At 42.1% G+C, this 569,169-nt stretch overlaps 5 protein-coding genes across 28 annotated transcripts; 2 read left to right on the plus strand and 3 right to left on the minus strand.

The window, feature by feature from the left end:
- Positions 1-19,934: 19,934 nt before the first annotated feature.
- On the plus strand, positions 19,935-181,533 carry VGLL4 (vestigial like family member 4). Of its 6 annotated transcripts, none has more exons than XM_073352305.2 (6): positions 19,935-20,218; positions 34,329-34,405; positions 147,543-147,732; positions 170,818-171,040; positions 174,866-174,989; positions 178,804-181,533. In XM_073352305.2, exons 2-6 carry the CDS (start codon positions 34,342-34,344, stop codon positions 179,070-179,072), a joined length of 870 nt encoding a protein of 289 aa, XP_073208406.1. In that variant the 5' UTR covers positions 19,935-20,218; positions 34,329-34,341; the 3' UTR covers positions 179,073-181,533. The 6 variants fall into 6 exon arrangements, with proteins under 6 accessions (XP_073208406.1, XP_078709816.1, XP_078709817.1 ...); XM_078853690.1 differs by having other exon boundaries at positions 19,935-20,143; XM_078853691.1 differs by lacking the exon at positions 19,935-20,218 and adding an exon at positions 20,319-20,368.
- LOC144930728 (uncharacterized) lies at positions 132,278-135,333 on the plus strand. The gene is made up of 2 exons (XM_078853689.1): positions 132,278-133,969; positions 134,614-135,333. Exons 1-2 carry the CDS (start codon positions 133,489-133,491, stop codon positions 135,048-135,050), a joined length of 918 nt encoding a protein of 305 aa, XP_078709815.1. The 5' UTR covers positions 132,278-133,488; the 3' UTR covers positions 135,051-135,333.
- Positions 181,405-205,219, minus strand: LOC144930729 (uncharacterized). 12 transcript variants are annotated; one of them, XR_013636052.1, is made up of 6 exons: positions 200,948-201,902; positions 197,010-197,109; positions 182,707-182,791; positions 181,833-181,983; positions 181,599-181,723; positions 181,405-181,446 (listed from the first exon to the last, which is right to left on the minus strand). XR_013636052.1 is itself a non-coding variant. In XM_078853697.1 (6 exons), the coding sequence occupies exons 1-3, from the start codon at positions 204,061-204,063 to the stop codon at positions 182,714-182,716; spliced, it is 276 nt and encodes a 91-aa protein (XP_078709823.1). In that variant the 5' UTR covers positions 204,064-205,219; the 3' UTR covers positions 181,405-181,446; positions 181,599-181,723; positions 181,833-181,983; positions 182,707-182,713. The 12 variants fall into 12 exon arrangements, 7 of the variants coding, with proteins under 7 accessions (XP_078709823.1, XP_078709820.1, XP_078709819.1 ...); XM_078853697.1 differs by lacking the exon at positions 197,010-197,109 and adding an exon at positions 204,038-205,219 and having other exon boundaries at positions 200,948-201,119; XM_078853694.1 differs by lacking the exon at positions 181,833-181,983 and adding an exon at positions 204,038-205,219 and having other exon boundaries at positions 197,010-197,131; positions 200,948-201,119.
- An 8,479-nt stretch (positions 205,220-213,698) lies between these two features.
- ATG7 (autophagy related 7) lies at positions 213,699-484,878 on the minus strand. Of its 8 annotated transcripts, none has more exons than XM_073352299.1 (19): positions 478,106-478,194; positions 477,382-477,577; positions 476,751-476,805; positions 474,500-474,617; positions 473,390-473,467; positions 469,067-469,183; positions 465,273-465,422; positions 463,244-463,332; positions 461,496-461,617; positions 458,799-458,889; positions 453,613-453,757; positions 452,962-453,120; positions 436,799-436,993; positions 427,538-427,741; positions 427,108-427,223; positions 426,044-426,119; positions 411,194-411,274; positions 357,856-357,978; positions 213,699-214,857 (listed from the first exon to the last, which is right to left on the minus strand). In XM_073352299.1, exons 2-19 carry the CDS (start codon positions 477,557-477,559, stop codon positions 214,825-214,827), a joined length of 2,130 nt encoding a protein of 709 aa, XP_073208400.1. In that variant the 5' UTR covers positions 477,560-477,577; positions 478,106-478,194; the 3' UTR covers positions 213,699-214,824. The 8 variants fall into 8 exon arrangements, with proteins under 8 accessions (XP_073208400.1, XP_073208399.1, XP_073208401.1 ...); XM_073352298.1 differs by having other exon boundaries at positions 458,799-458,892; XM_073352300.2 differs by lacking the exons at positions 213,699-214,857; positions 357,856-357,978 and adding an exon at positions 378,414-378,565 and having other exon boundaries at positions 458,799-458,892.
- An 18,076-nt stretch (positions 484,879-502,954) lies between these two features.
- On the minus strand, positions 502,955-504,443 carry HRH1 (histamine receptor H1). Its single transcript, XM_073354863.1, has one exon. The coding sequence runs from the start codon at positions 504,441-504,443 to the stop codon at positions 503,001-503,003; it is 1,443 nt and encodes a 480-aa protein (XP_073210964.1). The 3' UTR covers positions 502,955-503,000.
- Positions 504,444-569,169: the final 64,726 nt, after the last annotated feature.

Below are 569,169 nucleotides of genomic sequence, written 5' to 3' on the forward strand. Positions count from 1 at the left end.
CGACTACTCTCTGTAGGATGCCTTTTCCTATTCAATATTTTTAAATTACCAACATGCTCTGGTGATCAATGTGGGGTTAATGTCTGTGAAGTTATGAGATCCATTGTAAGATGTTCAAAAAGTGCAAAGCATTATTACCTCTCCTATCAAGGCAATGTGAATCCCCTTTTTGTTGGACCTATTTTCTGCATGTGTGTAAAGGTTTATTCTTTTGTATATTGTTATCTTTTGATGGAAGAAATAAAAGTATGGCTTGGTTTATATAGCTAATGACATAAAACTTCTGCCACACTCACTGTTTCAACTGTGCCACAAAGATTTGCAGTTGATAAAATTTCATTTTACCATATTTTGAAATTATAAATCTGCCATAACAAAACCTTTAACTGATCTTAGACATGATTATTGGTAACAGGAGAAACAAGAGCAAGATGCCTACAGCCTATGGTTTTGTGGATATTTACTCAGGTGTGTTAAATTGAGTAAATTGAAGAATAGATTAAACTGTAATAAATTAAAACAAAGTTTGAGATCAGATATAAGTGTATTCACAGAAAAAGAACATTGCAGGTAACCCTTGGAACCTAGTCTAGAATCATATGTCTCAGTAGTGTCTTCAGAATCCAATCATCTGATCAAATCTTGGTCTGTGAATAATCAGACTTTTACACCCTTTTCTGTCTTTTTTGATTTTTAAAGTGCACACAGTGGCAAATCCTGATATACAAAGGGCTAACGTCTGATTTGATTTACACCCCCATGCAACCCTGTTGACTTTAGAGGACTCCCATAAGTTTTCAGTCAGGGTAGGAATTGGCTCCTAGAAGTGGTCTTCTTCCTTTCAATAGCAGTTGTAGGCAATAACATTGTCAGTCCTGTTCATTTTGCTTCACTTGCTTTTCCATTATGCCATAGGACTCTCTTTAAAATCTTGGATCTGCTACTGAATGCATGGACATCCTGCTTTATGATACAAAGAAACGAAAGCTAATGAACCAGCTATAGGTCTCACTCCTTGCCTTACAGAACCCTTCCTATATGTCTTCAGTCCTGCACTATACAGACAGTCTATTTTTTGGGATATTTGGTAAAGCCAGGTGTTTGGAACCCTAAGCATATTTTTATTTATTTATTTATTGCTGAAATCTTGCTGGTCTCTTGCTCTCCACTGCCTCAGTGCTGTGAGGCTTAGGTATGTGTTCTGGTCATTGTGAGATCACACAATCTATCATTTATTCTTAACAGCCTCTTTCATTCTTGCTTTGCTTTTTGTTACCTTTAAATAATGTATACTAAATAGTCACTTCCTTTTTTTCTACTTTATTTGTAATTTCACTGGGAACGCCTCTTCAAGTAAAAAGGAGTCAATTTGTTATTTCTTTTTTAAAAGAAATCCTGCTTCATATTTTACTTTTACTAAGCCATTTGGAAAAGTGGAAACTTCCATCTAGTACTATAACATAGCTCTTACATCCACTTGCAAAATGTGCTGGCTTTAGCAAATGGGGTAAAGGAGGAAGAAGGGGACACACATGTGACGGGTGCAAGTCATGTCACTTACAGCACTTCTGGAAGCCGCTGATAATATGGTGATGAGGGCAGTATGAGAACTTGAATAGATTAGAATACCCCCTTGTTTTGATTGGATAAAATGCCTGATCTTAGAAGTGCTCCAGACCAGCAGCAGCAGCTGTACTGATTAAGCATGGGACCAATGATTAAAAGTGGTTGGGACATGGCCTTTCGCACTCGATTACTCTTGGCTCCGTGGCGTATGGAACTTTGAGCAAGTGGAAAAACCCTGGAGGGGGCCCCTAACTGGCAATTCTCTCTTCATGTACAATAAGACCTTCTCTGAATTGATAGTTGTCCATAAAGGTGGTGGTGGTCAAAAGAGCATCAAGGAATTAGGTGCCCAACTCCTGTTGAAGTTGAATGATATTTGGACGCTTAGCTCCATTTGTCATCTTTTTGAAAATCCTGGCTATATTTTTTGCACACTTGCTCAGTGGTTTACAGGCATTGTAGTTCAAATTTTTTAAAGTAAATTTTGTGAACAAGTATAGCTTTTTGATTATACAAAATTGTTATCATACCCTGCAATGAGGCAATCTATAAATCCTTAACTTTATAATATTGCTACAGTAATTTTGTATCTGGTCAGAAAAGGCAACCTGTTCAGATTTGCTTGATCCTGGATCTTAATGAACCATGACTGTACGATGACTTGTCTTTTCTCCTGTATGAATATTAAGGTAAAAACAATGAACTCATTGCATTTGTAGTTTGAGCTTAATTTTTGTTATGAAATAGAAAAGGGATGGAGCCTGAAGAAATTTTCACAATTGTTTGTGTTTGTTGGGTAAGTGCATGTTAAACAAGACTCTTTGTAATCCAAAGACTGACTGTGCTGAATTTTTAACTACGTCAAAGGCTAATTTTTCTAAAGGGATTTTATTTTAAAATTACGTCTGTATACCATTTATAACATACCATTATACTATCCTGTCTTTTACACTGAAGTCTCTATTGGAAGTATAGCTTCTAAAATAACAAAGTGGTCACTTTGTTAATTCTAATAAACATATTTTAAATAAAACTTTAAAAATAAACAAAGTTTTAACTCCAGAGAATATTTTCAGTTTAATATTACAATTCCAAACAATGCTACAATACTTTAACGAAAAAGGAAAACCAATAAGTGTCTTCAAAAAGAAAAGGAGGACTTGTGGCACCTTAGAGACTAAAAAATTTATTTGAGCATAAACTTTCATGAGCTTCAGCTCACTTCATCAGATGCTACAGCTCACTTCATCTGTAGCTCACGAAAGCTTATGCTCAAACAAATTTGTTAGTCTCTAAGGTGTCACAAGTCCTTTTTTTCTTTTTGCGGATACAGACTAACACGGCTGCTACTCTGAAACCTGTCAGTAAGTGTCTTGTATTTCAACAGCTTTGGATACCTATAGTACTTAGGACTGGACTTGCCTCTGTTCTAGAACAAAACAAGTAAGTCAGTTGTGGTCCAACGTTCTGATGCAGCAAAACTAGAGTCATTTCTGTTTCGATTGGACTCTGAAGTTACTTGGTAGTTCTCTAGAACACAGTGCTGCTGTTGTGTTCCTGCTCCAATTGAAAGTACTGTCTCTTTTAATCTTCCTTAAGGCGATGGAGTAGACCAGTGAGTTTCAGACTTTTGTATTGGTGACGCCTTTCACACAGCAAGCCTATGAGTGAAACCCCCTTATAAATTAATTTTTTTATTGTTTTTTATATTTAATACTATTATAAATGCTGGAGGCAAAGTAGGGTTTGGGAGTAAAGGCTGACAGCTCGCAACATCCCATGTAATAACCTCACGACCCCCCCCCCGGGGGAGTCCTGACCCCCAGCTTGAGAACCCCTGGAGTAGACTATTGATTATGCTATGAAGAAGGCAAGCTTTGCCTTGAAGTATTGAATAAATTTACCAAGTTTAACTATCAAGGCTGATTCCCCACTCTGGCACTCCAAGTGCAGAAGGTGGGGCCCTGCAAGAATTTCAAAAAAATAATACTTGCCACTCCAGGCTTGTATTAAACTCCCAAGGTTACAGCTTTGCTCTGACCTTGGCTTGGTAAACGCTATCACCACCCAAGTGAAAAACTGCCTCTTGCAAATCCTGGAAAAACTCACTTGGGAAGTTTTCCCTGAGGCCCCTTGGCTTTTTCACCCATCCCTCGGGGAAGCTGGGAAAGAAAACAAAGAATGGAAACCCAGCTGTTGCCACCAGCTAATTGAAAAACATATGCACAGACTTTTTAAGACACAAAACCAATCAGGTTCTTAAAAAAGAGTAAATTTTATTAAAAACAAAAAGAAAGAAAATACATCTAGAACTTAGGCTTTTGCTAGATTTTAAAAGAGCAATTCCAAAAATGAAGCACTCAAAATAGCTTTCTTGGGGGTTCAGCTTAAAGGTAACAAGCAAACAAAAGCATCTGGAGTTAGCACAGAGGAGTCCACAAGCCTTACAGAAAATAAAATAAATAAACCTCACCGCGTCTATCTAAACATTCCCTGTCCCAGTGAATTCTTCTAGGTGTGGACGACGAATTTTCATATCTGGTCCAAACTTTACACAGTATTTCAGCTGCCCCAGTCTCTTCAGCCCAGAGAGAAACTCGGAGAGACGAAAAAAAACACCAATATTTTAAAATTTTGGAAGTGTTTTCTTAAGTCTTCCCATATATGCTACAGTGTCATGCTTTTAGGCATGCTTTTGATATAGTATAGCAATGTAAATGGATCTAGATTTCAAAATGAGAACTTTAGATGTAAAGCTTAGTGACGCTAAAATATCTTTTAAAAAATTATTTGCATATGGAGCTATGTGATTTGGGTTAGATAAGAAGTTTCTTGAAGTAAATTTTACAAAGCTGGTGTCATTTGTGAACTATGACCCATGATGATATTAAGGCAAGATGTAGGTGGAGCCAGATCCAGAATATAAACTATACTGACAAATGTTCCAATGTAAACAGCAAACCTTATTAACGCTGACAGTGTTTTGTGATAGCTTTGAAAAGGGCTTGCTTACAGTGGCAAAAACTAATCATCTTTGTGTTGTGCTTGATTGTGCAGAATTTCAAGTAGTACATTAGGAGCTTCTGTTCAGAGAAAGCTGACTTCACAAGCTCCAATCTGTTGCCAAGGAAAAGGCCTGTAATGTCATTATTAACAAAACTGTAAAATCACAATAAGAGGAGAAGCTGAAACTCACTGAACTCTGTTAAATTTCTCTTGTAAGAGCTATGAATGCCAGCTGGCAACTTACCTCCCACATGAACACTTAAGAAAAAATTCAGCTCTTTGTTGTTATGCACAAGTATATGTGACTGAAAAGGCTTTTAGCAGCATTGTGCCCCAGACCTGCCAGCTGCACAACCACATGAACTGAAATCAATTTTTAAAATGAATTTCTTTAACAAAGCCTGGTTTGTAGCGTAGCCTGTGCTGAAGTATTCCACTGCTGCAGGGAATGCGTGCATTAGCACAACTGCCTCCAGAGTAGTAAAATGTGGTATTGCTTGTGTCTGTGTGTGAGGAGAGGTTAGCTTAGGGCATTCTTTATTCAAATGTGAGGGGGAGGGGGAATATTTAATTTCCTTATATGGCCATGGAGCAGGTGTCAGGTTTGATCCTGTAACCCTATTGAAATTAGTGGGAGCTTTCCCACAGTAGGCACCACAGAATTGGGCCTTCAGCACTACCAGTAGGCTGTGACAACACTGCAGATAAAAAACATGTTTAAAACTGGGGTTTAATAATAAATAGCAGTACCTGGTCAAACCAATCCCTTATATTTCACCTAGAACTCTATTGGAAGCCAGTGCAGATGCTGAAACACTAGTGTAACTTGCCCGCTGTATGAAACGGTACTTATGAAGTGGGCCGCAGGTTTCTGCATATTGTAGAAATCCCCGTATCATGGTGCAAATGGAGGAAGAACTGTGGCAAGTTCCACAGTTCAGAGAAAAGGTTACAATCAACTTGCCAAGCGCAGATGGTAAATACTCTTGAAATTGCTGTTACCTAGATATCCCCCAATGGCTGTTGATCCAACAAGCATCTGATGTTTCAAGCCCTATACTTTGCACTGTTTCATTTGCTTGTTTCTCCCAACCTACAAGTGTTACTCCTCATTCTTATCTGAGTTCAGTCTGTCAACTGGCCTTCATCTGTGCCCCCATCTGTGTAAAGCACAGGGTAAGGCAGCTGCATTGACCGTGTCACATGAGATGGAGATGGGTGTCATTTGCACTGAAGGTACTACAACCTCACTGATTTTTCTCGCAGCTCCATATGCACATTGACCAAGCAGGGTAATAGGATGGAATTCCTCAGGAGAGAGCCCTTGGGGCACATAAAAACAGGTCCTTCTCCTAGTGGAAACAGTGTGCCTGGCCTTCTGGGATAAGGTGCGATCAGTGACAATGGAATAACTACTATCCTTTGATCCCAGTCCAACTATGACATATAAAATGTGGTCTAAACGTGCTGAGGCAGAAACAATCCTATGTGGGCCCTGTGTTCTTCAAGCAGTATCCCTATGCGTGGTCCACTTTAGGTGTGCATGTCTCTCTTGAGCCCTTGATCTGAGATTTTTTCCATTAATGTCCATTAAGTCTGGACATGCTTTCTATGTATCCTCGTGCCCCACACCAAGGCTATGGAGGGCTGTGCATGGGAACCACCCTCTCTGCCATCTTGGCCAGAGACAGAGCATTAGCAGGTCCATTTTAAGTATGCCTTAGTTATTTTTTGTGCAGCTTACCTATAGATTTTGTTTAGGATTAGTTTAGTGTTGTTAGATATAAGTAGTGAGAGGATTGACTTGTTTCCTCTCCCTCCCCTTCCTCTGGGGAGCCTTATTCTCCTAGCAGGGCCTGCCTGGCTTGGCAGGTTTCAAACGTTGCCTCTCTTGATGAGAAGCTATCCTGGTTAGCGATGGCCACTCCAAGTGTGTCCGTTGCTTGGGGGAGTCACATGTGTCCCCCAAGTGCAACTTCTGCCTGACCCTCAAATCCAGTCTGAGGAAGAATAGGATGATTAAACTGAAACTGCTGATGGAAAATCTCCCTTCCACCTGCTTCTGAGTCAGGCCAGGAGACCCCCTATTCCCCTCCCCTGTACCTCTGTCTCCAGACCCTTCAGCCTTGGCACAGGTTTCCTCTAAGAAAGGAAAAGGTACAGAGGCCTCAGGGAAGGATTCGAAGAATTGGAGCTTGGACTTGCATCAGAAGGAGCAAAAGAAGGAGCCAAAAAGGCTCAAGGCCCCTACTAGATCCAACGTCTTCGAGGCCTTGACCTCTCGGCTCAGCACCCTAGAGATGAAAGAGTGCTTCTCAGGTACTGGCATGGCTGCAAGTCCCAGAGCTCTAAAGCAAAATATGGTTCCAACAGGTCCCCAGTACTGTCTACGAGGGACAAGGAGGCAAGACTAAGCACTCCAGACTGGTATTGTCTGGCACAGCCCTGCCACTGGTACCAGGAAAACCACGGTGCCAGACACCATCAGTATCTGCATCAGTACACTACCCATCAACAGGGCAATCTACTTCAGCTACCATGTCAGTACCAGTCCCCTACTCAGTACCACCAGAATTCAGGTATGCTAAGAACTTGTCTGTGACGGATCAACCAGAGTCCCTACTGCTCACAGGTACCAAGCATCTCTACGTACCAAGATCCCAATCTCCAGATTACCATCACCTTCTGGTATTTTTTTCTGCAGATGCCCTTCTGCTGGAATAATTGAGGAGGACAAAGGAGAGTTCCAGTCAGTCTCATTTATCTCTGTACAGAGCTACGCTATGTATCTTTATAGGAATCCATTCTTTGACATTCACATGGAAGATCCTCATGTTTGACAACAAGAGTGATGGAATCAACCTTGCATGTCACCTGCTTTCATATATGCTCCCCCTCCCCCGTGGCCATGCTGGGATCCGTGGGCTGCATATCGGCAGCAGTGTGCCAGACCCCCTCCAGCTCTGTCATATTGGGAGCCTGGAATTGTCCAGTTCTCTTCTTCCCAACCAGCCCCGCAACAAGAGGAGACATTTGAGGAGCAGGAGGCTATGGTGGATAAAGAGGCCACCCCTCACACCTCTATTTAATACTCATCTCCAGATGAGGCAGTTATGCCTCCACTGCCTTCCATGGCCAGTGATGTCTAGCAATTCCAGAACCTTATAAAGAGGGTAGCTGACGATCTTCAGATACCCATTCAAATTGGTCAAGGACTTGCAACTCAAATACTAGACATCCAACTGTCAGCAACACCCACCAGGGTTGTGTTACCCATTAATGAGGCACTCTTGGACCCAGCTGTGGCTGTGTGGCAAACACCTGCTACCATTGCACCAATTTGTTCTCCCCAACTATTCAAAATTTTTGTTCTCCCACCTCCACCTAATTCTATGGTGGTGGATGCCATAAATGAGCAGGATAAGCAACCGCCTAGAACAAGGATTAAAAGAATGGAAGTTTTGCTCATCTGTGACGCTACAATTTTCGACTGCAAATGATCAGGTGATCATGGCTGGATATAATTTTCAATCTATAATAGATTTACAGCTTTTATTGAACGTTTTCCACAGGAACATAGGGAATAATTTCCATCCATCACGCTGGGGAGTCAATCATGCCCGAACCTCTCTTCAAGTGTCCTTGGATGCCATGGACACCACTTCCAGGCCCATCTCTGTGGCGGTTATGTGCAGGGCATCATGGCTTCATTCTTGGGGTTCCCGAGAAAGGATCCAGAACACTGTTGACGACGCTTTGATGGTTGAAAGTTGTTCTCTGAGACAACAGATGAGTCCCTGCATGCACTAAAAGATTCCAGGGCCAATTTAAGGTCTCTGTGTACACCTATGAATAAGAGAAGATTTAGTAGGTCACAGACTACTGAAAGATCTCACCCTGCTCAGTTCTCTGGATTTTATAGATCCACTGAACTTTCTGTGAGGAGCCAATGTAGAGAGCAAAGCATTGGAAGGATATAATATTTTAGTGTCATTCAAGAGGCAAATAGTTGTGTGTTGAGATTTTTAGGGGTGGCTGTATTCATTACCACTTGTAGTAATCCAGTCTTTGAAGGCCTGGATCACTTTGGCTAGGTCATTGTCTGGCAGTGTGTCCAAGCTGTCTTAACAGTTGCAGAAGGAAATTGTCATTTCACTGGCATTTCAGCCATATCTGAGTGTCAAGAAACCAGAGAGTCCAAAGAACTTCAGGCTAAGGACCAAACTGACTATTTGAAGGTAGACTCCCTCAATATTGGGAGAGGCTTTGGTGGTGGCTAGTCCTTCAAAATATATCAGCATCACCTCTGTTTTGTTCAGGTTTCATTTCAGGCAGCTTCCTCTTATCCTGGCCAGGTCTGAAAACAGTTGGGTGAGAGTGCTATCAGCATTGGAACTGGTACAGGAAATAAAGACAAAATCTTGTTTAAAGGACAGCTTCAGTGATTAGCAAATAAAAGAACATAACATAAGAATGGCCCTACTGGGTCAGACCAAAGGTCCATCAAGCCCAGTATCCTTTTTTCCCAACAGTGGCCAGTGCCAGGTGCCCCAGAGGGAATGAACAGAACAGGTAATCCATCAAGTGATCCATCCCCTGTCGCTCATTCCCAGCTTCTGGCAAACAGACTAGGGACACCATTCCTGCCCATCCTGGCTAATAGCCATTGGAATTGGACCTATCCTCCATTAATTTATCTAGTTCTTTTTTTAACCCTGCTATGGTCTTGGCCTTCACAATATCCTCTGGCAAGGAGTTCCACAGGTCCATCTAGCCCAGTATCCTGTCTTCTAACAGTGGCCAGTGCCAGGTGCCCCAGAGAGAATTAACAGAATAGGTAATCATCAAGTGATCCATCCCCTGTTGCTCATTCCCAGCTTCTGGCAAACAGAGTAAAAAGAAATCATAATTAAAATTAATTTTTAATTAATTAAAGAGAATAATTAATTAAAAATAATTAAAAAGAATCTGAGTAAAAAGGAATCATGGAATAAAATGTGATAGATGTTGAGGCTTGTTTTCAGTCCTAATATACTTGTATGGTTCTCTCCAGTATTATGGGGACACTGTCAACTTAAAAATCATGTCCTTTTAAAAAAAAAGTTTGTTAGTCGTAGCCCCATAGCTTTCTAGAAATTCTAGAATTAAAAAAAAACAAAAAAACAGTGGCATGGGAATGCCACTAGTTAAAGTTGCATCATGATATCTGTGGACCTTGCTAAATCCTTTAAATTCTATTTCTTAATTGGATTTCTCTGAAATTTGGTGTGTCTCAGGAGGGTGCAGAGTAGGGTTAGTGACCCACATTTGGAGTCATTTGAGTCAGAGGTTCCAGAGACACGTCACTCAGCAATAGAAACTTTTTTTTAAATGGCTAACACCCTACCCCCTCCGCCAGACCTAGAAATCAAACTATTGATGTAATGTGGGTCAAAATGGTCTCAATCTGTCAAATTTTATCCAAGGTTGCATATGGCACTCACTAAATCCTGGAGGTTAAAATCCACACCCCTGAGCAATGTAGTTATGCCAACCTAACCCCTGGTGTAGACAGCGCTATGTCAACAGGAGAGCTTCTCCCATTGTCATAGCTACCGTCTCTCATGGCCGTGGATTAACTACACCAATGGGAGAAGCTCTCCCATCGCATAGTAGCATCTCCACTAAAGTGCTACAACGGCGCACCTGCAGTGTTTACATGTAGATAAGCCCTGGATGAGTCATACCTTGATGCCCATGAATTCACCCTTCCATTAACCTAATCTAAGGATTAATCACAACACCCAACCTAAGACAAAAGGCATTTTGAACTGAGTGGCTGGAGGTTGCTATGATTTGTGAGTAACCATTAGCAATTTTAGTTTGCGGAACGTAATGAAAGTGTTTGGGAGGGAAAAAAATTAGACAGACATGTAAATGATTCCTGGGAGGGCTACGGTATTGGGGTGGGGATGGGATAGAAGGATTTGGGGCTGCAGCAAGGGGTAGGACATTATGGGAAGGTGGATAAATGGGATGGGTGGTAGGGAAGGGGAGACAGCCTGGGGGTTCAGGTGAGGGATGCCTTGTATCTCTAGCTATGCCTGTGCATCCCATCTTTTGCATGCCAGCCACTTTGCACTCTACAGGTCTGTCAGTGCACCCCGAACTTGTGCACCTCAAGTCTCCCAATGCCCCCCACGGCTCTGCCAGTGCAAGCCAACCCAGCCCCCGACCCCCCCCCCAATACTCCTAAAGTCCTTAGTTGTGGTATTACTTAGACATATCAATGCTTCCTGGGAGAGGGGTTTGGAGCTGCAGTGAGGGGAGGGGGATATATGGGGATGGGTAGTAGGGGGGAAAGGCTAGGGCTAAGGAAAGGGAGGCTTTGGGGCAAGCAGGAGTGGACGGGTGGGACAGAGGTAAGGGTGATTTGGGGGTGAGTAGAAAGGGGACTGGAGAACAGGGGCAGTGGCACCCATCAGTGCCACATTCATATTCTCTCTCTCTCTCTCTCTCTCTCTTTTGCCCTTTAATAGTATTAGATGCAATCCTATGGCTGAGAGTGAATGGGTTGTAAAAGGAGGTGAAGAGCTTGTACGTTAGCAACTGTAGAGTAGGCAGCGTAAAAGTGTGCATTAACGGAGAGTATTGGAGCATTGCTGAAAGAGGGCAGAGTTAAGGTTGTATCTCCTGGTTTCCAAAAGTGAGTTTTGCTCAGTTCAGCATTCCACAAGGGATGGCATACCACCAAACAACCTTAACTTGCAATAATGTAGGGGTTTTTTTGGCCAGTGATGAATATGCTTGTTACCTTGTGTTTCTTTGGCTTTTCTATCTGCTTGGACAACGAATAGGCCAGTTTGACTTTCAGCTCTTTTAATGCTGCAATGTTTGGGTTTAAAACACGACAAACTGTTTGTTTTAAAAATATTATGTCTTTTATATGTATATAAATTCTACTGGCCTTCATTTTTACAGAAGCTTGGTTTTACTAAATTTAAATTAGGGTCTTAATTTTCTTCTTTAGAAAACTTCCTGTTCATGTATTTTAGCGAGCACATATAGTTGGTGCTATCAACAGCAGTTGGAATGAAGGTATGTTGCTTTTGTGGAAGTATAACATTGTATAAGTATAACGTGGTATAAGGGGACATGCAGGATACATTGTATATGAGAGGGCATGCCAAAACATGTTACAAAATATCTGAGGGAGCACACGTAGGGACAGTTTGTTTTTGAATGGAGAAGCAATTAAGATAGAGCCAGCACCTTTAAGAAGCAGGCATCAGAATGAAAGGTGTGAAGGGCAATTAGTTAAGTTAACTGGAAGCTGTTAAAGGAGATTGTTAAGGGTGGCAGGTAATTGAAGATACGTGACTGGTCTCAGGGATCTCGAAGGGTGGTGACTAAAATCTTTTTCTTCTTTTGTCTGTAACTTCTCTGTAACTTGTTCTCCAGCAAGCTGTATAAATTAAGAGACACAAGCCCCATGGGGGGGGGGGTCACTTCTAAATGTATTAGCAGAGCAGCTTTGCTAATAAAACAGAGTGGTCTGATAAATTGTGAGTCTGAGTCAAACTTTGATAATTTGGAGGTTCCACCGAGATGGCAAGCGGCTTCACTGAGGCTGTGTGTTCCCTGACTGCCTTGCAGGACGATCGTGGCAGCCGGCGCCTGGACGCTTAGTCCAAGCGATCCTGCACAAGACAGAAAGGTACACAGCAGCAGCGCAGTCTACGCCATTGAACTTGTTGGTTCCCACTCTGTTCGGGTAGGGGTCTTTGGATCCAGCTTCTGAAATCAGACGTCTCAGGTAATTATTATTTTTGTGCTTTAACCGGTTTGAGGACTGTCTTGTCTTTGTGTCTATCAGTCTTCCCCATGGTGTGTGTGTGTGTGAATCTGGGAGCCATCTCTGTCCGGAGACTGGCTGACCAAGGGGTCCCCGTCCCCACGGTCTGAATAAGTGGAATCTGCACAGCTGCAGCCGCACCACGCCTTGGGTATAACCCCTGGTGTGAAAGCAAGGGCAGTTGAGGCAGTAGCCTGTGGGCTTCTTTCTGTGTGTTGCACCGGGCACCGCTCTGCTGAGCCCGAATTTCCTTCTTGTGTGAGTGCTGTGTGAAGTCCTCCTGGATGGGTAATCAGAAGTCGAAGGTAGAACAGTTCCCTAAGGGAACTCCAGCTTATTTTATGTATTTTAGGAGGGGTCCAGACTCTTGTAGGTTTCTTGAAAAATGATCCAAATTAGCTCTAGAGAACCCCAAATTACAGTGGCCACTGTTAGGTTCTTGGGACAAGGATCGAGTGGACGCTTTAAAAAGCAAACTCGTCCTCCCAAAAACCAAATTGGAGAGAGGAGAAGTAGACTGCTTCATGCAGTGGTGGGAAGAGGCAAATCGTAGATGGACTGAGTCAAAACTCACCTCTCTTAAAAATTCTATCAAAAAACTAACAGTTCAATTGGATGCAGTCTCTCCCACCACTAGTCCGAGCGCTCCCCTTTGCCCAGTCCTGTGCAATGATCTGGATCAAACCCGACCCGCACCATACTCCTGCGCAAATAAGAAATCAGAAAAGAAAAAATCTTCAGTGACTACAGATAATGAAAGTGAAGAAGATACCCTCATTGGTCTCGCAGCTCTGCAAAATATTATGAAGAAGAAATCCAAAGCAGTCTGCAAAGATTCTCTTGACATCTCTTCTTGGAAAAGAGAACCTGATGGGAGGTTAATGAGAGACTCTGATCAAACTGTTGTGGCACCCTTACGAGTCCTTAAGATGGGAGAAAGTGAGTCCATATGGGATTATAAGCCCTGGACTCGTACGGAGCTTTTATCTATAGTTAAAAGTTTTCCCAAACCCCAGGAAAACTCTGTCAAATTTGCTGAGGAGTTTCTGTTAATCTGTGAAACCTATGAACCCTCTGAGACAGATCTCCTCCAACTGTGTAAATTGTTAGCTCCTGCCAGTTATTATGAAAAATGGTTGGCTGCCGCAGACTGGCCAGCTGAGGCATGCCATTCAACCATAAAAAGTACTGGCCCAGATTCGGCATACAGAGACCGGTGTATGGCTCTTTGGAAGCGCCTGCATCAAGCCATTCCCAAAGTGTGATCTCCTAAAACAAACTGGACAGCAATACGTTGCTGTAAGCAAGGGCAAGGAGAAAGCCCAGGCAACTATAGGTCCCGGCTAACTGATATTTTCCTACAACATTCAGGAATACAAGAGCCCAATGTAAATGGGCAGGGGGCCTTGGCACATGCATTTGTTGATGGTCTTCTCCCTGTCACAGGCAGCATGTTAAAACGAATAAGTGTGGGATGGGAGACTGAAACCATGGACAAATTGCTGGCAGTAGCAGAGCATTGCCACCGCACTTTAAAAGGAAAGGAGGAACAGTCCTCCCAAAAGTTAATGGCTGTGCAGATACAGCATTATTCAGGACTAAGCAGACCACACTGGGGACAGGGACGGGGTTGCGGAAGGGGGCGGGGGGCTGGATTAACTGCGGTTTGTAACTACTGTAAACAGCCTGGACACTGAAAAAAAGAGTGTCCAAGACGACCTAATAATTGTATGGGAAATCAAGTGAACCCCCGCTGGTTCCTCCAGCTGATCTCCAACCCTATTTTTCACCCCAACAATGACAGGATGCTGGGGAACCTCGCAAAGTTTTAGCTCCCTTATTATCTCTGTCCCCTACTGGAGAATGTGTCCTGACTGTAAATGATCTCTCTCTCCCTTTCCTTGTTGATACTGGAGCTTCTCTTTCTACAATCCGCACCACTGACTTGCCTGAGGTTCCCCAATTTGGAAAATCTGTGTCTGCTGTTGGCATTACAGGGATCTCTACCTCTTTTCCCCTCTCAAAACCTTTGTCTGTTCAGGTCGGTCCCCTCTCTGAGGAGCATGCATTCCTCCTCTCTGATTCCACCCCTGCAAACCTTCTGGGATGGGACTTGCTATGCAAACTTGGCTGTTCTATTTACTGCTTCCCAGATGGTGTCTATCTGCAAATCCCTCAGTCTTCCTTATGTGATTCTGTAGCCTCCCTGCTGTCTGAAACTTCCCTCTCCACTCCGGTCCCTTGCTGTCCCTTAACTCCATGCCTAGAGCACCTAATCTCTCAGGTTCCTTCCCCCCAATGGCCATCACATACCTTCTTTTCCAGTGGTTCCTAACCCTGCTACAATACTAGCGTCTATTCCTCCAAATGCAACCCACTTTACTGTTGTAGATTTGTGCTCCGCTTTCTTCTCTGTCCCAGTTCACTCTGAATCCCAGTATCTCTTTGCCTTCTCCTACAAGGGTCAGCAATATACATGGACTACCCTTCCCCAGGGGTATACAGAGAGTCCATCCTATTTTTCTCAAGCCCTAGCCAGGGATATCGCTGATCTGGTTTTTCCATCAGGATCCACACTGATCCAATATGTGGACGATTTACTCCTGTGCTCCCCCTCTCTGTCTGCCTCAGAAACTGATTCACTAACACTTTTCACAGCTTTAGCAAACAAGGGTCATAAGGCTTCTCGCACAAAATTGCAGCTCTGCCAAACCTCTGTCACATACCTAGGCTTCCTTCTCTCCCAGGGCTCCCGTACACTCTATCCAGCTCGGGTACAAGCCATCCTTAGCTTTCCCCAGCCTTGCTCTCCATGCCAGGTCAGAAAATTCTTTGGCATGACAGGGTTCTGTAGGCAATGGATTCCCCAATATGCTTCTCTGGCTAAACCACTCCAAGAACTCACTCGATCCTCTGTACCTAACCCCATGCCATGGCCACTTGAAGCAAATGCTGCTTTCATCTCCCTTAAGCAGAATTTAGCCTCTGCCCCTGCCTTAGGGTTACCTAGCTATGACAAGCCTTTTACCCTTTTCTGTCACGAACAATCTGTTTGTGCCCTCAGGGTTCTTACTCAGGAGCACGGTGACAGAAATCGCCCGGTGGCTTATTTTTCTGCAACCTTGGACCCTGTAGCCCAGGGTTTACCCCCTTGCCTACACGCTGTAGCTGCTGCAGTGCGCCTGGTCGAGATGTCTGAGTCCCTTGTCCTCCGGTCTCCTCTCACTCTCATGGTTCCCCATTCTGTGGAAACTCTCCTTCTGCAACGCAACACTGCTCACCTCTCCTCTGCTCGCCTCACTAGGTATGAACTTTTGCTGCTTTCAGCCTCACATATCACTATTAAGCGCTGCTCCCGGTTAAACCCTGCTACCCTCCTTCCTTTATCTAGTGATGGTGAACCCCATGACTGCCTTGCAACAGTCTCCGCTATCACTGTCCCGCGCCCCGACCTTTCAGATGTACCTCTCCCTAACTCTGACCTGGTATTATTCACTGATGGGTCCTATTATAGAAATGACCAAGGCCACCTTCTTGCAGGGTATGCTGTGGTCTCCCTCTCTGAGACCATAGAAGCTGCGCCCTTACCCTCTGTGACCTCTGCCCAGGTGGCTGAACTGATTGCTCTAACCCATGCCTGCTTGCTAGCCGAGGGGCTCTCTGCCACTATTTTTACTGATTCTCGGTATGCCTTTGGGGTTGTGCATGACTTTGGCACCCTCTGGCAGGCTCGAGGTTTTCTTACCTCTACTGGTACCCCTATCAAGAATGGCCCCTATATTGCCACCCTCCTGTATGCAGTTTTACTACCGTCTGCCTTGGCAATTGTTAAGTGTACTGGCCACTCAGCGGCAGACACCGAGGTGGCAAATGGTAATGCACTTGCTGATGCTGCTGCAAAACATGCCACCACTATAAAACCTTCACCAGAAGTGTTTCTTGGTCCCCTCTCTGTCTCTGTAACGCCACCATCCCTGTCTCATCTCGCTCAGCTCCAGGATTTTGCCCCAGAAACAGAGAAAGACTCCTGGAGTGCTTTGGGTTGCTCTTTGCATTCTGATTCCCTTTGGCGATTGCCCACCGGTACCTTTGTAGCCCCCCTCTCACTCTAGCCGCCCTGCTACATGGTGTTTCACATGTCGGCAAGGAGGGGATGGTCTCTGCTATGAGTAAGGCGGGGTGGTGGGCTCCCCATTTCAGCTCCTTTGCAACCCGCCACTGTGCCGCTTGTGTTACTTGTCAAAGCCACAATGTAGGCAAATCTGTAAAAGTAACACAAGGGTTCCAGGGTTTGCCTCAAGCACCTTTCCTACACTGGCAACTTGATTTTGTACAAATGCCAAAGTGTCAGAAATATTAATTCATTTTAGTTATAATATGTCTGTTTTCGGGTTGGATTGAAGCCTTTCCCTGTCGCAAAGCTGATTCATTGTCCATTGCAAAATGTCTGTTAAACCACATTATTCCTACCAAGGGAATTCCTGCCACTTTGTCTAGTGACCGGGGAACACATTTTACTGGAAAAATTGTTCAACATCTAAACCAGGTATTACATGTCACCCACCTGTTGCACTGCCCTTATCATCCACAGAGTGCAGGGGCAGTTGAAAGGTGAAATGATGTGCTTAAAAATAAGCTGGCAAAAATCTGTAGTTCCACAGGGTTAAACTGGCCAGCTGCTTTACCACTGGCCCTTATGGAAATTCGGTCATCCCCATCCCAGAGACACAAATTGAGTCCATTTGAAATCATCATGGGACGCCCTATGCAAACAATGGCTACTATTACCCCAGCCCCAGACCTAAACCTAACTCACAGCACGCTCCTCCAGTACTGCAAAGGATTAATGCAAGCTGTGAGCTCCTTCCATTCGCAGGTGCGAGCAGCTTGGCCGACGGAACCCACCTCTGCTGCCTGTCACACTCTTGAGCCTGGTGATTGGGTCTACCTGCGGCACCACCTTCGGAAGCACGCCTTGGAACCCCGGTGGAAGGGTCCATACCAGGTACTGCTCACCATCCAGACAGCAGTGAAATTATCCGGCATCGCTGCATGGATCCACACCTCACAGTGTAAGCCAGCGCCACCTCAAGAGGACCAAGCACCTCTGCAAGACCACACAGAACCAGCTTCAACCCCAGAAGACAAAGAGGAACAGCCTGCAATACCTTACAATCTGCGCTCTCGTAAGGGTTGCCAGAAGCAGAGGGTAAGCAGACAGCAGGACCCAACAAACAAGAAGCAGTAGTGAGCCTAGCGCCTGCTGCCTGGTGGACGTAAAACTGTGACTGCGGTTCCCTCGAAAGGGGTTGTCGGAACCAGAAAGGGTCCTGATTCCAACATGTGTCCTTTGAGAAGCTTAATCCTCAGCTATTGTGTCCTGAGGGTCTGGGGAATCCAGAGCGACAGTGACAATTCTTTCATCCAACAACAGGAGCAGATAGCCCAGATCCTGAATATTTCTAATTGTTGGGTCTGCAGCCACATCCCAGCTCACTCACAAGCTAGTATCCCCATCATGGCAATCCCTTTGAATTCCTCAGAGCTTGCTGGAAAACCCTATCCACTTAAAAGGACATGGAAGGAAAATGACACTTGGGGGCTGGGAAAAACATATGTTCCTAAACTTATAAGTGTGGTGAAAGGAAAGGGCCACTGGTGTTGGGTGTGTAATGGGACAGGGCTGAATCTAGGGAGGAGCAGCTGTCTCCAATACATCGTGTCCCATGGTGTATGGGACTATTCAAACAAGGTTGGAGAATGGTGAACCGGGTATGGAAAGATAAACTTCCTCTCAACCTGGGACCAAACCAAAGATTCAATCTCTTGCTCCCCCTACAGCCTCCCTGAGAAAAACAGCACCATCTACAAATGTCATGTGAATGCTACCTCTTCTCCCAGTGAAAATCATCCTGTGCCCTTTGGGGGATACTATTCCTCCTTCGTAAATTTTCAATTGATTTCTTGTTGTATCCAAAACTGCACAAGACACACCATCCATCAGGTTACCCCTAACCAGAGTGCTAATCTAATGTTGTTAAATGTCACTAGTGAAAGTAATGAAAAAAAAAAAACGATTGATGTATGGAATCCAGTAAGTCATTGGTTATGGGCATAGCCTTGACCAAAAGGGGGGATTGTGGAAGTGTAACATTGTATAAGTATAACCTCGTATAAGGGGACATGCTGGATACATTGTATATGAGAGGGCATGCCAAAACATGTTACAAAGTATCTGAGGGAGCACACGTAGGGACAGTTAGCTTTTGAATGGAGAAGCAATTAAGATAGAGCCAGCACCTTTAAGAAGCAGGCATCAGAATGAAAGGTGTGAAGGGCAATTAGTTAAGTTAACTGGAAGCTGTTAAAGGAGATTGTTAAGGGTGGCAGGTAATTGAAGATACGTGACTGGTCTCAGGGATCTCGAAGGGTGGTGACTAAAATCTTTTTCTTCTTTTGTCTGTAACTTCTCTGTAACTTGTTCTCCAGCAAGCTGTATAAATTAAGAGACACAAGCCCCATTGGGGGGGGGGTCACTTCTAAATGTATTAGCAGAGCAGCTTTGCTAATAAAACAGAGTGGTCTGATAAATTGTTAGTCTGAGTCAAACTTTGACACTTTTAATCAATAGGGAATCTCTGCTTTAACAAACTTTTTTCTCTGCTTCGTCATTTGCAAAATGAAAAATATATTTCTAATGTTTGTCATAAAGTACAAGACAATGAAATCTCAGCTTTCTTTCCTAGTGCTTAGGATCTGTTGCCTAACAAAAGGGCAGATGAAAATGCATTCTTTGAGCATAAGCGTTTGTGTGTGTAAAAAAAAAAACAAAAACAAAACACTTCTTCAGATGCATGGAGTGAAAATGATAGAATATATATTTTATTTACAAATCACAAGCTCTGTAGTTTTCACTCCATGCATCTGAAGAAGTGGGTTTTTTTACACACAAACGCTTATGCTCAAATAAATCTGTTAGTTTTTAAGGTGCCACCGGACTCCTCGTTGTTTTTGTGGATACAGACTAACACGGTTACCCCTCTGATACTTAATACAGTCTTTAACATCCTTTGTAAAATCCCTCCTTCCCTCTGCCTGTGAAACACCCAAGTACAAGCGTAATCTAAAGAGCAGAGATTCTCCCCCCGCCCCCAGGAATCCTAGCCTTCATTCCAGCAGTTGCAGGACTCAAAGCCCGCTCCAACCCCTCCCACAACAGCACGTTGCATTGAAAACAGTGCTGTGAACCGTTGGAGCTCGCCAAACATAGCAAGGCTGCTTTTGTGTGTAAAGCAGCAGCCCAGGGCTCCTCCCACCTTCAGCCCTGCTTGGATTTCCCTGCCTGCCTCCTCCCTGGAGGAGGGGGGATTTCCCTCTCCTTTCCCTGTGTGTGTGGGTGTGTTGTTTTTTTTCTCTACCTGCTGAGGATGTGATGTCAGGGTCTCATTATCCTAATCTATGCTGATCTCATGGGCTGGCTCAGCCAATGGGGCGGCCCGGCTCTCCCCACCTGCTAGGAAGAGAATTCCGCCGTGCCTAGGATTTTTCCCTTGGCTACCCAGTGCAGCGAGTGGCGCTGGGGGAGGCCGGGCCGGGGCTCTTGCAGCGCCAGCTCCCTTGCCGGACTCGCCTTGTTTGGGTCTGTAAACAAACAAACCCCCCCCACGCCCTTGGCTTCTCCTGCAGCCGGAGCCCCGCTGCGCGCTGAGCCTGGCACTTGTTGGAGCCCCGGCCACGGTGCGTGTCCCGCCGCGGCGCTGTGGCGGGGGAGCAGCCGCCCGCCCTGCCGCGTGGGGTGCGCGCTGCACACTGGTGAGTGAGCCGCTTGGGCGGGAGGGGAGAGGGAGGCTGCCGCAGCGGCGGGCGGTGCGCTCTGGCCCCGGGAGCGGCTTGGCCAGGGCCCGTGGCCTCAGGTCCGTCGCCGCAGGGTTAGAGCCTTGCTGGGTCCCGGCGCGCGTGGGGGTAAGTGCAGAGGGTGCAGGTGCCCGAGGAGGCCGGTTCGGCTGGTGCCTTGGTTCCTCCGTGGCTGCACCAGAGGAGCCCTTGGACCTGGAGGGGGGGGTGCTCGGGGCTGGCTTGGGCTGTGCCCTAGGCTGGCCTTCCTGTCCCCCTTTGCTTCCGGCCCCCCAATTCCTGACTTCGCTCCGCTCCGGCTGTGCCTGCCCTGGGCCCCCTGGGCCTTCTCGCACCCCGGGCTACACCTGCCCTGTGTCTCTGGCTCCCCACGCCCGACTCTGCCACATCCCTCCTTTTGTCCTGGGCCCTTGGCTGCCTTTTGTGACCCCTTCCCTGGCCCATGAGCCTTCAGCTACTCCAGTGATGAGTGCAGTGCAAATGCTTGGGTAGTGTCCATGTCTTTGCCTTGCTATGGGGGCCAAGGGAGCATGGCTGTATTACTGCGGGCACTGACTGCAGCCACCTCTCTTCTGCATCCCACAGACTCCTCCTCTGTATAGTCCTGAGGAAATGTGAGCTGGGGAAGCTTTGAGCTTCCTGCATGTGCTGTGGTGTGGGGGATTTCCTAGCACAGAATATCTCCTGGGCTCCCTGGCAGTCATGCAACATACTGAGAAGGTTGGCCAGAGCTCTCCCTTGGTACCAAGGACCTAACTTGGGGATTGTAGCACGGCAAGCTCCATGTAGCGTGCATGTGGAAGGGACGCTCATCCTTTCTCTGTTCTTGTGTTGGCGTTCTTGTGCTACTGTGTAATGCTTGTGGTGTAATGGGAAGAGAATGCATTGATTCCATCTGGCATTGAAAACCTAAGTTTAGTTTCTGATGAAGTGAGCTGTAGCTCACGAAAGCTCATGCTCAAATAAATTGGTTAGTCTCTAAGGTGCCACAAGTACTCCTTTTCTTTTCTCAAACAAAGTGATTTCAGATGATTCCATCATCAGGGAAATTGGCAGCGTGGTGGAATGCTGGATTCTGAGGGGGGAATGCCAAGCAAACCTGCCTCACTTCTAAGCAGATCACTTTGCAGAATTTATTAGGACCAGTCATGCTATTAGTAATCCTAGTTACTAAATCCTAGTGAGGGTGGGAAGGAAAACTCCCCACCCTATTTCAGAAGGTGGGTTTTCTGTGATCCCCTCATCTTCCCTCTGATGTCCCGTACCTCTCAGAGCTTGTCTACACTGGCACTTTACAGGGCTGCAACTTTCTCGCTAAGGGGTGTGAAAAAATACCCCCCCGAGTGTAGCAAATTTCAGCGCTGTAAAGCATCTGTATAGACTGTGCACCAGCACTGGGAGCAGCGCTTTAACATTGCGAGTGTAGACTAGCCCTCAGTTCCATATAGGACTGACACCTCCTTGCAGACGAGGGGATGGATGGAACTTCTTCTGCAGGCCATCAGTGCCACTCCTGAGTCAGGCAGGAGTGTTACTAAGGGGATGCAAAGTGATTTTTTTTCATACCCCTTCCAACATCCATCTCTTGGAATGATTGTACTATTTCTACAATGCTCTCATGCTCTGCCAGTCTATGTGGAAGTGGTTGGAGATCCAAATTTTGCCCTGCAAACTGTTGGTCCCCATCATTTTAAATTAATATTTGAGTTGACACAGGGTGAAGGCTTACATACATGCGGAAGTTTCACTAGTTATACTGATACAATTATATCAATATATCTGTACCAGTCTAACTATCATTTTCAATGCTCTTATTCTGGAATAAGAGTGTTCACGTGGGAGTTACATTCATATAGCTATACTTGGCCAGCTTAATTCACACCTTGATTTAAACTTTGCTATGAAACTTAGAGGTATAACTTTCCCTTGCAGACAAGCCCTGAAATTTCTTCCGTAAAATGTGGTTCTATATTGAAAAGTAAGTCTGTAAGAATGCTTTTTGGATTCATTGTTTAAATCTAAGTGACTCTGTATAAAATATATTCCATTTATAGAGATTTCTCTCTATTTCCCAGTTGTGTGAACTCAGCCTGTGATTGGCATCATACTGAATTTGTTCTCCTCAGGCATAATTGGAAGTAATAATGTTCCACTGGCTAAACTATGATTTCAGTGATACCTGGGCAACCCTGTTGCCTTCAGTGAGCTTTCACATGTATAGCTGATGGGAATTTAGTAACTTTTTTCTATTGATACAAAATCCAGCTTACTTTAGCTGTGTTGGCTTTAGAAGGTGGACAGGTGTAAGAAGCAGGGAAAAAGTGATTTTTCCCCCCTGCTTCCACTAAAGTAAACAGGTATCACTAAGTAAGAAGGAGCTTGTTTTCTTTGGTTTTACAAAGTAACTTTTTTGAGTAGACCTACACTTTAACTGTCTGCCTCTATCTTTAAAGTGAGAGTGTGAGATTAAAGAGTCTCACTCAAAGTACAGGAAACTGTAGACATGGGAAGCTCGGGATGAAATTCTGTGGCCTGTCTTTATTATGCAGGAGATTAGATTAGTGACCTCTTTGGCCCTAGAATCTATAAAATCTGGCCTTAATGGTCCTTCTAGTCTTAAAATCTATAACTTAGATGAGAACATTTCTCTACAAATTTTCTTGGCCTATATTTTCCTGTTTGTCAGCTATTGAGGAAATTTGTCGTCAATAAGTTTTTTTTTCATCCTAGCTTCTCTTCTTGATCAATCCATTAATTAAATCCAAAACCTGCATTTGGGATCAGTCTGTTGGCATGGAAAATGTTGGAGGTCATAAATGCAACATTCTGGATCTGATTCTGTTAAGCACTCAGTAGACCATACATCCATCTACCTAAGGAAATTGACCAGATGATGTCAGCGGTTCTCAGCACTGAGCCCTGATCTATTCTTAAAATGTAGATCAGCTTAGCTACATCAGTCAGGGCATAGATTAAGCCAACCTAACCTCCCGTGTACGTGTGGCTAGGTCAGTGCTCAGAATAGTGGATTACTTACATCAGTGGAAAAATCCCTTCAGTCGATGGAGGAAGCATCTACGCTACGGCGCTAAACTAAAACAAGTGTGCTGTTATAGTGCCGATAGTGTAGGCATGCTTTGAGTTTCGTTGAAGTGGTCCTGAAAGCAGTTTAACTGGTAGTGTAGGTGAGCCCAAATAGTTTCAAGCATGGCTAATAGAGAGCTGGTAGAGCTTGGTGAATTTCTTAGTGTACTCAGGCCTTTCAGACTGTGTTGTAGGATCAAATAAGAAAAGCAGGGCTCTGAAGGTGGGAGGACTTTCTTCTTTAAACATGCATACCTTTGATAAATAGCAAATAAAATACATTTGGGAAAAAATGGACAGGCTAAGTAGATTGTTTTCTGATAAAGTTGAAAGTTCCCTACAAAGAAAAGGTTTTTAAATTCACCTTATTGTCACTATATATTGCAGGTGTCAGATCAGTGTATTATGTTACAGAAAGTGAGCTGCAGTATCTTCCAAAAACAGGACTATAACTATAAGAATGGAATTTCAGCTTTACTTTGAATTACATTGTTTTTGTTGGCTTATACTTCAAACATAGTTCCTAATAGTTTCCTTTTAAAAAGGTTACTTTATTAAAGGGGGATTGTGCACATCAAAAGAAGAAAATGATACAAGACAAGTTGAAAAGCTTAAAGACAAGAATCATAGTTACCAGCCTTAGAGTTGCTCATGCCAAGCCACTGGCCCTGTGGCCTGGACATGAGGAGGGAGCAGGGCCTTGTCAGATGCTCATCTGATGCTCCTGGAAGTTGGTTTGCAGAATCAGACCCCAAAGTTCTCACTTTCTAGAGTCCATTTTTATAGGAATTTCTTCCTATGCCAGTCTATGGGAATTGCTTCATCATGCTGTTGCTGAATCAATCAGCAGATGGCACATTCCTGACGGCTCCATGCTGCCAGATGTTATCTTGTTCTTTGGTTCTCCCATTCTTGAGGCTGTTGGGTGGATTCCAGTCTGCCCTCCGGGCGTCCTCTGGTTATTTCCACTTGACGCCTTCTTCAGCCGATGGACACTGGATTCTTAGGCTGGCACCTCCCTGATCATTCAGTTATTATCCACACCAAGCATCCATCCACATACATCCTCTATCTCTATTTTAATCACAATTGTTAACAAAGCGAGATGAATACAACAAAAGGGCGGGGAGTCTCTGGGTGCTGTTTCTGTTGTTACAGAGTATTGCTTTGAAGAACAGACTCTGTCTTAGAATGTACTAATGCAATTAGCAGCTTGCAAGTTTCACACATAGAGGGAGAGAAACAGTACCAAAAACCAAGAGATCTCTTAGTTTAAATTCCAGGGTATTACTAATTATGGGGAATCAAACTCATTTGTGATTTTAATACAGAACTTCTTTAGTATGGTCCAACACTAGCACAAGCATTATAAATGTTAGTTATTAAAATTTCCAACTCTCATCTTCTAATTTTACATTATTTAACTTGCAAAGAACCAAGCGGGTCTCAGGTATCTATCCAATGACCACATGAATACCAGGTTAGAAGGTCCAGTCTATAATCTGGAACACCCATTGTCAAAAGGTGGTTGTCTGTATATTTATTTTTGTTCAAGCACCAAAAATGGTAGTGTACATTGTAAAAAAACAGACTTGATCCTAATATTTTACATGAGATATTTACCCACCAAGATGACTTACAAGGAGCCACTGCTTACTCCCAGAAATTGATGTGTCTGATGGATTCATTAGATTGATCAAAGTATCAACAATTCTGTCTTGTTTAACTTGGTCTTTTAATTGTTTATGTGCTGTAATAATAGTTTAATCTATCATGGCATTGATTAGTGTTGGAAGAGGGGGAGAGATGATAAATATTGTAGTGGGAAAAAATGCAAGGAAAATGGGAAATTTATTGGCCTAAAATCAGTCATCGGTTATTACCCATTCAGTTTTATTAAATATTTAAATTGAGAGAGATTTGCTATGGAATCTGAATCATTCATGTATGATTCACGTGGATACCCAATTTATTGCTGAACATTTCTAAGACCAAATTTACTGCATTTATGAAAAAAAATCATAGGAAAAGCATACTTAGTTGTATCTTCCACTTCCAGAAAAGTGTGTTTGTGTGCTGAAAATGTATTGATCCATCTGACATTGAGAGAAAACAACATTTAAAAAAATGTTTCCCACTGAATGTAGGAATGTACCAACGTGTCTCAACCTTGACTTGGGGGGACCATCTCTGGGAGGAAAGAGGGTAGTATTTAAGGTTTCCATGCCCATTTGCTCTTTGGTTTCTCAAAACAAACTCTCAGTAAAAGTGATATCTCATTGTTATCCATTACATTAGGCTCCGCAGAGATCACCAACTCATTTCACATAGGCCACTAAAATTCTTTAAGCATGCATTCAGCCAAAAAGATGGTAGTAATTCAGGTCACTGTGAGAAGTGAATGAGAACCAGGCCCTAACTGGTGATGTAGCCTTGAAAAAGTCTCGGAACCTGTCTACTGAATTCCACAGCTCCTTCATTATGAAGAATTTGGAATCCTGTGAAACCTCAGACACTTTATCTTTTACATTTAACAACCATGGTACTTTAGTCAGATTATTTACCAGTGAGTGCCATATGGATGAATACAAATTCTAAATCTGAGGAATGTGCAGTTTAAACTCTGAAGTTTGAATGTAATGTGATGTGTGGGTCATTGTCATGAAGTCCTAGCTGATTTATATAAAACCTTGAAAGTAGCTTTACATATGGTCCTGAGTCACCTTGCTAATTTTTATAGTTTTACAATCACACTTTTTTTTATATCTATCAAAGTGTTTTTTCCCTTTTGCTGTGTAATTGAGACACACAGATTGACAGAGCAGAAAGAGAGAAATTGACTATGTACAAAAGTACTGCCGAAGTGTGATGAGTAAACTAGTGGGGGTAGGGGGGAAGATATCTATTTCTGTTCTAATCTATTTGTTACAATAATCTTAGTTGTTACTTAGATCAGTAGTAGGTACAAAGGATAAAATTCAGACAGAAATGTTATTAAGGTGATTGTGTCCCTTTAAATCTTACTGCGGTTTGGATCTTTCACCAAAACAGCAAAAATAGTAAGAACGTTTTAGCAATAAATTTCATAATAAGGCAGTGGCGCTGGAACAGTTTTTATAGTGAGGTTGCTGAGAGCCATTAAACCAAACATATATGATGGAAACCACGTCAAGCCAGGGGAGCTGCCTCACCCTGAGCTTTCAAACTTCTACTTTTTGACTACATGTGGAATGAAAGGTACTAGCTGGAAGGATTCCTTTCAATACCTTGCTTGTTCTTATCAGTAATCTGTACTGTTTTCCTTTCCTGAACAATGGGCCCATGTCGTCTTGTCTTGTCTTGTCTGTCTTTAGACTGAGATGTTTGCGACAAGAAGCATGCCTTGCTCTCTTTATAAAATACTCTGTAAATGTATGGCTTTATCTAGATAATTTTCAAGTAAGTTTCTAAAATTTATGTGGACAATCCAGACACATTTAACCATGCTAATGTTGAAAGTCTGCAGATCTCAATACTAAGAGTATCCCATTAAAGAAGTTCCCCTTTTCTAATGGACGTAACATTAGTATAGTATAATATTAACTTTCGCAAAATGCATTTCTGATTTTATTTATTTATTTTTATCGCTTCTGTAGGTCTCACCTATGAAATAAACTTTGAGAGATACTCAAGATAGTAATGTACTAAACACAGTTTTGCTGAAAGCTGTATGTTTTTAAAATATCTAATATCCTGAACAGAATCAATACCAGGTTCCTGTTACCTTCCCTCAATTTGGATTTGTGTCCCCAGTTAATAACCTTACTAAAAGTATGTTCCAGAAACGGGCTGAGCGTCTGCCATGCCAATGTCTTGAAAGTTACTGAAAAATTAAAAGCAAACTGTACTTTCAATATCAAATTATTCATAATATCGCCTGCACTATCAAAACGAGAGAGAAAAATGAACACTTCTTTTGCTAAAGGCTTAATAGAGGATTCAAGTTTTTTTTCCTTCAAATTTAGTACACAGGTTTGCATTTAGAGGCTTTTAACTATCACTTTTATACATCCACATAGTATATTAATTGGCAATTATAGTTCTATAACTTTGTCAATATGATTTTTGACTGCGTTGTGGGGGAGAGGGGGGCGGGCATTGGGTGCTCAGGCCCACAAACAACATGTCAGGAGGCAGATGAAGTGGTACTTTTAGTAATCCAATGGGAATAAAGAGGTAAGAAAAAGATGGGCCCTGTCAAGGTTCCTCCCCCACTCTGAACTCTAGGGTACAGATGTGGGGACCTGCATGAAAAACCTCCTAAGCTTATCTTTACCAGCTTAGGTCAAAACTTCCCCAAGGTACAAAATATTACACTCGTTATCCTTGGACTGGCCGCTACCACCACCAAACTAATACTGGTTACTGGGGAAGAGCTGTTTGGACGCCTCCTTCCCCCCCCAAAATACTTCCCAAAACCCTGCACCCCACTTCCTGGACAAGGTTTGGTAAAAAGCCTCACCAATTTGCCTAGGTGACTACAGACCCAGACCCTTGGATCTTAAGAACAATGAACAATCCTCCCAACACTTGCACCCCCCCTTTCCTGGGAAATGTTGGATAAAACGCCTCACCAATTTGCATAGGTGACCACAGACCCAAACCCTTGGATCTGAGAACAATGAAAAAGCATTCAGTGTTTTACAAGAAGACTTTTAATAAAAAATAGAAGTAAATAGAAATAAAGAAATCCCCCCTGTAAAATCAGGATGGTAGATATCTTACAGGGTAATTAGATTCAAAAACATAGAGAACCCCTCTAGGCAAAACCTTAAGTTACAAAAAAGATACACAGACAGAAATAGTTATTCTATTCAGCACAATTCTTTTCTCAGCCATTTAAAGAAATCATAATCTAACACATACCTAGCTAGATTACTTACTAAAAGTTCTAAGACTCCATTCCTGGTCTATCCCTGGCCAAGACGACTACAGACAGACACAGACCCTTTGTTTCTCTCCCTCCTCCCAGCTTTTGAAAGTATCTTGTCTCCTCATTGGTCATTTTGGTCAGGTGCCAGCGAGGTTACCTTTAGCTTCTTAACCCTTTACAGGTGAGAGGAGCTTTCCCCTGGCCAGGAGGGATTTCAAAGGGGTTTACCCTTCCCTTTATATTTATGACAGGCCCCATGGAGTCCGAGAGATAGAGAGGAGAGGTGAAAGCTGTGACACTAGAGAGGTGTGGTGGAGGTGGGAAGGTCTGTGTTATGATACAGGGAAAGTTCTACTGAAGATAAATTTTCCAGAACTAAAAACTGTTGATAAATGTTCCCTGCTAGGTTTTCTTATTCAAATTTAACAAGTCAGCTGTTTTTATGGACTCAGGCAAAATTTTATGCTTTTCATGTTTTGTTTGCACATGATTTGAGAGTAGTGGTTCTTAAACTTTTTTTCATGGACCACTTGAAAATTGCTGAGGGTCTTGGTGAACCACTTAATGATCTTTCCAAACGTTGTTTGTACCATTAGCTAACTATTGTAAAGCGCTTTGGATAAAAAAACCGTAATTATAATTAATGTTATTTTGTTCTACAAATAAAAGCACACAACTCTTATTTTAATATCAGTAGTCTTATCTTTCTAATGCAATGGATGTGCCCTCTCTCCCCCGCTGCGGCAGCCCCCAAGCTGGGAAGGAGAGGGGTCTCTCCCTCTCTTCCCTGCTGCGGCAGCCCCCAAGCTGGGAAGGAGAGGGGTCTCTCCCTCTCTCCCCCGCTGTGGCAGACCCCGAGCTGGGACTGGGAAGGAGGAGGGTCTCTGCCCCCACTGCAGCAGCCCCCAAGCTGGGGAATGTCGTCTCTTTCTCTGGTGGCCACAGCCCTGCGTGTCCCAAATTCCCCCCATCCTCTCTGCTCACCCCACTCCCCCTCCCCTTATTCCCACCAAGGCCACCACCTCGCCTTATATGTGCGTCTTTTCCAGGATCCAGGCACCTAATTAGTGGAGCCATGCCTGCGCATGGCCTTTCATTCTATCCTGTGCAGCGACTCAGGCATGCACCTTAGAGGGAACTATCCGTGGACCACCTGAATGGAGCTCTCAGACCACTGGTGGTCCACGGATCACAATTTGAGAACCTCTGTAATTTAGAGGATGAGAATCCATTTCATCATTTTTAAACTAGTGTACTTAGTTGTTTTCAGATGTTTTCCTTTTTCCTGTGAAATTAATGGGGGCAGGAAGGGACTCTGAATCTTCCATTGAAAATACATACTAGAGGTTTTAAAATTTACAACAGAAAGCGTTTTCCTCCCCACTCCTTCCCTTAATGCTTTAAAAACTTTAGGTTAGTTTTTATAGTCTTTGACATTATTTAGGCAGGGAGTGGGAGAGCAGAGGGATTTATTAGTAAAGTCAGGGAAAACTAGTCCCCAAACATATGTTTGTTGTTAAGCCTGTATACATGTGTTTGAGATTTCGCCTGCTGCCACCACCCTGCTTTGGTCAGGATTGGAAATGATATTTTAAAATAAAAGGATTCTTGTAATGGGATCACACTCTGCTTTTTGAAAAATCAATAGGAATTGTTAACAGCTTGAGCTTTTTACTGTCCTTTTGTTTACTTAGCACTGCTGCCTGCCCTCTTATTAAAAACGGACCTGTTAGCTACAGCTGGCTTGTGAATGAACTCTTTTAATTGATAACTGTCTAAGCCCTGGTCTACACTACAGGGTTAGGTAGAATTTAGCCACAGTAGGTCGATTTAAAAATGATTGTGTCTACACAACCAATCCCGTTCTGTTGACCTAAAGGACTCTTAAAATTGACTTCTGTACTCCTCCCTGGTGAGGGGAGTAGCGCTAAAATCAACCTTGCTGGGTCGAAATTTGGGGTAATGCAGACGCAATTCGACAGTATTGGCCTCCGGGAGCTATCCGAGAGTGCTCTAATTTGACCACTTTGGACAGCACTTTGTACACCGATGCACTAGCCAGGTACACAGGAAAAGCCCCGGGAGCTTTTGAATTTCATTTCCTGTTTGGTCAGCGTGGTGAACTCAGCAGCACAGGTGACCATGCAGTCCCCCCAGAATCGTAGAGCGTAGACTGTTTCTGTGCTCCCTCTATCATCTCCATCCCTGAGGTTATCGCAGGTTAGAAGGTGAAAAAAACGCACTCACGATGACATGTTTTCCGAGCTCATGCAGTCCTCCCTCACTGATAGGGCACAGCTTAATGCATTGAGGCATTCAGTGGCAGAGGCCAGGAAAGCAGTAAGTGAGCATGAAGAGCATAGGCAGGAGGTGATGCTGAGGCTAATGGGGGAGCAAATGGACATGATGAGGCATCTGGTGGAGCTGCAGGAAAGCCAACAAGAGCACACACCCCCCCGTTGCATCCATTGTATAACCGCCTGCCCTCCTCCTGAAGTTCCATATCCTCCTCACCCAGATGCCCAAGAACACGGGGGGGGGAGGGGGGAGGCTTCTGGCACCCAGCCACTCCACTCCAGAGGATGGCCCAAGCACAGAAGGCTGTCATTCAAACAGTTTTGATTTGTAGTGTGGCTACAATGAGCAATGTGGCCTTGTCTTTCCCTCCTCCCCCACCCTACCCCACCCGGGCTACCTTGTCAGTTATCTCACTTTTTTTTTTAATTAATAAAGAAACAATAGTGACTTTATTTCCTTTGCCAGCTGTGATTGAAGGGGGGAGGGTGGTTGGCTTACAGGGAATTAAAATCAACAAAGGGGGAGGGTTTGCAGCAAGGAGAAACACACACGCAACTGTCACACCATAGCCTGGCCAATCATGAAACTGGTTTTCAAAGCCTCTCTGATGCGCAGCGCACCTACCTGTGCTTTTCTAATCGCCCTGGTGTCTGGCTGCTCAAAATTGGCCACTAGGCAATTTGCCTCAGTTTCCCACCTTGCCATAAATGTCTTCCCCCTTACTCTCACAGATATTATGGAGCACACAGCAAGCAGCAACAACAATGGGAATGTTGGTTGCGCTGAGGTCTAACCTAGTCAGCAAACAGTGCCAGCGAGCTTTTAAACATCCAAAAGCACATTCTACCGCCATTCCGCACTTGCTCAGCCTATAGTTGAACAGCTCCTTACTACTGTCCAGGCTGCCTGTGTACAGCTTCATGAGAAAGGGGTAGGCTGGGTCCCCAAGGATAACAACTGACATTTCAACATCCCCAACGGTAATTTTCTGATCTGGGAAGTAAGTCCCTTCTTGCAGCTGCTCGAACAGCCTGGAGTTCCTAAATATGCGAGCATCATACATCTTTCCCGGCCATCCCACATTGATGTCGGTGAAATGTCTCTTGTGATCCACCAGTGCTTGCAGCACCATTGAGAAATACCCCTTGCGGTTTACGTATTGGTTGGCGAGGTGGTCCGGTGCCAAGATAGAGCTATGTGTTCCGTCTGTCGCCCCACCACAGTTAGGGAACCCCATTGCAGCAAAGCCATCTACTATGACCTGCACATTTCCCAGAGTCACTACCCTTGATAACAACATCAGTGATTGCATTGGCTACTTGGATCACAGCAGTCTCCACAGTAGATTTGCCCACTCCAAATTGATTCCCGACTGACTGGTAGCAGTCAGGCTTTGGAAGCTTCCACAGGGCTATCACCACTTGCTTCTCAACTGTCAGGACAGCTCTCATCTTGGTATTCCCGCGCTTAAGGTTGGGGGGAAAGCAACTCACAAAGTTCAAGGAAAGTGGCCTTACGCATGCGAAAGTTTCGCAGCCACTGTGAATCATCCCATACCCTCAACACTATGCTTGTTTGCCAGGCCCAGAATCGGCGTTCCACTCTATCAACCAGCTCTAGTGCCGCCATGATGTCCCAATTGCCACAGCCCGTGCTTTCAGGAACGTCTGTGTCCATGTCCTCCTCCCAATCGTCCTTGTGCTGGTGTCTCTTAGCCAGGTTCTGCACATACTGCAGGATAATGCGCAAGGTGTTTACAATGCTCACAACAGCAGCGGTGAGCTGAGGCATGTGCACGGGTAACCCAGGAAAAAAGGCGCAAAACGATTATCTGCCTTTGCTTTCATGGAGGTAGGGTGGGAGGGAGGGGACATGTACTGACGACATTTACCCAAAACCACCCGTGACAATGTTTTTGCCCCATCAGGCATTGGGAGCTTACCCCAGAATTCCAATGGGCAGCGGAGACTGCAGGAACTGTGGGATAGCTACCCACAGTGCACCGCTCCGCTGGCCACGGTATTGAGGAAGCATTCCGCTGACTTAATGCGCTTAGTGGGGACATACACAGTCGACTGTATAAAATCGACCTAATTTCATAGTGTACACATACAATCACATATTAGTCTTCTCTTTCATATCTTGTGTGTTTTATTTATATTGAAACTTTCTTTTTCAGTTTTGAAGACACTTTTAATATTAAGTTATTTAAAAGTGAAACATTAACAGGTTTTTGCATGGTATTTCTGTTGGATGGACTGTGTTAATTTGTGTGTATCTAGAAATATTATTTTACAGTGCTCACAGTTGTGCTAGGCAGGTACATCACAGTACCTATAAAGTACGTATGTCCCTTCCACAAGGAATTTTCAGATTAAGCTTGGGAATTTTGAATTTTACCTTTTAAAAGAATATAAGAATTGCCATACCGGGTCAGACCAGAGGTCCATCTATCCAGGGGCAAGAAACTCTTTAGAAGGCAGTTAAGGAAAGTTTCTTTCCTAATCCCCATATGCTAAATGTTGGCTTGTGCTCTGAAGATTTATATCAGTGTATATTTATGAAAGTAACAGCCACACAGGGAAATACAAAAATTCAGATTTGATTATACAACTGTGCATATTCTCAATATTAATTGGTAGTTGACTTTTTTTAAAAAAAATACCTTTGATAGAATAAAAATGTCTTGGTGGCTTTCCATCTTTGGATGGGTTTGTCTTTCACTTGGACAAGTGTGAATTAGGGGTCTAACTCTGTTGATGTCAGTGGAGTCACTCTTCTGTAAGTGATTGGGCATACTGACTTTTTTCCCGTCTTCAAACAAATTGCATCTTTGAATGTTGCTTTATGTTGCGGTTGACTGGGGTGGGAGGAAAGCAGCGGGAGGAAGAAAAGTTATAAGGGCCACAAAAACCAATCCAGTGTGAACTTAATATTCAGAGGGCAGCAAGCATCTGACTTCCTTGGTTCTTTTCTCCAGTTCCTTTTTGATTTTTTTTCAGTCATAAAGTATTTCGCTCTTCTGCAGAACCTGACACTTGCATAAATGCCCAACAGGCGGGATGACAGACTGTTTAGATACTAGGTTGCTTGTTTGGTTGTATGACTTTTAAAAGATCACAGTAGAAAGGATAAAAGAAGAGAGGGTTTGGGCGAGAGAAAGGGACAGAGAGAGACAAGTTCCACCCAAAGCATAGATGTGCATATCAATTCCCCAGTACTGAAATGCAGTCACATCTGGACTTGATGTGTGAAAGGATAATCTTGTGGGTAAAGCACAGGAATAGGATTCAGGAGACTGTGGGTTATTTCAGTTCTGCTACAAACTTGGTTTGATGTTGGGCAAGTAAGTCACTTAATTTTTCTGTACCTCAAATTCTCCATCTGTCAAAGGGAGATAATTATAGCCGCCTACCTCCCAGGGATGGAACTGAGATTCCCTGAGCAGAGGCATCTTGAAGTAAAAGGCATCTGTCCTCATGATTGTGTTCATCTTAATAAAATGGTGGCTGTTCCCTGGTGTTAATATATAATTGAAGCCAGCCTTATTTATTCTATATGTGATGGTATAATGTTTCTGAAAGTGATGTTTCCTTTTCCTTGTCTTACAGTAGTTTATATGGTGGTGTTTGTGTGTGTGTGTGTGTATATATATGTGTGTGTGTGTGTGTTTATAGGGAGTTAGATTTGTTATCTAATGACAAAGCAACTTCTCACCTCTTATAAACATAATTTTATGAAACTCTTAGAAAACCTGGCTCTTTTATATTATAGGATCCTGCCAGGAATGGAGACTCCATTGGATGTTTTGTCAAGAGCAGCATCTCTAGTACATGCTGATGATGAGAAACGTAAGTCTAAAATTTAATTCTGTGCTTCATCTCTGCCATTATTTTGGTGCAGCCATTTTACTTTTGCATATTGGATCTCAGTTTAGGTGTTGGATTAATTAGTCTTTCTCAGTTTTCTGTATCTAAGGTTTATAGAGGAAAAATTTCAAAAGTGCCACTGTAATTTAAGTGTACAAATGGGACTTGTGCTCTGAAATCCCCTAGGCACTCTTCATGAGCTCCTTCATAGTCTCCCAAAAGGAAAAACCGAACAATGCATTTTTAACATCTAGTGTCCAAGAAACCAAACATTCCTGATTTTTGGTATGCGCTCAAGGTTTCAGAGGAGCATGTTCCTCTTTCTGCTCTTGGGTAGTAAATTGATGTGGAGTCTCTGACAAACTAAGGACTCTTTCATCTCTGATGTATGTTAGGTCCATCCCCTAAGAAGCTCACAGGTACTCAGCCAATGAAGATGGGCCACAAAACTTCCTTTTCAGTGTTCAAAAAACACCTATCACTATTATACTCGATATCTGCCAGTATTCACTACTTACTACTTTAAGATAAAAGTCAAAGCCTTTTTTTGTAATGTAGTGAAATAACATGTTTTATTCACTCTCCAACCTACCTTTTATATCCAATTGACTCTTCTTAAAAACACTTCAGAATTCAAGGAAAAGATAATGGTTGACAAAAAGCAGAGAGATTATCTCTGTTAAGCTTGGGAGAGCTGTAAAAAGTGTACTAAGACCTATTCCACAATACATTCATTTGACTGCAGGTTTAAATGCATTTAATTTGGAATTTTGTATTGTGGGTTAAGTATAGATAAGTGGTTTCTTCTCTGAAGATCATGCTACCTGAAGTAGGGACCCATTTGTCAATTGGATGCTTGACATAGAGGTACATTTGAAATTCTGTTTGGTGAATATAGGGTTTTTGTAAAACTTGTTAGAAAAGATTACAGCATAACTGGCATTGTTTAGTGTGATTGAGCATTTGTCAGGGTCAGTGCTTTGCATCTTTTCCATACCATCTTCCTGTGTTACAACAGGGAGAAAAGAAAAAATTCAGGACACCCTACCATTAAAAGGGATGGTGTACCTGACCCTCAGGTGAAGAACTCGTGATCTAGAAAACTTTATACTTACTGTTTGTAAAATGAATAAATGTAAAAAAAAATCTTTTGCCTAGCAATGAAAACAGAAAAATAGACAAAGAACACAAAGGAAGTGCAGTATGTGTATTTAGACTTAGGTAACCATTAAGTGATGATTTTTGTGGGTTTTTTTTTATATGCTTCCAGAAAGCAAATCCACTTTCAAGCAAACTATTAAAAAAGGATGTGTTAATATGAATTAGGATACAAGTAAACAAAAGCAAAATAATTTATTAACAGTCTAAAGCAATTTTTTATATATGTGAAGAACACAAAACTGAGACACACTGGCAACTTGCATCAAAAATGATTTGGCTCCCACATGAGGGGATGAGAGGAAGATGGAACTACATGAAAGAAAAATAGCACATAACTTTCTCATTTGTTTTCATAGAATATAACATGTTTTAAAATATGCACATGTAAATTGTGCCTCATTAATATTTTGTAGCCTTCATCTTTTCCCTTGACAGTCATATTTTGACATTCCATAAATTCAGCAGTGTCTCTACAGAAATGGACTTCAAAGTTCTATAGAGGCATATTTAACCCTATTCTGTACACATTAAGCAATACATTCAGCTAGCTTAAATTAGCAGTGTAACACCCTTGAAGATAAGGATCTGGTCCAGAAACTTAGTTTGGAAGTATGAAACCTCCTCTTAGCAGTATAGGTATTTTTTATAATCCTGACCTCATTTAATTAATTATATTATTTATGAAATAAGCAATGGAACACACATACAGAAATTGCTAATTCAAAGACTCATAAATTTGAAATATGGATTTTTACTATAAAAGCTACGTTATTACTGAAGCAATGTACTTTTTGTGGCTGTTAATGATAAATTCTGATCACGGCTCCTGAAACTCCGCAATCCTTCAAAGCTAATTTCTTCACAAAGGGTAAAATAATTTTCAGTGAACTCTGCTTTGCTGATAGCATGTTAACTCTCATAATTCTGTATCTTCAAAATGTGAAGTCAGTTGCAGAATTCCAAGAGAACCTAATTTTGACCTTTGTTCCTGTGTATCTAATGTCGAAGGATCATACTGTGACCCATTAGAATGTTTCCAGAAATGAAGATTCCACACACGTGAGCCTCTGTAGTTGTTGACTTGGGTTTGTTTTGTGATGTGGATTCACTGAAGGGGTTGTCATAACCTATATGTAAGGGGGGAATAGTCCCGCTATCGTGGGGAACTTTCCTGGCTTCTGCACTACCCCGGTGAAGTGGGCTAGCAAAAGGATCTGAGTCCTCGTTCCCACTTCCTTTACCCAGTGGCCTCCCTGCCCTTGAGGACTCCCCTTCCACTCTCCTGTCTGGCAGAGTCCTTGTAACCCCAACAAGGCTGGGCCCAGGATTCCTGGGGGGCTCGACCCCCAACCCTGCTATGGTCACCTAGGACAGGGGCTAGCGTGTCCCCACTCCGGGGTACTCTTTCTGCACTGGGCACTTCTCTGATCCACTGACCATTACATACAAGCTAAAGCAAATGCAAGTTATTTAATCAACAATTAAATTTAAAAAGAATAAGGGAAAATGAGAAAGGTTAAAGGTCAGCCCGCTCTGTGGCAGGGAACATCACAAACAGTGTCTCTGGGATGTCCGGGCAGTTCACAGTCTGTTCCTTGTAAGTCCCAGGGCCTTCTTCTCAGGCCCTGGCTGTGCTACAGGGATGCTGTGGGTTGGACACTCGCTCTGGTGGTAGCCACAGGCTTTAGGTGGCAGGGCCCTTCTTCCCAGCGCTGCCCCTGCCCTGTCAGGGTTACCAATCCCCCTCTGAGTCTGGTCTGCAGAGCCTCCTGGCTGAGGCGTCTCACTGTGCTGGGTCCACTGCCCAGGGTCCCCCCTCACTCTCCCCAGCTGCTCATGACACCCGACTCCAGACCGCTCCAGCCCCAGCTCCACTCTGTCTTAGCTCCAGCTCCCTGGGCTGCTTCTCTGGCCCCTCTGGCTCTGGTCACTGCAGCTCTCCTCCCAGGGCAAGTCTGCTCTCTCTGGGCTGTGCCTCTGGCTTTGGGGCTGCAGTTCTGCTCTCTCTGGGCTGCTTTTCTGGTCCCTCTGGATCTGGCACAGCTCTGCTCCCCAGCTTAGCTTGGGCCCTCTGCTTTCTCCTTAGCCTGGCCCCACTCTGTCTGACCCAGGCAAGTCCAGCTCACATGGAGGACGGGACCTCCCTGGCCTCCTGATTCCCTGATTAGCCTGCCTGCCCTGTCATTCAGGCTGACCTGGAGCATTGGCTTCTCCCCATTGTTCCTGGGAGCTGTCAGTCTAAGGGTCCTGATTCCCCATCGTCCCTTCCCCCTTTTTAGTACTGGGAGCTAGCAACTAAAACACCCTCACTGAATGTTAGTGAGGGGGCAACAGTCCCCTTACACATATTGATATCACAGATGTAGGCTGCATTATTTAGCCATAAGCACTTGATTTTCTTTCGACTGCTTCTTTAACATGGGTGCCTGATGTTAACACCATAAAGGATGTCAATTGCTAATCGAAGGTGGCTGTGTTGCCATTCATACAGGGAAGATTAAAAATAGAATCACAAAGGGTAGTATGATTGGGTTTAGAAGGGCATTTTGAATATGCCAAGTAGTAGCCACACGGTGTAGAACAGATTGTTCTCCCCACTGGTTTAGTAACTTTGTTTTTAGTAGAGCATGTGGTGGGTGGTATTACAGTAGAACCTCAGAGTTATCGACACTGTGGGAATGGAGGTTGTTCATAACTCTGAACAAATCATTATATTGGTTCTTTCAAGAGTTTACAACTGAACATTCACTTAATACAGCTTTGAAACTTTACTGTGCAGAAGAAAAATGCTGCTTTCCGTTTATCTTGTTTAGTAGTTTGTTTAATATAGTGCTGTACTAAATTTACTTTTTAAATTTTTTTTTCCCGTCTCTGCTGCTGCCTGATTGAGTACTTCAAGTTTAAAATGAGGTGTGAGGTTGACTGGTCAGTTCATAACTCTGGTGTTCGTAACTCTGATGTTTTACTGTACAATGTGAGACTGGTCAGCATCTGACGACCATTGCTCCTAATGCTGACCACAGGCACTAGCCTAAGCAGATGCTGACAAGAGAATCTGGTGTTCTAGATTTTAAATTGCTTTTGTGAATAGTTGGTGGTCTATAACAAAGTCCTGTTGCCAAATCACAGAATGCTCAGAGCTCTCAATATGACATCACCTTGTGAGAGGAATGAAACTTTTCTTTTTCTGTCTTTTAATTGTATTTTTATTGCATTAATCCACATATTTTTCTTGGAAAGTGAAGGCTGATTCTCTCTGTTAACTGAAACAAAGCTTTACCGATTCTAATCAGGTCATTAAAATAATTACAATTGAAAATAAAATCACTGCCAATATGCAGCTCAGAAGGCTTGGGGATTTGGAGTGTTCACAAACAGTCAAGATCATGCAAATTCAGTATCACAGAAGTTTGGTCTAATGTCTTAGGATGTGAAGCTATATAGTTTAACAAATTGTTGGGTCTTAGTATATAACATTAATTTATCTTGATTCTTCGTCTCCTTACATTACAAAGATAATGTAATCCACCCCATCATATTGGGATGCCTTCTTGGGCCAATAGAATCATAGAATATCAGGGTTGGAAGGGACCTCAGGAGGTCATCTAGTCCAACCCCCTGCTCAAAAGCAGGACCCATCCCCAATTAAATCATCCCAGCCAGGGCTTTGTCAAGCCTGACCTTAAAAACTTCTAAGGAAGGAGATTCCACCACCTCCCTAGGCAACGCATTCCAGTGTTTCACCACCCTCCTAGTGAAAAAGTTTTTCCTAATATCCAACCTAAACCTCCCCCACTGCAACTTGAGACCATTACTCCTTGTCCTGTCCTCTTCCACCACTGAGAATAGTCTAGAACCATCCTCTCTGGAACCACCTCTCAGGTAGTTGAAAGCAGCTATCAAATCCCCCCTCATTCTTCTCTTCCGCAGACTAAACAATCCCAGTTCCCTCAGCCTCTCCTCATAAGTCATGTGTTCCAAACCCCTAATAATTTTTGTTGCCCTTCACTGGACTCTTTCCAATTTATCCACATCCTTCTTGTAGTGTGGGGCCCAAAACTGGACACAGTACTCCAGATGAGGCCTCACCAATGTCGAATAGAGGGGGACGATCACGTCCCTCGATCTGCTCGCTATGCCCCTACTTATACATCCCAAAAGCCTTCTTGGCAACAAGGGCACACTGCTGACTCATATCCAGCTTCTCGTCCACTGTCACCCCTAGGTCCTTTTCCGCAGAACTGCTGCCTAGCTATTCGGTCCCTAGTCTGTAGCTGTGCATTGGGTTCTTCCGTCCTAAGTGCAGGACCCTGCACTTATCCTTATTGAACCTCATCAGATTTCTTTTGGCCCAATCCTCCAATTTGTCTAGGTCCCTCTGTATCCTATCCCTGCCTTCCAGCGTATCTACCACTCCTCCCAGTTTAGTATCATCCGCAAATTTGCTGAGAGTGCAATCCACACCATCCTCCAGATCATTTATGAAGATATTGAACAAAACCGGCCCCAGGACCGACCCCTGGGGCACTCCACTTGACACCGGCTGCCAACTAGACATGGAGCCATTGATCACTACCCGTTGAGCCCGACAATCTAGCCAACTTTCTACCCACCTTATAGTGCAATACCATTTGTCCTTGCCAAAAAATATTTAAACAGTGTAACTTTCAAAAACATCAGGTACATCAAAGAAATGCAGGAGTTCTTGCCTACTAATGATGAATTAAAGAGGAGCAAGAGTCTTGAGAAAATTATCTTAACAATGTTTTTGAGTTGGTTGGTTGATCTTTTGAAGTAACTTGCACACTTGTAGAAGGTGCAGAAGCTTTAAAGCAGTTTTCATTGGATGCTTTTGTTTGAACTCTTTTAATAATGTGAATTCCTTGAAGTTTTAGTTATATCTACGGTGGTTCAACATCTACTTGAGCAGATGCTGTGGTTTGGATTTTAAAGTCTGTGGGGCTGGAATCTTGAGTTGGATTTAGGTAAGAAATCTGAAGTGACGTTACTTACACTTTGGCTTCTTCAGTGTTCCTTGCACTAATTTACATCCTCTTAGAGGTACCAATTAGACGTATTGAGTTTTACACGCCTTTTACAACATATCACTTGCATCACCTCTGAATTTGACCCACTGAGTGAAAGGAAGTCTTAGTGGGTGTAACCAATGGTGATCTGGAACCAATTCGCACCGGTTCGCTGGAACCGGTTGTTAAATTTAGAAGCCCTTTTAGAACCGGTTGTCTCGCGAAGGACAACTGGTTTTAAAAGGGCTTCTAAATTTAACCACTGGCCAAAAGTGGTGCCTTAGGCGCTGACTGCATGGGTGCTCTGGGGCTGGAGCACCCTCGGGAAAATTTGGTGGGTGCAGCACCCCTCCCCGCCCCAGCTCACCTCCGCTCCACCTCCACCCCTGAGTTATGCTCCACCGTGCTCTGCTTCTCCGCCCCTCCCCCCTGGCTTCCCGCGAATCAGCTGTTCACGTGGGAAGCCTGGGAGTGCTGAGAAGCAAGCGGCAGCTTCGGACTCAGGCTCAAGGAGGCGGAGCGGAGGTGAGCTGGGGCGGAGGGGAGGGGGCGCGAGGAGGGCCGCCCATGCCGCAGCAGGTAACCAGTGGGGTGCGCAGGGGAACCTCCCCCCGCCCCAGCTTGCCACTCTGGGTCTGAGCGCGAAGTCGCAGCTTGCTTCTCAGCCCTCCCAGGCTTCCCGCGTGAACAGCTGATTCGTGGGAAGCCGGGGGGAGGGTAGAGAAGCAGAGTGGGGCGGAGGTGAGCTGGGGCTGAACCGGCGGAGGTGAACCGGAGGGAACCGGTTGTTAAGATTTTGGCAGCTCATCAGTGGGTGTAACTTGCATGTCAAGGAACCAAAGGAGGAGAGTGGACCAAGAAAAAACTTCTAGTAGGATGGCATAAGTAGCTCTAATGATCCACTTTAACTTACACGTTCACCTCGTTTGTCTATAATTTACTCAGACTTCCTTAAATATTGCTAAAAGGGTGTTGTTAGATCTAAGTTAGTCTGAGTGTGAGGAATACAGCTTACACCACTGAATATACTCTAAATTTGGCCCATTATCTTCATGCTTGTCAGTAAGGTGCCTAACTTATTCTCGGTGCTCCACAAAAAATAAATAAATATTGCTGTTGGTTAACACATCTACACTGCACCAGTACTCTGTACTGAATATTTATACATAATGGAAAATCTGTAAAGTGTTTGTTACAGTGAAGATTGCTCTGAATGGAATCTTCTTATTTTGTCTTAAATCAAGTTTTCTAGTTATTCATAGTCTGACTGAATCACTGCATTTTTATTTGTTAAAATTATTTTTTATAATGTATCTACTAACTTGTGGTTACTTTACTGCTGGTTCATTGGTGTAGAGTCTAATAGGTTCCTTTTTTCATTTTTGTTTTGTGTCATTGACAAATGAACCACATCACATTTAGTTTCCCGTTTCCCAATTTTGAACAGGGATTCCAAATGTGTTATCTTTCCTGAAACATGTTCCTGCCCGAAATTGATTCTTTAGTTTTGCTTTAGTACTGGAATAGAATTGTGTGTAACTGACAAATGCTGGCTTTTATCGTCAAGATTTAATTTTGCTTACAAATGGAGAACAAATGAAATATAGCCTGATAATACTATATAGAAATGGCAATAGCAATTATCAAATAGCTATTCATTAGATTTCAGTGAAGAAGTAAACTTGTTCATAAAAGTAATTTTACTGCGCATCAACCAGGTATTCTTATCTAATCAGTTTGTTTTATAATCCTGGAAAACAGCTGACTGACTACACACCTGGTATGCAAAATGGGCAAATAATATTGTCTGAGGAATTAAAGACACTATTCATCTTAACTAGTCTCATGCAAAATTGCTTACCTCCGGAGCAGTTTTCCACTGTAGGCAATTAAAATTCCTCTGATCTTTTTTTTACCTTCTCTTCCAACTATTTGATTTTGCAGAGAGAAATATATACACGCATGTGCATGTGTGTAATGCATAGTAAATTTTTTTTTAAAGCAAAAATAGCTTAGACTTTTTATGCCTCTAGTTCAGGCATAATCAAGCTCAAACTATTGGAGCTTTCCCATCCCATCTATACCTGTCTATCATAATTTTTATTTCCTTTTCACTTAAGTACCGTATATTGGTTCTGAGTCCCCTGGCACATTTAAAATTACAAATCAACATTTCAGCTAGTTTGCTGCTTTTATCAAGCAGAAACAGATCTTCCTACAGCTTCCCCTAGCTCTCCTAAGTGGCCAGATGAAACAAATATTAAAATACTGTTTTTCCAGATGTATGCAACTCTCTTTACTTGTTTGCTGTAGTGGAAAAATACTGTACAAGAAATCATTTGGGGGGAAATGAATTTTGTGAGGATACTGATCTTCATATCTGCGAGGGAAAGCAATTGCTACAGCTGTTCAATTCTTTTTGGGGACCTGGTATGGTAGAGTGAGTGTCAGTACAAAATGAGCTCTGTTTGGCTCTGACTGCTGTGTAATAACCATTCTGCAGGAAGGTTCACCCCTTTAAGTTTTTAATTCGTTTTTTTTCCCTCCACAGGGAAAAGATTTTATTTAATGACCTTTTGGGTGATTTACAATAAGCCAAGAACATGTTTTTGCTCAGTACAGAAATTCAGCTTCATGAGACGTTTAACCATGTTAAAAATGGTTTTTATTTCCTAGTGCAGATAAGACCTGTCGTTAGCATTTGGTCCATCTGTTGCATTCAAAGATGCAACACAAGAAAGGATGAGCAGAAAAGTTATCAGTGCACTTATAGGCCTGATTCTTATTTATAGTGAGGCCCTTTAATACTGCTGTACACCCATTTTAAAGCCTCTTTACACCGCTAGGGTGATGAAAAGGGGCTTTAGTGTAATGAGAATTGGGGCTTATATTGAACTTGTAAAATAGTTTAAAAGAACTATTGCATATAGCTGTTTAGATTTCCCGGGATTGTTGTTAGTGTCCTTAAACAAATTTGACTGACTCTTTTGCAGTTGCCCCTATGTCAATAAAGTTGAACTTTATAGTGATGTGTTTGCACTGTATTTTGTTTGCAGTACTTTTAAAAGTGTCAACCCTTTTTGGTTAGATCACAAATGCTGGCAGTTACTTTAACAGCTACTAGTTTAAATCATTCTGACATGCAAAACACTTCTTGCTATCAAAGCATATTTAGTAAACAAATGTACCTGAGTCATTGAAAATGATGAATTGTGGAGGGATAAATGACCAAGGTAATTAATTGTATTTGCAAGTATTACTACTGTGACATAAGCACAGTGGTATATAGTCCTCTTTTACGGTGGATTGGGACTTAAGAAAAAGCAGGGGGAGGGGGATGACAGTAACTAAATAAAATAGGCGCGTATACTATAAACAGAAATTCTCTTTGAGAAGCCATAATAATTAAGGCAGAGGGCACAGAGATGCATCTCCTACTGAATTCATTGTTGGCTTATCTGCACTCCAAGTCCTTTATTCCACTTGAAAGAAAACAATAAGATGATGTCATTACCAACCAATCACCTTGCAGTCTTGTCGCTAATCACTGTGGTTGCCAAAGGCAAGAGGAAAAAGGACGCTGAAAGTCGGTGTTGCTTTTGAGCAGCTGTTCAGTGCTGGAAGTAAGCTATGTGTAAGAATTTGAACAATAATTGCAACAGAATGAGCTTTTCTGTTTTTCAATGTTTCAGAGATGCAGCCTACATAAGTGAGGCTTATTGAAATAGCTGTGTATACGTGTTCGCTTGTAATCTTTTTGTCGTTATCGTAGTAGAAACATTATCAAATATAATTGTGTTCTATTACTATGTTGTAACTGATTTGCAAATCAGGTTCCATGCAATGAAATGACTTGGTAGTACTGGTTATGCAAATGAACCTGTTTTAAAAAAACAAAAAAAACCCTGAACCTGGTAGTTATTGTTCCTTTATTAACTTTTAATTTTGAAGTGTAATGTTTATGGAATTATCGGTGTAAAATTGATATAGTTTATAATAAGGAAGAACTTGCAGGCAGACAGCTTCACAAAATGATTTCACTAGCTCGAAATTCCAAGTCACCTGTTTGATTTTCAATGTAACACAATGAAACATTTAGGACAGCATCCTGTACTTTTTTCATCACATTTTTTTTTCTCAGATCACTGAGTTAAATTGGTGCAATGCCCTAGTGTGAACACACTCCTAAATCGGTTTAAGAGTGTCTTAAATAAGTTAAGGATCTTGGGGCTTGTCTATACAGCATGGAAAAGCACTCCAAAGAGGTGCAATTTGTAAAGTGCAATAATGTGCTGAGCTATAACTTCCCTGGGTAGATGCTGCTGGTGCTCCTAAAAGGTACCTAGTTCACATCAACCTAATTCTATGTGAACTGGGTTGGGTACCTTTTTAGACAGGTTTCAGAGTAACAGCCGTGTTAGTCTGTATTCACAAAAAGAAAAGGAGTACTTGTGGCACCTTAGAGACTAACCAATTTATTTGAGCATAAGCTTTCATGAGCTACAGCTCACTTCATCGGATGAATACTGTGGAAAGTGTAGAAGATCTTTCTATACACACAAAGCATGAAAAAATACCTCCCCCCACCCCACTCTCCTGCTGGTAATAGCTTATCTAAAGTGATCACTCTCCTTACAATGTGTATGATAATCAAGTTGGGCTATTTCTTCTACACTTTCCACAGTATGCATCCGATGAAGTGAGCTGTAGCTCACGAAAGCTTATGCTCAAATAAATTGGTGGAAATGGCCCAACTTGATTATCATACACATTGTAAGGAGAGTGATCACTTTAGATAAGCTATTACCAGCAGGAGAGTGGGGAGGGAGGTATTTTTTCATGCTTTGTGTGTATAAAAAGATCTTCTGCACTTTCCACAGTATGCATCCGATGAAGTGAGCTGTAGCTCACGAAAGCTTATGCTCAAATAAATTGCTTAGTCTCTAAGGTGCCACAAGTACTCCTTTTCTTTTTACCTTTTTAGAATGCACCCAGTGCAGTTAGAGCACAACGTGTTAAAACACACCCCTCTTGGACTCTTGGCTTGCAACTGACTTGAGTGAAGGGGATTTTAAAAGTGGATCGATTTAACTAAATAATAGGGGATCGATTTAACTAAATAAGTTAAACTAGTTAAAAAAAAATCCCTAAAGTTACTTTAATGTAAGGTGATCTTTTCCTTAAAAAACAAACAGGAAAAAACCCAACACACATGCTTAAGGAAAATGGAAAATGAGTAGCACAATATTACAATAGAATTTTGTCACAGAGTGTGTATTTATTCTCTTCTTGACAGGCTTATGCAACTCCCAGTAGAATCAGTGGGAGTTATAAGTGTGTGTATTAAGGAGAACAAATGTTCCACCCCACTGTATTATTTGATATGGGATTAGTAAAATTTCCCACAGAATAAGAATTTGTAACTTGCTATCCGTAATTTTTATTTTGCAAATACATGAACAAAGTAGCAAAACTTGCAATAAGGAAATAAATGGAAAGAACTGTGGACATACCATATAGTTGGAAAAGGTTACTTCAGTTTTCTCTCTCATAAAATGTGCTTATCTGGTTTTATTGTTCTATATAATTCTTCAATTAAAGAGAAGTTAGAGAAAACTTGGAGTTGCTTATGCAAATAAGCACTTTAGTGTACGTTTCTTTATTAAACGTGCAGGTTTTCTTTGTTGTTGACAGCATTTACACTTGAATATTTGCCTCATGCTAAATCCCTCATGTCCTGCAGCTGCTAATGCTCTTTTCAAAAGCAGTAACTTTTAATGCACCACAGCCTTTGTGCATTTTGTTTGTGCATTGTCCTTCCAGTATGAATATGAGGTTAAAGGCCTCAGCTGATATCAGGACCCATTGTGCTTAGTGCTGTACAGCAAGAGAGACAGTCCCTGCTTGAAAGAGATTGTAGTCTAAATAGACAAGATTAGAGATAGGGTTGGAGGGGAGGTGAAGTGACTTGGCCATTGTCACACGGCAAGTTAGTGGCAGAGCTGGGAGTAGTACCTAGAGTCTCCTGACTCCCAGTCCAGAGCCCTATCCAATAGATCACTCTACTTCACAAAGTCCACAGAGAGTTGTTAGAGTGGTAACATCATGTGAGCAGTCTACTTCCACAGCCATTTTTAAACCTCTGACTTATGTCTGTTTCCAGGGTAGCCTGCAGGGCCTGTGGTGCTGGGATGGCTCAGATCACAGTCATGAGGATTGTGAAGGATAAAGTTTGATTTGTTGGGACGACAGTGTTCACCTCTGTCACGGTGGAAGGGTAGTCCCAGTTCCTTCAGGACATTTATCAAGCTAAACTAGAGATTCTGCCTTTTCTTTGGGCCTCTGTAAGCTGAGTCAAGTAGTAAACATTAGGATGTTCCTCCTGAGCCTGTGAGAGAACCATCCAAGAAATGCCTTACTTAAAACTATATTGTTTAGTTGCCATCTTTTCATTGTTCACTAAAACAACGTTATGTATTCTGGATTTTTTTTCTTCAACAGCAAGCAAATAATATTTTAACGAAACAAACATGAATTTTTGAATGTAGTTAAACATTCATATTTTTTTAAAATCAGGTTTGTGTTTGTTAAAATTGTTTTTAACTAAAATAGTTAAATGAAATAGTTTAAAAAAAAAACAAAAAAACTCCAAAATTAAAATCAACTGTGTCAGCCAGGTCAACATGAGAAACTTAAAATATTGGCTTCTGCAGCCAACTCAGTAGTCTTCACCTTCATTTTCCTGATTGTTCATCATCTGGAAAATAAAAACAAGCTTTCCAGCTTTTTCAGGTCACAAATGATTTCTCAATTTGGAATGAATTAGTCCAAAGGAAGACCATATTCTTTCTGCACCGGCAGAAGAAGTTACTGCTGTTAAAAGTGAGATTATCACTTGAACAGTCTCTGAATTCCACCAGTTCACTGGTGTGACTTTCTTTAAAATGTCATCAGCAAACATATATTTCTTGAATGGTTCTTTTTCACAAACTGCGGTCTCTTTTATGTCTTGCTGCCATTATAGGTTTTCCCTTCTAGTGAGAGAATGGTATGGTAGATCTCAAATCAACTCAGAAAGACAGACCTCAAGACTTCTGGAATATGCTGCTCAAACAGTTTCACTTTTGTTTCTGCTGCCTGTCCCTCCCTTCTCACATTTATCTCCAGACTTCTTCTCCTTTCCAGATCTATTCCGTCCCCAAAACAATCTTCTATTCATTCAACTTTTTGAAACTTTGCACTTTTAAGGAGAGGTAAGGGATTAATTCTGTGTACACAAATTTGCAGCAGGACAATAGCGTGGAGGTCTGTTATTTCTCACCTCTATATATAATTTATTTATTTAAAAACATTTTGCATTAACAAGCATGTTATCTCTGGAGACACAAATCCACAGTTTGAGAACTACAAACTAAGCCTCTCTGATGGTATCTTCTAGACTGAGCACTGAGTCCCATTGGGTAGATAGAAAGATTAACCTAAATAATCTATACAGAAGCCCCTGGAACCCCATAAGATTGGTCCCTAATCCATGAACTATTGGAATTCATTTACAAAACTTTTCTTAAACATTACATGAATCTATTGTCTCATACTACAGAATTAGAATTTATAATCCCTATTACATGATGAGATATCTTTGAGTTATAATGTATCTTTAGATAGGTTTTTTCCTCAAAAAGCATTTTAATAAAAACATCTGATTTTTTTTTTTAAATCGTTGATTTTATTCACCCTGGAAACAACTGCCAAAATTTACCTCTGATGACCCCAAAGAATAAGAAGTCTGACAATTTGTTTGTCTTGTTTGCTGATGCTAAAAAGCTTTTACCATCTCTGTCACGGGTCTGTGTCCCAGTAGGTACGACAGTATATCACATTCCTGTCTGTATCAGAGCTCATTCCACCAGAGCTGTCTCTGCATCATGAACAGTGGGTGCACCGAGCAGGCATCCAGGCTTCACTACCTGTTTTCACTTACTACAGTACAGTTGGTGTGGCAGCTTCTGCAAATATTGGTGTTGAAAGCCTGATCCTATTGGCTGTGGTTCTGTAGCAATATCTCACTCTATATTTATTTTGTGGAATGCTGCTGATGAACTCTTGTCTAGGTTGATAGAAGTGGACAAATAAATCAGATTAACAAAGAAATTCCCCCTGCATTCTATAAATGTTTTCACTATGACTCCTGTTTCCATGGTCCTTCAGCAGATTGACTAAGGATCTTTTTTGTACCAGAAGCATAACAACATAGATGATGCATAGATAGGCTGTATGTGTTCTAAATCAAAAGAGCTCTTTTCTTACTTTGTGCCTGTTAGACAGTTCAGTATAATCTAGAATTCTGAATTCATTTTCTCCTTTTAGAAGGTTGTCACTTATTTAGACAAAAAATGTGCAGTGTTAGAGATCATTCCATCTCCTGAAAAGTAGTAGACTCCCCATATGGCATGAGACATTTTTTCATAAGAAAAACAAGAACATAAGAATGGCCATACTGGGCCAGACCAAAGGTCCATCTAGCCCAGTATCCTGTTTTCCAACAGTGGCCAATGTCACGTGCCCCAGAGGGAATGAACAGAACAGGTTATCATCAAGTGATCCATCCCCTGTTGCCCATTTCCCAGCTTCTGGCAAACAGAGACTAGGGACACCATATCTGCCCATCCTGACTAATAGCCATTGATGGACCTATCCTCCATCAACTTATCTAGTTCTTTTTTAACGCTGTTATAGTGTTGACCTTCACAACATCCTCTGGCAAGGAGTTCCACAGGTTGACTGTGTTTTGTGTGAAAAATACTTCCTTTTGTTTGTTTTAAACCTGCTGCCTATTAATTTCATTTGGTGACCTCTAGTTCTTGTGTTATGAGAAGGAGTAAATAACACTTCCTTATTTACTTTCTCCACACCAGTCATGATTTTATAGACCTCTAGCAAATCCCCCCTTAGTCATCTCTTTTCCAAGCTGAAAAGTCCCAGTTTTATTACTCTCTCCTAATATGGCAGCCGTTCCATACCCTAATAATTTTTGTTGCCCTTTTCTGAACCTTTTCCAATTCCAATATATCTTTTTTGAGATGGGGCGACCACATCTGCATGCAGTATTCAAGATGTGGGCGTACCATGGATTTATATAGAGGCAATATGATATGTTCTATCTCATTATCTATCCCTTTCTTAATGATTCCCAACATTCTGTTTGCTTTTTTGACTGCTGCTGCACATTGAGTGGATGTTTTCAGAGAACTATCCACAATGATTCCAAGAACTCTTGGTTGAGTGGTAACAGCTATTTTATAGTCCATCATTTTATATGCATAGTTGGGATTATGTTTTCCAATGTGCATTACTTTGCATTTATCAGCATTGAATTTCATCTGCCATTTTGTTGCCCAGTCCCCCAATTTTGAGAGATCCTTTTGTAGCTCTTCGCAATCAGCCTGGGACTGAACTATCTTGAGTAGTTTTGTATCATCTGCAAATTTTGCCACCTCACTCTTAACCCCTTTTTCCAGATCATTTATGAATATGTTGAATAGGACTGGTCCCAGTACAGACCCTGGGGGACACCACTATTTACCTCTCTCCATTCTGAAAACTGACCATTTATTCCTACCCTTTGTTTCCTATCTTTTAACCAGTTACTAAGCCATGAGAGAGCCTTCTCTATCGTCCCATGACTGCTTACTTTGTTTAAGAGCCTTTGGTGAGGGACCTTGTCAAAGGCTTTCTGAAAATCTAAATACACTATATCCACACGCTTGTTGACCCCCTCAAAGAATTCTAGTAGATTGGTGAGGCATGATTACCCTTTACAAAAGCCATGTTGACTTTTCCCCAACAAACTATGTTCATCTACATGTCTGACAATTCTGTTCTTTCAATCTTGGTGAATTAATGTGTTAGGAAGAACTGCTATCAGGTTGATGATTTGTAGAACAAATCTAGGGATTTAGAGGAGAGTCGGGTAACTGGCAGAGGTAGAGAGAACTGAGAAATTGAGGCTTGTGGTATAGGTGAGATATATTCTGGAAAAATAGATGTGATATAGGACTTGGATTTGATCATTTGTTTTGTTGTTTATTGAAATCAAATCTGTCCTGTGTTCCTTTTGGAACATCTGCTTCCCTTATACTGTCTTATTGACCAGTGAGAAACAACTGGTAGAGCTTGTTCTAGTCTAGAAAGTTAAGACCAGTGTACATGGGTCTTCAGTTTTCTAAATACTATTTATGCCTGTTAGGCACATTTTCAAAGCATGATTCTGTCTGTCCGTATTGATCGTTCAAACTCTGTTAGAACCTGGTGGAGGTGGAACCATATTTAAATATGATTTCCAGACTAATTTCCCGATCCACTGTAAACTGGTTTTAAACTTTCTGTAAACTTGGAGGCCCCATTTCTATCTTGCGTAGTTCAGAGCAATGCCAACTCTATGCAAGGCAATCGTGTGTATACAATATAGGGTCGGGCAAATACTGCAAAAAATATCAGTATATAGTCTTCAGAGTAACAGCCATGTTAGTCTGTATTCGCAAAAAGAAAAGGAGTACTTGTGGCACCTCAGAGACTAACCAATTTATTTCAGCTTAAGCTTTCGTGAGCTACAGCTCACTTAGCTCACGAAAGCTTAAGCTGAAATAAATTGGTTAGTCTCTAAGGTGCCACAAGTACTCCTTTTCTTTTTGAGTATATAGTCTGACACACAATATTCTTTTTCCTAAAGCCATGCTTATGCTCCTTTTGAGTTTCTTTTCTGTGAATATGTGTGTGATTGCGTTTGTGGGAAATTAATTTGAAAGTCTTGTGTGATAGTAATTTATGGAAACAAAATTTTAGATATATACATGCAAATGTTTGCAATTAAAGTGTTTGCAGCATGCCTTAGGGAGCAGAAACAATATTATGTGTTTGATTTCAACAGTAACAACCAAAGCCCAAATAGCAAATAATATTCATAGTGCTCTGTTTTATGATCAGTCCACAGAATGAAAAAAAGTTGCAAAACATTAAACGTAATTTCAGATACTAAATAACTTCCATCTTTTTGCTGAATTCATGCAAAGAAAAAATAGGTCAATGAATAAATGAACTGTTGTCAGTTATGCACTGATTGGCTCAACAAGTAATCTGTATATTGATCTGTGCAAGGCAAAATAAAAACTAAGACGTTTCTTGGAGCACTGATTTGGCAAAGGCTAATTGATGAATGGCATTGGCAAGGATTTGCATTTGTAAAACCACAACAGCCACAGAAGATGCAATGGGAGCTGGCGAGAGGAAGTTTTACACCGTTCATTATATAACAGGATTAGCCTAAAGTTCCTAGTACGTAAGGGTTTTCCCACAAGTTTTGGGTGAGAGTGGGTAGCAATTCATAACTGGTCTGTGTTTGCCATGGTAGTGTGAGAAGTTGAAAAGAAAGCCCAGTTTAGCTTGTGATATTTTGGGAAAAGAACATAAATAACACCCCATTGTTCAGAAAATGGATTTGTGTTTTGAGTCATCAGTGTTTCATGACTGCATCCGTCTTAGTCTCCTGTATGTAAATTATCTCGTCTTTGCCACTGTTAATAGTACCTACATCTTATGTATAGTACTTTACATCATCAGCTCTCAAAGCACTTACAAAGGAGGTCAGTATCATCCTCCACCTTTTACAGATGGGGAAACTGAGGCATAGAGAAGTCACTTAGCAGGCCAGTAGTAGAACTGGGAATAGAGCCCAGGTTTCTTGCGTCCTAGTCCACTGCATGCCACTGGGCCACTTTGTGGACAGTCCAGCAGATGATAGCCTCCGTCTGGCACTTTCTCTTCCGTTTTTTAAAATGACTTGATCAGGTTGTTATAGTAATAGCAAAATGACTGAATGCATGCAAACAGCCTGCCTGTGCTGCTTGTGTTTAAAACTTTCCAACAACAGTGGTGTGGGTGACCATACTACTTATTTGCAGGTCAGCTTGCACAAAATGGAGAGGCTTTCCTGGAAAGCAGATTATAAGGGTAGAAAATGAAAGTGTGGTGGGGCCATTAAACGCTTTTAGGATTTTGTTGGGAAACCCTGCAAGAGGAGTGTTAAAGACCATAGTATACTTGATTTATTTATTTATTTGGCCTGAAAACCTTCACCTTCCATTCCTCAAACTTTTTTGTAGCAGAGAACTAAAGACTAGAGTTACATTTTCAATTTGTTAAATAAGTTGGAAAATGGGCCAGTTGTCCATCTGGTGTCTAGATGTATTTTATTAACATAATGCCACTAGTATAATCAATGGACGATGGTAAAGCCCCCAGAAATTAAGAAGCTTAAACATTTTTTCAACTTAATTTTGAACCTCTTATGAACAGTTTTTCAATTGTCTAAAGTTTGTGAAAGTTTGCATCTTTCAAGGTAGCAGAAGTTTCTACTCAAGCTGTGCCAGCTCTGCAGTCAGGCTATTTATGTTGCTGTAATTCACAAAGAAGGATGCCTGCCTTGCAACTTTGTTTATCTTTCCAAATTAGTTTTTTTCCTGATTGATGCTAAAATTTTGTTCGTATTAGGGAAAAAAAATTTAAATATTGAAATACTATCTCTTAAATGCCATCTAAATCCACATCACTTGGCACATGGTGGTGGTGGTGGGGGGGAACATTGCTTCTTGCTAGTATGGAATTTGTTGTCAGATACCAGTCATAGCTGTGAAAGTTTTAGCTGACTGAATACTGTGTTAGTAAACAGATTCACATATAAATAATTGCTTGGAAATTGCAAATGCACAGTTCTCTTAAATTGGTGTATTTCTGGAAGTGCTTTAAATTTTTGCATCAGTGTAGTTTGTTTCATAGGAATATACATTATGTACATTACGGTATAAAACAAGTATACAGGTGTTATAACATATTTAAATTTAATCGGACTCCTAGTTTTTAGTGAAATGGGCCAAACAGTAGCTTGGCTTACTCAACTGAGAATACTTCAGGCTTACACTGTGCTTATGAAATGCAGTGAGCTTTCCAGAACTGTGTTCTTTCCACAGCTTTAGGAACATAGATATTTAGGACAAATTTGGAAGCCTTTGTTACATGTGTGAAAAGTTATTCTTCCTTATTTTGGGGGTGGAGGGCACAATGGGAGGTGTAAATATTTCAAACATCTTTAATAGCGTAGGTTTTGGGGTATTTTCAGTTTTCTTCTATACCTTTTTTTCTTATTTTATTGTTTTTAGTTACTTTTTGCAACATTTTTATTAGTGGGACTGTGGAAAACATCTTACTATTGCAGAACGGTGCTGTACAACCTCCCTGTTGCTTCCTCCCAAAAGGCTGCTGTTGTAGTTACTCAGATTATATCGCCCAGATTCCACGGATTCTGAGGTGTCTCTCTGATTCATTTTTGAGATGGTTTTCTACATGAGCTGTGACTTGGCATGTCTTTGGTGTAATATGACTGGATGTTTTGTTCCAAAAGGCAAACCGGATATACCGTTTTCCACAGACAAACTAAGAGACAAACTAGTTAAATCTTACATTTTCTCTCTTTAGGTTGGTGGTCTTTAAATTGTTAGATAACTTCTAAAGCTTTCATCAGGGTTGTGTGTGTATATAATGTACACATTAGGGTTGTGGTGAAGGGGGTTGTTGCAGAAGTTGGAAGCTCATGAGTTTGGGGACTTCAGGAAGTGAAAGGTTGCTCTCATGGTTAAGGAGTTGAATTCGGCTCTGGAAAAGTGGGATCTGTCCTTGTCTGTGGCAGAGTTCCTGTGTGAAGTTAGTTAAGTTATTTAGACCCAACTTTTCACAGGGTGGCTACTCCATTTCTGGGTAAACAGTATGAGAACGTTGGGTCAGATTTTCAGAAGTACTGAGCGCTCACAGTTTTACCTGAAGTCAATGGGAGCTGTGCTTTGAACGTATAAAGTGCTTATAATTCTAAGTACTCTGAAAAGTCAGATACTAAGCATCTCAATTGGGGCATCTGAAATTAGTGGATGCTTCTGACCTTAATCTCTGTTCATCAGTTCCCAATCTGTAAAATGTGTAATGCCCACTCATCTCATGTGGGTGTTGTGAACATAAATTAATTATTTGTGAAGCATCAGCTACTATAATGATGCACACTATAGAAAAGAATATGAGGAAACTAATAGTTCTGTCTTCAGAGTAAAGGCTGAATCTTGTGCAGTAAATAAGGCTTGGGGCCGCACATTGAATAACACAGAGAGAACAAAATAATAAATAGCTTCTCCTTAATTGAGCACTGTCCATGGCTGTGCAATGTATGAGGCAAACGTCCCATGAAAAAAATCTGACATGTCCTAACTTTAGAGTACTTGAATGTGAAACCTTAATACAGTTCTCTAAACATAGTTTTGTGTGAGTGATTTCCTACGTTTTTAAAAAAAGCAAACTGAAAAATAAAAAAAAGTTATCATGTGGCATTGTATCAACACATGAGTAGGGCTGGAATCTTTAGCTTCACCACATAGACCTCTGTTACTTGAGCTAAAGGAGTAACTGATAGCAATAGTAGGTTTTCATCCTCTGTGTGGACCAGCACTAGAGGAGGGATGGGACACTTTGCTAATGGGTTCCACGGATGTTTGCTGACAGCAGAGGGGTGCTGACATTCGCGGATCCTGGGTTCTATTCCAGGCTCGAGAGGGGAGTGTACTTTAATGAGAACAGAGTAACAGCCGTGTTAGTCTGTATTCACAAAAAGAAAAGGAGTACTTGTGGCACCTTACAGACTAATCAATTTATATGAGCATAAGCTTTCGTGAGCTACAGCTCACTTCATCGGATGAAGTGAACTGTAGCTCATGAAAGCTTATGCTCAAATAAATTGGTTAGTCTCTAAGGTGCCACAAGTACTCCTTTTCTTTTTAATGAGAACAGACTCTTCTGCCCAGTCATCCCAACCTGTCCTTATCCAACCTCTCATGCCCACTCCTGGTTCTGTGTCCCGGTCCTATTCTCCTCAGACTTCTTATCATTGTCATCTTGTCCAACAAGTTCTCTAATCCTTCCCCCCCCGCATCCACTTACTGATCTGTCTCTCCCCACTCTCCTGGTCTCCATTGTCCATGTTCCTCATTCCCATTGGGTCCCAGTCCCTCTCAGTGTAAAGGTAAGATTTTGTTTTCTGTTCGGGGACCTTGCCTTTTGGGGTTGTAGCCTATAATCTGGATTTTATCATTTTGATCGTATTTTTATTTCTGGCTATATAATTAGGTTTGGCCTAGATGTAGCTGTATTATGGATGCTCTGCTTTTCCTCATATTTATTTCTTGCATTTTTATTTTATTAAACTGTAGTATTTTGTATGAGTTTTTCCCTCTGTTCAATTGTCCGAGGATTTCCTTTTCCAGATATTTTTCAATAAGGCATTGTTAAATTTAGGTTGCAGTACAGCTTTATTTTGTTTTCACTTTGTGTCTGAATCTGGTTAATGAAAAGTCAACCAGTAGTAAAAATCAGATGACACACAGCTTTTATTTTTACTAGATCAATGTGGGTACTTTAATTCTCCCAGCTGCTATCCTCTTTCTCTCCCTCCCCCCCACCCCCGGCTTCATTTTGGTTCTGTTTTAAACTTCCTCCTGCATTTTGTGTGTCTTACTCACCGTTAAGTATTTAGTTCTTGTAATTCTGTTTGTGCTTGTTCAGTACTTCATTAAGTGGCAAGTTCATACTCAACCTCTCTGCTCCCCATGCATATTTGAGTCAAAACTTGTTAATTGATGACACACAAGCTTTTACTACTGCTATAAAGAACCTGTAGAGTGAGCATAATTAAAATAAGTCATTTACCACAATAGGCTAGTAACACAACATGGCAGAAGTTCCTATGTTTAAAAATGGGAAATACTTCTGTAAATTCCCTTGATGCAGGTGGCCAGTGGATTTTTTTAGTGGCACTCACATTATGGACATGAGCTGTATTCTCTTCTCATTTACTCATTTACCGTATTCTAGATTTTTATACTGTTCCTTTCACCTGGTTACTAAAGCACTGCACAGTTAAGGAGCCCAAAAAACAAAATTTTTTTTCCCTTCTTAATTTCTTGGGGCTAAGGAGCACAATATTGCATGTGTAAGATTTATTTTAAAGAGCATTGATCCTTGAGGGGCGCTTTATCGAAAAGGCGTGTGTTATATCTTTATTGGAACATAGACCTAGCTAGGTCCATTTCTGGCAACGAGTTCTGTAGCTAGAGTACCACTACCAAGAATGCTCTGTTCCCGATGATACAAAAATGTTAGCTAAGCTCTGAGGGCAGAGGTGGTCAAACTACGGCCCACAGACCACACCCGGACCGCGGGACCGTCCTGCTTGGCCCCTGAGCTCCTGGCCCGGGGGGCTAGCCCCCTGCCCCTCCCCTGCTGTCCCCCCTTCCCCGCCGCCATGCGGGCAGTGGCGCTGCGTGCTCATGCAGGGTAGCGTGGTAGCGTGTCTGGCTCCGGTATGGTGGCATGGCTCCCACACATGCTGCTCTGAGCGGCATGGTAAGGGGGCCGGGGCTGAGGGGGTTGGATAAGGGGCAGGTGGTCCTGGGGGCAGACAGGGAGTAGGGGGCAGGTTGGATAGGGCAGAGGTTCCTGGTGCGGGGCAGTTAGGGACGGGTGGTCCCAGGAGGGGGCGGTCAGGGGACAGGGATCAGGGTGTGGTTGGATAGGGCAGAGGTTCGGGGTGTGGGGGGGCAGTTAGATAGGGGCTGGAGACCCAGGGGGCAGTTAGGGGCAGGGGTCCCGGGAGGGAGCAGTCAGGGGACAAGGATCAGGGGGAGGCAGTCAGGGGGCAAGGAAGTGGGAGGGGGCAGATAGGGGGCGGGGGCCAGGCTGTTTGGGGAGGCACAGGCTTCCCTACCTGGCCCTCCATACAGTTTTGCACCCCGATGTGGCTCTCGGGCCAAAAAGTTTGCCCACCCCGTCTTAGGGTATATCTACACTGCTGTTAAACACCCACAGCTGGCCTGTGTCAGCTGACTCAGGCTCAGGGGTTTGGGCTACAGAGCTGTTTAACTATATGCAAGGCCTGTACGATATACTCTTAAGAGTAAGTGTAAGATATACTCTTACAGTGCAAGGCCTGGAGAACATACATAGTTATGCTGGTAAAGGCATGATCTTCTACTGATCTACTGATAGGTAAATTGGTGCGAACTTGGGTGTGGACTCTTATAAACCAGGTTTAAACCTTGAACAAGCCTGAGAGAGAGAACATAATTAGAATTCTCAGATTCCAGGTTAGGTTTTCAGGGCAGGTAGCTAAAGGAAAAAAATCAGGGATGGATAGGGGCCATTATTTCTTCGATGTGCTTCCCTCCCACATTCAATCCTGATCCAGCTTTTCCAAGTAGGCCGGGCTATGAATTTCCACTACAGAGAGTAACCTGAGCTGATTATATTTGATATTCTGAAGACACAAAGGACTTTTACTTCTGGGTCAGTAAATCATTACAATTGCATGTCTATATTTTCACCCTTATTTTTACATTTTTTAAAAAGCTTTTTGAATATCACGTGCAAGTTGGTCTCTAAGAGCTGAACTGTATTAAAAGGGAAAGGTGATTTTTATATTTCCTGGTCTGGTTTATGTTTTTTTTCTGAGAGCTTGAAAGTACTATATATCCAATAAAAGTTGATTTAAAATTTCATCTGCTACAAAGATGGAGCTGTTTTAGCAAATGATACTGGAATCAGTTCTGTTTTGGACACCTATGTTATTTTGCTGTAATAGAAATTGTGAATGCTAGTCAGTCAGGAAATAGTTTTAGGTTTAGGTAAATAGGTTTAGGTTTAGGTCAGGAAATAGTTTTGTCTTTCATTTATATTCAACCAGATTATTTTATTTTATATAAACTTGTTCTAGATCTCCTGAAAGTGGCAGTAATTTAAAATGGCTTTCATTTTCTAGGTCACGTCCATAATATCTTCATCAGAGAACAGCTGTGCACCACAATAGTAACTGTGCCACTATTAATCTTGATCCTTTATTTGCTTTCTTTACAGCCCAGGTTTAGACGTTTGACAATGGCAAAAGGGCTACAGTTCAGCAATGGCTGTCTGTCTCTTCTGTTCTAGTATTTATACACTAAAATGCAGGACTCACGTTCAGGTTGAAATGGATGGCACTTTTACCCGAGTCATTCTCTGTGTTCAGTTTTAAAACAATATATATTTTACTCTGCATTGTAAAATAACACTCCAGTTTACAAGTTATGGAGGAACTGTTCCATTAAATAGTTTTTTAACTCTCAGGCTAACAAAGTTCTCTTTTCAGTAGGCAACTTAAATCTAGTTTTGGATTTCAAACATGCCAAAGTCTAGGTATGTTTGGTTCTGGGGTTTAATTCAGGCCTATAAACTTAGCACAATTGGACTCTGATTTTTATTGGGACTTTAAAATATGATTATTCAGAATGCAAGCATTGTCATAATACATATAATAAATAACATTTTCTGTTTTGTCATACTCACCTAAGCAAATTATATTTTTCTAAATGATAAATATCACATAAAAGTAATATAGCTGAATAATTCATTTATTGTAAAACAGATTTATTTACTTTTGAAATATTATCTAAATGTCAGTTCGTATATTTTGTTGGAAACTTGTGATTTCAATTCTCTTGATTAAATTAAGAAAGAAACTTGGATTTAATGTTCACTCCCCAGGTGGAATGTCACTTCCAAAGCTCTGGTATGGGGGGGGGAAAAAAAGGATTTTCGTCTATGCATTACTGCCTCTTTTTAGATGTGTGAAAAGGGAAGCAATTTTTTGAACAATTCTTCTATGGAAATCAAAAGTATTTTTTGTGTAGGGAAATAATTTTAGAGAAACCTTGGGGTTCTGTGAATCTTTTTTCTTTTACTTTTCTTGACTGAAATACTAGATACGTTTTGTCTGAGCTAATAATAATCACTGGCGACATCAATAGCTTCTGTTGCCAAAAGAGAGTTGGTCAGCTGCCTTAATCCATTCCACTGAACTTCTCATGACCCTCAACAGATGTTTTGCCTTTAAAGGTCAATTTAACTTGCTGAACTGACTTGCTCCTTGCTTCCCAAAGCATGCCAGCATAGTTCAGAACTGGAATGTGCTTGTTTGACACAAGGAAATGTCTTTTCCCCTTAGTATTTTATATTTTTTGTTTTTAAGAAATTCTCTCTAGGTACCCATATTAATAATGTAATAAATGGCATGAAGAGGTGTTAATAATGATAAAAGGAAAAGAGAATGGGGAAAATAAAACTAGTCAAAATATGAACACAATATGAAATAAAGACAGGGTCAGTAAGAAATTCTTACACATCTATATGTACTATTAATAATATTTATTTGTATTACAGCTGCACTTAAAAGCCCCAAATAAGACTTTGTCCCTGTGGTGTAGGCACTGTAGTAACCCACAGTAAGGAACAACCTGCTTCAAAAAGTTTAAAGTCTGTACAGACAACTTTCATACAAGGAGGAAGAGGTGGGCACAGGAGATTGATCAGTTAGTGGGATTTAGGTTACCCATCTTGAAAGTGGAGGCAGTAAGGAAAATTTGCATCTCAGGAGGACAGCATCAAAAATTTGTGTCTCAGGAGGGCACACAAGGAATGAACATGAAGCACGTTTCAGAGAGAAACTCTTGGTAAGGAGTCTTCAATTTCTAAAATGTGATCATTGTTCAGAACATCTATGTAATGGTCTATTTTGGGGGTAATTTATAAATGTTTTGTAGGGACTGTTCTAGCAAAGCAGAACAGTGCTCCATCTTGTCACTGATAGAAGCCAAGTACTAGATGATTCATATAAAGTTTCTTCCTAACCATGGGTTCTTCTTCAAGTAGTGTCCTTATGGGTGTTCCAGTAATGGTGCGCATGTGTCTTCAAGCCCTTGATCAGAGATTTTCAGTTAGCAGCGTTGGTTCAACCCATGCATGCACCGTGTGCTTCCTTATGCCAGATAACGAAACTATATAGGTGTGCCTAGGCAAGTGGCCCTCAGTTTCTTCTCAACCACCTCAGCCTGAGATGAAGCCCTCCTGTGTCCACCTTGAGCATACCTTGGCTTTTCTAGAATTTCTGTAATGGTTAATATAGTTTACATAGCTAGTTGTTAGTATAGTTTAGTGAGAGGATTGTTTTACTCCTCTTTCCCCTGGGGGAGACTAATTTTTTTTTCCTGTCATGGTATACCTGGCTCACCAGATTTCATATGTTGCCTCTCCTGCTGAGAGGTTATACTTGTGAGTGACAGCTACTCTGTGTGTCCTGTTGCTTGGGGGAGTCCCACATCTTCCAGAAGAGCAACTTTTGCCTGGCCCTCAAGTCTAGAGAAAGAAAAACAGGGAGATTAAACTGTCTCTGGGTCAGATTGGAAGCTTCCCTCCCGCCCAAAAAACCCCCAATAACAACAACAAAAAAAACCCCTATGTCTCTGGACAGATCCAGTGCTCCTTTTATCTCAGTGCAGGCTTCCCCTAAGAAAGGGAAGTCTTTGGAGGCTTCAGTGAAGGCTTCCAGAAAGAGGAGCATGGACTCTCATCTTAAGGAGTCAGCTCCTAAAAAGTCCAGGTCCTTGGTGAGATCTACGGTGTGTGAAGCCTCGACCTCTTGACTCAGTACTGTTGAGTCCAATGACTCTTCCTCTGGTACTGGCAGGGCTGTAAAATCCCAGAGCATGAAGAGGAGACGTGGGTTCGATAGGGTCTTGGTACCTTCTACCAGCAAAGAGGTCAAGCATGAACATTCAGGACTAGTTCCATCAAGTTCAGCCCAGCCGTCAGTACCCATGCATGGGGCACTTTCTGCACCAAACAAGCAATGGCACTAGACCCCATTGGCGTCTGCTTATGTACACCCACCATCTGTGGTCCTGTTGGCTTTGGCTACTGTGTCACTACTGATCCCCTATTTAGTGCCACAAGAGTTCAGATAACTAAGGACCTCCTGATAACTGATGAGCCAGAGTTCCTCCTCCTTGTGGTACTGAGACCCTCATCTCCAGACTACCATCCTCCATTACTACAGGACTCTCCACTGTTTTGTGGGGGTGCTACTGCTTTGGTTGAGGTGGAGGAGGATGAAGGAGACTTCCAGTCATCTCCTCTCTTTCTGTTCAGGATTCTCTAACATAGTGCTTCAGGAACCCATTCTCTTAAAGTCATAGGGAAGATTGTGCTCATTATTAAGGATGGAACCAATCCTGCATGCCACCACCACTTCTGTATGGGACCTTCAGTGATCATACTGGGACCCCTGGGCTGCCTGTTGACAACAATTTGCCAGATCACCAGTACCATCTCAAAGGGACTCCAGAGTTGTATAGCTCTCTTCTCCCCAACCAGCTCACCCGCAAGAGATGTTTGAGGAGCAGGAGGCTACAGTGTATAAGAACACCTATTTCATCCTTGTCCCAGATGAGACAGTTATACCTTCATCATCATCCATGGCCAATGATTTTTGGCAATTTCTAGACCTCATAAAGTGGGCAGCCGATATTTCAAATTCCTCTTGAAGAGGTCAAGGATTCATATCACAAACCGTTGGATTTCTCGTCATCTGTAACACCTTCTGAAGTAGCATTACCCATCAGTGAGATGCTCCTCGATCTGATTAAGATGGTTTGTCAGGCACCTGCCACTATTCTGCCCACATGTAAACGGGCAGATAAAAAGTATTATGTTCCCCCAAAGAATTCTGACTTTTCTCTTACCCTCCACCTAAATCCCTGGTGGTGGATGTGGTAAATGAGCAGGGTAGGAAGCACTTTATATCTACCCCATATGATAAGGACCAGAAACTGCTAGATCTCTTTGTGTGAAAGGCCTATTTGCAATTCAGGATTGGAAAGTATCAGGCAGTCATGGCCAAATAAAATTTTACTAATTATAACATATTCATGGCTTTTATTGAACATGTGTCACGAGACCCAAGGGGGCAATTCCAGTCCATCATCTCAGAGGGCCAATTGATGGCCAGAACTTGTCTTTAAGCATTCTTAGATGCTGCAGACACTGCTACTGGGTCAACCTCCATGGCAGTGGTTATGCAAAGGGCATCATGGCTCCATTTGTTTTGGTTTCCTTTGAGAAGTAAAGAACACCATGGAGGACCTCCCCTTCGGTGATTGTAAACTGTTCTCGGAAACCATGGATGAGTCCTTGCACGCTGTCTAAAGGACTCTTGGGCTACTTTACAATCCCAGGGCATATATTTACCTCAAAATAAGAAAAGGTTTGGTAGGTCACAAACTTCTCAGAGATAATGTCCTGCTCAGTTTTCCAGGTTCCATAGATCCACCGAACCCATCAGAAAGAGAAACCAATTTCAGAGAAAGGGGGCTGCCCAACCACCCTTCACTATTGACGTTTTTTGTTTCTTTTGATTGTAGATTTTTTAAATTAAAAACATAATTTAAACATAACATTTAAACAAAATATTTGGACTACATCTGGTTAGTAAATATTACTGTATTAGCATAGTCTGTTAATTCTCAAAAATGGAAAATTTAAGGGGTTGAGGTAATCTTTCTGTAACTGCATGTGTGCGTCTTTTTGTGTCTGTTTAAATCCTTTAATGCTTCGGTTCCCAACTTTCATTCAGGGATTAGCACTGGATCACAAGATTACCAGCACAGAGAGGTGTAATGAGAAGAAGAGGAAGCACTGGGAGTTAGGCAGAGAGGATATGTCTTACAGAGTTGCCAGAATGAAGAAGTTAGAGATCCACTATTCTAATGTATTGTAGTTAAGTGTTTATTTCATCCCCTCCTTCCTTCCATGAGTTAAGGCATTGAAGAAAAGAGCTGGAATCTTTTGGAATGCTAGTAGTCTCTCTGCTATACCACCAGTATACTTTACAAAGGGGAGGACAGCAGTAAAATGACATGGCATGTAATTACGCTTAGGGCTGGTCAACAGTTGAAACTTACATCAGTGTGTTACCTTTCTCAGAGGTGTGAAACCTCTGAACGATGTCATTAAACTGACTTAACCATAAAGACAGCACAAGGTCGACAGAAGAATTCTTCTGTTGACCTAGCTACTGCCTCCTGGGGAGATGAATTAACTACGCTGATGGGAAAACTCCCGCTGGTGTAGGTAATGTCTACACTGAAGTGCTCCAGCAGTGCAGCTGCAGCACTGCAGTAGCGCAACTGTAGTGTTTCAAGTGTTACAAGCCCTAAGCCTGTAACTTCACAAAAAGAATTTTTTTCTGGAGAGGTGACAATCCCAAAAAGTATTGAAGCATGGACTTAACAGAGAAAAGGGGAACAAAGAAAGAAGCCCTGGAATTATCTAAATTTTCTGCTTGTAACAAATTTCATATTACAGTTTCTATTTGCTACTTGTAGTAGGTTATGTGAGATTGGTATAGAAACAAGTACTGACTGTTTTTTTGCTTTCATTATCCCAAAATATTTAACTCCTTCTTTAAAATATTTTTAATATTAAATAACTTGTATACAGATAAAATAATATTTATCAGCAGAGGAACAGTTTACTAATCCTGCCCGTTAAAATGAGAGCTGCCTTTTCTTACTCTATGTCCACTGACAATCAACAAGAAAAAAACCACACACTTGAAACTAAGTAGTAGTGACAAGGGTGGATTGATTTAATTTTGTGATTTTTTTTTTATCGGCAAACAGGAAATCTAGATTTAAATAATTGATTTTAACTATGCTTTGCATTTGTACTTTCTAATTATTTTCCTAAAGAAAGATTGCTTGATTGTCATTCGTTGGTAAACATCAAAACCTGTTGATTTGCAACTAAAATAACCTTTATACTAAAGTTGGTGCTTCTTTCTACTAACCTTGAGGATACACTATATCTAGTCACATTTATTTATGCAATTATATAGTTTAATGTACATATTATTAATTTTTATCTTTTTGTTATGTTAGGAAATGGTGAATGCTGCACTTATTTCCTAGATGATTAATTTTTTTACTTGTGATTTACGACAAACTCTATAGGTTGTTTTTTTTCTCCTGATGGTAATAGCTCACCTTACCTGATCACTCTTGTACAGTGTGTATGGTAACACCCATTGTTTCATGTTCTCTGTATATATAAAATCGCCCTACTGTATTTTCCACTGCATGCATCCGATGAAGTGAGCTGTAGCTCACGAAAGCTTATGCTCAAATAAATTTGTTAGTCTCTAAGGTACCACAAGTACTCCTTTTCTATTTGGATGGAAATTAAAATGAACTGCGTAACACTCCCAACGATGAGTCAAGAGGATGAATACCAACCGCAGGACAGACTTTAAAACCAGGACACTAACTCCTAATTGGTTGTGAGTTCTAAATTTAAAAGATGCTCACTCCTGAGGCACTTTTAACAGTCAACATGGAGTGACAGTCAGTGTCTTGCCATCCAGGTGAGCGTATCTCTGTGACAGGTAGCCCCTTACACCACAGATCTCAGCAATATTTAGGCTACTCCTGATCCCAAAGGACCAATCACTTAATTAACCAGGTTAATTGTGCTTTAGGTCTCACACCAAAGACAATGCTTGTAGCCAATTCTATAGTAAACTATATGAAGATTTATTAAATAGGAAAATGAAATTAGAGAGTTATTCACAAAGTTAAAGCAAGCAAATGTAGACACGTGAATAAGTTCGTCTTAGGTTTCAAAAGGTAATACAGGCTTCTATAGTCAGCAAGCTGTATTTGTCCTTTATCTTGCTTATTCCTAGAAAAATTTCCTCCTCCTTCCCTCCTCCCCAAGTCCAAGCTACATAGAGATACTTAGTTCAGGTTTAGTTCCTTTGGTTTAGTTCCTGCCATGTGTGCTGAGCTGCAAACTCAGCTGATGGAAGGAGTCCACTTGTATAATTCTTATTCTTGGGAAAGACGGCAGAACAATAATAGTCTTTAGTCCTTTTGTTGACAGTTTCTTAATCCAGATACAGGGAGTTTCCTGTTGTAAGATCCAAGAGCCTCTAGTATTAATGTCTCTCCTCTTTCGGGAGGGGCATAACAAATTCTGTAGAAGAGCAGCTCTTCACCCTAATTAATGTCCCTCTCCTGTATGGCGATTCATACAATCACGGAGGCTCACAATACAACCTGTCAAGTATTACATTACAATATGGAACACAGATATTAAAAGTAAAATTTAATTTAAATTTTTTAAAAATCTGATTTTAATTTTAAAAAATTGATTTTTTTAAAGTTATCAGTTTTTTTTATCCACTCTGAATAGTGACCACAGCATAATTCAGTTAAACATCTTATGGAGAGGAATCTTTTCACAAATTGGAACTGAGACCCTGAACTTCAAAATGGGGAGTTTATAAACAAAACAAAGCAAGACAACAGCCCTAAAGTGAAAAATCTAAAAGCCATAGAGTCAGTGTGGGGACTATGTAAGCATCTCCACAACAAAGCAAAACAAAAAAAAAAAGTGAGCAGGCAAGAAAAAAGCCAGAATGGTGAAATGGCAAAGTTCAAGATGTTACCTGAGCCAAACAGACATCTTTCAGAAAATGGAAACCTGGCTGAAGTGAAGCCAATGGAAAGGAGCATAAGCAGGAAAATGTAAGATGTTACAGGTCATTTCATAATTGTCTGTCAGTGGGTTTTCTTGGACCTTGTTTTGAAGCTCTTGTCATAGACAGGTTTTTGGACTATATGGATCTCAGGTCTGATCCAGGATGGCAGTGCCCAGCTGCTTTTGCGTGGTGACCAGTCTAATTTTTATTATTGTTTGTGTGCTATTCATCATATGTCACTCTCAAATTACGATTCCATGACTGTTCAGTGTCTCATGATGATTGGTCCAAATGTGGGATGTAACTGTCATGGTTCAGGGCTGCTGCAACTGTATTGCCCCTCCGTGATCCCTTGAGGGCACCCACTCTAGGCTCCTTGCTCCTTAGCCATCAACTCTCTTCGGTGAAGACCCATGTCTCTTTCCCTCCTGATTTGGGCTTAGTCTGAGCTGCACAGTTCCCTCCCTACTTTGTGATATTCCCAGCAAGCCAGATTGTCTAAAGAGGCCAGCATCTGCTCTTTGTGTTCACTACAGAGACTATGAACAGTTGTAACTGACAGGACTCTCAGGTCACCATACAGCTCTTTATAAGCAAGCACATTTATTCTTAAGGTGGAAGTGTTACAGAAAAAAATATTAAAAACAGTAAAAGAACAAACACTCATGATAAAAATCTTGAGTTCACGCCAGCTCCAATCTCAGGCTCTGGTAGGTGTCAGTCAAGTTCATAACTGTCTCTGAAGGTATGTCTACACTACCCGCTGGATTGGCGGACAGCGATCGATCCAGCGGGGGTCGATATAGCGCGTCTACTCTAAACGCAATAAATTGACCCCCGATCGCTCTCCTGTCGACTCCTGTACTCCACCGCCGCAAGAGGCTCAGGCGGAGTCAACGGGGGAGTGGCAGCAGTCGACTCACCCTGGTGAAGACACCACGGTAAGTCGATCTAAGTACGTCAACTTCAGCTACGTTAGTCACGTAGCTGAAGTTGTGTAACTTAGATCGATTCTCCCCCCCCCCCCCCAAGGTGTAGACCAGACCTCACATTTGTAACCAGAACCATAAATAGTTCAGTCTTTTCTTTATACAGTTTGCACCTTTGATCTTGGCCTCATGTAACAGGTGATCAGCAGACAAAGGGTGTAGCTTCAAAAGGTTGGGTTTTTACATAATCAAAGGTGGGGGATTTGCATTGACTTCTCCCTTGATATTCCCCATGAAAACCATTTCACACTGTTTGTTCCAAAAGTCCAATCTTGGCTGGCACATTGTTCTGTATAGTCCTTTGAAACCCCAGCTGTCATGCTTGTCACATCTCCCCTTTCAAGAGGTTATGTATAAACTAGGCCCACAATAATACGGAAGGCTTTAATTTGATGCAATGGCCCCCTAATGATAATTAAAGTTACATTAATAAGGTCTCTCAAGGATACCGCAGGAAATTGCCATATCTGTCACTGTAGTAATGTGGCAGAGAACCAACATGAAGGACACTCAATAGTTGTTTTTGCAGGAAACTTAAAATGCCGTGGGGTTAATTGCTTTGGGGCAAATCACTTTCTATAACCTCTGCTTCATATTTTTTTTATTTCTGATGCTAATTTTCAACCGTAAAAATGTGGGGACTCTTAGTTTATTTGTAACTTACACCATTTTGGAACTAATGAGTGAGTCACTTGAAACGAGGTATGCTTGAGAGGTATGAATAGATCTATGATTTAAATCTTTATTTTTTTGTGAATTTGCTGGGCTGCTACCTTCAGCAAAATAAACACTGGTGAAATGTCCGTTATAGATTCATAGAGTTTAAGGCCAGAAGGTAGCATTAGATCTAGTCTGACCTCCTGCAGAGCACAGGGCATTACATTTCACCCAGTTACCCTTGTATTGAGTCCAATAACTTATTTTTGACTAAAGCATATCTTCCAGCAAGGTATTCAGAATGGATTTTGAAGATATCAAGGGACTGAGAATCCATCACTTCCCTTGGTAGTTTGTTCCAATGGTTAATCTCACACTCACTGTTTTTTTTTTTTTTTTTTAATTCTTATTTCCAATTTGAATTTTTCTGGCTTCAGCTTTCTGTCATGGGTTCTTGTTTTTATGCCTTTCTCCACAAGGCTAAAGAAATCTTTATAACTCCGTTATGTAGGGTAATGAAGATTAGTTCATATTTGTGTGCATATGTCTGGTGTGGTGTGGTTTTTTGTTTTTTTTTTGCTAATCTGGCTGGATACATCTAAAATGGATTTGCTTTTTACTCTTCAGAAATATGACATTGTTTTATTATGAGCTGTTCTGTTGACCTAAATGCAAACAGATTGTATTTGGTGTTTTTCTGAATTTAATCATACACCAAATGTTAAGGGGGAAGACAGTGAAGATAGAAAAATGTAGGTCCTTTTCACCACTTGTGGCCATTAAAGTAGGGCTATATTCCCCCCACTCCATCCTGCATTATTCTGGCCAGTTCCAAGTTGGGCAGTTACATTTTACTTACCTAAATTCCTTCTGAAGTTTCAATTGAAACACACTTCCTTTTGTTTCTTGAATAGCTGTGTGATGTTGCTGTGCACTGTTAAACAGGTACTGTGTTCTATCCAGAGGAGTCTGTGTTTCAGTTATGGATAGTGTATGGTTAATATTGTTAGTATATTTTTATTAGTAGTAATATGGTGTTGGTGGTTGGTTGTTTCTGGTAGTGCCCAAGATATTTCAGGCATTTTCCAAATATAAATAAGACATAATCACTGCCCCAAGGTGTTACCTTCTGTCTGATTTTAGAAAGTAAAGGGCAAAAAGATGTATTATATAAAAGTAGTCAAAGGGGTGGTTGGGCAATATGGTTCTAGCTAGCTAGATTCCCTCTGAGGCAGGTTGGTAGAAGTGGGTCTTCAAGAAGGAGGGAATAGGGGCCTTGTGGATGACCATAGGAAGGGTGATGCATGCATTGGGGCTGCACAGATATGATTATGTGAAACCTAACTAAAAGGAAGACAGGGCTGGAATCATTTGTCAGAGCAGAGGTGTTGGAGGGCAATGTGAAACAAGACAGAGATAGGTGTGTAGGGAGGGGCAGAAATATGCAAGACTTTGAGGCAATGATAAAAAACTTGTATTTGGTGCAGTAGCAAAATGGGAGCTAGTGTATGGATTCAGAGAGATGTGTGGCAACTTTAAATCACAAGAAAAAACTGCCGAGAAGAGTGAGCTTCTATTCTGTATAGTCAAATGAGTGAACTTGTTCTATTCTGTATTGTCAGTGAGTTTCAGGAGTATATTCATGTATTCTTGGATTTCCAAAATGCATGTATTAAAGTAAGATATTAGAGGGCAGATATTTTACATAGTTTATACACTTCTCCACTTGGCTTTCATTGTGTGCTATTTCTGGAAATTCCTTGTGGTTTTTTTTCTTTGACAACAGCTATTGCTCATTATACCTGAGCCTGTGTTTAAACACACATTCTTTAAAAATGTATATACAGATTTGGTGAATAAATCTTTTATATTGTTGTTTTCCAAGTAACAAAGGACAGGCACTTAATGTGAAATCAAACCCAGTATAAAATAAAAAGTGTGCATTACTATTGTTGCCTCTGGGATTATTGTGTTAAATTAGTATTGTTCTTATTGAAGTCAGTCAGAAATTTGTTGTTGTAAATTCATTTTGAATAGCTTTTGGTCTCATGTCTCAGATTCAGTGCTCACTGACGTCCAATGGACTACCATTAACTTCAGTGGCGCTGGTATATGAACTATATGCAAAAATTAACAGAAGGCTGCACAGTTGAATGTGGATTAGGAATAAAAATAGTTATCTTTTCTCCAGCTGGGTTTATGCTACTCTGTGTAATTTTCACAGTAATTCTCTGACTTGTTTCAGTAAAGAGTGGTAAGATCATATAATGAACGTTTACATATAAGAATAAAAAACGATATTGTGAGGAACGATTCAAAGAAGAATTTGAAGAGTACTAAAGAAAAACTCTTCCAGAAACTGACAATAGTTTGTGACTTTCTTCCCCTCCCCAAAGAAAAATACGTGGAATGAAATTAATTTCTCCAAATTTACCACAATACCAGTTATCCCCTGTCTAAAAGTTTTGAAATGGGATGTCCAGCATAAGGAATAGATTCTGTAATATAAGTGGAACCCCCCCCCACCAAATGCTGTGCCTTTTCATAGCGAAACCTAGTATTGCTATTAGTGTTAATGCTCCTTATAGTGCTAAACATGATGATTTCACTGTTACATTGCCCTCCTCCCTGTTTGCTTGTGTCCACATGTTTCTTGTCAAATGTTAAGATTATAAATTTTGGGGGCAGGGATTGTTTTTAATTACATGTGTGTATAGTTCTTAGCATGTGATCCTGGAGTGGGGTCTTTAAATGCTGCTATTATACAAATGGTAATACTTGCCTTACTACCATTCCACACCAATGAGTAAATCCCACACCCCTTACCTAAACATGCATAATAATTTTACTTGTATTATCAACTGCTGCTCACTTGGCTGTTCATTCTTGAATGTCCTGAGAGATGGCCAAGTTTGTGGCAATAGGGTCAGTGTCCTTCCCCTCTTGGTACTTTTTGTTGCCACAATTATTTTATGTTTCTTCCCGAATTCCAAAAGAGCAATGATTTTTTTTTTTAAATAACAATAACTTTGAATCACCCCAGTCTCTCCCTGTCAAAAACAAAATCTTTGGCATGCTCGCTTTCTTTATGTTGTACCTCTGTTTAACACAGCCACTCTGCATTGAAGAGAAATAATTTTACTTCAGTCTTCTTTAAAACAAACTCTATTTGGTTGTGAGTGCACTTTTGAGAGAGACATTTCTCTCCTTCATACTCTCCTCTCCCCCACCCAAGCGTGCACTCCCCATGGGCCCTGCCTTTCCTGAATGTCGCTGTTGGAAGACAAGTTTGGTATTTGGATGGTACTCAAAGTGGGTAATCCTGCCCAAATGCACTGTTTTGTTGGCTTGGCCCACCCCGTAAAAACGAATGAATCTGCATTGTACAGTGTTTTGCTTCAAAGCTGGTGAATATTAAACAGTGAAATTTAGCAGCTGTGTTATGAAGGGTGGGGAGAATGGTTTTGAATCCATTTTAAGGGAGGTTGTACAAACTGGTGTTAGACGGCTTAAGAGGGTAGTCAAAGATTTCTTTTCTTTTCTTTTCTTTTCTTTTCTCTTTTCTTTTCTTTTCTTTTCTCTTTTCTTTTCTTTTCTTTTCTCTTTTCTTTTCTTTTCTTTTCTCTTTTCTTTTCTTTTTTCTTTTTTCTTTTCTTTTCTTTTTTCTTTTTTCTTTTCTTTTCTTTTTTCTTTTCTTTTCTTTTCTTTTCTTTTCTTTTAAATCTTGAGTCTTAAGTCAATGGTGTGATTTTGGGGAGCCTGACTTCTGACTTTTGAACATTTTGGCTTGACAATATTGATATGTAGATATTTTGGTTTAACATTCATTAGCTTACTTTTGATACTGTTTTGCCAATCCTTTGTTGTGCCTTGGATAAGATAACAGCAAATGTTATTATGATTATCTAAATACATGCCGTGTTATGGAAATAACATTTTTTGTTAACCTGCAATAGACTGAATGTTGTCCATCAAATGGAATTTTGATCTGCAGTGTTGCTTTGTCGAGTTATCAGTAACATTAATTGCAGTATGCTACATTCTGAGCAACATTTCTTTTTTGCACAATGTTGAGGAGAGCTTAGTATAAAAATCAAGAGATCTGGAGCAACTAATGTTGCGGTAGAAAATGGACATTGTGTTAAGATGTTTGAAGCATAATCCATGTTCGTATTTAATTTTGATTTAAATCTGTGCATGTTTTCCCAGCTCCAAACTAAAATAAACTGATTATTTTCCATTGCACATACAGGTAACCGATTAGCCATGTAGCTAATCGCACAAACATAGCAACAACATGCATGCATACACATACTATTATGAGAATTTGGGCCCAGATATTTTAAACTTTGTCAGTTTCTCCATGTGCTCTGTATTAAAATAATTTGACTTGCAATGATTGTCTCCATTGGTCATTTCTCATGTACTTGTTGCTGGCTGTCTTTTTGTTTTAAACCTCCATCACTTTTAATACCCTCAAACACTTTTAGTGCTCTTCACTATAATGAGATCTCCCTCCCTGGGGGAAAACCCAACGTTGTAATTGGTGACAGTGTTCTGTGTGCCCCACTGACCGAACTGTGCCCTGTGATTCATGTACTGTCCTGTATGCCCTACTAATATATTCAGAATAGCTTCATCTGTAATAGACTAGTTGTCTTGGGTAAAGTGAGGCAGGTGCTTTGGTAAGAAAAACCCATAAATATTGTGCCATCAGAGTTTATATTTCAACTTAATTTAACACAGTTTATAAAATAAAAATAATATAGCACTTGGAATGTACATGAACTGACACATTTTTTGAGCAGAAATTTTGTAGCCACAGACACAGTCCCTGGCGTCTGTTAAGTCTGTACCCTAGTAAATTGCTACCTGCAATATCAGTACCTTTGTTTGGTAGAGCTAGTGCAGTCACCATTAATATGAGGTGATATGCTTTTCAAAGGTTGCTCTTGTTTAAATACAAAGATGTTGACTCGTGTTTCTTCTTAGACTGGTTTTCTGTTATCATCCCAACCATTGTTTTATGGTGGTCATATATGATTGCTGAAGTTGAAGGCTGCTAGAAGATGCATGATCTTATGGAAGTTTCAGAGTATGTGATTAATCTCAGTTTTGTCATTATTTCCTTCAGTTCTTTGTAGACCACAGTTATGGATAAATTCTGATCTCACCTATTTACAAAAAAATAGAGTTGGTGTAATTATGGAAAAATGCAATAGCAATCACTGAAGAGTGAAAAGTGGATTAATGCATTTGTAGTATTATCTCAAATTTGGCACCAGAAAGATAAATTAGAAACATATGAGTGTCCATACTGGATGTGAGCTAAATCACTCACTTCAGTTGAAATCCTGGCAGCTACAGAAAAAGGCACAGACATGAAACAAAACCATGTTTGATCATGTGTGTAATTCTGCACATAAGGTATATATGGGGATAGTGTCCCCTGACCACTCCCCCACCCCCCCGGGACTCCAACCCCATCCAACCCGCCCTGCTCCCTGTCCCCTGACTGCCCCACCCCCTATCCGCCCCCTTGACAGGCCCCCCGGGACTCTCACGCCTGTCCAACCCCCCCGTCCCCTGACCCATCCAACCCCCCTCCCCCGCTTCTTGTCCCCTGACTGCCCCCTCCTGGGACCACTCCCCAACTGCCCCCCAGGACCCCCCCATTCAACTGCCCATCCCCTGACAGGCCCCCCCGGGACTCCCACGCCTATCCAACCCCCTCTGCTCCCTGTCCCCAGAACATCTGCCCCATCCAACTGCTCCCTGCCCCCTGGGACCCCCTGCTCCTTATCCAACCCCTCCTGCCTCCCCCTTACCATGCCGCTCAGAGCAGCAGGAGCTTGCAGCCCCACCTCCTGGCCGGAGCCTGCCGCACTGCCCGGCAGGAGTGGCGGGCCAGAGCACTGGTGGTGCAGCGAGCTGAGGCTTCACGGGAGCGGGGACAGCAGGGGAGGGGCTGGGGGCCAGCCTCCCTAGCTGGGAGCTCAAGGGCCGGGCAGGATGGTCTCGTGGACCGGATGTGGCGCGCGGGCCATAGTTTGCCCACCTCTGATCTAGCCTATCCCCCCAAGATGTGGTAGAACCAAGTAAATCTAGACAGTCCCTGACAGTGATGGGGTTTCCACAACCTATCTTGGTAACCTACTTCAGTGCTTAACTACCCTTCTAGTTAGAAAGGTTTTCTTAACATCTAACCTAAATGCCCCTTGCTGCAGATTAAATGGGTTACTTTTTGTCCTGCCTTCAGTGGACATGGAGAACAGTTGATCCCCGTCCTCTTTATAACAACTCTTAACATATTTGAAGACTTTTATCAGGTCCCTCTTCAGTCTTTTTTCCTCAAGAACAAACATGCCCAGTTTTTTTGACATTTCCTCAGGGCTCAGGTTTTCCAAACCTTTTATCATTTTTGTTGCTCTCCTTGTGGACTCTCTTCATTTAGTCTACATCTTTTTCAAAGTGTGGAGCCCAAAACTGGAGGCAGTGCTCCAGCTGGGGCCTCACGAGTACACAGTAAAGCGGACTAATTGCCTCCTGTGTCTTACATACTGGTTACATCTTTCCTGAATATTCATCCTTTTTGCAACTGCATCACATTGTTGACTCATACTCAGTTTGTGATCCACTATAACACTCATATCCTTTTCAGCAGTACTATCCCCTAGTCAGATGTTCCCCATTTTGTAGTTGTGCATTTGGTTTTTTCTTTGTAAGAGTAGTTCTTTGCACTTATCTTTATTGAATTTCATCTTGTTGATTTCAGGCCAATTCTCCAATTTGTCAAGGTCCTTTTGAATTCTAATCCTGTCCTCCAGAGTGCTTGCAAGCCCTCACAGCTTGGTGTCATCTGCAATTTTATAAGCATACTCTCCACTCCACTATCCAACTCACTAATGCAAATATTAAATAATATCAGGCTCAAGACAGACTCATGCAGGACCCCCTTGGATACGTCCTAACAAGTTGGCTACAAAGTACTTCTGCACAAAGGCTATGAACGTTGTACAATATATATAGTGGTTTCAGGGTAAGCTGTGATGATTACCTACATTCCACTGAGTCATCTAATCATAAATCAAACCTATTTGGCAAAATCTCTCAGCCAGAGAACAAATGTTCATGTACATTACAAATCCAGAGAAGACATGAGTATTTGATACAACTATTATTGTTTTGATGCTATAGAAAAATGAAGTGCTTTATAAATATTAATAGTTCAAACCCTGCAATATCTGAGGCTGTCTTCACTGCAAAGTTAACCCAAACGCAGATAACATGAGTTAACTCCTCTTAAGTTATCATAAATTATTTCTGTTACCATAGTGCCTAGGAGCCCTGGTCAAGGACTAGGGCCCAATTGTGCAAACACAGAACAAAAAACGGGCCACACCCCCATAATCTTACAATTGAGGTATAAGGCATGAGTCAATAGATGGATACAGACAGATACAGGAAAGTACAAGGAAACAGTGAGACAGTATTGGTTAGCATGGTAGACAGTACTCTCAGCACTCCACTACCTAATAGTTGTCAAAATTTTTTGTAGGTGTTATTACAAAAGAGTTTTTAGGGGGGATTTGAAGGAGGATAATGAGAAAGCTTTGTGAATGTTTACAAAAAGTGCCTTACAGGCATGAGGGGCAGCGTTAAAAGATAATTCAGCAGCCTTTGCTAAGGAGATTATGGAATTAGAGCAGATAGATAATCTTCTTCAGTTGATGATGATAAACAATCACTCCATTAACTGAGCTGGTTCTACTCCTGATTTGGACAATGTTGAATGAGTGAATCATGCAGAATTTCTTAGCATAATTAAGGCAAAATTCACCATCCTTCAAAAACACCTGCCTGAAATTTGTTGCTATGATGGGTGGATGTTTGCATGTCTAATATTCGAATGCTTAGTGATGCCAAAATACTGTTTCTTTCGTTTTGCATAAACTCTGACTGACCTGACTTTAACCAGGAGTGGTAGATACGCTGGAGGGGAGGGATAGGATACAGAAGGACCTAGACAAATTGGAGGATTGGGCCAAAAGAAATCTGATGAGGTTCAATAAGGATAAGTGCAGGGTCCTGCACTTAGGACGGAAGAACCCAATGCACAGCTACAGACTAGGGACCGAATGGCTAGGCAGCAGTTCTGCAGAAAAGGACCTGGGGTGACAGTGGACGAGAAGCTGGATATGAGTCAGCAGTGTGCCCTTGTTGCCAAGAAGGCCAATGGCATTTTGGGATGTATAAGTAGGGGCATAGCGAGCACATCGAGGGACGTGATCGTTCCCCTCTATTCGACATTGGTGAGGCCTCATCTGGAGTACTGTGTCCAGTTTTGGGCCCCACACTTCAAGAAGGATGTGGATAAATTGGAGAGAGTCCAGTGAAGGGCAACAAAAATGATTAGGGGTCTAGAACACATGACTTATGAGGAGAGGCTGAGGGAGCTGGTATTGTTTAGCCCGCAGAAGAGAAGAATGAGGGGGGATTTGATAGCTGCTTTCAACTACCTGAAAGGGGGTTCCAAAGAGGATGGCTCTAGACTGTTCTCAATGGTAGCAGATGACAGAACAAGGAGTAATGGTCTCAAGTTGCAGTGGGGGAGGTTTAGATTGGATATTAGGAAAAACTTTTTCACTAAGAGGGTGGTGAAACACTGGAATGCGTTACCTAGGGAGGTGGTAGAATCTCCTTCCTTAGAGGTTTTTAAGGTCAGGCTTGACAAAGCCCTGGCTGGGATGATTTAACTGGGAATTGGTCCTGCTTCGAGCATGGGAATGGACTAGATGACCTTCTGGGGTCCCTTCCAACCCTGATATTCTATGATTCTATGATTCTATGAAACATTTGTTGCCATGAAACCACCAATGAATTATCTGCATACAGATTGCCCTTCAGAGTATTAAAGTTGAGGTTTGAATGAGTAAAATGATGGAAATTATAGTTAAGTATCAGTCTGAAGACACAAGTAGAATATTGTGTTTTGTTGTGTCTCACTGTCATAGGCTTATTTATTTTTAACATGGATGCCTCTAAACTCTGACAGGTTTCAGAGTAGCAGCCGTGTTAGTCTGTATCCGCAAAAAGAAAAGGAGTACTTGTGGCACCTTAGAGACTAACAAATTTATTTGAGCATAAGCTTTCATGAGCTACAGCTCACTTCATCGGATGCATTCAATGGAAAAAAGCTAAACTCTGAGCATCAGTACAATAAAATAATTAACCTTTGACTTTCAACTGTGAACTCCTCGTGCTTTTATTAGTTTATCAGATTTAGGCTACATGTCGAAGTTGCACCAGTATAACTATAAAACCTGTTTAAAAATCGGTGCAACCTCTTGGTGGACAGACCTAAACCAATATAGGCTCATTATAAATCCGTTTGTCCACACAGGGATTTTACCAGTTTAACTACATCAGTCACCTTTAATTAAACTGGGGTGTGTGTGGATAGACAAGATTTTGATATTTATTTTTAACCTACCTTATGCTTTTGTTGGAGTTGATGTATGTGAGTATTTTAATGGGGAAACCTCATTTTTCTATAGCTGTCACTCTGAAAATGTAGGTCTTTCTTTTGGAGGAACTGTTGTGCCAAGTTTATGGTAAGCCACATAATGCAAGTTCCTGTACTGAGATCCAGTGTTATTAGAACCTATTTTGATAGGTATTATACAATGTGCTTCATTCTACATTGCTTGCTTCTGATTTTTATGTAAAGCCTTTTTTAAAAACCTCATAAATCAATGCTTTACAAATTGAAAAATTTTAAAAAATTTTATTTTTGCCAAAGAGGGAACAAATTCGCATCTGAAAGCATCAAAATATTTTTATCTTTTTCAAATAAAAATGGCAGAGTTGGTTTTTACTAAAAATGTTTGCTGACCTCTCACCTATCCATACACAGCGTGCCTTGAAGCTATCCAGGCAGCATCCTTTGCTATTAAAGTAGTGTCTTCTTTTAATCTGGATATAACTGCTGTGCTGGCTAATGGGAAGAGTTGGTTTCTCAGGGCTTGTCTTCACTGCAGAGTTAATTTGATGGCGACACTTGAGTGTTGAGGTACTTTTAACTCTAATTGGCTGGCCTGTCAGAGGTACAAGCTACAGCATGAGTTACCACAATTCATCAGCTGCGAACATGAGGGCTCTGTGTAGCTTGAGTGTTTTGCAGTGTGGCTGCTCTCACTTAGTGTTTGCTGCCATCACATTGTTATCTGTGTGTGTTTTTACCCCTTCCCAGCCTTGTGTTTGTCTTGTCTATGTAGATAATAATCTCTTTGTTTCCTTGTACTCCCAGTCTGTCTGTATTTATTGTCTTTTGTCTTTTACGGAGCTTGAAAGCTCTTTGGAATCGGACCATCTTTTCGTTCTGTGTTTGTACAGGGCATAGCACAATGGGGTCCTGGTCCTTGACAAGGACGCTTAGGCACTATGGTAATACAAATGATTAAGGATAACTTGAGAGTTGTTAACTGAAACGTTGATAACCTGAGTTAACGCGGCAGTGAAGACATATGCTCAAATATTGCAAGATCTGAATTATGAGTATTTGTAAAGCACTTTATTTTCTAAAGCTCCTTCCGCTTGTAGATCTCAAATATTCTACATATTCCATACTTATCACAGTATGGGAGTGATGGAACTGCCCACAGTGCAAGTAGAGAGTAATTATTATGTGAAAGCTGTACTGAAAGTCAGCGGGTGAGGTGTTTGGACATGTTGTGACTTGGCCCAGAAGTGTGCCTTCATAGTAAAGGAAAAATGGGGAGTTGTAAAGAATGTAGTCTGATAATACTAGTATGGAATTACCTGAGGCAGTTGTTCTTGGTTTCTCAAAGTCTGAGTGAGATTTTTACTACAGCTTTAATGGAAGGAAAAAATTGGGAAAGATGTTTTGGTATATTTTATATAGTGTTGTTAATGACATGTAAATATTTATTACTGTACACAAGATATGTTTGCTGAAGAGTGGAAAATGTAAAGTGCTTTAGTCCTTGTCTATAAGGGGAAATTTTACTGGCATAGTTATACCACTGTCTAGGTATGCTGCTGTAAATGCCCATGTGGACATTTGTATTCTGGAGTCAGAGTGTCTACATGAGGAGTTACAGCAGTATAACTAGTCTAGTAAATTTCCCCACTGTAGATAAGCCTAATTATTTCAAGACTCTGCCGTGAGCTCTGGTTTTAGGAATCCACTGCACTCCAGATTCTTACCAAGGGTTTAATCCTGCCAAGTGTTTGCTCACACGAATGGTCATGTTGAGGTAAGTAAGATCACTTGTATGAATATGGAGTTCTCACATGGATAAGGTTGTTCAAGATTCATGTCCAGTTTTGTAACTCCAACAGACTCCAACGAGAAACCGCTGAATTGGAATTAATTTGCAAGCTGGACACCATTAAATTAGGCTTGAATAAAGACTTGGAGTGGATGTGTCATTACACAAAGTAAAACTATTTCCCCATACTTATTTTTCCCCCCTACTGTTACTCACACCTTCTTGTCAACTGTTGGAAATGGGCCATCCTGATTATTACTACAAAAGGGTTTTTTTGTTTTTTTCTTCTCTCCTGCTGATAACAGCTCACCTTAACTGATTACTCTCCTTATAGTTGGCATGGCAACACCCATTTTTTCATGTTCTGTGTGTGTGTGTGTGTGTGTAATATTTTCCACTGCATGCATCCGATGAAGTGGGTTTTAGCCCGCAAAAGCTTATGCTCAAATAAATTTGTTAGTCTCTAAGGTGCCACAAATACTCCTCGTTCTTTTTGCTGTTACAAACTAACACGGCTGCCACTCTGAAAACTATAGCAGGACTGTCAGGCTGAAACCAGGTTATAAAGTGGTGGTTCTGCTGTGGAGAAAGCACCAGCTAAATGTATCCTTTACCAATACAGTTGGGAGTGAATATATATTAGTCCTCAAAGGGCCTGTAAATTCCTCTTGAGAGAATGTGCTGTGAACTCCATACAGTTCACCCCTTAGGCCTGTCCCGTGCTCCAACCCCTACTGAGCTTTTTGGAGAGAATTTTTAGACTTGTATCATATTTATCCAAACTATTGCTATTTTATTAACCCCAACAAGCTAATGCTTTTGCTAAAATAGTGGATGAATTTCAGAAACCTTTTCAAATGCAAGCTGTTGGGGAAATGCTTATGGACCAAAATTCAAATCCATTCCAATTAGGAGATCCCGTAAATGTAGGAGCTAAACATATCCCAATTTTAATTCACCCAAAATGAAGGAAGTTTCTTTCAGCCTAAATTCAGTCTGTGATCATTCTAGGCAAAGTTAAGGGCCAGGTTGTGTCCCCAGACCTGCACAGGTTCACAAGGAGGAGGGGGAAAGACCACAAGGCTCTTGCCTCCAACTAGAGTTACCAACCCTCCAGGATTGCCCTGGAGTCTCCAGGAATTAAATATAAATCTGCAGGAGACTGCTGAAAGCAACCCGGGAGATAAATCATAGGGCATTCTGAACATGAATAGTGAATGTTGACTCCAGTTTATGCAGTAGACCAGCCAGTGTTTTAAAATGCCATGGTAATGTGCATACAACTGCCCAACAGTTGCACTGTACAGGCATTTCTTTACCTTGTGCGGCTGTGACTTCATTGTGATGTAAAGTCTGTGCACTCTGACTGATATATGCACGCACATGAGCACGTTCATGTTGTCTCTTTAGTCTACACTGAGCTGCAACTGCCTTGCACTTAAAAAGACCCAACAGAAATGGATGATGGTGGGGGCTCTTCAAAACATAGCAGCTCTGAAGATACTGTTAAAAAAAAAAAAAAAAAAAGTAATATTCTTGTCACAGTGACAACTGGTGTAAAGACCCGGACTATAAAAACTGGCTTCACAAAGTTGATGAATTTATAGCCGAAGGCATTTTGTGTTTATCGTTCATTTTCCGTTAAATATGAAGGGTGATGAGCTGTTAACATCCATGTGAAATATACAAAACATAAGGAATCTGTGAAAAATCAGAAACAAACACCTCAAGTTACATCCTTTTTTTATAAAAGGGGACATACCTCAAGAAAATCTAGTGACGGCAGCAGAAATTTATTTTAAGTCTAATCAATGAGCTTTTGCTGTATCTGTCATTTTCTAATGGTATTTTATTTTCTGTATTTTTAAATAATGGAATTAACTAATGGACACATACACACAAACATTTAAACGTGCATTAACAAGCAAAGTAACCTAAGCCCGATCTCGCTATTTAAAAATATGATTCACATTACAACTGGAGATTTTGCAAGACTGTTTATTTCTGCAATATGCTGAAAATGTGAAATTATGATTCATCCGATGAAGTGAGCTGTAGCTCACGAAAGCTTATGCTCAAATAAATTGGTTAGTCTCTAAGGTGCCACAAATACTCCTTTTCTTTGTATGATTCATACGACGCTCCTTATTTCCACTAAAGGCAAAATGATGGTTCCATACTAAATGCGTGATAGAGTACAGTAGGTTAGTCATTAAATGCCATTATGTCATGTGGTGAAACCTCCTGGCATGTATCTAAACAGTGTTGGCAACCCTACCTCCAACCCGACTTCACAGGGGCTGTGCAGAAATCCCATTGCGAAGCATAGGCAGTGTCTGCACTGATGAGAGCTTGACCCACAAAATGGTTGCAGGGGGAGACATGTCCCTTTCCACTCTAGCCAGTGGAGCTATTTCAGTGGTTCTCAGACTTTTGTGTTGGTGACCCTTTTCACACAGCAAGCCTATGAGTGCAACCCCCCCTCAACATAAAGTAAAAACACATTTTTTTATATATTTTACACCATTATAAATGCTGGAGGCAAAGGAGGGTTTGGAGAGGAGGCTAACAGCTCGAAACCCCCCACATAATAACCTCACGACCTCCTGAGGGGTCAAGAACCCCAGTTTGAGAACCCCTGAGCTAGTTGGTTGCAAAGGGAGTAAATGCATACCGTGCTCATTGCAAGCAGGTCAGATCTGTCTGTGCCCTACTAGCCACAAGAGGAATTTTAACTCAGCTAGGATTCCTCCTGAGGACTCCTGCTGCAGTACAGCCTCTCCCTAGCCCCTGCCAGCCTACCTCTATCTACAAAAAGAGGAAGCCAGCCCAAAGTCTTTAATGCTGCTGTTGATGGCATTAGTTTGTCTCACTTCCTGTAAGCCATGTTTTATAAAAGGCATACTCCATCCACTACACCATGTGTGTCCTATGTCTTCCAGATCTGAACTTTTTATAGAGGTCAGTGCTCAGAATGAGCACAGTGATAAACAGCAAGGAAGTAGAGTTTGGATACTGCAAGAGAGACATTGTGGTAGCACTCTTGTAAAGAGGTGCTTTATTGCCAGTCTTGTTGCTTTGAAATACACTATCAGTAAATTAGCAGGCCAGACAAGTTCTGCCTGAAAAGGATACATGGACCAAGGATTCTTTTATTTTTAATTACTAAAGTGGATGAAAGAGGTGAGGGCGGCGTGGTCTTGGGCACAAGTCATTAGTCTTTAAGGTGCCACCTGGCTCCTTGTTGTTTTTGTAGTCAGGAACTGACTCTCTTCTGTGGCTGTAGGCAAGTCTCATAATCTCGCTGCCTTAATTTTACCCTCTGTGGAATGGGTCTGATACTTGCTTCGCCACGAGGTTGACAACAATTAATGTCTGTAAAACTCTTTGGAAATTAAAATTGCTGTGTACATGAAAGCATTGTGCATTTTCCAGTATTGACAGCAAATAAGAAATGACAACACATATTTTTTAATAGAGAACCATCTAACTTACAAAAATGTGGATCATGTGGCTCCAGTTTAGCTTGCTTTAGTCTCTTGCCATCTTCCCACGGCTCCTGTAGATTCTCTGTTTGGGACATCTGTGAGATAAATCATTGTGTGGAAACATATTGTTTTGTTATCTAAGGTGCCTGTCTGATTATTTGGCTTCAGAGCTAACTCTGGAAAGTAAATCTGCATTGGAAGAGAGAATTTTGTCACGGCATAGTATCTTGAATGTCTACTTAGTGTAACTGACGGAGTCAAGAAATCCTAAAATGTAAGGGATATTGTCGCTATATAGTACAATCGGGGATATTGCAGATTATGTATTCCTTACGCCACCTGATCTTAAACTGAACTTCGCACCGCTTGATAATCTGTATGTTATTCCCTGATAATCAGAAACTTCTATGCTTAAACTCTGTACCGTTCACTTTTTAAAAACATAATCTTAATAAAATTTTTAATTCTGAGAGTCCAGTACTGCCAACCCCAAGTTATTCCAAAAAATCATGAGATGAAAAAAATAATTTGAGGTTCTTTGTATTTGCCTCCTGGGTTTTGAGTATTTAGGAGACGCGGGGTCACATATTTCAGGCTTTACTCTTCGATTGTGAGGATTTTTTTAATGAAAGCTGACATTCTCTCTGCTTCACATGCCATCAGGAGATGAAGCTTTAACAAAAACACCAATATCATGAGAGTTAACTACACATACATGGTTGCAACACAGTGGACAAGGTCACTATTAGGTTGTAGTTTTTTATTAGTACTGTAGGATACAATCAGTCACTGGAGAGACAAAGCTTGAGTATTGCTCCGGATACATCAGAAATTTGTTTTCTGGGCTCCAACAGAATTCCAACTCCCCTCTGCTTTGTTTCCTAAGGAAACTTGTACATAATACTTTAAAATCCCATTAAGACATTTCTGTTTTTGGCTTTTTTAATTAATTCAATAGTTATGGCATTAAATTGTTAATGATCCACTAACATATTTTGTGACTTGCATTTTGTGTGACTGCAAGTGCAGACAGGAGTGTGTGTGATATCATTCTGAAGGACGGTGCTTTTTCCCTCGTTTTCTTCAGCTGTAGAAGGTCTCTCCCACCTTGCCCTACAGGTTATTTGCTAATTGCATGCTGTCAATTGGTTTTGGCACAACAACACACAAGCCAATAAAAACATGTTAGGAATTGAAGTTGGTGCTGGTTATGCAGTTTAGCAGAGCAATGCCCAGACAGAGTTTGTCTTTGCATAGAGATATCTCTTCTACTGCGTTGCTCTTCTTCTGTAGGTTTGTTTTCAGGATTTACATTTTCGTAATCCACATGCAAAAGAGAGGAAGGAGGCAGATAACATTTGGAAGGAGAGAGCGTGTTTGCCTTTTGTTGCAGTTAGGTTTTAACTTGAAAAAGCCGACAGTGAGCTCTGTGGACTCTAGCTTGTGTATAGATCAACAAAGTTTTGTTCTTTGATATAGCGTGATCAGATATCCTGATTTTATAGGGACAGTCCCGATTTTTGGGTCTTTTTCTTATTTAGGCTCCTATTACCTCCCACCCGCTGTCCCGATTTTTCACATTTCCTGTCTGGTCACCCTACTGATTGGTGGCAAAACTTGCATTGTCTTCTGTGAGGCACAATTCTAAAGCTGCCGTGGGAGGGATTTATTTATAGAAGTTTAGATCAAGTGAATGTAAAAAGAGCAAGAACTTTTAACACAGTTCTCCATTCTTGCACTGCTGCAATGTAAAGGGTGTAATTAGTTTAGGCCCAAAATAATTTTTGTGAAAAATATTCTATTTAAATTGAAATGAATAGAAGTGTTTGCAGTTCACACAATTACTGCATTGTGATAATGCAGCTAATGCAAGAAAAGCAGAAACGGAAGCAGACTATAAACACAAATGAAAATGGCTCGTTGATATTCATAGCTCAGTTGTATATGTTCTTTTAAAAAGGTAAGTGAATAGCTGAATGGTGAAATGTATACTAGGTTTTTACTTTAATTCAGTTTTAATAAGGCATGGTCTTGGTAATAATATAATGAAAAATAAAATTTTGAAATTTATATTCAAGTTGCGAGATTTTTCTCATTATAAGATCTGGCTTTTAGTTCCTTCTAACTTTGCCAAATTGGAGCTGTTTTGGCAGAGATTTTCCATGTGAAATGTCTGCCTCAGGCTGAATTGTTTTGGTAAGTTTTCAGCCAAATCAAATCAGTAGTGTCTGAGAATGAGACTAGGAAAAAATACATTGTTATGCCCATGTTTAAAAAGTTCTTACAAACCCTTATTTGAAAAGCTCTAGCAGCCCCATTCTTTGGAGCAGGGACTTGAAATTTTGCCAACGGGTGGCATTTTTGTCAGGAATGTGTCTTTGCTGTCCCCTTGAAAATCCGCTCAAATCTGGCCAAGTTATGAGCAATTTGAAAAATTGTAGTTCACACATGCTCAGTAGAGACTTTTTAGCAGCTATATTCCCAAAGACTCTGCTGCTCTTAGTATGTTCCATCCTGGAGCTCAGCTAGACTTTCCCTGCAATTGCAAGTCTTGACTACTGCCCAGCCAGCCTGTCTCTCCGGTGCTCTCAGTGACCTCCCTTGCCACCACTTCACTGGTCCCAGACAACATGGAGGAGGAAGCTGCCTAATTTGAATGGAGAGGGTGTTGGATCATATTAAAGAAGTTCTATATTAAAATCACAAACGAGTTTGATTCCCAATAGTTTAAATTCCAGGGTATTACTAATTAAGAGGTCTCTTGGTTTTTGGTACTGTTTCTCTCCCTCTATATGTGAAACTTGCAAGCTGCTAATTGTGTTAGTACATTCTAAGACAGAGTCTGTTCTCAAAGCAATTCTTTGTAACAACAACTACTCACACAGAGAGAGACTCAAAGCAATACTCTGTAACAACAGGAACAGCACCCAGAGACTCCCCGCCCTTTTGTTGTATTCATCTCGCTTTGTTAACAATTGTGATTAAAATAGAGATAGAGGATGTATGTGGATGGGTGCTTGGTGTGGATAATAACTGAATGATCAGGGAGGTGCCAGCCTAAGAATCCAGTGTCCATCGGCTGAAGAAGGCATCAAGTGGAAATAACTAGAGGACCCCGGAGGGCAGACTGGAATCCACCCAACAGCCTCAAGAATGGGAGAACCAAAGAACAAGATAACATCTGGCAGCATGGAGTCATCAGGAATGTGCCATCTGCTGATTGATTCAGCAACAGCATGATGAAGCAATTCCCATAGACTGGCATAGGAAGAAATTGCTATAAAAATGGACTCTAGAAAGTGAGAACTTTGGGGTCTGATTCTGCAAACCAACTTCCAGGAGCATCAGATGAGCATCTGACAAGGCCCTGCTCCCTCCTCATGTCCAGGCCACCTGGCCAGGGGCGTGGCATGAGCAACTCTAAGGCTGGTAACTATGATAACAACCTTGCAGAACCTGTGTGTGTGTATGCGTGTGTGAATGAATGTGTGGATAAATATGAAATTGAATGGAATGTTATAGCTATAACTAACTGCTTACTATGATTCTTTCTGTATTCACAATAAATGTGGCATTTTGCCTTTTCCCCTTTAATAAGATCCTGCTGGTTTTTATTTTATTGGTATAACAAGGGGAAAAGAGCCAGACCTTCATGGGGAATAAATTGGGATGAGGAGCTGGGGAGGCAGAAACTGGGACTGGGAGTTGCAAGAAGAACTGGGACTGGCTGGGCAAGGAGGCTGGAACAGAGAACCACTGCGGAAGAAAGTGATGGCGGAGTGTATAAAGATTTGATGAGGAGCCAGGATGCCATGGAAGAACTGGGACTGGCTAGGCAGAGATGAGCTGTGCCTGCTGATAATGGGGGGCTGAATGAGGGCAGCCGGCCTCCGCAGTGTTACTGAGCATGCTCAGTACAAGCCAAGCAGCAAATCTTGGGCGGAGGGGCACTTGACCCCTCATGCCCCTACCCACCTGTCACCTCTGATGCTAGGCAAAGAGATCGGTACAAGGAACTGACGTTGAGGGGTGGAATAGGACACTGATATGGCACAAGGAGTAAGGGAGCTAGGCTGGAACTGGAGCCAGTGAGGATGGAAGTGTGGTGTGGGGGGGTGCGACTGGGGCCAGGGTTAGGGAGTGAGACAGATGAGGAGATGGGAGGGGAGATGTGGGACTGGTTGGGCAAGGAGACCAAAAACAAGGAGCTAGGGGATGGAGATGGGAACTGGTAATGGTTGGGCAGGATGACTGAGAGTGGGGAAGAGAAACTGGGAGTTGGACAGCAAGCTCAGATGGGGAGACTAGAACTGGCTGGGCAAAGAGACAGGAATGGGATGAGAAAGCTGAAAAGTGGAAACTTGGGCTGGCTAAGGGGAAAAGGGGACTGGGATGAGGAGTCAGACGTGGGGAAGAGACATGAGTGGTCCAGGAACAAATTGGAGGAGATGGAACAGGAGGGGTCAAGCTTGGAAGGAATGGGCAGAAGCACATGTTCTCCTCCAGAACCTGTAATGGAACCCAAGATTTCTGAGTCTCACCATTCCTGTACTGTCAGAAAATATCTGTGAAACCCACTGAGAAGTGTGCATCTCATCCTCCTCTAGAGCTTGTCCAAGAGGGGCATGACAACCTACTACTGCTGTCAGTTACTCTATTAGCTGAAGTGGCAGAGGTCTGTGCGGTGCATCTAAAGCAGAGGTGGGCAAACTATGGCCTGCGGGCCACATCTGGCCCATGGGACCGGCCCCTGAGCTCCCTGCCCGGCCCCTGAGCTCCCGGCTGGGCAGGCTAGCCCCCGTCCCGTCCTTCTCCGTGCCGCCGCCGCACCGCCAGTGTCTGGCCCGCCGCTCCTGCCAGGCAGCACAGGAAGCATAGCTGGTTCCAGTGGGGCTGCTGCTTCTGCTCTGAGCAGCGTGGTAAGGGGGCGGGGAGTGGGGGGGTTGGATAAGGGGCAGGGGGTCCCGGCAGGGAGTCAGGGGACAGGGAGCAGGGGGCGGTTGGATTGGGCAGAGGTTCTGGGGGGGGGCAGTCAGGGGACAGGGAGCAGGGGGGGTTGGATAGGCATGGGAGTCCTAGGGGGGCCTGTCAGGGGGCAGGGATTTGGGGCAGTCAGGGGGCAGGGCAGTCAGGGAACTGGGAACAGCGGGGGTTGGATAGGGAGTGGGGCCCCGGGCGACCTATCAGGGGGCGGGGGTGTGGATAGGGGGTGGGGGGGCACTCAGGACAGGGAGCGAGGAGGGTTGGATAGGGATTGGGGCCCCGGAGGGGGCGGTTAGGGGCGGGGGGGCCCCGGGGGGACGGTCAGGGGACAAGGAGCAGGGGGGTTGGATGGGTCAAGGGTTCTGAGGGGGTGAGAAATGGAAGGGGGCCGATAGAGGGCGGAGGCCAGGCTTTTTGGGGAGGCATAGCCTTCCCTACCCAGCCCTCCATACAGTTTGCCCACCCTGATCTAAAGGCTCCAGTCCTGCTGATGAACCATGAGGGTGTCAGTATGATGGCACAGGAAGGAATTTGTTTTGTCAGTTCGTATTTTTAAAAAACCTAGGAAATTACACACCTACAAATGACATTACAATAATAATGGTGTAAATGGAAACATCAAGTCCTCAGAAGTTTGGAAATGCCAGAATTAAGGTTGCTAATGCAGCCTCCTTGTCCATATGCCTTACAATATATACTTCAATTACATTATGATATGCTATTTGCCCTCAGGACTCCTGCCTCATTCAGTGCATGGGATGGATGGTATTTTGGGAATGAATCATGGTTGTGTAGCAGAGAGGCTGTTGTCTGTAGGACATTTTGTGGTGGAAGTTGGAAGGTGTGTAGTGAATATGGCAGGAGACTGCAGGAAGAGAAAGAATGGTCTCATGGTTAAGGCAGTTGAATGCTGCCTTGGAGAGCTGGATTCTGTCCCTGCCTGTGTAATATGAGTCAAGTCACTTACACCAGACTTTTCACAGGTGGGCACTAATTGTGTGTTCCTAGCCAGTCTCAGGTTTTTGGGTGTTTGACTTGCAGAAGTCCTGCGCGTTCACAGCTGCATGTGAAGTCAATGGGAGCTGTGCTCTGAACATATAAAGCACTATATAGTGATGATAACTTTGAAAAATCAGGTCCTAGGTGTCGGAAATTGGGTACCCAAAATTGGTGGATAGTTTTGACCTTAATTTCTGTGTGCATCAGTTCACCATCTGTAAAATTGGGACACTAATTACCACTCATCTTATAGCAATGTTGTGAAGATAAATTCATAAATGTTTGTGAAGCACTCAGATACTATAGGGATGAGCACTGTAGAAAAAACTGAGAGAAAATAAATAATTCAGAACAGGATTTGAATAATGTTCAGAAATTAAGGCATGGGGCCACACATTGAACAATGGGGAGAAAAAATACTGAATAGTTACATGTTAACTGAGCACTGTCCTTTCTGTGCACTGAATGAGGCAGGGGTCCTTTGTGTGTGTGTGGGGGGGGGGGGGGAACGGTGTGTGATCATGTAACTAAAGACCATATATGATGATGAGTGTGAACAAGGGGACTGAATTTTGATTGCTTGGAAAAGCTTAGTTCTGGCACTTACTAACTTTTAAGGTACAAAGTTAGGCCCTCAACAATGTTAGTGTGTATGTGTGTGTGTGAGAGAGAGAGATTTACCTTATCAGTGTCCCTTCAAGAAAATGTGATGTAAGCCATAAAACGACTGCAACTGAGGACTGCTTAGCTTCTAGATCCGCCTAGATTTTTGATTTTGCAGTGGCTTCCTCCTAACAAAAAATCAGCATTGCCAGAAATGCTAGCAAGAACCTGCGTACGTGCATGTGTGCGTTTTAGTGCCATCTGGTTGGTAGAGCATCAGAGCTGCTTGCGCATTCGTGAGACTTACATCTTGGTTGGTTTACTAAGAGGACATAAACTCAGTTTTACTACTGACAATTAATGGATTTCCCCTTTAGATCATACATTTAGAGCCTTTGATTTAGGGGGAGAAGATTACGAGTTTTATTTCCTTTCATCTGTGATATAAATGATGATTGTGATGTCTATATGTGCATAGCCATGGGCCATCACTGTGTCAAATCAATAGCTATGACCAGTGGTTATGACTGGAGATTTCAATTCACCCCTTGGCTGTCACAATTGTTATTTTAACCAAACCCAAATAATGATGATAATTTAACTGTTTGTTTAATAAATTATTACTTCTGGAAACAGCAGGCTAGGATGCCTTAGGTAACAATACTGCTTATGTAGTAGCCACCTTTTGCGCCATCTTTCCCCATCAAAGAAAACAAAAGTCTCTGCAACCATATGGAAATGATAAATTGCCAGCCTAACAATGTTGATTAAGGATTAGTCTCTTTTAATAGGGTTCACTGTCCACTTTTTCAGAAAAGTAAAGTGGTCCAGTTTGACTTGTAGTTGAGTGTTTGTGTTTGTGAATGAGCAAATTTTTTTACTTTTTAGTTTATACAAGATAATGGCCAAGGTAGACACTTTGGTAATATTAATTGACCAGTAAATTGCTGGGCAATCTGCAAAAATGTTTGGTTTTGATAAGAACGGAAATAGCTTAGCTTTAGCTTTGCTAGAAGCTGTACTTGGCTGATATCCATAATAAATACAGTTTGTATTACCTTTGATTAACTTGTACACAATATTTTCATGTATATAATGTGTGTTTGCTCTATTTGATTATGTCCCATCAACAGGGCATTTTTTTCAGAGAGATTAGTTGTTTTTGGCTTAATTTAACATTTAGTGCTGCTTTAATGCCTTATTTGACGATGGAATCGGAATGTTTTTATCACTATCCATGTCTCCAAATGGAATTTCTCTCAGTAAGTGAGAGCTATATTTTTGGAGAGAGGTGCTAGGCTAAACTGAAAAATTCAGTGTAGTAGATTCTGCTTTTTACTGGGTTGCCAACTTTCTAATTGCAAAAACTGAACACAGCCTGCCTTAGCCCTGGACTCCTGTTGCGCCGCTGACCGGACTTTTCACGAAAACCAGACGCCTGGCAACCCTAGTTCACACCCACGCAAACAATAAGCAACTAAACAAAATGGCAGAGCTGTGGTTGAATAGGCAGAAGAAAGTGGTTGGGGTGAGCTATTAAATGACAGAAGGAGATTGGTCAAACAATTTTTTTTTAACATGGTTATTACAGGAAGTCTTTCAAATATTTGGTTGGCTATTTGAAGCAAATGTTAACACTCTTTCAGTTGTAACTATTTTTTAACTGTGTGTGCGCGTGTGTGCATGTGCATGCATGCTAGACTACACAGGTGTGTGTTAAATAAATTTGATTGCATCATCTGCCCACAAATTCATCTACTATGAGATTTAACCTAACACTCCAATCTCCCTGTGCAGCTTTAAAAATGAAATTAAATTAAAAAAAAAATTCAATCTGCCAGGTAAATATTTTCTTCATTCCCCAAATGTGACCGTGAAATTGACCAAAATGGACCGTGAATTTGGTAGGGCTCTAGCCATGAGAGATGAGGGGATTGGTCCTGCTTTGAGCAGGGGCTTGGACTAGATGACCTCCTGAGGTCCCTTCCAACCCTGATATTCTATGATTCTATGAAGTCCAGGGCCCAATGCATACAGAAGAATAAGGATGTGAGGGAGCCAAACTACATCTCCAGTGAGGCACTGCAGTGGCGTTTCCAAATTGAAATATTTTGGTTTTTGACTGAAAACCAAAAACTTTATTTTTGGGTGTTTTGGGATGTTTGGTTTTTTCAACAAAAAAATTGAAATTTTCCATGAAAAGCCCATTTTTTGAAAGGGAAACAAAACTCCTCAGTTGAGACTAAAGCCCAATTTCCCATAGAAAAATAATTTCAATAGAAAATTTTCAGTTAACCCTAGATTCAGTTCTGTATTGGCAAAAAGAAAAGGAGTACTTGTGGCACCTTAGAGACTAACCAATTTATTTGAGCATAAGCTTTCGTGAGCTACAGCTCACTTCATCGGATGCATACTGTGGAAACTGCAGAAGACATTATATGCACAGAGACCATGAAACAATACCTCCTCCCATCGCACTGTCCTGCTGGTAATAGCTTATCTAAAGTGATCACTCTCCTTACAACGTGTATGATAATCAAGTTGGGCCATTTCCAGCACAAATCCAGGTTTTCTCACCCTCCCCCCCCCCCCCCCCACAAACTTACTTTCCTGCTGGTAATAGCCCATCCAAAGTGACCACTCTCCTTACAATGTGTATGAAAATCAAGGTGGGCCATTTCCAGCACAAATCCAGGTTTTCTCACCCCCCTACCCCCATACCCACACAAACTCACTCTCCTGCTGGTAATAGCTCACCAGCAGGAGAGTGAGTTTGTGTGTGTGTCGGGGGGGGGGGGGGGGGTTGGAGGGTGAGAAAACCTGGATTTGTGCTGGAAATGGCTCACCTTGATTATCATGCACATTGTAGGGAGAGTGGTCACTTTGGATGAACTATTACCAGCAGGAGAGTGAGTTTGTGTGTGTATGGGGGTGGGGGGTGAGAAAACCTGGATTTGTGCTGGAAATGGCTCACCTTGATTATCATGCACATTGTAGGGAGAGTGGTCACTTTGGATAAGCTATTACCAGCAGGAGAGTGAGTTTGTGTGTGTGTGTGTTTTTTTTGAGGGGCGTGGGTGAGAAAACCTGGATTTGTGCTGGAAATGGCCCAACTTGATTATCATACACATTGTAAGGAGAGTGATCACTTTAGATAAGCTATTACCAGCAGGAGAGTGGGGTGGGAGGAGGTATTGTTTCATGGTCTCTGTGTATATAATGTCTTCTGCAGTTTCCACAGTATGCATCCGATGAAGTGAGCTGTAGCTCACGAAAGCTTATGCTCAAATAAATTGGTTAGTCTCTAAGGTGCCACAAGTACTCCTTTTCTTTTTGAGAATACACACTAACACGGCTGTTACTCTGAGTTCTGTATTGGTAACTGCTTTTTTAAATATGAAAAAGTCGCATCTTGTGTTCATGCAGGACTAGGAATGGGGGGACTTTATCTCATTAGAAAATAGAGGTCCTGGCTTCCCGTTGAGACCACATGATTCATCTCTAGTCTCCAAAGGGCTTGAGATAATGGTCTTTGAATTTGTGATATTTCTGAGGTTAGACCAGTTGGTCTTGAGTAATTTTTGGAGGATTTCACACTTATTAGTTTAGTTTTCTCTCCCTTTGAGCCCTGAAGAATTTTACTCCTGAGTAGCCAATGTGCCCTCCAAACTCATATCTATAAAAGCTTTCTTCCATCCACACGATAGTGTATTTCATGTACATACACATAGTAAAACTAGATTAACTCTAACTCTGCCAAGTGCAACACTGGTACACTATTATGAAAGTAGGAGCAAGTGCTACACGTGGACAGAGGAGTATTTAACTGCATTTGTTGGCTCTGCCTGCCTGCTTTCTTCTGCCTGGTATAGAGGAGAGTAGATTCACCAGTGCCTTGCAAGGAGAGTACTGTTCCCTCATGGCTTGAGGGTTTTTCAGACTGTGAGAAATTTGGGACTAAGTTTTCTTAAATTGGCAAAACATTTTTTTCTTTTTTTTAACTTGGAAGAGAACTGAGAACTAGACCCTCAGTTGGAATAGGCCACTATAAATCTATTTAGAAAAGAGTACAGCATAATTTATTTATTTTAATGTGGAGTTAAGGTCAATTGAAAGTTATAGAATTAGGCTTTTCAATAGGTGGTACATAACATTTTGTCTGTGAGGTAAGTACGCATTCTTCAGTACGATGCATTCATAGTCTTTCACATTTTAAAAACAAAGTTATAATTTTTATTACAAAACAATAATAACTATACTGTGTGGTTGTTGAAATTACAGCAGTGAAATTTAGATGCTTTAACTCCTGATGAGGTTGGGTTTTCTTTAGATGCATGGGTCTTTCTCTCTGAAGGCCACATCTGTGATTCCATATCTACTGTATTGAAGATTAAGAACCAACTGTTTTGTCCTTTATTGCCAGTTCTAAATGGAGATGAAGCTAAACATAGACCTGAACTAAAGCTAGATCCACATACCCTTCAAACTTTGGGTGGCTTGAAAACCTGGATTTGAATTTTGTGGCTTGGGTTTGTATCAGGTTACTGTGGATAACCCATTCTGTATTTCAGCAGTGAATATCTACCATTTAAAAACACACTTCTTAAGTTTTAAAAAGCCCTTGCAGTTGGGGTGCCACTCATTCAACTACATTGTGAAAAGGAAAGAGAAAATCGATTAAAGGGACACATCATCTTAAAAATCACATTACTGCCTGAAAATAATCTATTATGTATTATTTAGTATTAATATTACAGTAGCAACTAGATGGCCCCCATTGGAATCAGGCTTCATTGTGTTGGGCACTAGACTACCATATACAAAGACATGGTCCTTGCCTGGAGGCTCATATCCTTATAAATATCACCCAAGGCTAACTGAACAAGATCCAATTTTTGTTTTTTAAAGAATCAGTTTCTCTGTGCGATTGACAGGTTTGTTGTGCAATAGCTAGTTTCAGGGTTCTGTTGGTGGCTGATTGCACTCCATGTCTCATGCACCAGCATGATGAGTTCATGCTCAGTGCTACTCTGGGGGAAGCTCATGTGGAAATTCTGCTCAAAGCCATGCAACAGGCTGCTTGCTTGTTGTAATACAAAAGCGGAATTGCTGCTGTTTAACATTTTTAGCCAAGAGGGTGTCACCTCCTTCCCTGCACCCTATGTGGGGCTGAGGAGCACTAGAAACGAGGGAGGAAGGAGCTGGCTGGGGGAACCACGTCTTCACTTTCCCAGACTGTGGCATGGGGCCAGAAAGCATGGGGAGCCATGTATGGTGCCCCTTCATTCTCTGAACTTGCTGCATTGGGGAGAGGGAGGAGAGGAGTCCAGGGATTCTCCTACACTTCATAGGCCCCTGCGTGGTGCCAGAGAGCATCAGGAAGGAGATATTTGCTTGTCTTCCTGAACCTCATTCAGGGCTGAGGTAAAGATTTTATTAGCAGTGTGGGCAACACTGAACTATGTTTCCCAGTAGAGCATGGGGATGGTATAGGAGAAGTGCCAAGATTATCTGCAAGCTCTTCCTTATTCCCTTTCTCTATTGCTCACTCTTCTGTATTTTTTCTCCATTATTTTTCAATACAGAGTTTGGTTCCTCTATTAAGTCATTGATTGCAGCACACCTAAACTTTTTGGGGTATGTGTTGTGGTTCCATATTTCCCATTAAGTGCTGTTCTGTGTTGAGGGGCTGAACCACAAGTCTGAACTTGAACAGCATTGAATTTTTGTCTGTCTAGGTCTGAATTCTGCAGTGGGGATGCACATCTGCTGTAAGTAAGTAGCGATCATAATGCAATGCCTTGCTGAAGGCTATGTACCATCCTTCCTAATGTGTAAGGAGAAGGGAGCATGTTGCTGCAGTCAACAGAGGATTGGGTTTGGTTGATAGGCCAATGATATTTGTTCGCTTAGATTTAAATAACAAGACAAGGTTCTAGGTGCCCTACCACATGAATAATACAATAATATCCCAGCAGCATGAAAATAATTTAATTTGCAATGGGAACTGAGCCAGCCAATCACCTACAAAATAAGTTTTTGTCACCTCATTATTAATACCATTAACAGAAGCAGAGAGAAGTTCTTTGCAACTGGAATTAAGGGTAAAAAATCTGTAGATATGCAACATCCTTTTCTTAAGCTTTTAATTATTATAGTTAATTATACATGATAAAATATGTTGAATTGAAAAAGGTGAAGGATGGGTAAAGCATATTGAGCTACAGTATAAACATTGCAACTGTGTTCGAACTGATTTTGACACAGAAATAATACATTAAAATAACTACTTGTATAATATTACATAGAAAATATCTACATTAAAATAACAGTAGGGTTTCAAAGTCTAGCACTCAAAAGTTCAGAAATGCCAAAATTAATGTCGGCTTTGTATGTACCGTATGTCTGAACAAGCTAAATATAAAGAGAAGACCTTTTCAAAATCTTGAGGACTATGAGGTCCTTCATTTCCTTTTTAAACCTATTGTCAAGGTTCCTCCCCCACTCTGAACTCTAGGGTACAGATGTGGGGACCTGCATGAAAAACCTCCTAAGCTTATCTTTACCAGCTTAGGTCAAAACTTCCCCAAGGTACAAAATATTCCACCCGTTGTCCTTGGACTGGCCGCTACCACCACCAAACTAATACTGGTTACTGGGGAAGAGCTGTTTGGACGCGTCCTTCCCCCCAAAATACTTCCCAAAACCTTGCACCCCACTTCCTGGACAAGGTTTGGTAAAAAGCCTCACCAATTTGCTTAGGTGACTACAGATCCAGACCCTTGGATCTTAAGAACAATGAACAATCCTCCCAACACTTGCACCCCCCCTTTCCTGGGAAATGTTGGATAAAAAGCCTCACCAATTTGCATAGGTGACCACAGACCCAAACCCTTGGATCTGAGAACAATGAAAAAGCATTCAGTGTTTTACAAGAAGACTTTTAATAAAAAATAGAAGTAAATAGAAATAAAGAGATCCCCCCTGTAAAATCAGGATGGTAGATATCTTACAGGGTAATTAGATTCAAAAACATAGAGAACCCCTCTAGGCAAAACCTTAAGTTACAAAAAAGATACACAGACAGAAATAGTTATTCTATTCAGCACAATTCTTTTCTCAGCCATTTAAAGAAATCATAATCTAACACATACCTAGCTAGATTACTTACTAAAAGTTCTAAGACTCCATTCCTGGTCTATCCCCGGCAAAGACCCAGCATACAGACAGACACACACAGACCCTTTGTTTCTCTCCCTCCTCCCAGCTTTTGAAAGTATCTTGTCTCCTCATTGGTCATTTTGGTCAGGTGCCAGCGAGGTTACCTTTAGCTTCTTAACCCTTTACAGGTGAGAGGAGCTTTCCCCTGGCCAGGAGGGATTTCAAAGGGGTTTACCCTTCCCTTTATATTTATGACACCTATAATTACCAGTTCCTGGTAACTGGATTTACTTCGTTCCTGAAAAGAGTGAGATGCTCTTATTAATTGGAATCTAGCCTCAGAACAGGGAATGGCTCATGGGTTTTCTAAGTGAAAAAATATTGTGAGTGCCTAATTTCAATTTGATATAAAGCAAAATAGTGTTCTTAAATGACCAGAGAGCTAGGTTCATGCTACTTGTCTCAATACATTTTATTTTAACTTGGGGGGAATGAGAATACAGCTGAAAATCCTACTTGACCAAGTTGAAGCGGCTGTGGAAGACTTTGACGAATGTATTCAATTACAACTGGATTCAAGCACAGAAGTGTTTTGCATTGGTAATTGTCATTTTTGTGTACGGTTTATTTTAACTGATGAACGAACTCTTTCAGATTTATTTTGATTTCTTATTTTTATTTTAAATTAATTGAAAAATCATGCATCAAAATATCTTGCTATCAAGGTCAAGAACTCATATAGCAAACATTCTTCAGCTTGAAGGTATTGTTCATCTAGTGAGTTCTTACAGATTTTTCTGAATTTGGGCAAATGCCCTTTATTTAACCATCTCAGTACTTCAACAAGTACTCATTTATTAGTATTCTGTAGCAGAACAATACAAAAATGTTCACATTAATCACATCAAATGCAGCTGTTCGTCACTAATTCAACTGGAAAAAATGATGCCATCTTCAAGACGGAGACAATATCTGTTTCAAGGAAGTGGAGTACTCCATCCATAATACAGAGAGCCTTTGTTAGGCACAGTGGAAATGGGAAGGGATCCAAAGCTTCTGGAGGGAAGAGTCTGCTAGTGACCACCATGCCTCCCCATTTTCCCCAAGGTCCATGCTACTGAAGGGTTGGAAGTGTTGCCAATTCCTAAAGGGCCTGCCATAGCAGAATGCAGGCACACATTGCCCCCTCATGTAATTTGTGATGGTATTGCATTTCAAGAGGGATAACGATGGTGGCATCTGCTCAGCATCTTACATGTTTATACACAAAAGCAAGGGGAATAAACAGGAAGAACTGGAAGTATTCATCAACAAGATTTAAAGAAGGGCAGGTGAACCAAACTTGAGAGGGGCTGTGACCCTGCACACCTGGTTGCAACGCCCAGAGAGAGAAGCCATCCCATCCTCACAGAACAGGAACTGCCTCTGCGGGTGAGTCACGGACACACACAAAAAATTCACGGAGAAACCAGGTAATCACGCTATCCGTGACTCCCCCCCTTCCCCCCCATCATGACAAACCTACTGCAGTAATGATGAGTTAGGCTTACCATTGTTATCCCCTATTTATCGGGCCCTACCAAATTCACAGTCCATCTTGGTCAGTGTCACAGTCATGGGATTTTAAAACGTATACATTTCATGATTTCAGCTATTTAAATCTGAAATTTCACGGTGTTGTAATTGTAGCGGTCCTGACCAAAAAAGGAGTGGTGGGGGAACGGGGTGGGGGAGCTACGGTACTGCCACCCTTACTTCTGGGCTGCTGCTGACCGGGGTCCCAGCTCTGAAGGCAGAATTGCCACCAGCAGCAGCGCAGAAGTAAGGACGGCATGGTATGGTATGGCTACCATTACTTGTGCACTGCTGCCTGCGAAGCTGGGCCCTCAGTCAGCAGCCACCGCTCTTTGGCCGCCCAGCTCTGAAGGCAGCAGCGCAGAAATAAGGGTGGCATGGTATGGTATTGCCACCCTTACTTCTGCGCTGCTGCTGGCGGGGTGCTGCCTTCAGAGAGGGGTGCTGCCTTCAGAGCTGGATGCCCAGCCAACAGCCGCTGCTCTCTGGCCGTCCAGTTCTGAAAGCAGCGCAGAAGTAACGTGGCAAAACTCCAACCCCCCTCCAACTCCATTTTGGATAAGGACCCCAATTTGAGAAACGCTGGTCTCCCTGTGAAATCTGCGTAGTATATGGTAAAAGCACACTCAAGACCAGATTTCACAGGGGGAGACCAGATTCCATGGTCAGTGAGTGTTTTTCATGGCCATGAATTTGGTAGGGCCCTACCTATGTAGGAGTTTAATGTATCTTTTAAAGTATCAGGGATGATTGTGCAGAATCTTAGCTAGAAAATTATTTTTTACATTCCTCCCTCCAAAAATTAGCTTTATCTATTAGCCACATTTATCAACAGCCTATTGATAGGCAATCTTGCTATTCCTGGCCTTCACTCTTCTACTTTGCATACGTGTGTGTAACTATGTGTAAGATGAAGGCAGAATAAATCTGGTAGTGTCAGACATTTTTAAAGTGTGTTTAATTTCTAAAGCTTTAAATGGGTGTTTCATATCTACTAGTTAAAAAGTTCAGGCTGTAAAACTTCTTTGAGTTTATTTGGTATGAATTGATTTGTTATAAGATAATAATATTTGGAAAGAAGAAGCCTAGTGATCTGAAACCTTTTTATTTAGTTTTCAATGACCCACTTGTACGTGTACATGAGTGTATCTTGTCAAAAATCAGAGACTATCCCTTAGCGAAGAATGTTTATATATCTGTTGTCTGCTGTGCAATGAAATAAAAAGGGAAATATGCATATTAAACAAATGTATAAAGAGGGAGGATGTTTTTTTTTTTTTTTTGGTCAAGGATCTGGACTGGGACCCAGGGTATTTGGGTTCAGTTCTCAACTCAGTCACAGACTATGTGATCTTGGGCTAATCACTTAATCTTTCTGGGGGAAATTTTCAAATGCACAAATGGCAGTTTGGTGCCTAAATCCCTTAGACACTTAACTGCTGTTGAAAGTCAATCTCCGATCTGTACCTTTGAACATCTCCTCCTCTCTACTTCAGTTTCCCACCTATACAATGGGGATAATACTTTATTTTCCTCACCTTTTGTCTTTTTTTCTGTTTAGAGTATAAGCTCTTCATGGGGTGGGCTGTAGCTGACTGTGTTTGTGAAACACCTCCTAGCTTGGAGAGACCCCAATCTAGATACCACCATAATACTATGAATAATAATGTGATCTAACTTTACTGCTACATGAGCAGAAAATCTTCACCTGCTGCTTAAGTTACAGGTTTGTTGGAATTTTTGAAAGCATTTATTAGGGTTTACTTAAATGCACATCATGTCAAAGTTGCTACTATACTTTCTTTCCTCAGCATGCATGCATGCGTACACTTTTTGCCATATCTCAATGATGTATTGTTTAAAAAGTGTCATGGATTGCAATAGACATTAAAACCCAGCTGCTAGGCTGAACAATCCATTAACTATAATTCCTGAGCACAAATTTTTTTGCAGCTTTAAATATGCATAGGCATGTTACCCTGTCCCTTTAGTCTCTCTGGGCTAGCTCCATTCTTGTAGGCCAGCAGGGGATTGAAACTGACAAGATTCCTGCTGGTCTGGAGCTTCAGAGAGTAGGAAACTTGTTAACTTCAATTCCCCGCTAGCTCACTAGAATGAAGTTAGTGTGCCAGACTGAAAACTGCATAGTACAGACATCCAGATCTGTAAACACAACAGGTTGCCCAGCACTGATGTTGATCTTAACATTGGGACAAGACTTGATTTGCACCAATGATGGAAGAAGGGGGGAAAAGGTATTTATTATGTTGGGAGTTATCACATTCAGGATGTCAGCCTTGACCTTATATTCTAAAGAGTCTCTTGTGTTTAAACTTCATGATTGCCTAGGTGAACAGAGAGACACAATATTGTGATTTACAGCTTTGGGTAATTCTGTACGTAACTCAGGTGTATGAAATATTTAATAACAAATCAAGTCATACTAATGAAATGTCATTTTCCCCACGTGACGTAATATTGGCCAGTGTTGAATCCTTGTAGGTTTAAAGGACAGATAAATTAGATATGCTGCACTGTTCCTTCCCCTGCTGGGTTTGTCTGACCTTTTAAAATGTTATGTTAATATGATTTTTGTATTTAATCTAGATTTTGTGGAAGTGAGAAGTAAGAGTTTGTTTTCAGAAAATGAATTTTCTGCATATATCAGCAAGTTAATTAAATGAGCTCGGTGAATTGGTGTGTTGAAGTCTCAGATCCATTGCTGCAGTAAACTTTTCTGTGTGCCCTACTTCATGCAAAATATATTAAGTTGGTAGACATTGTGGTGTCCCGCTCCCACAGTAGTAATTCAGTTAGTCATATTTTATTTATGCAAGTTTCAGAGGCATGGCTGTTGAAACAGCTATGAGCAAGGAACTTCTGTAGTCTCATGGCAATGAAACCTGATGAGTTATGTCTTAATTTTGCATATTCACTCAAACTATGATGTGTATATGTATATATGCTCTCCTTTTTGATTAAATCTAAGTGTGAGTTGAAAGCCAGTTAATTTTAGCTGTAAAACAAGGTATGTCTAATACTCTGACTACAAACAGAAGCAGCTGTCAATGTTTGTTATTTTTCCTGCATCATCTTTTATTCTAAATATCAGTGCAATATTCTCCTCTGTGTATAGTATGAAGAGAAGTGGTAAAATCATAAGTGATTCTTGACAGCGAGGATTTCTCATTTATTTGCCTTTAACTTCTTGTGATCAAAAAATAAAGAGTTGCAAACAAGTCAGTTTGACTCCCTGAGATTTGTAATGGGTTGCTTCTCGTTTTCTTTAAAGTCCTGGCTGTTGAAAGTTGCACTATCTAACATACCTCACAAAGAATCTGTGCATAGTATGCCACTGCCAGATGTGATCACATTTCACAAACTAAACAGACCAAGAAAATACATGAATGAGCAATAGCCAAGGAAAAGTTAGGGTTTTGCAGGAAGTGCTGTTGTTGATGATAACTTTTGCTACTCCCTCTGAATTAGTATGGTAACAATGCTCTAGCCTGGTGCAAGTTGCGAGAAGTGAGTCATCTTTAGGATAAAATAAAATAATCTCCCAATCCCTCACTGTCCTAATCACTTACAGTCATTCAAGTTCCCAAAGTGCTTTTCATAAGCATAAATACTGATCTCTTGGCCAAATTCCAACTTGGATAATTACTTCACTAACTGACTGAAGTTGATATCAGTTTTACATACAATCACTTCTGTCATGCAGCTGTCTCTAGAGTGGAACGCAGCAGGTGTTAAACAGCACACAGGAACACTATACAGCATTTTAGGACAGGAAGTGAAGAATGCTGTCCTATCCAATAGCAATTAGACAGAATATAATTATCCACATTAGCATTTATCTGGCCCATAAGGGTTATGCTACCCTCAGTTAGTACCTTTTTCTTTATGATGATGGTGAGAGCAATTGGACAGGAGCACATTCTGCTAATAGGCACAAGAGGAATGCTCAAAAGGAAGTTAGATGTCACACAGTAGAAAGATGTACGCCATTTGTCTGAGGTCCCTTCCAGCTCCTATGTAAATTTAAAAAGTAGTGTCTTCATTATTTTAACTTTTTCTTTCTCTTTCTGTTTTTTTCCCCTGCCTACACATACCCTCATCATTACTATAACACTACCAATAATGTTCCTATCAGACCTTAAAATCACTCGAGCTGAGCTTGGGTTCACCATACAATAGTTATACGTTTATAACAGGGGTAGTCAATTTATTTTTTGTCAGGGTCCACATTTATTGGTCAAGGTATAAACAAGGATAGACTCCAGAGAACATCATAACAAAACAACAATAATGATGATAAGATTTTGGGGTTCATTCAAAAGTGTCTGGTTGTCCAGATTTGGCCTGAGGTCCGCCTATTGGCTACCCCAGTTTATGAGAAAGCATTTTAGTGTGTGTGCTCCTACTTTAGATGGAACTGATGTTTAAAGACACTAATTTCTTTTTCTTCTCATCATGTCACTATCTAATTGTGCAGTTCCATAACTTAGCATGTTTTGACTTTTTTAAAGTTTAACCTTAACTCTGAATTTCCTGGATTTGTAGTGCTTGTTGCTGGAATAATTACATCCTTCCATATAATTAGATTTTGTTCCATTTTTAAAAAAATTACTTAAATTAGAATTCCTGTTTGCTTTTTGCCTTAAGCATATATTTTTATTTTTATTGGGCTATGTTTTAATTTAGATTGTTTAATACAGTCGGGTATGTGGAGAAGGAAATGCAGTATATTAGTTTCAGGCACATTATCACCTAGCAGCTATCATCTAGTATTTATTCAGTAATTAATTTTAATTAATTAATTTAATTAATTTTAATTAATGTGGAGAAAAAAGTTAAATCTGTTCCTGAGCAGTAGTCATGCTTTGTGCCCCTGCTTCTCACCTTGAGAGTGAACAAGGTACTCCTTGGGGAATTCTGTGCCACTGCGTGTGTGCATATTTCATGGGCCGTGCATTCCCCCCCCCCCCCCCCCCAGAAAATAGCTTCTTTTGACAAGTTGCTGCAGTTCTGCCTTTTGCCCACCAGGGGACAGCGTGGAGCTAGAATAGAGCAGTAGCTCCCAGCAGAAAATAACATCTGAAGTTCTGTCCTGTGCCTACCAGAGGGCGCTGTGGTGCTAGAACACAGCAGCCACTCCTGGCCAGTGCAGCTACAATAGGGAAAAGAAAAAGCCTGCTTTCTTCACAGTGCTTGTTGGTCCAGGTCAGGAGACAGACAGTGTGGGGTTGCTGGGGGTCAGACATAAGGGTTAATGGGTGAGGACAGACTGGGGCAGAGGCTGAATGGGAGTGGAGGCTCAGGACCACACATTTTCCCCACCCATACCCAACAACCCTTCAAATTCATACCTAGGCTCCTTCCCAGTAATTACTTCTCTCTTCCTCCACTCCTCTACAACCCTTGACTCCCCAAAGCCTTTGCACTGCTTCTGAGGGGTATGGGAAATACAGTTCTGTATTGTACTTTAAGTGATTTGTTGCTCAGGAGTTCTGTATTAAAATGCCTAGTAAGGAATCTATTTGTCAAACATTTCTTGAATCTTTTGTGTTGTCTGTATGTATTATAATATTGTGTGCAGAATTTTTTAATTGTTTGTTGCAGAATTTTTAATTTTTCGGCACAGAATTCCCCCAGGAGTAGAACAAGGAGAGGGTCATCAGCTGATATGAATATGCATTCCAAGTGGCGTAATAACTTGTCTAATGTTAGAAATGGTAATGAGCGAATATGAAATATATAAAAATGGGAATACAAAAACATACCTCAGGAATAAGGTCTCTCTGCACTTTAAAGAGGATTTTTTTAAAGAGCAAATTGGTTGCTCTGGACAATAATTCTATGATCATGAAGGGTAAAATTTTCAAAAGTACCTATGTGACATTGGACTTCAAATACCATTTTCCAAATCACCTGAGTAGGTGCTTAAATACTACTGAAAATTTCACAATAAATCATTAATATCAATAGATGGCAAGCTGGACTCAGTACAGCTGCATATGATTAGAAGGAGTCTAATATTTTCAGCTATATGCAAGCATAAAAAATAGCAAATAGATGGAAAGTTTCTGGTATCTGATTTTTGAGAGCATACACAGCTTATTTTTTCTCCACGCATCTTCGAAAGACAGTGAAACCAAAATGCATTTCAGCTGATAATCTTTCATGAGCACATTTAAATATTTTTTCCAGTAGAAACAAATATTGGTGATGAATGAGAACAGTAAGCTGCCATATTTAATTATTAGTCATTTTGGAGCTGCTTTTTAGAAAAGGTTGCATGTAGGCGATCTTACAGTTGGGCAGCTAATTTGTGTGTGTAATTACTACCTATAAATGGCCATTTAGAGGAATAACTGGCCATTTCGTTCCTTGCAATCAGGGTAACTGTGTGCAAATTAGATACAGATTTGCATGTGGCCATTTGATAAAATTGCAGAAAGAAAAGGAGTACTTGTGGCACCTTAGAGACTAACATTGATTAGAGTATAAGCTTTTGTGAGCTACAGCTCACTTCAAAATTGGACACTAATATTGGTCTGGACTTACTTTTGCCAGAGAAGGGTATTTTTTATAACTTTCTTTGGCATATTAAAATCTCAATTTGTGGAAAAATTCCATAGATATTTAGAACCATTAAAAAAAACAAGGCGTCCTTGTGGCACCTTAGGCCTGGTCCACACTATGGGGTTAGGTTGAATTTAGCCACGTTAGGTTGATTTAAAAATGACTGCGTCCACACAACCAACCCCGTTCCATCGACCTAAAGGGCTCTTAAAATCGACTTCTGTACTCCTCCCTGACGAGGGGAGTAGCGCTAAAAAATTGACCTTGCTGGGTCGGGTTTGGGGTAGTGCGGACGCAAATCGATGGTATTGGCCTCCAGGAGCTATCCCAGAATGCTCCATTGTGTCCGCTCTGGACAGTACTTTGAACTCTGATGCACTAGCCAGGTACACAGAAAAAGCCCCGGGAACTTTTGAATTTCACTTCCTGTTTGGGCAGCGTGGTGAACTTAGCAGCACAGGTGACCATGCAGTCCCCCCAGAATCGTAGAGCATAGACTGTTTCTACGCTCCCCCTATCATCTCCATCCCTGAGGTTATCGCAGATTAGAAGGTGAAAAAAACGCACTCGCAGTGACATATTTTCTGAGCTCATGCAGTCCTCCCGCACTGATAGGGCACAGCTTAATGCATGGAGGCATTCGGTGGCAGAGGCCAGGAAAGAATTAAGTGAGTGCGAAGAGCGGAGGCAGGACACAATGCTGAGGCTAATGGAGGAGCAAACGGACATGATGAAGTGTCTGTTGGGGGAGGAAATGGACATGATGAAGCGTCTGTTGGAGCTGCAGGAAAGCCAACAAGAGCACAGACCCCCGCTGTATAACCGCCTCCCCTCCTCCCCATGTTCCATAGCCTCCTCACCCAGATGCCCAAGAACGTGGGGGTGTGGAGGCTCCTGGCACCCAGCCACTCCACTCCAGAGGACGGCCCAAGAAACAGAAGGCTGTCATTCAAACAGTTTGATTTTTAGTGTGGCTACAATAAGCAATGTGGCCTTGTCCTTCCTTCCTCCCCCACCCACCCGGGCTACCTTGTCCGTTATCTCTTTTTTTTTTTAATTAATAAAGAAAGAATGCATGGTTTCAAAACAATTGTTACTTTATTTTGAAGGGGGAAGGGTGGTTGGCTTACAGGGAATTAAAATCAACAAAGGGGGCGGGTTTGCATCAAGGAGAAACACACACAACTGTCACACCATAGCCTAGCCAGTCATGAAACTGGTTTTCAAACCCTCTCTGATGCGCAGCATGCCTTGCTGTGCTCTTCTAATTGCCCTGGTGTCTGGCTGCTCAAAATCGGACCCCAGGTGATTTGCCTCAACCTCCCACCCCACCATGAATGTCTCCCCCTTACTCTCACAGATATTATGGAGCACACAGCAAGCAGCAATAACAATGGGAATGTTTACAAAAAGAAAAGGAGTACTTGTGGCACCTTAGAGACTTACCAATTTATTTGAGCATGAGCTTTCGTGAGCTACAGCTCACTTCATCGGATGCATACCGTGGAAACTGCAGCAGACTTTATATACACACAGAGAATATGAAACCTGTTTCAGAGTAGCAGCCGTGTTAGTCTGTAGTCGCAAAAGGAAAAGGAGTACTTGTGGCACCTTAGAGACTAACCAATTTATTTGAGCATGAGCTTTCGTGAGCTACAGCTCACTTCATCGGATGCATACCGTGGAAACGGCAGCAGACATTATATACACACAGAGCTCATGAAACAATACCTCCTCCCACCCCACTGTCCTGCTGGTAATAGCTTATCTAAAGTGATCATCAAGTTGGGCCATTTCCAGCACAAATCCAGGTTTTCTCACCCTCCACCCCCCCACCCCCCACCCCCCAAACTCACTCTCCTGCTGGTAATAGCCCATCCAAAGTGACAACTCTCTTCACAATGTGCATGATAATCAAGGTGGGCCATTATTTCTTTGTTATTTTTGTTATTTTCTTTGTGAGCTGTAGCTCACGAAAGCTCATGCTCAAATAAATTGGTTAGTCTCTAAGGTACCACAAGTCCTCCTTTTCTTTTTGCGAATACAGACTAACACGGCTGTTATTCTGAAACCTGTCATGCAAGGCACTGCATTTAGCCGTATGGAGTGGAAATCTATCAACTGCATGAAAAAACTTGTACAGATACAGACAGACATCATCTTCCTTTCCAAATGCAAACAGATGGACATCGTACCAAAAGGACTGAAGGTAAAAAATCCATTACAATCTACATACCACACAGACTATGCGGACAGCTTGTGCCACACGCTCTCAAAGAAACTGCGGAATCACCTGATCAACATCCTCTACAGCAAACAGGGAAAGATTAAGAATGAGCTCTCAAAAATGGATACTCTCATAAAAAACCAACCTTCCACACAAACTTCCTCGTGGCTGGATTTTACTAAAACTAGACAAGCCATTTACAACGCACACTTTGCTTCTCTACAAAAGAAAAAGGACACTAAACTTTTTAAACTACTACGTGCTACAAGGGGCCACAGCAATGGTTCCCTCAACCCACCTAGCAATATTGTTAACCTATCCAACTATACTCTCAGCCCAGCAGAAGTAGCTGTCCTATCTCGGGGCCTCTCCTTCTGCCCCTCCACCCCCACGAACATGATACAGTTCTGTGGTGACCTAGAATCCTATTTTCGACGTCTCCGACTCAAGGAATATTTCCAAAATACCTCTGAACAACATACTAATCCACAGAGGCCTCCCTACCAACACTACAAAAAGAAGGATTCTAGGTGGACTCCTCCTGAAGGTCGAAACAGCAGACAGGAGTTCTACATAGAGTGCTTCCGCTGACGTGTCCGGGCTGAAATTGTGGAAAAACAGCATCACTTGCCCCATAACCTCAGCCATGCGGAACGCAATGCCATCCACAGCCTCAGAAACAACTCTGACATCATAATCAAAAAGGCTGACAAAGGAGGTGCTGTTGTCATCATGAATAGGTCGGAATATGAACAAGAGGCTGCTCGGCAGCTCTCCAACACCACTTTCTACAAGCCATTACCCTATGATCCCACTGAGAGTTACCAAAAGCAACTACAGCATTTGCTCAAGAAACTTCCTGAAAAAGCACAAGATCAAATCCACACAGACACACCCCTGGAACCCCGACCTGGGATATTCTATCTACTACCTAAGATCCATAAAACTGGAAATCCTGGGTGCCCCATCATCTCAGGCATTGGCACCCTGACAGCAGGATTGTCTGGCTATGTAGACTTCCTCCTCAGGCCCTACGCTACCAGCACTCCCAGCTACCTTCGAGACACCACTGACTTTCTGAGGAAACTTCAATCCATCGGTGATCTTCCTGATAACACCATCCTGGCCACTATGGATGTAGAAGCCCTCTACACCAACATTCCACACAAAGATGGACTACAAGCCGTCAAGAACACTATCCCCGATAATGTCACGGCTAACCTGGTGGCTGAACTTTGTGACTTTGTCCTTACCCATAACTATTTTACATTTGGGGACAATGTATACCTTCAGATCAGCGGCACTGCTATGGGTACCTGCATGGCCCCACAGTATGCCAACATTTTTATGGCTGATTTAGAACAACACTTCCTCAGCTCTCGTCCCCTAAAGCCCCTACTCTACTTGCGCTATATTGATGACATCTTCATCATCTGGACCCATGGAAAAGAAGCCCTTGAGGAATTCCACCATGATTTCAACAACTTCCATCTCACCATCAACCTCAGCCTGGTCCAGTCCACACAAGAGATCCACTTCCTGGACACTACAGTGCTAATAAACAATGGTCACATAAACACCACCCTATACTGGAAACCTACTGACCGCTATTCCTACCTGCATGCCTCCAGCTTTCACCCTGACCACACCACACGATCCATCGTCTACAGCCAAGATCTGCGATACAACCGCATTAGCTCCAACCCCTCAGACAGAGACAAACACCTACAAGATCTCTGTCAAGCTTTCTTACAACTACAGTACCCACCTGTGGAAGTGAAGAAACAGATTGATAGAGCCAGAAGAGTTCCCAGAAGTCACCTACTACAGGACAGGCCTAACAAAGAAAATAACAGAACGCCACTAGCCGTCACCTTCAGCCCCCAACTAAAACCCCTCCAACGCATTATTAAGGATCTACAACCTATCCTAAAGGATGACCCAACACTCTCACAAATCTTGGGAGACAGGCCAGTCCTTGCCTACAGACAGCCCCACAACCTGAAGCAAATACTCACCAACAACCACATACCACACAACAGAACCACTAACCCAGGAACTTATCCTTGCAACAAAGCCCGTTGCCAACTGTGCCCTCATATCTATTCAGGGGACACCATCACAGGGCCTAATAACATCAGCCACACTATCAGAGGCTCGTTCACCTACACATCCACCAATGTGATATATGCCATCATGTGCCAGCAATGCCCCTCTGCCATGTACATTGGTCAAACTGGACAGTCTCTACTTAAAAGAATAAATGGACACAAATCAGATGTCAAGAATTATAACATTCATAAACCAGTCGGAGAACATTTCAATCTCTCTGGTCACGCAATCACAGACATGAAGGTCACTATCTTAAAACAAAAAAACTTCAAATCCAGACTCCAGCGAGAAACTGCTGAATTGGAATTCATTTGCAAATTGGATACTATTAATTTAGGCTTAAATAGAGACTGGGAGTGGCTAAGTCATTATGCAAGGTAGCCTATTTCCCCTTGTTTTTTCCTTACCCCCCCCAGACGTTCTGGTTAAACTTGGATTTAAACTTGGAGAGTGGTCAGTTTGGATGAGCTATTGCCAGCAGGAGAGTGAGTTTGTGTGTGTGTGTGTGTCCCTGGGAAAAAAAAAAGGGGGGGGGTGAGAAAGCCTGGATTTGTGCTGGACATGGCCCACCTTGATTACCATGTACATTGTAGGGAGAGTGGTCACTTTGGATGAGCTCTTACCAGCAGGATAGTGAGTTTGTGTGTGTGGTTTTTGGAGAGGGGAGAGGGGGTGAGAGAACCTGGATTTGTGCAGGAAATGGCCCATCTTGATTATCATGCACATTGTGAAGAGAGTTGTCACTTTGGATGGGCTATTACCAGCAGGAGAGTGAGTTTGTGTGTGGGGGGGTAGAGGGTGAGAAAACCTGGATTTGTGCTGGAAATGGCCCAACTTGATGATCACTTTAGATAAGCTATTACCAACCGGACAGTGGGGTGGGAGGAGGTATTGTTTCATGATCTCTGTGTGTATATAATGTCTGCTGCCGTTTCCACGGTATGCATCCGATGAAGTAAGCTGTAGCTCACGAAAGCTCATGCTCAAATAAATTGGTTAGTCTCTAAGGTGCCACAAGTACTCCTTTTCTTTTTGCGAATACAGACTAACACGGCTGTTACTCTGAAACCTGTCATAATGGGAATGTTGGTTGCGCTGAGGTCTGACCAACAGTGCTATCGAGCTTTTAAACGTCCAAAGGGACATTCTACCACCATTCTGCACTTGCTCAGCCTATAGGTGAACTGTTCTTCACTACTGTCCAGGCTTCATGAGCCATGGGAGCAAGGGGTGGGCTGGGGTAGGTGCGACCGTGCGGTGCTGCTGGCTGGGAGAGCAGCCTGAGGCAGAAGCTTCCAGCTCGCAGGAGAGCAGAGTTGCAGCAGAAGCGGTGGAGCCATACACCATGGATGAGGATGGCTAGCAGTCCTACTGCACTGTCTGCTGCGAAGGCACCCAGGAGCTGCTGCTGTGTAGCAATGCCAGCTGCTGCAGGTGCTTCCGTGTCAAATGCTTGGAGGTCCTAGTAGGGCAAGGTACTTTGGCCAAGGCAAAAGAGCAAGAGCCCTGGAGCTGTTACATATGTCAACCACAGAAGTACTATGGGGTGTTACAGCGCCGACCAGACTGGAATGTATGGCTGCAAGACTTCTTCACCAGTGACAAAGGACAGGAATATCATGCACCTAAAATCTAAAAAGGCCCACACATTTTCCAGAGTCACTACCTTTGATAACAGAACATCAATGATCGCACTGGCTACTTGGAACACAGCAGCTCCCACAGTAGACTTGCCCACAACAGCAGCGGTGACGGTGAGCTGAGCGGGCTCCATGCTTGCCGTGATATGGCGTCTGCATGGGTAACCCAGGAAGAAAGGTGTGAAACGATTGTCTGCCGTTGCTTTCACGGAGGGAGGGGCAACTGATGACATGTACCCAAAACCACCTGTGACAATGTTTTTGCCCCACCAGGGATTGGGAGTTTAACCCAGAATTCGAATGGGCGGCAGAGACTGCAGGAACTGTGGGATAGCTAACCACAGTGTACCACTCCGTAAGTCGATGCTAGCCACGGTAGTGAGGACACACTCCGCCGACTTAATGCGCTTAGTGTGGACATATGCAACTGACTGTATAAAATCAAATTCTAAAACTCGACTTCTATAAAATCGACCTAATTTCGTAGTGTAGACATACCCCCAGAGACTAACAAATTTATTTGGGCATAAGCTTTCGTGGGCTAAAACCCACTTCATCAGATGCATGGAGTGGAAAATACAGAGGCAGGTATAAATACACAGCATATGAAAAGATGGGAGTTGCCTTACCAAGTGGGGGGTCAGTGTTAACGAGCCAATTCAATTAAGGTGGAAGTGGGCTATTCTCAACAGTTGACAAGAAGGGGTGAATACCAAGAGAGAAAAAATCACTTTTGTAGTGCTGAGACAGCAAATGTAATCAAGGTGGCCCATTTCAAACAGTTGACAAGAAGGTGTGAGTATCAGCAGGGGGAAATTCATTTTTGTAGTGGCCCATCCACTCTCAGTCTTTATTCAGGCCTAATTTGATGATGTCCAGTTTGCAAATTAATTCCAGTTCTGCAGTTTCTCGTTGGAGTCTGTTTCTGAAGTTTTTTTTGTTGAAGAATTGCCACTTTTAATTCTGTTATTAGGTGTCCAGGGAGATTGAAGTGTTCTCCTACTGGTTTTTGAATGTTATAATTTATTCTTTTGCGTAGAGACTGTCCGGTTTGGCCAAACTGTCCATTGTGATTTGTTCTTTATATTGGCTATTTGCCAGACACACAATGTGCTTTAAAGAAGACCTGCAGTAAACAGTTTCTGATGTGTTGTTGTTCTCTTGTTAAAGTTGTTAGAAGAGTGAGTGCTAGAGATCTTGCAATGATTAAATTCATAATTCCCTAATTCTGAGTAATTCTGCCTCTAGGGCAAGTTAAAACTATTCCTGAGGCATTACCTTGTCCAGACGTTGTAATCAGCAATTTCTAGTTTTGGCAATTTTGATATAACCATTAATTAAAGCCACTGTTTGATTGTTCTTTGCCTTCTTCATCCAAAAATACAAGCTTATGGTGTGAGGTGGCTATTGAATTTGCAGGAGCATATCCCTAATAAACTGATGAATTGAGCACTGCAAGGAAGCTGAACTAGAATGTCTACTAAGGGATTAGCCAGAATCAAAGTCCATGCACTTTGTTGCAGAGTTATAGCATTACTGGTGAAAATGTGTGTGCAGTTTTTCACTATTACCTCCAGGGGATGCTGTTGTACTAAAAAGTTTGAGTGTGTGGAAAATAAATATATAATGGCCTGTTTTACAAAAGAAAAGTATTTTGTGGTGTCATAGTAAGTCGTAGAGCTCACATGTAATGCAGGAAGTATAGTACTTAGTGGTACTTACAAGTGTTATAACATTTAAGCAGTGATATTAATCCATAAATAACAAAACTCATGGAATATGCTATTAGCAATGTTTGCTTTTCCATATACTTGGCATGTAACCTGATGACATACATTTGCCATTGATTACATTTCAACCTGAGCTATTCCAGATTGGTGAAATGCTCAGTGAATCATGTATAAGACTGTTGGGAAGTCTTTCCTCGAAAGAGTGCATTGAGCACATTACAGGGATGTAAAGTCTAGGAATGCTTAGTATTAGTACCCACAATGCTTGAGTATGGAGGGATTTTAGGAATGATGTAGGGCATGATTGATTGTCTCATATTTGCCTCAAGAATTTTTTTCTTCCTGTCCCTTCACTAGGAATGCATTTCTTTTTATAATATATATAACTTTTGATACCAAGCTATTATTTAGCTGGAAGGTGTGACAGATGTTAGTCACTTTGCTTAATGTAGTACTAGAAGGTGTTCGAGTACTTAAGTGATGAGTGCAGCATGAGAACCTTTATAGAATAAAATAGAACACTAGCTTCCCCCTCTCCCAGCACTCCAAACAGCAGTTCAAATATTGTATGTTGGAATATGCCAATACTTCTCTTTTCTCCCATAGAACTAGCTTGTAGTAATGGAAATTCAGGAATGCTCTCGCTACTGTAGTTGCACATAGTGTAAATACTTTCCTTATTTCTCAAAGTGGTGGTGTCCCGGCTCTATGAAATTTACACTTCAGGCTGGAGGTACTTGCCTCTCCTTTGTCTCCTTTGTTGTAACTGTGCAGTCTTTACCTCTATATTTACAAATGTACGGAGTAGCCTTTTTTTCCTGTTATCCTGTTGTTGCAATATTTATTAAAACACTGTTTTGCTTTTAGTAAATGAACATGCTCTGAAAGACAGTAATGCACCAGTGTAGCCCCTAGTTGTAGTGGGACTCAAGGTTTACTTCAGAGTTCTGGCTTTTGCATCAGAGAGGGTAGCCCCTACAGTGCTTGAGTAATGATTCCAGCCTATTCCCCTTTAAACTTAAAAATGTCATTTTCTTCATTTAAAAATGTCCCCTTTTTAGAAAGTACCTTATGCTATTTTTAGCCTGTAGGTAGGTGGGTGCAGCTTTAACTGTCTCAAATTCTGGGCACCAAAAAACATCATGGTAAACTTTAATTAGCAAATTATTTTTATTATACAAGAAAGTGGTTACTTGAACATTAAGTATCTGGGTATGTTTTTGTGCCATGCTCATCACAATGGTCTCTGAGATCCATAATTCTTTTAATATAGAGAGAGTCCATCTGTTTTTCTTAATAGTGATCCATATAAAATGAAGAGCTTTTACATTTCATCTTCCCAATGAAACAAGATTTCTTTTCACTAACTTGTTTTCTGTTGCATTGTTCTTAGGATCACTTTAGTAGTGTGCCCCTTCAGTTGAGATTGCATACAAGGAGGTATTTACAGCACTGCTTTTCCTATTCCAAGTAAAGTAATTTTTGGAAGGTAAATTGAGTTCACTTGTATGGAAACAGTATCCTAAATTAAATTGTCTAACCTCAGTGGAACAATAATTCCTTGGGATTTATATTGCACTCTCTTCCAAGTGCTTTGGCAGAATGTCACTCCATGGAACACTCCTGTATGACAAGTGCCTGCCCTAGAGTTGTCACCTTTTCGACTGGACTTTTCAATTAAAAAACAGACATCTGGCAACCCTCAGTGGCACCCAGACACAGAAGCCAAAAACTGGACTGTCCAGGTAAAACTCAGTTGGGTGGCAACCCTAGTCTGCCCCTTTGACACAAGGGGGAGATTTTCTAAGGAACAAATTGAAGTTATGCACCTGACTTCTGTTGAAAGGCAGTGAGAATTGGGCTCCCTCCAAGGAAGCTAAGGCAGAGAAGTGAGGTGAAATTGCCCAAGACCACAGGGGGAATGTGTACCAGAGGTAGGATTAGAACCCCATTAGTTATGTGTTTACTTTAGACCATGCTTCTGTACTGGCGTTGCTTTGTCGTTCAAATCAGATTTCAGACTGCAGGAGACACCAGTTGATACCCATTAGGTTGACATACCATAGCAGCACTGATACACATGGTCTGCCTCTTGTGGTGATCTACATACAACTGTATAAATGAGAAGCCTTTAAGATCAAGGTTCGAACTGCAGCAAAACAAGCCACATCCTGAGATGAGAAAAACTGTTGTAAAAATCCCCTTCATTTCTGTCATTTATACCAGAGTTTGAACAATGAATTCTCCAGGCACTAAAAAGCCATAACCTGAAATGTTTAACTACTGACATCCCTTAGGGATTTAAAATGTAGCGGTAGACTGATTAAACTGTAGTATAAAGCTGTGTGTGCATATCTACCAGCACTATTCAAAGAGTTGATATGGTGGTTTGGTTGTAATTCTCATTCTTCCATCCTGGAGCCATTAGAACTCCATTTTGTTAATTCGCTGAAAAATAGTAAGATTTTAATATTAACGACACCTATTACAATATGTTGAAACCAGATCAAATAGGAACTGCAAACATTTTGATGATCAAGTAAAAATAAGTGTCAGCTGTGTATCTTGAATTAAAGTTGGAGGATGGGGGAGAATTTAAAATAAAAGTTTAACCTAGGTTCTGTCACTTGGAAAGTGAAGCCTGCCTTCAGGTTTAGATTGGTAGACTTCTTCCCAGTACTTGAAAAGAGACCTCTCTCTCTCTCTCTCTCTCTCCCCCTCTCTCCCTCTTGCTCTCTCTCATCCCTCCTTTCAGTTTTGCAGTGGTAGCACTGCTTCCTGTCAAGAGCAACTCTGACATGGCCCTTCTGTAAAGACTCTCCACCTCCTCCTCCTCCTTTCTTTCAAACACTCAATACATTTAGAGACTGATCTTGTGCAGAAAATATCCCTGACATTTGAAGAGCTCCAGGGATTCAGTGAGCATGCTCAGTGCTCTCTGCCTGATAGAAAGAGGAAGCTAGTTTACATACGACTCATACCAAGCATAGCCTGCATGTCAGTGCAGTTAACTTGCAGCGGGCTGTGAGGAGAACTAGCTTGTCTTTGTCCTAGGACACTTCCCTAATTTCCCTCCCCCCCCACTTAAATTTCCAGAAAGATTTGCAAAGTTTTTTGTTTTGTTTTTTTTAAACTGGTTTTCTTTGTAGGTGTGGGACAAAATACACTCTAAACTCAGTCTCTGAAATCCTGGAAAGGTTCCTCCCTCCCCATCCAACTTTCCTTAATATACTTTATTTTGATTAATCAAAGGCTGGGCCTTGAGCTTGTGAAGTTTAGAAAGAGCCAGGAGCTAGTCAGGCAGCGTTTGTCCTGCATCCTTCTCCCTGTTTCTGGGCAAAAGCAAAGAAGCTGGTCTTTTTTGTTAGCCCGATAAATGCTATTTATGAAGATGGACCTGTTGAACTACCAATACTTGGACAAGATGAACAACAATATTGGCATGCTGTGCTACGAAGGTAATTGTTTCATTTTGCAAAATGCTTTTTATGGGGTGTTTTTTGTTGTTTTCAGTGTGAATTCTCTCTCCCTTCTATTTATAGTTGTTACAAGGTACTGTGCATTTTGTACTGTCTACGGGTTTAATGGGATTTGTGAAATGGAAGTTGAATTCTTTTTAAAGGAAATTTTACTGTTCAATATTAATATGAAGTGTAGGTTGTCTCCTCCTTCCCCCCGCAAGCAAAGATGGTACTGATTGAAGTACTTTAAAGCAGCAATACCCGGATAACTTTTTGCCAGTGTTAATGTAGTTGTAAAGGAAACATTTTAAAGTCACTTTACAATATGGTGTATGAGTTAATTTGTAATGTACATTGTGTATGTGTAATCTACACCATTACATGTAAATAGATATATACGCTTAAACACATAGTGTAGATGTATTTGGACAATGAGACTTAGACGAAGTTTTTGTTTTTAGTGTACATCCTGAACAATAACTAATTTTTACTATTCAACTTTGGCAATTGAAGGGCACCCATATTACAGAGCACAGAGTGGCTCTTTGTTTGACTTCTCATTTCCTGCACAGCTCTGAGAAAGCCCTGACAGTGAAGGATGTCTCCCCCCTCACCCACACACAAACACACCTCCTCCCCAAAGAGCCCTCCACATAGTCCTGGTGGAAAGAATTACACAACACCCTGGAAAACTGAAACTTTTTTCTTCACCGTGCTCTGAGTTTTCTTATTTGTGTCCAGCTGACGTAGGTCTTCAGTTACTTCTGAGACTGTAGGTAATAGTAGCCCTGTTTTGAGGGTGCCTTAAGTTAGGGGCGGCGTGGGGGAGGGGAAATCAGCTTCTCCATCTACTTGAGCTTTTTATCTACGTGCAGTTTGAAGAAGTGGCAATGGCCTGGATTTGAGTGGAAAGAAAGGCACCACTGAGCTAATTCAGCTTGGCAGGAGTGCAAGTTTTCCTGTAGCCACATACAAACATTGCAGAAGTCTCTCTTCTAATTCAGCAGCAACATTTTCGAGTTCATTTGGAAAGTAAATTTGCTATAGTTGTCAGGGAAGGAGCAGTAAATAATGTATAGATCTGATCAAGAGCTAACCACTTACATGCTTTAATAAAAGGCTAACCCAAAAATCAGGAAGCTCACTCTAGAAATAGATCTTTCCCTTCCCCCCTCTGTTTTAAGTCAGAAAGACCACATTTCAAAGTGCCAGGGGGAGCAGAGAGGTTGCATGTAGAACTATTAATACTTCCGGAGGGAGGGGGAGGTTCCATCTGAACAGAGTCAAATATCTTAATGTAGAAATTTACTTAATTATTTCCACAGCAGATTTATCAGGCTTGCCAGTCAGTATTGAACAATATGGTGCAGATTGTGCATGGCCAATCAGACTTCCATGCTCTTTCCCATGGTGCTGTTTATTTTTTGAAACTCTGTGGATGCAAGAGTGATTGGATAAAGGAATGTTGCTAATCTTTTTTTGTTAATCTCATCATTGTCCTGCATTAACAATCAAATGCTTTATTATGATGTGACTGTGACTGTTGGCTCCTGGTGAAAAATGGCAAACATTATAAATAGAATTTTTGCTTACTTGATGGATTTTTCTGAGGGTTTTGCTGACTAGAGGGAAAAAGTTTTGTTGCTTTGGGTCTTACTAGTTTCAGTCAATTGTATTTATTAACTAATATTTATAGAAGTTGCTTACTAGACGTTTTCCTACCTTTTTTTGGACAGATCATACTTTTAATAGTTTGAAAGCAAAAGCACAGCTCCAGGAACACACACTAATACAATATAGCAGCTTTTGTTTAGTTTAAACATCTGTTGTAATTTTCCTTATTATGGAAGTTATTATTTTTAACACTAAAATAAACATGTAAGAAATGAAAAAAGCAAAAGCAAAACTTGAGCAGTGTTTATAGTGAGGTGTTTATATCTAAGTGGTTTTAAAAGTATAAACACTGACCACATCTGCACTGAGCTCTGAAGGGTGTTTTTAGAGATGCCTGCAGATCTGCCATGCCAATGCCAAAGTATTTATTTTACAGGGGAGTTGTGTCAGCAATGATGGATCTTGTCTTTTCAAAATCACCGCTGCAGTAATATGTATACTTGAGAACAAAGTGTTTTTCAGATTCAAGTAATTAGTCTTTATTTAGGATCATACTTGAAATACTTACACAGACACAGTCTCCTGAAAAGTACTTTTGCAGATATAAGATAAGATACAAATACACTATGTGATTATTAGATCTATATAATAGGTTGGGATTTTCAAAAGTGATGGAGAAAATTAGGCGCCTACATCCTATTGGAATTCAGTGGGAAGTGGGTGCCTTTACTCCCTGAAGCTCTTTTGGAAATGGCAGCATGTTGCTGCTTTTCCTGAGTAGATGCCTCAACTATCCCTTTCAAATAGAATGGAATAATGCTGACTTTATCCATTTCATTTTCTGTCTCAGTCATTATTAAAAGAACAATGTTGTTTGCCCCCGCTTTTTGAGGCAATTTATGGACTGGTGAAATGTGGGCATTGTTATCATTGGAGAGGATTTGCCCATTTTCCTCTTTGTGGGTAATTTTGCTTCTAGCAGAAACAAGCCAATACAAGGTAGTGACTGGCCATGTATCTGCAGGCGCAGCACCCTGGACTTTAGTGCATGTTCCATGGATGTACTGGTGATAGGATAAGGCCCTTCAGAAGTAAAAGCAGGTTCTTTCCCCAACAAGGATGTCTTAGGCCAGCCCTGTGGCCCAGCACAGTGTATTATGCTGATGCAGAGGACTATAATTTGGACTCCAAGCTTAGTCTCTGTTTTCCTTGCCCAGAAAACTGGCGCCCACAACTGTCAGATGGCTAAGCAGTGCCAGTACTGTGGTGGTGCTTAATGACTCGTGGATGAGAGCAGCCCTTCAGAGGGGTTTCATTTTGTCCTTACGCAGCACTCTGTCATTTTTTTTCTTCTTTCTTCTTTGGCTATCCCTGGGTGTGTGGATGATGTCTGTTAAGGGGGTTCATTAGTGGGTTTTTAAGTGGCTGAGGAACCCAATTTGTGCCCTGCAGATTTTCCCACAGCAGTGACAGGTGTGATCTTGGAGAAGACGTAGTGGTTGGTTGGACTGTTGTGCCCTTTCTTTTCTCCTTTGTCACTTCTCTGTCTGTTCTCCTCAAAGTGAGCTGTGGCTTGGTGTATGGCATGGCACCACACTGTTCTGTTTCGCGCTGTGTCCTCCCAGTTTGTTGGGCTGATGCCTCTCTTTTTAAGATGTACTTTCAGTATGTCTTTGAAGAGCTTCCGCTGCCCTCCACGGCATTGTCATTGTCATACAGCCATGATTAGGGGAATATTTTGGCTGGCAGTGTGTTCTAGCTAGTCTAGTGGTTAGGGAGACCTTAGAGAGAAATTGGGTTGCCTGCCATAAACCAAAGCAAAATAGGTAAATCTTTGGTCTCTGAGTTGCTTATGTCACAGGTGCTGTTCCTAACTGTGAGCCACTCTACTATGTGACAAAGGTGAGAATGATGAAAGCCAAAGAAGGAAGCTAAGGCTCTGTCTACACTGGCAAGTTTCTGCACAGTAAAGCAGTTTTCTGCGCTGTAACTCCCGAGGTGTACACACTGCCAAGCCACTTAGTGTGCAGCAACTGCGCAGTTGGAGCGCTGTAAAAAACCCACCCCGACGAGAGGCGTAGAGCTTTCTGCCCCAGGGCTACAGTGCTGCGGTGCCAGTGTAGACACCCTGGTCGAGTACAGCGCTGCGACTGGCCTCCGGGAGGTGTCCCACAATGCCTGTTCTCGCCTCTTTGGTCATCGGTTTGAACTCTACTGCCCAACCGTCATCTCCACCCCCCGTTCATTCCATTGTGTGCTCAGTGATGCGTGCAGTGGTCTCAACGCAACTTTCCAGGTGGCCATGTCTTCTCCATGCGCCAGGCGATCCCCTGCTTGGAGCAATGCCGAGCTGCTGGACCTCATCAGCATTTGGGAAGAGGAGCCTGTCCAATCCCAGCTGTGCTCCAGCCATAGGAATTATGATACCTATGGACAGATTTCATGATGCATGACAGAAAGGGGCCATGACTGGGACACAGTGCAGTGCAGAGTCAAAGTGAAGGAGCTGCGGAATGCCCATCACAAGGCACGGGAGGCAAACCGCTGCTCCGGTGCTGCGCCCATGAGCTGCCGATTCTATAAAGAGCTGGACGCAATACTCGGCAGTGACCCCACCTCCACTGCGAAGGCCCCTGTGGATACTTCATTGGCTTGCGTGCCAGTCGAGAGTGGACTGAGCCAGGAAGAGGAAGTCTTGGACAAGGATGTGGAGGGAGTGGGGGATGGGGACCCAGAGGCAGAGGATGACTCAGAGGCCAGAGATGCATGCAGCCAGGAGCTCTTTTCTACCCCAGAGGAGCCTAGCCAGTCACAGCAGTTGGATGTTGGCGAAGTGCAAACAGGAGAGGAGGCCCTTGGTAAGTGCATCTGATTTTGGGAATCGCTGAAGCGAGTTGTTGGGGACAGGAGGGTTGCAGAAAGCAGGCTTGTCTCCCACCACATGCCTAGTCTGAGTGGCGGAAAAGGCTGTTGATTGACTCCCTCGCGTCACGGGAATCTCCCTCAGAGATCTCCGGGTTCTTCAGCAGAGTGGCTTTGTTTCTTGTCCCATTAATGGTAACTTTCCTGTGCCGTCATGGGGTGGGTGGGAGAGCACCGTTGCCGCACACAGGCAAGCCACATAGGGGCCAAGGCGGAAGCCACAGGGTTGGAGGAGACCCTCCCTTGATTCCTTGCTCACCCTCAGCAGCGAGATATCTTCCATAATGATCACATCCTGTGGAAAGCGTGGGGGAAGGAATAATTATCAGGCCCCCCACTACAGTGCTGGCTCTCCCCAAGAGCCACGGGCCCAGTGTACAGGAGGGTCCAGGAAGAGTGATTTACCCTGTCCCTGTGGCTATTCACCATTTTGGGGGTCTTGTGGCTCATGTGTGCTTGCCTGGAGTCAGCCAGTTAGTGACAGGTGTATGAGTAGTAGCTGTGTTTTAAAGCACCGAGTCTGTGTTGTCTGTGTTGCAAACAATACTGCTTCTGTAAAATGTTGCATTTAAACTTCACCAAGATGACCTTGAAGCCCAGCTTCCCTCTTTATTGGCGGCAGAATGACCGCGTAGAATTAGAAAGTGGCCTAGAAGAACTAAGGAGGACTTTCTGCGTGAGCTTATGAGGCACTCAGCCGCTGAGAAACAGGAATTGAAGGAGTGGTGGGACAGCGAGAAGAGGGACTGAAAGGAGAACGCGGCACGCCAAAAAGAAGCCAGGGAGTGGCTCTTAAACATGGAGTACCAAGCAGACACGCTCCCGGCAATACTAGCTCTTCAAACTGAGCAGCTCTGTGCCCGACCTCCCCTGCAGCCGCTGTCGCAAAACTCTTTCCCATGCGCCCCCCAGACACCACCAACACACTGTTATCAACCTCCTGGCTCCAGTCTCTACCCGCAGCATTCCACTCCTCCCTCCTCACAGTCCACTAGTGTGGACTCCCACTGCACTCAACACCCATCCCTCTGCAGTTTGGCCCTGCTGAAGTCCAGCACCCGCTGTGTCGTACTCCAAAGGAGAAAGTTGGATATGATCCCTGGACAAATCTTTAGCCATCCCGGGACCCCTCCTCCTCCTGGGACCTTCCCTTCTTTCATCCCCCCTCCACTGATGTATTTTTTCTTTTGATTCTCTCCTCTGGTTGTTGTCTTTTAATAAAAGAATTGTGTTGGTTTGAAAGTAATCTTTATTCTATTAATTGAAAGCAAAAAGAGTACTGCAAAGTAACATACAATTATGTTAAACCCCGTTCTTGCATCATATGCACCAATCACCTCCTAGCATTACAAGCACTGCAATCCCAACCATAGCAACAAATATTAGTGGCTTTCAGCTTCAGATTGCTGCCTCAAGGCATCCCTGATCCTTATGGCCCCGTGCTGCGCCTCTCTAATAGTCCTGGTCTCCAGCTGTTCAGACTCAGCCTCCAGGCGCTGAGCCTTTGCCGTCCAGCCCTGAGTGAAGCTTTCACCCTTCCCTTCACAAATATTATGAAGTGTACAGCACGCGGCTATAAGTATAGGAATATTCTCATCAGCCAGGTCCAGCTTCCCATACAGGCATCGCCCGTGGGCTTTTAAATGGCTAAAAGCACACTCAACAGTCATTCTGCACTTTCTCAGCCTGTTGTTGAACCGCTCCTTGCTGCTGTCAAGTTGCCCCAAGTATGGCTTCATAAACCATAGCATTAAGGGGTAGGCGGGGTCTCCAAGGATCACAATGGGCATTTCAACTTCCCCTACGGTGATCTTCTGGTCCGGGAAGAAACTCCCTGCTTGCAGCTTCTTGAATAGGCTAGTGTTTCAAAAGATGCATGCGTCATGCACCTTTCCAGACCAGCCTGCGTTAATGTCTGTGAAATGCCCATGGTAATTCACAAGCGTCTGGAGAACCATTGAGAAATACCCCTTGCGATTAATGTACTCAGTGGCTGGGTGGTCTGGTGCCAGAATTGGAATATGCATGCCATCTATCACCCCTCCGCAGTTACGAAAACCCATTTGTGCAAAGCCATCCACAATGTCATGCACGTTGCCCAGAGTCACGGTCTTTCAGAGCAGGATGCGATTAATGGCCTTGCACGCTTCCATCAACACAAGTCCAGCGGTCGACTTCCCCACTCCAAACTGGTTAGCGACTGATCGGAAGCTGTCTGGAGTAGCCAGCTTCCACAGTGCAATCGCCAAGCTCTTCTCCAGTGACAGGGCAGCTTTCAATCTCGTGTCCTTGCACCGCAGGACTGGGGCGAGCTCATCACACAGTCCCATGAATGTGGCTTTCCTCATGCGAAAGTTCTGCAGCCACTGCTCGTCATCTCAGACTTGAATGATGATGTGATCCCTACACTTAGTGCTTGTTTCCCGAGCCCAAAAGCGGCATTCCAATGTGGTCAGCACTTCCGTGAATGCCACAAGCAATCTCGTGTCGTAGCTACTACGCGTGGCGAGATCAATGTTACATTTTTCTTGCCTTTGTAGTTTAAGGAATAATTCCACTGCCACTCGTGATATGTTGGTGAGAGTGAGCAGCATATTGGTCAACAGTGCGGGATCCATTCCTGCAGCCCAAAAAGGCAGGGTGCGCAGTACACAAACCGTTGCAAGATGATGTCAAATGTGGATGGAAGCACAGGGTTTTCTGGAATGCGAAGCAATGCATTACAGGTCATAGGAACAGGACACAGAATGTCAAGTTTCAGAGTAACAGCCGTGTTAGTCTGTATTCGCAAAAAGAAAAGGAGTACTTGTGGCACCTTAGAGACTAACCAATTTATTAGAGCATAAGCTTTCGTGAGCTACAGCTCACTTCCTCAGCATCTGAGGAAGTGAGCTGTAGCTCACGAAAGCTTATGCTCTAATAAATTGGTTAGTCTCTAAGGTGCCAGAATGTCAAGTGACCTCCTCCGCCTTCCCACAAGCCTTAGCGGCAGAAGAGAAAGAGGTGCTCTGTGGGATAGCTGCCGAGAGTGCACCACTCCGAATACTGCTGCAAGTGCCGCAATTGTGAATACGCTATTGTGCAGGCAGCTGACAGTGTGAACACACAACACCGGTTTCCCTTCGGCGCTCTCTGAGTGGCGCTGTAAGTTTGCCAGTGTAGACATGCCCTAAATGAAAGTTTGCTGTGATCTTCCAACAAAAAGTGGTCCTCCTCTTCTGGGGTGGTTCGGATGGGGGTGTGTGTGCATTACAGGGTTAGCCAAATGGATGGCACAACTGAGAATTATTATTATTACTATTGTTATTAATTTGTGTTATAATAGGCCTTAGAAATCTGAACTTAAATTGGCACATTACTGTTAGACGCTTTACAAAATATGATAAAAGACAATCCCTGCCCCAGATAGCTTTATAACCAACAACAAAGTGGGAGGGAAAATAGTTGTATGGGGGATGAGAAATGACTTTGCCCAAGGTCATGCAGCAAAGCAGTGGCAGAAGCAGGAGTAGATACCAGGTGAACCATCATGCTTCAAGTATGAGAGATACTATCATCTTAAAATATCTAGAAGTCATCGCAGGTGGTGACTTTGTCCTTTCCTGGGGGGCACTCGACCCCCACTCTGTCCCAGGCCCTGCCTCCATTCCACCACTTCCCCAGACCAGCATTCCCTACCCCACCCCACCTTTTCCCACCCCGTTCCGCCCCCTTCCCTGAGCGTGCCCTGTCCTGGCTCCTCTTCCTCCCCTCCCCCCCCCCCAGCGCCTCCTGCATGCTGCTAAACAGCTGATCTGCGGTGTGCAGGAGGTGCAGGGAGGGAGGGGAAGTGCTGATTGGAGGGGCCGCCGGTGGGTGGGAGGCGCTGATTGGGGGGGCTGCCAGTGGGTGCTGTGTACCCACCATTTTTTCCTGTGGGTGCTCCAGCCCTGGAGCACTCATGGAGTCGGAACCTATGGTATAAACAGAAATGAATTTACCTTTGGATGGGCCATTCACTTCCTGCAAGATGGCTGAAATGTCTGTCGGGGTAACTATTTTGTGTGGGTAACCTTCATTCTTTTGAATGTTCTCAGTAGTTTCTCTTGGCTTTAAACAGTTAGTGATGCCTCAATCAACGTATGGCTTGTCAGCAAAATTATTTTAATTTTACAACATAATTGATAATTATGTAGTTTTTCTCATTAGATGGAGAGACAAATGCCTCAAATTCTTCAGTCTAGAGCTATTCACACTTCCATCAGGGGAATGATGGCAGACATTTTGTTGATGATCAGCTGTTTCAAGCAGATTATTTTTCAGTCCGTTTGGTGCAATTAGAGATAAGAAAAAAATGAAGGCTTCTAGATTCAAATGCTTGATATTGATGCTTAATCTGACTCATGTATATTTATCTTCCTTGTGACATTTATCAACAACTGCCAGTTTAATAGAGTAGTCCTTTAGTTTCATTGTTCTCTCTCTAATGAGCTCAGAGTTATCAGGAAACTCATGGGAGATGGTGTCCTCACTGGGGTGAAAAGGCCATAAAGCAGACCCATTCTGTAACAGTCTCAAGTTCCTAGTGCTGCATATCAAATGACAAGCACTTGATCTGGGGTTGTACTCTGAGGTATAACATCTGCATCTTGTTTTGCTGTGGAAACTCAATTTACTTTAGTTTCATATTCTTTCTCTGGGAGTCTTGTGTGAGGTAATGCAGGCAGAGCTTTAAGTTAACAAAACAAATCACAGGTGAGCTTGTCCTTTGGTAATGCCAGCAGTGGATTGGTAAACTTTGGCTCCTGATAATTGCAACTTAAATATTTACGGGAAGGTGCAGTCCTCCAGTGGAAGATTGTTTCACTTTGTTGTTTATCTCATGGAGTGCACAGATGGCTCTGTGTTGGAAGGCAGATTTCTGTCTTCCTTCCTCCCTCTTCTATTGTCTAATGCTTTGCATTATTACTGTGTTCTCGGGGCTTGGACTGCTGCACTGGGAAAGGTATTAAAAATGCAATAAGATACAGAGAAATCCCTCCAGGCATGTTATGAGACTCAGAGCACTCAAAATAGTTTTTGTTCTGCAATGTCTTATGGACAGTCAAGAAAACTGGACTTTGTTATCAAGAAAATTAGATCCAGATTTACAGAAAAATACCACTTTGTTTTGTTTCCTAGCTTAATGTAGGCAGTTTATACTAGTTAGTTGCATATTACATAATTACTTCACTGACTTCCTGTAATTACTTGGCTACAATTTCCAACTAGTAAAGATGTGTAGTGTTTTAGTGCAAAGCAAGCTATTTTTAAATGTTTGTTTTCCAAAAAGCCCAGTATAGATATAAGATATCAAATGCAGAGCCTGAAAGTAATTCTGCTAACTTCATTTGCACGCTTTTTAAAATGAAATACCACATGTTCTTTTAAGTTCTAAAGAATAGTTTCCACCAGGTTGGTTTTTTTTTTGTTTGGTTGGGGTTTTTTTTGCTGATCTTGCATTTCACTCTAGATTTGTATAATCAGCTTCTCATATCAACTCCAAAGCCTGTTTCAGTTTCTAAATATATAAAAATAGCTTTACAACACTGTCCTTCAAATAATAATGAGTGGAAATGTTGAACCCTATGGAAACCCCCTTACATAGTGAACTAAAATATCTTAATTTCCCTTTTATTTACACTGCACTGGACTGCTTCCCTCTGGATTAACTTCATTGTTTTAATCAAAGTAATATACTGGGACACACCTAGAGAGTTCCCTACATTTATAGAACATTGAATAAGATTTTTATTTTTAAATACCTTTTTTCATATCAGAAAACAAAGAATTATAGACTTTTTTCAGTGTTTGTTTCAGTATCTCCTATCATTGACAGGGAGTGTCCTCTTCAGTGAACTTCAAGATTCTTTTCCTCCTTGGTCCTGCAAAACAGGAGAAGTTTGGGTTTGAACAATATTTCCCTGAAGTTTTGATGTTCCTCTGAGCCTCTAAGGCCCTCTAACATTTATTGAAGGACCTTAAATCAGGAATGAACAAATAAATATAGGACTGGGGGTATTCTACAACTTTCAAAGGGTTAAGATACGCAGCCCATTTCCAGAGATAAAGTTTGGTAACGTCTATAGAAGCAAATGTTCCACTGCATTGCATTAATGAGGAATTTGGTTAAAGGCTGTGACTTGTTACTCACAAGTGAAATTTGTTTCAGTGCCAGGTTTCTTTGGATGTAAATCCAGGGACTTTAGAATACACTGAAAAAGCTTAAATTGCTCCAAAGTTCAAACAATGCACTGTATTGTACAGAGGGCTGTTAGAGAGCAACTAGAAACTTAAACAACAGTCCACATTGTGTGGCATCTAAAATTATGAATGGAAAAAGTTCATCCATATGTATTGGTCTTGCATTTTTTTAAACATCTACTTTGCATGAAAATAGTTGCCTCTTAATTCCTTTTTGAGGATTAATACAGATGGACCTTTATGTTTTGATTCTGGCTGAGTAGACTCTAGAGTTTAACATGCTGCAGGCAGACAGTGTGCCAAGCAATTTAGCGAAGTTGTTTACAGTAACAATAATCCAGCAGGACAGAGGCCATAATTCTTCACTGATAATAGAACGAGGTAGTGATGAATACAAGTTTCTGGAGGAGTATTTACAAAAATTGTATTGTGCTTTCTCAGTTTTGTTTTTAATTTTATTTTAATGCCAGCCAACTTTTTCTTTTACACACAGTCTGTATCATCTCCCTCAAATATTGCTTTGCAAATCAGCATGGAATTGTTGCTTGATACACAGAGAGCCATTGTTTCCTTTCCCTTTCAATAAAAGCCATATGCTTTGGAAGGTAATTGACTGCATGATATGGCACTGCTGGCTGTTGTATTGACACGCTAGGACCATCCATGGGCGCAGTCACGTATACGCCGTGTGTTTCCACAGTGCAGTTTTAACTTCTATGGGGCAGCTTTCTTGCTGGTGCTTCATAGATATTTTTAAGGCATTGCTAATGCTCCTTCTGACTGCCCTGGTTGTATAAGTGACTATTGTGATCCATAGGGGCTTGTGTCTGTACCACTTCTTAATTTTGGATGATTTTATGAAATTGTGTCATGAAATTAACTGTGTCCTGGAAAGCCTATATGTAGGTGGATCCCCTGTGAGTTTGCAGGCTTGTCATGTCTTTGACAGGCCAGAAACAATGGTGAATGATCAGCGCTCAACTGTAAATTCAAAGTAAAACACCTTTGGACAGTAGGTTTGCTCTCCTGGGAGAAGACGCTTTCTCCTCATGTCTGAAGGGAAGCGGGGAATTTGGAGTAATGCAAAATTACCAAAAGGCAGAACAAAAGAAACAGGTGACCTCCCAACAGGAGTCTGTAAAGGGGCTGGGGGGGGGAGGGGAAGAGGAAAGTTGGGTGCGGGGGGCCAAGGGGAGCCATTTTGCATAAGATTAAGATGAGGGAGGCTGCTTCAGGAGCAGAATAAGGCTAGAGAGTGGAGGACCTTGGAAGCTGGAACACAGATGGTCTGCCAAGGGAAGGGAGAGCCCGTGAGGAGGGACATTGTGTTTAGGATGTTTTATTGTTTTGGGCAATCTGTACGTTCCTGTGCTTTCCATGATTAAATAGAAAGAGCATAAAGCTGAGAGACTGAACAAAGTGAGTGTGCCTGTTGACTTACAACAACTGCTGCGTGCACCTGAGAGAGTTAAATGGTAAACTAGAAGATTCAAACCTCTTGGGTGGGAGTTTTGGGATGGGGGTGTTTAAGTGCTGGGGAGTTGGAAGGGTCAGTGCTGTGCCCTGAGGAGCCAGATGGCTGGAGAGCAAGTCTAAACACTTGAAGGTGAGTATCCGATAGAAGATCTGTGCCCTGAGAGTGTGCTCACAGATCCTGAGTTTGGGGCAATGGCTGGACTCCATTCAGGCTCCAGAAGCTTGAAATACCCCCGGGAATCCAGAGCACAGAGCCTTGGATTCCCCATACAGCAGTCCTAGTGTGTGGGTGGCCAGGAAGCGATGGATCTGTGACAACCATCATGATGTATGTATAATGGCATCTTGGTGTGCTCTGTAGTCTCTATTAGGAGTGTACTGTTTGGAGAAGGTGGTGTGGGCAGGGAAGGGTGGCAGTGGATCATCTAGCAAAGATAGAAATTTAAAATAGATGGCTGAACTCTTAATTAAGGTTATCAATGTCAGCTTGTCAGCCCCATGTGGATGGGTGGGGTTATGAGAGGTTATAATCCTAATGTTAGTTTGGGTCACCAGTATCTTTTTTTCAAATTAGTCCCAAAATAAGATCGTCATGTTAGTATTTTATTAGGGAAAGTCTGAATAAAGATTTTCTTGTGTAAGTTTGGCGAGGGGAAAATAATGATGCTTTTTGGGACAGTAGAAGCATCACTTCTAGCCAGTCGTCTATGCTAGCAGGAACCACACTGAGGCTGAGATTTTCAAAGCCATCAAAGAGATATGGATGCATAATTTTAATGGAAACTGGGTGCCTAAATCCCTTAGGGCTGAGATATTCCAAAGCCACCTAGTAGCCATGTTGAAATAATGAATGTTTGTGAAAAATACAGAAGAAAATTGTGTAGCAGAATTTGGTTTAGAAGGTTTGTTCCTCCTAAGTTTTTTTGTCACTATTTGGTTTGAGTTTTGAAATTAGAGCACTGTTTTTCCTGGCCACTGATTTAACTAAATGTCCATGTCCCAGAGGACAGGAAGCTGTTGTACAAGGAAGTACAGGGCTACTGTGCACCTCTCCAGCCTTTCCCTACACAAATCTTGCATATTGCTGTTTTGTGTGTCTTCCTTGCTGTATCAGTGGGAGGAAAAATAACATGCACAGGGTAATGCTTCCTACTAGAGGATTTATGTGGCCAGTAGTAAAATGTTTATGAATAATGCTGAGGGTCTATAGTTCTTGTATCACAGCAGGAAAAGAGAAGGAAGCTGTGCATTACATAGCAAATCCACCGTTGCAGCAGATAATTACCAGTCCAGTTACTTCACCACTGTTCTGCCTTCTTTCTTTCTGCAGCATGCATGGTTGCAAGAACCCTACCTTTGCTTTGTTTTTATTTTGTTTTGGTTTTTGGGTTTTTTTAAGTGCATCATCATACCTTTACTTTTCACTGCCCTTCTTTCCTGAGGGATCCTTGCTCAATGGCTTACTTAGTGCGTAGCATTGTAACTTTCCCCTCACCCTTCCAAACTTTGTTAGTAGGTGCCAAGAAATATCTTGTTCTCAAAGGAAAAGGTTTGGAGCTGACTGTGTTTGAAAAGCAGTAGTTGTTCCTGGATACAGGATTGGCAGGACAGCCATGCAGGCTGGTCGTCATGATGCCTTCCCAGTTTGTAGGGCTTAACATTAATACAGAAAAATAGAACTTTTCCCTTGTGTGTTAACAGCAGGCTCTTCAACATAGGTAATAGTTAGATGGGGAAGAGATGTAAGAGACAAGGAGAAATATACAATATACAAATGATTATTGTACTTTCTCAGCCAAAAAACTTAGAAGGGCTGATTGGACATGTACCATCTCTTGTTAACAAGGGTGGGAGTGTGGCCCAGCAATGCTTCATATAGGAACAAACAAAACCAAAGCTCACAATGAAAATCCGTGAAGTGAAGGCAGTTAAAGGTGGTGTGAAGAATGTGTTTTTTCACTGGCAGAAATTCTCATTGATTTTTTTGAGAGTGGCACCTGGATGCTATGATGGTGGGCACTTCAGAAATGGCTAGACAGACACTGTTCCCGTGGCTCACTGAAAGGCAACTTAGCTAACCACCACTATGTTTTAGCCATTCTCGTACTTGTAAAACAACCAGACTTGGAAATTTCTAAACTCTGCAGCTCTGAGGGGTTTCGAAATCAGATACTAAGATATTTGCCCTTGTTGATCTGTATTACTGTCTTAAGACTGTCCCCAGACTTGTTCCACCCCTCATGATCAATGTTTGATCTTCCTAATTTTAATTCAGCAGGTCATAAGAAAAAGCAAAAATATCTTGTTTCTGTGACCCTAAAATAACCTAGGAAGAAGAGTAAATACCATACAACAGTTAGCCAACTAAAACAGGAATATCCAATTGTGCTGAATATTTATTGTTTGGAAAGTATTCTGCTAAGAAGCGGAAGCTTTAGAAAAACATATTCCTAGCATTAAAAAGAAATAGACATGAGAGTACAGCACCTCCTTTGTGGTGGTTTTATATGCATTTTAAATGGGGAGAGGGAAGGGGAAGTGCAACATGATTCATACCAAACTAGTTAAAACCCAGCCAGTTTCTTGGATTTGGTATAAATATTTATAGCGTGTAAGGGGATTTTTTTTTTAATATGGTGGTTCCTGCTAAAGGCCTTTAGATGTGCTCTTCTGACATCTGGTGTGCATTGCTGCTGTTTCACCCCCACCCTTCAGCTTTCATGCTGTGGCATCTTGGGAAAGCTATCACAGTCACTCTGTGGTCAGCTTAAATTAAATCACATGGAGCCATCTGAGAGAGTGCTGACATGCACAGTTTTCCTGCTGAACAGTCTGAAACCAGTGGCTACAGTTAAGAGGTGAACTTTTCACTGCTGCCCTATTCTAGACAGCAGACTGCATCATTCACCAGAGAACTCCAGAGCTGGAGCAATGAAGATGTCCAGCACTAGTACTGACCCTTACAGCAGCATGGTTGGTTCTTTCTCTCCAGGGTCCCCCTTCCTTCCAGTATTTCTGCAACTAAGGTATCTGTGACACAGCTTAGTTTATTAGCCAACAATTAGAAATCCTCTTCTTTGAGAATCTTGAAAGTCCTACTTCCTAGCAGTGTAGGTAACTGCCTGGCAGTACTACAGCACTTGCCTTAGGAAGCACAGAATTTATGTTTGCAGTGGATTAAATTCACCACCACCGTAATTGGTTACAAGTGGCTCTCACTGAGTCTATATAGAAATGAATGTGATTAGTGAAACAAATGTTTGAATACGCTTTGTGAGGTATTTTGCATTTCCAGCACCTTTAATCCAAAGGATCTTAGTTTTTGATAGGCTCTAATTCAGCCTTCCAACAAGCCTGTGAAATAGGCAAATATTATCCCTAGTTACAGATGGGGAGAGTGAAGAAAAGAGAGGTTAAGGGACTTGGTCAAGTTCACACAGTGAATCAGTGGCAAAGCTGGGAATGGGACTCAGAACTCCTGACTTTACAGTCCTTTGCCTCAACCAGTAAACCATATCATGATCTCAATCTGTTAGTGACCTAGATATGCTTTCAATTATCTGCTTTTGAAATATGCAAATAAAAATTCCTGTGAATCACCTATGTCAGGAAAATTTAGCATGTGTCTTAAAGCTCAGTGTCTGAACTAAATCCTTTCTCCCTTGTTAGCATGGGATGGGATAAACAGAGCCTTTAGTGCCTCCCAAAGGGGCCCTGCCTCCCAGCTATAATGAACCCTGGTGTCTCCCTGAATTGAACATAACTGAGGAAAGTTTTAGGATTCCTACTAATTGGGTGCTAGCTGTCCTAAAAAAAGATTATTCCGAGTGGCCTTGAAAGGAGCCAGAATTCCGTCCCTCTCCCCAACAACGTGAACCAGGGCAGGTGCTCTGCAGACATCAGCTGGTTTGTTTATGCTTTTGTGTTCCATGTTCTAGAGACTTGTGAGGTTCAAGAAAAAAATGTGGCCAGACACACTGCTAGTTCGTTTTATGTTTGTTTCCAAAAATCTGTCCATACATCTGAAATACTGGAGGTGGTGTTGGGCGGGGAGACTCCAGCTAAGTTGCTATCCAGCTGTGGGATCCTGGGCGTGCTGCAACGAGGCAGAGTTCCACAAAAGCCAGGGTAAGATCACGTTTACCTCTGTGGCCAGTGGCACCAGTCTCCCAGCTGAAGACATCACCCATGCTGTCCAATGACCACGGCTTTCCCATTCACTAATTCGTAACTGGAGTTTGGAGCAGCACAAGCTCTATTGCAGGTTGGAGCATATGCCATATTTAATAGGTGGTGGACGGTGGAGGTACACCAAGGTTTTTAAATATGCACTTTTAAGGTAATGCAGGGAAGTGTTACCCTAAGAGAGTTGGAACTGGTATACTTTCTAGTAGTCCAGAACTATTGAAGCAAGTAATTAGCTGGAATGTAATATTATGATAGTGCATAGTTGGAGATTTGATTGCTAGAGTTCTTGGATCAGTCGCTGTTCTCACATGAGTGATGGGCAGAAACATCAGTGAAATCTGGATCTTGTTTCTAGCAGTCTGTCCAGAGATCCCTGTGTTTGCTGTGCTGAATGTAGGGGTGATTGATGGAGGCATGTTTCTGCTTCTTTGACTGGAAGAAATAGGGAAAGGTTGAAATTGTGAGCCTGAAGGCAGGTGAGCCAAGAAAAGAGTGCACCAGCAAAGGACTAATAAGAATTAGGGACTGGGTGAGAGAGCAAGACAATGGAGTCCTGGCTGAAGTCCTTTGAGATGTAGAATGCGCCCTCACTGATATCAAGACCATCCACCCAGAGTGCCTCAGAGGCTCTGATTTATGCTCATTCCCTCAGTTTCCAGGAGCTCTGACAAACTTATCCTGGTTGACCAGAAATCTCTGATCGGTGGTAGGAAATCCTGTCCAGTCAGCGTGTAATTTCTCAGTAGTAGACACAGCCCTTCCTCTATCTTTCCTGTCTGACTTAGCTTCCTCTCTGTGAAAGGTTTATTGGAAGTGAGGTTGTAACGTGGGCCCTCAAACCACCATCCTCTGCTTAAACTAAATTGGCCAGCTCTTTCTCTGAAGTACAGTCCCATCAGTCCTTTAACACCCCAGGACAGACTGCTTCCTGCAGCTCATTTAGTCTCTGATAACATCTATTACAGTCACTATGAGAAGGTTCATTTTAATGAGAGGGAATAGCCAGCTTCTTTTTCTGAGACTGAGGGCTTGGCTACACTTGCGAGTTACAGCGCATAAAAGGAGCCCCGAGCACACTAGCTCACTACCAGTCCTCACTGGCAAGGCACGCAGAGCACTCTGACTCCGCGGCTGGTCCACTCCTGGTACTTCACCTCAGTGAGTGGAATAAAGTTTTGTGCGCCCCCACTGGAGCGCTGCAGTGCCAGTGTGGATGCCCTGGCCTGTTAATGCGCTCTGATCGGCCTCCATAAGTGTCCCATAATGCCTGTTCTAGCCACTCTGGTCATCACTTTGAACTCTACTGCCCTGCCCTCAGGTGACCAACCATCAGACCCGCCCTCTAAATTTTCTGGGAATTTTGAAAATCCCCTTCCTGTTTGCTCAGCCAGGCGTGAAGTGCTCTCATCGAATCTTTCCAGGTGACCATGCTTCCACGCACCAGGTGATCCTCAGTATGGAGCAATGGCGAGGTGTTTTGGGGGAGGAAGCTGTCCAGTCTCAGCTGCGCTCCAGCCGAAGGAATTACGATACCTTCGGGCACATACAAAGGCACATGATGGAACGGGGCCATTACAAGGATGCACTGCGCAGGATTAAAGTGAAGGAGCTGCGGAATGCCTACCGCAAAGCCCGCGAGGCAAACCGCTGCTCCGGTGCTGCCCCTGGGTCCTGCCGTTTCTACAAAGAGCTGGACGCGATACTTGGGGGCGACCCCACCTCCACTCCCAGTACCAACATGGACACTTCACAGCCCAGTTCAACAAGGAGGGAGGAGGAAGAGGAGCAGCAAAGCAGGAGCAAGGGCGCTGAGGCGGAGGAAGACACTCCGGAATCCCTAGATGCATGCAGCCAGGAGCTGTTCTCAAGCCAGGAGGAAGGTAGCCAGTTGTGGAGGCTGGTGCTTGGGGAAGGACAAATACCAGAGGAGGTTCCCGGTAAGCAGCTTTTATTTTGGGAAGGAAGTTTTTCAGTGTGGGATCTCGGGGTGAGGAGGGTTAGGGCTGCATGCATGCCTAGATGCGGAATAGGGCGTTGATGTGCTCTCTCACATCGTGGTAATCGGCTCAGTGATTTCTTCAAAGGTCTCATCCAGAACTTGGGCAATGCGCTTGCGCAGGTTTCTCAGGAGAGTCACTGTGTTCCTTGTCCCAGTAAGACTAACTTGTCCACACCACTGTGCCGTGAAGGGCGGGGGGGACCATTGCTGCACACAGGCAAGCTGCATTACAGTAGAAGACCCTCTCTTGCTTCCCAGGTCACCCTCAGCAGCGAGATATCTTCCAGGACGAATCCCTGTGGAAAATGTGGGGACAGTGTTCAGTATAGGGGCGCCCTGGTGCTATTGGCTCTCCCCAAGGCACAGAAATCCAGAGGACAGTACAGCTGTGAAACAATCAGTCACGCTTGACCCTGTGCTTGCTTACTATTTTGGGGCTCCCTTGGATTATGTGCGCACGCTTTGGGATGGGCACATTATGCTATTGTGTAGACTGTGCTTGCCCGTAAGTACGGGGGAATCATTGCTCTGTCTGGTGTGAACAATGCTGCCTCTGTTAAGTGTTGCATTTTGCCTTTACAGCTGCAACCTTGAGATCTCAGCCGTCCGTGTTATCACCGGTCAAAAGACTCCAAAGAATCAGAAAGAGGCCACGTAGAAGCAAGGAAGACATGTTGCATGAAGTAATGCAGCATTCAAGTAATGAAAATCGAAAAGTGCAGGAGTGGCAGGACAGTGAAAGGAGGATCTGCCAGCAGAATGAGGACCGCCGGCACAAAAGTGCGGAGCTCTGGCAGCAAAGTACGGATCGGCTGATAAGCAAAATGGAGTGCCAAGCGGACTCGATCCAGGCACTCGTAGCCATGCAGGCGAAGCACTGCCCGAGCCCCCCTGCAGCCCTTGTCCCAAAACTCTTTCCCTTGTGCCCCCATGTCACCTCCAACCCACTTTTCCCAACATCCGGGTTCTTACCGCCACCAGCTGCCTCCAACACCTGTAGCTTCACCACCCAGCCCTGAAAACTACGACTCTTACCCACTGCACTCAGCCCCCATCACCATGCAGTATAGCCATCCTGAAGTGCAGCACTCATTGCACAGCACTCCAGACAGGAAGGCTGAGTATGATAACAGGACATACGCAAATCTGTGATTGTACCTTTCCCCACCCCATTGGCCTTTCTGTTTCCCAAGCAGTTGTGTTTCTTTTCAATAAATGAATTTTCTTTTCAAAAAATGGATTTTTTGGCTTTGAAAACATTCTTTATTATTGCATAAAGTAAAAGATACCTTAGCCCAGGAAAGAAACAGGCACTGCAAGTCAGCGTAGCAAACACAGATTCCTACTAACATTGGAACCACTGCACTTCACTCCCGTGCAGGGCACCAGACATTACTGGTGGCTTTCAGCCTCAAATTGCTCCCTCAGGCATCCCTAATCCTTGCAGCCCTGTGCTGGGCCCCTCTAATGGCCGTGCTCTTTGGCTGTTCAAATTCAGTCTCCAGGTGTTGAACCTCCGAGTTCCATGCCTGAGTGAATCGTTCACCCTTCCCTTCACAAATGTTATAGAGGGTACAGCATGCGGATATAACCGCGGGGATGGTGTCATTGGCCAGGTCCAGCTTCCCATACAGAGAGCGCCAGTGGCCCTTAAAACAGCCAAAAGCACACTCCACAGTCATTCTGCACCGGCCCAGCCTGTTGTTGAACCACTCCTTGCTGCTGTCAAGGCTCCCTGTTTAGGGTTTCATGAGCCAAGGCATTAAAGGGTAAGTGGGGTCTGCAAGGATCACAATACACATTTCAACTTCCCCTACGGTGATCTTCTGGTCTGGGAAAAAAGTCCCGGCTTGCAGCTTCCTGAACAGGACAGTGTTCCGAAAGATGCGTGCATCATGCAGGTTTCCGGGCCAGCCTGCGTTCATGTCAATGAAACGCCCACAGTGATCCACAAGCGCCTGGAGAACTATAGAGCAATACCCCTTCCTATTAACGTACTCAGAGGCTAGGTGGGCTGCTGCCAGAATTGGAATGTGTGTGCCATCTATTGCCCCTCCGCAGTTAGAGAAACCCATTTGTACAAAGCCATCCACAATGTCATGCACGTTACCCGGAGTCACAGTTCTTCTGAGCAGAATGCGATTAATGGTCCTGCAAACTTGTATCAACACAATTCCAGCGGTCGACTTCCCCACTCCAAACTGGTTAGCGACTGATCGGTAGCTGTCTGGAGTTGCCAGCTTCCAGATTGCAATAGCCACCCACTTCTCCACCATCAGGGCAGCTCTCAAGCTCGTGTTCTTGTGCCGCAGGGTGGAGGCGAGCTCATCACACAGTCCCATAGAAGTGGCTTTTCTCATCCGAAAGTTCTGCAGCCACTGCTCGTCATCCCAGACTTGCATGACGATGTGATCCCACCACTCAGTGTTTGTTTCCCAAGCCCAAAAGCGGTTTTCCCTGGTGGTGAGCATGTTCGTGAATGCCACAAGCAAACTCGTGTCACATGCATTACTCGAGTCGATATCGTCGGAGCCCTCACTGTCACTTTGGATCATAAGGAATAACTCAACTGCCAAACGTGACATGTTGGCGAGACTCGTCAGCATACTCCTCAGCAGTTCGGGCTCCATTCCCGCAGACTGAAAGGGAAGACAGAGTGCGCAGTACAAAAAATGTTCAAAGATGGTGCAAAATATGGACGGAAGTACAGGGATTGCTGGGATGCGAACCGATGCATCCTGGGGCATTGGGACAGGACCCAGAATGCCCCGCATCTCGCCCCATTCCCACAAGCCACAGTGCCACCATGGGAAGAGGTGCTCTGTGGGATAGCTGCCCATAATGCACCACTCCTAATGCCGCTACAAGTGTTGCAAATGTGGCCATGCCAGTGCGCTTGTTCCTGTCAGTGTGGCCAAACAGCAGCGCTTTCCCTACTGCGCTCTCCAAAGGCGGTTTAACTCAAAGTGCTCTACATCTTCAAGTGAGGAATGACTTCTGCTAGAGCAGTGATTTTCAATCCATGGCCTGCAGATCCCTGGGGATTCGCAGACTATATCTACAATTTCCAAAGGGGTCTGCACCGCCATTCAAAATCTTTTAGGGGTCCACAAATGAAAAAAGGTTGAAAACCACTATGCTAGAGGAACCAAATTACTTATATGTTGGCCATTTTCTTTACTGTTGAAGAAGGAAAGTTCAATATTATAGATCCCTTCTATCTGCTAGTGTATGTTGACATTAATAATGCCTGGACTGCTCCTGATATTAAGTTAATCCTTCCCTCATAGTGCAGCTGCGAGCATATAAAGTTTAGCTAAGTTGAAACTGTGAATCGCAGTTCCCCGGGCTCCAAAGTAAACTCTGTGACGATCTGTTCTTCAAACAAATCCTTCGCCTAGCTCTGATGGGGAACAGCATGCCCTGAGATTCCCTGGAAAAGAATGATTTTACAAGTTCTTGATCACCAACATTTCTCTCTTCATTCCCTTTATGCAACCCAATACACAATGAAATGGCTGGGAGAACTTCTGATGCTTCCAAGAAAGCCACATCTTAATGTACCCAAAGGGTGTCATTCTTCTCTGATGAAATCTTCCATTGTCTCCATGAGAGCATCTTTGCATCTCAGTCCTGTATCTGTATCCTTACCATTCCCTTTGCTACGCTCTTGATTTATATGGTAGGAGGAGAAGACGCTGCTAAATTCAAGCTTGTTCTTTTGTAATTTGAGGGAAACTGCACGGGCAACCTTTATGTCAAACCCTTGCTCAAAAAGAAGGGCATATTGCCTGCTGGGTCAAAATAGTCTTCTTCCTTCTGATGTTATACAGACAGAATTTTGTGTATTCCTTTTGTTACAGTCAAGGTAGGTATCCTTGTTATAAAGCTAACTGTTCTATCTCAGTTTCCCAGAGGAATTGTGGTACTACCCAGGCTGCTCTTCATCAAGGCTGTTTGAGTTTTGAAGATAGGGTAGAAACTTGTTGCATTTCCTCATCAGCGGAGACCGATCAGCATCATCCACTAGCCCCCCCTTTCCATGTTACCTATGACTATTTCATAGTTTCTGTGTCCACATTTTCTATCCCTAAAGGTGCAGACACATCTCCAGGAAATAAAGCCATAGCTGTGAGGCAAGACTTCTAGGCCTTTGTCCCATATCTCTTAGCAGATAAAATCCCTGTCATTTTGCTTCAGTAAGGGAAAGAGCTTGCAAGCTTCACAAAATGGTACTCAAAGTGCATGGGAACACAGCCAACACCATAGCGATTATGCAGACCAGCCTGGTTCAGCTATCTGTAGACAGGCATTATCTTCTGCCTCCTTTACCCCTTCTCCTCTCCCATGATTCTACACTCTGATCTAAAGACACCGTTGTCCATGAGCTGACGTTTTAGAAATTAGCTCTCCAGCATAAGAGGTCTGTACTTCTTGAGTAGCTGACTCTTTCCTCAGCTCCACAATATCTGTTGCCTGTGGTAGAAGTTACAAGTGTTTTTGTTTGTTGTTTTAGTGTTTGGACTAAGGTTTGTTTCTTTAGCCTTGGACTGCACAGTATTTCTGTCAAGAGGACCATGAAAAAAGCGTTGTTGCAGTCCAAACGCTGCACGTTAGCAGCATCTGGGGAAGAATACTGGCTCACATCCCCTAGTAAAGAACACTACAGAATCAACAGGCTGAAGGGATCCAGTGTCAGTCAGGCGTGTATTCCTTGCATGGAGCCTGAGAGTATGTCTATGCTGCAGTTAAATACCCATGACTGTCCTGTTTCAGCTGACTCAGGGCTGTTTAATTGCAGTTTAGATGTTCGGGCTCAGGTTGGACCAAAAAGTTTGCATTTAGGAGATACTGCCCATGCCATATCCGGGAAGCAGATGGAGTGTCCAAGAGCTACCAGATGCAATAGCCAAAAGCTACAGTTATGTTACAGTACTTAATTTTACATGGAACTACCCAGTTTAAAATTCCCCCGACATGTATTATTACAGAACCCCATCTCACCCCAGTATTGTTCTCCTATAAGATTTGACCAGTGTGGAATTTTGAAATTGCAGGATTTCATATGTATTGCACACCAGGGAAATAGAACAACTAGGTAGACCTTATACAAATACATTGATCTAAAAATATAAATCCCAGAAAATGCATGAGCTAGCTGAGCAAATAAGAGTACCACATGGCCCTAAGGTTAAAAAAAAAAAAAAAAAGAAAAGAAACCAGCAACCAAACAGCACACTCTTATTTCTAAGAGGACAGAATGCCAACCATATTAGCTGACATACATTCAGATTTGAGTAGTATGTATACATACAGTCCATTAATAAAATGTTGGTCAATTTTGCAAATATTTAACTTTGTTTTTCAGAGGGAGTTATTCAGTTTTGGACTTTCACAAATTGAATCTCCTATTTGCCTCTTTTTGTTATTACATTTAATTTAACTTTTTACGATGTCTCTCGATACCACTCAGCCCTTTAAAATACTGCTTAAGCACCTGATCTAACAAATCTTTCCTATTGTAACCCTACTCTCACTCAGATTTACTTTTGAAGTGGATGGCAAATCTTTAAGCTTTGATCATTTTCACCTAATGACAGACTGGCCTTTGATTGGCTCTGCTTTCCTGTCTCTTATGTTTCAGGATAAGTCACTTACCTTGGTGACAGAGGAAAGAAGAGAGAGACCCAGAAACTGCCACAACTTTGAAAAGGAGTGGTAGTTTGAACTCCAGAACTGAGATACTGGTGGGCCATTCATGACTTTTCACAGATAGAATTTTTCACTAGGTATTATCTATTCATCTTTCCTTTTTTAATGTAGATGTTGAGTTCAGATTTGGGAAACCAAAGGTAGAAACTTTTAACCAACGTCAGTCCTGAAGTTTTCCAGTCACAAGTGTGATGATATTCTATGTAAAGTACTCTAAATATTAACAAAATTAAGCTGAATTTAAGAGGATATTTGTTACTCAGGTTTTTCATGACCACGGTTTTGAGTAAACAAATCTGTATTCATTTTCTATATTGGAAATGGAAATATACAGCTAATGTGTCACATGAAAACAATTTTGGGCCTGATTAAACCCCACTGAAGTTAACAGAAGGTCTCCCATTGACTTCAGTGAGTTTTTAATGCAGCCCATGGAGGTGTTTTTGAGATTTAAAACTTCACAAGGAGGGAAAAATCATTGTCTAGATCTGAAATAGGCCTTTTTAAGTGTTCAGTGATTCATCCATGAGCAATATTACAACACATAGTGCAGTTAGTGGTAAACAAGCACTTCTAATTACATTTAGAATACTGGGTATTTTGCCAGTGAGTTAAATGGAACATGCATCTAGTACAGTCAACAGTAATATAGTTTTATTAAGCAAGAAATATGGGATTTATTGTTTCTTGGAGCAGGTAAATGCCTTTTTCTTCTCTTTTGGAGGCTATAATTTGTTATTCCACTCTGTGCTGCACCCAATAAAAATAATCTGCAGTCATTAAGGAAATACTGCTGCTAATTGGAGAGTTCGGCAGTTGAACCATCAGCAGCCCATTTTACAATGCCATAGGTTTGGAAGCATACTCAAGATCACATACTTGGGGCTGTTAGACCCTGTGCATCCTGACTGTGACCCTGGTACATAGCAATATATTGATCAACATTGCTTTTACTGGAGCAGGAGTGGATTGTGACTCTACTCATGAGCTTAACCACTATACTTCTGGGAGAAGAATAAAGTGAGAGTATAATTCAGGGAGAGAGCAAGTAAAAATATGTTGCATTCATTTGTGGTTCTTCTGTACCATTTTAAATGTTTAATGTATGTTTTTGCTAGGAGAGTGGCCTGTGGGTCAGAAAGTGTGTCAGTTAAGAGTACCCCTTCTTCCTTCTGTGTTGAGCCAGATGAAAAAGAAGCATCTTAGTCCCTTTACATTGCAAGGAAAGAGCCCTCTCTTCATCACAGAAAACAGCAGCAATTGCTTGGGAGATGGTTTCTGTTTCTTTTGGAGCCCGCTTGTCTTCTGCGACTTGGAAAATATATTAATTAACGTTGGTTGTAATTAGGTCTTGCAGGCAAGCTAATGTGGACACTTTTGTTTAGCTGCAGGCTGTCTGGATTCATGTACTGTAGCTGGAAAGAGAGAAGATCTTCCGTTATCTTGCTCAGCACCTTGGAAGCAGGAGTTACTAAGTGTGAGAGAATGCAGAAAGGATCCCATTTTGAATGGCTAGCTTTGACTTCACCGGGACTAGTCACATGCTTAAAATTAGACGTGCTGAAGTGCCTTGCTGAACAGGGGCCTACAACTGCAGTACAGCCAAAACTGCTGAGGTATGAAAAGTGAAATTTGACAGAAATAGGCGTCCCTAAAGATTGACGTATGGTGTTTAGGAGCTCCATGGAGTGGAAGCATGCAGGTTAGCTCCAGCCCGCCTGCTCTGTAGCTTCATTTCCTCCTACCCACCTGCCCTGCCGCCACTCTGGCTGATCACCAAAGGTACACAGGATGAAGCCCTGCTCCTGCACACCGTAGGAGTGCCACAGCACAGGAACGCACCTGGCCTGCAGAACTCCTCTCTCTTAAAGGTTGAAAGCTTGTCTCTCTCACCAACAGAAGTTGGCTCAGTAAAAGATATTACCTCAGCTACCATGTCTCTCTAATAAGTTCTTAACTGGAGTTTAGGTGCTTAGCTTACCATGTACCTTTCCCTGCTCCTGCATATTACAGAGTAGTTCAAACTACTAAAATTACTACATACCTGTTTCTATAGAAGTGTAATATATAGAGAAATATGCACAGGGTGCATGTACAAGCTCGACTTATTCAGGCAACCTTAATGTTGACATTTCCTGGCCCTTGAGCGCTTAACCATGCACCCTTTAAGCTATAGTAATGAAGTGCTTTCTACGGAATATAGCACTCTCAATGCCTTTCACATTGGAGTCAGTCTTAGCAAGTGCTACTGAACCAGATTCACGGTGTGTGGGTCAAATACAGGCTGCTGCCTTGATGATCTCTCCAGTGAGCACACCCACCATCTGCAGGAGGAAAATATCGCTGCAGCCAGATTCTGGCCCAAAGCAGCCCTTTGCACTGCCTCCCATCCTCCATACAGTCTATCCCCATGAAGGGTAGAGATAGCCGGGGCGGGGTCTGTGGTGTGACTGGAACTGTGTGCCGAGGCAACAGCCCAGTGGGGCACTAAATTATGGTATGTTCCTCCTGTGGCAGGCCCTAAGTGTTCCACCATCAAGGGCAGACCTGCAGAAAACCCTTTCCTTATCGGATGCAGGAGCCAGAATATGACAGGCAACATAATGGCCATGTTTCAGCTTCTGGACATGTGTTTTCTGGCACACCTCTCTTCACACTGTTAGCCAGAAGTTCTCAGTGATGGTTTGGATGTTGGCAAATGTTTCCCAGCAATATTTTTCTGCTGTACTTTATACGTTGAAGCTTGGGTTCTTGCTAGCCTGGTGTCGTCTTGTGAGGAAGCTGATCGGGTCCAATGCCACATAAATGAATGATTTATGAACTATAAAGCCAGAAGGGACTACTGTGATTGATCTAGTTAATCAATCAACCTACTGCATAATACAGGTCATAGAACTTCCCTGAATTGATTCCTGTTTGAGGAGAGTGCTCTATTACAAGAGGGGAAATGGAGGCACTCCCAACTATACCATAAAATCAATTTTAAACCATTTCCAGCGGCTACCTTCGTAGCATACGTTAGAATTAGACTGTATCTAGTCACTGATTTTTTTTTCTCATTGTTTTATTAGGAATGTAGTTGTATTCAAATTGTCTTAAAAAACTTATTCTCCAGTCCATCAACTTCTTTTCAATCCATACATTTTTTGTTAAAAGTATACGGCGCTTGTATCAATAACATGACTTCTGATAGCTTGAATATTTATTTATAGACTTTTTATCATTAAATCAAGACTTTCCATTGAACAATCTAAATGGATGCGTGTGCTCCCTTTGGTCAAATAGCCGTTAAAGTAGATCTATGCTAAACTGTGTACCTTAGAAATCTCACACAAAATCTCAGATCTCAGTGAAGACTTAATATCTGCTAGATTTCATATTGCTAAGATTTCACTTGTTTACAACATTTAGCATACTATGAAATATTGTAATGATTTATAATCAGTTGACAAGATTGATGAACAAGGTACATATTGTGATCCAATATCCTTGTTTAATATTGTTCACTTAGTTGTAATTCTTAGATTTCAGCACCTTGCTATAGGTCCCCTACTCTGTACAGAGTAGTTATGAATTGCACAGTTCTTGTTCTGTAATCACATGGATTGTAATTTTACTCCCATTTATGATCACTTCTCCCTGCACTTTATTTCTCCCTGTATGTTTGAGGTGGTAGGGGAATGGAGTAGAAAACACAGAAAGTGGTGGTTAAATTTCACTGCTCTGTCATCTGCACGTTCCTCAGATTCAGAATTTTATTTTAGTCTGCCTTGTGTCGAGGAGTGTATCTTGTAAGTCTTTGGTTGGAAAGATGAAGACTTTCATTTCTGGAGTGTAATTAATGCTCAGATTTTATGGACTTAATAGCAGCCAGCTGGAAAGAGGAAATTGGGAGGGGGAATAGGATATAGTAGCCATGTTTGAATAAGCATGCTGCAGCCTACACTGAGATGCTGGGGTAGGGAGGAAGGAAGCAGGCTGACAAACGTGTGTGTATTAATTTTTTTTATTTCTAGTCTCAGTGAGTCATGAACTTCTCAGAAGATTTTATATGATGCATTTTAAGATTTCTCTGCTATCTTGCTGTCAAATCAGCACTTGTAAAAACATGAATTACGCCTTTATGAAGCTTGTATTGTGTGTAACATTTCGGCAGGGAGACACAGTGCTGGCTGAACTCGAGGAGAAAACACAAATACTATAAATGATCCAGTACTTACGGGACAGTAGCAAGATATTGTAGTACTGATCAGCATGACTGGATGTGGAATGCGTATTTTCTAAACATATAGCTTAGGTTAGATCCATTATACCAAACAAACCTCAGATTTAAACCTGTAAGTTGGTAAAGGAGGGAGCATTCTTGCTGAGTGCATGGAATCCTGTTAACAGAGCTGCATGTTACTGCAGTACTTGTACTATAGGCAGATGGTGCGTCCCGTCATGATCTGTGTTTAGCTTGTCTGTACTCTTATGTTGCCTAACCATTCTAATTGAAAAGAAAACAAAACAAAAAAAGTTGACTGGGATGAATAGCCATAAGCAGAACTATTTGAAAGCGGCAGATACGCAGGGCCTTAGCCCAGCTGCTGGTTGAAACAAAGAGAAGTATTATGAGAAGCATAATGAACGTGCATTGGCTATCGGTGCTTCAGTTGCAGCCCAGACACCGGCCTGTACAGTAATGAATTTTAAAGATTGGGTACAGGCTTGTGGAATTTTATGAAATACAGTTTTATCAGAGTGTTGTCTTGCCAGTAGGATGATGTCAGTCTGGTTACCATAGAGTGTGGTCAGACAGAGACAGACAAATCCAGTCAGTAAAACAGCATTTTGTTTGGTAGACTGAGTTGTGGTTTCTCTCTCCCTGATTTAAATTAAAGTGCTGTAAAGAGGAAAGAGTTGAAAACAAATCTTTTTTTTCTTATTTCAGTTTTTTTTAATGTAAACCAGTTATAGGCCTAATCAGTCTTAAAGGCAACATGAGAGGCTGAATTTGCAGTGGGGGATAAATACAGCATAATGCATGTGGCAGGGGTTATGTTTATAAAACAGTTTATCCCTGCAATTGATGGTGAGGCCATTAGTGTTCATCATGGATCTCACCCTCTCCCGTCCCCCGGCCTTTTCTTCTGGGTTCTTTCTGCCAGCCCTAGGGTTCCAGCCCTGTGAAGTACTGAGCACCTCCAGCAAGATGCTGATGGTCATCCAATTCACTAAGAAAGTCCTCAGCACCTTCTGATACCCAGGGCCTCAGTAACAATATCTTCATGAAGTTGTAGTGGTCATGAGAGTCATCTGATTTAGTTTTGCTGGGTGGCATTGTCATGCCGTGGATGAAATCGCTAGAACGCTCCAAACTAGCTGATTACTTTATTTGCTCTTAGAATAATGATCCCATTATTTTTTGCTAAGTGCATCTAAGAGGCTGAGAGACATGGACCGCTGGAATCTTTGTAGAGCTTGATTGGTTTTATTAGGAGCTAAGGAAGACCCTTTATGCTTTACTAAGTTCCTTTAAAAAGGCTTTTATTACACCAAGTGCAGAAGACGATAGCATTTTGCTATCATGAAATTTCTAATTGAATGTGTTTTATTAATTGAATTAGTAATTCAAACCAGTGCTGTTGCCACCACAGACACGATTTTTGAGGGGGGGAAAAAGTCCTGATACTTGGAAAAATAGAAAAAGGTACAACCAACTTAAGAAATGTTACTTAGTGTCTCTTTGATGTGATACTGTGTCAAACTCCCTGAAAACCAAAACAGTTTCTAGGTTGGCGAATGAATGGTACTGGTAGATTTTTGCCTTTCGCATCCACTCTGAGACTTCAAAAGTGACCTTGAACACGGTGGAGGGAGGAAGGCTTGTGGGGAAGGGAAGTATCAAACTCTTCAGAATGATCAAGATTTCATCTTTTGAAGTGGGTGTCAACTTGCACTTCAAAGATAGAAATGAGGGAGATGTGCTAGGTAGGGAGTAGCTGATTGTGGTATGATTTAGTGCTGTTTTGTAGCCACCGGCTTGTGTCAGAATGTGAGCATGATATATGTGGAGCTCTTTACTGTCAACGTTAAAGGTTGAAAAATGCAGTATAGAATTTATTAATCAGATGGTTAAGTTCTTAATTGCAAACCCCCTACTCCAGCAGAAAAAGTCTTTACAAAAAGGAGGTTTTGACATTAACAATTGGCTGTTTTAATACAGCATGTGATCTGCATGTCCAGTTTCAGAATGTCTGCTGTAGAACATACTTTCTGCTATTTAGTTTCAAGATGGAAAATTCCCATTTAGCTTCGATGCCAGGGTCTTTAATAGAAATCATGACTTGTGGTGTAATATAGGTCACAGTATATTTGCTAGTTTATATCTTACTGACTCAATTGGCAAAATGTTTATTTTTACTGGTAAACTTTCAGGAGGTTTTCTTCTCACTCATTCTTTTTCCAACAAAATAGTACTTGTCACCCGTGTGAATTAGGGCTACTTTCTATAAATCATCTGTTCAACAGTGGTGATCTCAAAATGTGTAGTGGCAGACAAAGATTTCTTTCTTAGGTACCGCATTGCTATAGATGGATTTGCGTTTATCCTAATTTTATTTCCCAAAATTGTGACCATGTGGAAACTAAAATGCTTCAGACACTGAAGGAAAAATACCAATTTTATACTTTAACAAAAGTGTGTGTTTCAGAAGCATTACCAGCGTAGGTAAAGTTGATAGCCCAGATTACCTTCAGATTCCCACAAATCTCCCCCCCGCCAAAGTGATTTTCTTAATCTAAAAGTCCATATGAGGTTTAAATCTGATTTACTGTAGTAGAGGTGGATATATCAATGGAAGCTGTAAATGTTGGTGAACACTGGCATTTAATTGTAAAGGGAAGAAGTTTTCAGCCCCATTTTAAGGCATGCTTAATTACAGCAAAGGGATATGCTATATAAATGTATCATTTCTTGAATTTGTATACACAACTCCTGTATAGTGCAAATGAGATTTCCTGCTAAATCTCAGATGCTGTGATGAGGTATATCTCCTGGGTTTACTGCTAGCTTATCTAGTTGAAAGTTAACTTGTTTAGGATTGAATTTTTATGATCCTTGTGCCAGGCAGGCACGTTCTTTTGTTCATTGCACTAAAATGACTTTAAAGGGCCAAATTTACACCAGTGTCAGCAAGAGCAGAATTTTTCCCTTAATGTTCACCAAGAGTAATTAGATTAATATATTTGACAGGTTTGATTCAGGCAATATTTTATATAATATAAATGTAAAGTTTAGTCAATAAATAATTTATATCCTGAGTATTTGGCACAAATGTGAACTGTAGTCCCAGAATTTAAAGACGTTGGGATGGGAAGGAACAAAGGCTACATAGCGCACACACACAAAAACAGTCAGTCATGCTTTGTATCATAAGGTAATGTAAGTTCAGTGTTGAGTTGGCCTATTCTATTAAAAGAAATGCTTCTGAATAAAAATATTTTTTAAGACTGCACTGGCTCAACCTTTAGGCTCACCCAAGGTGAGTAAACTACCCTTTCTGTAGTGGATTTTTTCAGCTGTTACTTTATTCCAATATTTTTATTTTTAATCAGGATCTTAAACAGTTTCTTGCTTGAAAGACATGTCTTCTGAATGATGCCTAATACTTGGCTTCTAACCACTCTTTCAGTGTGTCCTGAATGTGCTGTGTGGCTTGTGCCCCATTACTGTGTCAAAAACTTCCCCTTAAGAGTTGTTTTTAAAAGGGGATGTTTTTTTCCCTGTGTTTATTTTACCTTGTGTTCTTGTGTAGGTGAAGCAGCTCTAAGAGGTGAGCCCAGAATGCAGTCTCTTCCAGTATCCTCTGCTCTAACCAACCATCGAACAGGCCCTCCTCCCATCAGCCCCAACAAGAGAAAGTTCAGCATGGACCAAGGGGAAGATGAGCTAGACTGTGAAAATGAACATGTCTCTAAAATGAGTCGAATGTTCAACCCGCACCTGTAAGTTTCTCTCTTTCAATGCCTTTATTTCCTAGCCAAATAGAATCTAATGCCACTTTTGTCCCTTTAATTACAATGTGTTGTTTTTTTGTAAATTTGCATGTTGAAAATTATAGTATACCTTGGATTTAGGGCCAGACTCTTCCTATCGTGAGAGGTAGGTCTGTCTGTATGACGATCAAGAGGATTACATGGCACTTTAAAACTGTTTTTATAGCAGGTAGTAGGAATTATGTTGATTGTGTACATCATAATATTTATATCTAGGTAATAGCTTTTTTAAAATAATACCCCCTTTTTTTTAACCTGTTCCCTTCACATCCCACACCCTTAAGCTTTTTACCCTGTGGAGAAAAAGAGGTAAAAGTGCTTCACATTTTTCTAAGGCCAGGAGACTCTGAGCCCAGCTGTTCAGTAGATTCCAGCGTGACAACTGGACAGGCTGCAGTTGTTGCTAGAAGTTATTTATGTGATCATATTCAGACCCCAAAAGTGCATTTCATTAGGAGGTGAAACAGGTAATATATGGAGAAGGGGTGTGTGCGTGTGAGTGAGTGAGTGAGAGAGAGAGAGAGAATATCATTGAGGTGCCGTTTGTGCTGTGTTCTTGTTGTTCTTGGGAATGCTGTTCTGGTTGGCATGAAGTCTAGGCTTAGAGAATTCCTTTCATTCTTGACTGGAGGAAGTGATCAGAGTACTTCAGCAGTCAGAGGTAGCTTGATAACTGCATACTGTTCCCTGCTGCCTCAGCTGAAATGGCCCTCTGCATTCCTCACATTCCACGCTGCTTTGGACTGTTGTGTTCAGTCACAAGATAGGGACAGAGGTATTTATCCTCAAATAAATCACCATAGTGTTAGTCAGAGGCTGGGTCTGCAGTCTGCAGTCTTGGAATTTGTTACAAATCAGGAATCCAGCGCTGAAGTAATGCAAAACAGTGATGCACACAAGTGGAGAAAGACTTCTCATTTGCAGCATGGCTTTTTCTCTCTCTCTCTCTCTCTCTCTTTAACTTAACTATTTACAGCCCTTCTCTTTCTTGCAAATGAGAATGCTAGCCTTGGAAAAAATGAAGTACTTTGTTTCTGAGGCAATACAAAAACATATATGGAGAATTTTTATGACATTTTTGTATTATAATGTTATTTAATGGAAAATGTGTAATTTTCAAAACTGACATGGTGGAAATATAATAAAACATAACTAGCAGTTATGTATATTGTGCCACTTTATACAGTGCAGGCCATAAAAAAGGTGGAGTTTGAACTGACACATTCACGTGCAGCCTAAATTGGCTTCAAAGCTAAAGCTCTGGAAATGAGAAGGTAAAGTCAGTTCCTTCATGCAGTCCCATGGCTTAGATGGATCTTAAAGGTGACTGTACTTAGTCTTCAGAGTAACAGCCGTGTTAGTCTGTATTCGCAAAAAGAAAAGGAGTACTTGTGGCACCTTAGAGACTAACCAATTTATTAGAGCATAAGCTTTCGTGAGCTACAGCTCACTTCATCAGATGCATATCGTGGAAACTGCAGCAGACTTTATATATACACAGAGAATATGAAACAATACCTCCTCCCACCCCACTGTCCTGCTGGTAATAGCTTATCTAAAGTGATCATCAGGTGGGCCATTTCCAGCGCAAATCCAGGTTTTCTTAGTCTTGTTTTTCTGCAAAGCACTTTTGTTCAGCAGACTGGTTCTTTCAGTGTCTTAGTGTAGGAAAGATGTGTCTCCCCCTACAATAATATGGTGTAGGTATTGTCTGCCCTGTGGTCCCATGGTGTGAATCAAATCATACATTTTAACAAGACTCTCTAGTTCAGAGAGGAAAAAAAATCTATCACAACACATACTGTACCCTCTTTCACTTTGTTTTTAATCTTCAAACTAAAAGATTTCTAGCAGATAATACTCAATTCTTTGAACCAAATGTCACAAAACTCAGACATTTCAGATGTCTCTAATAAAAAAAATTAACAAACACTCCCTGAATTTTGCACTGTAAACAAAAAAGTTACATTTCTCTAATGATTTCCAGATTTTCCCTTTTTCTTTGTCTCTGGTTATGTTTGATCTTGAGTTAGCAATATAAATGCATTATATAAGACTTTGTAAAAGGCTTAGACAAAGTTTTGACTTAAAAAAAATTAAGCATCTGCAGTAAAAGCTTGTTTTTGTTACTTTATCACTAAAGACATCATAGTATATTAGGGGAAAGAAGTGTTGTACTGATTACTATTGGCAGTAACAGTTTACTGGCTTGGAGGGTCTGGAAAAGATAATTTGGCAGCATTTCATTTAGAAAAACAAATAATTCATGTTTAGCTGCTGTTGCTGCCAATATCATGTTATATGGAAACTCTGTCCTTTTGAAGACTGGATGGCAAGATTAATTGTATTAAACATAGACAAGAAGATAGAGAAGAGGATTATAAAATTTCAGTTTTGCTCAGGCCTATTGGAACTAATTTAAAAGAAAAAGATGTAGGTTTTGGAATTCGGGAAAGTGATATATATTTTCTGTGCCACAAAATAGAAGATTGTTCCACTGCTCTGAGTTGGTATTAAACCCCTATTTAAACCACAATTGGTCTGATGTACTCCCAGGCGTCTGCCAGTGGAACCTGGGCTGTGCCTGCAGGCTCCTTGAAATGGCTAGTCTAAGTGTGTGCAGCTTTGTCCTGGGAGAAGGCATGGCCAGGACTCCTGGTGCATTAATTCAACACATCCCCAAGGTAGCCTATGTGTAGAGCCCATGCTGTAGATATAAAGCCACCGTCCTGTGGCAGAACCCCATGAGAATGGCTGATACACACACAGCCACCCACTACAAGGAGGAATTCCATTGGGCACAGCTGCCACAGAGGGTGCATATTACACCCCCTGCATCAACTGCAGACATTTCAACCACAGTGTATTTCTAAAGTACTTTAGAGGGGCCATCTGTTTTTGTAACCCTTGTCCAATCTTGTGTGTGCCTGTGTCACTTGCTTGCTGAAATCATGAAGTAGGCATGTTTTCATCCTTGCCATGGGAGTATACCGTGGCAGTGAATGTGACTGAATCAGATTAGACCTGCAGCAGTACCATATATTTTATGACGGGTAGAACTTTTGTTCGTAGTTTGTCGTTAGCCCTAAGTAGGAGTGCCGGTGCATCCCCCCCATCACTTGACATCAGATGGAATGTATCCATCTGAACACCTGGGGACTGCAGAAGTAGTTTGATAGAAACTTGAGGTTGGCAGCAATTTGTTTTGGAATGGGTCTGGAGATATGTTCTCCCTACTTAGGTGTAACTCCCCATTTGCACTAAATAATACCCCGTAGGTAGGTTTTTGATTATTGAATGGTATGTACAGGTATATTTATTTCAACATCTGGGATAGAGGGAATGAGTCAAAACAGCCTGGAAACTCTGCCGTGTTCTATAAAATGTGTAATGGAATCCCTTTCCCTCAACACTAGACAACGATTTAATTTAACAAAGGTTGTAGTTTTTGGAGGAACTGATTTTCTGCTGCATGGGAAGTGAAGCATGGCTGGGACCTTCCAGCTGAGTATTTAAAATTCAGTACATGATATTCCAGAATGAAATGTCTGTCCTTCTTTTCAGCTTTGCAATGTATTGGGATGTACTAAGACCATTATCTGCCACTTGCTTTATGATCTGGAATAAATCATACCTATTAACTTCTCTGTAGGAGCCAGCTCCAAACTTTGTTATGCTTCTTTGGCTAAAATTAACTAGTAGGGGTGAAAGGGAAAAACCGATTCCCTTCCACCAGTATCTTGCAGCTTTTTCTATGAAATATGACAAGCTTGGAATCTTTTTTGTTTATTTTTCACACTTTCTACTCTCTAAATATCTCTCTATTATGTTACTTCTAAAAGCATTCTGTAACATATTATGGGTATTAAAATCCTTGCTGGATTGAAAGGTGCTTTGTTTTCTAATAAAATTTAAAGAGCCACGTCATTTTAAACCTAAAAGTGGAAAGTGCCACTGTTTTCTTATACTAAATCCCTGTGATTTTATAGAGAGTAATTAGGAAATTGATTTATGTAGGGCCTGCAAATGCCATACCTTTCCATGGAGTGGCAGGGGAAGTGTAACCTTCTTTATATTATCTTTTAAGGGAAAATTGGTTTATTGTTATGGTTCCTTCTGTTTAATTTTAAATGGATCTGGCTGTTGTGATGCAAGTATAACACTAATGAGGTGTTGTACCTTTAAGTAAAGGTCTCCGGCCTGACCTGTGTTGTGTGGGTTTCTTGTTTGTCAGGCTGGAGGCATTTTCTCATTTTCACAGTTCAGCTGAAAACAAAGGCCTCCTTATCCTTGCAGGGAGCTCTTAAGAGCTGACATCAGCCTTTTCCCAGCAGGCATCATTTCTGCCTTAAGAGTCCTTGCAGAGAGCTGGGAAGCCTGATAGCAATTTCTTTTCATGGCATTTTTTTTTTTTTTTTTGCCAGCTAACAAATCAAATGAGTAAATGCCCAGTGCACCGAGAGCTAAAGAGGTTGGAAAAAAGTGACACTGGTCAGTTTTTTACTTCTCTGCCTTTTACTAGGAACTCTCATGTGCATAGCTCTTCTCTGTATTTGCAGCATGAGGATGGTTGTGGCTGGCATTATACAGTAGGTAAAATCATTACAGTGTGGTGACTGTAAAAATGTTTTCCATCTTAGCAAACTGTAGGGAAAAATCAGTATATTTTGTGGTAAAATGAAGGTGTTAATTGATGATCTTGGTCTCTTTGGAAGGGTCATCTAGATTTTGTTTTACTGTTAAAGTTATACGTGAGTCTTACCATCTTAAAATATATTGGCGAGAGACTGTTGTTTTCTCTCTGCCTGTAGATTACTCCAGTTTAAAATTTAATATTTTTATTTTGGGACTTGACCATGATAAATACGTATAAATATTAAACGGTTTCCCCCTCTAACTCTTAGTTACAATTCATTCAGACGTGCAGCATTCAGATTGTTGTGGACATGAACTTGCATATGAAAATGTCGTCGTTCTGTTGCAGCTGTTCAGCACAGTTTTAAAAATTAATCTCTTACATAAGAATTGGCTTATCATAATAAGACAAAGCTCAGGTCTTCACACTTATAACTCTGCACATACAAATACCTTCTAAAATGTTAAGTTTGAGACCAAAGCAAGAAACTTCAGAGGGCAGGCTGCCACTCTGTTCTTCTATTGAAGGATTGTGTCATACATGGTTCATACAGCTACCTTGGATTTCTGCACTGCAGTTTGCAAGATCCCATTGGACACTGTAGATTTCTTACTATCGTAATCCTATGCATTTTCTCTTCTTTGTAGAGCCCTCAGTGGGAAATTACAGTGGTTTGTATATTTGCCTCCCTTTTCAACTCTTCTCAAAGCAGACTGGATTGAAGATGTCCTGATTTGCCCAGTCTGGTTACCTGGAAGTAGCTCAAAGCAGGAATTCAAGTGAGATCCTGAATTCTACAGGGCAGGGCAGGGCAGTGCTGGATCACCTGAAAGAAGGAAGTACTTCATGTTGCTTTCTAGCTATTCCTATTCTTTGCAGAAAAGAAGCATTGAGGGGCTCCACAGAGAATCATGTCCATTGTCTTTTTGATGCAGATGACATGGTAGCTTCAAGGGACCTTTGGGAAAGAGTAAAAAAGCATTAAAATGGAAACAGGGAGGCATGGGGAGCCCTAACTTGAACTCTGGGTTTTTGTTTAGTGTTTAAAAATATGTTGAGATCGTTATTTTAGGGTGATTAACCAGAATGTAAAAAGCAATCCAGAGCTACCAGAATTTATTTCCTAGTCTGAGGCTGCTTTTTGAAGTGTCTTAGAACCCAACTCAGCATTTTCAAATGGATCCTCTCAAATCTATAATTCTCCGGGCTCTCAGTGGCACTTTTACAGCATAGGTCATATTGATTAGAACTGGTTCACTCTTTTAAAGAGGCACCAATTTGTTCAAAAGACTACATGGCAGGAACAGGACAATTTGAAACCTAACGTGTTTCCCTTCACCTCACTTCTGCTGAATGAACAGAAAACCATAAACCAGATTTATTTTTCATGACTGCTAAGGCCCTTTCAATCTCTCCCCAAACTCTTCATCCCAAACTCCTGCCAAGAAATGCAGATTAACCTTTAATGAATAAATAACAAGTCCACCTTAACTGTGGTATTGTGCACTCTTAGTAGGAAAAGGCCCAGCATGTGGTAAGCTGTTTGATCAGTAATGGAGTCACTATCACAACCTCACAGAAGCCAAGGAAAGCATTTAAGAACATGCTTAAGTCCACCTGTGTTTAGGAAATCAATCAAGCATAGTCTTAAGTGCTTCCTGAGCAGGATGCTTTCCTGAATCAGGACCAGAATTTGGTCCACCTTCTGTCATGATTCAAAATCCTGATTGAGCCAGAGACTTGATCCTTTCAAACCTTGTCTGTGTACCACAAACCTTTACTCTCTGATATTATAGGCAATGATTGGTCAGTTTGAGTCTGTTCACTTGTAAGCAGAATGGGTTTGGGTTTGTTATCCAACTCCATAGGTTGCTTTTTATTTGGTGGTACTTTCCACCCATGGAGTGCCTCCCGTGGGAAGAGCACAAAACATTATCCAGACATTAGTGCTTTGTCCCACAACCGCCTTGTGAAGTAGGGAAGCATGGTACAGATGAGCAAATACAAATACAAAAAATAATTGACTTGCTTATGGTCACAGGGAAGTCTGTGGCAAGGTTGGGAAAAGAAGTTATCCCATATCTACACTGTGGTGAATTTTAGAGCCACCAACATATACCAGGTTTCAGAGTAGCAGCCGTGTTAGTCTGTATCCGTAAAAAGAACAGGAGTACTTGTGGCACCTTAGAGACTAACACATTTATTTGAGCATAAGCTTTCGTGAGCTACCGGAGCCTGATAGCTAACCAAGAGGCAAGGAAAGAACGAGTACACATTCAAAAACATACTCTAGATGTATATTATAAGCATATGAAAACACAAAGGTTTTGCATATTTGTTTCTCTTATTTTCATTTAACCATTTTCCCAGATGTTTCCTGCTGTTTGACAGATGTACCATTTACTAGAAGGTTGCACTCTTGAGAATTAGAATGTTATGGACACGGTTGCTATAGACAATGACTCTTTAAGGGCAGGATTTGGAATAAAAACTTACATTAACTTCTGGTTGAATAAGTAAATTTTTCTCCCCAGACTAAAAATGCTGGACTGGACAATCTCCTTTCATTTTCCTCTCATACTGTAATCTGCTACAAAAACATGCTAACTGGCTTTAACTCATTCCTTCCAAATTACTGAAGTGCTGACTTCCAACAAATGGTATTATTGCTTAGTGCTGAAAGGTGAAAAGTGTTCATTTGGCTGTTTCTAAGAGTTTATGATCCATCTTTACAATTCCAATAACCACTTTCAAGCATTTCCAGCAACGAATGTCCCTCTACCCTTTTAGTACCTAATCTGAAACTGGATACTCAGAAATTAAGAGAGAAAATCGACAGAGGGCAATTTAATCTATTACTTCTAGCACCACCAGTCTTATTTTTGACGTTTCCAAAGAACATTAACTTTGGGAGGAAAGCTGAGTTTTTTGTGTGTGTCTTATCTGGCCACCCTTTAGAAACCCGAGAGCCAGCTTCCTGAATAATAATGCCTTGAAGTCTGCTGTTTTGTTTCTTCAGAAGCCAAGAGGGTTCCTGCAGTGAATTTCACGAAGGAACTTCCTATCCTTTGTATTCCTTTTTTTAAAAAATGTAGAAACAAGTTCAAACAAACCTAATGCCTAGGAATAACAAACACATACGTGTCCTTTGTCTATGAAGCACATTTGTGCTGATGCATTTCATAATTATGCAAGAACTTAATTGTAAATAAACCCTCCAGTAATGTGTTAAACTTTCCCAAGAACTGTGTAGGGAACGTTTTATTTTCAACATGTGGGCAGACCCATGTACCTTGCACCACAGCTTTCCTGGGAGGACTCTTATTCTGACAAGGCTTCTGCCTGCCCAGCTTTTTTGTGCAGGAGACTGCTGCCAAGTTTGTGAGGCCCAAGGCTTTCTTGTGGGAGGACGCTGGGCTGTCTTCATGCTCTTTGGCAATGATTAAAGTGAGGTTAGTACCAAAAAACCCTTTCATTTTATTCCCTGATCCTTGCTTTTTCAAACCAGATGGCAACCCCATACTTTCAGCTGTACTTAATTTAAGCTGTGAGGCAGCAAGTGCTCTGCCGAGGTAGAGAGTCGATTAGTTGCTCAGGAGGGACAGAAGTGACTTCCTTCCCAACTGCACATCAGACCCATATTGCTAACACTGTAGTTTGCTTTACAGAGAGGCCAGAGCAATAACTGCAGCATTCAGTTGTTGATAACCAGTTCAGCTGGTGTTATAAGGGTTAATGTAACAGAGGCCATTGTTTCGCTAATTCATTGGAAGTAACAGTTTCAGGTTAAGCCTGACCTGTTAGTGCCATTCATGATTATCATGTGACAGTCTACAGACAGGTTTCAGAGTAACAGCCGTGTTAGTCTGTATCTGCAAAAAGAAAAGGAGTACTTGTGGCACCTTAGAGACTAACCAATTTATTTGAGCATAAGCTTTCGTCAGCTACAGCTCACTTCATCGGATGCATTCTTCTTAAACAGGTTGCTGATTTAGGAGTACACTGTGCTTTTCTTTTGAGCCATTATTTTGCCAACATTTCCTCCAAAGGGGGTGGGTATGTTTTTAGTTTAGTATTTATCCTTAAAGAAAATTACAAGGGAAATAAAAAGAACAGGAGTACTTGTGGCACCTTAGAGACTAACAAATTTATTAAAGCATAAGCTTTCATGAGCTACAGCTCACTTCATTGGATGCATACAACAATTGAAATCTAAAGGTTCTAACCTCAATTATTTGATCACTTTCCTCAGTGGAAATTTTGCTTGAATCCTGTTCTTTGTAGTTGCCTCAGTTCAGAATAGTTTAGAGAGATACCAGCTCCCATACTGTTTGATAGAAATTGAACCATCCTTTATATTTCCTACTGTGCTGTAAGTGAATTCTGCAACTTAAGAGTCCTCTCATTCTCCCATGGAAATTATAGTTTTTAAAATGCAGTAGACACTATTATATGCATAGGAAACTTGCATTCCTGCATACCAAATTTGCTTATTATTCAGGAATAATGTTCAGGAATTGGATTACACTTGCCCATTTCATCAGCTATTGAGTAGCTGTGTTTGCTTGCATTGGTTTGGGAGTTGAGTGCAGAATACCTGTGATAAATAATGGGATATGTGTGATTAACTCTGTGTACTTTGATAATAACTTTTCCTGAACTGTCTGGGGAAAGTCTCAGAATGAGAAAACAGAACACACGCTAATGATTGCTTCATGTATTCTTTAATGTGGCACAGATGTACGGTTACTGTTAATAATGGAGGAGTCAAATATTAAAGTGAAGTTAAAGTTAATTAATGTGTTCCTGCCAAAATCCTGCCCTTGGAGTCATTGTCTATAGAAACTGTGTCCATAGCCTGAATGTGTAAACTGTATGTAAACAATTTATTGCTTGTTTGTTTTACTATTAGCAGTGATAAGGCATGAAACTTCCTGATTCATATTGTCACAGGCTGCCAGTCAAAAACATTTTCAGCATTCATATGGATTATCATATTTTACTCAAAACTAAAATCCAAGCAATGAAAAGAAATTGATCACTTAATAAACACTTTTTGTTTTTGCTGGAGTTCTGCTGTTCTGACCAAGAAGCTTATGAAACTCAGAGGTTTCTCTATTAAGACATTTGTTGTGGGGTTAAGACATCCTTTGCTACTAGGCCATGTGAGCACTAAACACAGAATAATCTGCCAGTGTGGCTACTGCAGGTATAAGTATGGTGACCAATTTGCTTTTTCTTTTTCAATGTTTACTTACATCATTGCTGTGGAGAGTTTTACAAAATACAGACAAAGCCTTTTTGTGTTACTGAATGTTTCCATAGTCCTTCAGTAATTCAGTTTTCACTTGCAGTCACATATAACAATTAGCCTAGTATATGAGGTAAAAAAAGAATCTTATTCTCATGTTTGGTTCTGTATCAGTGTGATCCATATAGTCTTTCAGTTTCTAGTTTTGGAGTAAACGTGTGGTCTTAATATTGAACAGATTTTATCACATTTTAGTAAAAAGCTTATTCTTTATTTTATGAGATGGCCAGAGAGAGCTCATAGGCTACTGAACCAGTTGCTTTTAAAAATACATTAATATATAGCCTGTTCTTTTAGGACTATCTTTTAAATCTCTGTCCATAAGGGCTTGCATACTTTCTGAGCTGTCTCTTGTTCACACCAACTAATGCTACTCGCACATCTGGTGAATAGAGATTGTACTTGCTAAGAACTGGATGGTTCAGAGCTATTTTTCTGTGTTGTAAGAACTGTTAGTTTTAGGTTGAGATAAGAATCGCTATAATCTACTGCCAATAAATTTTGCTCAGTTACCAGATTTAGTACTTCAAAGGCAGTCAGTGGCCATGGTTTTCATACACCTGCTTTCCTATTCATGATCAAGTTCTTGTTTAATAAATTTGCCAAGTCCTGTTTGTTGTTACCTTTTGACCTTCCATAATATATGCTTCCACAAAGATTGGGACAAAAAAGGGCTTAGTCCTGCAGTGTTTTACCTGCATAAAAATTGAATAAACTCCCATAGACTTGAAAAGGCATTCTGTATGCTAAGGGAGTGGGCCCATAAACTGATTAGAATAAGCTCACTATCTTGGTGCATTACATTTGTATAAGTGGTTGTGTGAGGGTTGACAGTGGCTATGTTAGAGAAATTTTAGACCAAACTAGTGTAACTAAGGCTATATCTACACTAGAGAGCTTACAGCAGCACGGCTGTCCCAATGCAAGATCGCTTGTGTAGTTGCTCTATGCCGACGGGAGACAGCTCTCCCGTCGACATAATTAAACTTCCTCCAACGAGTGGTGGTAGCTATGTCAGCGGGAGAGTGTCTCCCACCGAAATAGTGCTGTACACACTGGAGCTTCTGTCGGTGTAATTTATATTGGTCAGGGGTTGGTTTTTTTCACACTCATGAGTGGCATAAGTTATACTGACAAAGATGCTAGTGTAGACAAAGCCTAAGAAAATATTAATGAGAGAAATAATCACTGTTTTTGGTGTCCATTAACAGCATTGTACAGAATTCTACTCTCTGGCTTTATTAACAGCAGCTTACCACACCAGGGTTCCCAGCTCCTCTAGAACAGATAACATACCTCCTGTCTTGGCAATGTGGAGCTCAGACTCATGCAGTTAATTTTACTGCAATCAGATACAGCACTGCTGTGTGTATTTTATATGTAAACTTGCTTCCTTGGATTGGCCAACAGTTTTCTCTGTGTGATCATAAGCTGTTTTACAGTAATTTCCAGTGACTTGGGGTAAAATGTCTGTTGCATGAGCCAAGAGTAAGACTTCAAAAGGATTTTAACGTGGCTGAATTATGAAAGATGGCCCATGACCCATGACGGGTAGAATGCAAGAGGAGATGCCTGCAGAAGGTATTTGTGAGGCATTGCATTTGTATACAGATTAATCATTTTACAGCTGTCCCTGGGGAACTCTCCAGTACCCCTCCGAGCTTCTAACTGCTTTTCTGCCTCTCGTTGCTCTTCCTGCGTGCCACTTACACATTCAGATTTTCTTCCCGTGTGGAGTTAGACAAACACCTGTCAGGGATGGTCTAGAAAGATAATACTTAGTCCTGCCATGAGTGCAGGGGACTGGAGTAGATGAACTCTCAAGGTCCCTTCCACCCCTACGATTCATGTGATAACTAGAAATTTCCAGCAAAACTTCATCCCCATCCCATCTCCCTGGCTCAGAGAGATGAAAGTCATGGCCAACTGTTGACTTCCATCTGGATGCAGTCTAAGTAACAGGGTTATGGGTATGGGTACTCTCCTGGAGGAGTCCTACATTTCAGGAAACTATCTGCAACAATGACCTACTGTATTCAGACACTTTTCCTCACTGATGTGATAATATTGAAATGCTATGTGATGGTACCATCCATGCTTCAGGAAGTGATCAAGAGTCAAACCATAGCTGCTTTTTGGTCCCCTTTTTATAGTGGAAAGAGGGCAGTACACCCCTACAACATCAAATTCTATCCAAGGCCTAAAACTAAATCCTCTTGCAAACTCTTCCATTACCTTTTGAATGAGTAGACTGGGAGCTTCCTTTCGAGATAGACTCTCTGTCAAGATAGGCTTTTTAATTGCAGTTCCTTCAGCAAACCTGGCAGCGCTCATTATTTCTGAAGCTCTTTCCCTGTTATTTCAAATTATTTTGGCATAATACACATATCCACACACCATAACATTACAGTATGTCCTAGAGAATCTCTAGCCATACTCTACAAGAATCAACAGAAAGCAAAATAATTTATCAACTAGTGGGACATAGTGCTTTACTTACTGTATATGGGAATGTCAGTACATGTAGCAAAAACATCCATTTAAAACATTTGTCAGTCTACCAGCACTTACTGAAGAGAAAGAAACAATATTTTCTATGATGAAATTAGAGTTGGGATCCACGATTGTGTCCATTGTTTTATTGTACCTTAGATTTGTATTTCAGCTTCTGTGCATTCTGCATTTCTTACATACTTTTTTTATGAATAGTAACTCATCATGAATAGGTAGCTCCTCATTCCTCCTGAAAGTGTTTTCTTATGGCATATATTGGCATTGGAAAACTCTTTACTGTTTTTTACAACTCATGGTAATCTGTTCTATTTTTGCTGTGAAATTATTCCCAAGGGAGATTAGGTTTGCATTTAAGTATCCAATTGGACATCATGATTCCAAACAGCTAATGAGCTGATTGTTTCAGTGAATAGATAAGAATAACCTGAAATAGCTGCTGCATTACAGGATGTCTAAGTAATATGAAAATACATGACAGAAAACACATTCACGTCTCAGTATTTTGACACTCCATATTTACATAGAAATGCACTGTTCACTAAAATGGCTACTGACATCCAATGGCGGCAACACAGGAAAAGTGTGCTAAGTACAAGTAATAGAAGGTAGAAACCATAAAATTCTGCTTCAGCAAAAAGGACACATCTGTCTTCCACAAACTTTCATTGATCCTTACCTCTAGCCTCATCTTTTTTGTATTCCATATTTTGTTTTTGGTTCAGTTCACTAATGTAATGGTCAAATCTCCGAAGTGAATCTGACATTCAAGATAGGAAAAATCTGATTGGCAGTCTAAGATAATCAAAGTTCTAGTCTGGAAAACTAAAATTTAATTATTGATTGCTGGACAAGCTTCTGGAGAGCACCTAAAAATGCTAGGTGCCTTTTATTGAGTGGTGTTTCCAGCCTGATGCTATAAAATGAAAATGAGCCACCTGCCTCTTTCCTTATAAATGGTTTTGAATTGGAGAAGAAATGGAAAATTTGCTGGCTACAGTTAAAGTCCATCTTTGTGTCCATTTGAGCCACAAACTGCACTTCTAGAAGAGTACACCAGTATAAATTCACTCTCCGAAAATGTGGCAAGAGGCAGAACTGCCACAGTGGTGCTACAAGAAAACCGTTGTGGAAGATCAGTAGTTAGTTTCAGGTTGGATGCGTTGGCCAGTACAGAACAGGGTTTTTAAATTCAGGGTAGATCAGCAGATTTTCCCCAAGGGAACAATATACAACAAAAATTACATTGTTCGCTAACAAAATAAAATTATCCTTCTCAGAAAACCAGTCTGAAGTTCAGATTCTGTTGGGTAGTGATGCTTTAAAAAAAAAAACCCACAAATTCCTAGACTGGTGTAAATTGCCTACTTTTGAGGCTTTTTAGGGTTGACTACTAAGCTGTGAAATGAAATAACAGGGAAGAATAAAGATGTTTAGAATTAAGGGGGGAAAAAAATCTCTGTAGCATGTTAGGGAAAACAGGAATGTGTATGGGCTACTAGCCATGCAAAGTAGACCTGGCTGTATTTTTCTATTCAGGCACAAAGAATGTTTGCTTATGTTAGCTGATTGTAGTGGTTCTTCTGATAATTAGGTTGGCATTTATAGTGCAACTTATCTAATTTTCCTTTTAATTAAAGGTTCTTAATTAGTGAGGAACAATGTTACACTTCCTCCTCCCCCCCCCCCAAGTTTTATTCATTAGTGAAATGGCACCGAGGTGCTCCTTTCCTCACCTGGCTATGTTTTAGGTGAAGTATGTAAATAGGTATATTTTGAAGAGGGTGGGGGGAATACAAGCTGCATTAATAACACTGTGGAAAGATATTTTCTACCAGTTGATCGGAATTCCTTAAATAATGTTTAACAGAAGCATTTGGGTTCTTTCAACACTCAAAAGATTGTGTGTGCAGTAGTAACCATTGAAATGTCAACATTTGTGCAGCATTACTACACAGTTACAAAAAGAAAAGGAGAACTTGTGGCACCTTAGGCTAACAAATTCATTTGATCATAAGCTTTCGTGAGCTACAGCTCACTTCCTCTGATGCATGCTATGCTCAAATAAATTTGTTAGTCTCTAAGATGCCACAAGTCCTCCTTTTCTTTTTGAGAATACAGACTAACACGGCTGCTACTCTGAAACAGTTACAATAGTTTCTTTTTTCTAATAGTGGTAATGTCATGTGACCGTTGTAATTGGTAGTAAATGCTGACTCTTTAATGGCAACCCCTGTGTGTTAGCAATTTGACTATCAAAGAAAGATGTTGAAACTTCCTGTCAAAACATTAAAATAATGTTTGAGTCTTGTGTCAAGGTATAGACATTGGTTTACTTTTAGCCATAGAATGCATAGTGCGTGTATAAGGAAGAACATCTTGGAAAGTAAATTAAAAAGCTGTGTAAGTGGAATCTTGTTCTTTCTGCGTGTGCCATATACTTTTATAGTACAACCATTTCAAGTAAAAACTTTTTCTGCCAAAGGGATTCTGGGACATTTGTGATTTCTCCAGTTGGAGATACAGTAACATTTTGGCATCCATTCCTTAAGAAACTGCATGCTGGAAGTCAGTGTAAGCAAAGCTGTCCCCTTCACTGGGCCTCTCTTTTCTCTTTTCCTTAAACAGTTGGCAGAGTTAGTCTGTTCCTCTAGGATGGGTGTGAATTACCACAGTTCTCTGCCAGTACACAGAGCAGCAGCAGCATTTAAAGGTTATACAATTCAAAAATCGTTGAGAACAATGTGGGGTAACTACCTTTGAATTGCTTAATGCACAGGACTGAAACATTGCTTTCAATTAGCAAACATTATTTAGAACCAAATTGAAGCAGACTTTCATCGAACAGTCAGGATGTGTGTGGTTTTGGTATGACATCGATCTAAGCACATGATGCTTGGTAAGCACTGGAGCCTTGGTTATGATTCACTGGGGAGAAACATGGAAAACAATGTCTGTTTTTAAGCACTGGGAAAAAGGACTGAAGATTTGAGCAATGTATAATTTTTCTATCTGGAAAGCAGATAGAAGGTTTCAGGGTGAGGGTGCTCTCTTTTAACCCTAACCCTAACCCATTCTGTCACTGAAATTTACACACACCAGGCCAGAACCTCAGCTTGAGTAAAGCAGAGTTGTTCCATTGTAATCAGTGATGCTACACCAGGGGCAGGCAAACTTTTTGGCCTGAGGGCCACATCGGGTTTCGGAAATTGTATGGAGGGCCGGTTAGGAGAGGCTGTGCCCTCGTTGCCTATCCGCCCGCCCTCCCTGCTTCTCACCCCCTGACGGGCCATCCAACCCCCCCGTTCCCTGACTGCCCCTCCAGAACCCCTGCCCCATCTACACACCCCCCGCTCCCTGACCCCTGGAACCCCTGCCCCTGACCGCCCCATCCAACTCCCCTTCCTTCCTGATTGTCCCCCCGGGACCCCTGCCCCCATTCCACCACCCCCCGTTCCCTGCCCTCTGACTGCCCCGACTCCATCCTGACCACCACCCCGAACTCCCCTGCCCTCGGTCCATCCTCCTCTGCTCCCTGACCGCACAGCACGGAGCACTGGTGGCTGGCGGCGCTGCAACCGCACCGCCCAGAGCGTTGTGCTGGTGTAGTGTAGTAAATTGCTCTCCGTAACTGCTACCAGTAGCACATTCCTACGCGGAGCAGCTTAATACACTCCACCAGCAGCATGGTGTGCTGAGGCTGCGGGGGAGGGGGAACAGTGGGGGAGGGTCCGGGGGCTAGTCTCCTGGGCCAGGAGCCCAGGGGCTGGGCAGGAGAGTCCTGTGAGCCGGATGTGGCCCATGGGCCGTAGTTTGCTCACCTCTGTGCTACACTGAGACCAGCTGAGGATTTGACCCATAATAATTTTGTAAGGGGTGGAGAGGCTTGGAGACAGTGAGGGATTCTGTGCTTGGTCAATTAAATAGTGTCATTCATTATGCATTACAAATCTTTAGCTTTCAAAGATAGCCAGCAATTACCCCTACTAGTTTAAGAAGCCTGGATATACAGAACTACTTCATTTTGGTGAAATACAATTATCTTCAGACATGGAAGCAATTCTGATGGCCCCTTTGGCAAGAGCATTAAGTATCTAAACAAGCATAGAGCAGTTTTCCAAAACATAATTTAAATGGGAGTAAAAAAAATCAAAAGAAATAAATACAATATTCATTGAATACTATTTTCGTGTAACTTATTAGAATAATTGTTTTCATACTATTAGTGTAAACATTGCTTGTAAGCAACAACAAAACAACTATTTCCTGTATAAGATGTTTCTGCTTGTGCTACTAAACTTTACAAATGAAGTGAAATTTAAGCTTTCCAAATTTTGAAACATCTTTGAGTTACCAGTAATGAGAATATCAAGCCCATTTTCTTTCTAGTTTCATAACTGGAAGTGTTTTCAGTTGCACAAATACATTGTGAATGTAAATTTTTCAAAATATATATATTTAAAATTACATAATAGTAATGTGAAGGGGTTTGATTCATTCCCTGTACTAATATCAATAAAGCTAATCTTGTATTCAGATCAAGTATATGAACAGTCACCATACCAATGGAATCTAAGAGATCTATATGGTTAGATAGTTTTTTTTTTCCTGCCATAAGTTTAATTTAAAGTTGCTAAAATTTAGTGTAAATCAAGATCTGAAGAAATCTTTTTGTGAAGAATGGGAATTGTGTAGTGACTAACCCTAAAAAGAAAAAAATATTTCCAAAGACTGTTAAACAAGAGAGTTGTGAGTGCAAGCACTCGTGACAATTTTGGGGGTATTGATCTCTGTAGAGGAGACCGAAGGAGCACTGAATAAGATGAAGAATGGTAAGGCAGCTGGCAAAGACAAGATAACTGTTAATAAGATCACGCAGTTGGAGATACTGAAATAAAGCAGTTTCACAGATTACTGTGTGTTTGCTGGGATCAAGCTAGGATACCAGATGACCTGAGAACGGGATTGATTGTGCTTCTTTAGAAGGGAAAGGGTGGTGCAAATGATCCAAATGCCTATCGGGGCATCATCACGTTAAGTCAGGCTCTGAAAGTCCTTGAGAGAGTTTTGAAAGCCAAGGTTGAGGTTCAAGGAGGAGGAGAATATAGGAGAGGAACAATGTGGCTTTAGGAAGTGAAGGAGTACTAATATTTGCCATGAGACAGAAGTTTGATAGAATGATAAATGGAGGGCTTAACTGCTATGCAACATTAATTGATCTTGCAAAAGCATTTGACTTGGTTCTATCGGAGCTGGTTTTTAGAGTATTGAGATGGATGGGAGGGGACTACAAGTAGAGATGATTGAGGAACTGTATCAAGGGTCAAGAGCTAAGGTGGTAGGTACCAATACATGGAATTTCGGACGATTTTGAGGTGACCGGCATTGAGACAAGGCAGTGTACTCAGCTTCTCTTCATCTTAGTTATGGCGTTAATTTGTAGGAGAACGGAGCTTGTGGAGATGCAGAGAAAACAAATGTATGTTGACGATCTGGCCTCGATGGCTGAAAAGAGGAACTGGTAAATATGATATCAAAGTGGGCATCTGTGTTTTTAAAGATCATGGTTTAAAGGCAGACACAAAGAAAACTGAAGTTATGCAAGTAGGGAAGGTGGTAGAAGACCTGTTCATTGAAGTTTCAGGAAAGAAGCTGAATCAGAAGAATGAATTTGTTTGCTTGGGAAGTATTCTTAGTGCCACCGGAGAGCGATCTGGAGAACTGAAATTGAGCATGGGTGGCAGTGAAAAAGCTGGCAAGAGTACTTGTTGGACTGGCAATTAGGTAACAAACTGAAAAGAAAAGTGTATGCTGTGTGTGTTTGTCCATGCTTGCTCCATGGAGACAGTTGGTCTTAAGGAGATGGAAGAAAAGAAGATTTAGGTAGTAGAAAATAATACATAAATGGAGAATGGCAGACAAGCAGAGAGTAAACAGAGTGCACCTGAAAAAAATTGGGCAGGGGGAGAGATGAACTTTGGACTCTTAGTGATAGGCTGGTGAGCACACATTTGCGGTGGGCTGGACGTGCGATAAGGATGGGAGAAGAATGACCAACAAAGAAAGCATGGGAGGAAGAAGACAGCAAGAATGGACATGAAGGACCAAGGATATGATGGAAAGACTTTGTCAAGAGATGTTTGAGGAGAAATAGACTGGAACTCCAAGACCTAAGAACCCATACCATGGACCAGAAGGAGCAGCGAAAAATCATGGGCACCTCTGATCCTGTGAAAAAGGAGTTGAGAAGATAAGTGAAGTGAAGAATTTAGTGTTAATCTTAATCCTGGGAGTACTGAAATGGAAGTATACTCTAGCCTGTGTAGTGCTCTTGTGTTACTAGTCTGTGTGGTACTTAAAGATCTGTGCTGGACTCAAACAAAAATGGTGAATTTCCTCTGTAAAACTAGAAGTAGCAAAAATTTCTCATCGTTGTCAGTGCTGCATAGATTTTCATGTGAATTACTTAAGAAAAGTATTTTTAAATACAATGGGCCAAAGCATACCCTGCCCAGAGGTGATCATCCTCACAGTGTGAGAAGGGGATGTGGGTCCACAGAGGGGCATGAGGCATGGCTTTCCTCTCTGTCTGGATATCCCAATATTCTCAGGCCAGTCTCTGTGCTGCTGTTTCTTGCTCCTCATAGTCCCCCATAAATCCTGCCTGACAGCAAGGCTCATTCTGGAGCCATGCTACCTACCAATTTCTCACCATTTATGGCTGTGCATTATCTCCGTGCCCAAGAGGGGTAGAAGGAGTGGAGCAGGTGCAGACACTTAAAGGAGCAGAATTTAACTCCGGCAGACATTTCCTATGGAAATTTTGTAGAGTTGTTATCCACATATAGCAGATGCTCCCAATTCCATCCCCACCTTTCCTATTTCTCCCCCAAGCCTGTGGAGGTCCTCATCATAGGGAGGGATAATGCCACATTGGTTTTGCTCCCTTTCCTCACTTGGAGTGGAATTTAGCAATACTTACTTACCCTCCAAGTCTGTAGCCTATGGCCCACCACCTCTGGACAGGTTTTTCTGTTGGAATCCTGTATAAATGGGTATGAAGTTCTATAGAAACATACAGACAGGAAGTTATATATGTTAAATATGTTTGTTTGCATTTAAGCTTTATATAAAATGAATAGAAATATATATGCTATTTGAGTTGCATGTAAATATATGGAAAAACCTGACATTTTTGAGTTTCCTATAACTGGTCAAGTTTTGCCATTTTGATCAGCAAATTCAATATTCTGGCATGGAAATCCCAAACATTGGGCAAAACTGTGAACCTACAGTTCCATTTTCACAGCAGAAACAGCTCTTTGTGGTGAAGAGACTTCTGCCTTTGAGAATTGATGTGTCTTCATTACACAGACAAATAAAATCTAGGGGATATAATATTGTATTCTCTTCAGCCAGTGAAAATCTGAATTTATCAGCAGGAAGAATTTGGTTTTGTACCAAGCAACGCTAATACTTCAAACTGTACTAGACCATATAGGCTTTAGTTGTGATCATACACCCAAGTGTAGCCTTTCTGGTTTGCAGCTGTGGATGGTATTGTGCTGCAGCAGGAAAAATTATCCCTCTCTGTTGGCATCTAACGTTAGAGATTTTCCTTAAATTTGAAAATAATGTAGGGCCAAATTCTGTTTACACTGATCACATAAGTAATTTCACTGGTTTAAATGTATTGTTGTGGTTCAAAGGGACTATTTTATGTGAGCAAGGCAATTAGAGGTTAGCTCATAATTTGTATTTAGACTTAATCTGTTTTTAAGAACGTGTTTTAATGTAATGATTTATTGACGAGACCATTTCATTGCTATTGCCCAGGTTTAACTCATTACATTGATTTTTTTTTTTTGAACAAAAAAATCTCATTAAGTGGAGACTTTGTATAAGGTTCAGTGTTTAAACTTTTCAGACAGAAGGAAAGATCATAGCTTGTTTGTGTTGTGCATTCAGTGGTCATTTTCAGTACTGTATTTTAAGAGCAGTTTACTGTACTTCAAATATAGAAACTGCTATGCTTCCCATCCAGTCTCTACTCATACCAGTCACTAGCTCAGTATAATCCAATCCAAAACGTCTTTCTTTAGAATGCTGATATTGCAGACTGTCTTGTGTACTGAAATGTTACTAGGCTGGCAAAGCCATAGACCAAAGCACACAAACACAGACCTATAAGAATACATTTCCCAGTGTGTTGTGTACTGCTTTCTATGATGAGATCTCTTAAGTATTTGGTTATAAGGGCAGCAGTAGCCGGTTGCTCCTTTACACTGTGTCCGAATGCAAGGAAGAATTGGTGCTGAAGTCGCTAATCATATTCTCACCAGGAATCCCATTCTTTCATGGAAAAAGTACAACAGCCTTTTTCAACCAAATGAGGCCCTAGAGCCAATATCTAGCTTCATCATCAATCACAGTTAGGTCAGTATAAATACAGAAAGTTTAGAAGGAAAAAAAATTTTCATTTCTTAACATAGATGGATGCTGCAGTCCATTAAGAGGTGGCTGATACCCTTCTCCTTCTCTTTCTCTCTTCCCCTCGTCCCTCCTATACTTTAAATATTATATGTTAAATATTCCAGAGGAGTAATCAGCCATCTTTTACTGGCACACATGTGAACAAAAGGTAGCCACAGTTCAGAACAATAATGTAAATCTAAGTGTAGTTTTGATTCTGAATACTATGGAGAAGTTGGCGTCAAAACAGAGTTATTAAATACCTCTATACAAACTAAAATATAAAAAAAATCCTATATAAAAACAGGTAGAGGGGTAAGTCAAGTAAAGGTTACCCTCTCACGTAAATCTTGCATTTTTATTTCTATTAGATTTTGTGTAAGAAGGCTGGCTAAATTGCTTGTTAGCGGGTCTCAGGATTCCTTATTTGCATCTGTTTACAATTGTTATGTGGGATTTTAACTTTCAGTTTCTCAATTGTTAGCTTCCCTTTTCCTGCTAGCTCTAACCATACCAGACCTCTAGAAGATGCAGTGGCTTCTTGTACTGGTCAGTTGTTTCAGCATTGAATAATAATGTTCACATCTTGATTTTGGCATAATCTCACCATTATGGTAAAAGCTGTTTTCTCTCTTTCCCCACCCCTCGCAGCCCCAACCCTCCAGTCATACCAGCATTTCTGCAAAGTCTCTCTTGTGTATTATTTTGTTATGATTGGGTAAGACAAAGTTTTTAAATGGATTTATTTAATAAGTATCCCTGTTGAGTATCTGGCAGTCTTGTTCCATAAGATCTGCTCTTGCTCTAAGTTTTTCTCCTGCCTTTTCATAAAGCCACTTTTCTCTTTTAACTCTCTTTCATCCCTGGTATGAACTTGATGTGCCAGAACCACAGTACAGGGCTTTTGATAAAGTTTAACCTTTAAAATACTGATCTTTCCAGAATGCCAATCAAACAAATGCTTATGTGGATGTGTGATTATGTCCTACTGTATGTCATAATTCATCAAGTTGAAAGCGCAATTCTCTCTCTCACATTAGTTTCCTTTTGAATGGTTTGTCTGTTTAGCAACTTCCCCTGATGAATAGCAAATACACATCTATTAAGCAAAAGAAGATACAAAATCATTTATTTGTAAAGTGCAATAAATGTTGAAGTCTTAATTACGTGAGTGAATCTGTTGAGGAGACAATTCACCAGTTGGTTGTAATTAATCTTCTGTGGGAACTGCTCTTGCTAATTAAAGAAACGTGGTGAAAGAAAATACAACCATTTGAGACAGAAATAAACAATGGATGCTGCTCTTTAAATGTTCCATGTTTCAACAACCCCACTACCTCCAGCGGAGTTACTTCTGATGTTAATTAGGTGGCCCTAAGGTAATCTACACTTATGGCAGCATGCAGAGTACACACACTGCATACCCCAGCTAGCACAGATCTAAATGGCAGTGTGGATGGTGAGGCACTGCTTAGGTGAGTAAACTGCCCTACATGCCTGAATCCCCAGGGTATATATACCGTATATGGCTCTTTACACAATCAACCAGTGCCCCAGTGTCTACTCTATTGTTTTTAGCAGTGTAGTGTCCGGCTGCTGGAGCGTTTGCCCACTGCAGAGAACGGCAGTGATTGATACATGTTCTTTCCATACACTTCAGCATTGCTTAAGGAAAGCTATTGCTAGGAGGTGGGGAAGGGGAGTAGACTTTATAGGATTCTAAATTGGTAGGTTTCTGGCCTTAAAGTATGATCAGTAGCCAGAATATGGCTCAATTCTTAAAGCATTAAATAAGTATCAGGAAATCTAGGGGAAAATGCGACACTATCTCCTGACAGAGCTTGGAAGCATAAATCACTCTTTAATAAAAGTGTGTGTTTTACAGGAGATGGTGGGATGGACAGGGGATGGGTTGATCTATTTTATACCTTATCGCGAAGAATTGAGCAGCACACGTCTCTTGGTGTTTTTGAAAAGGCCTCTGTCTTGCAAATGTCATTTCAGCTGTATAGGAGTGCAGGGCACTTCCCAGAGTTATGTGATGTGGTTTTATGAAATGGTGGTAACAAAACAATTGACTGCCTTTTTCTTTTTAAACTGCTAGAAACAAGACTGCCAATGGGGATTATCGAAAGGAGCACAGAGACAGGAGTCGCAGTCCAATAGAACGGGCTGCTGCCCCAACAATGAGCCTTCATGCCAATCACATGTATGCCTCAATCCCAAGCTTGACCATGGATCAACCTCTAGCACTGACCAAAAACAGCATGGATGCAACGCGAACAGTCAGCATGACACCTGCGCTGACTTCTGTGGAACGGCAGCAGGTACTTGTCTTCTAGATGGATAAGACTCTCTGGGTTGTTGTAGGAAACCTTGCTGTACACACATGTATGACTTCCCAGACATAAGCAAAGTATGTTATGAATTACAATAGGTAGGCAACAATACTGTTCAGGCAAAACATGGTTGGTTGTCGGGTTTTTTATTTATTTATTTTATTTTATTTTTAAGTTTCACAGTTAATTTTGTTAAGATTCAATGTGTTCCATGAGATAAATGGCTGGCTGTTTGAAAGCAAATCGCTTCCCTAAACTCTCTTCCATTCACCCACATATTTTATATTTTGATAAGCTTGTAAGTGCATGTGTTTGAATTAGAGATGCAAACTTATTGAGTGATCTGATTCACTGTGTTCAAATAATAGTTTGCAGGGCTCTTAATAGCCCTAGATAAAACTGATCAACTCAAAAGCACTAAGGGCGCTCCACTCTCTTTGAGGATGCCTATGTGCCTTTGAAAATCTCTCTGCTGTGGCTATACTGAAGAGGGGAAGGAAAGGAAAGAAACATGAAAAGAAGAGGAAGAGGCTGGAATAACATACAACTCTGTAACCCAATGAGATACAGATTGCTGAAAGGCTCTTCTCATCACTGAATTAAAGCCCCACCCTGAATGCAGAAAGTCATTGAACAAATTTAATCAGCGTGAAAAGGTTTATGTGTGGAACTAATGACACCATCTTCTCTGTACATAGTATGTTGTGCCATTGTCTAATACTGTTCCCCAACTATTATTGGAGATCTCTTTCTTCTCCATAATGGCTTTACTTTCCACCCCATGCCACATAAAGGAGAAGGCATGAAGCAGGTAGGTCACGCAGTGACACACACTTGCACAAGCACGGAATTCTAGTTCTGTCGTTGTTCTTTGTCAGTTTGGGAGCAACATCTTCTTTTAAAGAATCCCTGCATTGTGAAGAGAGGTGGATTTTCATGCATGCTACATAATAATCCCTCTCTTTTATATGTCAAAGCCACTTTCACCCCAACACCATAGCCCTTCTCTCAAGTGGGAATCAAAAGCCTCTATCTTGTTCAGCCAATGACTTATTAAAAGTTGTACCGTAGTGAGTTGTGGCTAGCTGCAGCATGGGAACATAAGCTGGCACATGTACCCAGCCATTCCTTGCTCCCCTATCATGATTTATTGCAAAGAGTAAATCCATATATGTGAATGAATCTTTCAGTGGGGAACATTTCCACTACAACTTACAAATAAGCTTTTGGCTGGATGACCAGCTCATATTTTATGGTCGGTGCGGTGGTTTTTCTCTTCTCCCTTTTGTAGACTGGCACTGCAGTTCTTTCTCGACAGCTTTTGTGCAGGCATCCAACCAGGGCTGTTATTTTTAAAGTCTTGCTGTGTGGAAATGGCCTGACTGTCCCTAGGTTTGCCGCTATCTTGTATAACTCAATGTGCAGATTCTACAGCTATTGTTCTATGTACAACAGTTCTTCTCTGCCTCTTAACAGTTTGTTCAGTGATGACAGAGAAGGAAGGGACAGGCTTCCATTGACGACACTGGTTCTCTTTGATAATATCACTCTTGTTTCTCAACCTGGCAGCCAGCACTGACATACTCTGCTGTTTCTTATGAGGTGTTTGTACTGGATAATACCCAAGCACGCTGGCCAGATTTTTGTTTTGTTATCTTTGACATTTTGAGCTTAGTTGCAATCTAGTGTCTTGGGGAAATGGGATGGTGAGGTGAGGCGAGTCCTTGCTAAGATTACAGTATAGAAACTGTGTATGGAAAATAGCAATAGGAGGCTGTGGCTTGATTACACCTTAACCAAGTTCATACAACTGTAATACATGCTCACGTTTCTGTATCTGCTTCTGTGTCTAATGTGGCTATAGAAACACAGGTTTTGGCCAGTGAGGTTCAGCAACTGTAGTCACTATGTTACTAATTCCTCTGTACTTCTCATTTTAATATATTCACAGTGGTAATAGGCAGTGCAAGCACAGGCATTCTTGTGAAGTCTGGAAAAGATGCAGAAAGAAAACTCATTCACCCATAAATCCATTCTTAAACTCATGTAGCCATATATAGATTTTTCTGCATATGTATAAAATACAGTTTTTTGGAGAAATATCATCTTAGGCAAGGTGAAGAAACACAGTACTGCCAACTATGCAGCATGTAAAATGAAATCTGTGTCCACTGTGCCTTGCGTACAAAGGAGTCAAGTAACTGAAGCTTTCCCCCCTGCTATCAATGCAGTAGGATGTGAATGGACATTTTAGCTCATTATGTCTAGAAAAATAGTGAAAAAAATAATATTGCTTTGCTTTATGTAGCTGGCATTTGACTCAGAGAAAGTCTTACTTTGATCTCGCAGTGAAATGAAATCTCTGTTCAGTGTGCCTAAACTGAACGTATTTTAAACAATGAAAGCCATTCCCTCCCCTGGTATTTCTCTTTTCCACTGACTTTCTGTTGAGGATAGGTTTAGTACAGTTTGCAGATCGACTGATTGAGAGTGAGGCATGAACTGAAAATTATTTGCCAACTGCGCTGATTCAGGCAAGCCAAGTCATGTGCTCCAGAAATGCGGTATTCATGTAAGTTGGGCATAGCAAAATGAACTTGCATCATAAAATATACCAAAAGTTTTAAGCAAAAATATTTTAAAGTGTGTGTGTTTTTCATCACACCTTTCTTCAGGCAGCCACCTAGAGAAACCAGGACCATTCCTTTGCATAAGGCCCCCCCCCCCCCCTTCCCACTGAATGTTAAACTGAAATGACTCAGTACTTCAGAAATGGACCAGTTTGAAGTTTTTAATAATGGTGTTACCAGGGTTGCCCAGTGACAACAGTTTTGGGGAATTGCATGCGTTTTTGGAAGTGGAGAAAGGGTGTTGCTTATGAGGCAGTGCTGGAAAGCCACAGCAACAGAAGAGGTATGGCTTCTTGAGCCAGAGAAACTTTTCCGAGCCATTTTGGTCTATTTCTGTTCCACTGTTTTCAGGACTCCGATATCGCTTGGAGTTTTTTTCTACTCTTCATGCTTTACATCAATATAGGGAGTAATGCACAGGATTGAGAATTCATGATTCTGGGCGAGTAATTCAGCTGATTTTATTGCCTCAGTTTCTTCAAATATAAAAGTTAGGTTACCTAACTACTAGGGTTAACCTATTAATAATGTTTGCAAAGTACTTCAGGTTCTTCAGAAGGAAGATACTGTGGAAACTTTACAGCAGCTAATAAAATTCCCCCCAGTATGTTGTTGACAGTCAGTTCTGCACTACACTCATACCAAAGTGAGATCAAGACTTTGTGTTTTGATTACTTTAAGTGTTGAGATGCAGTCCTGGAAGAGGAAAGCTTGACTCTTTTAAAATGAGAGAGACCAATATGAGGAGCCTTGGTATTTTACTTAATGAGAGAGTTAAAATGAGTACGTCTGCTGTGAAGGGAGGTAGGTCAAATTCTGCTGCATGCACAGTCATTTTTATGATGTAATTTTTTTTTTTATCAGGATATTTAGACCTTTGTCTTCACAAATGTTTTCTAAAAGAAAACATTCCAGGTTTTGTTCTAATATTGCAGTATCATGTACGGAATGGGATTTGCTGTGTGGCGTATTATTTTGGCGTTAATCTATTAGATATTTTAGGGATTACTTGTAGCCAGATAACTCTCCTCCTCTCTTACATAATGAAATGTATTTGCTCACAGCTGACAGGCCCCCGCTAAGATTATTTCAGTTAATGTGTGCTTTTAAGTGATGAACAACTGCTAGCATTGTCTGTACCAGTGACCTTGCTGAATAACAATTCTGTTCTTTTCCCTCTCAGAACCGTCCATCTGTAATCACATGTGCCTCTGCAAACAACCGTAACTGTAACCTCTCTCACTGCCCCATAGCCCACAGTAGCTGTGGTTCAGCCATGCCAGCCAGTTATAGAAGACCATCGAGCAGTAAGTTATGCTTCACCTTTTCTCTCCTTTCTTGGGGCTTTGAGCTTCAACATTCCTAGATGGCCAAATTATCCAAACCTGTTTTAAAACTTCACCATTTGTACTGAGTAAATGGCAGGGTTTGGGAGCTATGGCTTATTGTATCTTGCAGTAGATATGAATGAGGTAGCCCTTCTGCTACAGTCAACTATGTGGAAGGGCTTTTTATTGTGATCACTTTCCATCCTTCTAATATAGAATTATGGGATTCTATGTTTATCACTAATTTCCGTATCAAAATGAAAACAAGTTTTTTTCTTTTAGCTCTACAAACTCTACCTAGCCTCAGAGAGCCACGCTGGGTTCTCTCCATTCCACAGTGGTGTTGCAGAAATGTAACTGATTGGAAATTGGTAGACAGTTCTGTTGATGTGCAAGATGGAACAAAATCCAGCTTGCTCCCTCTTAGCTGTGTTGGAGCTGCAGCGCTAGCAGGAATAAAAAGCAGTAAAAATATGGGGCCTTGTGTTGCAACTGGATTTGTATAGGCAGCCCCTTGTGCAAGCAAGAGCACCATTAAAGGAGTTTTGTGCCTCAAGTCAGTGGGTGCCATTTCTAAATAGTTATTTATCAAATAGTGACAACAGAGCAGGGGCACTGTTTGGCAAAGGTTTTAAAAACAAGAATAAACATGCAGCAAATGGAGGTGGGCATTAAATCCTAAACCACCTTCTCATGCCCTGTAAACTGTCTAGCGCAGTGATCTGTTTGTAAAGCAGCATGCACGCTTAGGGAGCCTTCCTTGCCCTCCACTCACTTTGCGCAGTACAGGCTTCCCAGGCTCTCCCCTTACTGCACCATGGAATGGTTATGTTTCTGCTATGGACACAGGCCTTTGCAACTATAGAAGGCAGGTTTCACTCCGGATTGATGATGCTAGATGTACTCTCAAGCTTCCTCTTTGTGTATAAATGCAGAAAGGAAGCTACCTTCTTTGCTTGGCAGTCTAAACATTCCCCCAGTGTAGGTTTCTACTTTCAGTTCAATTAGAACAGGGCTGGGCAAACTACGGCTCGCTGGCCAATTTAATCTGGCCCTCAAGCTCCTGCTGGGGAATGGGGTCTGCCCCGCTTCCACACTCCAGCTGGGAAACGGGGTCAGCGGCTGCTCCGCACGCGGCAGCATGTCCCCTCCCCAGCTCCTGTGTTTAGGGACAGCAAGGAGGCTCCGTGCATCGCCCTTCGAACCCTTCAGCCCAAGCCCGGAGCACTCTCCTACACCCTAAATCCCTCATTCCCAGCCCCACCGCAGAGCCTGCACCTCCAGCCAGAGCCCCCACCCCAAACAACTGAATGCCCTGCACCCTGAACTCCTCATTTCTGGCCCCACTTCCAGCCAGAGCCTTCATTCCCCAATTTTGTGAGCATTCATGGCCCTCCATACACTTTGCTCACCCCTGATTAAAATTTTTGTTTAAATCCTTCAAATTTTCTGTGTTAGTGGTGTGAGCTTGCTCCACTTCATCCATCCTCCTTTGGGGTTAAAAAGGAAATGTAAATGCCTTGCTCTCTGGATGGCTCCCTTTATCCCCCTGTTCTTATCTTACATGGTGTGTTTATTAGGCAGTAAACATAATAGGTAATATTTTTAAAAGCAGCCAAGTACCATTTTCAGAAGTGATTTCAGTTATATGCAAGTACATCTACCAAAATAGATATTCCCAGATGAGCATTGGAATAACTATACCAGTGGAAGCACCTTTATGGGGGCATCGGGTCTTTTTAACCAAAATAGGTATACTGGTACAAAATGTACAGGTGTAGACCAGGCCTTAATTACTGTTGAAAACAGGACTTAGGAAGAGCCTAAGTTACTTCAGGTGCTTTTGAAAATTTTACCCAATATAAATACTGTAACTATCAAACACCTGAATATGTATGCCTTTCTGAGATATTAGTTTCATTTCAGGGCAGGGATAAGAAATAATTAGGGCTGTCAATTAACTCACACACTTAACTCAAAAAATTAATTGCACTTAACAATAGAATAACCACTGAATTTTATTAAATATTTTTTGATGTTTTTCTACATTTTCAATTACAACACAGAATACAAAGTGTACAGTGCTAACTTTCTTTTGTTTATCATTTTTACAGTACATATTTGTAATAAAAAATAATATAAATAGTATTTTTCAATTCACCTCATACAAGTACTGTAGTGCAATTGTGAAAGTGTAACTTACAAATGCATTTTTTTTTTGGTTACATAACTGCACTCTGAAACAAAACAGTGTAAAACTTTAGAGCCTACCAGTCCACTCAGTCCTACTTCTTATTCTGCCAATTGCTAAGACAAACAAGGTTTTTTACATTGATGGGAGATACTGCTGCCTGTTTATTTACAATATCACCTGAAAGTGAGAACAAGCATTCGCATGGCACTTTTGTAGCCAGTGTTGCAAAATGTCCCTTCATGCTTTGGCCACCATTCCAGAGGACATGCTTCCATGCTGATGATACTCGTTAAAAAAAGAGAGTTAGTTAAATTTGTGACTCTACTCCTTGGGGGGGAAAATTGTACATCTCCTGCTCTGTTTTACCCGCATTCTGCACATATTTCATGTTCTAGCAGTCTCGGATGATGACCCAGCACATGTTCGTTTTAAGAACGCTTTCACAACAGATTTGACCAAATGCAAAGAAGGTACCTATGTGAGATTTCTAAAAATAGCTACAGCACTCAACCCAAAGTTTAAGAATCTGAAGTGTCTTCCAAAATCTGAGAGGGATGAGGTATGGAGCATGCTTTCAGATGTCTTAAAAGAGCAACACTGATGCAGAAACTACAGAACCCAACCACCAAAAAAGAAAATCAGCCTTCTGCTGGTGGCATCTGACTCAGATGATGAAAATGAACATGCATCGGTCTGTACTGTTCTGGATCATTATTGAGCAGAGCCCATCATCAGCATGGATGCATGTCCTCTGGAAGGGTGGTTGAAGCATGAAGGGACATATGAATCTTTAGTGCGTCTGGCACGTAAATGTCTTGCAACAGTGCCATGCGAACGCCTGTTCTCACTTTCAGGTGACATTGTAAACAACAGCCCATTGTTTTGAAAGGAATTGGGCAGGATAAGACAACACAGAATGAGATTTTTAACCTATTTTTAAAAGCTTATGTACAAAACCATGTATTTTTTAACACAAGAAGGTTTAAAATGATTCCTCCTTTATTTACCGGCAAAGATCTGTTCTCAGATGCTTGCTTTCTCCTACAGTGGGTTTTTATGTTACTGATGCGTAACGCAATGCAGAGTGTTCCTGCCGTTCACTGACTTACTTGAAAAGTGGAACCTTGAACCTAGTTCTTGGCAGCTACTGTAGAAAGCATTTCAGCTCACCCATAAGTAATTCAGGGATTGAGCCAAAGTCCATTGACTTCAACTGACTGTGCACCAGGTCCTTAAAGGATGGGCTCGAGTGGAATTAATGGAAAATGAACACTTTTTCCATGGGATTTTTTTTCCCTATAAAATTGGACATTTAACTATTTAAAATTTATATTACCAGACTAAAGGACGTTATCAGAAAGCTGGGGGCCTCTGTATAAAAAGTGCTAGGCCAAATTTTGGCAGGTGCAGGTAACAAGAAAAATGTTTTCTAGTTTAACATTTGATCTGCTTCTACATTTTTAAGTCGTCCTCCAATAAAATGATGAAAAAAGTCCAGCTGGTACCAAAATGGGAGGAAGGAAGAATCTGGAAGCAGCATCTAGTAGCTAGAGTCTATATTCAAATGTTGTTTTTGCCTTGCCTGTTTTTCCCATCTAGCTACCACTGCCTGTGATCCAGTGGTGGAAGAGCACTTCCGCAGAAGCCTTGGCAAGAATTACAAGGAGCCGGAGCCAGTGGCAAACTCTGTGTCCATCACAGGATCAGTTGATGACCACTTTGCCAAAGCACTTGGGGATACATGGCTTCAGATTAAAGCCGCAAAGGATGGAGTGTCCAGCAGTCCTGAGTCTGCCTCAAGGCGGGGCCAATCTTCCCCTTCTTCCCACATGGTCAATCATAATCATTCGCCCTCTGTGGTCTCATGAAGATCATCAAACTTCTGAATTTGCATGGTTTGACTGAGCTTTGAATTGTGTTGGGGTGAGGGGAGATTAGTTTTCAACACGTTTTTGTGTACTTGTTTGGTATTTGTACAAGGGTGCCCTTAAAGATGATAGCAGGAACTATTTGATAAAGATCTATATGATGTAGCATCCTTTTTTTCCTGCCTCAGTTACCAAAGAAACCTCTGATGCAAGCATCTGCTACCCATTTAAAAAAAAAAAAGCATGCTAATCCACAAAAAAGCCATTGCACACAGTTGGTTGACCCAAATGCTTTTGCTTCTATTAGCTTCTTGACACTACAATTTGCCTGGTTTGCTTCCATTCTCCCCCCCCGGTGAAGTAATTTTGTATGTATATACTTGAAAAGAACTGTCATGTATGATTTGCACTATTGGAGGAGGACTAAAGTTGCATGGCAACTTTATGCATGATGCTAATATCCTGAAGGCAAACTGCTGAAAAAAAGGGTTTAAGTGACATTTCTGTCAGTTATTTTTTGTTTTAAACCGCTTTGGAAGGGGAAGTCTCGTACAGGTTATAGGTCTTTCTTTAGATTTCAGGTGCTTAGTGCTTGCAACTGGACTGCATAATTTACAGACCACACGGGCATTTAATTTTTTTCTAAACACTGCAGTTTGTTAGAATAGAGCTGAGGATGGAGAGTTCAATAGTGCTTAAAGATGCATGTTATGAAAAATAGCTGGTATCTATTAATGTATAGACCGTAAGAAACATAATACTTATTAGCTTTTCTTCAGAATTAGTTTATTTTTGTCAGTAACAGTCCTAGATCTACTTACTGCTGGTACAGTTGTACTCTGATTCACTTTATTAGCAGCCAGCAAGAGAGGACAGCCTCAGGACAGGCCTCATAAATGAAGCAGTCTAGAAATATATGATGCGTGGTACAGGATGCTATAGCTTTGCGCATGAGTGAATAACCATTTATGTTTGCATTACTGTCTGCTTAACATGAATTTGCTTCCTAAAACTAGAAGTCTGTGTAATCCAACTTTAATTAGCTACAGAAACGGCTACCTTTAAATATCTTGGACAACAGATTGTTACAGTTTGTGAAATATGAGCTTTAATTTTTAAGCTTACTCATAAACCTAGGCCAAGGCAGCATACATTCCTCCAGTAGAAAACTTAATATAGCAAATGATAATAAATGCAGTAATACCTGTATAAATAGCTACTAACTAGACATTAGGTAATAGAGGCAGGCATAAAAACACAGCTGTGTTAGTAATAAAAGTGCTTCTCATCTTTTTGTTAAATGTAACTATTCTCCCCCCCCCAATACATTCCATCATCCCAGTACAGTTACAAGTAGTGCTTTTTTTTTAAATACTGGGTTACCTGAAGAGACTGGTTCAATAGAGCAAGTTATGATTAGTTGGAAGATGAACTACATGTGATGTATTATGGACTGTTACAGTATTGGGTCCATTGTGGCTTTTATTTTAAATTGTTTTGATGTTAAGCTATTTTAATTTGAGAAAATATCAGAAGATTGGCTCTTACTCATGTTGAGAGGGTGGCTGCTCAATTTTTTTTAAAAACAAACACCACACAAACAAGCCCCCAGTTTCACACATTTCACTACCATCTTACTGGGTAGTCAACGCTTACCTGCTTTGGCATTCAGTACCCTACTCTCTGTAGGAAAATTGTTAAAAGAACACTTTTTTATATAGGTAACTTTAAGACCATCGTTACGCTGTGCGTAAAGAATGTACAGAGAAATTTGTAGGTATTTTTTGAGGAACAATTAATTTGTTAATGATATGTAGCTATTTAATTTTTCCCTTTCCTTTATTGTAATCATTCATTTTTTGTTTGGAGAAAAAAGTTGATCTTTTTTTGTTGTAGATTTGTCTGTAATACATTAAAAAAGTGCAGGAACACAGTTATTCTATGAGAACACTGCATTAGCATTAATAGCCACTAGTTTGTTATTGCTACAGGCTACTGAGCATTATAACAGTAAAATACTAATACTGTAGATGGACTCTGTGGAAAATGTGACTCCTTCTACATTTCTTTGTAAACACACATGTTTTTAAAGCTAATATTTTCAGTAATAGCTGTTTTACAAGGTCACATTTACTTATCTGAGATAGGTAAATGGATGTGGGGCAATAAAGATTTAATGTGATATGTCCAGTAAAAACAAATATATTAAACACAATTATGTCATGAAAGCCAAAGGGTTGGGGGGGGGAAAGTAAACTCACCATAATAACGCATAGTGAAGTTTCTTCACAGAGCCATGTTATCTGCTACAGTTCAGTCTGAAAGATTCTCTCCGTGTTTGTAAATATACCATTCTTTTGTGGCCTTGTTTCACCTGGGGAAAAGAAAAAAAGGTTTGGCAGGCCATCTTTTTTTGTACTTAAAAAGTAGCCTTAAAGAACAATAAAGTGCTCTTAAATCACAGGTGTGTGCATACTCTTCTTTGTAATTTGGTTAAAAAGGAAGAATTGAAAATGACCATCTTACCTTTGCTAGGGTTGGAGTAAGGGAACAATGCATCAAACTGTGATCTTTCCCTGGTAGATGGAGTCAGACCTACTAGACCTCTGTCCTTCTTGCACCCCATTTTTCCATGCAGCATATATATCCTGCTGAGAACATAGCCAGTGACAAATAGCAGTTAGGGACACGTATATGGGACGATATTGATCATACAAAAGATGCCATGGCTCTGACCTGCACCAAGAGTTGTTTACCCACCACGTTTTGAGACATGCCGGCAGAGATGGCATTGGGTAGCTGTTGTTTTTTCCCTCCGGCAAGGGAAATTAGTTGCAGGCAGGTAACACTTTCCACAGTTATGGTGGTTGCAATGGACCATTGCGTGGCAGACTCCAAAAAAGGCTTGTTCCTGCAGCAGTATTTAAGAATGCCAACAGTTTTGTGAGCACATCACTAGGGACATGTGTGCATTGGGGGGGAGGGGGGGCAGAAGCACTGCCACTATAACCCATAGACACCTCCTACAGCAATGAAAGGGGTTTCTCTGTCGCTGTAGGAACTCCGCCTCCCTGAGTGGTGGTAGGTAGGTCAACAGAAGCATTCTTCCATCTGTCTACACCAGGTGTTAGGTCACCATAGCTACAATGCTCGGGAGATGTGAATTTTTTACAGCCCTGAACAAGATAGCTACATTCTGAATGGAGGCTAGGCCTGCAACTAGGGAAACTATTGAAATATTTTTGGCACAATTCCCATTGATCAAGTCACCGAGATCTCAGCATATCATTTCCATAGGGGACTAGAAAGCAGCTGTTCATATTTAATGCAGCTTAACAAGTAGCAGCCACTGTTTTAGCAAGAGAGAATGGGCCAGTCACATATATATCTCTGCTATACAAGCAGTGAAGAGAAATTCATTTCTTTTTTCCACTTTGTCCCATCCGTCACATTCTTGGAGCTTATCTACACTGTAAAACTCTCCCCCTGCTGACCAGAAGTATAGAGAGGAGGATACTTGTGTTCAGTACAGTTTTAAAAAATGTGGTTAAAATCTGCTCTGATCTAAGGAGGGGATTTTAGTGGAAAATAATTTGACTGGAAGCTGATCCCCTAAAAATAAATGTGCTGGTACCTGATGTTCAATAACGTTCTTCAGAGACTGAGACAAATTTCAGCTCAGGCTCTAGTGGAAGTGTGTCTGCAAAAAAGATACTGCCCTAGAAGAACAAAACAGTACAGTTATTTCACTGAGGACATGTTGCCTTAGATGTTCAATAGGAGTGATGTTAAACAGTGTTGTAAATTGTGTTCAAAGCAGCTAAACTTCTGAAAAAATATGCCAGGAATTAAGTATGCAAACATGGTTGTTAAATATTTCTGGGTGTAGGAGACTATGAGAACACACCAAAATTAATTAGCTTAATACATTTGAAAAATATCCCTTTCTGTAACTACCCATGGAAAAAGAACGAGGAGTACTTGTGGCACCTTAGAGACTAACAAATTTATTTGGGCATAAGCTTTCGTGGGTTAAAACCCACTTCATCAGATGCATGCAATGGAAAATACAGTAGGAAGATATATATACACAGAGAACATGGAAAAAATTGGTATTGCCATACCAACTATAATGATACTAATCAATTAAGGTGGGCTATTATCAGCAGGAAAAAAAAAACTTTTGTAGTGATAATCAGGATGGCCTCATTCTTTTTGCTGATACAGACTAACACAGCTACCACTCTGAAACCTGTACCCATGGAAAGAAGCCTAAATACACAAAGTAAGTGACCTTTGGAAGGGGAGCCAGCTACAATGGTCTGTTGTCTGAACAGCACTTTAGATAGCACTGAAGGGGTGTAAAAATCCCGATGTGCACTAATTGGCCCATATGGACCTTGCTAGTGCACACCACACCTTCTCTAGTGTGTGTTAGTGTAGTACCATATCATACAGGATTATAATAATGTGCATCAAGGAACCACAGCAGCAGTCAACAAAGAGTATGTCTAGACTTCAATCACAGGGTATGATTGCAGAACTAGCTTTAAGCAGTGCACGCTTCTGCCCAGGCCACCTGACTACCTACCTGAAATTTTAGGGGGGCTTGTACAGCTTCACTGCTCCAGGACCCAAGATAACTAGGTTAAGCTAGCTTGGATATATCTACTTGAGCTTCAGTCACAGTCTGATTTCAATACAGACATACCTAAAGTCATATTATTTGATGGGGCAGTCATTGCCTATTCAAGAATGAACAAACAGAACCTGTACGCAACAATATATTTAGTAACTTTATGTTACTAAAACAACAAAAACCAATGAAACCATGACGTGTCTCCTTGTCTATTGCTTGTATCTCCTTTTGGTGACGACAGCATGGTTCTGAAGAGCATTTTTCTCTTTAATTTTACTGCTGCTTTTTTTGAATTGCATCTTCAAGTTGCTATTCTATAGACCCCAAGGAAACACAATATGAATCTGCATCTCCTTCTGCTAAATTAGTTTTCATACCAGAATTTTAATTTAAGACATCATGGATGACAAACATATAGGCTACCCATCAAATTCAGATTGTTCTGAATGTTTCACTGGCATCTAAGCTTTAAATATTTCTACCTCTTCAAGCTGCAAAAGCAACCTTTAAAAAGCTGACAACAGTATAGCAACAGATTGAAACAATAGCACCAGGACAGGTGTGAACTTCCCCCATCTTACTGAGTGAAACTTTTAACCTTAATTATACCTTCTTAGTTGTCAAACTTGTTAACAGTGTCACTGCTGAATGGTTATCACACCTATCCATCAAATTATGCTTTTCCAGTGGGGCAGCATGCATTTGGCAAGTCTCAATATTCCATATAAAGCTGTAGCCAAATACAGCAGCAGTAACTGAAGTAAATACCCAGTGCTTGTCTACACTGCCCCGCAGTTTGGACTATGGGTGTGTGAATAGCAGCACACATCTAAGTGGTGTGCTGTGACACCCTTGTGTGGATGCTGCAAGCACAAACAAAAAGGTTCCTAGTTCGTGTAACTTTAATCCTCTTCAAACAAGACTACAGTAACTAGGATCCTTTTAGTTTGCACCTGTAATATCTACATGGCAGAGTTATAGCACAGCACTTTGGTGTGCCCTGCTATTCACACCCTGTAGTCTGAATGTTGGGGCAGTTTAGACACAGACCAAGTTCTGTTCTAGTTTAGATGCCAGCAACTTTTCCATTAGCAACTGTCCATGTCCTTACACGAGGGGATCAGATTTCACTAGAATTCCCTTTAGATTTCTTTTAACCCTGCTCCTAAATCACCCCTGTGATAGCAGAGTAGTAACTGTCATTTACAGATTATAGAAGGTTGACCATATTTTGAATTAAAATCCACAATGGCTGTGTGAATGGTGACTTCCCCCAATATCTAAATACCATGGCAATGCAGAAAGCTGCCTGTCTAGCACTTTCATGACAAGACATGTAAGAGGGACTTTAAATGGCCTGCGTAAGAGTTCTACTCACCAGGGCTGGCCCAGTCATTCTCAGCTGAGACGAATCTGCTTCTTGTCATTATTTTTGGTTTCAAATCCCACCATTCCTCAACAAGGATCTAATCTGCATCTTCCAGCACTACAGGAAACTGCCACTCCAAAACTGAGGCCCCTGGTTTCAGCTAGGCCATCTCCTTTAGGGGAGAGAGAATACTGACTGTCCGCAGATCCAAATATATATTTAACTAACAGCATGTCATATGTACTTAAGGGTTTTTCTAAAGTAAACACTTAATCAAGGCCTCCCAAGAGGACAAAGCCATGCTAGATATAACTAGTTATCTATACTGTTCATGCACACTCCAAGTCCCACATCAGAGAATGCACCTACAGTAACTCCTCACTTAACATTGTCCCGGTTAACGTTGTTTCGTTATGTCACTGATCAATTAGAGAACATGCTCGTTTAAAGTTGTGCAATGCTCCCTTATACCATTGTTTGGCAGCTGCCTGCTTTGTTCACTGCTTGCAGGAAGAGCAGCCCCTTGGAGCTAGCTGGTGGGGTCTTGGAACCAGGGTGGACTGGCAGCCCCTGTATCAGCTCCCCTAAGTTCCCTGTGCCCCATCTCCACATAGCAGGGGGGACACACGAGACAGGGCTCAGGACAGAGGGAGCTTGCTGGCAGCAGCTGTCAACTTCCTGATCTTCTTAAAAAGGCAATATACTAAGAGTGGGGTCAGTGTAATTACAGGGGCAATGCGTGTGTGTCTCTCACACACATATGCACCACACCCCACGACTTTAGAAAGTGGAGGGAATGGTGCGCTCCAGTGGGATAGCGTGGGTTCATCATCATGTTCCATTTCCTCAGGGAATTTTGCAGCCACTGCCATGCGTCTATTGTGTCTCCTCCCCTCATTCTGCAACCTTGTAGAGTGTGAGGCTACGTGTTAACCCTTGAGGGCTCAGCCAACTGCTAGTTCATCATTTAGCAGCCAGGCATTCCCTGAGAAATGGCCCATGCTCTGACTCCACCACCTCAACCAAGCTTCACAATCATTGCCGTGTACAGTATTAAATTGTTTGTTTAAAACTTATACTGTGTGTGTATATACATAATATCTTGTCTGTTGAAAAAATTTCTTTGGAACCTAATCCTCCTTTTTACCATTAATGCTTATGGGGAAATTGGATTTGCTTAATATTGTTTCAGGAACATAACTACAATGTTAAGCAAGGAATTACTATATTTTAACAAGGTCAAAGTAATAGGAGTTGTAACTATCCCTTACTGGAAGTTCAAATGGGTTCTCTCCTTTAAATGTGTTTTCCTGCATCTAAAAGGAGCAACAGTCTTTAGTTGTGGGTTTCATTTTTTGTCATGTATGGATCGCTAACTAATAGCTCTCTTGTCATTCAGTCCTAGAATGCTCCCTTCTGGTTCCATTGGGCTCTTTCCCATGACACATGCACAAGGGGGCCTGTGTATCCAGGGGGAGGAGAGCAAGTACTAGTCACCATGTTTCAGGGATATATGCTCTCCTTGTGCAGGAAAGGGGAGAAGTTTATAGCCATGTGGGGGGCATAGCAAGTGCTGCCTTCAGGCCTCAAAGAGTCAATGGAATCCATAGGTACGTATGGATCCACTGTTCCAGATCTCAGGGCCATTTGGTGCGCACACAACTACTCTGTGAACCTCTTTCGCTACCAGCACATCTCACTCACTGCCATTAACACCCAAGGCTGCAATGTAGATGTACCCTAGGTCTCTCCCTCTCCTTGTTATTAACTCATTTAGCATACACCATTGAATGTCATCTTTGTTTCTGAGTCAACGGCCATTTTTTCCAGTTTCAGGACAGGTTAACTGACTATAACAGAGGCATTCTCAGTGTCTTTTCCTAGATTAGGTTTGATTTTTCTGGTTACAAGTTTTACAAGTATATTGATTTGCATTTAATAAGTTTTCTTGCCCCATTCCACTGACTACATTTGACCATCACGTTTGCAAAATTAATATACTTTGAGCGCAGTGCTTATTAACACAAAGGCCTCTTTACACTGCCCTTCCAGAGAAAAGGGATCTAGACATGGTTGCAAGTCACACTGTCTACGTGTTGTAAAGGGACCTTGGTGTAAATGAGAATCAGGGTTCCCTCTCTTCCCAGTTCCATGAAGGAAGCTCTCCTGTTACCATGTGCAGGGCAATGGCCCCCTTTCCCAGATCTGCTCACAATTACTTAGTTTTACCTACAGACTCGCAGCATAACTTCCAGAATAGAAAATATTAATGTAACCATTTTTAAAAAAAAATATCAGACATGGTTCTTACTGGGCAGGCACAGAAATGCAGGGCTGAGAGGGACCTCAAGAGGTCATCTAGTCCATCCTCCACACGAAGGCAGGATTAAGTAAACCTAGACCTCCCTGACAGGTGTCTGTCTAATCTGATGGGGATTCTACAACATCCCTAGGTAACCTGTTCCAGTGCTTAACTATCCTTACAGTTAAAAAGTTTTTTCTAATATCCAACCTAAACCTCCCTTGCTGCAAACTATGCTGATTACTTCTTTTCCTACCCTGGGTGGACATGGAAAACAGCTGATCATCTTCCTCTTTACAACAGTCCTTCACATATTTGAAGGCTGTTATGTCTTCCCTCAACCATCTCTTCTCTAGACTAAATATACTCTATTCTTTCTACCTTTCCTCACAGGTCTTTCTAAACCTTTTATCATTTTTGTTGCTCTCCTCTGGACTCCAATTTATCCATATTTTTCTTGAGGTGTGGTGCCCAGAGTTGGACACAGTGCTTCCTTCAGCTGATGCCTCACCAGCATCAAGCAGAGCGGGACAATTACATATGACACTTCTGTTAATACATCCCAGAATGACACTTGTTTTTTCCTCAACAGCAGCAAACTGTTGACTCTCATTCAATTTGTAATGCACTATAACCACTAGATCCTTTTCTGTAGTACCGCTGCCTCGCCAATTCTTCTTCATGGCTCCATCCATGAAGGGGAATGAATGCTGCAGTCAGACTACCATTAATAGGCCTTTATAGATTTCATCCTTAAAATGGGCCGGGCTTAGAGGGAAGCATGCCCTATGAACAATCCCCTTTTCCCAAAAAATACACGGAGCTGCAATATACACAGACTTTTTCATCTTAAACCCTTTGCCCCGTAGAGGGGTGTATAGGGATTGTTGCATTTGGTTTTAAGATTATTCCTCATATGTCCCACTCCCAGTGCAGGACTCAGAGGAGTACAAAACATTATACTGAAGATAGCCTACAAAAGTATCCCCAGGAGTCATTAAATATGAAATTTTCACATTCCTCTTCGTGGTAGAATTAGGAGACCAATTTATCATACAACATTACTTTAATATATGGTCTTTCATAGTTTGCTAATTACTGTATCACTTCAGAGGAGTATTTATAACCAACTAACATGTGTCTCTGTTAGCCACAGCTGGCGTGGGATTAATCATAAATGAACATTGTGATTTTCATGAATTTATGGCTCAACAGAGGTGGAGAAACAAAAGTAGTCTACTGAAAGAGAAATTCTAAGTTATGACAAAGCAGTTACTCAGTTCCAGTAAGAACACACTTCATAAGATTGACATAAAACCATTTCAGCCTTTCTTGCTTATAGGATGACTAGTTAGGCTGTTCACTATTGGATTATTCACTCTGGTTTTACATTTTATTTTGTTATGAAGCAGCTTTCATAAATGCCAAGCAAGACATCTGTCTTCTCTCTAACACAAAGACAGATACAAAGGCATCTGTCAACATGAAGTTGAGTAAGCCACACATCTGCTGTATTCAGTAGTTGAAAATCTGCTTATCTTGAAAACTGTTTACTCACTTTTGGCAAATATGATGCAAGCAGCATACGTCTAATTGTGTGTGTTGCAACTCATGATTAGAGCCAACACTGCCTTTTCATGTTCAACAATGAGAGGACAAACCCTCAACATCTTGAACTACTGAAGTAATTTATTTGTTATCCATATGTATAGCTATGACATTTAATATAATTGTATAAACAATATACAACTCAACTGCCATCCTATTTCTTGAAAACTAAGTGGTGCAATTACAGTTTCCTGAGAACTACATTTTACAGTTAATAAGAAAACTTTCCATAGCTGGGGAAAAAAAATCTGTTCTGTGCTGAACCAGTATACACTCCTATATGCTTGTCTATAATTTAATTAATCAAGTACATCCTGAAATTAATGTCACGATGATCAAAATTTACTTTCTAAGTGACATTTTCCTCAAGGCTCTGATTGAGGTTGGACTGCTAGAAGTTCCAGATCATTCATTTCTTCAGAAATACTGCATTCATTAACCTATGGCACCAAATGGAAGGGGAACACTGTTACAGATTTGACACTATTGCAAAAATTTTATTTTATTTATAAGAGCTTTTGGAAGCTGAACTCCATGAATTTAACCTGACGGTTTTACGCATCATGCATATTCCCAGGTTTGTTACTGTAGGGTTGCTTATGGATACTGCCATGTATTTCATTTTATTTTTAAAATACAGATATGAGCATTGAAGCATTTGTTGTGAAAATAAAACACACAAAAAGAATTAAAAAAAGAAATCTAAGAAAAGCTTAAATTTGAGGCCTTCTCACCTCAGCTGTGCCTTCTAACTTGAAAGACGTCAGAATGACAGCCAGCCTTCTTCCCTCAACAGAACATTTCCCTGATCTGCCAACTTGCCCTAACCCTCTCGTGGAGGGATCCCGTCTAGGAGTAAAAGGTTAGTTTTGTTTCCATGCCCCCTTAATTCTTTCCTGCTCTGCTGAGATGCCCAGAAGATGCCAATTAGACTCAATTGGGATGATTTTATGATTTGGACGGAGAAATGGGCCAGCTAGCGACTTAAGTTCTGTGTACTTACAGCTGCAGACATCATCTGGAAGATTTCAGAGTAACAGCCGTGTTAGTCTGTATTCGCAAAAAGAAAAGGAGTACTTGTGGCACCTTAGAGACTAACCAATTTATTTGAGCATGAGCTTTCGTGAGCTACAGCTCACTTCATCGGATGCATACCGTGGAAACTGCAGCAGACTTTATATACACACAGAGAATATGAAACAATACCTCCTCCCACCCCACTGTCCTGCTGGTAATAGCTTATCTAAAGTGATCATCAGGTTGGGCCATTTCCAGCACAAATCCAGGTTTTCTCACCCTCCACCCCCCCACACAAATTCACTCTCCTGCTGGTGATAGCCCATCCAAAGTGACAACTCTTTACACAATGTGCATGATAATCAAGTTGGGCCATTTCCTGCACAAATCCAGGTTCTCTCACCCCCTCACCCGCCTCCCAAAAACCACACACACAAACTCACTATCCTGCTGGTAATAGCTCATCCAAAGTGACCACTCTCCCTACAATGTGCATGATAATCAAGGTGGGCCATTTCCAGCACAAATCCAGGTTTTCTCACACACCCCCCACCCCCATACACACACAAACTCACTCTCCTGCTGGTAATAGCTCATCCAAACTGACCACTCTCCAAGTTTAAATCCAAGTTAAACCAGAACATCTGGGGGGGGGGGCGTAGGAAAAAACAAGGGGAAATAGGCTACCTTGCATAATGACTTAGCCACTCCCAGTCTCTATTTAAGCCTAAATTAATAGTATCCAATTTGCAAATGAATTCCAATTCAGCAGTTTCTCGCTGGAGTCTGGATTTGAAGTTTTTTTGTTTTAAGATAGCGACCTTCATGTCTGTGATTGCGTGACCAGAGAGATTGAAGTGTTCTCCGACTGGTTTATGAATGTTATAATTCTTGACATCTGATTTGTGTCCATTTATTCTTTTACGTAGAGACTGTCCAGTTTGACCAATGTACATGGCAGAGGAGCATTGCTGGCACATGATGGCATATATCACATTGGTGGATGTGCAGGTGAACGAGCCTCTGATAGTGTGGCTGATGTTATTAGGCCCTGTGATGGTGTCCCCTGAATAGATATGTGGGCACAATTGGCAACGGGCTTTGTTGCAAGGATAAGTTCCTGGGTTAGTGGTTCTGTTGTGTGGTATGTGGTTGTTGGTGAGTATTTGCTTCAGGTTGCGGGGCTGTCTGTAGGCAAGGACTGGCCTGTCTCCCAAGATTTGTGAGAGTGTTGGGTCATCCTTTAGGATAGGTTGTAGATCCTTAATAATGCATTGGAGGGGTTTTAGTTGGGGGCTGAAGGTGACGGCTAGTGGCATTCTGTTATTTTCTTTGTTAGGCCTGTCCTGTAGTAGGTAACTTCTGGGAACTCTTCTGGCTCTATCAATCTGTTTCTTTACTTCCGCAGGTGGGTACTGTAGTTGTAAGAAAGCTTGACAGAGATCTTGCAGGTGTTTGTCTCTGTCTGAGGGGTTGGAGCAAATGCGGTTGTATCGCAGAGCTTGGCTGTAGACGATGGATCGTGTGGTGTGGTCAGGGTGAAAGCTGGAGGCATGCAGGTAGGAATAGCGGACAGTAGGTTTCCGGTATAGGGTGGTGTTTATGTAACCATTGTTTATTAGCACGGTAGCTGTAGCTCACAAAAGCTTATGCTCAAATAAATTTGTTAGTCTCTAAGGTGCCAAAAATACTCCTTTTCTTTTTAACCACTGGGACTGTTTTAGCAAATGGGTAACCGAAACCAGTAATCCTATTTATTTTAAAGCAAAACAATAACGTCTTCAGGTGAACTTGAACAAAGATGTTGTTCTGTAAGGTATGCACCTTTGACTCTGGAGAATGAACGGATTGGATCTTGTGAAAGTATAAAGAATAGCTAGTCTAACTAGAAACACTGGTTAACAGGAACAGCGCAATGCTTTCCTAACAATGATAAAGATGTGACTTTTGGACCATGTGTTAAAAGAGATGTCCTGAATGAGTAGCGACCTAAGCAAACATGAAATCATTTTAGTTCTTCGAGTGATTGCTCCTATAGATTCCATTTAGGTGTGCGCATGTCGTGTGCACAGTCGTCAGAAAGTTTTTCCCCTAGCAGCACCCATGGGGTCAGCCATAGAACCCCCTGGAGTGGCACCTTCATGGTGTTCAATATATGACCCTGCCGACCCAGCGCCTCCTCAGTTCCTTCTTACTGCCAGTGACGATCGTTGGAACTGTGGCTTCTTGCTCAGCAAGTTCTACCACATTTCCCTAGCCTAGTTTGTTCTTTGTTCGTTATACGTTTAATTAGTTTAATTTTTATTTAGTGTTGTACTTAGCAGTTGGGCTGGGGGTTTACCCTCCATCCCGACCGCTTTTTCTTGGGAGGGCTTTCATGCCCAAGTCCCAGGGGTTCAAGCCCTGGAAGTCTTGCTTCAAGCCCATGCCAATGGGCGACCCCCACGATGCTTGTCTGAAGTGTCTTGGGGAGGCTCACCAAGCCGATCGGTGCAGGATTTGTAAAAGGTTTCGCCCCAGAACCTAAAACGAGTGAGATTTTTGCCTCAAGCAGCTCCTTATGGAGGTGGCACTTAGACCCTCCCGGCGCGGCAGGACCCAGTGCCAAGTTCTTCGGTGCATAACACCCAGTGGTGGAAGTGGCACTGTGGACGGACTCTGGCAGAGACCCATGGCACCGCCGCTCCCCAGCGCCAAAATCGGTGGGATAGATCCGGCACAGAAGCGGCACCGGAAGCAAGGGAGGAGCAGCTCTCCGTCCCAGAGCCCCACCCCTCTGGACCCAGCCAATGGGGCACGTCCTTGTGAGGAGTACCCAGTGCCAAAGTCTCCAGAGACGGCACCGTCAACTTCAGACCCACAAGGGGGACCATTGAGTCAGTGCTGTTTGACTCCCCGGGCCAGATCATCAAGGAGGTGGAGCTGCCATCCATCCTGGACACCTTTGCGGCTACAAGTGACCTCATTGCCATGATAGCGCTGAGGTCACCCACAATTTGCGCCAAGCCTCCGGTACCACATCGTACAGCACCGTCTTGAGGCAAACCAGTGACGCTCCAGTCCTTGCCACTGATAGAATCACGGCACCACTTGGAATCCCATCCTTAGGGGTGCTGAGGAGGTGCCGTGCCCCCACCTGCCCTTAGAACCAATTCCAACTCCGGTTTCTGAGACTGGTCCAGTGAGAAAGACAAGTCGAGAGGTTCCCAATGAGCAGGAGAGATGGGAGGACCCTGTTCCCCCATTAGCCTCCTTGTCCTCCTCCCCAGACGAGGCCGTTGCAGGCACTTCTGTCTCCGGATTGCCTCGCATAGACTGCTGTGCCCACCAGGACCTCCTTCGCGGGGTGGCATGCAACATGGGTCAGAAGGATGAGGAGGTGGTGGAGTCAGAGGACCTGGTGGTCGACATTTTGGCCCCAGAGGTCCTTTGAGGGTGGCTCTGCCCCTCATCAAAACTATACAGACCAATGCCAAGACCATCTGGCAGACCCCAGCCTCCATCCCTCCCACTGCCAAGGGCGTTGAGAAGAAGTACTTCATACCCTCAAAGGGGTATGAATACCTCTTTACGCACCCGCAGTCTTGTTCACTGGTGGTGGCAGTAAATGAAAAGGAGAGGCAGGAGCAATAAGCCCCAGCACCTAAGTCCAAGGAGGCCAAACGCCTGGACTTGTTTGGACCTAAGGTGTACTCCACGGGGAGGCTCTAGCTCAGGATTGCCAACCAGCAGGCAATTCTGAGCTGGTATAACTTCAACTCCTGGAACTCAATGCTCAAGGTTAAGGAGCTTGTGCTAACTGAGTTCAGGGAGGAGGTTGGAGCTACAGTGGAGGTGGGCAAGGTGGTGGCATGGACCTCTTTACAAGTCTCACTGGATGCTGCAGACTTGGTGGCACGAAACGTATCGCCATGAGGTGCATCTCATGGTTGCAAGCCTCAGGCCTACCACCCGAGGTTCAACTGACGATGCAGGACCTGCCTTTTGATGGGGCGGGCCTGTTTGTGGAGCAGACCGACTCTGGTCTCCTAAAAGACTCAAGGGCTACCATGAAATCTTTGGGTATGCACACCCCGGCAACCCAACGTAAACATTTCAAGCCCCAACAGCAACAGCAGCGCTCCTACCCTCCTCGATCAAGGCAAGAATTTTACAGGAAGGGGCAGGAAGCTTTCCAACCCCCGTTCCGGACAGGGACAGGGACAGACCAAACCACTGTCAGGTTCTAAGCAGGCCTTTTGAAGGGGTGCCAAAGGATGGCACACCACACTCATTCCCAGATCCTTCCCCGTCCTTTTTGAATCATTTGTCTCACTTCTACTGTGCTTGGTCCTAAATCACTTCAGACCGCTGGGTCCTCCGCACGGTGGAAGTGGGATGCTCTCTCCAGTTCTGTTCCTGCCCTCCCTCCCACCCCCCTTCCCCGTCCCTCTTCAGGGACCCCTCTCACAAGCAACTCCTTATCCAGGAGGTGCAGGCGCTCCTCGCCATGGGAGCGGTGGAGGAGGTTCCTCAGGAGCTAAGGGGCAAGGGGCTCTACTTCCTAATCCCCAAAGTCAAGGGGAGTCTCAGACCCATTCTAGATCTGCGCGGACTCAACAAATTCATAGTAAAGTTGAAGTTCTGCATAGTCTCCCTGGGCACCATTATCCCCTTCCTGGATCGGGGAGACTGCTATGCTGCTCTCGACATGAAGGACACGTATTTCCACATAGCGATTCGTCCAGCACATAGGTGTTCCACACCAAGTGCATGTCGGTTGTGGCTGCTTTCCTCCGTTGTCAGCAGGTGCAGGTATTCCCCTATCTTGACGACGGGCTGCTCGGGCACTGCACGAGAGCACAGGTGCAGTCACAAATCCATTTGGTCAGGTGCACATTCGAGCGACTGGGTCTCCTCCTCAATTTGGGGAAGTCGACCTTGGAACCAACCCAAAGAATAGAATTCATTGGGGCGGTGTTAGACTCTGTTCAGGTGCAAGCCCTTCTGCCGGAGTCCTGATTCCGAGCCATCACAGACATAATTCAAAGCCTACAGCAATTCCCAACCACAACACCAAGGGGTTCCTGAGTCTCCTCGGCCACATGGCTGCTTGCAGTTATGTGACCCGGCACACCAGGCTGGGGCTCAGACCGTTGCAGGCATGGCTCGCCTCGGCCTACCGCCTGGGGCGCAACAGCTTGAACTCAGTGGTCACGGTACCAGGGCAGGTCCTCACATCCCTCTGCTGGTGGCTCAACCCCCAAGTGATGTGCAAAGGAGTCCCCTTCCACAACCCTCAACCTTCCTTGTCCCTGGTTACAGATGCATTGGCTCTGGGAGGGGGTGCACATCTGAGGGACCTCCATACACAGGGCCTGTGGTCACAGGACAAGCTCTCCCTACATATCAACATCAAGGAGCTGAGGGCAGTGTGCCTAGCTTGCCAGGCCTTCCAGGCCCAACTGCAAGGCCAGTGCATAGCAGGTCTAATGGACAACACCACTGCCATGTTTTACATCAACAAGCAAGGTGGAGCCTGTTCTCTACCCTATGCCAGAAGGCCCTCCAGCTGTGGGAATTCTGCATAGCCCACTCCATTCACCTGGAAGCATCTTTTTTACTAGGAGTTCAGAACATGCTGGCAAACTACCTCAGCAGGTCCTTCTGCATACACAAGTGATCCATCTGGCCAGATGTCATACACCTCATTTTCCAAAGGTGAGGATTTCCCCAGGTTGACCTGTTTGCCACTCAATACAACAGGAAGTGCCCCACGTTCTGGTCCTTCCAGGGTCACAGCCCGGGCTCACTCACAGATACATTCTTGCTATCCTGGAGATGTTGCCTGCTCTATGCCTTTTCCCCATTCCCTCTCATGCGCAAGGTCCTGCTCAAGGTCCGCAGGGAGGAAGCAAACGTAATTCTGATAGCTCCGGCATGGCCTCGCCTGCACTGGTACACCACGCTACTAGAGCTGTCAGTGGACATACCAGTCACATTACCTTTCCTCCCCAACTTACTCAGGACTACAGTCGCCTCCATCACCCCAACCTGTGGTCCCTCCACCTCACGGCTTGCAAGCTTCATGGCTGAACCCCATGGAGCTTCTGTGCTCAGAACAACTAAGGGAGGTCCTCCTCGGCAGCAGTAAGCCCTCCACTAGAGCCACGTATCTGGCGAAGTGGAAAAGATTCTCACGTTGGCGTGACCAGTGTCGTACCCCCCTCCAGGCGCCTGTACCTCTCATCTTGGAGTACCTCCTACACCTGAAACAGTAAGGCCTGGTGGCATCCTCCATAAGGGTACACCTTCCTGCTATTTCGGCCTTCCACCCAGGAGTGTCTGGTTGATCCGTCTTTGCCAACCCTATGGTTGGCCGCTTCCTCAAAGGTCTGGACTGCCTTTATCTCCAGATCTGGCAGCCTGTTCCTGTGTGGGACCTTAACCTGGTCCTCTCCAGGCTCATGGGGCCCCCATTCGTACCACTGGCAACTTGCTCCCTACTGTATCTGTCCTGGTCGCTATTATGTCTCCGAGGAGGGTGTCTGAGCTAAAGGCCCTCACTTCAGACCCACCTTACACGGTTTTCCACAGGGATAAGGTGCAACTCAGGCTGCACCCGGCCTTTCTCCCCAAGGTGGTGTCACACTTCCACGCCAGTCAGGACATTTTCCTGCCTGTCTTTTACCCTAAGTCTCATGCCAGTAACTGGGAGCAGAGGCTGCACTCCCTTGATGTTTGATGAGCACTAGCTTTCTACATCGAGTGTACTAAACCATTCAGAAAGTTGAACCAGTTGTTCATAGCAGTGGCAGACTGGATGAAAGGGCTCCCGGTCTCACCTCAAAGAATATCCTCCTGGATCACGTCGTGCATCCACACGTGCTACAATCTGGCCAAAGTACTGACACTGGCTCTTCTGGCAAATTCCACAAGGGCCCAGGCCTCATCATCAGTGTTCTTGGCCCAGGTCCCAATCCAAGAAATCTGCAGGGCAGCAACTTGGTCCTTGGTACATACCTTCACATCTCACTACGCCATCGTCCGGCATGCCATAGATGACACGGCTTTCGGCAGAGCGGTGCTGCAATCAGCGTTCTTCTCTTAACTCCAACACCACCTAAGTAAGGCTTGAGAGTCACCTAATTGGAATCAATAGGAGCAATCACTTGAAGAAAAAACGGTTACTCACGTCTCATAACTGTTGTTCTTTGAGATGTGTTGCTCATTCCAAACCTGCCCGCCTTCCCCTCTGTCAGAGTAGCCGACAAGAAGGAACTGAGGAGGTGCCAGGTCGTCAGGGTTAGATATTGAGTGCCATAAAGGCGCCATTCCAGGGGGCTCCACAGCTGACCCGACGAATGCTGCTACAGGAAAAACTTTCCGATGACTGTGCACGCCTAATTGGAATGGACATGAGCAACATATCTCAAAGAACAACAGTTACAAGAGGTGAATAACTGTCTTTTTTTAAAGGTACAAGATTGAGAACTCAAAGTCAAAGTCCTCAAGCTACAGACTAGGTGTACTAATGTGGGTACGCACTGGTCCCTCAGACTCAGGTGTGGAGGGAGGCCACTCTGTGCTGCTGCGTCTGGCAAACAAGTAGTCTATGGCTCTGGCCCTTAGGTAGGGCAGAACACCCAACAGTCCAAAGGCTCAGGCCCTCAGGTAGGGTGGAGCACCAGACTGTCGCCTGTTGTCCTAGGTCAGGCAGACAAATGCAGGCCTCCTGGCCTAAGGTGGGGAGGCTGCCACCCCAGGGGAGGTTGACAGCGGGGGTAGAGGAAATGGGCCCACCCTACTCCACCAGGTCCCAGTCAGGTTACTGGGGGCAGGGGAGGCATCAAGTCATCACCCATGCCAGCCCCTTCTCATCCAGGGCCACCTCCTACCTTCACTGGGGAGGCTGCAACTCCCAGTCATGACTCTGCACCCTGTTAGCTGATGTCTGAACCCTACCAATTTTCAGAGGAAGTGTGATAAATGCCTGAGGGAATGCTTAAGGTCAGAGTCAATAGTGGGCCCGCCCACACCCACTAAACACATCCTTAAGGAAAGAGAAGTGTGACAAGATCAGGCCAGATGGCTACAGGAGAGTAATAGAAAGCGGATATATTAGCCCCAGCTTAAGTAGGTCCCTTTTCCCTGGGTAAGGTAACAGGGAAGGTTCCAGAACAATCAGGAACCTTCTGGAGACAATTAAGACAGACAGGCTGATTAGAACACCTGCAGCCAATCAAGAAGCTGCTAGAATCAATTAAGGCAGGCTAATCAGGGCACCTGAGTTTAAAAAGGAGCTCACTTCAGTTTGTGGTGTGCGTGTAAGGAGCGGAGAGCAAGAGGCACTCAGAGCGGAGAGTGAGAACTGAGAAAAATCAGTTTCATCCCCATATCATCAATACAATTGAACCTGCCTCACACCAGATCAATTCAACCTTCTTTCACCCTCAGTATCCCCTTAACAGGCAGACGAGCAGTCAAAAGGAGTTTGCAACAGAGCTTTCCTCCTCTTCATCCCCTACACAGGCTTGGTGGTGGGCCAGCCAAGGAGATGGGAGAGCATCTCCACACAGCCCTCAGGGGTAGTGGTCAGCGCTGGCAGGATCTTCATCTTGCAATGGAAACGCAACAATTCCTTTATCCCCCTCAGGTCTAGTACCTGTGGTTATTGCACTGGCCAGTGATAACGAGAGCAGAAACTGACCCATCATTAATAAGGAGTTTATAAAGAGCTGTACTAACCACTACACTGATCATTAACCAACGCCAATTCAGGAGTTCTTATATTACAAACTATGTCCAAAAAATACAACTTTAAAAGATTTTCCTGACCTGCTTTGCAAACAAACTGCCTGTAAACCAGTTCCTATCAAAACTTGCCATAGTTTTCATGTACAGTATTTCACTAGTTCTTTGAACTGACTTTCTGAATAAAAAATAAGTTTCACCTTTGAACTATTAATAGTTTAGCAGTCTATAGTCAGAATGCCAATTTCCAGAACTCAACAGAAATAAAATGATCAGTTAATCCAATCTGATTAGCTGTCTGGTATAGAAAGGAAATAATGCATAATTACTGCCAAATATGTGATCCTGCTACTAGAAAATCCCACCACTTTAGCCCTGCTTCAGCACTTCTTTGCACTGTTATACCACCACTCACAAACTGATTTCCTGTCTTTACGCTATTGGGGAAAAAGCAATAGCACTGTTTCTGTATTACTTGCACTCGCCTCAGTCTAGTCTTTTTTCTGCATAGTAGGAAGGGGTGGAAAATAGATCAATATCCAGGCAAGACATTCAAACAGCTGAGCAGTCTAACCTCCTACCTATGTATATTGGTGACAAATTATTTGCATAAATGTCAGAAGGTAATGTAGTAGCTTCTGTGAATATTAAAAACATCATCATCTACATGCACGTACTGTCTCATAGTAACTATATAATTAACCTGTGCCATCATTGTACTAGTAATTTGCGATATATCAGTGATCAGTTTGCAAATGCATTTGCACACAATTGGAAGTATATCCTGCAGTACCGTCAATCCAGAACATTCTGAAGTCACGAGTTAGGCCCCAAAATCATGAGACCAGCTTTAAAATTCTGAGATTTAAAAAAACATTAAATCTGGGATTGTTTTTGTTTTGACTTCTGTTTGCAAACTTTTCTCCAAAACCACAGGGCCAGATATGTACTTTTTAGAAGACAAAACCTGAGATTCTCACATGACAACATGATTCCAGGAGCTGGGGCTTTTAGAAAAGGACCAAATATCATAAGATTGGTGGTAAAACTGTGAAAGTTGGCAAAACTGTGATCTATCCAACTAGTCAAGCACACAGATTGATAAATGGGTAGCAGTACAGTCCTGGGAAAACCAATAAACTGCGCTTGCATTTTAGGATTTGAAAATGTAAATATGGAATTTGATTAAGATACAAGTGAAATCTAAAGCAATTCAGGGCCATCAAAAGCACTCAGATACAGGGAGGAGGTTGGGTCAGGAATTCAAAGTAGGGGGACAAGGTAATTTTAGATAAGGTTAAAGGGGCTCACAACTGTATTTCATCTGTCTTAATTTCCTTGGCTTCTGAGGAAAATATAGCATGTATAAAATAATAGTTTATGCATCAGTTAGGAGGAAAAACATAACAGTATTTGAACGACAGCTGCAAATTAAGTCAGAGATCTATCACCTACTTCATATACATTGAGACCTTCTTCCAGGTTGTGAATTACTAAAGATATATGGCCAGAGTGGGAATTAAATGCTGGTCCATCAGGTCCCACACCAAAGTTAGGAAATGCACAATGCAAGACAAAGCTGCCTAGCCTTTGAAGTGAGTAAGTGCCCTCTTTAAAACCTTCTCACTAGGCTGCAAGCTCACAACCTCAAGCTCCAAAGCAGCCAGGTCCTGGGAACAAAGGGTTCTGGTACTGCAGGAATATCCTTTGTGTGAGGATCCGTCAGGACCAAGATGCAGAAGGTCTAATTCCTCTCTAGATACAAATAATCAGTGTTTCCCTCCTGGTCTAAAGTGTTTGATGTGAGGGGTGAGAAGTGTGCAGTGGTGCTCTGCTGCTGCAAGGGAGAGGCAGAAGCAGAGAGCTGGCTGACCTGGGAGATCCAGGACTGGTGGGCTGGGCAGAGCACAGAGACTGCTCCAACTGGGCTTCAGAGATCTTTAAAATCCCCAGGGCTTGAGCAACTTGTGGGGGGAACTCAGATGAGGAAGTCAGGACTAGGCCCGAAAATAGCTTGGCATAGCGGGGGTGTGAATGTGCTGACACCTGCCAGCAACCATGCAATGAGGGTGGAGGGGAAGGAAAGAATCATGTCAGTGGAAAAAAAGTCTCTAGAGCAAAAGTATGAAAAGAAAATAAATGGGTCCCAAACTGCCCAAAACCTCTGGCAACACATTTGGTGGGGAATCCCCAAAATTAGGGCTTACCTGGTCCACTATCCCTGGTGTCTGGGGCAAAGACTGAAGATAATGATTCTCATGACTGATGTCCTTCTTGACCCTCTCCAGATGTTCTTTTTCCTGGCTCTTTCTTCTCTGTGTCATGTTTTTTCTTTTTTCCTTTCCACTCTGCCCCTTCGTTATGTCTCCTGTCTTTCTGCTAGAAGAGGGAAGACAGACCAAAGATTAGTGGGGATCCAATTATGGTGGAGGCTGTGAGGCAGATTATACTGTTGGTCAGAAAGGCTTTATTAGGAGTTTTGTCTTTTAGGGTGTATAACTCTGGGAAAGAAGTAGCTGATTAGGGTAAATCGTATACACTGAACCTAAGGCAAAAAGGGCCTTATTTCCAGAAGTGCTTGGCACTTTGGTGATATGGCTCTTCCACCAGAAATAATCTCAGTGGGTACATTGAAGACGCATGCCTCCTGCTGGTAGTGAAGGATTTCAGTCTGGATAGCTCTTGTGCGTACATTGAGAGAAGAGGCGGTTACTTGCCTGTAACTGGAGGTTCCTCAAGATGTGTAGTCCCTATCTATATTCCACTGAGGGTGGATGCACATAACCCTCAGTAGAACACAACAGTGACCTATCATAAACATACAGCTAAGGGTAGCATAAAATCCCTCCTTTACCTGTAAAGGGTTAAGAAGCTCAGATAATCTGGTTGGCACCTGACCAAAAGGACCAATAAGGGGAGAAGATACTTTCAAATCTGTGGGGGAAGGTTTTTGTTTTGGGTTGTTGTTCTCTTGGGAGACAGAGAGAGACCAAGCAAGTAATCCAGCTCCTACTGAATGATACATCTAAAATTACGGAAATAGTAAGTAATAGCAAGGAAATGCGTTACAGTATCTTTTGTTTTAGCTTGTGAATTTTCCCTGTGCTAAGAGGGAAGTTTATCCCTGTTTTTGTAACTCTGAAGTTTTGCCTAGAGGGGAATCCTCTGTGTTTTGAATCTTATTACCCTGTAAAATTACCTTCCATCCTGATTTTACAGAAGTGCTTCTTTTACTTTTTTTTCTTTATAATAAAGTTCTGGTGGGTTTTTTTTTTGTTTTTTGTTTTTAAAAGAATCTGATTGGTTTTTAGTGTCCTAAAAACCCAAGGGGCTGGTCTGTGCTCACCTTGTTTACCTATCTAGTTGGTAGATTATTCTTAAGCCACCCCAGGAAAGGGAGTGAAGGAGCTTGGGGGGATATTTTGGGGAAAAAGAAACTCCAAGTGGTCCTTTTCCTGAATCTTTGTCTAACTCACTTGGTGGTGGCAGCAGCACTCATCCAAGGACAAGGAAGAATTTGTGCCTTAGGGAAGTTTTTAACCTAAGCTCGTAGAAATAAGCTTACGGGGTCTTTCATGCGGGTCCCCACATCTCTACCCCAGAGTTCAGAGTGGGGAGGGAACCCTGACAGGATCATCACTCAAAGAAGTTGTTACCTTACTGCTTTGGCAAATAAGTGGCCATTTTGTTTTCAGGCATATTTTTATGAAGATCAATTTCTTCCACATTTCTTTTTTTCACGAGGTTAACTGGGGGACATTTAGCCATCAGCTATGCTATAAAATCTGATAAAATCTGAAGAATTCCAACATATTACAGCTGATCACACCTTATTTACATCTCTGTAGTTATCTAACAATCTATCTAACAATCTAAACAATTATCTAACAATCATTCAACATATCATTACTCAAGGACTATTATTCTCTCTCTCATATAGATACAATGTAGAATGATATAGTTATATAAAAAAAACTCCGACTGACTGAGAAAAGGTTAAATGAGGATGATGAATGTGAATTTCCAAATGTAAGCACTAGATCCTTGTATGCTGTGTTAGGTGATAGACTGTTTATAGTTACCACAAGCCAAATGCATCTTTCAGGAATTTACGAAGTTGCTCATTTAGATTTTAAGTATATAAAAAGAATTGATGTTTTGACTTGCAGCAGAGGAGAGACATATTTGATGCAGGTGTTTTGGAAGCATGTTTATGTTTGGTGAGAGGACGTACTGGCCTCTGGATCAACCACAAAGAAGGGGAACACCAAAATATGTTGAAAACACCAGTTTTCATCTGTTCTTGCTACTTAGTCCTTCTGCTTTGTCACTGTCAAAGTCAACATGCCAGCTTTCTCCTGCTGAGAGACCCAGCTCTTTCACTTGAAGGGACAAGAACCCTAAAGAGAAGCCCCATGCCAAGATTTTCTCCAAGTCCATTTTGAATTACTTGATGGTGAAAATTCATAGCTTGGTTATAGATACTGAAGTTGAAACCCTGGCTAATGCGGCCAGGATTTCACTCTGAGAATCAAACCTTTGACTCGGGTTCAGTTGTCTTCTCTTTGTCAGATTTACAGTGAGACCAGATCAATCTCTGTGAGCAGACAACATCTAACTATGTTTGTGCAAACTGTGCTAACAGCAGGCAGGCTCACAAGGTTGTTGCTTCCGAGGTTCTAACACTTTCCCTGATCTATGTAGATAGGGTTTCTTTGGCTGTTCATTTTTCCTGGGCACAGTGTTTCAAAACTGTAACACAGACCAAAATAGCTAGAAAGGGTATTTCTCTGTTTGAAAAGCACCGTTTTCCAGCAAACCTCCACACATTCCCCCCCCCCCCCCCCCATGTTCAAACAACATAGGCCAAATTCATCCTTGGCTTAAGTCCACTGAAGTCAGTGGAGATGGATCAATTTGGCTAGTGGTCCAAATTCACTGGTGGCTTTAAATGCAAAGCAAGTTACATATGAGATATCAGTGGGTCAAAAATATATATAAGTGTTGAATTGGTGTAACTTGCACCAATTTGGCATTCACTCGCTATGGAAAATGAGTGTAAGGTGTATGCAGAGGTGGCAAAAGAAACAAAAGTCAGAGTAGGAATAACGTGTGGCATGTGAAAGAGAGATTGATGTTATAAGCTCCTGTTAGTTATCTTTCCCACTGCACTCTTTCTGCCCCCTTGCCATGGAAAATACATTAGTTCTTCACGTGAATGCCAAATTGGAGCAAGTTACATTTACACCCTCAATTAATTTATCCGAAAGACTTTAATGGGAGTTGAAGCAACTTACCCTCGAGATGAGTTTGGCCCAATCATTTAAGAGGTTCAACATACTCAGCGATTTTAAAGATGACGATGGTAGGAAATATAACCTGGATGAGCAACATGACAGTCTACATTGTGGCACTTTTACACACTCAGGGCTAGTAAAAATTCTATTACAGCTCCTCACTTTTTCAGTTGATTAGTTACTTGTAGCTCCCTGACCACTCCAGAAAGAGCATCATCCAGAGAATAGAACACCTCAAGCAATACAAACGGCAATACAAACCAGGAATCAATATTAAAAGTTAACAGTAGATTCATTTATTCAATCTTCTTTTAAACATAGACTGCAATTTTTAAAATACATACTAAATGGTAAGACTGTCTTCAAATCTGAGATCATGCTCCTCTTTGAGCCATAAAATTATGGTGACCAGATAGCAAAGGTGAAAAATCAAGACGGGGGGTGGGGGCGAGTAACTGGCACCTATATAAGACAAAGCCCCAAATATCAGGACAGTCCCTATAAAATCAGAACATCTGGTCACCCTACATAAAATAGAAGGCCAAGGATTTTCAAAAGTGGCGAGTGATTTTAGGTGCCCAACTTGAGACACCTTTTAAGAAGGCTGGTTTTCATTAGGTGAGTGCTCAGCAGCACTTTCTGAAAATCAAGATCCTGTAAGGTGTCTCAAGTTGGGAATTCACAGATTGAGACGGCTAATATCATTAGTCACTTTGGAAAATCTTGGCTAAAATAAGTGAATTAAAAGGCATTAATAGACTTGTGTTAGAGATGAGATATTTATACTATTATTATTTATATTACAGTAATGTCTAGATGTCCCAACCAAGATTGGGGGACCATTGTGCTGGGCACTCTATAAAAATCATAGTGGAACTTACAAGTTAAAAACCCAAGACAGAAAAAGAAAGGATGGGGAAACAGTGATGTGAAGTGACTTGCCCTGCAGGTCAGTGGCAGCATCAGGAACAGGAGGCAGAGTCTCTTACTCACAGTTCAGTGTCTTATCCATTGGGCCATGCTGGCTCCCCAACTCTGTAATAGCTTTTGGAGATGATAAAGTTACCTTGGATACAAATATATCTTTAGAAGTCACAGAAATGAACAATTCATATTATCTCAAAACTGTTAATACCAGTGTACAATAGCTTGATTGAGAAATTTTCTGAAGTCACAATCATTCAGGAGATCAGAAACACTGAATAACAATATAATGACTAAATCTTATTAGATCATGGTTAAAAACAATGCACAACACTGTTTGTCATAGTGGGAAGACTGATTGCCTCCTACGTGCAAGATACAGATGACATTTACATCACATTCATTTTCAGCATCTCAAGTTAATATATATTTCCATCTCCATTTCCAAGTCATTTTTAGGCATCCAGGTGCTTGACACTAGTCCCCATCAGATTCTATGCATGATTTACAGCTGCTATCATTCTATGAGGCAGCTGACTAACGTAACAGATACTCTCACTTGTCGGTAACAGTGCTAGAACATCAACAGCAACACAGGCAAACTCTATTTGTACACAACATAATTTTATCACGTGAGCATAATTTGACTTGTTCTCCTTCTCATCCCTACAAACAAGAACAAGCAATTTCCAAGAAGCCTATTTTAAGTCTGTCAAGCTGGATCTGAGCTGGTTGATGCAATTGCATTACCACTCAATGCAGTACAGTGCTTAAGAAACTAGAGTACTTTACTGCTAGGATTTGTGAAAGCACTAGTTATGCATGGTGTACATCATAATACGTCAGCAATAATATTTTGACTGGATTCCATATACTGGTTGCCTAGTAGATTTAATACTGCAAAATTGACATTCATTCATTCATTCCACAAACTGACATGCTACTGTACATAAAATCACAAATGCTGAGGCTCAGAAGCCCAACATGCAAGAGCAACCTCTGCTCACATTAATACACAATAAAACCTCCTTGTCCTTGTCAAGGCACATCTTCCTTTCCAGTGAACTTTCTAGGGTGCTTATCCAAGGGTGGAATGAGAAGATATTTCCAGTGAGCACTACCCTGCAATAAATGCCTGGGAAGAAGATAGGTTATGCTCATGTACAAATTAAGGAAATGTCTGATTAGAGTTTAACCTGGCTGTATGATAGCAACCTAAACTACCCAACTCTTATTTGGAACAGAAAATATGTAGCACTATTTCATATCTGTGTGACCAAACTATAATCAGATTACTACATTTATGTAGCACCTATCATCTCAAAGGATACTAAAGCACAGTACAAATGACAATATACTACTATTGCTTCAACAATCACTGAAAAACAGTCATCTTTGGAGTGGAATGCAGCAGATTTAATTAAGATTGTTAAGATATTTTTCTGTTAACAACACAGCAACCCTACATGATAGTCTGACAGACAGCAAAGAACACCAGGGAAACTGCAGCAGCAATTCGGGTAGACAATGAAATTGCCCAAAATGAACCTGGCTAGGACACCAGGATTGACAAATCCCCCTTACGTTACAGAAGGTGTTAGGGGATGTTTTTAGGTCCTCTGTTTTGTTTCTCATCTGAAAGATAACTGCTGTGACAGCACAGTTCTTCCTAACACTGTGCCAGGGTTTGGTAAGGTACTGAGTAAGCTACTGAGTAAGGTACTTTGGTAAGGTACTCACTCAGAAGAAAGATCACCACCTAGGAGCACCTGGGCTTTCTTTGGAGGTCACCTATTAAGCTCTAACCAGGCTAGCCCTTCCTAGTTGGTGAGAACTGACATAATCAGAGGACAGTCAGAGGATATAGCTACAGACTCTGCCTTACTAAAGTCCATCTATTCCTGGAATAGCATTTTTTGCTGCTGTTTAAACAAAGAAACACTGCTTCATTACTCTACAACAAAAATCACTGCATGTTACTCCAGTGCAACATGCTCTTTCCTGAAAGCAGTGAATAAAATGACCTGGACAAGCAATCTAACTCTTCACAATGAGCAAATTGCCCTTGATAGTCTGATGGCCACATTCTGCAGTGGTATCACAGGGTATTTTGCCTAGGAAGTGCAGATTTGGCCTTGAGCTCAGAAGAATGCAGCAGACAGGAATCCCACGGGAGAACAGCTCATTTCCTCGGTGCACCTGTGACTCCCAACACAGGATGTATTTGGGGTCTATCTATGTCAATGGTGTATTAAAAGGCAGTTCTAACTGAAAAGTGTTGCTTTCAGGAAAAATACAATTGGGATCTAACTCTTACCCTTCAGTGGTTTGAGGCTACATGCTCATTGGGAGCAGGGGGTAGAAATATTTACAAATATTTGAATGAGAAGCTAAAGTATGGGACATAAAAAGTGAAAGCCTCTACCTACTGGATGACACTTCTCCTCCAGAGAGACCTATTGCCTGTTTTCCATGGTAAAAATAAGTTGTTTCAGAAGAAACAATTGTTTTTCTTTTCATTGTTTGTTAGAATAATAATGGAAAAAAATTATGCTCACACTCTCAGCTGTTTCCTCCATTGCACATTGATAGTATATTAGGAATACTGTGTAACAATATCTTGTATGTTACAATTATTTTAGTCATGAATAATATCTTGAATTAAAGTATGATGTCTACTGCTTTAAGTGAACTTCAAAATAGGTGATTTAAAGGATTCAAAAAGATAAATGCACTGAACATGTATTAGTCAGTGTTGGCAAGGATGCTTTTACTATTTAAAAAACCAACAACAACTGATGCAAGCATTAAAGTTAGAACAACAGAGTCTCCATTTAGGAAATGGGTAATACAAACAAAGCTTGGCAGTGATGTCATTTTATTTATACACTCTCTGAGTCATAGATTCCTGAGGAAGTGGCAACTCCTACAGAACTACTGTTTAAGAGGGAGACTTCAGAGAGTTAAAAATATGTACAATTTTTTAAAAAAAGGACATGCAAACCAAACAAATCTATTTAAGAGAATCCCTTTACTCTTTATTTGCACTAATTTGGGAGGGGAATGTGGCTAAAATATAAATGTAGGTTATTAATATTCCCCCCCACACACACGTTCATTCATATTTTACCTTCAATGAACGGACACTGCTTCAACCCAGTAATCACTGAGGAAAAAAGTGAAGTAACTGGGCATCAGTGTGCAAGCTGTCAAAACACAATCTAAGGGTTAATTTCCACCAAGGTTGAACTGGTTTTGGAACCACTCAGTTCTTACGTTAGGCATGTTTCCATTAGCTGGGATCAGTTCCTGATGTGTTCCTCCACACCCACATCCAGCCCATACCGGTTTGATTTGGAAACTAGAGCAATGAGAAGCCATCCTGCACCTTCAGGCGCACCAATTAGCTTCCTGCAGCACTGTCTACTCTTGGCAGGGATGCATGAATCAAAGTTAAATAACACAGTTCACACAATACTAAGTCCAAGAAAAGGGGGCAGGGAAGAGGGGGAAGGAAACATTACTGACCTGGTCTGTGAGAACGAGATTGGATTTCATTCTTCCTATTATTCTTTACATAGTGCCTAAAAGCGGGCAAAGTGCTTCACAAAAAATTCAAAGGACTTGCCCCCTTTCCCAGAGAGCTCATAATCTAAGGCCCTGATCCTGCAAAGGTAAGTTAAAGTTAATCACTTGATTAAGTTTTTGCAAGATAGGAGACTAAACAGAGACATGGCACAACTAAAGACGAGGAAAACAGAAGGTAGGGTAAGGGAGTGTGACGGGAAGAGAAAGGATACAAATCAAGATCACACATTTGCTTAGCAATACAGCATTATGCATGTGTTATTGGCATTTCTGTTAGATTACTCAACATATTTTAATTAGGGATTTTTATTTTTAGTATTTTATTTAAAATAACAATTAAAATGCCTATCTTAGACAAGCAGTTAGTGTTGCCACAAAGTAAAGAGCTCCACAAGAGCTATCTGGGCCAATGTCTCAGTGACTCAATGCTTAAAACAAGTCCAAAAATATTTGGAAGATTAGCCATTGTCCATGGCAAGGGGCCAAAGGTTGGTAATACTAAGGATAATGGATGAAGGTGCGTTCTCCATGGAATATATTTTTCATTTCAGTAGTTGAACATGCTGCACAAATGAGAAAATAAATATGCAATTCTTTTTAATGATCATGCTGAATTCCTGAAGTAAGGCAGAGAAACCCTGTACTGATTTGGAAAGATGCATCACACATGCATGTAGCACCATGGTATTTTTAAACCCTACCAAGCCTCCATAGAGATTTTGATCAGCTGCAAGAAAGAAACCTGGTATCAGAATGGGACATCTAGATTTGGTCTCCATTGATTAGGAAGATAGGAATTGCCAGACTGGATCAGACGCAAGGTCCATCTAAGTCCAGAATCCTGTCTCAAACAATGGCCAGCACCAGATGCTTCAGAAGAAGGTGCAAGAAGTCTCCTAGACAGGAAATTTCATTATCATTTGGCAGGATTTTCCCCAAGGACAATAACCTCTGCAATGAAGTTGGAAAATGTTGAAAAACAAAATAGCTGAGGATCCCATCCTTGTCAAAAGATTTGGACAGAAATGATAATGGACTAGGAAAGTCTTGCAGACTATATTTCTTATCAAGCCTGCTCTTGTTTACCAACCTTCCCATGTTTCTTTAATTGCTTTCCTTGGACTATGGCTCCTTATTTGTCTCTAAGCAAACTATTGCATTACCATTTAAAAAAATGTTAGATTTTAAAATACAGATAATGCATCAAGAAAAATACACATCACAGTGTTTATTCCTTCTTTACCTTCTGAGGTGCTCCTAACACATGAAGATATAGTGTAGCAAACTTTGAATCAACGGAAGGTAACTGAATGGCTACTTGCACCCATGATAGAGAAATGTGTTTCTTTTTCTATATATAGAATAGAAACATCTCTTTTATATTGGCAGAATGAGAAGAAAGGTCAATTATATTTTTATTTGGAACACATTTATTTTTGAAAGAATGTGACCTATCCCTTCTGTCCCTCTAATAACTGAGAGGAGACTAAATTAGGTTTGAACACTTAAAAACGTGGCTATACTCTGAAAAACGGCTATGTAAAAAAGGCTCTGTTGGACCATTGATCAATCTTTATGGATCTCAGTGATTCCATTGCAAATGTGGTCAGGTTTTTTCCAAGCTCACCAACTCTGGAAATATCTCCTGGGATCTTACAGATCTTTTCATATATTATTGCCATTAATAGAGGTTCTATAACCAAATTCTGAACTCAGTTACAATTGAGCAATCCTATCATTTCGAAATCTGCCTTTGGTCATATCTTAATAATTCTACTGTATACAGACTCTGCTCTCAGTGACACCTGTGCACCTTGATGGACTTCAAAAGAGTTGCACAGGTGTCCTTATGGGAAGAATCTGCCTCTGAAATTGGAACCTGGTTAACAACTGAATTCAATTCATTTTTTGAAGTAGTGGTGGAGCTGCAGCGTTAGCCAGAGTAAAAACTTATCTTTGTCACTAGTGCTTTTATAAAGCTATAGACACAGAAAGAGCAGATCACTTGAAGAAGAAGGTGCCACTTTTCAGAGCAGAACCGTAATTGAAGATCCTTTTCTGCCTTAGGAAATTAAAGCTAATTGTACATTCTATGGATTTGATTCCTTAGCACTCTCACATGCTTTGATGTGTGGTGGATGGAGCAGGAGGAAGTGCAATGGAGCTCACCGGGAAGCTGGAAATAGGGAAACTCTTCGAAGTGAAGTAGCCCTATGATCCACAGTTTCAATGTATTGCAATGTGCAAATTGCAATTCTAGCTAAACCTAGAGTGAAGTTATTCTGTGAGGGGAAAAAATTATGTCACTACAAGAGGATTCTACTATGTATGTTAAATTTTTATGTCCAACCCCCCCACACCAATAATAGTTATTTAAAAATTAACAGGCAAGTAGGATGGATGGGGAAGAAACATATAACATATTGCTATATTCTATTAATGGTACTTGCATCTCAGATAAAAGGTGAATATAGTCAATCTTTACACACAGAAGATTTATTTAGAAAGGGCACAGTGAAAGAAGAGGAACAAGAGTGTCAAAATCAGCAAAAAGGATATGTCAGTTTATAGCACTGGAGTTCACTCAGGGTCAAATCCCTCCCTCCTGCATAGAGCTATGGGTAACCAGGCTCTATATAGGCAGGAAGCAGAGGGCGTTGAAACCTACCTTCCTCAGCTCACATAAGCCCATGCTCTGGCTGCTACCCCTGCCCACCTCTGCAACAGATGCACTGGGAGTGAAAATTCTGTTAATGAGAGTTTTGTCATTGATTTCAATGAAGCCAGGATTTCACCCTAGATCTTGGGGCCACTGGATTTGTGTGAACACAGACCCCGTGGGTCCATTCCATTGTGTTTTTTCAGGCCAGCCTATGGAAGCTGGCACGGAGAGTCTTTCCACGGTGCAAAGAGGTTCTTTTATTTGTCCCCACGTTGTATTTGTGCCTTATTTATTATGGCAATGTCGCCATGTGAAGGGCCCTGAGCTAGTCCCATGCGGCAGATTCTCAGCTGGTTCAAGTGGTCACATCTCCACTAACTTCAATGGAGCTATGACAGTTTATACCGGCTGAAGATTTGCCCTGGTGGGTAAATTTCACTCCTAAAACACAGATTACAAACACATATGGCAAGTGCATGAACAGCAGCAAATCATGAAATTGGGATTACAGCACTCGGAATTAACCTGATGGGTGTAGGTTTAGCCATATCTTAAAATAGGTTGTGTCCAAAATGTACTCTGAAACGGAAAATATCAGGTTTCTCCTTTTCATTAATGTACTATTAAGACAGGATAGCATTTTGACTGTACCCAGCAAATACATCTTTGACAGGGTGGTACCAACAAAAAATTATCTTTAGTTGATGATGTCTGAAAGTGAGATCTAGGCTGCAATTTTCAGATGTTAATTCTCCGAGGGCCAAATTCATATCTGATGAATCTCTATGGAAGTCAGTGGAGTTACAACAGAATTAAATTTGGCCTCAGATGTGTTGTGCAGATGGCACAGTTGCTCTCTAGGGTGCTGCCTGCACTGCCTTATGATCTCACTATGTTTACATTAGAAGTTTTGTGAAGAGGTAATAACAGCAACCTCAGAGGAAGCTACACATTCTACCACCCCAGCCAGACTGCGTAAATGTCCTAAAGGAAGGGTGGGCTGTTGGCCTGTAGAACGAAGGGATGAGTTTTGCCCTTTCATTGCCTATGAGCTCATTCCAGCAAAAATAAAATTAACCCTCCCACTCCCTGCATGAAGTTCAAATTTCAACTTCCTCCATTTAGCAGCAACAGCAGCAGATGGGAGAGCTAAGCCAAAACCATGCTGCTAGTGTGTACAAGTCAGTAAATAACAGTACTTAGCTGCTTATACTATTTTAATATATGTTTTCACTCATGTGAATATATGTTTTCACAATTTCCCTCCTCAGTAAATGCTTAAAACATTTTAGAAGCAAAATAAGAACAATTTTGGTTTTCAGGGAGAAAGAAAACAGTAAAGTTAGACAACGGAAGTTTTTCCAAGTCAAACTGGAGTGTTTTGGAACATCAGATACATCTGGGAAGCGTATGTTCAGAAAGAAGCACAGTCTGACACAGTTGTACGTTATTGAAATTACAGAGGTAAGGAAGTGTCATATTAACCCTGAGTTTTAGATCTTTATACTTCAATAGTTAAAGGGATACCTACTACCTAAAAATACAGTGCAACTTTATTTGGACAATCATAGTTTCAGATAATTGAGGGAATCTTCAATTTTATTAATAAAACCGGGGGGGTGGGAGGACGACATGACCCTTTTTGGAGTTTCAGATAATCAAGTCTGCTCAATTTCAAATTAGATTTTTCTTTTTCACAATCTCTGTAACTATGAATGATGTAGATGCTGGTCTCTCTATGCAAACTGCCATCATACTGATACTTCCTAGCCCAAACTCCAGTCTGATGACAGCCAGACTATAAAAATTACAGCTCCTTCGAATGCATGAGAATCAGGGACTTATAAATAACCTTAGAATATGTATTTTGTTAGTTTATGTTCATCAAAAGACCATACTTTCCCATGCATACCAATGGAAGCTGCAATTTCCCAGCGTTACTGTTCATGATCAAACAGTCAAGATATCAGATGTGTGTGTGTGTGTATAAGTATGACTCAATAACTTACTTTATAGCTAGATTAATAGAATATATTTTATACTACACTGGCATTAGTTAGCTGAGACATTTGTTTATGGTTATTTGAAAAAAATGTAAGTTTGCATAAGAGGAGATAACATTTTAGACATCCCATGAAGAGGGCGCTGTGTTTCATTAAAACGTCACTTATGTTCAAAATTGGGTGAACTGACCCTCCTGGGTAAACTGACCCTAAAAGAACTTCCCTCAAATGGTATGTCAGCTTAGCAGGCAAATGAACAAGTTGATCTGACTTCTACATTCAGGGACTTGGAACTTAATTAAAGGTAGAGGAAGAACACAAGTTCATTTGACAGATTGACTAATTGGATGGATTGCTTTACCTTTTCTTAAGGCTAAGGACAGAATGGTTTTATATGCAAAGGAAAGAATGGTTGGAAGACAACAAACCATAATGCAGTTTCCATGAATGAAACAATGCAAATAACCAGATTTAAGCTGTAAAAGAGGCTTAAAACAATTTTTTTTTAGTTATTTCAAGATGCAAAACAATAGATATATTTCTCTTTACATTTAGAGTAGTAATACACTTGATATTTTAAAATTTTGAGTTTCATAAATTATACTTTTTCTCTGTGGTTCTCAAACTATGGTTTTGTGCACCAGCAAGAATGAAACATTTCAGATGCCTCCAATGGAAGATTAGAGTTAGGACTGTTTTGGTGTCTATGAACATGCTAGGTGGTGGGATTTAAGAATGACAAAGCTGGAGAACCATTGCCTTTATATATATATATAAACAATTACATTATACACTTTTATCTAGCTAAGGACCTAACTTCAAAACAATTTTCACTGTGTAATGGATCTTGCTATAAGCATGATAGTCCCTAATCAGGATATAAACAGAGTTTGGTCTTCACTAGCTACGCAATGTCAAATGATGCTTTATCCACAGTGTGGAATCACGCTAAAGCTCAAGTCTTTTACAGGACTCTAAGAAGATTCTGAAGCTTTGTCTGTTCCCATCTGCACATGCAAGACCAACTCCATTATAATAAGGAGGGGGGCTAGCATGTTACAACATGATCTAACACATTAAAAATTTGTAGGTGGATGTTCGGTTACCTTTTCCCAATTCCCTTAAATAACAATGTGATTTAATTCCCATCTATAGGGGAATTTTCTTATAGCCTGACTATTAAATACTTATAAAATGCCACAAATCATCGAAACATGAAAAATACAATGTTATTTAGGCCTATATATTGACAAGTAAAATGAAAACTGGGGCAAATGAAAACACCAAAGGCTATTTAAAGTGGCATATTTTATATGTAAGCTATGTTTAGAAACTGAAAAAAAAAATAGAAAGAGGATTTAAACATAACCACATTGCTCTAGCAAGATAGTTATCTCATGCACAGGATAAAAATGAAAAGCAGGGGAGAATTACATCCACAGTAGAACTATTATTTTAGTTCAAGATAATGTCCCATTCATAGCACAGATGTAGATTATATTTGTTTATATTTGTAAATCAAAATGTGTAAGCAATCATTAACTTGTCAAATGATGGATAAAAGACATCATTGCAGCCTAAAGCAGGTCATCTTCCACTTCATTTGGTTTTCAGACTGTTTCATCATCACTCATGTCCCAAATCTGTAATGAGAAAACAAGCGATATTTCACTCAAATATGCTTTCAAAATACCTTATAAAACCACTAATCCAATCCACAACTAATCAGTGGAGTCTAGGTTTTTTGGATCAGTAAATCATTTGCAAACCAATCTCTTTAGTTGCACACACATTTTGGCACTTGTACTTATTCCTATAATAGTCTGGATGAATAATTTTCATTGGTTGTTTCTAAGCTATCCCTTTGGCTGTTTGCTATTCATTATGTAGGGTGTGTGGCTGTTCACTTGATATTGTTTCTGCTTGCTGATTGCTTGACAAATTGTTACCAGGAAAATAACAAATGTTGAATAATAAAGAATACATTTTCAATATAAAACTTTAGGAATTTGTGATATCATCTGGAAAAATCAGTGGCCACGCATATATCTGAGAATAACCAATAGTATGACCCACAAAGAACAGCAAATTTAATTCAAGATATATATATATATATATATATGTGAATTTGTTTTCCTCCTCATTTTTTAAGAAGTTCTATTAACCATTCAATAATTTACTGAAAAACATATTTTATGCAGCAAGATGTAATTGTATATTTACTTTGGTTATGACCAAGACATATCCTGGAAACCCAACCTGGAAAACAAGGTTAACATATTCACAGAATCTCAATGGAACCTGGAGTCCTAGAGGCCATACAAATTGAGGGTAAGTTCTGTATTTTCAATCAGTTGTTAGGACACAGAGTGCTGCATTTTAAAAAATGCAAAAACTTGCAATGGCACCTGTGTACATTCACTAGAGTGCACACTAGAGACATGCCTGTTCTTTCATGGAAATGCTGGTGCATTTAGCAGGTTTTCCCACCATTTATTTTGGAGGGTCAGTGAGTGGATGCCCCAGACTTCATACCCATAAGTTCAAAATCTTTGCATTCTTTCTGAAAAGTTCATGGAGTTTCAAATAACAAAATGGAATAATCGAAAAGGAAACCCCACAACAGAGTATGCCGTAATAGTGGAAAGTACCATAGGTCTGGTCTAAGGTTTACTGTAAAGGCCACTAACTTATGTTTGAATTTTTTTAGTTGTAAAATAAGTCTGCTATACTAAATAACCATTCTCCTTCCCCTCCTCCCCCCCCCCCCAAGTTGCAATTAGAGATGTGAAAAGATAAAGAACTAAGGCAGGGGTTCTCAAACTGGGGGTTGGGACCCCTCCGGGGGTCACGAGTTGTCAGCCTCTACCCTAAACCCGGCTTTGCCTCCAGCATTTATAATGATGTTATATAAAAAAGTGTTTTTAATTTATAAGGGGAGGGGCTTGTACCCAGATGCTTGCTATGTGAAAGGGGTAACCAGTGCAGAAGTTTGAGAACCACTGAGCGAAGGGATAAGAATGAAGGTTCTCTCATGGATCAGTAACTGGTGAAAAGACAGAAAACACACAGTAGGAATAAATTATTAGGTTTCAGAATGGAGAGAGGTAAATAGTAGTATCCCCCAGGATCTTTACTGTCACCAGTGCTGTTCAACATATTCATAAATGATCTGGAAAACGAGGTAAACAGTGAGGTGGCAAAATTTGCAGACAATACAAAAATACTCAAAATAGTTAAGTCCAAAGCAGACTGGCAAGAGTTACAAAGGGATCTCACAAAACTGAGTGACTGGACAACAAAATGGCACATGAAATTCAGTGTTGATAAATGCAAAGTAATTGGAAAACATAATCCCAACTATGGGATCTTAGCTGTTACCACTCAACAAATTGATCTTGGAGTCATTGTGGATAGTTCTCTGAAAACATCCACTCACTGTGCAGCTGCAGTCAAAAAAATCTAACTGAATGTTAGGAACCATTAGGAAAGGGATAGATAATAAAACAGATAATATCATAATGCCACTATATAAATCCTTGATACGCCCTCACCTTGAATACTGCATGCAGTTCTGATCACCCCATATCAAAAAAGATACATTAGAATTTGAAAAGGTACAGAGAAGGGCAACAAAGATGGAACAGCTTCTGTATGAGGATATATTAAAAAGACTGGGTTTTCAGCTTGGAAAAGACATGACTAAGAGGGGATATGATAGAGGTCCATAAAATCGCAACTTGTGTGGAGAATGGGAATAAAGAAGTGTTATTTACTTCTTCACATAACACAAAAACCAGGAGTCACCCAATGAAATTAATAGGCAGCAGGCTTAAAGCAAACAAAAGGAAGTACTAATTCACACAACACACAGTCACCCTGTTGAATTTGTTGCCAGGGGATATTGTGAAGGCCAAAACTATAATGGAGTTCAAAAAAGAACTAGATAAGTTCAAGGAGGACAGGTCCATCAATGGCTACTCCATGCTCTGGGTGTCCCCAGCCTCTGACTGGGAGTGGACTACAGGGGATGGGATCACTCGATGATTGCCTGTTCTGTTCATTTCCTCTGAATCACCTGGCACTGGCCACCATCAGAAAACAAGATACGGGGCTGGATATACCATTGGTCTGACCCAGTGTGGCCATTTTCATGAAAAGTAAATTAGTTTGCAAAGGAATAAGAATAATTTACACTAAAAAAAATGTCCTCCCCAAATCCTTGCTCTTTGAATGTAAGCTGTAGATTTTATATATTTCTCCCTGTCTGATTACCATTTACAGTGACTGAGTCAAATTCATTCCATTTAATTTAAAAGAGTTATATCGGAGAATGAATTTGGTCCTGTAGGAATCATACCTTAAAGCGGGACTTTAAGGAATGTAGCAAGACTACCTAGCAGGTTGTCCTTGGCTTTACTGAAAGGCTGTCATAATTTTACCCTTAAGTGTGCGAGAAATTAATCTAAAACTTGGACCATTCAATGCATGTCCCAGCTAAATCCCATAGACAGACTACCATGTCAGGTTCTTCTGACTACAAGAATAAGATTGGCATTTCCAAGGCACAGGCCTTGGACCTCAAAAGGTTAGCCCACCATAATAGCTGAATCTAGGAACTATGAGCATCACCTTAGTGATCTTCTGTTTCTTAGCTGTCTCTATCGAGTATCAGGCCGAGGTTATCTGCCTGGAAGTGTTGTGTGTTGACATTAGGCTGGCCACAAGATTATTCTCTACTTTTCCATCCTGACTGATGGAAAAACATGTGCCAACAGAAGCGTAAGATGCCAACATTTATTTGGACTGTAAACTCTTCAGGGCACTGACTATCACTGAATTTTTACAGTGCCTAGCACAATGGGGTCCTGTTCTTGGTTGGCCCTGAAGCACTACTGCAATACAAATAATAAATAAAAACAACTGTATTTTCAGACAGACTGTAATTGACATTTACATATAATTTCCATAAAATCTAACCCTGCAAAATATGACTTTTCTAGAATTTGGATATTTACTGACAAAGCCCCACCAAAATCTGGACCTAGTAATGTCTACACACAGCTCTCTGTAAAACACATTCTTTAAATGGTAAGATTTTCTCAGTTCCTAAAAGTGGTTGCAAAATGGTGGTATAAAAATCCTTGTGGAAAATGCTGAAGGAACAGTTTGTTTACAAAAGGAAAAGAGAGTTGATGAGCGACTTAGAGTTTGCCAATGAAAATACAAATGTCCAATTCACCATTCAGGGTCAAGGATGTGGAAAATAAATATGAAAGAATTATCTTTAAATAGAGTTTATGGTATGAATCAAGCTGACAAAAGGCAAGAAATTCAAAGTTCAGGCTGATATTCCATCCTCAACTAACCCCAGTTTGAGTTTTTCAAACTTTGTAATAGCAACAAGGACAGATTTTAACCCTCACTCTTCTGTGTGTTAAAGAAAGATACTAAACACGTTTATAGATTGCACAGTGGGATGAGTTGAGGACAGGGTGTCCACAATTTTCTTTTAAACAAACATAGTGAAGGAAGCCAGACTAAATGCTCCAAAAGTTTTCTTTGTCCACGGAAGGAATATATCATGGTCCTATCCAGCTTCCCCTCACTGTGCTAGCAGTGTATCTCATTTCTTCTTCTGAACAGTGCAGGTGAGAACTTAAGAATGGCCACATTGAGTCAGACCAATGGTCCATTTAGCCCAGTATCCTGTCTTCCAACAGTGGCTAGTACCAGGTGCTTCAGAGGGAATGAACAAAACAGGGCAATTATTGAGTTATCCATCCCCTGTCGTTCACTCCCAGCTTCTGGCTATCAGAGGTTAATAGCCATTGATGGACCTATCCTCCATTAACTTATCTCATTCTTTTTTTAATCCATTTATACTTTTGGCCTTCACAACATCCCCGGTAATGGGTTCCACAGGTTGCCTGTGAACTGTGTGAAATAGTACTTCCTTACATTTGTTTTAAATCTGCTGCCCATTAATTTCACTGACTGACCCTGGTTCTTGTGTTATGTGAAAGGGTAAAAAACACACATCCTTATTCACTGTCTCCAAGTAAGTTTGCCCTATATGCTTTCTTGACCTCTTTACTGAGAGTAGATGGCAAGGGTGCCAGCTGTACTGGAGATTTTTATGATCTGGACATATCTCCTTTAGGAAATGGACTGAAACTTCTGACTCATTTCAGACAGGCCTCTGGACAGCTGTTAGGAAGCCATCTTTATTAATCGCTCCTGACCTAGGGTGGATTTTAACTGTTACTTTAGAGGTGAAAGGCTCCCTATCCCATTACCTTTCCAGTCACCTTGCTCAGCCTTAATTTTTTATTTTCTAGCTCCTCTCAGGTAAAGCTAGATACTGAATTTTCTATACTATAATTTATTTTATCTTAAATCTTCTATACAAGGTTCTAAAATGTACATTTTAAAAGAACCTTAAGTTTTCTTCTATGCTACAAAATATTTGCTCAGTTAACACCACCTGCCCCCAAGTTGTGTTTTAACTAAAGAGCAGAAGAAGCGATTTTTTTTGGAAATTGGTAAAAATAGAAAATAGCCAGGATCTAAGACTGGACATCCTACCACTGCTTCTTAAAGAGTATAGTGGAATCTACAACTTGCCTAGAGAGTCAGGATTTTGAGTTTCTTATCTCATCCTGATAAGCTAAAATACCAACTGATACTCTGTTAGGACCATAAGCTCTATGGGGCAGGGACTCTTAGTAGAATGTGCCTAGTACATGGGGCCTGAAAGCTCTACCACAATACAAATAAAAATACTCACAACTGCATTTCAATTTATTTCTTCTGCCGTTGGGGAAAGGGCTGTCTTCCACATGTTTTTGACAATTAGATGCTTCAATGGAAAGCTAGAAAGTGTAAAATCTTATGACATAGTAATAGGAAGGACATTGGATGGTAATATCTGGACATGTGCCCAGCTTTACATATCTACAATGCTTTAATGCAGAGTACTTTAGTAACATTTCTTACTTGTAGAATGCATCCAATTACACTCAGTTAAAGAGGGTAATGTTTCCTAATTGTAATCTCTCCACAAACCATGCTCTTAGAAACCACTGAGATGAAAGGCTGAAGAATATAAAAGAATTACATTTAACTAGATGATTACATATTTTCCTACCAAAATAAGTTTCTTTTTAGAAGTTCTGAAAATGTTTGCAAAAGACCTGAATTGAGTTTTACAGACATTAAACCATTATGCAAACATCCTGGATTGAGACAGAATATATTTGAAAAGGATGGTAATATCTTACTCCCAAAAGAATAGGCTTTATATACAGCAGGGACAGATCACTTAGTCCAGAAGAATACCCTGTGTCTGGATCATAGCATTACAAAATTTTGGCCAGCCCCTGGGCAGACTGTGGGAGCAGCCAGAATTTTGTCCTATACTAAGGTGCTCTGCTGCTATGACTAGTTTTCTGCTTGTACCAGATATTGCGCCACCATGATTCACTTCAGTATCTTTCACAGCTAGGTTTTTAAAAGAAAAAACACACCAACAAAAAAATTTGGTGGGGATTTGGTGTGGGGGAACAATTAAGCAAACCTCAAGGCAGCTCATAATTCAAAGGCGGAGCAAGCTCATCAAGCCCAGATTAGACACAATATGTTAGGCTAGACAATTATGCAGCTTCATCTTTGTAAGGAACCTGGGAAAATGAGTGGAAAGGAAGATGATGTGCACATCAGGAGGAAGGATGAGGCAATAATAAAGTAGCTCAACACTAAGTTAAAGCTTGCAGAGAGAAAGCACAAAAACAAACGAACAGTGCAAGAATCATTCAGCATAATATGGATCTTGATCTGAATGTCGACACTTAGGCTGGTGTATATATTCTCACTGAAAAGCTTCTAAGATGGTCACAGCCTGATTTTTGAGGGTTACAGAAGAATGGAGTGGCCTGCTTGGGTCAAAGCTATTTCTAAGGAAACTGAGCATGTAGGGGCAGGTGGTGAACTAGAAGAGGAGAAGGATAATTTTATACAAAAATGAATAACTACATTTTAAAACTCAACTAAATGACAGCAAGCTGGAAAATGCACATTAGCTGGGCTAATGTCAAGCATGTCAAGCTGTAATGGCAAAATATCCCTCTAGAGGGAAAGCAGCACTATATTATGTTTAGACCTGAATTACATAAACATCAACCCTGACAGCAAAGTTATAAATGTCATATGCTCTTAGTTAATAGCAACAGATCTTCCCATGAAAATGTGCTTTAAGTAGATGGAAATCCAAATATTGTGGAAAAAAGCAAATGAATGATTACTACCCTTTTCAAAATTCAAATTCAATGTATTTGTTTAAAATGCTAAACGCAAACAGCTACATTCCCTTCATTGATGGGCAAGAAGAAAGGAGCTAGTTTATTGTGACTTTTTTTAAGAGCAGCATTTTAAAAAGAGAAAAGATATAAAAGAGGAGTGTCTAAACGACTGTGTTATGCCTCGCACCTTATGTCCAATAAAAGCTGTGAATTTGCGTTTTGTTTTGAGCTCCCTTTCTCCTACAGCACACCTGGGTTAATCAATCTACGTGAAGCTATAGGTAATGACAGGGGAGGTAATAAAATAGGCAAATAATGAACCAGCTGTCAAACCTACCCAGTTTGTACAGATCTGAACAGATTATCTGAATGCACCTGTTATGTTCAAGTACCTACTTTATGTTTAAACTTCACTTTAGGGATTCTTAAATTTCAGATGCAAATTAAATCTATTCAAGATTAGAGAAGCATTTCCACACTTGATTTCTTGAAATGACAAGTATTATTTTCCTGCATAACAGGAAGGGGAAACCCCCCCAATGTATCAGGTTAACTCTTCATTCATTTCTCAGTCACTGATTCAAAACAATTTCAGAACATTAAAGGGACAATAAGTACTTTTTATTTCCTTCTCACAAAAAAGGTACCTGTAACTTCATTTCTGGTGAGATCAAAGATACAAAAGTATTAGGTGGGTTTTTTGTGTGTGTACATGGGTGGTAATATGTAGTGACTTTTATCTGATGGGATTAAAATATATAATGCAAATATATATAGCTAGTTATGGCCTTATAGGCAGAGTTGGAAGAACACAAGCCTGTCCTCACAGATTTTGTGTGCGCGCGTGCATGTGTATTACTGTAACTGCTCATGCAAATGATCAACTGAATGTTAAAGTGGCTATTTCCATTCATATAATGCACTCACTGCTCAGGAAAATGTAATATAAATACACACACACACACACACATATATACACATGCAAATGTTAAATGTATAATATGTATCATAGTATACATATATATACACATTACAAACATGTTAACGAATAAAAAAAAAACAACATGGACAGAATTAAACTGAATGTTAAGGCTGAAATTCAGCCTAGTATTAAATGTAATGCTTGAGTATCACATAAGAGCACACAACTCTACTCAAACTTCAGATACAACAAACCATAGGCTCTGATTCAGGAAACCATCCTCATTCAATTGTTATTGTTAATCATGTTTATTATAGCAGTGCCTAAGGGCCGACCAAGAGTGGGACCCCACTATCTGTGGTAGGCACTGTATAAACACAGAGCAATAGACAGTCCCTGCCTTGAAGAGCTTACAATCTAAACAGACAAGACAGTTAAACCTTTCTACCAGCCCATCCGTCTACTGATGACGGACTGAAGTTCTCAGGGTAAGTATATGGAGCAGGATACAGAGGTCCTTCATTAGCTTTGACATAAATGGGGTTCCTTGGTCTGTTAATATCTCCTTTGGTAGCCCCACTTGGGCAAAGATCCCCACCAGCTCTTTGGCTATCGTTTTAGAGGCCGTGTTCTGCAGGGGGACGGCTTCTGGGTAGTAAGTAGCATAGTCCAAAACAACAAATATATATTGGTGGCCTCAAGCCGTCTTCTCCAGGGGTCCCACCAGGTCCATGGCTATTCACTCAAAGGGGACCTCTATGATGGGAAGAGGTACTAAAGGTGCCCTCAAGTGGGGATGGGGACTGTGCAGCTGACACTCTGGGCAAGACGCACAGTACCTCCGCACTTCTTCATGTTCTCTGGGCCAGAAGAACTGTCTTAGGACCCATGCCTGGGTTTTCTCTACCCCCAAATGTCCCCCCAAAAAATGACTATGGGCAAGGCTTAATATAGTGTTCTGGTGTTTTTGAAGTAGTAGGATCTGCTGTACCTTCTGCCCCTGTACTGGTGCAACCTGGTATAAGAGATCCTTCTTCATTATGAAGTAGGGTCCTGGTCCCTGGGTTTTCCCTTCCACAGGGACCCCATCTATTTCCGTTACCTCCTTCCTAATTTTGTAATACCTTGGGTCATCAGCCTGCTCCTGTCCAAAATTTTCTCTCCTGGGGCTAATCTGCCTGAGATCTGGGGGGCCAGTCTCTGTCGCCTCTACTGGTTCAGAGGCATTAGGGTGGGGATCAGACTTTGGTGCTTCTCCCTCCTGGGCGGCCTCCTTTTCAGCAGCTCAGGTCCACCTACCTACCAGAGCAACCCTCTGGCTTTGGGTCAGTATTTGGGTTCCCAAGGCCTCAGCTGCCCTCCTTTCCCTTTTCGTCTTTCTATCCTGCCTGGGAGTGGAGAACAAATCTGAGGATATTTCAGAGAAGAGTGGGGGTTGACAGTCTACTGTGGATGTCTCACTAACTTCAGGGTTTCCCCCTTTCTCCAATCCCCCTACCGGGAATAAGTCTCCAAACCCTGGAAAGTCCCTCCCTCTGAGCACCGGGTATGGGAGTTTAGGGACTACACCTGCTACTACCTCAGTAGTGTTCCCATGGATTTCAATTTTTACCGAGATGGTGGGGTAATAACTAACTGTCCCATGCATGCATGTCACCGCTGTGCACTTTGCCTGCAGCAGCTGACTAAGCTTCCCTGAAATAAGCGTGATAGCACTCCCCAAATCAACCAGTGCTGTGGTTTTTGCCCCATTCAGTTTTAGTGGTCTGGTGTATATATGCGGGGTTAGTGCAACCTCCACCAGGTGAATTAGGGAGCATGGGTCTGCCTGGTTCCCCAGGTTACACTGCATAGGCTCCTTGGCATCGGGACACGGTGCAGCTATGTGTCCCCACTCCCAGCAGGCATAACATCAGTATGGGGCCTGAGGCATTCCCCGGTCTCTTGGTTTGGGCAGTCTAATGACACTATCCTCTTCCCCCTCAGTGCTCCTACTCTTTGTGGTCTCTGATGGGCCTTCAGTCTCTCTCTTTTTCCACATGACTTTCTCATACGCAAACTAGGAAAATATAACCTAAATGAACCTACGTCAAGGTTCCTCCCCGACTCTGAACTCTAGGGTACAGATGTGGGGACCTGCATGAAAAACCTCCTAAGCTTATCTTTACCAGCTTAGGTCAAAACTTCCCCAAGGTACAAAATATTCCACCCGTTGTCCTTGGACTGGCCGCTACCAGTTGTCCTTGGACTGGCCACCACCAAACTAATACTGGTTACTGGGGAAGAGCTGTTTGGACGCGTCCTTCCCCCCAAAATACTTCCCAAAACCTTGCACCCCACTTCCTGGACAAGGTTTGGTAAAAAGCCTCACCAATTTGCATAGGTGACCACAGACCCAAACCCTTGGATCTGAGAACAATGAAAAAGCATTCAGTTTTTTACAAGAAGACTTTTAATAAAAAATAGAAGTAAATAGAAATAAAGAAATCCTCCCTGTAAAATCAGGATGGTAGATATCTTACAGGGTAATTAGATTCAAAAACATAGAGAACCCCTCTAGGCAAAACCTTAAGTTACAAAAAAAGATACATAGACAGAAATAGTTATTCTATTCAGCACAATTCTTTTCTCAGCCATTTAAAGAAATCATAATCTAACACGTACCTAGCTAGATTACTTACTAAAAGTTCTAAGACTCCATTCCTGGTCTGTCCCTGGCAAGAGCAGCATACAGACAGACACAGACCCTTTGTTTCTCTCCCTCCTCCCAGCTTTTGAAAGTATCTTGTCTCCTCATTGGTCATTTTGGTCAGGTGCCAGCGAGGTTACCTTTAGCTTCTTAACCCTTTACAGGTGAGAGGAGCTTTCCCCTGGCCAGGAGGGATTTCAAAGGGGTTTACCCTTCCCTTTATATTTATGACAACCTACTATAAGGTGGGTGCACAACTGGGTTGGAAAATTATACTCAGATAGTAATTATCAGTGGTTCACAACCTGGAGGGGCATATCCCTGAAAGACCCCCATTTAATCTGACCTAGATCAAGTTATATAGAATATCTTCATAAATGATTTGGATAATGGCATGGAGAGTATACTTGTAAAAGTTTGGAGATGATACCAAGCTGGGAGGAGTTGCAAGCACTTTGGAGGACAGGATTAGAATTCAAAATGATCTTGAGAAACTGGAGAAATGGGGTCTGAATGAAATTCAACAAGGACAAATGCAAAGTACTACACATAGGAAGGAATAATCAACTGCACAAATACTAAATGAGAAATCACTGCCTAGGAAGGAGTACTGTAGAAAAAGATCTGGGGATATAGTGATCACAAACTAAATAAGAACCAATAATGTAATACTGTTGCAAAAAACATGAACATCATTCTGGGATGTAGTAGCATGAAGGTAATAAGCAAGACTGAAAAAAATTGGGGTTGTTTAGTCTGGAGAAGAGAAGACTAAGGGGGGACATAAATCTTTAATTATGTAAAAGGTGTTATAAAGAGGAGGGTGATAAATTGTTCTCCTTATCTAGTGATGACAGGACAAAAAGCAACGGGCTTAAATTGTGGCAAGGGAGATTTAGGTTAGACATTAGGAAAAACTTCCTAACCCCAAGGGTAGTCAAGCACTGGAACAAATTACCTAGGCAGGTTGTGGAATCTCCCTGTGTTGATATTCACACCTTTTTGTCAAGTGTTGGGAATGGGCCACTTCCACCTTAATTGAATTGGCCTCATTAGCACTGCCCCCCCCACTTGGTAAGGCAACTCCCATCTTTTCATGTGCTGTATATTTATACCTGCCTACTGAATTTTCCACTCCATGCATCTGATGAAGTGGGTTATAGCCCATGAAAGCTTGTGCCCAAATAAATTTGTTAGTCTCTAAGGTGCCACAAGGACTCCATATAAATATTATAAATCTGTCTCCCCACATCAGAAGCTTCATGGGCATGGCTCTTTGTGAGCAAGAGCTTTGCTAGCCCCCTTCTCCACTGATTTGGGTGAGGTGCTGCGTGGCAGCCACAGTCTAAGCACTGACTGCGGAGCCGGAGGACTGCAGTCGAGGCCTGTGATCCCTCACAGTATGCTATACACCTTGGGCTATGCTAACAATCCTGGTGTGATTCTAACAATATGTTTTTTTCAGTTAATTGACGATATCACCTTTCAGAAACAGCAGCACAAATGAGATTGTAACTTAAAATTAATTAAATGCATATGAGTTACAACATTAAATCTCTTCAGAACTTCATATTATGGATTAAGGGAAAATAATTATCAAATTCAGCACCCTGCTTTCATCTATCATGGATATTTACCACATGAAGAAGCATGACACTTAATCTTATTAGCATTGAAAATGTGTCTTGAGCACATTAAATATTTTGCAATTCCCCTATCCCCTTTTTGCCCCCAGGAACAAAAGTAAATGAGCAGCAAGAAGGCAGCTGTAAAAGGAATATTAATGACATAAATATAAAGTGCTTAGCTTTGTTATGGGGTTCATACCCGATGCACGACAGAGTCTATGACATGACTTGTCAGCCATGATGGGCATTTCTGCTGTACCTAAGTGGCATTAGTTCATCCATCTGAGCATTGGCTATAACAATTTGAATTCTAATTCTCCACATTAGAAGCTCTCAGAGAGGCTAGGAATAGGAGAGAAATCTAAATGTACAGAAGTGATTGTATGTCCTTTAACTGCAATCACTTCTATACAAAATACAGAAAAGCCTGGGCTTCATGGTGTCATAATATCAAGTATACATTTACAAAAAAGAGTGTTCTTTACTTCAAAATCACCATTAAAAGACCTCAATAGACAAAGAGGTGAAAAATACGCCTACTAACCTTTCCCTAATATTTTTTTAAACGTTTCCGCCCTAACATCTTATGACAACAGGAAAATCAAAGCAAAGAAACCAAAAAACAAAATGAAAACAAGCCGCCCCCCCCATCCCAAACCAAAACCACAGAAACAAAAGCAAAACACCCAGAAAACAGATGGGACTTATTATCCAGGGGTGCTTTAGTACTGAAAATGCCATTTCCCAGGGCACCGTGTTTATTTTGTTGGAGTGATGTTTTCTTAATAGGAACTGTATCTAGTACAGAGTCTATCATGCTGGCTCTCAAAACCTGGAGTCACACAGAACTCAAGTAGATTTGATGATCTGGTGATGTTCTAATTGTGTTTTGTGGAGAATTTTAAACATAGCTATGATATCGCCAAAGAAGTCAACTAGCAAATCAGAACATTTCTTTGAACAATATTCAAAGTCAGATTGAAATTAAAAGAATTTTACTATTAGGCTTAGTCCTTATACAGACCCTCTGAACACAAACTCTGACTCATTTAAACAAAAAGAAAAAGATAATGCAAGGGTTATATGTTTCTACCACAGATACTTTACACTGGAGATGTGCCATGCTGGTTTAAAGAAGAAAAACTAAAATCTATATATAACACATCACCTGTAATACCACACAGGTGAACTATTGGCTCTACTTAAGTCCATGAGAGTTTCAATCCCATGTGTCCAAGTACAATCCTCTTGGCATCAGAACATTTAAATCAAATGAGAACTAGAAAAAACACAAGACAGATAAATAGACAGATCTTACAAGAGCTGGAGTTTTCCTTATTTATAACATTGCCATATATAACATACTGTAGTATGAACTTTCCACATATTCAAATTTTCACTTCATTCCTCTTCTAATGGGTGTCCACTTCATATATCAAAATAAATAAAGTAAATAATATTAATACTCTGAACTTACTGAACTGTTTTTACTACGGACATAAAGCCTGAAAGAAAAAAAAGATGAATAATGTAGCTGCGAATACAAACTTATCTTTGATGGTCCATGGGCTCTTATAACATATTTTGAAGGTAAATTAATACATCAGTGTAACTACATTATTACTACTTCTACAGAGGAAACAGATCTGGTGCAATGCCTTTTTTTCCATTATAATTATAACACACTTCATTTGTTTTTCACATAAATCAAGGAAGGACTTGTCCTCTTTCACAACATCTTTGAAACTAACTTTATGACACACACCTTTCGTCTGAGACCTGCAAACTGTTTTTCAGAGCACAGAATCCTTATCAATGAAAAGGCTATTCACAGTTGGGTTTCCAGAAAAAAATTATTCAGATTTAATCAATGAAGGTGACTCGCTGACTATGAAAACATGAGTGGTTACTATTCCAATATGGGATCTGTCCATCCTCCTATCACCTAAATGGTAAGCAACCCTTGCATATAGTTTTTATGAAACTAACGATGTTACATACTGGAATATGAACTAATATCTTTCATATACAAGGGGTATTATGAAATTTCATATCCATCTAGGACAACTTCTCATTTGACATTCTCCTTAAAACTCTAATGAGAATTTGAATCTCAAATTAAGAAAAAAATAGGATGTCTACATCACATGAAAAAATACTTAGAGCCAAATTCTGACCTGATCTGCAGTGTGCAATCCCATCAATCTCAATGAGATTGGGGGGCGGGGCATCAGTCAGCACAGACTTTGGTCCTTAGGATAAATCAGAATTTTGGCTTATTCCAGAGAAATATTAGGGAAATAGCTAAGGGGGAAGAAAAGAAATATATACATAGAAAGGAGAGGTTACCTTGTACAGTTACTGGAGTTCTTTGAGACGTGTTCCCCCTATGGGCACTCCATGTCAGGATGTCCGGACATGTATGCACTATTGATTGGAAATTTTTGTCAACTGTGTCTGCATCCTGGATATATATGTGTTCCAACACAAGAGTATACTGGAGGAGTGGACCTGCCACCACTTCAGTTTCTTCTCAACCAAGTCCAACAAGAGACTTTGAGGCTGAGGGTGGGTAGTGGAGCCCCCACAGGGACACGAATCTTGAAGAATTCCAGAAACTGCGTAAGGCAAGTAACTACTCTTCCTCCTTTGAGCAGCGTCCCTTTGGTGCTCAGGAGCCTCCCAACCAGTACCTCGTCATGGAGGAGGAGGCTCAGGTAGTGGATTCAATACAGATCATGGAACAGCATCATCGAAAGCATCATCAATTCCGGAAGCAGGCAGAAGAGAGTAGCGATGAGAAAATGTGCGTGATGAAGAGCAGGTGGCTGCCTTACAGATGTCTGAGATAGGTATATTTTTCAGGAGAGTCACAGATATAGATCAAGATCTAATGGAGTGACCAATTACCCTTGGATAAACCCCAGTTTCATAGAAGGACAGGATGCACCCGGAAACCCAAACAGACAGCTGTTGTGTGGATACTGTATGTCCTTTAATTCTTTGTGCAATTGAGATGAAGAGTTGAGGAGAAGCCCCAAAGTGTAGGTAAAAAGTGAGATTCTTTTTATGTGCATTGTATAGAGGCTTGGGGTGAAGCACCCGTAAGTGAATCTCCTAATTAATGTGGAATTCTGAAGAAACTTTAGGCAGGAAGTGAGGGTGTGGTGTCACCTTATCTTATTAGGACGCTGCGTATGGTGGATCAGCCATCCAAGCTCCCCTACTCTCCTCGCCAAGGTGATGGCTACAAGGAATGAAGTAGCCAGGAAGGGAATGGAAACCCTTGATAGCTCATGTAACTGTCCATCACCATTGCCAATGGTTTGCTGTGAAATCAGGAGAGCATATCTAGTGGGATCCCACAGTGGTCAGACCAGGGTCTTGTACTATTCAATGTTTTCATTAATGACTAAGATAACAGAGTGGAGAGTATGCTTACAAAATTTGCTGGATGACCCTAAGCTGGAAGCTGCTGCAAATGCTTTGGAGGCCAGGATTAAAATTCAAAAAGACCTTGACGAATTAGAGAATTGGTCTAAATTCAACAAGATGAAATTCAATAAATACAAGCAAAGTACTTCACTTAGGAAGGAAAGATCAAATGCTCAACTACAAAATGGGGAATTACTGACTAGGTGGTAGTCCTGCTGAAAACGATCTGAGGACTATAATGGATCACAAATTGAGAGTCAACAATGTGATTCAGTTGCAAAAAAGGCTAATATCATTTTGGTGTGTATTAACAGGAGTGTTGTGTGTAAGCCAGGGGAGGTAATTGTCCTGCTCTCCTTACCACTGGTGAGGAGTACTGGGTCCAAATCAGACTTGAGAAGAGATGTGGACACATAGGCGAGAGCCCAGAGAAGAGCAATAAAAATGATAAAAGGGTGATAAAATTGGGCATGTTTTGTCTTGAAAAGAGAAAACTGAGGAGGGATCTCCAAATATATTAAGGTCTGTTATATAGAGGACTCTAATTAAATTTTTCTCTTTGTCTACTGAAAGTAGGACAAGAAATAATGGGTTTAATCTACACCAAGGGAGATTTAGGTTAGATATTAGGAAAAACTTTCTAACTACAAGAGTAGTGAAACTCTGGAATAGGCTTCCAAGGGAGGTTGTGGAATCCCCATCATCAAAGGATTTTAAGAACAGGTTGGACAAACGCCTATCAGAGATAGTCTAGGTTTACTTGGTCCTGCCTCAGCACAGGGAGCTGGACTTGATGACTTCCCAAGTCGCTTCCAGCCATACATTCCAATTATTATATCTTGGAGGGACAAGCAGGATGTGGCAGACTTGGGGGTAGAGATTGACATTGTCTCTGCAATACTGTCAACCCACGTAGTCAGCCCCTGTGATGAAGGTGTGGTAAAGGGAGAGTGCCAGGTATTACACTGTAAAGACCCCTCTGAATGGGAGGATGGGAAGCATCTCTCTTCTGCCCTCCCCATCAATAATAAATCCCCATCTAAAAACAAAGACCCACAGGCTCCTCAGGACGTGGTGATGATCAAGTAGGGAGCACAGGGCAATTTTCAGGTAAAACACAAAACAAAGGTAATGATGGAAGGAACTAAAAAAGATCATTTGTCATTTCCCCCAAGAACAAGGATGTCAACCCTGTGCCATGGCTGCCTTCTGATTTGGACAATTACATTCTATGTGCCATAAAAATGGAGATGTAGAAACAAATGCATTTTTTAAAACGTTTTTTAAATCATTTAATAATAATAATGTGGACCCTTCTCATCCCCTGCCCCCATTGGGCCATTGCTCACAATTCAAATATCTGTAATATCTAGAAATACTATAGACTGAGAGTTATATTGGACTTAGTTCTACTGCATCCCCTATTCCTTTAAATAGAACATTAACATGAAAGAACATATTGTGCATTAGTGTAATATAACCCTCTTTGGACATTAGGTCCACTATCTGGAATATTTGCTATGTACACGTATTAGAAACAAACTATTTAATAGCATTTTCTACAGATTATAATCAACCTCAAGTTTACTAAAAAAATTCGCTATCGCCTCAGGAGACAGGGTATGGAGCCACAAGCCCATCACAGAATCAATTGCAAGGTTCCACAATTCACAGACTTGCTTTTATATAAATCATTTCCATTAACAGGGAAACCACTAAACAAACGTGGCCATTGAAAATTATTAGCAAGACACTTATCTCCACACCAGTATTGAACACAGGAAAGTCTGACGTGACTCTATAGCCTCTTTAAAATTGCTTCAGATTTTTTGATCTGTTAAATTCAACATTTGTAGGATTAACAGGTCTTTTGCAAATACTTTCTCTATATGACCTAGCTACAAAGCTTCCCCTGTTCCCTTTCCTTTCTTTATCTGTCCCCCTAGAGCTGTTTTAACAAAGTGGAAACCCACTTGTTCTCCTGTTGGTCTTATTTTCATTTCCAGAGTGCACTAGCAAGGCTACTCTTTAACCAGTTGCTGGTTTTATAGATTAACTTTATTTCAGACTGTCAGCATTTTTTCTTCTAATGCATTCAGATACGGCCTTTCTGAACACCCTAAATAATTTGTTCCTTTAATTGTAGTGACTAACTTACCAATTAAGAATTAACAGGTACCTACGTGTTTTGTCATACTACATTATTTGGACTACATTGGAAACTGATTTCTCAAGAGGAGAAATGAAACAGACCCAATCCATTAGTAACAACTGTCTTGCTGAAGAATTCTTTTTTTATTAAAACTGAATCTATTCAGTGCACACAAGCCTACTGAGGTGCTGTAACACATGTACTATTTCTACACTATCATAGTTACGTGCGTTGTGTAACAAACCACGCTTCGTAGCTCTGTATTGCAGAGTATGTTGCAGATGTGCTTCAGCACCTTAAAGGCTTCCAACTGCTTACAAGCCAAACAGCTTGTTTTGGCTCAGAATCCTCCTTCCCCCACATGGGACTCCTTTAATCTTTTTGACTGTTATACGAATGCAATTATATTCATTTTATTGGATCAACAGGGAATGCAGAAAGAACACATTAATCCCACTGTGAGTGATGGTGTGAGAAGCTACTTTTAATGGTTTGAGCTGAGGGCTCCAAATGTATTTAGTGTGTGCATGAAATAGAAATATGCACCATGGCTGCTACATGAATTTTCTAAAAAATACATCAGAATATTGCCAGCAGATATCCTGCACTATTAAGACTGTTGTTCCTTCTTTGCAGCCCTAATTCCATGTTATCTTCAATCTCCCACTTCCTTCACAAACCACTCCCACTCCCCTACTAATTCAAAAGAATGGAAATAAATTTGCAAAATGATGCTCCCTCACTTTCCATGAAACAGTATTATAATTTAAACATGATGTATATTTTACCAAACATCTTTTTATAAGTATGCATTATACAAAATATAGCAGAGCTTGCAGTTACACCATTGTGGGTTGTGACCTTGTCAGCTCATTCACCTGAGGGCGTGTAAGGCCAAGCCAGCATTTGATTGGGAGATCTCCAGAAAATACTCTACTGTTCCAGAAAGCATTGTTGGAGATTCACTAGATAGCACTTTTCCTTCTGAGATAGCGTCCACACCACCATGCTCAGGAATTGGTTCAGTACTAAACTGCTCGGGATACTGGCTTTCAGATGATATTCAAAAAGAAGGCAGTAGTCCAGGGATGCCAAACATATGGCCCAAGGGACAGATCTGGCCTGTGGAACAGTTTCATCTGGCCTGTTGAATTGCCATGAATTGCCTACACAACCCTGGAGTCTGCACTACAGGAGGTTACAGGGGTGAGATTTGTAAAGCGCATCAGTGTGTCAGGCTCTTAACAACCCCACATGTAGACCCCGATAGTGTGCATTAATGTTGTTCTGGTTTCAAACAGGATTACATCAATGCATACTAAGGAATATTTAGTTTGTGCCAGCAGGGTCCATACAGGGGAGTGAGAGCACAACATACCAGTGCACTCTACAAGTCATACACTTGTAGTCCAGACAAGACTTACATACATTTCTTTTTTTAAGATGATGGTGGTCGACCCGTAGCAGTCTCCTCCTCATGTCTACATGACGTTGGGTCTGAATCCCAGCGAGTAACAATAGTTTGTACTTAATGACCAACCAGGATCGCTGTTCAGCTATCTAGCAAAATTAGCCCATGCCAAGTGGCAGGGTATCATCAGGTCCTCTCTATGAAATGAGTTTGACATCCCTGCCTTAATCATTTCCAGTCATATAAGATCCCATTGCACTTTTTGCTAGACTGAGCTGCTTTTTAATAGTGAATAAAGTGATACTTGTTTATCAATTTGTAAAAAGCTTTGGGGTCTTTGAAATACTAATATTGTAGATGGAAATTAAAAAAGATTGTGTGATTGTATTTTTTGTTCAGAACAAAACCCGAAGAATTGGTGTCATCTAAACCATAGAAGAACCTTTATATGTACCAAAAAGAGAAGCAGAAGACTATCATTTGTGACTTCTCTGTTGAAAATGACAAATTTTCTAATAAGCATTTTCAGAATGTTAATTTGAATGTGTGGGATTCAGGGAAGCAGAAGATTGTACTGTATAGCTGCAATGTGAGGACTTACCCTGGCAGATGATTCTATCCAAAATAAACAGCTTACAAGAGCGACTCTGATCATGTATCTCTTTACTTTGGCAACATATAACCCAGTTCCCTAAATATAGATCTTGTTTTGTGTACTACCCTTACAGAAAGGCATACAGAATTAAGTTTTTATTCACCAATTGTGTGAAGGAAAAGGTTTAATAACACTAGAGCATTGTAAGTTTTTTCCTCCCAGGTCAATACTTTTCAAAAACATAATCACTAGCAGATCAGAGGAGTTGTACTTCTTTCATTTCTCTGCAAAACAGAACACACCTTCTATGGGTTAAACATTCTGGTGTCCAGAAACTGGTTACAAAAATTGTAAAAAAAATATTTTTTTAAAATCTATTAACACGTTGTAATTGAGAAACTTCATTCTGATGCCTCACTTAGGGTATTTTAAATAAACTACTATTCTATATAACCTTTAAAAAAGTGTTATAAAAAATTCAATAAGGCCAAAACTGAGCTAGTGATCTTCTCAACTCCCAAGACTTCCCCTCTCCATTTCTCTGTGGGTGGATAACAAGGAAAGATTTTGATAATGATAATGAAGGAGATTTTCAAAAGGTATAAATACGGGTGAGAAAGTGGAGTCAAGAGGATGCCCAGATTATGGGCCTGCGTTACTGGGAAAATTGTGATGTTGGAGAAGATTTGTGCCTTTGAAAATCTCCCCGAACACCACCATCTTTCCAGTCACTGAAGTCCATAATCAGGACATCATCTTTGACTTCGTTCTCTGTTTGGAGCCATACATCATGCCGCTTCTATCTACACAAACATTTCCGGGAATGACTTTCTGACCGTCAAGACTGTTAACATGTTTCTAAAAGCCCACATTATCTTCTGCCAAGATTACAGACATCTCCCCCTCAAATCTATTCAAAAGGTTGCAGCTAGTATCATCTTTTTTGGGCTCTGCATTCCAACCGTATCATCCCTCTCTTCTGACTCCACTTTTTACACCATATCAAACACAAGGTTCCTGTACTTGACTTCAGTCCCTTCGTAGAGTTGCCAACTTTCTAATTACACATAAACGAACACCCCTGCCCTTTCTCCAAAGCCCCGCCCCCATCCTCCCTCCTTCCCACCCTCACTCTCTTTCACCGGACTGGGGCAGGGGTTGGGGGGGGCCCCCCTCCAGCTGGGGTTGGGCCTGGGATGAGGGGTTTGGGGTGCGAGAGGGGACTGCGGGCTGGGGAAGGAGACTGGCGTGCAGGATCCCAGCGGCGCTTACCGTGGCTCTGAGGAAGCGACCGCCAGGTCTAGGAGAATGGGCCCAGGCAGCTCTGCGCAGTGCACGCTGCCTTTGTGCCCAGAGGTGCAACCCCCCGTGGTTGCAGTTCCCGGCCAATGGGAGCTGCAGAGCCAGTGCTATGGGTGGGGGCAGTGCGTGGAGCCTCCCTGGCCACCCCACCCAGTGCCTAGGGGCTGCAGGGACCTGGCGCCTGCTTCCGGGAGGAACACAGGGCAAGGGCATGTCGGGAGCTTGCCTTAGCCCCGGGCCCCCATTGCACCGCCAATTGGACTTGTACAAGCCTGGTTGGCAGTGCCAACCAGAGCGGCCAGGGTCCCTTTTCGACCAGGTGTTCCGGTCGAAAACTGGACACCTGGCAACCCCATCCCTTCGCCATTTAGCTCCAAATACCTATCTGACTTACTAGATTTTCGAGCTATTGACCCCCATGTTTACTTCCATTAATGACAGGTTTCAGAGTAACAGCCGTGTTAATCTGTATTCGCAAAAAGAAAAGGAGTACTTGTGGCACCTTAGAGACTAACCAATTTATTTGAGCATGAGCTTTCGTGAGCTACAGCTCACTTCATCGGATGCATGCCGTGGAACGGCAGGCATGCATCCGATGAAGTGAGCTGTAGCTCACGAAAGCTCATGCTCAAATAAATTGGTTAGTCTCTAAGGTGCCACAAGTACTCCTTTTCTTTTTGCCATTAATGAGACTCTCAACTGCCCACTTCTTCTTCAGTCACCTCTGCACTTTCCTTGTGCTGCCCCACATGCACAGGAACAGCTCTCTACCAAAATTCATATACCTTGTTCTCTTAAATCCCTCTTTAAATCTTAAATCTGCTGCTGTGATGCCTACAAATCACTTCCATCTGGAACTGGTTAGACAAGTGGCAGGCCAAGATTTAGGTATCCTTCCAATCATCCCACAAAACTATTTGTCTGTTCAGACTACCAGTTGCATCCCCTCTGGCACATAAGCTTGGGAGAAGGGGCTGTTTTCTTTGTTACATGTCTGTAGATCATCCAGCATAATGGCACACTGATCTTTGACTGGGGTTCCTAGGCACTAACAATAACACTAAAACTGAAGATGTAAAAGAATTTTTCTGTAAGTCAAGAGCAGTTTCTTCCTCTTTCAAAAAATACCCGTAGCCAATGAAACTTAGCTAAGTCAGCCTTTGGAAACAGAGACTAGGGAAATACAACCTAGATGGAGCTACTATAAGGTGGGGGCATAACTGGTTGGAAAACTGTTGCCAGAGAGTAATTATCAGTGGTTCACAGTCAAGCTAGAAGGGCACAATGAGTGGGGTCCTGCAGGGATCAGTTCTAGGTCCATTCTGTTCAACATTCTGTTCATCTATCATTTAGATAATGGCATAGAGAGTACTCTTATAAAGTTTGCGGACGATACCAAGGTGGGAGGGATTGCAAGTGCTTTGGAGGATAGGATTAAAATTCAAAGTGATCTGGACAAACTGGAGAAATTGTCTGAAGTAAATAGGATGAAATTCAATAAGGACAAATGCAAAGTACTCCACTTAGGAAGGAACCATCAGTGGGATGGGAAATGACTGCCTAAGAAGGAGTACTGCAGAAATGGATCTGAGGGTCATTGTGGACCACAAGTTAAATATGAGTCAGTAATGTAACATTGTTGGGAAAAAAAGCAAACATAATTCTAGCATGTATTAGCAAGAGTGCTGTAAGCAAGACACAAGAAGTAATTCTTCCGCTCTATTCCACGCTGATTAAGCCTCAACTGGAGTATTGTGTCCAGTTCTGGGTGCCACATTTCAGGAAAGATGTGGACAAACTGGAGAAAGTCCAGAGAAGAGCAGCAAAAATGATTAAAGGTCTAGAAAACATGATCTATGAGGGAAGACTGAAAAAAATGGGTTTGTTTAGTCTGGAAATGAGAAGACAGAGGGGACATGATAACAGTTTTCAAGTATATAAAAGGTTGTTAAAAGGAGGAGGGAGAAAAATTATTCAGCTTATCCTTAAGGATAGGACAAGAAGCAATGGGCTTAAACTGCAGCAAGGACAGTTTAGGTTGGACATCCTCTCCTATGATTCTCTGACATCAGACTTCAGAGAAGTTATTCTAGATTTACACTGATGTAGCTGGGAGGACAATTTGGTCCAGGATATTATTTTACAAAAGAATGGGAGAAATTCTGCTCTCAGTTACACTGGGGTAAATCCAAAGCAACAGAAAATAATCTTCTAGGTAGTGAGAGTATCTCACTAATTTTATATATTTCACTTCAAATAGCTATTTTGCTCTTTTCAAAAACTTTTAACATCACCTTTTTATCATCTAAACCAGTGTGTCTCAAACTGGGTCCCACTGATCAACTCCTCCCCCTCCCTCTCAGTGCCTCCTGCAAGCCAGAAGTGCTGGGAGGAAGGAGAAGGGAAGGGGCACTCGAGGGAGGGGGTGGAAAGAGGCAGGGAAGAGGAGGGGCAGGGGTGGAACGGGGGCTGGAATGGGTGGGCGGGTTGGGGCTGGTGGGAAGGGGTGCAGTGGGGGCAGGGCCTGGGGGGATTAGAGGTAGTCTTGGGGGTCCATGACAAAATTTTAAATAAAAAAGAGGTCCTCAGCTTACAAAATTTTGAGAACTGTTTAGATTCTAAATAGCAGCGATTCTTCTTTGCCTATATAAAGTAGCAACTAAACAGCATTTTTCTAGGGAGACTTAGAGTGTCATAGAATCATAGAATATCAGGGTTAGAAGGGACCCCAGAAGATCATCTAGTCCAACCCCCTGCTCGAAGCAGGACCAATTCCCAGTTAAATCATCCCAGCCAGGGCTTTGTCAAGCCTGACCTTAAAAACCTCTAAGGAAGGAGATTCTACCACCTCCCTAGGTAACGCATTCCAGTGTTTCACCACCCTCTTAGTGAAAAAGTTTTTCCTAATATCCAATCTAAACCTCCCCCACTGCAACTTGAGACCATTACTCCTCGTTCTGTCATCTGCTACCATTGAGAACAGTCTAGAGCCATCCTCTTTGGAACCCCCTTTCAGGTAGTTGAAAGCAGCTATCAAATCCCCCCTCATTCTTCTCTTCTGCAGGCTAAACAATCCCAGCTCCCTCAGCCTCTCCTCATAAGTCATGTGTTCCAGACCCCTAATCATTTTTGTTGCCCTTCGCTGGACTCTCTCCAATTTATCCACATCCTTCTTGTAGTGTGGGGCCCAAAACTGGACACAGTACTCCAGATGAGGCCTCACCAATGTCGAATAGAGGGGAACGATCACGTCCCTCGATCTGCTCGCTATGCCCCTACTTATACATCCCAAAATGCCATTGGCCTTCTTGGCAACAAGGGCACACTGCTGACTCATATCCAGCTTCTTGTCCACTGTCACCCGTAGGTCCTTTTCCGCAGAACTGCTGCCTAGCCATTCGGTCCCTAGTCTGTAGCGGTGCATTGGATTCTTCCATCCTAAGTGCAGGACCCTGCACTTATCCTTATTGAACCTCATCAGATTTCTTTTGGCCCAATCCTCCAATTTGTCTAGGTCCTTCTGTATCCTATCCCTGCCCTCCAGCGTATCTACCACTCCTCCCAGTTTAGTATCATCCGCAAATTTGCTGAGAGTGCAATCCACACCATCCTCCAGATCATTTATGAAGATATTGAACAAAACCGGCCCCAGGACCGACCCTTGGGGTACTCCACTTGATACCGGCTGCCAACTAGATATGGAGCCATTGATCACTACCCGTTGAGCCCGACAATCTAGCCAGCTTTCTACCCACCTTATAGTGCATTCATCCAGCCCATACTTCCTTAACTTGCTGACAAGAATACTGTGGGAGACGGTGTCAAAAGCTTTGCTAAAGTCAAGAAACAATACATCCACTGCTTTCCCTTCATCCACAGAACCAGTAATCTCATCATAAAAGGCGATTAGATTAGTCAGGCATGACCTTCCCTTGGCATTTTGTCCTCCTTTGAACGGTCATACTAAATCCTCTTTGAATACATAGAAACAAAATTTTCATAGTTAAACAACAAACCAAAACCATACCAAATAAATTTTTTTTAAAAAAATCCAACAACCTGCAAACCACACCCCGAAAAATTAAAAAAACATTAGATGCCTCAAACCCAACCCAATTTAAGATTAACTGTTTTGTATTATTACATACAACAGTGATTTCATCTTTCTTTAAAAAAAAATTATAAATGAACTGTCTCTTGCTGAAAAGAAAAAACGGTTACTCACTTCTCATAACTGTTGTTCTTCGAGATGTGTTGTTTATGTACATTCCAATCAGGTGTGTGCACGTGCATGGTGGCCAGAAGGTTTCTGCCCTAGCAGCATCCATCAAGTCGGCCTGGGCACCCCCTGAAGTCACACCTTCACGGCGCTCAATATAGAGCCCTGCCAACCCGCCACTCCTTCAGCTCCTTCTTGCCACCTACTCCGACAGAGGGGAAGGAGGGTAGGTATTGGAATGGACATGAACAACACATCTTGAAGAATTCCAATCAGGTGACTCACAAGCCAAGTTCAGAAGGTGGGGTCGCAGCTGTCCACTGATTGGAGTACTGCTTTTCCAAAGGGCGCATCGTCTCTGGCCTTCTGGGTAATCGCATAATTAGTGGCGAAAGTGTGTATGGAGGATTACGTCACTGCTCTGCACATTTCCTGGGTGGGAACCTGAGTCAGGAACGCTGTAGGTGAAGCCTGTGCCCTGGTGGAGGTGCAGGAACACCTGCCAGGTTATAGCACTCACAGGACGCTATCCATGACGAGATGAGTTGGGATGACAGAGGCTGACCCATCATCCTGTCCACCACTGACACAAACAACTGGACCAATTTTCTAAATGGTTTCGTCCTCTCAGTGTAAAAGGCCAGCACCCTGTGGACATCCAGAGAGTGAAGTCTCTGCTCCCTGCAGCTGGAATGAAGCTTAGGGTAGAAAACCGTAATGAAGATATCCTGGTTGGTGTGAAACTGCGACACAATGTTCAGAAGGAAAGCAAGGTGAGGCCTGAGCTGAATCTTGTCCTTCTAGAACACAGTGCACGGAGGCTCTGATGTTAGGGCCCTGAGCTCAGACACCCTCCTGGCTGAGGTTATTGCTTCCAGGAACGTGACCTCATAAGAGAGGTAGAGCAGGGAGCATGTTGCTAAAAGAGGTAGAGCAGGGAGCATGTTGCTAAAAGAGGTAGAGCAGGGAGCATGTTGCTTGAGCCTAGAAAGGACTAAGTTGAGGTCCCAGGCAGGGACCGCCCGACAGACGTGAGGGTATAACCTGTTGAGAATCGGCTGACCATGCGGGTAGCAAACACAGAGCAGCTTTGCACTCCTAGGTGGAAGGCTGAGATGGTGGCCAAGTGCACCCTTACAGAAGACAACAAGAGACCCTCCTGCTTCAGATGGAGAAGGTAGTCCAGAATGTGTGGCACTGAAGCCAGCACTGTGGACAAGATTGAAAATTTCTTCCACTTGGCAAGGTACATGGCCCTCGTCGAGGGTTTCCTACTGCCAAGGAGGACCTGTCTAATCTGGTTTGAATAGAAAACTCCATCGGATTTAACCATGGAGCTTCCACGCCATGAGACGGAGCGACTGGAGGTTCGGGTGCTGGAGACGTCCATGATCTTGTGTGAGAAGGTCCAGGGAAAGCGGCAAGGTAATCGGGGCTCCCACGGACATGTCTAGGAGGGATATGTACCAGTGCTGACAGGGCCAGGCCGGTGCTATGAGTATGACCCAAGCTCCATCTCTGCGGATCTTGAGCAGCACCTTGTGAATGAGCGGTATCGGTGGACAGCCGTATAAGAGAGAACCTCCCCAATTGAGGAGGAACCCATCTGCGCTGGAGTCTGGGCTGTGATTTTGGAAGGAGCAGAACTGCCGACACTTCCTGTTACATCGTGTGGCGAAGAGGTCTACCAGGGGAAACCCCCATCTCTGGAAGATTGAAATTGCGATGTCCAGGTGAAGGACCACTCGTGGCTGTGGAACAACCTGCTGAGGTGGTCCACCACCTTGTTCTATATCCCAGGGAGGTACGACGTCTGCAGGTGAATGTTCTACACAGAAGCTCCAGAGCATGAGGGCTTCTTGGCACAGGGAAGAGGAGCACGCACCCTCTTGTTTGTAGATATAGAACATTGCTGTCATATTGTCCGTCATGACTGATACACACTGTCCGGTTAGGTAAAGACAGAATGTGTGACATGCTAGGCACGCCGGTCTCAGCTCTCTAACATCGATGTGGAGACCCAGATCTGCTTGCGACCAACGGCCTTGAGCTCTGCGGTCTCCCAGATGAGCTCCCCAGCTCAAGTCTGATGTGTCCATCACCAATGACATAGACAGTTGTGGGGCAGCAAAGGGCACTCCTGAGAACACCTCCTGATCGTTGATCGACCACTGGAGGCAGTCGAGGACTGAGCAAGGCAGGGTAATGAGCCTGGCCAAGCTGTCTCACGCTAGGCGATACACAGATGTGAGCCACGACTGGAGCAGTCGAAGTCTGAGTCTGGCGTGCTACGCCAGATAGGTACAGGCAGCCATGTGCCCGAGAAGTTTCAGGTAGTTCCTGTGGTGGGGAACTGCATCACGGTTCCGATTATGTCATTGAGGACCTGAAACCTTGCCTGTGGCAGGTATGCCCTTGTTTGGGTCAAGTCCAATTCTGTGCCTATGAACTCTCTTCTGGATAGGAGACAGAGTCGATTTTGCTTCGTTTATGAGTAGACCCAGGCTGTTGAAGGTGGCTCTGATAAATGTGATCTGAGCTTCCACTTGGGTCCTGGAGTGGCCTTTGATCAGCCAGTGGTCGAGGTACGGAAACACCTGTACCTGGTGCCTCCACAAGAAAGCGGCAATGATTGCCGTGTACTTGGTGAAGACTAAGGTGCTGCTGAGAGGCTGAACAGTAGGAAAGTAAATTGGTAGTGGGTACCATTGACAACAAACTTGAGGTACTACCTGTCGGTCTGAGTGATTGCGATGTGAAAGTACGCGTCCCTCAAGTCAAGGGCGGTATACCAGTCTGCTGGATCTAGTGAGGAGATGGAGGCCAAGGAGACCATGCAGAACTTGAGTTTCGTTATGAACTTGTTGAGTTCTTGCAGGTCCAGGATAGGCCTGAGACCGCCTTTGGCTTTCAATATTAGGAAATACCAGGAATAGAAGCCCTTGCACCCCGGTGATCCTGAAGAACCTCCTCCACTGCCCCTACGCCATAGGAGCAACTACACCTCCTGGATGAGGAGTTGCTGATGAGTAGGGTCCCTGAGGAGGGACGGAGAAGGGGGGTGGAAGGGCAGGAGGGCACAGAATTGGATAGCGTATCCCCTCTCTACCATGCGGAGCACTGAGAGGTATGAACTGATATGGGACCATGTACAGTAGAAAGGGGATAGTCAGGAAGAAAAGGTAAGGCGGGGTAGATCCAGTCTCTGATCTGGTGAGCCGTCCTTGACCACATGTTCAAAAGGCCGGTTTGGGGCCAGAAGGCAGTTTGGGCTGGCCAGAGCCCTGGCCTGAGGATGGGTGTTGCCTCCTCCTTCCACTCCTATTCCTCCTCCAAGAACCGTCCTGTTGGTTCTGCTGCTGGAATCTTGGAGGTGGTTGCGGTCAGAAGTGTCTCCACTGTGTGGCAGGGGTGTGCAGGCCCAATGACTTGAGGGTGGCTTGTGAGTCTTTCAGACTGTGCAGCTTCTTGTCTGTCTTTTCAGAAAAAAAGAGTCTCACCCTCAAATGGGAGGTCCACAGGGTGATCCCAGTCACCATGATCCTAGTGGCAGCATCTGCAGCGTCCAATGCAGCCTGGAGGGAAGTCCGGAAGACTAGCTTCCCCTCCTCCACCAAGGCCGAGAACTCAGTTCAGAAGTCCAAAGGGAGGAGCTCTGTAAATTTGGACATCACTGCACAGGTGTTATATGAGTATCTGCTGACAAAGGCACGTTGGTTTGAGATACGGAGCTGCAGACTCCCTGTAGAATAGACCTTTCTCCCAACAAGGTCTAGACACTTAGCCTCCCTATTTTTTGGGGAGGGCCCTTGGAAACTCTGTCTCTCATGCTGGTTAGCAGTGTCCACAACAAGAGAGTAAGGGGTGGGTGGGAGTATAAATATTTGAACCCTCTGGAGGGCACTGACAGTCCTCACATGAGCTGAGGATGGGCTGAGTCATGCAGCATAACTTGCTCATCTACATGCTTTTAAAAGTAACCATTAACTTTCTGTGTCAGGACAGTCTCCTCCATTTACAGAAGGTGAACTCTGTGTGGGTGAAACTCCATGGCTGCCTAGAAGAGAGAAGATGTCCTGCTATCTAACTCTCCTCTAAACTCAAATCTGCAGAGAGCCTTCTCTCCATGGAGTTTTGGGGAATAGGACCAGTGCTCTTCTGATCAGGCCCAGACTTCTGAAAAGATGTAGTGCATGAATTAATTCATATTTACAGGGTGGCTGTAGCTTTTGAAGTCTGGTGTGCCTTCCCTGTGGATCCCCTGGATCTGTTGGCTTTCAGCTGGTGCCCTATGCTCAGTCCAAAGACCTGTACCAAGCCTCTCTCACTCTAGTGAGTGGTTTCTGAAAACTAAGCGAGGTGAGCACTACGTCTGTAGTCCCATATGGCTGCCTCCTAAACAATCTGGTTTCTGGTTACTGTTGCTCTCGGTACTCGGGGGTTGGCGTTGCTAACAGGGAGATTGTGCTCTTATTGACCTTTCTGGTTCTGTATCCTCACAATGTACATTACAAAGCTACAAATAAAATAACAAAATAGAAAGGAATTCTATAGTGTCAATCACCACCACTGATGGATTTTTAAAATAGATGACAACAGTCTTACCTTAGGTTTGATACTGGATGCTAAATTAACTGAAGTTGCTTCTTTTGAAAGTGCTTGATATTTCAAAATCTCCCTACCCAAGGATAAAAGTTTCACAACATTAGTTTTCCTATTGCCATGCTCTATAAACATGTTTTACATGGTGGATAGGTAGCCTGTTTCCAGGTCCTAATGGAAACATGTCTATATCAGCACTGTCACCACACAACTCCAGTTAGACACCATTGCCCCAGCAGAATGGTCAGGGTTGAATGGCTATCAAGAACTGTTCTTCTCCCCACTAATAAAAGTGATCGCTTTAGATTAGGGTACAAACACGTTGGTGGGACTATACAGGAAAGCTTAAAAAGCCACTGCCTGTGCTACACCTCTGCTGAATTAAATTACAGATTTCAATCTTCACAGCTGAAATGAATAAGCAGCATTAATTTTTATAGGAAATGTTAAAAAGTTTTTATGTCTACCCAAGCAACAATCCTCACTTCACTTCCTGTATCAGTGTTCAGCAGGGTTCCATGACTGCGAAACCGTACTAAACGGGGTTTAATAATGCACAGGGAAGCACTAATTCAATGTTATTCTACATTCCATACTCAGTCATTGAAATATTAGGGTAATTCTGCTGCTGTTATTGTAAAGTAAAGGTCCCCTATCATGTAAGTGGATGTGTGTGGGAGCACCTTTGAACCCATGTTTAGCCTCACTGAGGCTCCAGGAAGGCATAATGGTCCAGTCATGCAGATCAGGGCCTCGCTGAATATTACTGAAGATATTGTTCATCCTGATAAACTGAATTTTCATTTGTCTCTTAATGCTCTTGAGAACCTCTGCAGAATTCATGATTACTCATGCTAAGTGTTTACAAGCACTCTCCTGGTACAGGTTTCAGAGTAGCAGCCGTGTTAGTCTGTATCCACAAAAAGAAAAGGAGTACTTGTGGCACCTTAGAGACGAACAAATTTATTTGAGCATCAGATGCATTCGGTGAATGCATCCGATGAAGTGAGCTGTAGCTCAGGAAAGCTCATGCTCAAATAAATTTGTTCGTCTCTAAGGTGCCACAAATACTCCTTTTCTTTCTCCTGGTACAGGTAACGATCCTTCACCTGCACCCATTTAATTCAATGAGAATACTCCCACTGACTTCAACTGATGTAATATCTGTCCTAAATTCTGTTTATATCATGTGGATTATCATTGTAGATCTCTAAATTTACTTGTAATGGCTTTTACACTAAGCTAGAATTATGTAGCACTCTTAGCAGAAGAAGCTGTATTCTGAGTCATGCTAGCAGGAAAGCTATGAGGTCATAAAAACATCTTTGTTTTTTCTTATATTTATTTTCAAGTAAAGCAAAGTTTGCTTTGTTTCACAGTGTAAGTGTTGCGCTAAGGGAACTGGAATCAACACCAGCCCAGAAGTATTTTTCCTTGTGCAAGAAAGAAGCAGAGAAGAGTGACAGGTAATACTTTTTACACAGAGTAACATCTCTCCTAACACTCTTGAACATGCTGGAGCTTGCACAGGGCCCTACGCACTCTGAGAACTTGGTTTGACAAACATCTTAATTGTTCAGAACAGACAAAGTGTGTTTAGTCATGTCTGCTAAAATGGGAAGGATGTTACAACATCTGTGCAGTGTGTTTCTCATTGCTGGCCTTCCAGCTCCTTTCCAGACAAAACACACACACAGGCATGATCACTCAGACTGTCCTTATACCTGGCTAATATGCAAACAATTCTTTAATGGAATCTAACAAATGAATAATCAAAGAATAGTCTCAGAGCCCCATGAGACATGCAGTGCTTGTCACTGTTATGTGGCGAGTGTTGTTTATTGGGTATCTTTGAGTTAAAAAACTTCAACATGAATAAAGTCCAAACAAGTCTTAATATAACATAATACATAACAATTAAATATTTAAAACACATAATGATGTGGGATCTTGTTACTTGAGAGACCATCTCTTCCCTCATGTCATACTAGCACAGATGCAAATTGCAGCGGTTCCTGAGTTGGCTTTGCCTTTGTTCCCTTTAAAAAGAAAGGGAGCTGGTGGTAGACCATTCTCTGTGAGGGGTCCCCAGCTTTGGAACCGGCTTCCTTCTCTGAGCCAAAGTAGCCAAAATCTATTGACTTTTCAGAGCATATTACAAGGCACATCTATTTATATGGGCTGTGGCAGAGCTGGACCTTTGAGAAAAATCAGATGTGTAGGGAAGAGGGGAATTTCATGTTCTGTGGGTGATTTAATTTGTTTTCCTAATTCAGGGCAGGGGCACCCAGATCCTTCAAAAGACATCCCCCTTTTAAAAATACATATAATCATCGTCCCAATCATAACCACCCCTCCCCTTGGTATCCTTGATTTCAGTAAGAATCTGTGTATCTATTGTATGTATGACAGCAAGCAGGAGATCTGCTAATGGCAAATGAACTTCTTAGAAAAGTGGTGGCCCCACTCTTGATCATATAGATATTTAATGACAGGTTTCAGAGTAACAGCCGGGTTAGTCTGTATTCGCAAAAAGAAAAGGAGGACTTGTGGCACCTTAGAGACTAACCAATTTATTTGAGCATAAGCTTTCATGAGCTACAGCTATGCATCCGATGAAGTGAGCTGTAGCTCACGAAAGCTCATGCTCAAATAAATTGGTTAGTCTCTAAGGTGCCACAAGTACTCCTTTTCTTTTTATAGATATTTAAATAAGCTCTGGCTATTGGTGTTTGTCAAAGAGGTTCCCAGCACATTCATTCATTTTTGATATGATGCTGTTGGGACTTTTTTTTAGGTTAGTGACAGCCAAGCAGTCTGAACATTTGGTTACAGGCCCCGGAAACCTTAGGAATTTATAATATGCATTTTTGTTGTTTGACACACATGTATCTTTATTCTACAGATAAACAGCAAGCCTGGGTATTTTATGGACATAATTTTGCAGCACAGCAAGAGAAATCAGTTTGAATATAAAAAAAAGAGTGCTAATACCATCCTCTTCTATAATGATATATTGTATCAAATTGATGTGTGATGAATTATAATATAGAGGTCACCTCAGTGGTTTATGAATTTTAAAGTAAAAGTGTCCTGCAAAGGAAACAAAAATGGGCTTGTATCCTTGTTTTTCCTTTATGAAACACAAAGAGGGCCTGAACACATTTTATCCAAAAACAAATACTATGACATGTTTTTCCGTTACAAATTTAGGACTTGTCTAGGCTGAAAGACTCTGTAATGACTGGAGGCCTAGTGAAATGGTGACATCACAAGATCTGATGAGTTGAGTCGCTGAGAAAGGAAAAGCTTTTTAATCAGATTGTATAAAACTTAATTTTATTAACCTAATAATCTTTTGTTAAAGTTTCCCCACCCTCACTCCTTCCGCAAGGTGTGAAGTGCTCACAATAAGCAACCCGTAAGATCAGCCAGAGTTCCTCCAGAGAAGACCAGACTTCATATTCTATTTTAAAGGCCTTGTCTACACTAGAAAGGGTTTGCTGGCGTATAGCAAGGGTATAGCAAGAATTATTTTGCCAGTATAGCTTGTACCAATTTCCCAAACAAAATAAGCTGTACTGGCAAAAGGACTTTCTTGCCTATATAAGTAGTATAACTGTTTTCTACACTAGGGCTTTTTGCTGGTTATAAAATGACAAAATATCACATTTCCATCCAACATTATTATACTTGCAAAAGTTTCTAGTGTAGACCTAGCCTAAGGTTAAAACAAAACATTTTAAACCCTGTCAGATTTATGCACCGTAAAAATAAAAAAGGCAACAAAGAAGGGTGCAAGCCCAATTAAAAAAAATGTTTTGCAAGGTATGATTAATACACACACACAGTCATTGGCAGGTCAATATCTACCAATACTAACCAGTCTGTGGTATCAGAGATTGTAGAATTCTCACATACTTGGAACAGTACCAGAAGGGTAGCTGTGTTTGCCACTTTTACAGATCCAGACTAAGAGCCCTGTGGCACCTTATAGACTAACAGACGAATTGGAGCATAAGCTTTCGTGGATGAATACCCACTTTGTTGGATGCCTGTGGGTATTCACCCACGAAAGCTTATGCTCCAATACGTCTGTTAGTCTCTAGGGTGCCACAGGCCTCTTTGATACTTAGAACAGTTAATAATAAGGATCTCTCAAATATATTCACTTCAGACATATTTATAAAGTGTTCTTAAACATTTCTCAGCACCCACCCACCCACATTCAGACAGATAGATCCAATATTCAGAAGACGAACACTGACTTCAGAGTTAATTTCAGTACAGTGACCTGGTGTATTTATGTTATAAGGGAAAGACCCCAGGCATCAGATTTCTTATGGGAACAAATTACAGGTTAAATAAACATTTTTGAAAAATTACTACACATTTCAAGTCCATAAATGCTTTTGCAGTCACAGATAAAAGAAATGATTACTCTTTAGTGAATAGGATGTAGATTATAATCAAAATCTAATTGTGTTACAGGTTAAACTGATGCACCAAATACCCTGTCATACAGTACCAGTCCAAAGGAGTAGTTAAAAAGGAATAGTTGAGCTGTTTTGATCTTTCCATTAAATGATCCTGGAATTTCAAAACGTGAAATCACAACACGAATTTTTTTTAGAATAGTCAAGGTTTAAGTAAGACATTGTTAAATGTCAACAAAATTCTTCTATTGATTTTGTACACATTTGTTCATTACAGCAAATCTTTAAAACTTCATTGTTTTTATTATTGGTCTCCATGTGCATTTAGTTGAATGTGTGTAGCACTTCAGTGAAAGAGTTCTAAAAACACACATATTATATATATTACTGGAAAAGGAGGGAACAGTGGGAAGCATGTAGGTTAGCCTTTAGCTAAATTCATTGTATAAAATGCAGGAATTTGAGAAAATAATCTAACAGAAATGTTATCACAACAGGCATTATGAGGAGCGTTTTACCATAAGAATGGCATACTGGTTCAGACCAATGGTCTTCCTAGCCCAGTATCCTCTCTTCCGACAGTGGCCGGCGCCAGATACTTCAGAGGGAATGAATAGAAGAGGGCAATTATTGAGTGATCCATCCTCTGTCATCCAGTTCCAACTTCTGGCAGATAAAGGTTTAGGGACATTTAGAGTATGGGGGTGTGTCCCTTGCTATCTTGGCTAGCCACCATTAATGGATATTTCCTCCATAGCCTTCTTGATGTCCATCACTTATCAGATCGCCTTCCCTGCCAAGTAGAGGACCTACACTTTCCTTCATCTTTCTCTTGTTCCTAATGCATTTAAAGAATCTTGCCTTATTGCCTTTTATGTCTCTTACTAAGTATAATTCATTTTTGCCTTAGCCTTTCTGATTTTGTCCTACATGCTGTGCTATTCTTTTGTACTCACCCTTACCAATTTGTCCATATTTCCACTTTTTGTAGGATTCCATTTGCATTTTCAGGTAAGAGCTCCTTATAGAGCCATACTGGCCTCTTAGTATTTCTTCCTCTCATTTATCATATTGCAATAATTTGCAGTTTTACCTTTCATAGCTAAAGTCTGTTTGTTTTTTTTAAGTCCACTGTCCTTATTCTGCTGCTCTCACTCATTTCTTTCCTTAGAATCATGAAATCTATCATGATTCTGGTAGGCATGTTTTCAGTCCTCAGACTTAAAAGAACAAATAGTTTTCAAATATGCACTGTGACCGGGTCAGGCCAGATGGCTACAGGAGAGTAATAGAAAGCAGATATATTAGCCCCAGCTTAAGTAGGTCCCTTTTCCCTGGGTAAGGTAACAGGGAAGGTTCCAGAACAATCAGGAACCTTCTGGAGACAATTAAGACAGACAGGTTGATTAGAACACCTGCAGCCAATCAAGAAGCTACTAGAATCAATTAAGGCAGGTTAATCAGGGCACCTGGGTTTTAAAAGGAGCTCACTTAGAGGCACTCAGAGCTGAGAGTGACAATGCATACTGTTGGAGGACTGAGGAGTACAAGTATTATCAGGCACCAGGAGAAAGGTCCTATGGTGGGGATAAAGAAGGTGCTGGGAGGAGGCCATGGGGAAGTAGCCCAGGGATTTGTAGCTGTTGAACAGCTGTTCCAGGAGGCACTCTAGACAGCTGAATTCCACATGGCCTTGGGCTGGAACCCGGAGTAGAGGCAGGCCCGGGTTCCCCCCAAACCTCCCGACTCCTGGTCAGACAGAGGAGGAGTTGACTTGAACTGTGGATTCACGAAAATGGCCAAACTGAGGGCTGCCATGAAGCTCCAAGGTGAGCAAATCCGCCAATAAGCGCAAGACCCACCAAGGTAGAGGAGGAACTTTGTCACAGCACTTAAAGAAATGGATGACTTACCGATACTTTTGCATACCTCTGATAATTCTAAAGAGAAAAACTTCTGGTCACCTCTGTCCAGCTCTTGCAGACTAGTGTCTATATTGGGGGAAAAAAATCCACCACTACAACTGGCAGCATTCAGTGGCAGTCTCAGCAGAGGAACCAAGGCCTTGTAGAGAAGGAGAATCATCTACCCTTTGGTTCCTACAGATTTGGTTCCTACAGATGTTCGTTTTCTTGTTATGGTTTAAACACATTGATGAGGCATTGCGGAGTTATTTGCATTGCTCCTGCCTATGTTATACCTGTTCTGTCTATATGCGGTAGACTTAATTCTCCAGGGCTGTCAATTCAGCATCTTTTAGGAATTCTAATTTCCGTCTCCATCCCCCAACCCTCTGTCCTCCACAAAGCAACCCCAAGAACACATCTTTACAATAGCTCCTAACTAACACTGTTACAGTAGCATCTTTCAATTTTCTGTATGTTTCCTTTCTTAATGCCATTCAGGAGAATCTCAGTGGAGAGTATGACAATTGGAATGTACATAATACATAACCCCAGTTCTAAACTTCCTACAAGTGTTTTTCTATGTTGGGATTTCTTTTGCTAGCAGAATAAAATCAGCAAATATTGTCTTCTGCTAAAGCAGCATACAAATGGTGACCTAGCCTGAGTTTGCAGGTAAGAAGGTACGTAATATTGTAATTTCAAATAGTAGATGAGATGATATAGTTGTTTCCCGATGTCTCAAGAGGTTATAACTAATTTTCATATTGCAAGGATGGATGGCAAGAGGGCTAATTATCTAACAAATAATAGGGAGCTCATTTGAACAATTATAGGAAGATCACCAGATGTCATTATAATAAATATTTACTTTAGAGTTGATTATTGAAGTCATATTCCCAAGGGCTGTACAATGGGAATTCCAATCTACTTCTGAACCTAGTCCTTTAAAATTGCTTTGCTTGTTTTGGCCCTAGGCTGCATATCAGAAATGATAAAATAAGTTGTTTCAATTGCCAGTGTCAACATGACAAAGTGCTTATGGCTACAGGGGGAGAAAAAGACCTGCAGCTAGTACCAGACAAGTGGGAACAGAAACTTTCTAGCCAATCAAAGCACAGCCTTATCTCACCTCATTATGTTTTCTACTTTCTCTATGTCAGCTGGATTTAGTAACTGGTGCTTTGGCATTAATTACAGATCAAGTTCAGTATAATTATTCTTACATCATAAGGTGAAGATTTGTTTTCAGGACCATCTTAAAGTCTTTGTTGTATGCTCTGTGTTAATGTAATCAGGGTATGTCTTTCATAGTATGTAAAAGGAAATAAGAATTAAGGTGACACTGTAAATAATGTTTCATTAAGACAAAAATAAAAAATAAACAAAATAAACATTTGATGCTCCCATATGAATAAAAGAGATTTTCCCCATTAAAAGCACCCATTTCTCTCTAACGTCATTCCCAAGGCACACTATACTTTGGTTCATTCTTGAGGTACTAAACTAGAAACTTGGTAATGCCCTACAATTTTCATTTTAAAGGAACATTTGCGAGGTTGTCTGGATAATGTGTCATATATAGGTGGCCATATTTTTCACTTCAACTGGAGTACATTAGAGAGGAAGAAGTTTATCTTGCATCAATGCAGGAATTATTCTATTTATGTCCAAATAATTTCAAATGTACTATTTTCAAATCACCAAATCATAATCATATGAAAGATGTGTGGAATTTTGGTCTCTCAAAAACTATAGCCTTGCTCTTTGAGTTAAATAGGAATATCTTAAGAAAATTTTATTTTAGAATGCAGAATTGTTCTAATAGCTACCAATGTCAGTCATGTTGTTAGTCATGTTTTATAATACAAATTTCAGAGAGTTTCTTGGAGGTTTTGATTGTCAAAAATATTTTATAGTCCTTCAATGCCATTTTGAATTTTTTCAGTGATGTTTTGACTCTTGCTGACATCAATCATCTAAGGACGGAAAACACTTAAAGGAATATAGTCAAAACATCCTGGAAGAAAAACCCAAACAGTACTAAAAATTAAGATTTAGCATTACTTCATCTTTGTATTTTACATACACAAACATAACACTGTATGTAAATAGAATGAAAATGACTGAAATGATCTGTGTCATAGTATAAAGATACTGAAACAAGATAGGGAACTATAATGTGAATTACATGGGTTTGACATACATTCTTCGAGGTACTAGAAAAGGGTACAGTCATCTCAATTTTTTATTTACTATATATATAAATGTAAGATGTTGGTACTCGTCTTCCAAGGACAAAAACCAGTTACTAACTTTCCGGAACTGTTGTTCTTCGAGACATGTTGTTCACGTCCATTCCATGGTAGGTGTGCGCACGCCATGTGCACAGTTGCTGGAGATTTTTCCCGCAGTGGTACCCGTTGGGCCGGCTCTAGCACCCGCCCTCTGGTGCCATGTGATTATGCGCTGGTATAAGGGACGCTGCTGGCCACACACCCTCTCTATTCCTTCTTCCCGGCCAATTCTGAAAGAGGTATAGGAGGGTGGGTTGTGGAATGAACATGAGCCACACATCTTGAACAGCAGCAGTTACAGAAGGTTAGTAACCATTTTTGCTTCCTCATGTCTATTTCCTGTCAGGTGACCCACAAGCAATACCTCAGGATATGCTGACTGCAATATTGCTCTTCTGAACCTGGTATTCTCTCGAGCCTGTTGGGTGATGGTGTAGCGGGATGTGAAGGCATTCACTGATGACGAGGTTGCAGCCCTGAAAATGTCCTGGAATGGAGCCTGTGCAAGGAACACTGCTGAAAAGGCCCTAGCTTTTGTGCAGTGAAAGGTTAAGATGGCCAGAGGTGGAACAATCACTTATCATAGAATCATAGAATATCAGGGTTGGAAGGGACCTCAGGAGGTCATCTAGTCCAACCCCCTGCTCAAAGCAGGACCAATCCCCAATTTTTGCCCCAGATCCCTAAATGGCCCCCTCAAAGATTGCACTCACAACCCGGGGTTTAGCAGGCCAATGCTCAAACCACTGAGCTATCTTGCTCATAACATGCCCGAATGCAGATTATCATTTACCTGCAGGGAGAGTTCTTCCTGGGACCACAGGCCCTGGGTCCTGAGGCTGTTGAGGTGGGCTCCCCCAACCTAGATCTGATACATCCAAGACTACGTACACTGATGGCTGGGGGGCAACAAAGGGAACTCCCATCATCACCAGCCTCAGGTCCCTCCACCAGTTGAGGGAGGCAAGGACCAGGGATGGAACAGTGAGCATGGAGCCCAAGAAGTATCTGTTCGTGGAGTAAACTGAAGCTAGCCATGTCCGCAGGAGCCTGAGGCGCAGCTCTGCATGCCAGACCATGTAAGTGCTTGTGACCATGTGCTGCAGTAACTGGAGGCAAACTTGGTCTGTTGTGATGGGGAGAATCATGGCACTGGATATCAGTAGTCGGGAGGAAGACTCTGGCTTATATCAAGTCGAACACTGCCTGATAAATTCTATTCTCTGAACTGGAATAAGAGTAGACTTTTGCTCATTTATCAACAGGCCCAGTGCTCAGAAGGTGGCGTGGACCACGCTGATGCTGTTCTTTATTTGAGCCTCTCAATGACCTTTGATCAGCCAGTTGTCAAAGTCTGAGTAGACCTGAAAGCCTCACCATCTGAGGAAGGGAACTACCACCTCCATGCACTTCACAAAAACCCAGGGGGCTGCGGACAGGCCAAAGGAAAGAGCAGTGAATTGGTAGTGAGTTTGGTTTACAATAAATATGAGAAATCTTCTGTGGTCATGGAAGACAGAAATGTGAAAGTAAGCATTCTTCAAGTTGAAGGCTGCATACTAGTTCCCTGGATCCAGGGAGGGAATGATGGAGGCCATGTGGAACCTCAGTTTCTTGAGATGTCTGTTGTGGCAATACCACTGTATTTAGCACCCAGCAGTCCAATGCTATTCAGGACCACACCAGGCTGAAATGGGACAGCAGGTCCAAAAACAAAGGGGAGGCAGGAACTGGTATAGCCCCTCAGGTGCACCTTCAAAAGGCCTGCTTAGGCCCACAAGAGTATCTGTGCAACCCCAGTTGAGATGCTAAGGTGGAAGGAAGCGGCTGACATCTCTCGTAACCTCTCCCCCCCCTTTTTTTTAATAGGGTTCCTATCTCAGAGGCAGAGCCAAGAAGCGTGGTGTCCGTTGGGGCCTGAAGAGCTTCCTTGAAGTAGACGGAGCGTAGAGACCCAGGTGGCCCTCTAATCCTTCAGGCTGTGAAACTTCGTGTCCATTTGCTCCGAAAATAATGAGGAGCCCGGATTGATTCCTGGACCTCGTGAGGGAGTCCCAAGGACTGAAGCCAAAAGTATTGTCTCATGGTGACAGCGGAGGCTATTGTCCTGGCTGCCGTGTTGGCTGCATTCAGTGCCACCTGGAGTGAGGTCCTAGTTACATTCTTATCCTCCTCTGAGAGGGCAGAGAATTCCTGCCCTGAGTCAGAGAATCCTTGAACTTGGACAAGGAGTTCCAGAGATTGTAGTCATATCTCCTGACGAGGGCTTGCTAGTTTAAGGGTTCCAGTATGGCACTGTTCACTTGGCCAGATGCAGGTGGGAGGACCTGTACCGAGCTCCAGCGGCACATAGGTTGGGTACCAGTGGTGGCCCTTAGGCTAGACGAAGGGTTCTATCTCGGTCTCGGATGAAGAGTTCCCCCGAGGTGACCACGTTGGAGAGGTAACCTCTGCCTCCATTCGGTGCCGAGGGTCTGGAGATAAGCGGTGGACCAGAGATGGTCATGAAGATGGTATCAGACTTGGCTTGCCCCTAGAAAATCCTGGGAGGCCTGGTGCTGGGAAGGAGCTTGGAGCCCCAGGCTTCCTCCTGCTCACAGTTGTCGGAGCCATTGGCTGTAACATCAGAATTGGTGGGACGAGGAGCATCAATAAGTCCCTGGCAGCTACAAAGGCCTCCGGGGTTGATGGTACTGTCAATCTGCTGGTGCCGAAGTGGAGTGTCCAGCACTGGATTTGATGCTCTGGGTGGAGCTGATGGTGTCACTGTGGGACCGGTGATAGAGTGGCGGCCCTGTGCAGGTTACATTCCATTGGCTTCACCATGTTTGTCCTTCCTCTGAACCAGTGACCACCCTCTGTTGGTAAGCTGCTTTTTGTGCTTCATCCTTGGCACCGGAGATTGAGGAATGGTGCCATGAAGTGCGCAGTGCCTGTGGAGCACTTTGTACAGAGGATAAAGTGCTCTGTGCAAAATTGGAGCAGCTTGGCTCTGAGACCAGTCTGAGTGCATCTTCCATTAAGGATAGCCTTCAGTCTGAGCTCTCTGTCCTTTTTTTGTACGGGGTCAAAAGTCCTGACAGATCTGGCACTGGTCTCTCAAGTGTGTTTCTCCCAAACACTTCAGACAACTGAAGTGTGAGTTGCTAATGGGTACAGGCTTGCCACAGGAGGCACAAGGTTTGAAGCCCAGGAACTAGGGCATGCCCAGCCCCGGGGGCAAAGAGAGGCCTTCAAAGATAGGGAGAGGGATTTCTAACTATTTACACTAACACTATCTACAATATATATACACTAAACTCTAGTTAAAACTAACAAACTATGAAAATAGAGTACAAAAATCACTGAGAAGAAGCCTTGCTGAAGCAAGAGGGGTTGCTCCAGCAACTATCACAGGCGGTAAGAAAGACCTGTGAGGGTGTGTGGCTGGTGGTGCTCCTTACGCTGGCTCGTAAGTGTGCAGCACCAGAGAATGCTAGAGTCGGCCTGATGGATGCCACTGAAGGAAAAATCTCCGGCAATGGTGCATGCCGCATGCACACACCTAACCTGGAATGGAAATGAGCAAGCACTCAAAGAACTTTTACATACTATATCTATATACTCTCATCTGGAAATTTCAATTATATTATCCCCAAGTACTTCTCATTTTTAGGACGTCTGCTTTTCAACACATTTTGCCGCTAGGCAAGAGATCACCTGTCTTTACAGCTGAATGAAATACCATTTCTTGGCTAACCATACGAAGACTTCTCATTTCTGATCAAAAAGTGATCAAAAAGTAGGAATCCTGTTTTAGAATCTGCTTCTTTAGGGTTCAAAACTTCATGATCTTCCATGGCACAAAGGACTGTGTCCTTTGACTGGGAAGTAATGTAAATATTTTTTTCCTTCCTGTGAAATGGGTTTCTGGGATAGAGTTCTAGCAGTTTACACTAGTAGGCTTCTTTGCTCCTCTCACTAGCTGGCAAACAGACCTATCAAACAAGAATTTCCTGACTACCAGGGTTCACTACTGAACCTCTCTCAAGGAACATGTAGATTATCCACTTGAATTACAAAAGATTAGGTAATCCAATTAGTAAAGTTAAAGACAATGACAGACAGCTTGGAAAGTAGCTGGGTTTTTAAACCAATAAAAACAAAAATCCCTCTGAGTTCTGAGCACTAGCAATCCATAGTAGTAAGTTCTAAACTATCATAGTAGCAAGATGAATCAGAAAGTTACAAACTGGAAGATGGGACAGTAACAAGGACCCTGCTTTTGTTTTTAAACTACTGATACTCTAAGTATATTGTGACTGAACAAGAAAGCTGTCTGCTGAAGCCCCACTGCCTACGTTTTGCAAATGGTTTTCATGTGGCCACTTTGCACATTCTGAACACTGTGGCAGCTTCTCTGTTGGCAGAAGCAGCAGCCATGGCCATCACAGAATATGTTGAGACAGGCTTCTTCCTTTTATCTATCTATCTTTTATCTCAAAGTAGCCAAATCTACCCACCAGGCTATAGAATATCTAACAGCTTTTTGCTCGTTTGGATCCTTCACAACAAAAGAGCAGTGGAGTCTGAAGATCTGAAATCTTCTGCTTTTTCCACATAAGACTTGAATGGGTCAGTCTGTAACACAGAAGCTAAATGGATGGATTTGCTAATTCAAAGCAAGTCCCTTCAGGGACAAGACAGAAACGATTTGAAAAGAATATGGAAACAGTAAGATTCGTGAGGCTCTTGGGACTGTCACCTGATGTGCTGAAGTTTCCTCTGAGCCCATTTTCCCTGCCAGCTTGGGACTCCATAACCCTGCCTCGTTGAGCCAGACATGCTAGCCTGCTGCAACACAGACCCAGGTCTGGTCCACGCCCCCCAAAGCTGCAGACTTTAACTAAAAACTGCTCAGCAGGTTTCCTATCTCCAGCACCCAGACACACAGCTCCCAATGGGATCCAAACCCCAAATAAATGCGTTCTACTCTGTATAAAGCTTATACAGGTAAACTCAAATTGTCCATCTTCTATAACACTGATAGAGAGATATGCACAGCTGTTTGCTCCCCCCGGTATTAATCACTCACTCTGGGTTCATTAATGAACAAAAGTGATTTTATTAAGTATAAAAAGTAGGATTTAAATGGGTCCAAGTAATAACAGACAGAACAAAGTAAGTCACCAAGGAATATAAAACAAAACCACACAAGTCTAAGCCTAATACATTAAGAAGCTGATTACAGGGAAAAGCTCACCCTCAGAGATGTTCCAATAAGCTGCTTTCACAGACTAGACTCCCTCCTAGTCTGGGCCCAATCCTTTTGCCTGATACAGTCCTTGTTAGTGTCAGCAGACATCTTAGGTGTACTCTAGGGGTGTTCTCATGACTGGAATCCCTTTGGAACAAAGGTTCCACCCCCTTTTACAGCTTTGGCACAAGGCGGGAATCTTTTGTTTCTCTGGGTCCCAACCCCTGCTTCTAAATGGAAAAGCACCAGGTTTAAGATGGATTCCAGTATCAGGTGACATGTTCACATGTTCTGTGAGACCCCAGCCTCTGTTCTTCCTGGGCTGGCTCACATGAACACAGCAAGGCTTGCAGGTAAATAAACCATTTACAACTAATTGTCCAAGCAATGGGAGCCATCAAGATTCTAAACCGCCATTAGTGGCCCACACTTTGCATAATTACAACAGGACCTCAGAAGTTATACTTCATATTTCTAGCTTCAGATACGAGAATGATACATGCATACAAATAGGGTGAACACATTCAGTAGATTATAAGCTTTGTAATGATACCTTACAAGAGACCTTTTGCCTAAAGCATATTCCAGTTACATCATATTCATACTCATAAGCATATTTCCATAAAACATATGTAGTGCAAGTCAATAGGTTTTTTTCTTTTTACACTGATTAAATATGCCTGCTACCTCTGGAGCAGGCAGACTCAAAGGAGAAAAGGCCACCTCACTACATTTGGCTGTGCTTACTTCATATCTCTCTTCACTTGGCAGGACTTTGTGGGATTCTCCAATAATCTTGTAGAGTCTTCCTGTTTATCTTTTGGGGATGTGAGCAGGCTTTTCTCCACTCTGTAGCTCCTGAGGTGAGTTGGGATGGTGGTCTTCTCTCACACTGGCAGGACAGAGAGCCTCAGCTGATGGGTTGGGCAGATGACAGAAAGAGTTTACATCTCAAAGTCCTCTATCCTCCCAGCTATTTCTGCTATACACAGCCATACAGCAGAGTAAAGGTAAGCCCTATCTATTCGCTTGTTAGGCACAACTGGCACCTGCGATGAGATGTGCAATGGTGACTCCCGGTTAGAAGGTATTTGGTTTCTTTTTTTCCAATCAACAGGAGAGAAAAGAATGGCCCACTGGAATCCAATGCTAGAGCTCAAAGACTTGAAATGTTCTTTAGGGGGCACTATCATATTTTGTATTATTTTATTAATAAACTAAGAAAATTAACAAAAATTAGTTGAATATTGCCTCTTTGTGAGCAAATGGCAAATTTTCAACGTTATGTTATTCTACATTATTCACCAACATCTTCATTAAAATTCCACCCCTATTTGAACAGCCTGCAAATAGTCTGTTGCAAATCCAATCTCATGATTTGACCTGTATGTTAGTTATAAATTGCATTATATTTATTTGCATTTTTTGAATAGTTGACTTACACAACTAAATAATACAGCATGAATTTTTAATATAATTCTATAGACAATTCATATTTTGGTGAACATTTGAGCAGTCATGCTGAGTTTATTTTTCATGTCAGTGAAGCTTGAAAAATGACATTCACAGGAAGCAAATATGAAAAGGGCAAAAATAAAGTAGAATGAAAATCTACTTTCAAATCCAAATGCATACAGCTGATATCTTCCCCAATGTTTGCTAAGCTCTTTACCAGTATTTAATATTTATAGTGTAATCATTCCTTGGAGACTGCACCTTAATGTAGTGAGAAGGCTTATGTGTACTAGAAATAAAGGCATACATTCTTAACGGTGAGAGCAATTAACCATTCAAACAATTTACCAAGAGTTGTGGTGGATTCCCCATCACTGACAATTTTAAAATCAAGACTGGATGTTTTTCTAAAAGATCTGCTCTAGGAATTGTTTTGGGGAAGCTATCCTGCTGTTGGTCTGTGTTATACAGGAAGTCAAACTACATTATCACAATGGTCCCTTCTGGCCTTGGAATTTAAGAATCTACCAGTGATCCTTAGAGCTCTAACTCCACTGGGGCCATCCAAGCTGGAAAGGTCAAAGGTTAGGGAGCAAATGAAAAACAATCCACTGGTTCTCCAGGTTGGGAGTCGAATGATAGGCCAACCACCTATCCTCATGAAAAAAAGTTAAGTTATAGAAACACAACAAGCTAGCCATTCTATTCAGGGATGGAGAAACCTGGTTCGTGCCCTACATGGTATATGGCAGCGAGGGGAGGATGCAGTTTCAAATTTAGATTTATACCACAGTAGCACCCTATCAGAATATGGGTCATAATTTGCTATGCACTGTACAAGCACATGCCGAAACATAGTCTTCACCCTTAAAAGCTTACCATCTAAGGCCATAGTCCTACATTGCAATCCACGTGGGTAGAACTGCTGTGCTTGTGTGACACCCCATTGAAGTCAGTGAGCTTCTCCTTGAGCATAGCAGTATGTCTTTGTGCAAAATATCACAGAACTGGGGCAGTAGAATGCAAATAACATAAAGGGTGCAGCACAGAGGGATACAATAAAATACAGACAATATTTATTGATAAACATATACATTTGAATTGCTGTTACTCAGAGAGAGAAAATGTGAATGTCAACTGTCCATATAGGCTCCTCAAGCCATCATTATGCAAAGTTCTCTCTTCCACTTAGGAAGGAACAATCAGTTGCACACATACAAAATGGGAAACGACTGCCTAGGAAGGAGTACTGCGGAAAGGGATCTGGGGGTCACCATGGACCACAAGCTAAATATGAATCAACAGTGTAATACTGTTGCAAAAAAAAGCAAACATCATGAATCTAGGAGGTATTAGCAAGAGTAGGAGTACTTGTGGCACCTTAGAGACTAACAAATTTATTTGAGCATAAGCTTTTGTGAGCTACAACTCACTTCATCGGATGCATGCAGTCGAAAATACAGTGGGGAGATTTATATACACAGAGAACATGAAACAATGGGTGTTACCATACACACTGTAACAAGAGTGATCAGGTAAGGTGAGCTATTACCACCAGGAGAGCAGGGGGGAGGGGGGAATCTTTTGTAGTGATAATCAAGGTGGGCCATTTCCAGCAGTTGACAAGAACATGTGAGGAACACCGGGGGAGGGGAATAAACATGGGGAAATAGTTTTACTTTGTTGACACATCCACTCCCAGTCTTTATTCAAGCCTACGTTAATTGTATCCAGTTTATTTTTGTTTGGAAAATTTATTTGTTTATTTGTTGTTTATTTATATTTAATTGGAAATTAATTCCAATTCAGCAGTCTCTCATTGGAGTCTGTTTTTAAAGTTTTTTTGTTGAAGAATTGCCACTTTTAGGTCTGTAATTGAGTGACCAGAGACTGAAGTGTTCTCTGACTGGTTTTTGAACGTTATAATTCTTGACGTCCGATTTGTGCCCCTTTATTCTTTTACATAGAAACTGTCCAGCTTGGCCAATGTACATGACAGAGGGACATTGCTGGCACATGATGGCATATATCACATTGGTAGATGTGCAGGTGAACGAGCCTCTGAGTGTTGTAAGCAAGACACGAGAAGTAATTCTTCTGCTCTACTCCATGCTGATTAGGCCTCAACTGGAGTATTGTGTTCAGCTCTGGGCACCACATTTCAGGAAAGACGTGGACAAACTGGAGAAAGTCCAGAGAAGAGCAACAAAAATGATTAAAGGTCTAGAAAACATGACCTATAAGGGAAGATTGAAAAAATTGGGTTTGTTTCATCTGGAAAAGAGAAGACTGAGAGGGACATGTTAACAGTTTTCAAGTACATAAAAGGTTGTCACAAGGAGGAGAGAGAACTGTTCTTCTTAACCTTAGAGGATAGGACAAGAAGCAATGAGCGTAAATTGCAACAAAGGACGTTTAGGTTGGACATAAGGAGAAACTTCCTAACAGTCAGGGTGGTTAAGCACTGGCATAAATTGCTTAGGGAGGTTGTGGAATCTCCATCATTGGAGACTTTTAAGAGCAGGTTAGACAAACACCTGTCAGGGATGATCTAGATAACATTTAGCCCTGCCACAAGTGCAGGGGACTGAACTAGATGACCTCTCGAGGTCTCTTCCAGTCCTATGATTCTATGATTATCAGTTGGTTGATTTCTTGTGTAATAGTCCTTGAATTGGGATTTGAAGGAGGAGAGGGTTAGTGTCTTCACATATAAATTCATGAAGGGTACGCTATGCGAAAGGTGGCTTGGAAAAAGGTAATGATACATTTGTGCCAAAAGCTGAGAAATAGGTGGACTAGGCAGTATCATTGATCGAGTGGAGTAGGTGTGAACAGGAGGGAGGGTAGCATAAAAGCCTAACATAAGAACATCAGAATGGCTATACTGGGTCAGACCAATGCTCCATCTAGCCCAGCATCCTGTCTTCCAACAGTGGAAAGTGACAAATGCTTCAGAGGGACTAAACAGAAGTGGGCAATTATTAAGTGATCCATATCCAAATGCCCAGTCCCAGCTTCTGGTAGCGAATGGGATAAAAGTACTTTGATTAATAATCATCTTAATTTATATAGTACTTTTCACCCTCAAAGGATCCAGAAGAGGCTCTACAGCGAGCACTCACAAAACCAATGAAATACACCCACCTCCATGAACGTAGTAACCATTCTGCATTGCACTAAGACAGAGAGCACAATAATTTTTAAATACGGAAATGAACAATTTTGACAACTAACTTCAGGAGTAGTTTTTCTTGTTTGTTAAAAATCAGGAAAACCATAAGAACCCCAGTATTGCAGAAACTACAGTGGAATGTGTAATCAGTGTCATGAAAGATGGCACCTTCACTAGAACACTGCCTTCTAACAGCATGCTAATATATTGCTTCAGTGCTGATTCAGAAGGAATGTCACATTTGCTCAAGTGACAATACCACAAGCACTTAGGTTTTGATTTTCAAATAAGCCGAGATCATGCTTAACTCTCCTTAGCTTGTGGGATATGACAAGGAGTAATGGTCTCAAGTTGCAGTGGGGGAGGTTTAGGTTGGATATTAGGAAAAACTTTTTCACTAGGAGGGTGGTGAAACACTGGAATGCGTTACCTAGGGAGGTGGTAGAATCTCCTTCCTTAGAAGTTTTTAAGGTCAGGCTTGACAAAGCCCTGGCTGGGATGATTTAATTGGGGATTGGTCCTGCTTTGAGCAGGGGGTTGGACTAGATGACCTCCTGAGGTCCCTTCCAACCCTGATATTCTATGATTCTATGAAAATCAGAGCATGTCCTATGGTGACTCAGATCTTGATTCAGATTCCTTTGAAGTAAGCAGGAGTTCTGTAATTCACGTAAATGATGTAGGATCAGATACTCAGTTACTTGTGCAACAGCTTTGGAAAAGTACCAGGTTCAATAAAATAAAATGATAAGAAATGATATGGCCAGTCACAACATCTATTTTCAAACTCACTGTCTCAGTTTTAGTTTTTCTGAGTTCAATTATGCAGCGATGCTCCTTTGCTGAAGTAATACAAGGCTACAACACACCCTATAGGTTTCATTATATTACAGTCTAGTCAATGCAGACATTTGAAACAGATGCATGTGAAGGCTCAACACTACTAAAACATTACTAAATAAGACAAGAAACATTTGAATAATGGAATAAAAGTTTTGGTAAGTCTGGAGCAATGTAATTGTAAGTCTTCTTAATAAATAACTTGGAAACAGCTTGAATTTACCACAGTCTGCCTCTTGAGAAAAAAACCTACCCCCAGTTTAAGCTAAGCTACAGTACTAGAGGAACAATAATTATCTTCTCAAAACTAATTCTACTGTTTATTTTAAAAAAATTAGAGCTAAAGATTATAAACCCAAAACTGGAAAAATTGTTCAGGATTTTGTTGTTCGTATTTTCCAATAATACAAAGTCAACAATAACCCTGAGAACAAGACTGATCATTTAATCCAATTTGCTATTCAATTTTTAAAATCTGGCTCTTGGTGGTAAATATTACAACAGTATTTGTGATATTCCCATTTTACAATACCACAGTAACATTTTGTTACTTGCAAATGTATCTGTAAAGAATTCAATGGTGACCACACCATAGTAAGCACCGAACACGAAATGGTAAAGGGTAAATTATGAATGGTGTTTGGGGGCTTCCAGAAAGTAGACTAAGGCAACAGGTCTTTGTCACATATTCCCATTTTGATTTATTCATTGGCAGCAGAATGTATTTTGATCGGTGTACAGGTCAGTCTAAAGCAGAAACTTTGTGTAGCTTATTTGAAGTTCTTAAAAGTCTTGTTTGAACATGTTTAATTAATCCTCTACAAAGTCCTGCATTCCTTGTAATCATGTTTGGATCTCACTGAATGATTTGCATGCATTAATTCACCAAAGACTTATCCACACGGTGCGGCAATATACACTCCGGAGCTGTGATTGCTGAAGTGCACTAAGGTTATGCACTAATTGGTCTGCGTGGACCTGCTGGTATGCACTAAGAGTTCCCCAGTGAGCTTCAGCAAAGTATTTTGAAAAAGTAGTTTGAGGCAGTACTATGTTAAAGTGCACTAGGGAACTTTTAGTGTGCATCAGCTGGGTCCAAATGGACCAATTAGTGTGCAACATGCAAATTAGACATCATACCCCCATAGTATGCATAGTACACTTTGTAGACAAGCCTCAAAATTTTGATTTCTATGGTCTTCTGAGAGATCACAGTGTTCTACCTATTGCTATCCCTTGCTGTCTCCATTTTTAGATGGAGAAATGATTATTCCATAGGATATCTTAATTCCCTTGACATTATAGCCATCTTAAAGTCACTCCTGCCTTATAAACACAGTCTTCTTTTGGAAAAGGAGCCAAACAGTATGCTTCTGCAGTATGTTGGAAATTTAAATGCCCTCTCAGATCAGGCCACTACAGTAAGTCTAGAAGAGTACAACAGAGTTAGCATCTTTAAATAGATGACTACTAAGAAATCAATACTTTGGGGAGGGAGAGCGGGGATGGTGGTATGGAAAATTGCTAACACAACAGGTAGTATAAATACATGTATCATTTTAGAAGAGTCAGTATACTCAATGGCTTTGATCTTACAAGTGTGTTGATGCCTCCCCCCCGGGTATTTATTTATTTATTTATTTTTAATGAACATACATTTGAAAAAAGCATAATAGAGTTCTTCTCATGGACCAGAATAACATCTGGTTTTAATTACCATATCTCAATTAAATTACCTAATATGCATAAGAGCTGTAAAGTCTTGGAAACAATAGTGGGTGGTGTTTCCTGTAACAGGGTAATATGTCTCATGCTTGGGAGGGAAAGAACACACATCCCAAGCATGAGAAAGAACACACAAAGAACACACATCCCAAGCATGAGAAAGAACACACATCATTTCATCTTAATGTTAAATCACACAACTCAATCAACAGAGAGGAACTCGAATTAACAACAGGAAACACTAACTTCTTCATAGGGTTACTATTTAGAGTATGGAAAAGTTAATTTTCTAGCCCAAGGAAAACAGTTAAAAGTATCTAAAGTCAATTATATTTCTGGTTCCACAAAATAATGTCCCCACTGTGCTAGGTTGAGAAAGGCCACAGAAACCTTGAATAAATGATTTTTTAGCATTTCCATATTGCAAAAAGTCTACACTACAATAGCATAACACATCCTGAAGTTTCACCGAAAAACTGTAAGAACTATTGCACCCTTTTGTATAGTGCTTATTGACCACACAAGTTCAAGCTTTCAAAGTTCCGTGAATTCGTGCACTCACAAACAGCGCATATAGGTACACTAGTGATGTTTCTAATGAAACTTTTGCAGGAATGCCCAATGTCTACTTAAAATTGGGCATTAGTGGCTAATGGGTTTGTAAAATATCCTTTTTTGCTTTTACTGTATTGTGTATGCTTTTCATACTGAAGCCTACGATAACAAACGCAGCATGGCTTACTCTCTTAATTATATTTTCTAAAGCCCTTCTAAAGATTACCATTTGATCTGGAAAAACTAAGCTGACTCATATTCAGATTCCATGAGCCCTAGCTGCAATCAATTTTTAAAGTTTCATGTGGAGAGCAGGAGATATGAAAATTCAGCCTGATTTTCCAAGGCGTTTATAAATTAAATGGTCTGTTAGAACTATGCAAAACAGCTTATTGAACAAAAAAGTGAATATGTAAAAAGGTTCTCCAAAATAGGTAATACGATCCTATATGGTTTCAGTCACTGTACCCATACTTGCTAATTTGTAGAGTACTTCTTGAAATCTACATGTTTCACATTCAAAATACTGCACTTTAATGTGTCTCATTTAATATAAACTATGCTCTACAGTGTAGGTACAGAGTTCTTCACAGAGAAAACTAAAAAATAATACATATTTAAACATAAAGCATAGGGGAACTACAGGACTTTATATACATGATTTTGGCTAATTCTGTCTCTAATCAGTTCTTAATCTCTCTCTGAGCAACAAGCTATATATTTTATTACACAGGCTAACCACAACAAATACTGTGAGGTAGGAGAGAAATGCATGCAATTATTTTTATTTTATCTCCACTTCAACAGAAGGGTTTGAAATTAAAACACTAGTTTAATTTAATGAGCCTCCTAGCTTTGATAGCACAGTATTTGCTTGAGTTTACGTTGGCAGAGGACAATCTGACAATCATACAGATATTAATTAAGATTAAAAGTCCAAAATTCAGGCTCAACAGTTTGCTCTCTGAAGGCCAAATTCTACTTCTTATAAAGTCAGCTGCAAAATTCCCATTGACTTCAATAGGAACAGGTGTGGGCACTGTGTTTATGGTGCTCCTCACCAATGCACTGGGAGATCTGTAGGCTCTGACAGAAAGTACATTAACCCTAAATTCAAACTGGCTTGTCATTTTAGAATGTCCTACTTTAACACAGATGATCCCACAGTGCTGATGAGTTAAAGAACAGAACTGACTCAGCTCTGGAAAAAGATGTAATGGTTGATATAAGGTAGACTGGGAAAGGATTAAGAGGATAAAATAAAATCTAAAGGGAATTCTGCTCCCATAGAAAAAAATAAACCAAAGGAAACTTCAGTTATATATATTATAATTTGCCCCATTAAACTGAAGTACTTGTTGTAATTGTATGAGTTAAAGTATGATGAAATTTTACATTAAGTAGTTATTACTTTTTTCTGCTAAGTTACGTGACAAATAGGGAAGAACTGGTTGAGAATTTCAAAGTGGAAGGCAATTTGGGTGAAAATGACCATGAAATGGCAGAGTTCACGATTCTAAGGAATGGTAGGAGGGAGAACAGCACAATAGGGGAAAGGAGTCCAGGAGAGCTGGCTGTATTTCAAGGAATCCCTGTTGAGGTTACAGGGACAAACCATCCCAATGAGTCGAAAGAATAGTAAATATGGCAGGCGACCAGCTTGGCTTAATGGTGAAATCCTAGCGGATCTTAAACATAAAAAAGAAGCTTACAAGAAGTGGAAGGTTGGACATATGACCAGGGAAGAGTATAAAAATATTGCTCGGGCATGTAGGAATGTTATCAGGAGGGCCAAATCGCACCTGGAGCTGCAGCTAGCCAGAGATGTCAAGAGTAACAAGAAGGGTTTCTTCAGGTATGTTGGCAACAAGAAGAAAGTCAAGGAATGTGTGGGCCCCTTACTGAATGAGGGAGGCAACCTAGTGACAGAGGATGTGGAAAAAGTTAATGTACTCAATGCTTTTTTTGCCTCTGTTTTCACAAACAAGGTCACCTCCCAGACTGCTGCGCTGGGCATCACAAAATGGGGAAGAGATGGCCAGCCCTCTGTGGAGATAGAGGTGGTTAGGGACTATTTAGAAAAGCTGGACGTGCACAAGTCCATGGGGCCGGACGAGTTGCATCCGAGAGTGCTGAAGGAATTGGCGGCTGTGATTGCAGAGCCATTGGCCATTATCTTTGAAAACTCGTGGCGAACCGGGGAAGTCCCGGATGACTGGAAAAAGGCTAATGTAGTGCCAATCTTTAAAAAAGGGAAGAAGGAGGATCCTGGGAACTACAGGCCAGTCAGCCTCACTTCGGTCCCTGGAAAAATCATGGAGCAGGTCCTCAAAGAATCAATCCTGAAGCACTTGCATGAGAGGAAAGTGATCAGGAACAGCCAGCATGGATTCACCAAGGGAAGGTCATGCCTGACTAATCTAATCGCCTTTTATGATGAGATTACTGGTTCTGTGGATGAAGGGAAAGCAGTGGATGTATTGTTTCTTGACTTTAGCAAAGCTTTTGACACGGTCTCCCACAGTATTCTTGTCAGCAAGTTAAGGAAGTATGGGCTGGATGAATGCACTACAAGGTGGGTAGAAAGCTGGCTAGATTGTCGGGCTCAACGGGTAGTGATCAATGGCTCCATGTCTAGTTGGCAGCCGGTATCAAGTGGAGTACCCCAAGGGTCGGTCCTGGGGCCGGTTTTGTTCAATATCTTCATAAATGATCTGGAGGATGGTGTGGATTGCACTCTCAGCAAATTTGCGGATGATACTAAACTGGGAGGAGTGGTAGATACACTGGAGGGCAGGGATAGGATACAGAAAGACCTAGACAAATTGGAGGATTGGGCCAAAAGAAATCTGATGAGGTTCAATAAGGATAAGTGCAGGGTCCTGCACTTAGGACGGAAGAACCCAATGCACAGCTACAGACTAGGGACCGAATGGCTAGGCAGCAGTTCTGCGGAAAAGGACCTAGGGGTGACAGTGGACGAGAAGCTGGATATGAGTCAGCAGTGTGTCCTTGTTGCCAAGAAGGCCAATGGCATTTTGGGATGTATAAGTAGGGGCATAGCGAGCAGATCGAGGGACGTGATCGTTCCCCTCTATTCGACATTGGTGAGGCCTCATCTGGAGTACTGTGTCCAGTTTTGGGCCCCACACTTCAAGAAGGATGTGGATAAATTGGAGAGAGTCCAGCGAAGGGCAACAAAAATGATTAGGGGACTGGAACACATGACTTATGAGGAGAGGCTGAGGGAGCTGGGATTGTTTAGCCTGCAGAAGAGAAGAATGAGGGGGGATTTGATAGCTGCTTTCAACTACCTGAAAGGGGGTTCCAAAGAGGATGGCTCTAGACTGTTCTCAATGGTAGCAGATGACAGAACGAGGAGTAATGGTCTCAAGTTGCAGTGGGGGAGGTTTAGATTGGATATTAGGAAAAACTTTTTCACTAAGAGGGTGGTGAAACACTGGAATGCGTTACCTAGGGAGGTGGTAGAATCTCCTTCCTTAGAGGTTTTTAAGGTCAGGCTTGACAAAGCCCTGGCTGGGATGATTTAACTGGGAATTGGTCCTGCTTTGAGCAGGGGGTTGGACTAGATGACCTTCTGGGGTCCCTTCCAACCCTGATATTCTATGATTCTATGAATAAAGACAATGGATTTCAAGAAGGCAGACTTTAGCAAACTCAGGGAGCTGGTAGGTAAAATCCCATGGGAAGCAAGTGTAAGGGGAAAAACAATTGAAGACAGTTGGCAGTTTTTCAAAGAGACATTATTAAGGGTACAAGAACAAACTATCCCACTGTGTAGGAAAGATAAGACGTATGGCAAGAGACCACCCTGGCTTAACCAGGAGATCTTCTAAAACTGAAAAAAGAGTCCTACAAAAAGTGGGAAACTCTGTCAAATTACGAAGGATGAATATAAACAAATAACACAAGTATATAGGGACAAAATTAGAAAAGCCAAGGCACAAAACGAGATCAAACTAGCGTGGGACATAAAAGAAAACAAGAAAACATTCTACAAATACATTAGAAGCAAGAGGAAAACGAAGTACAGCGTAGGCCCATTACTCAGTGAGGAGGGGAAAGACAATAACAGAAAATGTGGAAATAGCAGAGGTGCTTAATGACTTCGTTTCGGTGTTCACCAAGAAGGTTGGTGGCAATTGGACATCTAAAACAGTGAATGCCAGTGAAACTGAGGTAGGATCAGAGTCTAAAATAGGGAAAGAATGAGTCAAAAATTACTTAGACAAGTTAGATGTCTTCAAATCACCAGAGTCTGATGAAATACATCCTAGAATACTCAAGGAGCTGACTGAGGTGATATCGTCGCCATTAGCAATTATCTTTGAAAAGTAATGGAAGACAGGAGACATTCCAGAAGACTGGAAAAGGGTAAATATAGTGCCCATCTATAAAAAGGGAATAAGGACAACCTGGGAAATTACAGACTAGTCAGCTTAATTCTGTAATTAAGCAATCAATTTGCAAATACCTAGAAGATAATAAAGTGATAAGTAACAGTCAGCATGGATTTGTCAAGAACAAATCATATCAAACCAACCTGATACCTTTATTTGACAGGGTAACAAGCCTTGTGGATGGAGATGGACGGAGCGGGGAGCAGTAGATATGGTATATCTTGACTTTGGTAAGGCTTTTGATACGGTCTTGGATTACCTTCTCATAAACAAACTAAGGAAATACAACCTAGATGGAGCTACTATAAGGTGGGGGCATAACTGGTTGGAAATCATTCCCAGAGAGTAATTATCAGTGGTTCACAGTCATACTGGAAAAGCATAATGAGTTGGGTCCCGCAGGGATCGGTTCTGGGTCCGGTTCGGGTCAATATCTTCATCAATGATTTAGATAATGGCATAGAGAGTACACTTATAAAGTTTGCAGATGATACCAAGCTGAGAGAGGTTGCAAGTGCTTTGGAGGTTAGGATTAAAATTCAAAATTATTTGGACATACTGAAGAAATGGTCTGAAGTAAATAGGATGAAATTCAATAGGGACAAATGCTAAGCACTCAACTTAGGAAGGAACATTCAGTTGCACACATACAAAATGGGAAATGACTGCCTCAGAAGGAGTACTGCGGAAAGGGATCTGGGGGTCATAGTGGATCACAAGCTAAGTATGAATCAACGGTGTAACACTGTTGCAAAAAAAGCAAACATGAATCTAGGATGTATTAGCAGGAGTGTTGTAAGCAAGACACGAGAAGTAACTCTTCTGCTCTACTCTGTGCTGATTAGGCCTCAACTGGAGTATTGTGACTTAGAGACTAACAAATTTATTTGAGCATAAGCTTTCGTGAGCTACAGCTCACTTCATCAGATGCATTCAGTGGAAAATACAGTGGGGAGATTTATATGCATAGAGAACATGAAACAATGGGTATTACCATACACACTATAAGGAGAGTGATCACTTAAGATGAGCTATTACCAGCAGGAGAGCCGGGGGGTGGGGGGGAATAATCTTTTGTAGTGATAATCAAGGTGGGCCATTTCCAGCAGTTGACAAGAACATCTGAGAAAACCAACTCAGAAAGCCTCATTTATATAAATAACCATCTGCAAAGGAACGTCTCTATTTTTATATCATACTGTATCAAGATCAGTTACCCATCCATGCTGTATGATAATACTCTGTGAATAATCCATGAACATAAACAACAATGTTCAACTGATTTACAAAGTAGATATTAAAAGCTTATTTGAGCGATAAAATCACGGACAACTCTTGTATTTCCATATGGATATACACTTAAGATTCTTATCAGAATGATTTGGTCATTATGTTTTAAGCAGGAAGTCTGATATGAGAGTTTCGTGCCGTTTAAATATGCTGCTAATGATTAAAATAGATTCAGGAATTACAGGCTTGTTGAAATAAATTATGAGCATTAAGATTTAAAAATTGAACATTATAAAAAAATAGTATACAAAAATTATAATGCCAATGTGTTTTTCTGTCAGAATTATAATAGCCTTTACTTAGTAGAATATGGATCTAGTTTCACACAATAATGAGTGCTTTATAAATATAGCTAGCTATATTTCATATGGTTATAACCTCCTGAAGGATACTGAAGGATTAGAAAAAAGCCAAAGCACCAACTTTCAAAATAGGAAAAAAAGGTATTTTGAGTAATTACCTTCTTGTTAGTTTAATTTCTTCTATTCCTAGTAAAATAATGCAAAAATATTAAATTAAAAAAATCTAAATATCTAGTGAGATTAATGGACTATGAACAAGCATAATTGTTTCACAAAGCATATTTTTTGCTAGAGAAACCTGAATTTTAAAATTAGTGGATGGAGGAAACATAGCAGATGTAATACAGAGAGAGATTTTCGTAAAGCATTTCATAATGTGTTGCAAATTATCTTTTGAAAAATTAATTCCATTGAAGAGGAAAACTGCCACACGACTTGAAAACTATGTATGATAAATGGCAATGTACTGTGCTGGAGAAAAGTGACTATTGGGTACCACAGTGTTAAAGCTGTTGTAAATTGACCCTACTCTCCCAGCCCATTAACAACAAGTCTCAGCCCTCCTGACAGACTACTGATAACTACAGGTTTCAGAGTAGCAGCCGTGTAAGTCTGTATCCGCAAAAAGAAAAGGAGGACTTGTGGCACCTTAGAGGCTAACAAATTTATCTGAGCATAAGCTTTCGTGAGCTACAACTCACTTCATTGGATGCATGTAGTGGAAAATACAGTGGGGAGATTTTATATACACAGAGAACATGAAACAATGGGTGTTACCATACACACTGTAACAAGAGTGATCAGGTAAGGTGAGCTATTACCAGCAGGAGAGCAGGGGAGTGGGGAACCTTTTGAAGTGATAATCAAGGTGGGCCATTTCCAGCAGTTGACAAGAATGTGTGAGGAACAATTGTGGCGGGGGGTAGGGGAGGGACATAAACATGGGAAATAGTTTTACTTTGTGTAATGACACATCCACTCCCAGTCTTTATTCAGGTCTAAGTTAATTGTATCCAGTTTGCAAATTAATTCCAATTCAGCAGTCTCTTATTGGAGTCTGTTTCTGAAGTTTTTTTGTTAAATAATTGCCACTTTTAGGTCTGTAATCAAGTGACCAGAGAGATTGAAGTGTTCTCCAAATGGTTTTTGAATGTTATAATTCTTGACGTCTGATTTGTGTCCGTTTATTCTTTTACGCAGAGACTGTCCAGTTAGGCCAATGTACATGACAGAGGGGCATTGCTGGCACAAGATGGCATATCTCACATTGGTAGATGTGCAGGTGAACGAGCCTCTGATAGTGTGGCTGATGTGATTAGGCCCTATGATGATGTCCCCTGAATAGATATATGGACACAGTTGGCAACAGGCTTTGTTGCAAGGATAGGTTCCTGGGTTAGTGGTTCTGTTGTGTGGTTGCTGGTGAGTATTTGCTTCAGGTTAGGGGGCTGTCTGTAAGCAAGGACTGGCCTGTCTCCCAAGATCTGTGAGAGTGACGGGTCGTCTTTCAGGATAGGTTGTAGATCCTTGATGATGCGTTGGAGAGGTTTTAGTTGGGGGCTGAAGGTGATGCTAGTGGTGTTCTGTTATTTGTTTTGTTGGGCCTGTCCTGTAGTAGGTGACTTCTGGGTACTCTTCTGGCTCTGTCAATCTGTTTCTTTACTTCAGCAGGTGGGTATTGTAGTTGTAAGAACGCTTGGTAGAGATCTTGTAGGTGTTTGTCTCTGTCTGAGGGGTTGGAGCAAATGCGGTTGTATCGTAGAGCTTGGCAATGGATTGTGTGGTGTGGTCTGGATGAAAGCTGGAGGAATGTAGGTAAGCATAGCGGTCAGTAGGTTTCCTATATAGAGTGGTGTTTATGTGACCATTGCTTATTAGCACCGTAGTGTCCAGGAAGTGGATCTCTTGGGGGCACTGGTCCAGGCTGAGGTTGATGGTGGGATGGAAATTGTTGAAATCATGGTGGAATTCCTCAAGGGCTTCTTTTCCATGGGTCCAGATGATGAAGATGTCATCAATGTAGCACAAGTAGAGTAGGGGCGTTAGGGGACGAGAGCTGAGGAAGCTTTGTTCTAAGTCAGCAATAAAAATGTTGGCATACTGTGGGGCCATGCAGGTACCCACAGCAGTACGGCTGATTTGAAGGTATACCTTGTCCCCAAACATGAAATAATTAGGGGTGAGGACAAAGTCACAAAGTTCAGCTACCAGGTTTGCCGTGACATTATCAGGGATACTGTTCCTGATGGCTTGTAGTCCATCTTTGTGTGGAATGTTGGTGTAGAGGGCTTCTACATCCATAGTGGCTAGGATGGTGTTTTCAGGAAGATCACCGATGGATTGTAGTTTCCTCAGGAAGTCAGTGGTGTCTCTAAGATAGCTGGGAGTGCTGGTAGTGTAGGGCCTGAGGAGGGAGTCTACATAGCCAGACAATCCTGCTGTCAGGGTGCCAATGCCTGAGATGATGGGGCATCCAGGATTTCCAGGTTTATGGATCTTGCGTAGCAGATACAATACCCCTGGTCCGGGTTCTAGGGGTGTGTCTGTGCGGATTTGTTCTTGTGCTTTTTCAGGGAGTTTCTTGAGCAGATGGTGTAGTTTCTTTTGGTAACCCTCAGTGGGATCTGAGGGTAATGGCTTGTAGAAAGTGGCGTTGGAGAGCTGCCTGGCAACCTCTTGTTCATATTCCGACAGCACCTCCTTTGTCAGCCTTTTTGATTATGATGTCAGAGTTGTTTCGGAGGCTGTGGATGGCATTGTGTTCTGCACGGCTGAGGTTATGGGGCAAGTGATGCTGCTTTTCCACAGTTTCAGCCTATGCATGTCGGCGGAAGCACTCTATGTAGAAGTCCAGTCTGTTGTTTCAACCTTCAGGAGGAGTCCACCCAGAATCCTTCTTTTTGTAGTGTTGGTGGAAGATCCCTGTGGGTCCCACTGCCGCGGGATCACAGAGACTGGTAACCCCCACCAACCCTCCCCGCCCCTTTAAAGCCCCACATATTTTTAAAATTCCTTTTCCTGATTGCTAGGCTTGGCGAGGACATCTAGCCCCTCTCATCTGCGGAGTGCAACTGCCCAAGCTGGATATACGCTTCAGACGCTCTCCTGCCTGGAGTAGACAGGACATATTGGATCTTCTGGGCCTGTGGGTAGAAGAGACTCTGAAGGCACAGCTCCGAAACAGCCATACAAACAGTGACATTGATGAGCAGGTTGCTCGGGGATGCAGAAGGGGTACGAGGGACCAACAGCAGTACCATGTGAAAGTCAAGGAGCTGTGGCAGGCATACCAGAAGGCCAGGGAGGCCAACAAGTTATCCGGTGCCGAGTCGCAGAACTGCTGTTTTTACAAAGAGCTGTATGGCATACTTGGTGGATACCCACTCCCTCAGCACCGTGGATGCCTCCAAGGAGCCCGAGTCACAGGCCCCTGCCATGAACAGTGAGAAGGAGGAAGTAGTGGGTGAGGAAGAGAAGAAGGAAGAGGATTCTGTGGGACAGATGACTAGGAAATCCAGTTGCCCAGCAAGCCAAGAACTGTTTTTGACTCCACAACGGTCAAGCCAATCCTGCCAGTCAAGTTCAGGCAAGTCCAATGCAGGGGAAGGAACCTCAGGTAAGTCTGTAGACAAATTTTCAGTGACAGGGATGGCATCCCCAAGGTAGCATGACACAGCTTTTGACTTTTTATTAATTTACTTGTGCTAGAAAAGGGAGTGGTACGACCAAGAGAGGCAGAGTTGCTATCTGCTTTTCATTCCCCTCTAGAATTAGGCAGTGGGGGGCATGCAGAACAGTTTGTTTATGTACACACGGATGTCCCTTTAACCTTACTGAGAGATCTCTATGAAACTTTCCTGGAGGTATTCTGCAATCCTCTGCCAATGGTTTCTAGAGAGGGCTACCTTATTTCTTCCTCCATGGTAGGACACTTCCCCACGCCACTCAGGGGGGAATCACTTCAGCAGACATCATTGCAGTACACATGCTAGCAGCATATGGGCCAGGGAAGCTTTGGGACAGCAGTAGCCTCTCTCTGCTTTTGTTACACTCAGGAGTGAGATATCAGCTAAAATCACCAATGCCTGTAGAAAATGGTGCCAGTATTCAGTGCCATTGGTCTATACTACTAGAATCATGCAACCAAACAATTCCCTCCTCATTTCCCCAGTAGGCCATGGCTCATCCTGGATGGTGTTGTGACTGGTGTCATTCACCAGCAATTCCAAGTATAAGTTAGAAGGTGGTGCTTAAGACTTTTGGGGAGCAAGGGGAGTGAGTTTAGGATCTAAGTTTTGCTTTCCATAGTGAATACACTGACAATGGCACATATTTTATCTGCAGCTGCTGCCACTGGGGCCTTCAGGGTTTCCCCTTCCACACCCATGGAATGCCTGAGCCAGATAAGGAGGAAGAAGGAGACTTGGGATGACATGTTCAGTGAGATCCTGAAAGCCAGTGCTGCATCAAACTTTCAGCAGAGGGCCTGGAAGATGAACACTGTGGACAGGCTGCAGAAGGAAAGTGCATAAGAAAGAAAGGCACACAAGTCCCAGCAGGAAAAGGAGAGGGAGATGCACCAGGACATAATGGGGCTTCTCAGGCAGCAAACACAAGGTTCAACAATCCCAGGCTCTCCTCCCTCTACAGCCCATTGAGAACTCAATACTGGGACCTCCCTACAACCCCTCCCCCTCCCAACATTCCACGTGGCATCAGGGGTTGCTGCATTAAAAACAATCACAGTTTCACATACACTGACCTGTGAAAGCCATGGTTGGTGTATGTGTAGCTGAAAAGGGCATGAATGTTCTTTCCCCTTCATATGTTCTGGTCTCTTAATTTATTGCATTTTATTAAGGTTTTAATGCATTTGTTTTAAAATTATGCAGGGTTTTTTCCCCCCACTAATTTTGTTATAGAATAAAATTCAATTATTTGGAACATAGTTCATCGTATTAGTTTACAATATATGCTGCCTGTGCTGAAAGCAACTAATTACCTGTCACACAACTCAGACTCATTCACAAACAAAATTAATAAGTGCATTGATAAGGTTATATTCCTACATGCTCACCAATCACCACATGATTCCTCTCAGGTCACAAAAGAGCAGGGCCAGGTAGAGCACACTACAACACCACACACTACTCAAGCTCTCTGTTAAAATGGTCTTTCAAAGCCTCCCTGAGCCACATAGCTCTGTGTTCAGCTTTTCTAATAGCCCTTGTATCTGGCTGTTCAAATTCAGCGGACAGGCACTTCTCCTCTGCCCTCCACCCCAACAGAAACTTTTCCCCCTTTGCTTCACAGATATTTTGCAAGACACAGCAGGCAGCTATAACCATTGGGATATTTTTCTCACTGAGATCCAATCTTGTGAGTAAACGGTGTCAGTGTCCCTTCAAATGACCAAAAGCACATTCAACTGTCATTCTTCACTTGCTGAGCCAGTAGTCAAATCATTCCTTGGTGCTGTTGAGATAGCCAATGTACAGCTTCATAAGCCATGGGAGCCAGGGGTTAGGCTGGGTCCCCCAGGATTACTATTGATATTTTAACATTCCCAGTGGTAATCTGCCATTTGGGAAAGGAAGTTCCTGCTTGTAGCTTTCTGACCAGTCTTGAGTTCTTAAAGATGTAAGCATCATGCACCTTTCCTGACCAGCCCACAGTGAGGTCAGTGAAGCACCCCTTGTGATCCACCAGTAGAAAAGTAGCCCTTTCTGTTGATGTGCTCAGTGGCAAGGTGGTCTGGTGACAAAATAGGGAGACGGCATGCACATAACACTCCACCGCAATTCAGGAACCCCACTGCTGCAAATCCATCCACTATGTCCTGCACACTACCAAGAGTAACAGTCCTGAGTAGCAGGAGGCAATTAGTGACCCTACACAATTGCATCACCACAGCCCCTGGGGCAGATTTCTCGATTCCCAACTGATATCCACTTGACCAGTAGCAATCTGGCATTGCATATTCCCAGTGTGATCATCACTTGCTTCTCCCGTCAATGCAGATCTCGTTTTGGTATCCCTGTGCTGGAGGGCTGGAGCGAGCTCAGCACACAAATCCAGGAATATTGTCTTGCGCATTCAAAAATTCTGCAGCCACGGCTCATCATCCCAAACCTGCATTATGATGCGATCCTACCAGTCAGTGCTTGTTTCTTGGGTCCAGAAGTGGTGCTCCACAAATGTCACCAACAACCTTGAATTGGTTCTCTCTATGTCCCACAGCAATCTGTTCTCCAATAAACCGTCATGTTCCCCACTCATCTGGACATTCTTGCAGCTCTGCAAATACTCTAGGATCATTCACCCTGTGCTTACAATGCTCATGATAATAGTGCAGAGCTGTGCAGGCTCCATGAGTCTGTCAGAAATGGTGAACAGTGACGAGGGCCACACAGGTTTGTGGGATTTTGATAAAAAGCAAAAAAGGTGCGAAAATTATGGGATACATATAACATTACGGGATGGAGACAGGTGCAATTGGGAAGTTGACTCCATGCTCCCAGTCATCCCCATCATGCATTGCAAAAACTTCCCAAAAGACCTAGTGTGCTGGATGGTGCTGAGTTGCACAGTTGGCTATCTACCCATGGTGCAGCACTGCTCTCTGCATCAACACAAGCATGACTGGTGTGTGCACCATCAACACAAGGAGCCAAGTGTCCACGTGTACAAACAATGTAATAACTGCAGCAGCTGTATGTTGACATAACTTGAGTAAACATAAATTTGTAGTGTAGACATGGCCAATGAAATCATACAAATGGATGTAAAGAGATTAGAAACAGAGGCAGAAAATGAACATATTTAACTTGGAAGAAAGAAGGCTTACACATCTGGGGGACAACCCATTCCAAGCCTGTGCAGTATACTCAAGGGTGAAGAAACACAGGAAGAATTAACATTGGAAGAGATGTATTGAGAGTAGCACACAGAAAATCAGACAAGTCTGCAATGGGGTATCATTACAAATGAGAATATCAACATCAACTTGGGATGCTTTTGTGACGGCTTCTGTCATAAATATAAAGGGAAGGGTAAAGCCCTTTAAAATCCCTCCTGGCCAGAGGAAAAATCCTCTCACCTGTAAAGGGTTAGAAGCTAAAGGTAACCTCGCTGGCACCTGACCAAAATGACCAATGAGGTCATTCAAAAGCTGGGAGGAGGGAGAAAAACAAAGGGTCTGTGTCTGTCTGTATGCTGCTTTTGCCGGGGACAGAACAGGAATAGAGTCTTAGAACTTTTAGTAAGTAATCTAGCTAGGTATGTGTTAGATTATTTCTTTAAATGGCTGAGAAAAGAGCTGTGCTGAATAGAATGACTATCCCTGTCTGTGTGTCTTTTTTGTAACTTAAGGTTTTGCCTAGAGGGATTCTCTATGTTTTGAATCTAATTACCCTGTATGGTATCTACCGTCCTGATTTTACAGAGGTGATTCCTTTACTTCTATTAAAAGTCTTCTTGTTAGAAAACTGAATGCTTTTTCATTGTTCTCAGATCCAAGGGTTTGGGTCTGTGGTCACCTATGCAAATTGGTGAGGATTTTTACCAAACCTTCCCCAGGAAGTGCGGTGCAAGGATTGGGAGGATTTTGGGGGGAAAGACGTGTCCAAACTACGTTTTCTCAGTAAACCCAGTTAAAGTTTGGTGGTGGCAGTGGAAATTCCAAGGAAAAATGGTAAAATTAATTTGTACCTTGGGGAAGTTTTAACCTAAGCTGGTAAAAGTAAGCTTAGGAGGTTTTCATGCAGGTCCCCACATCTGTACCCTAGAGTTCAGAGTGGGGAAGGAACCTTGACAGCTTCATATCACAGACGAGGGAGGTAACCTTTTCTGTATGCAGCTATAGTGCAAGTGTGATTGATGCCATCTTGCTAAGACACCAAGGATTGAACCAAGGCTAAAAGCATGAGTATCTACAGCTTGAGCTAAAGAGACTAGCTCTCAAGTTGAGAGCTGAGACAGACTCACATTCTTGTAGGATGGGGCACCAGCATTTCTTGAATACAGCACTGGATTCTGGGCATCCAGAAGGATACTGACAATTTGGACTGAGTTCAGAGGAAAGCAACAAAAATGACTAGGGAGCTGGAGGGATTTCTTTATGAAGAAAGATACTTAAAAAGTTAAGACTTAGCTTACTGGAATGCAATTGCACTTCTATGGAATTTGGGCACCTAATTCCCTTAGGCCCCTTTGAAAACTGTTGCCTCAATATACACATATACCTTGGGTAGTGACAACCAGTAGGTTATTTCAGAAGTCACTATAACAGTCTGCAAACAAAGGAGGGAGAGGAATGTTTAACTGCAGCATTTTGGGGGGTGGGCGAGTGAGAGCAATAACCCATAGCAATGGGACTAACTTGAGAAAGGGAAAATTCAGAATATTTATCAAGAGAAACTTGCCAGCAATAAGATGTATATTCTCCCTCAATCTCTTATCAACCAAGCATATTTTTAGGGGATCCCTCTAATTTAACACTAGTATCACTCAAACAATTTTTTATGTATGTTTGTACTGAACACAATTCAAATGGGACCTTCCCTTTCCAATGGTAGTTTAATGTGGGTATTTAATGTATGTAAACTAAAAGTTTTTAAGCTCTGATTTAAGTGTAAATCTTAATAAAACCTAAACTATAGAGCTACTAGGGCTACTCCATAACAACTTGTTCAATTTAAAAAAAAATGAAGAGCTCCTTTGACATTGGTTTGGTTTACTTTTTTATTAGATATATCTGATTAATGAGATAGCTAGGGAGAAATACATATTTGATGCCACACTGCATTTCCACTGTGTACACTAGATCAGTGGTTCTCAACCGAGGTATGTGTATCTCGGGGGTACGCAGAGATCTTCCGGGAGTACATCAACTCATCTAGATAGCTGTCTAGTTTTACAACAGACTACATAAAAAGCACTAGCGAAACCAGAACAAAGTAAAAATTCATATGACTTATTTATATGGCTCTATATACTATACACTGAAATGTAAGTACAATATTCGTATTCCAATCAATTTATTTTATAATTATATGGTACAAATGAGAATGTAAGCAATTGTTCAGTAATAGTATGCTGTAACACTAGGGTATTTTTATGGCTGATTTTGTGAGCAAGTAGTTTTTAAGTGAGGTAAAACTTGAGGGGTACACAAGACAAATCAGGTTCCTGAAAGGGGTACAGTAGCCTGGACAGGTTGAAAGCCACTGCACTAGATGTTAGCCTGCTTTTCTGTAAGAGCATATACAGTGCATTAAAGGCATAGAAATTATTCCCAGAGCAGAATAGAATTATTCATGTTTGGCTGCACACAAATAAAGCCTATCTGCCTCATAATCAGAGCTGTTTGAGCAATTGCCCCTTTACTATTTGCTAACCTTCTTCCTAATTAGAATCTGGATTTCACTACGGCTGTTCAAAGATGTGACTTACTGGTAAACATTCCAACAAAAGTGAACTGTAGAAGAATGAAACAATGAACAGGTATAATCTTCATTTTTGATTACAAGGCAAAATTCAATTAAAAATGCCTAAGAGGCTATTAAGACCAAGGCTAAACAAGCAAATAAGAATATTGAATTTAACAATAAAAAGATTTTTCCCCTAAGCAGGCAAAAGAATAGTTTCAGAGCCAAGTGACATGAATTTCAGTTCCTAATGCCAAAAATGTCCAACACATTTAATTAGGAAAATCACTATAAAGGAAACTTGCAAACAGAAAATAACTATCCACAGATTATCTTTCCTTCTTTTTAAGACTGCTGAAGTAGAACCAATATGAAAGAATAAATATTTCCAAGTATCAATATCTACTGTGCCCAGAGACGGAACACATGATTCTCCACTATTTTAACCACTGGGTTCTGTTAACACTTTTTTTTCATGTACCATCTTTCATAGCAAAGAGCTCAGACCCACTGTTGAGATCCTTACAATGATATAAAATCTTTGCAAGGATCTTGTTTTTGCTGGTTTAGTGAGATTTGCAAGGTTAGTTTTATAAAGTTGTTTTGTCTCTCTCCCGCTTGCTTTAGAAATATCGGTAAACAAATGTATAAATGCACCCCTGCATTACGGACACAACTCTAACTGCTTGTGCAAATCTGAGATTTGTGTGTCCACATGGTTAGACTGGCACCTATACAGCTATTTGCATGCAAAAAATAAGGATTTTAAATGTTTTCAAAAGGGAGAATACCTACTGCCTGAATGTGAATTTTTGCTTGCAGTGTGAGATATTTTATCCCTATTTTTCAACTACATGGAACTGAAGATAGATGCACTGGGATGGAGTTTGAATATTAGACTGAGAAGAAAAAAAATTTTAGCTGATTCCCCATCACAGTTTTTGTAGTCTGATTTCTTAAATTCTTTCCTTAGAAACAAAACACAACAAACCATAAATACAAAAGTTAATTTATTACCTTCAGGTATTTTGCATGAGCTTTCTCTTTGCTTTAATTATCAGTTAAGTCTCTGTAGAGCTGTACAAGAACCAGCATTATTCAAATGGCCCAGAATTGGGGTGGAGAGTGAGGTGGTCTGATTTACTGATGACACTTTTTTGTTTTGTTTTGTTAAGGTTAGTCAAAAGAAAAAGAGTTCCCCTCACTGGAGACAAATTATCTGTACTCTTTAAGGGACTGAACTTCTGCCCCACTACAGAACCACTACATAATATTAGGTAGAGAACTAGAAGAATTCTTCTGCTGTCTCTGCCTCAAAGAATTATTTCACCACAATGACACCACTCACAATTACCACATCCCCACCGACAATCATAAGAAAAAAGAATCATCTGATTGGATACCTGAGAGTGGACAAAACTACACTACACTGATTATTTCAGGAAAAAACTTGGCGGCAAAATCCTTAAACATCACATCCACCGTAATCTCTCCACAGCCAAGATGACAGCAAGACAGTTCCTAAAATCTAACCACCAGATAGGATCCAACCAGCAAACAAAGTGGGCGCCATTGTAATCCTTAACCATGATGACTATGTTAACAAGGGCAACCAGCAACTCTCTGACACCATTTATTATAAAGAACTCAAAGACGACCCCACACCACAATTTACCCAAGAATTTAAGGATATCATCATATCCTCCTCCAAAGAAATCCAATTAAAACTCTACAAACTCATCCCCCACGAACCCACCCCAAGGACCTTCCACATGTTTCCCAAGATACACAAACAAGAGAATCCAACATCAAATGTAGCCAGGACACTCTTATAGAAGGAATATCAGCACTCATAGAAATCATCCTCAAACCACTCACCACACAAAGGGCCAGCTTCCTCCGTGACACAACTGACTTCCTCCACAAACTCCACAATATTAACAACCTCTCTCATAACACCATCCTCACCACCATAATGGTTACTTCCCTATACACCAACATCCCTCATAATGATGGCATAGCTGCCTGCCTCAAATATTTACAAGACAATGGGCAACCCTCAGATGTCCACCCCAAACACATCAACAAACTCATCCATTTCATCCTCACTCATAAAAATTTTACATTCAACAAACACTTTGTCCGAACTATGGGAACAGCCATGGGTACCCGGGATGGCTCCCCCATGTGCCAAACTCTTCATGGGTCACCTTGAAGAAGAATTTCTGGACAAATGCAGCATGAAACCAATTACATACCTGAGATACACCGATGATATTTTCATCCTCTGGACAGATGCTTTAAACTCCCTCAAAGATTTCCACCACAACTTCAATAACCATCACCCGTCCACTAAACTCTCTCTGAAACACTCCACACTAACATCAACTTCCTGGACACCACAATCAGCTTAAATAATGGAACCCTACAGACAAGAAACCCATGGATCACCACACAGGCCCATGGGACCCGTTCCCAGGGGCCCCAGCAGAAGCACCAGCACTCTGACCCTGCCCCCTGCTGCTCCTTCACTACCCCTCCCTGCTCCTCCTCTTCCCCCCTGAGGTCATACCCCTGGCCAGGCCAGAAAACGGAGCCTGTGTAGTGTTATCTTCCCCGCACCCTTCCCCATGCAGAGCTGGCCCAAGCCCCCTCTCCAACCCCCTCCCTCTCCCGCATAGAGCCAGCCTGAGCCACTTGCCCAAGTCCTCTCCCACCAACGCAGGGCTGGCCCTAACCCTGCCACTCATCCTCCCCCGCAACCCCCTTTTTGTCAAAACTGGGTGTTTGTCCTGTTTGCTCTTGCCAACTGGTGATCAGTTAGCAAGAGCAAACAGGACAAATGCCCAATTTTGCCAAAAAAATTGGGCCATGTGGGGCCAAAACAGGACATATGGTTACCCTAGGTCAGGGATCCCCAAACTTTTTCAGTTGTGCCCTCCCCCTTACCTGGTCCGCACACCCCTGGGAGTCGGGGTCAGAGCCAGGAGTGGGAGATGGAGGTCACGGTGGGGCTGGGTGCTGCGGTAAGGGGCCAGGAGTGGGGCCACAGCCGACAGCGGGGCCGGAGGTGTGGCTGAGAAGCAGCCTGGAGCAGAGCCATGGCTGGATCTGGGGACAGAGCTGGGGTGGTGCTGGAGTGGGTCTGGGGGCAGAGCAGGGCTAGGTGGTGCTCCTTCCCCACTCCCTGTGGGCGATAACCGCACACACACACCCCCGAACGTTCCTCTGTGCCCTCCTAGGGGGTGTGCCCCACAGTTTGGGGACCACTGTCGTAGGCTCTAGTAAGAGCCACTTAGGGAGCCCTGGCAGCTGTGGGGAGGCCAACCACACAATCACTACACTTTCAAATGATAAAAGTCAAAAACACTATCACTTGTGGGTGAACACTTTTCACAAAGCGATCACCCTATATCTGACCTATTGTCCTCATCCTCAAAGAAATCTGTACAACGCTTTCAAAAGATGAGCCTGGGAGCTTAAATTCATAAATCTGCTAGACACTAAAAATCATGGACTGAACAGAGACACTGGATCTATGGCTTATAGCAACAATCTCTAACCCACCTCCTATGACTTCAGAGGTGTTAACGGGCCACTCTACCTTGACTGGTCCCTTACAGTATGTGTTAACCACATATGCTAAACAATCTGTTCCACCTTGCATTTTGCTGTGACACTGGGAGTACCTTTCCCAGACCTGAAAAAGAGCTCTATATGGCTTGAAAGCTCATCTCTCTTAGCAACAGAAGTTGGTGCAATTAAAGATCACCTCACTTACCTTGTCTCTCTAAGAGGAAAGAGAACTATATGAACTCCCCAAAGAAAGTAATAAAAATCTAGGCTTGGTGGCTGATGAAATTCAATAACAAGCAGCAAAAGGTAATGAACAACAGGAAGAACATTTCAAATACTCATAAAAGCTAATGGAGTCTGAATCATTTTTAATATACCATGGAAAAGTTACTGTGGACAGCTCAAAAAAGGTCAGCTATGCGAGCAAAAGCATTCAAAAGATGAGTAAGATGTTATTTTTTTCAAAAATGTTCAGTTATGTTTTCCTTCATTACAAGTTAATTCACAATCCAGAAGATATTGACCGGCATTGCTCAAACTCAAGGACTACAAGACAAAAGAGAAATAACTGTCTCTCCTTGGCTTTGTGTAGCAAATTGTCATTGCTTCGTCATATCAGCAAAGAGCTGAGGGACATTCTCAGCCAGATCCTCAGCTGGTCTGAATTGGCATAATTCCTCTGAAATCAATCAAGTTACACTAATTTATATCAACTGAAGAGCTGGCCATACATGTCTAAAGAGTCTACATTAAATTCATTAAAGAGCACCTTTATACTGAAGATGTTTGGTGTATGATGTCCTTGAAAGACAGTTCTGGGGTATGAAATCATTCTCCCAAATCAAGAAGAAATTGGATCAGTCGTCTGTCAAAATCTTTTTTTTTTTTTTTTTGCTTGACTAGAATAGTATCCTTATGAAATCATGGCATAACAGAGTAGTTCACCTTTACATAGGCTGAGGCATTCTTCAAGGCTTTGAGTTTGAAGATCTTAAGGTTTTTCAATTGTTTTTCTAATAAGTGTGAAGAGCGCTGCTAAGGGCAGCACGCACAACTTTAGATGAAATGAGTCTTCCCCCCCATTTCTACAAAACCAAGCGTCTGGAGCTACATTCAAGAGAATTCAAACGTAAGGATGTACACAAGGGATTTAAATTTTTTAAAAAGTAATAATTATTGAACTAGCTCATAAAAGAAAAGTTATCAAGGTAACTTCAGTTATTGACATGAAGCAGGATTATTACCAAATGCTTTTGTGTAGAATTGCAAGGATACATTAAAATATGAATACCCCTAAAAAGAAGCAGAGAAAACAGTATCTGCCCATTGAAAATAGCTGTAATAATATTAGTTATTTATATTAAAAATATTGAGATTGTTATGATTACCAAATGAAAAAAATACATTAGATTTTTAGCATTGGACTGAGAAGCTAAGTGACCATTTTTTTTCTTTAATCATTCTGGAAAACATCAAATAATAAAATAAATAAATGAAGTCAATAATAAACTAGTAATTCTAATATTGCAATAAGAAGGTTTGAACCAGTATCCTTCAGGTAGTCACTCCATATGCTTCATAAGAAAAAAAGGCTTATGGAAAAGGGGTGGAAAGTGAGAAAGAAAATGATATTTGCATGAAAATGACCTTAGTATATTGATTATGAATAGAATCCTTTATGTTGGTATAAAACGTGTCCTTACTGTTTGCTGAAATTATGTGTTAGGATTGTTTTTTCCAAATTAAAATGAACCAAAACCCAGCCTATTCCAATTATTTTTTTCTGTTAATGTTAAAACACAGCTGCCAATGTCAAACAAATTTAGCTGTGTGTTAGTGTACACAATAATCACCACAGAAATGGCAGAAAGTCATAAAATAAGGTCTGTGTGTGAGAAATTGTAATTTCAATGTTAGATACTTGCTCACAGTGCAATATACAATTTGAATTTACCTTAGAGTGAAGTCAAAGCCAAAATTCAATTTTCCTTTGCGTATAAAACTTTTGTGCATTAACCCATCTGTCCACCTTTGATTTTTTTTTTATTTTCATAATTATGGTGTCAGCTGGTGTTATAAATCCACCACCACATTAGTTTTGTCCCTTGGTTGTTCTGTAGAGTTAGAGTGGTGGTACCATGATCAAAATTCTCTTTGACTATATCAACCTATAAATATTTTAGATTAGGAGTAATAATGATAGCTTTTTCAGAATTAAGCGAAGTGATTGATTTGTATTTTACAGAAGTACAGTAGTTTTTTAGGAAAATGCAATAGAGATTCAATGAAAGCTCTGCATTAAAGCAAAGAACCAGCTGAATAATATGCACACTGGGCTTTGATAATACAGCTCTAGTTGTAGTTTAATTTGTCAACTGAGACTGCCTTGAAATATGCATCATTGGTACAATAAAACTTGTACTACACTATTAAAATAATTTTGGTTCACGCTACATTAAAATCATTATAATCTTGTTAATTTCTTAATCTTGATTAGCAAGTGGTTTTAGCATGTGAGTAGGCATCATTTGTGAACACAATACACAAGTTGCATATAACCAGACAGACAGACAGACAAGTGTCTCCTGCCTATCTGAAAGGAACATGTTTGTCACCTCCTGGTGACCTGCTTTAACTCTGAGATCTTAAGGACATAATTTCCAGTCTTGGTACATAACTCCTCAAATATTATCCTTACATAACTTCACAATGGCTATGACGACAAGTGTGTTACTGGCTTTCAGTAGACACCTCACATCTCACCCTGTAGTGAATTATTATGCATATAAGTGACCCAGGGGATCTCTGTAAAACTCTATGTATCCCCTCCTGTGCCTGCCGTCAGTACACATCAAGAGTTTCCTGGGTCATACTAATTCTGTACTTCCTGAAAGGAATGCTCACGGTTGGATGCGAATGGTACTACATGAAAGAGAAAAAATTTGCCTCAATAAAGAAAGAGGGGCTGGTAGAGCAAAACATAACTTCTGGGGATTGAGTGCATCTTTAGGAAATTATATGATAGCATGACCATGACGAATTGATTTCATACAAGTTTAGATTAATTGTAGAACTACATTAGTTCAGGGTGCAGGAGAGAGATCACAGGATTGTAAAGGAGGGGCCCTCTGAAGTCATCAGTAACGTCACCCTAACAGAGATTTTCAAACTTTGCAAGCTGTTTTTGCCAATCTGGGTTTCTCTCCAGCTCCACTAAAGATTAATTATGAGTTACTTCCTATAAGCTTATAACCAAAAGGTGAATTCTATGGTTTTGGTCACAGCAGCTCAATGAAGCTTCTTCGTCTTCTTTTACAGAGCAACTAGAGTGACTGAAAACTTTTTCCTAGTCTAGTATCCAATTCAAAAGAATGTTCCCAAGTTTAGAAAACAGAATATGAAAAAAATTAACCTATTTACCTGTACTATTAATCTCTAGTTAAGGAAGACTTCATTATATAAGGCTTACTGAAATATGCATTTGCCTATTAGTGATTAAGAGTTTTCAGTAGAATTGTTTTACAAGATTAGTACAAAGCCTATTATGGCAGAGTTAGTGCTCTAGTGAGCAAATGAAAAGAAAAACAATCACTTTGCAGTTACTTGAAACAATGTTTTCAATAAAAGTACTGTTTTAAATCTCTGTTTTTGTGCTCATCTTACTGTGTGTGTCGATTTATGGGAATAACTAAAATACATGGCAAACGGAGAAAAATGAAAATGTGAATGCTAAATAAAATCTCTTACTTTTATGACAACTAATGCATAAAAACATTCCTTCAAGTGTAATGGCTCAAACACAGCAACTCTATATTAAGGCTTGTGAAAGTGCCTTTGGTGTGTGGTAACATCCAACTCTGTATTTCTGTCCCATCTGACCCATTGGTGCAGTTTAGCAGCTTACTCAGTGCCTGTCAGAGAATAGAGTTAAGATGAGAGCTAACTAGTTGAGACATAATTCAAAGAAGGCTGAAGTAATGTTTGTAAATTGGGGGTAAGAACTTAAAGAATTAGCAGCAACAGTTATTTTTGCTGGGTTGATTGGGAAAGTATGAATGCCATTTATTACCTACACACAAGGGTGGCAGGTTTGTAGAAATTTTGGTGGTGCCCAGAACCCGCCCCCCCAAACTCTGCCCCCCACCTGCCTAAGGCTCTGGGAGGGAGTTTGAGTGGGGGAGGGGGTCTGGAGTGCAGGCTTTGAGATGGAGTTTGGGTGCTGGGTGCAGGCTCAGGGCTGGGGCAGGGGTGCAGGAGGGGATGAGGGGTGCAGGCTCTGGGCTGGGGTTGGGGGTGGGAGGGGGTGCAGGTTATGGGAGGGAGTTTGTGGGCAGGAGGGAGTTTGGCGATAGAGGGGGTGCAGGGGTGAGGGCTGTGGGGCTGAGGATGAGAGGTTTGGGGTGTGGGAGGAGGCTCAGGGCTGGGACAGAGGATTAGGGTGTGGGGGGGATGAGGGCTCTGTCTGGGGCTGGGGTTGAGGGCTCTGGGGCATTGGAGAGGCTCAGGGGTAGGGCAGAAGGGCAGGGTAAGGGCAGCCTCTGCCATTAGTGAATGGGGGTACTAGGACCCTGCAGCAGCAGATGATACGGGGAGCCGGTGGAGCAGTCAGTGTGAGCTGCAGGCTCTGGGGCCGGGGGAGGTGCGCGGGGGCAGCAAGAGGAGGCCGGGGGACACTCGGGGGAGGTGCGGGGGCAGTGGCAGGCAGGGGAGAGACCCGGCCCCAAACATTGGTGGAGCTGGGCCCTCGGGCCCTGAATATTGCTGGAGCCTGGGCACCATGAGTGTATATAACTCGCAGCCCCTGCCTACACAGGTTTGCAACCTATTGGTCCTGTTAGAGCTTCATCTGCTTTGGACTGCCTGCTAGCATCAGCAGCCAAGAATGCTTTTGTCCCCATCTGATGTCCCTATGGTCCCTTCTGGCCTCATAATCTATGAATATACAGAAAATAAAAAAATAAATGAATGCAGAGAGTATGGGAGGCAGAAAAGCAAGAAAAGTAGGGGAGGGGGAAGATGATGTCATCAGGCTCGGAGGATCTTCCAGAAAAAACAGAAGGAACCATTCATTCTTAACTCATAAAAGTTAGACAAGCCTCGTTGGGACGAGAGTCACAGTCACACAAAATGCAGTATTTGTTGAATAGAGCCATAACTACAGTTGATTTTCTCACTTTATATTCTGTTGGCTATTGCTTTGACTTTTGAAGATGTAGTCATACAACCATTCTTCTCACTTCACTTCTCACAGAGTTATACTTTATAATGTACAGTAATTCTATTGTGGTTCATACATCAGCGCTCTCAGAGTCATTCTATAAGAAAGCCAACTGTGAAAGTGAGCTGGAGTTCCAGTAGACAAACTAAGAATAAGGACCTTGCTGTTCTGTTCCATGAGAGGGAACTGATAAACATCTGGTCTTTGGAAATTACTTTGTGATGTTTGGATTTTGTACTGGCAAACTGCTCTCACACACTGTGGAGTGTTATCACATGATACTGTACTTTTCCAAGAAAAACCTAATAAAATGAAAATACTTCATTACCTTGAACTCTCATTTCTCAAAAGTCACATATTTACTGTGGAATATCTCATAATATCTTATTTTAACCTTAATTGTTTGCCTAAATGAAAAAAATAGTTTATAAACTAAATCTTTTCCTTTAAAAAATACAAAATCTTTTTTTGTTGTTGCTGTGTATGTTTTGTTTACCATGTGCCAAACTGTTATTGCACATATGTGAAAAGAAAATTGGCACTGAACACCTATGAAATAAACTGTTGGCAGAGACAGCACAACAGCTTGCCATTGAGAAGATTAGATTCACAAGAAACACCTTTTACTTCTTCCAAAATCAACAAACTTCTTAAAAAAAAAAGTTTGTATAAAAGAAGGAAGAAATTGTTCAGGTAGTGTTGTCTTACAGAGTTATTTAATTTATCCTGAAAGGCTTACATATCTCAAAAGTACTCAGAGCATCACATCACTGAGGTCTTGGAAGATTAAATAAATACAAAGATAGGAAACTGTGAATTTATTTAAGGAGGGGTTGGCAAATTAAAGGTTGTCTTGCCCATTTGCTCAGGAAAAGTGCTGATTCAGAATTACCCCATCAGCAATGCTGATTAGATCATGTGAACTGAGTTTTAATCCCTCTCTCTCTAAATTTGCTGCTTACATTAATTTTTAAACGTCTTGGTGCAATCTGAGGCAGATGTTCTGCATTGCTGATCGTAGAGCCAAGAATGTAATCTACCTTAGTTAAACTGTGACATGTACAATTAATTTTGCGTTTTATTTTCCAATACCTTCTGTCAGAACTGTATAGGTATTTTAACTTAAAAAACCTATATAATTGTTTGTCTGTGTGCATGCACACACGTGTGTGTACATTAAAGCATGGAAAGCTTTACAACAGGTATGAGTCAGTGCAGACACAGCTAAATTTAAACAACTAAATTTAAACTTTAAACTAGCTAAATTTAAATTTAAACTCTCCTATACAGTGCTTATATCATTTTGATGTTTATTTTGATATATTTTGTGTTGCAACTTGTTTTATGGTAGTATTGTAAAACTGTTTTCAAGCAAAAGCATGCTTATCAAAGTTAAAATGAAAAGGTATAAATAAAAGGAATGGCCCCACAAGCCCTCCACACACAGAAGTCAAAGTCCTCCAGGCACAGAATTTCAAAGACGAATTCTGAAAGCAGAGGGTTCAGATGGTGGGCCCAAACATGAGTGTGGAAAAAATAATAATCATTTAAGTAGCATAATTTCAACACACCAAATATCTATTCTATGTTTTCTAATAGCAATATTATGTACTTCTATAACACCACTCATTAATGGATACAAGGGCCAGATTCACTGATACATTCCGACTATTCTGGGGTATTCCAAAATCAGAAAATGGCCATAATCCCAGTTTAGCCAAACAGGTATAACAGGTTTATATCTGTTTTGCCTTGCTGGAGCAGCACAAAAGCAGCCAGAGCATTACAGGTAAACCTGGCCCCAAATACTCACATATATTAATAATAATATAAATCTCTCAAAACCCGTGAGTCAAGTAATATTCCTTCTATAGCTCCTATTTTACAGATGGGAAACTGATGAAGGCAAATTCAATGACTTGACAAATGCCATACCCTGGGGCAATAGCAGATGTGGATTAGAGTCAAGAAGCCCTGATTCGCCATCCCAAACTGTAACTGCATACTCCCTTTTTAAACAAAAACACACATATGAAAGGTATTTTGACTACTGAAACTGTCCTTATATCCCCATTATAACTGCAAACCTTGGCTAAACCTTAGTTATTGAGCCAATAACAACACTTCTATCATATAGAACTTTAAGTATTGACAGACTAAAGGTTTAAAACAACTTATTAACATGAATACTTGAGCTTGGTATTCCATGATTCCCTCACCCACCTGCCCCACATCAGAACTCTCAAAAGAGCCTGGCAGGTACAAACATGCTTTCTTTTAATTACAGTACTGAATTATAGCAATAACTGATTCCCACTTTCAGCAAATAATTATAATCAAGTGCCCACTAAACATAACGACCATTTAATGGCTGCTGTCTTGAAAAGCCATAATAAAGAAAGCTTTAATGAGGAAAACTGGAAATCAGCCAAAATGTTATGGCAGTATGTTTAAAAAGAAAGAATCCTAATCTGTATCTAAGATTAAGACAAACCTCTAATCCATATGGTCAGAATTAAACAAGGGAGTACAGTCATGTTATGATCAAAAGTTACTGCAAGCATTGAAGAAACTCTGAACCAGAAGCTTTGTAACATCAGATGGAGTTCTGTGAGACAGGTGTGTTCAAATATAGGAGAGTCTGAAGAGTCAGTGCTGTGCCCAAGGGGCTAGATGGTTGAACAGTGAGTTTCAACTTCCAGAGGCGGTTGCCAGACAGACGGTCTGTGGCCTGGGAATGTGTCTAGGAATCCTGAGACTGGGGCAGTAACTGGACTACATTCAGGCTCCAGGAGTTTGAAAAACTCTGAGGATCCACAGCACAGAATCTTGGATTCCCTTCACAGTAGTCCTAGTAATGGGTGGCTGTCAAGGGGCACTCACTAAGATCTGTTACAATATTATCTTTTGTTTGCAATATTGTTGTAGTTGTGTCAGTCCCTGGATGTTAGAGAGACAAGGTGGATGACGTAGAATCTTTTATTGGACCAACTTCTGTTGTTGATCAAGAGAAGCTTTCAAGTTTACACAAAGCTCTTCTTCAGGTCTGGGAAATAAACTCTCAGTGTCACACCTAAATACAAGGTGGAAGAGATTGTTTAGTATAAGTAGAGCACTGCAGATCCGCGGATATCCTCTTTATATCCGCAGATGGATGCAGATATCTGCGGACCATTTTTGCGAAACGCAGATTGGATGCGAATACAAATTTTGTACGTAGAGCCCTGAAAATCTGTATATACCCACTTTATATTTGCAGACCATTTTTGTGGATCACAGATCAGAAGCAGATATAAATTCTGTATCTGCACAGGGCTCTAAGCATAAGTAGTTAACACATATTTCAAAGGACCATTCAAGGTGAAGTGCCTGTTTCCCCTCCCCTATAACTGAAGGATGAATGGCAGGAAAAGGCAGCTGGGGGAGGACATGGGGTTGTTAGTGGGCTATAGTTTCTTGTAATAAGCCATACATTAAGTCAATTAAGTCTATGATTTTTAGTGTCTAGCAAAGTTATGAATTTAAGCTCCCAGGCTCATCTTTTGAAAGTGTTGTGCAGGTTTCCTTTGAGGATGAGGACTCATAGGTCAGATACAGAGTGATTTCTTTGTGGGAAGTGTTCACCCACAGGTGATAGGGTGTTTTTGTCTTTTACCATTTTCCTGCCTGAGTTCATGGAAGAGCGTACTGATTATCTGTTTTCAAATACATACTTATTGGTGCATTTAGTGCACAGGATGAGGTTCACCATAGTGTGATAAGCATGTGTGGGATCCATGGATCTTGAAAGGTGTGTTGTGGGGGTGTTGATCATTGTAGCAGTGGAGATATGTCTGCAGGTTTTGCATCTGTTGTTCTGGCAGGGCCTGGTGCTGTTGTGAGTTGGTGTGTCCTGGTCTGTGGGGAGTCTGCTTCTGATGATGAGCTTGCAGAGGTTGGGGATGTGTCTGAAGGCCAGAAGAGGGGTTTCAGGAAAGATTTATTTCAGTATGGAGTCCCCATCAAGTTGTGTTTGATGATACCCCATATGGGTTCCAGTGCTGGGGGGTAGGTGACAACTAGGGATGTGCGGTCAGTGGTGGTTTTCTTTCTGTATTGAAGCAGGTTCTCTTGGGGTATTTGGGTAGCATGTTGAAATATGTATTAACTACTTATGCTAAACAATCTGTTCCACCTTGTATTTAGCTGTAACACTTGGAGTATGTTTCCCAGACCTGAAGAAGAGCTCCATGTAACCTCAAAAGAGTCTCTCTCTCACCAACAGAATTTGATCCAATAAAACATATTTCTGAGATTCTGAATGGCAACATGAATGTTATGGCTGGTGCACAGCATCAACAGCAACCCAAGGAGGTTTTTGGCTTAACCTGGCCTGTAGCTCACTGTTACACTATCCAAATTCAGGCCATCCAAATTTTGATATGGTCCCTTCTTCCTTAATCCTACAAGTCTTAAAGCTGCTCATACTCTGATACAATCAGCTGTCCAAGATTCAAAGTCTGCTATGCCAAGAGAGAATACAAGGTTTCCTGTTCTTCCCAAACCTGATCTATACTGCCTGTTGTTCCGCTACAGGTCTGTCAGTGGTTCAGTCAACAAACCAGCTTTCTGAATGACTTCAGAATGCATTTCAGTCCATGGACATTAGTACAGTTTGATGCAAGATCAAGGCCATTTTTATCCTGCAAACTGCAGAGTATGAAATCTCTGGAGTGCGGTCTCCATCACTCTGACAGCAAACCGGTGACCCTAGTATATCCTGGACTATCCACTGAGAGAAAAGGTATTCCAGTGGTGAGAGGGAAGGCATTTGGAAAGAATATTGTTTCTAATTCTATGAAGTAACTAAAGGAAATCTTCTCCAAAAGCCAACAACAGTCTGAGGTTGAATAGACACACAAGCACTGCCCCTTGTACACTACACAAGCTAACAATCCCTCTGTGCCAATCCTCACCTCTCTCCTTAAGACACATATTTCTGCAAAGCCCACAAAATTAAGGCCTCAGCCATAATAGGGTTTTAGCCACTGCTGTAGTTATGCTCATGTAACTGCACTGGTGAAAACCCCTAATCTAGATGTGCTATGTCCATGCAAACTGTGATCGGCAATAGTTTACCCAAGGATAGCAAGAGAAGCCAACACTGACTGAAGATACTGATACAGTGGGTTGATCCACAGGGATAACTCCAGAGGGATCAGGAAAGACAAGGAAAATTAGAGGAATTGAGAGAGAGAGAAAATTTACCTATTAAATCCTGCCAATGCAAAATAAAGTAAGACAACAAATTAACTTAAAAAAACCCCACATCTAAAAATCAAATGAAAGAAGAAACAGAGCTGTGTGAAGAGGCTCTGACAGTTGCTAAAGCGTGAAGGGCCTGAAGTCTTTCCATTGACTTCAATAACCTTTGGATCAGGCCCCTTGTGAGCTCAACTGCACAGCAAATTACAGTCCTTCTCTATGGAACTGACTTCCGAACGCTTTCCTTTCCCCATCTGCTGGTATAAGGATACGATCAGGAGGACTTCCATGTGTTAAATTAGGTTAAATTAGATAAAGCACTACAAAGTCCCACATGGAAGAAAATACTTGAGAATAGAATATTGTAAAATAGATATCAAAATGACCTGAAATTACTGCACTGTTTGTGCGATGCTGACAATTGTTTTTTAAGAGGGTCTTTAAAAAGTCCCAGACTCACAGAGAGTCCATTCACGAGAATGATGGATTTCAAAAGGACCTGATTTTTCAAATGTAATTTAAAGACAAATATCTTTGGATACCAATTAAAATAATTTATTTTACTCCAATAGTTTTACTTCTAACAATTTTTACTCCTAAAAATTAGCAAAAACTAAACATGGAAAATCAGAAAAAATAAGGACAACAAACCACCTTAGATAAGACTGCCTTAAATACAATACCCATTGTCTGGACTGCCCTGTTTACATGCTGAACATTTGATTTTCATCTTAGATTAGAATAGTCTCCTAAAATTATTAATATGCTGCAAAAGAGTTTTCTCTCCATTGTAATGTGTCAGGGAAACAAATGTAGCTATGAAAGTGCTCAGATACTAGATACTATGGTCATAAGAGTGGCATATGAACCTATATAAAATCAGATCAGTGTTCCTCCAAAGTCGCAAATCCATATCCTATCTCTGTAACAACAATTGAAGTCTAACACACAGTCCTTATTGAAATGTTTTGGATGACCTCAGCTCAGAATGTAGAGAAGTTCTCATCAGAAAAATACCACGTAAAACTCTGATCAACTGGCAGCTTCTGTCACTGTTTAGCCAAGGAAAATTTCTGATATCTCTGCAATTCCAAGAACTTCCAGTATTTTTCTATGAACAGATACACACTTGCCAGAGATAAAAAACAAGATTCTCAGACTTTGCTAAAGTAAATGCTGTGAAGAACTATGGGTAACCAAAAGTTTACCTCCTCCCTAAGAGTCTAGAAATTCTACTACACTGATTAGTGTATCAGGATATACAGAGATTTGAATTGTAGATAAGAACATTTCCACAACAAAGGCAGCTGGCTTAAATTTTTTTGTGGGGTGGCGGGGAAAGAGATCTTTAATATTGCAGACATGCTAAAGCTAGCACAACAAAAGAACATAAACTATGAAAGCTGATTACAGGGTCTAAAAACATATAATGTGCTACATTTATGCCAGCTCCAATATTAAAATTTGAGTTGTATGAGTTTTAGAAATTGAAGACTCCAAAGATAAGTAAGTTACTCGGGAAGGGGGTGGGGGGGCAGAAAAACCCAGTTAACCAATGCATTGAATGTATAATCAACTCAAATTATATAAAGTAAATCTAAACTTTTCACAATGACTATGGGACTGTATAAACTGATGAAATGCAGTACCACAAACAAGGAAAAATAATTTCTCTTTTTAACACAAAAATGTGAATACACAAATATGGAGAAACAAATTGAATCTTTCAATCACTGTGTTTCTTCACCCAAAAAAAGGGGAGCGAAACAAACATAACCCATAAATGAATGTTATGGCACTAAGGTTGCCACAGTAAATAATCTAATCCAAATGGAAAAATAACCAACAATTCAAAAATATGGAATTAATGTATTACAGTAACTTACTTAAATTTTAGATTGCCCTTGCAGTTCATGTACTTACTTAACAACAAGTGCCTGTAAAAATTTCACCTTGAACAATCCTGTATCTTTAACTCTGAGTCACATAACATACATGGAGATTTTTACAGCATATACATATCTAGCCTACACATATCACCTGCTATGAAGTGCATAAAACTTAGTAGTGTGTGTTAAAAGAGTCAATACGCATGTCACATTGATTAGGGTTCAGGTATGAGAATGTTCCTACAGTCTAAGTCTGCACAACGGAGTTACAACACCATAGCTACAGCACCCTCCTCCCTAACTCTTCCTAATCTCCCATATCAAGTGCCAGGATGTCTCCCCAGCATAGTGGGCCCATTCACAGCCACTCTCCCTCCAACACTGTCAGCATCTTCATCCGATGAAGTGAGCTGTAGCTCACGAAAGCTCATGCTCAAATAAATTGGTTAGTCTCTAAGGTGCCACAAGTACTCCTTTTCTTTTTGCAAAGACAGACTAACACGGCTGTTACTCTGAAACCTGTCATCTTCCCATAGCAATTCCAGCATGACCCGCTGCAGTTTGTGAAACGGGATAGATGATGAGAAAGATTTCTGCAGCCTAGAGAGAGTCTTGGACTCTTATGTGGTCCCCATCCCACCTCACCTCACCATAAATTAAAACTATCACTCATGCTGATCTATGCACATTATTGAGCCATAAAACATCCTTAGATAGAATTAGCTAATTCCTAGATAGAGAGGATACCCAAAACCCCTTTTTCCCCATCCCCTTAACTTTCACATAGGGATGGAGAGAGGGGCAGTGTGTCCCAGCAATGGCCTTGGGACCAGCCATGGAGGGATGGGAGGCTGATGGCAGGCCTCCACCAGGTGCAAGTGATTAAGAAAAGGAATCATAACCTGCACCGTACATGTTATTGCAAATTAGTTCCCAGATGAGTTAAGTAATAAAGTTGTGCCCTAATTAAATCACAACCCTTGCTCTTATCTTTCTTCCTGCATGACCAGGACACTAAACAACTCTAGATAACTCATGTTACAACAGTAGGATTGAAAATCAACAAATAAATGCTTCAGAACAGTTTATTTCTGAATGACAGACTCGGCTCTCTGACACACAGTAAAGTTTGCTATTATTTTGGCAATTTTTGTGTTGAGAAAAATATTTTCAGAAACAAACTGAATCTCTTACTTTACTATTACCTTTATTTCACACTGCAACTGTGCAAGTAATTAAGATGACATCCAAAGTAGTCTTGATACTTATGAGCTCTTTTATCTTTACCGCTTACTTTGGCAACTCAAATGCACTACATAAACAATTACTGTGATCAAACTGTAAACTATTTTAACAGCAGAAATCGTTATTTGAAATTTTTTCCTTCATAAAGGGTTCACCTCCAGATTAAGATCAAATACTTTACTGCTTCAAGATTAATTCAAATGTGAGATGAAGTATATGGTATTGTAGAAATTCAAAACAAAAACTGACTTATACCAGTGTTTATCCCTTTGTTACCTTTACAATCAACTCTTACTAGTGAAAAATACTGAATGACCTATAATACTACTTGTACAGACATGTATTTTCCAGTAATTATCCTCTAGTTAAGCAAGGAAAAATGTCCATACTTGTTTTACTTACGATAGCTCGTAGTCAGGCATAGTTTAAAGTTCAATTTCGAGAAACACACTTTCAAACCCTTCTCCCTTTTTCTGCAGTGCTGTTTGCCTATAATCCTACTTGGCACTGTTTGTGACTAAAGCATTATTCTAATGCAAATGTACTCATGTCCTATTACTTTATAGATTTGACAATTAAATATGAAAAAGCTATATTAAAAATGCCATTTTACTTAAACCCGTAAGAGAGAGAATATTTTTTGCTTTGTTCTTTAGTTACCTCTTTATGCCTGTGTACTGTAAATCATTTAGGGCATTTACAGAATTCCTGAAGATTAACTGCAAGGATTTTCTTAAAGTCTTTCTTTTAAGATATTTAATACCCCAGATATAGACCTATACCTGTGTATATATAAACATTACAAATAAATATATTGTAAAATTTATTTCCATCTTCACTTACTAACTAGTGTTGAGTTCAGACTTGTGTTTATCCAATCAACAGCTGGTGGCAACATAAGCAATTCAAGAAAGTAAAGAGGAAGATATCTCAATGGAAATTTAATTTTAAAACAAATGTAAAAGATATAAAAGGACAGAAGTACAGATAAGGATCTGAAATGAATAGTTTCATAGACCAAACAAACCTTTTATTCTTATGCCTCTGGAAAAGGGAAGTCAAATATTGTGTGGTTATTTTTCCTTTTTTCCTCCCCTGTGTTTATCCTAGTTTTCTCTTAACTTTGAAAATAACCCAAACTCGGATAGTCTTTTTTGTACATTGTTTGCATTGTTTTTTCTCTGATCTTTAAAATTATAAAATATATTTCTGCTGTTCACTATGAGTGAAATTCATCCCATGTGGAAAGCCAGCACAAGATCTTTTCACCATGTTGGATCATATTAAAGAAGTTCTGTATTAAAATCACAAATGAGTTTGATTCCCCATAGTTTAAATTCCAGGGTATTACTAATTAAGAGGTCTCTTGGTTTTTGGTACTGTTTCTCTCCCTCTATGTGTGAAACTTGCAAGCTGCTAATTGTGTTAGTACATTCTAAGACAGAGTCTGTTCTCAAAGCAATTCTTTGTAACAACTACTCACACAGAGAGAGACTCAAAACAATACTCTGTAACAACAGAAACAGCACCCAGAGACTCCCCACCTTTTTGTTGTATTCATCTCGCTTTGTTAACAATTGTGATTAAAATAGAAATAGAGGATGCATGTGGATGGATGCTTGGTGTGGATAATAACTGAATGATCAGGGAGGTGCCAGCCTAAGAATCCAGTGTCCATCAGCCGAAGAAGGCGTCAAGTGGAAATAACCAGAGGACGCCCGGAGGGCAGACTGGAATCCACCCAACAGCCTCAAGAATGGGAGAACCAAAGAACAAGATAACATCTGGCAGCACGGAGCCATCAGGAATGTGCCATCTGCTGATTGATTCAGCAACAGCATGATGAAGCAATTCCCATAGACTGGCGTAGGAAGAAATTCCTATAAAAATGGACTCTAGAAAGTGAGAACTTTGGGGTCTGATTCTGCAAACCAACTTCCAGGAGCATCAGATGAGCATCTGACAAGGCCCTGCTCCTTCCTCATGTCCAGGCCACCTGACCAGTGGCTTGGCATGAGCAACTCTAAGGCTGGTAACTATGATAACAACCTTGCAGAACCTGTGTGTGTGTGTTTGTATGAATGAATGTGTGAATAAATATGAGATTGAATGGAATGTTATAGCTATAACTAACTGCTTACTAGGATTCTGTCTGTATTCACAATAAATGTAGTATTTTGCCTTTTCCCCTTTAATAAGATCCTGCTGGTTTTTATTTTATTGGTATAACAACCACTTAAGTTCCACTTAACCCCTTAATTCACTCCCAATGAGAGTGAATGCTGCTGTTTTGCCATTGACAATGAATTTCATAATGTGGTAAAAATATAAACTGGTTTGGAACAACCAGTAAAAAAGCGGAGCAAAGAATAGATCTAACAAGCTGCCTGAGATCTGAAATCCAGTAAGATCTAAAATTGTAATGATTGCTAGTGTCTTAAGAATCCCTCAGCATTTCCATTAAATCTTATTTTGGGGACAAAAGGAGGGGGGGTTAATAAAGGAGACAGACAGACAGACTTAGGGATCACATATCTCCCAAGTATCACTATAATATTCTACCATCATTCCATAAGCAAATAGTGGAACCCACCAAAGATTTATACCACATTTGCTATAGTTTTGTAATTATGGTATTTATAGGACATATTAAAGATGAGGTTCATTGATGCCTCAGAAACTTGAATGGATAATTTCTCTCTCTTTTGTTTAATAATTGTTCCATTTGTCTTCCTGACCCAAAATGGAGACACATGATGAAATCCTGCTCTCAGTTAAGTCAGTAGCTAATCTCCAATTGACATAAATGGGACCAGGATTTTATCCACAGTTTCAGTTGAATGCAAATATTGTGGTACTCTGAGTCAAATTCCTTAAATTTCACAGGGAGCCTATGAACCATTAGATAACACTTTCCTTTTAGGTACTTGTGATAATTAGCACTATCAAAATACCTATTAGCCAGTTGTTTCCTCACTACAGTATTAGGAGACCCAAGCCCATTCCTCCGCTGAATTAGGGGATGCCTTCCCCTAAGTCCACTTCCAATTCTGGTTTTATCAGGGAACCAGCCCACCTATGAAATGAATATCTGCACTCAGCACCTGCCATAAGGAAATGCCAGCAATTAGTTTGACTGCCTCCCCCACAACCCCAGCGAGATTCCTATATATTTAAGAATTCCGTCCCAAACATCAGTCACTATATATCTATCTACCTATCTCCACTTTCCACTGAGAGAGCTGTACCCCAATGTCCCTGAGTAACTCAGGTACATCAGAGGGTGCTCAGGCTAGAAGGATGCAGGAGATAATGGCTTACCTAAGCCCATCAGTCATCCCCTCCTTACTCCTGAGGGTGGTGGGGACCCTTAGAGGAACCACTACCTTTTTGCCAGCCAGTCCAGAAAAAAGCCCACCACCTACTCTACCCTCGGCCCACTCACAGGGGCTAGATTCAGAGTTGACCATGAAATATCTCTAGAAGCTTTGTAAAGTTGGATGTTGAAAAGAGAAGATTTGAAGAAAGATCACAGATCCAGTCACACAGTAAAATATAAGAAAATTTTCTGTATCTGTTTATATAATTCTTTAAATGAGAAAGACGGGAGATAACTGTAAAATAGTGATGCAAAACAGCAATCCAGAGTGGAAAAGAGATGCAGTTAAGTTGCATGAATGATGGAGAATATTAACCATCAAAGAATTAGACATGGGTAACAAATATATAGGAGGTTCAAATCAAAGGTTCAAAACAGATGGGGAATGAAGTAAATGGATGGGAAGGCAGAAAAGCTTTAAAATGCTGGAATAAGAGAAAATTAGACTTTTTAAAAATAGCTGATGAAATTGAGATGTAAGAAAATGTTGGGATATAGAGATTGGTAACGAATTGTACAAGACGATAAGGGGTTACACACTACAATCTGATTTTATTGACATCTGTAGTAAAACAATGCAGATACTTTTAAGCATATCAGAAGGAGACGTAACATATTATACAGATAAAAAGAAAAGCTTGAGGCTGATGCCATCAAAGAAAAGCAAAAACCAATGAGAAAAAAAATATAACCGTTTAGACATAAGCCACCTATTAAAGCACCTCAGAAAAATATATTAAATTACAATGGATTTCATAATGTTAAACTCAGTAATTATTTCAGTCAAAGCATAAATGAGAGAACCAGGGTCTTAATCCACACAGTTTAAAAAATACCATGTCATCTTAAAAGCATTGTGTGGAATACTGTAGTGCAAATTTAGTCTGTTTGAAATAGGGTAAGGAGTGGAAAGTCTAAAAACTTAAATTGTTGCCAACTATTCTTCTCCTTCTTCCCAGTAATCCGACAGACTTGTTTGTTTGACACTAATGAACATATTGCTAGGCAGTAATTGTGTCAGACACATATCTACATATACCTACACAAATCCTACTCCCAAAATGGACTCTTGGTACTCTAAGACCTTGATTCTGCAATACACTGGATGCTGTGCAGCAAGGAGTGCAAAGTTAATGCATTCTAACGTTAGTTGGAACACAAGCATGCACATGCATGCATGCACATGTGCATTAGATTGCTTCCACAGTGGCATCCATAAGTCAAACTCTGTTTCCTTCCTGTCTAGATAGCAGGATGTTTGGATATCTCTGATGAGATAGTGTTAAACACAATTCTTATGAAAATGAGGTGCTTAGCTATATATACTACCTGGTAGCTACACAGCAGTGCCGCAGTTGATGTAGTATGAAGTTCGTCAGTATTCCCTGTCCAATTCTCTAATTGCCTAATTAGACAATTAGAGTTGTGCCTAATCAGACAACTCTGAACAATTACATCTCAAATGTGCTCCACCAGATGGATCCCCTTATATGTACTGTAGGCTTGAAATATGTACTCATTTAACAGACTGTAAAAGAAGAAAACAATCGCCTTTTTATAAGGAAGTATCCCATTTCTGATGTTTTCCAAACTGTATTTAATATTTTATTTTCAAATATTCTTAATGGTATTTTATGCACATTTCCTCACTAAAACCAGAAGACATGCACCATGATTCCACTCTGTCATCTATTTACCTAGATTCAGGAGCTTGTGTTGTAGCTGTACTCACAAATCTTGAAATTTAAAAAGGTACAAGATACTCTATAAATTAGACATCTTTCCTACAGAATAAAATTTGTAAGCAAACAAAATGTTGGGGGCCTTCCGTAAATAATCAGATTTTATTTGTGGAGAAAAACATGGTATTAAATGATCATCCATGCTTGTATGTGTAGTCTTTTCCAATTCTCGATGTACTTTTGCCCTACATCGACAAGGCTAAAAATGACTTGGTAAGAACCTTTCTGGACTTACTGAAATCCAATCTCATACTGGGTTTCATCCAGCCCTATACCTCAATGGCAAAGGGGACCTGAAAGTCATGTTTTGACAGCTGAATTCCTGAATCATACTACTGACCTAGCATCTAATATAGTTGAGAGCATATTACTTTTATTAAATACACTGTAAGCAGTAGTCTTGTCTCTGGGAAACAGAAATATGGTTGTAAGAATGTAAGTATTTCAAAAACTCTTCTAGGAAGTCTAAAGACTCTATTTCCTCTCCTATCCTGAAAGAAATGTTAAGTCAGACAGCAGACAAAATCAACAAACAAACAAACAAACTAGCAAAAAAGCAAACAAAAAACCATTACAAAATGTGCTAAACTTTATGGCTCTACCACTTCTTCTGTTGCATCCCTTGCCCATTTGTGAATTGTTTATTTAATGGAGTTTTAGCTCTTCAGCTCTGTACTCTTGCTGTCTGTAAATTGCCTAGCACGGTTTTGGAGCTATATAAATAAAATAAAATAAAATAAAAAATCATCATCAGTTTGGCCTCAGTTACTAGCTGTCAAATTTGCTGATTCATTTTATTCGCATTTACTGCACTTAATTAAATCTGCATCTAAATATGGTTTAAATAACTAAATGATAACACTATAACTATGTAACACCCAGGGTAGCAGCATTCATAAATCCTTCAAGCATTTGGCAAGTTCTTTAATCCACAGTAATCATGTTTCCTTGTATAACAAGTCTTGTGATGTCTGTAACAGCGTCTCTCTATAGTAACAAGTCTTAATGTTACTGTTCTCCCTTACATGCCTGAAGTATTAATCACAGTTCCATATTTAAGCATGAAATTAGAATGCTTCGCGTACTCTTTCCAAAACAGACATGCTAATCAGAATGCAGTCTCACACTAAACAGAAAGGTAGATGAAGTCTCTGGTCATTTATAGTGCATATACTTAAAGACATATCAATATTTCTACAATATTTATCTAGAGCGAGAAGGCATCTTCTTAGTACCAGAGCAAACCATTAAATCTTTCAGTTTAATATTGTTTTTGCTAGGGAACTGGAAATTTCTTAGTTCAAGTTTTAGTTTTTTGTGTGTGGTGTTTTTTTGTTTTTTTTAATAATCACAGTGAAGGACAGATGAGTAGATTTTATGACAGGGTTGGCAAATTTTCATTCACTTTTGCAAAACAAAGAAGTGGCTCATTGCTCACAAGATCCAGTCTTCAATTAATTAAACATTTCTTAATTATAGAAAATATTTTTTGTTTAATAAGTTAAAATTCTATAAAAATTCCAAATATTTTAAGATATGTTGTATTCAAGGCCTTTCTGACATACTCAAATGACCTATTCCACTAGTTATTAGTTATGTATGAGTAGGAAAGGATAATTCCAATGTTAAATCTCAAAAAAATGACACTTGCACAGCCAAGTTCACTTAACTTCAACTCATATAATGGAAAATCCTGTTTATTGGCAAACCTTTATTGATTAACTCAATATAAATGAGCACTTCGTAGTGTTTAGATGTTACTTGTAATTATTGGAATTCGGAGCACAGACTGTTGGGAGTCTGAAAGGACAGGAAACAGGAAGGGGGGGTCCACTTTAAAAAATAAAGTCCTGTTGAAGTTTGTTAGTAGCTTGCGTGGCTACTACAACACACATTTAACAGCAATTATTTCCCATTTACAGTCAATTAAACACACAACATTGGTTTCCTGCTCTAAAATATACTGGAGAGACTGATGGGTGAGGTAACGTTCCACCTTCTATTTAGGTTGCATTAACAAAGACATAACATTACTCCTGAGGGAATTCTGCGCCACTGCGCACAAACAGAATCTCTGTCCCCCACAGATTTTTTCCCCCTCAGCAGAAAATACATTCTGCTGGAGAGGTGCTGCAGTTATGCCACTCTCCCAACAGGGGCTGCTGTGGTGCCAGACCAGAAGGCAGCTGGCTCAGACAGACACGCGTAGGGAGGAGGAGAGGCTGTGTTGCTCACAGCACCCTGTCCACAGGGCCAGGTGAGGAAGCACAGGATACTGGGGGGAAAGGGGGGAACAGACAGAGAGGGCCACACAGGGCTGCTGGGAGGTCACACAGACTGGGGTCAGAAGGGCTAGGGGGGGACACACTAGTGTGGGGGCTGAAAGAGAGTGGGGGTGCAAAGACACATGGAGATGGCGTGTGGGGTGCAGGACCACTGAGGAGGTGTGGGGGACATATAGGGACAAGGGCAGGGAGTGGCCGAGTGGGGGGTGCAGGGACACATGGGGACGTGGGAGGAGGGGAGGTTGCATGGGGGTGCAGGGACACATGAGGATTGAGAGTAGGGGTGGCTGAGTCGGGGTGCAGGGACATGTGGGGACAGAAGCAGGCGGGGCAGGAAAGCCTGGCATGCCAAGCGAACTGCTCTGAGTTCCCGGACATTGATATGAAGGGCTAGGTCATGTTGCAGCCAATGGCCCTGGGTGCTGAGGTCGCCCAGATGGGCCCCCCAGCCCAGGTCCAACGCGTCCGAGACCAAAGGAGCGAGGGTGACGAGGTCGCGAAAGGGACACCCTGTGGCACCAACCTGGGATCCTGTCTCCAGTGGAGAGATGAGAGGACTTGGCTCGGCACCGTGACCACTCGGTCCAGGGGGTGCCTGCTGGGAATGTAGATTGAGGCCAGCCACGTTTGTAGGGGCCTCAGATGAAGCAGGGCATGGTTTACCACATAGGTGCAAGCGGACATGTGGACCATCAGCCGCAGGCACATGTGCGCCGTGGTGTGAGCGATCAGGTCTGACATGGGCTTGAAAACGTGCTTCTGGCAGCAATGCCCTGGCCCACCAGAAGTCGAGAACCACACCGATGAACTCTATAAATTGAACCAGTGCTAACGTGGATTTTCTGTGTTTATTAGGAGACCCAGGCCGCTGTAGGTGGAGCGCACCAGATCAACGCTCCTCTGGAAATCTACCCTTGATGAGCCAATCATCGAGATATGGGAAGATCTGGACCCCTCGATGACTCAGGTAAGCTGCCACCGGCACCACACATTTCATGAAGAATTTGGGGGCCGAGAATAGGCCAAAGGGCACTGCTGTAAACTGGAAATGGCACCCTGCCACTATAAAGTTCAGGAAACATCTGTGCCCCAGGAAGATGAAAGTAAGTGTCTTTTAAGTCGAGAGCGGCATACCAGTCCCCCAAACCCAGAGAAGGGATGATGGAAGCCAGGGATACCATGTGGAACTTCAACTTCAGCAGAGACTTGTTGAGGCCCTGCAGGTCCAGGATGGGTCTGAGCCCCGCTTTTGCCTTCGGGATTAGGAAATAGCGGAGTAGAATCCTCTTCCATGCATATCCCGAGGAACCTCCTCCACGGCCCCCAGGCGTAGGAGCGTCTTGACCTCCTGAACAAGAAGCTGCTGGTGAGAAGGGTCCCTGAAGAGGGATAGGGGTAGGGGGGCAAAAATTGCAGGATGTAACCCCAAGCCACCATGTACAGGACCCAACGGTCCAAGGTAACCCACGACCAGGACGAGCGGTGAGAGAAAAGGTGGTTGAAGAAATGGCAGGAAGGATCCGGGCAGTTGGCTGGTGCGTCGCTCCCAAGCACGCCCTCAAAATGAGTGCTTCTGGCCCCCATGGTGTTTCGCTGGGCCAGGCTGCGCAAGATATAGGGACGATGAAGGGCGGCGGCAGTTGAACCCAGTGTCCCTTTTCCTTGTAGGCCCTTGCCAAGGCTGCCATTGCCTAGGAGGTGGGGGAGGCTGGAACTGCTGCCTAGATGACTGAGGTGTGTGCATCTCCAGGGAGCAGAGGGTTGCCTTTGTGTCCTTTAGGCTGTGCAGACACACATCTGTTTGATCAGAAAACAGGCCGACACCACTGAATGAAAAGTCCTCAATCGAGGCCTGCTTCTCCTGGGACAGGCCGGCGGTCTGGAGCCAGGAGCTGTGCCACATGACTACCGCCGAGACAACCGCTTGGGCAGCTGAATCTGCAGTGTCCCAGGCCATCTGGAGAGAGGACCAAGCAACCACGGTCCCTTCCTCCACCAGGGTGGCGAATTCGTGCGCCACTTCCTGGGACATGGAGTCCTTGAACTTGAGGAGAGAGTTAAAACAAGTTAAAACTGTAGTGGCTCAAGAAGGCCTGGTGATCTGTCACCCAAAACTGGAGCCTAGCCGTAGAATAAATCTTCCGGACAAATAAGTCCAGTCTTTTCTCTTCTTTATTCTTATGGATAGAACTGGTGGGCCCATTTGTCCCGTTCACTGGCCGCTGACACGACCAACGAACCCATTGGCAGATGAGTATGTAAGTACTCGAACCCCTTTGCAGGGACAAAATACTTCTTTCCGCCCTTTTCGAGGTGTGCGGGATGGAAGATGGGGTCTGTCAGATGGCCTTGGCAATATTCAGGACTCCTTCGTGAACCGGGATCATGACCCAGGTAGGGGTAGACACAGAGAGAACATTAAAAAGTGTGTCCGTCTGCCCCTCTGTCTCCTCTACTTTGATGCCCATGTTAGCCACCACCCTGCACAGCAGAGCCTGATGCTTGTGGAAACTGTCCAGTGGGCTAGCTCTGGATGGTCCAGCTACCACTTCTTCCAGGGAGGAGGAAGATGACTGGATGGTCAGGGAGGCCTCGGTAGTGTCTCCTCTCACTAGGGAGGGCGGCCTTGGGGTAAGTACTGGTTCCTCACCCGAGGTGGTCACCGGGACGTCCTGCACTGAGCCTGCTGCAACAGGTGCCAGGAGCGCTGCCTGTGGTCTATCTGATGCAGAGACCAAGGGCTGGTGAGCGTGGGGCACCGGCATGAAAAGAACACCCCATGTGTTCCAAGATGGCTTTGGTGCCAGGTCAGCACTAAAGCCACTGATGTGCCCTCCGGAGCCCACTCATGCTGTCTGGGTGAGGGACTGACTTGCACCTCTGAGCCCAAGAAGTTGTCTCCCTCCGGTGACCAAGGCGGGGCTGTGGAGGCTTGAGTCTGCCAGAGACTGCTGTTGGGACCAGTCCGATTGGTGCCAGAAGTAGGGGGAGTGGCGGCACATTGAGGAGCACCCTCGAGGTCTCAGCAACGTTGACCGACGGCGAGACGAGGACCAGTACTGGGGTGATCAACTATGCCTGGGCGAACCTTGGTGCGACAACAGAGATTGAACATGTGGTGCCAGCGACTCGTAGCGGCTAGCCAGAGACCTGGGCCAACGCGGAGACCAAGAAGGTGGCGACCTCTGGCTCTGTTGTGCGTCCAGAGACCGGCAACACATACATGATGTGTTCTAGGCCTTTCTGGTGTGCTTGCCCTCACAGGGAGCCTTAGCCGGGTCCCTTGCTGCACGCAGCGGAGGTGCTGTGGACTCTCCCACTGCTGGGCCCAAGAGGGGGCCAGATGTGCCAATTGCTTAGGCCCTTTACTGATCCCCAGAGTCGGTGGCAGGTCCTTTCTGGGGGAGGAACCCCCTGTGGCCGAACCCTTCACCGAAGTTGAAGCACTGGGTGCTTGTTCGGGCCGCGCTGGCTCCAAAGCTGGACGCAGGGCAGCCTGCATCAGAAGGGCCCTGAGGTGGATGTCACACTTCTTCGGAGTCCATGGACGAAAGTTCTGGCAGATACAACAGCGCTCCTTTATACGGTTTTCCCCAAGGCACTGCAAATAACTCTCATGCAGGTCACGAATAGGCATAGGCCTGTTACAGGACGAGCAGAGCTTGAAACCTAGAAATGGTGGCATGCCCCGCCGGGGGCGAGGTCCCCACTGGGACGCTATCTAACTAAACACTTAATAGGTACTTAACTAACAACGCTTCAAACTATTTACAGAGAAGCACAAGGGTAAACAGATGAAGAGAAACTGCTGACCACGGGTGGTAAGAAGAAACTGAGGGTGCAGGGCCGGTGGCACTTGATATACCACACCATGAGCGCAGCACTCCAAAGGGCGCCACAGCCAGCCCTATGGTACCACTAAGGCAAAAGTCTCCGACAGCCATGCACGTGGGTGCGTGCACTCCTAGAATGGAATCAACATGAGCAAGCACTCGAAGAAGAGGAGGAATTAATGATAATATTAATTTTTGAGAAGTGCTAAGATGTGGCTATACAAGAACCTAGATAAGCAGGGAGGTAAATGGTCAATTTTATTATTTAGCAACAATGTACATTCATAGGCAAAATGAAAAGAACACATTCTCTGCTTTGTTGATTTAATTTTGAGCTACAGATGGTTAGATAGCTTTTTGGAAAATTTCATTTCACTGGAAAAATGCTGAGGCTGAAAATAGTATTCGTTAGATAAAGGTATAGCCATCAATATTATAATTAAAAGAAGCCTCATACATATCTTTAGTAGAACCAAAGATGATATTGAGATACTAAGACTATACAGGATGGTTGCTGTTAAAACCTATTACAAAAAGTACTTGAAGTGTCTAGTGTCTGCCTGCCTATCACTAGTTTGCTGTATTAACCTGCTGCTCTTGGATAGGAAGATCTTTGGGTCAGGCAAAACCTTTTTGTTATGTGTAGACAGTGACCTGCACAGTGTGGCCCTGACCCTGATTGGGGCCCCAAGGAATTACTGCAATACAAATAATCAACAGCAAAAAATAACAAACTCTCTGATACATTAACGCCAGGATACTTACAGTATCTGCTTAACTTTTTTGCATGTGAGCCCTGAACACATACCTACTTAAATCCAGCCATAAATCCAGTCGTAGTAAGAGGAGGCCCTAAAACATAAATTCTTGTATCAGAGGCCCAATCTGAGGCCTGAAGCCTGAACCAAAGTAAAGCCTGAACGAAAGTACTTCCAGGCAGTGATAAGCAAAGCTGGGCTGTGAGCCAGAGGCAGGTCCCACTCACAGAAGTTGGCAAGAAAAGGTTGTTAGAAGCACATGCACACACACACATAAGTGCTAATGAGAGGAACTTGCACCAAGATGGCATCAGAACACTCCACAGACATAACAAGGAACAGGCAGGTGCATCTTAAAGACAGGGTCAAAAGGACAACCTGATGGATAGATTCATTTGAACTATGAGGAGTAATCTGTCCTGCAACAGTATAAAAGTAGGTCAAGCAGCGCATATCTTTGTCCAGCCTAGGGGGCAGTGGAGTGTCCCGCCACTGACTGAGCTGTGTCCATTGCCATGGAGCACAAATTCGTAGTATGCCCTGTAGAGTTTATAGGGAACTACTACTGTGCTTCGTTTGATAATAAACCTGGCCGGGTGCTTCCGTAACTTACTAAAGTCTGTGGTTTTGGGGGGTTCTCTCGGAGTCTGCTGTGTTAGCTATCTGTGCAGAGCTGGGGCAGCACACAGAGGGAACATGCACGCAGCCGACTGTTATTGTTGTCAAACAAGAGCAGAGCACCACACCGGTAGCTACCGACAACATCAATGTCTTTATTAAGACCAATTAATAACTAGACATAGCTAGACACTACAGATCATGGTTTTGATAAAGATACTGGATTTATGGTTTATTACAACAATCTGTAACCCACTAACTCCACTTTGTCCTATGACTACAGGGGTGTTAACAGGCCACTTCACTTTGAATGGTCCCTAGAATATGCGCTAACAACTTACGCTAAACTATCTGTTCGATTTTGTATTTAGCTGTGACAATCTGAGTACCTTTCCCAGACCTGAGGAAGAGCTCTGTGTACTATCTCTAATCAAAAATAATATCAAGTGAGCACTGTATACTTGTATTCTGTGTTGGAAGCCGGTGCCTGGGTGGCCGGGATCTGGTACCTGTTGCTGCAGGAGAAGGGACCAATCAGCTGCGGAGGCAGGGGAGGGACCAATCAGGAAGTGGACCAATTGAGGCTCTTTCTGAGCTGAAATGTCTGCTCTGCAAAAATCCTGTACATTTCCTGTTATTTGAAAAATCGCCGGGACAGAGGATGGAGCCTCAAAAAAGAGGCAATGCCTGGGAAAACTCAGACGTATGGTACCCTATCTGTACATGGAAAGGGATCCGCACTACCCAAACCAGGCTCTGGCTCCCACTCTTGGGGTGGGAATAAAAGTCCCAAGAAAATAATATTTTCTGCTGCCTGTTAATCCCACAAGGATTTGAAGTCATAGAAAGGCCTAAGACTCATGGGGTGAGTTCCAATCTATAGCTCTTCAACACTGGTTCACTATGTAGTTCCTTCACAGGAGCTTGCCTGGTGTGCTGTTCTATCAGAACAAACCTTGGCTACTGTACAAGCAACAAAGAAGGCTACCGCCATGACAATTCCATAATAAAACTTCCATAACTTCCTACGATGAGATTATTAGAATAGACCGCACAGCAGCCAGTTCCACATGGAAAGTAAAATAAATGTTCTTCAATTGTTCTACCTGAAACACCCAAGAGTCACATAGCTGAGTGTGGGATTTTTTGTTCTGATTAATATTCCACAGTCTTGGGGTGAGTCAGCCCATTTAGACAGTATTTTTGAGAGGCTGGAAACATTAAATAGCTCATTTTCCTCTCAACAAGCCTCTATCCATTATCTCCTATTAATACTACTGGGAGTTTAACTCATACATCATTGGAGGCCAAACCTCTAAGAATGTAAGATAACTACCATATGAGTGACTGCGCTTGAAGACATGTGGAGGATATCTGGAACTTATAATCATTGGCTTGTTAGTCGGGGGGCGGGGACGGAGGAGAGTTAAACATTATTTTCATCAACTATCGAACATACATAATTAGCATTCTATTCTTACAAAGAACATACATACTTCTTGACTGCCTGATACAAAGTTGATAAGTATCACACACTATATACACTGTCACTGTTTTAGCGTGCAGTATGTGTGGCACAGACAGATCAAGAGATTAGTGCATATAAATTACCCACCCACAAAAAAAAAAAAAAAGCTACACAATTGCCAACTAATACAATGAATATGAAATGTGTGTTTTTACAAGTGCTACTCAAGGAGATTTTATTTGTGGGAAGAATGACTCATGGGATAGCAAGAATTATACTTTAATTACCCAAAGCTAGAAGACAAAAGGAATTAGAAACTTCGATGAAATTAAAAAAAAAAAGGTCCAAGAACCATATTAGCAAAAACAGCTGTTGCACTCTAATATTTTTGAATCGCTTTGTTATGCCTTCACATACTCGTCCAGCAGTAGTTTTCTTTTTTCCTTTTCTATTTTTTCCCCATCCTTTTAGTTTAGTTTTGCTATTGTTGGCTCACAGTTTCAGTAGACACTAGACAAATAATCTTTTCAACAATATATCCCTTTTCTAAACAGTATCTCCTAACTCCATCCCTTGGGGGGGAAAGTAATGACTTAATATTTCTCAGGTTCATCAGATGCTCCCCTTCTCTATTTGTCTTACTTTTCTTCTTGCTTGCTTAGCTGCAGAAGAAACAAGCATCTTGGAATTTCAAACTTCATCTACATATATATTTACAGCTATTCTAAAATATAGTATTTGTATTATTCATCTGCCATATTGTTTTATGCTTGTCAGATCTGATAATATATGGGAATCAGGCTCGGTCAATAATTGGAGACTTCCACTGGGCTACAGGAAGTTGTATTATTTCAGCAGATGATGATCTTCCGAGAGTCATTAATGAATTGATGACCTAACATGGTGCGAGGGAGTAATACCTGGCTAAAATGACAACATATGAGTGACTGAGAACTCCTTGTCCTCACCACTTACAGATCCCCTGACACTTTTCTCAAGACGACAGTTACTCTTAAATTCTCATCAGCAGCAGTTGTGCAGAGCTGCTGTGTGCCATTAAATATTTATTGTGTTCCTCTGAAAAGGTGTATGAAGTCGTATCTACATATAGCCCCTAATTCTGGAAAGCATTCCTATTCAGGTCAGCATTTATGCACATGCTTAAGCACTGTCCTGAATTAGGGCCATAGTTTTTAAACAGCTATCATGAAAGATGCTATATAAATGTAAGATATAAATTATTACTAAAGGTGCTAGTTTTTTTCTGTTATCCAGTGCAAGTAATTAATAGAGATAACTATCTTACTACCTCTGGAGACTTGCAATTCACACTGATTTTATACCCATCTTTATGAAATTATTGTAATTATGATTTTACATTAATAATGTAGTGAAAAATTCCAGGCCAAAAGATTAAAATATATAAACAGCTCAAAGCAGATTAAATACTTTTCATGTTACTATATGGAATATCTGTGAAAAATCAGGTTCCAGACAGCCCGAGAGGAGAACTGAAGGTTTAAACCCTTCAAATAAGCAGCTAAATCAACTGATTGTATACAATCTTATTGTACTGTGAAAATATATTGAGTAAAGTACTTTATGAAAGCTTGTAATGTTCTAAACTTAATAATCATTATGAGATATGTATTCAGGTTATGGTTCTGAATTTCTATACTTAGAGAATTGTGCTCACAAACCTCAGCTTCACCTTACAGCATAGTGGTGAGGGATCAGAGAGCAAGAGGAACCTCCCAAGCCAAGTGTTTATAGAAAACCAGACTAATCTAATGATCCATTGTACAAAACAGGAAGAGACATATGATGGACCATCAGAATTAACTGAAAGACATTGAGACAACTGAGAATTTACCCACTTTGAATATCTGTAGGGACTGAAGGAAAAAAAACTGCAAACCCATTTAAAATAAAAGGGGTTTGAAGTGAAATCCATCCAGAAACTGTGGGACAGCCTCTATGGGGCAACCTGTCCATGCATGCTGGTTCCCCTCTATAGCTAAGGGGTGCACTGGGAAACTGTTCAAAGGCAATAGGTAACTTGTATTAGAAAAGGGATTTTATTTAATATAGAAATGCAAAGCTTGAGGTTGTGTTTTTATGTTTATTTTATGTGTACTCTGTATATGTTTGCTTTCCATTACTTTTTCATATTTGAATCTGTGATTTTTCTAGTACATAAATGTTTTGTTTATTTTCAACCCAAGGTGGTCTCTGGGGGGCAAACTTTGTGGACTGTGTATCCCAAAGTGAACTGATAACTGGGGGGGTTCCAAGTGTTTGGTAATTAAGAACTCGGGAAAGACGGATCTGGGGAGACTCAGGACTGGAGGGGTTTTGGTGTCACCCTGTTATGAGTAACTAGGCTGGTGAGAGTTATGGTGAGACCTTATGCTTGTGAGGTGGCTACAGGTGTCAGGAATCTGAATCATAATTAGACAGCACCCATGTACCCAGAAGTTATAGGGCAAGTGGTGAAAATGTCATATCATTGCTTTCACTGTTCTTGTGAAATACACAAATACTGTTGTGATGGGTTCAGTCACAGAGACCCCCTCGGGACTGTCACCTGACATGCTGAAACTACCTCTGAGCCCGTTTTCCCTGTCAGCTTGGGACTCTAGAACCCTGTCTTGTTGAGCCAGACACGCAAGAGACCCAGGGTCTGGTCCACGCCCCCAAAACTGCAGGCTTTAAGTGAAAACCACTCAGCAGGTACTCCTGTCTCCAGCACCCAGACACACACCTCCCAATGGGATCCAAACCCCAAATAAATGCATTTTACTCTGTATAAAGCTTATACAGGGTAAACTCATAAGTTGTCCAGCCTCTGTAGCACTGTTAGAAATATATGCACAGCTGTTTACTCCCCCGGGTATTAATCTCTTACTCTGTGTTAATTAATTAACAAACGTGATTTTATTAAGAATAAAAAGTAGGATTTAAGTGGTTTCAAGTAGTAACAGACAGAACAAAGTAAGTCACCAAGGAAGATAGAACAAAACACGGAAGTCTAAGCCTAATACAGTTAAGAAACTGAATACAGGTAAAATCTCACCCTCAGAGATGTTCCAATAAGCTTCTTTCACAGACTAGACACCTTCCTAGTCTGGGCCCAATCCTTTGCCCTGGTACAGGCCTTGTTAGTTGCAGCAGGCATCTTAGGGATTGGCTACACGTGCAAGTTAGAGCACATTAAATCAGCCCCAGGTGCCCTAATTCCTGAGGTATCCACACTGTGAAGGCGTGTAGAGTGCCTGGACTCTGCAGCTGGAGCGCTCCTGGAAATCCACCTCCACAAGAAGCATAAAGCTTGCTGTGCCCCGGCTGAAACACCCGGGTGTCAGTGTGGACGATGTGTTCGTAGAATCATAGAATATCAGGGTTGGAAGGGACCTCAGGAGATCATCTAGTCAAACCCCCTGCTCAAAGCAGGACCGATCACCAATTAAATCATCCCAGCCAGGGCTTTGTCAAGCCTGACCTTAAAAACTTCTAAGGAAGGAGATTCCACCACCTCCCTAGGTAACGCATTCCAGTGTTTCACCACCCTCCCAGTGAAAAAGCTTTTCCTAATATCCAACCTAAATCTCCCTCACTGCAACTTGAGACCATTACTCCTTGTTCTGTCATCTGCTACCACTGAGAACAGTCTAGAGCCATCCTCTTTGGAACCCCCTTTCAGGTAGTTGAAAGCAGCTATCAAATCCCCCCTCATTCTTCTCTTCCACAGACTAAACATCCCCAGTTCCCTCAGCCTCTCCTCATAAGTCATGTGTTCCAGTCCCCTAATCATTTTTGTTGCCCTCCGCTGGACTCTTTCCAATTTTTCCACATCCTTCTTGTAGTGTGGGGCCCAAAACTGGACACAGTACTCCAGATGAGGCCTCACCAATGTCGAATAGAGGGGAATGATCACGTCCCTCGATCTGCTGGCAATGCCCCTACTTATACATCCCAAAATGCCGTTGGCCTTCTTGGCAACAAGGGCACACTGTTGACTCATATCCAGCTTCTCATCCACTGTAACCCCTAGGTCCTTCTCTGCAGAACTGCTACCGAGCCATTTGGTCCCTAGTCTGTAGCGGTGCATTGGATTCTTCCGTCCTAAGTGCAGGACTCCGCATTTGTCCTTGTTGACCCTCATCAGATTTCTTTTAGCCCAATCCTCCAATTTGTCTAGGTCCCTCTGTATCCTATCCCTACCCTCCAGCGTATCTACCTCTCCTCCCAGTTTAATGTCATCAGTGAACTTGTTGAGGGTGCAATCCATCCCACCCTCCAGATCATTAATAAAGATGTTGAACAAAACCGGCTCCAGGACCGACCCTTTGGACACTCTGCTTGATACCGGCTGCCAACTAGACATGGAGCCATTGATCACTGCCCATTGAGTCCGACAATCTAGCCAGCTTTCTATCCACCTAATAGTCCATTCATCCAGCCCATACTACTTTAACTTGCTGGCAAGAATACTGTGGGAGACCGTGTCAAAAGCTTTGCTAAAGTCAAGGAACAACACGTCCACTGCTTTCCCTTCATCCACAGAACCAGTTATCTCGTCATAGAAGGCAACTAGATTAGTCAGGCATGACTTGCCCTTGGTGAATCCATGCTGACTGTTCCTGATCACTTTCCTCTCCTCTAAGTGCTTCAGAATTGATTCCTTGAGGACCTGTTCCATGATTTTTCCAGAGACTGAGGTGAGGCTGACTGGCCTGTAGTTCCCAGGATCATCCTTCTTCCCTTTTTTAAAGATGGGCACTACATTAGCCCTTTTCCAGTCTTCCAGGACTTCCCCTGATCGTCATGAGTTTTCAAAGATAATGGCCAATGGCTCTGCAATCACATCCGCCAACTCCTTTAGCACTCTCGGATGCAGCGCATCCAGCCCCATGGACTTGTGCACATCCAGCTTTTCTAAATAGTCCCAAACTACTTCTTTCTCCACAGAGGGCTGGTCACCTCCTCCCTATGCTGTGCTGCCCAGTGCAGTAGTCTGAGAGCTGACCTTGTTCGTGAAGACAGAGGCAAAAAAAGCATTCAGTACATTAGCTCTTTCCACATCCTCTGTCACTAGGTTCCTCCCTCATTCAGTAAGGGGCCCACACTTTCCATGACTTTCTTCTTGTTGCTAACATACCTGAAGAAACCCTTCTTGTTACTCTTAACATCTCTTGCTAGCTGCAACTCCAGGTGTGATTTGGCCTTCCTGATTTCACTCCTGCATGCCTGACCAATATTTTTATACTCATCCCTGGTCATTTGTCCAATCTTCCACTTCTTGTAAGCTTCTTTTTTGTATTTAAGATCAGCAAGGATTTCACTGTTAAGCCAAACTGGTCGCCTGCCATATTTACTATTCTTTCTACACATCGGGATGGTTTGTCCCTGTAACCTCAATAAGGATTCTTTAAAATACAGCCAGCTCTCCTGGACTCCTTTCCCCCGATGTTATTCTCCATGGGGATCTTGCCCATCAGTTCCCTGAGGGAGTCAGTCTGCTTTTCTGAAGTCCAGGGTCTGTATTCTGCTGCTTTCCGTTCTTCCTTGTGTCAGGATCCTGAACTTGACCATCTCATGGTCACTGCCTCCCAGGTTCCCATCCACTTTAGCTTCCCCTACTAATTCTTCCCAGTTTGTGAGCAGCAGGTCACGAAGAGCTCTGCCCCTAGTTGGTTCCTCCAGCACTTGCAACAGGAAATTAAGTTGCATAACTACACTATGATTGGCCTCCGGAAATGTCCCATAATCCCCTGAAGTCAAGTGGCCACTCTTCTCATTGTTTTGAACTCAGCTGCAGGCATGCGGATATCCCCTTTCAAAGCTCCGTTTCTGACATCCAGCATGCTTATCTGCTCCGGGACAAAGCAAATCATTACTGTGGAATGCTGCTGCTGTGAATGTGAGAGAGAGAGGCGGGGGGGAGGAGAGAGGGGTCTGCTGCTGTCTGAACTTACGTGACAGCATGCTGACACTCTCTCTGCCCTCCAAAACACACTGTCTCTCCCCCCACATACACACAACACACTCCCTGTCACACTCCACCCCCCCATTTGAAAAGCAGGCTGCAGCCACTTGTACCCTAGAATAGCTACCACAATGCACTGCTCTTTGTGGCACTGCAAGAGCTGCTAATGTGTCCACACCAGTGCGCTTGCAGCTGACAGTGTAAACACACGGCAGCGTTTTCCCTGCTGCGGTCTCCGAAGGCTGGTTTAACTCCCAGCGCTCTACATCTGCAAGTGTAGCCAAGCCCTAAGGTGAAAAGCAGGGGATTTCACATGTCTGGGACCTCCTTTGTTCTGTTCCACCCCCTTTTATGGCTTTGGCACAAGGTGGGAATCCTTTGTCTCTCTCTCTGGGTTCCCCCCTTCCTTCTAAATGGAAAAGCCCCAGGTTTAAGATGGATTCCAGTATCATGTGACATGTCCTGTGAAACTTCATTACTCACTTGCTGGCACCCAGCAAAACAGGAAGGCTTAGAAGTAAACGGAGCCATTTACAACCAATTATCCTGGTTAATGGGAACCATCAAGATTCCAAACCACCATTAATGGCCCACACTTTGCATAATTACAATAGGACCTCAGAGTTATATTTTATATTCCTAGTTTCAGATACAAGAATAATACATTCATACAAATAGGATGACCACACTCAGTAGATTATAAGCTTTGTAATGATACCTTACAAGAGACCTTTTGCATAAAGTATATTCCAGTTACATCATATCCACACTTATAAACATATTTTTATAAAAATATGGAGTGCATCATCACAACTGTATCAAGTTTAATGTCCATAATTTTAATGTAGAAATAAGGTCTGATATTTACGCATTGCACACTGGCAATATAAAGCCGTGTTCTAATGGAAGTTAGGTAGTTGCTCCTATTAATTCAACTTCTATGCTAGAATAACTCTTCCAGCTTTGTTTGGTTTTCCCTCTTCATCTCTCTTTTCTGACACTGCAGACTCTGTTGTATGTCTTACAAAATGGTATTGGTTTAATTTCTCATGGCTTATGTGGTCCCCTGGCATTTCTCCTCTTGGCTTCTAAATTAAACTCTGTCTGGTTCTGGTTCTGTGCTGGCTTTCTCCCTGCCCTTGTGGTTCCAGTAGTGGTTTCTCAAGTCTCATTTTCTTTCAGCCCAATACTCTTCCATGGTAACTGATCCGTCCAAATTTCTGTACCCTGGTAGCTCTGTTCACTACATTCAAGCTACATAGTGTTCCTTCCCACTGCAATAACCTCAGCTGCAGGAGCAATGTATTACCTTCTGTTTGGCAATGGGATTGTGAAATGGTTTCAGCTGTTGAATTTGGTTTACAACTGACAGGACAGGAGGCCATTCTGGTTCTGCTGAATTCAGGGTAGGTCACCCTGAAATGGTTCTCTACCCCATCCTATTTCTCTATATGTAACCTTTCCCACTGACATCCATTTGTCTGTATATCCAGGAATTTTTAATATGCTCAAAGAGCAACAAAATTAAAAGAACAAAGTCTAAGGCACTGCATTCAACCCACCCTCCCTTCTTTGATCCAGGATTTACTGACAGTCTGTGATTGTGGTAAAGGTTTTTTGTTCTGAAAAATATTTATTTAGCAATGTTTACTTTGTAGACTCTTCTTTTGCTTACAAAATGGCATACAGAAGCCCTTCTAAAAATATGCCTATCCTTTCATAGCTCTAGAGCTTCAAGTTCTGATCTCCATTACCTTCTGCTCCTTGTCTAGTTACAGGCACACATGGGTTTTTCCATTGGCCGATCCATTTTCTCCTCCTGACTGCATCTCAGTCAACCCTTTTCACTCCATTCTCAGGCTTTCAACCCAGCAGAATTCTTATAAAAACAATGAAAGTACATAACTCCTAACTTAAGAATATTTCTTCTTCCTTTTAACATGCTGAGAGGAATTGGCAGTTTCCCCCTCACTAAGACCATTCACTATATAATCTATGCAGTGATATCACAGTATTTTAACAGTTTGCTTTGCAGAATTAAAATGGTTGAACAAAAGATGATATTTTAATCATATACTAAGACCCGAGATATGCTTCTCTTTTAAGGTTATACATTCTTACTGCTCTAAGAAAACTGTATCATAATATCCTTGTGACACCCCACCAATATGCCTTGATTTGCTCCATGATATATCGTACATAAGGAATAATTCTGATTTATTGCTTCAGTGACTAGCACCCCGTTAGAGAAAATGGAATATTTCACAACAGATTTGATGTACTGTATCAATGGGTACTCTGGACCCATTAATCAAAAGGCCACTGGCATTCATAGCAACAATAATCATAAGTTGTATCAGTGAGCAATATGAGCCACTATGGTATCAATAAGAATGCAATAAGCTGAAGTAGGAAAAAATAGATGGAAGAATTATGCTTTGCATGTCTAGAGGCTGACTGTCAAGACTAAATAACTTTTACACTTTTTCAATAAATAGCAAAAGCAATTAGTTAAGCTCTCTAAATTTAATTAATAACCTGGAGACCTTTTTTTTTTTTTTTTTTAAAATGGGTAAGTCATCCAAAACACATGCAAAACCAACCTAAATAAATTTTCTTTACCCAACTGTCCCCTACCTAATAACGGGGCCAGTTTTAATGCTCTACCTCTTCCCTGGATGGGATTATGACATGTATCCTTTTGCAACATTTTTAACGCCTCTTCCAAGAAGTCAGGCGCATCTTACATTGAGGAGGACAAGGCCTTTCCTTTTAGGCAACTTAATACTTAAACCAACCAACAGTAGTCACTGTTGAGAGAAACCAGAATAACTGACCTATGCCAATGGTTCTCGACTATGGAAGCATGCCATCTACTTTACAACTTTTATGCTTATAGGTGGGCTCTGATGGATATAACCAATTCTGTTACAACAAAACCAAATCAGTGTGTACAGCACTGTATCGAAAGTTTCAGGTAGAAGCCAGTTTACCAAATTTATGCATCACCACTTCATCTGGAATGGTCTCTTAGAATAGGTACTAACTACTTATGCTAAACTATCTGTTCAATCTTGTATTTAGCTGTGACACTATGAGTACCTTTCCCAGACCTGAGGAAGAGCTGTGTGTAGCATAAAAGCTTGTCTCTCACCAACAGAAGTTGGGCCAATAAAAGATGTTACCTCATCCACTTTGTCTCTCTAATATCCTGGGACCAATCCAGCTACAACACTGCATTTATATAGGAAACTTTAAGAGAACCTCCACAAAAATAGGGCAAATGGAACTGCTGTGGAACTAATGGAACTAATAAACACAAAAGGACAAAGTACCATGCAAATTATACAGTCAAGTAGAAAGAAATCATTATACAAGAATAACTGCAGTCAGTATTCATTTCAAAGGAATTCAGATTTTATGTTGCTGAGTGGCTGCTTCATTAACATCAGAGAAATATCTCAAAATTAGTGTTAATTTTCAATTGATTTTTGTACTATTGTAGTATATGCAATACTGTAAACCTTTCAACAAATCATGCTAGTGAGAAATTATTCCACATTCTAAAAACCAGAATCCCACACTAATTCAAAGTGAAACAAGAAGAGTTTCATAAGGAGTTTTCAAATTGGTTTTTTAATACAGAAATTGGTCTTGATTTGCAGTTGAAAAGTTAAATCATACATATTTTACATGTTTACATTATGTCCAGGAATTAATATGCATAGTAAGCCTTAGTGTTAAAGGGAGCTCTTACATAATTCTGAATAATCTCTCTTTAAACTTTTCAATCTTGCAATATTTATATAAATAAGGTAGCTTCGCTGTGTATTACCATTACCTATACTTTTATTCCTATAAAAATTGGTACGGATTATAAAACTGACAAAAAGCATAAGAAAATTGCTCCTTCACGTGTAGCAAAATATTGTGGTTAAAACCGGATGGTAATTATAATAAAATGTCAATGCACTTTGTTTAGTTGATAATGTAATTTATAATGTAACAACCCTCACATAGCTCACTCTAGCATGAAATCCCAAAGAGAAGTCTTACAGATGTTTCCAGATGAAATACACACAGTGTGGTCACAAGAATGCAAACATGGTTGTTAACAATTAAATACTCTTCAGGACAACATTTAAGACTTTATAAGATGAGGAAAGTTCTCAAGTACATTAAACACCAGGCGCTGTGGGTATATTCATACATAATACAGTAACTCTATTAACATTCAGACCCTCAGCAGTTTACTGGATGCAGACCTGCCTGCAGAAATTCACAGCACCTTTGGGTAAGGCAGCAACGGTCTGTGCTTATTGAAATCTACATCTGGTCGCAATTTGTTCAGCAGCAACCAACTTTTTTTTCCCCCTAAATCAAATAATCTACAGGGGCTCATATACTGCGCAACTGCTCACTTGCACTCAGACACGCATTGTATAATTTATGTTCTTAATTATAGAAAAAGGTTTATCAACATGTTTCTGCATGTTGTGTAATTTCTTAGTCTTCACAAGAGAGTAACAGAATGTGTCTCAAACAACCTATTCATTATTCACCATAATAGAACTTATTGGAATAGGATAGATTTACCCCCCGTTAAATATCTCAAATTTTTAAAATGACTCTTTACTATGTAAAAAGGTAATATATATATATTTTTTTTTGAAACCCCCATCTAGAATGAACTATTAAAAATATTCTAAATATGCACATTTTAAATTCTCATCTGTGCTTCAGATACCACACCAAAATTGTGGCCCAGGCCAAATGAGAATTATAAACAGCTGTAAATAAATAGCAGGACATTTTATAAAATGAGCCCACTCCTGAAATACACAATATGATACAATGCCTAAACAAATTTCTCATACGATGAAAAGATGGGGTTGGTACTAGAAAGTGATATCCAACATTAACTTAACTACACCAGTACAATTGAGGCTGACAGAGTTTGTTTACTCTGACATTTTCTTTATTAAATAAAACATATGCTTCAGAATATTATTTCAGAGTGTTTCTGGAGTTCTTTACTTTCACCATGTTCTAATGTTCCATTTTTGTTCGTTGCTATGCAAAAAAAATGATTTGTTGGCATGAAAATGCCACATTCCAGTATGCCTATCATTTAAAGGTCACACAAATGAGTCTATGGAGGTACAGGTATCCTGTAACACATCCTTTCTGCAGGACTGAAGCCTTAATCAGCTGCTGCCCTTTCCATTTGTGCAATACAGCGCCTACCGTTGTGCTTAGAGAGAAACAGACTAATAATTATTAGTCTGTAATAATTATTTAAACAAACCCTCATGCTTCAGGGCACAAGCAAACCTCTAACTAATAAGGATTAGGAAGAATCATTCTTTGTTAGCAAATTATTCCTCAACTGTCTACTGCAAGTTTTTTGGTACTGGCTACTGTTAGAGACAGGATATTAGTCTGATCTAACAATTCCTATTTCTGTCCAAATGATAATATTGTCCCAACTCTGCAATGTCAATACACAATTGTGACACTACCAGGGCTTAGTCCCATTAGCCCCTATGGCTATGTCTACACAGCCTGCTGACAGACATGGGCTAGCGGGGCTCATACTAGTGCTCTAAAAATAATTGTGGAGACAGTGCTTTGAAGATGCAGCTTAGCCTTCAAAGTGCTGTCTACATAGCTATTTTAGACAGCTAGCGTGAGCTCACTAGTCCAAATCTGTTAACCCAGGCAGGAAGGCTCACTCCTGTGGGCTGTGTAGACACACCCAAACAGTTGGCCCCTAATGGTTACTATGGTCAGGCCATGGCTATCCCCTTTGCCAAGTCTGCACTGCATGATTCACAGGCTACCTGGATACTCAAATTTACCAGGCCACATACTTGAGGGTCAGGCAGGGTGCACTGTGTATAGATGAAAAGAAAAGGAGCACTTGTGGCACCTTAGAGACTAACAAATTTATTTGACCATAAGCTTTCGTGAGCTACAGCTCACTTCATCGGATGCTTATGCTCAAATAAATTTGTTAGTCTCTAAGGTGCCACAAGTACTCCTTTTCTTTTTGTGAATACAGACTAACACAGCTGCTACTCTGAAACCTGTGTATAGATGAGACTCTCAACAGTATATCACTGTCTAGATCCTTCAACAGTTATCTCTGTGTTTGTGGAACACAGGCAATAGTGGCACTGTTATTCAAGAGGGGAGGATTTGGTGGTCTGCATGGGGTTAATTTAATAACCAAGGAGAAAAGAGATGTTAGACTTCACAGAAGCATTAACCAGGGACTTTTTTGAGCCTTGTAGAATACTTTCTTGAAAGGGTTCAGTGGGGCATATCATGAGCAGAATACAGATAGCAAATCTGAGGCAAAGCGTGGTTTAAAAGAGTTGCCCAAGTTTACACAATCTGCCCGTCAGCAGAACAAAGAACAGAATTTATATTTGATAAGTCCTAGCCTTGTGTCAGTCACTACAAAACAATTTCCAACATCATCCAGTGAAGTCTTATTGGTATCTGTAATAAAATAAAATACTGTAAAAAACCCCCCAAATTTAAAAAAAAATTATTCACAAAAATTGTGGCACAAACATTATGTTTGCTAAATTTTAATGAATTACAAAGCATTTAGCGACCCCCTTTCATTCTCCATTGTCACTGAGATGTAAGTTCATAGTTCATGATATATAAATTGTTAGGATATAGATATTCAGGCCTGTCTGTAAAGGCCTATATGTTAAGAATTTAGGTATATGTTTATCATTTAGCTAGTAAAAGAGGTATAAAAGAAAGAATCTGTGTAAGGGCCTTCTCTCACTGTGACAGTCTGAGGCCCTGTTCTTAGGCTAATGCCTTTGACCAAGCAGCAGAGGCAGCCATAAACTGGGAAGTATATGGTCACATCCTCACATTCCAAACTAGTCATATTGAAATAAGGCAATCTGGGGCTGTTAGGAAGTGTTTCCCAAACTTGGGACACCGCGTATTCAGGGAAAGCCCCTGGCGGTCCGGGCCAGTTTGTTTACCTGCCGCGTCCGCAGGTTTGGCCGATCACAGCTCCCACTGGCCGCAGTTCGCCGCTCCAGGCCAATGGGGGCTGCGGGAAGCAGCACGGGGCCGAGGGACGTACTGGCCGCGGTTTGCCACTCCAGGCCAATGGGGGCTGCGGGAAGCAATGCGAGCAGAGGGATGTACCAGCCGCTGCTTCCTGCGGCCCCCATTGGCTTGGAGCGGTGAACCGCAGCCAGTGGGATCCGCAATCGGTTGAACCTGCGGACGCGGCAGGTAAACAGACCGGCCCAGCCCGCCAAGGGCTTTCCATGAACAAGCGGCGTCCCAAGTTTGGGAAACACTGGCCTAGAAGATGTAAAAGGAAATTTAGTTTGATAGTTTTCTGTTTGGTAAGAACTCACTTATCAATAGATACAGCTGGGAAAACCCTTATGTCTTTATAGGATTTCACAACTACATCTTACTTCTGTATTTTATCATTATAGTTCCCACTTTGCTATTGTTTATTTGCATGGTCTCTGTCTACTGTATAATTAATTTTAAAATAAACATAAAAATTATAAATATAAAATTAACATATAAATTAAGGTGGTGGGATATAATTGATTAAATAATCATGTTACAATATGTTAGGATTGGTTAGTTAAATTTCAGTAAAATGATTGGTTAAGGTATAGCTAAGCAGAACTCAAGTTTTACTATATAGTCTGCAGTCAATCAGGAGGAAAGGGGGGGAATGGGGAATGGTGGTGGGGGAAATGGAATCATGTTTTGCTAAAGGGGAGAATGGGAACAGGGACACAGGCAAGGTTCTGTGGTGTCAGAGCTGGGAAGGGGGACACTAAGGAAGGAAACTGGAGTCATTGCTTGCTGGAAGTTCACCCCAATAAACATCAAATTGTTTGCGCCTTTGGACTTCGGGTATTGTTGCTCTCTGTTCATGCGAGAAGGACCAGGGAAGTGAGCAGGTGAAGGAATAAGCCCCTAACATAAATAATAAGAAGAAGCAGAATATACTTCTCGTAGATTAAAAATATATAGGATAGGACTTCTCACACCACTGTACTTATTGATATTGGCAAAAATCTCATTTTTGCTACCCATTTTTCTTGCTGTGAACTGTGACCCAGTACTAAAAATGAAAGGGCTGCCAATATTACTACTTTATACCTCTTGTAGCAACATATCACCAAATTTTTGCTGTTCAGGCCTAAAGATGAAGATGTGAAAATGTTATATTAGCAATTTTAGATGGGGGTAAGAATGTTATAAAAGTTATGTTTTTATTACACTCATAGGTCTATTGCTATTATCATTGGCCCTTAGTGGCTAGTTAGCAATTTTATATCTCGAACATATGTGGTTAGATGGTCTAGCATATTAGAGATGAGGGAGGAAGAAGGGAAAAGAGGGAAAACAGTAAAAGGTGTTACAGACCAAGTTGAGGAGCAGAAGGTGTTTGGACTTGACACTGTAGACAGAGTTTTTAGAACTCCAGTTGCTCATTTGTTCTGAAAGGCCAGATTTCCAGAGACTTAACCCACAACTTAAGGTATGAGTTAAGTGTCTGAAAGTTCTTTACAGTTTTTGAATGCAATTTATTAATTCTACATCAGTTTATAGACATATTCATGGATATTACTTTACTTTCAAGGTTCAAATATCTTTCGGGGTGTAGAGATTAAGACAGCATAGCAAAATTCTACTGATATGAATAGGGTAATATATTTGCTAGATGAGAAAAAGACAGTACCTTTTCCGTAACTGGTGTTCTTCGAGATGTGTTGCTCATGTCCATTCCATACTTGGTGTGTGTGCTCGCCACATGCATTGGTGCTGGAAATTTTTCCTTCAGCAGTATTCGTAGGGGACCAGTTCTGGCACCCTCTGAAGTGGCACCCACATGGCGTGGTATAAAGGGCGCCACCAACTCCCCACACCCTCAGTTCCTTTTGGCCAGAAACTCCAACAGTGGGGAAGGAGGGCAGGTCATGGAATGGACACGAGCAACACATCTCGAAGAGCACCAGTTACAGAAAAAGTAACTTTCTTTTCTTCGAGTACTTGCTCATGTCCATTCCATATTAGGTGACTCCAAAGCAGTACCCCTGGAGGTGGGTAGGAGTTCATGGACATGTAGAGATTGCAACGCAGCTCTGCCGAACACAGCGTCATCCCTGGCCTGCTGAGTTATGGCATAACGAGAGGTAAATGTGTGGACAGAGGACCACGTTGCGGTTCTACAGATGTCCTAGATAGGGACGTCCACCAGGAAGGCCACCAAAAATGCCTGAGCTCTTGAGTGGGCTCTGACAATTGGTGCCAGCGGAACCCTCGCCAGGTTGTAACAGGTCCTTATGCACAAGGTGATCCAATTGGAAATCCTCTGCGAGGACACCGGATGACCTTTCATCCTATCCGCTGTAGCGATGAACAGTTGAGTCTATTTACAGAAAGGCTTGGTATGCTCTAAGTAAAAAGCCAAGGCCCTCCGGACGTCCAGGGCTTGTACGGTTTGGGAGAGAACACCAGGAGGAAGATGTCCTGGTTCATATGGAAGGTGGAGAACACCTTGGGCAGGAACGCCAGATGGGGCCGCAACTGAACCTTATCTTTGTGGAAGACAATGTACGGCAGTTCTGAGGTCAAGGCTTTAATTTCCGAGACCTGTCTTGCCGACATCACCACCACCAGGAACTGGACCTTCCATGACAGATGGGAAAGTGAGCAGGAACCCAGCAGTTCAAAGGATGGTCCAGTGACCCTAGAGAGGACCAAGTTAAGATCTCACTGCGGGACAGGAACCCACACCTGCAGGAAGTCTCTCTCCAGCCCTCTCAAGAATCTGATCGTCATGTCATGGGAGAACATGGTCTGTCCTTGGATCGGCAGATGAAAAGCAGAAATGGCCGCAAGATGCACTCTAACGGAAGAATGTGCCAGGCCCTGGTTCCTCAAATGGAGCAGGTAGTCCAGTACAGCCAGGTAAGTCAGTCTAGTTGAGGGCTTCCTACTTTCCACAAGGACTCGTTAGATTCCTTCCAAACAGGTGGAGAGACCCGAGGTTGGGGTGTAAGAGCCAACTGTGGTCCTGCGACAGCAGATCCGGTCGGTTGGACAGTGGCCAGTGAGGGGCCACTGACAGACTCATGAGAATGCTGAACCAGTGCTGGCGAGGCCACACCGGGGCAACCAGGATAACCTATGCCTGGTCTCTCTTGATCTTTGCCAGTGCCCTGCTGATGAGTGGAATCGGAGGGAATGCGCACGTCAGGCTTCTTGACCACAAGAGGAGGAAGGCACCAGAGAGGGAGTCCTTGCTCAGACCCTGTCGAGAACAAAATCGGTGGCATTTCCTGTTCTGTCTGGTAGCGAACAGGTCTACTTGGGGAGTTCCCCACCTTTGGAAGATCATGCAGGCTACCTCTGGATGGAGCAACCATTCGTGGTGAGAGGAGAAGTCTCTGCTGAGCTGTTCTGCCAACATATTCCTGATGTCGGGAAGGTGACAAGCTTCCAGGTGGATTTCATGGCTGATGCTGAAGTCCCACAGACAGAGCGCCTCCTGACAGAGAGCCTATGAGCGTGCTCCCCCTTGCCTGTTGTTGTAGAACATCGAGGCTGTGTTGTCCGTTAGGACTTGTACCACCTTGCCTGACTGACAGTGGGGCAAGAAGACTCCACATGCCAGCCAGACCGCTCAGAGTTCTTTGACGTTTATGTATAACCGCACCTTCTCCAGGGACCACATCCCATGTTTCTGGAGGTTGCCAGGATGTGACCCTCAGCCGAATTCCAAGGTGTCCAACACCAACTCGACAGAGTGAGGGGGGTTGTTAAACAGAACCCCCTCCAGGACTGTCCTGTGGTCAGTCCACCATCGCAGTGAGGTAAGTATCGCGTGGGGAATGGTAACGTTCTTCTTCAGGAGGTCTCGGGACTGGGAATAGACCATTACCAGCCATTTTTGCAGGGGCCACATCTGGACCCTGGCATGGCAGACCACACAAGTGCACATTGCCATGTGGCCCAGCAGGTGCAGGCAGATCCTGGTTGTAGTCAGAGGGAATGCGATGTGGTTCGCCATTGTGTGGAACCTTTCCAGCGGCAGGAATGCTCTGACGCAGGTAGAGTCTAGGACTGCTCTGATGAACTCTATCCTCTGCACTGGCACTAATGTTGACTTTTTGTCATTCACCAGTAGGCCCAGAGAGTGGCACATGGCTTGAAGCACCGCAACATTCCTTAGGACTTGAGAGCTGGAGACACCTTTGACGAGCCAGTGTCGAACTACGGGTAGATCTGGATAGCCCTGCGCCTGAGGTAAGCTGCTACCACTGACTTGCACTTGGTAAACAACCTCGGTCACCAGGCCGAACAGGAGGACCGTAAACTGGTAGTGGTGGGGCCCCACCTTAATCCGGAAAAAGCGTCTGTGTTCTTGAAAGATCGCTATGTGGAAGTATGCATCCTTCAAGTCGAGGGCAGCATACCAGTCTCCCAGACCCAGGGAGGGGATAATAGAAGCCAGAGAGACCATGCAGAACTTTAGCTTCTGTAGGTACTTTTTGAGGTCTTGCGGGTCCAGGATGGGCCATAGCCACCCTTGGCCTTTGGGATTAAAAAGTACCAGGAATAGAACCCCTTGTTCCTGTACTCGAGAGGAACTTCTTCCACTGCACCCAGGTGCAGTAACCCCTTTACCTCTTGCATGAGGAGACACTTGTGAGAGGGGTCCCTGAAGAGGGACAGGGAAGGTGGGTGGGAAGTGGGGGTAGAAAGGAACTAGAGGGTATAACCCCATTCCACTGTGCTGAGGACCCTGCAGTCTGAAGTTATAACGGTCCACGCCAGAAGGAAAGGGGAAAGGCAGTCGGAGAACACTGGGAAAGATGGATCCAGGGAATAGTCTGGTAGGTTGCCCTCGGACACACCCTCAAAGTGACTATTTGACCCCCTGCTTATTACGGGTTGAGCCCGACTGGGCAGAGGCCGGTGGCTCGGGAGGCGCTTGTAACCCTTGACTCGTTTACAAGGCTGGTCCTGCTGAGGCTGGCTCTTCTGGCCCTGAGGCTGCTGCAGTTTGAACCACTTATACGCCAGGGCTGGGATGTAGAACTCCAGGGTTTTCAAGGTGGTGCAGGAATCATCCGACGCTGCCTGGAGGGCTGCCCTGGCTGCAATCGTGCCGTCATCGAGAATTGCTCAGAACTCCTTCTTGGAAGCTTCAGGGAGCGACCCTTCAAACTTGGCCACAGCTTGCCACATATTAAAGTCATATCAGCCAAGGAGAGTTGGTAGTTGGTCACTCTCAGCTGAAGGCTGGAAGATGAATAAACCTTACTTCCAAAGACATTCAGCCTCCTCGAATCTTCATTTTGGGGGGTGGCCCCGGTTGTCCTTGCCTCTCCTTGTGGTTAACCGTCTCAACCACAAGGGACCTGGGGGCTGGGTGGGAGTATAAGTACTCATGCTCTTTGGTTGGCATAAAGTACTTGTGGTAGGCCCTTTTGGAGATAGGGGCCATGTTGGATCACATTAAAGAAGTTCTGTATTAAAATCACAAATGAGTTTGATTCCCCATAGTTTAAATTCCAGGGTATTACTAATTAAGAGGTCTCTTGGTTTTTGGTACTGTTTCTCTCCCTCTATGTGTGAAACTTGCAAGCTGCTAATTGTGTTAGTACATTCTAAGACAGAGTCTGTTCTCAAAGCAATTCTTTGTAACAACAACTACTCACACAGAGAGAGACTCAAAACAATACTCTGTAACAACAGAAACAGCACCCAGAGACTCCCCACCCTTCTGTTGTATTCATCTCGCTTTGTTAACAATTGTGATTAAAATAGAGATAGAGGATGCATGTGGATGGATGCTTGGTGTGGATAATAACTGAATGATCAGGGAGGTGCCAGCCTAAGAATCCAGTGTCCATCAGCCGAAGAAGGCGTCAAGTGGAAATAACCAGAGGACGCCCGGAGGGCAGACTGGAATCCACCCAACACCCTCAAGAATGGGAGAACCAAAGAACAAGATAACATCTGGCAGCATGGAGCTGTCAGGAATGTGCCATCTGCTGATTGATTCAGCAACAGCATGATGAAGCAATTCCCATAGACTGGCATAGGAAGAAATTGCTATAAAAATGGACTCTAGAAAGTGAGAACTTTGGGGTCTGATTCTGCAAACCAACTTCCAGGAGCATCAGATGAGCATCTGACAAGGCCCTGCTCCCTCCTCATGTCCAGGCCACCTGGCCAGTGGCTTGGCATGAGCAACTCTAAGGCTGGTAACTATGATAACAACCTTGCAGAACCTGTGTGTGTATGAATGAATGTGTGAATAAATATGAGATTGAATGGAATGTTATAGCTATAACTGCTTACTAGGATTCTTTCTGTACTCACAATAAATGTGGCATTTTGCCTTTTCCCCTTTAATAAGTTCCTGCTGGTTTTTATTTTATTGGTATAACAGCCAGGGAAGAGGGAGTCTGACACAGGTCATTAATGATTTTAGAAATCCCTTCATGAAGGGGTAGAGCCAACCTGGCAGGAGCCGAGGAGCAGAGGACCTCAAACAGAGAGTCTGAGGGCTCCTCCAATTCCTCTGCCTGAAGCCCCAGGTTAGAAGCGACCCTCTTCAAAAGTTTCTGGTGCGCTTTGGCATCATCCTGAGGAACTGGGTGAGCGGGCCCCGTGATAGCCTTGTCTGGCGATGATGAGGACGGTGCCACGGGGACCTGCACACCCACTGGTTGTCCAGCAGCTTGCTCCCCTGGGTCCTCCTGGACCTGTGGGGTCTTACCCTCCCCAAACCCTTGAGCACCGGAGCGGGACAGGGTACCAAGGCTGCTGGCCTCTCCGAGGCTCCCAACACCAATTGGGCAGCATGGGAAGGTTGGGTGAACCCCCAAGGGTTCCATGGATTCCATGGCGACGGCCACTGTGCTTGGGGCCATGGGACAGGTTTTGACTACATTATCGGCACCACTGGTACTAGGGCTTATCCCGCAGTCAGGGAACCTCGCTATGAGCAGGAGCAGTTGGTACTGAGCAGAGTGGTTGGTATGGGTGAACCAGGATCAGGCTGAGCGGCGGCTCTTGTCCAACCAGTGCCAGTTGTTGTGTCCCGAAGCCGAGCTATCTGATCGAGACTGTCTTGGTTGGGCTCTCAGGGACCAACGGCATTTGGCGGATCTGTGTCAGATACCTGCAATCCATGCCTCACGCTACTCGACTGGTACTGGGACGTCGAACAGGACCGGGAGCTACTATGGGCTGGTTGCCAGGAAGATCGTCCTGAGTAGGGTGACCTCTTTCTTGAAGGCAGGCGATGACAGCCCGGCGATTGGCCGTCTCTGGTGTTCAATCGGTCCCGGGATCAGTACCAGGCCCTTGGAGACTGTCGGGGCCAGTCCTGGAATCCTTGCCAGGTGGCACGTACCTCAGAGGGTGTGCGCCAATCTACCGGCAAGGTACACCTCGAGTCCCTCGATCGGTGCCCCCAGTGCGGGGACCGAAAAGGGCTCTGCTAAGCCTGCCTCTCCAGTCATGAGGCGTGATGGCTTTGGGCAGACGAACACTGGCGGAACGTCCCTCTAGATGGGGAGCAGTTCCACTGGAGCTGGTGTGGCTGGCACTGGGAGTGTCAGGATCTCTTGAGCTGCTCGAAGAACTTCGGGCGTCAATGGCACCTGAAGCTGGCTAGGGCCTGCACCGCTATCTGTGGTGACAGACGAAGCATGGAATGGGCTGCACCGCTTGACTTGAGCTCGGGCCCGACTTCCCGAAGGGCGTGTTGAGCTGCCCAGCACGGGTCGTGGCTCACCCCCAGCCCTCTCCTTTTCCTTACGGGAGGTAGGAGATCTTCCCCTCCCAGTCTTTTTTGGCTTCTTCCCCGGAGCCGTGGAGGGGGACTGGTGCTGGGTCATGGTGCTCTGGTGCCAGAGTAAGTGCCGACTCCATTAGGAGCGCTTTCAGATGGATATCGCGCTCCTTCTTCATCCTAGGTTAAAGGACTTCCAGATACGACACTTGTCACTTATGTGCCCTTCGCCTAAGCACCTTAGGGAGCTGGTAATGTGGATCACTGATGGGCATAGGCTGTTTGCAATGATCTCAGGGTTTAAAGCCCAGGGACTAGGGTGTGCCCCGTCCCCCAGCTGAGTCCAGTTTGGGACTAACAAAAAGTTGAGAATTACTACTAAGGGTAACTAAGAAACTACTAACTATATACAACTGTATTACAGGTTTTCAAAGTTCACAAGAACAGAAACCAAAACAACTCTAGCCAAAGCAGCATATGTTCCAGCACTGTCACTGGTGGCAAGAAGGAACCGAGGGTGCGGGGAGCCGGCAGCACCCTCATACTGTGCCATGCGGGTGCCACTCTAGGGGGCGCCAGAGTCGGTCCCCTATGGATACTGCTGAGGGAAAAACTTCCCGCACCAGTGCATGTGGCGAGCACACACACCTAACATGGAATGGACATGAGCAAGCACTCGAAGAAGAACGAAAGTTATTAGATTTTTAAGTATCAATCACCACAGCAAACGGTGAGTGAGCAGAGTCTGTGCCTGGGCTGGTAGAGATCATGACAGTTTTGCAATGCTTGACAAGAGAATGTTCAGAACACCTCTGTCATAAACATAAAGGGAAGGGTAATCACCTTTAAAATCCCTCCTGGCCAGAAGAAAAATCCTCTCACCTGTAAAGGGTTAAGAAGCTAAAGGTAACCTCGCTGGCACCTGACCAAAATGACCAATGAGGAGAAAGATACTTTCAAAAGCTGGGAGGAGGGAAAGAAACAAAGGGTCTGTGTCTGTCTTGTATGCTGCTTTTGCCAGGGACAGAACAGGAATGGAGTCTTAGAACTTTAGTAAGTAATCTAGCTAGGTATGTGTTAGATTATGATTTCTTTAAATGGCTGAGAAAAGAACTGTGCTGAATAGAATGACTATTCCTGTCTGTGTGTCTTTTTTGTAACTTAAGGTTTTGCCTGGAGGGATTCTCTATGTTTTGAATCTAATTACCCTGTAAGGTATCTACCATCCTGATTTTACAGAGGTGATTTCTTTACTTCTATTAAAAGTCTTCTTGTAAGAAAACTGAGTGCTTTTTCATTGTTCTCAGATCCAAGGGTTTGGGTCTGTGGTCACCTATGCAAATTGGTGAGGATTTTTACCAAACCTTCCCCAGAAAGTGGAATGCAAGGGTTGGGAGGATTTTGGGGGGGAAAGACGTGTCCAAACTACGTTTCCCAGTAAACCCAGTTAGAGGTTAGTGGTGGCAGTGGAGATCCAGGGACAAAGGATAAAATTAATTTGTACCTTGGGGAAGTTTTAACCTAAGCTGGTGAAAGTAAGCTTAGGAGGTTTTCATGCAGGTCCCCACATCTGTACCCTAGAGTTCAGAGTGGGGGAGGAACCTTGACAACCTCGGGCAACATTTCCTCATTTGAATACAGAACAGGTGAAATGAAGACATGAAATAAGTTTTTGTAATTTATGCTGCAGAAATATGCACTGATGTCTGGGCCAATCAAGCACCAGAAAGTTGTGTGTTCTGCCAGAGCAACAACTCACCTATATTAAAAATAGGAAAACATAGCCTGTTGTGCAAAGTCAAAAAAGGAGGGAAAAATCCAGCTTTCACAGCAGCAATACCCAGGGACTGTTTAAGCCTTGTAAAAAACTTTCTCAGAAGGGTCCAGTGAAGCATGTCAGGTGCAGAATACAGACAGAGAAACTGAGACAAAGTGAGGTTTAAGTGAGTTGCCATTTGCAGGCACATTTCAAGGCCCTCCCTCCAAAGAACCCTACCAACAGACCATGCTCTCTCAAAGTCTCCCGCTCTTCTAAGGGATGGACCCAGCTGCCTATACATCCAGATCCCTTACCCTACACCTTCAGGTCATAGTTTACAAGAGTCCCTTATACATAGGGCCCTACCAAATTCACAGTCCATTTTGGTCGATTTCATGAACATATGATTTTAAAAATCATAAATTTCATGGTTTCAAATACTTAAATCTGCAATTTCATGGCATGGTAACAGTGGGGATCCTGACCCAAAAGGGAGCTGAGGGGGGAAGGGGTTTGCAAGGCTATTGTATGGGGGGTGTGTGTGGCAGTATTATCGTCCTTACTTCTAAGCTCCCAGCAAGCAGCCATGAAGCTTTCTGCAGCTGGAAGATGTTCCCGGAGATGGGTCTGACCCGGCCCCAGGAACAGTCCCTGGAGGGGAACAGGAAGTCCCAGGCCGGGAATGCCATCTGGAGCCTGGCGCATGGTAAGAATCCCCAGCCCTGCCCCTTCCCTACATTAGCCAGATTTCACATGGGGACCAGATTTCATGGGGGGATATTAGATTTTAAGGTCCGTGATGCATTTTTCATGGCCATGAATTTGGTAGGGCTAGAGCTAGACTACAAGTTTGCCTTAAAGGGACACCCTGCCCTGTTATACAGATTGTTTTTTCAGTTGCTCAAACCATTCTTCCCTCTCTGACAATATCAAGAGTCAGTAAAGAACTCATGTTAGGTTGTTAGGCGTGGTCAGTCCCATTAACACCATTCCTTTTTGCCAGATTGTTATATACTGACAATTGGGGAGCAGTGGAGTGTCATAGTCTTAGTCCTTTGGAAGAAGATGGTGCTAAGCATGATTAATGCCTGAACTGGAATTATACAACTACTACCAAGGAAGAAGCTGTGCTCTGAAGGAGTGATTAGCTTCCACAGGAAATTCAGTCAAACTATTTGCCAAAGAAACTGAAAAGAATTTTTTTTTATATTTTATTCACCACCAGCTAAAAATATCCCTGGCCCTTAAAATACCAATTTACTGTGATGACAAACTCAAGTTTCAGATTTTCAGTTTAAATGTTCATCTTAGTTATTCAGTGAGCACGTTTAAAAATGGATGTTTAGTATACCACAGTACTTTCCTTTGCTATGGTATTAGAGGTATTCTCTATAGTTACCATGGGAAAAGAAAGAAGTAACTTTAATTGCTACTGGTAGAAAATGTCCAATGTTTAATAATAGTTTCACCCAACATGCATTATTGTTTTAAGGTGATACAAAATACCAGATATAAACACAGACAAAAACAGTACTCAAAAGCAATACAACACATTATAAAGAATCAAGACTAACCACACTAAATTTGCAAGGAGTTACATGTGCTATAGTTTTCACAGCACCAGGAATAGTGTTACATTTACTAAGACTAATTTTTTACACCTCATATAAACTGAGGTAGTGACTGCCATTTGTGGCATAGTTGTTTTTCCCTTCTATACAAACTGATGAGATAAAAAATGTTACTTTTAAACAGCTGTAAATGTCTATACAGTTTTATGATATACAGTGAATTTTTATACAGACATATTTTAAACTCTATCAGTGTTCTGGCCTCATGACAGCAATTTACAATTTTACCATAACCCATGAAAAAATCTCAAACAACCACCTGCTGCTGACCTGTATGTCATTAATACTGTACAAGCATTCCACCTTTTTTCTGGTAGTTCTGTTCTTAATATATTTTCATATATTTGGAATTTTTAACTAGCTACAGTTTCTGTTATTCTTCTTATCAAGAATAAACTGCAATACTTCTAGGTAAAATATTTCATCAGATCAAATAATTGCTAATGCTTGTATGAAAGGTTCATAATTTGTGCTAATTTAGTTCTCTAGCATATGACACACTGATTCTTCCCTATAGCACGTCCAAAGTTTTAATTAGTCTAACTATTTCAACAACTGGAGATTAATGAACTGAATAATAAATTTTCCAGTCTATGGAGTTGCTCAGTAACCTCTTTTATGACGGGGGTGGGTTCATAACTGGTTGGAAAACCATTCCCAGAGAGTAGTTATCAGTGATTCCCAGTCATGCTGGAAGGGCATAACGAGTGGGGTCCTGCAGGGGTCAGTTCTGGATCTGGTTTTGTTCAATATCTTCATCAATGATTCAGATAATGGCATAGAGAGTACACTTATAAAGTCTGCGGACAATACCAAGCAGAGAGGGGTTGCAAGTGGTCTGGAGGATAGAATTATAATTCAAAATGATCTGGACAAACTGGACATAACTGCCCTGGAAGGAGTCCTGCAGAAAGGGATCTGGGGGGTCATAGTGGACCACAAGCTAAATATGAGTCAACAGTGTAACGTTGTTGCAAAAAAAGCAAACATCATTCTGGGATGTATTAGCAGGAGTGTTGTAAGCAAGACACAAGAGTAATTCTTCCTATCTACTCTGCACTGGTTAGGCCCCAACTGGAGTATTGTGTCCAGTTCTGGGTGCCACATTTCAGGAAAGACATGGACAAACTGGAGAAAGTCCAGAGAAGAGCAACAAAAATGATTAAAGGTCTAGACAACATGACCGATGAGGGAGATTGAAAAAATTGGGTTTGTTTAGTCTGGAAAAGAGAAGACTGAGAGGGGACATGACAACAATTTTCAAGTACATAAAAGGTTGTTACAAGGAGAAGAGAGAAGAATTGCACTTCTTAACCTCCGAGGATAGGACAAGAAGCAATAGGCTTAAATTGCAGCAAGGGAGGTTTAGGTTGGACATAAGGAAAAATTTCTTAACTTTTCAGGCTGGTTAAGCACTGGAATAAATTGCCTAGGGAGATTGTGGAATCTCCATCATTGGAGATTTTTAAGAGCAAGTTAGACAAACACCTGTCAGGGATGTTTGTCAAGGTTTGTTTCTTGACTTTAGCAAAGCTTTTGACACGGTCTCCCATAGTATTCTTCTCAGCAAGTTAAGGAAGTATGGGCTGGATGAATGCACTATAAGGTGGGTAGAAAGCTGGCTAGATTGTCGGGCTCAACGGGTAGTGATCAATGGCTCCATGTCTAGTTGGCAGCCGGTATCAAGTGGAGTGCCCCAAGGGTCGGTCCTGGGGCTGGTTTTATTCAATATCTTCATAAATGATCTGGAGGATGGTGTGGATTGCACTCTCAGCAAATTTGCAGATGATACTAAACTGGGAGGAGTGGTAGATACGCTGGAGGGGAGGGATAGGATACAGAAGGACCTAGACCAATTGGAAGATTGGGCCAAAAGGAATCTGATGAGGTTCAATAAGGATAAGTGCAGGGTCCTGCACTTAGGACGGAAGAACCCAATGCACAGCTACAGACTAGGGACCGAATGGCTAGGCAGCAGTTCCGCGGAAAAGGACCTGGGGTGACAGTGGACGAGAAGCTGGATATGAGTCAGCAGTGTGCCCTTGTTGCCAAGAAGGCCAATGGCATTTTGGGATGTATAAGTAGGGGCATAGCGAGCAGATCGAGGGACGTGATCGTTCCCCTCTATTCGACATTGGTGAGGCCTCATCTGGAGTACTGTGTCCAGTTTTGGGCCCCACACTACAAGAAGGATGTGGATAAATTGGAGAGAGTCCAGCGAAGGGCAACAAAAATGATTAGGGGACTGGAACACATGAGTTATGAGGAGAGGCTGAGGGAGCTGGGATTGTTTAGCCTGCAGAAGAGAAGAATGAGGGGGGATCTGATAGCTGCTTTCAACTACCTGAAAGGGGGTTCCAAAGAGGATGGCTCTAGACTGTTCTCAATGGTAGCAGATGACAGAACGAGGAGTAATGGTCTCAAGTTGCAGTGGGGGAGGTTTAGATTGGATATTAGGAAAAACTTTTTCACTAAGAGGGTGGTGAAACACTGGAATGCGTTACCTAGGGAGGTGGTAGAATCTCCTTCCTTAGAGGTTTTTAAGGTCAGGCTTGACAAAGCCCTGGTTGGGATGATTTAACTGGGAATTGGTCCTGCTTTGAGCAGGGGGTTGGACTAGATGACCTTCTGGGGTCCCTTCCAACCCTGATATTCTATGATGGTCTAGATAATAGTCCTGCCATGAGTGCAGGGGACTGGACTAGATGACCTCTCGAGGTTCCTTTCATTCCCAGAATTCTATGAGAGGATCTCAGAATATTTATAAACAAATGAGTTCTTTGAAGGGTTTGTTTGAAGTTTGTAACCCCCATTTTACAGACGGCATAAATAGATAAACTGACTTGTACAAGGCCACTTACAATGCTCATGTCAGAAGATGTTACTCAATCTTGTGCAGTAACTGGAGTTCTTTGAGATGTGTCCCCCTATGGGTGCTTCACTTCAGGTGTGCAGCACCTGTGATCAGAGATTTTCAGTACCAGTACACTCCAGACATCCTCATACAAATGATATATAGCATTGTACAAGTGAACTGTGCTCAGTTCCTTCTCTATCACAAAGTCCTGTGAGATGGAACTCTGAAGCAGAGGGGAAGAAGAGTGCGTAGTGGAGCACCCTTAGGGGGACACATCTTGAAGAACTCCAGTTACTGCACAAGGCAAGTAACCTTTCCTTCACGTAGTGTCCCTATGGGTACTTCAATTCAGCAGACTCCCGAGTAATATCCCCAGGAGGAGGGAGCTTTGGAGTTGGCTCTAAAATTGAAGATGGAACTGTATTGCTAACCACAGCATTTGATCTAGAAGCATGAACCAAGTCATAATGTTTGGCAAAAGTATGTATTGAAGTCCAATTTGTAACCCTGCAAATTTCAACAAATGGAACATTTTTCAACAATGCCACAGAAATAAATTGGGACCTTGTGGAATAGACAGTAACTAAAGAAGGAGGTTGAATGTTGGCAGCCTCATAACAAGAGATACTTCTGATGCTGCACCCCAAATTCTTCATAAAAATATTGTTATGATATAAATATGCCATAACCAAGATATGTTTTACGCAAAATGGGTCATGTGAGGCATCAGTGCAAAGGTTTTGATTTGCTGAATGTGATTATCCAATTTGTATGCATGTATCATTTCTGTATCTGAAGTTAAGAATATTGACTATGTAACAATTACAACTATGTGTGTACTTCAGGGAACACCCACCAGACAGCAAGCAATCATTCTGAATGAGCCATTTAAGAAGGACAATAGAACTCTGAAGATACTAATCTCCCACCTTCCTGATGAGGAGCTTCCTGGGATGTTGCTTTGACACTGCAGGGTCATCTGATGATGTCACCTGGTACGGAGTACTGGACACTGGTAGTATTTTTCCGCTGGAATCAAAGGGTTCCAGGCTTAGGTAAATTCTATTTAAAGTTGGGGAATAAATCAATCAGGACTCTCCTCCATTGCCTGCCCAGGAAGGAAGACTGCTAAAAACACCTGAAGGGAAATGAAGGGTTGAGTCCAAGCTGAAATAGGGGTCCAGTCTGTAAAGAGACATAACTGGAACTCTAAGCTACAGAAACTCTGCAACCTGCTTAAAACAACATTTAGGGTGAGAAATTACATTTTGTAACCTGTTTCTTGAGTGTATTAACCTTAGTTTGTGTGTTTTGTTTTATTTGCTCAGTAATCTGCTTTGTACTGTTTGCTATCTCTTATAATCACTTAAAATTTACCTTTTGCAGTTAATGAACTTGTTTCTTGTTTATAACATAACCCAGTTTGTGCAATTCATATCTAGAGGGAAGGGGGGCAAAAAGCTGTGCATATCTCTCTTCACACTGAGGAAGAGGGCGATTTTTATAAGCTTGCACTGTGCAGATTTTTCTATATAGCGCAAGACAATATTATTTTGGGTTTGCTTCCCAAAGGGGGTGTGCATGTGAGTGCTGAGTAAATCCCTGATCTAATTCTTCCCACACAGTGCTAATTTCAGTCTGTGTCAACAGCTGGGTGTGACCTTACTAGAGAAGGCTTGAGGGCCTGGTACAGCATAGACACAGTGAGGAAGCCGAGGTTGGTGGAATGGGCAGGCTCAGTGAGACCTCAGAACATTGGGGGCATCCCGGATGGGGGGTCCAACCCATCACAATAATATACCGAGAGATCCACCTTTAAGAGTCTCAGAGTGGAGACTGTCAATCCTTTGGATCTGTCATCAAACAAAACAAACAGTCTGAGAGACTTTCTGAATGGTTTGGTTCTGTCCAGGTAGAAGGCTAATGTCCTTGGGATATCCAAGGTGTGAAGAGCAGCCTCCCTCCTGTTCAGGTGTGGCTTTGCAGAACAAAATGGAAGAATACCTGGTAAACAGGGAATTCAGAAGATACTTTAAGTAGAAATTTAGGGTACGATCATATTAAAACATTTCCCCTGAAAAATACCGTCAAGGGAGAATCTGTCATTACAACGCCTATAACCCTTTCTCTGACTCTTCGGGCAGAGATGATTGTCACCCAGAAAGTTGTCTTTAGAGACAGATGAATTAGAGAACAGGTAGCCAGTGGTTCAAAAGGAGGTGTCATAACATAATTAAAGACCAGGTTGAAATCCCATACAGGGGTAAGCTGTCTAATGAAACCCTTGATGAATCTTGCCATCAAAGGGTGGGCAAACACTGAGAAACACTTTACAGATGATTTTTTAAATTTCAACACGTAATTGAGAACAGTGGAGAGGGAAGACTGAACAGGTGAAACCTGTTGCTGGACACATCAGCAGCGAAATCTCTTCCATTTTTGAAAGTAAATGTTTTGCATAGATATCTTTCTGCTGGTTAACGATGCTACTTGTATTTCTGCCAAACAAGAAGTTTATATTCCCAAGAACAATTAAAGAACCAAACTAAGGGTATGTCTTCACTACCCGCCGGATTGGCAGGCAGCGATCAATCCAGCGAGGATCAATTTATCACGTCTAGTCTATACATGATAAATCGATCCCCGAGCGCTCTCCCATCAACTCCTGTACTCCAGCACAGCGAGAGCGCAAGCGGAGTCATCGGGGAAGTGGCAGCAGTCAACTCACCGCGGTGGAGACACCACGGTAAGTCGATCTAAGTACGTCGACTTCAGCTACGTTATTCATGTAACTTAGATCAATCCCCCCACCACCACCCCAGTGTAGACCAGGGCTAAGAGTGGATGAATTCTCAGGATGGAAAGTCCAACCAGAGTCCTGAGGCAGCAGATAGCGAACAGACATAAGTTTCAATGCTAGACAGAAAGCTAGGCAGATCAGATAAGGGTACAAGATTTGTCTTGTCCAGTTCTGTACAACTAAAATGACTCCAGCTTTGGGCTAGTCTACACTGAAAACTTACACTAGCATAGCTACATCTCTCAAAGATGTGAAAAATCCACATCTGAGAGACGTAGCTATGCCAACCTAACCCCTGATGTAGACAGCTCTAGACTGACAGAAGAATTCTTCCTTCAATCTAGCTACCAACTCTTGGGGAGGTGGATTAACTACGGCAATGGGAGAACACCTTCTGTTACTGCAGTGAGCATCTACACAGTAGCATTTTAAGTGCAGGCATACTTTTTATCATTTGATCTTGTTCAACACTCTCAAAATCAACGGTATCAGAGGGTATGAATAGAGAACTACCTTCATCCAAGGAGTGAGGAAGGGATCTCTTAGGGAACAAGGACCTCCTTTTGAACAGTCCTCCGTTCAAACAGAATTTTTTGTACATCCTGTTGGCAGTGGTGATGCAGTAGGGCCAATTCTGGAAACCCTCACATCAGAAAAACAGTTATGAGAATCCTTTTATAATGTTGACAGCAGTGTCTGCTGAGATCGTTGACCGTGGCGTTTTGTATGCCTGGAAGGTAAGAGGCTGAGATGAGAATGTGATTGGCTGCACACCAGTTCCAAAGCTTCATTGCTTAGTCACAAAGAGAGGGAGATCTCATGCTGCCCTGATGATTGATGTAGAACATGCAGGCTACGTTGTCTGTCACAACTCTGACAGATTCGTTCCTGATTAACAGAAAGAGTGGATGTAGGCATTCCTGATTTCTCTCAGTTGCAGGATACTGATATGCAGGAAGCACTTTTAGGCAGACCACCTGCCCTAAATTATGCAATGGTCCCTCGGTGCAGTCTCTATCCCACAAGGGATGCATGTAATGTTATAGAAGGCTGGGTGAAAAGGACTCTAGAACAGAGTTTGGAGGGATCCCTCCACAATTTGAGTGAGTCATGTACTTGGTGAGGGACAGATGCTAGCTTGTAGTCTTCAAAGAACTCCTGGTACTGGACCAGCTTTGCGCTGGGTCCTGAGGTCTCCAGATCAGATGGTCTCTGAAATGACTAGTTTCTCTTCGAATCTCTGTTAGGAGATCCAGGACCCCGACTCTTTAGAGCTTTGTTGGTACCTTCCGCGCTCTTCTCCCATGAGGATCTCGGTGACCAGGATGTGGATGTTGACAGGGCACTAAGTGTACTCCAAGGCTGATGTACTGTTTTTCCAGACTTGGAACAGAGGCTAATTGCATGGCTTGAGCCATCGGGGAAGGCTAAATTTAATTTCCGTTTTTCCTAGATCTGCTTTTGAAAGAGGTACAGATCTCACACTTCAAAGGAATGTGGAGTCTCTTACCTTTCTATCTCCGTATGGTATTTTTATAGCTGCGAACACTGTTGTGGTCAACAACTTTCGCTGCTAGACTAACTTTGCTCCCTAAATATTAGTTTCAGAGTAACAGCCGTGTTAGTCTGTATTCGCAAAAAGAAAAGGAGTACTTGTGGCACCTTAGAGACTAACCAATTTATTTGAGCATGAGCTTTCATGAGCTACAGCATCCGATGAAGTGAGCTGTAGCTCACGAAAGCTCATGCTCAAATAAATTGGTTAGTCTCTAAGGTGCCACAAGTACTCCTTTTCTTTTTGCTAAATATTAGTGCGATTTGGCTGATGAATATTTGTCCTGTCTATCCCACCCCAGGCTCTGGCCTTCTCATTTTTATAGGATCCTTATTCCCCCCTGCCCTGCCATTCTGCCTTATCTTTGAGCTCTGCCATGGTGGATTTCTGTGGTGTGCTCCATCACCAGTAACCCTTTCCACCTGCATTTCTACAGAACCATTTGACTCCCTTCACCCTCTCAATCTGCAGCAGACAGCAACGATTAGCCACCTGAATACACTACCAAACATTTACCTTGCTGTTCACACAGCCCTATTGACAACAAATATTTCAGTTTACACACACTTCATACAAATCATGAAAAATGACTATTTGTGCTCAACATTATTTGTTGATATCACTGCAGCTCTGGGAAGGGTATTTAAGTATTACATTGGTTGAGTGCTACTGTAAAGTCAACAGGGAACACACAAGCATCACATTTTGCTAATATCTAGAAAACTCTTGGCTAGATTACTGTTCTGACAGTCAGATATAACAGTGGAATGGGATCAGAGAATGGTTTTATCAGCAGAAATAACATTCTTCACAGTATTTTTGTGCAAACACTTAAAATCAATAAGGACTGTATTTTATATCAATGGAAAAATTTTAGTTTCTTGTAAAAATGTAAGCAACAAAAATACTGTAGATATGACAATGTGAGGATATGTAAAAGGTAGAGATAAATCTTTTTTGTTCTAGTCATTTTATAGCAAACCACAACAGGAAGAATGCACTGCTACTGCAAGGGAATAATTAAATAATGTCAATATTTCATGAATCGTTGTTGAAGGGAAATGTACAAATTACCACCCTGACATTTTTGGAAATGTTGGACACACCTTACTTTTACAGAGCACCAAGCTTCTGGACTACTTCATTATCCAATGACAGCAGTAATAACAATCTAATCAGGATTTGAAACACTTCAGTGGAGTGTGACTGTATAAGCAAACAACATCTAGGCATGCACATTACAGAACTATTAAAAACATAACTTGGAGGGCTTCCAATTGTTTTTAAACTTTAATCTGGAAGCAAGTCAAACAGCATTTCATTGCAAGATTTCTGAATGCAGTGAACCTATGTAAAATTTTATTATGTTCAAAAAATGAAAACTCAAGCAAAAAATGTGTGTGTATATGTGTACATGCTCGCGTGTGCATGAAAACAGAAGGAATAGCTGTGAAAATACAGGAAGAGGATTGGGCAATATGAGGGCTTTAGAAAATATTTATTTCAGCTGTATAATAGCAGTAGTACCATTCACAAAGTAATAGATAACATTCAGCTGACACTTAATTTTATAGCCAGATTCAGCTTTGAAAGGAAAATAACAATAATGTACAATACAATAAAAATCTTCTGACAAAGATTCAGAGGATTTAAATATTGAAGAACTGTCAGGCAAAGACGGTCTCTCTCTCCCTCTGGCTCAATAAATAGTTAATTACAGTGGAACAGTTCCAGAAGCGGGGGAGAGGGAGAGACACTCACACAGTCTGACTCTATAGCCTGGCAGTTAGGGCACTCCAAATCAAGCAGAGAAGGGACTTGAACCAGGGTCTCCCACATACCACATGAGTGCCCTCATAATTGAATTACTGGCTAGTCTGGGGTGGGTGCCCTCCTCTCTCTCCTTTTTTCACAAAAAAATTCAAAAGGACTTATTTTTCTTTTGATGCAGAATAAAAACTAATTTCAAAACCTCTGAAATTTTTTTAAATGGAATTCCTGTTTTTCCAGACAGCCCTAATACAACCCGAGATATTGTAGGACATAATTTAGCAAACATCTTAAACTCATGATTCACTTTAAGCATTTGAGTTATCCCATTCCAATCCAGCAATGCACTTAGATATGGGCTTTATTCCCAATGACTACATTGCACTTAAGTACATGCTTAAAGTTAAGCATGTGCTTAAGTGTTTTGCTTAACAAACAGTGGCAGCTGATTTTGAAAGAGATGGCCACTACATGTGAGTGAGCTCTTGGGGGTGGGGTGCGACTACCAAGAAGATCTCAAAAACCCTCTACAAATGTTATTAATTCTTCTATTCCAGTGTGATAATCCCACTCATGAACATTATTAAAGAGTCAGTCTTTACTTTCTGCACGCTAGCACATCAATACAGGTTACTCTGCACTACCTAGTGGTCATATTTCTATCAAGAAAACTGTTATTTTAGAATATATTAAATCCAATAAGTTTTCTAAACCAACTAAACATTACACACACTGCAGTTATGCCTGAACTGGATGGCAAGTAAGTAGCAGTTTTTAGAGATGCGCTCTAATATGCAGCCATTTATTGTAGGGCCAGGCCAAGGTAAATCCTGGAAGTGGTTCATTTTGCCTCTGACCCTATGCCTCCAATTTTGATATAATGAGTAAACACTGCTCAGACTATTCCTCTTTGCCTATAAAGACTAGTTGCATGCTGAGCAAGGCTCACAAACCCAGACCAGTATCAGGTTAGGAATGGACAGAAAAAGTGCTTCAGGGCTGCTCCCAAAGTGAACTGTCTCCTGTGGAAATAAGATCTCAGTGCTGGTGTGGGAGTTTCCCACAGCTTCTATTGGCCTCTAAAGCTGTGTGTGTCATCTGGACTGTTGATGAAGCTGTACATAAATATCTAACTGTTAAAAAACAAAAAATGTTCCACAGGACCCATATTAAAACCAGATGTGAGATGCAGAAGCCAGAAACCTAGTGTCATTTCAAAAGACCCAGCAGAAACATGTGTTAATTGTATTATTTACTTTGCCAAGCAGTAAATTGCCATTCCAATGAAGTCATATCAGATGGCTATAATACTTTTCTTATGTATTTTATGTTATTAGAGAGGGAAATGTTTTGTGGTCTAAAATATTAAAGCTAGTACTTTGGATGACAAATTCTGTTCCAAAGTGGAGTAAAATTTATTTACCAGTTTAGTGCAATTCAAATTCCTGCTCCTATCGTATACTGAGTCATTACACAAAGTGAAAACTATTTCCCCATGCTAATTTTTCCGCTACTGTTACTCACACCTTCTTGTCAACTGTTTGAAATGGGCCATCCTGATTATCACTACAAAAGTTTTTTTTCTCCTGCTAATAGCCTTAATTGATTAGTCTCATTACAGTTGTTATGGCAACACCCATTTTTTCATGTTCTCTGTGCATATATATCTTCCTCCTGTATTTTCCACTGCATGCATCCGATGAAGTGCATTTTAGCCCATGAAAGCTTATGCCCAAATACATTTGTTAGTCTCTAAGGTGCCACAAGCACTCCTTGGGTTTTTTGAGTTATTAATGTTATATTTTATATTTGTAGTTTTAAAAAGATGAATTATAACATTTATAAAGTGGTATTGTTAACACTCAAATATTACAGGACTGATGGATAATATTAATAAACATTGCAAACTACCTATCCAGTAAATACAGAAATCTTGCATGCTTTACTGCACTTACACTCTACAGTAAGAATAAAAGCAGATCTACACATAGCTATCATACAATGTGTAGGGAAGGTAATGGCCATTATCTTTGAAAACTCATGGCGATCGGGGGAAGTCCCGGAAGACTGGAAAAAGGTTAATGTAGTGCCAATCTTTAAAAAAGGGAAGGAGGAGGATCCTGGGAACTACAGGCCAGCCAGCCTCACCTCAGTCCCTGGAACAATCATGGAGCAAGTCCTCAAGGAATCAATTCTGAAGCACTTAGAGGAGAGAAAAGTGATCAGGAACAGTCAGCATGGATTCATCAAGGGAAAGTCATGCCTGACTAATCTAATTGCCTTCTATGATGAGATAACTGGTTCTGTGGATGAAGGGAAAGCAGTGGACGTGTTGTTCCTTGACTTTAGCAAAGTTTTTCACACGGTCTCCCACAGTATTCTTGCCAGCAAGTTAAAGAAGTATGGACTGGATGAATGGACTATTAGGTGGATAGAAAGCTGGCTAGATTGTCGGGCTCAACGGGTAGTGATCAATGGCTCCATGTCTAGTTGGCAGCCGGTATCTAGTGGAATGCCCCAAGGGTCGGTCCTGGGGCCGGTTTTGTTCAATATCTTCATTAATGATCTGGAGGATGGTGTGGATTGCACCCTCAGCAAGTTTGCAGATGACACTAAACTGGGAGGAGAGGTAGATACGCTGGAGGGTAGGGATAGGATACAGAGAGACCTAGACAAATTGGAGGATTGGGCCAAAAGAAATCTGATGAGGTTCAACAAGGACAAGTGCAGAGTCCTGCACTTAGCATGGAAGATTCCAATGCACCGCTACAGACTAGGGACCAAATGGCTAAGCAGCAGTTCTGCAGAGAAGGACCTAGGGGTGAAAGTGGATGAGAAGCTGGATATGAGTCAAAAGTGTGCCCTTGTTGCCAAGAAGGTCAATAGCATTTTGGGGTGTATAAGTAGGGGCATTTCCAGCAGATCGAGGGGCGTGATCGTTCCCCTCTATTCGACATTGGTGAGGCCTCATCTGGAGTACTGTGTCTAGTTTTGGGCCCCACACTACAAGAAGGATGTGGATAAATTGGAGAGAGTCCAGCGAAGGGCAACAAAAATGATTAGGGGTCTAGAACACATGACTTATGAGGAGAGGATGAGGGAACTGGGATTGTTTAGTCTACGGAAGAGAAGAATGAGGGGGGATTTGATAGCTGCTTTTAACTACCTGAAAGGTGGATCCAAAGAGGATGGATCTAGACTACTCTCAGTGATAGCAGATGACAGGACAAGGAGTAATGGTCTCAAGTTGCAGTGGGGGAGATTTAGGTTGGATATTAGGAAAAACTTTTTCACCAGGAGGGTGGTGAAACACTGGAATGCGTTACCTAGGGAGATGGTGGAATCTCCTTCCTTAGAAGTTTTTAAGGTCAGGCTTCACAAAGCCCTGGCTAGGATGATTAAGTTGGGGATTGGTCCTGCTCTGGGCAACCGGTTGGACTAGATGACCTCCAGAGGTCCCTTCCAACTCTGATATTCTATGAGTCTATGATTCTAATGCATTCATAAAACTAAATGTCATCTGAAATGCTTCACATAATGCAGCGATACTCGGATTAAGGCTTGCAAGCTGCAAGTGGCTCTTTAATGTGTCTCCTGCAGCTCTTTACATCACATGATATTAAAACACTGTAATTTAATTATTAAACAATTAAGTTATTAACCAATCAGGATGATTTTACTATGTTATTCACCAATTGTAATTAATGAAATAATAATATTTGGTCAGTCATTTTGCTGTGAGAATATATATATATATATATACATACACACACACACACACACACACATATATATATACATACACACACACACACACACACACATATATATATACATACACACACACACACACACATATATATATTAATTATACACACATACACACACTAAATATTTCCCATCATAGTGTTTAAATTGAATCTATAGTATTATAGGAAATGAAAAATGAATTCACACTACTGTGGTTCTTTTGAGAAATGCTGATCACTAATTTGGCTCCTGAACCACTGAGGTCTGAGTATAACTGACGTAATGGATATATATTTCTTAAATGGAACATACACTGATTGAAGAAAATCAACCGCTTACCTGTTTCTTTTGCATGTTAAGACGCAAAATTTCTCTGGGTACATAAAAATGTGTTAAACCTTTAAGAAGCAACTTGTTTAAGCTACATTTAGGTATTGAATCAGGAAAGCACTAGGGCATGTGATTTTAAGTCCATTCCTATGCAGTGAAAGCACTTAAGCATGTGCTTAAGGGACACAAGCATGGGCTTAAATTTAAGTATGTGATCAAATGCCTTTCCTAAATCAGGGCCTTAAACAGAACGTGACTGGATATATTTTATTAGATGAGGGCCTGCTAATATTACAGGATGTCATCAATATATAATTTGACAGTTGTGGTTATTCTGCATATGAAATCATATCACTGAGTCACAAAAGTGGCTACATAGTTAAGGCTGGAAGACATTTTACATTACAAATCTGATTGTGACAGATCCACTCATGAGACTAACTTTATATTCATACATGGTTGTTTTTTTGCATAAAACCTCTGTTGCTTACCTCTCTGCCCAGATAAGGGTTTTTTTCAGTAGAAAGTTTGAGGCTAACTGGACAAGCTGTTTTCACATTATGTATAATAGAATCATAGAAGATTAGGGTTGGAAGAGACCTTAGGAGGTCATCCAGTCCAACCCCCTGCTCAAAGCAGGTCCAACACCAACTAAATCATCTCAGCCACAGCTTTGTCAAGTCAGGCCTTAAAAACCTTTAAGGATGGAGATTCCACCACCTCCCTAAGTAACCCATTCCAGGGCTGCACCACCCTCCTAGTGAAATAGTGTTTTCTAATACCCAACCTAAACCGCTCCGCACTGCAATTTGAGACCTTTGCTCCTTGTTCTGTCAGCTGCCACCACTGAGAACAGCCGAGCTCCATCCTCTTTGGAAACCCCCTTCAGGTAGTTGAAGGCTAAATCATGTGCCCCAGTCCCCTAATCATTTTTGTTGCCCTCCGGTGGACTCTCTCTAATTTGTCCACATCCTTTCTGTAGTGGGGGCTCAAAACCAGACACAATACTCCAGATGTGGCCTCACCAGTGTCGAATAGAGGGAAATAATCACTTCCATCGATCTGCTAGCAATGCTCCTACTAATGCAATCCAATATGCTGTTAGCCTTCTTGGCAACAAAGGCACACTGCTGACTCATCCAGCTTCTCATCCACTGTAATCCCCAGGTCATTTTCTGCAGAACTGTTGCTCAGACAGTCAGTCTCCAACCTGTAGCAGTGCACGGGATTCTTTCGTCCTAAGTGCAGGACTCTGCACTTGTCCTTGTTGAACCTCATCAGATTTCTTTTGGCCCAACCCTCCAATTTCTTTAGGTCACTCCAGACCCTATCCCTACCCTCCAGCGTATCTACCTCTCCCCCCAGTTTAGTGTCATCGTGAACTTGTTGAAGGTGCAATCCATCCCATCATCCAGATCATTAATAAAGATGCTGAACAAAACCGGCCCCAGGACCAACCCCTTGGACACTCTGCTTGATACCAGCTGCCAAACAGACATCGAGCTGTTGATCACTACCCGTTGAGCCCAACAATCTAGCCAGCTTGCTATCCAGTTTATAGTCCATTCATCCAATCCATACTTTTTAAACTTGCTGGCAAGAATACTGTGGGAGACTGTATCAAAAGCTTTGCTAAAGTCAAGATATATCACATCCACTGCTTTCCCCATATCCACAGAGCCAGTTATCTCATCATGTTGACTGTTCCTGATCACCTTCCTCTCCTCAAGAGCTTCAAAATGGTTTCCTTGAGGACCTGCTCCATGATTTTTCCAGGGACTGAGGTGAGGCTGACCGGTCTGTAGTTCCCCAGGTTCTCCTCTTTCCCTTCCCTTTTTTAAAGATGGGCACTTTTTCCAATCGTCCGGGACCTCCCCCGATCACCACGAATTTTCAAAGATAATGGCCAATGGCTCTACAATCACACCAACCAATTCCCTCAGCACCCTCGGATACATTAGATCTGGACCCATGGACTTGTGCATGTCCAGCTTTTCTAAACAGTCCTTAACCTGTTCTTTCACCACTGAGGGCTGCTCACCTCCTCCCCATACTGTGTTGCCCAGGACAGCAGTGTGGGAGCTGACCTTGTCTGTGAAGACCAAGGCAAAGAAAGCATTGAGTACTTCAGCTTTTTCCACATCATCTGTCACTACGTTGCCTCCCCCATTCATTAAAGGTCCCACACCTTCCCTGACCTTTTTCTTGTTGCTAACATACCTGTAGAAACCCTTCTTGTGACTGTTCACATCCCTTGCTAGCAGCAACTCCTGTTGTGTTTTGGTCTTCCTCATTACACCCCTGCATGCTTGAGCAATATTTTTATACTCCTCCCTAATCATCTGTCCAAGTTTCCACTTCTTGTAAGCTTCCTTTTTGTGTTTAAGCTCACCAGAGATTTCACTGTTTAGCCAAGATGGTCGCCTGCCATATTTGCTATTCTTTCTGCACATCGGGATGGTTTGTTCCTGAGCCCTGAATAAGGCTTCTTTGAAATACAGCCAGCTTTCCTGGACTCCTTTTCCCCTCATATTAGCCTCCCAGGGGATCCTGCCCATCAGTTCCATATGGGAGTCAAAGTCTGCTTTTCTGAAGTCCAGGGTCCATATTTTGCTACTCTCCTTCCTTCCTTTTGTGAGGATCCTGAACTCAACCGCTGCCCAGGCTGCCACCCACTTCTACTTCCCCTACCAATTCTTCCCTGTTCGTAAGCAGCAGGTCAAGAGGAGAATGGCCCCTGGTTGGTTCCTCCAGGTAGTTGCACCAGGAAGTTGTCCCCAACACTCTCCAAAAACCTACTGGATTGTCTGTGCACTGCTGTATTGCTCTCCCAGCAGATGTCAGGGTGACTGAAGACCCCCATTAGAACCAGGGCCTGTGTTCTGGAAACTTCAGTTAATTGTCCGAAGAAAGCCTCGTCTACCTCATCCTCCTGGTCCAGTGGTCTATAGGACACGCCCACCACGACATCACCCTTGTTGCTCTCACTTCTAATCTTAACCCAAAGAGACTCAACAGGCTTTTCTCTAGTTTCATACTGCAGTTCTGAGCAATCATACCACTCTCTTACATACAGTGCAACTCATCACCTTTCCTCCCCTGCCTGTCCTTCCTGAACAGTTTCTACCCATCCATGACAGTGCTACAGTCATGTGAGCTACCCCAGCAAGTCTCTGTTATTCCAATCACATCAGTTCTTTGACTGTGCCAGGACTTCCAATTCTTCCTGCTTGTTTCCCAGGCTTCTTGCATTCTTGTACATGCACCTAAGATAGCTAGACGATTGCCCTGCTTTCTCAGTATGAATCAGGAGGCCCCCCACCCGTTGCACCCTCTTCCTTGCGTTTCCTCCCGGTATCCCAATTCCCCACTTACCTCAGGGTTTAGGTCACTGTCCCCCGGCGAACCTAGTTTAAAGCTCTCCTCACTAGGTCAGGAAGCCTGCCTGCGAAGATACTCTTCCCTCTCTTCATTAGGTGGATCCTATCTCTTTCTAGCAATCCTTCTACATGATTGAGGAATCCAAAGCCCTCTCTCCAACTCCATCTGCGTAACCATGCATTTACCGCCACAATTCGATGGTCCCTACCTGGGCCTTTTCCTTCAACAGGGAAGATGGATGAGAACACAACTTGCACCTCCAAATCTTTTATCTTTCTTCCCAGAGCCACGTAGTCTGCAGTGACCCACTCAAGGTCATTCTTGGCAGTGTCACTGGTGCCCATATAGAGAAGTAGGAAGGGGTAGCAGTCCGAGGGCTTGATCAGTCTCAGTAGACGCTCCATCATATCCTGAATTCTAGCTCCAGGCAAGCAGCACACTTCTCAAGTCTCTCAGTCTGGTCGGCAGATGGACGACTCTGTCCCCTTTAGGAGGGAGTCCCCGACCACCACCACCCATCTCCTCCTCTTGGGAGTGGTGGTTGTGGAACCCACATCCCTAGGACAATGCATCTCATGCCTTCTGGTCGATGGGGTCTCCTTTTGATCCTTTCCCTCAGATGGCTCTTCCAAATCATTAGCTGCAGTACTACCTGTGCAGAGCGCCTGAAAATGGTTTCTTACCACTGTCTGCATAGGGGGTACATGGGTTCTCCTCATTCTTCTTCTGGAGGTCACATGCTGCCAATTTTCTTCCGCATTCTGCGCTGCCCTCTCTGATTCTTCAACATGTTGTGCCTCCAGAACCAAACGCTGACTTCTGTCCAGAAAGTCTTCATTTTCTCTGATGTAACGCAAGGTTGATACTTGTGTCTCTAGTCCTTTAACCTTCTTTTCCAATATGGAGACCAGTTTGCACTTTGTACAGATGAAGTCACTTCTATCCTCTGGGAGAAAGACAAACATGACATCCTGTACAGATCACAACAGCTGATCAGCTGTTGAGACTTTGGAAAAAAAGTGGTTGTTTATCCATAGTTTGAAAATTATTACAATATTTTTCGTCCATTCATAAAACTCAAAAACTATTTCCTATTAAGCTTTCAAACTTGTTTATACATTAATCCTCAATTGCAACTGTGGCAATGGACTAACTTTACCAAGGAAGGAAGGAAAATCTTTTTAGTTATTAAAAGCTGATTTTTATGGTCTCCAGTACCATATAGTATCTAACAAAACTTCCATGAGAAGTCTAATGAGTCCTGGAAGATAAGCAGCCCTGTAACAGGAGCAATCATATATGTATAGTTACGAGTGAGAAGATATTTATGTAAATTAAGTTCTGTAACTCACAGGAAAAAACCCTAACACACATATCTTACAATATACAAAATTTTCCATTTAGTCTTGCCTTGTATACAGTCATATCAAACATAAGACTACCTGGAGTCAATCTAAAAATAATATTTACATGTAATAATCATGCAAACACATATGAAGATTAGGATAGCACAGTCTCCCCAAAAGGTAGCTCAGCAATAACCATGCCCCTCAGTGAGCCTCATAAATCATCAGGCAATGCTCCCCAGAACAAGTTATATCAGCCTTGTTGTTCAAGTAAACTGACCTCAGACAAACAGTTTCCACAGGCGGGTCATTAAGGGTAAAAAACATTAACAGAAATAGTAACACAAACTCAGTTGTGCACATTCTGTAAAGCAATTTTTACAAAACCTTGTACTCTGAAAAAAGATCCTTTCTTATTATCATGAAAGTGTCAGCAGTGGCAAAAATGCAACAAAGAGAGCATTATAAGACAGGAGGAATTACAAATCAAAGAAAGGTGTTAGCAGTTATTTCTCCAGGTAAACAGGCTCTAAGTTCTAATTTTCAGCCTGTTGGACCCTCTTTTTCATGAACATTCTGATTTCATTGGGGTAATAGAAACACAGTTTTGACCACCACAAGCCACAGAGGTTCTCATAAAATACAGGAGATCTTATTTATTCCAAAGTTTAGCAATTCTAATTTTATCCAAGCATTTCTGTTGTCTCTCAAAAGGAGCGGGAAGTAATCAGGAAAAGTTTATTTGCATGTACAGTACTGTGGTACTTGAGCTGATTGTAACATCTGCAACGCTTTCACATCATAAACTAATTTTCATGCCAGCAACCTCAATGCACCTACTATATAAAATGGAGCTTATGGAAATCCAGGCTTAATAAATTTAATTTTCCATACTGTAATTCCACTGATGTCAAATTTAAGCACATGTATAAGTCTTTGCAGAATCTGGGCCCTAATCAGTAAGCAATGGGAATTACTGCAGTGCAATGGATTGTTCATTGAGATCACACTGGCTCCCCATGAATAAATGATATCTGTACTGACGTATGGGCAAAACCATAATGCTAAGATTCTTCCATTCTGAACAGCAAGATTTCTAGCGCAAATATGAGGACAATATAAGCAAACTGGAAAACAGGATTCAGTCATGATTCTTCATGAGATTAATAGGGTTAAACTGAGCTCTGTATCTGATAGTATCATGTCATAAATAGAAACAATGAATGTAAAATAGCACTTTAAAAAAGTCTCACCTGTAAGAGAATTTTTTAAAAATTCAATACACCAGACAACAGTCCAGAATAAGAATTAAAGGTGTGGCCTATGCTGAGTCACTCTTTTTGCTCAGAAGAGAAACACACACAAACAACATTTTTAAAAATCTGTTTTTTTTTTATTTTTCCTTTCATGAAAAGGGTCTGTTTGTATAATTCATGCCAACATTAGGCACTGAGGAGACTTTTTAAAGTTCACTAACTGAAATAAAAAATTAATACTACTTTAATTATTGCATACAATTTAATATACTATCACAGTTCTTGGATTAATCATTCTGCTGGAAGAAGCTATTAGTTCTTTATGCCAGAAAATATTGATATTACGTAATTACTCTGAAATGCAATAACAAAAACCAGTTTTTAAAATCTGTGAGTTACAGTTCATGTTATGCTCCATATTATTAAATGTTTATGCATGTAATCTACTCTGCTGCCCACACATTTTTAATCAGATACTTTCTGCTTTTATAATAATCACCCAATTTAAGTGAAAATTATAGTTATAGATGTATGAAGTTGTAAACTGCCTCAACTTCATAGTAATCTGTATCACTCTATATAATTTTGCAGATTATAGAATATCCACAAACTGACAAGTGGAAACACCTGAATACATTCTGAAACTTGCAGACGATACTCATGGACTAATAAATGTGAAAGGATACATTCTAAATCAATTCAAATACTATTCCCTTTAATGATGTCATTAGAGCCACACAGTCTTCTAAGCAAACTGAAAAAATTACTGATGTATGGCAATTAGACCAAGGCATCACCACTATTGTGCTAATAAGTAGCATCTGAAAAACTGTACGGTGCTTGTTTCGCTTTGTTGGATCCTATCATTGCAAGTAATGATTTCTGGGGGGTTAACAATCTGATTTAATAAACCATCAGGTATTACATGGTTTCTTGTCTCCAGCATCTGCTGCAATTATTTCAAAAGGTTAAAACATGAGACCAAGAGCCAAGTCATCATTATCCCAGCAAACTTGTTAAGCAAAACTGATGAGCCATTTCCAGCTGAAAAAACAGCTAAAACCTTTTATACAGGCTACAATAACTGAATAATCACTTCTTACAGCCAACCTTAAAAACATTCATGTGGTATTACTATACCATACTGCAAGATTAATTATAGATGTACAACAGTATAGACATTTATAGGCATCAAAAGGGTCACCAATCATCAAAACAACACACTATTCAGAACTTTTATCTGTCTGATTTTAAGTAGCACACAGTCAAAATTTTATAGATCTTTATCCACTGCATTTTCCCATAAGCCAAAAAGTGTCTCATTTTTTCTTGGTCACTATGATAGTAGTGGCATATTTTCCACATCCCCCATAACAAAATAGAACTTAACTTTTGATTGACTTAAGAGACAACTGATTTCTTTAGGAAGGATCACACATTGACACTACTCACTAGGCAGCTACTTTTTCTTACAATTAACTTCCCCAAAAACTCAAGGAGAAATGTGGTTATTTTTCCTCTAACAGAAGTCTAATTGGCTGTGAACATATATATTGTACTATAGGTCTTGTGATCTTAGAAGAACTGGTTATCTCACTCTTGCAAGGGTATTTATGACCCTGTAACCCTAAGATGTTATATTGTTATCTCACTGCACAGTGTGACACGCACAAATGATTTTGTGAACAAAATGTCACTGATGAATTCTAACAGTGAATCATTTGCTCCCATGTTTATAAAGCTGAATATTAAGGATGAGGTACCTTTTGCCATTATGTGTTTAGTCTCTAAAGTCTGAAGTGTATTTTCTTACCTCAGCATCTTGAGTTTCCTGATGTAATAAAGTCAGACCTGTTAGATCTTCTAAGAAGGAATGTGAGGAATTAAAAACTTTTGCAAGGAAATTAAACCCTTCTCTTTCATACTGGTCAATGACCTGTGAAGTAAACAGACAGAAAAGGATATAAAGATAACATGTAAAAGGTTTACTATTATTCATTGCTACATATAGTCTATGAAATAAAGGACAAGCTTTTTGCACACCCATACAATTATTGTGCAATGGCTAATGAAGAAAATCACAGTGGGGTAGGGATGAGGAGAAGCATTGACAGTATTACAAACATTTTCATACCATTGCAGAGAATCTTTCATTTCAGAACTACCCATACAAGAAATGCCAATAAAAAAAGTTGTATTCTCCTTTAAAATCATGCAGGAAAATTTTGCAGATTCTGTAGAACCTGGTGGAAACCTCCATTACACTTTATTTGTTCTGTTTTGTATGTCGTGTGCAACTGGGACCAAATTTTTAGCCATCGCAACAGAGTGTACATGTCATTCCTTTGACAAGAGTTCTATTTTACATAGGATTTTTAATTTCCTAATGGTATGACTTTTTAATCACATACTAATCAAATACTATATTTCTTCCTATATCTGATATACATACATAGCATATACCATTTCTCTCACATATTTTTTTCCTGTCCATTTTGAAAAGTCCTCCCAATCACCACATCTTAAGTAAAATGCTAAGCACTTTTGGATAAGAAACAAGAGAATGACGCAAAGCTGAAATGTTTAGTAAAAAATTATCCTGTTATGTACTGTTCATATTCCACTTTTCAATGTTTTTGTGGTGAAACAACTGGAAACTGTACTGTTAACTCCTATGAATCACATTCACTCTGCTTCAGAAGGTAGGTAGCTTCCCCTAAAACTGAAGTAGCTCATTCTCCCTGGATTGCAAAAGAAGCTGGAAGTGCTGCAGCTAGTACTCTTTAATAATCACTAAATAGATTCAACTAAGTGAGACTCAATGTAAGTGATTATATTTTGTTTTATTTTAAATGAAGCATCCATTCAATGCTCCTAGTATATGTACTATTAAAAAAATGTACAACTCAGAAAAGAAGTCCTTCTTGCCCAACCACTTAAAATAAACCAAAATCACCTCTTACCCCTCTTCAATAACTTCATTCTTTTCTAATCCAACCCCTCCTCAGAAGCATAGGAGCACAAACAGGCCTTGCATTGCTGTAGCAGAAATTGTGGGAACTTGCAAAACTGTCAGCATTCATCATTAGAGATGCAGCAAAACATGTCTACAGGGCTTTCCCATACTGTACTCTAGAACTTCCGGCAAACTGCCCCAGGGGAATCTAATAGTTTTCTGCTGACCGCACTATAAGTTTAATTGGCTAAGGAGCCTGGGAGATTGACTCAAATCTTATTGTTAGATGTTTATTTAGCAGCACAAGTAGCTACTGCATACTTAGGTTTCCAAGTATTACAGACAATTATGAAAGAATGAAAAATATATTATATTAAAGAGGAGAAAAGCTGGTGCAAAAATCAAAGAGTTAAACAGTTCTGGAGGTGGTACTTTTGGAGATGAACTGAAATGGAAATCTCTGAATGCTGACATCAATAATCTCTTAACAGCGTTAATCTGAGGAAGGACAAATAAATGGATACAACAGAATGAAGAATTAAGCTTTTTCTTAAATCAAGCCATACACATTTAAACACTGAGACGTTAATAGCACTATATGTTCTAGTAGGAAATCTGGAGAAACTGTTATTAATACTCCAGAGATGTATTCCATCATACCAGGGGTTTTGTGTTTTCTCTTCAGTCCATAGGTCTGTGTGAGAAGTTAATCTGAGTAAGAAGACAACTGCTTACAAATGTACAAGTATTCCTTTCTTACATAATGATCTTTTCAAAATTCACTCCTTAGAAATCAAAACAACACTATTAGCTAAGTGCTCACAATGTATACGAAGAGAATTGGGAAACAGACTTCCATTTGAGATGTGCCTTTCTTAACATTATCTAGCATATACTGCAATACCTTTTCAAACTACTCTTTGAATATACATATATATATTTTAATGACTATTCTCCATTCCAAAAGTCTATTAAAAACAACCAGATGTGCAGCAGTTTCTTGCATCTGGCTCTTCGCAAAACACTGCATATAGAAGTCAATTTATAAACTTGAACTGCTTTCAGACATGTAGTCTGCAGAGTTATCATCATTATCCAATATGTGTTGTTATTAATTTACTTTGTTGGAACCACAATACAAAGTTTATATGACATCTCTTTAAAGATATAGGCCAAATTATATTCATGGTATGTAACAGCAGCACACAGTCCACTTGCCATAAACTGAAAAATTAGCATTATCCTGAAAAATTAGAAGCATCTCAAATACAAAGCAGATGATAACATAACATATTGGTCCTTGCCCACAGTTAAAATTTGAAGGATGTACACTACTTCTGGATAATCAAATGTCAAGGAAGTGGAAAAAGGTAATACAGGCTCAAGTAACAAAGTATTAATAAAAGTGGCAAAGAGTCCTGTGGCAATATGTCTGTTAGTTTATAAGGTGCCACAGGACTCTTTGCCGCTTTTACAGATCCAGACTAACACAGCTACCCCTCTGATATTAATAAAAGGATAGTCTCAAGGGTTAAATCAGTTTTTAAATCATGTGTATTTTCTTTTGTTACTACTAACAACTTGGAAGCTATAAACAAATAGTTACACATGTCAAATCCCTGTCCCCCTGCTGCTTCCTCTTGCCCTCAGTGAAATACAGCACCAGCCTAATTTCCCTCTCCCAAGTTCTGTTAACTTCTACCCTCCTAAACCCAGACAACATTAGATCCTAGCCAAATGCCCATCTCCAAAGTTCCCAGGAATTGTGACTCAACTCAGATTTGAACCTTTCCTGCTGCTGCTTCCCTCCTGGGCCCAGTATCATTCCTTCAGCAGCCAGAGTTCTGTATACAAACTGCCCTGCTTTATTTCAAGTATGCCTCTATGCCCTTTTATATTTGCCAGGATAGCTATGCATGAATACTTATGTTTGCATTATGTGCACTTGCAAATGAGCAGCTTGCATGATTGTACTGACATTTTCAGTGCACAGTATTGGTTTTCGATGGATGACCTGGAAGTGGAGGAATTTTTTTGTATGTTGTTGTAATGCTTCTTTGTAATGTGATCAGTATGAAAGTTCCAATTAAATGTACTTTTTAAAAAAAGGTCTGTTGATAAAATTTGAATATTAATAAAATAAGGTATGTTAATTCATAAAACTATGAGCTTAGGGTATATTATTTTGGGATCTGTTAAACTATAACAGAACCCATTTAAATTGCATACAAATGTTATGCTATTATGACCAAATCTCCTTTTGCTATAAATTGATCTTAAATTTTATTTTTCTAGAGTTGAAACTCAATTCTGTTATACATACACTCTTTCCTGTGAACATGTTGATGGCTTCACATGATCCTACGATGATATATTTAGGTTAGGAAGGCAAACATGACACTACAATGTCAGTGTCTTGAAAATCTATAATATCAACCCTAGACAGACATCGCTACTAGAGCACTCTTCTACAAGCCTTGTGGATGAGAGGGAAGCGGTAGACGTGGTATATCTTAACTTTAGTAAAGCTTTTGGTACTGTCTCACATAACATTCTCATAAACAAACTACGGAAATGCAACCTAGATGGAACTACTATAAGGTGAGTGCATAACTGGCTGGAAAACCGTTCCCAGAGAGTAGTTATCAGTGGTTCACAGTCATGCTGGAAGGGCATAACGAGTGGGTTCCCACAGGTATCAGTTCTGGGTCCAGTTCTGTTTAATATCTTCATCAATGATTTAGATAATGGCATAGAGAGTACACTTATAAAGTCTGCGGACAATACCAAGCTGGGAGAGGTTTCAAGTGCTTTGGAGGATAGGACTAAAATTCAAAGTGATCTGGACAAACTAGAGAAATGGTCTGAAGTAAATAAGATGAAATTCAATAAGGAGAAATTCAAAGTACTCCACTTAGGGTACGTCTACAGTATGAAATTATTTCAAAATTATTCTATTCGAATTTTTGGAAGCTATTTTATACATTTGGTCTTCTATGTCCCCACTAAAGTGCGTGAATTCGGCGCAGTGCGTCCATAGTACCAAGGCTAGCATCGAATGTCGGAGCGGTGCACTGTGGGTAGCTATCCCATAGTTCCCGCCACCCACTGGAATTCTGGGTTAAGCTCCCAGTGCATTATGGGGCAAAAATATTCTCATGGGTGTTTCTGGGTGTCGTCAGTTGCTCCTCCCTTTGTGAAAGCTACGGCAGACAATCGTTTCGCGCCTTTTTGGCGTACAGACGCCATACTGCTTTCAGCAGACGGTGCACCGCTGCTTTCCTGCTACTATGAATCCACTTGTCATTTCCTCTCTACTATCCACTCTCTCTCTTCCTCATCGAACACTTCCGCTGCCAACTCTGCTCGGCCATCGTGAATCGAGCAGCACAGCTTCCGCTGCCAACTCTGGTCTCCCGCTACTGCCGCGCTTCCGAGCTTCTCCATGTTGTCTGTCCTGGGCTCCCGCCTCTGTGAAAGCTACAGAAGACAACCATTTCCTGCCTTTTTTCGGCTACCGTGAACCAAACAGCACCTGTTCCACTGCCACTCTGCTCTCCTACATTTCGTGCCCTTTTTCCAGGATTACCCATGCAGATGCCATAGCCATGGAGCCCAGTCAGATCTCCGCTGCAATTTTGACCATTGTAAATACCTTGCACATTATCCAGTAGTATGTGCAGTACCTGCAAAACCGAGCAAGAAAGCAATGACAGCGCGATTACAATAGTGATGAGGACATGGACACAGACGTTCCTAGAAGCACGACATGTGGCGATTGGGAGATCATGGTGGTGTTGGCCCAGATTCATGCCATGGAACAAGGTTTCTGGGCCTGGGAAACAAGCACAGACTGGTGGGACCACATAGTGTTGCAGGTATGGGATGATTCCCAGTGGCTGAGAAACTTTTGTATGTGTAGGGCCACTTTCATGGAACTTTGTGACTTGCTGTCCCCTGCCCTGAAGCGCAGACACCAAAATGAGAGCAGCCCTCACAGTTGAGAAGCGAGTGGCCATAGCCCTGTAGAAGCTTGCAATGCCCGACAGCTACCGGTCAGTCGGGAATCAGTTTCGAGTGCGCAAATCTACTGTGGGGGCTGCTGTGCTGCAAGTAGCCAATGCAATCATTGGCCAGCTGCTATCAAGGGTAGTGACTTCAGGAAATGTGCGGACTATTGTGGATGGCTTTAATGCGCTGGGGTTCCCTAACTGCAGCGGGGCGATAGATGGAATGCGTATATCCCTATCTTAGCCCCGGAACACCGGGGCAGCCAGTACATAAACCACAAAGGGTACTTTTCCATGGCGCTGCAAGCACTGGTGAGTCACAAGGGATGTTTCACCAACGTCAACGTGGGATGGCCGGGAAAGGTACATGACGCTCGCATCTTCAGGAACTCTGGGCTGTTTGAACAGCTGCAGGAAGGAACTTACTTCCCAGACCAGAAAATTACTGTTGGGGATATTGAAATGCCAATAATTATCCCTGGGGACCCAACCTACCCCTTAATGCCATGGCTCATGAAGCCGTACAGAGGCACCCTGGAGAGTAGTAAGGAGCAGTTCAACTATAGGCTGAGCAAGTACAGAATGGTGGTAGAATGTGCTTTTGGACATTTGAAAGCACGCTGGCGCAGTTTACTGACTCGTTTAGATCTCAGCACAACCAATATTCCAATTGTAATTGCTGCTTGTTGTGTGCTCCACAATATCTGTGAGAGTAAGGGGGAGACATTTATGGAGGGGTGGAAGGTTGAGGCAACTCGCCTAGCGGCCAGTTTCGCACAGCCAGAAAAGAGGGCGCTTAGAAGAGCGCAGCAGGGCACGCTGCACGTCAGTGAACCTTTGAAAGCCAGTTTCAGGACTGGCCAGGGTACAGTGTGACAGTTGTGTTTGTTTCTCTTAAAGTTACCCACCCCCTATACATATGAAAGGAAATAAAGTCACAATTGTTTAAAAAACGTTCTTTATTATTTGTTGCACAAAACATTGAGAGAAATCAAAAGCTAGACGGGGGTGGGTGGGTGGGTATTGGGTTGGGGGGTGGAGGAGGAGGGAAGCACAAGTCCAGAAACCAAATAAAAATTTAGGATATGTCAGCTTTCTGCTGCTTGTGCAATCCTCTGGGGTTGACTGTGGGGGTCCCCATAGCCTCCCACCCCCACGTGTTCTTGGGCGTCTGGGTGAGGAGGCTATGGAACTTGGGGAGGAGAGAGGGTGGTTATTCAGGGGCTGCAGCTGCAGTCTGTGGTCTTACTGCCTTTCCCGCATTAGAACCTGTCTAAAGCATGTCAGTTTGCTCCCCCTTGAGCTTGACCATAGCATCCTGCCTGCTCTCATCACGCACATTCCTCCTCTCTTCTTATTCATGCAACGCTTTATGCAACTCCGTAACTGTTTGCCTCCACGCATTCAGTTGGGCCCTATCAGTGCGGGAGGACTGCATGAGCTTGGCAAACATGTCATCCCAAATTTGTTTTTTCCGCCTTCTAATCTGAACCAGCCTCTGGGACAGGAGTACATAGGGGCCATGTTGAAACATTTGCACCTGCTGTGGGAGAAGAAAAAGGGAGGGTAGTATTTTAAAACATACATTTTAGAAAACAAAAGGGACACTTTCTCAGTGAAACAGCCAATTCATAGTACACAGCACATGTTCTTTCTGTACAAGGTCTCATTTTTCCTCTTATACTGAAGTGCCTGCCACTTTGGTGTGAGTAAGCCATCACATGTGGCTGCGCAACAGAATTCAGCTTGCAGGCAACCACTGTAAGCCCTAGGGGCACGTGGGGTTCTGTTTCTTCCACATTCATTTCAATGCTTTCAATCTGCCAGGCCCCCTTTCCCATAGCAAGCAATGCCTGGTGGGTTTGCCATATAAAAGGAGGGCCTGCGGGCTCTCTGGAATGATCGCTTCACACAACACCCTCCCTCCCCACCGCCCCACACACACTGCGTGGCTCTGATGGGACTCTGAGCAGGGGTGAGCCCATTAAACTAAACGCAAACAGCCCAGCGTGGCTGGGTTTCCCCCCATCACATGGCTCCGATCAAGCTCTCACTCACCAGAAGTGCCTTCTCCAGGGTCATGGTCCGGGAGCATGTCTTGGGAGTGGGGGGAGGCTATTGGCTCCAGCATTAAGAATAGTTCCTGGCTAGGGGGGAAAACAGATTCCCTACTTGCTGCCTGTGTACTGTCCTCCTCCTCCTCTTCTTCGACCTCCAAAAATTCATCCTCCTCGCTCCATGCTACTCCCTCCTTGCAGGTGTCCACGGACAGTGATGGGGTAGTGGTGGCGTCACCTCCCATAATTGCATGCAGCTCACAGTAGAAGCGGCATGTATGTGGCTGATCCAGAGCGCCCATTTGCCTCCCTGGCTTTTTGGTACACTTGCCTGAGCTCCTTGATTTTTGTACGACACTGCTCTGCGTCTCTTTCCGTCATGGCACTGGAGACTTTAGCGTACATATTTGCGTTTCTTTTTTTGGAACGTAGTTCTGCCATAACATATTCGTCTCTCCAACATGCAATGAGATCCAGTGCCTCCCGTTTGGACCATGCTGGAGCTCGTCTGCGAATCGGGACTGTGTGGTCTCTTGTGATGGTGGATTCTGCATGATAGCCTGTGATGGTGGACTGTGCTGATGGTCACCTGTGCTGATGGTGACCAAACTGGAAATTCAAAAGTTCCTGGGGCTTTTACTGCCTACCTGGCTAATGCATCAGAGTTGAGAGTGTTGTCCAGAGCGGTCACAAGGGGGCATTCTGGGATAGCTCCCGGAGGCCAATAACGTTGAATTGCATCCACAGTACCTGTAACCCGGAACTGCGATCTCGATTTTAGCGCTACTCCACTTGCCGAGGTGGAGTACAGAAATCAAATTAAAGAGCCCTTTAAACCGAAAAAACTGGTTTGGTCGTGTGAACCAAATCAGTTTTATTTTGAAGTAACTCAGCTAATTCTGAAATAACCACGTACTGTAGACCAGGCCTTAGAAGGAACAATCAGTTGCACACATACAAAAGGGGAAATGACTGCCTAGGGAAGGAGTACTGCGGAAAGGGATCTGGGGATCATAGTGGATCACAAGCTAAATGTGAGTCAACCCTGTAACACTGTTACAAAAAAAAGCAAACATCATTCAGGGATGTATTAGCAGGAGTATTGTAAGCAAGGCATGAGAAGTAATTCTTCTGCTTTACTCTGCACTGATTAGGTCTCAACTGGAGTATTGTGTCCAGTTCTGGGAGCCACATTTCAGGAAAGATGTGGACAAATTGGAGAAAGTCCAGAGAAGAGCAACAAAAATGATTAAAGGTCTAGAAAACATGACCTATGAGGGAAGATTGAAAAAAATTGGGTTTGTTTAGTCTGGAAAAGAGAAGACTGAGAGAAGACATGATAACAATTTTCAAGTACATAAAAGGTTATTACAAGAAGGAGAGAGAAGAATTGTTCTTCTTATCCTCTGAGGATAGGACAAGAAGCAATAGGCTTAAATTACAGCAAGGGAGGTTTAGGTTGGACATAAGGAAAAATTTCTTAACTTTTCAGGCTGATTAAGCACTGGAATAAATTACCTAGGGAGGTTGCGGAATCTCCATCATTGGAGATTTTTAAGAGCAAGTTAGACAAACACCTGTCAAAGATGGTCTAGATCAGGGGCGGGCAAACTTTTTGGCCTGAGGGCCACTTTGGATTGCTGAAATAGTATGGAGGGCCAGTTAGGGGAGGCTGTGCCTCCCCAAACAGCCAGGCATGGCCCAGCCGCTGCCCCCATCCGATCCCCCCTGCTTCTTGCCACTTGACGCCCCCCCAAGGACTCTTACCCCATCCAACACCCCGTCCCCTCTCCCCTGATGGGCCCCCCCAGGACCCCTGCCCCATCCAACCACCCCTTCTCCCTGACTGCCCCCCCGCAGCCCCATCCAACCCCCATCTCCTTCCTGACTGCCTCCCCTGGGACTCCTGCCCCCATTCAAACTCCGTTCCCCACCTTCTGACTGCCCCACTCCCTGACCACCACCCCGAACTCCCCTGCCCTCTATCCAACCCGCCCTGCTCCCTGCCCCCTTACCGTGCCGCCTAGGAGCACCAGTGGCTGGCGGCACTACAGCCAAGCTGCCCAGATCACCAGGACAGGCAGCCACACCGCCCGGCTGGAGCCAACCATGCCACCACACAGCACAGAGCACCGGGTCAGGCCGAGGCTCTGCAGCTGTGCTGCCCAGCAAAAGCTTGTAGCCCCACCACCCAGAGCATTGCACTGGCAGCGCAGTGAGCAGAGGCTGCGGGGGAGGGGGAACAGCAGGGGTGGGGCCAGGGGTTAAGGGGCCGGGCAGGAGGGTCCCGTGGGCCAGATGTGGTCGCAGGCCATAGTTCGCCCACCTCTGGTATAGATAATACTTAGTCCTGCCATGAGTGCAGGGGACTGGACTAGATGACCTCTCAAGGTCCCTTCCAGTCCTATAATTCTATGATTCATGTAACAGGTCCTAAGATTTTGAACAACAAAACTAAAAAAGAGCTAACACAATATGTTTTAAGTTGAATAGTTCATTGACTACTGGCATATTTCTAGTATTACAACAGAAAATTAAACTTTACCTTGGACCAAACTAAGAATAGAGTCTATAAGTTTCACAACCCAAGGCACTAGACCAAAAGAAACTGGTAAGTCAAGGAACCTATCATAGAGAATGCCATTGCAACAACTCCATGTCTACTGATCTCAACAGTAGTAGCACCACACAAAGGAAGAAAAATGGTCTTTCTGGTAGGATAGACCTAGACCATTTAAGAATTTATTTATAGGTCAAAGTCAACACCTTAAACTCCACCTGAAATTCCCAGCCCATATTTATTTATTCAATTTATAAACTATCACATGAAAGAGTGCCCATCCCAAGCTCTGGCCATTCTTTAAAACTCTTAAAATAGAATTAATTTTAAATAGACTCTGACAATTACCCACTCTTAGCACTAGCTGAACTGAAGCAAGAGAGTAACAAAACTTGCATTGCTCACTAAATAAAAATGCACCTCCTCACTCACTTGGCTAACAGCTTCATCTACAGAGTGATTAGGAGGGATGACAGTGCAGAACCTGTTGGTACTCCACAAGAGAGAAACCTCCAAGCTCAAGAGCTATCACCCAACATTGTTCTCTGGGAGCTCTCTGAGAGAAAAGAACAAAGCCATGCAAGAGCAGCCTTATCCACTACAGCCAGAAACAAGACACTAAACACCTTTTAACCCACAGTGTCAAAAACATAATAATTGAACATCTGATCTTTATCCATCTCCAGAAGATGACTGTCAATCAATGTGACAAGTATGGTATCTATTTTGTACCCAGGTCAGAAACACAACTGACAAGAATCTAGGAAGTCAGAGGTATCCAGGTACACAAAGTTCTCTTACCACAAACTTGTCCCTAAACTTAACCAAATATGGAAGATTAGATAGTGGTCAATGGCGGCTATATTGTCAGCATCAGGAGATACAGAGCCCAAGCACATGCTTTCTCCAGTTAAATGGCACTCTGTCTTTACCTGAAGAAGAATTCTGTATAAGCTCGAAAGCTTTTCTCTCTCACCAACAAAAGTCGGTCCAACAACATTTTAGCTCACCCACCTTGTGTGTCTAATATTCTGGGACCAACACTGCTACAACAACACTTCATACAGTCTTCAGAGGTGTCACTGACAGTTTCCACCACTAAAGGTTCTATAATTCCCACCCACTTGCCTTTGCCAGTCAGGAAGGAAAAAAGACCCAAAACAGAGATTATGGCATGAAGTTCTCCCAGCACATCCATGTTTGAGCTGGGTTGAGCTCAAACATGGAAGACTTAGCATTTGTCCCTTCCAAATATTGTTCTTCCTCCTCAGATACAGTTAGCTGAGGTTTGAGCCACATGGATTTTATGTTTTATTTTAAAACAAGGCAACCTGAAATTTCATCACCACAAGAGAGCCTTTATAATTAAAAGTTGTACCAGTTTTCTGAACTAAAAATAAATAAGTAAACATTAAACTATAAAAGGGAGAAATGGTAGCAACTGGTATCTGACATATCATCAGTATCTGATCAACATACACTGTACTACAGAAATGCAATGAGGACATGTTATCCTTATTAGCAGATATCCCATGCCCTCAGGTGGAAGCATCAGATGTGTTTGTAGCTATAGAACATAATAAGAAAGTAGAAGACAGACTGAGGAAGAAAATTACTCATCCCAAACTCCCATGCCAAAAAACCACACAAGCATACTCTGCAGGTAGTCAGGAATAAATCCAGTCCAGACATCAGCTAATCACAACATAATTCCAAAAAGCATTTCCAGATTAAATAAGTGCCCAATTTGTTGTTGCGTACAAAGGGAATTCTCTCCTGTTTAGCGATGTCCCAAAGGGCAGGAATCGAAAGCTCTATGGTTGGTGTGGTTTTTCTTTTTTGGTTCACTAGAATTATTTCCTTTGCTGCTAATACAGTTCTCAGGACATCAGGATGATTGGTCCGAACAGGACTTTTACTGGAGGACAAATATTTGAGATATGGTATGTAAATATACACTTATCTATTAAAATATATTACTGTGACGCTCACCAGGGATACCGAGGGTTGAGAGAGACAGCAGGTGGTGATGAGATGCATCCACTCCCTGAAACCACCAGCCTTTGGCAACACAAGCACTATCTTCCATGCCTCTGCAGGCCCTGCTCTCTGTACAGGAATAAGCACACACCAACCCCCCCGAGTCCTCAGAGCATTCCCTGCTGTTCATAGGTGCTAGAACTAGGAGTGCTGGTAGTGTTACCGTACCCCTTGACTTGGAATGGTTTCCATTTTATACAGGGTTTACAGTTTGTTTCAATGGCTCTCAGCACCCTCACTACAAAAATTTTTAGTGCCCCTGCTGCAGTATGCAGATCATTAGACAAAATTAGAAAGGCCAAGGCACAAAACAAGATTAAACTAGCTAGAGATAAAAAGGGTAACAAGAAAACATTCTATAAATATATTAGAAGCAAGAGGAAGACCAAGGGACAGGGTAGGCCCGCTACTCAATGACCGGGGGAAAACAATAACAGAAAATGTGGAAATGGCAGAAGTGCTAAATGACTTTGTTTTAGTTTTCACCAAAAGGTTAGTAGTGATTGGACATCTAACATAGTGAATGCCAATGAAAATGAGGTAGGATCAGAGGCTAAAATAGGGAAAGAACGAGTTCAAAATTACTTAGATATGTTAGATGTCTTCAGGTCACCAGGGCCTGATGAAATACATCTTAGAATACTCAAGGAGCTGGCTGAGGAGATATCTGAGACATCAGCAATTATCTTTGAAAAGTCATAGGAGACAGGAGATATTCCAGAGCATTGAAAAAGGGCAAATATAGCACCCATCTATTAAAGGGGGGATAAGGACAACCCAGGGAATCACAGACCAGTCAGCTTAACTTCAGTACCCAGAAACATAATGGAGCAAATAATTAAACTATCAACGAACACCTAGATGATAATATGGTGATGAGTAACAGCATGGATTTGTCAAGAACAAATCATGCCAAACCAACCCAGTAGCTTTCTTCAACAGGGTAAGAAGCCTTATAGACAGGAGGGAAATGGCAGATGGGGTATATCTTGACTTTAGTAAGGATTTTGATACCATCTTGCATGACCTTCTAATAAACAAACTAGGAAATATAACCTAGACGGAGCTATTTATAAAGGTGGGTGCATAACTGGCTGGAAAACCATTCCCAGAAAGTAATCAACAGTAGTTCACAGTCACGCTGGATAGGCATACTGAGTGGGGTCCCACAGGGATCAGTTCTGGGTCTGTTCTATCCAATATCTTCATCAATGATTTAGATAATGACAGAGAGTACACTAACAAAGTCTGCAGAAGATACCAAGCTGGGAGGGGTTGCAACTGCTATGGAGGATAGCATTAAAATTCAAAATGATCTGGACAAACTGGAGAAATGGTCTTGAAGAAAACAGAATAAAATTCAGTGAGGACAAATGCAATGTACTCCACTTAGGGTATGTCTACACTACAGAATAAGGTTGAATTTATAGAAGTCGGTTTTTTAGAAATCGGTTTTATATATTCGAGTGTGTGTGTCCCCATAGAAAATGCTCTAAGTGCATTAACTGGGCGGAGTGCTTCCACAGTACCGAGGCTAGAGTCGACTTCCGGAGTGTTGCACTGTGGGTAGCTATCCCACAGTTCCCGCAGTCTCCGCTGCCCATTGGAATTCTGGGTTGAGATCCCAATGCCTGATGGGGCTAAAACAGTGTCGCAGGTGGTTCTGGGTACATATCGTCAGGCCCCCGTTCCCTCCCTCCCTCCGTGAAAGCAAGGGCAGACAATCGTTTCGCGCCTTTTTTCCTGAGTTACCTGTGCAGACGCCATACCACGGCAAGCATGGAGCCCGCTCACCCTATGTCTCTTGGGTGCTGGCAGACGCGGTACAGCTTTGCTACACAGTAGCAGCAACCCATTGCCTTCTGGCAGCAGACGGTACAGTACGACTGGTAGCCGTCATCGTCATGTCCAAGGTGCTCCTGGCCACGTCGGCTGGGAGCACCTGGACAGACATGGGCGCAGGGACTAAATTTGGAGTGACTTGAACAGGTCATTCTCTTTAGTCCTGCAGTCAGTCCTATTGAACTATCTTATGGTGAGCAGGCAGGCGATACGGATTGCTAGCAGTCGTACTGTACCATCTTCTGCCAGGCATGCAAGAGATGAGGATGGCTAGCAGTCGTACTGTACCATCTTCTGCCAGGCAGGCAAGAGATGAGGATGGCTAGCAGTCGTACTGTACCATCTTCTGCCGAGCAGCCATGAGATGTGGATGGCATGCAGTCCTTCTGCACCGTCTGCTGCCAGCCAAAGATGTAAAACATAGATGGAGTGGATCAAAACAAGAAATAGACCAGATTTGTTTTGTACTCATTTGCTTCCCCCACTCCCCTGTCTAGGGGACTCATTCCTCTAGGTCACACTGCAGTCACTCACAGAGAAGGTGCAGCGAGGTAAATCTAGCCATGTATCAATCAGAGGCCAGGCTAACCTTCTTGTTCCAATAAGAACGATAATTTAGGTGCACCATTTCTTATTGGAACCCTCCGTGAAGTCCTGCCTGAAATACTCCTTGATGTAAAGACACCCCCTTTGTTGATTTTAGCTCCCTGAAGCCAACCCTGTAAGCCGTGTCGTCAGTCGCCCCTCCCTCCGTCAGAGCAATGGCAGACAATTGTTCCACGCCTTTTTTCTATGCGGACACCATACCAAGGCAAGCATGGAGGCCGCTCAGCTCACTTTGGCAATTAGGAGCACATTAACCACCACACGCATTATCCAGCAGTATATGCAGCACCGGAACCTGGCAAAGCGATACCGGGCGAGGAGGCGACGTCAGCGCGGTCACGTGAGTGATCAGGACATGAACGCAGATTTCTCTGAAAGCATGGGCCCTGCCAATGCATGCATCGTGGTGCTAATGGGGCAGGTTCATGCTGTGGAACGCCGATTCTGGGCTCGGGAAACAAGCACAGACTGGTGGGACCGCATAGTGTTGCAGGTCTGGGACGATTCCCAGTGGCTGCGAAACTTTCGCATGCGTAAGGGCACTTTCATGGAACTTTGTGACTTCCTTTCCCCTGCCCTGAGGCGCATGAATACCAAGATGAGAGCAGCCCTCACAGTTGAGAAGCAAGTGGCGATAGCCCTGTGGAAGCTTGCAATGCCAGACAGCTACCGGTCAGTTGGGAATCAATTTGGAGTGGGCAAATCTACTGTGGGGACTGCTGTGATGCAAGTAGCCCACGCAATCAAAGATCTGCTGATATCAAGGGTAGTGACCCTGGGAAATGTGCAGGTCATAGTGGATGGCTTTGCTGCAATGGGATTCCCTAACTGTGGTGGGGCCATAGACGGAACCCATATCCCTATTTTGGCACCGGAGCACCAAGCCACCGAGTACATAAACCGCAAGGGGTACTTTTCGACAGTGCTGCAAGCTCTGGTGGATCACAAGGGACGTTTCACCAACATCAACGTGGGATGGCCGGGAAAGGTGCATGATGCTCGCATCTTCAGGAACTCTGGTCTGTTTCAAAAGCTGCAGGAAGGGACTTTATTCCCAGACCAGAAAATAACTGTTGGGGATGTTGAAATGCCTATATGTATCCTTGGGGACCCAGCCTACCCCTTAATGCCATGGCTCATGAAGCCGTACACAGGCAGCCTGGACAGTAGTCAGGAGCTGTTCAACTACAGGCTGAGCAAGTGCAGAATGGTGGTAGAATGTGCATTTGGATGTTTAAAGGCGCGCTGGCGCAGTTTACTGACTCGCTTAGACCTCAGCGAAACCAATATTCCCACTGTTATTACTGCTTGCTGTGTGCTCCACAATGTCTGAGAGTAGGGGGAAGACGTTTATGGTGGGGTGGGAGGTTGAGGCAAATTGCCTGGCTGCTGGTTACGCGCAGCCAGACACCAGGGCGGTTAGAAGAGCACAGGAGGGCGCGGTACGCATCAGAGATGCTTTGAAAACCAGTTTCATGACTGGCCAGGCTACGGTGTGAAAGTTCTGTTTGTTTCTCCTTGATGAAACCCCCCGCCCCTTGGTTCACTCTACTTCCCTGTAAGCTAACCACCCGCCCCTCCTCCCTTCAATCACCGCTTGCAGAGGCAATAAAGTCATTGTTGCTTCACATTCATGCATTCTTTATTCATTCATCACACAAATAGGGGGATGGACTACCAAGGTAGCCCAGGAGGGGTGGTGGAGGAGGGAAGGAAAATGCCACACAGCATTTTAAGCACAGCACTTTAAAAGTTTACAGTTTTAAAATTTATTGAATGACAGCCTTCTTTTTTTTGGGCAATCCTCTGTGGTGGAGTGGCTGGTTGGCCGGAGGCCCCCCCACTGCGTTCTTGGGCGTCTGGGTGTGGAGGCTATGGAACTTGGGGAGGAGGGCGGTTGGTTACAGAGGGGCTGCAGTAGCAGTCTGTGCTCCAGCTGCCTTTGCTGCAGCTCAACCATACACTGGAGCATACTGGTTTGGTCCTCCAGCAGCCTCAGCATTGAATCCTGCCTCCTCTCATCACGGTGCCGCCACATTTGAGCTTCAGCCCTCTCTTCAGCCCGCCACTTACTCTCTTCAGCCTGCCACCTCTCCTCCCCGTCATTTTGTGCTTTCCTGCACTCTGACATTATTTGCCTCCACGCATTCGTCTGTGCTCTGTCAGTGTGGGAGGACAGCATGAGCTCGGAGAACATTTCACCGCGAGTGCGTTTTTTTTTTCTTTCTAAGCTTCACTAGCCTCTGGGAAGGAGAAGATCCTGTGATCATTGAAACACATGCAGCTGGTGGAGAAAAAAAGGGACAGCGGTATTTAAAAAGACACATTTTATAAAACAGTGGCTACACTCTTTCAGGGTAATCCTTGCTGTTAACATTACATACATAGCACATGTGCTTTCGTTACAAAGTCGCATTTTGCCTCCCCCCCACCGCGTGGCTACCCCCTCCACCTTCCCCCCCTCCCTGTGGCTAACAGCGGGGAACATTTCTGTTTAGCCACAGGCAAACAGCCCAGCAGGAATGGGCTCCTCTGAGTGTCCCCTGAAGAAAAACACTATTTCAACCAGGTGACCATGAATTATATCTCACTCTCCTGAGGATAACACAGAGAGATAAAGAACGGATGTTGTTTGAATGCCAGCAAACATACACTGCAATGCTTTGTTCTACAATGATTCCCGAGTACGTGTTACTGGCCTGGAGTGGTAAAGTGTCCTACCATGAAGGACGCAATAAGGCTGCCCTCCCCAGAAACATTTTGCAAAGGCTTTAGGACTACATCTAGGAGAACCGCGAATGCCAGGGCAAAGTAATCCTTTCACATGCTTGCTTTTAAACCATGTATAGTATTTTAAAAGGTACACTCACCAGAGGTCCCTTCTCTGCTTGCTGGGTCCAGGAGGCAGCCTTGGGTGGGTTCGGGGGGTACTGGCTCCAGATCCAGGGGGAGAAACAGTTCCTGGCTGTCGGGAAAAACGGTTTCTCCGCTTGCTTGCTGTGAGCTATCTACAACCTCCTCCTCCTCCTCTTCTTCGTCCCCAAAACCTGCTTCCGTATTGCCTCCATCTCCACTGAAGGAGTCAAACAACACGGCTGGGGTAGTGGTGGCTGAACCCCCTAAAATGGCATGCAGCTCATCATAGAAGCGGCATGTTTGGGGCTCTGACCCAGAGCGGCGGGTCGCCTCTCTGGTTTTCTGGTAGGCTTGCCTCAGCTCCTTCAGCTTCACGCGGCACTGCTTCGGGTCCCTGTTATGGCCTCTGTCCTTCATGCCCTGGGAGATTTTCACAAAGGTTTTGGCATTTCGAAAACTGGAACGGAGTTCTGATAGCACGGATTCCTCTCCCCATACAGCGATCAGATCCCGTACCTCCCGTTCGGTCCATGCTGGAGCTCTTTTGCGATTCTGGGACTCCATCATGGTCACCTCTGCTGATGAGCTCTGCATGGTCACCTGCAGCTTGCCACGCTGGCCAAACAGGAAATGAGATTCAAAAGTTCGCGGTTCTTTTCCTGTCTACCTGGCCAGTGCATCTGAGTTGAGAGTGCTGTCCAGAGCGGTCACAATGGATCACTCTGGGATAGCTCCCGGAGGCCAATACCATCGAATTGTGTCCACAGTACCCCAAATTTGAGCCGGCAAGGTCGATTTAAGCGCTAATCCACTTGTCAGGGGTGGAGTAAGGAAATCGATTTTAAGAGCCCTTTAAGTCGAAATAAAGGGCTTCATTGTGTGGACGGGTGCAGGTTTACATCAATTTAACGCTGCTAAATTCGACCTAAAGTCCTAGTGTAGACCAGGGCTTAGGAAGGAACAATCAGTTGCACACAAACAAAATGGGAAATGACTCCCTAGGAAGGAGTCCTGCAGAAAGGGATCTGGGGGTTATAAAGGAACAAGCTAAATATTAGTCACTGTTGAAAAAAAACACAACATTTTGTTTGCTGCTGCAGCAAAAAAGAAAACATTATTCTGGGATGTATTAGCAGGACTGTGGTAAGCAAGACACAGGAAATAATTCTTCCACTCTACTCCACACAGATAAGGCCTCAACCGGAGCATCGTGTTCAGTTCTGGGTGCCACATTTCAGGAAAGATGCACAAAAATTGGAGCAAGTCCAGAGAAGAGCAACAAAATTATTAAAGGTCTAGAAAACATAACCTAAGAGGGAAGATTGACAAAATTGGGTTTGTTTAGTCTGGAGAAGAGAAAACTGAAAGGGGACATGGTAACAGTTTTCAAGTACATAAAAGGTTGTTACAAGGAACAGGGAGAAAAATTATTCTCGTCAACCTCTGAGGATAGTACATGAAGCAATGAGCTTAGATTGCAGCAAGAGAGGTTTAGGCTGGACATCAGAAAAAACTTCCTGTCCAGGTGGTTAAGTACTGGAATAAATTGCGTAGGGAGGTTGTGGAATCTGCATCGTTGCATATTTTTAAGAGCAGGTTAGACAAAACTTGTCAGGGATGGTTTGGATAATACTTAGTCCTGCCATGAATGTAGGGGACTGAGTTAGATGACCTCTCAAGGTCCCTTCCAGCCCTACAATTCAATGATTAGCCACGGAATACTCACGGTATTACCAGGCCTGCTGTTCCTACAGGAACAGTATCCACCAGCTTGTAAGAGTGAACGCAGGATCATCATTTTGCTTAACACCAGAGCACTCAGATATATTTATAGTGAAAACAAGTATTAGTTTATTATCAAAGAATTTAAATGATAGTGAGTAATAGCTCTTGGTTACATATAAAACAAATAGTTACATATAAAACAAACTCATAACATACTTTCTAGAGACTAAACTTAACTAACAGGCTAACCTCCTGTCAAAAGAAGTTTATCTCACGCAAAGTTCCCTTGAGCCATTATCAGCCAAGCCCGGCTGAGATCCCACTTTCATGAAACAAATTCACTGTCCATTTACTCCCTAAGTGAGGGATGCCAGGGTGTCTTCTTTATTCACCCACCAAATATTACAGAGTAAACTTTTGAAGTGCCCCTCAACTTATGTTTCTGCCCTCTCCCCTGCTGTTTTTTTTCTTCCCGTAATTTCTTTCTGAAGTTCTCACAATCCCTCATTTGTGTTCAGTTCAGACTGGTGGTAGGTAGGCCTGAACAAATTCTATTTTCTTCTCTGATAATTTCAACAGATAATATTGATGTTTATTTTAAATATCCTTAAAACAAACCAACAATTTCTCAAGCAGCATTTCTCTCACTTTCATATCTGTAAATTTCGATGGTTGATGGAAATATTTTGTTGCTTGTTTGTCTGTATGGTGAAATAGACATTTATTATTATTATTTTATTATTATTATTATTATCATTTATTATTATTAAGGTACTTTTGCACTCTCAATCAATCAACCAACCAAAAAAAAGACCATCTTCTTCTGTCCACCAATATGAGCTACTGTGAAACTATGGAACTATCCCATCACCTCCTCCTTTCTTCTTCTATTTCTTCCGATTTCTTTCCCACACAGCACGCTCCTCTTCAGACCCCTGTAGAAGAGGGACCAGCAAAGTAGCATGCTTATTTGCACTCCACGTCCATTCCACTATCAGAGTTAGAGCGATCCACCATCTTTTAAAATAATTTCCCTTTCAAATGCATCTGCATGTGTCTTTGATGATTGTAGCTTTTCTCCTAGGCTGATGAGACACCCTCCCTTCCAGTCTTCACTTTGCAGAGCTTTGGCCTCATATGAGCTGCTTACATGATGGCTCTTTAATCGAATAAAAAGTTGTGGATCTGCATAACCACCAGGATTAATTAGTCTAGTACCGAAACTATTTTTGAAACTTATACATTTTATTAGCAGTACTTTATATTCCAGTCTCTTTACTAAAGTAGAAGAATTCAATCTGATGATAGGGGAATAATATAGGGGACTTAGTGTAAAAGAGCTTGTTTTGAAATGCAAAACAGATGTATAACTGTGGTATTAGATGCTTTTAACAGTCTGTTTCACAGAGAAGTCTGAACTCTTGGATAGAAAGAGATCCAATCAGAGAATCTCTGTCTCTTGTACTATATCATATAATCATATTTACCATATGGTTAAGTAAAAATATGAAATACAAGCTGCTGATTTTAATTGCCTGCCACTGATGCACAAACTGGCTCAAGTTTAGATGTTCATTTTTATCACATCATTTTTTAATCTTTAGTGCTGTTTAAGCTTTTTTTAAAATTAATAATACAGCTGCAAAGCCTGAAACAATGGTATATTAAAAGCTTCAGGGAAAATAAAATATGAGATTACTTCTTCTGATAATGGATTTACTAGTTATATTTTTAAAAGTCATTATTAAATCATAAATTGGGTTTGTAAGTCACTTTCTAAGGCTGTGCTCGAAATAACAGATACCGGTTTTGAGTAAAGAACTTGTCTTGGTCCTTTGTTATAACTCTCCTCTGTCTGTCTCCCACCCCTCCTACAAAAAATAGAAAAAAGTTTAACCATTTCAAGAAAAGAAGGTCACAGAAAGTTACATTTTGTCAGACAAAATTATACAAACTGGCAGGTTTTGCAGGCACCTGCAAGTCAGCTAGCCAGAACAGGTACCATGATGCTTTATGTTTTCAAATATATAATTATGTTTAAGATTACTATAAATGTTAACTCACTGAGAAGCGACATGTGGAATGGACATGAGCTAGCACTCGAAAAAGAAAAAAATGGTGATTAACTTTCTATAACTGTTCTTTGAGAAGTGTTGCTCATGTCCATTCCACGACCCACTGTCCTGCCCCTTGGTCAGAGTTATCCAGCAAGAAGGGACTGAGAGGGTGTGGGGCCAACAGCGCACAGCACCAAATGGTGCTGGAGCTGGTCCAGCAGATACCACTGAGGGAAAAATTTCCAGTAATGGTGCACATAGCACGTGCACACCTAACGTAGAGTGGACATGAGCAATACTTCTCAAAGAACAACAGTTATGGAAAGGTTTGTATCCATTTTTTTAGTTTTGTTTTTTTAAAAATCTTGGGTTTATTTTTCATATCCATCTGCCTATAAATCCAAATACCTTAGTTACCAAGAGGCTAACTGCACAAGTCTCAGAGGAAGCCATGAAAAGCTCTAAAATGACATAGGATAGCTTTTCTAGAAGTAAGTTCTGGATCCCATTGGATCCCAGAGGTCGGAATCCTCTCTTTCCAATAGTATGACACTTCTCTTTCTAGCCCTGCAGTAACAGGAAATATCAAACCTTAAAGCTGTGATGTTTTCATGTCTAGAAAAATCTGTTTTTTGTCTAAGACTGAACATTTCCTCGGCCTTAGGCAGGTGCAATATTGATGGGGAAGGAGGAAACACTTCTGTGGAGTTTGATTATTCTTGTAAAAGAGCCTTTTCAGGCTGCTTGTGGCTTTGGATGGGAGAATGGAGTCTGGGGGGTGACAGATTAGTGGGTGCAATGTTATAAAAAGGATACTTTATTTTCATACAGTGGCAGCCAGCTACTGCCCTTTAGATGGAGCAGGGATTTTAGGTTATAATCACCTTGCACTCCTGCAATACTGCCATCCGTAGGTGTTCAAAAATCATGAGTCAGGTCCCCCGAAATAGTGAGTTTGGCTTAAAAAGAAATAGATTTTAAAAAGTAATCAAAGTTGGGTTCTTGCCTTTTGGATTTTGAGCCCTGGTACCGAAGGAGGTGGGCTCAGAATTCATGGACATGAGGATTGGAACACTGACGACCAGGTTGCAGCCCTGCAGATGTCTTGGATTGGGATCTGGGCCACAAACGCTGCTGAAGAGGCCTGAGCTCTCATAAAATAAGCGATCAAGATGGCAGAAGGAGGGATGTCCACCTACTCGTAACATGCATGAAAACAGGAGACTCTCCAGGATGAGATTCTCTGGGCTGAAACTGATAGGCCTTTCACCCTATCCGCTATTGCCACAAAGAGTTGCATGTATTTATGGAAAGGCTTGATCCTCTCAATGTAGAGAGCATGGGATTGTCTAATGTCCAAAGGACCCCTATGAATTCCTGTGTGGTTTTGGGAGGAAAACTGGCAGGAAAATAGCCTGGTTACTATGGAACTGCTAGATAACCTCTGGAAAGAACGCCAGGTGGGGTGCAGTTGAACCTTGTCCTTAAAGAACACTACATACAGTGGTTCTGATATAAGGGCCCTGATTTCCGAGACCCGAGCTCTCTGACATTTATGTGTAAGAAAAGCTCTTCCTGGGACCACAGGCCCCAAGGTGATCGAACGCCAATCTGATGCATCCAAAATTGAAGAAGGCTGGGGGGTTAAAAAGGGAACACTCATAATTACTGACAGGGGTCCTTCCACAAGTTGAAGTAAGCGAGGACCAGGGCGGGAATCCTAAGCACTAAGGCCAACCAAGTCCGCAAGGGTCTGAGGCGCAATCTTGCATGCCGTACCATGTAAACGCACATGGCCACGTGACCCAAAAGTCTGAGGCAAAACCAGGCTGTCATAACAGGGTGGACCTTGACCCTGGATATCAGATCTAACATTGTTTGGAATTGAGCCTCTGAAAAGGCGGCTCTGGCCTGGTTTGAGTCTAGCATTGCCCTGATAAACTCTGTTCTCGAACAAGAATTGATTCTGCTTGTTTATTAATAGGCCCAGTGCTTGGAAGGTGGTTTGGACTAGGCTCATGCTGTTCTTCACTTGAGCCTCTGAGCGGAACCTTGATCAACCAGTCATCCAGTTATGTATAGACCTGAACGCCTTGTCTCCTATTACCGCCATGCATATCATAAAAAGCCGAGGGGCTGGAGACAGACCAAAGGGAAAGATGGTGAACTGATAATGGGTCTGCTTTATGAAAATCCTGAGGAAACTTCTGTGGCCTCCAAAGATGGAAATGTGGAAATAGGTGTCTTTGAAGTCGAGGGTGGTGTACCAGTCTCCTGGATCCAGGGAGGGAATGATGAAGGCCAGAGAGACCATGTGAAACCTCAGTTTCTTGTGATAACCGCTGAGACAACACAGGCCTCGGATAGGTCCAAGACCAACTCTGGCTTTTAGGATTAGGAAATATTGGGAGTAAAACCCCTTCCCTCTCAAGTTCTGAGGCACCTCTTCAACAGCTCCTATCTGCAGGAGGGCTTGAACCTCTTGGGCTAAAAGTTGCTTGTAAGAAGGGTCCCAGAACAGGGATGGGTATGGGATGGTGAGAGGGAGGGGTGGAAGAAAACTGAAAATCGTCCACCACCGCACCCAGCAGTCTGAGGTGATGAGGAATCCTGCTGGGCTGAAGTAAGAGAGTCTGTCAGAAAACAAAAAGGGGGGCAGGATCTTATGTGGGAACTGATATAGTACCCTCAGGTGCAACTTCAAAGGTTCCATGGGAGGGAGAGAAGATGGAATCTGCCACAGGAACCTGACCGGACCTAGAACAGCCTTGTTGACAGGTAGGGCAACCTTGGATGGGGCTGCTGTGGCCAAAATGTCAATGAGGCTATGTGATGACTCCTTTAGTACCTCCACCTCCAGCCCCAGGTTAACAGCCACCCTTTTTAGAAGATGCTGATGGACTCTAAAGTCATCTTGGGGCAGCAAGCTGCTCGGTCCCAAGACAGCTTCATCTGGGGAGGAGAAGGAAGAGGCCTGAACTGGTGGGGGGCCTTCCTCCTCTTGGGCCTGGGGGATGTTATCCAGGTCATTGTCTTACGTGTTGTTACTGAGCTCAGTACCAGAGTATGGGTTTGGTGCCAAAGTCGGACACAACTGAATAGGAACGGTTGGACGGCAGTCCTGGCACTGGGGGAAAGCCCCACAGGTTCCAGAACAGCCACTTGGACCATTTCTTCTTATCTTTTTTTCCTCGGTATCAGAGATGGAGAATGGCGCCGAGAAACCAACGGTGCCGGAAGGGCACTTCGCACCGAAGCTGAAGTGCTCAGTGCCAGATTCGATCAGCTTGGCTCTGACACCAAGCTAAGTGTGGCTTATATTAAGATAGCCCTTCGTCTAACCTCCCTGTCTTTTTTTGTACGAGGCTTGAAGTCCCAACAGATATCACAACACTGTTGTACATGAGCCTCTCCCAGACACTTCAGACAACTGGAGTGTCGGTCACTCACCGGCAGAGGCTTGCCGCAGGAGGTGCAGGGTTTGAAGCCCAGGGACCAGGGCATGCCCAGCCCCAGGGGCGAAGGGAGTCCTTCTACGTTAAAGGGTCTATCTACACTAATACTATTTACAATATTTATACTACTACTAAAACTAAGACTAATAAACTAAGCTGAAGAGAAACCACTGAATAACACTTTGGCAAAGCAAGAGGATTTGTTCTAGTGACCGTCATGGGCAATAAGAATGAATTCAGGGAGTGTGGGACAGGTAGTGCCCCTTATATTGTCATATAAGCGCCTGATATCAGAGAGCAATTGAGACAGCCCAACGGATATCGCTAAGGGAAAAATTTCTGGCAACAGTGCACACAGCATGTGCACACCTAACGTAGAATAGACATGAGCAAGCACTTGAAGAAGAACTGAAACATTTGTAAAATCGGTTACTGTAACATGTGGGGGGCATATAAAAATGCATGATGTGATAGAAGAGTTTATCAGAAATCACTAATGATGACTTGCATAAATAACTTATGACTGCACCACTCATTGAACTGTGACCATCCCAAATTTATGCCAATAAAATCATCATACCACACCACTATGGATGAGAGTGAGTTTGAGTACACACTCACAAACACACACATATACCTACATACATACATTATACTATTTTTATGATCTCATTCATAAAATTAAGTTTCTGAAAAGGACTGCAGTCCAGGTGCAAGCCTGAGGGGGTTATTTTGAAATAGTTGGATGGTTATAGACCAAGAGCCAGCTATGGCATCATTTTTGGCTGGTGCCCAATTACTGAAAATACCATATGTATAAATAACTGCCTCCCTATTTTCCTGTAATTAATATTTAAAAGGAAAGCAATCAGTGTGGAAAAAATATTCTCAGCTCATGTAAGTATAAATGTTTTATGTTAAAAATTCATCTAAATGAGAAATTGTTACTTTGATTTAGAGTTGGGGGGAAGGATCTGTAGCAATTTGAAAATGTTTTGTCTGTTCCTTACAGGTTGTAAGTGTTCATAAATGTCAATATTTAAATGTAAAGTAGATTACTTTGGGTGTGTGATTGACAGCAAACAAAGTATTAACCTCCTATACAGCATGTCCTCAAAGGTGTCTTGCCAAGTTTGGCTGTTTTTATCCTACTATGAGATTGCTTCAGATTCCAATCCTTAGTTTAGGGGACTGGGAGAAGAGAAGGAAAACATTTTTAAAGTTACTAATGTATCCTGTTTGTGTAAACTTGCCCTGTATGTATAGGTAGCAGATGGCTAGGGCTAGAGGGGGCCGAGCCCCTCCAAATCGAACTACATATCAACTCCCCAACTGCCTGGCTCTCTTCCTCCCTGCCCCCATGCATGTCCAGGTCTGCATGCCCTGATATGTGCAACATGACACTATAGTGGTTTCCTCCAGCTTCTTCCTAGTGACAAGAGCCAGTGTGTCAGAATGGGGAGCCAGGGCCACACCAGCACTGGGGAACATGTGGAATTTCTGCTGCCCAAGCTAGCTCTCCAGTGCACCAGGTCCAGGAGCCAGGGTGAGTGCAGGTTCAATCTGTAATCCCCAGGCCCAACTCCACAGGACAGGAGACGAGCTGCTGCTGCCTGGGATGAGTCCTGGACAAGCTCACTCTGCAACCTCCAAGGGATAGGAGCAGCCACTACCCCAGGGTAAGTGTGGGACAGGCTCGGTCTCCAATCCTCCCCCTGCACTGGGTCCGGATACAGCTGGACCCAGCCCCATGAGACAGGAATCAGCGCTGCCTGGGGTGAGTGCGGAGCAGGCTTGCCCTCGAACCCCACTCTCTAGGTCTCTCCCAGCCTGGCCCAACCTTCCCCCAACAATATTTTCCCCCTTCACCTATGCCTGTGTGTGTAAAGTTCTCAGGAACCTAGTGTGCTTGTCCCATCTCTAAAATGGATTCCTTGTATGTTTCACCTACAGGAAACCCTTTCATGACATCTAAAATTGATGGCCTAAGAATTTAACTAGACAGTGCTACTAGTACTTTTAACTCTTCTTCCCCTCCCCAACTGGGATGGAATCTCTCTGTGCATGGCACTATCCATACAGTACACTGTACATACCTCTAAATCTGGCCCTAAAAATCACATAGGAATTTGTGACAGAGTCCGGAACTGAATCCATATCCAGAGTCCCCGTGTCCACCACTGATGTACAAACTTGCTCATATTTAGATGTTCATTTTTATCACATCATGTTTTAATCTTTTGTGATGTTTAAGCTTTTTAAAATTAATAATACAGCTGCAAAGCCTGAAACAGTAGTATATTAAAAGATCTGGGGAAAATAAAATGGGAGATTACTTATAACTAATAAATGCATTATCAGTAGATTTTTAAAAGTCATTATTAAATAGTAAATATGCATTTATAAGTCAGCTTCTAAGGCCACAAGACCATCTTACAGAAGGATAATTTCTTTATAATGTCCCATATTTTTGAGTAACCCATAGCACTGAAAGGGCACACACTATAAAGCCTCTTAATTGAGGCCCGATCATATTTAAAATTAAATTTCATATTAAAATATATGCTGTATTTTATGTATATAAAATTAATTGCATTATTGTATTATAATATTTTGATTTTTTCTTTATATAAAATAACTGGAAGTTTTATCTTTCTAAATTTCCCTTTCTCCTCTTTTAATCTGGGCATCATTAACTTTGCCCTCCCTCACAATAAGATTTTAGTCAAATCATGATGCTTTTCTCTTAACACCTCCATGACTCACCCTTTCATCTGTGTCCAGACTGACAAAACTTCTATCCAGGCCCTCATCTCCTCTTTTTACTCCTGCAATCCTGACCCTTTCAGATCCATTCAAAATGCTGCTGACATAATAATCTTCCTAGATCAGGGGTTCTCAAACTGGGGGTCGGGACCCCCCAGGGGTAGCAAGGTTATTACATGTGGGGGTCGTGAGCTGTCAGCCTCCACCCCAAACCCCGCTTTGCCTCCAGCATTTATAATGCTGTTAAATATATTTTTAAAAGTGTTTTTAATGTACAAGGGGGGGGGTGTCACACTCAGAGACTTGCTATGTGAAAGGGGTCACCAGTACAAAACTTTGAGAACCACTGTCCTAGATCAATCAATCTGATCATCTCACTGCCTTCTTCAAGACCCTCCACTTCCTCTCCCTTCTCTAACACCAAACAAACTTCTGGTCCTTACCTCCAAAGTGCTTCTCTTATCTCATCATGTCACCACCCATTTCCTTTGCTCTGCCAACAGTGGTGGCCTCCCATCAATTAGTAGGGGAAGCAAAAGTGGATGGAAACCTGGGAGGCAGTGACCATGAGATGGTCGAGTTCAGGATCCTGACACAGGGAAGATAGGAGAGCAGCAGAATACGGACCCTGGACTTCAGAAAAGCAGACTGACTCCCTCAGGGAACTGATGGGCAGGATCCCCTGCGAGAATAACATGAGGGAGAAAGGAATCCAGGAGAGCTGGCTGTATTTTAAAGAATCCTTACTGAGGTTACAGGGACAAACCATCCCGATGTGTAGAAAGAACAATAAATATGGCAGGCGACCGGCTTGGCTTAACAGTGAAATCCTTGCTGATCTTGAACACAAAAAAGAAGCTTACAAGAAGTGGAAGATTGGACAAATGACCAGGGAAGAGTATAAAAATATTGCTCGGGGACGCAGGAGTGAAATCAGGAAGGCCAAATCACACCTGGAGTTGCAGCTAGCAAGAGATGTTAAAAGTAACAAGAAGGGTTTCTTCAGGTATGTTAGCAACAAGAAGAAAGTCATGGAAAGTGTGGGCCCCTTACTGAACGAGGGAGGCAATCTAGTGACAGAGGATGTGGAAAAAACTAATGTACTAAATGCTTTTTTTGCCTCCGTCTTCACGAACAAGGTCAGCTCGCAGACTACTGCACTGGGCAGCACAGCATGGGGAGGAGTTGACCAACCCTCTGTGGAGAAAGAAGTGGTTCGGGACTATTTAGAAAAGCTGGACGTGCACAAGTCCATGGGGCCGGATGCGCTGCATCCGAGAGTGCTAAAGGAGTTGGCGGATGTGATTGCAGAGCCATTGGCCATTATCTTTGAAAATTCATGGCGATCCGGGGAAGTCCTGGAAGACTGGAAAAAGGCTAATGTAGTGCCCATCTTTAAGAAAGGGAAGAAGGATGATCCTGGGAACTACAGGCCAGCCAGCCTCACCTCAGTCCCTGGAAAAATCATGGAGTAGGTCCTCAAGGAATCAGTTCTGAAGCACTTAGAGGAGAGAAAAGTGATCAGGAACAGTCAGCAAGGATTCACCAAGGGAAAGTCATGCCTGACTAATCTAATTGCCTTCTATGACGAGATAACTGGCTCTGTGGATGAGGGGAAAGTGGTGGATGTGTTGTTCTTTGACTTTAGCAAAGCTTCTGACACGGCCTCCACAGTATTCTTGCCAGCAAGTTAAAGAAGTATGGGCTGGATGAATGGACTATAAGGTGGATAGAAAGTTGGCTAGACTGTCGGGCTCAACGGGTAGCGATCAATGGCTCCATGTCTAGTTGGCAGCCGGTACCCTTATTGACAGCACAGACAGAGCCTATTGTTTAAGATGGAGGAGGTAGTCCCGTATAAATGGCACCAAGGCGAGCATCGGCGACTGATGGTGCTGCTCCAACCAGAGAGAGAACCTCTTCCACTTGGCAAAGCACTTTTTACTGCCAAGGAGAACTTGTCTGATTTGATCGGAACAGGACAGTTGCATGGCATTTAGCCATGGACCATCCATGCTGTGAGGTGGAGCGACTCTAGGCTTGAGTGCGTGATCAGGTCCGGGACAAGCGGTAAGGTGACCAGAGTCACCACAGACATTTCCAGGAGCGATGTGAACCAGTGTTGGCGTGGTCAGGCCGGAGCTATCAATATGACTAGGGCACGGTCCCTGTGGATCTTGAGGAGCACCTTGTGGACCAACAGAACTGGTGGGAACACGTAAAGCAGACGGCCCCCCCATGGAAGAAGAGCATCTGCGATGGAACCCGGGCTGTGATTCATGAAGGAGCAAAACAGTTGACACTTCCTGTTGCTGCACGTGGCGAACAAGTCTATTTGGGGAAAGCCCAAAAGATGGAAAATTGAGCTATGTCCGGCCAGAGGGACCACTCGAGGCTGTGAAAAAAAATCGGCTGAGACTGTCCGCCAGCTCGTTCTGTATCCCAAGGAGGTATGATGCCTGTAGGTGTATCGAATGCTCTACACAGAAGTCCCACAGCATGAGGGCTTCCTGGCACAGGGGAGAGGAGACTGCATTCCCGTTTGTTGATATAAAACATCGTAGTGGTGTTGTCCATAAGGACTGATGCACATCTGCCTGATATCTGAGCTCGAAAAACCTGGCACGCCAGGCACACCGCTCTCAGCTCTCTGACATTGATATGCTGAGCTAGGTCCGCCTGAGACCAGAGACCTTGTGTCCTGAGGTCTCCCAAATGTGCTCCCCATCCCAGATCTGAGGCATCTGTCACTAACGAAAGGGATGGCTGGGGGCTGGTGAAGGGCACTCCTGAACAGAGTACCTGTGGGTCGAGCCACCACAGGAGGGAGTCTAATATTGGGCAGGGCAGGGTTACAATGCTATCCAAAGTGTCTCAAGCCGGTCAATAAACCAATGCCAGCCATGGCTGGAGTGAGTGAAGTCTGAGTCTGGCATGCTGTACTACATAGATACACACAGACATATGCTCCAGCAGTTTCAGGTAGTTCCTTGCTGTGGTCGTAGGGAACTGTCTGAGGCCCCATATGATGTCCCCCCAGAGACCTAAATCTGGCTTCTGGGAGGTATGCCCTGGCTTGAGTCGAGTAGAGCACTGTGCCTATAAACTCTAGCCTCTGCACCAGGGACGATGTGGATTTGGCCTCGTTGAGAAGGAGACCTAGTTTGAGGAAGGTCCTTCTTATGAAGCTGACCTGCTCCTCCACTTGAGATCTGGAGTAGCCTTTGATCAGCCAGTCGTCAAGGTACGGGAAAAACTGTATCTGCCACTTGCACAGAAACGCTGCAACGACTGCCATGGACTTGGTGAAAACATGAGGTGCTGCTGACAGGCCAAAGTGCAGGACGGAAAACTGATAGTGGCTGTTGTTTACCACAAACATGAGGTATCATCTGTGAGGTGGAACTATTGCTATATGAAAATATGTGTCCTTCAAGTCAAGGGCAGCGTACCAGTCTCCTGGATCCAATGAGGGGATAATGGAGGTCAAGGAGACCAAGCGGAACCTGAGTTTCTTGACAAACTTGTTGAGCTCCGGGAGGTCCAAGATGTGTCTGAGGCCACCCTTGGCTTTTGGTATTAGGAAATACTGAGAGTAGAAGCCCTTGCCTCTTTGCTCCTGAGGAAGCTCTTCCACTGCCCCTACTGAGAGGAGGGAGTGCACTTCCTGCATTAGAAGTTGTTCGTGAGAGGGGTCCCTGAAGAGGGATGGGGAAGGGGGGTGGAAGGGTGGGAGGGCACAGAATTGGATGGAGTGTCCCCTCTCTACCTTGCGGAGCACCCAGAGGTCCGAGGTGAGACGGGACCAAGCATGGTAGAAAGGGGATAGATGGGACGAGAAGGTAAGAAGGGATGGATCCAGTTGTGGTACTGGTGTGCAGTCCTCGACCGTACCGTCAAAAGGGGAGTCTAGGGCCAAAGCTCTGCTCCGAGGAGAGGTGCTGCCTCCTTCTACCATTCTTATTCCACCTACGAGAAGCGTCCTGGCAGTTCTGGGGTTGATAGAACCTGGAGGGAGGCTGTTGCTGGAAACGCCTATGCTGGGTGGCTGGTGTATGGAGCCACAAAGATCTTAGGGTGGCCCTTGAGTCCTTCAGACTATGGAGTCTCTTATCTCTTTTGTCGGAGAAGAGGGCCAAACCCTCAAAGGGGAGGTCCTGGATCGTTTACTGGACCTCATGGGGCAGACCAGAGACCTGCAACCAGGAGCCCCTTCTCATTACAACCCCCGTGGCTGCTGTACCTGAGGCTGCCTCTGCTGCGTCCAATGCCATCTGTAGGAAAGCTCGGGAGACCAGCTTTCCCTCCTCCACTAATGCAGAGAACTCAGTACGAGAGTCCTGCGGCAGGAGCTCCGCAAACTTGGCCATCACAGCGCAGGTGTTGTGTGCATATCTGCTCACGATTGCCTGCTGGTTTGCAATGCGGAGCTGTAGGACACCGATAGAACAGACCTTCCTGCGGAACAGGTCAAATCTTTTCGCCTCCCTGTTCTTAGGGGAGGGGCCCTGGAAGCCCTGGCATTCCCGCTGATTGGCTGCATCAACCACCAGTGAGTCGGGGGTGGGTGGGTATATAAATGTTCATATCCCTTTGTCCCTTCTAAGTACCGCCTTTAATTCCTCTTGGCCGAAGGGGACAGAGAAGCAGGGGTCTCCAACAGGGTTTTGGTTATCTCAACAATTGTCTTTATCAAAGGTAAGGCAACCCGCAATGGACCAGAGGATGCGAGTATGTCAACAATTGGGTCAGATTCCTCCACCACCTCCTCTGCCTGTATGTCCAGGTTTGGGGCAGCACGGTATAAGAGCTGCTGGAGTGCCCTGTTATCCTCCAGAGCTGGGGCCGTTGACAACCCCACGACTGCTTCATCTGGGGAGGATGAGAAAGAGAGGCCTAGCAGCGGACCTTGCTCACTGACTTCAGCGCCCTGTGGGTCTCATGGCACGTGGTATTCCATGGTGTGTGGTGCCTGGGCCTCTGGAGTTGGAAATATTGGTGCCGAGGTTGGTGCTGAAACTGCTAGATCCGGCGGTGCCAATCTCGTCGAAGCCAGTGGAGTTGAAGCTGAAGCCATCGGCGGTGTTGCTGATGGGAGGGTCAGTGCCGGAGCTGTGGGGCGTAACAGCAGTATCGGTGTTTTGGTCAGTGGTGCTGCTGCTAGTGATGCCGGCATTGCCTGCGGGGGAGCCAAGGACGACGAGGACACAGATGCCAACTTGGACCTTGGCCCCTGGACCTGTCCCTGGCTCTGGTGATATGCCCAGGGTGTCCAAAAGGGCCACTGTGATGAAGGCTGCCACTGCGGAGGCCACGGTGTCAGGTACGGCTGATGGCTATAGCAGGATCTGGACCTCCTGGTCCTGGTCCTACTGGAACGATACGAGTCCATCTCCAAGGTCTCCAAGCAGGACCACCATGGAGAAGCGGTGCCCTGGGCTGCCGGAGAGCGGTGCCGAGAGGCCGGGGATTGGTGTGGCTCCCCTGCATGGATGGGCCGTGCCAGAGAGAGGTGCGCCGGGGAGATGGACTGGTGAGCCATCAGTGCTGGTTTGCCCCTTGACTGAAAGTAGGGCCACGCAGTCACCACCAACTTGTCCCTCCTCTGCAGGGAGGATGGCACTGGGAGGCATATACGGTCCTTAGCCACCTCAAATGCTGCCGGTGTAGATGGGAGCTGGAGGTGGTGACCTTGGCATTCCAGGGATTGTGGGGAGTTCAGACTCAACTGAACCCCAGCCGGGGCAGGAGTTAACGAAACCCTAGAGGGCTGTAGGGATGAGGTAGCCTGGCTCGAAGTGATCGCAGATACCACAGGTCCCTTGGACTTTAGCGGCGGGGGACTGACCCCAATCCGGCCTTTTCTTCTTTAGTGACACCGGGGACGGACTGTGGTGCCGCACAGAAGACGGCTTTTTATGGCTGGAGGCGTGGCGGTGCCGAGGGGCCTTACGGTCCTTGTTCAGCACCGGCTCGCACACCATCGGTGCCAGAGCACTGCAAACCAAAGATTAAGTACTTGGCGCGGGTTCTGCGGTGCCAGGGTCGGAATGTGGCCGTAGTGCCGCTTCCATCAGCAGGATCTTAAGTCTCTGCTCCCCGTCTTTGAGGGTCTTAGGTTGAAACCCCTTGCAGATCCTGCACTTGTCCTTTTGGTGGCTCTCTCCAAGGCACCACGGACAAGAAGAGTGTGGGTCACTCTTGGGTATAAGCTTGCCACAGTCCTCACAGAGTTTAAACCTTGGGGACCAGGGCATACCCTGGAGGCAGGGAAGATGTTGTTGGGGATGGGGGGGAACCCCCCAAACAAACAAAAACTATTTCTAACTAACTATTTACATTACTGTACAATTAACTACAGAGGACACTGCCAAAGTGCTTGCAAGCAAGAGCGAGCAATGTTCCAGCTAGCTGTCACTGAGGGTAAGAAGAAAAGGAGTACTTGTGGCACCTTAGAGACTAACCAATTTATTTGAGCATAAGCTTTCGTGAGCTACAGCTCACTTCATCGGATGCATACCGTGGAAACAGCAGCAGACTTTATATATACACAGAGAATATGAAACAATACCTCCTCCCACCCCACTGTCCTGCTGGTAATAGCTTATCTAAAGTGATCATCAGGTTGGGCCATTTCCAGCACAAATCCAGGTTTTCTCACCCTCCATCCCCCCACACAAATTCACTCTTCTGCTGGTGATAGCCCATCCAAAGTGACAACTCTTTACACAATGTGCATGATAATCAAGTTGGGCCATTTCCTGCACAAATCCAGGTTTTCTCACATCCCCCCACCCCCATACACACACAAACTCACTCTCCTGCTGGTAATATTCCTACCTGCTATTCCTATTCCTACCTGCATGCCTCCAGCTTTCACCCTGACCACACCACACGATCCATCGTCTACAGCCAAGCTCTGCGATACAACCGCATTTGCTCCAACCCCTCAGACAGAGACAAACACCTACAAGATCTCTGTCAAGCTTTCTTACAACTACAATACCCACCTGCAGAAGTAAAGAAACAGATTGATAGAGCCAGAAGAGTTCCCAGAAGTTACCTACTACAGGACAGGCCTAACCAAGAAAATAACAGAACGCCACTAGCCGTCACCTTCAGCCCCCAACTAAAACCCCTCCAACGCATTATTAAGGATCTACAACCTATCCTAAAGGATGACCCAACACTCTCACAAATCTTGGGAGACAGGCCAGTCCTTGCCTACAGACAGCCCCGCAACCTGAAGCAAATACTCACCAACAACCACATACCACACAACAGAACCACTAACCCAGGAACTTATCCTTGCAACAAAGCCCGTTGCCAATTGTGCCCACATATCTATTCAGGGGACACCATCACAGGGCCTAATAACATCAGCCACACTATCAGAGGCTCGTTCACCTGCACATCCACCAATGTGATATATGCCATCATGTGCCAGCAATGCCCCTCTGCCATGTACATTGGTCAAACTGGACAGTCTCTACGTAAAAGAATAAATGGACACAAATCAGATGTCAAGAATTATAACATTCATAAACCAGTCGGAGAACACTTCAATCTCTCTGGTCACGCAATCACAGACATGAAGGTCGCTATCTTAAAACAAAAAAACTTCAAATCCAGACTCCAGCGAGAAACTGCTGAATTGGAATTCATTTGCAAATTGGATACTATTAATTTAGGCTTAAATAGAGACTGGGAGTGGCTAAGTCATTATGCAAGGTAGCCTATTTCCTCTTGTTTTTTCCTACCCCCCCCCCCCCAAGATGTTCTGGTTTAACTTGGATTTAAACTTGGAGAGTGGTCAGTTTGGATGAGCTATTACCAGCAGGAGAGTGAGTTTGTGTGTGTATGGGGGTGGGGGGGATGTGAGAAAACCTGGATTTGTGCAGGAAATGGCCCAACTTGATTATCATGCACATTGTGTAAAGAGTTGTCACTTTGGCTGGGCTGTCACCAGCAGGAGAGTGAATTTGTGTGGGGGGGGGTGGAGGGTGAGAAAACCTGGATTTGTGCTGGAAATGGCCCAACCTGATGATCACTTTAGATAAGCTATTACCAGCAGGACAGTGGGGTGGGAGGAGGTATTGTTTCATATTCTCTGTGTGTATATAAAGTCTGCTGCAGTTTCCACGGTATGCATCCGATGAAGTGAGCTGTAGCTCACGAAAGCTCATGCTCAAATAAATTGGTTAGTCTCTAAGGTGCCACAAGTACTCCTTTTCTTTTTGCGAATACAGACTAACACGGCTGTTACTCTGAAACCTGAGGGTAAGAAGTAACTGAGGGGATGGGGGGGGGGATCAGCAGGGCGCTATATTGGGCACCATGAAGGCACAACTCCGGGGGCACCCAGGCAGACCCTACAGATGCTGCTAAGGGAAAATCTTCCGGATGGCATGCACGCAGCGCACACACACCTGATTGGAATGGACATGAACAAGCACTCAAAGAAGAACCAAATTTTATCTTGCACAGAACCAGTCCCCTAAGCAGAGGGAAGTGAAATGTCAGTCTTTGATCTCCATATGCTGAGTCAACCCAACAGGAAAATCCCTGCTGCCCATATGAGGTGATTTATTTACCCCAAAAAACCAAGGTTTATAGCCTGATTTTTCAGAGATTCTAAGGCCCCAGGCTTCCTTTGACTTCAATTAAAGTTGAGGGCACTCAGAACCACTGAAAAATCAAGCCAATAATTTAAAATCTGTATTGCAAAGGGTACCAAAGAACAATCGATTTTATAATCTGGACGAGCTGCAATATCTAGACCAAACAGGGTTGAGGAACAGAGTTTGATCCTAGCCATATCGATTTACCAAGTTTCATCAGTTGCAGCCAGATCCTTAATGACATTTTATCTTAGTTTTTAATTCAATTTCCTTCGCTCTTTTTTTCTATTTTCTTTTTAAATCAAATGTGTCCTGAAAGCTTGAACTATAACAGCCTACTCCAGTAAAAACAGATGTAGACAATTCCCCAAAACACCTTATTAATATAATGTATAGCTTGAATTGTGCAAATACATATTTATGCGTGTTTTTTTAAAATGGTATTTGCCCAACAGACAATGGCTTTCAGTTTTCAAAGTTCAAATATGAAAAACAGGTACAGATGTTTACAAATTCCAAATGAGGGACACAACAAGAAATGCAGAAGAATGCATGAACTGATACGAGGTTTATGCTGCAAATTTATAGTTAAAACACCAAGAAATAGCAAAAGGGCATCTGAGAAAGTGGTACAGTTTTACCAACCCTAAGAGTTCAAAAATCATGAGTCAGGCCACAAAATATCATGTAATTGCAAAAAAAAAAAAATACTTTTTTTTAAATGTTCTTTTTAATTTTCTTCTGGTTTCTGAGTCTTTATGGAGCAATTGGATCACATCTTGAAGCTTTCATCTACTACCAGGAGAGCCAGAAACTTACTTATATCTATATCTGTATTGCTATGTTAGTGGAGATTCTCATATAACCGAAAAACTCCCGGATCTAAGGTTTGACGAAACCTTAGACTTATCTGGAGACATTTAATACTGGACGTATTTGGATCTAAAACAAGTGGTGCCTCACTGAATGAGAAATAATGGTACTGTGACATTACATTCGATATTCTTCATAGAAATACTGTTATATGAATATGGCATAACTAAGATATGTTTTATGCAAGACGGGTCATGTGAGATATCATTGGAAAGGTTATGATTTACGGAATGTGATTATCCTATTTGTATGTGTAACCCACACACCTTCTGGGTGTGGTGTTATGTCCCATCTAGTGGCACTGAGACCACTTAAAGAGAGAAAGATAAAATGAGTATGCGCTACAGCCTGAGCTAACAGCCAGTCGGCTTTTAGCTCATACAGTAGAGGCTCATGCACGAAACTCCAGAAGTCTCCGGTTCAATCCCGCCCACCTACGACCAGGGTCTGTCGGTGTTACATAGGCGTGTATCATTTCTGTATCCGAAGTTAGGAATATGGACTATGTATCAATTACAAAAATGCTTGCACCTGGGGAACGCCCACCAGACAGTAGGCAATAAGCCTGGATGGGCCATTAGGAAGGACAACTGGACTTTTAAGATACTAATCTCCCTCCTTCCTGAGAAGTTTCCTGGGATGCTGCTTTGACACTACAGGGTCCTGTGATCACGTCACCTGGTGCTGGACACCATCTTGAACGGCTGGTATTTTTGCAGTAGGAGAGGGTGGGGTTCAAACTGGGAAACAAAGGATTCCCGCCATATGCAAATCCTATTTAAGGCTGGGGAGTGAGTTAATCTTGGTTCTTTTCCACTGCCTCCCTGCCCAAGAAGGAAGAGTGCTGGAAAACACCTGAAGAAACAAAGGAACTAAGCTAGTGCAGGGCACAGCAGGGTGGTGGGGGGGCTGAGCCAAGGCGAGAAAGGTCTAGCCTGTGAAACAAATACTCAGAGATTTAAGCTGCAAGCAGTGCAGTTTACCTTCAAGAAACTGTGCAACCTGCACAAAACAATATTTAGCGAGAGAATTTGCTACTATTAACCAGTTAATTTATTGTATTTAGCTTAGTTTGCGTGTTTTGTTTTATTTGCTCAGTGATCTGCTTTGTTCTGTTTGCTATTCCTTATAATCACTTAAAATCTATCCTCTGTAGTTAATAAACTTGTTTTTTTGTTTATTCTAAAACCAGTTTGTGTAAGTCATAACTGAAAGGGCCAAAAAGCTATGCATATCTTCCTCTACATTGGGGGAGGGAATGGATTTCATGAGCTTATGCTATATAGATTTCTGTGCAGTGCAAGACAATACAATTCTGGGTTTACTCTCCTGCTGGGGTGTACTTGAGTGCTGGGCAATCCCCGAGCGGAGTCTTCCCACACAGAGTTGCTCTCAGTGTCTGTATGCCTTTGCAGCTGGGTGTGTCCCTACCTCTGTGTGTGCTAGAGGAGGCCTGAGGGCCTGGCAAAGCAGGACAAGCTGAGGGAGCCCAGGCTGGTGGAATGGGTGGACTCAATAGAATCCCAGTACATGAGGTGGCACCCCGGGGGGGGGGGGTAAACCTGTCACAGGTGCCATTATAAAAAAAGCTGCAGAGCCTGCCTCAGTGCTATTTTGGCCTAACTTGTTAAACTTGCACACTATACAAATCTAACTAAGGCATTACCCATTTGTATGCATACATGGGGGTAGAGGTCCCGCTTCCTCATTTTCCCAGGGGTGTTTGACCCCAAACTCTCCACCCACTCCACCCCTTCCCCCCCAAGGCCCAACCCCATCCCCCACCTCTTCCCACCCCTCTCCACCTCTTCCTGCACCATTCGGCCCCCTCCCTTGAGCACGGCCCACCCTCATTCTGCCCCCTTACTCCCAGCGCCTCCTGCACACCGCTGAACAGCTGATCTGCAGTGGTGCTGGGAGGGATGGGGACGAGCTGATTAGCGGGGCCACTGGCAAGTGGGAGACACTCAGGGGTGGGGGGGGAGGGAGAGGAGGTGATCCATGGGACTGCTGGTAGGCACTGACCACCAACTATTTTTTTCCTGTGGGTGCTCCAGCCCTGGAGTATGCGCCTATGCCTGGGAGATTGGTGAGGTGAAACTGCCCATACACAAGAGTGCCTACATGTTTGAAAATTTAGTCTATGACTAAAATCATCACCTACATGTAAACTTGCCAATCTACGGAGTTTAAATTAAAAAAAAAAATTCCAAAGCATAAACATCACACACCAAGATCTATGATTAAGACTACGTTTTAGACTCAGGTATTTTTAGTAAAAGTCACGAACAGGTCACAGGCAGCAAACAAACATTCATAGCCCATGACCTGTCCATGACTTTTACTATATACCCCTCACTAAAACTTGAAGGGGGAGGGTGCAATTCTGGGGCAACTGCAGGTGCTGAGGAACGTGGCCTGGTTACTCGGGGGGGGGGGGGGGGGGAGACTTGGGTGCTCGAGGAGGCATGGTCTGGAGGGCACTGTGGGTGCTCAAGGGCGGGGGGGGGGTTGGCCCGGGAGACACCACTGGTGCTTGAGCACCTCCAGCTCGTAGCTCCATGTGCTGCCTTTGCTCTGCCCCAAGCCCCTGTTCTGCAGCTCCCATTGGCTGGAACCACAGCCAATGTGAACTGCGGGGGTGGTGCTTGTGGGTGGAGGCAGCACATGGAGCTAGGAGCTGAGGGAGGGGAGTTGCTGTCACCCTTCTGGGGAGCCCCCTCCCCCAGATAAGCACCACCTCACATCCCAAATCCCCAGCCCTGAGCCCCCCCCACACCGAAACACCTGCTGCTGAGGGGTGTGAGACCCAGAGACTGCCCCAGCAGCAGCCAGTGTGCCTAGGCCAGGAGCTGCCCAAGCTGCTCAGGTGGCTCCCAGGCCAGCTGAATGGACTCCTGCACTAGTCACAGAGGTCACGGAATCCGTGGCTTCCGTGATCTCCATGACAAACACGGAGCCTTATCCGTGATCAGATAGCTTATTGCTTATCACCTCCATAGAAAACACAGCCATAATCCTGAAATAGCTTCATGACAGGATTTTCTTCTCCCGGAGAAGCTGGTTTCCTATTCATGTGAACGCCTTGATGTAGCGTGGATAAATCAATGATTTAAAAAAACTAAAACAAAAAATAAATCAGATTCTTTTATTTAAATTGGATTTTTTGATAAAATGCTTTGAGGAAAAAACCTATCTAAAGATATTTTTAATTAAGATACATTATAGCTCAAAGATATCTCATCATGGAATAGGGATTATAAATTCTAATTTTTTAGTAAGAGACAATATATTCATGTAATGTTTAAGAAAAGTTTTGTAAATGAGTTCCAGTAGTTCATTGATTAGGCACCCAATCTTATGGAGTTCCAGGGGCTTCTGTATAGATTATTTAGGTTAATCTTTCTATCCACCCACTGGGACTCTGTGCTCAGTCTAGAAGATACCATCAGAGATGCTTACTTTTTCAGTTCTCGAACTGCGGATTTGTGTCTCCAGAAAGAACATGCTTGTTAACAGCAAAAATGTTTTTTAAATAAATAAATAAATAAAATGTAGATGTGTGAAATAACAGACCTCAACCCCCTGAAACTTTGTGTACACACAGTCAATCCCTTACCTCTCTCTAGAAGTGCAAAGTTTCAAAAAGTTGAATGAATAGAAGATTGTTGGGGGCAGAATAGATGTGGACAAGGAGAAGAAGCCTGGAGATAAATGTGAGAAGGGAGGGACAGGCAGTAAAAACAAAAGTGAAACTGTTTGAGCAGCATATTCCAGAAGTCTTGAGGTATTTCTAGCCGTCATTGATTTGAGCTCTACCATTCCACTCTCTCACTAGAAGGGAAAACCTATAATGGCAGCAGGCTGTAAGAGAGACCCAGTTTGGGAATATTTTAATGAAGTTCCTCTACCTGTGGGTAAGACAGGAATGCATGCAAAATGCAAACAGTGCAAGAAAGAAATGCAAGGCCTGGTTACCCGAATGAAACAACATCATGAGACGTGTTCCTTCTCAGGAGGAAACTGCATTGAAGATGATGAAAGAAACATGTCTGAACACGCAGGTCTTCAGGTTGGTAAACTTTTTTATTTCATACTTCTTTTTTAAGAACTGCCTGTCTTCCTTCTAGACTATTCTTGAATTCTCATGTTTGAGCTAAAAATATAGTTGTTACTCTACGGTACTATCATTTTAGATGCAGTTGTGATAAAAAATAAGTAGCTGAAATAGGCAGATCTTCCTTTTACAATTTCACCTTTAAAGTAGTACTGAGTGTCAGTGAATGCAATGAGTAATACTAAATGAGCATTATGGTAATAATAATTAAATAACTGCATTGACTTATTTTGTTTAGGAGAATCCATCCTCAACATACAGGACTATGAAGACTATCCACCTTCAAGATCACAATCATTTTCTATAGTTTCAGAATTATCTGCCAATGATAGTGTTTCAGTCACATCATGTATGTCACATAGCCACAGTATATCACCTGTAGCAAAAAGAAAAAACATCTCCATCATCCATAAACAACCACAGATAAGTTTGTGATAAGAACCAGCAGACTACAAAAAAGTAGTAACTGATAAAAAAAATTGCCCTGTTTGTTTATGTAACAAACTCTCCTTTCCGTATGATTGAGAACCCACACTTCATTAACATGGTTCAGTCATTAAGATCAAGATACAGTCCACCCAACAGAACAGATGTCACAGGCAAATTGCTGGATAAAGTGTATGAAAGAAATTGAGCAGTGTGCAAAAGGTCTAGAGGGTGAAATTATTAACCTGAATCTTGTTAGGAGGAGCAATATCCACAATGCTCCCATTGTATATGCTTTTGTGACAACAGAATAAGGGAATGTCCTCCTTATGAAACAATTAATACATCAGGAAATGCACACATAGCAGAATACTTACAAGTAGCAGCAGTGAAAGCTATAACAAACTGTGGAAATTCAAATGTCTAGTACTCAGCTTGTTCACAGATAATCCTGCAAATGTATCCAAGATGAAAAGAAATTTAGGAGAGAATGAAGAGAGTCCCAAGCTAACATATGATTGCAGTGCTCATTTGATGCACCTCCTAGCCAAAGACTTCAGTGTTCCAGAAATAAAGGCTAATGTTGTTGAAATTGCAAAATACTTCCATAAACAACCAGTTTGCAGCAGCTGCTCTGAAAAAAACGGGAGGAACCAAGCTAACTCTCCCACAAGACATGCAATGGAACTCAGTAGTGGACTGTTTTGAGCACTATATTAAGAACTGGCCTAATCTGATGACAGTCTGTGAACAAAATCATGCAAAAAAAGATGGCATTGTCACAGCCAAAGTTCTCAACATTGGGCTTAAGAGAAATGTTGAACACGTGCCAAGTATCCTGAAGCCTATTTCTGTAGCGTTGAACAAAATGCAGGGAAATAGCTGTTTTATTGCCGATGCTGTTGAAATTTGGAAGGAACTGAGAGATCTTAAAACGAGAAATATGCAATGACAGTTAAATTTCAAGCATTAAAAAAACGAATAGGACAGGCACTATCTCCAGCTCATTTTATTGCAAATATTCTCAATACTCGGTACTAGTATTTATACATCTCAATACTCGGTACTAGGGTCAAACTGCTGAAAAACAGGAGTTGGCTATGACATGGACATCCAGCAATCATCCCTCCATAATGCCAACTATAATAAACTTCAGAGCTAAGGGTGAACCAGTCAAGAAATATAGGTTTGCTGATAATGTTTTAAAGAAAGTCACGCCAGTGAACTGGTGGAAGTCACTTAAGCACTTGGATTCAGAGACTGTTGAAGCGATAATCTCACTTTTAACTGCAGTAGTTTCCTCTGCCGGTGTAGAAAGAATATTTTCTTCCTTTGGACTAATTCATTCCAAATTGAGAAATCATTTGGGATCTGAAAAAGCTGGAAAGCTTGTTTTTCTTTTCCAGATGAAGAACAAACAGGAAAATGAAGGTGAAGATGACTGAGTTGGCTGCAGAAGCCAATATTTTAAGTTTCTCAAGTTGACCTGGCTGACTGTCTTATTTTCTGCGTTTTTTTTAAATATTTCATTTAACTATTTTAGTTAAAAACAATTTTAACAAAAACAAACTTGATTTGAAAAAACTTGAACGTTTAACTAAATGCAAAAATTCATATGCTTGTTTTGTTAAAATATTATGTTTTCGGTTAAAGAAAAAAATCCAGAATACATAATATTGTTTTCGTTAAATAAAACAATTTTAATGTCTGTCTGGTGATGTTCTCCTCCTAATACAACATGGCAAGAAAATCCTCCAAATATTAATGATTAACCTGTTGAATTGGAGATAGTTCACCTCCCAATGACTTCATAAATATCTGCTTCAGTTACTTTCGGTAAATGAAATAACCGAACAATCATTCCTTTTCTGATATAGCTGTAAAACTAATCAGAAAAGTTTTCAAAATAAATCACTTTAAAAATGTATACTGTGTACCTTCTAAAAATGAAACCTACATCTATCACTGAATTGTGAAGAATATGTATTAAGGTTATAACAACCAACAGGAATGCACTTTTATGTAGAAATCCATGATTAAATAGAGTCTTTCTGACTAGTGATTTAAATAATGATTTAAATCAATCTAAGTTAAATCAAATGCACCCTGCCTTGATGTTAAAGTGATGGCACTCTGTGCAGTTAGGAAAGACAGCTTGTGTTTGATATAAGTAGTTATTTTGTGCCAATGTTTTCTTGCTATATTAGAGGCATCAATATAATGGTGGTTATTAATAATTACTTGAATTATGGAATCTCAAATTCCAGCTGGTGAATATGTGGCCAGTGTTATTTCTTATAAAAAATTATTCAATAGGCCAAACAAACAACAAAAAACCAACCCTGCACCAGAATATTGCTTCCATGTTGATGCACACACATTGCCCATATTTTCTTAATTAATCACACAAAGAATCCTGGTCCAACTGACAAATAAAAGTAATAATAAAAACATACAGAATGCATCAGCCCCTAAGTATGCAAAAATCTTGAGGAAATGAGAGGAACAGTTATAAATGACTTGTATCCAGTGAGATGAAATCTGACTTTATGAGTTCTGGAAAGGAAATCTACAGAAATTCAAAACCTTATTTCTCTTGCATTTGGCACTAGTTTGGGAGGATGATTACGGGAGGGGGGAGATCAACCCTGTCACAGCACAACATATGTTACTGGTTTATAGACAATCATTCACTACTCCCTGATTTTATTATTTCATGTGCCTGCTTCAAAGACCTTTGACAGTAAGAATGTACTTTAAATCAAAGTGAGTTTTTATGATATTTTTCATTTACCCAAAAAGAAACACAATAGCTTCAGGGAGAGAAGACAAGACAGGTAGGAAATCATGAGTCAAAAGAATTCATACAAACACACTGTCATACATTGCACAATACATCATTGGGCTTGAGAGACTGAATTGTGGTGTAAACGCTGTATGAAGATATTGTATCAAGGCCATTTGCACTACTCTAGTAAAGCCTGCATGCTTGTTGTCTCTTACAATATTAGTTTTTCAATGTTCTATAACTTGGCTGTGAAAAATTTGCTTCCTTGTGGAGCTTATAATACCACACAAATCTTTACATTAGAAGTAATATAATATTTTTGCAGGACAGAACTTAAAAACCAAGCTTAGTTAAACAAAATTTTTAAAGTAATTACTCCATAATGTGGACTACTTATTTTTGGCAGGGGTAATTTTGTTATTTTTTAATAAGCTATTTAACTTTGAAAACTGCCAACTCCCATAGTTTTACATAAGGGTTTCCTATGCATGTGTGGACTACTACTTAATAGGAAGGTTGCCTCCTGGACTATCCCCTTCTCACCTCACAATTGCATGAGGTGACCTCCTCCCCTCATTTGTGATCAGGCCAATTACAGTAACATTTTATATATTTTTAGTTTCTCTTAATAAAAAGTTAGCAGCTGGAAACAAGGAAACCAGTTAGCACCAAGTGACCAGTCAGCTCCAGCAGCTGCTCTGTTAACAGCAATCTGGGATTCTCTGCAATAAGTCATTGATTGTCCCTTATCACTGTATAAGTGTAACTGACACTTCATATCATTTATATATCAGGGAGCTTTTAAAAACCTCACCAGATTAAAAAAACTACAAACAACAAATAACTAGAGTAATTTCCTCAGATCTGCCCTGCAGGGCAAAAATATGTTACTCATTTGCTAAAGATGGATTCTCAGTCTAGTAGCTTTGCTAATCACAGCCTGCCCCAAGCAGTAAAGATAACAACACTACTACAGATTTTCCTGTGGTGAGGTAAGTGAATGAGAGCTAGAGGGAGGGAAAAGGAATCCTTGTTACTGGGCATGACCCATAGTCTCGTCTCTCATTTGGTTTTCTACCTCATTGAAGCCTTCTAAAGTGCCTGAGCCTGTGAAGTGTTGAACTCCCATTCCCACAAAAGAAGGGTTTTACATGGGGGAGCACTGACAGATTACACAATAGGAATGGTCTATGACCAGGAATGAGTATTTCCGTATGTCATCCACTAATTGGAGTGGGGAAGAAATATAAGGCAATTTAAAGGTATGATTTTCAAAAGAGTATGTGATTCAGGAGTTTTTCAAAATTCCACTATAAGAATCTGATCCAACTCCCAGTGAAGTCAATGGAAGTCTCTCCACTGACTTCAATGGAGTTGAATTGAGCCCTAAATATACACAATATTGAATTACTGCTAAGCAATCAAGACCAAGTATACAATTTTCATCTTTAATCACTTAAAGGAGACAAAATCCACACTCCTACTCCAAGGCCAAAACAGAATGCATAACATCATAACTAAAGATAGGAAGTTTCTCCCTTAAAGATACTGTTTGCAAAACACTTTAAAAACTTAGGAATTTCTCAATAGTTAACATATCAGAACAAATACTGGGACAATAAATTTAATAATAGTTATTTCTGGATTGCAATCCCCAGCAATAAACATCTAGAAAATTAACAATATAAGCCCCCGCAGAATCAAGCCTTCTACGATTATGATGTTTCAGAATGTCAATTTTTCTAACTTGCTTTTTCAATGCTCCTAAATAAGTCCATTTGCTTCAATGGGAACAGAGCCTGCATTTCTCTTGGGCAATAGGGCCCAGATCCAGGACCAAGAAGTTCTTTTTTGTGGGATGGGTTGTTTTTTAAACATTATTTATACTCCAAGCAGCATTTAAAATTCTATTCTTATCTCACATATCCAACTGTTACATTTGCCTTCCATAGTGGAAATAGCCTCTTATACTGAAAGTAATTGGAACTGCTGGAGTAAAGAGAGTTATTTTCATCTTGGCAGAGTTAGGTAACAAGATCTGGGTTTGCTCAGCATTCTTAAGTGGGTGAACAATGTGACCCTCTAGTTTACAAAATTAAAAATCTCGTAAATATATACCCTATTTGGCACAGCAAATCCAGCCACTCATCTATGGGAGTGGGAATTACTCATCCTGGAGTCAGAAGCTTTGAAAATACACATTCCTCACTGAAAGCCCAGAGCAGTCTTGCATGAACTCAAAACAAGCCTTGACTATATGAAAATATTTTTGAGGGTAGCTTAATCTCACAAAATGCCAGATGACTCCTAGCCTTCCACGAACCATGTCATCTCTGGATATTACATAAAAAGATGATGCCATCGACTGGGATCGAATGATCTCGTACTAACTTGTCGTTGAGAAGCATACCAGTTTCTCGCCTCAGCAGCAAATTTGCTCCTGATGTAACTCTTTTGAAGTCAATAGAGTTGCACCAGGAATTAATCTGATCCTTGTGTCTGGTAATTTAGCACTTCTGCAGAGTGTGGAATACAGTCATCAAAATAACAGAGATGAGTTCAGGAAAAGAAAAGGTGTACAGACTTAAAATAGTTAAAATACATGACTTAAAATACTCCTCAACTAGAATTTTACTACTACATATACATTTTTGTGAATGGCATAAGTAGTTCAAAGGTGTAACTACTAGGTAAATTGGATGGAAAAGGGGATCTAAAACAACTGTTTACAAAAAAAGAGTATATTTATAGTACTCATTTTCAGAGCTTGGAAAGAATCCATGATTGTCATGAGACTTATAGCAAATAAGACATTATTAGCAAAACTTACTTGTAAATATTTTGCATAGCCTTCCTGATGGTGATCTGACCAATATTTAAAAAGTAACATACTTCCTTTATAGCATAAACCACTGTAACTTGAAACCCAAATTTTGGTCTTGCATTGCTGACTTTGGTATGCTACCTGGTTTCATAGTAACAACCTGCATCATCTAGTAGTAGTAAATACATCTGCATCTTCGTGACTCTCCCTGAATTTGATTTGAGTGTAGAGCATTCATAGACCTCACTGCTATGATATAAAAACTTCTTCCACAACTGCCTCCAAAAGGTATCCAGTTCCCTGAACAACCAACAAATGCTGTGAGAACATCACTTGGTTTGTAGTTTCTGGCAAGCAGTGGGGATTGAGATTGGGCATATGCTTATTGTGCCCTATCCCATATTGCGGGTGCACACTTATTTAGTGTGGGGCTTTTATGGGTAAGGAGGCTTATCTGGTATAATTGCTTGGATTCTTGCGTGCATACCATATCACATTGTTTTCACCCATTGCTATGGATTAATTGAGAAATTATGGAACAAAATACACCCATTCTACTCTATATGGTACTTTGTTATACAGTCCAGAGAGTCTTTTAGATCAGTTGCTCTCAATCTTCCCAGACTACTGTACCCCTTTCAGGAGTCTGATTTGTCTTGCATACCCCAAGTTTCACCTCACTTAAAAACTACTTGCTTACAAAATCAGACATAAAAATACAAAAGCGTCACAGCACACTATTACTGAAAAATTACTTACTTTCTCATTTTTACCATAAAATTATAAAATAAATTGGAATATTAATATTGTACTTCCATTTCAATGTATAATATACAGAACAATATAAACAAGTCATTGTCTGTATGAAATTTTAGTTTGTACGGACTTCGCTAGTACTTTGCATATAGTCTGTTCTAAAACTAGGCAAATATCTAGATGAGCTGATGTACCCCTGCATACCCTCACAGGTATGTGTACCCCTGATTGAGACCCACTCTTTCAGACTGTGTATTAAAAAGTGACTTAACTCCCAAATTCCTACCAATTCATGCTCATGTTTAGCCTGCCCACTATTTCTCCCCTGCACAAATAAGAAAAACTTGATCCTGCCCATTGATATCTTCCCCTCTTCCTCCATTCCATAGTATAATCACATCACCATTAAAGTTATGTTATGTGCTGATGTAGGTTTTAAGATTTTTAACCATGTTTGCCAGTACTCAACTCTAAAGAAATAAATTTCACCATTGCTCACCCTGTGAAGCAGGGACCTCCTGGTGCCAACAGGCAGAGGGTACAGGAGTGCCTAAGGGTTACAGGGATTCCCTGAGTCTGGTATCCACATACTAGTTCTCCACTGAAACCAGTGTGCCAGTGCCCATCATACTTACTGCAAAATATGTGTACCGATAATATGTAAGAACTTATGTTTATATACTGTAAATTATGTTCTTGAGGTCTGAGTTGGGGCTGGTCACAAGAAGGTGATAAACAAGGGTCTTTCAGGCAGGAGATGCTTAGACGGAGATTCTAGACAGGAAACAAGCAAAATTACCCTTTTACAAGCAAAGACAACAGATTGTTGGAAATACATCTGGAGGTGCAGAGGTACACCCACTTATCCTTCACCCAGGGGACAAGCTGCCAGCGGAGGACCACAGCTGGTCCGGCTGTTTAACACTGGGAGAGAAACTTTGGGTGAGCTAACCTTTTTGAGAAAAAATGTCTTGTTTGTTAAGTTTAGGCTCTAAAAAGCATGTTATGATTTTATTTTATACGTAATCAGTTGTGTCCATTAATTCTACATGCTTCTTCAATTTTTTGTTAAATAAACTACTACTTGTTTTTACTAAAAAATATTTAAATACTGTGCGTTGAGCAGTGTGGTGATCCTGAGGTATAACTGGTAAGCAGGTGTGTACTATTCCTTTGGGAGTAGCGGGTCTGTGAATTCTGTGAGTATCCAGTGGAATGGGGTTGGTAACTGCAGGGGGACACTTTGAATGCTCAGGCATTCGAGTGTGCTTATTGTTAACACGTACAGACACAGCTGGGCCTGTAGAGGCCTGGAATGCAGTGCTTGTGTTGCCAGAGGTTGGTAGAGTCGGGGAACTGACCCCCCAGCAGGCACACCCAAGGTTTCCTCATGCTAAAGGCAGGTGTTAGCGAGATGCCTCAACTTTGGGTACCTCCAGGAGGTGTCACACTCACATTCCTGTCTTCATATTTTCTTGGTATGTGTTATCTGGGACTCTTTGTGTGTATCTCACACACTCTTGCCAAACCAGCATTAAACCCTCTGCCAAAAGCACCTTTTTGTCAGTATAAGCTGTGTATACACTAGGAGGGTTTGCCAGTGTAGCCACATCAGTGTAGACTATGCTTCAGACTATGTTTAATTTCCTTCAGATAAATACTACTTACCTACCTCACAGGAATGTTATGTTTGTTAAATAATGTTTATTCAACCATTTTAAAACATAAAATATGTCATCATCATCTTCACTTCTCTAAGAGATCATCAGGAAAGATTGAGAGATATCTTGAGACACGAGGATGATACTCCGCCATACCAAATTCTTGGAAGTCAACAAGGTTCCAAAGGAAACAAAGTCCAGAATCAGGGCTCTGGTTCATCAATGCCTCCTAACTGCATTTTCCTCACTTTAATCATATTCCTTTAGTAACATTTGCAGCACTATCTTGTTTGTGTTACCAGAAAGCTTTTCAGCCTAATTGTGTCTGCTATCATAGACTAAAGTTGAAAGGGTTGTTCTCTGTTTGCAACCCCGTTAGTAAGGATACAATGAAGTCCTATTTTTAGAAAATAAAAAAATGCGAAATGTATGGACTTGAAACACTAGGAATAAGCATGAGCAGCGATCTTGATGGGTGAAGGGCAGCTGAGAGTAAGTTTATGTTTCAGATAGCTTATTTGTAGTGCCCTACCAAATTCATAACCATGAAAAACACGTCACAGACCATGAAATCTGGTCTCCCCTGTGAAATCTGGTCTTTTGAGTGCTTCTACCCTATACTATACAGATTTCACGGGGAGAGACCAACATTTCTCAAATTGCAGGTCCTGACCCAAAAGCGAGTTGCAAGGGGGTCACAAGGTTATTTTAGTGGGGGGTCACAGTATTGGGCTGACTTTGGAGCTGGGTGGCCGGAGGGTGGCGGCTGTTGGCCAGGTGCCCAGCTCTGAAGGCAGTGCCCCACCATCAGCAGCACAGGAGTAAGGGTGGCAATACCATGCCATCCTTACATTTGCACTGCTGCTGGCGGCATCTCTGCCTTCAGAGCTGGGCTCCCGGCCAGCAGTTGCCACTCTCCAGCTGCCCAGCTCTGAATACAGCACTGCTGCCAGCAGCAGTGCAAAAGTAAGGGTAGCAGTATTGTAACCCCCCTATAATAACCTTGTGACCCCACCACAACTCCTTTTTGGGTCAGAACCCCTATAATTACAACACCATGAAATTTCATATTTAAATAGCTGAAATAATGAAATTTACAATTTAAAAAATCCTATGATCGTGAAATTGACCAAAATGGACCGTGAATTTGGTAGGGCCCTATTTATTTGCTATGAAATATAAAAAATAATGAAGACCGAACAGTACTGTAAACACTGATGTTATAATTAAAAAGGAAATGTAATAGCTTTATAGAATAAATGCTTCTTCATTAGTCTCCTCGAGCAATCAGCTAATAAGGTGCTCCACACGGGGCACAATAATGCCATTGAAGTCAATGGAACTACTAGCACATCCAAAGATACACACAAGCATTACTGCTTGCTTGTTCCATCTACCTACTTAAGCACTTGTAATAGTGCTCTTCACCATAGTATCTGAACACTCCCCAGGAGCAGGTGGCCTGATTTTCCTCCCTATTTCAACTGAGGAATAAACAGACAGCTTTATCTCCACAACATTTAATAAACTGTAACCTTTTATCCCACGAAAAACACACTTGTTATCATAAACTGATTTATTCTGTATTGAAGAACTTGGGACTTTTCTGCCGCAGGCCAGTGGTGGTGAGACTTTTAGATACTACAGAGAGTGTACCCCTACACTGCTCTTTTGTACCCACTATCAAACTGAAAGTGCAGGGTCACTAATTTTGCAGTAGTCAGCTTGCCATTCCAGCATGTGCAGCACTAATAAAGGTTGGAGGAGATCATAGGAGAGAAAAAGCAGCCCTCCCCCCAGAAAAACAAAAAAAACCCAGTGGTTTCCTGCTGTGATCATCCCAATATTCCTGAACAACTGCCTCAGAGAAATGAAAGCCTCCTTGGCATGCAGCCTATTTGGGACAGATAAGGGATAACTTGATGCTTGAATGTCTGGGGCTCTTCTAGGTCAAAGTGAAGTGAAATGAAATCTAAACTCCAAATGTTAAGGCAGTTTAGCTGCCTCTTCAGCATCTACCAGCTGTACCTGTTAAAATTTAACACTGTGGCTGTTTAATTTTTTTCTTTTTATTCAAAGGTGGTGTAAAATGATAATGCAAGAATGGGACTGGGGACAGAAGAATAAAAATTAATAATGTTAAAATCGGTGCAATAATGCCAAAAAACAGCTTTTACAAAAGCATTTACAGCACAGGAGAGTGAACATAAAATCAATGGCATCTCTGATCTGAGCCATGATGAAATTATGCTAAGTTTATGCATTAAGAAAAATTCACATACAAAAAACCATGAAAATATAATTGGATTTGTCATTTCGAAGTATTAGTATCAGATATCCAAGATAATAGGGGGTGACATACTCCTATGCTAATAAAGGGAGTTAGCCAAATAAACAAATGCTGTGTTTCTACTGTAAGGAAATACATGTACCAATGAAGCAACCTTTTCAGCACAAAAGTAATTTAATACTCAAACCACATGAAAAGTGATCTCTATGGGAATAGCACAGCTGCTAAAATCCAAGTCAGTTTTTATTAAATCATCAGGATTGTTTATGTAAAACAGGGCTCTTTTAAAATGACCACCAAGAGGAAATCATTTGCTAACAAAAACGGATACCTGCATTTAATTTAATGGTGGCGGTGTGTGTGTGTGTCTCTGTGTGTGTGTGTGTACACAAGTATGTGTACATCAAAGCTGTACGTGGTCAGTATCTCTAGTCATAGGGTAGATGAACAGGAGGTGAAAAGGCTACTTAGGTGGACAGACAAATTTAGTATGAAATATCAGATTCCGTACTTTCAAAACAAACAGGATAGACTGATTATCTTTCTTTTATAAAAAAAAAACACATAGGATGACCCCCCATAGAGTACCTCTGCAAAAACATACTAGTGGAAATAAAGAGAAAATGACTTTTTTTAATGACCACTATATTGCTTAGCCACTCAAGAGAGTAGAGATGTGCTCCCAACAGAACTAAGAGTTTGTAAATTTAGCACTGGAGTTTTTGAAGAGAATATGCACATAAAAGTCCTTGAGGGCCTGGACTAACATATAAGCTATACCACAGGAGTGAGCGGTATACTGTATCAACAGAAGTTTCTGCAAGACAGAACTTTAAATCTTCAAAAAAAAAAAAAAAAGAATCCTCAGCCCCTCAAGATCTGTATTTTTAAATATGAAGGATGAGTTTAGTGTAGAGAATGGAAAGAAATTCCTGCAGTGAGTCTCTGGGTACACAAAACTTGACTGAATTAACAGAATTTCCATGTGTGCCAAATTTTGACTTAAACCACTGACTCTTCATATTGAGATATCCCAGTCAAGACCACTAGGACTTACACTACACAGTCCCAGAAATGTTGCCAAAGACAGTTTTCAAGGATACAATACAGGAAAACAATCCAGCAAGGAAGAGGCCTCACACAGACACATGAGTGGTATGTACCAGTTTTCTGGTAAGATTCACTTCAGAATCCCAGCAACTCCTGTAATCCATTAGTCAAGTCAGGATGTCAGCACTATCATGAAAACTAAGCACCTCTTTAATACTACACAGTTATAAAGGTAATTTTTACTTTATCCCTACATACAAGTTTTTATCAAGAAAGATCAGCTATTCACACTTTACCTAATTGCAACAGGCACCCAGTGCAAGTGTGTTAAAAAGAGGCAGAAGCAGACTTCAGAAATCATTTCTCAAATAATTAAAAAAGAAAGATTCTTCAACTGTACACTTTAAACTATGTCATAGTGTCTCTGGATTAACAGTACAGCAGCATGTTGTTCCTGGTGTCTTTTCACTGAAGATAAAGGGAAAAGCCCCATTATACTGGCTTCCTAACTTTGCCCATAATGTATTTATTTTTTTAGATGTCAGCATGCAACTCTGATGTAGAGAGACAGTAGGTGACAGACTTGACATCTCTACGCAACCCAAGGAAAACCAGAAAATAGTGTAGGGAGAGGGGAGTCAGACTAAAATGGTTTAATCTGTACCCAGGACATAGGAATAAGTATTGTGTTAGATCCCAGATCCTAAAGAAACAAGAAAAAGAAGCGTCTTTGAGTGAACCAACCTTAGATGCCACATGACCTGATTGTAAAACATTGCATATTCAGAAATAAAATACAAGCAACTCAGACTTACTTTGGGAGAGCAGGCTGTGCACTTGTCAAATGCAAGGCTGACAGGAAGGACATTATCAAATCTTGATAAAAAACCACGAATCTGGAAAGAAATAAAATGTACATTCATATCATGTAATTATAGCATGCGTATTTCCAAAATTCTAGCTGAGTTAGACATGTTCAGCAAGGGAATGATCATCCTATACCTCTGCAAAATCAGAGGGGTGCTAATTTAATGACCTCAATAGTCTGTTCTATTAAATCTGTACTGGTACAATATATGAATTGGTTGATTTTTCTACAGACACATGTAATGGTAGGACAATACAAATGCGATAATATTTAAATATGAACGGAGGCACAGCACCACCTGCAGTTTGAACTTTTTAGTTAATGTTGAGAAAACAGCCAGCCATGTCATAACTTTCTTTTCCTGTGCATTTCCCTACCTTCTCTCTCTTTATAAAGACTTCAATCTGAAAATGTAAATATTGTGCATTCCCGTACCAAATGGCAGCTGCTGACCTATTTGACATATTAGAAAAGTATAAAGAAAACTAATACACACACAATTTCCAGAGAATTGGTTCTGATAAGATATACACTCTGTACAGACTTTGGGTCAGGGACTGGGTCTTCCAATATGTTTGCAAAAAACCCAACAGAATGACCTGGATGCTGGTTGAGGAACCTTAGCACTATTACAGTACAAATAATTAACACAAGTGTTTTTCCTCTCTCCCCATTTTTTCTTCTCTTTTTTGGTAAATGCAGTTCATTCTTAACGTCATGTTGTACTTGACTAATTGTTAAAGTAATCAACTGCTTGAACACTGGAATTTTTTATACAGAACTAATTTTTTTCTATTATCTTCTTAGTTTGCTTTCCCAGATGAAGTTTCCAGGAGAGGCTCAGACCAGGAATACGTTTTTGAACTAAAGTGGATTAAGCATTTAGATGGTCTCTGCTCCAGAGAGCTTACAATCTCTTTATTGTGCGTGTGTAAAGCGCCTAATACAATGGGGTCCTGGTCTGTGACTGGGTGCCACTGCTATACAACTAATACAATAAAATACAATAAAATAATAACTAATTCAATGTTTTAAAGAAGTTCTTATAACATTTTTTATTATAGCTGACCATTGTGCAACATATTCTTCCCCCTCTATACACACACACAAAACAATGCTTGTGAGGCTGCATAAATGTTTACATAATTCCATTATATTTAAATTGCCACAACTATGCTTCAGAGTCTACTTTCTCATTTGTGAAAAATGTCTCATCTCTAGACATTGGATGAAATCTGAGCCCCATTGTAGATACTGACAACACTCAGTGAAGCCAGAATTTCACCCATTATGTTTTAAAAAGATAACCTTCCGCATGAGATCTGATTATACAATAATGACGTAAACGGAAATGTTAACCTGTCTGCAGATAGTCTGAAACAATAGCTCTCTGAGATGTGAACTATCCTATTCATCTCAGTGGGTATTATTTCTGAAATATGACGACAATTTAAATGTAATTAACCATTTCACTATTGAGCATTTTAGCAGAAACATGCCTATTTGTCATTGATGGATGCAGAGGGGCAGCTAGTTGCTCTCAAAGGTGACCAGCATGGGGATCAGGAAATTCAAGCCCTCATATTCCCAAATTTAAGTCAAATCTGGTCCTGTCCCAAAGGGGGAGGGAAAGAGGAGACCCATCCCTTCTCCAATGCCAAAAGCCTCAGTCTCTCTCATGGGGAAAAGAAAACAAAAAACAGCTTCCACACTTTCTTTATTTCCACTACCAGGTTGTCAAAGCCTCCAGTTTCCCCCAAGACCTTCTGCTATTCACTATCAATATAAAAATCAGCAACCTGCTGAACAGTGAAAATTTAGGACAGCATAGACTAAACTGTTCATTAGCAAAATATAAATCAAAACACAAAGGAGATGCTGCTGTTTGAACCTGACTAGAGAGGTGAGAGAAAGGCATAGAGGGAGTCAGTGCCACATAAATTATGTGGCAGGGGCCACAAAATTAAGTCTAATGTCACAACATGTCCAATAAAAGATACTACCTCACTCACCTTGTCTCTCACTGGATGTTCTGCTTCATACAGAATTGGAAATCAGTTGTTTATATCAAGATCATTCTAATTATTTAGCAGGTTCTACATTGCATTAATATTTATACATTATTATTATTACCTTACCCCACTACCACCTTCGTGTCTCTGATGGTTAGTCCTCCTATAGATGCTTCCAAAATGCTTGGGAGGTACTGACATTATTACTGCTTTTCACCATTATTATGTTGGCCATTTTGTAATTCTGTTATGCTGGGAAACCCATAACACTGCCACAGAGTACACTCAGGTCAGTAGTAATAGATTAATACTAACAGAGAACAGTAAGTAACAGCATCGTTCCAGTGTAAACTACATTGATTTTGCCATGTACTTTGGTAACTACTGTAACAATACAATTAAGTTAGCCATATGTGACAATATAATTACTCACAATCAATAGTTTATCAAAAAAGTGCCTCTCATTGCTCAAATCACCTTTACATCAAACATACGTTGCAACTGAAGGAAGGCCACATTTTTAAGTAACATATAGAAAGGTCTGAACTGGCAAATTGGACGGCTTGTACTCATACGACTTTTGTGCAAAAAGCTCTGAACCCAAGAACATTCTTTATCAAGAGGATCCATGCTCTATTATTTTGGTGAAAAGTAACAGTAACAGATGGACAAAATATATTATCCAAACTACAGAAACAATCTAACAGAAGTGAGCAGGTTTGCGGGAGTCAAAATCTGGTCCCACATTCACACCAGTTACTGGATTTTGGGGAGCTACATTAAAAACCAATACAGATAGAATACAGTTCAAACAAAAATAAAAACCTTTCAGACAAAAAAAAGATAAGTTCAACATAAAAATATTGTATTTCATACTGACAGCAGCTGGCCCCAAATGACTGCAGAGCAATTCATTTATGGTATCAATTTCATCAGACTTGCTTAGTCTAGACACTTCACTTTAACAAGAGACTGGCAGAGGTTAACCTGTCTACTAAGCACTGAATCATAATTTCAAAGCCATAACTGCACATTAAATTACATAATGGCTACATCTGATACTTTTTAAACAGTGAACTTTATACAGCTGTAGGAAAATGACATCAGAGCAAGCCAGATATCAGGCAACATACATAACCTATGACAGTTGAATTTGTCCTCAGAGGCTCCTGATTTCAGTTTGTTCTCAGCATCTCCTGGGAACTAACTACAAAAAAAAAAAAAAAAAAAAAAAAAGGCACGCCAACCCAGGAGAAGAGCCTAAATGCTTTTCAAAATACCTATTGCAAATGAAGCATAGCTTAAATAGAGCTATTAGCGGTCACAGCAGCAAGCAACCAGCACACAAAAGAATGTACAAGAATAAGCGGGAGCAATGACACCTACTAGAGTAAATCCCTACTCTAAAATAAGAAGAGCAGTCACAATCTGCTATGTCAACAATCCTGGGGTAAGAGTATGGCTATGCCTATTCTTAAACCACTGCTGCAGCTGTGCCGCTGTACCACTTCAGTGTAGCCACTCACTACAGCGATGGGAGGGGTTCTCCCGCTGCTGTAGTTCATCCTCCTCCCTTAGAGGGAGATAGCTAGACTGATAGAACAATTCTTCTGTCAACCTAACCCTGTCTACACTGGGGGATAGATTGGCTTAACTACCTCGCTCAGGGGTGTGGATTTTTCACAACCCTGAGCGACAGAGCTGGGTGAACTTACCTTTTTAGTATAAACCTGCACGAAGACTCAACGGGACAGTCCCTCTGCTGGTATAAATTGACAGCTCCATTGCAAAAGCAAGAGCCCAAATAGACACTGAATGCTATGTCTACATTTAAAAGCTACAGTGGTACAACTGCAGTGATACAGCTGTGCTGCTGTAGCACTTCAGTGAAGACACTTAGTACAGCGATGAGAGAGGTTCTCCTGTTGCTGTAGGTAATCCCACCTCCCCCACAGGCAGCAGCTAGGTTGACAGAGAAATTCTTCACTGACCTCTTGCTGTCTACACCAAGGGGTACGTTGGCTTAACTACATCTCTCAAGGATGAGGATTTTTCACGTTCCTGAGAGACGTAACTATGCTGATGTAACTTTTCAGTGTGGACCAGCCCTTACACTGAGCCTGTACTGTGTCCGTTTGGGTCCTTGTTATTTATGGTCTGTCATGTTCTTTTAGACTACACTCTTATCTGAGAATTACTACAATGGTACATTGTGAGTGGTGGGCAGGGATTAACTCTGGTGTCCTCCTGCCAAAATTATTATAAACACTTAAAAGTTTTATTGACTTTTCCTTTTTTGATATTACAATAAAACAAACAAATTTAACCGCAGGACCCTGGACAATTTTCAAGTTGTTACTTTAATGATCTGACACAGGCTTACAAATGCAGATCAGGAAGGAATGATATTTTCTCCCGAATCCTCTCTCTTATCGCCCATTTTGTTTCCTTCTCCTATTTTTTCCATGGTATTCCTTATTTCTGCACCTCTCTCTCACCTATGGCCTCATGCACAAAGCAATCACCCTCTCTTCTTTCAAACCCCTTCTTCCAAGGATCAAACCTAAGTTAACTAAGAAAGAAACGTGTCATGCACTGATCATAAAACTATATTTAAAACCCATAATAACCTATACAACAGGACCATGCTCTGGGTTTATTTGTCTATCCACTTAGATCACATGGCCCTTGTAGCAGGGACTACCTCCTCTTCTGTGTTTTGAACAAACAAATAAGAATACTACAAATAAATTCAGATCTTATGCGGAGATTATCCTGAACTCACCCTCTTATGATAGAGAGTCTCCAAACTCAGGGTACTCATGCAGTCTGTGGCCATATTCTGCCTTCAGATGTACGTTGATGGATTTCCTCTGAAGGCAGAAGGTGGTCCTATCAGTATTTTCAGTTTTAAGGAGAATATTTCAATCTCAGTTCTGCACTGCGTTGCTTATTATTTCAATTAACCACTTGGTGGCACTGACATACAATATCTGAATTTATATATAGGCAAGTAACTACATTAACTTGCTACTTTTATTTTCTATTAAAAATAGATACCATATCAAATATTCTTTTCTTGTATTAAGCCTAATTTTTATTACATTGTCAGCTTTGATTTATGCAAGCAGCCAGACTTTACACATGAATGGTGTGGAACTGAGCATAATTGAAAATCAGGTCACAGAAGTCTCAAATTGGGCACCCAAAAACTGAGGACTACACTCCAATCCTCTTAGTCAAACTGAAAGAGAAGTTACTCACTCTGCTCACTAAATGTAATTTTTCAAAATGTGTCTCCCTATGGGTGCTCCATTTCAGGTGTGTGCACATGACTCATGCACCTCTGGTTGGAGCTTGTCATTTGCAATGTCTGTTCAGCCCACGCATGCACTGTTGATATCCTTGTGCCCTGCACTGAGGATATATCAAGCAGCACAAATGAACCACCCTCTGCTCCCTCTCCACCACAGAGTCTCAGAAGGAAACTCTGAAGCAGAGGGAAAGGAGGCGGGTAATGGAGCACCCATAGGGACACACATTTCAAACAACTACAGTGACTGCACAGGGTGAGTAACCTCTTTCTTATTCAAGTAATGATTCTGAGTGCTCCACTTCAGATGGCTCCTGAGCAGTATCCCACATAAACAGGAGGGAACTTTGGAATCAAGTCCAGAACTGCATTGCAAACTGCCAAAATCAGATCTAGAGGTGCTGACTAGAATATAGTGTCTGGAGACCTATGTACCAATGACCATTTAACAGCTCTGCAGATCTCAGATACTGGAACATTCTCAAGTAGAGCTACAGATGTAAACTGCGACTTTGTAGAGTGAGCGAACACACCAGAGGGGGGTGGAATGCTCGCACCACCGTAACAAGCAATAATACATTCAGAAATTCATTTTGATAGTCTTTGGGTAGGAACCACAGAACCTTTAGATCTGCAAATGCAACTAACAGTCTAAGAGATTTCTGAAATGATTTAGTCCTACATAGATAGAAGGCTAAACACCCTCCTGACATCTAGAGTATGGAAAGCAGTCTCCAGATTGGAATTATGTGGTTTTGGAAAGAAAACTGGTAGGTAAATTATCTGAATCAGATGAAACTCAGAAGACACCTTAGGAAGGAACTTGGGGTGTGGCTGTAAGGAAACCTTGTCCTTGTAGAATATTGTATAAGAGGGGCCTGCCATTAAGGCCCCAATTTCTCTGACTCTTCGGCTGATGTAATAGCCATTAAGAAGGCTGTCTTCACAGATAAATCAGTGAGGAGAAGGTTGCCATTGGTTCAAAGGAAGGTTTCATGAGATTTTTTTAAGAACTAAATTAAGGTCCCAAACTGGAGAGTGGACTTTCACCTGTGAAAAAAGATTTTCACAAACCTTAGAGTTGTAGTGTGAGCTAACAGCAAGAACCCCTCAACTGTGGTATGCAAAATTTTTAATGAACCTTAAGAGAACTGACAGTCCCATTTTCATTAGTTGCAGCATATATTCCAGAATAACCGGAAGTGAGGCAGATTTGGAAACAACTCCCTGCAGTTTGCATCAGTGACTAAATCTTCTCCACTTTTGAAGGTCAATATTTCTGGTAGAATTTTTCCTACTATTTAGTAATATATGTTGTACCTCTATAGAACAGGCTGACTAATCCTATGAACCATCAAGGAGCCAAGCCTTAAGGTGAAAAATTCTCAGATTGGGATGCAGCAGTCGACTGGTGTCCTCGGAGAGGAGCTGAGGAGTGACTGGAAGACTTACCGCTGGACAAAGAGCTAGGTGAAACTGAAAAAAACCATGCCTGCTTCAACCACATTGGTGCTATTAGGATAACTCTGGACTTGTCCTGTCTGATTTTGTTCATTCCGAGGATCAAAGGCTTCGGAGAAAACATGTAAAACAGTTTCTTCATCCAAGGAAGGCATTCCCCAAGGAATTGTGACCTAAATGCCCCACTCCCTCTTGAACAGAATAGATAGCATTTTGTATGAGAGGCAGAAAATGAAAGCAGGCATTTCTGATCACTCTGAGCTTCAACCGATTGAAATGGATGTTGATTTCTTGGGGTGCCCATCTGCACTGTACCTTGAGCGCATCAAGGTGTGCTCCCACCCATTCTAAAAGAGATGCATCTATCGTTACGGTTACCACCACTTGAAGGAAGGGAACTCCTGAACTTACACTGCGATGAACCTTCCACCAGCCTAGGGAGTATCTCACATGCTGAGGCACTGATGCCTGTTTGTGCAGTTGCCTCTTTTTGGTGAGTACACTGACCTGAGCCATCCCTGGAAACAATGGAGACAATCTCACATTTTCTGTCATAAAAGTGCAAACTGCCATGTGACCTAGAAGTCAAAGACTGTTTCTGATGAAGTCTGAGGGCTTCCTTCATAGTTATGACAAGGTCTGATAGTGTCATGAACCTGTCCATGGGAAGGAAGACCTTGGATGCCAAGGAATCCAGGGATGCCCCTATAAATTGTATGTTCTACATGGGAGTCAGTGTCAATTTCCCCCCATTCAACTGAAGGCCCAAGTCCAAGAACAGAAAACGTGCTGTCCACATGGCAATCAACACCTCTTGGCACAACCAATCCTTGAACAGTCTATCAACAAGGTACAGGAATACCATGACTGCCTGATGATGCAAGTAGGCAGCCACTACCAACAGAACTTTTGAAAACACAATTGAGCCAAGGAAAGTCCAGATGAGAGTACCCAGTACTGAAAGTGATCCCAGCCTATGACAAAACAAAGGAATCTTCTGTGGAATGGTTGTATTTTATGTGGAAGTATGTGTCTTGAGGGTCAAGGGCTGAAAACCAATCCCCTGAATTTAGAGACAGAATAATAGCTGTCAGTCACCATCCTGAACTTTTGAGACCTCAAAAATTTGTTTAAGAGTCTTAGACCTAAGATTGGTCTTCACCCTCTGTTTTTCTTTGGCATAAGGAAGTACCTTGAGTAGAAGTCCTTTCCTTTGTGCTGAACGGGAACCAGCTCTATTACTCCAATACAAAGAAGGGTGTTTATTTCCTGTCTTAGTAAGAACTTATGAGAGGGGTCTCTGAAGAGGGACAGGGCAGGCAAATGAGGGAGGGAGGTAAAATGGATGATGTAGCCCAGTGATATTTCCAGCACACATTTGACCTGAGGTGGTATGCTCCCATGTTTGTCAGGAATGGAAAAGTCAGTCTCCAGTGGGAGGAGGAGGAGGCAAACAATTGCAGCTGACAAACTGAAGAGATGAGAGGGCTCAAACCCTTAACCATCCTGTCAAAACTGGTGCTTCAAAAAGATGAAGCATGCTGCAAACTTGTGTCAGGTGGATTAGAGAATTTCTCCAGAACCTGTGTGTCTTTCTAGGAGGTACTATTGGTCTCTGAAACCCAGACCATTGCACCAGGTGGGATCTTTGGGCTGTTTGTAATCTACTGTTTGTTCACAGGAGTGTAGTGGCCCTGGAATCTTTAACAGTATGCAACAATTCGTCAGTATTCTCTGCAAACAACTTCAGTCCATCAAATGGGAAATCCTCTATCGTATTCCAGATGTCTCTGGGGAAATCAGACAACTGGAGCCAGGATGCCCCCATGCATTACCATTACTGCTGCATCCAAAGCCACCTGGAGAGATGGTCTGGCCAGTAACCATCCCTCAGCTATAGCAGCCTGAAATGGTTCCTTTTGGTCTGGAGTGAGGTTTTGAATTAAAGAACCAAATTTTTGCATAATTTGTAAAGTTGTATTTGGCCATCAGCACCTGATAATTTGTTATGTGGAAATGTAGGGTTGCAGATGAATAAGTTTTTGTCCCCAGAAGGTCCAGGTGCTTCTGGTCTCTGTCATATAGGATGGACTGACACCAGTGTTGCTCTATTCATTCACTGAATCAACTACTGGAGAGTTGGGTGGAGGGTGGGAAAAGAGGAACTCAGATGCATTGGTGAGAACATACTACTTGTTACTGGCTCTCTTACACATAGGTGTTACTGTGGACAGTGTGTGCCAAAAGCATTGCACAGGTTCCAGCACAGCCTGATAGGAAGGGCAACTATGGATGGCATTGCAGAGTGAAGAACATCCAATAGCTTGTGTTGAGATTCTTTCACCTCCTCAATAGGTATCTGCAGGGAGTCTGCACATGTTTAATGAGGTCTTGACACTGCCAAAAATCATCAGCCCTTGATGGAGGTGGAGGCATCACCGCCTCATCAAGTGATGAGGGGACAAGATGGTAGTCTGAGGGGTAGCTCCTTTGTTTGCCCTAGCCTCCTGATCCTTGAACATTTCCTCCTGTTGAGTGGTGTGCTGGGAAGTGGAATCTTGATTCCTACCTTCTTGATGGGAGAGGGTTGGAGAACTGCTGCCAATTAGCTGCCCAGGGATCCCAATATGAGCATGGAGGACCATATGGGGGAGGGGGTGACATCCAACATTGTTCTCACCAAAAGCGATGAGGTCCCTGGACGTGAGGTCCCACACTCCTGTCCTGGGCAACGCAGTATGGGGAGGAGGCGAGCAGCCCTCAGCGGTGAAAGAACAGGTTAAGGACTATTTAGAAAAGCTGGACATGCACAAGTCCATGGGTCCAGATCTAATGCGTCCGAGGGTGCTGAGGGAATTGGTTGGTGTGATTGCAGAGCCACTGGCCATTATCTTTGAAAACTCGTGGCGATCGGGGGGAGGTCCCAGACGATTGGAACAAGGCAATTATAGTGCCCATCTTTAGAAAAGGGAAGGAGGAGAACCTGGGGAATTACAGCCTCACCTCAGTCCCTGGAAAAGTCATGGAGCAGGTCCTCAAGGAAACCATTTTAAAGCACTTGGAGGAGAGGAAAGTGATCAGGAACAGTCAACATGGATTCACCAAGGGCAAGTCATGCCTGATCAACCTGATTCCCTTCTATGATGAGATAACTGGCTCCGTGGATATGGGAAAAGCGTGGACGTGATATATCTTGATTGTAGCAAAGATTTTGATACAGTCTCCCACAGTATTCTTGCCAGCAAGTATGGATTGGATGAATGGACTATAAAGTGGCTAGAAAGTTGGCTAGATTGTTGGGCTCAATGGGTAGTGATCAACGGCTTGATGTATAGTTGGCAGCTGGCATCAAGCAGAGTGTCCCAGGGGTCGGTTTTGTTCAACATCTTTATTAATGATCTGGATAATGGGATAGATTTCACCTTCAGCAAGTTCGCGGATGACACTAAGCTGGGGGGAGAGGTAGATATGCTGGAGGGTAGGGACAAGGTCCAGAGTGACCTAGACAAATTGGAGAATTGGGCCAAAAGAAATCTGAGAGGTTCAACAAGGACAAGTGCAGAGTCCTGCACTTATGATGAAAGAATCCCATGCACCGCTACAGGCTGGAGACCTACTTGCTAAGCAGCAGTTCTGCAGAAAAGGACCTGGGGATTACAGTGGATGAGAAGCTGGATATGAGTCAGCAGTGTCCCCTTGTTGCCAGGAAGGCTAACGGTATATTGGGCTGCATTAGTAGAGCACTGCCAGCAGATTGAGGGAATTGATTATTTACCTCTATTTGACACTGGTGAGACCACATCTGGAATATTGCATCCAGTTTTGGTCCCCCCACTATGGAAGAGATGTGGACAAATTGAAGAGAGTCCAGCGGAGGGCAATGAAAATCATCAGGGGGGTGGGGCACATGATTTATGAGGAGAGGCTGAGGGAACTGAGCTTGTTTAGTCTGAAGAAGAGAAGAGTGAGGAGGGATTTGACAGCAGCCTTCAACTACCTGAAGGGGGTTTCCAAAGAGGATGGAGCTTGGCTGTCCTCAGTGGTGGCAGATGACAGAACAAGGAGTAATGGTCTCAAGTTGCAGTGGGGGAGGTCTAGGTTGGATATTAGGAAAAACTATTTTACTAGGAGGGTGGTGAAGCACTGGAATGGGTTACCTAGGGAGGTGGTGGAATCCCCATCCTTAGAGATCTTTAAGGCCTGGCTTGACAAAGCCCTGGTTGGGATGATTTAGTGGGTGTTGGTCCTACTTTGAACAGGAGGTTGGACTAGATGACCTCCTGAGGTCTCTTCCAACCCTAATCTTCTATGATTCTCCCTGTCTCTTCAAGAAAGGGGGTTCCTGTATGGGTATGCAGGAGAGGCCTGAACAGAGGTTGATGATAATGAAAAGGGAGATGAGTTAGACATTACTGAAGATGTATAATGGTCTGGAGACCAAACGGTTCTTCATACCAGGAGACCATCCGTACTTAGAAGCAATGGAGACTCTGGCTCAGCAATCACAATGGATTCTTCGGGTACCTAAAGTCTTGCAGTACCAAGCAGAGTTGTGCTACCAAGTCGAGTTGCAGCACTAAGTGAGGTTGTGGTTCTTGTGGTCTGACTCTGAAGTGGAGCAAAGGCAGTAGTCCATCATTAACAGTCACAGCTTGGCTCCTCTATGCCCTGGATTTGAAGACTAAACAGAAATTACATTTCTGTGGGATAAGAGACTCCCCTTGGCAGTGAATGCACTTAGCATGTCCGTTACTGACTGGGCTACCCTCTCTACCCATAATGCAGTATTTAAACCTGCTGAACTAGGCATGCCACTCTCAGGGAGGATCTACTGGGAGGAAATAAAATAATCTTCCAAATAACCAGTAACTAACTACTACTAACGAAAAAATAAAATATACCAAGCTAGACTGCAGCCAGCAAATAGCCAAAGCACGCACAATGCAGACATGCTAAGACCTGTCTCAGGCAGAGATGGCTGAAAAGGAACTGAGGACACTTCACCTGTGCAGTCTGATATAGCCTTGGTGAGGGTCATGAGAATATCAGCAGTGCATGTGCGGGCTGAACGGACACCGCTAGTGAAAATCTCCGATCAAAGGTGTGTGTGACACTACTCTAAGAATAATAATGCCTTACGCTATGAGCAGTTCTATTGCCATCAGAATTGAGACTATTCATGAAGTAAGTTTCTATTTGATGCAAGTAACAATCAGAATTTGGGACTGAAGCACCCAAAATTAGAGAAAATTATTTGAAAAATGAAGCCAAGATGTCCTTAAAAGCCACAGGAAAAAGTATAACTAGGGAAGAAAAAAAAAAAGAGATGCAGCAATGTTATAAGAAATACCAACTAAAATGTTCCTAATGAGAAATTAGACTGGGAAACTAAGGCAGTTCCTTCCTTTTATACTAAAGGAATATGGTATGGGCAAAGGGGGCAAAATGATAGGATTACATCTCCTTAACCAACAGGGAACTCTTTGTCCAAACACAGGGAGACAGGGTGAGAAAGAAAATGCTGACCTTGCATGAAGACATTGCAACACAGCTAACTATTATATGTGCAAATGTCTCTTGTAATAAACAGGATTTCTGACCACTTTGTAAAAAATAGTTTTACTAGACACAAAAACAGTAGCTTGACTTAATGCATTTCCTCCTTTGGAAGGGAGACAAAAATCCTAAAATTTGCAATAACGCTAGCAAGTAACTACACAAATACTGCTACCATACTTTCCCCACATACGGTTGCATATTCACTGGGCTTAAAGAAGATAAAACAAAGGAGTGGCCAATAAAGTAATTCTTTAGACACTAAAAATCAGAAAAAAGTATCCAATGAAATGAGTGAATGGCTGGACAGTTGCATTGCTCAAAGAGATAAGAAATACACAATAGGATTAGTTGCCATAGTACTTAGAAAACCTAGAGTCCTTTATTTTGACATTTGACACCCAATGAAGAAACTTTTGCTTAACAGTATCTGGATGGAAAAGACAAATTTAACATAAAATGTAGAAGCAAAACCATGTCTCACACAAGAACAATAACTAAATTAAGGTTTTACTCAGTCTCAAGTCTAATATTTTATGAAGAGCATATCTTAAGAATACAGTTCAGTAAAGGACAAAGAGGCAAATGAATACATGCAAGGTTTGCAACACAAACTATGGGCTACTTACAGGATATATATACACAATTTTTATTTACAGAAAATATTATTTTTGACCTACATGAATGGCTGGAGAATACCCGCAGGAACAGCAGGTTTCATGCAGAATACAGCATTAGTGACAAACAAGAAAAATTTCAATCTTCTTTGCATCCAAACATGGAAGGCAGTGAACAGGAAATTATTTTCATATTAATACTGATTCGGTATTAAGAGAAGGTGGAAATGTAATTTTGTTTTACAGAGTACACCAGCATAAGATTGATATTTTGATACATATAGTCACAAGTGTAAGGTTAAAACTCATACACAATGAAGTCAGAGCAAATCTATTACTATTTATTGAAGATTTAACCTTCAAAAATGGTGGTCACTGTTAAACACATTCCCTCTCCTCCCATCTTCAACTAAATACTGTTTTCACCATATTATCCCGTTTCTCTTAGAAGGAGATATATCCACAATATTACAAAGAGAAATCTTTCTGAATAAAAGGCAGGACTTTTTAACTAAGAAAGCAAATATTTGTGAGTATATATGTTTTCATGTTGGAAACGAATGCCTTGATCATAAAGAGAATGAGGTTTTGCTTTGGCTTTTATTTCTCCTTATCATCTCAAAATGAAAACAATCCCCTCTGGATAAATGTAGAAATCTTTATTTGCACTCAGTTCAGATAATATGCATGCTGTGCTAGGAGACAGATACAAAAACATCCCTGGAGAAAGTGAGTTGTTTCAATTCATCTCCTAAAACTCCACAACTATCAAACAGGAAGTATGGATATTTTTATCACTTAAAATATATAAACTGAACTGAATATGTACTTTTAGTAAAGATCATTCCCTTTAATTATTTGGATGTTAAACAAACCAATCACCAATCATTTTACCTTCTCTTTCTGGGACATTAAACTAAAGTCCAGTCTGATTTTACAATTTACAAAGACCCCCAAATGCCACTGAAATACATGATCTAACCCTTTATTAATGTCATTCAGGATACCACACAACCTCAATTAGCCAAAATTCTCAGAAGGACACTGGGAACAGTTGAACAAACAGGATTTTGGACAAAAGAGGAAACTAGGCTGTCACGTTGGAAATGCTGTGCTTTAAGTCCCCAGCACTGCATCACAGTCAAGAGGGGTTGTAGGCCAGCTTGGTAGACTAATGGCCAGTTTGGTAGAGTGGTATCAAGCTTTACAAAGGATTGGACTATGGGTCCCAAGCCCTAAAATGCAGTAAGTGAAGATCGAGATGATTTCTCTATATGCAATAGAGCCTACAGGACACTACTGAGGAATTTATAATAATGGAGTTTGTGTTAAGTAGAAAACAATTGAAGGTGGTTACTCCACATATACTCAAATATTCTGAAGAACATGATGGTAAGTGAAATATTATATGCCTGATTCTGGGCCGCAGCTGAGCTATGTTTTATCTCAGGAACAGTGGAGGTCAGAGGGGTGAGTAGAGGTGACTTTGAGGCATCTTTTTAGCTTCCTTCTCCATCAATACTGAAGCTAGCTGGCTGCTGGTTCTTTGTGTAAAGCAAAGCAGTCTCAAGACTGCTTTACTTTATGCTGGCTACCCAGGGCCATCCCTCCTTTCCCTGAAGGCAGTCCTGGCAGCTAGGGATTGTTGGGTCAAAGACACAAGACTCCTCCACACAGATCCAAACAGCACAAAGCAGCCAGAATGCTTTGGGCCATATATCTCCTTATTCAGTTAGGATACCTCATTTTGCACATTTATGTCATGCTTTTATCAAGACACAAAATAAGTCCCCACACCTACATGTATCAAGAAGCTTATTTATTCCTAGCTCACTGACCTGATGAGGCACAAGCCCAAGAGAGGTAGGTGGTTCACTCATTCTGTCATCACTGCTGCTAGCAACAGCATAACCACTGGCAAAAATCAAAGAAAGAAAATTAGAACAAAAGACTAAGCCTAAGGCTGGTGGAAAATCATCTTCTGAAATGTCTGACAGAAAATGACATACATATTCACAAAACATTTTTGTTAAAAACCAAAACATTCCAGTTTTAAACCTGAAAACCTAAAAAATTGCAGAAAACTGTTGACCAGGAGAGAAAAATTCATTTGTGTTAATATTTTTCATGGGGGAAAAAACATCATTTCCTTTCCAGCTCTAAGACATTTCCTTCCATAACCAGCTTACGCTTTAGAACCTTGATCTTGCAAGGGAACCCACTTGGAAGGTCCCTATCAGACTCACCACAGGCCTGCAAGGATCCCTTTCCAGCATCAAGGCCTCAGAGACATATCACTTACTCAGACCTAAATCATAACTTCCTTTATTTATTTTTCTTTTCATAGATTTTAAGGTCAGATGTGACTATTATGATTAGCTAGCCGGACTTCCTGCATAACACAGGCCAAAGAATTTCACCCAGTGATTTCTGCTTTGAGCCCAATAACTTTTGGGTTAAGCTAAAAAGATCACAATTTTTTTGGCTTACAATGAAACCCCTGATGGGCTTCATAGCAAATAGTTATGGTAGGTCCTCATTACAAAGAAATATGCAGCTGGAACACTAAGATTATTAGCAACCATTTTTTTCCTACTGCAAATGTTGTGTTTTCAAAACTTCTTTTAAAGATAACAAATGCACAAAAGCAATAGGCAAGTCAAATGTCCTCTCTTCAAACAAGAAATTAGCAAATTTTTCTAACCAAAAACCTAACTGTATTATTGTAATAATGAAGTCTGCATTGCATGATATACCTGTATATGTTTATTAATATTCAGAACTTACAGGACTTCTCTAAGTCTACTTAATGTGTAATAAAAAAATACCAGAGAGAACTGTTCCTTCCCCAAAATACCTTTTGTCCTATAAACACCACCCTTTCCCCTCAAATATGACTCACCCTTCTGGATGCTGTAAAACTGAAGCCATTAGCTCTACTGCAAGGGCTCCAGCTATCATTGCTAATCCTGGTCGACTGACTGTGCACTGCTGATCCAATGTCCGATCCCTGGTGGACTAAAAAGAAAAGCAATTATTATATATATATATATATACATATATATACATATACACACATATACACATATATACACACACACACTTACTTGAAAGTACTTAGCTACCCCATTACACAAGACATTTTTTAATACCCATCATTCAATGAATACAGGGTGGCAGTATTTCTCTGAATATCAGTAAAAGGGATTTGCTATAAACAAACATCAATTACAGGGACAAATGAGGTTTCATAAAGGGATAATTTTTAATGCAATAAAAACAAACAACATGCAATGGGTCCATGATAACTATTTGCACAAATCTCTACTCACATCCCCCGGTGCTACAACATCATTGCAGAAGTAACAGCCAAGTTTATAGCCAGGGATGTTTGAAAAGAGCGATGATCCCAGGAGATCAGCAGAGCTGGAGGCATTGTTGGAACATGAATCACCAGACTCCTGCTGCTTTGGTTTCTTTAGTCCATGTCTCATCACAACAAAGGTGTCAAATCCCAACGCAGCATTGATGACCAGCTATAAAAAAAATAAAGAAGAGCACATGTAGCCGAAGAAAAAACAGCTTATATGTTTTGATAATTATAAATAGAATTTTATTACTTACAATAAAATACAAACCACAGTTAAACTGTTAAAGAATGTCAAATTTCTTCATATATTTTCAGAAATACTATCTGGAGTTAGATGAACACATACAAAAATGATCCCATCATCAACATGGACACCAGGTTTAATGAAGCGAGTTGAATTGCTGAGTTTGAGCCCTACAGAAATGCTGTGCTCAGACTTGATGGGGATTGAGTTTTCTGAAAGGGTAAACAATAAACAAGCTTCTCTATAGAAGAAGTTGTGTGTATTTGTGTTCCAAAGACAAAAGGGGAAAAAGTGTAAAAAAAATACCTCTCCCCCCCCCCCCCATGAGACATTCAGAACATAAATACTGGGTCAAACCAATGGCCCATTTAGTCTAGTATCCTGTCTTCTGACAGTGGCCAATGCCAGATCCTTCAAAGGGAACAAACAAAACAGGGCAATTATCAAGTGATCCATCTAATAATCCACTCCCAGCATCTGGCAGTCAGATGTTTAGGGGTTGCATCCCTGACCACCTTGGCTAATAGCCAGTGATGGTCCTATCCTCTATGAACTTATCTAATTCCTTTTTGAACTCAGTTATAGTTCTGGCCTTCACAACATCCCTCGCAACAAGTTCCACAGGTTGACTGTGCCTTGAGTGAAGAAGTATTTCCTTTTGTTTGTTTTAAACCTGCTGTCTATTAATTTCATTGGCTGACCCCTAGTTAAGACAAATACTTATCTCCAACTTGGAAAGGGCTCTTGTATGACCCAATTGTTTTAAAGTATTTTTTGAGAGCCTGAGTCTTCTGTTTATATCAAACACAAGCATAGATGTTATATTTAAGAAAATGTTTGAAAAGGCATAATTTATGTGTATGCCTGTTTACAAATACAGCAGCCAGCTTCACATCCCAGATAGTATCAGTAGCCATACATTTGTATACAGGTTTTCAATTTATTGTTTATTTACTTTACGAGAACTTTGGCAGGATTCTTTCACAAACCCATGGCAAAATTAGTTTCTCACTTGTTGAAACAATTGAACTGGATTTAGAAGTGATATAAACTCCATAACAAGGTGATTATCATTAACAGCGTGCTAAATGCTGCCTCCCATAGGTTCTTCCTGCCTGCCTAGGAGTGGAAAATTCCAGAAGTTTCAATCCTGGTAATTCAATGCTGGAATTTCCTGGTAATTCTTCCGTCAGGAGATGGGTTAGTCCTTTCTTCACTGCTTGCATTTCCCAGAGGCACAAGCATACATGACAAGGCTCCTTGCCTGCATGCTGCTACCTAGTGACCGAAACTTTCAGTGGTCTCTGGCCACTGTAGCTCCTACAGGAGCTGCACCAAACTCAGTTGCTGCTGACCCTGGAACTTCTCTCAGATGGACTTCCATATTTAAAAAAAAAAAAAAAAGCAGTGAAAGTCAATTTGCATTAAATTGTTCCTGATTCCCCACGGGTCCTTTTGTGGAGCAGACACAAAATTCTAGTAGAGTCCTGCCAACTTCCTTAAGGAAACATACCATAGAGGCGGCACTCCTCATATCACTATCTCCAGAACAGACAGACGGCCCTTCACTTAAGGAAGTGGGGAGAATTGGAGCATTTATAAACTAATGTAACATTTATAATAATAGGGCCAGATTTTGATCTACCAAAGTCAGCGGGATTACGGCAGATCTCACTGGTGTGACTAAGACTGAAATCAGGCACTGTAGTTAAACAACATCATTTCTGGCTCCAACTCACATTGTGTTTTCCAATATGCCATTTGTGGTTTTTTTGTTTTGGGGTGTTTTTTTTTGTTTTCCAATATGCCATTTGTGGTTTTTTTGTTTTGGGGGTTTTTTTTTTTGTTTTGTTTTTTTAACAGTAGATTCAAGCAATACTACTTAGCCCTGGTCTACATGGGGGGATCGATCTAAATTATGCAACTTCAGCTACATGAATAACGTAGCTGAAGTCGATGTACTTAGATCGACTTACCATGGTGCCTTCACCACGGTGAGTCAACTGCTGCTGCTCCCCCGTCGACTCCGCCTGCACCTCTCATGGCGGTGGAGTACAGGAGTCGACAGAAGAGCACTCAGGGGTTGATTTATCATGTCTAGACTAGATGCAATAAAATCGAATCCCTGCTGGATCGATCGCTGCCTGCCAATCTGGCGGGTAGTGTAGACGTACCCTAAGGAACAGTAATTATTTGCAGGATCAGTCTTTCATTTCATTTGAAATACTATTCAGTATTTTCATTTCATTGTGATTTGAAATGTAACTCATTAAACACTCCTATGTGAAAATAGAAATGCAACACAAAGCAATCTGTCATCCAAAAAAGAGAAGTTCTGATGAGCAATACCAGTAATTACCTATTTAAGGCCCTCATTCCTTTAGAGTCAGAAAAGGAACCCAACACTCAGGATACACACAATTCTATTCTCTCCTCAAAGCACATAACAGGGATTTACTTGAGCATGGAACCGAATATCAAAAATAAATATCTACGTGGATATGGGAAAACAACCATTATGCCTGTAATAGGACTGATTATAGGATCAACAACTAGACCAGCAGGTTTCACTAAAAATATGGATGAGACATAGCAGGCTGTAAAGTTAATTGCACAATTAGCATGTTGAAAGGCATACTGTGAAGCCAAGCCAAGTACTGTAATGTTACCAACTCTAGATAGGTAGTTCTAAAATCAATTAACGGATCTGCAGTATATTATTGTAAACATAATGTCAGTTATTTAGTGGGATTTGAGCCCTCAGGAAAAGATGGCCAGTGTTAAAACATTCTGTATTTGTATCAGGGTGACATGATTTAAATCAAAGTGATCTGACTCATCAATTTTAATCATGATTTAAACAAACAAACAGGACAGCTTGATTTAAATTGATTTTAATCATGTTTTGCATTTGTACATTGTAGTTATTTTCCTTAAGAAAAGAGGATCATCATTGGTTGGTAATAAAAAAAAATGTTGATTTACAACAAAATATAGCCTTTACACTAAATTTCATGCTTCGTTATGTTAACTAGGTGCATACCTTATTTAAGCAATTATGTAGCTTAATTTACATTTATTCAGATTCCTATTTTTTACATTTTTATGTTAGAAAATGTTAAATGATACATTTCTTATTTACTAGATGATGATTAATTTTGTTATTCATTATTTGTGCCAAGTTCTGTTCGGATAGAAATTGAATTAGATTAAAAAGCACAAAAAACATTTAAAATGGTTTTTATCAGTTAAATAGAACTACCTTAAATATCCTGGATATAGAAGAAAAGTAATTATCAAAACATGTTTTGCATTTAAAATTGATTTATTAAACAAAGGAAGTATTATCTGTAGTTAGTGAATTGAACTGATTGTTTCTGGTTAATAGGACCTTCAAGATTTTAGAACTAGTAGATCTCACCCTCTCACACCTAGTTTTTATTCATAGATTTGGAGAGGAAAACAAGCTTGCCTGCTTTTTCAATTCTTAACTTATTCTTAACTTTGAATGATTGAACTGAACTAGTTGAATAAAATGAAGTGAAGAAAATATTCTCTCTGCACAAGCAGAAGAGGCAACTGCTGTCAGAAGCTGGTTTAGCACTTGAACAAACTCTGGTTCCAGATGCTTCACCAGTGACTTCTACCAGTTCAATGGTCTAATCCTTCTTGAAAACTTAAGCAGCAAACATGTACATAAATCTCCGCACTGTATTTTCCACTGAATGCATCTGATGAAGTGAGCTGTAGCTCATGAAAGCTTATGCTTAAATAAATTTGTTAGTCTCTAAGATGCCACAAGTACTCCTTTTCTTTTTGCGAATACAGACTAACCCGGCTGCTACTCTGAAACCTGCTTAAAATTTGTGTTATTTTATTTAAATTATTTAAATAGATAATAGTAAGTTTAGCCCTTGACATATGTTGTAATAATTTCACATTTATTTTAAATACATTCATCTTATAAAATAAACCTATATTTAATTTAAATAAAAAATAAATAAAATAACCCTGGTCTATGACTAGGGCTTCCAGGCACTATAGTAATACAATTAATAATAATAATAATAGTCTGTAATGATTTTAAAGATTGTCCTAGGAATGTGATGATTTTCAAAAATGTGTGCATTTCTAACAAGGGTTTTTCTTCCTTATTATATATAATTGTTTATCTTCCTCCTCAATCCTGTGTAGTGACATCACAGTGCTGAATCTGTGACAACACAGCCAGTTCAACAGCAAGCAATCCAGGATTACAACTTCATTTCAACATCAAGCACACAGGACCTCTGATAAGACGGAATAGCCCATATTCAAACACCAGTAGTATAGGAGGGCTTGGAAGCACCACCTATTTTTAAGGCTGCCTCACACATCCCACCATAAGACTCTGTTTTCACTTGCTTATAGCTTTTCCAAACTTTAACAATTTGAACTGAAATTTTTAATGTCAGGTGTTTACCTCAAGCTGAATGTTTTTGAAAAATTTCAGCCAAAACGGCTCATCTCTTTTCAAGAATGAGGCTAGGGAAAAATACTTTGTTTTGTCCATATTAAAAACTTCTGGTGACCTTTTTTGAAAGCTCTAGCATTTAGAAAGCTCGGAGCAAGTATGCTGAAATTTGGCAAGGGGTGCCCTTTGTGTCACAGATGCACCTTTTACAATGCCTGTGAAAATCCACCCAAATTTGGCCAAGTTTATCAGACTTTGAAAAATCACAGTTTGTATATGCTCAATAGACTTCTCAGTTTTTGCAACTAAATTCCCCAAAGACGGAGCATCAGGCTGAGCAGGACTTCCTAGTAACTGCAGCTCTGGGCTTCTACAGGCCAGGCCAGGCCCAGACACCTGCACTAAGAGGAAGGAGCTTATCTCACTTGTCCTCCCAATGACCCCCTGTTGAGCCAAGGAAGATGACACTACCTGATTTGAATGCCGAGGGGACAACAACCAGATCTGCAGCGAGGGAGCAGATTGGGAGAAGGAGTCCTGGGTACAGGGACTGGAGGCTGGCGGGGGTGGACAAAGAATATGGGACTAGGAAGGGTGGACCTGGGACTGGCTAGCAATGAGACAGACTAGGAGCAGTAGATTTTGGGGGTGTGGGGGAATGAGACTGGATTAGGAAGTAGGGGGGAGAAGCACTGAGGCAGAGAGAAGGAAGACAGATCTGATTAAGAGCTCGAGTGTGGGGATAGAATTGGCAATGTCAGAGCAAAGATGCAGAGATAGGTAGTCTGGCAGACACTGAGATTAGGAGAGGAATCCAGGGAGGGATATTGAAACTGGGAGGACTTATTCACTGCACGAGATGGACCTGCTCTGGGGATAAATCAGGATTGTATAGTAAAGAAAGCTGCTGTCTGTAGGTCCCTTGCTTCATTTGTTGCAGAATCTGGATAGTGTATAATAATTCCATCTCCAAAGCAGTTTGAAGAGTGTATGGTAAATAAGGCATAGGGCCACATACTGAATGACAAGGTGAAAATTTTTTGAATAGCTGCTCATTAAGTGAGCACAGTTCATTCTGTGCACTGAATGAGGGAGGGGTCCCGTGGAAAAATAGTATGATATTACAATTAAAGACTATGTGATAATGCATATGAACAAGTGGCCAAATTACAGTTGCACAGGCAACCTTAATTCTGCCATTTCTTAACTTTTGAGTACTTGAATTTGCAACCTTAATTATGGTCTTTTAATGTAGTCTTTTGCGTGTAATATTTAAATAGCTAAGAGAAATTCAGATGTGACTGCCAAAGCACAGTGTGGACTGCTGAAAAGTCTGGATCAAGAAAGAGGATTATACAAAAACTCATTAAGTTTCTCATTCATTTTCATCTGAAGACTTGCAGGTCAATATGAAAGGACGTAATCGTTCATCAAATTCCTCTTATTTTTCAGTAGTGTGGACCATAAGTGATTTTACCCCCAGCTGACAGATCAGAGACATATTTGATGGTTTGTCTACTATTTTAAACTCTAAATTTTCTTCAGTTTGTCCCTTGACGCACAATAGTCTCATTAAAATGCTGGGGAAGAGACCACACAGTATAGTGCAGCTCTTCAGATTCTAGCTTTTAGATTCTTTCCCTTCCCCACAATAAAGTCAAAACAGTTTAGCTGACTTGTTTAAATGAAAAATGTCCTCCCTCTATCTTCATATCATATTAACATACTTGTCCTCGTGCTATTTTACTCTAACTGTTCCTCCCTATAAACAGCAATGCAGCTGATTCTTAAATACAGTATTCAGTCTGAGATAGCTCTTTAATGTCTTTGGATGTGGGAACAAAGGCCACCTGAGAAGAAACTGGTGTGACCAGTTGGGTACTGTGTTGTCAAGGAATTCAAAGAAAACAATAATGATACATCTTGGAACCACAAGTGGCAATCAATTTCAGAACAAAAAGTAATTAAACTACTGGGTTTCCTGGTGGAGAAATATTTGTGCAGGCACAGACTGAGGCAGGTTTGAATTAAGTCAGTCTGCAGCCCCAGATACAACCATGTGTGGTTCCCACAGTGGTCGATCCCCTCAGAGCCTGGCAGCTGGTTTCAGCATTAAGATGAATGGTCCAGTTCATGTCTCTTGGACCTATGGTTTCAAGCTTTCTGAAAAGTCAAACAAGCATCACTTATTCTCTGGTCGCATTTTCAAGCTTTTCTTTGCATCCAGGAGGCAAGACACAAATTGTGTTCGTAAATGAAAAATAAGAATCTTCTCTCATTATGGAGACTCCAGAAACTGAAGTCCTAGGCACAGACCTTTACTCACCGTACCTTAAGATGGAGCTGGATAAAAGGATTCAGGCACATCAGTGACTTTAATGGGGCTCCATTCAGGCATGAAGTTTCAACTGCACAGATCTCATTGGCGATCAGGGCTATTGTTGAGATACCAAAATCTTCTTGATTATAAATGGCCAGTGTTCATATGTTTACAAAGTCCTAAAGAATTCAATTTTTGTGGAGTTTTTTTATGTTTGAGCTCCATTCTAAAGTGATTTTTGTTGTTGTAGTTTTGAGAATAAAATATTTTACCAATTTTTAATTATGAAAGAATAAAAAAATTCCATGGTTGGATGCCACCAAAACAGAATTCTGCTCACACTTACTAGACAGAGGCATAGAAAAGTGGGTTGACGTTTAAAAACTTGACATGGACATAATCCTCAAAGAGGATTGCTATGTTGGAACATAATTGGTTTAGGATTTAAAAATGCCATTAAAAATGTTCAGGATCAAGTGCAGAGAAAGTTTGGTTAAGTCTACAGGTGCACACTCCAAGGGAGATGCACACATTCAAGGAACTTACAAGACAAAAAGCCTGCTTGTAAGTATCACAAGCAATTCTGGATTCTCTCTTATTGTCCAATCACTTTCTTATTCTTAAAAAAGACCACCAACTAAGAAATTACAAGCAAAAACTATGTTCGTGCAAAGTTGAGACTGCACAGCTAAAATTCACAAAAAAGTCAGTGTAAAAGTTAATGTTCCAAAATTAACACAGACTCGGCGGTGTCATATATATGTACTATTTTCCTTTACTCTTTCTTGTATTTAATTTGTAACAATGTATTGCTGTGAATGTCATTACATTTAGGCCACAAAATATATGGAACATGCAATGTGGTACAATTCTCATGCTTTTAAAACCTTAACATGTGCATTTTCCAACTTTGTAACTTTTAGATGTGTAAACTTAATTTGCATTAACTCTTAAAAATATGACAAAGTTGTTGTTATAAACACCTTACTTTAACAAAGTCTTGCTCAAAATAATTTAGGAATCAAATGCGCAGGGCAATGCAATTAAGAGTTTCCTAACTAACCCATTTGACCAAATGTGTGGAATATTAATTTGTTGAAAAATTTTGGTGGCAGGATTCTATAATCTCAGATTTAGGATATTCTTCCATTCAGGAGAAGCCTGAACTCAGTTTGACACTCGAGAGCACGACTAAAAGAAAGGTAAAGGGCCATGAGTTACAGAGAGGCGGTTAATTCTCACTTAACACACTCTATTTTAGGTTCTTTCCTATTCTCAATTTCAATTTTTATTACATTCTAGTAAGAATCACACAGGAACAGATTCCTAAAAGCATGTAGTTATGGGTAAACTTGTTCATATTCACTGATTCTGTTGTATGTTGTAATCTGATGCAGGTAAACTGACTGTAAAAGAACTAACGCGTACAGAGTGACTGTCTCAGAGCCTGATCCTGGAAACACTTACACATGTAGCGCCACTGCCTTCAAGGGAAGAAAGATCCTCCAGTGGTTGTGACACTAGCCTGAGATTCAGAAGACTCAGGTTCAATTCCCTGCTCCTCCCCAGACTGCCTGTGTGACCTTGGAAAAGCCATTTACTTTCTCTGGACCTCACTTTCCCATGTGTAAAATGGGGATAATACTTCCTTACCAGAGACTGTGAAGATAATTACATTACAAATAGTAAGGCACTCAGATGTTATGCTAATGCTGGCCACATAAATACCTTGGATAGATATGATCAGCCCAGATATTGTATATTGCTGGGTGAGTTTACAGAGAAGTATCCAAAGTTGTTGGTTGGCTTTTTGGATTTTGAAATGTTGGCTAATCCATACTTTTTTTTTTTTTTTTTGCATGTATAGTTTGTCTTCAGGTCTCAAAAGTTACAAGTCTACTTTGGAAAGGCAGTTTGCAACTGTCAACAACATTTTGACATCCTGTATCATTTTCCACTCTCATCATCGTTCTTTCAGTCTTCCTTCATAACATACAAGTTGCCATTTCCCCTCATCACGCACCTTTGTCTTTGAGTCTACTGATAAAATGCCTAGTGCAAAAACTCTTACAATGGCATGATGTAATTCCGGCCGATTGGTCAGCGATTGCCCGTTCCTGTCAAGTACTTTTGACCATACATGGCAAGTCATTAAGTAAGAGTTGCAGAATGACTACAGGAATATTAACAAGGCATATCTACTGACCTTCCTCTTGCTGGCTGCAACGACAGCAGGAAGCCAGCGACTTTCCCTAGTGTCCATTAACAGGAAAATAATATCATGAGCATCAATGAGACGTTCAAGATGAGCCACATCCTTTCGAGCCTGTTCCATGGTGACTTCAGAAAAATTTACGGGGTGACCTGGCATGGGGATGCTCATGTTAAATCCTTCTGCATTCTAGGGGAAAACACATAGGAAATGGACACTTCAGAACAATGTATTAAACAGACCTGAAGGGATATTATTCACAGAACAGCCAAATTATTCATGCCCTTAGCCACTAAATTATTGTGGGAACAGTCAAGATCAAGACAAGAGTTAATTGGGTACTACTGTAGTCCTTATGAGCAGTCAGCCTTTGATAAAGTCCACATTTCTCAGATGTAAGGAAAAAACAGCTAGAATGAATAGCCAGAAATCATACTGGGGAATGAAATAGAGTACTACAGGAAACAGAAGACTGCTGAAAACTGTGTCACCAAAATAATTGATTTTAAATCATTTGCAACCATACGTAAGTAAACATAGCTTCAGTGCAGCACCTCCAGCATTCCATCACCTGAGTACAATGCACCAGGAAGATTAATTTCTGCTTGGCTTAAATTTTAGATTAATATTTTTAAGAATAAAAACTCAAAAATTAGACAAGGATTATGGTATACATTAATCTCCAATATACCTCCAATGATTTCAGTGGAGTTACACCAAGCTAAATTTGTCTTTAAGATTATACACATACATGGTAACCATGTTGAGTCAGATTTTCAGTTTTCTTTGACCCACATTTCTTTAACCTTGCCTTTTAAAATATAAATACACAGCAACGTGTATACTTCAAAACAAAACAAAAACACAAACCTAATACCCTGCCAAAACAACACATACTGCTTCTTCCCTGGAAGGAGGACAAGAGAAAAAACATGATGCAACAGATATATAGTCACAATGTTTAATGCACTACTTAAAACGGGCTCACATACTATGGTAATGAAAGCAGTATAAAAACCTATTAGTGCTGTCAATTAAATCAAAGTTAACTCACGCGATTAACCCAAAAAAATTAATCGTGATTAAAAAAGTTAATGGAAGCATGTCCTCTGGAATGGTGATTGAAGCATGAAGGGACATATGAACCTTTAGCACATCTGTCACGTAAATATCTTACAACGCTAGCTACAACAGTGCCATGCGATCGCCTGTTCTCACTTTCAGTTGACACTGTAAACAAGCAGCAGGCAGCATTATCTCCTGCAAATTGTAATGAACTTTACTTGTCTGAGTGATTGGCTGACCAAGAAGTAGGACTGAGTGGACTTGTAGGCTCTAAAGTTTTAGATTTTATTTTTGAATGTAGGTTTGTTTTTTTTTACATTAGTCTACATTTGTAAGTTCAATTTTCATGATAAAGAGATTGCACTATAGTACTTGTATGAGGTGAACTGAAAAATACAATTTGTTTTTACAGTGCAAATATTTATAATCAAAAATATAAAGAGAGCACTGTACACTTTGTATTCTGTATTGTAATTGAAAATATATTTGAAAATGTAGTAAACATTAAAAATATTTAAAATAAATGGTATTCTATCTTTTTTTTACTCGCTCAAGTAATAGTGATTAATTTTTTTTATTTGTGCGATTAATCCCAATTATTTTTTTAATTGCCTGACAGCCCTAAAACCTATATAGAAGAGAACAGTCTGCACAAATCAGCATAGTTCCATTTATTGTGTAACTAGCCCACTTAACCAACGTTTTTCAACCAGATTTTCAGAAGATCACATTCCATTTGACTAGTCTGGACAATCAAGAATTACAAGACAGAATAATCACTTTTGCAGTGGCCCTGTTTTTACAGGGACAGAGATACTAAGCAAAAATATTTGTGTATCTCACCGTTGAAGGGTTGATTGGACTGTATGCAACTCTATTTTGGACAAACCTCAATGCAACGTTTCAACCATATGTTATGGCCCTGATGTCTTTAAGGACCTGATCCTACAACCACGCACCTGAGTAGTCCCGCAGCATGTCAACAGAATGAATGAAGTTACTCATATGCCTATGTGTTTACAAAATAGGACCCTTCAATTATAAATCCATCATCAAGGCAGGGACTGTCGATATTAGTTTTTGAACAGTGCTGAACACAGTGATTAGTAAACAATGTGAACATTTTAAAGCAGTCACTATTTTGAGCATTTTTCAAAAAAAGACTGTGCTGATTATTCTTCACCAACTACACTATTTTTCTTCTTTTATTAGAACAACTCCACTGTACTATTCAGGCCAAAATTGGAAATCATTCTGTACAATATTAGCTGCAGAACCCTGCCTCTACAAATTATTCTGAAACCCCACATCACCTTTCTGTAAATTATTGATTTAAATACTTTTTTCTGGCACCAACAGAAATGCCTTAAACCTTCAGCAAATTCATTAGCAACTGCTGCACCTCATAAAAACCATTCTTAAGCCTAGTATCTCTTGGAAGATCAAATTCCGTACTACTGACTTTTGTACCAAGTTTTTGCACGGGGGATTGTCTTGCCTCATCATTTCTTAAATGTAAAGATTAAGAAGACTGCACCATTTTATTTATGCCTTACAAGTATCTTTAAAACAACCTCCAAATTTGACCTACTAGAGCAATTAATTTTATTCACATATAGCTTTTGTCTTAGATCAGCTCCCCAGTTACTTTACACAAAGTGAACAATAAGACCTCTATTAGGTTTTATCTGAGATTGAATCTTTACCCAATTGCCGTTAGACAGATGGGAAGCATCATACACTGTACTTTTGTTGTTTCAAATTCTATAAAATACAAAATTCTTCAGTCTTCAGTGATACTTGTATAATTTGAATGGCCACATATTAACTTGATATAGAAGGAAATCACTTCTGAGACTCATAGCTCCTATTGTCAGATGCTTTGCAGGCTTCCACTTCGGAGCTGCTGAGAGCAGCCTCATCCTGCAGCAGAACCGTACAACATGTCTCCTCCATGTCCATATTTGAAAAAGGTGAACTCAACTGAACATACATTAGAGAGTTCAAAAAGGACATACATGGAGGGTCATTTGAACCACGTTGCTTGTCTGGTAAGGTGTAAAACATCTGCTATCAGATAGAAAAAGACACTCCATATATATTACAGTACAACTTAGGCTATGTCTACACTACGTGCTAACGATAGGATTCCCCTGCTCCTGTACAGATATTTGCACTAGTTCTCATCAAGCTAGTGATAGTATAAATAGCAATGCAGCTATTTTTCATCAGTTTCAAGCAGGTTTGAATTTTCTATTACCTGGGCTACTGTGGCTACCCTGCTATTTATACTCGTGGCAGCCTGATGAGAACATGAGCAGCGAAATCGCATCCCTAGCTCATAGCGCAAACACAGCCTTAGAGAAGTCAACCAGGTCAGGGTCCAAGTGTGCTAGTCCCTGTATAAACATATAGTAAATGTCAGTCCCTGCCCCAAAGAGCTTACAGTTTAAAGGCAAGACATAACAGCTGATGAAGCAAACAAGCATGTGTGTATGCAGGGAGAGGCACAAAAACAACAGGAGGCTTTAGCATAGACTAGTGCAGAATTCAAGAATATATAACAAAATACCCATAAAAAAATGGAGTACTTGTGGCACCTTGGAGACTAACCAATTTATTTGAGCATAAGCTTTCGTGAGCTACAGCTCACTTCATCGGATGCATCTTTTTCTTTTTGTACTCCTTTTCTTTTTGCGAATACAGACTAACACGGCTGTTACTCTGAAACCGGTCATAAAAAAAATGAACACACATTGTTAAGGGGAATTCTATGTAAAGGCACTTGCTGCAGAACAGCAGTTTCAGGGAGGTTTGATCCAGATATTACTTAAGTCTTCATTACAAAATGATACATGACTGAGGAAGACTAATTTTTCCTCCCTATAGAACTGGGTGTACAACTTTTGGAGAAGAATAAGTGAAGAGACTAGTTTGAATGAAGTTTCCATTCCAGGAGACACTTGCAATTCTGATCAACACTGAATCCTCTGACTCAGCTCCATTAGTTTAAAATAATTTGGCCATGTGCGAAAGCAGGATCCAGGGAAATTTCTAATTTTTCCCTGATCAGAACCTAAAGTTTTTTTCATTGACATAGCCCCCCCAAAAAATCAAATCACTTGCTTCCTGGTATAATGGAATTTCAAGCACACTGGCTATTCATCTTTTAAGTCTTTGAAAAGAATGGCTATTTAAATTGCATCAAACAGTCCTTCTTAAACCTATTAATATCACTGTCATTTTTATATTTTTGCCCATAATACAGATAACGTATCAAATGTATCACAGGCCTCAAATGTATGCGCACTCGTAAGGATAATGCAAATCAGAATCTTTATGGATGGATGATTTCCATAATTATTGGATAGATTTTAATATTCTAATCTGAAAAATAAAATGGGAAATAACTAAGAACATTTTGCACTTGTCTTTTTTTAAAATAAAACTAGTTGTGAATTAACTAGCACAAAATGTCTCCTACTCATCTAAGAAATCCTGCAAAATTAAAGGCTTCTATGAGATACTCATTTACACATGAATGCTTTGTTTCAGCAGGATGCTGGTGGTATTTGGGAAGTGAATTTTTAGCTGAATTTTGTCTATTATTTTTCCTGTCCAAATGAAATATTACACAGTCCACAAGATTAACGGCAGGCATGACAAAATACAAAGTTAATGTAGGTTATAATTTCTATGATAACACATTATAAATACGTGTGTGTATAAATACCCATACACCACACATTTTGTGTAAAGTTTAGTGTGTAAGTACACACATGTACACGAACTACTGAAATTTGGGGACTGTGTAAAAGATTATTAAAACACATGTTCTTTTTTAAAACTGTGCTTTTAAGTGATGGTGGTAATGTAGCTGAGTTCACTTACCAGTAGATGGTGCACCTCAATGTTCACTTCTATTGCAATAACTAAGTGTTCAGTTTGGTGCAGAGCATATATTTAAATATTGGCTTGACAGATTTCAAATTTTTTTATATAATTTCTATGGAAAATATCTGTTTGTTTTTAAGCATTGTTTTTGATTATCTATTTACATTTTAACAGTAGATGGAAATTATGGGAACTGGGTCAGAATTATTTAACAGCATATGTTGAGATTCAAGAAGTTCAAGGTTTATAACCGTTAAAACAAAAATAGTCACCATCACAGGTCAAAATATACAAAGTAAGTGTTCTTAAATCAAACTAGTAAGTTCTCAAGAAGCATTTTTCTTACTTTGCCTGTCAAGGTTCCTTCTCCACTGTGAACTCTAGGGTACAGATGTGGGGACCTGCATGAAAGACTCCCTAAGCTTATTACCACCAGCTTAGGTTAAAAACTTCCCCAAGGCACAAACTTTGCCTTGTCCTTGAACCATATGCTGCCACCACCAAGCATTTTAAACAAAGAACAGGGAAAGAGCCCACTTGGAGACGTCTTCCCCCAAAATATCCCCCACAAGCCTTACACCCCCTTTCGTGGGGAAGGCTTAATAATCATCCTCACCAATTGGTACAGGTGACCACAGACCCAAACCCTTGGATCTTAAGAACAAAGAAAAAGCAATCAGGTTCTTAAAAGATGAATTTTAATTAAAGGAAAGATAAAAGAATCACCTCTGTAAAATCAGAATGGTAAATACCTTACAGGGTAATCAGATTCAAAACACAGAGAATCCCTCTAGGCAAAACCTTAAGTTACAAAAAGACATAGATTTCCTTTTGTTTAATGGCTGGTAAAATAAGCTAACGCATTTTTTAGCTAGATTACTTACTAACTTAACAGGAGTTGGAAGGCTGCATTCCTGATCCGTTCCTGGCAAAAGCATCACACAGACAGACAAAACCCTTTGTTCTCCCCACACCTCTCCAGATTTGAAAGTATCTTGTCCCCTCATTGGTCATTTTGGGTCAGGTGCCAGCGAGGTTACCTTAGCTTCTTAACCCTTTACAGGTGAAAGGGTTTTGCCTCTGGCCAGGAGGGATTTTATAGCACTGTATATAGAAAGGTGATTACCCTTCCCTTTATATTTATGACATTGCCTATCTGTAAATTTCAATCATCAACGGAAATATTTTTTCATCAGTTTGTGTGTGTACGGTGAAATTGTTTGCTGACATTTACTGATTAAAATCTAATCCTTTCAAGTCTAATTATACAGAAAAACAAAAGTCCATTTGACAGCATTTAAAATTTTACAAATGCAGAGAAAAATTATTAAAAGAAGAACAAGAGTTATATAAAAATACAGAATGAGAATAAAATAAGATGACAAATAGTGGAGCAGCATATTAAAGTCTCATCCACACATACAAAATTTGGGTGTAACCCTGTATACACAGTATTTTACAGAAATGAGTGCCACCTTCATTGCCCTGTCTGACCAAGCTGCTGTCATGTGAAAAAGCAAACATGAATTGACTGAATTCAAACACAGTGCCTTCAAATTCTAGCACATTCATGAAACATTCCAGTAAATACACAGAGTAATATAAAACTGTACAGGAGACTCACCCCCAACTCTGCCCCACAAGGTGCCCTTTCTTCCTCCTCCACCATGTGAGCTTATGGGGAAAAGTGTAAAGGACAGACAGCCAAAGACTCCAACAGGAGCAGAAGCAGCTAACGCAGGGACCTCTTTCACCTTTGGATGTTCCAGTCATGACTGTAGGAAGTTCTGACTTTCTCTACCCTGTGATGATTGACTGTTCCCTATCCCCTGCCCTCACAGTCTCTTTGCCTCCGCTTGACATAACACCTGCCCTTCCTACCCTCTTGTTCCCTACCCAGCCCTCTTCACTCCCCTTCCATTTTCTTTCCATTTAGCTGATCCCCCTGCACAAAGCCCCCTTTCCCCCAAAAAACCTCAGAACTCACACAATTTTTGTCTCCATCATGTTGTTTACTCTCCTTGTGTGTGTTGTGGGCAAGGACTGTCTATTATTCCGTTTGTACAGTGCCTAACACAATGGGACCCCACTCTTGGTTGGCCCACAGGCACAACCATAATATACATAATTAATAAAAATTATATACATAGTATCTCCATACCCATGCTAGCTTTTAAAACAATATCACTTTAAAGTAAGAAAATGGTACTGCCAAAAATCTAGAAGTGACAAAGTCTGTAGCTGTGGTTCCTTCTCCTTCCCCCTCCCCAATTGAGGGGAACCTCACCAGGTAAAGGAGAATCTTAAAGAATTTTTGTTTTCTTTTGTTTTTAAGGTGGTGAATTTTTAATTCTTCTTTTCTTGAAGATCTCCTTGAACATGTGAAGTGACGCAAACCATTTGGGTATGAAAACCATGGCTTCGAGTCCTTTGATATACCTGGACGGAACCCATATCCATACATAGCCATGGAAGGGCTGCTGATAGCACTGCGGCCCCTGCAGGATCTCTCTCTCAGGAAACTCAGTGGAGTTGAAAGCAAAATGGTATAATGGACTAAGCACAAGGATAAAAGATGTCTGCATGCTAATCACAGCTTTGACAAGGAATCAACAAAGGTATCTAGGAATTAACTTGTAGAAGTGCCCCTAACTCAAGTTGAAGTCAATGGGAGATTCGGGTGCTCTGCCTCTCTGGAAATCAGGCACTGACCCTTTCTGCCATTACTTTCCCATCTGCAAAATAGGTGTGATAATAGGTAACTCACTAAAAGTTGTGATGATTCAGTAGTTAATAGCTGTAAAATGCTCAAATCCACCACAATGCACAAAAACTCTCTAGTATTAGGGTGGTGATCGTAAGCATGTGCATGTCTAGTGTATCCACAGACTTTCATCTTATTTAAATAATTATCCCTTGCAACATTTATTTTAAAATCTTAACATCTGTGCTCAGACCTCAGCACAAGTAGCTGGAATCCAGTTCTGTAGCAGAAGGCTGGGATGAACAGATAGGAAGGGTCTTTAAGATGTCACACACATACAAACCAAAATATCTCATTCTTCCTGGAGAAAAGTATCTCCAAAAATGGCATCACCAACCCTCCCCAAAACTCCAAAACTTCAGGCTGGCTCTGTGCATACAATGTGATTGGGGTGAAAACTGTTTCCCACCACAAAAAAAAAAAAAAAAAAAAAAGGCCAGCTCTGCTCACCGATTGTTTATTGAGGTGTCAAAAAGTGAGTTTTAAAAGCTGAACAATTATCCCAAACTGTACAAATGAAACAGGACATGAAACAAACATCAGAATATTGTATTGCATTACATGTTATTTGGCCTTTTGTTAATATGTGCACTATTATAAAAATGAGTAATGTATGCTGAGTTTCCAATACTTTTCTTCACAGCTGATCAAATTTTTATATCTAGTTTCAACTATCATATTCTTAAAAACAGAAAGCTAATCTTAATCAAAAATAATTTCTGGCACAGCCACCACCTCTTCTGAAGGCTAGGATGAATTTTTCAGGAACATTGTCATTTTAGTAGCATTTCTAATTCCCTGCCTCACACAATTCATATTCCCCCTCATCACCAAAATAAATGCTTACTTCTGATGTGGACCATAAATAAAATCTAAGCTACAGGATAGTGTCACAGGTGAAACCCTTTGGAAAAAAAAGAGATATAAAGCAGGATTTCTGCATTAACCTAACCGGTCTGTTAAATGAAACTCTGAACTTTTTCTCGAATATGTTTTTACTGGAGACAGAATTCTGAAAACATATGCATTTGATGTTTGATTAGTCCAGGGAAGGGTATTACATTAAAATTATATGCTATAGGCCAATAATAGCCTTCATGGCTATAGGAAAGCAGTCAATGAATGATTCAATGCATACCATACATCTGTCAAAAGGGCAAAAGTCCATCAATCCTGCTATTCCACTAATCAATCTCTCTCCTACTTTACAGTTAAACGGATCACTATAATTAGTATCGAACATATTCTTTTAAAAAAAACCTCAAGCTCTTTTTCAAAGGTTTCTGTTTTATTTGTAGTTTGTACGAAATTGTTACTCTGCTTCTCAGTGAGACAGGATGTAAAATTAATGAGTACGAGAGACATAAAGGTTGAAACAGTGGCTGAGAGTTTTAAAGCCAGATAGGAAAATTGGATAGATACTCAATCCCACTAAAATTAATGGGAGGAGCAATCTGTGAAATCCTGATGGCACTGAAATCAGTGTTTTTCCAGGGCTTCAATGGTACCAGGATTTTACCATCTTTGTCTCAATTCTCTATCTGGCTTTGAAAACCTCAACTAGTAAGTTTAAACTATAGAAACGTTGCACAACAACAGAAGGAAGAAATGCCTCTCTAAAAACTATGTAAATTACAAGTAATTCTGGCAATACTTCCCTTTTCAATGGCACCAGCATGTACATTCCAGCCTCAGCTTCCCCACAGCAGTGAAACAATGACTGGGGAAGAGACAGGGAGAGAGTAACCTAAAATTATTGTCCAGGCTTTTGAACACTCAAAGACAGTATTGGCTATTTCCTCACTGATATAAAATCCTGGATACCTAATCTATTTATTCACAAGTATTTATGTGCCTGAACAGGAATTTTGATAAAGCACCAGGACAATTTACAGTAAACCGATGAATATGTGCTTGGCATGTTGCTCAAACATTGGACTAGGAATGGCTGTTGAGTAAGTAGATTTTTATCTTGCCAATGTCCTTTTAAATCTTTTGTTAATGTGACCCCTTCCTACCCCCACCCCTCCCACTCTGTGTATATGAAGTTCCTTGACTGAAGCAGAGCGAATAATGTTCCACTACATGGCAAGGCAGGGACACTTACCAGGACCTATGAAAGGGATATTGCACCACCCGTGTGCCTCAAAATTGTACAGGTTAGGTTTGGGGCCAAGGTGGAAGCTGGCCAGGTTTGTCCATTCCCCCTATGGTGGAATAATGGGGAAGGCATAAGATTAATGAAGGCTACTGAGGGCCCTAAGAAAGCATCAGCTGACATGGAATACCTGAGGGGTATTCTTTACAGTAAGATCCCATGCACACACCTCAGTCAATTTGGCTGTGCACTAGGACCAGATTTTGGCTCTTGGAAATTAAGAACAGGCAGTACTATGTCATCTGTACTACGTGCAACACTGTACATATTCAGTAACAACTCTCTGATGCGCTTTATTTCTCAGTGTTCATACTCTTAGCACTGTACATATATTTTATAATTGGATCGAGGGCATACAGCTGTGATAGACATAGGCTTATATACAATATAAACTTAAGACAACAATTAAACTAATCTATTAATTCAACAGCAAAAAAAATACATTAACACAGAGTTGACATAACTTGAGGGTATGTCATCCCTTTGTAGAATGTTGTGTTGAGCAAAATTCAAAACTTCTGAAAACCAGGAAATTCACAATTAAGGTTGCCCATTCCCTCTTTCAGCAATGCCCAAATATGCCCTATTAAAACACATACCTTTATTCTGCCAGCCCCAACTGGTAAAATGTACAATTCTTTATCTCCTTTTACAACCCATTCACTCTTACCACCAAACAAATTTAACTGTGTTAATGTAGTTTTTGACACTAAATTTCCAATTTTTTTAACATGAGAATGTTGGTAGAAATTAGTAGTCACTTAAGGCAGTTGTACATCTCCTGTCCCACAATCTGCATACTGAGCCAGCCACAGCTGGACCCTGAATCAACAAACCTCCCCAACCCTGCCCTGACCCATTCACTGCATTCTACCCTCCAACCTGGCTCCCTCTCCACTACAATACCCAGGCCTCCCCCACCACAAGCAGGGAATGCATCTCCCTGAAGTCTTCACTATCAGGTATACAAGTATCTCTATTGCTGCTACTTCCCCCTCTTCTATAACCCAACTCACATGCAGTGCCTGAAACAAAGGACAACTAAGTTTCAGTGGAAAGGTGTTCCTGGTAATGTTCCAAAATGGTTGGAGGGTGGAATTTGTGGCAGGGCCAATGAGAGAACTCACAGCCAGGATCTCTGTTCCAGAATATTTATGTTTGAAAGAAAAATAGTCCAACCATCATCCAACAGATATACCCCATTGGTGAGAAGCAGTTGGGTGTCAGAACTTGTAAAGTTCCTTAATACTGTTTTCAACCTGGGTCCACCAAAGATTTAGTGGTGCTATGCAGTACGTTGGCTAAAACTCAACCAATTGAGATTGTTTTGACCAATGTTACATCAACAGTCTGATCTTAATGTCTGTGCAAAACAAAAACAAACACCTAGAAACTTTCTGAAAAATGGCTGCAGGGGCTTATATTTCTGCAACCTCTAGCTCAAATAACCCCATATTTGGGTCACTAATCCTATCCCGCACCCTCTTGAAGCGCACACAATTTCAAAGGAATCCAACTAATTGTGCCATTTCTTAAGAGGACTTGGGTCAACCTTTAAACAGAAGTCATGATGCAAACTTAATTATAGTGGTGCAGCAGCACTTTAATACTGTTTACAAAAGCATTTAAAAACACTGCTTTTGCCTGGAAGAAAGAAAGGGGGGGGGGGGGGAATGAGAGTATCAAAGCAGCAAACAAAACAAAAATCAAACAACTGGGAAATATTTACTCAGGAAAGTCCTTGTGTGTATAAAGAGACGTTTTGCTCACATGTTAGATCTGAACGGAAGCAAATTTGTGCTTCCTTTCACGGGCAAAGTGTTTGTTTTGGTTTTGTTGTATTTTAAAAAGTACTAATATGAGTGCTGTGGAATTATTACAAACTCATTTGGTATAATATTTGTGTATTTTCCCATTTTGCCACATACAAAAAGCGTGCTGGTAAGGTTTAGCTCATAAGGTCTTTGCAGCTGTTTAGTGCCTGACAGTGGAACCAGAGATCCTTGAGGCTTCAGGTGGTATTGCACAACAAAATAAAAAATAATAATAATAGGGTGCATGTAAACATCTATGGCAACCTAAGAGTTAAAATAAAATACAAACATAGCTTTCATTTCTTATAATTCAGTAACTCATCTCAAATCTATTGCCAAATTTATTACTATAGTTTAGTGGCAGTAGGGAATTTGATGAATAATGATGGCGTTACAAACAAGAAATAGAAGCAGAACAGAAATATGCTGGTACAGCTGAGTATGGTAGTCCTTGGAATAATTAAAACATATTTCCAGAACATTTGGAAAGAAGCTTCTTTATAAGGTCTACTTAATTGGGTAGGGTATGAGCAGCTGTAACAGAGCAATGTCTCACAGTTTATGCTTTTCAATAATATTTAAAACACCCTTATTTTTATTATTAATAATGAAGGTGGACAGGAGAAATTAATAATAATTAGAAAAGGAGTTGAATACATTCATATATTAAAAAAAGGAGTACTTGTGGCACCTTAGAGACTAACCAATTTATTTGACAGGTTTCATTTTGTGAGCTATGAAAGCTTATGCTCAAATAAATTGGTTAGTCTCTAAGGTGCCACAAGTACTCCTTTTCTTTTTGCGGATACAGACTAACACACTGCTACTCTGAAACCTTCATATATTAAAGAATCATTACATGTTTGGCTGGACATCACATAAGGTTAAATGTAAAGTTTAATTATCTCAAACATACATTTACAGCAATATTTTCCCATAGTTAATTCCTTTCAGCAAGATTCTGTAGAAAACAGGAGGCAAGACACCATAAGTCATGTGTCAGAACTGTGCCCCCCCCCCAACACTGCTTGTACACCCACATATTCAGATGTGCTCTGCAGCTTCTACTGTCACAGTCATGGCCAGATCTACAAAAGAATTTGTTATCCAATGTAATGAGCTCTTTTGAAAATCTGGACCCAGATGTGAGTGCTGATCTCTTATGGAAATCTGCATAGCCACTGTGCGTATGCACATTTCTTACCCTGCTCCTCCACTGGTCTTGGGACACATGAATACTTTTATTAAAAGTATCCCCCCTTCACCAACTGTCTGCTCAATATCTTATGTTCACGTGTTCTGTTTCAAAATACTAAATTGACACTTAAAACAAGGGACACCCCTTTGGAGCCAGCCTTTTTAGTCTCTGGCGTAAAACCAAAGAGTAGTGAAGAAAAAAATGCCAAAGTCTAACAGACATTTTCACAATTCAGCTTCTCATATTCCTTACAGAAACAGGATATTCTTAATTATCTTTGTCATAAGGCCATCTTCTCTCGCATCATGTTAATAACAGAATGGAAGTCAGGTGGGACATCAGAGCAAACAGGGTACAGGCCTTTAAACAAGGCCACAATGGATACAGTGTGCAGAATTGTTAATGGTTTCAAGCATACAGGAAGTTGAATTCATTGAAGTAATAATGAACACTGACAATCTGAAGATATTAAGGACACAGATCAAGGTGAGAAAAATATCTGGAAAGCCCACATGGTTATGGGATTCAGAAAAAAGTCATCACTTGCAGCAGCTAAACCAAGAACAAATACAGACATCTGAAGTATAAATGAAGTATTACAGACTATTTAGGAGTTGGGAAGGGAAGACACTACACTGCTTTTGTGAAGAGAAGAGACTATGTCACTTTTGAGAACAATGTTTTAAATTACATGGATCCACATGAAATGAATACCCGAGTAATCCCTATTATTGGGCCAAATTCTACTCATAATTGTTCAGTATCAATCTTAAAAAATAATATAGAAGCAAATGTGGACAATAGGGGACATTAAAAATATACAGAAGTTTGCTCTCACACCTGAAATCAGGATAATACTATTTCACACTTTAAAAAAAGCTTTACTATTTACAAGATATAATACCTGCAAAATATAAATATACACACACACATATATATATATAAAACACATTTTAATAAGATAGGTAATAAACCCTGTGAACAGTTTTGAATGCATGCTCCACAGAGAGGAATAAGACATAAAAATACATATTCAGTGTAATACACAAGATCCTCTCCTGCCTTAACTTCTCACCTCACCTAGTAGAATTGTGTTATATTACTTTACATTTCACTTTCTTTCCTCACCCCCCTCCATTATATGCATTCTGGCAACCCCCAATGCTTCCTTTTTAATGGCATTTGCTGTTTGAATGTCATGATTCTTCTGCAAATATTAGGAAAGATGCCCATATTTATTCAACATCACGCAGCCCTCCATTCTGAAGAGGCTTTCAGAAGAAGCTGTTTTTACTGACTATTGTGAACTCCAACCCTGTAATTCCAATGTCTAATGTCTAACTCTGCTATCAACAAACAAAAAGATCCAAATCCGTTGGTCCAGTGGTGTTCCATCTAGCTTAGATACACTGGCCGAAATACAAAATTTAAGCCCAAATGATGTTTCTTTGGAATGTTAACCAAACTTTACTGAAATATTTTGCCAAATCATTATTTCTAATACTTTAGAAACTAAGTTTACAGTGGTCAATTTCTTTTGGACACCTTCAGCATTTGTTGCCATGTCTCATCTATTCATATGGGCAAACACTGACCCTGCTAACACTTATGCACATAAGTAACTACACATATGAACAGCCCCACTGAACTCAATGCAGGCAATCAGGTATATAAACTTATGTAGATAAGTGTTTGCATGGATGAAGACTATGAATATATTTCCAGTAAAGCTTGTAGGGAAAATGTAACTGCTCCAATTTTAAATCAACATCTTTTATATCTTTATAACTCTATTCTCTATTGTTATATCAAATCATTTTCTGAACCTTTCCCAAATGTCTAAAAACAACAGCAGTTCATCACTTGATCTAATAGAAAACTACGTATTTCAGACTACTCAATGACAAATAGGCTACTTACTATTAAAAAAAAAAAAAAAGAGTTAGGGAGAAAACCAGCCAAGAAGAAAACAAACACTTTCAGATATAGAAGGAAACAATTCCAAATCTGAAATTACACTACTGATCATTCCAAATGAATAATGTTCTCTTGTGGTGATCTCGAGAACACTAGGTCATTTCAGTCCAAAGGCACTATTACCAGATAAAGGTGAAAAATTTGATACTTTCTAAATGATGGAAATAATTTTAAAATAAGATTTTCTTATTAAAAACATGTGCAGGTAAGAGAGTCCCTTCTAGATCGGGTATTAGGTTATCCCAGTCTTCCTACCACCTAACTTTTTACCAGTTTTTTTACTTTTTACCAAACTCTGCATAAAAGATCAGGGAAAAGATGGTACTAACCTGTGCACCACTGGCCATTGGATGCACATGAAGGGACCCATACTGCCATAAAAGGTCCCACTGATTGCATGTGAGCAGACTCCTGTGCTATCTCATTTCAGGATTGATGCCTATATTGTTAATTATAATTTTATCTAAAATTCCCAAGCTTGATAATGGAACACATACAATACCACTAGTTTTTTAACCCCCACTCCGGTAATTTCCAATCTGTAATTTAACAGACACTACCAGTGGTAATTCTCTGGCTTTTCAACAGGTTGGAAACCAGACATTTAAGGAACAGCAGCAATGGTCTTAGATGCACTTGTGAAAATATAATGTAGACTTCTCTCTATAGCAAATTGCAAATAGATGTTAATACGAGAAAAATGATTACTTGAAAGTCTGGCAGGAGAAAATATCAGAAAACGAATGGAGACAGATCAGGGCAATAACCAAGATGGTTTTGATTTGTGTTAATTGTCTCAAAATGAAAGAAAAATGCAAGTGCATAAGCAATTAAACACCAAACTATTTACATGTGACTGAAAAGGGGAACATGGATAAGAGCCTCAAGATTGTGTGGAATGCTCAGTGCTTTTAAACGCATTCAGTGGAACTGTTCCAAGATCAGCCATTTCTAAGAGCGCATTAAAAACACACCTCAGAAGAGAAACTGGAGAACATTTCTTTACTGTGACTCTGTGGAAAGGCAGCTGAGATGAGCCCTTAGAACTCATTTTGTTACATATTTTTATTGCCACAAGTTTCATTCCCTTGCTCCCTGCATGTGAAAATAGCTCCTATAGTTTGCCAGTGACTGCAATATAAACTTTGTTTCCTTGCCTTTCAGTTTCCTGATCCCCTTTTCTCTTTAAGCATTAACATGAGAAGACCAAAGGAATACTATGGAGCTATTTAAAGTCAGCTGTCTTCTTAATATGTTGAGATTTAACCACCAAAATATTTTACTTACCACCCCTGGGAATATTTTTTGCAGTCTATCTGCTGCCGCAAGTGCCTTAGGCTTCCCACCATCAAGACAGTCTTCAAACTCGTATAGAGGCTGCCGTACAGGGTTGGAATAGGAGATTTTTGCATTGTCCACAAATGTGATCTGTCTGACTCCCCATCCCTAAACAAATAAAAAAATCCAAGTAATTGGTAATGACTAATTTAACACTGTAAGACTTTAGTTCAAAGGATGTAACAGAAACCCCTTTGAGTCTATAACATTAAAAGCGTAAGTAGACTTTTGTTCACATTTTCAAATTCTAAAACTGTAATAACAATCTGCAGTTAAACCTAGAAGCTTGCTATAGAAAAATTCCTTTTGATCACACTGAACTGTCTCTCACTGGCACAATTATTTATTTCAAATATTTTGGTTTGAATTTGATTTTGTGAACTCATGTGTTATTTTATTCAGGACAAAATTTCACTTTGTACCTGGGCAGTTTTTAATTTAAAAAAAAAACAAAAACATAAAACTGCAACATTTCTGTGATACACACATCCCATATATATGTTGATTTCATTGTATTCTTCCATTCTTTAGCACAAGGATGAAAAAAGTAAACTTTACGAGAGAGAGCAAGTTACCTTCAGGAGTAACTCTGGTACTTACCATTAAGGTTCTGGCTACACAACAACCCAGTGTACCAGCTCCCAGCAGCAGACACTTAGAAGACACAACTTTCTCCAGGTCAAGAGTAGGCACCAACCGCCAGCACATCAATTTAAGATTAAGATCCACAGATGACTCAGCTAACCTATATAATGAAATAAAAAAACCAAACATCATCATTCCTGAATACTCTCTAATGCAGCATTGGCCTTTTGTTCCAACTAAGCACTGGTTCTCAGTTTGTATTTATTTATTTTGGATGGGGTGGGCTGGAGCTCCCCCCCAACTCATTGCCCCAAATCCCTCTGTGATATACCCCAGCATTTGCGATCATCTCTCTCCTTCTGTCCGCTTGATCTCAGATGAGTTTTCCTTCTCTTTTTAAACCTTGTCTTCTCTATTTTTAAATTTATTCTTCACTGACTTTTTAGTTTTTGTTTCTATATTCTGCCTGTCTGAGGTTTTTACATGTCTCCCATCAATTAAGTATCTGATTACATCACAATCCTGAATGTATTTAGCCTATATTTATTCATAATCCTTATTGTATTTATCCTTTAGGTTGGAAAGTATTATCCCCATTTTACAGATGGGGAACTGAAGCATACAGAGAATAAGTCACAACGGTTACACAGGAAGTCTGTGGTGGAACAGGGAATTGAACCTGGGTCTCTTGGGTGTTAGGCTAGCATCCTAAGCAATGGATCATCCTTCTCTACAGGCAAAAAGGAGATAGCCACCTTTGAAGGGTCTCTAGTAAAGGGTGAATGTGCACACAGGGCTGACCCAAGCAGCACAGATGCAGAATTGAAAAGCTCAGGCTAGCAGGCTACATGTGAGCTCTTCCTCTCACAGTCACTTGTGCCTAGATCAGAGGTGGGCAAACTACAGCCTGCGAGCCACATCCAGCCCGTGGGACCTTCCTGCCCGGCCCCTGAGCTCCTAGCCCTGGAGGCTAGCCCCCGGCCCCTTCCCTACTGTTCCCCCTCCCCCTCCGTGCCACGCTCTGGGCGGCGGACAGCACAGTTGCAGAACCGCAGCCTGACCCAGTGCTCTGGGTGGCACAGCTGTAGCACTGCCAGCCACTAGTGCTCCAGGCAGCGCGGTAAGGGGGCAGGGGAGTTTGGGGGTATCGTCAGGGATTGGGGGTGTGGATAGGGGTCGAGGGGGTCAGAGGGCGGGGAATGGGGGGTTGGATGGGGCAGGGGTCCCGTGGGGGCAGTCAGGGATGGGGGGTCCGGGGATGGTCAGGGGACAGGGAGGTTGGATGGGGCAGGAGTCCTGGGGGAGTTGTCAGGGGAGGGGAGGGGGGTCGGATAGAAAGCTGGGGCTTGGCCACACATGGCTGTTTGGAGAGACACAGCCTCCCTCCCCTAACCAGCCCTCCATACAATTTTGGAAACCCAATGTGGCACTCAGGCCAAAATATTTGCCCACCCCTAGCCTAGATACTACAGAGCTAAATGCAGATATACAACAGAGAGATCAATTTATCTTGCATATCTGTATCTAACTGAGCTTTAGAGGAGCACATCCAAGGTCGGGAAACATTGCACTAGCTAATAAAATAGCTAAATCAGTATACAGTATAAGCATCTCTGAGAATACTTAAAATGAAAAGTAAAAATCACAGAATCTGCTTCAGCATTACACTCCCTGCTATGAATAAAGAACCTTGTCAACAGATTTGACGTTAATCAGTCCATGCTATTTGCTCTCATATACTTTGGCCCTTGCAGAGAATTCTTAAAGGTACTATGAATAAATTCTACTAAACATTTTGTTAATCAGATATATAGTAATAAAAAAGGAAAAGATGAAGCTCTGTTTACCTACAGCATTATTTACCTATGCAAATTTTGCCATTCTATCCTATTGTCCTCTCATATATCAATCAATACACCAAAAATAGTAACACAATAAACTTTTATAAAAATGTTTACTGTGGTTCTTACAAATGAATTAGAAAGATGCTGAAACAAGAACAACAAGACAATCAGTAATTGTCCTATTTTTAAAAACTTACTCACTAGGTATTTGACAAGATTGCCATTAAACATATACTTCATGCTAGGAAAAATTGTATACTCCAGAGGCCCATAAGTAATTAACTGCTATATTGATGACATCATCATCATCATCTGGACCCCTGGAAAAGAAGCGCTTGAGGAATTCCACCATGATTTCAACAATTTCCATCCCACCATCAACCTCCGCCTAGACCAATCCACACAAGCAGTCCATTTCCTGGACACTACTGTGCTAATAAGCGATGGTCACATAAACACCACAAACCTATACCGGAAACCTACTGACCACTATACTTACCTACATGCCTCCAGCTTCCATCCAGGAGGCACCACACGATCCATTGTCTACAGCGAAGCTCTAAGATACAACTGCATTTGCTCCAATCCCTCAGACAGAGACAAACACCTACAAGATCTCTATTAATCATTCTTAAAACTACAATACCCACCTCCTGAAGTGAAAAAACAGATTGACAGAGCCAGAAGAGTACCAAGAAGTCACCTACTACAGGACAGGCCCAACAAAGAAAATAACAGAACGCCACAAGCCGTCACCCTCAGTCCCACTAAAACCTCTCCAGTGCATCATCGAAGATCTACAACCTATCCTGAAAAATGATCCCTCACTCTCACAGATCTTGGGAGACAGACCAGTCCTTGCTTACAGACAGCTCCCCAACCTGAAGCAAATACTCTCCAGCAACCACACACCACACCACAAACACACTAACCCAGGAACCTATCCTTGCAACAAAGCCCGATGCCAACTCTGTCCGTATATTTATTCAAGTGACACCATCATAGGGCCTAATCACATTAGCCATGCCATCAGGGGCTCATTCATCTGCACATTTACCAATGTGCTATATGCCATCATGTGCCAGCAATGCCCCTCTGCCATGTACATTGGCCAGACTAGACAGTCTCTACACAAAAGAATAAATGGACACAAATCTGACATCAGGAATCATAACATTCAAAAACCGGTAGGAGAACACTTCATCCTCTCTGGCCACTCAGTAAAAGACTTAAGGGTGGCAATTTTGCAACAGAAAAGCTTCAAAAACAGACTCCAACGAGAAACTGCTGAGCTTGAATTAATATGCAAACTAGATACCATTAACTTGGGTTTGAACAGAGACTGGGAGTGGCTGGGTCATTACACATATTGAATCTATTTCCCCATGTTAAGTATCTTCACACCTTCTTGTCAACTGTCTAAATGGACCATCTTGATTATCACTACAAAAGTTTTTTTCTCCTGCTGATAATCGCTCATCTTAATTAATTAGCCTCTTACAGTCTGTATGGCAACTTCCACCTTCTCTGTATGTATATGTATATATCTTCTTCCTATATGTTCCATTCTATGCGTCCGATGAAGTGGGCTTTAGCCCACGAAAGCTTATGCTCCAATAAATTTGTTAGTCTCTAAGGTGCCACAAGTACTCCCGTTCTTTAAACCAAATAAGGCAGTCCATGAAAATTACATTTATTTTCATAGAGTTTAAGTCCAGAAGGGGCATTAGATCATCCAGTCTGACCTCCTGAATAGCGCAGACCATTAGATACTTCACTCAAGTACTCCTATATTAAGCCCAGTGACACTAGTTGGACTGAAGCATTTCAGTCCTCAGGAGACTAAACTACTGTGTGCCACAGACAGAAAACAGGAGAGACCACAATGCCACCAATGCTCAAGGCCTCTGCAAAGGCAGGAAAGTGATGAGGTGAGATATGCCCAAATGATTCCAGCAGGCAATCCATGCCCCATGCTGTAAGGGAAGGTGGGGAAAAATAATTTAATTATTTTGGATTAAGTCCAAAGCCCATGGAAGTTAATGGAATTGGATCACGCCCCTAAAGTCTGCTGGACAAGTCACTGACCCACATTTTATATTTCAAGGTGAACAGCCTCTGACCCAAGTTTGAAAATGAGAAGCAGCCTTTCACCTCAGATTCTATCCAAATGCCACAGGTAATCTGTCCCATCCCCTAGCCTGCTACTTTGTTAAATTCTTTCTCTGATGCCCCTCAGCTAATCACCCTCACACTGCACAAGAATGATTATACATGAGTGCAGTATTGATCACTGTGTGAAAGCTTTAAAGGATACCAAAGCAGTTAACCAATTTTATTTTCAGCCTATGTTGTATTTGCTCGCTGGTCAATGCATCAGGCTTTTAAAGTTCTGAGCAGAGCAGATCACAGCAGCTTATCCGTGAGGGAGATAAATGACACATAACAAACAGGAGCCTTCTTTCTGCCAGAACCAGCCCTCCTTACACTCAGCCTGGTCCCCTCTTTCAGTCTCACATAAGTCTTGATTTGTTTTTATCACCTCATTTTTGCAGAGGGATCCACTACATCACATCCAGTCATTGAGTACAGCTATGCATCATACACTAATTTTTTTGCATCTTCCAGCTTCTCCTCAGGAAGGGCCGTGTGTATCTTTTCTACCTTTTCCATCATTCACTTGTAGACCTCAGAAGTAGAGGGAGTGGAAAACTATCCATAAAATTAAAACTGTTCAATACTGCAAGGTGCTAAACACCCTCAACTTCCACTGACTTCAGCAGCAGTTGAGGGCATGCACCTTCTCACAGGACCATTCTGCACCCTGCACAATCAAAACCAAGGGACACAATGATGGAAGTTACCAAGGCCACACTCTTTACAGCAGTCAACCTGTTCTTATGTCTTGCCAGCCATTAAGTACATTGTGAGTCTGCATTGATAAAGTTAAACTAAAAAGGAAGGACAATAAGTAAAATCACAGACTTCAACAATACAAACATACGTCTATGCACAGAAACACAGGTACACAGAAATACAGCTTGCATTCAATTTAACTTTAAAAAATAACTAATCTGGATTTCCAAATTAGTGCCCCATTCTGGAAGCACTTATTACTAGGCATGGTGCTTTCTACTCTGAGAAGTTCCACTGTCTTCAATGGGACCTTTCATGGGAGTCTACATTGCACCTGGTAAAAATGGACGGCAGGATTATCACAACTGTATTTTCTTATCTGACAAAGCACATTTAAGATCCAGGTAGTCTTTGGACCTTACATTCTCATTCCCCATACCCTCAAAGCCTGGTATATTTCAGGCCTGATCAGATTATAAATGTGTTTAAACCACCACATACCTTTTAGGATCCATACATTCACTGAGATTCACCATTCTTGGACCCATGCCTCCTTTTTGGTTTTTCTCCCATCCAACAGCTTTTGGACAATCTACTTTTCAAAAAACCAAACAAACAAAAAACTCCATATTAAAAACCCAAATTTCACCTTGCCAAACAAAAAAAACCACACACACACACTCTGCCCTACCACCACCTTTCCCAAAACTGTCAATTCATTAATGATGTTAAATAACTGAACTCTTCACTGCAATATAGATTCTATTATATGGCAAAAATTTGGTAGAAAGTGTCCCTTTTTTCATATTGAGTGCACCACGCACTGCTTTTTATTCCAGTGTTTTAAAGCATGTTAGTTGAAAAGTCTTAGCTAACATGATTTTAAACTTGTTTTCCTAGTCTGGACATAACCTCTAACATACTGAACCTAAATAGACTTGGCTGCACCTAATTAGTTCCCAGCTGTGAGTGTCTCCCTGAGCTGTCTCTGGAGTCTGGCTGGGAATTAACCCTCAAAATCTCAGGCCATTGTCAAGACAGATGGGTCTTCTCCTAAGGACATCATTGGGGCAGGGGACAGCAGAACACCAGATCCCCTCAAGAGTACCAAAAATCTTGTTCACCCACACACGTGCCTATATCAGCTTTTAAACTGAAGCCTCCTGTATGTGAGTATTAAATTTGGCATCTACAGATGTATTTTTTCAGCACAGAGCAGCCACAGTGTGCTAGGCACTTTAGAGACTGAGAAAAGACATGGGAAGAAGTGAGAGAAAGGGAGGAAAAAGTTTACAAGAATAAGAATGTGTGGTTCTTTTGATTAGCAATATTTAATATTACATTTTCTATCTCCATCTGTAAGCTTGTTAACTATTTTAATATCTACACGGTTCTTTCCCAGGTATTTCTTAAGCTTCTTATAAGTAATAAACAGTGTGATTCTCAGAGCTAGAAGAGAGGCATATGAATCAGAACATCTGTGTTCTATTCCCAGCTCTGACAAAGACTAGCTAAGGTCCTGATCCTGCAAAGAGCTACACTCATGTTTAAAGTGGTGCACAGGACTGGGGGCTAAGTGACCTTGGGCAAGTCACTTCACTTCTCCATGCCTTGGTGTCCCTACCTGGGTATAAACCCACTTGCTGACTTCGCATGCATGGTGACTTTTATTTTAACTATTATTTGTGAAATACTCAGACCCTCAGATGAAAGGACCTATAAATAGTTTTGTTCTGATGCAATATTATCAATAGCAACTGAGTCCTGGTTTCCCAAATTCACAATGCATTGCTCTAATTTCCTTCAGGTCTTCATACCACGAGACATAGATACAAAAACACCCCAAACTCCAAACATACCAAAATTGTGATTTTTGTGGTTTTATCAATCTACTCTGTAGTCTCAGAAATGAGAGTTTCATGCACTTATTACGATTGTGTGTACTTTTGGTAGTCTAGTGATTAAACACACTTTTAATAAGAAATGATAACATACATGAATAATGTATGCACTGTTACAGAAATTACCTGTTGTATCATGCTTGTAATTAAAATGAGAGCATAAAGGCTCGGTGATTATGGCAGAAGAAAAAAAAATCTTACTCTCAAAGTAAATTATCCTCTTTCCTTCTGGAAGATAAAACTATTTTCTTCAGAAAGACATTTGAATAATTTAAGATGCACTAAAACAACCAAGTCCAGTGGCACCTTAAAGACTAATAGATTTATTTGGGCATAAGCTTTCGTGGGTAAAAACCCCACTTCTTCAAATGAATGGAGTGAAAATTACAGAAACAGGCACAAATATATATTGGCACATGAAGAAAAGGGAGTTACTTTACAAGTGGAGAACCAAAATTGAAGGCCAATTTAATCAGGGTGGATGTGGTCCACACCCAAGAATTGATGAGGAGGTGTCAATACCAAGAGAGGGAAAATTGCTTTTATAGTGAGCCAACCACTCCCAGTCCCTATTCAAGCCCAAACTGATGGTATTAAGTTTGTAAATGAATTGTAACTCAGAAGTTTGTCTTTGAAGTCTATTTTTGAAGGTTTTTTGTTGAAGAATGCTACTTTTAAATCTGTTATTGAGTGTCCAGGGAGACTGAAGTGTTCTCCTACTGGCTTTTGTACATTATCATTCCTGATGTCTGATTTGTGTCCATTTATCCTTTTACGTAGAGACTGTCCGATCTGGCCAATGTACATGGCAAAGGGGCATTGCTGTCACATGATGGCATATATCACATTAGTAGATGTGCAGGTGAATGAGCCTCTGATGGTGTGGCTGGGTCCTATGATGGTGTCGCTAGAGTAGATATGGGGACAGAGAAGGCAACGAAGTTTCTTACAGGGATAGGGTCCTGGGTCAGTGTTTCTGTGGTGTGGTGTGTAGTTGCTGGTGAGTAATTTTCACTCCATACATCTGAAGAAGTGGGTTTTTTACCCACAAAAGCTTATGCCCAAATAAATCTGTTAGCGTTTAAGGTGCCACCGGACTCCTCGTTGTTTTTGTGGATACAGACTAACACGGCTACCCCTCTGATACTTAAGATGCACTATTTTTGAGGTAGCGGTTAACATCAGCAACAAGTTAGCAGCACTAACCTCTCCTCTATCTTCTTAGTGATCATGGAGAAGAGAAGTCAAGTAACATTAGTTTCCATATTCTGAAAGCCATCCTTTGACAATGGATTACCTGGGCTCTGTGGCATCTGTGGAAGCTTTATTTCAAAGATGCTGCTGTGTGTTAGGTCTCTCACGCCTTGCATGGTCCTGTCTCTGAAGCAGAGCACTTCAACTGAATGGAGGTGGCTACCCCTGGCATTAAAATAATAAAATAAATAAATAGCAAGTTAGTTATAAAAGATCTGAAACTCCTCCAGCAGAAAAGAAGGATAGTCAAGCAGGAACTTCGCTTTATTAGTCCTCTGGTGTCATAGAGGTTTAATCCTTTGGAAACTCAGACTATGACAAATCTTCGATTGATATTGGATTCACATATGATAATGTGCCTATACTTCTATCTGATCAAATATGAAGAAACCCAATATGATTAATGAATACCTAAAGCAGTTCACTCTTATATGGAAACTGGTGCAGCTCCCCTGAAATTGCACTCGGGACTTCCCCACTGTTAACTACCCATCTGCACAATGTTACTGGGAACTAGAAGCAACATATGTTTTGAGGCATAATGACCAGAGAAGCCCCAGAGTACAATAAAGCTGCAATGACAGTGTAGAAGGAGGTGCCATCCTACTTCCTCCATGACTTAGCACGCTCCTCAGAATCCTTCATCTGATTCAGTTTTTGTATCCTCCCCCTTCACCAACTTAGCTTTGCACCCATTATTCATATTCACTCAAGGTTGAGCACCAAAGTAAAATAATTAGGTGTTTGGCAAATAATGGAATTGGGGATTCTCATATCCCCACAGGATGCACAGATAAGTGATATGCACACGGAAATACCCTCCTATGCTATCGTTCACCTAGCAGCCTGGAAAATGCCACTGTTAATGTGGCTAAATGACGGTCTGTCGTCTCATTACACATTACTAGAAGGTCAAAAATTTGACGTTTCAGCTTAAGTTAACCAATCAAACAAACCAATGTTAGATAGATGGTATTTTATAATGCAAAAGATGACAGTGTGAAATAAAACAAAAACAGATGTTCAACCTGGCAATGCAGAAGAACTTTAGAGTATGTGTTCTTCAGACTTTAGCTCATGTACCATTGGTGGTCATTTGACAGTTTTATTCTCTAGAGCAAGACAGCTTTCCAATGGCACTTGCCCACATTAGCATCCTCAATTACTCTGTACCACACAACAAATAAATCCAGAGACTAGACTGGCTTTCAGGTTTTGCTTCTACTCATGTAGAAATCAGCTATATGATGAAGTGACAGTAGCTGCCCCTTAGTTTAAGTTAAAGCCAGCTTCCCTTTATAAACCCAGTTATTAAACCTCCTCTGCTCCAAATTCCCCCAAAAGATTATTTTTTTTAAAAACTTTTACCAAACTTTTCAGAAATAAATCTCTGCTCTGGAATGTGATGTAGCAGATTAAATTTCAGAAAGATTTGGAGTGGAAAGAATTTAAAAATAGGGCTCAAAAATCTAGAAACAAACCATTAAGAATGTGGGGAAAGGAGCCAAGAAATGAAGGATTATATGGAAGTAGCAACAGGCTGCATCCCTTGCCTTTGCCCACTTAAAATTTGCAAAAATATGCAGAAAGATCAAAATAACAAATTTCTAAAGTATTATGGAATCCCATTTCCTATTCAAGGGATCCATTTCCAACACACTCCTAGTAATTTCTTATTTTCACTTTGCATATAGTTTTCCATATTTCGGGGCAAAGTTAAGGTTCAGGGTGTGCTGTGTAAGTCAGATAGGCCGAAAAAAGGCCTCATCTAATAAGAGATAAAACCAGTACCATTTGTGTGCTACCATGACCAGTAAGTTCCGCAGCGGCCATCCTGGATACTGGGTAAAATTGCAGGGATCATAAACTCCAACTGTCACCTGCAAACAAAACAGCCCCATTGAAAACTCTATGCATAACAGCACAAGATTCACAGTAATAGCTGTCAGTGTATCTTGTTATTTTAAATGTTATGTCAGTAAGAAATCACATATGGCATTTAAAAAAGAATTAACAACTCCTACGAAACTGTGACGTATTATATGCCATTTTACGCAGTTTAATGCTTCCCAAAGCTGCCAGTTTTCTTTATTTTGGCCACCTAACATTCACTTGTACTGCACTGCATCATATCCATTTCCTCAACTATCTAAGCCCAAACAGGTTTTTTAAAACTGCTTAAGATGCCTACCAAGTGGTCAGATTATTGCCTTGATTCATAAGCAAGCCCTCCTGTTGATCGATGGTGGATAATCACGGTATAAAAGGAGACAGGGTAATAGATGCTGGATAATCATGGTATAAAAGGAGACAGGGTAATAGATGCTGGGTCAGTCAATGTAAAGGTAAAGTCACTGCAAGGGCAATCCTTTATTCAAGGATTTAAGCACAGACTCAGTTATTGCCCTCCAAACTGAACACTAAGAAAGGACTTTATTTTGTAAGATACAGGCTTCTCTCATATAGAGAGAGATCCCATCTGACAGGCCATGCTTGTATCTATGATCTAATATTATTTCAAATCACACTTACAGTGCCACTTTTTAAATTCAGTCTTTAAAGTTTCCTTATTTCAAAATACCTACATAGCCACAATACAATATTTCCTTATTTTAGAAAAAGGATGGAAAAAACAGAGGAAATAGGAGCTCAAATGTTATAAAACAGAGTTGAACTACTTCAATGACTATTTTAATTTCTTCCCTGTGTGTGAGATATGAATTGCTTTACAGACTTCTATTCTGCACAATTACCTCTCCCTCAGCCTCTGTTATGGAGCTTTGCTCCTCAGTAAATTTTTAGGATTATAAAGTAAGAAAAACTATTCAAGGCTCTGAGTTAAGGTTAATCAAAATAAAGAGGGCTCTGAAGAATTTCAGAAGGACCTAACAAAGCTAGGCATCTGGACAACGTGATGATAAATGAAACAGATAAGTACTACGTAATGTATAACTAGCTTGGCCAACCCTTGCCTTGATGCCTTCTGCTTTATGAATGATCAGGATGGAAATTCTCTTGTGGCTCCAAGGAACGTAGAGTGCTTTTTTCACATTCAAAAGGAGACATGCAGAGAATGATTTCCCCATAACATAAAAAAATCATTCCAGCCTCATCTAACCAACATTTAGCCTGCATCACATCTACAGGACTATGAAGGACTTAACTTTACACTGTTCAAATACAGATTTTCTTTTTCAGCAGAGTTTAAAAAGGAGCCAGTTTTTCTTGTATTATTGCTGGTACTTTGAAAGATACAAGCTGAATATATTCATATTAACATTCTTTATTAATTTATAATGGGACGATATATTTTTATTTCGTAGAAGGTCACTGTTATAACATTTCCAGGTGTACTTAAAGCTAGTGCAGCATCTATAGAAATGAATTGTTGCATACTCCTCCCCTATATGCAGCATACAAGCAAATAAATAATAATATAGGTGGGCTTTGCACTTACATAATGCTAGGTGTTCAAAGTGACTAAGAAATATTATTAACCCATCCTCATAACAGCTACGTTTTATTCTCTCTCTTTTATAGGTGGGGTAATGAGTATAGAGAGCGCAAGTACCAAATTTTCAAACCATCCACTAATTTGGGAAGCCTGGACTTTTGGATACCCAGGTTGAGATGCCTAAAAACTAGACTCTCTGAAGTCCAGGAGTAATCAATGGGAGCAACTGGTGTACAGAGACTTGACCTACTCTACTCAGTAGACAAGCACTGGATCTCAGTATAGTATTCTAGCCAGAGGTTAAACAGTTTGTACATTCAGCACAAATATTCTGGCATTCGAGCATATGTACAGAATTCCCCTTACCTTTTCTTCTTGATCTTGGAAAAAATCATTCCAGTTTTTAAGCAGTGACACCAAAACAGACTTGTCATTATACTTGATTAAAAAGTAAGGCAAGGCTGTAACTCTTTCCATCTGGCAAAGTTCATCATATGCTTTCTGGAGTGCTTGAATCTGAAAGCAAAAAAGACATCACAACAGATGGTTGGAATTATCCTAATTCAGCAGTGCTTGTGGGAGTCGAAAAATATTTCCTTAACTGAATATGTAATACTTTTTTTCTTTTAACTTGCTGAACACAAGTGTATCTATTCTAACAGTTTTTAACCATTTATTCAGTAGTTTTTAAAAAAAATTTATAACCAAGCATTTGAGAGTAATATGCAAAAGTTAAAACCATATAATCTTCAATGCAAAACAGGCAGAAGAAGCACTTCTGTCACTGTTACAAACTGATATATGGGGAAAAAAAAGACAAAACAAAATTACAGTGTTATTCTTAGGGCCAAAACAACTTGCAAATATGGAAGTCCCCTAAATAATAATAGTCCCACTGTTGGAGAGAGGGGGGGGGGGGCTGAGAGCTCTGATTTGTCCTTAAAATACAAAAATATGGATCGGATGCTGGTAAACATTGATCATGATGCTGCATAATGATCAGCATCATCCATTCCATCTACTTTGGTACATCGGTTTTCAGTGGTCAGCTGCAATTGCTTCTTTATATCCTGACATCTACACTTTAACTGTACCATTGACTACCATCCCACATAAACTATGTTTTTTTGAGAGAAACAGTCTTTAGTCCTCCATTCTGTTTAAAAAGGAAGTATGAATAACCACAAAAATTAAACTCTCTTTCCTACTTTCAAAATACTCAACTGTTATTAGAGAGACAAGGTGGTTGAGGCAATATCTTTTATAGACCAACTGCTGTTGGTGAGAGAAATAAGCTGTAGCTCAAAAGCTTGTCTCTTTCACCAACAATAGCATGACCAATAAAAGATAATACCTCACCCACCTTGTCTCTCTAATATCCCTGGACCAAGACGGCTACAACAACACCACTACATACAAAAACTGTTATTATCCAAATTGCTATAGTAAAAGTAACCAATTCTTCTAATGCTCATTAGTAACCACCTAGAACATTCCTGTAAGACTACATCTAAACCATTTCTAGAGGTGTATTTTAACTGTATTCCACTGTTAGATGATAAAATGCTTTGTGTAGTACGTTTGCGCTGTTGTACCAAGCTTCTCTCCCACATACCTCGCTATGGGGCTCAGCTTCCCACCAATTTCTAGTGGCATTAAAAGCACTTCACGGTTCAACACTAACTCACTCCAGTTAAAACAAAGGGTACAACTGAGTAACTCTACCATTTCTTTCTACCTTAGTAGCACAGAACTAACAGACTCATTCTCCCCTCAGGAGTTCCTACTTGCCCTCTGTCTCATAACCTAGTTCCCTTCTTCCCTGCACAGTCATGTGTTAACATTTTTTGCCGTACTTCTACAAATAATCCAGGCATATCTTTTAAACCAACATTTTCCTGAACTAGAAGGATGATGATGATGATTTATTTCCAATGAGAATGCTTTACACCAGCAGTACTCAAACTATGGGGCGTTTGAGAAGCATGGGAATGTGTCAAGGGAGGTGAGAGCTGTGGGGTGGGTTTTTTTGGTTAAGAGCTCTGGCTGTCAGCCCCAGGTGGCTGGCGCTTGTGCAGAACAGCTGTGCACACCCGGAAAGTCGGGATAAAGGGGAAAGTTGGAGCCCCACCGCATTAGAACTGACAGCCAGAACCCTGCCACCTGGGTTCGGGCTCTCCCCCTATTTCCCACCATCCCTCAGCGGGAGGCAACCCCAGGCTCAAGCTCTCCTTCCCACCCCCCATGTGGGGGAGGCAGCGCTCTGGCTATCTGCCCTGGAGTGGCAACAGCAGCAGAACAGAAGTAAGGGTGGCAATGAGGCGCTAATATCACTGTTCACATTGCCACCCTTACTTCTGGGCTGCTGCTGGTGTGGCGCTGCCTTCAGAACTAGGTGCCCAGCCAGCAGCCACTACTGTCTGCTCTGCCTTCAGAGCTGGGTGGAGGTATATGTACTTGGGAGAGAGGGGGCGTAAATGACTACAGACACAAAAAAGGGGGGCTCGATCAAATAAGTTTGAGAACCACTGCTTTAGATTATCCTATCACCGTATTTTCAATCAAAAGAAAAAATTGAAAGGTGCAGTCTCACCTTGAGCCATCAATGAAAAGGGCTCCACCACAGTCCACACACTAAGATGAAACAGTACCATTTAAAAATACATGTTCAATTTACAAAATTCAGGTAAGACCCTTTTTAGTACAAAGGGCTTACGGTATCCTCAATATGCTCCTACAATGTCAATCTTCGTCTTTCACTATAAGATGCTCCATCTACAATCATTTTAGTCAGAATAATAAAATAATTGTTTAGCTTTTTTTTTGTAGAATTTGAAACAGTTATTAAAGACATAACTCTAAAGAAAACTGATTTAAAATCAATGTTATTACATAATTGGATTCCTGTGAACTTTCAGTTTCTAACCAAGAAGCCTGAAGCTGTTGCCAAACAGTCACCCTATTTTTTAAACTGTTTTCCTGAGACCATTCCTCTGCATGTCTACACTTTCTAATCCAGTGCAACAGCTTTTTCTTTGCTACCGCCTTCTTGTCTCAAGTTTGACCTCTAGTTCATCAGTCAAATGTTTCTGCTGATGACAGAATCTTGCTATCACACCAGCCTCCTTTTCTGTCAGATAAATCATCATCCACAATACCCTCAACCACATTCTTCTTTCCAGGATAGCCATGATGTTCTCTAGACTCAAAAGTTATTAATATATATTATTTGTACTGCAGTAGTACCCAGTCATGCCCCATTGTGCTAAGTAGTGTGCAAACACAAAAAACATTCACTGCCCTGAAGAGTTAATATTTTCAATAAAGACAACACACAAAAGGAGAGAGCAAGATAAATTTCTCTTAAGGCTGACCAAGTCCCTCCCCAGGCTCTGTATTCCCACCAGGCTAACAACTAGAGCTAGTTGGGAATTTTTTGATGAAACATTTTTTCATTGGAAAATGCCAAATCTGTATAAACCAAAACCACTGTGGAAAAACATTGGTTTCAATGAACTGCCTATTTTTAAAAAAAATTGAATTTTTTTTTAAATTGCCCCGTTTTGACATTTTAAAAACCGTTTTTTGATTCTTCTTTAGAATTTTACATTAATTTGTAGTAAAAAAGTACAAACACATTTTGAAATGGTCAAAGTTGAAACAAAATATTTCAAAATCATGAACATGTTTCAACCGACTTGCTAGAAATACAAAAAAATTTTAGATCTTGTGAAAATTTTGACTTTTTTTTTCCCCCCTAGTATGTAGTGGGGAACTTCTTCAGAATCTCAAAAGTTCTCATAAGATGGGGAAACTATTTCTTTATCAGCTCTATTAACAGCCTACTCTCCCAGACCACACTGTTTCTGAAATGCTTAAAAATCTTTTGTACATTCAATATTCTGTCCAAAGATACCAACATGAGCCCAGTCATGATTTATACTCAACCTCTTCACCTAACTGGATTGTTGCAAGAGGCAATAAAACATCAAAATGAGAATTTTATAATGTAAAAAAGAAATAAAAGTATAAAATCAATAACTCAGACAAACTAGCTACACCACTTAAAACTCACCAAGTTCAAGGACAAACTATGTAGTTTTACAAGCAATAAAGAAGATTGATCAGTACTAAAGATTTGACAGTGGGTGTTTGAGTACCTGAGTTGGAGAGAACCTTTCACCTAGGCAGACTGCCTGCTGAACAATAGGTATGCCATCAGGGAAGCAGAGAGCAGGGTAGCAAAACCAGTAATAGAAGCGATACTTTTTTAAATCCTAGAGGAAAAAAAATATATATGCACATGTTAGAAGACAAATAATTACTAACCCAACTAGCCACTTAAAAACTGAGTGATTATAGCACTCCCAGTTACAGCTATGGCCATGATCCTGCAAACACTTAAGCAGGTCTTTAACTTTGCTCATGCAGACCCATTGGAGTAAAGTTAAGAATGTGTGTAAGTAGTTTGCAGACTAGGGGACCATGAGAGTTGTGTCAAGGAATTACACAATAGGAAACTGAGTTAATTCCATTTTTTTATTATTAAATATACTTTTTAATTTCTTGGCAAATATAGCAATGCAGCCCCAGATCCCAAGAGGCCTCCTGGAATTTTGCAACAAGGCCTCAGATGCACGCCACACAGGGCGGGACAGCAGCCCCAACCCTGCCACAGCAGCCCAGACCTGACCACGCCGAGCAGCCGGGAACCTAGACCCTGCCATGCAGCCTTTTAGCATACAGCTGAGCTGGGCTGTAGCTGTGTGCTACTTGGGCCACACGCAGCCCATGGGCCACTGGTTGAGAACCGCTGCATGAGAGGTTCCCAATCTGTGTTCCATGGACTGCTGCAAGTTTGTGAAGCAGTTACTTACTGGTGGTCCATGGATAGATGGTTGGTCACATGAGGCTGGCTCTCTTTTTTTCTTGTTACTAAATTGCATTAAAATACAGCCAAACATACAAGAAATAACATCCTAATATTACTTTTCAATGTAAACAATTGCTGCAGTTGCCAGATATATGTTGTGTAAGGATTTCCACACAAATCAAGATTGGAAGGAGAGGTTGTATTCAAGAGAGACACTATAAAATATTTCAGAATCCCTGCACTAGACATAACTTACTCCACTTCTACTGTTAAACTGATTTTATTGGACAGCACCATAATGCAGTTAAACTATAAAGCTACACAAATCAGTTTTGCATATTCCAACTGTTTTTGTTTCTATTTTTGAGCAAAGCTAGAGTTTTAAATATGCCACATTATCATACATATGGTTAGGGTTTTTTTTGTTTTTATTTTTTTTTACTTAAATAGACCAGATGGATGAAAGCTTTTAAAATGGTCAGCACAAATGTGTGACTAATGTGGAGTACAGCCCAGTTACAAATCACCCTCGATTTACCTCTGAACTTTTCTCTCTCCTTCTTCGTGTTAATTCCATCAACTGGGGTCCTCTCAACAAGCCCTCTCCCACCAAAGTGCTCTGTTTAATGCCATATCCTCCATCTTACCACATGCCAACATGTCTTCCTTTACGACATCCCACCACTTTTTCTTGGGTTGGCTTCTCTGTCTTTTTCCTTCCATCTTGATCTGTTGGTCTCTCTTACCAACATAGCTGCGCTTTACATGACCAAAACATCTGAGTCTGCATATCCTCATTTTTTTATCCCAAAGGCTGTCAAAAGTGACAACTCTGTACAAACAGTTGTCATGAATAAACATGGTGAACTTTTCCTTATTTAAATATTCCCTTATAGCACAGACAGGCATTAAGTGAAAGCAAGCACCGTTTATGAGATCATTATCTCTGCACAGTTTTAATTTGACCTGATCTTTAAAAGATCAAATAATTTGTGCTCTAGGATATCTTTATTAAAAAGGCCATGGTTTTCTGTAATCTATACAGTGGTATCTATAGTAAATTAAGAGATTATTATATTTGAAACAGAGATACACCCACACAGATCCATTCTCTCTCTCTCAGACACACACACACACACACACACACAAAGTATACGGAAACTTGATTAAACGCATAATTCAGCTTTTATATTGGGAATCTGTAAATCTTTTAATCAGAAAGAGCAGTTTAATATATTAACGTCTCATGACATTTAATTGATACCAGTATTTTGTATATTTTTTTCATATAAGGAAAGGTTCTAACATAAAATAATCTCTTTCTGAGTTATGCCAAACATATGGAAGGTAAAAGTATCAGACTTAAAAATTAAACATTATAACACTTCTATTTTTTAGCTATAGTGAAGAAAGTTCCTTGAAGTCCAATGAAACACAGGCAACCAGATATTTTAGAATGTATGTACTTGTAATCTGAGAAATACACCCACAACAAATTTTTTATAGTTATAAAATAAAGGAAACTATGGCCATAATCCGCAAAAACATGCACACAGGTCTAACTTCAATAGGACTATATCTGTCCTTTAAATTCAGTGCATGTGTATATGTTTTCAGGAGTGGTATATTTGCACATGCTTAGTTAGTTAGGTGAGAGAAAGCACAAAAGGCAAGGAGAAGGTGCAGCAAGCAGTAAACTTAACCTAGACATATAAGGCTAACTGGAACTGTTAAAGATACTTGGTTGAGATTTTCACAGCAGACTAGAGGATTTAGGAACACAGCTCCCATTAACTTCAATGGGAGTTGCATGGCTAAAACTTAGTTGGCTTTGAAAACGTCAACCTATATTTATAATTACAACCATTTTCTCATTTTCCTCTACATCAGAAGAGGAACATTTGTACCCAACTTAGTGAAGGAAGCTTAGTCTAGTCATCTAAACATTGTAACACATAGGATACTTGCAATGAAACATTCAATTTCCATCAGATCAACTCACCCTTCAAAGGTAGGCAAATGGAGTACAGTGAAACTTACTTTGCGCAAACCCTGGTGCAGTTTCCAGAAAGGTTCTGTCTGCTTTGAACGGACAATAAGTATCCTGTCCCATTTATTGCTTTAGGTGTAGATTTTTGGCCGGCTGCTCTTCATCAACATTTTCCATTACTGTGCAGTGTGCTGTGCATCAGCGAACAGCTGCTTTTGACCCCAGCAGTGGCTACATTTCAGTTCTGCAGTGTGGTGTCACAAAAGTGACACCACAGTTAAGGTTGTGCCAAATTTTCAATTTCGTAGCAATGTCAAAGTTATTTAAAAATTGTGTGTTTTGAATTGTAGAATTAATTTGAATACTCTGAAGGGCAGGAGTGGGGAGAAAAGAGAAGGGAAAAATCATCCAGAGTTTAGTTAAATCTATTCCAAAAACCACTATGTGATAAAAAAAATTCTGGACTGTCCTACCGTTTCTTCAAATCCCTTTTAAATATAAAACCAAGCAGTCTAAGGTGTAGTGCATGTAATTCTTTAGTATGTGTTGTCCAGACCAATGTTTGTTAAAACTTTTAACTTACTGGACCTGAGCAATGTTGAATCAGAAGACCTTTCTAAATTAACGGACTGTGGGACAGTCACACATGCCCATCTGTTGATGCAAGAGAGTAGGAGATGGCCATTAAGGTTTTGCAAGTGCAGGTTGATTAAAGTTAGCGTGGGTATTGCTTTTCATTATTTGTATTTCTGTATTCATGTATTTCTGCAGTACTGGAGGCTACGGTGGGTGCTTGGGGTGTTCTAATGCAACCTTCACTGTTACTAAGCAAAGTTTGTGTTTGTATGTGGGTTGTGAATTATTTTGGGATCCTTTGGGTTGAAAGGCAAAAGAAGAATATAAACTTGTTGTTATGCAGTATTTAACTGAATGCATAGGCACCAACACTGCGCTGAGCACCCACTGGTAGCCTCCCTATCAGCTCCCTGACCTTCAGCGCCTCCTGCCCACCTGCAGGCCCCGCAAAACAGAGCCTCCCCCTCCCCGCCACTAACAGCTGTTTCGCAGAACGCAGGAGGCTCTGGGGAGGAGGAGCAAGTACGCAGCGCACTCAGGGAAGGGGGTGGAGCAGCGGCGGGAAGAGGTGGAGTAGGAGTGGAACATTGGGGGAAAAGAGGTGGAGTGGGGGAAAGGCCTGGATCAGAGCTGGGGGTCGAGCACCCCTTGGCACTTCGAAACGTTGGTGCCCGTGACTGAATGAGCTATACTATGATAAGAGTGCTTGTACCCGTGATGAAAGAGTTGAGCAATATTCTTTTAGCACTTATTCTCATCTTCCCATCTCTCCAGCAAATTTATTGCTCAGGGAATAAGTGAATCAAGCCTGCAGGTTCTTTGATCAGTCTTGACTTTTATTGTGCTCACTTGACCCAGGAGTTTAATTGCCATTATTTATTTTTATATATGGAATCCAAGAATCCTTTACATTTGTAGAGAAGCACATGAATGTACAAAATGCAGTCTGGTAACTACAGTAGTTATATTACTACTTTTCACTGACATGGTTCATTATTATTTGTGTTTCACTATTCAGAGTATGGAATAAATTGCATTACTTACTGCGAAAGTCAGAAGCAGGAATTTGTTCAAGAGCATGGGGTTTTCAAGGGCAGTCCCCGATTTTATCGTCTCCCATATCTGTCAGTGGACCAAAAAAAATCACAAAAAAGAAGCATATGGAGAGATTCATTCACCTTTCCTTCTTCCATATATGTTAAAAGCTCAAACTAATCATAGACAAGACATGTAGGGCTATAAGGGACTTCAAGAGGTCATCTACTCCACCCCCTTGTGCCAAGGCAGGATTAAGTAATATTCTCAGTAATTTAGGCAAGACTTTTCCCTACTTAATTCAGCCCATGCTCTAATAAATGCTCACCCCATAAGCAGGCATTTCAACAAAGCTCTGGTTTGTCCTGGCGTCTTGGGAATTACAAATGACAGTTCTACTCTTATAGGCTTTACATTTCACTTTCATTCTGCCAGGTAAGGATCAGAAGCACAGAGCTCATCCAGAACTACGTCTCCCATATGACAGACACAGCCTATACCAGCAGATATCTAGGCTTAAATTTTGAAGGTTTTACATAATTTCACATAAAAATGATAACAATTAACATGTTTTTCCTACAGCAACAGCCCCTCATATGGATGAATCATAACCAACACAGCAGCTTTGGGTTGGTTTGTTCTCCTAGATCTCTCATCCTTGCGATATGTAGGGTACTGAAACTGACAAAAATCCCAGTGGCAGGATCACAAGAACAAAAAAGTCTAGAAGTGCAGACAGGTGGCATGCTGCGCAGAGTTAAACAAACCCAAATGTAGCCAATTAGTTCATTTTTGCATTCATTTATTGTATATTGTGTGATGTTATGATTATTCATATATCGGGGTCCTCAAACTGGGGGTCGGGATCCTTAAGGGGGTCACAAGGTTATTACATGGGGGGGGGGGTGTCGCTGAGCGGCACTCAGCATGGAGGTTACTGAGAACCATCATCTCACTGTTGCTGTCCAGAGGTGATCAGAAGCAAGCAGAAGACACTAAACTGCTTCCTCCAAAAGCAACTGTATCCCAAAGCAGGGGTTAGATGGGTCAGTGGGGGATGGTCACTAGCTTTCCCCAAATCCTATTTTCTCTGTAAATGTATTTAATTGTTAACCTCACCTCATTTGCTGCTTTTTCCAAAAGTGACTTCTTATCACAGGATTTGAAAGATTCAAAAGTGTTGGTGTTATATAACATTCCGACAGCAGGACAGCAGTGTGCTGGGGTGGCAGCATTCCTAGACAGGAGACAATGACACTCTTGGAACCACATACTAACATTTTTGCCAGAGCTTTCATTAACAGTAACTAATGGGAGCTCTCACATTAAGCTCCAAGGATGCAGAGTTTTCCAAGCAGAGTGGTGACTATATACATCACAATGAGGCAGAAGGTGAGTCAAGGACAGTTCCACTTAAAATGCTTGTAGGCAGTTACAAAAATGTGCTTGCATTCAGGGACAAAAGAGACATGCAACTCAGTAATTATTAGGATGACTTGATCAACTGAAGGCTTAGAAATGCAGAGGACACCTCATGACACAATGACAAATGCCACTGTGGTATTGGAGATAGGAAAGAGCCGGAAAATATTAGTTTTATACTTCTGACAAAGATTATGAAGATAGACAGTCTCGTGTGTACGGTTTGACCTACCTCAATGAATTCCTCGCAACTTTTCAAAAGCATATGAGAATTCTGCCTTTTAAGAGTATTCCCCAAATACTCCATTAAGTGTTTATAGCCTTTAAATTTAAATTTAGAAATTTTTGTGCTGTACTTCAGATCCCTAATAGAGATGGAGACGTTTTGCCCTGATTCAGCAAAGCACATGCTTTAGTGCTTTATCGAATGGGAATCAGTTTAAGCATCTGATTAAGTGTATTGCTCACTGAGGGTCTTTTTAAATAAAATTACTACTATTATTCATAAAAGCCCGCAAGACATTCCTTGCTTGCTGCATTTTCCACATCATGGCAGTTACTCACTTATCTCTAGAAGGTGCAAGGAGGTTCAAATATCATAGAATCATAGAATATCAGGGTTGGAAGGGACCTCAGGAAGTCATCTAGTCCAACCCCCTGCTCAAAGCAGGACCAATCCCCAACTAAATCATCCCAGCCAGGGCTTTGTCAAGCCTGACCTTAAAAACTTCTAAGGAAGGAGATTCCACCACCTCCCTAGGTAACGCATTCCAGTGTTTCACCACCCTCCTGGTGAAAAAGTTTTTCCGAATATCCAACTTATGTCACATCATAATGTAAATTTTCCATGAGCATTATGATTTTCAGTGAAGAGCCCCTTGGGGAATCTCTGGGATAAATACATCTTTTTTAAAAAATCAATTTTCTTTTAAACTAAAAAAAAAAAAAAAAAAAAGGTGATTCAGTTAAGAGTGGTACATTAAAAATAAAGATATCCCAAAGTGAACATAAAACAACATAGTACTAATGTTGAACAGTTAAAGTCAGAAAATCCACAGGTTCTGTTATCTATAGCAACATTAACTAGACAATGCTCCTTATATATATTAGTGTGTTTTATTCAATTTCTTTACTGGTAAAATTTGTGGTTTAGTAAATTAGGCTGCAATACTGCAAATAATTTATGCTTGCTTCATTCAATGGATGTGAATAGTTCAATGACTTCCATGAGATTGTTTACATGTGTAAAGTTGCAGTGTTTGTAGGACCAAGGCCTTAATGATTATCAGAAAAGATAAATTATAAATATACAGGACATGCAACTTCTGTAGAATTTAAAGCCAAAAAGAGACCATTTTGATCATGTAGTCTGAATTCCTGCATAAAACAGGTAGGAGAATTATTCCACCCAGTAATTCCCGCAGTAGAATTCTTCCTCACTGCATAAGTGAACATTTGGTTGTTGTAATATTGCCATAAGAAATTAAAATAGCCCTGATATCAAGTTACAAGTTTGTTGGGTTCACTCCCTCTGGGGCACTTGGCATTGGCCACTATCAGTAGATAGGATACTGGGCTGGATAGACCTTTGGTCTGACCCAGTATGGCCATTCTTATGTACATACAATTTTTGTTCTCCACAATTTTCTTCAGTTCCCGATGTTAAAACAGTGTTTTCTGAGATGATTTTGTTGTGTTTCAATGTGACATTTACAATCTCCTGCAGACAAACAGTTCCAGCGGTAGCTCCTATCTTTTCAAAGTCATTAGTGAGGACAATTGTGAAAATCAAATTGAGATATCAAAATGTGGGTAGATCCTCATTAAAATTCTGCTAATACTCTTAGAAGATGCACACCAAGCATATTCATAAGTGATTTGTAAATTAGGCGTAGCTATATTACCCCCCCCCTTTTTTTTAAGCTGCAAAATCACATAAAGTACTTACACATCAAAGGCACTAAACTCCAATGTTAAACGAGCTGGTAGACCAAAAGGATCACCTGGACAAAAACAAAGTTTCTTTTAAACAACAGCAGCAGCAACTATATCACAGTAAAAACAACAGACCAAATATCAGAGGGGTAGCCGTGTTAGTCTGGATCTGTGAAAGCACCAAAGAGTCCTGTGGTACCTTATAGACTAACAGATGTATTGGAGCATAAGCTTTCTTCGGTGAATACCCACTTCTTGCATCTGAAAAAGTGTGTAAGTGGGTATTCACTGAAGAAAGCTTATGCTCCAATACATCTGTTAGTGTATAAGGTGCCACAGGACTCTTTGCCGCTTTCACAGACCAAATATAGTTTCCTGAACCAAGGGTAAAATCCTGCTCCCATTGAAATAAATATGAATAGAATAAGAATCTCTAGTTTTTCATATAGCCACAGATTTTTTTATATATACACACTCACATATATATACACACACACACCCCTCATATCTTTTTTCTGTGTCTTATTATGACTGTGGAATATTTTGTACATGTACTACAAATTCTTATAAACAGAAATATAATTAAACAAAAGACAACGGGAGAAAATCTGGTATGCCTAATAAAAAGTTCAGTTTTTACCTACCATTATAGTAGTAGCCTTTGATACCTTTCGGAGTCTCATCTAATCTATACTCATTGAGTTTCTTCTGTGTCAGCTCATGCCAGAATCCCGCATCCAAGGCACTGGTGAAGGGAACAAACTGTAGCTTTGGGATTCCAGGTTCCAGAGGATTATGTGCCTCACTACCAGCAGTTGCCATTATTTTATACAATTAAAGCTGTTAAAAACAGACAAAAATTCTGTGAGAAGAGTCATTCCTGATAGCTACTTATAGAGCTGATTATGTTGGCTTTGGAGGTTTAACAGTGTTTTGTTTTTCAAAACCTACAGATGTCATTTACAACAAACACACAAAATGACAAAATCTTTAGTATACTAGCCAAGCCCTCTCTCTATGTAAGAAGCGAGAATTTCATTTGCGGAAGAGAGGACACACGCACACCCACCCACACCCCTTCTGTAAATTAAGTTCTCGCTTCTTCGGGAACATTTTTTCTTCAACATGCTCATTCAGTGCCAGAGAGACGCAAAGACAAAACTGGTCTAACTAAACCTAATAAACACCGGATTCAAGGGTGGCCAAAGCACACTCCAGAAACCACATGTGGCCCAGTAGCCAGCGCCGGCCTTGTCTGCGCGCCCGCCCAGGGCACCGTGCACAGGCGGTTGGGGGGCTCCCTCTACAGACTGTCAGAACAACAGACACCCCCCGCCCAGCCCGGCTCCGCCCCTCAGCCCTGTTCACCTCCGCCGCGGTCCGCCACCATCCCCCGCGCCGCCTGCCCCTCCGACCGCTCCACCTCCGAGTCCGCCCAGCTCCTCCCCCAGGCCCCCTCGGCCACCATCCCCTGCTCCGCCTCCTGCCCAACTCCTCCCGCAGCCCCGGTCCGCCAGCACCGCCCGCCTGTCTCGCCTCCCCCCGCCTCTACCTGCCCCAACTCCTCCCCACATCCTCCGCTCCGCCCCGCCCCCATCAGCCCCGTCCGCCATCACCGCGCCCCGCTCCGCCCCCAGCCCAGCTCCACCCCGAGCCTCGCCCGGGGCGCCATCTTAGGCAAGGTCGGCCCAACGTATTTAAACAATTGGCCTGTTTTCCGCAGCTTAGCACCCATGCGAGCAGCAGCCCCTTTCTTCCATTTGCTTCTGCTGTTACCATGCGTGAATGTGCTCGAGTCAGCTAGAGACGGGTCTAGCGCCAACAAAATCCAAGAGATGGGTGCCAGAAGGGAAGGTGGAATAAGAACAAAAATCACCTGGCAAGTAAAGAGCCAGCCTGCAGCCGACTGAAGTGTCCCTCTCCGCGCTCAGCCTCGCTTCAAAGCGTTTGGCCACCCTGATAATCAACATAGCTGTGAAGTGTTGCTAAAAAGCCAGTTCTGAAACAAATTTGATTTGGATGGGGAAGAAACACTCCCTACCTTTCATTAATGTATTTCAACATTTTGTCTTAAATGAGTGAAATTAGCAAAACCTACAAATAGCAAGTCTGAAAAAAAGCTTGGTGTCCACCCTTTATTCATTTGTGAATAAAACAATCAGTTCCGAAAAATATTTTGCTGACTGCTATAATGGAAGACTTATCAAATTGGAGTTATACCATACAACCAGGGATGTTTACATTTTAGAAGGCCTTTATCCACTTTTATTTGGCACAAACTTAAAATTTTGTAAAAATGAACTTTCAAAAAAAGCAAACACTAATGTTTTCAGAATTTTACACTAATCTCCCTGAAAACAATGCTTAGTCAGCAAATAAACATTTCCCCCCCTAAATCTAAAACAAAGTTTACAGCACTAAGAATCTCAAAGTGAAGCAATTTTAGAGGGAAAGGAATGTAAATCTGACTTTATTAACTTTCATATTCTAAACTGAGGGAAATGTATATTCTCAACTAAGAGCTCAAATAATGACAATTTGATTATTAATAGGCTTTCATTTGCAATCATGGTATATATAGCATAGGTGAAGACGTACTTATAACAATCAACTTTTAAAACTGACATCTCTTTAGCCTGCTGCTGGGTATCAACCTGAAATCTAATCTAGACCAAAAAATAAAGTAGTATGCCATCCATTGAGCCAGTGTTTGTGATTTTACACTCATACCAACTTATTTTTACATATTTTTCTTTCCCCCGTTTTAACCCAAAAGCCCCACATCAAGAAGAAGGGAAACTGATAGCAGAATATACAGAGTTAAAGGTGAAAATGATTGTATATTAAGCTGTTGTCAAATGCACATCGTAAACAGACTGCAAAAAAAATTTGGTTTTATTCTTTCACTCATTGTAATTTAACAAGTGTGTAAAATATTTACAGGCAGAAGTGCAATTTTGAGATTGATAGTGTCCCTTTAAATGCTGAGATAAAGTGGATGTGGTAATATAATCTCACCCACCTTGTCTCTAATATTGTGGGACCAACATGGTTACAACAACACTGCATCAGTGCTGGGTTTACAATGGTGCCAGTGGTTCCATGGAGCTGGGCTCATGCTCAGAAGGGGCCCTGGCCTACTCTGCTTGCACTGCGCCGTGAGACCCCGTTCCTTTCCCTGCCCACCACTTGGTCCTCTGAGGGCTCCTCTCTGCCCCCTGGCCTCACCCCCCTGCTCCTCTCGGCCCCCTGGCTGGACCCAGTGCACCCCAGCTCCAGGCAGTCTCTGCTTCCCACCACCTGTGGGGCCCCATCTGTCTTCCCAGAGCTGAGCCACCTGGGACTGGTGCAGAAGCCTGGCCAGTCTCAGCCAGGTGGAGGGGACGGGACAGTGTGGGGGACTTGGCTGGGCCCCTCCAGGCAAGGTGTCTTGACTGATTGCACCACTCCTGAAGGGATGGAGCAATTCCTAGCCCCGGGGCCAGCCCTGGCTGTGCTGCCGGCTCAGCCCAGCAGATACAATCACCTCCCAGAAGAGCCAGTGAGTGCAGCCAGGAGAGAGGGTTTGGGGGAGTGGGTCTCTGGGAGGTCTGGGGGGGGGAGTGTTAGGCTGTGAGGGGGTGGGAAAGATCTGTGTGTGTTGGGGCACTAGGGAGTAGGGGTTCTGTGGGGGCGCTGGGCCATTGTGGTGGGGCCGTGGGCAGGGGAGCATTGGGCATGGGTGGTGTGCAGGGCCCTGTGCATTTGTGTGTGGGGAATCTGGGGGGGCGCTGGGCATCGGGAGTCAGAGGGTGTTGTGCAGGGCGGCTATATGGCGTGACATGGGCCTACCCCAGAGGGGAAGGAGTAGGCTGGCAGCACAGGGCCGGGCAGGCCACTGTGTGTCTGGCAACTGCTGGGTGGAGTGGGGCCACCCCTGCCATGCCATGCCCCATTACCCCGGCTGGCCCCTCGCTCTGGGGACTGACCTCCCCGCGCCATGCTTCATTGCCTCCATGGGGGCCCACAAATATGTTTGGCGCCAGGCCCACAAAAGTTTAATCCGGCCCTGCACTGCATACGAACTTTAAAGGCAGTCAGCTATCCCACTGCCCCAGTTCTTTCTAGCTACAGTGCAATATTAACTGCCTATGACTATAGAGTTGATCAAGAAACAGAATTTTCCTCCTGCTGTAAGGAATTTTGACATTTCCAAATTAGCTTCCATTATAAATCATAATGGAAATTGAAAGTATCAAATTAAAAATCCCAAGCAGTTAAGAATTGTAAATGTTGAAATGAAAAACATAATTTTGTTTTTAAACATTGACTTGAAATAAAAATATTCATTTTCATTCTCCTGATTGGAAAAATCAGAAAATTGTCAAAATCAACACTTTCTGAATAGAAAATGTTTTGTGCGAAAAATTTCAGCTAGTTCTACCTACTGTTAAGGAAAAGTTAGCACATGTGACTCCATTTTGGTTTGGGGCCCACCATTGTTTAAATGCCAGCACATCATACACCAGGAGGAGTAATCCTTAGATATCGAATCCCTGTGAAAATCCTCCTCCTTGTCTCCAGCCTGCCTTGACTCCCAGTATCTGGTTTTTGTCAGTCTCTAACTCCCTGTCTCTTGGCCTTGATGTGAGGCCTCCCATCCTGATAATAAAAGTTACTGATGCATAGCTTTAGGACCATGCTGTGTAATTAACATATTGGTATAGCACGAGGAATGCACCAAGCAGGGATAGGTGGTAGATAAGACAAGGGTTTGTTTATTGGCTAAGGTTTCCGATGCACGAGGGCAACATGCTTTGCTAAAAGGTATATAACCTTTGTATAATTTGCATTCAGGGTCCCCTCCTGGCTAGCAGGGGGGCACCACGCTCGAGCGTAATAAACTTAGTGTCTTTTGGGAACTCTGCAGTTGTGGACTTTGTTTCTGTGCCTCAGCCTAGATTCGAACTGTGCGTGACCTATCAGGTATAATTCGCAGCACTGCTGTGCGTGTCCTATCAGGTATAATTCGCAGCATTTGTGTGCGTGTCCTATCAGGTGTAATTCGTAGCGCTTATGTGCGTGTCCTACCAGGTGTAATTCGTAGCACTTGTGTGTGTGTCCTACCGGGTGTAATTCGTAGCACTTGTGTGCGTGTCCTACCAGGTGTAATTCGTAACACTATGACCAATTGTTGCATTTATATCACCTCCACAGTAGTCACTATTTTCAGATTTATTGTGAGTTCTTCTAAGTCCTACTTCCATCTGGATCCCATCTAAATTGTACTTTTATGGCCTAATTTTCTTTCTTCTGTTTTTACAGCTTTTCTAGGCATATCATTTTATTACTATTTTTGTAGGTTTTTTTCCATTATAAAGAGGACCTGAAAAATGCACTCACTACTAGAAAATGGTCATCCTCCCCTGCTGAAAATAGGAGCCGAAGCCACCCAATTTCTGAAGAATTTAAACTTTTATTTAAAAAGGTTGTGAAAGATGACCTTCCAGACACCAAATGTAAACAGGCGTTATGTTGTCTTCCTGAGTCTTCAGGCAGAGAGTGCCTCTGTTGCTGCTCACAGATTTGCCAAGCAGTGACATGAAATTAACTAGACTCTGGTCTGTCTTCCAGCTATTATTCAGAACTCTGGTGAAAACAACTGAACTGTAAAAATAATATCAGTTTTATTTCCTTGCTGCTACATGGGAAAACTATGAGCAGCAGCAAAACAGGTGTTGAGGAGGAAAGCAAAAAAGAGGGTGGGCATGGGGTAGAGCAGAGACCTCTTTCTTTTCCATTCCACTGCAGTGGAATAATTTCTGTAATAAAAGTAGCATTATCACATTCAGTCACAGTAAAGAACCAGCGCTGCTTGAAGCACAACATAGCAGAACTAATAAAGGTTACTCCCTATATGACATTTCTAATTTATAAATGCAGGGTAATTCTTTCTATATTAGCCAACTGGGATACAGAAGGAAAACTTGAGATGTGTGCGTATCATGGACCCTTAAGAATCTGTGTAATAAATGTAAGTGTTATAAATACTGAGTTTTGGCACATTCTGCAGATAAGACATCACCTTACATTTGTAGGAACAATAACCAGAATATCATTCTTAATTTAAGAGCAGAAAACAATTGAGGAATGTAGCTAGGTGGTGTGGCTCCCCACCGCCCCGGATAGGGTCAAGCCCCTCCAGACACCAGAGTGGGCGGAGCCAGGAAGCTCTGAGCCCGCCCCTCAGAGGGACTGGTGGCGACCCAGAAGTAGAAAGGCGGGCCCTCAGAGCTCACTAGAGGACCAGCCTCGGGGGAGGCCAGACATAGCCAGGCTAGCCCGCGGCTGGGAAAATTCTGCGGCCCCAGGTCCACGCTAAGACTGGCCGGACCTGCCCTGTGCCAGCTATCCGGTGGAGTTGCCGGACCTGCCCTGCGCCAGCTATCTGGGGGAGTTGCCGGACCTGCCCTGCGCCAGCTATCTGGGGGAGTTGCCGGACCTGCCGCTAGTCCCCTGCCCCGAGGAACCTATGGTTCTGGACCCCCTGGAGAACACCACTGTGATCCAGGTACCAGAAGGAGGGGAGTTAGGAAGTAGCCCGGGGACAGCCGACCCTAGTCTGGCTGTAACTCTGCCAGAACCCATGTCAGTGTGTTGCGGTCAGGATCCCTACTGACCCAGCAGCGGGTCGTTTGCTGCTGCTCGGGCCCCGGGCTGGGATGCAATGGAGTGGGCGGGCCTGCGTCCCCCCTGCCACCCACAACTTGTGGGTGGTAGTCTCCCGCTCTTCCAGGTCCTTGGAGGCCTGGGCTAATGCACATGCTTGTTGCTCAGCCCCTGCCTGAGGGCCTGAGTTATTGACTATTTGTTGCCCCTCCCTGACCCAGGGCCTGGGCCTGTTAACACTGAACTATTTGCTCAGCCCCGGCCTGAGGGCTTGAGCTACTGACTGTTGGGTACTTCCCCCTGACTCAAGGCCCGGGCCTATGGTGCTCGTTCCAGTTACCGCAAGGGCTGCTGAGGGAGACTCCGGTGGCCGGACAAATTCCCCCAAAGTCAACTGTGTGTAGCGAGCTGGTGTGGCTCCCCGCCGCCCCGGAGAGGGTCAAGCCCCAGCTTAGCCCCTTTACAAGGAAGAATATTCATAGCTTTGCTGTACCCCAGAACCAGATCTCCCCACAATTTCAATTTCTTATGTTTGCCATTTCTCCTGATGTCTACCACTATTGGCACTAAAATGCAAATATCAAAGCTATAACCCATGAAATCATAAAGAACAGTGTGGAGTATTTGAATACATAGGGAGGTTTTTTAAGTTGTGTGTTCCATCTTTAACAGTTTAGGTAAATTAAACAAAATCATTGTAATACAAGTTAATGAAACCACAAAAAAATAAGAAAGATATAAAACAGACATTACTTTTAAAAAAATATATTTTATAAATCTCAGAAATTACTTTACAACCATGATAACTGAGTTTGCTTTTATTTCAAAATCATCAGCACTCAACCCACCTAATGCCACATCCTGCCACTGTCAAAAGCACTTATTCATATCTTTTTGTATCAAAACTTCCTTTCATCAAATTAATACCTCACTATTTTCTAAGTAGTTTTATGAGCTCTCTTCCATTTAAGTTGTGTACCAACAGTGCAAAAAGCTTATAATCAAAATACCAAATAGAAAAATCTTTAGATCCCCAATTAAATTGAAATAAATATTTTTAATGAAAACATAGCAATAATTAAGAGATTAAGGGCAGATTTTTAAAAGTATACAAGCACTGTTGGTTTCCATGGGAGTTAGGCACCTAAGTAATTTTAAAAATCTAGCCCTAAGTTTAAGAAGCACTCTTCTTTTTCTTCCAAAAATGACACTTTGATTATACAGTATATTCTCACAGGGCCATATTGTGTCACTGATTTTTCACAAAACTCCCAATGACTTATGTGAACAGATCAATGATCCTCGTCCAACACCATCTCCCTACAACACTGCAAGAAGATGCTCTGTAGTTTTGTTATATCACATCTTTGTTCAGATTGAACAATTTTCTAGTTTGTGGACCCCATAAACTCACGGGTGCTGACAGCAACAGAAAGGCTTCTGTAAGATTCTGAGTTCTTCTCCCCTTCAGTAGCTGGTCTGGAAAGGCAGTTCCTTCTCCAGGAGAATTTCTGAAATCTAACAGAGCTAGATTCAGAAAACCACAGCTACACTTTTCTTTGCGCAACATCTGTCTCGTGCAAAGTCCTTCCGGTCTGTATCATGCACTCAGTTATTCTATTATTTCTAAATACAGCAAAGATGTAACACTAAATCGTATCTTCCTGTAAAATCATGCAATCCCCTTCTGACCCATTGAGGTCAGATTCAGCATCAGATGTGATTTCTGCCAGGGTTTCAAACATTATGTTCAGAGTATGTATACAATCTCTCTCTCTCTCTCTCTTTCTCATATATATACATGCACGCACACAGTTTACTCTTTACAACTGTTCTTCCTTACTTGTTAGTAAGTTTTGAGGGGCATCCTTCTATTTGGTTTTGATTTTTTTCTCATTTCAGATTGAGAAAGCTGCATCATTCTATTTATAGTGCTCCACACTATATTAATTTTGTGAAAACATATAGGACTGGTTTCAGAGTAGCAGCCGTGTTAGTCTGTATTCGCAGAAAGAAAAGGAGTACTTGTGCCATCTTAGAGACTAACAAATTTATCTGAGCATAAGCTTTCGTGAGCTACAGCTCACTTCATTGGATGCATTCCAATGAAGTGAGCTGTAGCTCACGAAAGCTTATGCTCAAATAAATTTGTTAGTCTCTAAGGTGCCACAAGTACTCCTTTTCTTTTTACATATAGGACTGTATCATTGCATTTATGTATTTTTAGGAACAGCTGGATTTTTTGGTACCATGGATAAGTCTTATTTAATAGCGTCTCAAATCATTTACTGTTATACAGCAAGGTTTAATATCTATATATCTATATCTTATTTTTAGATATTCTAATTTTGTTAGAATGTGGGTTTTCTATCATACTATGGAATTATCACTATCAAGACAGCTTTACTTGATTTTGCATGGTGTACCATAGTGTCTATCTGAATGATTTTTTTTTTTTGGCCTATCCCATCCTTTGAAAACCTAGATATGTCTTGGGCACATGGTTACCAGACATGTATATTTTGCTAATGTCATATATTTATGCCAAACACTATTACTTGTGATTTGTCAATCTCTGTGCAGCAAATATCAGAACAGAGACATCTAGTGGATGGTGCATACACGTACTGGGAAACTCTTTTAAAGAAATAATATTAAACAACCTCTGAAATGTCCCAAAAAAGTTTATTTTAAGAATATCCCAAATAAAGCAACCAGGCATCAAGACTTTTAAAAAAATAAATTCAGGTTTAATTCCTTAACACTCCAATTCAGCAAGGTACTTGAAGTAAAAAGGCCTATTCCCATGCTTGAAATTAGGCACACGTTAAGTACCTTGCTGAATCAGTCTAAGAATGGCTCATCCTATAGATGTTCTACAGTAATAAGCAAGCATTAGTTTACTCAGCCTAGTAGTAATAATAATACATCTGTGCTCGAGTACTTATTCCTCCAGATACGGATGGATACAATTTAATAGGATGGTACAAGCAATAACATTGAAAGTAATTCATTTAAGCAACATACAAAGCCTCTGCAAGACATTCCTTTCCACCTTGACTTGTGTTATTAACAACTCCTTTTAAAGAAATGCAAATAGTTTTCTTAAAGGGCCTTCAGAATCAATCCTCTGAAAAGTTTTTTAATAAGTTATAAACCGAATAGAGATACAAACTGAAGTTTTCCACAGAAATTTATAGCATACTGAAAAATGGAAATTTACCTATTTAAGGTCTTTTCTACATTCATGACATAATTAAATTGACTTCCCAACCACTACATCCTCTGCAACTAAAGATGTTTGATTACAGCCACCAGATGATCCAAACACTTCTCCAGTTAAAAAGCTAGTATTTTGACAAGGTGCTGAAGTCTTGTGTGTTTACAGGAACACCACTGGTAGACCATATGTATAAGACACACTCAGCTTTAAAGTCAGATTTTGTAAAGAATCCAATTTATCTGTTATTAGAATCATAGAATATCAGGGTTGGAAAGGACCTCAGGAGGTCATCTAGTCCAACCCCTTGCTCAAAGCAAGGCCAATCCCCAATTTTTGCCCCAGATCCCTAAATGGCCCCCTCAAGGATTGAGCTCACAATCCTGGGTTTAGCAGGCTAATGCTCAAACCACTGAGCTATCCCTCCCCAATGTTTTTAAGTGTTGTAGTAACACCCAATGTTTTTAAGCATGAAAAAACATCCAGTTGTCACTTTTTGCATTTCTTTCAACTTGTCTCTAAACTCAGCAATGCCAGTCTCATATTCAAGTTTTCACTGCTGCAAGATTTGGGCCTCTAAGCTGGCATGGCTATGTTTGGTTAATTAATTTTTGTTAAAGACATTTTAACAGTGGAAACATTTCTATTGAACCTGGATTTTATAAAAGATTTAGACATTTTAATTTGAAAATAAATGTAATTTGGCAGTTTGTGGACAGGCTGTGCCAGAGGTAGCTTTTAAGACCTGCAGGTGAGGTCTGAAAGAATTCCTCCTGGCTTCTCCAACCTAGGCCTAACTAGACCCAACTCAGAGCAGTGCTAGGAAAGTTAGACACTGACTTTGTATCGCCACCTGCTGTCTCAGAGGGGCACGCTGAGACCTAGGGCCTGGACCCTGGGTTCCTCCAACACCTGTTGAGCAAGCAGAATAGCCAGGACAAGGGCAGGTACTGGGGCTGGGGGTAGCTGGACCCTAGGGACCAGGAACACCCTCCCCCAGGGAACGGGAGCCAAGGAAAAGTGGAACCCCAGAGGACAAGGACACCTGCAGCCAGGTACGGGGTGCACTGCCTGCCTAGGAGGGCCCCCAGGATCCGCTTGCCTGGCTCCCTGTGCCACCACTCCCATCCTACCAGCCTGTTGCCGGCACCTAGTGCCGAGAGGCTGAACAACAGCTTGAGTTGGTTCGTTACCCGGTGTGCTACACCCAATAATCACAACGGGGTGGAGAAGCAGAAAAGTTTATTTGAAGCTTCAAAAAGGTACAGGGAGATTTGAATCTCAAATCCTGTACAACAGAGCAGGAAGTTACACAGGCTTTTATACATCCTTTTTCCCAGCATACTTATCCAATAGCAAGCTGCTCCAAGTAAGTATCCATATAGCCAGCCAATCCAGTTCCCAGCTAGTTCCCTGATTCTCTGTATCATTTGTTAAACTATACATAAAGCTGCTTTATTCAGCATTGTTCTTCCATATCTCCCCTGTTTGGCCTTGCTTAGTTTCAGGCAGTCTGACTCTGCAACATACTGTTGCAGATTCTCAGCATAACTGCTGTGTGTGCCTCCAGGCGGGGGGCCAAGGACACTTGGGCCTAGCACGCAGAGCTGCTGCGAGTGCCTCCAGGCAGGAGGGGGCGGGGGCAAGGACACCGGGGCCTAGTGCGAGGGGGCTTCATCGACACTCGTGGTCTTCCATCCCCTCGAGTTACCTAGTGGCCATGCCCCAGTGTTCCCAACAAGCCCGATCAAAGGCGAGAAGGCGATCCACTCTTGCTCCCTCCCCATTACGGGCTACTCACCAGCTTCACCGCTATTTACTTCTGGCATCACTTTCTGGCACAGTCAAATGATGTCACCACCCCTTGAAGTGCCACAGGGCGAGCGTTTTCAGCCATGACACTGAAGTAGATCATATAACCAAAAGGGAGTATGGTGAGCTGATGTGCATATGCCTGGGGTTTGCGCCGAACAGAGGTGTGGCATTTACTGGGTGCAGTATTGCACTGTCACCCATTATAGGTCTAGGCGGCCTAACAGTCACTGCCAACATTCCACCCCCTCATACACATTTGCTGCATGGTAATCTTGGCACGCTGCAGAATTCAGCATATTGCATTGTGACATAGAACTGCTCTGGCAGAAATCAGCATATTGTGACATGATAACCTTTTACATTCTAGAATTCACCATGTTGTGACACACCAGTTGGGTGCATTGCAGAGCTTGCGACATCATGACAGGTCCCAGCCTTGGCTTGTGACAAAACTTGCAGCATTGCAATAAAGTCCAGGCCATCACAGTACTTGATTAGATACAGCAGGTCCCAGCTATTCCTGCACCACTAATCATGTCATGACAGGGCCTCTGACATGGTGCAGCAGTTGCTATGTTGTGATGCTGACCTCGCATCCATAAGGGCTATGACTTATGGATATTTTTTTTTTTAAAGAAAAGCACTAATTGCAGCCACCAGGGAAATGTCATGGCTTGCTGAAACACAGTCAATCTGAAATACTCTAGTAGCCGGGCTGTTCAGAACTTGCTTGGTTTTTGATTTGTAATTTCCTCTTGCTTAGCTTTTTATAACAAATGAAAACATGAAATACTGTACCAGCAAAAGTGAAAGTGCATTGGTACTAATGACCATTACTGCAATGAAAAGCAAAGAAACAAGTTAGATGGGGTAAAGTCTTTTATTGGTTCAACTTCTGTTGTGGGAAGGTACAGGCTTTTGAGCCACAAAGAGCTCTTCTTTAGGTCTAAGGAAGAAAGCAGAGTGTCTTAGCTAAATACTCAAAATAATGAAAGGCAAAGTTTAACTTAGGTGTGCACATAGTAAAAAAATTCTGCCCATTTATGGGCGTCATATTCTAATAAAAGGAATATTGCAAGACTGAGAGTGCAGTACAGTAATTCAGTTATTGGTCAGCCACTCTTCATAAGATGACTACACTAGGTGCAAGGCAATGCAATATCAGCCAGTCCTTGCTGGTGGTGTTATCATTGTGCCACATGCCAATCACAGAACTTGGGCCTCAAGCAGTTCCAAGTTTCTAAGAGTTGTTTTTCAGGCTGAACCAAAAGTTTGGCATCTATAATTTAACACTGATCATATCCATGCTCTACATACCATTAATACCTTCTTACCTGCACCCTATTTGCTTCCAACCACACTTTTAAGTAAGTGCATCCTACTTTTACACTTTTGCATGATATTATCTATGTGGCCTTTCCAAGTTAATATATTATCAAACACTACTCCTAGGAACATACATTTTTGAACAATCTGACTTTTCTCACCACAAAGAAATAAGTCAGTTTTTCCTAGTTAAAAGCATTTCCTTTGTTTTCACAAGTGAGAATTTAAATCCCCAGTCATTTCCCCCACTTAATAATTCTCTGGAGTGCCTGATTTATCTTTTCCATGACTATTTTAAGTCTTTTATGCTTAGCCCATCTAGCACAATCATTTGAAAAAAGGGAAAGACCTATTCCCGTCTGCCCACTTTCCAGGAGGTCATTTATCATAATGGAATATAAAATAGGGCTGATAATACTCCCATGTAGAGTTCAATTTGTAAGCTTTTAAGTTTTTGATAAAGCTGTTCGGACTTTGACTTGTATCATTCTGTCACTTAAAAATCCCTTATCAAGCAAAGCTTTCTCCCTTTTATTCCAATTTTGGGTAGTTTATACTGGGGGCCTTACTTCCATAGTATGTCATTCTTTTTCAACATCCAGGAAGACTATTATCATAAAGTTCTTAATCCTTATCCTTTTTTGTACCTCCATTTCTAGTCTCACTATATGGTCACCTGTGCATCTTCCCCTTTTCTGAAGCAACTTCATACATCAGTCCAAATACAGGGACAATTGGTGGGGCAGTGTCAAGTGAAGTTTAAATGCCGCTGATTATGTTGTACCTGTTATGGGGCAAATAGAGGACCTCACTATATAGTGCTGACAATCAGCATCCCTCAAAAACATTAAATAGCACAACACAATGTTAAAAATAATAGCAGTAAGTCTTGTGGCAATCAGCCTGTTTCCTGAATCTAACCCATTACTGGCCTTCCATCTGTAATATGTTGCTTCTTTAGTTTCTCCTTCCACTGGCTGTTTATTTTATTGGCACCGAGTGTTACCTCTACCCTGTTGGATACGTCACCATCCAGTGTCTTAGCCTTTTTCCCTGGGTCTGAAAAAATGAAGAATCTATTTTATCTCAATCTGATGAAATACTTGTTTGTGTGATATTTATTCTTTTTACACAAAATAGAGTGGACGCATTGACACCATCCTATCAAAACTGGCCAGCTGGCACTAGCTCTTGTCAGCCATTTTCCAACTGACCATAGCCCCCTTTAAGCTTTTTAGTTTCTGAAGTTCTTTGGTTTCATAACATAGTTTATCAAACAATTGTCAGCATATTTCAAATGTTACCAGAAATACTGCTGCCCTAGTTAAGAGAAGACACTCGTGCGTGACCCAGCTTCTTCATGTCACTTCAGCTGGTTCCTTCACACTTGAAAGGAAATCAAACACTAGTAATCAGAACTCTGTACACCAATATGTTCTCTGTGTCATGGGGAAAGCACCTGGCAGGTTTGTATTTTCTTGGCATATCATTTTTAATATCCATACTGTGAAATGGAAGTGAGATTAGAGCCACATACACATGAAACTGTGGATCAGTGGGTGACCAGCGCTGAATGTAGTTCTCATCTCTGGTATAACAAGTAAAGGTTACAATCTAATCGATATAGCTTTCATTTCAGATTTCTTCATGCACAGCACGTTTAGGAAAAGCACTGTAACAAAAACTAAGTTTAGCTTCATGCTGGAGTTGATGGATTGTTACAGGTATATTTCTTAGTACTGGTCTCTTGTATCCGACAGACATAAACCACTTTTTGCTCATTATTGAAAAATATCTGGAGTAAAGGTTTGAGAATAATAATCTAACCTGATGGCAAGCTCTTTAAAAATAAACAGGGAATAAATCTGGCTTTTGCCATATGCCTTGTTTCAACAACTGAGACTGGAGGGGTTGGAACAGCCCATTGTCCCTAGGTGTGAACTTGAATACACATGAAGTACTAGAATTGAAGATGAGCATGAAATGGCACTCCAAATCCAACATATTCAGACCCTTCCAAACTTTGGGAAAACTTCTGTCTAAATTTCTTTCTGAATATTGTGCCTTATAATGAATCCAAACTAGAACCCATTAAATCTGAACACACCAAAACTTTGGGAGAGTTTGGATGGATCCTGATCAGAACTTTGTGGTTCAGATCAAATTTCTCTTTGAAATACTTAAAAAAAACGAGTGGTGCTTCGCAGTTATATCATGCCTACCATTCAAGGATCTCTAAAGAGCTTTCCAAAGTTGGGCAAGCATGATTAGATAATAAAACACAATGTACATCTGTTGTAGAGTTGGGCAAACAGTTTATTTGCTTATGAAAACACTGGCAGTTGGTCTAAACTAGCACACCTACTGTGTCTGTATTTTATTATTAGATCCTCTTGTGTCTTGTGACATGCAATGGAATGTCTTTCCATGTCCATCTGTCTAATGTCACTTGCTCCATTATGGTCGGTTGCCATGACCATGGCATCTTTCTCAATAGTTTTCTTATATGACATCTGTTGTCCTCTTTCTGTCATCCACCCTGTGGCTTGACAGATCTCATACGCACATCAGCCAAATAATTGGGCAATTTACGTATTTTATGTTTGTTGAATTGGCATTGGTATTAGAAAAGGAGCTTTTTCTTCCACTTGGGAGGCAGAGAGACACTCTTGTTACTTCCAAAAAACATTGATTTCTTCCTGTGTTTCTGGATACATATAACATAATTATGTGGTTTTGATGATGCATGTTCCCCCCACCCTCCGAAATTATGACGTTATAGTTATTGGTTTTGTATTTTGTCTGACTTTGCAAACATTTACTCTACTTCTGAAGTAAATTTAATTCTATTGCATTCATCTGGTTATAATTAATTTCTTTTCTTGTTTTTTGAAGATCAATGTATGCGTGTCGAGCGTCAACTCAGTCACTCCACCATATGATAAACTTTGGTCATATATCAGTTCTTCATTCCTAAATGTAAACCTGTGGGTTGTTTTTTTTGTTTTTTTTTTATTCCTGTTTTGGAGTTTGCTTGCTGAAATATAGAGATGCTAAAAATGGGGGAAAGTAATGCTTAACACTGGCACATAAAGGGGTAAAAGGAGCCTTAGGGCCTAATTAGCCCACCAGGTTACACCTGGGTTAGGGTAGGTCTGACCTAATTTAGTATCAATTAGGAGGAGAGGGATCGCTCTATGAAGGCAGGCTCAAAGCATCCTAGAAGAGAGGACTGTGGAGCCAGGAGACCATCAGCAAATGGGGAAGAAGCTGTATGAAGATACAGAACTCCAGAGTATGAGTAATAGAGGCTGCAGCCTGGTGAGAGATGATGATGAAAAAACAAGGAAGTAGGAGTAGCCCAAGGAAGCAGAGAGGGATTGTAAAGAATAATCCTTTGCTTCTGAATGCAGGCTCCCTGGGCTGGAACACAAAGGAGAGAGCGGGCCTCGGTTCTCCTTCCCCAGCAAGAGAGGAAATACAAGTGTCACAAAGTGGCTGGTCCCTTTAAATAAAACAGGTGTAGCACCCCTGTGCTAGGAGAGGTGCTTCCCAGTTTTGCCAGTTAAGAGGGTGGGGTACCTGCCACTAAGGAAGCAGAAGCAGCAGGAAATTCCCTGGGAGGGGAGAAAAGAACTGGGACCTTGCTGAAGAAAAAATGGCCGCCAGAAGTCCCTAAGTGATGCTTAGCTGAAAGAGCACAGAAGAATCCTGTAATAGGCCCTGAAGCAGGAAGGACTGCGAAAGGCAAAAGGGAAAATCCCCTGGGAGCTGTAGCCCAGGGTGGGCTGAGGAACTGTTTTTGTGTTTTGTTTAGGAAATCTAAGCAACAAACTGCGGTTAGAAAGTCTCTGGGTGTGGTAATGGTCCTCGGTGGGCTGGGGACAAGCCTCTGCCTCAGGAGTAAAAGAGGCAAAGGCTGACTAGCGGATAGGGGCTAAAGGCCTGGCAGAAAGGTTGTAAGACTTTAGGGTTTTTTTTCCCTTTGTTTGGATTATTCTGTTACCCTGGAAGGGGACTGAACTGAAAACTGACCTGGCTGGAGGACTGGGCTATAGAAACAACAAATCCCTGCAAAACCAGAGTCCGAGAGTAGAAGAGCTCAGGCAGTGCCACATCCTGGCTCTATGCGGGTTCAGTGATGAGTATCTTCCCCCCACTTCATAAATAGTAATATGATTTGTGTGATTTGATTTACCAAACAAACAAACAAAAAAATAGAATAGCTCCAGGGTCCACAGCACTGCACTTTCATATGAAAAGACTGAAATTAGCCTTAAATCTAACATATAACTTCAAATTAAATGTAACATGCACCTTATGTCTAGTATGCTTCCTTACACCTACCTGCTGAACTTCCAAAGCTTTCTTTCAGACTATACAAATATTATTTTACTATGTTTATATAAACTTATTTTTAAAACTCATCCTTTAATGATTAAGTTCTGAATTGAAATCATAGCATTTTTCACAAGATTGTAAGCCAATCACGTTTTTATGAAGCAGCTGTTTCTCAAATAACTACACTATATATATATATATGAATGAATGAAAATGGTAGTAGAAGATTAAGAATCATGCTAATACTATGTTCCAAAAGAGTTTATCCAATAGACTTTGTCCTGTAGCAGTCTGAATATAAACAGTCTATACAGGAACATTCTTTATCTGGGTGTGACCTCTGTTAGTATTATCTTCGTAAACTGGTACAGTCATAAAATCTTGACTGTAGGTCCTTATCTAGGTCATAAGCTTTGTATTATCACTGAAATACATTTTATAATAGCATAGATTCATAATTTTTCTCTTACAGCTTTTCCTCATGTTCTTTCCACATGCACTCACACACACCTGCTTCTTTGCCAGAAAGGAAGTGTGTTCAAATAATAGTAGTTAGAAATAGGGTTGACTCCCATCAGTTTCATGGAGATTCAATATTCTGTTAACAGACCACAGATCATGTAATTTTTTTCCATGGGTTTTATTGAGGTTTCTAATATGAAAATGTACATGTTATATCTACATGACCAAAGCTGTTAAGACAGTAAAGATTCTACTAGCAGAAAGTGCATTCACTGGGTTTTGTTACACAACCTAATCTGTATAAACGAGTACAAAGTGTTTGGCTCCATGATTCTTCCATACTTAACCTGGCTGCTTATGTAAAAATCTCTATTACATGAATTAAAATGACTTGGGATTCTATCCAAAGTAAGCCCAGTGAGGGTCCGTTTTGTCTAACAGACACATAAGAAGCATGTGGCACATGTACTGTATCTGACAGAGAAGTGATATTCTTTCAATACATGGACAATTGGCTGCTTAGTGGCTACATGGTTTCAGATGGTGGAGATGAGTTGTGCATACTTAACTGCACACATAATGGGGATGAGGCTTCAAAGGTAAAGGATTGTCCCTTTGTGGTGGATTACCTGGTATTTCTCTGGCAGAGGACAATTTTAGAAGGAAAAGCAGAGATTTTCTTCATTGTACTAAGTTTAATTCCTTTAGAATCACACATTCATGAGTTTTTGTTTCATCATTGTTACTTTTATTAAAGTTATTTTTTTGTCGGAAGTGAAAGAACACAACTCTAGCTTTTTTAATATTTCCCTTATGGCATCAGGGAGCATAAATGTGATGGATCACCTTTAAAGATCCAGGAAGTTTAATAGAAACTCACTTGTTATACATGTGCATCTGTTAAAGGATTACAGTTTCTGTGTATATCAACACTTCTTCAGAACAATGGTGCCTGCTGCAATCGAAACCTGTTAAAGAACAGATCAGTTACCAATAACTTGCTGATTAACTATTAGTGAGTTTGGTGCTTAAGAAATGTGCCAGACTGCAGTATTGGAGGCAGACACCCTGGCCAAGACCCTCAAAGGTGTTTAGACACCTGACTCCCAATGATTTCAGTAGAAGGTAGAAGCCTAAATACCTTAGAGGATTCTAGACCCCTTTGACACAGTTGGTATGACATACATAGTGACAAATGCAAGCTTTCTCCAAATTGCGCTGTGAATGTGTTTCAGAGTGATAGTTTCTACACATGAGAAGGTTGTTTAGTCTCCGTGACATTTAGATGTTGGGACAACTCAATGTTGTTCAATGGAATTCATCTTGCAGTGCAAGAAGTCTCCTGCAAGATAGGGCCAATGTTAATTTTAAGGCCACCAAACTAAACCCCATACAGGTGGTAATGAGGTTTGGTTGCTGGTGATCTGATCAATACCTAAATCAATGTCCAAGTGATGAAAAGTGTCACACTCCATTACTAACTAGTATTGCCAACTTCAAGAGGTTGAAAACCATGGGTTAGAACACAAAAAAATCATGATTGGCCTAAAACTTATGAGCTTAAAAAAGAATCAGTTGCTTTTGCCAACTTTCTGACTTTTTTGAACTTCCTCTTCCTGCCCATGGTGTGTGCACGTGACAAGTACAGGATGAATTTTCAACCTATAACACATACAAAATGTGAACACATGAATATGTAGGCACCAGTTCCACTGTGCACCTGACGCCTGCCCTCACCCCTCACACTGCCCAGAGACCTCTCTGCTCCCCTCTGGCAGACTCCTATAGCCCCTCCCATGCCACTCCAACTCAGTCCCAGCAGGCTCATTTAGATCCCCTGGGTGGCTCCTGCAGTCTGCCCCCTCCCCATCCCACCTTGCGTTCAGCCATGCCAGGCGGTGCAGCTGGGAGCCAGGGGAGTGGAGCAGGCTAGAACCGGGTCGCTCCACTTACCACGCGGTGAGTGCAGGGTCGGGCCTGGCTGCAATCTTCAGGGGAGTGGGGGCGGAGCAGGGGTGGGGACGGGACGGGGCTGGGGCAGAGCAGGGGCAGGAGCCTGCGGAAGAGCAGCACGCAGGTGTGCAGGGCACTCAGAAATTTGGTGCACCAAATTTCCGGGTGCCCTACGCAGCTGCGTGCTTTGCGTATGGGTACGGATGGCCCTCTCTACAACAGACAGGGAAACAGCACACAGCTCAGGAAAAATTCCCTCGGCCATCAGCATTTTCTCATGAGAGCCCCTAAAAGAGGGGCCAGAATCATGACACTTGCAGTAACAGTGTGAGTAGTGGTGACATTGTAATCCCCTAACCCAGCCACACACAGCGGAAGTAGCAGCCTCCTTTTCTACAAAGATGGTTAACTTTTTTCATGGCAGTATTTCCTAAACTTTTTAATAGGAAAAATAAATGCAAACAAGCTGCTGGGATCCAATTGCTTTTTGGACCTCTGCATTTCAGTACTATAGTGGGATGTACAATGTACTCCAGGGGGCTCTTTTTTTCTAATTAGCCAGTAGATGTCACTGCTGCTACAGAAGAAATCCCACAGATATAATTTTCTGACAGCTGGGAGGCAAGTGAGGGTTCCTACTCCCCTCATAACAAAGTGACACACTCAGAGCTAAAGTCACCCTTCATGGGGCCTGGCTTATTAACAAAGACTCTTTCAAAATAATAGTACAGGACACCGCAGCTAAAACCTTCTTCTCAGGCGTGGCTGCCAATTACTTTACACCAGGCTTTACTGTCTTCCCCTCAGACTATCCCCATCCCAAACCCTAGTTTTCTCTGCCTAAGGCCTACTCTCACCTCCCTTACATCCAGAGTCAGCTGTATAGATGTGTCAGCAGACATTCTATCCCACTAGCACAGTGAGGTGTTACTCAGCTAAATCAAAGGGAGTTTAAAATGGACAGTTTCATACTTTTCTATTGCACTCTGATCCATTGTGTACCAGGCAGTATAAAAGCCAGGGTGATGATGGCAACTGGCCGCTGTCTCATTGTTTTGCTACCATTCAATAAGATTATGAATGAGATTTATGTAGGAAAAATGTCCAGATGCTAAAATACAGTTAACAAATATACTTTTATTTGCTAAGGTTGTTTACATATTCCTAATTCATAAAAGGTATATCCTCTATTCTGGACATCATTTTGGAACCTTAATTTTCAATTATTTTACTATGATGTCTGGTTTATAGATTCAAAAGAAGGGACCACTATGACCATGTATAATGACAGGTTTCAGAGTAGCAGCCGTGTTAGTCTGTATCTGCAAAAAGAAAAGGAGTATTTGTGGCACCTTAGAGACTAACAAATTTATTTGAGCATAAGCTTTCGTGAGCTACAGCTCACTTCATCGGATGCATGCAGTGGAAAATATAGTGGGGAGATTTATATACACAGAGAACATGAAACAATGGGTGTTACCATACACATCATCAAGGATCTACAACCTATCCTGAAGGACGACCCATCACTCTCACAGATCTTGGGAGACAGGCCAGTCCTTGCTTACAGACAGTCCCCCAACCTGAAGCAAATACTCACCAGCAACCACACAATAGAACCACTAACCCAGGAACCTATCCTTGCAACAAAGCCCGTTGCCAACTGTGTCCACACATCTATTCAAGGGACACCATCATAGGATCTAATCACATCAGCCACACTATCAGAGGCTTGTTCACCTGCACATCTACTAATGTGATATACGCCATCATGTGCCAGCAATGCCCCTCTGCCATGTACATTGGCCAAACTGGACAGTCTCTACGTAAAAGAATAAATGGACACAAATCAGACATCAAGAATTATAACATTCAAAAATCAGTTGGAGAACACTTCAGTCTCTTTGGTCACTCGATTACAGACCTAAAAGTGGCAATTCTTCAACAAAAAAACTTCAAAAACAGACTCCAACGAGAGACTGCTGAATTGGAATTAATTTGCAAACTGGATACAATTAACTTCGGCTTGAATAAAGACAGGGAGTGGATGTGTCATTACACAAAGTAAAACTATTTCCCTGTGTTTATTTCCCCCCCTACTGTTCCTCACATGTTCTTGTCAACTGCTGGAAATGGCCCACCTTGATTATTGCTTCAAAAGGTTTCACCCCCCTCCCCCACTCTCCTGGTGGTAATAGCTCACCTTACCTGATCACTCTTGTTACAGTGTTTATGGTAACACCCATTGTTTCATGTTTCTGTGTATATAAATCTCCCCACTGTATTTTCTACTGCATGCAGCCGATGAAGTGAGCTGTAGCTCACAAAAGCGTATGCTCAAATAAATTTGTTAGTCTCTAAAGTGCCACAAGTCCTCCTTTTCTTTTTACGACCATGTAGTTTGATCTTCTGCATAACACAGTGATTCCTATAGTGGAAGAAATTATTCTTCATCACTGCATAAGAGAACAGTATCAAGCACAATAAATTAGTTCTTAGCCTTTAGGCAGGACCCTTCTAAATCCCCCTCCAGTCTATCCCTTTAGCAATATGGAAAGGGTATAGTGCTCACAACCTCCTGACATTTGTTTGTGGAGGACTGAGATCCCCTGAACTAGAGCATATCTTTTAGAGCAGGAGTGAGCAAACTTTTCGGGCCGAGGGCCACATCTGGGTGGGGAAATTGTATGCAGATCTGTGGTAGGGGGTTTGGGTGCGGGAGAGGGTGTGGTGTGCAGGAATGGGATCAGGGCAAGGGATTGGGGCAGAGGAGGGGTGGTTGTGTATGAGGGGGCTCAGGGCAGGGGGTTGGGGTGCAGGAGTGGTGCGGGGTGCGGCAGGGGGCTCAGGGCAGGGGGTTGGAGTGCGGAGTGCCGCAGGGGATTGGGGAGCAGGAGTGGTGCGAGGTGCAGGCAGGAGGCTCAGGGCAGGGAGTTGGGGTGCAGGAGGGGTGCAGGGTGCGGCACAGGGCAGGGGTGAAGGAGGGGTGCGGCAGGGGGCTCAGGGCAGGGAGCTGGGGTACAGGAGGCTTGCGGGGTGTGGCAGGGGGCTCATGGCAGGGGGTTGGGGTACAGGAGGGGTGCAAGGTACAGGCAGGGGGCTCAGAGCAGGGAGTTGGGGAGCAGGGTGCAGGAGGGGTTTGGGCTCTGGCCTGGTGCCGCTTACCTAAGGCAGCTCTGGGGTGGCAGCGGCGCGCACCAGGGCCAGGGCTGGGTCCCTGTATGCCTGCCCTGGCCCCACGCCGCGATGCAAAGCAGCCAGAACCATGTCCCTGTGCGGCCCCTGGGAAGGGAGGAGCACAGGGCTCTGCGTGTTGCCCTTGCCACGCCTCCAGGTACGTCCCCCGAAGCTCCCATTGGCCATGGTTCCCTGTTCCCGGCCAATGGGAGCTGCGGGGGGCGGTGCCTGGAGGACAGGGCAGCACATGGAGCCCTCTGCACGCCCCCGGGCCTCAGGGATGTGGTGCCGGCTGCTTCTGAGAGTGGCGCAGGCGGTAGTTTGCCCACCCATGTCTTAGAGAGACATCCAGTATCAATTGAAAGGCTCCAAGTGGTGGTGAATTTACTACATGCTCTGGTAAGCTGTTCTAATGGTTAAAAAGTTGTTTTCACTGTTAAAAAGTTGTCATTTCCAAATTGAATTTTTCTGCCTTCAACTTCTGTCTGTGTATCTTGTGAAGCCTTTGCTAGATTACAGAGCTCCCTCATATCAGATATCTTCTCTGTGTGTAGATATTCAGAGAGCACAATCAAGTCACCTCTTACACTCCTCTTTGATAAGTTCAATCTATTTAGCTTGTCTTTCATTGGAAGGTGTGGTTTTCTGGACCTCAAGCCAGCCATTTAGTAAAGTGCACATTTAATGGGTCTTCATTTAATACTGAGTTCTTTAAGTACATCTGAGAGTGTTAAGGATCTTAAGGCAGATAAGGTAACTGATGGAGGATGATAATATTGTGCATTTACATTGCACCTTTCATCTCAGGATTTCAAAACACTCTGCACTCATTACTTAAGTCACACATTACCCCTGTGAGCTAGGTAAGTCTTAACACTCATTTTGCAGATGAAGAGAGTGAGGCACAGAGGTCCTGAGTTGTGCAAGGTCACTTAGTAAGTCTGTGGCCCTGCAGGAAATACTACCAAGGAGTCCTTACTCCCAGCTACCCTCTAACCATTAAGCTACAATCTTCCCCTTGTACTGTAATACAGGCTAATTGAACACTGTCAAATGCACCTGCCTCCTGTTTGTCAATCAGGAAACAGTAACAGCTCTCTGTGGCAGGCAAATGTGCCAGGATAGTAGTGGGGAGGACAGCCACTTTTTAAACTTTACACTGAATTTTGGAGATAGCTCTGAAAATGAGGCCATTCATCTTCCTGACTGCAGGGTATGCATAAATATTTCATCTCCACACACCCACCTTTCCGGTATGTCTACACATTGGCTGGGGGCATGAGTCCCAGCTCCAGTAGACAGATGCGTACTAACTCTGCTCGAGCTAGCGCACTAAAAATAGCACTTTGGCTGCAGTGACTCGGTCTAGCTGCCCAAGTACATACCGAGGGGGTTAGGCGAGTTTGTACTTGGGCAGCTAGCCCAAGCCACTGCCCGTGCTGCTGCAGCCACGCTGCTAGTTTTAGCACGCTCGCATGAGCAGAGGTAGTGTGGGTCTGTCTGCTTGTGCTGGGAAGCAGCTTCCCAGCTGCTGCACTGACAACAGTGACTACACCTGTTAAAGTAGTCTGGTCACTGTATTTCTTATAGAAGCGCATAGTATAATAGCAGAGGGTCAAGAGCCATCTCAGTACACGTGGAAATAGCCACCCTGAAGGGATGGACAATACATGAGATTCTCTTTGCAAAGATTCTTTCAAATATTCCTGTCAGGGGAGGATGTGCCCTCATCATAGCGTGATGTGATAGTCACATAAAATGTGCCCAGAAATGCTCCCCACCCTCTGTATGACCCAATTTTGGTATAATTGTTCTGGTACACTTCAAGCCTGGCTGTAAGCGGGCCTTTCACTTATGCCACCACATACACATTCTCTAAGGCAGTGGTTCTCAAACTTTTTTCATTTGCGGATCCCTAAAATTTTTTGAATGGAGGTGCATACCCCTTTGAAAACCTTAGACACAATCTGCAGACCTCCACGGACCACAGGTTGAAAACTACTGCTCTAAGGAACTATATTTTATTGTCTTCCTCTGACCTTTAATTAATACATATTTAGAAATCTATATCTAAATACACTCACTGGGGCAGAGTTCACTCCTATTGTGTGGAAGGGTATGTCTGGTTCTGGGGATTATTGGTACACTGTAGCTATAGGGGGAAAAGGAGTCTGCCAATGCATAGACAAGTGTCAGATTGTTAGTGTCACCTCTGACTGCAAGCCTCTCCAGTTCTTCCAAATCAAGCTGTTTGTTTTCTTGGCACAAGTGTTCCATTCATAGCTTAGTTCAGGAAATGTGTACTAGCCATTACAGTGTGGCTTGTAAGATGCAATTAAACTTAAATGACGGGAAAGAGAAAATGTACTCTAATTATTCACTTTCCTGCCTTGAAAAGATCAGTTGCTTTATGCAGCTTTGTGTGAAGAGCTCACCTAATGTAGTGCAGCATATTTGCTCCAGCTTTAGGGGAACTTGCTAGGGCTATGTCCTAGTTGTAGGAAGGAGGAAAAAGTATATTATCCTCCGTCTACTTTACAGTGCAAGTTTAGAAACAATTGTATTCTCAAACCCACCATACTCTAGTTACCTTTGCTAGAAGAGAAGTCTTTATAAATATGGTAAAAATATTTAGCATTTAGAAAAAATACTGATACCTTTTCTAATAAAATGAACAATGCTGCTGGAAATCAATACAAACACAATATCAAAGGTTTCTATAGTACATGACAATGCAACTTGGTATCTCTAAAAGTGCATGATTCTGGGGGAATTTATAAATAAACAGGGTACATTTTCAAACAGTTCAAGTGTCATACTTTGACTACATGAAATACCATATCTTGTAGGAGACCAGTGCCTTTAACAAGCAGCATGTTCCCAGGTTAACGTAAAAAAAAGTAAGTTACAGAAGACATTAGAGTGAATATATAAACTGAAGTCTTTTTTTCTTTCCATATCTAATTAGCTCATAACCACTGAAGATTTCTGTCTCTCTCTCCAGTTATGTTCCACATAATGGAAAGAGGAAGTCTTACTCACTGTAAAATATGTACATTAGCATAGCAGTCCTGAGACTGAGCCCTGAGTTTTCAGGAATCCTGGTCAAAGCCAGTTCCCCTTTAAATACTTTGAACTTTAAAGCTCTTATTTGTCATGTAAATACGTGTTTCCTGTTTTCACATGATAGTTCTACAGATTACATTTTTAAAGCCTTTCTACCTCATTCATAATTTCCCTTGAAACTGGAAAGTTTTTTTCTTTGAAAAATCATGGACTCACTTTTTTTTCTACCCCAAATAAAAACAGCCTGATGTGGTATTATGAGTGAATATGAAGGATCTTTTTGAACGTGTTCTTGAAGTTCTCATTACAGAGGGGATAGATGAATGGATTTAAAGTGGAGTTCACATAACCAAGCCAAATAGTGAACATATGGAAACTGTGGTTGCAACAGCTTTGACAATAGGCTATTACCATAAACAGCACAAAATAGGGAATCCAGCACAGCATAAAGGCTGCCATTATGAAACCCAGCTGCTTGGCTGCTTTCCTCTCCCTGTTCACATGCACCCCTTGCATGGACTGGGTGCGCAGTCTCAGCCAGGTGCTCTTCAGGTAACTGAGGCCTGCAAAGTCTTTGTGAGTCTTTTCCTCAGCCCTAGAAGTTGCTGGGATCGGGGTGGGATTGGAGTCATTTTTACAGGAGGCCCCCTCCATGAAAGTGTGCTCATCTGATGTGTCACTTAACTCTGGAGCCTGTGAGCGAGGCCCCTTCTTGACAGACACATACTTCAGTCCCACTTTATCTGATCCTGGCTGAGTCTGGGCAATGGCAAGGGGAAAACAGCTCAGTTTTACTACCTTGCTGTCATCTTCTGTAATGCGAGCCTTTGGGGGTTTGTCAAAGCTGCTGTGTTGAAGCTTCGCCCCCATACCTTTGGGCTGAGGGAAGTAGAGATTTACATTACAGCAAGGGTCTACAGAGCTTCCTTTCAAAAGACCTGTGTTTATACCTTTATTTGGCTTTTTGTGGAGAATGTTTTGCTTTTCCTGCACCTTATCATGATGTATACTTTTGCTTTCTGAGAAAGACCGAAACGATCCATTGATGAGCTCTCGGTGCTGATAGTGTTTCCGGACAGCCTTGTATATTTTTGCATAGAACCATAACATCAGTAAAGATGGGATATAGAAGTTGACAATGGCCGTCAACACTTTAAACCAGGTGACTTCTGAGAACTCTGTTTCACAGGTCCATTCTTCCACTTGCCATCTCCCATCATTGGCAAAAGCATGCCAGCCTAGAATTGGGATGATCCACAGAAAAGAAACCAGCCAAGCTCCAGAAATCATTACCAATGCTCGAGTTTTGGTCCGGTACTTGAGATACTTGAGTGGCTGCTGAACTGAACGGTAACGATCTATGCACAATATAAAAAGGCTGAAGATGGAGGCTGTGGAGGCTACATAATCCATTGAGAGCCAGAATAGACAGGCTGGTCTGCCCAGTACCCATCTGCCATTCAGTAGGTACATAATGTTCAGTGGCATAACAGCTGCACCAACTATAAGGTCTGCGACTGATAGGCTGACAATATACAGGTTCCCAACTGTATGCAGCTTTCTTTCTGTTTTCACTGCATATAGGACCAAAATATTCATGATGACTGTGATCAGTGAGATGCTGCCCAGGCCCAGACCTAGTGGGATTGAGTGAACCTCTGTTAAGTTCTTTGTTGTATCTTTACTGATCTCACACATCTTTTGCTCAAGGTCACAGAGCAGAAATCAGGGCAGATTTTGTCAGGATCCTGGTAATTCACTCTTGTTTATAAGCCTGGTTGAGTTTATAGTGTGTTGCTTTCTGGTTCTTTTGGTGACTCTGTAAGAGGAAAAAATAGCATCATAGAAATGTAAGACTATAAGGGACTTAAGAGGACATCTAGTCCATCTTCCTGCCCCTCTCCTCCACTGACGTAGGACCAACTAAACCTAGACCATCCCTGACAGATGTTTATCTAACCTGCTCTTCAAAACCTCCAGTGACAGGGATTCCACAACCTCCCTTGGTTCAATAATTGCAATAAAATAAAAATAATACTGCACACTTTAGCGTAATATCTTCCCTTTGACAGGGCTTTTCAAATATTAATCAATTTTAACTAAGGCTTGGAAAGGTCAAGTGAGTTGTATGAGGAATATATATATGGCCTTAATGATGTTGACAACTTTAGCTGGGATTCTATAGGTCTGAAGAATATTCCACAATGTATGTCTATGCAGCCTATCAGATAACTTTGAAAATCATTGAAACTGATGATGGGGTGGGGGAGATGAGGAGGAGGCTACCATTCTATACATCCTCTGATGATTATCTTCAGTTTAAATATCTGATCTACACCAGGATCTCTTGCACCTGAATCCAGCTTGTTCTTCTCTAATCTTTACATCCACTGCCTCTTTCATCCTGCGTGATATCATGCTTCAGAAGACTTTCCCTACAACAGAAAGTAGTGTAACTCCTTGAGGAATTCCACCATGATTTCAACAATTTCTATCCCACCATCAGCTTCAGCCTGGACCAGTCCACACAAGAGATCCACTTCCTGGACACTACGGTGCTAATAAGCGATGGTCACATAAACACCACCCTATACCGGAAACCTACTGACCACTATACTTACCTACATGCCTCCAGCTTTCATCCAGACCACACCACATGATCCACTGTCTACAGCGAAGCTCTAAGATACAACCGCATTTACTGCAACCCCTCAGACAGAGACAAACACCTACAAGATCTCTACCAAGCCTTCTTACAACTACAATACCCACCTGCTGTATGGTAAAATCTGTTTACTGACATTTACCAATTAAAAATCTAATCTTTCCAAGCTAGTGTTATAGAAAGTGAGATTATTTAACCTAGGGTTGTTTTAGGTGTTTGAAAAGTTATCCTACAGGAACTGTTCTCAAATAATTTCCCTTTATTTGCACACCTACTAGATGCCTGTTGGAGTTAAAAAAACAACAGTGCAAGAATGAGGTATAGGTGTCCTTCTGCTAATAAAAGCTGAAAAAAGAAGACAAACCCCAAAAGCTTGTTATATCCATTTAGCTTAACTCAGTAAGAAACTGATTTAAGCTATTTGGATATAAACCAGGTTTAAATGAACTCAGGAGTATTTCATAGCAAGATTTTGCACCAGTTTAACTAAATCAGTTTTTAAAACCTCTTTTTAGTTAAATCAGTTCAAACTTATGTGTAGACAAGGCCTGAGCAGCTGAGGGGAGGCAGCACTGGATACACGCTATAACCTGCTTCCTCTCAGTGTCTGAGAAACTGCTTGTGATGGTTTGTCTTGAATAGGGAATTCATAGAATCATAGAATATCAGGGTTGGAAGGGACCCCAGAAGGTCATCTAGTCCAACCCCCTGCTTGAAGCAGGACCAATTCCCAATTATTCTTATTTGTCTAGTACTTTTAGCAGGTGAGCCACAGAATCTTAGTTTTTCTTCCTTAGAGCTGAATCAGGCATTTTAGTGCCCTGGGTGAGCAAGCATATTTGTGCCCCCTACTGTTTTTTTAAAATTATATGAGTTAGGATATAATAGAGTAATGATAATCCACTTATTTTTGTGTATCGGTACAGTACGTAGACAAAGAAGCTACTGTATAATTCTTTTAGTTGCCACATTAATTTGCACACAGTCCTTTAACATCTCCATAATATCTTCGTATATATCCTTTAAGTAAACTCACTGATAGGTATTGGGGAAAAAAACATGGACTGAAAATAATCGTAACATAAATATGGATACTGCAATGGCTGAATAGCATGAAACATTCAGAAAGACAAAATTGCATTTCTGTTTTATAAACAAATGATACAGGTGGTTTTCCATCACCTCACAGGAGCCTGTGACTAGAATAAGCAGCCTCCTCTCTCAATCACACATCTGAGAATAAGAGGGACCCAAAAGTAAACAAAAAATGAATTTACCACAGAGGTGGATTATCTAGCAATTGAATTACCAACATAGCATCTGACTCTGTATAAGCAGAAGCCACCCTGTCTTTGGCCTTTATATAAGGGAGACAGCCATTTGGGCGGGGGAGGTTGTAAGATTTCTGTTTTTTACCTTTTACATTGTGATTTTATTTTTCTAAGAGGAGTATTGATTATTGTTTGCTTCCTGGTACAATATTATGGTTGGCTTATACCTGATCATTTCTCCTGTTGAATCCTGCCAAGTAAATTGTGATTATGCCCCTTTAAAGGTGAAGGATTACAGCAGCATAGTTTATTTGTATAAGGGTAGTGTGGGAAGTATCATTCCATTGGGGAAGCTATGTTGTGACAGCTGATAAGAGGCCTAAGTGTGGAGACAGAAGAAAGTAAATGGCTGTGGTGATTGTGAAATCAGGTTATACTGTGTTTCAGTGTGTGACAATGCCAATGCCATGGTTATAGCGGCTAGGTGGACATAACACTGAGGTGATAGCGCTGGTCTCGTGGAGAAGGGTGTCAGGAACAGACTGTCTGGGCCACAGCCCAGAATGCTACAAACACAGGTCACAGTGGATATGTTTCTTCGCTAGTGCATAGCTCACCAGCAGCCCCACTCTAGATCTCCACCCAAGACAGATTCCACTGTTGGTCTCTTCCTCTCTACACGAAATGGCTGTTTTTTTATCTGTCTGGGCACAACTGAAAAAGAAAAGCCAGGGTGTGTTGAGCATCCTGGCCCAGTCTGCCCTGAAGGTGTCAATTCCCTGGCGTGTGAGTGCACCAGTTAATGGAACATTATACCAGTGGATCAGAGGGAGGCTCCTTATTCTGTTCTCTGTAATAACAACTGAATCAGGCTGGGGAAGCAACAAGTAAGGGCAGGTCACAGTAACAGGAAAACACAGCTCAAGGAGGGAGCAGGGTGTGAGTGTTGACTAAAGGCATGTTTTATTTGTGCAATGTTTACTTTCTCTTTCGAGGGTTGCTTCCCCTAACTGTAAATCACAAGCAACCCCTTCAGTTTTCTTGCTTGAGCATAGAAGCCCCTCTGCCCCCTCACCCTATTTTTGCAAACCGTGCACATGGCTCATTCTGTTAGGGCTTTGCCCTCTGCCACCATCTGGCAGAGCCTCACCCCTGAGCTGAACCCCGGCTCCTGCCCTCTCCCTCAGTTTTGCTCCTCAGCCCCTCTCCTGTGCCTGCTTCCAGCTATTTGGCACCCCTCCACACTCGGTTTCCACCCCCTGCTCAGACCCTTCCCATTCCCCCCCCCCCCCGAATTTGCCCCCAGTGAGCATGCTCAGTAGAAGCTAAGCAGCACTCAGAACCCTGCCTGCCTGCCGCCCTGCCAGGGTCCTAGTCCTGGGGAGCCTGCTCTGGCTGCGGTCACTGGACTCGATTCTGCAGGCTGCCCCATTTTTGCATCCCCGGCAGCTCTGTGCCCCAGGCGGCTGCGCCACTCACCCCTTCCTACTTATGGCCTTGTTCTTCCTGCTCAACAGTGATTGTCTCTTCTCTACCTCAACATTAAGGTTCTGCAGAAGAAGGCCTTGGTGAGCTGTCACTATCTGCATGCCATTTGTTTGGGCATCTTCTAAACCTTCTATTGAGTTTGGGCTGCTCCATAACCCAGGAGACCAGGTTAAAGTGTACACAATGAAATGGGAGATGGCAGACGCTGACTGGCACATTTGAGATTTTAATTTGCAGTTTGCTAAACAGGTACAGAAGCCACTGACATCAACGTCTATGGCTGTTGACAGACAGATGCCTGGTTTCTGAAACCCCCATATATTATGCAATTAATGTATTCATTTGTATAGAGAATAACAGAACATTTCCCCCCATATTGGGTGGAGGCTTGGGCTAGCTGCCTGAGTACATAGCCTAAGGCCAGAAGGTCTTGTACTCCGGGAGCTAGCCTGAGCCACTGCCCATGGTGCCCCCAGCTACACTGCTATTTGTAGCAGGGTGGCTTGAGTGGAGCTCGTGCTGGGACATCTACCAGACCTCCCAGCTCAAATGTAGACATAAACATAGTTACAATTTTAAAATACAAACTTCTGAACATATGTCCCAATTCAGGAGGGTACTTAAACTAATTTTAAGCATATGAGTAAAACATAGGCAGATACTTAAGTACCCTCCTGAATCAGGGCCATGTTTATTGCAAGCACTGCCCTACTACATTTCAGTGAATGCATAATGTGTTTCCTTAAAAAATTAATTGTGAACAATGTTTTAAATGAAACTATCTATATACATTTGCTGTTAGTGAGAGTCAATAGAAAGCTCTTTGAGCATAAGCAGGCAGATGTATTGTACACACAACCCCTATCAGATTGTTCTCCACGTATGTGTGTGCTTTAGTTTCGCTGGGAAAACAAAACAACTAGCTTATTGAAGTAGATGTGGTTTATAGGTGAAAATTAAGAGAAACACATTTTGTTATTATTGTTACAAATCCAAAAATAAATAGGACAGTGGATTTTGAACACCTAAGATTACCAGAACTAATCATTTTAAGACATAAGACTAAAACCACTAGGTGAATAGTAAGGTATCTAGTGTCTAATGACTCAGACAGAAATAGCATAAGGGAATAAATCATTGTGGTGACTACAGTTAGCAAGGAGAGCTGATTGTGGAATTTGTCACGGAGGAGGGTCTTAGGGCTAATATTTCCCAAGGAGGGAAATTTTTTTGTGCCTGGAAAATGCATGCAAACTTGTACCAAAACAATCATGCATTTGGACACACCAAATTCATCTGCACATCTGGTTACACAGATCTGTGTGTGGATCACTGATCTAGATCAGTGGTTTTCAACCCGGGGTACACAGAGGTCTTCCAAGGGGCACATCAACTCATCTAGGTATTTTCCTAATTTTACAACAGGCTACATGAAAAGCACTAGCGAAGTCAGTTGAAACTACAGTATTATACAGATGATTTGTTTATGCTGTTATATATACTACTACACTGAAATGTAAGTATAATATTTATATTCCAATTGATTTATTTTATAATTATACGGTAAAAATGAGAAAGTAAGCAATTTTTCAGTAATAGTGTGCTGTGACACTTTTGTATGTTTATTTCTGATTTTGTAAGTAAGTAGTTTTTAAGTGAGGTAAAATTTGAGGGTACAGAAGACAAATCAGACTCCTGAAAGGGGTACAGTAGTCTGAAAAGGTTGAGAGCCATTGATCTAGATCCACAACAGTGAGTTTTTCTTCTTGTGCAACAGGTGCAATTGCTTTTGATAAGTGAGGCTGATCTACCTACCTCAGAGAATCTGGATCAAATGGGAACAGCAGCAGAAACAGAATCTCAGGAAGAAAAACATGCTTAATTTTTAATATTGTTCAATATGAAAATCATATTCTGACCTGACACTCATTTATGCACACAGTTTTGCATGAGCTATCAGGAGTGAGTGATAGACTCTGGATGCGCAGAAAACAGTTATGCACAATGTGTGCATCAACACCTTTTGCATGTATAAATTACATGCTCAAACATAAAGGCAGAGGTTGTATATTGCAAGTTTGGCCCTTATAAACATTAATAATAATACCTAGCTCTTATACAATGCTTACATTTCTTCCATTTTTATTAGGGTATAACAAGCACAATACCACAAAAATTAATAATTAAAAAGGAAAAAAAGGAGAAAAAGAGACAGGAGGTGAAGTAGTTCTCTTTCCTATAAAGATGGCTAGTTATCGACATTCATTTAGAGAAATTCTCTACTTCTTTGATGCCTTTTAGTCCCCCTCAGCTACCCTGAGGAGCTAACATAGGGCCTAAGGTACCCTAATAATATTTTAGGCTTCTCAATGTTGGGTCAGAAGACCAACAATCTACTCCAAAGATTTATACAAAACAAATCTTACCTGTGATGGTCACCTGCCACTTCCCTCTATTCGGAGTAAGTCTAACAGGAAGTGTCTGTTTAGCTCATAAAAGCAACAGTAAAGGACATTAAACATCCGTGTGTGCATATGTAGGACTATGGTGTTTGCACAAATCAAACAACAAGTCATGTACTGGATTTCTGATCCCAATTATTCTGGAAGTAGAGACAACAGACACTGCCCCATGCTAACTCCGTCTCTTTCACATTTCAGTAGCCAGTGCTGGAGTTGGAATCTCCAAATCCCTTTTCACAAGAAGTCAAGATCCTCATTCCATAAACTTTGCACTCTTACGAACCAGTATTAACAACGCTAGTGTTATAAAACAGCAGGTGTTACTGCTGCAACTAGGGAGAGCAAGCATGGAAACAATGGAATACCTGCCTGTAGGGAGCCAGGGTGGCTTCCCTCCGAACCAGAGGCTAAAGAGCCACCCTCTCAGCCTGAGTGGGTGGGGTCAGACCAAGCTTACTCCAATCCTTGGAAGGGGAGGGGTGGAACAGGAAGTACAAAGGGCGGGGCCCTTTGTCCAGTGAGGGCAGCACCAGGGAGGGAGACAGACACAGGCTACTCCTTCCAGACCCTGCTGCCGACCCAGGGCAGGCCCTGGGCCAGGAGGAACCTGACCTGGAGGAAGGACTGAGGCGACCAGGACTGCCAGCCGCTGAGTACCTGGAAGACCTGGAGGGGCCAGGCTGTAGCCCGGGCAAGCGTGAGCCCGACACAGAGTGGGAGCTGGAGCTGCCAGCAGCTGAATACCCGGATGAGCTGGAGGGACCAGAGAGGCCTGCTTGAGAGATCGCGTAGGAAGTAGCCCAGGGGCAAAACTGCACAGTGTGGTGGGCGTATTTGGTCAGTGGGGCGTGGATGGTTCTCCGCTGACCCAGCGGCGGGACCCTCTCCTCCCGCCACCATCAGGGCCCTGGGCTGGAACGCAGTGGAGTTGGGTGGGCCTGCGTTCCCCTACCCCGGCCAACCCGCCTTGGGTAGCAGAATCCTGAACGCTGCAGACCTGTGCCGGCGCTCCCCGACCTGAGGGGCGCGCTGCACACTCTGGCCAGCGCACCTTCTCCGCTAATTCCCCAGTGCCCGAAAGGTGTGACTAAGGCCTGCCAGTGGGACAGTAGCTCTCCACCGCCCCCTAGAGGCTCGGTGGACTGATTAAAACCTGTCACAAGTAGTGGAGAATGTGGGCAGCGATCCCTATCCCTGCAGGAAGGGGTTAGAGCGAGGGGGCCTCTGTAGCTCCCCTAATTGAAAGATGGAGATGGAAAGGCTTATCCAGTTCCTGGCTGAGAACCAGCAACAGCAGCAGAACCAACTCTACAGCAGCTGGGTGCCCACCAGCAGCAGTTGCTTCAAATCTTGGGGGCCCAGCACCATGAACAACAAACCCAATGCTTCCAGCAGCTTGCAACCCTGTGCCTGCGCCACGGTGGGGCTCAACCGGAAAGGGCGGCCACCCCGACCCCTCCTGCCCCACCGATCCGTCTGGCCAAGATGGGGCCTGAGGAAGACCCGTAGGCCTATTTGGTGACCTTCGAGCGGGTTGCCTCAGTGGCCGGTTGGGCACCTGATCAATGGGCGACCCTCCTCGCCCCATATCTGACGGGGCTTGCCCAGAAGGCTTACCGTGGACTCCCAGATGATGAGGCCTGCATTTATGCTTGAGTGAAAACGGCTACCTTGGGTGCCTTTGACATTACCACGGAGACGTTTCGGCGATGGTTTCGGGAAAAGGTCTACCCACCGGGCACCAGACCCCGGGCTGTGGCCGAGGAATTGAAGGACGCAGGTGGCCGATGACTACAACCCGAGCGTCGAACCACGGCTGAGGTGACTGAACAGGTCATCCTCAAACAATTCGTGCACATCCTCCCGACCCAGGAGAGGGCTTGGGTGTTGTGGAACCAGTCCCAAAGTCTGAGCATGGTCGTCGCGCTTATGGAGGACTTTCTAGAGGCAGAGGCCCCGATAGGACTGGCAGCCCGCCCCCCAAACCCTGGACCCAGTGCACAGAAACTTGAAAGGGGGGGCCCACCTCCCAAACCGACGCACCACACCGTACCTGATGACCAGATGGCGGCAGAACCGATATTTCCCCGACGCCCCGAGTCCACACCGCGCTCCGCCTCTGGATGCTTACCCCGACCATTGGGCCCCAGCCAACTCTGCAGCCCCACCAGTGCACACACGCGGCCAGGGCGCCCAGAGGTAGGACCTTGCTTTTGATGTGGTGAGTACGGTCATCTGCAACGGGGCTGTCCTGTGATGGACTGCAACTTTGGTCTGGTGTGCACCGGGGAGTGACGGGCCCGTCCGCCCTCCGTGGCCAAACTGACAGCCCCCAGGGAAGTCACTGGGACCCACGTGGTTGGTCTAGTTGATTCGGGCTGTGGGCAGACCCTTGTCTGCCGGGCGCTCTTCCTGAACACCAAGTGGACCATTGGGGAAGTACGGATTCAGTGCATACACGGAGACGTGAAATTGTACCCCACAGTTAAGGTCCCCATCACAGAGAACGGAGCAACTCAGTTAATGAACGTGGCAGTGGCGTCATCCCTTGCCTATCCAGTTATTCTGTGCCACAACTGGCCAGACTTCATTGAGGTGCTCTGATCCCTACCTACCGAAGAGGCGTTCGAGGGAGCTCCGCCTGAGACGAAGACAGGCCCCAACTCGAGGTCCGACCCCAGAGTTGCCCCAGTTCCCACACCCGGGCAGGACGTCCTGGAAATGGCTGGCCCCCCTCCTGACCTAGTGGACTTTAGCCGAGATCAAAGGGAGGCTCATAGGCTCCAGTTTGCCTATGAGCAGCTGGCCTGGGTGGATGGGGAGGTCGTGGAGGCCCAGCACACCACCCAATGGCCTAGGTTTGAACTCCATCACAAGCAGCTCTACTGCGTTGATTGAGACCCAAGAGGTCTGGACCCAACTCGTGGTCCCCCGCATTCATCGTTGGGCTGTCCTGAAGCTTGCACTTGACATCCCGGCTACCAGCCATTTAGGGCAGGAAAAAACTGTGGCTAGGGTCCTAGCCAGGTTCTTCTGGCCCAGCGTCCACTGTGAGGTGAAGGATTACTGTGTGTCGTGCCTGGACTGCCAACATGCAGCCCCAGTAGGGGTACGGAAGGCCCCCCTGGTCCCTTTACCAGTCGTAGGTGTACCATTTGAGCAGGTAGCAATGGACCTGGTGGGGCCTTTTCCCAAAAGTACGGTGGGCCATCAATACATCCTTGTCCTGATGGACTATGCCACCCGCTTCCCTGAGGCCATCCCCATAAGAAATATCACCGCCCGCACTATCGCTGCGGAGCTCGTGAAGATCTTCGCAAGAGTGGGTCTCCCACAGGAGATAGTCACTGATCAAGGGCCAACTTCACTTCTAAGCTGTTCCGTCAGGTATGTGCCCTATTGGGGATTAAGAAATTGCAGACCTCGGTCTACCATCCCCAGACTGACGGATTGGTTGAAAGTTTTAACCGGACCTTGAGGGGAATGTTGCGACTTTTCCCCACCCAGGACCTCCGCCAGTGGGACCAGCTGCTCCCTCCTTTACTCCTGGCAATTTGAGAAGTCCCACAGGCATCCACAAAGTTCTCCCTGTTTGAGCTCCTCTGTGGGCGGCGACCCCGCGGGGTGTTGGACCTCTTGAGGGAGACTTGGGAACACAACCAGTCTGCAATGCAGGGTCTCTTACAATACATCTTACAGCTGCAGGGTCGGCTGGCGCGGGCGGGCGAGCTCGTGAAGGAGAACTTAAACACAGCCCAAAGAGCCCAGGAGCAGAACTACAATCGGGGCGCCCAGGCTCGATCATTTGTGCCAGGGGACCGAGTACTCCTCCTGCTCCCCTCGGGGGAATCAAAGCTTTTTGCCGCTGGCAGGGTCCATATGTGGTCCTCCGCTCGGTAGGGCCTGTCACCTACGAAATTCAGCAACCTGGTCGCTGTAAGGAAAAACAGATTTATCATGTAAACCTCTTAAAACCCTGGAAGGAACAGGAAGGACTGCTAATTGCCCCATACCTCCCCGAACTGGACCTGGGGACCCAACCGCCCGAGGAGTCGGATAATGGTGAGCCCCAGCTAGCAGAGACACTCACAATCGAGCAGCAAAAACAGGCCCTCCGCTTAGTAAGGGCATTCCCCAAGACATTCACCATGAAACCCGGGCGGACTATGCTCACCTACTATGTGATCCAGACTGAACCCGGGGTGGTGGTCCAAGAGACAACCAGGCCATTGCCTAGGTGAATGCGGGAGGCCGTAGAGGAGGAAGTCCAGGCAATTTGGATCTGGGTGTTATTGAGCACTCCCAGAGCGAGTGGCAGAGCCCGTCGTCCTCATACCAAAGCCGGATGGGAGCCAGCGGTTTTGCATTGACTTCCGGAGGGTAAATGCCATTTCAAAATTTGATGCCTATCGGATGCTCCGCGTCGATGAGCTCCTTGACCGGCTCAGGGAGGCCTGTTATATCACCACTTTAGATCTCACAAAGGGGTACTGGCAGATCCCCTTGGATCCCAGGTCCAAGGAGAAGACAGAGTTTGCCACCCCTTCAGGATTGTACCATTTCAGCCAGATGCCTTTCAGCCTCCATGGGGCCCCGGCAATCTTCCAGCGTTTGATGGACTGGGTGTTGCAACCACACACAAAGTACGCTGCGGCCTACTTGGACGATGTGGTCATCTATGGGAATAACTGGGAGGAACATCTTAACCAAATAGTGGTGGTCCTCCGGGACCTCCGCGCAGCTGGGCTTGCGGCCAATCCAAAAAAATGTCGAATCGGGCGGGAGAAAACCACTTACCTGGGGTACACCTTGGGCCAGGGACAGGTCCGCTCCCCCATCGGGAAAGTCCAAGCACTCCAGGAATATCCGGCGCCGACCACGAAGAGGCAGGTGTGTCAATTCTTGGGCTTAGCTGGTTATTACCAGCGGTTTGTACCCCACTTTGCAAGCGTTACAGCCCCGCTGACGGAGCTCTTGACCAAGGACAGCCCCCGCCGGGTGCATTGGTCTGACGAATGCAAGACGGCCTTTCGAACTATCAAAGAACGGCTGTGTAGCGATCCAGTACTCTTCAGCCCTGACTTTCATCGTGACTTCATCGTTCAGACTGATGCCTCCCAAGTAGGGCTTGGGGCAGTCCTCTCACAGGAGGTGGACGGGGAGGAACACCCTATTGTTTACCTCAGTCGGAAGCTGTTCCCCAGAGATCGGAACTACCCCGTCGTGGAGAAAGAGGCCCTAGCGGTTAAGTGGGTGGTCGATGCTCTCCGCTACTACGTCCTCGGAGCCCCCTTTATACTGGTTACAGACCATGCACCCCTGAAGTGGCTTAATAAGATGAAGGACAATAATGCCAGGCTGATGCGGTGGTATCTGGCTCTGCAGCCCTATGCCTTCATGATTCACCATCGGGCGGGAAGGGACAACGCCAATGCGGACTTTCTATCCCTCCTCGGAGAGGATGAGGACGCCAGCTCCGATGGTCGAGAGCTGGATTTGAGGGAGGGGGTATGTAGGGAGCCAGGGTGGCTTCCCTCCGAACCAGAGGGTAAAGAGCCACCCTCTCAGCCTGAGTGGGCGGGACCAGACCAAGCTTACTCCAATCCCTGGAAGGGGAGGGGTGGAACAGGAAGTACAAAGGGCGGGGTCCTTTGTCCAGTGAGGGCAGCACCAGGGAGGGAGACAGACACAGGCTACTCCTTCCAGACCCTGCTGCCGACCCAGGGCAGGCCCTGGGCCAGGAGGAACCTGACCTGGAGGAAGGACGGAGGTGACCAGGACTTCCAGCCGCTGAGTGCCCGGAGGACCTGGAGGGGCCAGGCTGTAGCCCGGGCAAGCGTGAGCCCGACACAGAGTGGGAGCTGGAGCTGCCAGCAGCTGAATACCCGGACGAGCTGGAGGGACCAGAGAGGCCCGCTTGAGAGACCAGGTAGGAAGTAGCCCAGGGGCAGAACTGCACAGTGTGGTGGGCGTATTTGGTCAGTGGGGTGTGGATAGTTCTCTGCTGACCCAGCGGCGGGACCCTCTCCTCCCGCCACCATCAGGGCCCTGGGCTGGAACGCAGTGGAGTTGGGTGGGCCTGCGTTCCCCTAACCCGGCCAACCCGCCTTGGGTAGCAGAATCCTGAACGCTGCAGACCTGTGCCAGCGCTCCCCCACCTGAGGGGCGCGCTGCACACTCTGGCCAGCGCACCTTCTCCGCTAATTCCCCAGTGCCCGAAAGGTGTGACTAAGGCCTGCCAGTGGGACAGTAGCTCTCCACTGCCCCCTAGAGGCTCAGTGGACCGATTAAAACCGGTCACACTGCCCAAGAGAAAATGAGATTCAGGGTAGTCGCAAGTTTCTGCCATGTGTGTTTTCTCCACATTGTTGGGGACACTGGGCATGGTCACTAGGTGACTCGAGGGGATGTAAGACCACAAGTGTCGATGAAGCCCCCTCGCACTAGGTCCAAGTATCCTTGGCCCCCCACCCGGAGGCACTCGCAGCAGTCATGCTGGGGATTTCGCAACAATATGTTGCAAAGTCAGACTGCCTGAAACTAAACAAGGCCAAACAAGGCAGATATGGCAGAACAATGCTGAACAGGGGGGAGGGATAGCTCAGTGGTTTGAGCATTGGCCTGCTAAACCCAAGGTTGTGAGTTCAATCCTTGAGGGGACCATTTAGGGGTCTGGGGCAAAAACTGGGGATTGGTCCTGCTTTGAGCAGGGGGGGGTTGGACTAGATGACCTCCTGAGGTCCCTTCCAACCCTAACCTTCTATGATTCTATGAAAGCAGCTTTATATCTATAGTTTAATAGATGGTACAGAGAACAAGGGAACTAGCTGGTATCTGGATTGGTTGGCTACATGGATACTTAGGGCAGCTTGCTATTGGATAAGTATGCTGAAGAAAGGATGTATAAAAGTCTGTAACTTCCTGCTCTGTGTACAGGATTTGAGGTGAATATCTCCCTGTACCATATTGAAGCTTCAAAAAAACTTTTCTGCTTCTCCACCCCGTTGTGATTATTGGGTGACGCCCACCGGGCAACGAACCTTGCTGTTTGCCTCGGCTACTCTGTGCCGGCAACAACATGATCCCTTCAGTTGGGTAGGAATGCCCAGGAGCACAGAGTTCAGAGATCTAACCCAAACTCTCAGCTTCTCCAGCTAGAGATGGAAAACGGATGTCACCCTTTGTGCCTCCCAACCCACCTTGTCCTGCCACAACATATGCTCACAAACCAGCCAGCCACTGGCTTCCCTACCACACCTATGTACTGCTCTCCTTCCACAGGGGCTAGGGGAATAGAGTGTGATTGATAACAGAGGGGAGTTAATGCTTCAGGGATCCTCCAATGAAATTAGTGATAAAAACTGTAAAATGAAAAGATGATTCCAGCTGAATCCCACAACAAATAGAGCAGCAGCAGCAGGGAAGAGTCTGACATGAGTAGTTACTGCCCCTGCCTGCAAATGGAATAACTCTTTTAGCAGTACATTGTTCCTGCATATTAGGGGTATTAGGGGAATCTTAGCTGCTCACTTAGTTTCCTATCCCCTTTGTACTCCTGGAGTGGTGCAGAGGGGCAGGCGCTGCTGCCCCTTAGAGCAACTCTTGCTTCAGTAGTTTCGCTTGAGAAAGGATTGCAGGATCTAGCCCTTCAACTATCTCTTCTGCTCATTTCTTTTCCATCCCTTCCCGTTTTTTCCCCTCAATGCAGACATTCACCCACCTTGATATTTGAGAACAGAGTGGGGAGAATATCAAAGTTTAAATTTGCATAGATCAGAAAAATCACTCTCAGAAGTGATGTCAAAGCAATTAGTTATGTTTGAGAATATGCAAAATAAACTAGAAAAATGCATGTGCTTGCTGAAAAATGTGTCCCCTTCCCCAAAAAAACAAACAAAAAACATCACAGCTTGAAGTTGGTTGGAGCAGTTGAAGTTTGTTGCTATTTCACTCTCTCTCTCGGTATTTATATGGTCTTCATCACTATAGCAGCTGACAGGTTTCAAAGTGGTAGCTGTGTTAGTCTGTATCAGAAAAAATGAGGAATACTTGTGGCACCTTAGAGACTAACAAATTTATTTGAGCATAAGCTTTTGTGGGCTAAAACCCACTTCATCGGATTCATGCAGTGCAAAATACAATATATACACACACAGAGAACATGAAAAAATGGGTGTTGCCATACCCACTATAACGAGAGTGATCAGTTAAGGTGAGCTATTATGAGCAGGAGAAAAAAATACCTTTTGTAGTGATAATCAGGATGGCCCATTTCCAACAGTTGACAAGAAGGTGTGACAGTAGGAGGAAAAATAAGCATGGGGAAATAGTTTTACTTGGGATTTAGCCCACAAAAGCTTATGCTCAAATAAATTTGTTAGTCCCTAAGGTGCCACAAGTACTCCTCATTCTTATAGCAGCTGAGTGATTCACAGTGCATCATGGATTCTATCTTCTCTCTTTCACAGGGATGTAGTGAACTATTATCCTCATTTTAAAGGGAAACTGAGGTGAAATTAAGAGTAGATTAAGTATCAGAGGGGTCGCTGTGTTAGTCTGGATTTGTAAGAGGGGCAGAGAGTCCTGTGGCACCTTATAGACTAACAGACGTGTTGGAGCATAAGCTTTCGATGCATGTAGTGGAAATTTCCAGAGTCAGGTATAAATATGCAAGCAAGAATCAGGTTAGGGATAACTAGGTTAGTTCAATCAGGGAGGATGAGGCCCTCTTCTAGCAGTTGAGGTGTGAACACCAAGGGAGGAGAAACTGCTTTTGTAGCTGGCTAGCCATTCACGGTCTTGGTTTAATCCTGAGCTGATGGTGTCAAATTTGCAAATGAACTGAAGCTCAGCAGTTTCTCTTTGAAGTCTGGTCCTGAAGTTTTTTTTGCTGCAGGATGGTTACCTTTAAATCTGCTATTGTGTGTCCAGGGAGGTTGAAGTGTTCTCCTACAGGTTTTTGTATATTGCCATTCCTAATATCTAATTTGTGTCCAATTATCCTTTTACATAGGGACTCTCCAGTTTGGCCGATGTACATAGCAGAGGGGCATTGCTGGCACATAATGGCGTATATTTTATTGGTGAACGTGCAGGTGATGAACCGGTGATGGTGTGGCTGATCTGGTTACATCCTGCGATGGTGTTGCTGGTGTAGATATGTGGGCAGAGTTGGCATAGAGGTTTGTTGCATGGATTGGTTCCTGAGTTAGAGTTACAATGGTGCGGTGTGTAGTTGCTGGTGAGAATATGCTTCAGGTTGGCGGGTTGTCTGTGGGCGAGGACTGGCCTGCCTCCCAAGGCCTGTGAAAGTGAGGGATCGTTGTCCACGATGGATTGTAGATCACTGATGATGTGTTGGAGAGGTTTTAGCTGAGGACTGTATGTGATGGCCAGTGGAGTTCTGTTGGTTTCTTTCTTGGGCTTGTCTTGCAGCAGGAGGCTTCTAGGTACATGTCTGGCTCTGTTGATCTGTTTCCTTATTTCCTCATGTGGGTATCGTAGTTTTGAGAATGCTTGGTGAAGATCTTGTAGGTGTTCGTCTGTCTGAGGGGTTGGAGCAAATGCGATTGTACCTCAGCGCTTGGCTGTAGGCAATGGATCGTGTCGTGTGTCTGGGATGGAAGCTGGAGGCATGAAGGTAGGCGTAGCAGTCGGTGGGTTTTTGGTATAGGGTGGCGTTAACGTGACCATCATTTATTTGCACCCTGGTGTCTAGGAAGTGGACCTCCTGTGTACATTGGTCCAGGCTGAGGTTTATGGTGGGGTGGAAACTATTGAAATCGTGGTGGAATTCTTCCAGGGTTTCCTTCCCATGGGTCCAGATCATGAAGATGTCATCAGTGTAGCATAGGTAGAGAAGGGGCATGAGCGGATGCCAGCTGAGGAAGCGTCGTTCCAGGTCAGCCTTAAAAATGTTGGCATATTGTGGGGCCATGCGGGTCCCCAGAGTGGTGCCACTGGTCTGGAGGTATATATTGTCACCAAATTTGAAATAATTGTGCGTGAGGATAAAGTCAGAGCTCAGCAACCAGTTGTGCTGTGGCATCATCAGGGATACTGTTCCTGACAGCTTGTATTCCATCTGTGTGTGGGATGTTTGTGTAGAGAGCCTCTACATCAATGGTGGCTAGGGTCGTGTTTTCTGGAAGATCACCAATGCATTGTAGTTCTCAGGAAATCAGTGGTATCACGGAGATAGCTGGGAGTGCTGGTGGCATAGGATCTGAGTAGAGAGTCCACATATCTGGACAGTCCCTCAGTGAGAGTGCCAATGCCCGAGATGATGAGGTGTCCAGGATTTCCGGGTTTGTGGACCTTGGGTAGTAGGTAGAATAACCCCAGTCGGAGCTCTAAGGGTATGTTGATTTGTTCCTGTGTTAGTGTAAGGAGTGTCCTGAGTAGATGGTGCAGTTTCTTAGTGTATTCCTCAGTGGGATCTGAGGAAAGTGGCCTGTAGAATTTGGTATTGGAGAGTTGTCTGGCAGCCTCTTTTGGTAGTCAGACCTGTTCATGATGACAACAGAGCCTCCTTTATCAGCCTCTGATTATAATGTCAGGGTTGTTTCGGAGGCTGTGGATGGCATTGCGTTCTGCATGACTTAGGTTATGAGGCAAGAGATGTTGTTTTTCCACAATTTCTACCTTTGCACGTCGGCGGAAGCATTCTATGTATAGGTCCAGACTGTCATTTCGACCGTCAGGAGGAGCCCATGAGGAGTTCTTCTTCTTGTGCCGTTGGTGGGAGGGTATCTGGGTATCAGTGTGCTGTTCAGTGTTATCTTGAAAGTATTCTTTGAGTCCGAGACGGCAAAAGTAGGCTTCCAGATCACCGCAGAACTATATCATGTTTGTGGTGGTGGTGGGGCAGAAAGAGAGTGTCCCCAATTTAGCAAAAAGAAAAGGAGTACTTGTGGCACCTTAGAGACTAACCAATTTATTTGAGCATGAGCTTTCGTGAGCTACAGCTCACTTCATCAGATGTTTACCGTGGAAACTGCAGCAGACTTTATATACACACAGAAATCATGAAACAATACCTCCTCCCACCCCACTGTCCTGCTGGTAATAGCTTATCTAAAGTGATCAACAGGTGGGCCATTTCCAGCACAAATCCAGGTTTTCTCACCCTCCACCCCCCCACACAAATTCACTCTCCTGCTGGTGCTAGCCCATCCAAAGTGACAACTCTTTACATAATCAAGTCGGGCTATTTCCTGCATAGATCAAGGTTTTCTCACATCCCCCCCACCCCCATACACACACAAACTCACTCTCCTGCTGGTAATAGCTCATCTAAACTGACCATTCTCCAGGTTTAAATCCAAGTTAAACCAGAACATCTGGGGGGGGGGTAGGAAAAAACAAGAGGAAACAGGCTACCTTGCATAATGACTTAGCCACTCCCAGTCTCTATTTAAGCCTAAATTAATAGTATCCAATTTGCAAATGAATTCCAATTCAGCAGTTTCTCGCTGGAGTCTGGATTTGAAGTTTTTTTGTTTTAAGATAGCGACCTTCATGTCTGTGATTGCGTGACCAGAGAGATTGAAGTGTTCTCCGACTGGTTTATGAATGTTATAATTCTTGACATCTGATTTGTGTCCATTTATTCTTTTACGTAGAGACTGTCCAGTTTGACCAATGTACATGGCAGAGGGGCATTGCTGGCACATGATGGCATAGATCACATTGGTGGATGTGCAGGTGAATGAGCCTCTGATAGTGTGGCTGATGTTATTAGGCCCTGTGATGGTGTCCCCTGAATAGATATGTGGGCACAATTGGCAACGGGCTTTGTTGCAAGGATAAGTTTCTGGGTTAGTGGTTCTGTTGTGTGGTATGTGGTTGTTGGTGAGTATTTGCTTCAGGTTGCGGGGCTGTCTGTAGGCAAGGACTGGCCTGTCTCCCAAGACTTGTGAGAGTGTTGGGTCATCCTTTAGGATAGGTTGTAGATCCTTAATAATGCGTTGGAGGGGTTTTAGTTGGGGGCTGAAGGTGACGGCTAGTGGCGCTATCTTAAAACAAAAAAACTTCAAATCCAGACTCCAGCGAGAAACTGCTGAATTGGAATTCATTTGCAAATTGGATACTATTAATTTAGGCTTAAATAGAGACTGGGAGTGGCTAAGTCATTATGCAAGGTAGCCTGTTTCCTCTTGTTTTTTCCTACCCCCCCCCCCCCCCCAGATGTTCTGGTTTAACTTGGATTTAAACCTGGAGAATGGTCAGTTTAGATGAGCTATTACCAGCAGGAGAGTGAGTTTGTGTGTGTATGGGGGTGGGGGGGATGTGAGAAAACCTTGATCTATGCAGGAAATAGCCCGACTTGATTATGTAAAGAGTTGTCACTTTGGATGGGCTAGCACCAGCAGGAGAGTGAATTTGTGTGGGGGGGTGGAGGGTGAGAAAACCTGGATTTGTGCTGGAAATGGCCCACCTGTTGATCACTTTAGATAAGCTATTACCAGCAGGACAGTGGGGTGGGAGGAGGTATTGTTTCATGATTTCTGTGTGTATATAAAGTCTGCTGCAGTTTCCACGGTAAACATCTGATGAAGTGAGCTGTAGCTCACGAAAGCTCATGCTCAAATAAATTGGTTAGTCTCTAAGGTGCCACAAGTACTCCTTTTCTTTTTGCGAATACAGACTAACACGGCTGTTCCTCTGAAACCGGTCCCCAATTTAGGACAGACTTCTGCTGGGCTGAGTGTGTAGCTGGATAGATTGACGATACTGCTGGGTGAGTTGGGGTACCACTGTTGTGGCCCTGTGTGGCAGGTAGGATTTTAGAAGCTTACAGTCCTTTTGCCTTTGTAGAGAGGTGAAGTGTGTAATGTAGATCTCCTGTCTTATTTTAGTAAAGTCCGTTTGTATGGAAGATTGGTTATTTATGAGAGCCTCCAGGTTGGAGAGCTCTTTTTTGATGTTTTCCTGTTTGCTGTATAGGATGCTGATCAGGTGGTTCCTCAGTTTCTTTGATAGTGTGTGGCATAATCTCTCACTGTGGTCCGTGCAGTATGTATATAGCAATGGATTTTTCACCTTCAGTCCATTTGGTATGATGTCCATCCGTTTGCATTTGGAAAGGAAGATATCTGTCTGTACTTGTGCAAGTTCACCTGCACGTCCACCAATGTAATATACGCCATCATGTGCAAGCAATGCCCTTCTGCTATGTACATCGGCCAAACTGGAGAGTCCCTATGTAAAAGGATAAATGAACACAAATCAGATATTAGGAATGGCAATATACAAAAACCTGTAGGAGAACACTTCAACCTCCCTGGACACACAAAGGCAGATTTAAAGGTAGCCATCCTGCAGCAAAAAAACTTCAGGACCAGACTTCAAAGAGAAATTGCTGAGCTTCAGTTCATTTGCAAATTTGACACCATCAGCTCAGGATTAAACCAAGACCGTGAATGGCTAGCCAACTACAAAAGCAGTTTCTCCTCCCTTGGTGTTCACACCTCAACTGCTAGAAGAGGGCCTCATCCTCCCTGATTAAACTAACCTAGTTATCCCTAGCCTGATTCTTGCTTGCATATTTATACCCGTCTCTAGAAATTTCCACTACATGCATCCGACAAAGTGGATATTCACCCACGAAACTTTATGCTCCAATACATCTGTTAGTCCATAGGGTAGATTAAGGGATTTGTCTAAGGTCACCCAGGAAATATGTAACTGAGCCAGGAATTAAACCCAGGCCTCTGTCCTGAGTCCCATCCACTAGACCATTGTTCTCACCACAGTGGCAAGGTACTCCAGACATTCAATTTAATTGAATTACAAATTAAAGAGTGACTTGAGTCCTTAATCCTTGTAATGCAGCCTGAGCAGCCTTAATTTGTCCTTGACCTTTTTGATGTTTCAGTGTTTATTGTAATAAACACATGTGTAGTGCTTAAAAAGCACTTTGTACAACTTATTTCTCAACACTTGCTACTGGTAGCAGTGTCATGCCTGGGAATAAGTGTTTATAGTATCAGGCTCTGAATTTGGACCCCAAATTGTGTACCCTGGTTTTTAGGCATATAAATGTCAAGGCTGGGTTAAGAGTACTTCAGAAATTTGGGCCAAACGTTGCATCTTTGCTCTTGAGCAAATAAATTCAACCCCTGTTCCAGGAATTTGGTTGTTCTGTGGCTCTTGTATATACTGTTTGTACAACCTTGAGTTTGTATGCATACAGACAGCATTTCTGGAGCATGTTGATGAGGAAACAAGCCAAGATAATAGTTAACTAGCAGAGTTTCTCTGTATTGTCTCCTTCAATGTGACATTCCCAGCACATATTTCCACCTAATTGCAGGATAAGCTCTTTCAAACAGTTCAAAAGCTGTAGCCAGGGATTGAATGACTTACAAATGGTAAAGAACAAATACTGAATCTTTCTGCTACAGTTCCCTGGCAGCAGCCATCCCTGCCTTCTCCACTACGGAATCCCACACCCCAAAGAGACTGTGGTTAAAGGGTTGAGATCTTCAGGATCATCCCACCCACACACTACTTGAAGAGCTCAAGAAGTTCAGTACTGTGACATTCTTGGGGACACTGGGGCATGGCCACTAGGTAACTCAAGGGGATGGAAGACCACGAGTGTCGATGAAGCCCCCTCGCACTAGGCCCACGTGTTCTTGGCCCCTCCTCCCGCCTGGAGGCACTCGCAGCAGCTCTGTGTACTAGGCCCCAGTGTCCTTGGCCCCCCCGCCTGGAGGCGCACACAGCAGTTATGCTGAGAATATCTGCAACAAGGCCACACAGGGCAGATATGGAAGAACAATGCTGAATAAAGCAGCTTTATGTATAGTTTAATAAATGATACAGAGAACCAGGGAACTAGCTGGGAACTGGATTGGCTGGCTATATGGATACTTGGGGCAGCTTGCTATTGGATAAGTATGCTGGGAAAAAGGATGCATGAAAGCCTGTGTAACTTCCTGCTCTGTGTACAGGATTTGAGATTCAAATCTCCCTGTACCTATTTGAAGCTTCAAATAAACTTTTCTGCTTCTCCACCCCGTTGTGATTATTGGGTGTAGCACACCGGGTAACGAACCAACTTCGGCTGTTGTTTAGCCTCTTGGCACTGGGTGCCGGCAACAACATGGTTTTACATTAGGAGTCAGATGGTGATGGCTCTTGTTCGGCTCTGTGGGTAAGAGAGGCCTTTTACTTTCCCTGCATCCCTTTCATCGATGAACAATGGCTTTTCATAGTGGAAGCCCCTGTACTGAGTGCTCTCTGGAGAGAACAGACACCATTCATTCCTGCTCCCCTTTCAGGGAATAAGTTCTAAAAAGGGTTGGGGAAGAGGAAGAGTCATGTGACCGCCTCTCACTTTGCACTAGCCTGTAGAGGGGTCAGCGTACCAAGGAGAGCAGTAAGCTTCATCCGAATGAATGGTGCTGATTGTGCACATGGAATAGCCCTAGAAGATGTTGTGTGTGATGTTCCTCCTGAGGAAGTGCAGCTCCACATTGCCCTTTACATATGGCTTTAGTGTCCTCTAATCTTGCCCTCTGAAATAAAGTTGCATCACAACACATCAGTGCAATTCCACATCATGAATGGCACAACATCCTGAAACTCAACTTTGTCCCTGGAAGATACATGGAAAATCAGTAGCCCAATATCATACTGTAATATCAAATGCCAATCACCCCCTATGCCCCAAACAATGATACCAACCCTTAACTGTATGTCTATAATACTGAACCAGTCTGCTTTAATATTTACCATTACTTATGCACCCACAATAGCAGACAGGTGCTACTTATTATTTATGGATTTGTATTATCTTAGCTCCTAGGGGTACTACTCATAGAACAGAATCTAATGAAAACAAACAGTCCAACATCTTGGCCAGCTCTTTGGAATTCCTTAGTCCCCGTCCCCCGCTTGTTTTAAAATGCCTGGATTCATTTTTGCTATCTACGTAAAGTTTCCTTTACAAATGAAAATGAGCAATTGCAGCTTGTTTGTTATTGTTCCAGAATGGTATGTTCTCCTTGCCAGCCCCCTTAGCAGGTGTTGATCCTAATGAGGGATGCTCAGCAAGTCACTGCTGACTCACTGCTGTAGGTGCAGCTCATTAAGCTCTACCCTGGATATAAGCAGTGTGGGGGTAGATCTAGAAACAGGAAGTGTGGGTTGAATAGTCCTCAGGGAAGAGCCTAGAGCAGCCAGAGCTGCAAAGAAGGGCTGGAATTTTGAGTCTGTACATTAATCAAGCAAAGCCCCAGGATGAGGCTAAATTTTCACTATAAACTATATGTGTAGTTTGCACTTTGGCTGAGAAAGCCACCTGCTGCCAGTGACCTTCCGTTCTTCATGAAGCCATTAAAACAGCAGATTATTAGATTCTCTCTCACACACAGACTTGTTTTTCCATCTCCAAAAATCAGTGCAGTTACATTCTGCACACACTTGCTTTCAGGTTATGGTTCTCACAGAGGCTTGAGAAATGAGTGCTTTTAAAGTACAACCATTTGTAATTTACTTAGTCTTATTTTTCATTGATTCTTCATCATGCTGCAGGGCATACGCTGGTCGACAGCTAGAGTTTAGTATAGTTTTACATGGCAAATGCATAGATTACAGGGCCAGAAGGGTTCACTGTGATCATCTAGTCTTACCTCTTGCATAGCATAGCGTAGGCCATAGAACTTCCCTGAATTAATACCTGTTTAAACTATAACATATCTTTCTAGAAAGACATACAATCCTGACTGAAAAATTCCAGTGATGGAGAATTCACCACAACCCTTGGTAAATTGGTCTAATGATTAATTATCCTCGCTTAAAATTTAGTTCCTTATTTCAAGTCTGAATTTGTCTTTTTCAACTTCCAGCCATGAAATCTTGTCATACCTGTGTCTGCTAGATTGAAGGGCCCTCTTATCAAATTTTTGTTCTCTGTGTAGGCACTTAAAGACTATGATCAAGTCAGCCTTTAACCTTCTCTTTGTTAAGCTAAATACATTAAGCTCCCTGGGTCTTTCATTATAAGACATATCTTCAATTATTTAATCATTCTCATGGCTCTTCTCTGAGCCCTCTCTAATTTATCAACACCCTTTAACTGTTGACACCAGAACTGGACAAAGAATTCCAGTAGCAGTCTCTCCAGTACCAAATACAGGGGTAATATAACTTCTCTACTCCCACTCAATATTGCCCTGTGTACACATCCAATGACTGCATACATTTGACCACTGCATTGCACTGGGAGCCCGTGTTCAGTTAATGATCCACCATGATCACTGTAGTCAGCCAGCTCTCAATCTGGGTTTGGCCATCATATAGGTATATCTCTTGCCCTGAGTTCCCTCCAGAACCACCTCTCCTGGGCAAGATCACGGTTTCCTGCAGGAGTTGGGCTCAGTCCTGGGGTCCTTCTGAGACTAATTGTCTCCAGTCCCTATTGCTGCTCCTCAGATCTCTGACAGAGAGCAGACATCTAGAGCCGCTGTCTTCCCTAAACAAAGGATGCGGAGGAGGGAAGGCTAGTCACTGCCTCAGGCTGGGCTCCTTCACACTCTCTCTATGAAGGCAAACTTGCCCCTCTGCTCTGTGACCTTTTCATGCTCTGCATGGAGAAGGGGTGCTTGCTCTGCAGATGAACCTAATTGGCACTGAATATAGGGATGCTCATTAGGCTTGCTGTCAATGAGATGGGAGTCATTGCTTCCCAGGATAGAGTCCACCATCCTGCAAGTATGGCCTACATTCTTGCTTATTAGATGTACAACTTTACATTTGGACGTATTGAAATGCATACCGTTTACTTGCACACCCCCCCTTACCAAATGATCCAGATCATTCTGTATCAGTGATTTGTCCTCTTCCTTATTTACTACACTCCCAATCTTTGTGTCATCTGAAAATTTTATCAGTAATTATTTTTTCTTCCATGCCATTGATAAAATATTAAATAGCATAGGGCCAAGGACCAATCCCCCAGCGGAACCCCACTAGAAACACATCAGCTAAATGATTCCCCATTTATATTTACATTTTAAGACCTATCAGTTAGCCAGTTTTTAATCGATATAATGTGTGCTGTGTTGATTTTTGTATGATTCTAGTTTCTTAATCAAAATGTCATGTGGTACCAAGTCAAATGCCATACAGAAGTCTAAGTATATTACGTCAACACTATTACCTTTATCAACCAAACTTGTAACTTTATTTTTTTAAAATGAATTAGTTTGCCAAGATTTTTTTTTTCCACAAATCCAGGTTGATTGGGGTCTTCCTGAGCATCTTTTATGTTTTTCCTAGCAAGGTCTAAAGAGTCTCGGAGAGTGTTTTGTAGGTTGTTTACAAAGTCCAGAACGTTAGTTCCTGGAGAAGGTGTAAACCCCTCCCATTGCTGCTTCAACAACTGTAATGGCCCCTTAGCCTCGCAGCCATACACAAGTTCAAATGGTGAAAAGCCCAAATTGGTAGAGCCCTGTAGGCAAAGAGCAACTGCCAACATTTTTATGGCTGACTTAGAACAACGCTTCCTCGACTCTCATCCCCTAATGCCCCTACTCTACTTGCGCTACATTGATGACATCTTCATCATCTGGACCCATGGAAAAGAAGCCCTTGAGGAAAATCCACCATGATTTCAACAATTTCCATCCCACCATCAACCTCAGCCTGGACGAGTCAACACAAGAGATCCACTTCCTGGACACTACGGTGCTAATAAGTGATGGTCACATAAACACCACCCTATACCGGAAACTTACCGACCGCTATACTTACCTACATGCCTCCAGCTTTCATCCAGACCACACCACACAATCCATTGTCTACAGCGAAGCTCTAAGATACAACCACATTTGCTCCAACCCCTCAAACAGAGACAAACACCTACAAGATCTCTACCAAGCGTTCTTACAACTACAATAACCACCTGCTGAAGTGAAGAAACAGATTGACAGAGCCAGAAGAGTACCCAGAAGTTACCTACTACAGGACAGGCCCAACAAAGAAAATAACAGAACGCCAATAGCCATCACCTTCAGCCCCCAACTAAAACCTCTCCAGCGCATCATCAAGGATCTACAACCTATCCTGAAGGATGACCCATCACTCTGACAGATCTTGGGAGACAGGACAGTCCTTGTTTACAGACAGCCCCCCAACCTGAAGCAAATACTCACCAGCAACCACACAACAAAAACACTCACCCAGGAACCTATCCTTGCAACAAAGCCCGTTGCCAACTGTGTCCACATATCTATTCAGGGGACACCATTATAGGGTCTAATCACATCTGCCACACTATCAGAGGCTTGTTCACCTGCACATCTACCAATGTGATATATGCCATCTTGTGCCAGCAGTGCCCCTCTGTCATGTATGTTGGCCAAACTGGACAGTCTCTACGTAAAAGAATAAATGGACCCAAATCAGACGTCAAGAATTATAACATTCAAACACCAGTTGGAGAACACTTCAATCTCTTTGGTCACTCAATTACAGACCTAAAAGTCGCAATATTACAACAAAAAAACTTCAGAAACAGACTCCAATGAGAGACTGCTGAATTGGAATTAATTTGCAAACTGGACACCATTAAATTAGGCCTGAATAAAGACTGGGAGTGGATGTGTCATTACACAAAGTAAAACTATTTCCCCATGTTCATTTTTCCCCCCTACTGTTCCTCACACATTCTTGTCAATTGCTGGAAATCGCCCACCTTGATTATCACTACAAAAGGGTTTTTTTTCTCTCCTGCTGGTAATAGCTCACCTTACCTGATCACTCTCATTACAGTGTGTATGGTAACACCCATTGTTTCATGTTCTCTGTCTATATAAAATCTCCCAGTTGTATTTTCCACTGCATGCATCTGATGAAGTGAGCTGTAGCTCACGAAAACTTATGCTCAAATAAATTTGTTAGTCTCTAAGGTGCCACAAGTGCTCCTTTTCTTTTTGCGGATACAGACTAACACGGCTGCTCCTCTGAAACCTGCTGCAACACTAGGTCCCAATTGTTGGAGTGCTCATTCATGAATTTATGTATCATGGCCCCCAAAGTTCCATTAAACTTCTCCACCAGGCCATTTGTTTCATGGTGGTAAGGGGTGGCAACCAAGTGGTCCACCCCATGAGCTTCCCAAAGACTTTTCATGTTCCCTGCCAGGAAATTAGTTTGTGACTCCATAAGGATGTTGGAGGGCCAACCTACCCTGGCAAAAATGTCTGTTAATGCCTGGCACACGCTTTTAGCCCTAGTGTTGCATAGAGCTACTGCTTCCAGCCATCGGGTGGCAAAATCCATAAAAGTCAGTATGTACCGCTTTCCTCTGGGTGTCTTCTTCGGGAAAGGACCCAGAATATTCACAGCTACTTGCTGAAATGGAACCTCAATTATGGGGAGAAGCTGGAGAGGGGCTTTGACCTGGTCTTGGGGCTTTCCCACTCTTTGGCACACATCACAAGACCGGCCTTGTTCCGGCCATTTCAGCTCCAGGGCTCTCATGAGCAACTCTTTGAGCTTCCCATTCTTTCTCCTTTAATTCCAGGGCTCTTTCATGTTCCTTCTTTTTCTCTTCATCCTCCAATCTGGCTAATTCCAGTTTCTTCTGGACCTCACTTTCAGTCATTTTGCTAACCTTCCTGCCCTTACTGTAGCCTAGCCCGAGAGCTGGAAAAGAAAAAAGAAAAAAAACCCAACTTTTTAATTCCCTTGCTGAAGCTTAACTACTTTGCCCTCATGCAGAGGAGAAAAAAACCCTCCAGCTGCTCTCAGCTAAAAAATAAATAAATGTATCCCTTAAAAAAACCTCCCTGTTTTTTTTTTTTTCAGGCTGAGCCTTTTACCTTCCTGTTCTTCCTCAAGTAGCAAAGAAAAGAAAAAAAACCCAACTCCTTGGCTTTCAAGCAGCCAAAAGGAAAAATGTGTCCTTTTAAAATCCTGAGGTCTGTGCTTCTGGTTCAAAATGATCCCACTGTGCTGCCACCATGTCAGGGTTCCCCCCCCCAACTCTGGGGTACAGATGTGGGGACCCACATGAAAGACCCCCTAAGCTTATATTCTACCATCTTAAGTTAAAACTTCTCTAAGGCACTAATTCCTTAGACTGATATTGCTGCCAATACCAAGTGATTTACACAAAATATTCAGAGAAGGGTCACTTGGAATCCCTATCCCCCCAAAATATCCCCCTAAGCCCCTTTACCTCCTGTCCTAGGGAGGCTTGAGAATAATATACCAATGAATTGCCTTAGCAATGTGAGCACAAACCAGACCCTTTGTCTTTAGGACACTGAAATCAATCAGGTTCTTAAAACAAAAACTTTATTTATAAAGAAAAAAGTAAAAGAATCACACCTGTAAAATCAGGATGGAAGGTAACTTTTACAGAGTAATAAACAGATTTAAAAACACAGAGGATTTCCCTCTGGGCTCAGCTTCACAATTACAAAACTGGAATGAAAGTACCACTTTAGCCTAGGAAAATTCACAAGCCAAAATAAAAAATAACGTAACACATTTCCTTGCCCTACTTACAGTTTCTATGGTTTTAGTTGAATTATTCCAGGTATGGTTTTGGGGAGAATGTATACCTGCTGGCTCTTCTCTCAGTCCAGAGAGAGAACAACCCACAGAACAACAAAACAAATCCTTCCCCACAAGATTTGAAAGTATCTTCTTTCCTCATTTGTCCTTCTGGTGAGGTGCCAACTGGGTTATTTGAACTGCTTAACCCTTTACAGGTAAGGCAATCCAGTACAGCTGCCAAGGAGGGATTTAATGCTACTGCATACATAAAGGTTGCTACCCTTCCCCCCATATTCATGACAATTGGTATTAATTATATTATCCTCCTTTTCATTCTTTATTAACTGAGGCCTGTATCAGCTATTACATTATTTTGCCTGGGGTCCACGTCACAATGACAGCCCTATAATTATCTGGGTCATTTGGTTTACTCTTGTTAAATATTTGTACAACATAAGCTTTCTTCCAGTACTCTGGAAATTGCCCAGTCTTCCAAGACTCATTAAAAATTAACATTAGTTGTCCAGGGAGCTCCTTGACCAGCTCTCTTCAAAACACTTAGATGCAAATTTTCTGGACCTTCAGATGTAAAATGTCTAATTTTATTAGCTTCTGTTTCCAACAGTAACTCAGAAGGATGTTAAAGTATTTGATCATCATCAACATATATGAATACATCATCTAACTTTTCCCAAATACAGAACAAATATTTATTGAACACTTCTGCCCTTTCTGCATTATTGAAAATTCTACCATTTTCATGTAGTCAAAGACCAGTAACGTTGTTAGGATTCCTTTTGTTCCTAATATACTTAACACCCCACCCCACCCCCACAACTCTCCTTTTAAAAGATTTTATTGTCCTTAACTCTAGCCATATACTTGGCTTTATGTCCTTTTGCTTCCCTTATTGATTTTCTACAATTCCTAGCTTTAAATTGCTATCAGTTTCCCCTTTTTTCATTTATTAGATTTATATTTTTTTGATAGCTGCTTTAATTTCTCCTCTAAACCAGGTTGGAATTTTTAACCAGTGTAGTCTTGTTTCTGGTTTGTGGTTTTTGGGATATCTCGTAAAAAGTTCTTAAAGCATTCCAAATGATCATTCACATTATTCTATATCAATTCTTTCTCCTAGATGACTTGGCTCACAATTCATAGAATCATAGACTTTAAGGTCAGAAGAGACCATTACGATCATCTAGTCTGACCCCCTGCACAATGCAGGCCAAAGAATCTCACCCACCCACTCCTGTAACAAACCCCTAACCTATGTCTGAGCTATTGAAGTCCTCAAATCGTGGTTTAAAGACTTCAAGGTGCAGAGAATCCCTCAGTGAGTGACCCGTGCCCCACGCTGCAGAGGAAGGCGAAAAACCCGCAGGGCCTCTGGCAATCTGCCCTGGAGGAAAATTCCTTCACCACCCCAAATATGGCAATCAGCTAAACCCTGAGCATGTGGGCAAGACTCACCAGACAGACACCCAGAAAAGAATTCTCTGTAGTAACTCAGATCCCACCCCATCTAACATCCCATCACAGGCCATTGGGCATATTTACCGCTAATAGTCAAAGATTAATTAATTGCCAAAATTAGGCTATCCCATCATGCCATCTCCTCCATAAACTTATCAAGCTTAGTCTTGAAGCCAGATATGTCTTTTGCCCCCACTCCTCCCCTTGGAAGGCTGTTCCAGAACTTCACTCTTCTGATGGTTAGAAACGTTCGTCTAATTTCAAGTCTAAACTTCCTGTTGGCCAGTTTATATCCATTTGTTCTTGTGTCCACACTGGTACTGAGCTTAAATAATTCCTCTCCCTCCCTGGTATTTATCCCTCTGATATATTTATAGAGAGCAGTCATGTCTCCCCTCAGCCTTCTTTTGGTTAGGCTAAACAAGCCAAGCTCTTTGAGTCTCCTTTCATAAGACAGATTTTCCATTCCTCAGATCATCATAGAAGCCCTTCTCTGTACCTGTTCCAGTTTCAATTCATCCTCCTTAAAAATGGGAGACCAGAACGGCACACAGTATTCCAGATGAGGTCTCACCGGTGCTTTGTATAACGGTACTAACACCTCCTTATCTCTACTGGAAATACTTCGCCTGATGTATCCCCAATGTTCCCTCTAATTTTTGACAGACCATGTGCGCAAAAAATTTCTTCTGTGCAAATTGTTGCGCTTCTCTGCAAATTTTTGTGCTCACTGTGTTTCGCCGTGTGTGTGGGATTTAGGATCTCTGTGAACGCACACACGCGCACAGCTTAGGGGGAACAGCGATCCCAAGACTGCATTAGCTTTTTTCACGGCCATATCATATTGGCGGCTCATAGTCATCCTGTGATCAACCAATACTCCAAGGTCCTTCTCCTCCTCTGTTACTTCCAACTGATGCATCCCCAGCTTATAATTAAAATTCTTGTTATTAATCCCTAAATGCATGACCTTGCACTTTTCACTATTAAATTTCATCCTATTACTATTACTTCAGTTTACAAGGTCATCCAGATCTTCCTGTATGATATCCCAGTCCTTCTCTGTATTGGCAATACCTCCCAGCTTTGTGTCATCTGCAAACTTTATTAGCACATTCCCACTTTTTGTGCCAAGGTCAGTAATAAAAAGATTAAATAAGATTGGTCCCAAAACTGATCCCTGAGGAACTCCACTAGTAACCTCCCTCCAGCCTGACAGTTCACCTTTCAGTATGACCCATTGTTGTCTCCCCTTTAACCAGTTCCTTATGCACCTTTCAATTTTCATATTGATCCCCATCTTTTCCAATTTAGCTAATAATTCCCCATGTGGAACCATATCAAATGCCTTACTGAAATTGAGGTAAATTAAATCCACTGCATTTCCTTTGTCTAAAAAAATCTGTTACCTTCTCAAAGAAGGAGATCAGGTTGGTTTGGAATGATCTACCTTTTGTAAAACCATGTATTTTGTCCCAGTTACCATTGACCTCAATGTTCTTAACTAGTTTCTCCTTCAAAATTTTTTCTAAGACCTTGCATACTACAGATGTCAAACTAACGGGCCTGTAGTTATCCAGATCACTTTTTTCCCCTTTCTTAAAAATAGGAACTATGTTAGCAATTCTCCAGTCATACGGTACAACCCCTGAGTTTACAGATTCATTAAAAATTCTTGCTAATGGGCTTGCAATTTCATGTGCCAGTTCCTTTAATATTCTTGGATGAAGATTATCTGGGCCCCCCAATTTAGTCCCATTAAGCTGTTCAAGTTTGGCTTCTACCTCGGATGTGGTAATATCTACCTCCATATCCTCATTCCCTTTTGTCATCCTACCCTTATCCCTAAACTCCTCATTAAAGACTGAGGCAAAGTATTTGTTTAGATATTGGGCCATGCCTAGATTATCCTTAACCTCCACTCCATCCTCAGTGTTTAGCGGTCTCACTTCTTCTTTGTTTTCTTCTTATTTATATGGCTATAGAATCCTTTACTATTGGTTTTAATTCCCTTTGCAAGGTCCAACTCTACATGGTATGACAAAGTTCCTCCTCTACCTTGGTGGGTCTTGCACTCATTGGCGGATTTGCTCACCTCGGAGAGTCATGGCAGCCCTCAGTTTGCCCGTTTTCATGAACCCACGGTCCAGGTCAACTCCTCCTGAGTCTGATCAGGAGTTGGGAGGTTTGGGGGAACCCGGGCCCGCCCTCTATGCTGGGTTCCAGCCCAGGGCCCTGTGGAATGCAGCTGTCTAGAGTGCCTCCTGGAACAGCTGTGTGACAGCTACAACTCCCTTGGCTACTTCCCCATGGCCTCCTCCCAACACCTTCTTTATCCTCACCATAGGACCTTCCTCCTGGTGTACTCCTCAGTTCTCCAGCAATACGCCTTCTCAATCTCAGCTCCTAGTGCCTCTTGCTCCCAGCTCCTCACACGTATACCACAAACTGAAGTGAGCTCCTTTTTAAATCCAGGTGCCCTGATTAGCCTGCCTTAATTGATTCTAGCAGCTTCTTGATTGGCTGCAGATGTTTTAATCAGCCTGTCTGCCTTAATTGTTTCCAGAAAGTTCCTGATTGTTCTGGAACCTTCCCTGTTACCTTACCCAGGGCAAAGGGACCTACTTAACCTGGGGCTAATATATCTGCCTTCTATCACTCTCCTGTAGCCATCTGGCCCGACCTGTCACAATGGCTTTTGGCCTTTCTCACTTTATCCCTACATGTTCTGACCTCAATAAGGTAGCTTTCCTTTCTGATCACTCCCATCTTCCACTCCTTGTAGGCCACTAAAAGTCGTGCAGTGTAGCTGCTGTTTGTCAGCAGGAGAGAGCTCTCTTGATGGCAAAAAACTTCCACCTCCAACGAGCAGCATTAGCATTGTCAGCAAAAGAGCGCTCCTGCTGACAAAGCACGGTTCACACTGGTGCTTGTTGTTGACAAAGCTTTCATCTTTCGGGGGTGTGTGTTTTTCTTTTAACATCTCTGAATGACAGAATTTGTCTTACACTTATCAGTGTAGACATAGCCAGAGAGAAGTGCTAAACGACACAAAATAAGGCACATATCTGGCAAGCCACAGAACCTGCCCTGCTTCCCTTAGCCATAATATGTTTGAGAGAGATGCTTGTTTGTATTATTCATATTACTGACACTCACTCCTGAAGCATTATCACATTAGCAAGGAAAGGTCTCAGAGCTTTTAAGTGCTTATTGTTGCCAGAGAAACCACTTCTCCATCTCATATGGATACCAAAGAAGTGTTTGTCTTTTACTCCCTAGATCGAGTCCCTATGAGGCACACTGTGTCACTGCAAATACAAATGGCACAAAGAAAGCAAGCCTGGCGGTAGCAAGTTACTAAAATCAGGAATGACGTGAGAAAATCTAGATGAATCATGCCAACTCTAACTGCACAGTACAGGAAGTCCTGTCAGTCAATATAATACCTGCACCTTCAGAAAGCTTTGTATAAACAGATGAACTGCACAGGTGGAATCAAGAAGAATTCACCTGTCAGTTTCTCACTTAGCAACTAATAGCTTGAGAAATGGTAGCCTACGTAAACTAGGATTTTCCTTGGGCGTATAAGGGGGGAACTGTTAAATAATTACCAGATTTTTATTACAATAGTGCTTAGAGGCATCAACCAGGTTGAGCCTCATTGTGCTAGGCACCATACAGACACAGAAAATGACAGCCCCTGCCTCAGAGTCTAATAGTCAAATTTAATGGGAATTTGGCATCTCACTCATGTTTAAAATCCCAGCCCTAATAATACTGAATTTCACATTCAGAAGGTAGATGATCAACTGAAAATCTGGCTGTTAGTAAATCTCAGGCCAGTTCTACTTGTTTGATTTTTTTTAAACATTATTTTCCATTCATTTATTTTATTTTATTAATGATGTGTCAATTATTTTCATTTCTGGAAATAGACTTTTATATGAATAAAACTGACTGGCTCAATTTCAGTGGGATTTAATCAAGATCATACCATATACCTTGCTCTCTTCAAATGAGCCCACAACCAGTGGCTTTGGAAACGTTATCTATAACTGTGCTGCTCATGGCTCTCTTTCCTCCTTCTCTTACTATCGCTCATTAGCAAAATTGCTACCTCAGAAAGTAGTGTTGCCCATATGTTTACAGGTAGCTAATCATAGTTGGTCTAAAGAGAACTAGCACATAGGTTTTGTTTTAGGATTTTTTTTTACTCTTTGTTGTTTTGTAAGTCATCATTATAATGAATACATTTTGCTTACTGATTTGGTCTAGCCTCTGTTAGCACAGTTTGATTATTTCCTGATTTCTACACAGTAGATATTAACAGGGCAGGTTTCTTGCATTCATTTACTTCCTTGTTTGTGTAGACAATCGGTGAGGTTCAGTTATGTCAACACTAATCTGATAACACAATTTGTTAATTGCTGCTTAAGAACCAGTAAAAGAGGACAGAACTATATTATTAGGAGCTGCAACAAACATCAGCTTTTTCTTGCTGATAATATTGGAGTTCTATTAACAATCAGATATTTAAGGCTAGATCCTGCACACTGCTGTGCTGTAGCACAAACTGGGAAAGGGAAGAAATGGAAACCTCTTTTCCCTAGGCAAGGAGGAGGGCAGCATGTTTCCAAATGCAGGAGAGGTCTAGGTGTTGGGGGGAACCTTGCTGCCATTAGAGCCAGTGCACCAAATCCCCATGGGCTTGGTCCATTGGTGATGCGGTATTTTCGGCCTCCTACTACGTATAAAGGCAGCAGATGTCAACACCCAGCTAGGGCTCTGTTCATCATAATATAGAGCACCCCCTCTTCACCAGACTGCCCTGTGGAATCCTAGCCTGAAAGGCAGGAGTCTTATGGCAGAGGGATGTTCTGGGCAGCATCTCTGCTCATCCTCACTGTACCAGCTAGGGGAAGGGTTGGCTCTGATGATCCTGAAGACTTTTGTCAGATAAAAGTCAGTTTTGGATCCTGAAGTGCCTAACATTTTGCCCATAAATCAGACTCTTCTAATGATGTAACCTGTGACTGACTCTCAATAGCTACTGCGAGTTACCAACGTACACCAAGAGGAATACACGTCCCTTACTATGTACAGTACATTCTGTGTCAGGGCTGCTATGTTGGCCAACCCCATTGATTGAACCAGTGATCTCCAGTGCTAAAAGCATGAGTCCCTATAGCTTGAGCTAGCATGCCAGACTCTCTGGAAGTGAGAGCAGTAACAAATGCATATACTTTGCGGACAGGACACAGAGAGAGATAAAACTCACACTAAGTGGGATAGTTATAAGTGCAGAAAGACCCTTGATGTCTTCGGGGGAGAAGGGGTCAGTGGCCTATGGGGCATTACCTCCCTGTCTCTGTGCCCAAGGGTGGGGCAGCCAGGGAGCACTGGATTGTCCTTTTGCCAGCCCCATGAGGAATCCTTGAGAAAGCCAATAACACACCTGTCCAGTAGTGAGTGTATTTTTAAAAAATTACAAAAAACCGCCACCAATTCTATGTTAAAATGTCCATGGTGCACTCTCAGAAATCACCCATGGGAAACAATGCCAAAGACTTCACTAGATACAGTCAGGGCCTGAACAACAAGGAAGATCTATATTCCTTTTATTCTATTTTCTGATCCATAAAATATCTGTTGAGGATTCCCTCAAAGTCATACAGACTAAGAAAAGTGATAGACAATCTCCAGCCATGCATAAGCTTAAAGATTTAGTTAACATTGCTGTCATTCAGCATAGCATTTACTGTACTGTGCATAAACACATTGTCACAGTGGGATCAGTGCATATGTGCACACATGCTCTGGACACACTTTCAAAACTAGATATGACAGACTTTAGTCTCCTGCTAAAGCCACTACAGCTGAAGCTGCCAGTTTACAAAAAAGCAGCCACAGACATATGCTAGCAACCAGCATGGTTACAAGGCCAGAATGTTTCAATATGAGCCAGAAATGTCCAGTAAATGTGTATTGTCATGTTTCCATATGGACCAGAAATGCCTTAATGGACATTTAAGTCCTGTAACTGGAGAAAGTATCAGTGAAAACAGAAATAAATAGTGCTGAATTTTTTGTTCAAAGCCAAGAATGGATAAGAAACAATGTGACAGTGAGCTGCTAGGAATTTCATACTGAGAATTATCAGAAGTTCTGCTCAGCCCTTTATTTGTGTTGCTGCTTGTTTGAAAGGATAGTGAAATTACACTCCAGAGACACACATTGGCAACATATCTGGACACAACATTGCAGGTGGTAAATGGGTACCATAACAAAAGGAGGCTAAATAGTGTTATGAAAGGAAAAATTACCATGATTACACATATATCATAAAATGTACTGTACTGCTGAAATTAATAAGACATAGAAAACATACAAGGGAGGAAGTTCTACATAAGACAAATATTAAGGACCAAAAGAACTGTATCTACAATAAAGTGTTTAGTGATTATATCTTATACTGCATACAAGTGAAACAGACAATGCTCCAAAAAGTATATATTAGCACAGTTAGTTAAGCCTCAGCCACCTGCAGAAAATATGACTTTTTCCTTAGTTAATAAGAGGCACACAAATGAACTGAGTCACTGCAGACAGACGAAAACACTGGTTTGGATGCAAAAGTGTATGTGCTGCAACAAATCCGTTACAAAAATGAGACATCCACCCCCAGACTGTTTGCTGAAGAAAGGCAGAGCTATCCACAAGAAATGTTGAAAAACAAACATGACAAGAATATGAAAACATATTTCCAGAAAAATTGCCCCTGAACCAGGATCAAAATGCTAGAGAAAACCCCTCTCCTACTTGCCTGAGTCGCACCATCAATCTTATCACATAGAAGAGGTGAGCAGGGTTTGTTCCCAGAAGCAACTGAGGTTTTATTTGCTGATATACAACACCCTACTGAATTTCCATGAACAGAAGCCAATCTGTTCTCAGTGCTTTAGCTCATTAATTGCCACCAGGCTATGCAACAGACAACTAGTATTGATTTTTGTCATGAATTGTACCAATTTGCATCTTCATTAAATATAATGAAATGCAAAGATGATTGTCAAAGAAGACACATGATGATTGATTCCCCTTCAGCCACAAGCTAGACATTGGTCTTCATTTCCCTGTCTTTGGTTCACTGTCAGGATGGGGAGATAGAGATAAGCAAGCAGCCCAGAAGATAATATAATATACATGTTTCAGAGTAGCAGCCGTGTTAGTCTGTATCTGCAAAAAGAAAGGAGTACTTGTGGCACCTTAGAGACTAACAAATTTATTTGAGCACAAGCTTTCGTGAGCTACAGCTATGATAGCTTGAATGGACTGACAAAACCCAATCCATCTTATAAAGGCCAAATGTTTGTCCCCCACACAAAGACTGAGGGAATAGGTTTCACAAAGGGGACTTTTTATGAGTGTTGGAAGAGCTTCATCTGGGCAGCAGCATACAGCATACCAGGGCAGTCACTCCCCCACCCCTAGAGGGTTTGGCCCATGGATCCACATAATTTGTAAACCCATGACTGTTCCCTGGGCCCACTACTGTACATCCCCTCCTCACCCCCAAATAAAACCATCCTCCCATGGCCTTTCAGAGGGAGATGCTACTGAGTATTCCATGTGTGCCCCAAAGGAAAGTCTCTGCAGCCTGGCTCCTATCTCACACACAGAGGAACTGATCTGATTCTGCTTCCTTTCAGGCCCTGTCCACCTGCAAGAAACAGGCAGCAGTACCTAAATGTTTATTTAGACTTTTTCCCTGTTAGAAATTATACCTTTCATTAGTGATGCCCGGATGGGCAACATTTTCCAGCCGCTGCTCCTGCAAGTGACCTGTTATCAGACAGTATTTAATAATATAGACCGTCCAAAAATAAACTGGACAGATGCCATTTTAAATTTGGCCACACTTTCTACCTTCAGATTTTGCTAAAGACAGTTTATGACCAACACGCTGAATTTAGCAGCTCACAGATCTTACATGTAGCTCTGTAACGAAGCAGTCACTAGTTGAGTAGTTTGGAACTTAAAGCTGACCTACCACAAAAGATTTGAAATCTTGTAGAGAAAAGCACTAAGAAATGGTAGGCAGTAGCAAACCAATAGCCACTACTCTGTAGCATTTCCTCAAGCTGGCATTGTGTGCTCCCTCTAGTTACTCTGGAAGGGCAGGGAACTAACAAAATTGAGCTCATTACCAATCTTATGGAGAAACACAATTTATTTCATGTTGACTGCCATATAGGAAACAGAGGGCAGCAGAGAGTGGACATGTTTCAGAGAGGACTTGGAACAGCAAGAACCACACTCTTCATTGTGACAGGTTTCAGAGTAGCAGCTGTGTTAGTCTGTATCTGCAAAAAGAAAAGGAGGACATGTAGCACCTTAGAGACTAACAAATTTATTTGAGCATAAGCTTTCGTGAGCTACAGCTCACTTCATCGGATGCATTCAGTGGAAAATACAGTGAGGAGATTTATATGCACAGAGAACATGAAACAATGGGTGTTACCATACACACTGTAAGGAGAGTGATCACTTAAGATGAGCTAATACCAGCGGGAGAGCCGGGGGGAGTGGGGGAGAAAACCTTTTATAGTGATCATCAAGGTGGGCCATTTCCAGCAGTTGACAAGAATGTCTAAGGAACAGTGGGGGTGGGGGGGAAATAAACATGGGAAATAGTTTTACTTTGTGTAATGACCCATCCACTCCCAGTCTTTATTCAAGCCTAAGTTAATTGTATCCAGTTTGCAAATTAATTCCAATTCAGCAGTCTCTCATTGGAGTCTGTTTCTGAAGTTTTTTTGTTGAAGAATTGCCACTTTTAGGTCTGTAATCGAGTGACCAAAGAGATTGAAGTGTTCTCCGACTGGCTTTTGAATGTTATAATTCTTGACGTCTGATTTGGTCCATTTATTCTTTTATGTAGAGACTGTCCAGTTTGGCCAATGTACATGGCCAAGGGGCATTGCTGGCACATGATGGCATATATCACATTGGTAGATGTGCAGGTGAACGAGCCTCTGATAGTGTGGCAGATGTGATTAGGCCCTATGATGGTGTCCCCTGAATAGATATGTGGACACAGTTGGCAACAGGCTTTGTTGCAAGGATAGGTTCTTGGGTTAGTGGTTCTGTTGTGTGGTGTATGGTTGCTGGTGAGTATTTGCTTCAGGTTGAGGGGCTGTCTGTAAGCAAGGACTGGCCTGTCTCCCAAGATCTCAGAGAGTGAAGGGTCGTCCTTCAGGATAGGTTGTAGATCCTTGATGATGCGCTGGAGAGGTTTTAGTTGGGGGCTGAAGGTGATGGCTATTGGCATTCTGTTATTTTCTTTGTTGGGCCTGTCCTGTAGTAGGTAACTTCTGGGTACTCTTCTGGCTCTGTCAATCTGTTTCTTTACTTCAGCAGGTGAGTACTGTAGTTGTAAGAACGCTTGATAGAGATCTTGTAGGTGTTTGTCTCTGTCTGAGGGGTTGGAGCAAATGTGGTTGTATCATAGCGCTTGGTTGTAGACAATGGATCGTGTGGTGTGGTCAGGATGAAAGCTGGAGGCATGTAGGTAGGCATAGCGGTCAGTAGATTTCCGGTATAGGGTGGTGTTTATGTGACCATTGTTTATTAGCACTGTAGTGTCCAGGAAGTGGATCTCTTGTGGGGACTGGTCCAGGCTGAGGTTGATGGTGGGATGGAAATTGTTGAAATCATGGTGGAATTCCTCAAGGGCTTCTTTTCCATGGGTGAAGATATCATCAATGTAGTGCAAGTAGAGTAGGGATGTTAGGGGACGAGAGCTGAGGAAGCGTTGTACTAAGTCAGCCATAAAAATGTTGGCATATTGTGAGGCCATGGGGGTACCCATAGCAGTGCCGCTGATTTGAAGGTATACTTTGTCCCCAAATGTGAAATAGTTATGGGTGAGGACAAAGTCACAAAGTTCAGCCACCAGGTTTGCCGTGACATTATCAGGGGTACTGTTCCTGACGGCTTGTAGTCCATCTTTGTGTGGAATGTTGGTGTAGAGGGCTTCTACATCCATAGTGGCCAGGATGGTGTTTTCAGGATGATCATCAATGGATTGTAGTTTCCTCAGGAAGTCAGTGGTGTCTCTAAGATAGCTGGGAGTGCTGGTAGTGTAGGGCCTGAGGAGGGAGTCTACATAGCCAGACAATCCTGCTGTCAGGATGCCAATGCCTGAGATGATGGGGCGTCCAGGATTTCCAGGTTTATGGATCTTGGGTAGCAGATAGAATACCCCTGGTCCGGGTTCTAGGGGTGTGTCTGTGCGGATTTGTTCTTGTGCTTTTTCAGGGAGTTTCTTGAGCGAATGGGGTAGTTTCTTTTGGTAACCCTCAGTGGGATCAGAGGGTAATGGCTTGTAGAAAGTGGTGTTGGAGAGCTGCCTAGCAGCATCTTGTTCATATTCCAACCTATTCATGATGACGACAGCACCTCCTTTGTCAGCCTTTTTGATTATGATGTCAGTTGTTTCTGAGGCTGTGGATGGCATTGTGTTCTGCACGGCTGAGGTTATGGGGCAAGTGATGCTGCTTTTCCACAATTTCAGCCCGTGCACGTCAGTGGAAGCACTCTATGTAGAAGTCCAGTCTGTTGTTTCAACCTTCAGGAGGAGTCCACCCAGAATCCTTCTTTTTGTAGTCTTGGTAGGAAGGTCTCTGTGGGTTAGTATGTTGTTCAGAGGTGTGTTGGAAATATTCCTTGAGTCGGAGACGTAGAAAATAGGATTCTAGGTCACCACAGAACTGTATCATGTTCGTGGGGGTGGAGGGGCAGAAGGAAAGGCCCCGAGATAGGACAGATTCTTCTGCTGGGCTAAGAGTATGTGCATCCCTACCAGTTGGCTTAATGAGATTTCCTTTTCTGTGGTTGCTGATGAGTTACGAGAAACCATACAACACAGGGGCCACATTCTCTTCTGATGTAAATTCAGGTTGGTTCTTCTGAAGTTGTTGGTTTATCCAAATTTAAGATTTGCTCAGAGTGGGTCTCTGGGGTTTTTTTGCTTTTGGTTGGGGTTTTTTTTTTTGTTTTTTTTTTTTTTTTAATATATTCTTACTACAAAGTCTATCCCAACATTCACAATTTCAGAGTAAGACAAAGGAATGAACAATTAATGAAGCCCAGTAAGGGAAGATGTGAGATTAAGCAAAGAGAAGTCCACATCATCTATATTTGCTGTTCTGTAAAGATCAGATGGGTCAACTGTACATGATCAGTATTTCCTGATGCACAAAATTAGAGAAGAACCATCCTACAAAAGTTCCATATGCTTAGGGCCCTACCAAATTCACAGTCCCTTTTGGTCAATTTCACGCTCATAAGATTTTAAAAATCATAAATCTCATGATTTCATCTATTTAAATCTGAAATTTCACAGTGTTGTAACTGTAGGAGTCCTGACCCAAAAAGGAGTTGTGACAGGGGTTGCAAGGTTATTGTAGGGCGGGGTTTGCGGTACTGCTACCCTTACTTCTGTGCTGTTGCTGTTCTGATGGCCAGTTTATATCCATTTGTTCTTGTGTCCACATTCTGCATGACACTCCAGAGGCACCAAGCAGACAGTTAGTCCATGGATTTGGACACTGAGGTTTCCATATCTAGGGAGGAAACGGCAGGCAGCACAGGACCACAGCAGCCACTCCTACACCATCTCCCTCCAGCTCCTAGTATAGGTGGTATTTGCAGTAAAGGGGAGCAAAGCTAGTATATCCCAGTGATCCCTGGGTGTCAAAGCAACTCTTAGCAGCAGTTGGCAGCAGGCACAAAAGAGAGTAGACCTGAAGCTGCTCTACTTTATGCTGTCTGCCAGCCTGTCTCACCCATCCAGAGTGCAAAGCGCACCTCAGTAACTGGGCCAGTGAGCTACATTCTGATTCTCTTGTTGGGAGCCAAAGCTGCAATGGAAGAAGGTGCAGATGCGTAGCACCCAAGTGGTAGCCACTAGAGGCATTCTACTTGTGGAGGGCAAAGGCAAGCCAAATGCCTCTGGAAGCAGGGGAGAGTGAGGGCACAGTGGGGAGTGTGCTCAGATGCATCAACTATTCTACCTTTCAAAAAGTGCAGCATTTGGCTTTCACAGCACCTGACTGAGTCCTCAGTGGAGGGGCAGCGGTGGTGAGATTGTTTCCAAACTCCCTGTCAACTCATGCCTCAGCTTGGTTCTTGAGCACTCAAGGAGCCCCATTCTGACTGTCTCTTGTTTAGGTACATGCAGAGCAGGGGGCAGTGAGAACTAAAGGGAACTGTCCTTGTTTGAAATGTGGTATCCCGTGGTGTGCCCACCACCTAGATATTAACAATGCTACTCTCTGCATTGCTTTTCTCCTTTTCTGTGTGGCAAAGATTGATTCTCCCCCAAGACCCTTGGTATCTTTACAACACAGACCAATATGATATACACACCAAAATAATGAATGTGTTTCATTTGCTTCCTTGGTAGGGTACTAACATTAGTGATGTCAATACATCAATAATTCATTATAGGTGTAAAAAATTATAGTTTCTGAAGGTCTTGTGGATGTTCTGGTGACTTCATTACAACGTAGAGGGCCAAAGTGTAGTTGTACGTTCCCTTGCAGCTACCACTAAAACTTCAGACACATCCCTGCATAAAAATCAGTCAGTGTTGCAAGTGCATTTATGGAGTCCAGCTAATACTTCAAAAATAATTATACTTTCTATAGCTTAAAAAACCCCAAACCTAAATGTCAAGAAGTCTGGTAACGAGCAGTTAAAGAATCCAGTCAATTCTAATTGCCCTATCATCCACCCAAATTTAAATTTGTCCCCTCATATTAAAAATAGTATATGCACTGGTCAAAAACAACAAACTATAAATAGAACATGATTACAGTTTTTAATGTAGAAAAGAGACAGGCTTTCCTTTGTCTCCATCTCTGCATCTCTCCCTTTCCTGTAGCCTCCTTACACTACATCCTTTCTGATGGCCCACATGAGTCCCCCTGTCCGCTCCATCCATGCCCCCTCAGTCCCTTCCATCATCTGCAGCCAGCACTTGCTTATCTCCTAAACACTGACATTTGCTAAAAGAAAAAAATTAGGGGGGGGGGAAATCATTTTGAAAGGTTGTTTTGAAATATAAGCAGACAGTGCCATGAAATCACAGGTTGTATTGCCTTTTACGGTTTTGGAACAGGAGTGAGTCATTCCTGGGGCATGAATAGCAGAACTGACAGGTAAGAGGGTCAACGTATGAGTTAGCACCTTAGGTAGTGCAATCAGTGTGACTGACTCTTAGATGAGAATATCAATTCACTCAGATTTTCATTCATAAACATCCAGTCATTTGGATGATTAAGATGTTGCTGACATGGAAAGGAGGAAAGGCTGGGCTTTACATCAGCAATCCTGGACTACTTGAGATACGGGTCTGATTGAATCACATGTCTAAAAAAATGATAAGCTGCATCCATGCTAAGTGCTCCTGCAAGTCTTCTAATAGATTTGAATGCTGGAAAGGATGTGGCGATACATGTAAATCTGTATTTCTGTTCTCCCTTCCCTGGAATCAGCATGCAGAAATATTCCAACACTTTAATGAATTTACAAAAGGTGGGAGTTAGGTGCCCGAACACCAATGGAATTCAGTGGGATTTGGGTAATCATATCCTTAAGGCTCCTTTGAAAGTCCGACCCCAAAATCTTAGTACGGCACCAGTGGGATGCAAGGAATGGATGGCAGTTATTGCTGTCTGTAACGTTGGTACCTAGACACCATAGTAATAGACACATTCGAGACTGATTCAATAGGAGGCATTGTTGAGTGTCATACGACTCATATAAGATTATTCATATTGCAGAAAGAAGACCAGAAATACTTTGGAACCAATGTGCTCATGGATTACAGAGTAGAGGAAGGTGCTGACAGGTTCATTACTGATAACCTTTTTAGAGTTCTTTAACCAAAGTCATGTTTGTAGCATTGACAGTGTTCTTTCCTGGGATGACAAAAAAAAAATAAATACAAAAATACAAAATGCAATTTAGAAGTGTCTAAAGATGTAGGAAGGTTGGAGCCCCATGAGGTTTTCACTGCCAGACCTTTTAATAGTTAGCCACACTGTGATAAGATTAAGGGCAACATATCAGGAAAGACAAATTGATCAGCAGGGGAAAAATGAAACTGGAAACTTGGAAGTAAGACTATAGGATCCAAAGGCTAGATCCCAGCAGGTACCTTGAGATCTGTCTCAAACTTATTTTGATTTTCTTGATAGACTTGTGGTTGAAATTTAAGGTCTCTAAGTACCTGTTGAATCACATCAGGTGGGATTAATTAGATTTTTGACCTTTAGGCTATGGCTCCTTGTGCTTTTCTGTTATTTGCTTTCTCCTGTTACAAAAGAGCTAGATGGTGAATCCCTCGCTCATGGTGGTGTGAGAACTGCTCACCAGCGTAAGCGAAAGGTTAACAATCTGGCCCTAAGCATCTTCAGTCTTATGTGTTAGTAATGATTTTTGTTTCAGTATTGAGAGCCAGATTCCGATATCCTTTCTCATGCTGAGTAGCATAATACTCCACAAGTAGCCGCACTGAAGTCAGGGAGACCAGTTGTAGAATGAGGTGCTACTGCATGACTAAAAGGTATCAGCATCTCTTCACAGCTTGTAAAACTCTTCCAGTCTGGGAGCATGTCTTTCTAAGTGTTTGTACAGCACCTTGCACAATGGGGCCCCAAATCCTTAGGCACTACCACAATACAAATAAATGAATTCAATTAATTAATGTAATTAATGTGCTGTATCCCAATGTGTGTTTGCCTCTATAAACTGTCTGACTGAATGGAATACAATCAATAAGATATTTTTTCAGTAGATGTTCTAAAGACTTGCTTAACAATTGAATATTCATTTGATGTAGGGTGGGGAAGCAGTGTTTAAAGTGGGTAGGAAGGGGTTGCCAGGGATTGCAGACCCAGCAAACAATAAGTAAATAAAAATAAAAAAATCAAACCAGGTTGCTTGAGGAGTGCATTTAAAGATTGTCTTAACAAAGATGCTGCTTCCAGATTGATAAACTCCCTCCCTACACTTTTTTCAGACCACTTTAAGCACTGGGAAAAAAGGTACCTCTGACTCTAAACATGAAGAATAATTAATTGTTTTATATTGACCTGCAGATTGTGTAGCCTCGTGTCTAGCCACACTCTTATTGCAAATTAAAAAGATGTTAGCATCTTTATTGGGGAAGTTTCTATGGACCTTTAAAATCACGATTTAAAAATTGTTCTCCCTAAGTGTGAAGTGGGGAATGGCTTTGTATTTTCAAGTCAAGTCCCAAATAGTCAGTTTCATAGAACTCACTTCCCTATTCCCATCTCCCCATAGACTCTGCAGTCTCATTCTGTAGAAGCAGCTCAAACAGTTAACACCCTGGTCTCCCTTTGTCTCATAAGAATGTGTTTTTCTGTTGCTTTCTTTGCCGAAGCACACTTCAGGTGCATGCAGAAAAAAATATGTTCTGATTTGTTACTCTGATTAATAATTTTGGTATTTTGTGTATAGTTTGTGAGAAACTTAACAGCCTGTAAATGACAGTTGGAAATCACTTACTGATTTCCAGTCATTCTATCAAAAACAAGATTTACGAGGCAGAATACAGAAGTCTTTTCTTGGGAACACTTAAGATAAATTTATTTTTCAAGTATTCAGTTAGCAAGTTGTCTTACATTATGACTACTGTATTTTTAGCATCCCTCTGTTTACAGTAAGGAAATTAAAATATTCTCTTTCTTACACAATTAAATGGAGATGATGTTGCTAAATTTACTGATGTTTAAAGCTGCTATTACCACTTCAAGAAGTTAAAAGTTGCTTTCATTTAAAACATATTAAATGGATGTTAATGAAAACATGCTCACTGCTTATGCAACAGCATTTTAAAAAAGTTTTCACCGTGTTATGCAAGTTACAAAACCAGTTAAACTGATGGATTGAGACAAAAAGCTATGAGCTGAGGTGTGTCTGGATTTGACAGAAGCAAAGTCAGCTGGCCTTGTTTTTCTTTAAGAGGAACTTGCTTTTTTAATATTTTAAGTGTTAGTACCTTTTTGATCTGCAATGGATAAGGTCAATCTGTTATTAATCTTAGGGCAACACTGCACATTAGTACAAGGAGGGGAACAAGGAACCTCTCTCTTTTATCTTCATAAATGATCTGGAGGATGGTGTGGATTGCACTCTCAGCAAAATTTGCGGATGATACTAAACTGGGAGGAGTGGTAGATACACTGGAGGGGAGGGATAGGATACAGAAGGACCTAGACAAATTGGAGGATTGGGCCAAAAGAAATCTGATGAGGTTCAATAAGGATAAGTGCAGGGTCCTGCACTTAGGACGGAAGAACCCAATGCACAGCTACAGACTAGGGACCGAATGGCTAGGCAGCAGTTCTGCGGAAAAGGACCTAGGGGTGACAGTGGACGAGAAGCTGGATATGAGTCAGCAGTGTGCCCTTGTTGCCAAGAAGGCCAATGGCATTTTGGGATGTATAAGTAGGGGCATAGCGAGCAGATCGAGGGACGTGATCATTCCCCTCTATTCGACATTGGTGAGGCCTCATCTGGAGTACTGTGTCCAGTTTTGGGCCCCACACTTCAAGAAGGATGTGGATAAATTGGAGAGAGTCCAGCGAAGGGCAACAAAAATGATTAGGGGACTGGAACACATGAGTTATGAGGAGAGGCTGAGGGAGCTGGGATTGTTTAGCCTGCAGAAGAGAAGAATGAGGGGGGATTTGATAGTTGCTTTCAACTACCTGAAAGGGGGTTCCAAAGAGGATGGCTCTAGACTGTTCTCAATGGTAGCAGATGACAGAACGAGGAGTTATGGTCTCAAGTTGCAGTGGGGGAGGTTTAGATTGGATATTAGGAAAAACTTTTTCACTAAGAGGGTGGTGAAACACTGGAATGCGTTACCTAGGGAGGTGGTAGAATCTCCTTCCTTAGAGGTTTTTAAGGTCAGGCTTGACAAAGCCCTGGCTGGGATGATTTAACTGGGAATTGGTCCTGCTTTGAGCAGGGGGTTGGACTAGATGACCTTCTGGGGTCCCTTCTAACCCTGATATTCTATGATTCTCTCCTCTTCCCAACAATGAACCAAAACAGTCTATGCAGGGTTGAACAAAATCTGGCCTGTGGGCTCAAGGGCTGCACAATACAGCTGTTCAGAAAAAGAGTTCATGGTTTCTTTCCTTCAATAAAAATTTTAATCTCAATATTTTGGGGAAACAATCCCACTCTCACTCCCCCACTGTCTCCATTTTTCCACTGGGGAAAAAAAAGGGAGGGCAAAAATTTCAAAAACCAGAGAAAAGGGGATATTCCCCACAATTCTGAAACTATTTTTTTTTAAATTTGTTGTTCTGAGATTTTATCAAAAAACAAGAAGTTTAGATGAAAATGACTTTTTCCTGTAAAAAATGTTGCAAAAAATCACAAAAATACCATTTAGTCCTACTGCATGTGGTTAGTCTAGCCCTCTCCAAAGTGGGTGGGAAAGAGGATGAATAATTGCCCCAGTCTTACCTTGCACTGCCTAGCAGAACTGACCACCCCATTCCTAGGCTTCAGAGCTCAAGGTCCAGTTTGAGCCACAACATTTGTTAGTCTCTAAGATGCCACAAGTACTCCTTTTCTTTTTGCGAATACAGACTAACACGGCTGCTACTCTGAAACGTCTACACAGTAATTTTTAGCAGAGTAGTGCAAGCCAGAGTCAGCCACCCTGGATTGGGAGGCTCACTGCTGCAGGCTGTGTGGACATACCTTCAGACCAGTTGTTCATGGTCAGTTGTCTATTGCTGCCCTCTCATGCAAAGAGGTGATTCCCTCCAGATTGGTGTTAAGAATATAAGAACGGCCATACTGGGTCAGACCAAAGGTCCATCTAGCCCAGTATCCTGTCTTCCAACAGTTGCCAATGCAAGGAGCCCCAGAGGGAATGAACAGAACAGGTAATTATCAAGTGATTCATCCCGTCACCCATTCCCAGCTTCTGGCAAACAGAGGCTAGGGACATCATCCCTGCCTATCCTGGCTAATAGCCATTGATGGGCCTATCCTCCATGGACTTATCTAGTTCTTTTTTAAACTCTGTTATATTGTCTTGGCCTTCAAGAAGCATATTGTTGAGCATAGGTGCCGACTCCATGGATGCTCTAGAGCTTGAGCACCCACAGGGGAAAAAATGGTGGGTACTCAGCTGCCCTATCAGAGCCCTCCCACACCCCCAGAGCCTCCTGCCGGCCAGCAGGCCCCATGGATCAATGCCTCTTCCTCCTGCCCCACACGTCCCACCTGCCACAATCAGCTGTTTCATGGCATGCAGAAGGCTGGGAGGAAGTGGGGAGGAGCGAGGATGCGGCACGCTCAGGGGAGTGGGTGGAACTGGGCAGGAAGAGGCGGAGCAGGGGTGGAGCTTGGGAGGGAAGAGGTGAAGTGGGGGCAGGGGCTGGGGCAGAGCCGAGAGTCGAGCACCCCCCAGCACTTTGGAAAGTTGGCACTTGTGTTGTTGATGCATATTGGTAGCGTGGTGTGGAAAACCTTGCTTTACTGTAGCTGGAGTGGCAGAGTCCATGCTGTACCTCTTATTGCCTGTTAACTCTCCGGGAATATCCAGCCAGCACCTTTCAAACAGCCCTTAAAGGTGAGCTGCCAAACTGAGACCTGGATTTTACACACACTCACACACAGAGACTTCTGTATGAAGCTGTAGGGAGTGTATTAGCCCAGCTTTTGATAATTCCTGGTTTGCTGAAGATTTGACTTAGCAGGAGCTAGACGCATTCAAAATGGAAATAAAACAGTGTTTTAAATGGCCAGAATAATGAATAGAACAGTTTACTAAGTGCTGTGGTGGACTCGCTGTCAGTTGGAATCTTTCAGTCTAGACTGGATGTCTTTCTAGAAGATAGGCTCTACAACAGTAACAGGATATTGGGCTTGATACAGGAAATACTGGGTGAGATTCCATGGCCTGTGTTATGCAGGAGGTTGGACTAGATGATCACTGGGGTCCCTTCTAGCTCTGAAAGCTATGAATCCAAGAGTGAGACGTTCCAAATGCCATATAATACATGGGATGTCACAGAATGATACATTCTGGGATATCTTCAGTAACACTGGAAGTAGCAAGAGGATTTCAAAGGGAGGAAAAACAATTTTAGAGAGAGGAGTAAAAGCTTGTGTATGCTGAATGTCCCCTATAGCCTGGTTAGTGGGATATTCCGCACAAAAATTCCTGCTTATCGCAGTTTATATTAGTTCTGCAGTTCACTGCTAAGCTATTTGTAGCCAGGCAGTAGCAACAGTATATGTTACCTTTCTTCTGCATCACAATTCTGTTTCAAATCCTAAGTCTTTTTAGAACATTTGCTAAATGAACCCCCTGTGCTTAAATGGCATGGACATCTCTCAGAGCTGTGGCAGTGGAGAACCAAAATGGTTTTAAAGGGAGAAGTTTGAATTTCCAAAGAGAACTTAAGGATTTCAAATAATTGTTTTGAGTACTGGTACCAGGTTCTAGTGGTGGGATTCACCAAACAAGGGCAGCATCTTCATTGGCCCTTGTCTACACTGCAGCAAGAGGATTAGAAATATACTGAAAGACGAGATTCTTCCAACTACAAGAGCTGGGGCTTTAAAAAAAGAGAGGAAAAAAAGAAATCAGAAGACTTGCAATAAAATTGTGCGTGAACAACAAAGCCTTTCCCCAGGGTCTATATTTGTGACACTTTTCCTAAGGGACCTTGTTTTCTCAGTATATTTTCCTGAACTCTCACAGCTGTAATCTCACATAAACCCCAGAGAATGTGCGTAAACCAGTGTTAACAAGGAAGTGAGGAGGATAAATATTCCTTTATGACTTAAATCATTATGATAGAGTGTTAAATTACTGAAAGCTTCTAATAAATAATGTGTTCAGTAGCAAAAAATGTATACTAAAGCATATCCCCAGAAATGTGGTTACACAAGGTTTTTGACTCAGTGTCTGCCTGTGGTGCTTCAGTGTGTCTATTGGATTTGGTAATTGTTTATGCCGGTGATGTGAGGTTTACAGTAATCTGCCAAAAAATTTTTATATAATGTGGAAAAGATGCTGGAGTGGACACGGTCAAAGGGTCAGGCTTAACTGGGAAGCCTACAAAGTGTTGCTGATGTAGGGGACAGGGTGGGGAGAAATAAAGAAAATGAACAGTCATCTGTGCTCTGGAGAAATAAAGATCCATCCAGGAAACAGTCATGCTGATTCAGCTCTGCAGCAAGCATAGGGGTTAAGCGTGCCTGGTAGGTACTGCCCAGTGCTGGGGACCTTGCCATGCCATCCTAATGGAAGCTCCAAGCAGGATTCTATCTCAGGGGAGTAACTGGCCAGGTTTGAGGAAGGGACATAACTCGCTCTCTTTCAAGGGTTATAATATCCTATTTTCTCTCCCTCCCCAAAGATAACTGGGTGTGGGAGGAGTGGGAAAGGGGCGAAGTGAAGTAGAATGGACGCTCCATAACGGATTAATGTGTTTTCTGCCCTCTTATACTCGACATTTGAAAGGATGTGACCCTGCCCGCCAATCAGCAGCAGCAAGTGGAAGAACCCTCAAGGTTCTGGGGCCTCCCACCCCCATAAGGGGCAGAACCCCATGAGGGGCCTCCCAACCCCATGAGGGGTTGTATGTAGAAGGAGGAGACCCATGGTCTGAATGAGTTGTGGGATTTTTTTTTTTAAAATGCGGAACTAATAATGCTAGGTAGAGGACTAGTATGTCTAGAAGAGAAAAAGGAAGCAATTAAACAGATAAATGGTGACTCAAGATAACTTTCCAGGGAGTTGCACAGGTTTCAAATGTTCAGCTGCACAGGATGTTGTGGTCAGACCAGGAAATTTTAAAATGATAATTTAAATAAAATGCTTAAATGATTGAGAACCATCCAGCTATGCACATAGTTAGCCTATGTAGCTGGGTGATCACATCATTATCATGCTCTCTTTCCCACTTCTTACCTCTTGTTTGTTACTCACTTATTGTTTATTTTGCATTAGATTGTAAACTCTTTAGGGCACGGCCCATACCTATGTGTATGGCACTGAGCACAATGGGGCCCAGCAGCAGCCTGGGGCCTTTCAGTACTACCATACTATAAATAATAGTACTTCTACTTATGATAAAGAATAAGCATTGCTTATTTCCCCTGTTAAAAAGACAAAGACTTGAAATTTACCAGAATTATTTGCAGGGTATAACACTGCAATGTAAACCAGAAAAATAGGTTCAGAACTCTACTGATTAATTTTTCCCCAGCTAAATTGATTAATGTTTATTTAGGTTCAATCTTACAACTGTTCTGGGAAAAGAGCAAGGATACTTGGAGAGAAGACTAGTATCAGAAACAATAAGCAAAAGAGTCTGTACTGAAAAAGCAGAAAAAAAGCCAAAGAGAGGGGTTATTTTTTCATTGTGTTTGCTACTGTTTCAAAATTCTACTTCTTGCACATCTGCTTTTGGTCTTGGATGGAGAGCAGATTGTTCCCTCTAGTCCCTCTTCATGGGCTGGTGCAGAGTGGGTGCAGGGCCTTGATGCAGGGACTACTCTTGTGAGCAGCCACACAAATTGGGAGAGCTTTCTTGCTTGCCCTTCCATCCCTGAATGGCTGTGTAGAGATGTTAGGTTCTTTGGGTTACATTTTGATCCTTTTTATGCAGGGACAAATCCAGAGTAGCTCCACTGAAGTCAATTTGCACGAGTGTACTGAGCCAGAATGTGAGGCTTTGGGCCAAATTTTTGTAGGGTGTCTCTACTTGGGCACTGATATGCAAGCATGACTTTGCCTGCTCAGTTTTTAGATTGTTAAGAATTAGTAAAAAGAGAAACATTTACAGATATTCATAAGGTAAACTGGGATTTCAAAACTGTTCTAAGCTGTGCTAACTCCTTGCTGTGAAGCATCCCACTTCTCACGATTCCCTTGGTCATGTGTGTTTCTGCCATATTTGATACTGCTGTATATGCGACTGCCATGTTTGATGATGTGGTTAAAAATGTAACAGGGCAGCAGCAGACAGGTGGTGTGACCAACATCAGCATGGTGTTTATGGTGGGACAATTTTTGTCTTGTCTTTTCATGTCCAGTGAGCTGTAAATGCACACAGACATTTTACTCCTGGGGGAATTCTGCGCCACTTCACAAATGCAGAATTAATGTCCCCCACAGGTTTTACTCTTTCCCTGCAGAAAAATTGATCCACACACCTCTCCTGGACAGCAGTCTGGGAAGGGGCATCTGGAGCAGATGGGGGAGACATAAATCACTGCCTCAGGGGGCAGGGCTGGGCTGTCTCTGTCCCTCTCACAGTTGCCGGGCTCCAACTGTGAGTTCCAGCTGGGATGAGGGGGGGGAAGATGGGGAACAGGACTTCCTCTTCCCCTGCATAGGCCACGTCAGACCCGCCTCTGGGAACCTCGTCTGGCTGCAGGAAGCTCCACCCCGTCGAGCTCCCTGCACCTGGACCTCCACCCACTGAGCCCCACTTAGCTGTACACCCCACCAAGCCCCGCTCCTACAACTCCCTGCTCAGTCCCAACCACCTTCACCTGGATCCTCTCAGGGAGTCCAATTTCCCCTGAACCTGGAACTCAACAAGCCCTTGTGCATCCCGATCCCCTGCCGCACCTGGATCTCCCAACAAGCTGCCCGCACCCAGATTGCCCCACACAGAACCCTAACCCCACACCTAGATCCCCCACACACTAAGCCTCTCTATGCTTGGATCCTGCCAGGCTGAGCCTGCATGCCCCACACCTGGGGCATTTCCTGAATCTTTTGTTGTCTGTATTGTTAGACATACTTGCTGATGGGTATTTTGAAATAAATTACCATAATAATTGAAAATTATGATTGTGTTATTTTGACAAATAAAATATGCAGAGTTTTGCTGAATTTTAAAATATTGTGGGCAGAATTTTTAGGTGCAGAATTCCCTCAGGAGTAACATTTGTAATCTTTGTAACCTTGGTGTTAATAAGTGGGTTCCCTTGTTTTGTCAAACCACACCCTTTGTGTGGGTGTGCTTCAAAGCAATAGGGCAGTAAACTGCCATTTCTACAGTTTTAGCAGTGAGTTAATATTGGCACTGGCCTCTGCTCCTTGGTTTTTGGTTTAGAATAATAGAACCATAGAATTTTGATTGGAAGAGACCTCAGGCGGTCATCTAGTCCAATCCCCTGCTGAAAGCAGGACGAACACCCACTAAATCATCCCAGTCAGGGCTTTGTCAAGCCAGGCCTTAAAAAACTAAGGATGGAGATTCCACCACCTCCCTAGGGAACCCATTCCAGTGCTTCACCACCCTCCTAGTGAAATAGTGTTTCCTAATATCCAACCTAGACCTCCCCCACTGCAACTTGAGACCATTGCTCCTTGTTCTGTCATCTGCCACCACTGAGAACAGCCTAGTTCCATCCTCTTTGGAACCCCCCTTCAGGTACTTGAAGGCTGCTATCAAATCTCCCCTCACTCTTCTCTTCTGCAGACTAAATAACCCCAGTTCCCTCAGCCTCTCCTAGTAAATCATGTGCCCCAGCCCCCTAATCATTTTCATAGTCCACTGGAGGGCAATCTCCAATTTGTCCACATCCCTTTGGTAGTGGGAGCAAATACTGGAAGCAATACTCCAGATGTGGCCTCACCAGTGCCAAATAGAGGGGAATAATCACTTCCCTCGGTCTGCTGGCAATGCTCCTACTAATACAGTCCAATATGCCATTGGCCTTCTTGGCAGCAAGGGCACACTGCTGACTCATATCCAGCTTCTCGTCCACTGTAATCCCCAGGTCCTTTTCTGGGAAACTGTTACTTAGCCAGTCGGCAATGGCAAAAGGAACAGCATGTGCCTTTTGGCTCTAAAGGAGTCAAACTGTGAGTTAAGAGGATTCTTGTTCCTTTCTACTTAATCTGGGTTTTTAGCTCAAAAGAGCTTTCAGATGTTGATTTTCAAAGGAGTCTCATAGTTTCATAGAGCTTAAGGCCAGAAGGGACCATCACACCATATAGTCTGACTTGTTGTCTATTACAGGCCATTACATTTCACCCAGATACTCCTATATTAAGCCCAAAGACTTTAATTAGACCAAAGCATTTAATTGCTCAGGAGGCTAAACATGTGCCACAGGTAGAGAACAGGAGAGACCAAAGGTTACCAATTCCTGAGGCTGCTGCAGTGGTAGGGAGTTATTTAGGTGAGATATTCCCAGACGATCCTAGCAGGTGATCCATACCCCATGCTACAGAGCAAGACAAAAACCAAAGGTCTCTGCCAATCTGACCTGGGAGAAAATTCCTTCCTGACCCCAAATATAGTGATTAGTTTGACCCTCCACATGTGAGCAAGACACACTACACAGGCATAAGTCTAAGAGGGTTAAAGACTCAAATCCCTTTGAAAGTTAGTTAGTGGAGTCCTGAATCTCTTAAATTCCTTCAAAAACAAGCCTAAAGTATCAGCTTTCATTGTTTCTATATTATTATATTTCTGTTAATGTGACTGAACTACAGCTGGTCAAATCTCAGAATTTCAATTCCGCAAGAAATTCCAGCATTTCCATATAAAATAGTTCCAAACTGAGAAGAAAAAAATCAAAATTTCCTACAAAGTGAAATTTGAGAACAAAATTAGTTTTGAGTGAATGAAATGTTTTGATAAAATCAGAACATTTAATTTTGAATTTTATATTTTTACATTTTATTTTAACATTTCAAAATTAGAGTTGAAAATTTTAAAATTATGATACAATGTAAAATATAATTGGTGATTGGCACTGGAATGGGAAATAAAATAAATGCCAACATGAAAGGTGTTTTGAAATGAAAAATCCATTCTAACAAAGTCCAACTTCATAGAAATACTGTTCTGAGATTTTTTTTTTTTCAAAATAAAATGTTGTCAGAATTGACATTTCAACTAGCTCTCAAGTGAATTACAACAGAGCCCAGGGCCTTAACATCCCCTGTTTCTCCATTCCCATGGAGGAGATGGAAAACCCCTCCAGTTTGTATTTACTGTGTTTCCCCCTCCCCCCCCTCCTTATTCCATTGGGAGGATGGAGCAGAGCCTGATTTTCTCCTTTCTCTTCCCAGGGATGTGGCAGGGAGTTCTGTTCCCACTTTCCCAGATCTCAAAGAATCTGAAGAAGGCAGGTCCTTGTGTGTGCAGTCCCTGTGACCCTGCACTGACTAGGAGGCACTACACCCTAGTTCCAATAGAAGCTGTGCTGCCAGGATTGCCCCTCCCCCCACCACACATTGTCTCCAGAAACCACTCCTTCAGCTGGTGTCCCACAATGGGAAGAGGATATGTGGGTAAGCTAATGATGACCCTGTAAGCAGCTGAAGTCTTGTGAGTTTGGTGGGGGACAGTGCTACAGAGATCTCTTATCTGCCAGCACAGGTCCATCTTTCTACTGTAGGGAGTGAAAGGAGAATCAGTTCCATGTTGTTTTACTGAAGCTCCAGAGAGGCACTTATTCCCCCAGGGGGCAATCTAGGGGTAGTAGGTGAAGGTGAGCAGAGGAAAATGTAAGTTGAACATCAGGAAAAATTTCCTATGAGTCAGGTCTAGTAAATAGTAGAACACGTGCTTGTGGGAAGTATTGGAAACCCTGCCAAGAGTGTCAGTTAAAGTGCTTTGGCCACAATATTATAGCTGTTCTCTAGGGAGTGATTCTCCATTTGCAGGATGATATGGTGACCTGTAAGGTCTTTCTCCTCTGTCTTCTGATTCAACACTTGTATATTTCATTTCCTGCTCCAGCAGATTTCAGGTATAAGGTTATGTGTGTGGCCAAGGCAAATTCCTTACATGAAATTTTGCAGGCAATTAGCAGATGAGCTTTTTGTTTTGTCACCTCAGTGTGTTGGGAACTTTGTTATCTTCCCATCTCTGATAAAGGTATGGGAGAGATACAGGAGGAAGAGAAAAGGAATACTTGTGGCACCTTAGAGACTAACAAATTTATTAGAGCATAAGCTTTCATGAGCTACAGCTCATTGAAGAGAGTGAATGTGAAGGAATCAGGCAGACTGCTCTCAGCATATCAGAGTATTTGGCTTTTATGGGAGAGGTCTTCCACTCCACTGCTGAGACGAAAAAGCAAATAAGATAAAATAAAAAAAAAAAGGTGCTTTAATTTTGCAGTTCTTACATGTTAGACCAAATTCTGCAGTGGCAATGCAAGGCACCCAGTGCAAAATGTAAGCAACAGACATGGATGCAATCCTATTGCTGGTAATGAGATAAGCCGTAATCAATGGGCCAGATTTTTATATCCTTACTTGTGCTGCAAAGTAACCAAGGCTGTGAGTAGTCCCATTGAACTAAATGGATATTTGTGGAGTTAGGTACTACTCAACATGAGTAATGGTGGCAGACTCTGGCCCACAGTGCTGAGCTATCAAAATTCTAATAGTCAATCTCTTTGGGCCTGTTTGGGAGGCTAGAGCACACTTCCAATACTCCTGTATGTATTTCCATTGTGCAATGGCTGAAGTTACTTCTACAGCTGTATGTTTTATTTATATGTTGTTTTCCTTCTTTTTGTACCAAAGAGTATTGGATTTTATAAGCTATCAGATAATGTGCAGGCATCCTAAACAGCATAAGATGAATCTGTGATCAGAGTGGAGTTTTCTGCCTACGCAAGATATAGCCTGCTCAGGCACCATATGGAAACATTCAGCTAGTGTAACATGAGTAATCAGTCTCCTGATTCACTCCCTGCAGGCAGCAGAGAAAAAAAATAACGCAAAACTAAAGTCAGAAAATTGCCTATTCTCTGGCTTTTGCAGCCTCATCCTGGATGGTGCTAAGTGTTGATAGGTGCTTTTTACTTTGCAGGATTAGGTATCTAGAGAGCAGCATGACCAACCAAAATGGATGCAAGTGACAAATACCACTGTATTTTTTAAATGCATATTGCTGAAATATATTATGGGGAGGAAACATCTAATAAAAACCTATACTGTACAAGTTAGATAGTATAATATAAGTACAGTGTACCCCTGTATTCCCGACAAGCCCTTGCAAATACTATGTTTGCTGCTGTACTTTTATTTTTTAACTCCTGGAGGATGGGTGAGTTCCAAGAAAATTGGAGAAGGGCAAACATAGTACCTATCTTTAAAAAGGGGAACAGAGAGTATCTGGGGAAATACAGACCAGTCAGCCTAACTTTGATACCTGGGAAGACATTGGAACAAATTGTTAAACAATCAATTTGTAAGCCCCTGGAGGATAATAGAGTTATAAGGAATAGCCAGCATGGATTTGTCCAGGACAAATCATGCAAAACCAACCTAGAATCATAGATTAGTAGGGTTGGAAGAGACCTCAGGAGATCTAGTCCAATCCCCTGCTGAAAGCAGGGCCAACACCCACTAAATCATCCCAGCCAGGGCTTTGTCAAGCCAGGCCTTAAAAAATTCTAAGGATGGAGATTCCACCACCTCCCTAGGTAACCCATTCCAGTGCTTCACCACCCTCCTAGTGAAATAGTGTTTCCTAATATCCAACCTAGACCTCCCCCACTGCAACTTGAGACCCAGCCCCCTAATCATTTTTGTTGCCCTCTGCTGGACCCTCTCCAATTTGTCCACATGCCTTCCGTAGTGGGGGGACCAAACTGGATGCAATATTCCAGATGTGGCCTCACCAGTGCTGAATAGAGGGGAATAATCACTTCCCTCCATCTGCTGGCAATGCTCCTACTAATACAGCCCAATATGCTGTTGGCCTTCTTGGCAACAAGGGCACACAGCTGACTTATATCCAGCTTCTCATCCACCGTAATCTCTAGGTCCTTTTCTGCAGTACTGCTGCTTAGCCAGTTGGTCCCCAGCCTGTAGCTGTGCATGGGATTCTTCCTTCCTAAGTGCAGGACTCTGCACTTGTCCTTGTTGAACTTCAGATTTCTTTTGGCCCAATCCTCCCATTTGTCTAGGTCACTCTGGACCCTATCCCTACCCTCCAGCATATCTACCTCTCCCCACAAGCTTAGTGTCATCTGTGAACTTGCTGAGGGTGCAATTAATCCCATCTTCCGGATCATTGATAAAGATGTTGATCAAAACTGGCCCCAGGACCAACCCCTGGGATACTCTGCTTGATACTGGCTGCCAATTAGACATCAACCCATTGATCACTACCTGTTGAGCCCAACAATCTAGCCAGCTTTCTATCCATTCATCCAATCCATACTTTAACTTTCTGGCAAGAATACTGTGGGAGACTGTATCAAAAGCTTTGCTAAAGTAGAGATATATCACATCCATCGCTTTCCCCATATCCACAGTGCCAGTTATCTCATCCTAGAATGAAATCAGGTTGGTCAGGCATGACTTGCCCTGGATGAATCCATGTTGACTGTTCCTGATCACCTTCCTCTCCTCCAAGTGCTTCAAAATGTATTCCTTGAGGACCTGCTCCATGATTTTGCCAGGGACTGAAGTGAGGCTAACTGGTCTGTAGTTCCCTGGGTTCTCTTTCTTCCCTTTTTAAAATATGGGCACTACAGATGGCTTTTTTCAATTGTCCGGGACCTCCCCCGATCACCATGAATTTTCAAAGATAATGGCCAATGGCTCTGCAATCACATCAGCCAACTCCCTCAGGACCCCTGGGCTTATGCATGCCCAGCTTTTCTAAACAGTCCTTAACCTGTTCTTTCACCACTGAGGGCTGCTCACCTCCTCCCCATACTCTGTTGCCCAGTGTAGCAGTCTGGGAGCTGACCTTGTCTGTGAAGACTGAGGCAAAAAAAAAAAAAAAGTATTGAGTCTTTCAGCTTTTTCCACATCATCTGTCACTATGTTGCCTCCCCCATTCAGTAAAGGTCCCACACTTTCCCTGATCTTCTTGTTGCTAACATACCTGTAGAAACCCTTCTTGTTACCCTTCACATCCCTTGCTAGCTGCAACTCCAGTTGTGCCTTGGCCTTCCCGATTACACCCCTGCATATTTTTATACCTAATTTCCTTCAAGGACAGTGTTACTGGCCTAGTGGATGTGGGAAGCAGAAGATGTGATATAGTCCTACTTGACATTCTCATATGCACACTAGGGAAGTGTGGTCCAGATGGAACTACTATAATGTGGATGCAAAATTGGTTGAAGGACCATACTCAAATGGCAGATATCAATGGTTCACAGTCAGACTGGGGGATGGGTGTGGGCATATCTAGTGGGGTTCTGCAGGGGTAAGTCTCGGGTCTGGTACTATTCAATATTTTCATCAATGACTTGGATAATGGAGTGGAGAGTATGCTTCTAAAATGTGCAGATGACACCAAGCTGCAAGCCCTTTGGAGGACAGGATTAAAATTCAAAATAACACTGACAAATTGGAGAATTGGTCTGAAAATCAACAAAATGAAATTCAGTAAAAACAAGTGAAAATTACTTCACTTACGAAGGAAGAAATCAACTTCACAACTAAAAAATGGGGAATAACTGGCAAGGTGGTAGCACTGCTGAAAAGGATCTGGGGGTTATAGTGGATCACAAATTGAATATGAGTCAATGTGATGCAGATGTGAAAAGGCTAATGTTCTGGGATGTATTAATTGGAATGTCTTAAGAAAGACATGGAGGTAATTGTCCCTCTGCACTTGGCAGTGAGGCTTCAGCTGGAGTACTGTGGCCAGTGATGAGTGCCACACTTTAGGAAAGATGTGGACAAATTGGAGAAGGAGTCCAGAGGAGAGCAACAAAATGATAAAAAGAATTAGAAAACCTGACCTATGAGGAAAGGTTAAAAACACTGGGCATGTTTAGTCTTGAGAAGAGAAGACTGAGGGGGACCTGATAATAATCTTTAAATGTGTTGAAATCTTTTATAAAAAAGGACTGATCAATTATTCTCTATATCCACTGACGGTAGGAAAAGGAGATTTAGGTTAGATATAAGGGTAGTTAAGCTCTGGAATAGGCTTCCAAGGAAGGTTGTGAAATCCCCATGATTGGAATGACCTAAAACTAATGGAATTGAGTAAACACGTTTATACCAAAACTGAATATGCATTTTGTAGATTAAAACAAACTGACTATGAGTTGGTGACCAAAGGGGACACAATTCTTAGCCTGAGAACTTTGGATAATTAGAAAACTCTAGTAGTATTTGGTTCTATGGACACCACTTGGAAAGAGAAAAAAAAAGAGGGAAACCTAGAGAAATATTATGCAGAACAATAGACAAAGAAGCTAAATCCATCAGCATGACACTCAGAAGCCTGAATAGACCAGCACTTGACCAAAATAAATGGTGGACACCCTATGCACCTGCGGATGAAGGAAGATAAAAAAGAAAGAAGAGTTATTTTAATTTCTGAATTGTAAGAGTGAATTAATTTATTAGTGGATTAGATAGATAAGATTAGATTATTGGTATTATAAGGCATTCTAGGATCTTCTGGAATAACAAGCACTGCAGAATGTTACAATCACAGGAAAAACAGCTTGTCTTTGTTTCCAGTTAGCACGATACTTGTGGATTGTACTGGAGTTCAAGGAAATTAAATATTGGCCTGATCATAGGTATAGGCAATCTATGGTTGGGGCAGGAAATGGAGTAGGAGGAAAGTACTTTTACATCACCTGGGGGCTCTCCTGATCTTAGGGCAGGTTGGCTCAGGGCAGCCTCAGGACTACACTAACTTGTGCCTAGCTACAGCAGCCCTCATAGGGCTGTGCTGCCAATGAGTGAGGCGACATACCTCAGCTTTATGCCACCCAGAGATTCTTCAATGCCAAGGGAAATTACCAGCTGTTTAAACCAGCATTACAGCCCCTTTGAACCCCCAGAGTGACGCAAAGGGGATGGAGCAGAGCTAAGGATCCTGTCACATTATGTGGAAACTACACCAATGTACACCATCTAAAACTCCCAGGTACTGCCTGCAACTTCCAGGTTAGCCTGATTCCTCAGGTTCTGAAGAGGGCTGAATTACAGACTGGTATGAGGTAGTTGTCATAAATATAAAGGGAAGGTAAACACCTTTAAATCCCTCCTGGCCAGAGGAAAAACCCTTTCACCTGTAAAGGGTTAAGAAGCTAAAATAACCTTGCTGGCACCTGACCAAAATGACCAATGAGGAGACAAAATACTTTCAAAGCTGGGGGGAGGGGAGAAACAAAGGTTCTCTGTCTGTGTGATGCTTTTGCCGGGACCAGAGCAGGAATGCAGGTCAGAACTCCTGTAAAGAGTTAGTAAGCAATCTAATTAGATATGTGTTAGATTCTGTTTTGTTTAAATGGCTAATAAAATAAGTTGTGCTGAATGGAATGTATATTCCTGTTTGTGTCTCTTTGTAACTTTAGGTTTTGCCTAGAGGGATTCTCTAGGTTTTGAATCCAATTACCCTGTAAGGTATTTACCATCCTGATTTTACAGAGATTATTCTTTTACTTTTTCTTTAATTAAAATTCTCTCTTAAGAACCTGATTGCTTTTTCTTTGTTCTTAAGATCCAAGGGTTTGGGTCTGTGTTCACCTATGCAAATTGGTGAGGATTTTTATCAAGCCTTCCCCAGGAAAGAGGGTGTAGTGCTTGGGGGGGGATTTTTTTGGGGGAAAACGTTTCCAAGTGGGCACTTTCCCTGTTCTTTGTGTAACACTTTGGTAGTGGCAGCTTTTAACCTAAGCTGGTAAGAATAAGCGTAGAGGGTTGTTCATGCAGGTCCCCACATCTGCACCCTAGAGTTCAGGGTGGGGAAGGAACCTTGACAATAGTCTATGCTGATAACCATGAGACTGTACTCAGAACTGCCAAGTAGGGAACAGGAAGGTTTGCTTTTATTCTGCAAGCCCATGAAATCCTGTCCAGCTGGGGGCTTTTTGTTTGTTTTGTAACTGCATGTATTGAATTCCCCATAATATTTTTCTTAAGTTTAAATATTTTTCAACCTAGCTTTCTGAAGGTACCAACCTCCTATAAGGTCATGACAATTTATGTTTCATTTTCATACATTAAGCCACTAAATGTTTCAGTTCTTGGTGACAAACACACTCAGCACGACAGAACTGAATGAGAAAAACCCTATTGTTATCTTCCTCAAACACTTAGCACTAGCCAAAGTCTAGACCTTAGTTACCCATTCATGAACATTTCATAGTGCAAGAATAATAGTCTCACATTATACATAACAAAGCAAATATATTTTCACTTGCTAAAAGGGTTCTCTGCTCTAAAAATAGAGATTTTCTTGAGGGGTGACCTGCCCTTAATTTGTTCTTATTGACTCCAATAAGAGGGTTGGATTTTACAGCTTCTGCCCCTCCCAGTCCAAGCACGCTTTTAGCTATTTCTGCACACTGAGCACCTAAACTTACTGATCTTGAATAGCCACCGTACTGTGCCAGACACTAACACCAGTGTGCTAAGTGAGAGCCAGCAGCAAAGAACATCTTGGTAATCTTGCTCAGTTCTCATCAGGCTTCCAAGTCCTTTCTATTTATGTCCAGCGTCACTATTGCAACACAAGCAATAACCCCATGTAGCAGAAGTTTCTTAAGCAGCTAAAACATGAACATAAAAAGTCCTGAAATGGTTATTTTAACATGCCTCTGGTCTTTTTTTCTGTTCTAAGAGCCACTGATCTCACACAGCCTTGATGTCTGCTAAACTGCAGTGTGGGAACCTTTCTTATCTCCTGACAGCTGGAGTGGCCATCTCTTCTATCATTGCCTTGAAAACATGGAAACCTTAGAGACACTGGCAAAGTGGTATTGTTTTGGGCTTCGTATAAACATTATTTTGACATTTTAGTGCCTATAACCAGGCTGCGACAATGCAGAGTTGTGACCACAGTACCATAGTTATACCAATTACCTGAAAAAAGAAAAGGAGGACTTGTGGCACCTTAGAGACTAACCAATTTATTTGAGCATGAGCTTTCGTGAGCTACAGCTCACTTCATCGGATGCATACCGTGGAAACTGCAGCAGACTTTATATACACACAGAGATCATGAAACAATACCTTCTCCCACCCCACTGTCCTGCTGGTAATAGCTTATCTAAAGTGATCATCAAGTTGGGCCATTTCCAGGACAAATCCAGATTCTCACCCCCCCCACCCCCATACACACACAAACTCACTCTCCTGCTGGCAATAGCTCATCCAAACTGACCACTCTCCAAGTTTAAATCGAAGTTTAACCAGAACGTCGGGGGGGGGGGTAGGAAAAAACAAGGGGAAATAGGCTACCTTGCATAATGACTTAGCCACTCCCAGTCTCTATTTAAGCCTAAATTAATAGTGTCCAATTTGCAAATGAATTCCAATTCAGCAGTTTCTCGCTGGAGTCTGGATTTGAAGTTTTTTTGTTTTAAGATAGCGACCTTCATGTCTGTGATTGCGTGACCAGAGAGACTGAAATGTTCTCCGACTGGTTTATGAATGTTATAATTCTTGACATCTGATTTGTGTCCATTTATTCTTTTACATAGAGACTGTCCAGTTTGACCAATGTAAATGGCAGAGGGGCATTGCTGGCACATGATGGCATATATCACATTGGTGGATGTGCAGGTGAATGAGCCTCTGATAGTGTGGCTGATGTTATTAGGCCCTGTGATGGTGTCCCCTGAATAGATATGTGGGCACAATTGGCAACGGGCTTTGTTGCAAGGATAAGTTCCTGGGTTAGTGGTTCTGTTGTGTGGTATGTGGTTGTTGGTGAGTATTTGCTTCAGGTTGCAGGGCTGTCTGTAGGTAAGGACTGGCCTGTCTCCCAAGATTTGAGAGTGTGTTGGGTCATCCTTCAGGATAGGTTGTAGATCCTTAATGCGTTGGAGGGGTTTTAGTTGGGGGTGACGGCTAGTGACATTCTGTTATTTTCTTTGTTAGGCCTGTCCTGTAGTAGGAAACTTCTAGGAACTCTTCTGGCTCTATCAATCTGTTTCTTCACTTCTGCAGGTGGGTATTGTAGTTGTAAGAAAGCTTGACAGAGATCTTGTAGGTGTTTGTCTCTGTCTGAGGGGTTGGAGCAAATGCGGTTGTATCACAGAGCTTGGCTGTAGACGATGGATTGTGTGGTGTGGTCAGGGTGAAAGCTGGAGGCATGTAGGTAGGTATAGGGTGGTGTTTATGTGACCATTGTTTATTAGCACTGTAGTGTCCAGGAAGTGGATCTCTTGTGTGGACTGGACCAGGCTGAGGTTGATGGTGAGATGGAAGTTGTTGAAATCATGGTGGAATTCCTCAAGGGCTGAGTAATTCCTTTCTATTTAAAAACAAAATCCCTTCCCCCCCACCCCCAACTATCAGGGAGGGGGGAAATCTCACCATCCTTGAGGAGTGAAACTGGTCACGGGGAGTTAAATTGCCTGGTCCTTTGTGTCACCGCAGTGTGGCCTACCAGCCTCCCAGGTAGCCCAGAGTTTAACTTGGCAGCCGTTGGGAAATAGTTTGAGTCTTTATCCATGACATGCAATCAAGGTCCCACCATGTTAAAAGTTAGGGATTTCTTTTTTAAAATATAAAAATCACAGAATCCATGATACAAATGCAGCCTTGCTACCGAGCATCTAAGAGTCCAAGATGGCATCTTATTTTTGACCAGTGCACAGACACAAATGTGAATTGTGGGTATCAGGCAGAGAAAGCATGATTCTCTTCTAGTTTACTACACACTGTGAACTGGGAGTAACTCCAGTGGCCACAATGTAAAACTAAGGTAATGGAGTGGAGATCCAGGCTTTCCACACAAATTAACTGCAGGTGTGATCAGCGGCTTAGAAACCTAGATGACACCTCAAAAAGAAAGAGGCCAGCCTGGTCTCTTCAGACTCACTAACTTAGTCCTGCTGAGTGAAGCTTGGTTTGATATAGACAATAGGATTTTTCCATCTGAAGTGCTTCGTTGATGATGATTGTACAGCCACCGTTCCATCGCTTTTATGGTAACCATGATATACGGACAGGTTTCAGAGTAGCAGCCGTGTTAGTCTCTAAGGTGCCACAAGTACGCCTTTTCTTTTTATGGATACAGACTAACAAATTATTAGAGCATAAGCTTTTGTGAGCTACAGCTCACGAGAGCTTATGCTCCAATAATTTCTTAGTCTCTAAGGTGCCATGAAATGTGGAGAGACAGAACCACTGAGGCTTATGGAAGCTAATACAAAGCTGAAGTTCTGCTCTTTTTCCTTCAGTCCCACTCACTTCACACACAAACAGACTCTGTTTTAATGAGCTATAAGTAATGGTCTTTTAAATACTCCCATCACTAATGCAAGTTCAGACACAGTAAGTGGAAAAGGAAGAGGAAAAATAAAGGGCTTGAGTCTTTTCAAAGAGCAGTTTCTAGCTTTGATAAGAATAAAAAGATTCCAATAATAAAATGTAAAAGCTGTATTATTCTTAATGCCTTTGCATATTGTCTGAGTAATTATTTTAATCCGATGAAGTGAGCTGTAGCTCACGAAAGCTTATGCTCAAATAA

This window comes from Lepidochelys kempii, chromosome 7, assembly GCF_965140285.1.
Source record: "Lepidochelys kempii isolate rLepKem1 chromosome 7, rLepKem1.hap1, whole genome shotgun sequence".
Classification (NCBI taxonomy): Eukaryota; Metazoa; Chordata; order Testudines; family Cheloniidae; genus Lepidochelys; species Lepidochelys kempii.

Excerpts from the sequence above, each read along its gene's own strand:
- VGLL4 (XM_073352303.1), top strand. The coding sequence starts at position 115,526 with ATGCTATTTATGAAGATGGACCTGTTGAACTACCAATACTTGGACAAG. Across the intron at positions 171,041-174,865 it reads CTTCTGTGGAACGGCAGCAG|AACCGTCCATCTGTAATCAC; the intron begins GTACTTGTCTTC and ends TTTCCCTCTCAG. Across the intron at positions 174,990-178,803 it reads TTATAGAAGACCATCGAGCA|CTACCACTGCCTGTGATCCA; the intron begins GTAAGTTATGCT and ends TTTCCCATCTAG.
- LOC144930729 (XM_078853692.1), bottom strand. The coding sequence starts at position 204,063 with ATGATTGGGCCAAACTCATCTCGAGG. Across the intron at positions 181,984-200,947 it reads CACCAGGGATAGTGGACCAG|GAACAAGCCTTTTTTGGAGT; the intron begins GTAAGCCCTAAT and ends ATACTGCTGCAG. Across the intron at positions 181,724-181,832 it reads CCGGCATGTCTCAAAACGTG|CAGGATATATATGCTGCATG; the intron begins GTGGGTAAACAA and ends CTATGTTCTCAG.
- ATG7 (XM_073352294.2), bottom strand. The coding sequence starts at position 477,559 with ATGGCAACTGCTGGTAGTGAGGCACATAATCCTCTGGAACCTGGAATC. Across the intron at positions 476,806-477,381 it reads CAAAGGCTACTACTATAATG|GTGATCCTTTTGGTCTACCA; the intron begins GTAGGTAAAAAC and ends GTTTTTGTCCAG. Across the intron at positions 426,120-427,107 it reads GTTTTACAGCATCCAGAAGG|TGGTTATGCTGTTGCTAGCA; the intron begins GTGAGTCATATT and ends GATTTTTGCCAG.
- HRH1 (XM_073354863.1), bottom strand. The coding sequence starts at position 504,443 with ATGTGTGAGATCAGTAAAGATACAACAAAGAACTTAACAGAGGTTCAC.
- LOC144930728 (XM_078853689.1), top strand. The coding sequence starts at position 133,489 with ATGGAGCAATGGCGAGGTGTTTTGGGGGAGGAAGCTGTCCAGTCTCAG. Across the intron at positions 133,970-134,613 it reads AATACCAGAGGAGGTTCCCG|CTGCAACCTTGAGATCTCAG; the intron begins GTAAGCAGCTTT and ends TTGCCTTTACAG.